At 39.7% G+C, this 503,870-nt stretch overlaps 1 protein-coding gene, 1 long non-coding RNA gene, 1 other non-coding gene and 1 pseudogene across 19 annotated transcripts, besides 30 other annotated features; 3 read left to right on the top strand and 1 right to left on the bottom strand.

Annotated features, from left to right (window-relative positions):
* Nucleotides 5,115-5,926: an enhancer, noted in NCBI's record as "OCT4-NANOG-H3K27ac hESC enhancer chr8:130845691-130846502 (GRCh37/hg19 assembly coordinates)". NCBI's record gives its function as "activates a minimal SCP1, AML or CMV promoter by ChIP-STARR-seq in naive H9 embryonic stem cells {active_cell/tissue: H9 hESC(naive)}" and the evidence as "EXISTENCE:reporter gene assay evidence [ECO:0000049][PMID:30033119]".
* Nucleotides 5,927-6,739: an enhancer, noted in NCBI's record as "OCT4-NANOG-H3K27ac hESC enhancer chr8:130844878-130845690 (GRCh37/hg19 assembly coordinates)". NCBI's record gives its function as "activates a minimal SCP1, AML or CMV promoter by ChIP-STARR-seq in naive and primed H9 embryonic stem cells {active_cell/tissue: H9 hESC(naive and primed)}" and the evidence as "EXISTENCE:reporter gene assay evidence [ECO:0000049][PMID:30033119]".
* Nucleotides 52,747-133,936, top strand: GSDMC (gasdermin C). 14 transcript variants are annotated; one of them, XR_928340.3, is made up of 17 exons: nucleotides 52,747-53,360; nucleotides 61,780-62,003; nucleotides 63,086-63,269; nucleotides 73,578-73,743; nucleotides 76,640-76,745; nucleotides 78,782-78,826; nucleotides 86,551-86,673; nucleotides 87,224-87,265; nucleotides 87,480-87,509; nucleotides 87,803-87,829; nucleotides 88,801-88,940; nucleotides 89,252-89,381; nucleotides 89,846-89,919; nucleotides 90,483-90,630; nucleotides 132,189-132,323; nucleotides 132,765-132,960; nucleotides 133,057-133,936. XR_928340.3 is itself a non-coding variant. In XM_011517161.3 (15 exons), the coding sequence occupies exons 2-14, from the start codon at nucleotides 61,784-61,786 to the stop codon at nucleotides 90,606-90,608; spliced, it is 1,413 nt and encodes a 470-aa protein (XP_011515463.1). In that variant the 5' UTR covers nucleotides 52,747-53,360; nucleotides 61,780-61,783; the 3' UTR covers nucleotides 90,609-90,630; nucleotides 92,291-92,319. The 14 variants fall into 14 exon arrangements, 11 of the variants coding, with proteins under 11 accessions (XP_011515463.1, NP_113603.1, XP_011515464.1 ...); XR_928339.3 differs by having other exon boundaries at nucleotides 132,765-133,936; XM_011517161.3 differs by lacking the exons at nucleotides 132,189-132,323; nucleotides 132,765-132,960; nucleotides 133,057-133,936 and adding an exon at nucleotides 92,291-92,319.
* Nucleotides 85,923-86,122: an enhancer, noted in NCBI's record as "active region_27970". NCBI's record gives its function as "activates an Ori minimal core promoter by ATAC-STARR-seq in GM12878 lymphoblastoid cells {active_cell/tissue: GM12878}" and the evidence as "EXISTENCE:reporter gene assay evidence [ECO:0000049][PMID:35858748]".
* On the bottom strand, nucleotides 110,285-110,604 carry MTRF1LP2 (mitochondrial translational release factor 1 like pseudogene 2; annotated as a pseudogene).
* Nucleotides 126,440-126,613: a silencer, noted in NCBI's record as "fragment chr8:130725004-130725177 (GRCh37/hg19 assembly coordinates)". NCBI's record gives its function as "represses an EF-1alpha promoter that drives an FKBP-Casp9 reporter gene in an ReSE screen in K562 erythroleukemia cells {active_cell/tissue: K562}" and the evidence as "EXISTENCE:reporter gene assay evidence [ECO:0000049][PMID:32094911]".
* Nucleotides 128,081-129,280: an enhancer, noted in NCBI's record as "CDK7 strongly-dependent group 2 enhancer chr8:130722337-130723536 (GRCh37/hg19 assembly coordinates)". NCBI's record gives its function as "activates an origin of replication core promoter dependent on BRD2, BRD4, P300/CBP, MED14 and CDK7 cofactors, with strong dependence on CDK7, by STARR-seq in HCT116 cells {active_cell/tissue: HCT116}" and the evidence as "EXISTENCE:reporter gene assay evidence [ECO:0000049][PMID:35650434]".
* Nucleotides 131,253-132,452: an enhancer, noted in NCBI's record as "P300/CBP strongly-dependent group 1 enhancer chr8:130719165-130720364 (GRCh37/hg19 assembly coordinates)". NCBI's record gives its function as "activates an origin of replication core promoter dependent on BRD2, BRD4, P300/CBP, MED14 and CDK7 cofactors, with strong dependence on P300/CBP, by STARR-seq in HCT116 cells {active_cell/tissue: HCT116}" and the evidence as "EXISTENCE:reporter gene assay evidence [ECO:0000049][PMID:35650434]".
* Nucleotides 145,731-147,946: an enhancer, noted in NCBI's record as "fragment used in the MYC e7 reporter construct". NCBI's record gives its function as "activates a MYC promoter by reporter assays in K562 erythroleukemia cells {active_cell/tissue: K562}" and the evidence as "EXISTENCE:reporter gene assay evidence [ECO:0000049][PMID:27708057]".
* Nucleotides 146,154-146,913: a transcriptional cis regulatory region, noted in NCBI's record as "e7 or intergenic|chr8:130704425-130705465 region (GRCh37/hg19 assembly coordinates) targeted for CRISPR interference". NCBI's record gives its function as "positively regulates CCDC26, MYC and PVT1 gene expression in K562 erythroleukemia cells {active_cell/tissue: K562}" and the evidence as "EXISTENCE:mutant phenotype evidence [ECO:0000015][PMID:31784727]".
* Nucleotides 146,220-146,462: a silencer, noted in NCBI's record as "fragment chr8:130705155-130705397 (GRCh37/hg19 assembly coordinates)". NCBI's record gives its function as "represses an EF-1alpha promoter that drives an FKBP-Casp9 reporter gene in an ReSE screen in phorbol 12-myristate 13-acetate-treated (for megakaryocytic differentiation) K562 erythroleukemia cells {active_cell/tissue: K562(+PMA)}" and the evidence as "EXISTENCE:reporter gene assay evidence [ECO:0000049][PMID:32094911]".
* Nucleotides 148,799-151,011: an enhancer, noted in NCBI's record as "fragment used in the MYC e6 reporter construct". NCBI's record gives its function as "activates a MYC promoter by reporter assays in K562 erythroleukemia cells {active_cell/tissue: K562}" and the evidence as "EXISTENCE:reporter gene assay evidence [ECO:0000049][PMID:27708057]".
* Nucleotides 149,677-150,011: a transcriptional cis regulatory region, noted in NCBI's record as "e6 or intergenic|chr8:130701605-130702105 region (GRCh37/hg19 assembly coordinates) targeted for CRISPR interference". NCBI's record gives its function as "positively regulates CCDC26, MYC and PVT1 gene expression in K562 erythroleukemia cells {active_cell/tissue: K562}" and the evidence as "EXISTENCE:mutant phenotype evidence [ECO:0000015][PMID:31784727]".
* On the top strand, nucleotides 159,132-487,677 carry CCDC26 (CCDC26 long non-coding RNA). Of its 4 annotated transcripts, none has more exons than NR_130917.1 (4): nucleotides 159,132-159,443; nucleotides 358,681-358,728; nucleotides 468,994-469,064; nucleotides 486,391-487,677. It is a non-coding gene; the product is annotated as a CCDC26 long non-coding RNA (long non-coding RNA). The 4 variants fall into 4 exon arrangements; NR_130919.1 differs by lacking the exons at nucleotides 159,132-159,443; nucleotides 358,681-358,728 and adding exons at nucleotides 264,353-264,489; nucleotides 439,687-439,840; NR_130920.1 differs by lacking the exons at nucleotides 159,132-159,443; nucleotides 358,681-358,728 and adding exons at nucleotides 264,353-264,489; nucleotides 439,687-439,857.
* Nucleotides 162,301-162,390: a silencer, noted in NCBI's record as "silent region_19540". NCBI's record gives its function as "represses an Ori minimal core promoter by ATAC-STARR-seq in GM12878 lymphoblastoid cells {active_cell/tissue: GM12878}" and the evidence as "EXISTENCE:reporter gene assay evidence [ECO:0000049][PMID:35858748]".
* Nucleotides 204,300-207,527: an enhancer, noted in NCBI's record as "VISTA enhancer hs1709". NCBI's record gives its function as "enhancer in: melanocytes[4/7]" and the evidence as "EXISTENCE:transgenic organism evidence [ECO:0001131][PMID:17130149]".
* Nucleotides 235,437-235,625: a silencer, noted in NCBI's record as "fragment chr8:130615992-130616180 (GRCh37/hg19 assembly coordinates)". NCBI's record gives its function as "represses an EF-1alpha promoter that drives an FKBP-Casp9 reporter gene in an ReSE screen in HepG2 liver carcinoma cells {active_cell/tissue: HepG2}" and the evidence as "EXISTENCE:reporter gene assay evidence [ECO:0000049][PMID:32094911]".
* Nucleotides 235,437-235,662: a biological region, named in NCBI's record as "MPRA-validated peak7175 silencer".
* Nucleotides 235,462-235,662: a silencer, noted in NCBI's record as "peak7175 fragment used in MPRA reporter construct". NCBI's record gives its function as "represses an SCP1 promoter by STARR-seq MPRAs in K562 erythroleukemia cells {active_cell/tissue: K562}" and the evidence as "EXISTENCE:reporter gene assay evidence [ECO:0000049][PMID:32103011]".
* Nucleotides 251,448-252,647: an enhancer, noted in NCBI's record as "BRD4-independent group 4 enhancer chr8:130598970-130600169 (GRCh37/hg19 assembly coordinates)". NCBI's record gives its function as "activates an origin of replication core promoter dependent on BRD2, P300/CBP, MED14 and CDK7 cofactors, and independent of BRD4, by STARR-seq in HCT116 cells {active_cell/tissue: HCT116}" and the evidence as "EXISTENCE:reporter gene assay evidence [ECO:0000049][PMID:35650434]".
* Nucleotides 255,574-257,517: an enhancer, noted in NCBI's record as "fragment used in the MYC e5 reporter construct". NCBI's record gives its function as "activates a MYC promoter by reporter assays in K562 erythroleukemia cells {active_cell/tissue: K562}" and the evidence as "EXISTENCE:reporter gene assay evidence [ECO:0000049][PMID:27708057]".
* Nucleotides 255,574-257,591: a biological region, named in NCBI's record as "CRISPRi-validated CCDC26 and MYC e5 enhancer". NCBI's record gives its function as "regulatory_interactions: CCDC26 | MYC".
* Nucleotides 256,014-256,308: a silencer, noted in NCBI's record as "tiled region #4665; HepG2 Repressive non-DNase unmatched - State 24:Quies, and K562 Repressive DNase matched - State 5:Enh". NCBI's record gives its function as "represses a minimal TATA promoter and a strong SV40 promoter by Sharpr-MPRA in HepG2 and K562 cells {active_cell/tissue: HepG2 | K562}" and the evidence as "EXISTENCE:reporter gene assay evidence [ECO:0000049][PMID:27701403]".
* Nucleotides 256,910-257,591: a transcriptional cis regulatory region, noted in NCBI's record as "e5 or genic|chr8:130594265-130594805-genic|chr8:130593705-130594205 region (GRCh37/hg19 assembly coordinates) targeted for CRISPR interference". NCBI's record gives its function as "positively regulates CCDC26 and MYC gene expression in K562 erythroleukemia cells {active_cell/tissue: K562}" and the evidence as "EXISTENCE:mutant phenotype evidence [ECO:0000015][PMID:31784727]".
* Nucleotides 284,685-284,854: an enhancer, noted in NCBI's record as "active region_27969". NCBI's record gives its function as "activates an Ori minimal core promoter by ATAC-STARR-seq in GM12878 lymphoblastoid cells {active_cell/tissue: GM12878}" and the evidence as "EXISTENCE:reporter gene assay evidence [ECO:0000049][PMID:35858748]".
* Nucleotides 287,044-287,103: an enhancer, noted in NCBI's record as "active region_27968". NCBI's record gives its function as "activates an Ori minimal core promoter by ATAC-STARR-seq in GM12878 lymphoblastoid cells {active_cell/tissue: GM12878}" and the evidence as "EXISTENCE:reporter gene assay evidence [ECO:0000049][PMID:35858748]".
* Nucleotides 290,549-290,668: an enhancer, noted in NCBI's record as "active region_27967". NCBI's record gives its function as "activates an Ori minimal core promoter by ATAC-STARR-seq in GM12878 lymphoblastoid cells {active_cell/tissue: GM12878}" and the evidence as "EXISTENCE:reporter gene assay evidence [ECO:0000049][PMID:35858748]".
* Nucleotides 291,079-291,128: a silencer, noted in NCBI's record as "silent region_19539". NCBI's record gives its function as "represses an Ori minimal core promoter by ATAC-STARR-seq in GM12878 lymphoblastoid cells {active_cell/tissue: GM12878}" and the evidence as "EXISTENCE:reporter gene assay evidence [ECO:0000049][PMID:35858748]".
* Nucleotides 322,949-323,882: an enhancer, noted in NCBI's record as "OCT4-NANOG-H3K27ac hESC enhancer chr8:130527735-130528668 (GRCh37/hg19 assembly coordinates)". NCBI's record gives its function as "activates a minimal SCP1, AML or CMV promoter by ChIP-STARR-seq in naive and primed H9 embryonic stem cells {active_cell/tissue: H9 hESC(naive and primed)}" and the evidence as "EXISTENCE:reporter gene assay evidence [ECO:0000049][PMID:30033119]".
* Nucleotides 323,883-324,815: an enhancer, noted in NCBI's record as "OCT4-NANOG-H3K27ac hESC enhancer chr8:130526802-130527734 (GRCh37/hg19 assembly coordinates)". NCBI's record gives its function as "activates a minimal SCP1, AML or CMV promoter by ChIP-STARR-seq in naive and primed H9 embryonic stem cells {active_cell/tissue: H9 hESC(naive and primed)}" and the evidence as "EXISTENCE:reporter gene assay evidence [ECO:0000049][PMID:30033119]".
* On the top strand, nucleotides 355,229-355,314 carry MIR3686 (microRNA 3686). The gene has a single exon (NR_037457.1). It is a non-coding gene; the product is annotated as a microRNA 3686 (primary transcript).
* Nucleotides 423,354-423,648: a silencer, noted in NCBI's record as "tiled region #4396; HepG2 Repressive non-DNase unmatched - State 24:Quies". NCBI's record gives its function as "represses a minimal TATA promoter and a strong SV40 promoter by Sharpr-MPRA in HepG2 cells {active_cell/tissue: HepG2}" and the evidence as "EXISTENCE:reporter gene assay evidence [ECO:0000049][PMID:27701403]".
* Nucleotides 458,912-458,991: an enhancer, noted in NCBI's record as "active region_27966". NCBI's record gives its function as "activates an Ori minimal core promoter by ATAC-STARR-seq in GM12878 lymphoblastoid cells {active_cell/tissue: GM12878}" and the evidence as "EXISTENCE:reporter gene assay evidence [ECO:0000049][PMID:35858748]".
* Nucleotides 468,691-468,860: an enhancer, noted in NCBI's record as "active region_27965". NCBI's record gives its function as "activates an Ori minimal core promoter by ATAC-STARR-seq in GM12878 lymphoblastoid cells {active_cell/tissue: GM12878}" and the evidence as "EXISTENCE:reporter gene assay evidence [ECO:0000049][PMID:35858748]".
* Nucleotides 487,678-503,870: the final 16,193 nt, after the last annotated feature.

The following is a 503,870-nucleotide window of genomic DNA, read 5'->3' as shown; positions in this document are numbered from 1 at the left end:
CTCTGCTGCCAAAAGATGATTCAACCTCAGAGCTAGTACTTGCCAGTCAGATAGCCAAAGAGAGCAAGCAGGCATCTTCTCTGCCAACTCTATCTGTAGTTCTCATGTCTGTCCTTGGAGTGAAGTATTATGGGGGGTAGGCATGGACTTAGCCAGTGTATTAGTCCATTTGCACACTACTAATAAATACCCCAATACTGGGCAATTTATGAAAGAGAGGTTTAATTGACTTACAGTTCCATGTGGCTGGGGAGGCCTCACAATCATGGGAGAAGGTGAAAGGCACATCTCACTTGGTGGCAGATGAGAGGAGAGCTTTTGCAGGAAAAGTCCCCCTTAAAATAACCATCAGATCTCATGACACTTACTGTCATGAGAACAGCACGGGAAAGACCTGCCCTCATTATTCAGTTACTTCCAACTGGGTCCCTCCCACAACACGTGGGAATTCAAGATGAGATTTGGGTGGGGACGCAACCAAACCATATCAGCTGGGATTAATTACTGCCCACTGGAGGGAGGTATGAGTCTGCTCTGGTGTAGGTAAATCCTTTGAACCCCAGTCTAGTCTCTAAAACGCACCTGGTTAGTGTGCCTATGCCCCAGCCTTTCTTCACAATTTAGAGAAATCCATTGCCTCATCTCTTCCACCAAACATGCCCATAATTAACTCACCACTGCCCCATTTCCACAGCCCTCAACATAGATAAGTGGAACTTTTCAACTGGCTGGCTTCTCACTTTAAAGATTTGGGCTAAGAAGCATTCTGGACCATTTTAAGATTGCTGCAAGTATTTTAGACTTGTCATAAGGATTAATGACATTTGTACTCAAATCTAGGTCTTTTGAGTTGAAATGTCCTTCTGGTTCCATTTGAGATTGCAGTTAACTGCAGTTTTGAAGTTCTTACTGTTCGAAGCATATTTTAAACTTCAGAGTAAGATTCAATCATAGAAGGTACAATGCGAAGATCTGTGGGTCAAGGGTCAGGAGACCCAAGCCATATCTCTTCTTTGAAACTCTATTTTCCTCATCAGTACAATGAGAAAATTGAAACAGATGATCTCTAACACTGATTCCATGTCTCATATACTGTCTGCAAAGGCAGTAGTAGTTTGAATACTTAAAAGACAGGCTTTAGGCAGTGGAGTGTAGTTTATTCTGGTCTCCCTCTTTAACTCCGTATGACTTTGAGCAAGTCTCATGTGTCCTCATAACAGGGAATACTCAAAATAGCTACCTCTCTAGGGTGGTCCTGAGAATTGTGCTAGTTTAATGCCTACAATGTCATATGCATATCAGAAGTTTTATTCTGGCCATCATGACATTTGACTACATTAAACGCAGTAGGTATTATATCCATTAACATGTACTGTTTCCCATTCTAGAGTAATCTACAGTACTAGTTTAGCTACTTTCCTCAGTCAGTGTGGGTGCTAGGCAAACCTGCACAATTTTTTTGTTTGTTTTGTTTTGAGACAGAATCTCGCTCTGTCGTCCTCCTGGCACATAACAGTGAAATGTTCTGGGTGGATGGATCTAGGATGAGTCTCTAATCTCCTCTCCTCTGAGCTGTGGTGGCATTTTGTTCACTCGTCTGTGATAGCACTGGACATTGAAGCAAGCGTCTTACTACAGTGGGCACCAGGGAGCCACAGAAGGTTTATGAGCAGGGCAGCCACCCAGTGCACTGGGCCCAAGGCCCACAATATATATTGAAGGGCCACGAAAGCATTTGACTATATTCTAAAATCAGAAGAAAAAAATACACTTGTAGGTTTAAGAGAATGTCTTAATGCCTAAGATAAAAATGTACTAATATATTCTTTATACCAACACAGTCTTAAGTGATAACTTTTCATATTTTTCTGGAGGAAAGGCCCCATAAAGGCCAAAGTGCCTGGGGTCCCCGAGAGTCACAAGCGTGGGGAGCAGGAGGCAATGACCCAAGAGGGGCCTGTTTCTGGGGGTGCCAGAGGTGCGCCCGCTGGGCAGTGGGGAGTAGTCAGGGAGGGGACAGCTGCGCAGGTGCCACCCAAAGACGGGTTCCGCCTCAGGTGGGCGGGACCAAGGGAGAGGGTCTCCAAAGGCCACTGGGCCAGAGAGGGGCGGGGTGAGGGCAGGGATGGGCAGGTGGCTACGCTCATGCCCCTTGGCCTGCTCTCCTCAGAGGGGCCACCTGAGGTACCACCTAGGTCCGGGTCTCTGGCAACCCTGTACCTGAGGCTCTGGATCGCTGCTCCAGGGCCCAGGCTGTGCCCCACATGGGACCTTGCTGGCACCCCTAGCCTGGCTCAAGCAATACTCCAGTAGCTGGGACCACAGGCAGGCACCACCACACCCAGCTAACTTTTTTTATTTTTTTGAGATGGAGTCTCACTCTGTCATCCAGGCTAGAGTGCAGTGGTGTGATCTCGGCTCACTGCAATCTCCGCTTCCCAGATTCAAGCAATTCTCCTGCCTCAGCCTCCTGAATAGCTGTGATTACAGGCACCCACCACCACGTCTGGCTAATTTTTGTATGGGTTTCGCCATGTTAGCCAGGCTGGTCTAGAACTCCTGACCTCAGGTGATCCACCCTCCTCGGCCTCCCAAAGTGTGGGATTACAGGTGTGAGCCACTGCACCCAGCCACAGCTTTTTATTTTTTGTAGTGATGGGGTCTCACTGTGTTGCCCAGGCTGGTCTTAAACTCCCGGGCTCAAGTAACCCTTCTGCTCAGCCTCCCATAGTGCTGGGATTATAAGCATGAGCCACCACACCTGGCCGCAGTCAATCTGAGAATATTTCATCACCCCCAAATAGACCCTCCTCCCTCCTTGCCATCCCCTTTCCCTCCCGGCCCTCCCTGTTCTTGCTAGCCCTGGCCTTGAGGCAGGAGATCAGCAGGACTTGTTTTCCCCACCTTGGTCACCACCCTGCTGATCAAAGCAGAATGAACTAATAGCAAAGAAACTAGCCCACACCAGCTAGGACCAACAGGCCATGTAAGTGACTTCTCATTGCTCTAATTGTTCATTATACACTAATTATAATACATTTGCATTATATGCATTATATGGCACTCCTACCAGTGCCATAGCAGTTTATGATGTCATGGCAATAACCTGGAAGTTACCTTATATGGTTCTGGGAACTCCCCGCCCCTTTCCCAGAAAGTTTGTGAATAACCTGCCCCTTATTTAGCATATAATTAAGAGTGGGTATAAATATAGCTAGTCCACCAGCAGTCCACCAGTGCTGCTCTGGGCCTCTGCCTATGGGGTAGTTCTGCTTTGTGGAGCAGCTATTTTGCTGTATGCTGTTGCTCTAATAAACTTTCTTTCATCCTTTTTTTTGAGACAGGGTCTCACTCTGTTGCCTAGGCTGGAGTGCAGTGGGATGGTCATGGCTCACTGCATCCTCCCACCTCAGCCTCCTGAGTAGCTGGGACTATAGACGTATGCCACCAGCTGGGCTAATTTTTGTATTTTTAGCAGAGACAGTGTTGCTCCATGTTGCCCAGACTGATCTTGAACTCCTGGGCTCAAGTGATCCACCCATCTTGGCCTCCCGAAGTACTGGGATTACAGGAGTGAGCCACCACACCCGGCCAAACTTTCTTTCTTTCACTGCAAGCTTGCTCTTGAATTCTTTCTTGGGTGAAGCCAAGAACTCTCCCCGGGTGAGCCCCAGTCTTGGGGTTCACCTGCATCAGTCTGTGGATTTGCCTATTCTGGATATTTCCTACCAGATATGGTCCTTTGTGTCCGTCATCTCTTAAATAACAAGCTTGTGTTGCTAATCAATTGCTGAGCCTTCGAAAGTATCCATGGATTGACCATGGAAGATGAGGATCTGGGGCCCCTTCTCTCTGTACCACGCACAAGTCCCATCCCTCATCTTTCCAGTGGAGTTACACTGGTTCCCGCTCACCCACATGGCCATGTTCCAAGGCCCCCAGTGGATGCTGGCAACCACAGATAGTAGCGACTCCTGTATCTGTTGTTTTTTCTGGTGTGATAACCCCTATAGCTACTGAGTGACTGATGGGCAAGTAGTGTAGACAGTGTGAAGATGCTGAACAGAGGGATGATTCATGTCTCCACAGGACAGAGGAGGACAGCACAAGCTTTCATCACACTACTCAAAACAGTGTGCAATTGAAAACTTATGAATTGCTTATTTTTTGAATTTTCCATTGAAGACTTTTGGGGTAACATACCACTAAAGCAAAACTTTATAGAGAGACTACTATACATCCTAATTTCCTGTGTTCATTATTATTTTAAAGACTAAAAATGCTATTCATTTATTAGTAAACTGTGATTATTTTTCCTTTCTTGGTGAATTTTTGTTTTACTTCTTTTGTCCTTTCTGCTTTTTTCCTTGCTTTCTATGCACTTATGTATATCTAATTAAATTCAAACGCTGCTAATTGCATAAATCTCCTAATATGCTCAAAGTATTAATTTCACTTCCTGGAGAAATCTCTCGGGAACTCAGTATCATCTTGGGAATTCCTCTGTCTCTGGTCTACATAAATCTCCTTTTCCTAGTGTCCAATGTCTTCCTCTTGGATTTCTTTTAACTTTGGTATGTCACACCCTCTTACAGCTTTCTGGTAATGAAAACAAGGGAAGCATTAAAAAAAAAACCACTTTATCTGAAAATGTCCTTATTCTACCTTCAAGCTTGGTATAGAATTCTAGGTTGGAAATAATTTTCCCTCAAAATTTAGGAAGGGATTACTTCTAGTTTCCTGTGTGGTTGTAGTTTAAAGTCATTCTCACATATGGTCTTTTTAAAGTAACTTTTGTTCTTCTCTCTGGATTTGTACATTGTTTGAATGTTCTGAAATGTCCTGAAAATATGTTTTATTGTGAACCCAACTTCCTCCCTTTGTGTTAGGAACTTGATGGGCTCTTAGATCTGGAAACTCATATCTTAAGTATGGAATATTTTCTTGAATTATTTTGTTGATGATTTCCTCTCCATTTTTAAAAATGTGTGTGTTCTTTTATTTTGGAACTTGTTTCATTCAGATGTTAGGCTTACTGAACAGCTGCTCTAAAAGTCTTGTTTCTCTCCTATTTTTCATCTTTTGGCTTTTTGCTTTACTTTTTAGGAAGCTGCCTCAATTTCATCTTCTAATCCCTCTATTGGATTTTTTATTTCTCCCATCAGAGTTTGAATTTCTAAGAGTTCTTTTTATGTTCTCTCAGTGTTCATTTAAAAATATCATCTTGTTATTATTGCAATAATTTTTCTTCTATTTCTCTGAGGATGTCAATGATGAAAAAAATACAATATATACTTTCTTCTTTCTGCATGCATTCCTCCCAATCTGCTTTTTTGGTTTGTTTTGGTCTCTGTCTGTTTCTGAAATGTCTGGTGATCCTTGTCTGCTCCCACTTTGGAGAGGGGTGTTAAAAAGCATATCAGGAGTACTGAGCAGATGAGCAATGCTTATTAACAGTGAGCTTCACCAACGGCCAGTGGTGCCCAACTTGGTTGAGATTAGAATCATCTAGTGCTTTTGAACTTCTCAATGACCTTACCACAGAACAATTAAACCAGAATTGTGGGGTGGACCCCAGGCATCAGTTTTTTTTTTTTTAAAGCTCCCCAGTGGATTCCTGTCTGCACCTAGGGCTGAAACCTCTGCTAAGGGTTTCAAACCATCTGCCCCGCTGTTTCCTTGGGGAAATCAGATGTCTCAGGGAAACCAGATGTCTGTATCAGTTGGTCTTTTTCTTAAACTGAGTCCCCAGGGAGGAATCTTCCAGTCTTCTGCCTGGAAGGCAAAATCCTGGCTGCCTGCCGTTTGGGAACCCAGTAAAAGCTGGGCTGGATGGAAGTAGCCTTTCAAGTGTAAATGATCACTTATTCCTTTCTTTTCATTTCTTTTCTTTTTTCAAGACAGGGTTTCACACCTGTTGCCCAGGCTGGAGTGCAATGGCATGATCTCAGCTGACTGCAACCTCTGCCTCCTGGGCTCAAGCAATTCTCCCACCTCAGCCTCCTGAGTAGCTGGGACTACAGGAGCACACCACTGCACCCGGCTAATTTTTATATTTTTAGTAGAGTTGGGAGTTTCACGATGTTGGCCACGCTGGTCTCGAACTCCTGAGCAATCCTCCTGCCTTGACCTCCCAAAGTGCTGGGATTACAGGCGTGAGCCACTGTGCCTGGCCTATTCCTTTATTTTCAGTTTGATACCATTGTTCACAGTTGTGCCGGGTGATCCCCAGCCTAGTGACTCTGTCTTCTGCTCAAGTAAGGGAGGGGCAGTCTCCAGCTATGGAGTAAGGGATATCTGAAGATCTGATCTGTTTCTTAACAATACATTTTCAAAGATTATTTTAGCCTCTGTGCCCCGGACTCCCTATTTCCTCCCATGACCCCCTCCCTGAGATACTGGATCCTCTGGAGGACTCTGCAGTCTGTGGCCTGCAAGAAATGGGCTGCACAGCAGGAGGTGAGTGGTGGGCGAGTGAGTGAAGCTTCATGTATATTTACAGCCACTCCCCATCACTCACATTAGCACCTGAACTCCACTTCCTGTCAGATCGGTGGAGGCATTAGATTCTCATAGGAGCATGAATCCTCTTGTGAACTGTGCATTTGAGGGCTCTAGGTTGTGTGCTCCTTATGAGAAGCTAATGCCTGACGATCTGTCACTGTCTCCCATCACCTCAAGATGGGACTGTCTAGTTGCAGGAAAATCAGCTCAGGGCTCCCACTGATTCTACCTTATGGTGAGTTGTATAATTATTTAATTATATATTACAATGTGTTAATAATAGAAATAAAGTGCACAATAAATGTAATGCACTGGAATCATCCCGAAACCATTCCCCCAACATCCGTGGAAAAATTGTCTTCCAGGAAACTGGTCCCTGGTGCCAAAAATGTTGGGGACCACTGCTCTATAGGCTCTAGGGGCGAATACTTCCTTGCCTCTTCCTGGCTTCTGGTGGATGCCGGCATCCTTGGTGTTCCTGGGCTTGTACGCATCACTCCAACCTCTGCCTCCATCTTTACATGGCCTTCTCTTCTCTGAGGGTCTCTGTATTTCCATCTGCTCTTCTGTAAGAACACCAGTCATTGGATTAGGGCCCACTTTCACTCAGGATGTCCTGTTAAAGAAAAATTTATTCAAGACCCTTATTAAAGAATGGTATGGAAGGCTTTATACAGGACCATTGCCATAGGCATAGGGACCCCTAAAGTGGGGTTTTGCAGTAGAGGAGAGAGATTAGGCTCAACTCCAAATACAACAAGAGTAGTGACAGTAACAGAGTAAGTAAGTCAAGTAACAGAGTAGTGGGGTTGGTGGATGGAAAATTGTTTAGAGGAAACATCAGGGGAATTCTTACTAAACAGACTGATAGGGTTTGGCTGTGTCCCCACTGAAATCTCATCTTGAATTGTACTCCCATAATTCCCATGTGTTGTGGGAGGGACCTGGTGGGAGATAATTTGAATCATGGATGGGGCAGTCTCCCCCATGGTGTTATCTTAGTGAATAAATCTCACCAGATCTGATGGTTTTATCAGGGATTTCTGCTTTTGCATCTTCTTCATGTTCTCTTGCCGCCACCTTGTAAGAAGTGCATTTCACCTCCCGCATGATTATGAGGTCTCCCCAGCCATGTGCAACAGTAAGTCCAATTAAACTTCTTTTTCTTCCCAGTCTTGGGTATGTCTTTATCAGCAGTGTGAAAATGGACTAATATAGTAAATTAGTACTAGTAGAGTGGGGCATTGCTGAAAAGATATCCAACAATGTGGAAGCGACTTTGGAACTGGGTAACAGGCAGAGGTTGGAACAGTTTGGAGGGCTCAGAAGAAGACACGAAAATGTGGGAAAGTTTGGAACTTCTTAGAGACTTGTTGAATGGCTTTAACCAAAAGCCTGATAGCGATATGGACAATAAGGTCCAGGCTGAGGCAGTCTCAGATGGAGATGAGGAACTTGTTAGGAACTGGAGCAAAGGTGGTTCTTGTTACGTTTTAGCAAAGAGACCGGCAGCATTTTGCCCCTGCCCTAGAGATTGGTGGAACTTTGAAATTGAGGGAGATGATTTAGGGTATCTGGTGGAAGAAATTTCTAAGCAGCAAAGCATTCAAGAGGTGACTTGGGTGCTGTTAAAGGCATTCGTTTTATAAGGGAAACGAAGCATAAAAGTTTTGAAAATTTGCAGCCTGACAATGTGATAGAAAAGAAAAACCCATCTTCTGAGGTGAAATTCAAGCCAGCTGCAGAAATTTGCATAAGTAACAAGGAGTCAAATGTTAATCCCCAAGACAATGGGGAAAATGTCTCCAGGGCATGTCGGATGTCTTCCCAGGGGCCTAGGAGAAAATGATTTCATGGGCTGCACCGTGCTTTGTGCAGCCTAGGGACTTGGTGCCCTGAATCCCAGCAGCTCCAGCTGTGGCTGAAAGGGGCCAACATAGAGCTCAGGTCATGGCTTCAGAGGGTGCAAGCCCCAACCCTTGGCAGATTCCACATGGTGTTGAGCCTGTAAGTGAACAGAAGTCAAGAACTGGGGTTTGGGAACCTCTGCCTAGATTTCAGAAGATGTATGCAAATGCCTGGATGCCCAGGGAGAAGTTTGCTGCAGGCGTGGGACACTCATGGAGTGCGGAAGGGAAATGTGGGGTTGGAGCCCCCACACAGAGTCTCTACTTGGGCATTGCCTCATGGAGCTGTGAGAAGAGGGCCATCGTCCTCCAGACCCCAGAATATTAGATCCACTGACAGCTTGCACTGTGCGCCTGGAAAAGCTGCAGACACTCAACTGACCAGCCCATGAAAGCGGCCAGGAGGGAGGCTATACCCTGCAAAGCCACAGAAGCGGAGCTGCTCAAGGCCATTGGAAACCACCTCTTGCATCAGCTGACCTGTTGTGAGACCTGGAGTCAAAGGAGATAATTTTGGAGCTTCAAAATTTGACTTCCCTGCTGGATTTCAGACTTGCATGGGCCCTGTAACCCCTTTGTTTTGGCCAATTTCTCCCATTTGGAATGGCTGTATTTACCCAATACTTGTACCCCCACTGTATCTAGGAAGTAACTAGCTTGCTTTTGATTTTGCAGGATCATAGGTGGAAGGGACTTGCCCTGTCTCAGATGAGACTTTGGACTGTGGGCTTTGGGGTTAATGCTGAAATGAGTTAAGACTTTGGGGGACTGTTGGGAAGGCATGATTGGTTTTGAAATGTGAGAACATGAGATTTGGAGGCGCCAGGGGCAGAATGATATGGTTTGGCTCTGTGTCCCCACCCAAATCTCATCTTGAATTGTACTCCTATAATTCCCACGTGTTGTGGGAGGGACCTGGTGGGAGATAATTTGAACCCTGGGGGTGGATTCCCTCACAGTGTTCTCATGGTATTGAGTAAGTCTCATGAGATCTGATGATTTTATCAGGGGTTTCCACTTTTGCATGTTCCTCATTTTGTCTTGCCACCACCATGTAAGAAGTGCCTTTTACCTCCCACCATGAGTCTGAGGCCTCCCCAGTAATGTGGAACTGTAAGTCCAATTAAACATCTTTTTCTTCCCAGTCTCGGGTATGTCTTTATCGGCAGCGTGAAAACAGACTAATACACGGACCCAACAGGATTCTTGCTGAGGGCAGGCCAAAGTGATCACACAGCACCTCGGGGGGTGGTGGGAATGAGGAATTTGGTCAGACATTGAGGGTGCGCAGATAATGAGGGTGGGGGTTCTGGCTAAACTGACTTAGCAGGATTCTTCATAAAATTTGGATAATGCAGGACAGATATGGAAGTCCAAAAGTCAAAGCCTAGTTGGAAAGACGATTAAGAGGAGCCTGACTAAAGTTTGGTTAAGGAGAAACTCTTTGTCAGACCTCATTTTAGTTTAATTATATCTGCAAAGACCCTATTTCCAAAAAAGGCCACATTCTGAGATCGCTGATAGACAGATTTTTGTGGGGGTGACACTATTCAACCCAGTGCAGTATCTTTATACACATTTTTCTGAAAAAAAAAAAAAAAAAAAAAAAAAAAAAAAAAAAAAAAAGAAAATACTGAGATAGTGTCTTTTAAAAAATCCTCTGTATTTCCTGATTTTCTCATTCCCTTCCCACCCAATTTAGGTAAAAAATGGACTCTGCTCATTGTCTCAGGGGAAGGAGGGAGCAGGGCAGAGAACATGGGGGCTGAGGAGGCTGCCAGATTTTGCACCTAAAGGGCCATGAGCCAGAGAAGGAGGGTATTTGGGGGTAGCTGCAGAATGCCTTCTCCTGAGTCTCACTGCCAAGGCCTGGAGTATCTTTATGTGCCTTGTCATTTCTTTTGAGATGAATGAGGCAGGGAGAGAATGTTCCAGAATAATGTCATCAACTGGTGGGTGGAAGGGAGGAATGGAAATAAACACATGGCCTGTTACTGACTGATATTAATTAAAATTTAAGTCATTCTTTACACTTCACAATTATTTTCACATCCACAATCACATTCAAATGTCATGAAAATTCTGTTACTGAAGTAGATGAGTAAAATATAATGAAAGTTATCTCAATTTTACAGAGGAACAGAGAGGTTGAGAGACTTGACTAAGGACACACAGCAGTACTAGGGTGTGAATTCTTTTTTTGTTTTCCTTTACTCTAAATCAGTTCTACCCAATAAAAATACAATACAAGCCACATATATAATTAAAATTTTCTAGTAGCTACATTTAAGAAGTAAAAACAAATAAATAAAATTAATGTAATATGTAACATTTTATTTAACCTAATATATTAAAAACATTTTACCACATCATCAATATAAAAATATTAATTATGTCTTTTACATTACTTTTTCTCTTACTAAACCTTCAAAATCTGGTATGTAGTTTAGTCTTACAGCACAACTGAATTTGGGATAGGTACATTGCAGGTGATTAATAGCCACATGGGCTAATTGCTATTGAATTGGACAACACAGATCTAAACCATGTGCTATTCTAATTGCATTATCCTGCTTACCCCTGAAGAACAAAGAGAAACAAAAGCTATTGAAATATCAAGTAGTATGAGAACAGAAAAGGCTTGTGTCTTCACTGGTTGCCCCAGGCTGAAGTGACTGTGACCATCTCATATGAAACACTTCTTGCCTTGTGTAATAATTGTTGTGCTTTTGTGTGTTCTAGCAATGGATGCCCCAGTTTTCTTCTAGACACTTCTGATTTGAAATTTTCCATCCTGAACTCACCAGGAATTTTTGGAAGATCTAGGTATTCCATTATTTTGGCACCTGGCCTTCCTCTCCCTACCTGCCTCTTGCCCTTTGTGTATCAAGTATCCTGATATCTCTCCCTTTCTCTTTATATACATTTAAAAGCAAGAGAGAGAGAGAGAGACAGACAGACAGACAGACAGACAGACAGGGTCTCACTCTGTACCCAGGCTGGAGTGCAGTGGTGCAATCACGGCTCACTGCAGCCTTGACCTGCTGAGCTAAAGTGATCCTCACATCTCAGCCTCTCAAGTAGCTGGGACCACAGGTGCACCCAGCTAATTTTTAAATTAAAAAAATTTAAAAGCCTCCTGAGTAGCGGGAACACCATGCCTGGCTAATTTTTAAATTTTTTGTAGAGATGGGTAATATGGTTAGGCTTTGTGTCCCCACCCAAATCTCAGCTTGAATTGTAATTCCCATAATCCCTATGTGACAAGGGAGAGACCAGGTGGAGGTAATTGAATCTTGGGGGCAGTTTCCCACATGCTGTTCTCATGATAGTGAGTTGTCACGAGAGCTGATGGTTTTATAGGGGACTCTTCTCCACCTTCTCTCTGCACTTCTGCTTCCTGCTGTCTGGTGAAGATGGTGCCTTGCTTCTCCTTCACCTTCTGCCATAATCGTAAGTTTCCTGAGGCCTCCCCAGCCATGCTGAACTGAGTCAAGTAAACCTCGTTCCCTTTTAAATTACCCAGTCTTGGGCAGTTCTTTATAACAGTATGAAAACAAACTAATACAACAGGGTTTTACCATGTTGCCCAGGCTGGTCTTGAACTCCTGAGCTCAAGCAATCTGCCCGCCTTGGCCTCCCAGGGTGTTGAGATTACAGGCGTGAAGCACTGTGCCCTGTGCATCCTAATATTTTTGTTACTAAAAATTAAGGGCTATATGAGGACACCTGACCATTTCCCATCCAAAATCAGGAGTCTCCATCTATTTACTGCAGTGGCTGTCAAACGTTAGCTGCATCAGAATCACCAGGAGGGCTCGCCCCCAGAGTTTCTGAGCAGGTCCAGGATGGAGCCCCAGAAGGTGCAGGTCTAACAAGCCCCCACCCCACCCCCTCGGGAGGCTGGTGCTGCTGCACTTTGAGAACCAGGACAGAGGTGGCTTGGGGTCAGCCTGAGAGTGGAGGGGACTCTGTTCTCTCTAAACCCTGCCCCCCAGCTCCGACTGCCTTAATTGACCCAGAGTCCCTCAGTGTGACCCCTCAGGCCCAGGCATCTTCTGCTTGAAGAAGTGTTTTTCCTGCTGTTAGTTCCATAGAGAGGCGCCGGCTGAGCCAAAGTAACTGCACCTGGGGGGCCGATCTGAGCCCTTCCCAGGGACTCTCGGACCAGGCCTGTTTGGATGCGGGAGGCTTGGGAAACCTGAATGTGAAGTTCTCTGGAGGCCATCCCGGAACAGTTTCGTATACGAACACAAGCTCCGGCTTTCTGAGTGCGAAGTCCCAGCCAGGTGCTTCACATGTCTTAGGTGATTTACAACAACGCGGTGAGGTTGACTATTATTATCCCTATTTTAACAATAGGAATTTGAAGCACAGGTTCAGTTACTTGCCCCTGACACACCACTGGTAAGTGACAGCCCTAGGGTTTGCACCCAGGGCAGTCTAGCTATGATGTTTGCAGTCTTAACCTCTGTGCTGTACTTAAATGAACAAAAAGCCACCACCAATAAAAACCAGCTTCAAAATCGCTGAGAAAATAGTGCATCTTTATTGCTGCTCTCTGCTGCCGCCCTGCGGTTATACATTGAGAAACAGTTTCCGCCTGAGCCTTCTCCTTGTGTAGTCCGAGTTAACAGAGCAGGAAGAAATAGCCTACAACCGGGAGGAGCCGATGGTGAGTTGGCAGAGCACGGGTGGGGGCCACAGGCATCTGGCAGGGACAGCTCCAGGGTGGCTGTTTGAGCTTGTGGCCACTGCTAATGCGGCTGACGCGGGTGACCTGCAGCGCCGGGTTTCAGTAGGATGGGTCCTGCATCGATGAGGACTGCCAGTTCTCATGCCATTCCTGCGCCTTGCATTTGTTCTCCAGTTCTCTCCAACTTTAACATCTGGGTTGCGGCCGGGTGCAGTGGCTCACGTCTGTAATCCCAACACTTTGGGAGGCCGAAGTGGGTGGACCACTTGAGGTCAGAAGTTCGAGACCAGCCTGGCCAACATGGTGAAACACCGCCTCTACTAAAAAGTACGAAAACCCTTAGCTGGGCGTGGTGGTGCGTGCCTGTAATCCCAGCTACTCAGGAGGCTGAGGCAGGAGAATCGCTTAAACCGAGGAGGTGGAGGTTGCAGTGAGCTGAGATCGTGCCATTGCCCTCCAGCCTGGGTGACAGAGCAAGACTCTGCCTCAAAAAAAAAAAAAAAAAAAAAAAAAAAAGAAGAAGAAAAAGATCTGGGTTTCCAGCTACCAGCCCTGCAACCAACAGCACAGGGCTGCATTTGGTTTCCCCTTTGTTGTGGTCTGAATGTGTATGTCTCCTCCAAATTCATACTGAATCCCTCACAGTAGAGTGACAGTATTTAGAAATTAGGCCTTTGGGAGGTAACTGGAGTTAGATGACGTCACGAGGGCGGGGCTCTCATGATGGGATCAGTGCCCTTATAGGAAGGGACTCCAGAGAGCTTGTTGTCTCCAGAGCTCTCACTGTCTCCACCAGAGGACACAGTGAGAAGGTGGCCTTCTACAAGCTACGACAAGAGCCCTCACCAGACCTGACCGTGCTGGCACATTGATCTTGGACTTCCAGGTTCCAGAACCGTGAGAGAGAATTTTCCATTGTGTAAGCCACTCAGTCTATGGTATTTTGCAATGGCAGCCTGAGCAGATGAATCTGTCCTCCCTGTAGCATGGATGTTCATAACTAGGTTGGGCTCCATGACATCCTTAGTGGGAGATCTACATAGAGAGATGGAGGAGCAGGCAGCTCTGCCTTTCTGTTTAGGAATAAAGGTGTGCATTTGGCTGGAGCTTCTCTTGTGCAGTGTCTCGGGGACCCGAGGAAGATTCATAAGAAGAGGATGTCCTGCTTTGACCTGGTGGCCGGTGTTCCTTGACCATGGACCGCTTCCTCCCCCGGCCACTGAGCCAGGGCTCCATCTAGGCCTGGCCTCTACCTCTCCTCCTCAAGTGTTGCTGGGGCTACACCTGGGGTTTCCAATCTGCTGCTCTTTAAGCACAGCAGAGCCAGAGTCAGAGAAACCTTAGTTTGAACCCCAGCTCTGTTTCTCACCAGCTTCTTGACCTTTGGAAAGTTATTCTATCCAATAGTGGGTGGGACAGTGGGAGGAAGGGCCTCAGTATGTACTCCAGGGATCACTGGTCTCTGACTCTGCTGTGGGAGTCTGGGACAGGCTTCCTTGCCCAGCTTCGTCACCAACCCGTCTCGTGACATGGAAGGCATTGCAGCTACCTCACTTCTCTGAGCTTCAGGGAAGCAAAGGAGTAGGCTAGGTGATCTCTAATTATGTTCTAAAAATAGATAACACAACTCCTGTGAACTCCTGACTTTTTCTTCTTGTGTTCTCCATGTAAGGTCGAGGAGTGCAACCTTGGCTCGCTGCAACCTCTGCCTCCAGGTTCAAGCAATTCTCCTGCCTCAGCCTCCTGAGTAGCTGGTCTTGAACCCCTGAGCTCAAGCAATCTGCCCGCCTCGGCCTCCCAAAGTGTTGAGATTACAGGCGTGAAGCACTGTGCCCTGTGCATCCTAATATTTTATTGCTAAAAATTAAGGGCTATATGAGGACACCTGACCATTTCCCATCCAAACCATATCATTTCACTCCTGGTCCCACAAATCTCAGGTCCTTCTCACATTTCAATATATATTCATACCTTCACAGTAGTCCCCCAAAGTCTCAACTCATTCCAGTATTAACTCAAAAGTCCCAAGTCTCAAAGCCCAAAGTCTCATCTGGAGATAAGCTCCTTCTGCCCATGAACCTGTGAGATCAAAAAGAAGTTACTTACTCCCAAGACACAATGGGGGTACAGGCGTTGAGTATACATTCCTGTTCCAAAAGAGAGAAATTGACCAAAATAAAGGGGTAATAGGCCCCATACAGGTCTGAAACCCAGCAGGGAAGGCATTATGTATTAAAGCTCCAACATAATTCTTGACTCCATGTGCTGCATTCTGGTGTGAGGGATGGGATCCCAAAGCCTTGGGCAGCCCTGCCGCTGTGGCTTTGGAGAGTGCAGCCCTCATGTCTGCTCTCATGGGTTGGAGTTGAGTGCTTGCAGCTTTTCCAGGCAGAGGGCATAAGCTGCATGAAGCTACCATTTTGGGGTCTGGAGGGCAGTAGCCCACTTCCCACAGCTCTACTAGGCAGTGCTCTGGTGGCAACTCTCTGTGTGGGCTCCAAACCCACATTTCCCCTTGGCACCACTCTAGTAGAGTTTCTCTGTGGGGGCTCTGCCCCTGTGGCACACTTCTTCCTGGATACTCAGGCTTTTCCATATGTCCTCTGAAATCTAGGTGGAAGCTGACAAGCCTTCTTCACACTTGCATTCTGAGCATCTGCAGACTTAACACCATGTGGAAGCCACCAAGGCTTAAGGCTTGTGCCCTCAGGAGTGGTGGCCCAAGCTGTACCTGGGCCCCTTTGTGCCAAGGAAGGAGCTGGAGTGGCAAGGATGAGGGAAGCCGTGTCCTGAGAATGTGCAGGGCAGTGGGGCCCTGGGCCTGGCCTATGAAACCATTATTTCCTCCTAGGCCTCTGGGTCTCTGATGGGAGGGGCTCTCAGATGACTTCTGAAATGGTATTGAGGCCTTTATTAGGCTGTTCTTGCATTGCTATAAATAAATGCTTGAGACTGGGTAATTTATTTTTTAAAAAGAGGTTTAATTGGCTCACGGTTCTGCAGGCTGTACCGGAAGTGTGGTGCCAGCATTTGCTTCTGGTGAAGGCCTCAGGAAGTTTCCAATCATAACGGAAGGTGAAGGGAAGCCAGTATGTCATATGGCAAGAGCAGGAGCAAGAGGGACAGATATTATTAGAAGGGAGAGGTCCCAGATTCTTTTAAACAACCCGATTTTTGTATGATCTAACTAAGCAAGAACTCACTTATCACCAAGGGCGTGGAACTAAACCATTTGTGAGAGATCCACCCCGCCACCCCCCACCCCCGCCCAATCCAATTACCTCCCACCAGGCCCCACGTCTAACATTAGGAATCACATTTCAACATGAGATTTGGAGGGGACAAATATCCAAACCATAGCAGCATCCAAAGGGGGTCAGGGCTCAGCAGGGCCCAGGATCCAGGCAGAGGACCTGCCTAGCTCTGAAACTCCGCTACTTGAAAGATTTTGTGCTTATTGTCATCTGAGATGAGAAGACTGGCTGGAAGAAGAAGCTGCCTGGTTAGGAAAGCCAAGGGATGCTGAGATCATTGCTGCTTAGTCTTTCATGGGCTCTGCACTCAGCCTCCCCAGCTCCCTCTGTCAGACCAGGTGTGGCAGCTTTCCTCAGTGTGGCCTGGCTCCCCACCCCTGGCATTAGAATCATCTGGAATGATTGTTAAATTGATCTCTGACCTCACTGTATCTTCTGAATCAGGCTCTCTGAAAGAAGGCCTTGCAACCTGCATTTATTATTTTATTTTATTTTGATGGATTCTTGCTCTGTCGCCCAGGCTGGAGTGTAGTGGCACGACTTTGGCTCACTGCAACCTCCGCCTCCCAGGTTCAAACAATTCCCCTGCCTCAGCCTCTCAAGTAGCTGGGATTACAGGCATGTGCCACCATACCAGGCTAATTTTTGTATTTTTTTAGTAGAGATGGGGTTTCACCATGTTGGCCAGGCTGGTCTTGAACTCAAGTGGTCTGCTGCCTTGGCCTCCCAAATTGCTGGGATTATAGGTGAGAGCCACCATGCCCAGCTGGAGCCTGCATTTAAAATAGGACCTTCTAGTGATGATTCTGCCCTCTAACACTGGAAAACTGCCTTTATAAGGTAAAGAAGTTCGGCTTCCTTCCTCCCTTTTCATGCAGGCTTGTCTTCCTGTTGCTCTTGGTCTTGCTGTCATGGGGCCTCCTTCCCTCCTCCACTCCCAAGCCCGCCATCTTCTTGGATGATTTCAAATTCATGGAGAGAAATGTATTGAGGTCTGAAGGTAGCATAAAACTGAAAGTTAAGTGTTCCGGAGGGGAAAAGAGCCTTTGAAAGGGACAAAATAGAATCCAATAAAAAGAGACCCCACAGACCGTGGTGTCTTGGTATCCAGGGAGAAGAGAGTTCCTATGATGGAGTGATCAAGCTGTGTTTGTTAGTGGCTAATGAGTAAATTCACTGGAGGGTGTCCTGCAGTGGTTGAGGTGTATGGAAATGCCAGGGGAGGAAGTGACAACCCAGCGTGTAAATGACTCTTGAAATATGTCGCTGTGAGGAGACAATGGGTGGGAGGAGGTGACAACTAACGGGGGGGAGGGCGGGGGGAGGCACTTGGAGAAGAGGGTTTATGGCAGAGACCTGAGCGTGTTGTCAGGTTAGGGGAAAGATCCTGTTGAACTGGATAAGGTGAAGATGAATTGGTATCAGTTGCATTGCTGGACATGTAACTCCATTCCTTGCGTCAGCCAGGGAGAGAAGGTCTCATTTCCATTATTTGCGAGAGAAGGCCGTTTAAGGACAAATAGAAATTAAAAATAAGGCTAATTCTCCCAGTTGAACATAAGGGAAGAGAGTTTCCTGGCCTCCTTTTTCTTAAATTTAGAAAACTTGTAAGTACTTTCTCTTCTCTTTGAAATGTATAAATAAGGGGCGGTGGCTCACTTCTGTAATCACGGCATTTTGGGAGACTGAGGAAGGGGAATCGCTTGAACTCAGGACTTCAAAACCAGCCTGGGCAACACAGTGAAAGACTGTCTCTACAAATAATACAAAAATTAACCAGGTGTGGTGTTGTGTACCTGCAGTTCTGGCTATTTGGGAGGCTGAGGTGGGAGGATCGCTTTTGCTTGAGAGTTAGTGACTGCAGCGAGCTGTGATTGCACCACTGCAATCCAGCCTGGGTGACAAAGTGAGATCCTGTCTCAGAAAAAAACAAAAAACAAAAAACAAAAAAACCCCCAAGAAACCGTATATAAATCCGTTTGAAAACTAGATAGGTTGTTTATCAGCTTGACGACTTGGGAATGTCTTTCTCAAGGACCTGAGAACCTACCTGTCTTTCAAATGGAAACAACCTTATCTTCTATTTTCTGTGGGAAGATAGGACCCTAACTAGGCGAGGTGGGGAGGGGGTGTATCTTGCTTCACATTGCAAAATTACCTCCTGCCATAAAGATATTAGAGGTTTGTTTTTTCTCTGGATAAAGCCAATTCGCTAACAGGTGGTCACACCAATTTCCAGGTGAATCTGGGATGCACCGTGTCTGACAGATGGTGCTGTCAGATCCTCATACTTGGGAACTAGTTATTGCTTATCTTGAAAACAAGTATGTAATTGGTGATATCTGCTTGTATATATAAAGGGTACAATTTTATCCTTGTCTTTGCAGTCTCTTAGTGGATTGCTTGTAGTTTAATGCTTATTCAATTAAAAAAAGTGTTTTCTTTTTCTACTACCTATGGATACAGGTTTTCTGGGTTGGAAGAAGATTTCGTTTTTAATTATATTTTCCCAACAGCTGATACTTAAAGATGGATTCGAATTTCCTCTGAAGTTACACAGCAGAGGCTATTGGAAATTATTGAACAGTTCCGCACAGTGTTTTCCTTCTTGACTTGCTATGAGGGTTAAGTCCTTGGTGTCAGGCCAGCGTTTCCTGCACTGGCACAAGCCAGGTTGGTTCCCTTGACCCCTAGGCCTGGATTGTGTTCAGAGACGCCTCGTTCGCCTCCTAGTGGTCAGGTCGTGACTTGCAGGCTCTGCTATGAGATTAACCTTCTGACTTCATTCACTTCCTGCTTGTCAACACATACGAAATAGGCTATTTTTGAAAATGGAGTTTCTTTTCTTTCCCTCTCTAAATTAAAATCACCGTATGGTTCGCCATGATCTTGGAGAGCACCACTATTTCCTGGTGCCCTCAGCAGGAGTCTCTGACCTTTCTCTGAAGTGTGAATCCGATTCTCATGCCGACTCCTCATTAGAGAGCTGCTTTGGATATGGCTGGTCTTTGTAGAAGCGGAGTCTGCTAAGTGCACAAGTTTGGAGGGTTTAGCCTTTTTCTGTTTATGGCCACCAAGAGGTGGTAACTGACACCAGGACGCTCCCTGGACCAGATATAGTGACGTTGTAGATATAGGTAGCAGAGTGTGAGAGTGAGTGATGGGGTGAGAGGATTCCCTTTTCTCAGACGAGCTGAGGCCCAGAGGAATCAGGATGATCTCCAGCTGGGACTCAGCATTTCGGAAGGGAGAGGACAAGGACTCCCTCCCCACTCTGCTCTTGGGAGGGTCTCCAGGATGCAGAATAAAATTTAAGTTATTGTGCCAACTTAATTTCCATAATGTTGGTAATTTAGGTACCCTCAGTTCTTTAGTATCATAATAATGCCATAATAAGTATCTATACCTAAATATTTGTTTAACTTTTGGATTATTTTCTTAAGACATATTTGTATGTGCAAAATTACTGATTCAAAGAACATGAACTTCAAAAAATGATTTTAATACCTACTACTACAAGCTTAGAAATATTTTACTAGCTTATGTTCCCACCAATATTTAGATGAGTTCTGGTTTTACTATATTATTGGCAGCACTGCAAAGTATTTGTATTTTTAAATAACTTTAATCTGGGTGTGGAGGGTCATGCCTGTAATCCCAGTACTTTGAAAGACTGAGGCAGGTAGATCACTTGAGCCTGGAAGTCTGAGATCAGCCTGGGCAACATGGTAAAACCCTGACTCTACAAAAAATAAAAAAAAAATTAGCTGGTCATGGTGGTGTGCACCTGTAGTCCCAGCTACTTGGGAGGCTGAGATGGGAGGATCAATTAAGCCTATGTCGTTGAGGCTGCAGTGAACTGTGATTAATCCACTGCATTCCAGACTGGGTGACAGAGCAACACACTGTCTAAAATAAAATAAAATAAAATAAAATAAAATAATAACTTTCCTAAATCCAAGTGAAAATGCAATCTCAATATTATTTACTTTTATTGCTAGTGATCTTCAACACTTTTAAATGTTCGTTTGTTTTGTATTTCTTTGATGAGTTATCTACTTTTGTCCTTTACTCATTTGTTAAGTTCTGTAGTTTAAAAAATTGTATATGGCAATGGTATTGATTCTGTCATTTTGTGGCAAATAGTTTCTTCAGTTTACTCTAAATTTTTCTTCATTGACCTTTTCAGGCACCCACAGTTATTTGATATAGTTAAGTCAACTGATACACTATTTTTTAATTGCTTTTCCCTTAACTGATAAAATTGCACAACTTTAATTTTCAGTCAAAAGCATGAAGAAGTGGAGTGGGAATTCCAGCCCTCATCTTCAACAGAACCTTTGATTTAATGATGACATATGGACAAAAATACCTTTATGAAAAGTCCAGAATCCAGTTAAGAAGTTGTGGTAACCCAGATGAGCACAAAACAAAGAACAGCTGCATTGAAACAGGTAAGAAGAGAAATTTCACTTTACCTGAGTCAGCCCTCCTCCAAGCCAGCAAAGCTCTGTGCTGAGAGATCACCTTGGCTCATGACTTCTTTAGTGGGTAAAAGAGAGTGAAACCTTTGTTCAACATCCCAGCCTTTTGTGATCCTGCACAAAGGACTTGTTTCTGTCTTTACTGAAATGCTGCAAGCATAGTTTGAATGTTTAGAGGCAGCCAAGGACAAAGAAAAGGGATAGATGGCTTACTGTAGGCAGCAGGGCTCTGCAAGATTGGAGGAAGGTGCATAACCCTGAGATCCCTCTCCAAGGAGAGAGGAAGAATAGTAGAATATGCATTAAATGTCTCAACCTTTCAGTGCACTGCCCTAGGGAAAAGGGGCAGATGGCTTAGTGCAGTCAACATGGCTCTGCAAGTTTGAGAGAAGGTGTATAACCTTCAGCTTTCTTTCCCAGGAGAGATGGAGAGATGTAGGATGTGAACATTCATAGAAAATATTTGAGAGGCTCTCAAAATCTCTAGCCAGGCTGATTAGTGAAAGTCTTTCCCTTTGAAGCCATTCCATAAAGACTAGGAGAGGTGTCTATTTCTTCAAATGTGTCAACACCAATACAAAGTGATAAGGAACATGAAGCATGAGGGAACTATGACATAACCAAGGGAACAAAATAAATATCCAGTTACAAACCCTAAAGAAATAGAAATCTGTAAATATCTGACAGAGAACTCAAAACAGTAGTCTTAAGGAAGCTAGAGAGTTACAAGACAACATATCCAGACAACTGAATGAAATCAGGAAAATCATAAATGAGCACAATGAGAATATCAACAAAGAGATAAAAACCAAAAAAAGAAAACAAACATTAATTCTGAAGCTGAAGAATATAATAATTAAACTAAAAATCCAATAGAAGGTTTTAACAGACTTGATGAAGCAGAAGGAAGAAACAGCAAACACAAAGAAAGGTAATTTAAAATTATATAGACAAATAAAGAGAAGAAAGAATTAAGACAGCCCAAGGGGGTTGGGTGAGGTGGCTCAAGCCTGTAATCCCAGCACTTTGGGAGACTGAGGTGGACAGATTGCTTGAGCTCAGGAATTTGAGACCAGCCTGGGCAACAGAATGAGACCCTGTCTCTACAAAAAACACAAAAATTAGCTGGGCATGGTGGTTTGTGCCTGTGGTCCCAGCTACTTGGGAGGCTGAAGTAGAAGCATGGCTTGAGCCTGGGAGGCAGAGATTGTAGTGAAATGAGATCATACCACTGCACTGGGTGACAGAGTTAGAACCTAGCTCAAAGAAAAAAAAAAAAAATGAGAGAGCCCAAGGGACTTCTGAGATACCATCAAGTAGAAGAATCTAAATAAATATACACTGAGAAACATTATCTCAAGTTGTCAGAGGCCTCTTCTGAATTTTCTTGTGAAAAAAATTTAAAAATTGTCAAAAGTCAAAGATAGAGACAGAATTTTTAAAGCAGCAAGACAAAAGCAAATCATCATGTACAAGGAAACCACGACAGGATAATCAGTGGATTCATTAACAGGAATATTGGAGGCCAGAAATGAGTGGGATGATATAGTCAAAGTCCTGGAAGAAAAAAACACTGCCAACAAATAATGCTATATCTGGCAAAAGTGTCTTTCAAAAATGAAGAAGAATATTTTGCTCCAGATAGCTGACTATAAGCAGTTAGTGTGTTCCTCTTTTATGGAGAGAAAACTAAGTGGCAACTAAATTTTAGCTCTTTAAGTGAACCATCTAAGAGATCATGCTGGGATTCACCAAGGAAGCAATGGGATCCATGAACAACAGAGAGGAATGAAGCTAGGTGGCTGCCCAACTGGAACGGGGGTAGAGCTGGGGGAAGCTCCCTAATGCGGGAATGATTCCCCAGTGTATTCGCCCTTCTGCCATAAAACTTTACAATTCTGGGCATAGGAAAGCCACCCTGACTCCCCTGGGTTTCCAGACCAACACAGAGTGCTGTCTGGAGTCTGTGTAGAGGCACTGCTCAAGACCATATGTAGCCCTATGGGCTTTTGATCCCTGAGCAGCCCAGCACCAGCTGACATAGCCCCACCAATAAGGAAGGACAAGCTCTGTTGCATGCTCCTAGGATAGATGCTACAGTCATGGTACTGAATAGTAGACAGACTGTGTGACCCTCCTCACCACTGCTGCTCCTCATTAGGCAAGACCTGCTAGCTTGGGCTCCCAGTGCAGCCACCCCATCCCCACCTGAACACTGCAGTTGGTTGTGGCTCTGTGTTCCTGTGGGACCAACTTTCCCAGAGGTAGCTGACAAGCCCTTCATAATCACCTTTGCCAATGCAGCTGCCCCTGCTACACTCAGGCCAGGGAGGAAACAAGAAGATGGGGCATTTTTGTTCACCATCAGCCCTGATGTCACAGCCAAGAAACAGAGGAACAATGGGGAGACTGCGCACCCCACAACTCCCTACCCATTTATTGGGTTGAATGATGAGGTCCTGTCCTGAAACCATTCTAATAGAGAGTCACAAAACAGGCATTTTTTCATGGCTCTTAACCACATTGTGGTCTAGAAGTAGACTACAGTGTGCTCTGACCTAGAAGTCATGAGCTCCAGAACAGGGGTGTGATAGGGAAACAGATCACATTCTTGCCTATCTAAAAGAAGGAGCCTGTGCAGCCTCTACTCCCCCTAGAGAGACATCAGTGCATTTCACCAGGAATGCCTCCCAGCCGCTCTCATCAGAGTTGATGTCTGCACTCACTATTGGTGTCTTTGTGGGCAAGCCAGGGGCTCCAGTTCTGTTAAGCTCTGTCCCCCTACATCCTGGGAAGAAGAAGCTCATGGCATCAGGCTATCCACTGTCCAGCCCATCACCTGAAACAACAGAGAGCATCTCATAGTAAACAAAGATCAAGTACTTACACATCTGCCTGGGAAGCAGCTGGCTTTTACTTGTAAGCACTATCTACTGACTTGTAGGCCAAACTGCAAAATCTAATATAAAACCTGCTGACAGAAGTACACAGGGGTATACAAGCAAAGCTGCAAGACCTTACTCAACATATTCTACAGACACACATCCTAGGAAGGGGCAGGAGAAGGAAAAGAAAAAATATATGAAGAAAGAAAAAAAAATCCACCTGTAAGAAAATAATTAGAAAAATTAGAAGTGCTAGCCTCTCCAGATGAGAAGAAACCAGCATAATTCTGGCACCATGAAAAATTTGAAGGCTGTGATACAACTTGTATTAGTCTGCTGCTAATAAACACATACCCGAGACTGGGTAATTTATGATGGAAAGAGGTTTAATTGACTCACAGTTCAGCATGGCTGGGGAGGCCTCAGGAAACTTAGCAATCATGGTGGAAGTGTAAGCAAGCAAGCCCTTCTTCACATGGCAGCAGGAAGAGAAGTGCCAAGCAAAGGGAGAAAAGCCCCTTTTGAACCATCAGATCTCATGAGAACTCACTATCATGAGAACAGCAGCATGGGGGTAATTGCCCCCATTCAATTACCTCCCACTAGGTCCCTCTCACAACACGTGGGGATTATGGGAACTACAATTCAAGATGAGATTTGGGTGGGGACCCAGCCAAACCGTATCACCACTAAAGGATCACACTAGCACTCTAGCAATGTTCCTAACCAAAGTGGAAACCCAGAAATGTTAGATAAAGAATTCAAAGCATGGATTATAAGGAAGCTCAATGAGATCAAAATTAATATGAAGAAACTACTAAGGCAATTCGGGAAATGAAAGACAAGAAAGATAAACATCATAAAAAGTCAGCCAGAAATTCTGGAGTTGAAAACTCTCACTTAAGGAATTATTTTGAAAGCTTTCTCAATAGACTAGACCAAGCAGAAGAAAGAATTTTAGCGCTTGAAGACCAATCTTTTGAACTAAACCAGTCAGATAAAAAATAAATAATTTTAAAATATTAACAAAGTCTTTGAGAAATATAGGATTATGTAAGGCAACCAAACCTATGAATTATTGGCATTCCTGAGAGAGGAGAAAAAGTAAACAACCTGGATAACAGATTTGAGGGAATAATTCAAGAAAAATTTCCTCATCTTGCTAGAGAGGGAGACATCATATATAAGAAATCCAGATTGGGAGGCTGAGGTGGGCAGATCACGAGGTCAGGAGTTCAAGACCAGCCTTGCCAACATGGTGAGACCCCATCTCCACTAAAAATACAAAAAATTAGCCAGGCACGGAGGCACATGCCTGTAATCCCAGCTACTCGGGAGGCTGAGGCAGGAGAATAGCTTGAACCCAGGAGGCGGAGATTACAGTGAGCTGAGATTGCGCCATTGCACTCCAGCCTGGGTGACACAGCAAGACTCTGTCTCAAGCAAAAAAAAAATCGAGAGGATACCTGCAAGATACTATACAAGATGAACATCACCAAGGCATATAGTCACCAGACTATCCAAGGTCAATGCTAAAGAAAAAATATTAAAGGCAGCTAGAGAAGAGAGTCAGATCACTTACGAGGGGAACCTCATCAGGCTACCAGTAGATTTCTCAGCAGAAACCTTACAAGCTGCAAGAGTTTGGGGGTGTATTTTCATCATCCTTAAAAGAAATTCCAAACAAGAATGTCATATCCCGTCAAATTAAGCTTTATAAGTGAAGGAGAAATAAAATCTTTTCCAGATGAGTAAATGCTAAGGGAATTCATTACCACTAGACCAGTCATACAAAAGATCATCAGGGAGTTCTAAACATGGAAATGAAAGAACAATACCTGCTACTGCAAAAACACACTTAAGTACATTTACAGATCCTATTAAGCAACTTCACAATCAAGACTACATAGCAACCAGTTAACAGCACAACTGGATCAAAACCTCACATATGAATATTAATCTTGAAGGTGAATAGTCTAAATATTCCTCTTAAAAGATACATAGTGGCAGCTATTGTCAAGAGACTCATCTCACAGTAACAACCTCCACTGGCTCAAAGTAAAGGCTTGGAGAAAGATTTATCATGCAAATGGAAAAACAAAAAAACAGCAGGGGCCACTGTTCTTATATCACGTAAAACTGACTTAAACCAACAACAACCAAGAAGTACAAAGAAGGGCATTACATAATGATAAAGGGTTCAATACAATAAAAAGACTTAACTTTCTTAAATATATATGTACTCACCATTGGTGCATCTAAATTAAAAAAACAAGTACTTCTAGACCTATAAAAAGATTTTGATAGCCACACAATAATAGTGGGGGACTTCAACACTCCCCTGACAGCATTAGATTATTGAGGCAGGAAACTAACAAATTCTGGACTTAAATTTGACACTTGACTAATTGGACCTAATAGAAATCTACAGAATATTCCACCCAGCTACCCAGATTATATATTCTTCTCATCTGCATATGGAACATACTCTAAGATTGCCCACATGCTTGGTGATAAAGCAACTCTCAATAAATTCAAAAAAATTGAAATCACACTGAACACACTCTTGGACCATAGTGGAATAAAAATAGAAATCAATACCAAGAAGATCTCTCATAACCACACAATTACGTGGAAATTAAACAACTTGCTCCTGAATGACTTTTGGGTAAACAACAAAATTAGGGCAGAAATCAAAAAAATTTTTGAAATAAATGAAAACAGAGACACTTATATCCACATCTCTGGGATGCAGTAAAGGCAGCGTTAAGAGGAAAGTTTATCATGCTAAAACACCTACATCAGGAAGTCAGATAGATCTCAAATTAACAATCTAAAATTGCAAGTAAAGGAATTAGAAAAGCAAGAACAAACTAACCCAAAGAAATAACCAAAGCAGAGCAGAAATGAGTGAAATTAAGACCTAAAAATTCATACAAAGGATTGATGAAATAAAAACTTTATTCTTTGAAAAGGATAAACAAGACTGATAGACTGCTAGGCAGAATAACAAAGAAAAAAAGAGAAAGATCTAAATATGAACAAATGAACGATCAGCAATGACAAAGATAACATTATAGCCAACCTCACAGATGCAAAATTTCTTCAGAGACTATTATGAATACCAATATGCATGCAAACTAGAAAATCTTGAGAAAATAAATAAATTCCTGGAAACACATAAACTCCCAATATTGAATCAGGAAGAAATGGAAGCCCTGAACATATCAATTATGAGTTCTGAAATGAATCAGTAATAAAAAATCTACCAACCAAAAAAAGCACTGGACCAGATGTATGCATAGCCAAATTGTATCTGACATATTATGAAGAGCTGGGACCAATTCTATTGGAACTATTCCAAAGTATCAAGGAGGAAGAACTCCTCCCTAAGTCATTCTATGAAGTGAGCATCATCCTGATACCAAAATCTGGCAAAGACACAACAAGAAAGAAAACTACAGGTCAATATCCTTGACAAACATAGATGCAGAAATCCTCAATAAAATACTAGCAATGAAAGCCAGCAGTACATCCAAAATTAATTCATCACAATTAAGTAGGCTTTATTCCTCAGATGCAAGGTTGGTTCAACCTATGCAAATCAATAAACGTGACTCATCACATAAACAGAATTAAACACAAAGACAGTATGATCATCTCAATAGATGCAGAAAAGGGTTTTGTTAAAATCCAACATCCCTTCATGATAAAAACTCTTAACAAACTAGGAATTGAAATAAAATACATAAAAATAATAAGAGCCTTCTGTGACCAACTCACAATCACATCAAGCAAATAGGTAGAGGCATTCCCTTTAAGAACTGGAATAAGACATGGATACACAGCCTCACCACTCCTATTCAACGTAGTACTGGAAGTCCTAGCCAAAGCAGTCAGGCAAGAGAAAGAAATAAAAGGTATTGAATAGGAAAAGAAGAAGTCAAATTATCTCTCTTTGCTGATGATGAGATTCTATACCTAGGAAACCCTCAAGGCTCTGCCAAAAGGCTCCTAGAACTGATAAACTACTTAGGTAACATTTCAGGTTACAAAATTGATATACAAAAGTCAGTACCATTTCTATACACCAATAATATTCAATCTGACAACCAAATCAAGAATGCAATATTATTTAAAACCGCCACCAAAAAATAAAATACCTAGGACTACATCTAATGAAGAAGGTAAAAGATCTCTGCAAGAAGAATGACAAAACACTACTGAAAAAAATCATAGGTGACACAAATAAATGGAAAAACATTCCATACTCATGGACTAGAAGAATCAATATTGTTAAAATGGCCATAAGCAATATACAGATTCAATGCTATTCCTATCAAACTACCAATATTATTTTTCACAGAATTAGAAAAAAAGATTCTAAAATTCATATAGAATCAAAAAAGAGCCTGAATAGGGAAAGCAATCCTAAGCAAAAAGAACAAAGCCAGAGGCATCACATTAGCTCACTTCAAACTACACTACAAGGCTACAGTAACCAAAACAGCATGGTATGGGTACAAAAAAAGACATATTGACCAATGTAACAGAATAGAGAACCCGGAAATAAAGCCACACACCTAAAACCATCTGATATTCTATGAAGTCAACAAAAATAAGCAATGTGGAAAGGACTCTCTATTCATAAATGGTGCTAGGATAACTGGCTAGCCATATGCAGAAGAATGAAACTGGACACCTACTTATCACCATATACAAAAATTAACTCAAGATGGATTGAAGACTTACATGTAAGACCTAAAACTATAAAAAACTTTGAAAAAAAAAACCCAGGAAATACCATTCTGGACATCAACTTTCACAAAGATTTTATAACTAAGTCCGCAAAAGCAACTGCAACAAATGCAAAAATTGACAAGTAGGACCTAATTAAACTAAAGAGCTTCTGCACAGCAAAATAAACTATCAATAGAGTTAACAGACGACCCATGAGAGGGGAGAAAATATTCACAAACTATGCATCTGACAAAGGTTTAATACCCAGAATCTACAAAGAACTTAAACAATTCAATAAGCAAAAACTGGCCGGGCGCGGTGGCTTACACGTGTAATCCCAGCAGTTTGGGATGCCGAGATAGGCATATCACCTGAGGTCAGGAGTTCGAGACCAGCCTGACAAATATGGTAAAACCCTGTCTCTACTAAAAGTACAAAGTTAGTCGAGCATGGTGGCACATGCCTGTAATCTCAGCTACTCATGAGGCTGAGACAGGAGAATCACTGGAACCCAGGAGACAGAGGTTGCAGTGAGCTGAGATTGTGCCGTTGTACTCCAGCTTGGGCAACAAGAGTGAAACTCCATCAAAAAACAAAACAAAACAAAACAAAACAGAAAAACACCAAATAATCCCATTACAAAGTGAGCAGAAGACATGAATAGACACTTCTCAAAAGAAGACACACAAGTGGCCAATAAGCATATGCCAAAAGCTCAATATCACTAATTATCAGAGGAAGGCAAATCAAAACCACAAGGAAATACCATCTCACATCAGTCAGAGTGGCTATTATTAAAAACTCAAAAAATAACAGGTGTTTGCAAGGCTGTGGAGAAAAGGAAACACTTATACACTGTTGGTGGGACTGTAAAGTAGTTCAACCACTGTAGGAAGAAGTTGGGAGATTTTTCAAAGACTAAAAACAGAACTACCACTCAACCCAGCAATCCCGTTACCCTTCCTTTTGGTATATACCCAAAGGAAAATAAACTATTCTACTAAAAAGACACATGCACTCTTATATTAATCACAGCACTATTCACAATAGCAAGGACATGGCATCAACATAGGTGTCCATTAGTTGTGGACTGGATAAAGGAAATGTGGTACATATACATCATGGGATACTACATAGTCATGTAAAAGAATGAAATCGTGTCATTTGCAGCAACATGGATGCAGCTGGAGGCCAATATTCTAAGTGAAGTGTTGAAAAACTACCTATTGGGTACTTTGTGCACTACCTGTGTGATGGGATCAATCACACCCCAAACCTCAGCATCACACAATACACATTGTAACAAACCTGCACACGTACCCCCTGAAGCTAAAATAAAAGTTGAAATAGACAAAAACAAATACGAAATAACTTTATAATGCAGACATAAGATGTTAGTATGTCTGCATTATAAAGTTAAAATGTGGTATAAATCAATTTAAGGTTGTTTTCTTCATTGTCTTGGAGTCAAGATTCATACCTATAAATAAAGCTAAATCACAACCTTCCCCTAAACACAACAAAATGAAGAAGAGATAAAGACTTTCCCAGACAAATACTGAGGCAGTTTATCACCATTAAACTTGCCTTACCAGAAATGCTAAAGGGAGTCCTTTGAGTTGATACAAAAGGATGTTAAATAACAACATGAAAGCATATGAAAGTATAAAACTCACTGGAGAAGGTAAATATACAAATACAGAAAACTGTAATATTGTAAATTGGTGTTGTATAAATCATTTTTAATTTTCATATAAAGTTAAAAAATAAGCAAAAGTATTAAGAATACCTATAACTATACAAATCATTGATGGATATACAATATAAAAATATATAAACCACTAGGCATGTTGGCTCATGTTTCTAATCCCAGCTACTTAGGAGGCTGAGGCAACAGGATTGCTGGAGATTAAGATTGTTCAAAAACAATCCGGTCAACATAGCAAGACCCTGTATTGCAAGTCCATAGCAAGTCCATTTTGCACTGCTGTAAAGGAAAACCTGAGACTGGGTGATTTATAAAGAAAATTGTTTTATTTGTCTTACGGTTCATGCATGGGACAAGCATCTGCTTGTCTTCTGGTGAGGTGTCAGGGAGCTTTTTCTCAAGGTGGAAGGTGGAAAGGGAGCAGGTGTGTCATATGGCAAGAGAGGGAGCAAGAAATATGCCAAGCTCCTTTAAACAACCAGCTCTTGAATGAACTAATAGAAGCAGAACTCACTCATCACCAAGGGGATGGCACTAAGCCATTGGTGAGGGATCCGTCCCCCTAATCCAACATTTTTCACCAGGCCAGGCCCCACCTTCAACATTGAGGATCACATTTCAACATAAGATTCGGAAGGGACACACATCCAAACCATATCTTTCCACCCCTCGTTCCCCAAATCACACATCCTTCTATGGCAAAATACAATAATCTCTTCCCAGTAGTCCTCAAAAGGGTCAACTTGTTTCAGCATCAACTCAAAAGTCCAGAATCTCATCTGAAACTCAAGGCATGTGCCTTCTACCTATAAGCCTCTAAGATCAAAACCAAGTTATTTTCTCCTAAGATACAATGGTGGTACAGGCATTGGGTAGACATTTCCATTCTAAAGGGAGAAATCAATCAAAAGAAAGGGGCAATAGGTCCCACACAAATTTGAAATCCAGCAGGGCAGGCTTTAAACCCTAAAGCTCCAAAATAATCCTTCACTCCATGGTGTGCATCATAGTGTGAGGGGTGAGCTCCCAAGGGTTTGGCCAGCTCTGCTCCTGTGGCTTTTCCAGACTGATGTCAGAAGCTGCCAGCAGCTCTACCATCCTAGAGTCTGGAGGGCAGTGGCTCTGTTCCTACAGCTGCTCTAAGCAGTGCTCCAGTATGGACTCTCTGTGGGGGTTCCAACCCCATATCTCCCCTTGGCACTGCCCTAGCTGAGTCATTCTGCAGGGGCTTTGGCCCTGTGCCAGGCTTCTGTCTGAGCACCTAGGCTTTCTCATACATCCTCTGAAATCTAGGTGGAAGCTGCCAAGCCTCCTTTACTCTTGTATTGTCTGATCCTGCAGACTTAACATGCCATGGAAGCTAACAAGGCTTACAGCATCTTGCATTCTCCAAAGTGGCGGTCTGAGCTGTATCAGGGGCCCTTTGAGCCAAGGCTGGAGCTGGAGGAGTGGGGATGGGGCAGACAAGCTTACCAAGGTGGCACAGCAGAGTGGTGCCCTGGACCTGGCCCCTGAAACCATTCAGTCCTTTTAGGCCTCTGGACTTGTGATTGAAGGGCAGTCTAGAAGATTCTGAAAATGTCTTACGGTCTTTTTCCCCATCATCTTGGCTAGTAGCACTTGGCTCCTTTTAGTCATGCATATCTCTCTAGCAAGTGGTTGTTCTGCAACCCTCTTGGATTTCTGTCTTGAAAATCCTCTTTCCTTCTCTAACGCAGGCTGGTTGCAAATTTTCCAAACTTTTATGCCCTGTTTCCCTTTTAAATGTAAGTTCCAACCTTAAGTCATTCATTTGCTCCCATACTTGATCATAGGCTGTTAGAAGCAGCTGGGCTACATCTTGAATACTCCCTGCTTAGAAATCCCTAGGACATGTACATAATGTAGCCAAGTTCTTTGCTAGGGCATAACAAGGTGACCTTTGCTTCGGTTCTCATTAAGTTTCTAATTTCCATGTGAGACCTCATCAGCCTAGCCTTCACTGTCCATCAGCATTTTGGTCACAACCAACTTAACAAGTCTTTAAGAAGTTCCAAATTTTCCCTTGTCTTTCTTTCTTCTTCTGAGCCCTCCAAACTTGTGTAACCTCTGCCCATTACCCAGTTTCAAGGCTGCTTCCACATTTTCAAGTATTTTTATAGCAATGTCCCATCCCTCAACACCAATTTCCTTCCTGTATTAGTCCATTTTACATTGTTATAAAGAAATAACTGTAATTTATAAATAAAAAGGGTTTACTTGGCGTATGATTCTGCAGGCTGTATAAACATGGCACCAGCTTCTGCTTGGCTTCTAGTGAGGCCTCAGGAAGCTTTTACTCATGGCAGGAGGTAAAGGGGGAGCAGGTGTGTCACATGGTGAGAGAGGAAGTGAGAGAGAGAGAGAGGAAGAGGTGCCAGGCCTTTTTAAACAACTAGCACTCATGTAAACAAATAGTGAGGACTCACTCATCATCAACCTGGTGACACTAAGCCATTCACAACGGATCCACCTTCATTATCCAATACCTCCTACCAAGTTCCACCTCCAAATTAGGGATCACAGTTCAACATTTGGAGGGGATGCATTCCAAACCATATCAGACCCCACTTCTAAAAAATTCTTTTAAAATTAACCGGTGTGGTGGTGTGTACCCATAATTCCTGCTACTGTGGATCCTGAGGCAGGAGGATCACTGGAGCCCAAGAGTTCAAGGCTGTGGTGAGCTGTGATCGTGCTGCTGCACTCCAGCCTGAGTGACAAAGATGTTATATCTTAAAAAGACATAAACTCTGACATGAAGAATGTAAAGTGTAGTGATGAGAGAAATAAGTGTCGAGTTTTATTATCCAATTAAAGTTACATTGTTACCAGCCTATAATCCACAGTTGTAGTTATAAAATATTTTATGTAATCCTTGTGGTAATAACCACAAAGAAAATACCTATAGAATACTATGCAGCCATAAAAAATGATGAGTTCATGTCCTTTGTAGGGACATGGATGAAGCTGGAAACCATCATTCTCAGCAAACTATCGCAAGGACAAAAAACCAAACACCGCATGTTCTCACTCATAGGTGGGAATTGAACAATGAGAACACGTGGACACAGGAAGGGGAACATCACACACTGGGGCCTGTTGTGGGGTGGGGGAAGGGAGGAGGGGAGGGATAGCATTAGGAGATATTTTGTTAAATGATGAGTTAATGGGTGCAGCACACCAACATGGCACATGTATACATATGTAACAAACCTGCACATTGTGCACATGTACCCTAAAACTTAAAGTATAATAAAAAAAAAAAGAAAATACCTATGGAAAATACACACAGAAGAGAAAAGAACCAAAGTGTACCACTTCAGCTGAGCAGCTGCCCTGTGTGAAAAATACAGGGCTTCTGCCTCCTTCTCACAAAGCCCAGTCCACCATTTCAAGGAGGTGGAAACCTAAAGCTAGGTATCAAAGCAATCTCAAACGAGAGTGATGTTTTATTTGGTTTAAGTGCCTTTGTTTATGGGGCTTGGAATCAAAAGACCTCAGTGGGGCCTGTGCCTCTTGCGGGACTAACTCACAAACCTTGGCGAGTCCTCTTCTAGGAGTAACTCACCAACTAAACTTGGGAAGGTCATTTCACTTCCCAGTTACTTTTCTTTAGTTTCTAAAGCTCTTAAGTGCAGACAAATGACACATAAAATACATTGCATATTATTTAATATTGTAACACACACACACACACACACACACTCACAAACTTTCTATGTCCCTAGCATACTCTTTAAGTGAATACACATTTGATAAATGCATTTGGTTAAGTTAATTTAAAATATTATAGTTGGTTATTGTGAGTGACTTAGGTAAATCACATGTGCTTGAAGATTTTTCAGTCTCATGCCATAAAACATTTCTGCTCAGGATGTTATAGCATTTAGGGTACTTTAACTGTGAAGGTTTGTTGCTGTTGGTTCCTTATTTTTTTTTCCAGCTATAAAACCAAACATGTAGGTAATATAGCAGCCACCCCTTTAGATCTTCTAGAATCCATCATTTACCCAAAGCAAAATGTAGTATCACATAATTAAATTGACTTTCAATTTTATCAATACTGAATAATCTCATATATTAAAGCACTATAAATGAGAATGTTAGAATATAGTCTCAGGACAGGAGTCAGGTTTTCATGGCACCCAAGAAGTGGGAAATAATTACCCCACCCCTTCTGACCTCCCAGAAACAGGTCCTGATTAGGATCCAGTCCCCTCTTGGAAGTGAGGCTGGGCTGGCTTGCTCTTGGTATCCCCATTCCACTTTAGGGTGGCTCTGTGTTTTTTTTTTTTTTTTTTTTTTTTTTTTTGTGAAACAGAATCTTGGTCTGTCTCTCAGGCTGGAGTACAGTGGCACTACCACAGCTTATTGCAGCCATGATCTTCTGGGCTCAAGTGATCCTCCCACCTCAGCCTCTTGAGTAGCTGGGACTACAGGGATGTACCAGCATGCCTGGCTAATTAAAAAAAAAATTGTAGAGACAGAGTCTTGCCACATTTGATCAGGCTGATCTTGAACTCCTGGGCCCCAGCAGTCCTCTCACCTTGACCTCCCAAATTACTGGGATTACAGGTGTGAGCCACAACACTCAGTCAGTGGCTCTGTATCTTGACATAAGTATTCCAAGGATGGACATTTGCTGAAATCAATCATACTGCTATTGTCCTTTAGCACAGGAGTGCTGATCAGTTCTGTGGCCTCTGTTACCACATACAGGTTCTCCCTTCTCTTATGCACTGCTCCAGAAATAATGGTTCTCGGTCCATCAATCCAACAGTTTCCTGGGATATAAGGCAGGAGGAAAAGAGTAAGAGTTGGGGAAGAACACCTTCTTATTTGTTCTGAATTACACATCTCCTCAGGTGCTGGACATTGTGCAGTGCCTCTGGAAGTTGACAGGTGAACCCTCAATAGGTAGGAAAATCAATTAACTTTGTAGCTGGCCAAGAAACATTACATATCCTGCATCCCATTTACTAAAAGAATCTCATGCCTTATTTTTTTTCATATTTAAAGCTTTGACTTCAGGGTTACTTATTTCTTTTAGTGCTAGCTAATAAAATTTATCATATAAGTTGAGCCTCTTTCAATATGAAGAAAAACCTAAAAGAAATCTTGTGGACGACCAGTGAGCACCAGGTGAATTTGTTGGAAGTGGCAAAGAGAAGGAGAATTTTCCTTCCAATAGGTAAACATACGCCTGTCTTATGCCACTGTAGTTAAGATCAAGCTGACTAAACTGTCTGATTTGTATTCATCAACTAGAAGACTGCTTTATATATGTGTGTAAATTGCCTGCTTGGTGCTGCAAAACCCAGCTTTTCAAGCATTTATGCAAAGTTGCTGTGACTGAAATAGGACAAGGCTATAACTTTCACGAAGATGGGCATGAAATGGTTAAATATAAAAACCCAGAAGCCTCACTGTTGTGCCAACTAGACCATAATCCTCGAGAAACATCAGCACAGGACTGAAGAGATGTAGACATGATCGTCAGTGGCTGGGATGGGCAGGAGCGCTAAGGCCCTGGGGAGCACCTCTGAACTCCTTCCATGTGGAGCTCTGTACACCAGGAATTAACTGCACAGATTATGTAATCCAATCTTGCAACAACCTTTATTTTAAAGATAAAGAGAAAGGAGATTTGTAAAAACGACAACTTACCCAAACCCATGTTTTCTCAATTGTTCCCCTTAGCCTTGTGGAGTAAGTGAAGTTCCCCTAGGAGGGGAAACTGTAGGACAGGAAGGCCACAACTGTAAGTTTTCTGGGAAATCCTCTAACTGACACTCAAATGGCAACATTCATTCACTGAAAGTGTTTCAAACCATTTTTATTTCACTTTCGTGCTCTGTCTTGTTCCTTCCTGTTAGTAGCTGGAATAAGTCCTAAGTCCTAAGCCACGTCCTAGCAGGATGATCTTTAGGGAACAGAAATGAGATAACTAGGCTGTGAGTCCTTGCCAGGATCAAGGCAGACCAGTGAGCACCTAGTGAATTTACTGGAAGTGGCAAAGAGAAGGAGAAAGGCCCAGACTTCCTGGCTCCTGCTTGTCTCCTCATCCTCTTTCTGTTCCCTAAGAACCAACCACGTTGCTCTTCCTCCTGCCCCTTTCCAGGCCAGGCTTGTGCCCATCTGAGGGCTTTTCCACTCGCTTTTCTTCACTGGGGAATGCTTTTTGCCAGTTTTTGTCATGCCTGTCTTCTTATCATTCATGTCCCACTGAAACTTAGAGGTGAGCACCCTGTGATAGTACCCTCACTGCCAACTCTCTCTTTGCCATTTAATTTCATTTATTTTGTCAACAACTTTTTTTTTCTTTTAAAGATGGGGTCTTTCTCTTCCTCTGTCACCCAGACTGGAGTCCAGCAGTGGCAAGATCATAGCTCACTGTAACCTCAACTCCTGGGCTCGGACAATCCTGCCAAGTAGCTAGGACTTACAGGAGGATGACCCTACACCCAGCTAATTTTTCTATGTTTATTTTTCTGGGAGATGGCATCTCACTATGTTGCTCGGGCTGGTCTTGAACTCCTGGCTTCAATCAAACCTTTTGCCTTGGCCTCCTAGAGCACCAGAATTATAGGTGTGAGCCATCGCACTCAGCCTATGACTCTTATTAGTCCTTGAAACTGTCATATTGATTCTTTTTTTAAAAAACATGTGCCTTGTCTGGCTCCCACACTAAAAGGCAAGCTCTTTGGGTCTGGGATTCTGTCTCATTAACCTCTATATCTAGACAAAGACTACCTCCTTGACCACACTTTAGGCAGGTTCCTCTGAGCCCTCTTCTCAACTAGACCTTGACTTTGGGCTTCTGTGTTGTCCTGTGTTGCCCAGTTTTAGAAAAAAAATCCTGTTGAGTGGGTTTAGCCAGAATTCCCACCCTAAATACCTGATCACCCTCAAATCTGATCAAATTCCTTATTCTCCCACCATTCCCCAGGTGATATTTGATCACCTTGGCCTGCCTGCAGCAAGAATCCTCCAAGGTCAGTTTAGCAAAAATTACCCTACCTTCATAGTAATTTTCCATTCACTGACCCACCATGCTGCTTTGGTAAACTCCCTACTTTTCCTTGTTGTGTTCAGTATTGAGCAGAGTTCTATCTATTTTACCTCTCACTGCAATAGTTCCTAAATAAATTACTTTTGCTGCCCCTTTAACTGCTGTCCAGTTCTGATTTTCTTTGACGATGCCAAATAGGCTTGCCAGGAGTGAAGCAGAGGCTGTTGTAGAGATAAATAACAAGAGGGTGCTATTTATAGACTTAGCATGGTTCCTTGCAGAAGAAACTTGGAGTTTTCTTTTCATGTTTTCCAAGATTGCTGTTTCCTTAACAAGACGCTGTTTCCCACCTAGGAGAATCAGACATACTTAGCTGCTGCTACACGTTTGGTTTCCCATATTTTATCCTTTATACCCATCCTCTGGGATGTTGTAGGGTGCTTTGGGGTGGAGAATAAGAAAATGTGTCAGTAACTTTCTTGGCTATTTATTATGATGGTCATAATACTAAATCTCTTTTATTCTAAGCCTAATCAAAAAGTACTGATGGTTTGTTGGACTGTGAAATTTTTCAGAATAAAAATGGAGTCACTTGCATAAAAAATTCTAACAAATGGAGCAAGAAAAGGCCATGACAGGAGGGACTCATGCAGGAATGCCTGATAACAAGAACTGTCACAAAAGACTCTGCAAAACCACAACCTGAGGAGGCAGAGAAAGATGGCAGAACAGAAGCCTCCACCAATTGTACTTCCTGCAGGAACACCAAATTTAACAGCTATGTACATAAACAAGCACGTTTATAAGAACCAAAATTCAGGTGAGCAATCACAGTAGCTGGTTTTAACATCATATTGCTGAAAGATGCACTGAAGAGAATAGGAAAGATAGTCTTGAATTGCTGACACCACCCCTTCTCCATCACCCCAGCAATGGCTGGCTGTGTGGTACAGAGAGAATCTGTGTGCTTGGAGGAGGGAGAGTGCAGCGATTGTGAGGCTTTGCATTGGAAAGCAGTGCTGTCAACCCTGGGCAGAATTCGGTCAGTGCTCTCAGAGGGAGCATTTAGACCTGCCTTAGCCAGAGGGGAATCACCCATCCCAGCAGTCAGAACTTGAGTTTCAGCAAGGCTCACCATGGGCTAAAATGCTCTGGGGTTCTACAAAAACTTTAAAGTCTGAATGGGTCACAAGGACTGCAATTCCTAGGCAAGTCCTGGTGCTGGGTGTGTTTCAGAGCCAGTGGACTTTGGGAGCATTTGACCTAGTGATATCACTAGGCCAGCCAGCCAGGGAACCTAATGGAATGCTTATGTCACTCCTCCCCCAACCCCAGGCAGTACAACTTGTAGCTCTAAAAGAGACCCCTTCCTTCCACTTGAGGGGAGGAAAGAGTAAAGAGGACTTTGTCTTGCAACTTGGATACCACCTCAGCCACAGAAGGATAGGGCACCGGGCAGAGTTGTGAAGCCCCCATTCAAGACCCTAGCTCACGGACAACATTTCTAAACACACCCTGGCACAGAAGGGAAACTGCTGCCTTGAAAGGAAGGACCCAGTCCTGGCAAGATTTATCACTAGATGACTAAAGATCCCTTGGGTCCTGAATAATATAATCAGCAGCAGTAACCAGTTAGTACACGCTGTGGGCCTTGGGTGAGACTCTGAGATGTGCTAGGTTCAGGTGTGACTCAGTACATTTACAGTTGTGGTAGCTATGAGGAGAAACCCCCTTCTGCTTGAGAAAAGCAAAAAGAAGAGTAAAGGTGACTTTGTCTTGAGCTTAGATACCAGCTTGGCTGCAGTGGAGAAGAGCACCAAGCAGGCTCTTTACGTCCCTAAGTACAGGTCTTGGCTGTTGGATGAGATCTCTGAACCTAACAGAGGGGAGCCCACTGCCCTGAAGAGTAAGGCCCAGGCCTGGCAGCATTCACCATGAGCTTACTGAAGAGCTCTTGGGCCTTAAGTGAACATTGACAGTACCCTGGCAGTATTCTCTGGGGCCTGTGGTGGCAGACATGGGGAGAAACTCCTCTGTCTATGGAAAGAGAAGGGAAGAGTGGGAAGGATAGGGTGGTTTCCGCTCCAGCTCAGCTGCAGTAGAATAGAGCACCAGGTAGATTTCTTCAGGCCCTGGCTTCTGGATAGCATCTCTGGGCCTGGATAGGGCTCTGGGCAAGACCCAGTGCAGTCCCAGTGGTGGTAGCCACAGAGGTGATTGTGTGGTATGGTTTGGATCTGTGTCCCCCTCCCAAATCTCGTGTTGAATTATAATCCCCAGTGTTGGAGGATGGGTCTGGTGGGAGGTGAGTGGATTATGAGGGCAGATTTCCCCATTGCTGTTCTCCTGATAGTGAGTTCTCACAATATCTGGTTGTTTAGAAGTGTGTAGCACCTCCTCCTTCTCTCTCTTCCTCCTGCTCTGGCCATGTAAGTTGTGCCTCCTTCCTCTTTGCCTTCTGCCATGATTGTAAGTTTCCTGAGGCATCCCTAGCCATGCCTCCTGTGAAGTCTGTGAAACTGTGAGTCAATTAAACCTCTTTTCTTTATAAATTACCCAGTCTCAGGTAATTATAGCAATGCGAGAATGGACTAATACAGAAAATTGTTACATAGGAGTGGGGCATTGCTATAAAGATACCTGAAAATGTGGAAGTGACATTAGAACAGGGTAACAGGCAGAGGTTGGAACAGTTTGGAGGGCTCAGAAGAAGAAAGAAAGACGAGGGAAAGTTTGGGACTTCCTAAAGACTTCTTAAATTATTGTGACCAAAATGCTGATAGTACTGATAGTGATATGGACAATGAAGTCCAGGCTGAGGTGGTCTTAGATGGAGAAGAGGAACTTATTGGGAACTAGAACAAAGGTCAGTTTTGTTATGCATTAGCAAAGAGGTTAGAGGTATTGTGCCTCTGCCCTAAAGATTTAAACTTGAGAGAGATGATTTAGGGTATCTGGTGGAAGAAATTTTGAAGCTGCAAAGTGTTCAAGATGTGGCCTGGCTGCAACTAATAGCATTTGCTTATATGTGTGAGCAAATAGATGATCTGAAACTGGAAGTTATATTTAAAAGGAAGCAGAGCATAAAAGTTTGGAAAATTTGCAGCCTAACCATGTGGCAGAAAAGAAAAACCCATTTTCAGGGGAGGTGTTCAAGCTGGCTGCAGAAGTTTGCACAAGTAAAGAGGAGCAGGAATGTTAGTAGCCAAGATAATGGAGAAAAGGCCTGGAAGGTATTTCAGAGACTTCCATGGCAGCCCCTCCCATTACAGGCCTGGAGGCCTAGAAAATAAGAATGGTTTCATGGGTCAGGACCAGGGTTCTGCTGCTCTGCACAAACTCAGGATTCTGCTCCCTGTGTCCCAACTGTTCCAGCTCCAGCCTTAGCTAAAATGATCCCAGATATGTCTCAGGCCACTGCTCCAAAGGGTTCAAGCTGTAAGCCTTAGCAGCTTCCATGTGGTGTTAAGTCTACAGGTGTGCAGAAGGCAATAGTTAAGGCTTGGGAGACTCCACCTAGATTTCAGAGGAGGTGTGGAAGTGCCTGAATGTCCAGGCAGAAGTCTGCTGCAGGGGTGGAGCCCTCATGGAGAACCTCTATTACAGGAGTGCAGAAGGGAAATGTGGGATTGAAGCCCTCACACAGAGTCCCCACTGGGGCACTGCCTAGTGGACCTGTGAGGAGAGGACGACCATCCTCCAGAACCCAGAATGGTAGATCCACTGACCGCTTGCACTGTGCACCTGGAAAAGCAGCAGGCACTGCACTCAATGCCATGAAAGCAGCCATGGGAGCTGTACCGTGCAGAGCCACAGGGGCAGAGCTGCCCAAGGCCTTGGGAGCCCACCCCTTGCATCAGTGTGGCTTGAATTACAGACATGGAGTCAAAGGAGATTCTTTTGGAGCTTTAAGATTTAATGACTGCCCTGCTGGGTTTTGGTCTTGCATGGGGGCCTTTAGCCTCTTTGTTCTGGTCAATTTCTACCTTTTGTAATGGGAGTATTTAGCCAATGCCTGCACCCCCATTTTATCTTGGAAGTAAATAACCTGCTTTTTATTTCATTGGCTCATAGGTGGAAGGGATTTGCCTTGTCTCGGATGAGACTTTGGACTATGGACTTCTGAGTTAATGGTGAAATGAGTTAAGACTTGGGGGATTGTTGAGAAGGGAGGATTGTATTTTGCAATGTGAGAAGGATATGAGATTTGGGAGGCATCAAGGACAGAATGATATGGTTTGGATTTGTGTCCCTGCCCAAATCTCATGTCTAATTGTTATTCCCAGCATTGGAGGAGGGGCCTTGTGGGAGGTAATTGGGTCATGGGGGTAGATTTTCCCCTTGCTGTTCTCATGTTAGTGAGTGAGTTATGAGATTTGGTTGTTTATAAGTGTGTGGCACCTCCCCCTTCTCTCTCTTCCCACTGCTCTGGCCATGTAAGACTTTATCTCACAAGGGTCCTTGGGGAGGGCTGCCAGTGGAATTGTGGAAGAACCACAGGGTAAAGGAAACTTCCAGCTGAACTTTGTAATAATTTTGGCTGAACATGAATTTTCCAGGGTAAAATCCGGGGGTGGGGAGCAAACAGGAAGTGCAGATTTGAGCACAGAAGCCATGGCATGTGGGTAGGGGTGAAGCCTGAAAGCCCTACTTGCTTTCTCAGCAGGAAGGCTTGTAGCCTGGGGCAAGAACTCAGCCCTGCACACTGACTGCCTGGATATAAACCTGGTGATTTGTTGGGGCATGGTAAGAGTGAGACTGGCCTTGCTGGCTGCATGAGAGCTGGCTGAGGCCCATCATGGCTGGGTTTCCCCCACTTCCCTGGTGGCTTGTATGATGCAGCAGAGGCAGCCATAATCCCCCTGGGAACATAACCTCATTGGCCTGAGAACCACCAACCCCACAGTGGCTGCAGCAAGTCCTGCCCAAGGAGAGTCTGAACTCAGACATGCTTAACCCCGCCCCCAACTGATGGTCTTTCTCTACCTGCCCTGGGAGCCAAAGACAAAAGATATAATCTCTTGGAAGCTCTATGGCTCTACTCATTCAATGAGAAACCCGAATACTTATCCAGACAGGCTTGTATCCCTGCTATACTACCACAGTTGATGCTCTTTTAAAAGCACCACCTCCCTGCTGGTGGTCAAGCAACTCAAGCCTTTAGAGCAACTCATAAAAGAAAACTGCTGCTCCAAGAAAGGAGAAAACAACACCTAATTCCACTGCCTGCAACATCCTGGATAACCACACGTCCTGAGTCTGTCCATGTGACAGCTTCACTTCTAGCACAACTGCCATTTGAGAAAACCAGCACACTAAAAAAACTATGACCAAGGACCCTCACAGAGTTCACTTCACACCCCTGTTACCTCCACCAGAGCAGGTGCTGGTACCCATGGCTGAGAGACCTAAAGACAAATCACATCCCAGTATTCTTTGTGCACACTCCCCAGTACCAGCCCAGAGCCTGGTAGCTCCATTAGGTGGCTAGACCCAGAAGAGCAATAACAATCACTGCAGTCTGGCTCTTAAGAAGCCCCATCCCTAGGGGAAGAAGGAGAGCACCAAATCAAAGTATCACTCTATGGGACAAAAGAATCTGAACAGCAGCCCTTGAGCCTCAGATCTTTCCTCTGATATAGTCCTAGAAAAACAGTTCTAGTAATATGACAAAACAAGGATCTTTACCACCACCAAAAGGTCACATGAGCTCATCAGCAATGAATCCAAACCAAGAAGATATCTCCGAATTGCCAGAAAAGAAATTCAGAAGGTTGATTGTTAAGCTGCTCAAGGAGGCACCAGAGAAAGGTGAAAGCCAACTTAAAGAAATTAAAAAGGCCAAGCATGGTGGCACACATGTGCATTCCCAACACTCTGGGAGGCCGAGGTGGGTGGAGCACCTGAGATCAGGAGTTTGCAACCAGCCTAACATGGTGAAACCCTGTCTCTACTTAATACAAAAAATTTAGCTGGGCGTGGTGGCTTGTGCATGTAATTTGAGCTACTTGGGAGGCTGAGACAGGAGAATTGCTTGTACCTGGGGGACAGAAATTGCAGTGAGTCGAGATTATGCCATTGCACTCCAGCCTGGGCAAAAAGAGTGAAACTCCAAAACTCCATCTCAAAAAAAAAAAAAAAAAAAAAAGAAATTAAAAAGTTTTACAGGGTATGGATTAAAAAACTCCAGAGAACTAGATAGCATAAAAAAGAAGCACGACTTCTGGAAATGAAAAACACACTTAGAAAAATGCAAAATACACTGGAAAGTTTCAACAATAGAATCAAACAAGTAGAAGGAAGAACTTCAGAGCTTGAAGACAAGGCTTTCAAATGAACCCAATTCAATAAAGACAAAGAAAAAAGAATAAAAAAAAAAGAACAAAGCCTCCAAGAAGTTTAGGATTACGTTAAGTGACCAAACCTAAGAATAATTGGTGTTCCTGAGGAAGAAGAAAAATCTAAAAGTTTGGGAAACTTATTTGAGGGAATAATTGAAAAAACTTCTCTGGCCTTTCTAGAGATCTAGACATCTAAATACAACAAGCTCAAAGAACACCCAGGAAATTCATTGCAAAAAGATCATCACCTAGGCACCTATTCTTCAGGTTATCTAAAATCAAGATGAAAGAAAGAAACTTAAAAGCTGTGAGGCAAAAGCATCAGGTTACCTATAAAGGAAAGCCTATCAGATTAACAGCAGATTTCTCAGCAGAAACCCTACAAGCTAGAATGGATTGGGGTCCTATCTTCAGCCTCCTTAAACAAAACAATTATCAGCCAAGAGTTTCTTTTTTTTCCCTTTTCTTTTCTTTTTTTTTTTTTTTTGAGACAGAGTCTCACTCTGTTGCCCAGATTGGAATGCAGTGGTGTGATCTTGGCTCACTGCAACTGCCACCTCCTGGGTTCAAGCGATTCTCCTGCCTCAGCCTCCCGAGTAGCTGGGATTACAGGCACGCACCATCATGCTTAGCTAATTTTTGTATTTTTAGTAGAGATGGGGTTTTGCCATGTTGGCCAGGCTGGTCTCAAGCTCTTGACCTCAGGTGATCCTCCTGCCTCAGCCTCCCAAAGTGCTGGGATTACAGGGGTGAGCCACGTACCTGGCCCAGCCAAGAGTTTTATATTCCATGAAACTAAGCTTCATAAATGAAGGAAAGATAGTCTTTTCCAGACAAACAAATGCTGAGAGAACTCACCACTACCAAGCCAGCACTATAAGAACAGCTAAAAGCAGCCCTAAATCTTGAAACAAATCCTCCAAATATACCGAAATAGAACCTCCTTAAAGCATAAATCTCATAGGACCTATAAAACAATAACACAATGAAGAAAAGAGGTATTCAGTCAAAAACTAGCATGAGGAATAGAACAGTACCTCACATCTCAATACTAACGTTGAATATAAATGGACTAAATGCTTCACTTAAAAACTACGGAATGGCAGATAGATAAGAATTCACCAACCAAATATCTGCTGTCTTCAACCTAACACATAAGGACTCACCTAACACATAAGGACTCACATAAACTCAAGGTAAAGGGGTGGAAAAAGATATTCCATGCAAATGAACAGCAAAAGCAAGCAGGAGTAGCTATTCTTATATCAGACAAAACAAACTTTAAAGCAATAGCAGTTAAAAAAGACAAAGAGGGACATTATATAATGATAAAAGAACTAGTCCAACAGGAAGTTATCACAGTCTTAAATATATATGCATCTAACACTGGAGCTTCCAAATATATAAAACAATTACCACTAGACCTAAGAAATGAGATAGACAGCAATACAATAATAGTGGGGGACTTCAATACTCCACTGACAGCACTAGACAGGTCATCAAGACAGAAAGTCAACAAAGAAACAATGGACTTAAACTATACCCTAGAACAAATGGACTTTACAGATATTTACAGAACATTTTAGCCAACACTGCAGAATATACATTCTATTCATCAACACATGGAACATTCTCCAAGATAGACCCTGTGATAGGCCACAAAACAAGTCTCAATACATTTAAGAAAAATCAAAATTATATCAAGTACTTGAGTACTTGCTCAGACCACAGGGGAATAAAATTGGAAATCCGCTCCAAAAGGAACCCTCAAAACCATGCAAATGCATGAAAATTAAATAATTCTAAACAAATTAATATAGAAGGGTGGGAGGGGGTGTGGAGCCAAAGAGTACACATTGGGTACAGTGTACACTGCTCAGGTGTCAAGAGACTCAACACATAAGGACTCACGTAAACTTAAGGTAAAGTGGTCAAAAAAGATATTCAATGTAAATGAACAGCAAAAGCAAGCAGAAGTAGCTATTCTTATATTAGACAAAACAAACTTTAAAGCAACAGCAGTTGCTTTTGGGTGCACCAAAATTTCAGAAATCACTACTAAATTTCAGAAACCACCACTAAAGAATTTATTCATGTAACCAAACACCACCTGTTCCCCAAAAACTATGGAAATAAAAAAAAAAACAAACTCAAAGGGATATCAGAGAACTTCCCAGATCTAGGAAGGGTAACAATATTCATGTACAAGAAAGTTATATAAAACTTAGCAGATTTAATCCAAAAAAGAGTACCTTAAGTCATCTCATAATCAAACTCCCAAAGGTCAAGTATAAAGAAAGCAAAGCTAAAGCAGCAAGAGAAAAGAAAAGAAAACAAAACAAAACAAAAAAACATACAATGGCGCTCCAATACATCTGGCAGCAGACTTTTCACTGGAAACCTTACGGGCCAGTAGAGAGTGACATGACATATTAAAAGTGCTGAAGGAAAAAACTTTCACCCTAGAATAGTATATCCAGCAAAAATATCCTTCAAGGATGAAGGAGAAATGAAAACTTTCCCAGACAAACAAAAGCTGAGGGATTTCATCAACACCAGACCTGTCCTACAAGAAAAATTAAAGAGAGTTCTTCAATCTAAAAGAAAAAGATGTTAATGAGCAAGAAGAAATTATCTGAAGGTACAAAACTCAATGGTAATATTAAGTACACATAAAAACACAGAATATTATAACTGTAATTGTGGTGTGTAAACTATTCATATCTTAAGTAGGAAAACAAAAGATGAACTGATTAAAAATTACTACAACTTTTCAAGATAGAGTACAATAGGACATAAACAGACACAAAAAAGTTAAAAAGTGGGGAGACAAAGTTAAAGTGTATAGTTTTTATTAGTTTTATTTTTGCTTGTTTATGCAATCAGTGTTGTCATCAGTTTAAAATAATGGGTTGTTAGATAGTATTTGGAAGCCTCAGGGTAACTTCAAATCTAAAAACATACAATGGATATTCAAAAAAAAAAAAAAAAAAGCAAGAAACTAAAACATACTACCAGAGAAAATCACCTTCACTAAAAATAAGAGAGGAAGGAAGGAAAGAAGGAACAGAATTTCACAAAACAAGCAGAAAACAAATAACAAAATGGCATGAGTAAGTCTTTATTTATCACTAATAACACTGAGTGTAAATGGTCTAAACTCCTCAGTGAGAAGATGTAGATTAGCTGAATGGATTAAAAAACCAAACAACAGCAACAAAAAGGCTGGGCATGGTGGCTTACACCTGTAATCCAAGCACTTTGGGAGGCTGAGGTGGGTGGATCACTTGAGGTCAGGAGTTTGAGGCTAGCCTGGCCAACATGGTGAAACCCTGTCTCTACTACAAATACAAAAATTAGCCGGGTGTGGTGGTGCAAGCCTGTAATCCCAGCTACTTGGGAGGCTGAGGTAGGAAAATCACTTGAACCCAGGAGGTGGAGGTTGCAGTGAGCTGAGATCACACCACTGCACTCCAGCCTGGGCAACAGAGTGAGACTCTGTCTCAAAACAACAACAACAACAACAACAACAACAACAACAACAACAACAACAAAAAACAAACAAAAAACCCCCAAAAAACAAAAAACCAAGCACCAATGATCTGTTGCCTTCAGGAAACACAATTCACCTATAAAGACACACCTAGAGGGAAAATAAAGGATGGAAAAAGATATACCATGTCAATGGAAACCAAAAAAGAGCAGGAATAGCTATCCTATATCAGACAAAATAGATTTCAAGACACATACTATATCAAGAGACAAATAAGGCCAGCATACAATGACAAAGGGGTCAGTTCACCAGGGAGATAAAACAATTCCAAATATATATGCACTCAACATGGGAGTACCCTGATATGTAAAGGAAATATTAGCAGCAAAGAGAGAGTTAGACCCTAGTACAATAACAGCTGGAGACTTCAACCCACGACTTTTAGTATTGGACAGATTTCCTAGACAGAAACCCAAGAAAGAAACATTGGACTTCATCTGCAATATAGAACAAATGAACCTAATAGGTATTTACAGAATACCTATCATTCAGTGGCTGCAGAATACACATTTTTCTCCTCATCAAATGGCTCATTCTCAAGAAAAGACCATATGTTAGGTCACAAAACAAGTTGTAAACCATTAAAAGAAGTTGAAATAATATGAAGTATCTTCTCTGACCACAATGGAATAGAACTAGAAATCCATAACAAGAAGAATTTTGGAAACTATACAAACCCATGGAAATTAAACAATGTGCTCCTGAATGACTAGTGAGTCAATAAAGAGATTAAGAAGGAAATTGAAAATTTTTTTGAAACGAATGATAATGGAAACACAATATACCCAAATCTATAGGATATGGTAAAAGAAGTAATAAGGGAAAAATGTATAGCTATAAGGGCCTACATCAAAAAAGAAGTGAAACTTTAGATAAACTACCTAATGATACATCTTAAAGAACTAGAAAAGCTAGAGTAAACCCAACCCAAAATTAGTAGAAGAAATGAAATATTAAAGATCAAATTGGAAAGAAATTATATTGAAAAGAAGAAAACAACACAAAAGATTAAAAAATGAAAAGTCTTTTTTTAAGAAGATAAAATTGACCCATTTCCTATTATTATAATTAATATTTTTTGAGATGGAGTCTTGCTCTGTTGCCCAGGCTGAAGTGCAGTGGTGTGATCTTGGCTCACTGCAACCTCTGCCTCCTAGGTTCAAGCAATTGTCCTACCTCAGCCTCCTGAGTAGCTGGGATTACAGGTACATGCTACCACACCTGGCTAATTTTTGTATTTTTAGTGGAGAGGGGGTTTCACCATGTTGGCCAGGCTGGTCTCAAACTCCTGACCTCAAGTGATCTGCCAGTCTTGGCCTCCCAAAGTGCTGGGACTACAGGTGTGAGCCACCACACCTGCCAAAATTGACCCATTTTTACCCAGACTAACTAAAAAAAGAGAGAGAAGACCCAAATAAATGAAATCGGAGATAAAAAATGAGACATTACAGCTGATACCACAGAAATTCAAAGGATCATTAGAGGCTACTATGAGCAACTATATGCCAATAAGTTGGAAAACCTAGAGGCAATTGATACATTCCTAGACACATACAACCTAGCAAGATTGAACCAGGAAGAAACCCAAAACTTGAGTAGGCCAATAATAAGTAATGTGATCAAAGCTATAATAAAAAGTCTCTCAGCAACAAAAGCCCAGGACCCATCAACTTCCCTCCTGATTTTTTTTTCAAATTAATATTAATTCTTTCAAACTATTTCAAAAAATAGAGGAGGTGGGAATATGTCGAAACCTATTCTATGAGGCCAGTAATACCCTGATACCAAAATCAGACAAAGATTCATCAAAAAAAAAAAAAAAAACTACAAGCCAACAGCTTTGATGAATATTGATGGAAACATCAACAAAACATGAGCAAACTGAATTCAATAACACCTTAAAAAGATCATTCATCAAGACCAAGTGGGATTTATCCTAGGGATGTAAGGATGGTTCAACGTACACAAATCAATCAATGTGATACATCATATCAATAGAATAAAGGACAAAAACCACATAATCATTTCAATTGGTATTGAAAAACCATTTGAATAAATAAGTTCAATATCCCTTCATGATAAAAATTCTAAAAAACTGGATGTAGAAGAAATGTACTTCAACACAATAAAAGCCATATACTACAGACTCATACCTAGTATTATACTGAATGGGGAAAAACTGAAAGCCTTTTCTCTAAGATCAAGAACACAAGAAGGATGTACACTTTTACCACTGTTATTCAACATACTACTGGAACTCCTAGCTAGAGCAATTAGACAAGAGAAAAAAGTAAAGGGCAACCAAATTGGAAAGGAAAAGTCAAATTATCCTTGTTTGTGGATGATGTGGTCTTATATATGGAAAAACCTAAAGATTCCAACATAAAACACTATTAGAAGTGATAAATAAATTAAAGTTGCCAGATAAAAAATCAACATCCAAAAATCAGTAGCACTTCTATATGCCAACAGAGAAGAATCTGAAAAAGAAATCAAGAAAGTAATCCCATTTACAAGAGCTACAAATGAAATTAAATTCTTAGGAATTAATTTAACTGAAGAAGTGAAAAATCTCTTCAATGAAAACTATAAAACATTGATGAAAGAAACTGAAGAGGACACAAAAAATGGAAAGATATTCCATGTTCATAGATTGGAAGAATCAATATTGTTAAAATGTCTATACTACCCAAAGCAATCTTCAGATTCTATACAATCTCTATCAAACTACCAATGACATCCTTCACAGAAAGAGAAAAATCAATCCTAAAATTTATATGGAAACACAAAAGGCCCAGAATAACCAAAACTATCCTGAACAAAAAGAACACAACTCAAGGAATCACATTACTTGACTTCAAATTATACTACAGAGCTATAGTAACCAAAAGAGCATGGTATAGTCATAAAAACAGACACATAGACCAATGAAAAAAGAATAGAGAACCCAGAAACAAATCCATACACCTACAGTGAACTCATTTTTTACAAAGGTGCCAAGACTATACATTGGGGAAAAGACAGTCTCTTCAATAAATGGTGTTGCAAAAACTAGATATCCACACGTAGAAGACTGAAACTAGACCCTTATCTCTCACTATATACAAGAACTAAATTAAAATAGATTAAATAATTGAATCTAAGGACTCAAATTATGAAACTACTACAATAAAACATTGGGGAAACTCTCCAGGACATTGGAATGGGCAAACATTTCTTGAGTAATACCCCACAAGCACAGGCAGCCAAAACAAAAATGGACAAATGCAACCATATCAAAGTAAAAAGCTTCCTTCCAGCAAAGAACAATCAACAACAGAAGAAGAAAACCCAAAGAATGGGAGAAAATATTTGCAAACTAAGCATCTGACAAAGGATTTGTAAGCAGAACACACAAGGAGCTCAAACAATTATACAGGAAAAAATCTAATAAACTAATTAAAATATGGGCAAAAGTTCTAAATAGACATTTCTTGAAAGACGACATACAAATGGCAAACACGCATATGAAAATGTGCTCGACATTATTGATCATCAGAGAAACACCATTCAAAACTACAATGAGATATCATCTCACATCTGTTAAAATGGATTTTACCCAAAAGACAGGCAATAACAGGCTGGAGAGGATGTGGAGAAAAGGGGACCCTTGGACACTGTTTGTGGGAATGTAAATTAGTACAACTACTATGGAGAACAGTTTGGGCCTTCCTCAGAAAAACTGAAAATAGAACTATCGTATGATCCAGCAAACCCACTGTTAAGTATATACCTCCAAAATAGGAAATCAATATATTGAAGAGATATCTGCACTCCCATGTTTATTGCAGTTCCACTCACAATAGCCAAGATTTAGAAGCAATCCAAGTGTCCATCAACAAATGAATGAATAAAAAAAATGGTACGTATACATAATGGAGTACTATTCAGCCATAAAAAGAATGAGATCCTGTCATTTGCAACAACATAGATGGAACTGGAGGTCATTATGTTAAGTGAAATAAGCCAAGCACAGAAAGACAAACTTTACATGTTCTCTCTTATTTGTGAAAGCTAAAAATTAAAACAACTGAACTTACGGAGATAGAGAATAGAATGATGGTTACCAGACGCTAGGAAGGGTAGTGGGGTGGGTGTGCAGGGGTAGGGGGAATGGTTAATGAGTACAAAAAGATTTAGAAGGAATAAGATCTAATGTCTGATAGCACAATATATTATTGACTATAGTCAATAATAATTTAATTGTACATTTAAAAATAACTAAAAGAGTATAATATTTTAACACAAAAAATAAATATCTGAGATGATAGATACCTCATTTACCCTGGTGTGATTATTATACATTGTATGCCTGTATTAAAATATCCCATATATCCCATAAATAAATATATACATCTATGTACCCATAAAAATTAAAGACAAAACAAAACTAAAAACTACAGCTTTGCACAAAGGCTATTGCAACCTTAAACAAAAAATACTTCTGCCAGGACATCTGTCCACCAACTGCCTGTCTAACCTTGGACTGGTGCCACCTTTGTTACTGATCCTTGTAAGCAAAGAATTGATTCAAAACAATTGTGTAATCCTTCTTATTTTTCTTTTTAAAACTTTTTTCTTCCCTTACCTGTCTGAATACACACATAGTTTGTGATGGCACGCATATTCCCATTGCAATGCTCATTCTTGAATAAATATCACTGTCTTTTAGAGAGCTTTTCTTTATCTGTTATTTAGGTTGGTGTGACTCACATAACTGTTCCCAAACAGCTAAGTTACTTTTCTCCGACTTCTGGAATACCCAATAGCAGGTTGGGGCCTATAGAATGTTGGTACACAGAAGGGTTATGTATGTAATTATAATTTTATATTTCAAGTCTATAGTTTTTACAATGGAAATTATAGAACGTGAAAGTTAATTTGGAACATCGTGTCTGGTGGTGATATGCAGAAAGCACAGTCTGAGCTTTGTCCCAAGTGAAGTGCATATCAGGTTCTTACAGTGGAAAGGGAAGGCATAAGACTTTTATGAATATTAAAAGAAAACAAAAGTAAAGTAAATGCATTGTGAAATACTGTCAGCTGAAAGGAATGTTGCTGTATTGAGTGTCAGTTCCAGGAAGTTACTCAAAACTTAAAGGTGTAGCAATCCTGTTTATACAGTTTCTGCTCCTATAGGCACTTTACTTCATCTTGAAACCCATAGGGAGTAATTGGAAAGGACATGGGTTTCAGGCAAGTTTTTAATTCCTTTCACAAATCCCCTTTTTATTTATATTTAAAATAAAGATTGTTGTAAGATTGGATTTAGATAATACATGCATGGTGCTTAACACAGAGGAGGCATTAAGCACAGTAATTCCTGTTGTACAGAGCCCCACATGTAGGCAGTTCAGAGGTGCTTCCCAGGGCCCTGGCGCTAGTGCCTGTCCCTCCTGCTGAAGTTGCCTTTCCTGGTGTCCAGTGATTGAATTCTAAATTCAGCACATATACCAGAGGAATACGAGCCAAAGAAGTTGTTCCAGCTAGAGTTGCTGGGAATCCATGAATCAAAGACTTGCTCAGCTAGTTCTGTATGTGAAAGGAAATGGGTGTGACTCTGAGGAAGCCTTTTTAATTCTGATTCAGGAGATACATAATTAGATGCCACTTGATTTTGTTCCACAGACTTTTTGCTGAGGACTTGAGAGCTAAGGTTCTGTGATCCAGAACTAGTTCCAGACTTACTCTTCTGGAAATGAACAGGGCCCTCCTGTGCTTATTTTTCCAGGATACTGCATTGGAAATTGAGTCAGGGACCCATTGGTGAGAAGAGAACAGTGAACAGAATCACATTGATCTGGTCCTGGAGTTTGTCTGACAATTTCTACTTGACCGCAGGAGGTCTGAAGATTGGAAGGGGCCCTACTCAATTGTGCTATTTTTCTCTCTTTTTTTTTTTTTTGAGACGGAGTTGCCCAGGCTGGAGTGCAGCGGCATGGTCTCAGCTCACTGCAACCTCTGCCTCCCGGGTTCAAGCAGTTCTCTGCCTCAGCCTCCCAAGTAGCTGGGATTACAGGTGCCTGCCACCATTCCTGGCTAATTTTTGTATTTTCAGTAGAGACAGGGTTTCACCATCTTGGCCTGGCTGATCTTGAACTCCTGACCTCGTGATCCACCGGCCTCAGCCTCCCAAAGTGCTGGGATTACAGACGTGAGCCACCGTGCCCGGCCAATCCTGCTATTTCTCTACAGGACAAAGGGATATATAATCTGGTAAGTCCTAATGGGATCAGGGGATGAAAAAGAAAAGATTACTATCATCAGCGACAAAAATGTTCTGGATGGGTTTGTGAAATGAGTCGAAGAGTTTTTTTTCCTACAGAATTTGACTGAAAAGGAAGTTAAGTTCGTCTTAATAATGGAGAATTCCTGATAGCATGTAAGGCTAAGGAATATATCTTCGATACATTATTGCACAGGTCCAGTCTTAAAGAAGCATCTTATATTCTCATTATTCTCTGCTTGTCCAGTGACCTCTTACATGGCCCATATCAGAGAATTGAAATGGTCACATCAGGAATTTTACATGAACTGTTGAAAATTCTGTCTCTCTTCATTATTGAACATATTTAGAAAGTTCAAAAACTGAATTCCATGTAGTTAGGAAGTCCTATTCCTATTTGTTATAATTGTAACAATACAATTATACTCTTAATTGTAACAATACAATTATACTGTTTTAGTTATTTCTAACTGTACAATTATTGACTATAGTCACCCTGTTGTGCTATCGAATACTAGATCTTATTCAGAAATACTAGATCTTATTCAGTCTAACTATTTTTTTTGTGCTCATTTACCATCCCCACCTCCCTCCCACCCCCTAATATCTTTCCCAGCCTCTGGTAACCATCATTTTACTCTATCTCCATAACTTCAATTGTCTTAATTTTTAGCTTTCATAAATAAGTGAGAACATTGTAAAGTTTGTCTTTCTGTGCCTGGCTTATTTCACTTAATGACCTCTAGTCCCCTCTATGTTGTTGCGAATGACAGGATCTCATTTTTTTTTGACACGGAGTTTTGCTCTTGTTGCCCAGGCTGGAGTGCAACAGTGCAATCTCGACTCACTGCAACCTCCGCCTCCTGGGTTCAAGTGATTCTCCTGCCTCAGCCTCCCAAGTAGCTGGGATTACAGTCATGCGCTACCATGCCTGGCTAATTTTGTATTTTTAGTAGAGCGGGGTTTCTCCATGTTGGTCAGGCTGGTCTTGAACTCCTGACCTCAGTTGATCCACCCGCCTCAGCCTCCCAAAGTGCTGGGATTACAGGCATGAGCCACCGCACCCAGCCAATCTCATTCTTTTTTATGGCTGAGTAGTACTCTGTTATGTATATGTACCACATTTTGTTTACCTGTTCATTTGTTGATGGACACTTGCATTGCTTCCCAATCTTGGCTATTGTGAACAGTGCTGCAACAAACATGGGAGTGAAGATATCTCTTCAATATACTGGTTTTCTTTCTTTTGGGTGTACACCCAGCAGAGAGGTTGCTGGGTTGTATGGCAGCTCTATTTTTAGCTTTTTGAGGAAGGTCCAAACTGTTCTCCATAGTGGCTGTACTAATTTACATTCCCACAAACAGGGTACAAGTTTCCCTTTTCTCTACCTTCTCTCCAGCATTTTTTATTACTTGTCTTTTAGATATAAGCCATTTTAACAGGGGTGAGATGATATCTCATTGTAGTTTTGATTTACATTTTTCTGATAACTAATAATGTTGAGGACCTTTTCATATGCCTTTTTTTCATTTGTATGTATTCCTCTGAGAAATGTTTATTCAACTCTTTTGCCCATATTTTAATCTGATTATTAGATTTTTTTCCTATAGAGTTGTGTGGGCTCCTTATATTTTCTGGTTATTATTCCCTTATCAGATGGGAAGTTTGCAAATATTTTCTCCCATTCTGTGGGTTCTCTTTTTCTGTTGTTGATCTTTTCCTTTGCTGGAGGGAAGCTTTGTAACTTGATGAGATCCAATTTGTCTATTTTTGCTTTGGTTGCCTGTGCTGGTGGTGTATTACTTAAGAAATTTTTGCCTAGACCAATGTCCTGGAGAGTTTCCCCAGTGTTTTCCTGTAGTAGTTTCACAGTTTGAGGCTTTACATTGAAGTCTATAATCTATTTTGATTTTATTTTTGTACATGATGAGAGAGAGTGGTCTAGTTTCAGTCTCCTGCATATGAATATCCAGGTTTCCCAGCACCATTTATTGAAGAGACTGTCCTTTCTCTAATGTATGTTCTTGGCACCTTGGTAAAAAATGAGCTCACTGTAGGTATATGGATTTGTTTCTGGGTTCTCGATTTTTTTCCTTTGGTCTGTGTGTCTGTTTTCATGCCAGTACCATGCTGTTTTGGTTACTGTAGCTCTGTAGTATAATTTGATGTCAGATAATATGATTCCTTGAGTTTTGCTCTTTTTGCTCAGGATAGATTTTGTTATTCTGGGTCTTTTGTGTTTCCATATAAATTTTAGGATTGTTTTTTCTCTTTCTGTGAAGAATGTCATTGATATTTTGATATAATTTGCATAGAATCTGAAGATTGCTTTGGATAGTATGGACATTTTAACAATATTGATTCTTCCAATCTATGAACATGGAATATCTTTCCATTTTTTGTGTCCTCTTCAGTTTCTTTCATCAATGTTTTATAGTTTTCATTGAAGAGATTTTTTACTTCTTCAGTTAAATTAATTCCTAAGAATTTAATTTTATTTGTAGCTCTTGTAAATGGAATTACTTTCTTGATTTCTTTTTCAGATTCTTCTCTGTTGGCATATAGAAGTGCTACTGATTTTTGGATGTTGATTTTGTATCCTGCAACTTTAATAAATTTATAACTTCTAATAGTTTTTTGTTGTTGGAATCTTCAGTTTGTTCCATATATAAGACCACATCATCCACAAACAAGGACAATTTGACTTCTTCCTTTCCAATTTGGATGCCCTTTATGTTTTTCTCTTTTCCCCCATTGAGTGAGTCTGTAATATATGGCTTTTTATTATGTTGAGTTATCTTCCTTCTATACCCAGTTTTTTGAGGGGTTTTATCATCAAGGGATATTGAGTTTTATCAAGTGCTTTTTCAGCATTAATGGAAATGATCACGTGGTTTTTGTCTTTCATTTTCTTGCTATAATGTATCACATTGATTGATTTGTGCGTGTTGTACCATCCTTGCATCCCTGGGATAAATCCCACTTGGTCATGATAAATGATATTTTTAATGTATTGTTGAATTTGGTTTCCTAGTATTTTGTCGAGGATGTTTCCATCAATATTCATCAGAAATATTGGCTTGTAGTTTTTTTTTTTTAAGTTTCTTTGTCTTGTTTTTTATTAGGGTAATATTGGCCTCATAGAATGAGTTTGGAAGTATCCCCTCTTTGTCTATTTTTAAACATAGTTTGAATAGGATTGGTATTAGTTCTTCTTTAAATGTTTGGTAGAATTCAGCATTGAATTCACTGGGTCCCAGGCTTTTATTTACTGGGAGACTTTTTATTACAGCCTTGATCTCATTACTTGTTATTGATCTGTACAGGTTTTGGATTTCTTCAAGGTTCAATCTTGGTAGGTTGTATGTTTCTGGGAATTTATCCATTTCCTCTAGATTTTCCAATTTATTGGTGTATAGTTGCTCATAGTAGCTGCCAATAATCCTTTGAATTCCTGCAATATCAGTTGTAATGTTTTCTTTTTCATCTGTGATTTTATTTATTTGGGCCTTCTCTCTTTTTTCTTAGTCTGGCTAAAGATTTGTCTATTTTGTTTATCTTTTCAACAAAGCAACTTTCATTTCATTCATCTTTTGTATTGTTTTCTTAATTTTAACTTCATTTATTTCTGCTCTGATCATTATTGTTTATTATTTTCTACTAATTTTGGGTTTGGGCTGCTCTTGGTTTTCTAGTTCTTTAAAATGCATCATTAGGTTATTTATTTGAAGTTTTTCTTCTGTTTTGATGTAGACACTTATAGCTATAAATTTCCCTCTTTGTACTGCTTTTGCTGTATCCCATGGGTTTTGGTATGTTTGCATTATCATTTGTGTCAAGAAATGTTTCAATTTCCTCATCAATTTCTTCATTGACCCATTGGTCATTCAGGAGCATATTGTTTAATTTCCATGTGTTTGTATAATTTCTAAAATTGCTCTCGTTATTGATTTATAGTTTTATTCCATTTTGTTCAGAGAAGATACGTTATATTATTTCAACTTTTTGAGTGTTTTAAGACTGGTTCTGTGACCTAAAATATGGTCTACGCTTGAGAATGATCCATGTGATGAGGAGAAAAATGTGTATTCTGCATCCATTGGATAAAATGTTCTGTAAATACCTATTAGGTTCATTTGTTCTATAGTACAGACTGAGTCCAAAGTTTCCTTGTTGATTTTCTGTCTGGGAGATCTGTCCAATGCTGAAAGTGAGATGTTGAAGTCTCTAGCTATTTTTTTTTTTTTTTTGAGATGGAGTCTCGCTCTGTCACCCAGGCTGGAGTGCAGTGGCGCGATCTCCGCTCGGCCCACTGCAAGCTCCACCTCCTGGGTTCACGCCATTCTCCTGCCTCAGCCTCCTGAGTAACTGGGACTACAGGTGCCCACCACCACGCCTGGCTAATTTTTTTGTGTTTTTAATAGAGACAGGGTTTCACCGTGTTAGCCAGGACGGTCTCGATCTCCTGACCTCGTGATCTGCCCGTCTCGGCCTCCAAAAATGCTGGGATTACAGGCGTGAGCCATCGCGTCTCGCCTGAAGTCTCTAGCTATTATTGCATTGGGGTCTATCTCTTTAGCTCTAATCTGAATCTAAATCTATTTTGTCTGATACAAGTATAGCTATTCCTGCTCTTTTTTGGTTTTCATTGACACGAATATATTTTCCATTCCTGTGTTTTTATTCCATGTTTATCTTTATAGGAGAAGTGTGTTTCTTGTAGGTAACAGATCATTGGGTCTTGTTTTTTTAATTAATTCAACCACTCTATGTCTTTAGATTGGACAGTTTAGTTCATTTACATTTAATGTTATTACTAATAAGTGAGTACTTTTGGTATTTTATTTTTTGTTTTCTGGTTGTTTTGTGATCTTCTGTTTCTTCTTTTTCTTCTTCCTTTTAGTGAAGGTAATCTTCACTGATGGTATATTTCAATTTCTTGCTTTTCATTTTTTGCTTATTCATTGTATGTTTTTAGATTTGAAATTACTATGAGGCTTGCAAATGCTATCTTAAAACTCATTATTTTAAATAGATGACAACAGTGATTGCATAAACAAACAAACACAAACAGAAAACTAATAAAAACTCTACATTCTAACTTTGTCTTCTGCTTTTTATCTGTTTGTTGTTTGTCTTTATGTCCTGTGGTACTATGTCTTGAAAGTTGTAGTTGCTTTTGATTGGTTTATCGTTTGGCCTTTCTACTTAAGGTAAGAGTAGTTTACACACCACAATTACAGTGTTATAATATTCTGTGTTTTTCTGTGTGCTTCCTACTACCATTGAGTTTTGTACCTTCAGATGATTTCTTCTTGCTCATTAACATCATTTTCTTTCAGATAGAACAACTCCCTTTAGTATTTCTCGTAAGACAGGTTTGGTGTTGATGAAATCTCTCAGTTTTTGTTTGGGAAGGTCTTTATTTCTCCTTCATCCTTGAAGCATATTTTTTTTGCCAGATATATTATTCTAGGGTAAAAGTTTTTTTCCCTTCAGCACATTAAATATGTCATGCCACTGTCTCTTGGCCTGTAAGGTTTCCAGTGAAAAGTCTGCTACTAGACGTATTGGAATTTTATTGTTTGTTATTTTTTCTTTTCTTTTGCCACTTTAGGATTCTTACTTTATACTTGATATTTGGGAGTTTGATTATCAAATGCCTGAGGTAGTCTTCTTTGGCTTAAATCTGCTGGGTGTTCTATTATCTTCTTGTACCTTGTACTTGAATATTGGTATCTTACTCTAGCTTTGGGAAGTTCTCCCTTTGCATAAACTTTCTACACCTATCTGTTTCTCAATCTTCTCTTTAAGGCCAGTAACTCCTAGATTTGCCCTTTTGAGGCTATTTTCTATTGCCCTTTTGAGGCTATTTTCTACATCTTGTAGCATGCTTCATTCTTTTTTCTTTTGTCTCCTTTGACTGTATATTTTCAAATAGCCTGCTTTCAAGATCACTGATTCTTCCTTCTGTTTGATCAATTCTGTTATTAAGAGATGCTGATGCATTCTTCTGTAGGTCAATGTATTTTTCAACTCCAGAATTTCTGCTTCTTTTTAATTATTTCAATTTCCTTAAAAAATTTATCTGATAGAATTCTGAGTTCCTTTTATGTGTTATCTTGAATTCCTTTGAGTGTCCTCAAAACAGCTATTTTGAATTCTTTGTTTGAATGATTACATATTTCTGTCTCTCTGGGATTGGTCCCTGGTGCCTTACTTAGTCCATTTGGTAAGGTGATGTTTTCCTGAATCGTCTGTTTTTAAATTCAAAATTACATTTTATTACAGAATTTAAAAATAATTTTCCTTATAGGCTTCCTGGACTGGTGACTTACATTTTCTTTCTTTTTTTTAATTATATATATATTTTCTTTTTTATACTTTTATTTTAAGTTCAGGGGTACATGTGTAGGTTTGTTATGTAGGTAAACTTGTGCCATGGGAGTTTGTTGCATAAATTATTTTATCACCCAGTTATTAAGCCTAGTAACCATTCGTTATTTTTCCTGATCATCTCCCTCCTCCCACCCTCCATGCTCTACCTTCCAGTAGGCCCCAGTGTGTGTTGGTCCCCTCCATGAGTCTATGTGTTCTCATCATTTAGCTCCCACTTATAAGTGAAAACATGTGGTATTTGGTTTTCTATTTCTGTGTTAGTTTACTAAGTGTAATGGCTGCCAGCTCCATTGGGAGCTGTTCTTGATCTTGTTCTTTTTTTGGCTACATAGTATTCCATGAGGTATATGTACCGCGTTTTCTTTATCTAGTCCATAGTTGATGGGCATTTAGGTTTATTCCATGTCTTTGCTATTGTGAATAGTGCTGCAATGAACATATGCATGCATGTGTCTTTATTATAAAATGATATCTGTTCCTTTGGGTATATACCCAGTAATGAGCTTGCTGGGTCAGATGGTATTTCTGTCTTTAGGACTTTGAGGAATCACCAAACTGTTTTTCACAGTGGTTGAACTAATTTACATTCCCATCAACAGTGTATAAGCATTCCTTTTTCTCCACAACCTTGCCAGCATCTGTTATTTTTTGACTTTTTAATAATAGCTATTCAGACTTGTGTGAGATGATATCTCATTGTGGTTTTGATTTGTGTTTCTCTAATGATCAGTGGTGTTGAGCTTTTTTTTTTATACGATTGTTGGCCACATGTATGTCTTCTTTTGAAAGCTGCCTCTTCATGTCGTTTGCCCACTTCTTAATGTTTTTTTTTTTTTCTTGTAAATTGGCTCAAGTTCCTTATAGATGCTGGATATTAGACCTTTGTCAGATTCGTAGTTTGCAAAAATTTTCTCCCATTCTGTAGGTTACCTGTTCACTCTGTTCATAGCTTCTTTTGCTGTGCAGAAGCTCTTAAGTTTAATTAGATCTCATTTATCAATTTTTGCTTTTATTGCAATTGCTTTTGGCATCATCATGAAATCTTTGCCAGTTCCTATGTCCAGAATGGTATTGCCTAGATTGTCTTCTAGTGTTTTATTTTTATAGTTTCGGGTTTTACATTTCAGTCTTTTATTCGTCTTGAGTTGATTTTTGAATATGGTGTAAGGAAATGGTCCATTTTCACTCTTCTGCTTATGGCTAGCCAGGTATCCCAGCACCATTTATTGAATGAAGAAGACATATATGCATCCAACACTGCAATCTTGGGCCTTCACCAACTTGCCCTCACTTTCTTCTGACCTCATCTTCTTTCCTTTCCACCTCACATATTCCAGGCATCCATTGCTTCCAAATCTTTGCACTTGCTGATTTCTGTACCTGGAATTCTTTTCTCCACATAATGTTCATTGTTTATGCCCTGCCTCCTCTACATTATTGTTCAAATGTCACTTCTCAGTGTGGCTTTCACTGTAAAACTGCAAACACCAACATGTTCTCTACCACTACTCATATCATCTTAACATAAGCCCCGCCTTCCCTCTGGCCCTTTAGTTGATGACAGTATTGAGCCCTTCCTTCTTCCTGTTATTTACAGTATCCCTGGGTTAGAGGTGAGGAGATACCCAGGCTTTCCTACTCCAACAATAAGGGGCAATGAATTTTACAGCAGTGCCTGTCAGAAGCCCAAATTGTCTTAAGAATTCCAAAGTTGGAAGCCAGGTGTGATGGTGTGTGCCTATAATCCCAGATGCTAGGTAGGCTGAGGCGGAGAATCACTTGAGCCCAAGAGTTCAAGACCAGTCTGGGCAACATGGCAAGACCCTGTCTCAAAAACAACAAAAAAATGAACTCAAAGTTGAGAAAGTTATAATCTAGTCACTATTTTAAGTAAAGACCTGCTAATCTCATATGTAGATCTTTTCCTTTAGGGGAAATATCAATAATTGGTGAGAGTTTAACCATTTTCTTCCTCTCCCAACTGATGCTCTCCTTTCATCTCCTCCTAGCAACATGCCCTCCATGTTGGAACGCATTAGCAAAAATTTGGTCAAAGAGATTGGAAGCAAAGACCTGACACCTGTCAAATACCTATTGAGTGCCACCAAATTACGTCAGTTTGTTATATTACGAAAGAAGAAGGATTCTCGTTCATCATTTTGGGAACAATCTGACTATGTTCCAGTTGAATTCTCCCTCAATGACATCCTGGAGCCAAGTTCTTCAGTCCTAGGTATTGTCAGCCAGAGGCCAAGGAGGTGAGGGGTGAAAAACATGTGTGGTCAGAAAAAGATGGCCCACCATCCAAAGATAACTGAGCACACAGAAAGGAGCTCTCAGGATTAGCCTTGCCTATAGGCAAGGGGCAAGAAACGAAGACAAATTGAGAATCCTACCAATTATCTGGATGTAGGCATTCATTAGGTCATTTAATATTTGTATCAGGCTCATGAGGTGAGGATATTATCCCCATTTTACATAAGAGTAAATAGAAGGTTATAAAATTATCTGTTCAAAGTTATGTACCTGGGGGCTGGGCACTGTGGCTCATGCCTATAATCCCAGTGCTTTGGGAGACCGAGGCGGGCAGATCACTTGAGGCCAGGAGTTCGAGACCAGTCTGGCCAACATGCTGAAACCCTGTCTCTATTAAAAATACAAAAAAAAAAAAATTATCCAGGCATGGGTGGTGCACTCTTGTAGTCCCAGCTACTCGGGAGGCTGAGGCTCAATAATTGCTTGAGCCCAGAAGGCGGAGGTTGCAGTGAGCTGGGATTGCACCAATGCACTCCAGCCTGGATGACAGAGTGAGACTGTCTCAAAACAACAACAACAACAAAAACAACAACAACAACAACAACAGCAAAAACCAAACAAAAAAACAGTTATGTCCCTGGGAACTAGTAGAACTGGGATCCAAACCCAGGTCTGTCTGGCTCCACATCCCAAACATTTTCTGCCCCTGTGTGCTGCCCTCTGCTGCTGGGTGCTGTGCCTGCTGCAGAGGAGACAGTGTGCCTGAAAGGATGATCCCAGGGGTCTTCTGGACACTGTACATTTGACACCACTATTTCTCAGGGTGCAGATTTTATCTCTGTCACACAATGCCCATTTAAATATTTGAATATTTTCCATCTGTAGTAATTTACATTCAAACATTAATGGATTAGTTTTCAACAGAGTTTAAGTGAGTGGGAGGATTGGGGCAAAATAGGTCTTTGTTATTTCATTTTGCACACCAGCTGTTCTTGGCTAAACCTTTGAATTCTTGAATGAATTCTTGGCTAAACCTATGGTCGTCTTTTCTTTCCCCAGAAACTGTTGTGACAGGACCGTTCCACTTCAGTGACATTATGATCCAGAAGCATAAGGCTGACATGGGTGTGAATGTTGGTATAGAAGTGAGTGTGTCAGGGGAGGCCTCTGTGGACCATGGATGCTCCCTCGAGTTTCAAATTGTTACCATCCCATCACCAAACCTGGAAGACTTTCAAAAAAGGTGAGGCCATGGGAGAGGAAGGGGATGGATCATCAGTATCCCAGGGGGTGTTTTCCTTGAACACAAAAATACATCTAGCAAGTCTTGTTGTAGGGATGAAAATCAAGATGATGACAGCCCAGATTTTGCTACTCTTCTTGAGTATTCATACCTCCCTTTACTCAAGTAATAGCTGTTAGTTACCTAACAAATACTTATTAGAGCAGTAACTACCCACTACTATGTTGTTATATGTTGGGGATACAATGAAAACAAGACAGATGTAAACACCTGTCATAAAGCAGCTTACATTTAGTGGAGACAAGGGATGGGCAGGGAGTAAGAAAATAAGCAATAAAAAATAAATTAACAAAGTGTTAATTTAAGTGAGACAAAGACTTTAAAACTGTTTATTTAAATAACATGTACATTGCTGTCTTGGGATTTATTTTTATTTTTTTCAGCTGTATTGAGATATAATTGACAAATAAAATTGTGTGAATTTAAGGTGTACAATGTGATGATTTGATGTATGTATATATTGTGAAAAGACCACAATAAAGTCAGTTAACATATCTATTACTTTACCTAGTTATCATTTTTTTTGTGGTGAGAACGTTTAATATCTACTCTCTTGGCAAATTTCAGATACACAATGTAGTATTGTTAATTATAGTCTGTGTTGCCTTTGACCAATGTGCCCCATTTCCCTGACTTCCTAACCCCTGCTAACCACCATTTTATTTTGTTTCTATAAGTTTGACTTTTTTAGGTTCCACATATATGTGAGATTATACAGTATTTGTATTTCTCTGTTTGACTTTTATTTAGCATAATGCCATCAAGGTTTATCCATGTTGTTGCAAATACAGGGTTTCTTCCTTTTTTATGGCTGAATAATATTCCGTCGTATACACATACCACAATTTCTTTTTCCATTCATCTGTTGACAGGCACTTAGGTTGTTTTGGTGTCTTGGTTTCTGTGAATAATGCTGCAATGAACATGGAAGTGCAGACATGTCTTTGAGCTACTGATTAATTTTCATTGGCTGTATACCTAGAAATGAGATTGCTGGATCATATGGTAGTTCTAGTTTTAGTTTTTTGAAGAACCAACATACTGTTTTCCATATGGCTATATCAATTACATTCCCACTAATAGCATACAAGGATTTCCTTTAATTCACATCTTTGCCAACACTGATCTTTTTGTTAAAAGCCATCCAAACAGATGCGAAATTATGTCTCATTGTGGTTTTGATTTGTACGTCCCTGATAAGTAATTTTGAGCACAATTTCATGTGCCTGTTAGCTTATTTCTATGTCTTTTTTTGGAGAAAATATCTATTTAGGTCCTTTGCCCATTTTCTAAATCAAGATTTTTGTTTTTGTTTTTGATTTTGCAATTTAGCCGTATGAGTTCCTTATATATTTTAGATATTAACCCTTTATCAGGCATATGGTTTTCAAATATTTTTGACCATTCTGTAGGTTGCATTTTCACTCTGTTGATTGTTTCCTTTGCTGTTCAGAAACTTTTTAGTTTGCTAGAGTAACACTTATTTTTTCTTTTCTTTTCTTTTTTTTTTTTTGCTGCTGTTGCTTTTGGTGTCATATCAAACAAATTGTTGCCATAACCAATCTTGAGGAACTTTCCCCCTGTATTTTCTTCTAAAAATGTTTTAAGGTTCCAGGTCTTATATTCAGGTTTCTAATCTACTTTGAGTTGATCTTTGTGTATAAAGTAAGGACCTAGTTTCAGTCTTTTGCATGTGAGTATCCAGTATTCTCAACACCATTTTTTGAAGACACTATCCTTTATCTCACTGTCTTTTCTTGTCACGCTTGTCAGATATTAGTTGATCATACACATATGAGTTTATTTCTTGGCCCTCTACTTGATTCCACTAGTTTATATGTCTGTTTTTATGCAAGTGCCATAAGTTTTAACTTCTATAGCTTTGTAATATACTTTGAAATCAGGAAGTATAGGGTGTCTAGCTTTGTTCTTTCTTGAGATTGCTTTAGCTATTCTGGGTCTTTCCATAAGAGTTTTAAGATTATTTTTTCTATTTCTGTGAAGATTGTCATTGGCATTTTGATAAGAATTGCATTGAATCTGTAAATTGCTTTGAGTAGTATGACATTTTAATAATATTAATTCTTCTTATCCATGAGCACAAATATTTTGCTGTTTATTTTTGTCTTCTTTAATTTCTTTCATGAATTTTGTAGTTTTTCAGTATATAGATCTTTCGCCTCCTTGGTGAAATGTATTCACAAGTATTTTATTATTTTTGATGCTATTATAAACGGACTTTTTTTTTTTTTTTTTGAGACAGAGTCTCACTCTGTCTCCCAGGCTGGAGTACAATGGCGTGATCTCGGCTCACTGCAACCTCTGCCTCCCAGGTTCAAGCAATTCTCCTGCCTCAGCCTCCCAAGTAGCTGGGATTACAGGCACCCACCACAATGCCCAGCTAATGTTTTCTATTTTTAGTAGAGATGGGGTTTTGCCATATTGGCCAGGCTGGTCTCGAACTCCTGACCTCAGGTGATCCACCCGCCTCAGCCTCCCAAAGAGCTGGAATTACAGGTGAGAGCCACCATGCCCGGCCTATACATTGAGTTTTAAAGATAGTTCATTGTTAATTTATAGAAATACAACTGATTTTTAATGTTGATTTTGTATCCAGCAACTTGACTGCATTTATTTATTAATTCTAACATTTTTTAAATGAAGTTTTTAGGATTTTCGATGTATAAGATAGTGTCATCTGTAAACAGGCAATTTTACTTCTTTCTTTCCTATTAGGCTCCTTTTATTAATTTATTTTTCCCTAATTTCACTGGCAAGCATTTCCAGTGCCATACTGAATAGAGTGGTGAGGGTGGACATTCTTGTTTTGTTCCTTATTTTAAAGGAAAAGCTTTCAGCTTTTCAACATTGAGCATAATGTTAGCTGTGGACTTTATTATGACCATGTATAGCCTTCATTATGTTAAGGTACATTTCTTCTATATCTAATTTGCTGAGAGTTTTATCATGAAAGGATGATGAATTTCATCAAATGCTTTTTCTGCATCTACTGAGATGAACATATGGTTTTTGTCCTCGATTATGTTAATATGGTGTATTATATTTATTGATTTGCAAATGTTGAACTATCCTTTCATTCCAGGTATAAATTCCACTTGTTTGTGGTGTATGTTCCTTTTAATGTGCTGTTAAATTTGGTTTGCTAAAATTTTGTTAAGGACTTGTGCATCTATGTTTATCAGATATATTGGCCTGTAATTTTCTTTTCTTGTAATGTCCTTATCTGGCTTTGGTATTAGAGTAATGCTGGCCTTGCACAATGAGTTTGAATTATTCTTTCCTCTTCAATTTTTTGGTTTGAGCAGGATTGATATTAACCTTCTTTAAATGTTTAGCAGAATTCACCAGTGAAAGCATTTGGTCATGGGCATGTTTTTTCGGAGCTTTTTTGATTACTGATTTAATCACCTTACTTGTGAATGATATGTTTATATTTTCTATTTCTTCATGACTCAATCTCAATAGATCATATGTTTCTGGGAATTTATCCATTTCTCTTATCTACCCCAGTTTGTCGGTATTTAATTACAGATAATAGGCTCTCATGATCTTTTTTATTTCTGTGGCATCATTTGTAATGTCTCCTTTTAACTATAATTTTATTTGTTGGAGTTCTTCTTTCTTGGTTTGTCTAGCTAAGGGTTTGTCAATTTTTAATTTTTTTCAAAAAACCCCTCAGTTTTATTACCTTTTCTTTTCTATTGTTTTTCTATTTTCCATTTAATTTATTCTGCTCTAATCTTTTTTTTTTTTTTTTTTTGAGACGGAGTCTCGCTCTGTCGCCCAGGCTGGAGTGCAGTGGCGCGATCTCCGCTCACTGCATGCTCCGCCTCCCGGGTTCATGCCATTCTCCTGCCTAAGCCTCCCGAGCAGCTGGGACTACAGGCGCCTGCCACCATGCCCGAATTTTTTGTATTTTTAGTAGAGACGGAGTTTCACCGTGTTAGCCAGGATGGTCTCGATCTCCTGACCTCATGATCTGCCCGCCTTGGCCTCCTAAAGTGCTGGGATTACAGGTGTGAGCCACTGCGCCTGGCCTGTTCTTCTTTTCTAGTTCTTTAAGGTATAAAGTTAGGTTGTTGATTTGAATTCTTTCTATTTTCTTAATGTAGGTGTTTATAAACTTTCCTCTTAGAACTGCTTTTGTTGTATCCCATAAGTTTTGGTATGTTGTGTTTTCACTTTTGTTTGTCTCAGATATTTTTTGAATTCCCTTTTGATTTCTTCTTTGACCCACTGGTTGTTCAGTTTAGTTTCCACATATTTGTGAATTTTCTGAAATTCCTTGTTATGATTTCTAGTTTTGTGCCATTGTTATTGGAAAAGATACTTGAAATAATTTCTGTCTTCTTAAATTAGAACTGCTTTTGTTGTATCCCATAAGTTTTGATATGTTGTGTTTTCATTTTTGTTTGTCTCAGATATTTTTTGAATTCCCTTTTGATTTCTTCTTTGACCCACTGGTTGTTCAATTTAATTTCCACATATTTGTGAATTTTCTGAAATTCCTTGTTATTGTTTCTAGTTTTGTGCCATTGTTATTGGAAAAGATACTTGAAATAATTTCTGTCTTCTTAAATTTGTTAAGACTTGTTTTGTGGCCTAACATATGATCTATTTTGGAGAATGTTCCATGTGCTCTGGAGAAGAATTTGTATTCCGCTGCTGTTAGATGGAATGTTCTGTATATGTCTGTTAGGTTCATTTGGTTTATAATGTTTTTCAAGTCTTATATTTCTGCATTGATTTTTTTTTTCTGGGGGACGTGGCCATTAGTAAGAGTGGGTATTAAAGTCTCTTACTAATATTGTATTGCTGTTTATTTCTCCTTTCAGTTACGTTAATATTTGATTTATATATTTATGTGCTCTGATGTTTGGTGCATATTTATAGTAGTATCATTATATAATGGCATTCTTCTATCTTGTTACAGTTTTGACTTAAGTCCATTTTATCTGACATATATGTATATATATAAATATATACATATACATATATATATAAAAAAATGTGTCTGCGTGTGTGTCTGTGTAAGTATGGCCACCCTTGTTCTTTTTTGGTCATCTTGTGCATTAGAATTTCTTTTTCCATCTCTTTCCTTTCAGCCTGTGTGTCCTTAAAGCTAACATGAATCTCTTTTAGGCAGCAGGTCATTGGATCTTGCTTTCTTATATATATTATCCACTCTGTCTTTAGTTTGGAAAATTTAATCTGTTTACATTTAATATAATTATTGATAGGTAAGTACTTGCTATTGTCATTTTAATTGTTTTATGACTTTTATAGTTTTTTTCTTTCCTTCTTTCTCACCTGCCATCTTCCTTTGTGATTTGATTACTTTTTGTGGTAGTATGATTGATTCCTTTCTCTTAATCTTTTGCATATCTAATACAGGTTTTTCCTTTGTAGTTACAATGAGGCTTACATAAAATATCTTATAGTTATAATATCCTATTTTATGCTGATAACAACTTAATTTTGGGGGGATTAATTTTTTTGAGGGTTTCAACCTATTTGGGACATTTTTGAGACAGTCTTACTCTGTTGCCTAGGCTGGAGTGCAGTGGTACAGTCTCAGCTAACTGCAACCTCTGCCTCCTAGGTTTAAGCAATTCTCATGCCTCAGCCTCCCAAGTACATGGGACTATAGGTGTGTGCCACCACAACTGGTAAATTTTTTGTATTTTTAGTAGAGACAGGGTTTTGCCATATTAGTCAGGCTGGTCTTGAACTCCTGGCCTCAAGTAGTCTGCCTGCCTTGGACTCCCAAAGTGCTGAGATTATAGGCATGAGTCTATAATATGAGGCATGAGCCTGGCCTTCAGCTTAATTTTGATTGCATAAAAAGCATTATAGCTTTACTTCTTCCCCTCATTGATATTTTAGGTTATTGATATTAAGATTCACATATTTTTATATTGTATATCTAATAAGAAATTATTATAGAGTTATTTTTAATATACGTAAAACATTTTTATACCAGAGTTGAAAATCATTTATATACCACATTTAGAATATTACAGAATTCTGACTCTGATTATATATTTTCCTTTACTGATGAATTTTACACATTCATGTGTTTTACGTTGTTAATTAACATATTTTCATTTCAACTTGAAGAACTCCCTTTTGCATTTCTTGTAAGGCAGATCTAGTGGTGAACTTCCTCAGCTTTTGTTTGGGAAAGTCTTTATCTCTCTTTTATCTCTGAAGGACAACTGAGTTTTTTATTCTTGTTTGGCAGTTTCTGTGGTTTGAATGTCCCCTCCAAAACTCCTAATGAAATTTAGTTGCCATTGTAACAGTATTAAGAGGTGGGGCTTTTAAGAGGTGATTGGGCCATAAGTGCTCTGCCCTCATGAATGGATTAATATCATTATCGTGGGAGTTGGGTAGTTTTTGTGGGAGTGGGCTCTTGACAAAAGGGTGAAGTTCAGCCCTTGTATTCTCTTTGTCTCATGTGTTTGCTTCTGCTTTTCACCATCTTCCATGAGATGACATTCACCAAATACTGGTGCCATGCTCTGAGGACTTCCCAGCCTCCAAAATCATGAGCCAAATAAACTTCAGTTATATATAATTTAGCCAGTCTGTCATATTCTCTTATAGCAACAGAAAACAGACTAAGACAGTTTTTTTCTTTCAGTATCTTGAATATATCATCCTTTCTTAGCCAGATTTCTCCTAAGCAATTTGCGATTGTCTCTTAGATACTCCCCTGTATGTAATGAGTAGCTTTTCTCTTGTTACTCTCAATATTTTCTCTTTATCTTTGACTTTTGATAATTTAATTATAACGTGTCTTGGTGTAGACCCTTTTGGGTTCGACCTATTTGGGAAATTTTTAGTGTCACAAATTTTGATGCCCACTTCTCTCTCAAAATTTGGGAGTTTCCATTTTTTCCTCTCCTCTCCTCTCCTCTCCTCTCCTCTCCTTTCCTTTGTGACAGGGTCTTGCCCTGTCACTCAGGCTGGAGTGCAGTGGCAAGATCCTGGCTCACTGCAGCCTCTACCTCCTGGGCTGAAGTGATCCTCCCACCTCAGCTTCCTGAGTAGCTAGGACTACAGGTGTGTGCCACCAACCTGCTTAAATTTTTATTTTTTGGAGAGATGTGGTCTCAATATTATTCTCAGACTGGTTTTGAACTCCTGGACACAAGTGATCCTCCAACCTTGGTCTCCCAAAGTGCTGGGATTATAGGTATGAGCCACTGGCCCTGGCTGTCATTATTTCTACAAATAAGCTTTTTATCTCTTTCTCACTCTCTTATGTTTCTGGAGAATATTTTTTTGTTTCACTTGATGGTGTCCCATAAGTGCCATATATCTCTTTTCACTCTGCATTCTGTTTTCTTTTTATCCCTTTGACTGGTTAATTTCAAATTGTCTTTGAGTCCACTAATTCTTCCTTTTGCTTGATTGAATCTGCTGTTGAAACTTTCCTAAACTTTTTTCAGTTTAGTTACTGTATTCTTTATCTGCAGGATTTTTAAAAAATGGTTTCTATTTCTTTGTGGAACTAATTTTGTGTATCGTTTTCTTAATTTTGTTTAGTTGTCTATCTGTATTTTCTTGTAGTTCATTGAACTTCTGAATTCTTTGTCAGTTTGTTTATAGATCTCCCATTTCTTTAGAGTCAGTCATTGGAGCTTTATTAGTTTCCTTTGTTGGTATAACATTTTCCTAATACCTCATAATCCTTGTATCTTGCATTTCTTTTTGTGCTTTTGAGGCAGCAGCCACCTCTTCTAGCCTTAACAGGTTCATATCAGTAGAGATAGACCTTCACCAGTCAGTCCAACCTTTGGTTCTAGATGGATTGGCTGTTAGTGTTCATGAATAAGTGTGGCTTGCTGCTCACACTCTCTAGTTGATGCGGCCACTGCCCGTACTCTGAGGTGGAACTGCTGGCTGTGCTCCATGGTCGGGCTGGATCACTGGCTGGGTTCTATGATCAGGATGAGCTGTTGGCTGGGCTCTGCATTCAGGCGGGGCTACTGGCTGGGCTCCTTCATAGGGTGGGGATTTTGACTGGCTTTGTGGTCAAGTAGGACCACTGGCTGGACCCCACAATCACCTCTTGTCAGATGTTGTTGCAGCCTGTGCTCCTTGTGGTACTGTTGTTCAGGGTATATAATTGGGCAGGGCTTTAGGCTGGGCTCTGAAATTTTCCCTGGTTGGGTAGGGGCCCATGAAGTGCTCCCTGACTGGGTGTGATGCTGGCTGAATGCCATATTCAGATGGAGCCACTGACTAGGTTTTGTAATTGGTGGTGGTCTCAGGCTGTGCTTTGTAGTTGGGCAGGCCACAGGCTGGGCTCCGTGTTTGGGTAGGGACACAGGCTGAACTGTGTGTTTGTGCTGGGTCACTGGCTGGGAACTTGATCCAGGTAGGGCTACTCAGTTTGCTCCATGGTCAGTCAGGGTCACCATGAACTCCCAGATTGGCTGGGTTTGTAGCCTGTGTCCCACAGAGCCCACATGTGTAGCTCTGTGTGGTTGCAGGCAGAGCTTCAAGGCTGTGTTGGGTTCTTGATCAGGCTCCTTCATGAGGCAGGGTAACAGGTTATGCTCCACAGTTAGGCAGAGTCACCAGCTTTACTTTCTGCTTGAGTGGGGCCTGGGACTGGGCTCTGAATTTGGAAAGGGTCACTGTTTGGACTTCCTGGTCAGGCCAGGCCAGAGGCTGTGCTCTGCAGTTAGGTGTGGTTGCTGGCTGGCCTCCCTATTTGGGCAAAGTCTTAGGCTTGGCCCTGAGGCTGGGCAGAGTTGTTGTGGAGGATCCTTGGTCAGTTGGGGCCAGAGGCTGTGCTCCACAGTTAGGCAGGGTTGCTGGCTGGCTTTCCTGTCTCACAAGGAACTTAGGTTGGGCTCTGAGGCTGACCTCCACAGGGAGGCTATACCACTGGTTAAGGATGCAAGCCAGACAGAAACTGCCTACCATACTTCCTGGCCAGACAAATTTGTTGGCTTGGGTCTGCAGGCAGGCAAGTTGCTGGCTGGTCTCTCTGATTGGGTGCCACTGCTAGTAGGAATGTAGTGTCACTGCCAAGATCCATGCAGTGATTGCTGAAGCCTTGACCACTTCTTTGCTTCTAGGTGACCGCAGGTGGTCTAGTCCTGCCGATGCCCTCAATGTTCTCTGTGACATGGGACAGAGCTGGACCTCCTAGGATGCGCTTTGGAACGCTGTTTGAAGCTGGATATCTACTTTGGCTCTCTTTTTCCCGTTGAAGAGCTCATTGGCCCAGGGGAACTCCATTCATGTTGCGGTGGCGCCTGGGGGAGGGGTGATGCTGCCAAAGTAAAACTCTTACTCTTACCCTTCTAATGAAGGGTGAAACACCGAGCTTGGTGTTTTCAGGATAAGGGGCAAGGTCAGTGAGTTGGAAGCTTAGACAACCAAGATAAAGGAGATAAAACATGATGCTTGGAAGATAAGTAGATGTCACATAACATAGCATCTAAGGACATGGTAAGAAGACAGCAATGACAAAACCTAATATTGTGTGCGCAGTAACCTTCTCTACTGAAAAGCCAATTAAGAATCCCTCAATATTCCACATGACTGTTATCTAGGACACTGACTCCATGGGTGCCTTGAGTAGAATCAAGGTTGAACTTCAGAAAGAACTGAAATAGAAATGAAATCTACCTTCAGTACTTCAAACCATTCATATATCCCTGGAAACTACATCATCAAGTCAGCCCTACCAATCCACCCACCAAGGACAGTAAATCCGTAACGGTCATGAAATCATGCAGAGTCTTCTCGCTTCATTCCACTTTATCTGTCTGCTCCCCAGCCCACCCTGATTGTGCTAATTGACACGTTCGGTGTGAATACCCAGCTTTGACAACAGGACCTCCTAAAGACTGTTCTCAATCATCTGGACCTGTCTGCTTCTAGCCCTTTTTTTTCTGAGAGACCCTAGTGCTAAAATTCTATAAGTTACCCCTTAACAGGACCAGTATAATTTAGTAAAATGCAGATGCCTTTAACAATATGGTACATATACTCTCACACCCGAACCACCATCATTGGGATCTCCTCTATCCTGTATGTCAGATAAAACATTCTGCTGCCCTACCACCCATTGGTGACTTACCTGTCAGGGTCCAAAGCCATTGCACCCCTCCCAGGTCTTGGGGAGAAGGGCACCCAGAGTAACCTGAAAAGCCATCACTTTCCCACTCTGACTCTTGTCCTCCTTCCTTAAATCCCCAGGAAACTGTTGGATCCAGAGCCATCATTTCTGAAGGAGTGCCGGAGGAGAGGGGACAACCTGTACGTGGTGACAGAGGCTGTTGAACTGATCAACAATACTGTGCTGTACGATAGCAGTAGTGTGAATATTTTAGGGAAAATTGCTCTTTGGATTACCTATGGCAAGGTATAAAGTTGTCCTGAAGTGGGATTGAAATTCAAAAAAATACAGCCAGTCCTGGCAGCCAAGCTTCATTTCCTAGGGGGCTCTGGACTCTATTTCCAGGGATTACAAGGGATGGAGTCATTATTTCCCCCTTCTTACATGTTGATGTATCCTGACTTCTGATCTGAGAGTATATTCTAATATCCTCCGTTACAGTGTTTTACTATACGGGGTCATACAGTATTGACAAAATCAGAAATATATTTAATTATTTAGTATTGTGTTTTGCTTTGGGTAAATGATAAATTCTGCAGAATTCAAATGAGTGGCCACTGTGTTATATACAGTCTAGTTTTATGGCTGGAAGAAATGAGGGACCACTAATACCAAACCCCGGTTGTTAAAGTACTTTAAACTCTAAGGTAACCTGATAAGAAATATTTCAAGGAGTGAGATCAGAGTATCTTCAAGCACATGTGACTGACATGAGTCATTCACAATAACCAAGTATAATATTTTTTAATATAAATAAATTCATTTATCAACTATTCAGATTAAGTATGGGTCAAGGGCTTATAAAGTTTATATGTGTTATAATGTGCTTTTACAATATGTCTGTGTAATTTGTCTTTACTTAAGAGCTTTAAAAACTAAAGAAGAAACCCGATATGTGTACTAAGTTTCCCAATGCCAATGAGTTACTGCTAAAAAGTGGACAAATGGTAACAGACCCTGGAAAGCAGGAATAGTGGACCCCCACCTGCAGCAGGGAAGAAAGTCTAGAAACAAGAACCCCCAAAAGGTTCAGGAATCGGAGGCACTAGCTACCTCTGAAGATAGGTGGGACTGCAAGTAAGAATATCGACTGGAAATCTTTTTAATTTTTTAAAAAATGTGTGTGGGAATATGGTAGATGTATACATTCATGGGGTACATGAGATATTTTGATACAGCCATACGATGTGTAATAATCACTTCAGAGAATTTTTATAAGGAACACTCAGAGCCCAAATCCCTTCCCACCTCTGCATAGCCAGGCACCTACCCTCACCCACTCTGGCAGAAGACCTTCTGGAAAACTTATTCCCTGTGGGTTCTAGATTTAGGAAGACTAGTTACAGTGAAGGGTGGGAGTGAGAAGCCATAATGGAAAAGGAAAATAAGTGCAAGTCCTCATTGAGAGTGGGGACATTGAGCCCCTTTCCCCATTCAGCTCCAGGCATCACATCTCTACCCTTTCTACCCCTACAACACACAGCCTAGGCGGGAGATTGAAGAATTATTTCCTAAGAAAATTAACCAGTACAAAAGAAATAACTAAAAAAACCCCAACCACTGGAGACCCCAAAGAGATAGTTTAATCCCTGCCTGGTTGCCCCAAAGTGAAACATCTACTCAACATGCCCTGCCTATGCACATTTAACAGCTTTCATGCTTCACTCGTTAACAAAACAGAAAAAAAAAATCACAGACACTTGAGGAAAGCCTAAAACCCAAAACAAAAACACTTTGAAGTTAGGAAATTAGAGGAAACAAAAACAACATAGGAAGGTAAGAAATACTTGATCCTCTTTAAGAGATAATATTTTATTTTCATGGAAGAATAATGCTTTGCAAAAAGGATATTTATAGCTCTTAGAAATTAAAAATAGAGTAGTAGAAATTTATTATTCTTTTTCTTAAATAGAAGGGTCAAAAAGCAAAATCGAAGAAATTTCCAGGAAAAAGTAAGCAAAAAGACAGGAGAATATTCATTAAAAAAATTTGGAGGCTAGGCACAGTGGCTCATGCCTGTAATCCTAGCACTTTGGGAGGCTCTTGCAGGTGGATTGCTTGAGCTCAGGAGTTCAACACCAGCCTGGGCAACATAGTGAGACCTTGTCTCTACAAAATATAAACAAAAAATTAGCCAGGTGCGGTGGTGCATACCTGTAGTTCCAGCTACTTGGGAGGCTGAGGTGGGAGAATTGCTTGAGCCTGGGAAGTTGTGGCTGTTGTGAGCCATGATTGTGCCACTGCATTCCAGCCTGGGTGACAGAATGAGACACTGTCTCAATTAAAACAACAAAACTTGAGGATCAGTCGAGGAGATTTAACTACTCCTGAATAATACGAGTTCCAGAAGGGGAGAACAAAGACATAATGCAATGTGGAAAATCTTTCAGGAGGAAATACAAGGAAGGTTCTGAGACCCAAAGAATGTGTTTCCAGAATGAAAGTGTCCACTGAAGGCATGGTTTCTTGAGTCAACATAGATCCACCCCATAAAACATAACTGTGAATTTTCAGAACACTTACCTCAAAAAGACAACCATAAATATTTCTAAAAGGGAAATAAAGTCATATTCCAGAGAATTCCAGCCAAGAATTCTATGGCCAGTCAAAATATCAATCAAGTGTGAGAGGTACAATAAAAATGTCTTTAGATGTACAAGGTCTCAAAAAAATGTGTCCCCCATCTCCTCTGGAGAGAATGAGTAAAGAGACAGACAAGGCAAAGGGACATCACATTAACTGATAAAGGAAAGATCGGGAGTGGGGAAAAGCAGTTTTCCCCAAGTATAAACAGTGAATATTAACTTGAACATGGGGATGTTAATATTTTAGGAAGATGGGAGAAGGGAAATAAGGAATGATGAAAGAGAAGGAAAACGAATTCAACATAATCAAAAAGAGAGAATAAATAGTTAAATCTGGAAAGAAATAAAAACATTGCAATATCAACATGAAATTGAAAAATGGGAAGATGAGCACAGGATGAAATAAGGAAGAAAGAGCAGTGATTGGAAATCAGAAGTCAGCAGTAGGGAGGATGAGAGCAGGGAATGCTGATGTTTTTCCTAATGAGCTTTCTAGAGCCATCTGACCTTTAAAATTACATACATTTAATACTGTATTGTCTGGTTTCTCTCCCCAGGGTCAAGGCCAAGGAGAGAGTCTCAGAGTGAAGAAGAAGGCGCTGACTCTTCAGAAAGGCATGGTGATGGCTTATAAGAGAAAGCAGCTGGTTATCAAGGAGAAAGGTGGGAGCAGCGGAGCTCAGCAAGGCAGATGGCAGTGGAGGGGGTGTCTGCTTCTCCTATGAGAGAAATGAGAGGAAAATAACCATAGTATGCAACCTTTGATGCTCTGCCTATCCAAGGAGAAGCATGCACATTTCTTACTGTCCAGGGCACACACCCATCTCACCACACAGAGGCACCTCCAAGCATGGCCTGGGTGAAATGCTGCTATTGACAGATACAGACAGTCTGGTACATGGAAAATAATCCAACTTGTTCATCTTGGAGTGTTGTTAGCTCTGGGCAAATTCCAACCCTAATCCTGACCATCCTTATTCATTTAAGTACCCTCAGCAACTCATCAGCCACAGAGGCTTACCCAAGGTTACCCATAACCCCACATTAAGGTCCTATGAGGTAACAACATCACAATCACAAACAAAACTGCAGACACGATGTCCTAAGAACATAAGTCAGAATTTTATCTACATCTTTCCCTCCTTCATCAGCCTCAAAATGCACAGTTCCTGACCACACACACTTTGGGTTTAGACTCCATGTGGGCAGAAGCATCTGTGTCAGTTGCATACCTAGGTGTGACAGTGAGTGCTGGGAACACAACTGGCTCTCAGAGTCCTTGTTTTCTCCCTTCCCAAATGCTGAGTCCCAGCTAGAGCTCATTTTAATACAGATCGAGTTCAGCTCCTCCTTCTCCCACACTCACTCTCACACTCTACTGCCTATAGTATCCTCACTGCAACATGGTCACGGGAGTGTCCTGATGTCAGTTACCTCCCATCAGTGGCCATAGACAGAATGAGGCTGAACTGTCTCCAGTCTTTCAGTTAGAGGACTCTGGCTTCTGGAAAGACTGACCATATCCAAAGCAGCTCTCTAATGAGGAGAAGGGGTGAGAATGGGATTCCCACTCTCAGGAGAGGTCAGAGAGTCCTGCTGAGGGCAACAGGAGATGGTGGCACTATCAAAGGTCATGGTGAATGATAAGATGATTTTAACATAGAAGGAAAAGAAAAGGAGCTCTAGTTTCAAAATATCATCATCATCAACAACAAACAGAAAATGATGTGGTCAGATAAAAGAAGACCCTACAGAACATGATGTGGTAGTATCCAGATAGAATCAGGTCAATATTCGTTGGTGACTGAAGCCAGGTGGATTCTTTGGAGAATAAACTACAGTGGTTGAAGTGTGAATGCAAAGAGGGGAAGTGAGGACCCAGTGTGTAGCTGATTCTTGAAGGAAGTTGGCTGTGAGGGGACAACAGGTGGGAGGAGGTGATAACTAAAGGAGGACACTTAGCTTTGGGAAGGGGGTTTATGAGATGGTGAAGACTTGAGCCCGTTGTCAAGCTAGGGGAAAGATCCTGATGAACTGGAGAGGGTGAAGATGAATTGGTGTCAGTTACATTGCTGGGCATGTATCTCCACTCCTTGCATCAGCTAGGGAGAGAAGATCTCATCTCCATTTTACAGTGAGGCGTCTGACATAGAGGAGCGCCACTCTCCCCGCTAGTAGTCAGAACATGACTTGCAGTCACTGCTGTGAGGCTAGCTTTTCCTCTAACTTCATTCAGTTCACACTTTTCAACCCTTATACAACTTTTTGTCTTCTTCATAGGCTCTTTCCCCTGTTGAACACTTGCACTCTAGTGTTAGGTGAATTTCAGACCTCAGCATATTTCTCTACACAGAATGTGAAATCATCCAAGAAGATGCCAAATTGAGAGTGGTAAGTAAGGCAGATCAGTAAGAAAAGGGCAGCAAGAGGCAATTCTACCTAGTGAAGGTCAAAGGGAGCTGAGTTCCTTTACTCTATCAAGGTAATTTCCAAAAGTTGGATGGCAAAGTGATTACCTAAATTGCTTATTTAAATGCAGGTTCCAGGGCACCTTTCAAAGTGATTCAGAAGGCACAGAGTGAGGCCAGTGGTCAGATTTAACAGGCATCCCAGTGGTTTTGATATAAGGAGTTCCCTGGTCTAGGTTCAGGCAGGAATAACCTCAACTCTCCTAATGGAAGTTCTTCTTTTCCATTCAGCCATTCTCATCTCAGATGATGATGAACAGAGAACCTTTCAAGATGGTGAGTTCCAAAGCCTGGTCTTTTTATTTTTTTATTTTTATGAGTACATGGGAGGTATGTATATTTATAAGGTACATGAGATGTTTTGATACAGGCATGCAATGTGTAATAATCACATAATGGAAAATGGAGTATTCATCTTCTCAAACATTTATCCTTCATGTTCTAAGCAATCCAGTTATACTCTTTTAGTTTTTAAAAAATGTACAATTAAATTATTTTGACTGTAGTCACCCTGTTGTGCTATCAAATGCTAGGTATTATTCATTCTTTCTAGCTTTTTAAAATGTGCCCATTAACCATCCCTACCTCTCCTCCAGACCCCCCACCACCCTTCCCAGTCTCAGGTAGCATACTTATATCTGTATGTGTTCAACTGTTTTGATTTTTACATCCCACAAGTAAGTGAAAACATAAAATGTTTGTGTTTCTATTCCTGACTTATTTCACTTAACATAATGAACTCCAGTTTCATTAATGTTTTTGCAAATAATAGGATCTCATTCATTTTTTTAACGGGTGAATAGTATACCATTTTGTATATGTTTGATATTTTCTTTATACATTCATCTGTTGATGGACATTTAGTTTGCTTCCAAATCTTGACTATTGTGAACAGTGTTGCAATGTTTGTTCTTAAATCTCTCTTTGGTATACTGATTGCCTGCCTTTTGGTGTATATACCCAGCAGTGAGATTGCTGGATCATATGGTAACTCTAGTTTTCGTTTTTTGAGGAAGGTCCAAACTGTTCTCCAGAGTGATTGTACTAATTTACATTCCCATCAACGGCATATGAGAGTCTCCTTTTCTCTGCATCCTCCCCAGCATGTGTTATTGCCTGTCTTGGATATAAGCCATTTTAACAGGGGTGAGATAATATCTCATTGTAGTTTTGATTTGCATTTCTCAGAAGATCAGTGATGTTGAGCACATTTTCATATGTCTGTTTGCTATTCGTATGTCTTCTTTTGAGAAATGTCTACTCACATCTTTTGCCCATTTTCAATCAGATTATTAGATTTATTTCTATATAGTCATTTGAGCTTCTTAAATATTCTGGTTATTAATCCCTTCTCAGATGGGTAGTTTGCAAATATTTTCTCAGATTCTGTGGGTTGTGTCTTCACTTTGTTGATTGTTTCCTTTCCTGTGAAGAAGCTTTTTAACTTGATGCGATCCCATTTGTCTATTTTTGCTTTAGTTGCCAGTGCTTGTGGAGTATTTACTGAAGAAATCTTTGCCCAGACCATTGTCCTGAAGAGTTTTCTTAATGTTTTATTTTAGTAGTTTCATAGTTTGAGGCCTTAGATTTAAGTCTTTAAATGATTTTGATTTGATTTTTGTATATGGTAAGAGATAGGGGTCTAGTTTTATTCTCCTGGATACGGATATCCAGTTTTCCCAGCACCATTTATTGAAGAGACTGTCCTTTCTCCATTGTATGTGCTTGGCAACTTTGTCAAAGATGGTTCACTGTAGGTACATAGATTTGTTTCTAGGTTCTCTATTTTGTTCCTTTGGTTATGGGTCTGTTTTTATGGCAGTATCATGTTGTTTTGGTTACTATAGCTCTGCAGTTTAATTTGGAGTCAGGTAATGTGATTCTTCTGGTTTTGTTCTTTTTGCTGAGGATAGCTTTGGTTATTCTGGGTCTTTTGTGCTTCCATATGAATTTTAGAATTTTTTTTTCTTACTGTGAAGAATGTCATTGGTGTTTTGATAGGGATTGCATTGAATCTGTAGATTGCTTTGGGGAGTATAGACATTTTAACAATTTTAATTATTCCCATCCATGAACATGGAATATCTTTTCACTTTTTTGGTGTCTTCTTCAATTTCTTTCATCAATGTTTTATAGTTTTTATTGTAGAGAACTTTCACTTCTTTGGTTAAGTTAATTCCTAGATGTTTTATTTTATCCCTATTGTCAATGCGATTAATTTTTAAATTTCTATTTTAGAGTGTTCACTGTTGGCATATAGAAATGCCACTGATTTTTGTATGTTGAATTTATATTCCTCAACTTTACTGAATTTGTTTATCAGTTCTAATAGTTTTTTTAGTGGAGCCTATAGGTTTTTCCAAATATAAGATCATATCATCTGCGAAAAAGGATGATTTGACTTCTTCCTTTCCAATCTGGATGCCCTTTAGTTCTTTCTCTTGTCTGATTGCTCTAGCTAAGACTTCCAGCACTATGCTAAACAGCAATAATGAATGTGGACCTCTTTGTCATGTTCCAGATCTAAGATGAAAGGCTTTCAATTTTTCCCCACTCAGTATGAAACTAGCTGTGGCTCTGTCATATATGGCTTTTATCATGTTGAGGTATCTTTCTTCTATACCTGGTTTTTAAAGGGTTTTTATCATGAAGGAATATTTAACTTTATGAAATACCTTTTTAGCATCAATTGAAATGATCATACGGTTTTTGTCCTTCATTCTGTTGATATAATGTATCACATTGATTGATTTGTGTATGTTGAACTATCTTTGCATCCCTGGGATAAATCTTACTTGCTCATAATGAATTCTTTTCTTTTCTTTTTTTGAGACAGGGTTTTACTTTGTTGCTCAGGCTGTAGTGGTAGTGGCATGAACATGGCTCACTGCAACCTCTGCCTCACATACTCAAATGATCCTCCCACCTCAGCCCCCAAGTAGCTAGGACTACAGGCATGTGTCACCATGCCTGGCTAATTTTTGTATCTTTTTGTAGAGACATGGTCTCACCATGTTGCCCAGGCTGGTCTCAAACTCCTGAGCTCAAGTAATCTAGCCACCTTGGCCTCCCAAAGTGCTGGGATTGCAGGTGTGATCATGACACCTGGCTGTAAATGACCTTGTTAATGTTTCATTGAATTCGGTTTGCTAGTATTTTGTTGAAAATTTTTGCATCAATATTCATCAGAGATATTGCCTATAGGGTTTCTTTTTTCTTTTTTTTTGATGTATCTTAATTTAGTTTTGGTATCTGGGTAATACTGGCCTCATAGAATGAGTTTTGAAGTATTATCTCTTCTATTTTTTGGAGTAGTTTGAGTAGGACTAGTATTCATATTTTACTTTAAATATTTGGTAGAATTCAGCAGTGAATCCATCAGGTCCTGGGCTTTTCTTTACTGGGAGACTTTTTATTACAGCTTCTATCTCATTACTCATTACTGATCTGTTCAGGTTTTAAATTTCTTCATGGTTTAATCTTGGTAGGTTCTCTGGGTCTAGGAATGTATCATTTTTCTCTAGATTTTCCAATTTATTGGCATATGGTTGTTCATAGTAGCCACTAATGATCCTTTAAATTTCTGCTGTATCAGTTGTAATGTCTCCTTTTTCATCTCTGATTTTATTTGCGTCCTCTCCATTTTTTTTTTTATTGTTCTGGCTAAAGTTTTGTCAATTTTGTATATCTTTTCAAAAAGCCAACTTTTTGTTTCATTGATCTTTTGTATTGTTTTCTTCACTTTAATTTCATTTATTTCTACTCTGATCTTTATTATTTCTTTTTTTCTAATTGTGGGTTTGGTTTGATCTTGCTTTTCTAGTTCTTTAAGATGCATCATAAGGTAGTTTTTTATGAAGTTTTTCTTCTTTTTTGATGTAGGCACTTATAGCTATAAATATGCCTCTTTGTACTGCTTTGCTTTGTCCCACAGCTTTTGGTATGTTGTGTTTCCATTCTCATTTGTTTCAAGAAATGTTTCAATTTCCTTATTAATGTTTTCCTTGACCCACTGGTCATTCAGGAGCATATTGTTTAATTTCCATGTATTTGTATGGTTTCCAAAATTCCTCTTATTGTTGATTTCTAGTTTTATTCCATTGTGGTCAGAGAAGATGGCTGATATTATTTCAATATTTTGGAATGTTTTAATGCTTGTTTTATAACCTAACATATGATGTATCATTGAGAATGATCCATGTGCTGAGGAGAAAAAAATGTGTATTCTGCAGCCTTTAGATGAAATGTTCTCTAAGTATCTATTAGCTCTATTTGCTCTATAGTGCAGAATAAGTCTCAGGCTTCTTTCTTGAGTTTCTTTCTGTGAGATCTGTTCAGTGCTGAAAGTAGGGTGTTGAGGTCTCCACCTATTACTGTCTCTTTAGCTCTAATAATCTCTCTTTAGCTCTCTCTCTCTTTAGCTCTAATAATATCTCTCTCTTTAGCTCTAATAATATTTGCTTTATATATCTGGGTACTGCAGTGTTGAGTGCATATATATTTACCATCATTATATCATGTTGTTAGATCGACCCCCTTATCTTTATATAATGACCTTTTTTTGTCTCTCCTTACAGTTTTTGTCTTGAAATCTATTTTGTCTGATGTAAGTATAGCTATTTCTGCTTTTTTTTTTGGTTTCCATTAGCATGGAATATCTTTTTCCATCCCTTTATTTTCAGTCTATGTGTATCTTTATAGATGAAGTGTGTTTTTTGTAGGTAACAGATCATGGAATCTTGTTTTTTTTTTTAATCCTTTCAGCCACTCTTCATCTTTTGATTGATGAGTTTAGCCCATTTACAATTAATGTTATTGTTGATAAATAGGGATTTAATCCTGCCATTTTGTTATTGTTTTCTGGCCTTCTTTTCTTCCTTTTTGCCTTCCTTTTAGTGAAGGTGATTTTCTCTGATGGTGTTTTTTTTTTTGCTTTTTGTTTTCTGTGTCCATTGTAAGTCTTTTGATTTGAGGTTACTGTAAGACTTACAAATACTGTCTCATAACCCATTATTTTAAACTGATGAGAACTTAACATTGATTGCATAAACAAATGAACTAATAGGCAAAAAGAAACCTAATAAAGTAAAAACTCTACACTTTACCTTCCCGCTTTCTAACTTCTTGTTGTTTGTCTTTATGTCTTATTGTACTATGTCTTGAAAAGTTGTAGTTATTTTTGATTGATTCATCATTTAGTCTTTCTGCTTAAGAATAGTTTACATGCCATAATTATAGTGTTATAATGTTTATGTTTTTCCATGTGCTTCCTATTAGCAGTGAGTTTTGTATCTTTAGATGATTTCTTCTTGCTCATTAATGTCCTTTTCTTTCAGACTGAAGAACTCCCTTTAACATTTCTTATAAGACAGGTCTGGTGTTGATGAAATTACTCAGCTTTTGTTTGTCTGGAGATGTCTTTATTTCTCCTTCATCCTTGGAGGATATTTTTGCCAGTTATACTCTTCTAGGATAAAAGGTTTTTTTTTCTTCAGCAATTTAAATATGTCATGCCATTCTCTCCTGGCCTGTAAGGTTTCCAGTGAAAAGTCTGCTGCCAGACATATTGCAACTCCATTGTATGCTATTTGTTTCTTTTTCCTTGCTGCTTTAAGATCCTTTCTTTATCCTTGATCTTTGAGAGTTTGATTATGAGACACCTTGAGGTAGTCTGCTTTGGGTTAAATCTGCGTGGTGTTCTATAACTTACTTGTACTTGAATGTTGGTATCTTTCTATAGGTTTGGGAAATTCTTTAATATTATTCCTTTGGATAAACTTTCTTACCCTATCTCTTTCTCTGTGTCCTCTTTAAGGTCAACTTTTAGATTTGTCTTTCTGAGGCTATTTTCTAGATCATATGTGTGTGCTTCATTGTTTTTTATTCTTTTTTCTTTTGGTTCCTCTGACGGTATATTTTCAAATAGGCTGTCTTCAAGCTCACTAATACTTCCTTATGCTTGATTGAGTCTATTATTAAGTGACTCTCAGGCATTCTTCAGTATGTCAACTGCATTTTTCAACTCCAGAATTTTGGCTTAATTCTTTTTAATTATTTCAATTTCTTTTTTAAATGTGCCTGATAGAATTCTGAATTTCTTCTCAAGTTATCTTGAATTCCTTTGAGTTTCTTCAAAATACTATTCTGAATTCTTCATCTGAAAGATCACATGTCTCTTTTTCTTCCAGGATTTGTCCCTGGTGCCTTGTTTCGTTCATTGGTGAGGTCATGTTTTCCTGGATGATCCTGATTCTTGTAGATGTTTTTTGGTATGTAGGCATTGATGAATTAGGTATTTATTTTAGTCTTCTCAGGCTTGTTTGTGCCTGTCCTTGAGAAGGCTTTCCAGGTATTCAAAGGGACTTGGTTTTCCTGTTTGATATCTCTGTGGTTGTTGCAGACTCATAGAGGTTCTGCTTTGGTGGTCTTGCATAAGATCCAGAAAAATTACCTGGATTTCCAGGCAGAGACTCTTGTTTTTTCCCCTTACTTTCTCCCAAACAAATGGGGTCTCTCTCTCTGTACTGAGCCACCTGAAATTGGGAGTGTGGTGATGCAAGCACCCCTGTGGCCACCACCACTGGCTCTGCACTGGGTTAGACCTGAAGCCAGCACAGCACTGGGTCTCACCCAAGGCCTGCTGTAACCACTACTTGGCTACTACCTGTGTTCACTGAAGGCCCTAGGGCTCTACAATCAGCAGGTGACAAAGCCAGTGAGATTTTTTCACTTCCCGTCAGAGCAGTGAGTTTTCCCAGGCCTTGGGTGGGTACAGAGATGCTGTTTGGGAGCTAGGGATTGAAGTAAAATATCTTATAAATTTACCTTATGTTCTGCTCTACTGCTGCTAAGCTGTCACTCAAATCACAAGACAAAGTTTTCCCCACTCTTCCCTCCCCTTTTCACAGGTAGAGGAGCTCTCTCTGTGGCCACCATTACCACCGGCCCATGAGGGGTTCTGCCAGGCCACTGCATATGTTTGCTGACAGCCCAAGGGCTCATGAGTCAGCTTGTGGTAAATGGTGTCTGGCCTGGGTCTCACCCTTTAGGGAAGTGGGCTCTCCTGTGGCCCAGGGCAGGTCCAGAAATGCTGTTGAAGACCCTAGGCCTGGTCTTGAGGGCCCCAAGAGCCTGCTTGGTGCACTACACCACTGTGGCTGAACTGGTACCTAAGATGCAAGGCAAAGCCTCCTCTTTACTTTTCCCTCTGCTTTTCTCAAACAGAAGGAGTCTTTCACCATAGCCACCGCAGCTGGGAATATGCTGAGTCACACCTTTAGTTAGCACATCTCAGAGCCCAAGGCCCACTACATACCACCTGGGTACTGCTGCTGGTTATTTAGGGCCCAATGGTTCTGTATTCAGCAGATGATGAATTCTGCCAGGACTGTGTTCTTCCCTTCAAGGCAGTAGGTTCCCTTTTCACCCAGGGGTGTCTAGAGATGTTGTCCAGGAGCTAGGGCTTGGAATGGGGGCCTCACAACTCTACCCAGTCTCCTGTCCTACTGTGGCTGAGGTGATATCCACGATGCGGGACAGAATCCTCTGTACTCTTCACTCTCTTCACTTAAACAAAGGGAATGAGACACTTTCATTTCTGTGAGCTGCACTGCCTGAGATTGGGGGTGGGGTAGCGCAAGCACCTTTTTTTAGTCACCCCAGCTGGTGTCTCTTTAGGTCACATGTCACTCTAGTCCTCTGGCTCTGAGCCTAGCTCAGCATTAGAAATTGCCTAAACATTGCAGTCCTTCTGTCCTAGACTGACCTTTAAGTTTACCTAGGACTCCAGAGCTCTTTGGCTGGCATTTGCAAGGCTTGCCAAGAAACTTGAGTTCTGAAAGAAGGAATGGGCAATTCCTCTTTGAGTGGGTCTTGTTCAAATGCTCCCTTCGTGCACTGGCACTGATTGAGCCCAGCCTGGCTCTGCTCTCTGCTATGACAAGGCAGTACTGAGTTCAATGTAAAGTTACCCAGTCATTCTGCTCTCCCTCTCTCCCAAGAGTACGAAATTTCCGAAATGGTAGGCTACTGTGCTGCGAGGAGTGAGGGGTTGCTACCATCATTTCATACCATCTCTCCAACCCTCTTCAATGCCTCATCCAATGATATGAAGTTAAAACCAGGTACTGTGATTGCTCACTTTATTTTTACTTCTATGTTGATGCTTTTCTTTGTGCAGATAGTTGTTAAAATTTGGTGTTTATGTGGGGTGTATGAACCATGTAGGCTTCTATTGCACCATCTTGCTCATCCTCCTCTGGCAGTGTTTTTTTGCTTAGAACTTAGGCACTGCTGATCCCTGACCCCCTTTGGATTCCCACAAGAGCCCTGCTTGGGCTCAGCCCACACAAACCCACAGAGAACATTCCCCCAGTCATGCTCCTCCATTTCCTGCAACTGTCCCCTTCCTCTGACCCAGCCACTGTCCCCTGGGGCCACAGGGAAACCAGGCTTTCTCCTTTGAACATTGGGATAGGTGTGAGTCTGTTGGGGAAAGAGGCTGCCTGGGGATCCATCTCTCTGGGGAAGTTTTTTAACTGAACTGATGGAACATGTGAGAAATAAGGGGAGGATAGAGGAGTTAGAGGTGAGACCAAGAGGGAAAGAAGTAGAGGAGGAAAAGTAGGGGTAGACTAATGTTTGGTGAGTAAACACTTTTCTTTCTCTTTCCAGAGCTATTTCTGACACAGCAATTTTTGAGCGGGCATTTGCCAAGTGAGTGGAATCTGGCCCTCCCCTTCCAGGACAATCTGCACAACAAAAAACCACCTGATTGCCTTTGGTGCTATTACCCAAAGTCTTGGGGTCTGGCCTCTGGGGAAAAGGGCAGGAACAGATAGAGAAGAGTGGTTCAGGGAAAGAAGGGCAGAAGGTTGGAGAAATCTAGTCTTTGAGCCTCTTTGGTGAGGAATTTCATTTCTTTTTTTAGAATACGAACAAGTTCACATCCTCCCAGTAGGTGAGTGTGAGTTTGCTGGAGGTGGGGGTGGGGATCCCATCCTGCACACATGGGGTAAGTAGGGCAGATTGCCCCTGCCTCGCCTTTGCCACCACCGCCCTAGGGCCTGGCGTTTGGTCATGTGGAATGGGAAGGGTCCAGAAAGCTGAGAACATGGAGGATGAATGGGAATGGGGGCAGGAAGAAGTTGAGTAAGAGGGAGGAGGTGGTAGGAGAGCAGAACCCTCCAAAACATCTGAAAAGCAAATTTGGGGGGATGAGGAAGTGAGATGATGACTTGATTCTCCTTCTAGGAAGAATAGAGGAACCCTTCTGGCAAAGTAAGTATTTATTAAGGGGGAACCTGGGGCTTCTGGGTGGGAGCTGCAAGTCTGAGCACCCAAGTTGGTGGTTTCTATGCAAGTCAGAAACTGAGGTCCACTTCCAAATTTGCACTTTGCTCATGAAACAAACAAACATTTATTGAGGACTTATTGGACAACAAGAATTATTTTGAACCTGAAAGTTATGGCTGTGAACCAAGCAGACAAATTCTTGCCTCTTTGGAGCTTCCAATCCAGTGATCTCTCATCCCAAGCAGTACACCCTGAGGGAGCCAGATGTCTCCTGGGAGAGACAGAGGGCCCCCAGCATCCACCCCTTGGTTAATTCTTCATAAACATTGAGGATACTGGCAAAATTGCATGATAATAAGGGTAGCTTATATGTGCCAAGTGCCTTACATACATAAACTCTCTCTCTCTCTCTTGTTTTTTTGAGATGGGGTCTCACTATGTTGACCAGGCTGGTCTTAAATTCCTGGCCTCAAGCAATCCCCCCATGTCAGCCTCCCGAAGTGCTGGGATTACAGGTGTGAGCAATCATGCTTGGCCTACATAAACTCTTTTAATCCTCATAACATCCCATTTAACCAATATGGAAACTGATTCCAGAGCATCTAAGTTTTTTGCCTCTAAGGCCCAATGCTAGATTTTACAGTATTCCTGACATGTCCCAGAAATGACCACTTTGCCATTCTCTTCCATTTGTGATGATGTCTTTTCAGAATCTCAATCTCTGCTCCCAGTACCCTATTTCCCCTTTTCAGAACACTGGATTGTCCATCTTTTTCCTTCTTATGCCAGCTCTATCCACAAAGCTCAAGCATGCCATTAGCAGAGACAATTTTGGTTAGCAGCTGAAAGGGATAGAGGAGTTTGGTTCATATTCGTGCAAACAGGCTGTCATTCCAAGGATGTTCTAATCAAAGACTTGTCCCCACTTTCTGGTCGGCGTTGATGCCTGAGAGCAGATTTCAAGCATCTACAAGAGGAGGTTTTCCAGAAAATAAAGACACTGGCTCAGCTCTCAAAGGATGTTCAGGATGTCATGTTCTACAGTATCCTGGCCATGCTCAGAGACAGAGGGGCTCTACAGGACCTGATGAACATGGTGAGGGGCTCCACAGTTGCATAGGTCTGGTAAAAGCTGTAAATGGGATTGGTTAGGAGATATGACTCCCAAGTTACATGGAGGAGGAAGAATAAGCAAGATGCCAGGGGAATGAGAAAGACTGGGGACTCTGGTGCCGGGCACAATGGGCCAGGGAAGTGTCGCCCCCACTACTGAGGCTGCTTGGAATCCCCTGGGGGAGGTAGAGAACCCTCATGCCTACCCCTTGGTTATCACCAGTAGACACAGGCAAATTATATAACATTACTGTTATTAGTATTATTATTAACAATAATACCTGTCTTCTATAGCTGGAATTGGACAGCTCAGGTCATTTGGATGGCCCTGGTGGTGCCATCCTAAAGAAACTTCAACAGGATTCAAACCATGCATGGTTTAACCCAAAGGACCCCATTCTTTATCTCCTTGAAGCCATAATGGGTAAGAGTAATTAAAGGGAAGAATGGGAGAATCACAAGATTGGTCCCCAGGACCCGCAAAAAGCTGTGTTAGATGCTGTGTCTCCAAAGCCCTTTGAATGCCATGATCTTTCGTCCTTACATCACAGCTCTCTCTAAGGTCAGAGGGCTCACTGTGATAACTTGCCGTATGACACAGAATTGAGTTTAAGGCCTAGGGAGTTACCAGTTTATGTTCATCCACAAATCATTGGAGGTGGGTGATTCCAGCTTTCAGCCCCTGAATCCCGTCCTCTGGTCCCTCTTATTTAGCATCCTGGAGACCATTCTGAAGGGCTTCCCAGGGCAGGGAGCTTGACCTTCAAGTCTAATGGGTTTTATTCCTCTGCCTTGGAGTTATTCTCTCAGGGGGTCTCCTGCTTTATGGTGGGAGGAAAAATCTGGATTCTTCACTACTGTCTTTCCCCACATGTCCCCCACCCTCAGTGCTGAGTGACTTCCAACACGATTTGCTGGCCTGTTCCATGGAGAAGAGGATCCTGCTTCAGCAACAGGAGCTGGTGAGAACTTCCCAGGGGCCAGAAGTTCAGGGAAGAGGGTGAGGGAACCAGAGGTAAGAAGAATGATTCTGAGGAAAGAGAGATGATACAGGTTTTTGCTGGGAGGGGAGTCCAGATCACAGGGTGGCCACTGGGGAATCCTTGGCTGCAGTGTCCTTCTGGAGACCTGGTCCAGTGGGTATAAGCCTCCCTCAGGAGGGTCTTAGTTTCCATGGCAATCCCTGCAGCATTCCCCAACAGGCCTAAAATAGCCATATAGGAGCACAGGACTTTGAGGTCTAAGGGGATATAATATTCCTGCTCTAGTCACACTGTTACCATTTGCTAATTACTTCTGCTCTAGTTACACTGTTATGATTTGCTAATTTCTCTGTTTTTCTCTCTCCAAGTATATGTGTATATAAATACATACCTTTATATGCATATACTATATACATACATATATGCATATACATTTAGAAATAAAAACACCACTATTCTACAAGGGGAGTTTTATTTTCACCATTTCATAGATGTGGAACCAATGCTCCCTGATTTCCAATAACTTGATCTTTGGATCGTAGGGTATGACCAGCATGTTACTCCTGGTCCGCTGGATCCCAAAGCTCTTGCTCCTTTTATTATCCTGCATGGCCCCTGGATACTGGGGCAGAAGCCTTCTCTTCCTCATCTTAAAGGCTGGTCTGTAGAACCTGATCATCTTTCTTCTAGGTAAGGAGCATCCTGGAGCCAAACTTCAGATACCCCTGGAGCATTCCCTTCACCCTCAAACCTGAGCTCCTCGCCCCACTCCAGAGTGAGGGTTTGGCCATCACCTATGGCCTGCTGGAGGAGTGTGGCCTTAGGATGGAGCTGGATAACCCCAGGTCAACCTGGGATGTAGAAGCAAAGATGCCCCTGTCTGCCCTCTATGGGACTCTCTCGTTGCTGCAGCAGCTGGCTGAGGCCTAAGCCCTCCCTGATGGGCAGTCAGTCCAGAGATGCTGGCCCTCGCCCAGTCTATGCTGTGAGTGTCCTTATGGGTGCAAGAGATAGGGCTGTGCCTCTCTGCGTTTCCAGGTGGAGTAGAGACAGTAATGGGTAGAGACTTTAGGAAATGTTTTGGGGTGGTGGAATACTCTATATATTGACAAGAGTTTATATATTGACAAGAGTTTATATATTTGTCAAAACTCCTCAAATAGTATGTTAAAGACGTAAGCGTTTCACTATGTATAAATTTTACTTCAAAATAATAAAAACAAATACTGACTCTAGTTAATGGTGTGCATTTTGAATTGTTTTGGGTGAAGTGTACCGATAACGGTAACTTACATTGAAATGCAACAAAAAGTAAGTTGACTTGATGATAGACAGATAAGTGACCAAGTAAATGTGATAAAGTATTAGTAATTGGGGAATATGGGTGAAGGATATAGAAGAGATTTTTTTTTTCCTGGAAACATTTTGTGAGTCCGAAATTGTTTCACATTAAATGTTAGCCCCCACGTGTGTGTGTGTGTGTATGTGCATATTCCTCAATTATTAATATTTTGTCACATTTTCTTGGTCATGTATCTGTCTCATTCTGTGCTCTCTGTGTCATTTGCTAATGCCACCTCGCCTCCTAAGCTGAAACCTGGGAGTCCACCTTGACTCCTCTCCTTAATCCCCAATCAACACAGTCCAGCCGACTCACCATAGCCCTCCTCTTCTCACCTGGACAGCTGGTCTCGTGCTCCCAGCTGGTTGTCCTGCCACCATCTTGTTCTCTTCAAATTTTCCTTGAATCCTGGAGGCTCATATCACAGCAGGCATGGGGAATAATTTAAAAATGCAACCTTTGTATGTCACTCCTCTGCCTAAAATCCTTTAGATGCTCCCTGTCATCTAGAATTATCAACCAAGATTTTAAATATGACGTCTCATCAGAATCACCTTGGCTGACATTTTCACATGACAATAATGAAGTGACTAATCACCACTTCACTCTAGTGTATTCCAGTAATCCCTATTGCTCACATCATGTCTTCACTTTTAAACAGTGTTTACTTTTTTTCTGCTAAAAAAGGCAAGAAAATGAGTTCTTCTCCCATCTTGCTCTTCTATCATCTCCTATCTCCAATTATTTTATTATTTGTAAATTGCCAAGGAGTGTAACCGTATCCCTCATGGCTGTTTAGTGTTAATTCTTTATCAAATTTTTTTTTTTTTTTGAGACAGAGTCTTGCTCTGTCACTCAGGCTGGAATGCAGTGGCACGATCTCGGCTCACTGCAACCTCCACCTCCCAGGTTCAAGTGATTCTTGTGCCTCATCTTCCTGAATAGCTGGGATTGCAGGCATGTACCACCACACTCGGCTAATTTTTGTATTTTTTTTTTTTTGTACAGACAGGGTTTCACCATGTTGGCCGGGATGGTCTTGAACTCCTGGCCTCAAGTGATCTGCCTGCTTCGGCCTCCCAAAGTGCTGGGATTACAAGTGTGAGCCACCGTTCCCAGTCTGTTTAAATTTATTCATTGGTAAGTATCAGTCATTTTGTTTTATTCCTTGAATGGCTGTGATCAAATAATTTTTTCAGTAGTGCTTCACTCCCCAAGTCCCTTCATATTTGAGAAACTTTGCCTCTTGCCTTTGTTCTTGAAGAATTCCTTGGAGAGAGATTATATTTTTAGGTAGCAGGTAACACCTTCTTGCCCTCAGTCTTTTGTAGCCATGCAAAGGTCTCCCGTTGACTTATTGATGCTTTGAAGAAGAACAAGGCTAGTCAAATTTTCCCAAACTCTTTGCATATACATCTAAATGTATGCCTGAAGAATTCTTTCTTCATCCTTGAAGTTAAGCACTTTAACCAGGCAATACCTGTGTCTCAGTCACTCTATGTCACTTTTCCTGGGAGCTACAGATTCATTTTTTCCTTTCAGGAAAATTTCCTCTTATAATAATTAAATATCTTTTATATTCTATTTGTTAGGTTCCCTACCTCACAGATACCAATTGTCCTTTAGGATTCTCCATACATTATCTTGTCTAATTCTTGCATCTTTGATTTTTTTTCGTCTGCATTCTCTGAGATCACGGCAGCTCTTTCCTCTATGTCTATAACTCAACTCTCAACTATAATTACTTTCCAATTCATCAGTTCAGATATTGTGTTGTGACCTTCAGTTCTTTTCCTTAGCTTTACAGTCTCTCTTTTCACATATTTCTGTTGTTGTATCTTTGCAGCTTTGAGGTTTTTACCTTATTAAAGTATTTCTCTTAGATTCTTCCATGGCATAAAACTGTTCTTTTTCTTGAGCTATGTTTTCTACCTGAATTGATTCCTCCACTCTCTTCTTTTCCTGTAGTGTGCTTGTATGGAATCTCTGTCACTTCCCACCTTCTCCCCTACCCCGCACCATGCTCATCCTCAGCATGGGCAGCTCTGTCCAAATTATATTTGCACAAAGACAATAGGGTAAATGAGTTTTTCTCAACTCTTTTATCAATTAAATGAGATGGTTTCTGTTCCTCTGCAAACTATGGATTGAAACCTGTGTTTTCCAGTGCTTAAGGTCATGGCATGTAGAACGGCAGGAGGGCTCACCTGGGGGTCTGGGCAGTCTTGGATGATTGCCCCGGCCTCTCTTTCACCTTCTACGATTTTAAACATTCTCTGTGGTGAATTATACACTATGAACTACTCACTCCTTCTTCAAATTTCCTCCTTTTGTGGCTGCAGAGAAGTAGTGCTCTTGTTTTCCCTATCACCTATTTCTTTTTATTCACTAAACATTATTTACTGAAGGCCTAGTATGTTCCAGTCATTATTCTATGCACCTGGAGTTCCACTTCCCATTGATTTTATATTTCAGTGGAAAAAAAGAGAAAATAAATAAATGTATTATATAGTATATTAGAAAGTAACAAGTGTCATTATTTATCCAAGTAGAGATATTAAGGTTGTAGCATATAATTCGGGAAGATGCCTGAGTTGAAGACAATCATTTGAGCACAGACACTATAGATGTATTAAAGTCATGAGGCTGGATAAGACCACTTAGGAAGCAGTGAAAAATCACTATGAGAGAGTAAGAAGTTCCAGAGACGAATCCCTAGGGAACCCTACTGTTTAGAGGTTGAGTGAAGAGGAGAGAACATCAAAGAAGATGAGGAAGACTGAATGTAAAGTAAGGAGAAAACTAGGAGAGAATGTGACACTTGGAAGCCATATGAAAAAGGTTTCAAAAACTTCATTAAGTGTGATATAAACAGTGCTAATAGATCAAATGGTGCTAATAGATTGAGAGGAGAACTGAGGACTGACTATTGAATTTTGCTACATTGAGGTCATTGATAACTTTGACAAAAGCAATTTTCATGGGCTTGTAGTAAGAAAACTTGATTGGAATTGATTTAAGAGGGAGTGGGAAGAAATCCGTGAGAGACAGTCAGGGTAGGCAACCCATTATCCCTTATAGGCTATGTTTATACTTATTCATCCTTAAACAGTGGACCTCTCTAGGTCTCATCTATTCTCTTTATACATTTGTGGCAGAGAAACGAGTGTCTACACAAAATATTGACTTCCAATATCCATTTTCCACTGCTACCAGTATGATAGCATTGTTAAATGAGCACATGGTCATTCAGAAGAAATAGTATGTTTTCTAGTTTCCTATACAGCTAGGTTGGCCATATGACAAGGGGGATGTAAGCAGCAGTTTTCTGAGTTAATATCCAGAAACCATTCTTAAAGACGGTTAGTGTGTGCCTTCCTTGTCTCTTACTAGTCCCTTTATTCATTTGTCTGCTGGAATACAGATGGGAGGGCAGAGCATTGAGTTGGAGGAAGACTAAGTTCCTGAGGACTTTGTGAAACACAGCTGCGCTGTCAGCCCTACACTGCCTACTTTTTACTTCTGCATGAATGAAAATCAATTTCTTGTTGAAATTACCATTATGTTGGATCTGCATTACTTCTCTCTCAACCCAATTCTAACTGTTATACATTTCCTGGGCAATATTGTTCACAGTTACTATTTCATTTGCTGTCTATTTTTCAAATAATTACCTAACCTCCATCTCTAGAGCAGACATCAACCTTCAGATATATTTCTTAAAATATTGAGTAGGCTTTCACTTTTAGCTTGATTAAATAGCTTTTAGTGAATCTGCTCTCTTTCTGCAAATAAATAAAAACCTCACCAAAATATACTAAACAACTGTTTTCAGATATTGTGTAATAGGAAGCACAGGCAAACAAACAGGAGTCCTAAGATTGCCCCAGGTTTCTGCCTGGAGCACATTCTGAACCACAGTTCAGAAAGAGAAACCTGTATAAGGTGGAGTGGTCTCTCTGAGTTAACAACACAGAGATAGGAGGTTGAGGAGGCCAAAGGAACTAACATTTTTAGGGCAGAGTTCTAGGAAAGAGGGAGTATTATCCAGTAACTTACATAGGGTACCTTGAGCCTTGGTCTAAATACTTAACTTGTGCATGTATAGCATAAGGCTTCAAAATAGTAGATTTAAAAGCTATCAGCTAGCTGTAGCCTGCAAAATTTCTAGAGCTTGACTGGTTCTGGCAGATATTTGGGTTTCAACCAGCTACCATGGACAGAACTCATTGAACACTCAGGACATTCATTAGAAGTCCCAGAAGGATCATGTCTTAGTAGAAGGGATAAGATGTAGAGTGGAGGCTGTATAAACCCCATTTTAACAGAGTATAAAAACAAGCCTCAAAAGAATCAAGTGGATCTGCATATAACTAGTTGCCAGCTAAAGCAAAATTTAACACTTCTTAAAGGAATACAACAAAATCCAGACACATTCAATAATGCAACATTCACAATTCCAGTATTACTACACATGGGAAGAGGCAGGTAAATGTGATCTATAACATATCAATTAGTTAATAAACAGAATACAGAAATGACAGATGGGATGACGATGGTGGGTTAGCTGATAAGGACTTTAAAACAGCTTATTATAAATATGCTCAAGTGTTTAAAAGAAAACAGAAGCCTATTGAGGAAAGAAAAGAATAAATTGAAAATAACGAAATGGAATGTCTAGAGCTAAAAAATATCATGTGTGAAATAAAAATACACTGTACAGGCTTGTTAGTAGAATAGGTAATGCAGATGGAATGATAAATGAAATTTAAGATATAGTAATAGAAGCTAAACTGAAGCACAAAAAACAAAAAGTGCAAAGACCTTCAAGGACCTGTGATACGATATAACACATGTAATTGGAGCCCCATAACTAAAGTGAGCAAAAACAATACTTAAAAGAAATACGTGCTGAAAATTTAATGAAAATGTAATAAAAACCAAACTCCACAGACCCAAATGGCTTGGTGAACTCTGAACAGGATAAGCACACAAGAACACTATCCCAAGATGTACAATAATCACATTCCTGAAAACCAATGATAAAGGGATAACTTTAAAAGCAGGCACAGAAAGACCCAATGCATTCAGAGAAAGAAAGGTTACAATTATTGATGATTATAATGCAAATCCATGATAAAAAGCAAAGCAAAATAAAGGAAAACTATCAATCTAGAATTGACAATAATTTTCAGCAAAATAACTTTCAAAAATGAAAGTAAACTTTTGATTCTGGCCAACATGGAGTAGCAGAGACTGGATTTTTCCTTCTGCTGGAAACAACTAAAAAACCCACAAAATATATGAAATAATGGTTTTCAAGTAATTGGACAGCAGTTAAAAAGGACAGTGAGCCTTGAGAAATGGAAGAAAACCAAGGTGAGCCCTCTGATTGCCCCAGATTACTGTCTTGAGAGAGTTTCCAGCATGGCACAGGAAGGAGGAACCCAAGAACAGCCTAAGAACCTCCTCGAGTTGAATGGATGAAGGTGAGAGTCTGGGGAAGCCAAGGCAGCTAGAGTTTTCAGGACAGAGTACAGAGAAGAAAGAGTTGTACAGAGAGAAAACCCTAGAGACCTGTAGAATGACCCTGGTTGGATGGCTTGCAATTGTGTGTTGACTAAGTGAGATATCATTAGATTATTGAACAGATTTTTTGTTTCTAAAATGAATATTACTTTAAGTTGATAAATCATAATTGTATATTTTTATGGGGCAAAATGTGATATTTTGATATATGTATACAATAGGGGATGATTCCATCAAGCACATTAATATATCTATCACTTCACTTTCTCATCATTTTTTGTGATGGGGCATTTGCAATTTACTCTCAGCGATTAACTATGGTCACCCTGTTGTACAATAGATCTCAAAAACTTATTCCTTCTGTTTAATTGAAACTTTGTACTCTTTGACCAACATCTCTTCAATAACCCCCATCTTAGTCCCGCCCTAGTATCTGGTAACCTCCGTCCTACTCTCTATTTCTATGAGTTTAACTTAAAAATTTTTCATATAAGTGAGATTATGCAGTATTTTTCCTTTTGTGCCTGGCTTATTTCACTTAGCATTATGTCCTCCACATTCATCTGTGTTGTCACAAATGAAAGCATATCCTTCTTTTTTAAGGCTGAATATTATTTCATGTATATATATATATATATATATATTACATTTTCTTTATTCACTCATCTGTTTATGAACACTTAGATTGGTTTCATCTATTGTAAATAATACATCAATGAATATGGGAGTGCAGATATTTCTCTAACTTATTGATTTCACTTCTTGTGGATATATAACTAGAAGTGGGATTGTTGAATCATATGGTAGTTCTGTTGCTTTTAGTTTTTTGAGGGACCTCCATACTGTCTTCTAACATGGCTGTATTAATTTACATTCCCAGCAACAGCCTACAAGACTTTCCTTTTTTTCACATCCTCACCAACACTTATCTTTCATTTATCTGCTAATAGCCATTCTAACAGGTGTGAGGGGATAGCTCATTGTAATTTTAATTTGCATTTTCCTGATGATTAGAATATTTCCCTGATGATTGAGCATTGATGACAACAATTAAAGAAGACACAAATAAATTAGAAAAATCCCATGTTCATGGACTGGAAGAACTGATGCTGTTAAAATATCCCTACTACCCAAAGTGATCTACAGATTCAATGCAATTCTTATCAAAATTCTAATATCATTTTCACAGAAATAGAAAAAAACCCCCAAATTCATATACAACCAGAAAAGACTGTGAATAGCCAAACAATTTTGAGTTAAAATAACAAAACTGGAGGCATCACAGTTTCTGATTTTAAAAATATATTATAAAGATATTATAATCAAAACAACATGGTACTGGCATTACAACAGACAAATTGGCCAATGGAACAGGATAAAAAGCCCAGAAATAAACCGAAGTATTTAGGGTCAATTGATTTTCAACAAAAGTGCCAAGAATGCGTAATGGGGAAAGAACAATCTCTTCAATAAATGGTATTGGGAAAACTGGATATCCACATTCAGAAGAATAAAATTGGACCTTTATACTCACACCATAAAAAAAAATCAATTCAAAACGGATAAAAGACTTAAACGTAAGACTTGAAACGGCAAGGCTACCAGAAGAAAACATAGGGAAAAGCTCCATGACACTGGTCTGGGCAATGATTTATTGGGTAGAACTCCGAAAGCACGGGCAACAATAGCAAAATTAGACAAATGGATTCCATTAAGTTAAAAAGCTTCTGTGCAGTAAAGGAAGAAATTAACAGAGTGAAGAGACAACCTATGGATTAGGAGAAAATATTTGCAATCCATACATCTGCTAGGGAGCTAATATCCAAAATATATAGTCGTGTATAAATCAGTTGCTTAATGATGGAGCTACATTCTAATAAATGCATCATTAGGTGGTTTCAGTTGTGGGAACACCATAAAGTGTACTTACACAAACGTAGACAATATAGTCTACTGCACACCTAAGCTATATGGTATGGCCTATTGCTCAAAGGCTATAAACCTGTACAGCATGTTAATGTACTGAATACTATAGACAGCTGTAACATAATTATAAGAATTTGTGTAACTAAACAAATCTGAAGTAGTAAAGGTACAGTAAAAATAAAGTATAAAAATTAAAAATGGTACACCTGTATAAAGCCCTTACCATGAACGGAACTTGCAGAAATAGCTTACTATGAACTGAAAGTTGCTCTGAGTGAGTCAGTGAGTGAGCGGTGAGTGAATGAGAGGGCCTAGGATTGCTATACACTACAGTAGACTTTATAAATACTATACACTTAGGCTACACTAAACTTACAAAAAATATTTTTCTTTCTTCAACAATGAACTTAGCTTACTGTGACTTTTTACTTTATAAACTTTTTATTTTTTTGCAAACCTTTTGACTCTTTTATAATATTTAGCTTAAAACCCAAACATTCTAAAGCTGTACATAACATTTTCTTATATCCTTATTCTATAAGCTTTTTTCTATGTAAAATTTCTTTTTCTTTATTTTTTAGTTTGTAAACTTTTTGTTAAAAATGAAGACACAAACACACACACATTAGCCCAGTCCTACGTAGGGTTAGGATAAGCAATATCACTTTCTTCCACCTCCACACCTGGTCCCACTGGAAGGTCTTCAGGGACAATAACATGCATGGAGGTGTCATCTCCTAGGATAACAAGGCTTTCTTCTGGAATGCATCCTGAAGGACATGCCTGAGTCTGTTTTATATTAAATTAAAAAAATATGACAAATGAATACATTCTAAAATAACAATCTATAGTAAACACATAAGCCAGTAATGCAGTCATTTATGATTATTAGCAAGTATTCTGTATTATAGATAACTGTGTGTGCTATACTTTTATATGGCTGGCTGTGAAGTAGGTTTGTTGACAGCAGCATCACCACATACATGTGAAGAATGAGTTCTGCCAGGATATTAGGACAGCTACAACGTCAGCAGGCGATAGGATTTTTCAGCTCCATTATAATCTTATGGGACCACCGTCATACGTGTGGCCTGTCATTGTCAGAAATGTCTTTATATGATGCATGACCATATAAGGAACTCAAACAACTCAATAGCAAGAAAACAAATAATCTGATTTAAAAATGGGCAAGGGATCCAAACAGACATTTCTCAAAAGGAGAGATACAAATGAACTTTTCTGCATTTTTTTCTACTCAAAATGCTCTAATAATTTCCCCTCTAGTTCAAAGTAAAAAGCAGAATCCTAATAGTGCACAGGATTTGCCCTTGCTTGCTTCTGTCCCCATCGCTTCATAATTTTTCCTTAGCTGCTCCCTCCAGCCACATGGCATACTTGCTGTCCCTTAAGCCCTCAGGCACAGTCCCATCTCAGGGCATTCTCACCTGTTGTTCCTTCTGCCTGGAATGACCTGCCTTGAACGTGCACATGGCTTGCCACCCACTTCCTTCAGGTCTTCAGCAAACCGACATCAAACATGTATACCTATGTAACAAACCCCAGAACTTAAAGTATAATAAAAAAAAATAAAAACTCTTTTTTCTTTACTTTTATCTGACTGGATTAGTTCAAAAACTGGTCTTCAAGCTCTAGCTCAGACTTTTTCTTCTTCTTGGTCCAGTCTATTGATAAAGGTTTCAGTTTTATTTTGAAATGCCTTAAGTGAGTTTTTCAAATCTAGAAACTCTGACTGATTTCTTTTTAAGATGTTTATCTCTTCCTTCATTTCCTAGATTGCTTTAGAAGTATTTTTTTTCTTTTTTTTAAAAACTATACTTTAAGTTCTAGGGTACAAGTGCACAACGTGCAGGTTTGTTACATAGGTATACATAAGCCATGTTGGTGTGCTGCACCCGTTAACTCGTCATTTACATTAGGTACTTCTCCTAATGCTATCCCTCCCCCTGCTCCCCACCCCACGAGAGGCCCCAGTGTGTGATGTTCCCCACCCTGTGTCCAAGTGTTCTCATTGTTCAATTCCCACCTATGAGTGAGAACATGCGGTGTTTGGTTTTCTGTCCTTGTGATAGTTTGCTGAGAATGATGGTTTCCAGCTTCATCCATGTCCTTGCAAAGGACATGAACTCAACCTTTTTTATGGCTGCATAGTATTCCATGTTGTATATGTACCACATTTTCTTAATCCAGTCTATCATTGATGAACATTTGGGTTGGCTCCAAGTCTTTGCTATTGTGAATAGTGCCACAATAAACATATGTGTGCATGTGTCTTTATAGCATGATTTATAATCCTTTGGGTATATACCCAGTAATGGGATCAATGGGTCAAATGGGTCTAGATCCTTGAGGAATCGCCACACTGTCTTCCACAATGGTTGAACTAGTTTACAGTCCCACCAACAATGTAAAAGTGTTCCTATTTCTCCACATCCTCTCCAGCATCTATTGTTTCCTGACTTTTTAATGATCACCATTCTAACTGGTGTGAGATGGTATCTCATTGTGGTTTTGATTTGCATTTCTCTTATGGCCAGTGATGATGAGCATTTTTTCACATGTCTGTCTGTTGGCTGCATAAATGTCTTCTTTTGAGAAGTTTCTGTTCATATCCTTTGCCCACTTTTTGATGGGGTTGTTTGTTTTTTTCTTGTAAATTTGTTTAAGTTGTTTGTAGATTCTGGATATTAGCCCTTTGTCAGACGAGTAGATTGCAAAAACTTTCTCCCATTCTGTAGGTTGCCTGTTCACTCTGATGGTAGCTTCTTTTGCTGTGCAGAAGCTCTTTGGTTTAATTAGATCCTATTTGTCTATTTTGGCTTTTGTTGCCATTGCTTTTGGTGTTTTAGTCATGAAGTTCTTGCCCATGCCTATGTCCTGAATGGTGTTGCCTAGGTTTTCTTCTAGAGTTTTTATGGTTTTAGGTCTTACATTTAAGTCTTTAATCCATCTTGAATTAATGTTTGTATAAGGTGGAAGGAAGGGATCCAGTTTCAGTTTTTACATATGACTAGCCAGTTTTCCACATATGACTAGCCAGTTTTCCCAGCACCATTTATTAAATAGAGAATTCTTTCCCCATTTCTTGTTTTTGTCAGGTTTGTCAAAGATCAGAAGGTTGTAGATGTGTGGTATTGTTTCTGAGGGCTCTTTTCTGTTCCATTGGTCTACATCTCTGTTTTGGTAACAGTACCATGCTGTTTTGGTTACTGTAGCCTTGTAGTATAGTTTGAAGTCAGGTAGCGTGATGCTTCCAGCTTTGTTCTTTTGGCTTAGGATTGTCTTGGCAATGCAGGCTCTTTTTTGGTTCCATATGAACTTTAAAGTAGTTTTTTCCAATTCTGTGAAGAAAGTCATTGGTAGCTTGATGGGGATGGCATTGAATCTATAAATTACCTTGGGCAGTATGGCCATTTTCACGCTATTGATTCTTCCTACCCATGAGCATGGAATGTTCTTCCATTTGTTTGTGTCCTCTTTTATTTCATTGAGCAGTGGTTTGTAGTTCTCCTTGAAGAGGTCCTTCACATCCCTTGTAAGTTGGATTCCTAGGTATTTTACTCTCTTTGTAGCAATTGTGAATGGGAGTTCATTCATGATTTGGCTCTTTGTTTGTCTGTTATTGGTGTATAAGAATGCTTGTGATTTTTGCACATTGATTTGATATCCTGAGACTTTGCTGAAGTTGCTTATCAGCTTAAGGAGATTTTGGGCTAAGATGATGGGGTTTTCTAAATATACAATCATGTGATCTGCAAACAGGGACAATTTGACTTCCTCTTTTCTTAATTGAATACCCTTCATTTCTTTCTCTTGCCTGATTGCCCTGGCCAGAACTTCCAACACTATGTTGAATAGGAGTGGTGAGAGAGGGCATCCCTGTCTTGTGCCAGTTTTCAAAAGGAATGCTTCCAGTTTTTGCCCATTCAGTATGATATTGGCTGTGGGTTTGTCATAAATAGCTCTTATTATTTTGAGATAACGTCCCATCAATACCTAATTTATTGAGAGTTTTTAGCATGATGGGCTGTTGAATTTTGTCGAAGGCCTTTTCTGCATCTATTGAGATAATCATGTGTTGTTTGTCGATGGTTCCGTTTATGTGATGGATTACGTTTATTGATTTGCATATGTTGAACCAGCCTTGCATCCCAAGGATGAAGCTGAGTTGATCGTGGTGGATAGCTTTTTGATGTGCTGCTGGATTTGGTTTGCCAGTATTTTATTGAGGATTTTCACGTCGATGTTCATCAGGGATATTGGTCTAAAATTCTCTTTTTTTGTTGCATCTGTGCCAGGCTTTGGTATCAGAACGATGCTGGCCTCATAAAATGAGTTAGGATTCCCTGTTTTTCTATTGATTGGAATAGTTTCAGAAGGAATGGTACCAGCTCCTCTCTGTACCTCTGGTAGAATTCGGCTGTGAATCCATCTGGTCCTGGACTTTTTTTGGTTGGTAGGCTATTAATTATTGCCTCAATTTCAGAGCCTGTTATTGATCTATTCAAAAATTCAATTTCTTCCGGAGCATGTGTGTGTCCAGGAATTTATCCATTTCTTCTAGATTTTCTAGTTTATTTGAGTAGAGGTGTTTATAGTATTCTCTGATGGTAGTTTGTATTCCTGTGGGATTGTTGGTGATATCCCCTTTATCATTTTTTATTGTGTCTATTTGATTCTTCTCTCTTTTCTACTTTATTAGTCTTGCTAGCGGTCTATCAGTTTTGTTGACCTTTTCAAAAAACAAGTTCCTGGATTCATTGATTTTTTGAGGGTTTTTTGTGTCTCTATCTCCTTTAGTTCTGCTCTGATCTTAGTTATTTCTTACCTTCTGCTAGCTTTTGAATTTGTTTGGCCTTGCTTCTCTAGTTCTTTTAATTGTGATGTTAGGGTGTCAATTTTAGATCTTGCCTGCTTTCTCTTGTGGGCATTTAGTGCTATAAATTTCCCTGTACACACTGCTTTAAATGTGTCCCAGAGATTCTGGTACATTGTGTTTTTTTTCTCATTGGTTTCAAAGAACATCTTTATTTCTGCCTTCATTTTGTTGTTTACCCAGTAGTCATTCAGGAGCAGGTTGTTCAGTTTCCATGTAGTTGTGTGGTTTTAAGTGAGTTTCTTAATCCTGAGTTCTAATTTGATTGCACTGTGGTCTGAAAGACAGTTTGTTGTGATTTCTGTTCTTTTACATTTGCTGAGGAGTGCTTTACTTCCAACTATGTGGTCAATTTTGGAATAAGTGCGATGTGGTGCTGAGAAGAATGTCTATTCTGTTGATTTGGGGTGGAGAGTTCTGTAGATGTCTATTAGGTCCACTTGGTGCAGAGCTGAGTTCAAGTCCTGGATATCCTTGTTAATCTTATGTCTCGTTGATCTGTCTAATATTAACAGTGGGGTGTTAAAGTCTCCCATTATTATTGTGTGGGAATCTAAGTCTCTTTGTAGGTCACTCAGGACTTGCTTTATGAATCTGGGTGCTCCTGTATTGGGTGCATATATATTTAGGATAGTTAGCTCTTCTTGTTGAATTGATCCCTTTACTGTTATGTAATGGCCTTCTTTGTCTCTTCTGATCTTTGTTGGTTTAAAGTCTGTTTTATCAGAGACTAGGATTGCAACCCCTGCTTTTTTTTGCTTTCCATTTGCTTGGTAGATCTTCCTCCATCCCTCTATTTGAGCCTGTCTCTGCATGTGAGATGGGTGTCCTGAATACAGCACACTGATGGGTCTTGACTCTTTATCCAATTTGCCAGTCTGTGTCTTTTAATTGGAACATTTAGCCCATTTACATTTAAGGTTAATATTTTTATGTGTGAATTTGATCCTGTCATTATGATGTTAGCTGGTTATTTTGCTTGTTAGTTGATGCAGTTTCTTCCTAGCATCAATGGTCTTTACAATTTGGCTGTTTTTGCAGTGTCTGGTACCAGTTGTTCCTTTCCATGTTTAGTGCTCTTTTAGGGCAGGCCTGGTGATGACAAAATCTCTCAGCATTTGCTTGTCTGTAAAGGGTTTTATTTCTTCTTCACTTATGAAGCTTAGTTTGGCTGGATATGAAATTCTGGGTTGAAAATTCTTTTCTTTAGGAATGTTGGATATTGGCCCCCACTCTCATCTGGCTTGTGGAGTTTCTGCTGAGAGATCTGCTGTTAGTCTGTTGGACTTCCTTTTGTGGGTAACCTGACCTTTCTCTCTGGCTGCCCTTAACATTTTTTTCCTTCATTTCAATCTTGGTGAATCTGACAATTATGTGTCTTGGGGTTGCTCTTCTCGAGGAGTATCTTTGTGGTGTTCTCTGTATTTCCCGAATTTCAGTGTTGGCCTGCCTTGCTAGATTGGGGAAGTTCTCCTGGATAATATCCTGAAGAGTGTTTTCCAACTTGGTTCCATTCTCCCCATCACTTTCAGGTACACCAATCAAATGTAGATTTGGTCTTTTCACATAGTCCCATATTTCTTGGAGGCTTTGTTCATTTCTTTTTACTTTTTTTCTCTAAACTTCTCTTCTCACTTTATCTCATTAATTTGATCTTCAATCACTGATACACTTTCTTCCTCTTGATTGAATCGGCTGTTGAAGATTGTGCATGCATCACGTAGTTCTCATGCCATGGTTTTCAGCTCCATCAGGTCATTTAAGGTGTTCTCTACACTGTTTATTCTAGTTAGCCATTCATCTAATCTTTTTTCAAGGTTTTTAGCTTCCTTGTGATGGGTTTGAACATCCTCCTTTAGCTCAGAGAAGTTTGTTATTACTGACCTTGTGAAGTCTACTTCTGTCAGGTCATCAAAGTCATTCTCCATCCAGCTTTGTTTCATTGCTGGTCCTCACCAGCTGTCGTCCTTTGGAGGAGAAGAGGCGCTCTGGTTTTTAGAATTTTCAACTTTTCTGCTCTGGTTTCTCTCCATCTTTGTGGTTTTATCTACCTTTGGTTTTTGATGTTGGCAGCCTACAGATGGGGTTTTGGTGTGGATGTGCTTTTTGTTGATGTTGATGCTATTCTTTTCTGTTTGTTAGTTTTCCTTCTAATAGTCAGGTCCCTCAGCTGCAGGTCTGTTGGAGTTTGCTGGAGGTCCACTCCAGACCCTATTTGCCTGGGTATCACCAGCAGAGGCTGCAGAACAGCAAATATTGCTGCCTGATCCTTCCTCTGGAAGTTTCATCCCAGAGGGGCATCCGCCTGTATGAGGTGTTAGTTGGCCCCTACTGGGAAGTGTCTCCCAGTTAGGCTACATGGGGGTCAGGGACCCACTCGAGGAGGCAGTCTTTCCATTCTCAGAGCTCATGCACCATGCCGGGAGAACCACTGCTCTGTTAAGAGCTGTCAGACAGGGATGTTTAAGTCTGCAGAAGTTTCTGCTGCCTTTTGTTCAGCTATGCCCTGCCCCCAGAGGTGGAATCTACAGAGGCAACAGACCTTGCTGAACTGTGGTGGGCTCTGCCCACTTTGAGCTTCCCCAGCTGCTTTGTTTACCTACTCAAGCCTCAGCAATGGCGGACACCTCCCTCTCCTGCCAGGTTGCTGCCTCGCAGGTTGACCTCAGATTGCTGCGCTAGCAGTGAGCAAGGCTCCGTGGGTGTGGGACCTGCTGAGCCACATGCGGGATATAATCTCCTGGTGTGCTGTTTGCTAAGACCATTGGAAAAGCACAGTATTTGGGAGAGAGTGTCCTGATTTTCCAGGTACAGTCTGTCACGGCTTCCCTTGGCTAGGAAAGGGAAATCCCGTGACCCCTTGCACTTCCTGGATGAGGCAATGACCCACCCTGCTTCAGCTTGCCCTCTGTGGGCTGCACCCACTGTCCAACCAGTCCTATTGAGATGAACCAGGTACCTCAGTTGGAAATGCAGAAATCACCCGTCTTCTGCATCAATCACACTGGGAACTGCAGACCGGTGCTGTTCCTATTCGGCCATCTTGGAAGAGAATCCTTTAGAAGTTTCTTTGTGTTGATTTTCAACCTTGTCCTGGAGCTCATTGAGCTTCCTTGCAATCCATACTCTGAATTCTTTATCTGTCATTTCCGAGTTTCCATTTTGATTACAGACCATTGCTGTAGATCCAGTGTGATCATTTGGTGGTGTCACTACATTCAGATTTTTTGTGCTGGTTCCTTCTCATCTGGAGACCTTGGCACTTCTAATATTTGTAATTATTTTAGTGTGGGTAGGAGTTTTTCTTTTTATTTCCCTATAATAGTATTATTTTTTCTTTCCCTTTTCCCCCCTCCCTAGGGGGTGTAACTGTAGAGAATGCTGGGTAGGGTCTTTTGGCTTTCCTTCTATAGCCCTCTGCACTTCTTTCAGCAAGTTTTTTTTTTTTTTAATTTATAAAGAACAGAAATATATTTCTCACAGTTCTGGAGGATGGGAAATCTAAGATCAATGATCTGGCACTTGTTCGACTAGGGCTTTCTTGCTGTGTTCTCACATACAGAAAGCAAGCTAGCAGGATGCTCCCTGAAGGCTCTTTTATAAGGGCCTTAATCCCAGTCCTGAGAGAGAACCCCTTGTGGCCCAGTGACCTCTTAAAGGCCCCACCTCTTGATGCTATTGTATTGGCAACACTTGAATTTGAGGGGACACATTCAAGTCATGGCAAACTGAACATTTCCCTTTTGCCAGACAGCACCACGTTCTTTGTCAGTAGGTGGTGGTAGAGGGACACTGCAGAATAAAGGGGCTTCTCTTGCTTCTCCTCTTGCTTCTAAGAGGATGCTGTGACAGTTAATTTTAGGTGTCAATGTGGCTGGGCCACAGGGTGCCCAACTATTTGGTCATATATTTTTTTAAAATTTTAGATATTTAACTTTTGCTCTGACTTTCCAGTTATAAGGTCAAACTTTATTCTGGGTGTTTCTGTGAGGGTGTTTTTACATGAGATTGACATTTAAATCAGTGAACTTTGAATAACGCAGACTGCCCTCCTCGATGTTAGTGGGCTTGATCCAGTCAGTTGAAGGGCTGAAGAGAAAAAAGACTGTCCTCTTCCAAGAAAAAGAGAATCCTCCAACAGATACCTTTGGACTGGACCCGCACCATCAGCTTTCCTGGGTTGCCAGCCTCTTGCCTCACACTCCAGGTTTTGGACTTGTTAGACTTAATAATAATCACAGAAGCCAATCCCTTTAAGGTAGTTTCTCTGGAGAACCTTGACAAACACAAACATCTACTGAGAGTTCCTGTCCAAGTTTTGCTCACACCCTAGCAGGAGGCTCCTGGCTTACCAGTCCTGAGGGTGTGAGGTTGTTTGCTTGCAAGACCTGATCCACTAGCTGCACAGCAGCTCTGGCCCAGGGCAAGGCAGGGAACTACCCTATCACTGAGTAGTGAGTAGTCACACTCTTTCCATTAGGTCTGACTTCACCATGGGGAAGAGGAGCCCCTTCCAAGGATATTCTTTCCTTGGGTACTCAGTCCTAGGACATTGTAGCTCTTTTTTATCCTTCTTAATAGCTAATACCATTATCAGTTAAAAGTTTTTTTATATTAAAATTATCCCTGTTCAAGTTAATGGTATGGTTTCTGTCTCCTGGCTGGGTATTAGGATATAATATTTACTGTCATATTTCTACCACTTTATGTTTAAAGTTTTTCATAATGAAGATTTAAACTGAATTTTTGATAATTCATTAAATATTTACATAGAACAGGACAAAGGATGATTTTCCTTTGTCTACTTACTGTAAAGAAGCGTCCAAGATTTACCACCACATCATGATTACAGATGGTCACCAGCTTATGATGGTTTTAGGATTTTTTGACTTTATGATGGGTTTATCGGCCTGTAGCCCCATTTCAAGCTGAGGAGCTCCTTAGGACTTATGAATCATACCTCTTTCACACCACGGTAAAGTTGGAAAATTGTTAAGTCAAGCTGTCATTAAGTAGGAGACTGCTGTGTTGCTAATGTTATATGTATTTTTGACTTATGATGGGTTTATTGGGAATTAACCACAATGTAAATTGAGGACCATCTGTATATTGTGTGATTTTTACTAATGCATTGAAAGAGATCTGTGTAAATTATCTATGACTTCAGAATACGCATATTTCTTCCAACTGTGTTAACTCATGTTTTTTAAGAGAATAATGGTATTTTTACACTATGTGGATGTGCTGTAGTAGAATTTTTCTAAGCTACAAAAGTGTATGAATAAAAAATCAACTTAAACTTTTTGGGAAATAATTTCTACTAAAGATTCATAATCAGCATATTTCTTCAATGACTGTACAAGTTCATCCAGTAGATAATCTCCTTGCATAACAGTTTCAAGATCATGCAGTGACTTGCTTATTCTGTGATCTGTGACCTGGTTCTGTGGAAAATTATATGTTCTTATTTTCTCTGATCTTCCTTTACTTCCAATCTGAATTTTTCTAGCATCGTGTCTTTTATTCATTTCTTCTTCTAGATACATGTTGTACAGTTTTACACATAACTTTTTCATAGCCAGCTCTTTATTTTTTCGGGTGAGATCTCTCTTGTTGGCATTCAGAAACACCTGAATAGTGTTACAAGAATTAAAAAGTTTTAATAGAAAAATCTTCTTTACTTATTTTCAAGGAATACTCCTTTTCCTTCTCATCCTTTTTCTTCTTCCGTTGGAAGATGAACTATCCGGACAGCACTGTCCATGGTATTTACATGCTGCCCCCGCAGCTCCACTGGCTCGCTTAGTGTTGATTCTCAAATCTTTTGGATTAGTCACCAGATTAATCTCAGTAGGTTGGGGCAATACTGCTTACAGTCATGGTGCTAGCATGGATGCAGCCTTGCTTTTCTGTCTTTGGCACTCTTTGTACTCTGTGCACACCTCCTTCAAATTTCATGTGCCTCACATATGTTTATTGCGACACTTTTTACAATAGCAAAGACTCGGAACCAACCCAAATGTCCATCAATGATAGACTGGATAAAGAAAATGTGGCACATATACACCATGGAATACTATGCAGCCATAAAAAAGGATGAGTTCATGTCCTTTGTAGGGACATGGATGAAGCTGGAAACCATCATTCTCAGCAAACTATCGCAAGAACAAAAAACCAAACACCACATGTTCTCACTTACAGGTGGGAATTGAACAATGAGAACACCTGGACACAGGAAGGGGAACATCACACACTGGGGCCTGTTGTGGGGTGGGAGAAGGGGGGAGGGAAAGCATTAGGAGATATACCTAATGTAAATGATGAGTTAATGGGTGCAGCACACCAACATGGCACATGTCTGCATATGTAATAAGCCTGCACCTTGTGCACATGTACCCTAGAACTTAAAGTATAATAATAATTAAAAAAAACAAATTTCATGTGCCTATAGGCTTCTGAACCCCCAATACTGGCAGATACATGTCTAAGTCCACCTATTTCACTTGGAAAATATTCCAGGGTCTCAAAATGCCATCTTTTAAATGCAGCTTATTGCTGACACATATCAAATATCTCTGAAGTAAACAACATTGCCTCCTGTCTTCCAACTCCTGCAGTTACTTGCAGGATCAGATCATTTTCATCTGTTTCTTCTGATGCTTCAACTGAGTTATTTCTTTTTGACACAAAGTTATTTCATTCTCTGCACATTTCCTTAAATTTTCATCCTCATCGTGCAGCAAGCTCTTGGTCTCCCGCAGCTCCTGCTCCTTCTCGTTCAGCAGCTTGACCACCGCCACCACCTCGGGCCTCCTGACCTTCAAATGGGCTTCAGACCCTGCCTGGTGCTTGAGGAAGGTCCACAAGAGCCCGCCCCAGGCGAACAGCCTCTCCAGCAGCGGGCTACCTCAGCTCAGGGTCCGTCCGCCTGGGCCAACGGCCCCTGTGGGACCAGAGCCACCAGGCAGAGCCCTCGGCAAGTTTTATATCGCACTGTGCAGTTTGATCTACAAGCCAGTAGATGGTGCTTATAGGTAAGAGCTGGTGCAGCCAGTGTGGCTGGGTATATACTTGATCCTTGTTTACTAGCAGAAGCTCTGTGTTGCCCTAGACAATGAACTGATTCGTGGAATGCATAGTGGTCTGAGCTCCCTGCTTAGCCCCTGGGGGGAGGTGGTGCTCATTGGGGGTACACCTGCAGGTCCCATGATGGCAGGCACAAGCACCTGTGCTGAGGGAGAATCCAGTGGGTGGCCACCAAGCACCCAGAGATGTGGCTAGGTGTGGAGCTGGAAAACTTCCTCAGTCCCCTATTCTCTGTATGGTGATGCGGGGACAACCTGAACTCTAATCCAGGAAAGTGGATGCTCCAGATGCCCGGAGATCCGCCTGGGTGTGTAGCAGAGGACTCCTCTGCACCAGGGTCACTGCACAGAAACAGTGGGGCAGGTCAGGCTTCTTATCAAGTTGAGTGGGTGTTCCAAATGCCTGGAGATCTACCTGAGTGTGGAGGAGAGAGGGCCCCCTGCACCAAGATCTCTGCACAAGAGGGGTGAGGAGACTCAGGCTGCTGATCTGGGCAAGCCGGTGCTCTGAATGCCTGGAGATCTGCCTGGGTGTAGAGCAGTGAAGACCTTGCTGCACCACAGTCTATGTCCAGGATGGATGGGGCAGCTTAGGCTGCTGGTCCCGGCCAAGTGTGCTCTGAATGCCTGGATTTCTGTCTGGGGTGGAGTGGAGAGGGCCCTGCTACACCATGATCTCAGAGGAGCAGTCTGGGCACCCAGCAATGGCATATGCAGGGGGGTTCCAGGTTGCCAAGATGGCCCTGGCTGAAGTCTTGCTGCCCACATAAAACTGCAGCTGTAGCAGCTTTTCTTCTGCCCCAGACCTGTGATGGGGGAGAATACAATTCTAGCACCTACTGCTGAGGCACTTTGCACAGTTCTGACTGTGGAGGCTCCTACCCTACTCCAGAGCAGGTGCTCCAATCTCTTACCCAAGACTAAAATGCCTGCGCAGTCATGCTACCGGGTCAGCAAAGAATGGGTGACTTTGTATGTGCCTAGATTAAAAATGGCATCCTGATCTCAGTCCTGAGTCTGGGAATATGTCTGTAGCTTTTCCCATTCCTATTCCTTCACAGTGGCTTCAAACCTCTCCCCAACTTAGTTCCACAGCTTGAGAGAAACAAAGTGCTCTCCCTCGGCCTGTCTTTCTCGGATCCCCACGGAAATGTGACTTACAGAGGGAGGTTCTCTTTCTCTCTCACGTACTGGGGCTTCACTTACTTTTATCAGCCATACACTGTCATGGGGGCTGTTTGCCGGCGTTCTCCTCCCTGGGATTTGGAATGTCCTTCACAATTCTGGTGGATTCCCATTTTCCTTCTTGAATTAAGCTCACAGAGTTGATCTTTATGCACTGTCTTGCTATTTCCAAGTGGCTGAGCACACACTAAAAGGCTTTAATCCACCATCTTGAAAAAAAATTGTCTTTTCTTATAAGGACATAAGTTATATGTCCTTATATGTCCATCGTAAGTCATGGATTTAGGGCTCACTCTAATCCAGCATGACTTCTTTTTAGCTAAATACATCTGCAAGGGCTCTATTTCCAAATAAGGGCACATTCTGAGGTTCTGGATGAATGTAAATTTCCAAGTAAACTTTGTTGACTTCAGGGGCCATGTGCGTAAATGAGTATGTGAATAGGTGTGTGTGTGTGTGTGTGTGTGTGTATGTGTATTGGGTGTGGTTGGGAAGTTGCTGGAAGACTGAGACATGGGGGTATCCCACTGTAGTCATTTAAAACACTATTCTGGTCATTTATATAAAAGCTGAGCTGCTGTAACTGGGCTTGCAGGCTACCAGTTTGGGATCCTTCCTGGGCCAGAGAAACACATTTGAATTTGTTCCAAGTGAAATTAAGTCATGGAGACTCTGACTGCTAGAGGCAGGGGGTGGGTGGGGGGAGGGACTGGATTGGAAGGGAGCCTGCATGGAGGTAAGTATGACATCCAGGAAGTTTCTCTAATCGTCCACGCACAGTATGGAATACTTTAAAAGACAGGAGCTTGAAAAGTAAGTGTATTGAATTCTAGTTTCAATAGATACCAGGAATACCTTGGAGGTAATTAAAACAAACTTTATTCGTATATCCGATCACATCTTTCTGGGTTATCTATAAAATGACAGTGACTAGTAATATTTTTCTAGTAAATTTCCAATATATGCCAGAAGGTGGCAGCATTGTCAAACAGCAGGATGCTTGGTGCTGCCTGCCACTCTCCTTTATATGCTTCCGGACCTACTGAATTCAAGGCCATCTCCTCTCTCTCACACCCTGCCCTCCTGCCTCCCCTCTTCCATGTCTTTCTCCTTGCTGGGTTAACATGGAGTGGGCTGGGAGAAGTGGGGCATCAACTGAGGGCCTAACACTGGTCTCCTTTTATATTAATATCAGAATAGAACCTCCTTCTTGAAACACTACATTGATTGTATTAAATGTCTCCCTTAAAAATCTCTGGGAGGTAAGACCAGAATGATGAGGAACTTAGAACAATTGTCAATATTTCAGAAAAGCCATGCCTTGGTAAAATGTCAACTGCTTATGCTAGGATCATTATGGATTCTGTGATAAATCTGATTGTCTCATGTTGAGCAAAGACCTGGGTTGGGAGTTTCAAATATTTTTCCATAAGCAGAGGAATATTCTCTTTAAATAAATTCAGCCAGGCAATTAAAGTCTTTCAAAACATTGGAATCTTGGTTAACACATAAGAAAGCAGGGGTGGTGAGAATCTTGGGATTCATTATCTTGGTGGATACAAAGTTCTTCTTCATTTAAAAGACTGTATTGATTAGGGCAGCAGGGCTAACCAGAAAAACCTGGGTTTGGAGTTGGGCCGATCCCTAACTTTGCAACCTCCGGTAAATAATTCAAAATCTTTGAGCTTCATTTTCCCCAGCGCATTGGATTGCTATTGACATAAATTAAATAGTGTATATAAAGAACCTAGTATAGTGCTAGCACATAGTTGATGCCCAACAAGCTTTTCTTGAATCAATGGAACTAACAGCAATAGTAATATTGAGTTTTAGAGGCCTGCTGTGTACCTGATATTGTGGTCGTGGCGAGACTCAAAAGCAACAAATGGAAAGAAGAGAAGAATATGATTTTCTGATCTGGGACATTTAAATTACTATTTTTAATTTTTAGATCTTGGGCAATCGAACACATTTGAAACTGCTCCCTGGCTCTGGAGGGGGGTGATAAGTAACTGAGATGCCAGGCCACATGCCACTTTTCTTACATACCTCACAGCATGTGGCAGAGTACACAATATCAACTCTGGAAATTGAGCTGTTAGAAAGAAAAGAACGCATGAGTGTGTCTTTGATTTGAATACAGGTAGTCAGTTCATTACCTGAGGTTCCAGGGAGGATAAATCTTGCCTTTAATCTATACCAGCTTTATTGTCAGGGAACAGGACAGGGACGTGCTGCCATTATTCACCATCACTTATTTGAGGACACTTATTTAGCCTGTACTCCAACAGATAGTCTAATAAGATACTTGATGGAGAGAGGGCATGTGTGAATGTGAATGTGGAAAATGGTGGCCCCATGGTCTTCCTCTTGAGCTTTCTCAGGCTAGCAGAGGACAGGAGCAATCACAACAGCTCAAGTTAGAAAGGGGCTGAAGGGTTAACTTGTTCAACTGGCCTTGTATTCTCAAATTCCTTTTATGATATTGCTTCAGGAGCACTTCAAGAAAACCTCCAAGTAGAGCTTGAGATCTTAGTCCCTCTGTGCCACCTTGCAATGCCTTTTTCTTCTCATGAGAAGCTGGGCTCCTCAAACTATGCCCTTTGTTAATTGTTATTTCTTTGAATACTTCAAGGCCCTGTATTCCTTCTATAGGTAGCTCCCTCCCACCCCAGTAAGGGAGGAGGATTATGTGAATTCTAATAACATTTTTTTCCATAATTTCCAATAGTTCCTTTTTGGATAATTATGCTATCTAACGCTTTTTCGCTAAAAAGTATCATTTTTTTGAAGAATTCTACTTCTGTTTCTGTGTGTGAACATATATAGTTTTCTATACAAAATTAGGAACCAGCTTGTCATTAAGTGAGTTGTTACTCATTGTTTATTGGATGCATACAAGATACCAGGAATACAGGAGGGAATAAGACAGAAAACCTGCCTTCCAGGAGTTTGTATTTTAATAAGCTGTCATCTCAGACAAGGTGAAAGAAGATTGTATTATCTATTGCAAACAAATTGTTATTGTATTATCTATTGTGTTATCAATATAATCTATTGATAAACAAATAGATTGTATTATCTATTGCATAACAAATCACCCCCAAAACGTAATGGCTTAAAATAATAAACATTTAACTTATATTTTCCTCTTTCTGCTGGTTAAGAATTTGGGAATGGCCTACCTGGCTGGTTCTGGCTTAGGGTCTTACATGTGACTGCAGTTGGATGTTGGCAAGGGCTATAGTCACCTGAAAGCTTAATTGAGGCTGGAGGATCTGTTTTGAAGATGGCTGTCTTGCATGGCTGTAGGCAGGAGGCCTTAGTTCCTAACCATGTGGTCTCTCCATAGATGGCTTGAGTGCCCTCTCAACATGGAGGCTGGATTTCTCCAGAGTGAGTGATTGCCTCAGGATACAGCAAGCCTGGCTTTCCCCAGAGGCCATGATTGCTTTAGGATGCAAAAGCAAGCTTTTGTGCCCACATATTAATTAATTAGTTAATTCAACAAGTATTTATTGAACACTTACTATTTGCTAGAAGTTCCAGCATTAAAACATACCTCATTCTTTCCTCACTGAGAGTCTGGAAAAAGTAAAAATACTTTCAGCTTAGTTAAAAATTGGAAGGGCTAGAGTAGTAGTATTTTCTAGAGTAATTCATAGAGAAATAAACCATTTAACCAAGGTAGGGGTGCAATCCAATCACTTGCAAATAAACAGTGCAACTGCCCTTGATTCAAGTGTGCTCTGGGTCTCTTTTTATTTTGGAAATCCTTGTGCTTTTGTAATGGCTGCCTAGGAACCAGGGCTTTGCTCAGTTCATGCCAGGAGTGTTTGAGCAGAGTTGATCAATGGCATTAAAATTCACTAGGTTTCCCAAGCAGTAAAAAACTGCTAGATGCGGCCAGGCGCGGTGGCTCATGCCTGTAATCCCAGCACTTTTGGAGGCCGAGGCGGGTGGATCATGAGGTCAGGAGTTCGAGACCAATCTGACCAGGATGTTGAAACCCTGTCTCTACTAAAAATACAAAAAAAAAAAAAAAAAAAAGGAGAAGAAAAAATAGCCAGGCGTGGTGGCACATGCCTGTAATCCCAGCTACTCAGGAGGCTGAGGCATGAGAATAGCTTGAACCCGGGAGGCAGAGGTTGCAGTGAGCCGAGATCATGCCACTGCACTCCAGCTTGGGCGACAGAGAGAGACTCCATCTCAAAAAACAAAAACAGAAACAAAAAAACTGCTAGATGCTGAGCCCGGATGGCCACCTAGCAGTGCAGAGGGTGAGTGTCAAGGTCAGAAGACCCTGGGACGGGTAGAATTTTTCTAGGTTGGGAGGAAGGATGTGCATGCACGATGGTAGTTTTACTCATGGTTGGCTAACAGTGGCATGATTCACATCTAAGAATAGATAACATTTGTTTGAAAATGTTTTTGGTGTTTGCTTTCAGTGGTGCTTACACTGAAATGGGAATGGCACAGAAAAATAGAATGTGGTGAGTACCTCCCTCTTGTTTGTGAACATTCTACAGTTTTATGATTAGAATCTATCAATTTTAGAACTCTGGTGCGTAGATAATTCAAATCAGCTTAATTCTCAAAATTTTCGCTGGCCCCAAACAAAAACATATGACTAGAATCCTTTTTAAATATGTGTTTTGAAAAAAGTTAAATCCATCTGTATGCAAGACTATGCTATATGTAAGACTCTGGGTTAACATATGTTGAAGTGAGAAAGACATTGTTTGGCATTTACCATTCATTCATTCATTTATTCAATAAATATTAAAGGTACAATTTTCCAGGTGCTCTGTTAGGCATTGGGATATAGACATCAATAAAATAGACACATTCCTTGTCCTCATAGTATTGCATTCTAGTGGGGCTCATGACATATGAGAAAGAGAGAAAAACTCATGTAGCTCTCCTGGGGCAGTAGAAGGGCCAAAGGACTCCAGTAGGTGAAATAAGGATTTTGACAGCTACACAGGAAACTCAGAGCTGCCAAATTCTGCCTTTCTGGATGCTTTTCTATGAATCCCATCCATGACAGGTGAATTCTTATGTAACAGACTTGTTTATAAGCTACACTAACCCAAGGTGTCCAGTTGGGCTACCAGAAATAAAACTGTAACTCCTTCACTCACCCACATTGATTATTCATTAAAGCTTCACCTCTTTCAAAATCTCTCCCTCTCATTCAAGGAGGGCTCTGAAATTTTTCACACTTGCTTGCAAATTGCTATTCCCCGAGCACCGTAGGGCTTCTAGTGAGGAGTCATTGAACACTCATCAACAGTGGGAAGAAATAATCAAATGTATCTTTAAGATTAATTTGCAAACAGGGAATAGAGTGACTTAAACTGGAATGAAATTGGAATTAAGAAATACCATAAAGGAACATACTGGAGGGATATTTTATATGTTTTTAATTTTTTTGGCCAACTAGCTGTCCTTTCTCAGTTTAGGGTAGTAGCTCTTCAATTCTGCTTTTGGGGACCGTCTTTTCCACTCTAAGTCATTGTGATTTGGGTGGGGCTAATCTAACCCCCACTCTGAGGGTGGGGTTAGTGAACTAGGTCTGGCCAAGGAGAAAACATACAGCGCATTGTTCTGAAACCACAACGATCATTCATAGAGTGTTTGCTGGAACCATGAGTGAGGTATCCTCTTACCAATGGGGTTGCCAGTTGGTAGGATGTAAACCCAAAGTTCTGTTTGCTATTACATAAGAAAAAGTGACTGAGAGTGCTGTCAAGTCAGAGAGAACTAGAGCAGTAATATGGAGAGTGATATTTGGTAGTAATGAGGACCTGGATCCAGCCCTGTCTGAAGTCTAATTTTCAGTTACATTTTCCCACAAATTATTATCTTTATGAGAGGTAATTTGAGTTGGAATTTCTACCATTTCCACAAGAAGATCATGGGCTAATACACTAGAATATTGAGCAGTATCAAGTCTTTAACACTAAAAGTTGTAAAATAATTAAAATTGAGGATGCTTTTGAGAAGAATTACAAGAAGATGTGGTAGATGAAGGAGAGAAGAGTAAGGCAGTAGGATTTGCCAGCTTCAGCCAGATGATTAAGAAGATGGTGCTGTCTGTTCTTAACAGAAACAAAGAAGTCAGGAAAATGATTTGGAGTAAGGCAAAGGGGTGGGAGTGAAACCTACTGTAGACATGTTGGGTTGCTATTGATAGCTGGGCATCTAACCTAGTAGTTGAAAATTTGGGACTGAGTCAATGCAGAGAGACCATTTCTAAAGTGGGAGGCAATAATTAAAAATGATGTAGCCAGTAAAATCATGAAGGGAGAACATGGTGAATAGGTAAGAAAAATGGGCCATTGGAAGACCCAGGTTTAGGATTCAGGAAGAAAAAGTGAAACCAACAAAAATGGTTTCTTGTCCCAGTGCCTTTGCATGTGGGGCCTTGATCCCCTGGGATCCATTACTCTTATGTCAGTCACTTCTGTAAGACAGTTCAGATAGAACTTCTTCCAGCCCATCTTCTCTGCCTGTCCATCTTGTGCACCTGAGGTTGGGCTTCCCAGTATCTATTTCAGTTTCCCACTGCACTTATCCCATTTTATTTTCACTACGTCTCTGAATCTGCTTCTGCAACAGACCTGGCTAGAATTTGAAACCAAATCTTCCTGATTCTAGAAGGCATGCTTTTCCCACTAAGATTTGTTGTGATGATTTTTAGCCTACCTACAGTGTAGGACAATTGGAAACATCAAATGAGATGATGTATATGAAATTGCTTTGGAAACTATAAATTAACATGTAAGTATAAGCTGACATTACTATTGCAAATCTGTTATTGACTATATATATTGACATTATTGCAAATGTAGATACTATTTGTACACAGGTGCATGAACATGTAATATGTAATAAAACGTGTATATATACAGATAGAATAACATTAATATTTTATGTATGTGGAATTATTCTTATATGTATATTCATACACAATATATTTATGTGGATGTGAACGTGTATATGTTTATTACAGTACTCAGGAGACAATCAAGTTATTGGCTTTTAAAACATACTCTATTAAATGAGAATTTAGACAAAAAAAGAAACTTTTTGATACATCCTGATATCAGGACATTGTACATACTCAAATTCATAACCTCAAATGTTGATAATAATAGTAATTATTTGCTACATGTGAATTTGTGGTCTTTAGCCTACAAAGGATGATCACAAGCACTATTCTATTTCTTCTCACCAAAACACTGTGAGGGTATCTGATTTGTATATTGGGAAGTATTGACTTTGATGTTTGGCAGACTAGGGCTTCTACTCTGGATCCTGTCTACTTTCTAGCTTGGCTACCTTGAGCACATTATAATAGTTACATGATTGAGTGTCTTTTCTGTTCATATTCTTTTACATATTGTTTCGAATTGTTCATAGGGACTCCTAAAGGGTAGATATTGTTCCCATTTATGGATGAGAACACTTGTTATTGGAGTAGTTATGTGACTTGGATATTTACTTATTTATTTATTTAGAGATGGAGTCTTGCTCTGTTGCCCAGGCTGGAGTGCAGTGAAGTGATACTGGCTCACTGCAACCTCTGCCTCCTGATTTCAAGAGATTCTTGTGCCTCAGCCTCCTGAGTAGATGGAATTACAGGTGCACACCACCACACCTGGCTAATCTTTGTATTTTTAGTAGAGACGGGGTTTCACCATGTTGGCCAGGCTTGTCTCAAATTCCCGGCCTCAAGTGATCTGCCTGCCTCAGCCTCCCAAAGTTTTGGAATTACAGGTGTGAGCCACTGTACCTGGCCACTTGAATCGTTTTTAAATGTATTGAGTTATTTTGTGACCCAAAATGTGATCTACCTCCGTAAGTATTCCATGTACTCTTGGAAAAAAATGTGTATTATGCTTATATAGAGTGGTGGATTCTATAAATGTTAATTTGGTCAAGTTAGTTGATAGTATTGATCAAGTCTTCAGTTTCCTTACCAATCTTCTGTCAATTTGTTTGATTAATTACTGAGTTAGTGATATTGAAATCTTACACCATAATTGTAAATTTTTCTACGTCTCTTTTTGGTTTTATCAGTTTTTACTTCAGGTATTTTGAAATTCTATTATTAGGTACATAAACATTCAGAATTGTTATGTTTGCTTGATGAATTGATCTCTTATTATTATGAAATGAACATTATAATCTGTGGTAATATTGTGTCTTCTGAAGTCCATTTCGTCTGAATTTAATATAGCCAAATGCATCTTTCTTTTTCAAGATTTTTTTTGTTATTATTTTACTTTAAGCTCTGGGATACATGTGCAGAACATGCAGGTTTGTTACATGGGTATACATATGCCATGGTGGTTTGCTGCACCCATCAACTCGTCATCTACATTAGGTATTTCTACTAATGCTGTCCCTCCCCTAGCCCCCCACCTCCTGACAGGCCCCGGTGTGTGATACTCCCCTCCCTGTGTCCGTGTGTTCTCATTGTTCAGCTCCCACTTATGAGTGAGAACATGTGGTGTTTTGTTTTCTGTTCCTGTGTTAGTTTGCTGAGAATGATGGTTTCCAGCTTCACCCATGTCCCTGCAAAGGACATGAACTCATCCTTTTTTATGGCTGCATAGTATTTCCATGGTGTATAAGTGCCACATTTTCTTTATCCAGTCTATCGTTGATGGGCATTTGGGTTGATTCCAAGTCTTTGCTATTGTGAATAGTGCTGCAGTAAACATATGTGTGCATGTGTCTTTATCACAGAATGATTTATAATCCTTTGGTTATATACCCAGTAATGGGACTGCTGGGTCAAATGGTATTTCTGGTTCTAGATCCTTGAGGAAACTCCACACTGCCTTCCACAATGGTTGAACTAATTTATACTCCCACCAACAGTGTAAAAGCGTTACAATTTCTCCACATCCTCTCCAGCATCTGTTGTTTCCTGACTTTTTAATAATCACCGTTCTACCTGGTGTGAGATGGTAGTATCTCATTGTGGTTTTGATTTGCATTTCTCTAATGACTAGTGATGAGATGATGAGCTTTTTTCCATATGTTTGTTGGCCGCATAAATGTCTTCTTTTGAGAAGTGTCTGTTCATATACTTTGCCCAATTTTGATGGGGTTGTTTGTTTTTTTCTTGTAAATTTGTTTAAATTCCTTGTAGATTCTGTATATTAGCCCTTTGTCAGATGGATAGATTGCAAAAATTTTCTCCCATTTGGTAGGTTGCCTGTTTACTTTGTTGATAGTTTCTTTTGCTGTGCAAAAGCTCTTTAGTTTAATTAGATCCTATTTGTCAATTTTGGCTTTTTTTTGCCATCGCTTTTTGTGTTTTAGTCATGAAGTCTTTGCCCATGCCTATGTCTTGAATAGTATTGACTATGTTTTCTTCTAGGATTTTTATGGTTTTAGGTCTTACATTTAAGTTTTGAATCTATCTTGAGTGAATTTTTGTATAAGGTGTAAGGGAGGAGTCCAGTTTCAGTTTTCTGCATATGGCTAGCCAGTTTCCCCAACACCATTTATTAAATAGAGGATTCTTTCCCTATTGCTTGTTTTTGTCAGGTTTGTCAATGATCAGATTGTTGCAGATGTGTGCCGTTATTTCTGAGGCCTCTGTTCTGTTCCACTGGTATATATATGTATATTTTGGTACCAGTACTATACTGTTTTGGTTACTGTAGCCTTGTAGTGTAGTTTGAAGTCAGGTAGCATGATGCCTCCAGCTTTGTTCTTTTTGCTTAGGATTGTTTTTTCTATATGGTCTCTTTTTTGGTTCCATATGAAATTTAAAGTAGTTTTTTTCTAATTCTGTGAGGAAAGTCAATGGTAGCTTGAGGGGCATAGCATCAAATCTATAAATCACTTTGGGCAGTGTGGCCATTTTCACGATATTAATTCTTCCTATCATGAGCATGGAATGTTTTTCCATTTGTTTGTGTTGTGTCTTATTTCCTTGAGTAGTGGTTCGTAGTTCTCCTTGAAGAGTTCCTTCACATCCCTTGTAAGCTGGTATTACCACTGATCCCACAGAAATACAAACCTCTACACAAATAAACTAGAAAATCTAGAAGAAATGAATAAATTTCTAGACACATACACCCTCCCAAGACTAAACCAGGAAGAAGTCCAATCCCTGAATAGACCAATAACAAGTTCTGAAATTGAGGCAGTAATTAATAGCCTACCAATAAAAAAAAAAAAAAAAAAAAAAGCCCAGGACCAGATGGAGTCACAGCCAAATTCTACCAGAGGTAAAAGAGAAGCTGGTACCATTCCTTCTGAAACTATTCCAAACAATAGAAAAAGAGGGGCTCCTCCTTAACTCATTTTATGAGGCCAGCATCATTCTGATGCCAAAACCTGGCAGAGACACAACAACAACAAAAAATTTCAGGCCAATATCCCTGAAGAACATCAATGCAAAAATCCTTAATAAAATACTGGCAAACCGAATCCAGCAGCACATCAAAAAGCTTATCCACCATGATCAAGTCAGCTTCATCCCTGGGATGCAAGCCTGCTTCAACATATGCAAATCAATAAATGTAATCCATCATATGAACAGAACCAATGGCAAAAACTACATGATTATGTCAATAGATGCAGAAAAGGCCTTCAATAAAATTCAACACACCTTTATGCTAAAAACTCTCAATAAACTTGGTGTTGATGGAATGTATCTCAGAATAATAAGAGCTATTTATGGCCAACCCACAGCCGATGTCATAATGAATAGGCAAAACCTGGAAGCACTCCCTTGAAAACTGGCACAAGACAAGGATGCCCTCTCTCACCACTCCTATTCAACATAGTATTGGAAGTTGTGACCAGGGCAATCAGGCAAGAGAAAGAAATAAAGGGTATTTAAATAGGAAGAGAGGAAGTCAAGTTGTCTCTGTTTGCAGATGACATGATTGTATATTTAGAAAACCCCATTGTCTCAGCCCCAAATCTCCTTAAGCTGATAAGCCACTTCAGCAAAGTATCAGGATACAAAATCAGTGTGCAAAAATCACAAGCATTCCTATACACCACTAATAGACAAACAGAGAGCCAAATCATGAGTGAACTCCCATTCACAATTGCTACAAAGAGAATAAAATACCAAATGCATCTTTCTTTTGATTGGTATTAATACATTATATCTTTTCTTACCTTTTTATTTTTAATCTCTTTGTGTCTTCATATTTAAAGTACATTTCTTGTAGAAAGCATATGATTGTGTCTTGCTTTTTCCCACATTCTGAAAATCTCTGCCTTTTAATTTGGATATTTAGACCACTTACATTTAATGGGATTCTTGATATGGCATGTTTAAGTCTATCATCTTGCCACTTTTTAAAAAAATTGCCCATATGTTGTTTCCTTTTTCTTGCCTTCTTTCGGAATGAGTAATTTTTTAAACAAATAATTCCTTTTTATCTTCTTTGTTGGCTTATTTGCTATAACTTTGTATTGTTATTTTAGAAGTTGCTTTAGGTTCAAGTAATATTATACTACTTCATGTACAGTATAAAAAACTTACAATGGCATTATCTATTTTTCTCCTTACAACCTTATGATATTTTTGACATATATTCTACTTGTACATGTATTATAAAACCTGTACTACATTGTTATTATTTTTGCTTAAACAGATTAGTTTGTTTAAAGATATTTAAATAATAAAAAATCTTATATGTTTACTCATGCAGTTACCACTTCCAGGGGTATTTTTTCAACTGCGTAGATCCACATTTCCGTCTGATATCATATTCCTTCTGCCTAAATGATGATGTCTTTTTGTATTTCTTGTAATGCAGCTTTGCTGGTGAATAAATTTGTTTAGTTTTCATATATCTGTAAAAGTTTTTCTTTTGACTTTATTTTAGTTTGATTTTGAAACTCATTTAAGGTAGGCATAGAATTCTAGGTTGATAGTTTTTCTTTCACTACTTGTACTCAGGGTTTTGAGATTCTTGTTCTGTGGGTTTACTGATTTCATCAAATTTGGACATTTTAGAGAAATATTTCTCCAAATATTTTTTTTTCTGTCTCCTATCACTCTCATTTAGGGACTCTAATTACCCTGTTTGATGCTGGATATTTTTGTGTTCCTATATTACAGAGTCTTGTTCTGGGACACTGTTAAGTTACTTGGAAACAGATTTTTTGGAGTGTTGCTTTTATGTCTTTTTTATAGGCTGGGCCAGAACAGTGTTTAGTCTAGGACTGATTATTTTCCACTACTGAGTTAAGAAGACCCTCTGAGTATTCTGTCTACTGCCCAGAAAATCATAAGGCTTTCACATCTAGGTTGGGGAAGAGACACTGTTTATGACCCTGTGTCTTAATATTTATATTATTTTAGTGGTTTTTCTGAGCTTTACAATATACACACCTAAATGTTCACATTCTATTTAGAGTTAATATGTTATCACTTCAGGTAAAGCATAGACGCCTTACCATCATTCAGGTCATTTTAACCTTACCCTTGGTATTATAATTGACATGTATATTATGTCTATTACATTGGAGACCTCCCAGACAATGTTAGAATTTTTGCTTTCAATCGTTGTACATATTTTTAAGAATTTAAGAGAAGAAAAATCATCTCTATATTTATCAAGTTATTTACATTTATGCCACTCTTCTTTTAATTCCAAAGTTTTATTCCTTTTGATATAATTCCTCTTCAGCCTGAAGAACTTCCTTTGGCAATTTTTTTCAAGCAGGTCTGCTGGTGACAAATCCTCTTAGCCATCTTTCATCTGAGAATGTCTTCATTTTAGAGGATTTTGGCCATGTAATTATAAAATCTGTGTGTTTATTTACTGAAGTTTTTAAATTTAAATCGACTTCTTATTTTGGAGGAAGAAATTTGGACAAAATGAAACTTGAAATCACTACCATAAATGGAAAATCAGTATCACTTGCTATAGATAGATGACAACAATAAGATACACAGTGAAAATAAAACATTATTAAAGTCTCTTTTGCCTCCCAGGCACTGGTCATGAAAGAAGCTCTCTCTTTGTAACAAGTTCCCTTTGAGAAACACTGGTTGGATGAATGGATGGACGGAGGAATGAATGAATGAGTGAATTAATAAAAACAGACTATTTCTGTCTTTTTACTCATTGAATAAAGATTTATTAAGCCCACATTCTGTGATGGGCACTGAACTATCTCTGGAGCGGCAATAATCATGGGACAGATGAGGTTTAGGCCCTCCCAGCACTGGCAGCTCAGTGTGAAGGAGTGGATCCAACCTTTACCTGAGAGTGGGCTTTGATGGGTGAAAGCTCGGGTAAGAGGCACACTTGAAAAGATGTAAAATGGAAGGGTTGTGAGAGATGAAGCTCTGTTGCCAATTGCTTTAGGCTGTCACTCCCTGTCTGCAGCATCCCGGGTTTTTCTCCCCTGCAGCTTGACCTCAGCTGAGATGAGTAGTGTTTGCTGCTTCATGTGATGTTTGGAATCATCTCTCAGTATTATAACTGTCTGCTCCAAACATCTTTACTTAGCATTTAGTGAGAGCCCGACCTTTTTCCACCCGAGGCCATTAGTTATATCAGTGGGCTCTGTGTGTGCTCTTAGTCAGAATAAATCCCCCCTGAGTCAGGGGCAATAGATCATGGGCTCCATCATTTATGGCCTATAAATTAAAGGGTGGTTGGGAACTCTGGCTTCTGTGCCTGGCCGCTCACTCCTTAGTTACACAGTGTCACTCTTTTATTGGGGGATGGTGGGGGCAGGCTGTTTGGTCTCCTTCTGAACCCCCTGAAAGACAGTATTTACTGGCTATGGAAATACCTTCACCGCATGTTTATTTCTTTGAGACACTCTGCCTCAAGCTCATTGGATCCTTGTTCTTGTCTCTGTCCGGAGCTGTCTGGGTATTTAATGGCCTTGGGTGGTATGCTCTCCACATTTCCAAGGCTCCTCAGTGACAGCAGAATAGGCTTTTAAAAGTCTCACCACACCCAGAGTGTTTGGGGTTTCATAATGGCAAAGCGTGGCTGTCTTCTGCACTCTGGAGGTTGCATTCCTGAGACAGGGCGTTCCTCCCTTTCACTGAGGCCACAAGGCTCCATTGATGGCTGGGACTGTCCCTTCCTTGCTCCTTGAGAGCCTCAGCACCATTCTTGGGGCTCCTGCCTCCCCACGGCCAGTCACATCACCTTTGAAAACAGACACACAGCTGTGAAGTTGTAGGTTTCAGGATGGCTTTGCTGTTGTAGGGAGATTGTTCTCAGAGACATCTCTGTCAGGTTCAGCTCTTGGAGCATTGTGCTGTCTCCACATTTGGAACAAAAGTGCTATCATGTAAAGCAGTTCTAGCAAGTCTCTGTTTAGTCCATAGTGAGCTCATGAGGATCCAGGGAGGAGTGAGGAGCAAAAGTGCGTGAGTCTGTTGCATTCGAGGGATTGCAGAGTTAAAGGCATAGCAAAGATCACTGATCCAACCGTTTACCAGAGGCCAGCCTCCTCACCCCGACATCCCTGACAGTTGCTCATCCAGCTTCAGTCTGAATGTGTTGGACCCTGCCTGGATCCCAGCCTTGGTGAGCTCTTCACTGCCAGCTGGAACCTCTCAGCCTCGTCTATGTCTCACCTCATGCCAAGCTCTGAGCCTCCCTGCTGCCCCAAGGCAGGAGAGTTTTAAGAAACTCTAGATGGGTAAAATGAAACTTAATTTCAGGTCTCACTTGGGTTGCCTGTCTAATATTTATCATCTGTCCAGTTATCTGGTAACTGGGATAAACTTTATCTTGATCCCAGCCACCTATCTCTCCCTTAGTCTCTATGCCCAAGCCCTTGTTTTCATAACATATCTACTTCCCAGACCTGCCTTGCCCTCATGGGATCTTCCTTTCCAGGATTTATAGCCTTGTCCTGGAGCTGCAGCCCAATGATTCGGGTCTTGGTGGCTGATGATGGACCTCCTAGATATAGACTTGTGTAGAGTACAACTTGCCCCTGTTTTCTTGCTGCTTTATATTCCTGTGACTGCTGGTAACCCTGAACTAGAACCCATCATAGGAAATAGGCCTAGCACCAGAACTGGCCTGCTGAGTTAGATGCTTTTCTGGGAATTGTAGCTTGGCCCATGCACGAAATGTTTAATTTCAAGTCTTAGACTATCCTGGACCATCCATCGGTCTGTATCATCTAACTGCTGCTAATCATGATATTCCTGTATACCTATTGAAAAATAAAACTTCTAAGGTAGAAATGTATTCAATGATAAAATATGCCACGTATTGAATAAGTACTACATGTTAGACACTTTGCTATGCATTTTGCATGCATTCTATCCCCCAAAGCCTATGAACTAGGTATTATTATTGTTATTATTATTCTTAATTAATTAAGATGTTTATTTTTTGAGATAGGATCTTGCTATGGTGCCCAGGCAGGCCTCAAACTCCTGGGCTCAGGTGATCCTTGTGCCTCAGGCTCCCAAGTAGCTGGTACTGTGGATGTGTGCCATCATGCCAGGCCCTTTTATTATTATTTCTAGTAGCATGCTGTGACTCTTCAGAGAACAGGCACTATAACTGGACTACCTGGATCGAAATCCCAATTGTGCCTCGTTTTAGTTGGGTATCTTGGATAAGCTGCTTGGTCTCTTTGTTCTTCAGTTATCTCATTCATAAAATGAGGTTAACTAATGATCACTTCAAATGGTAGTATGAGGACTAAATCAGTTGATGCGTTTAAAACATTTAGAACAGTGCCTAGTGGCCTAGAGATGTCAAGTAACTTGCCCAGCGCACACAGTAAGTGGCAGAACTGGGCTTGCAGGAAGGACCCTTTGGTCTCTCCTTTTGTATCTCATTGTGCCCCCTCATCAGCCTTGAAACCCCTGGGTTTGGGTTGGGTCACCTCTTAGATGGCAATTCTTTGCAACGGTCAGCCTTGCTTTCCTTAGTCTTGAACTCATCACACTTCATGTGTAAAGACCATGTTATTAATCTGCTTATCAAGAAAAAATGGTCTCTGTTTTGTCCTAGCTAAGATAATGGAACTGACTTTTGGAATACTGGGATCTGGTAGGAGGCTCTGCTCCTTCCCAAATGTGTGATTTTTGGTAAATCAACAAATCTCTTCCACCTTCAGTTTTCCCATCTGTAAAAGAAAGAGAATAAATTCTACCTTGCAAGGCTGCCATCAATTCAACTAGATGACATGGATAAGAGAGTGGATGTGAAGTAATTTTGTTAACTTCAGTTTTCTCATTTGTAAGGTGGCATGATTGTACACGCATGTAAAGATCAAGTGAAAAAATTCATGTAAAGAGCTTAGCATACCACCTGTCACAGAGTAACTACTCAATAAATGCTACTATAATCATCATCACCAACACCAGCAGCATGTCCTAATCAAATGTAAACAAATATTTGGTTGTTTTCCTTTGATAAGGGGTTTCAGCAAAGGCATCCGTCCTAGACCTTCCCCTCCTGGACAAGATGGTCCAGGAGGAATGCATGAATCTGCAAGACGGCTGCCCAGCATTAGGGCATGTGATATGGTTGTGAAGCAGATTTTCCCTCTGCCTGCAGATAACTAGTCTCTAGGGGGCCTCAAACTTGTGACCCTGTCTTCATTAGCCATGTGAATTTGCTGGCCTCGTCTGCCCTTGGTAATAATTCCTGCCAGGTCACAAAGAATATCTTTCCCCCATGAGCCTTGGGTTAATAGCAACCTTTGACCCTATTCACTTAAAAGGTAATAAGCAACAGAAGCATTCATTCATCCAGCAAACATTTATCAAGGGACATTCTTGAGTTTCTTAGTTCATCATGACTCAGTATGCCTGCTGCTGACTCTTTCAGGCTGTCACATTCTTCTCAAGATAAGAACAAAGTCAGGTATTTGAATTTTCCTTGTATTTGGGCCATTCGTCACCTTTTCTCTTCTCTCCACACCCAATCGAATCAGGAACTCACATTAAAAGGGCTTTGAGCTGATGACTCTGAAAAAGCCCAGGACCCTGATTCCCCTTCTTTTATGATCCCATTAGCAGGCTGATGGTGACGACCATGTGAACACACCAAACACAAGAAAGCATCACTGACAAATGCAGAACACATGTTGGCCGGTGCAAGGATGTGGCACTTCCTTTATGCCGGCAGGTCTACTTAATTCAGTTCAGTCCAGCAAGTTTTGGGTACGTGCCCATTTGCTCATTCATTCAATAATTCATTCATTCATCAAAATTTCTTTGAGTGTTGTATACAAGCACTGTACTGTGCTGCATGCTAGACTGGAAACAAAAGAAATCTATAATGCTCACCCTGCTGGCATTCTAGTGGAAGATACTGTTTGCATTTGCAAAGCACCCAGAAAAAAAATACGTGCATGAAGAGAAGAAAAAAATAGTATTTACTTCATTTATCATTTATGCTTGCATTCATTCATTCAACTTGTTAATTACCAACTGTGTGTCATGCACAATGCTAAATGCTGGTACCCAGAGATGAACAACAAAGACATAGTTTCTACCATCACAGAAACTTGAAAGACCACCTTAGATGAGATGATCAAAGAACACCACAATAAAGCTGAGACCTCTATGGTGAGAAAGAACTAGCGCTGCCGCCAGTGGGGAAAGGTCATTTCAGACAGAGGGAAGAGCATACGTGAAGCCTTATTGTAGGAAAGAGATTGACATTTTTGAGGAGACATTTTGAAAACAGGCTAATGGGGTTGGAAAGTAATGATGGAGGGGAAGGATGACAAGAGATGAGGACAGAGAATTGGGAAGGGGTCAGATAATGCAGAGAGCCTTGGCAGGCCATGATGGAAGTGTGGAGATACATAGCTATCTATCTCCATATCTATCTATCTATCTATCTATCTATCTATCTATCTATCTATCTATCATCTATCTATCTATCATCTATCATCTACCATCTATCTATCTATTATCTATCTATATCAACTATCTGCCTATCATCTATCATCTGTCTATCTATCATCTATCTATTATCTGTCTATCTATCTATCATCTATCATCTATTTATATCTAGCCATCTATCATCTACCTTTTGAGGCCAAAAGGAAACTTTTTAAAAGAGTTTGAAGCTGAACACTGTCGTAATTCAATCTACTGTGTGCCTCTGATGTGTCAGGATTTGTGCTGAAGACTCTGATGATAAAGTAAACAAACACTACTGAGACTTACTGAGTTTAGAAATTCCTCCAGTGCCATTCATCCCTTTTTCACAGTAGCATTCAGCCAGCTGAATGTAACCAATTGCTCCAATGTGTGGGATAGATAAACATTAAAAAAAAAAAAAGAAGGGGGAATTCAGTGACAGCTGGAAATAGAAGTGCCATGGATGGGGTAATATTTGTTCAGGACTTTCTTGGACACAGACAGCAGGAATACTTCTGAACAGGGAGATAGAATATACAAAATGAAGGGGGACGTGTAAGGAAAAACAAAGAGAATACTCCCTTCTTCATGTGTTACCTCGTTTAACCTCCACATCTCTTTGAGGAAGGCATTATTTCCCCTATATTCAGATGAGGAAACTGAGGCCCATAAAGGTACCTAGCCAAGGACACTCAGCCAGTAGGTGGCATGGGCCATTGTCCAGAGTTGGAAAGGTTTTCAACATCTGGCTGGTGAACCAGAGAGAAAACCAATGGTTCACCTACAGCTGAAGAAGACTTGGTGCTAGAAGAGGCATTTCAGCTGTTTTGTTTGCTGTTAGTTAAGGACGGCATTCCCAATTTCTATCTGGCAAGGCTTGAATAAAGTCCAGGAGTGGGCCCTGTCCTAGGAGAAAACCCACTTGGCTGCGTGGCCAGTGCCGAATCCATTGCCCCTGACTTCCGTTCCCATGACAACTATCACCAATGTGAAAGATGGCCCTTCTATGGCTAGCAGTGAAATTGCTCAGGCCTCAGAGTCCTGGTGAATATAAGAATGTTGTCTTGGCTATTTTTCCCTTTCTGGGTTCTAGGAGGTTCCTTAAGGCTGAGTGTAGGAGGACTGTAACTGCTTTCTTTTGCTTCTCATCCCAAACTACTCTCTGAGTCCTGCAGGGAGACAGAGCCGCATTTGCCATTTTCTCTGCAGAGCCTGGGATGCTTTTCTCCTTGCTAAGGCAGCTCCCATAAGCAACCAATCTGCCCTCTTTACCTGGCCTAACTAGCCTGGGTCTTTAGGGCTCTGGACTCAGCATCTCAGTCAGCCTTCAGGAACTGTTCCCTTGGCTGTGAACTCTGGGGCCCCTCTAAGCAGAGCCGGCTTTATGAGCTTGTCCATGACTCATTCTTGGCTTAATGCCCTGCTGCCACAGTCTTAAATTCTTAGTCTTTTTATCTTTGAACTTACGTTTTGTAAGTGGAGTCCAACGGGACAGTGAAGCACACACTTGAACAGAGGAGAGATGCACAGTATGGGTGTCCACAGTACCTCACCATGCCATTCACACTGGGACATTCATGATGCCCAGGAGCACAGAACTCTGGTGGACTCACGATGCCTGGGAGATCAGCATGACTTAAAGTGCATACAAGACAGGCCATTTGGACTAGAGCTTACTCTGAGTGCGAAAAGAAAGCAATGGCATTCAAAGAAGCATGAACCACCAAAGAATTCTATCCTCTTATCTCTGTTTTTATTTGTGCTATTTCCTTGTATTAGTCAACCACTTATGCCAAGAATGATGGTTGATGAAAAGCGAAGATAAGATGAGCCATAGCTTCCTTTCCTTGAAGTCTTTCCTTACTCATCAGTAAACCAAAGGTAGAAAGCATTGGTAGAATATATGTGTATCAAGAAATGTAATAAAAACATTTGTGCTGTTTCCATTGTTCTGGTAAGAATAGCTTTGAGCTGTTTCCATTGTTCTGGTAAGAAGGAAATACAGACTACCAATTTTGAATTATATAATTTTGGTGATTCTGCATTTGAGTTAAATGCTCTTATATTTGCATTTAAAACTGGCATGGCACAATATAAAGAAGAACAGTAAAATTAATGGTACTTACATTTTTTCCTTAGAATGATATTGAGTAACAAATACAAAACCCTCACCATGCCTAACTGAAAAAGAAACCATGAAAGGAAGAAAAAAATCTTCATATTTTAGTTCCTGTGAGGGCATGTTTTCCCTGCATTTTGAACAAGAGGCTCTATATTTTCATTTCCTATTGGGCCCTGCAGATTGTGCAGCCATCCTTGCATTCAGGGCTTATCCAATCAAATATTTTTTAGATGCCTGATCAGCACCAGCCACATTACTTATCTGGGCTTTTTTTTTTTTTTTCTATCCAGGCTGAGAATATGGCAGAGCTTGTTTTGGTTCTTTCCATCTGATCACTTCATCCTTCCAGGCACTGGGCATCCAGAGTTAAATAGATGCAACCCCTGCTGTGGAGAAGCTTACAGTGCCGTGAGAGGAAGTGACAGGTAATGATGGCTGGGGAGCACAGAATGGGGGTACCACCATGTCTGGAGGAGAGAGAACACTTTATTATTAAATATTCTCTATTTTCCAGAACCTAGCACAGTGCCTGGTACACAGTGAATGCTCCATAAACGTTTAATAAATGAACAAATGGTGTAATGCACACAAGTGCCCTATTGACAGCTGAATACTATGGAAATAGTAGGATGTTCATTAATGGTGGGGGAAATACAGGAGGTAGAGAGAATATGGCTTTCCAAAGGTCAGCTGGAGCAGAGCAATGTAGCCTCTCTTCTGTCCTCATGAGTTTTAACTGATATTTTTCCTCCATGAACTTTTTGGGGAGTTGCTTCTGTGCTTGTAGCATGGGGTTTCCATCTTGAGGATGAGGAATGTTGCCTAAAATCAAATGCCTGCAAGTGATTCCATCATTCCTTCCACAGATATACACTGAATGCCTGCTAAGTGCCTGGCTCCATTTTTGGACTGGAAATGGCAAGTATCTGGGCCAGGAAAGGACTTTAAAGTCATTGAATTCAGTAGTTCTCAAATACAGACCCTCAAACTGGTGCTGCTCGGCGATATTTTCACTGCTTTACAGAAAAGTGAGGAAAAGAGAGTGATGTTTGGAAAGCCAAGGTTATGACTTTAAAGCATTTCCTTTCTTCTGAGATCATGTTTTTCCTTTTCTTCCCTTCTGTTAAAATGTGCTTTTTTTGATTTTTGTTTTTGCAGAATGACTGCAATAGTGGATGATAATTGAATTAGTGGTAATATCCATTGTTGGCAAAAAGTTGGCAACCCTCTGTAATTCCTCTGACTTTTTTTGGTGGAGAAAATTTGTATTGGTCTGAGAAATAGAAAATCTGGAATGCATCCACATCAACCAGTTTCAATTCCTCTACACCTGAGCCCCTCCTCCAGCAGCATCACCTTCCTAAACAGACACTAAGAGTCATCATTCCAAGGGCAAGGGAATTCCCTTCCTATCTTTAAATTTATTTTTAAAATTTCTTCATGTTAATTACTATTATTTCCCTATAATTTCCAATATCAGGTCACTGTTCATCCATATGAATATATTGATTGATTGATTACCTGATTGACTTTTCAACCAAGTAGAACCAATAAAATTTATTAAGCATGACCTTAGTGCCAAGCATCCTACCAGGACCTGGGGACACAAAGATGAAGATGGCAAAATAGCCCTTCCTATATTTGAAGACAAATTCTATGCCCCCTCTCTTCTACTCCTCCCCTTCACTCCACATTTCTCTGCATCCAATTAACCATCTCTGATCTTCAGCCCTTGATATGGTTTGGTTGTGTCCCCACCCAAATCTCATCTTGAATTATAGTTCCCATAATCCCCATGTGTCATGGGAGGTACCCAGTCGGAGGGAATTTAATCCTGGGGGTGGTTACCTTCATGCTGTTCTCGTGATAGTGAGTGAATTCTCATGAGATCTGATGCTTGGCACTTCTCCTGCTGCTGCCATGTGAAGAAGGAAGAAGGACGTGTTTGCTTCCCCTTCTGGCATGATTGTAAGTTTCCTGAGGCCTCCCCAGCCATGCTGAATTGTGAGTCAATTAAACCTCTTTCCTTTATAAATTACCCAGTCTCAGGTATGTCTTTATTAGCAGCATGAGAATGAACTAATACAGCCCCCTTTCATATAAGAAGGTGTTACTCTTCTACACCATTTGGGTCCATCTCCTTTGAATACTCTTCAGTTTATGTAAATTTCTCTTAAAATAGTTCCTCTGAAATTGAGATATACTGTGTGTGGTCTCATTAGTGGCGATTATACAAGGACTATCACCTCCACTATTATACTTATTATATTTCCATTAATGCAGCCTAAAGAATGATTACTTTTGTTTTGGCAGCTGCAACACATCATTCATTATAATAGTAATTGATTATATGGTATTTTCTATATGATAGCCAATGTTCTAAATAAGTTACATTTACTAAGTTATTTAATCGTTTTAACAATCTTATGAGTAGGTAGTTATTTTTATAGAAGAGGAAACTGAAGCACAGAGAGGTAAATGGTTTAGGCCTGAGTCCTTAGAAGAAGCCATGTCTCACAAATGGACAAAATGTCTATGAGAAGCAATGAAAGTGCTTGACTTAGACCCTAAAGCCAGCATGAGATTCCCTCAGGTTGGGGGAATCAAGCGGAATCTGTAGGTTCCACAGCAGTGAAGATTCAGGGAACTGAATACTAGGGAGCTGGCAAGAGCCACAGGAAAGGGTGCTGGGTGGTCGTCAATTCAGATGGGATCTGAGGCAGCCTGACAAAGGATTCCTGTGACCAAAGCTTGGCCCCGAAGCAGCAGAAACCTCCAGGTTGGAGGGCCTGGGGACCAGGTCATGGGCATCTTTGCAGTCCCCTGTGTGGCAGGAGATAATGGCCAAGCTTGCCTCCAAGTGCTTCCACACTGCATAAGACTCCAACCTTGAAGTGAGCATATTAGGGGGCTGTTCCAAATGATCAAGGTTGTGGCATCGGGGTTTAACATAGAAATTGTTTGTTTATAGTGTCATATTTGTGTGACACAGGAAAAAAGGAGGGAAGAAGGGAGGGGCAGAAGGAAAAAGGGACAGAGGGAAGGGAGGAGAGAAGGAGGTAGGAAGGAGGGAAGGAAGGAAGGAACAGGAGGTGAGGGAGAGGGGAAAAGAATATAAATCTAGCTTCCTCCTTTTGATGCCCCCTTTCTCTTGGTTCCCTCAAGGCAAGCAGTGGCCTCAGCTGTCTTACTGCATGAGTGAGTGAGAACAGGCTGTCCACAGACAGTCACAAGGAGCAAGGAGATCATTAGCTGCAGTGATTTATTGCAGGTCAAAGTGCTGCACTTTTGTGCCAAACACAGAAGCCCTTGAAGCCTCGTGATGAATTAGAAGCCAGATACTGTTAAGGGAGATGCTCAGGGCTGGGGAGCATCAGGGCTCACTGGGCAGCTGTTCTCATCTTTGCTGTAGATGACCAGCCCGGCCAATGTTTTTGGGTAGGTTCCTTCTTTTTGGGCCTCAGTTTTCCAATCTGTAAAATGTGGGGCTGAGCAAGATGATTTTCTTTTTGGGGGGGTATCATTTTTTTCTGCACTAACATTATTCTGTGCTAATTATTGTTAGTGAATAACACAACACTCTGATCTTCTACTGCATCTGTGCTCCCTTAACAGGACCAGCGATGGCAGATTGTGCTGTCCATATCACCTGGCTTCCTGTCATGTCCTTTTCTTCGAAGCCCAAGTTCATCACTGAGCCCTTGAAACACTGGCTCATTTCATGCACTGGGCTCTCGCCCCTCCATTCTCTACAACCAAATTCACCTCGCCTTCTTCTTCCTAGGCATCTCTGAGAAATGGATTAGAGGTTTTTTATTCTGTCTCGGAGTATGAAAACCTAACCTCTAGAATTAAGCATATCATAGAGAAAGGCACAGGTTTTCTTCATTTTTCCACTTTAGCCATAACCTATTTAAGACATTCATTTCACATTCAAGCTAACACAGCTCTAGCATGGAGTAGGATGCATGATCCATAGAAAACTTTAAGCTAAGACTGGAAACTTAAAGGAGCATCCTTTTTCCAGAAGGCTAATTTTGGCTTCCATGTCAGATTTCCATCATCATTGAATTTTCTCCTGCCATTTGGCCTACTTCCTTTGTAAACTCTGAAAAGCACTTACTTGCTCAATTTCTCCTTCCTGCCAGACCGCATTTGTGTATGACACCTGAGAACTTCTGGAGACCTTAAGACTCTCTCCCTTGCCACGTAGTCTTAGGGGACAAGGAGTCAGCTCAGATGATGGAGTTCTTTGGGGCCAAGGGTGGAGTAGGAGGGCGTGGGGTGGGCTAGGGGAAAAGCACTGAGGGTTGAGAGGAGAGCTGGGATCCAGAAGGCCAAGAAGAGAAATTCACAGGGGCAAGACAAATTTATAAAGGGTCCTCCTGCAGGCATACCTGTCAGTGTGTATGGCTTGGCTGATGGAATATAGTCAGGTGACCTGGGAGGTACAAAACCCACATTTCTGTGCATGGAGGCTGTACCAAGGGGCTATTGAAATGAAGATGCTGGAAGCTGGCCTGGATATCAGGGCAGAAGCAGGGAGTTCTGAGGGCAGAGGGCAGTAGGGCCACATGCTAGTGTTGGTCCCAAAAAAGTGGCTTTAAGACAATGGCCTAGAAAAGAAGAAATGCTTTCAAAGTGTGCTCTGGGGACAACCCACTTAAACACATCACCTGGGGATACTTGTTAAACATGCAGATCATCAGCCCCCTGCCTAGACCTAGGAAGGTGGGATTCCTATGTGTACTAAAGATTCCTATGTGTACTAAAGATTCCTATGTGTACTAAAGATTTGTACTAAAGATTCCTATGTGTACTAAAGATCATCAGCCCCCTGCCTAGACCTAGGAAGGTGGGATTCCTATGTGTACTAAAGATTTGAAAGGCGGTATTCCTATGTGTACTAAAGATTCCTATGTGTACTAAAGATTCCTATGTGTACTAAAGATTTGTACTAAAGATTCCTATGTGTACTAAAGATCATCAGCCCCCTGCCTAGACCTAGGAAGGTGGGATTCCTATGTGTACTAAAGATTTGTACTAAAGATTCCTATGTGTACTAAAGATCATCAGCCCCCTGCCTAGACCTAGGAAAGCGGGATTCCTATGTGTACTAAAGATCATAAATATGAACCTAGGAGGTTCAGGACAAAATAGCCTCTTCTGGGTGGTGTGGTCCAGCTCAGTTTAAAGAAAAAGTACAGGACAGAACTGAACTTTGGCTCAAGAACAGGCTGTCGTGGAGGGTGCTTCAGTCTTGGTGGAGGCTGGGAAAGAAGGGGCTTTTGACCCTGAAGAGCTCTGGGACTATCTCAGACAGCATCTGTGAAAGCACATGGCTTAGCGCCTACAACACATTGTAGGTGCTCCAGGAACAGCCATTTCTTTCCTTGCCTTCTATCTCCATGTGTGTGCAGGGATGACCCTGGATGTTTGCAAATTGGCCTTGTTTCCAGCTGTCCACAGAGCTCCAGGGGCATTTCTGCAGTCCTTGCTGTTAAACATAGCTTCCCCTGAGCAGCTGCCCAGGATCCTTGAGTCCCCCCTTCCCCACACTTGTGCAGACCAGCGGCACCCTTTCTCAGCAGACACCCCTGGCCTACTTCCAAGACACTGTGATGGATACGCCTCTTCCTGAAGCATGGTGCAGCATGGAGAGGTGATTTTGATCTTACTCCTCAGCTGGGCCCAGCTGTTTCCAGTTTGTGAAGGACCTTTTACTTCCAGCTCTTCATTTGTTCCAGGATAAAACTCAATGTTCACTTCAAGGTTTCTAGACCACCCAGGGTTTCTCGGGCCTTGTTGGAAGAGGCCCTGGAAATGCTTTCAGCTCTGGAGGCCATGTTATTGGGTGGGGGCGGGGTGGTATGGGAAGGGCTGCAAGGTTCAGCAGCAGTGGTGGGGCCAGGCCTGGAAAGAGCATGAGCTTTGGAGCTGGGCTGAGCTGGTGTGGATCCTGGCTCTGACTAGCTGGTTATCTTGGACACAGTGGTCCTTGGATATCAATCCTCAACTACGTTATGAGAATGACATAACCCTCTCCACAGGTTCTTGTGAGGATTAAATGAAATGATGTGCATGCTGGCAGTGTCTTTGCTTTGCCGGTAACCTTTGCAAAGATGGAAAAGTGCACTTCATTACCAGGATGAAAACCATACTATTTCATGACCATGCACGGAGACAGAGTTTAGAGGAAGGGTGAGAGGGAGCTCTCCTTCTCACGCAGGTATGGACATCCCTGAGGCCCTCTGCCATGAGCTATCTCTTTTATTCTTTCTCCCCCAGCAGCCCCATGACGCACCTCTCTGCCTCTGCCCACTCCCCACTAAGAGTTCATCCTCTGGGTCCACTGGTTCCATCTCGTTCTTCCTTGACATTTAGGCTAGGATGAGAGCCTTAGCTCATGTAAGGCCATTTTGCAGCTAGAGTCGGGGGCAAAGAGGGAGAAGGGGTAGGGGCATTGTAGGAGAAGACTTTCCCTTGACTAAGAGTGGAACATCTACACAAGAAATTTTATGTTTTTTTTTTTCTAATATTGATTACCTCCTGTTACTCAATTCTAGCATGTTATTATATTAAGCCTGGAAACACCCTCCCAGGAAAAGAATGGGAGGGATAAAAAGACTCCATCCTCTTACACAGGCTCTAGTGCAGTGCCCAGTAGCCATCACACTGGTCATCATCATAATATCTCCAAGGGCAGGTTAAGATTCTGAAGTTGGCCGGGCATGGTGGCTCATGCCTATAATCTTAGCACTTTGAGAGGCTGAGGCAGGTGGATCGCTTGAGCCCAGGAGTTTGAGACCAGCCCTGGCAATGTAGTGAGATGCTGTCCCTACAAAAAATTAAAAAATTAGCTGGGCTTGGTGGCAGACACCTGTGGTCCCAGTTACTCAGGAGGCTGAGACGGGAGGATCACTTAAGCTGGGGAGTTTGAGGCTGCAGTGACCTGTGGCCATGCCACTGCACTCCAGCCTGGGAAACAGAGCAAGACCCTGTCGCCAACGAAAGAAAGATTCTGAACATATTTCTCTAATTTACCAGTGAGGAGATGGTGAACTGGTGTGCTGATGACAAGGTGGCTTAAAACAGAGAACAGGTGGTCATCCAGGGGGTCTTTGATTCTCATGAGTAGGGGGTGGGAAGCGAGGTTGGGTAGAGCTAAGGTATCAGCAGGACATAGTAACAAATTAAAATATTATCTCTGGCAAATGATAATATAGATCTAAACTTTCAGTCCCAAACTCAAATAACAATGAGAAGTCAAATCCTTATAAATGGACAGTGGCCTGTGACCACCATTAAACAAAGCTCAGAAAAGCTGGATTCTTAAATAGTCAGCTCTTTGGGGGAAGGAGTGGAGAGAGCCAAATATTTTTAATGGTAAGAGTGATACGACTATTGAGGGCCTACTTTTGCAGCCATCACTTGAAATGAGTATGTTTATCTTCCTTTTCAAGATGGAGCAATGAGGCTCAGAGAGGTTAAGTAACTTATCTAAAGACACAAAGTAATTTGTAGAAACAGATTTCAAACACCAGGCCCCGTGCTCTTTCAACTCTATCATGCTGCCTTTCGAAAGAGATATAGTAAAAGGAAATAAGATTACTTTCTTATTCACCTTTGCATTTGTATTTGCTGCCGCAAACTTTGTGGCTTATAACAACATGAATGTCTTCTCTTATAGTTCTGGAGATCAGAAGTTTGAAATGAATCTTGAGGGGCTAAAATCAAGGTATCTATAGGGCTGAATTCCATCTGTAGGCTTCCTTGCCTTTTCCAGCTTCTAGAGGCCACCCACATCCCTTGGCTCATAGCCCCACATCACATGACCTTTTCTCCCTCTGCTTCCACTGTCACATCCCTTCTTCTATTTCTGACTCTGATCTGTTTGCCTCTTATAACGGCCCTTGTGGTTATATTAGATCCACCTGGCTAACTCAGGACAGTCTCCTCATGATCCTTAACCATATCTGCAAAGTTTTTTTGTCTATATATAAAGTGACATTCACAGATTCCAAGGATTAAGACATGACCATCTTTTGGAGGGGCATTGTTCAGCCTACCCCAACATGCAAGGAGAATTTTGAGTCAGTGCACTCTCCAGGGTAATCTCCTCCCCTTTTAAACTGGATATTCTGCACTGTTCAGTACAGTTATTAATTTGGAACGACCCTCAGAGCTTGCTACCTGATGATAATCATTTACACTTATTAAATGCTCACCATGTATCTGGCACAGTTTTAGGCTCTTTACCACAACCACAGTTAATACATACCATACTGCATGAGCTCAGTACTGTTATTATGTGCATTTTCCACTTAAGAAAAATATGGCATAGAGAGATTAAGCATCATGCCCTAGATCACCCACTTAGGAAGTAGCAGATGGGAACCCTGGCTGTCTGGTCCCAGAGCCTGTGGCCTTCACCATGAAGCCACCTTCCATGGCTCTGAGCTCCAGAAGGACAGAGCTGGAATGTTTTACTGACCATTGTACTTGCTGTGTATGTCTATATAGTGTCCAAGCACTTCTAGGAACTAAATAAACACACTATATTAATGAAAGCATAGAACATCAAAAATCAACAACTTGTTAGTTTATCTGAGTGTAGTAATTTATTGAGAGAAAAGGAATTAGGTATGTTAGAAAGATGATCGATCCCAAGAATTAAACGAACTGGCATTTTGCTTACCTCTCTAGTAAGCAGGAAATTAAACTTTTTCTCTTTTACTAAAAATTTCTATGGAGTATTTTGGTGAATAGAGCGTCTAGTGTGAAGTTCTCCCTTCATGTAGGTATAAGATATAAGATAAAAATATTCATTTCAAGTGTTGGCAGCAAGAGTACACAGTAGGCACTCAACAGTTGTATACTCTATCCATTAAAAATACATGGCAACCTCCATTCCTTACCCCAAAGAGCTGATTATTTAAAGGATCCAGCTTTTCTGGGCTTTCATCAATGGTGGTTCAGGTGCTACTGTCCATTTCTAAGGATAGTGTGAGATTATGATCATGACTCATGATGGGTGCTTAGGGTTTGGGACCTGGCCCTTTAAATCAGTGGGTAGCAAGGGTCCCTTGTCTCTCTTCTGTCTCTCATCCTTGCCTTTGACAACTGCTTATCCCTTCTCCCCTTGCCTCCTCCATTCCTGGAGGCTGTTAAGCCCACATCTGTTTACTTTGCTGCAGTTTGGGCCCAAGAACCATGTTAGTGTCGTGCTTACATGGGACCAACCCCAGGAGTTTGGGGCTCTAAGCTCATTTTTCTCTTTGAGAATCTCACAGCCTCATCTGTTCCTGGGGCTGTCAGTGGGTGATTCATATGATGAGAGAGAATGTCAGTGGGTGATTCATGTGATGAGAGAGCCGCAGTCAAAGACCCAAAAGTGGAAATGCTATGGGGCTTCATCTCTGTGTAAGCAGGTTTGTGGTCACATATGTGGGGTCACAGGAGGGGGTAAGGGAAAATGGGGTCACTCCAAGCAGCTTCTTCCAGTGAGGTCTGAGAGGTCCCCTCCTCTTCCCTAATGAGCTTTGCCTGGCCATGCCTTCTTTATTGAGCAGACACTCTCTGGAAAGATGCAAACTTTGAAGATGCTAATTAATCACACCTCTTTTATTACTTTGTTATTGACAAACTGGGAGATGAGACAGGGAGTTGGATGTGAAAAACAAATCAACATAATTACTATGAAGGCTACGTGGGGGAGCACTGCCATGCTGTAAACCCCACATCGTCATCTAAATGCTGGCAAAGCCCACGATCTCATTAGGAGGATCTCTGGGCCTCACCATTCTAGCGGCAGGGCTGGGCCTGGAACTTGGGAGTCCTTCATTTTCTACCAACGCTTGTTATATACCAACTTGCCCTTTTGCCATAAGATGGCTTAAATCACATCCAGTCCCCCTTGCTTTCAATGGGGTTCAGAACACAATATTCCCTGGTAGTATGTTTAATATTTAAGTCTTTATAGCTACAGGGATAGTGGAGTATTTAACAGGGGAGGGGACAGGGTGAAGGTACTGCTGGGTTATGTTGCTACATGGTTCTGGACTGAGAGGCTCCTCAAACCTCCATGTTTATTGGGGTTGTACGTTTGCCAAGTTGAACAACCTCCTTAAGTTGTACGGTGATATCGTTCATGTCCTGCAGATGGAGATGTTACTACATGTAAGAGAGTTTTAGACAGTGACTTGAAGTGCCACACCTCCCTTTCCAAAAAAAAAAGTAAGTTTTTTCTTGTTCCTTCTTTGAAAAATGGGGCAAGAGCTTTCTAAATGGATGTATATGTCCAAGCTTTAGGTAAGATTTAAAATGAATTTGAAAGAAACCATATCCTCTTCTCATACCTTTCCCTTCTGCTGGGTTCAGCAATATCTATGATCCTTTTCTCCTTCCTTCCCTCCCTCCCTCCCTCCCTCCTTCCCTCCCTTCCTCCTTCCTTCCCTCCCTCCCTCTCTCCCACCTCCCTCCAATCCTTCTTTCCTTCCTTCCTTCCTTCGTTCCTTCCTTCCTTCCTTCCTTTCCCGTATTTGTACCACTTTATTTATTTAACACATGGAATTTTAGAACAATTTAATATAAATTGAGAAAGGTGACATTTGTACTTGTTAATAGCACATATAATTTCATTTCAAAAAGTGTATAATAGAAAAGACTAGAAGGAAATCTGCCAAAGTATTGACAGTGGTTTCCTCCACTGGTAAGTAGGTTCATAAAGAACTTCTTTTGGTATTTTATTAATTTTATTTTTTAAAACTATTGTACAAAAATTTGACTTATTTTGGTGTACAGTTCTATGAATTTCAACATATGAATTTGCATAACTGCCATATGGCTGCTTTCTCTCCTCCTTTTACCCTCACCCGGCCCTCTCAGTCTTTCCTACTTCTTCTCCCCTCTCTCTGTCCATTCCTTCCTGCTTTCCTTGGCTGGCTTGTCTTTCTCTAAATGCCAGTGTTTCAGCTTTTTTACTTTTATTTTTTAAAGTAGGGACTCTATCCTAATGGTGTTCTTATTCACTCATATATTATCTTATTACCTTCATGCCAAATGGCCCCCAAACTATATCTCCAATCCAGATGTCTCGGTTCCACTCCAGATCCACTTGCTGCACACCTTTTGGACATCACCGGGATGTCCCATAAATAACTCAAACACTACATGTCACCAACTAAATTCATTGTTTCTTCCTGTTGTGGGTGTGTCTCTGGCATTCCAAATCTCTCTTAACAGGGACACTGGAAACCTCACCTCCCGAGCTGGAAACCTCAGGAGCATTTTTATGCTCTTTCTATTGCCTCCTGCATAAATCAATTGCCAAGTCCCGTGTGTGGTGTTGGTGTTTTAGGTGTGACTCTTGATCCATTGCCATATGTCTATCCTCATTGTCTTTTGCCTTAGTCTGGGCTCTCTGCCTTGCCATGGTTGTGAGCGTTCACTTTAAAAACCTCCTAATTGGTGTCTTTGTCTCTAGCTTCTCTTGTCTCCTATCCATCCTTCCCATGGCCAGCATGGGATTCATCTTCATCAAACACAGATGTGATATTACACTCTTGTGCTTAAACTCCTTCCATAGCCATGGGAGGGCGTTCCAGGTGCTAGCTAGAGCTTCCATGATGGCCCTGTGAAACTTTGTGAGTCTCATCTTCCTCTGCCCAGCTCCATGGCCCAACTCCTCTCTCAAGATCCACTACGTAAATGGGGCACCCCAACACTATGCTCAGAGAGCCCTTGCATGTTCCTCAAACCAGAAACCTTCCACTCTATTGTCAAGAATGAGTTAAAAATTCCCTGTTCTCAACTCTTCCAGGAAATTCTAATTGTGCTTTATTTTGGACTCTCCTGCATGCTGACCACAGGGAGGTGGGAAGTTACTCTCCAGAGGAGATGATCTGAACCTAAAGGACCTTCACAATATGAGAAATGTCCAAAAAATAACAGAATGAGATAAGGACCAAGAGAAAGATGGAGTAAGAAATAGAGAAGGAAAATGAAGGTTAAAAAACCAGAGGATGATGGTGAGAGCTATCACATGATACAAGGTGGTATATGATTCATCAAATTCAATCTTCACAAGTATCATAAGAATTTATTTTTCAGATTAGGAAGGTAAGGTTCAAAGAATTTGAGTAACTTGCCCCAAATAACATGGTTTTGTGAGTTCAAAGGTTTGTGCTTTGCAGTATAGAAAACTTGTTCATAGGTGCTCATCAAGTTGGCTCTTGGGGGAGCAGTTTCTAAGTCAGAACATTTTTTTTTTTTTTCTGAGACAGGATCTTACTCTATCACCCAGGCTGGAGTGCAGTAGTGTGATCTCTGTTCACTGCAACCTCTGCCTCCCTGGCTCAAGTGATCCTCCCATCTCAGCCTCCCCAGTAGCTGGGACTACAGGCATGTACCACTGTGCCCAGCTAATTTTTGTGTGTGTGTGTTTTGTAGAGACAGGGTTTTGTCATGTTGCCCAGGCTGGTCTTGAACACCCACACCCACCTCAGCCTCCCAAAGTGCTGGAATTATAAGCGTGAGCCACTGCATCCATCCAGAACTTATCTTCTCTTTGGAGTGTTGACATAACCAAGTAGAGTAGACCTGGAGTCATTGGCTAATGGCCAACATTCTCCCCTCAGATGGTTGCTGACATTCAAAGGAAACCTCTTCAGCACAAGCCCTCTAAAATCCCTTGACCCAGGAAAGATGTGAAAACCAGCTCAGTGGGGGTGAGAATGGGCATTCACAGCTGTCGCCCAAGCTTCCCTCTCAGAATGAGTTAGTACCTAGCTTGGAACAGGGAGAAGGGTGTCAGACTCCTGAAGCAAGACCACCTCCTGGTCCTGCCAGAGTCACTCCTGGTGAATAGTGTGTTTTCCCAGAATTCTGGACCTGTCTGCTTTCAAATGCAAGAATTGAAAAGCAGGCCAAGTCCAGAAGGCAGGAGGACAGCTGGTGGAACACCTTTTGTCCCAGGATTCAGGAGACCTGGCTTCTAGGTCTGGCACTCACTAGCTCTGTGGTTTGAGCAAAAAACTTAATGTTTCTGAGCATCTTAATGTTTCCTTGTCAAATGCAAATCATAATGCTTACCCCACAGGTGAGGATGTATGAGAACACAGCATTTGGAATTGACAAATTACATGTCCGGCCCCCCTAGTAGCCTGTGAACTCCTTGGGGACCAAGTATCTTCTTCATCTTCATTTATATATATTTTTTACATAAAAATAAAGAAACAGTTAAGATACCATGTATTAAGGGCTTCATAACTCTTAATAAATGTAAAATATCTCTTCTAGGATTCTGAAGATAATACTCTTCTATATTAAATCATTCATTCATTCATTCATTCATTCATGTATCTATTCATTTTTTAAAAAAAACAACTATTTGTTGATCATTTGCAGTGTACTAGGCCGGTGTGCGGGTTCTTGGTGATGAAAAAACAAACATAGCTTCTACCATCAGGAGATTGAAGTACTAGTTGCAGACATAATCACTGCACAGACACACACATGCACAAGTACAAGCTGTAGTGAGTTCTAGGAAGGAAAAAAAACCAGGCAAAATGGATGAATGTGTTAAGAGGAGGGGCATAATTTGGTTTGTGAAAGGTGGGCAGGGGAGGCATTTCTGAGTGGGGACATCAAAACTGGGACCTGAATGATGAGCAGGAGCTTGCCAGACAAAGAGTGGGGTTGGGGGAATGGGGGTGGGTGGGGAGGTGTGGGGAGGCGGGAGCAGGCATTCCGCACAAAATCAATTCTAAGATAGATGTTGTTTTTGTTCCACTCAAGGGAGATCAGTTCTGGAACTACCTTTTAATAAGAGAGTTTCACAGCATGTGCTCCAAAAGGAATTGCAGAGCGAGGCTCCAGGCCGTAGGCAAGCCGCAAGCAGCAGTTTTACCACGATGACATGAGGAGAGCTGCATAAATACCACCGATGTCAAGGTCCCCAAGATCTGGGGGGAGAGGGAGGTCTCCGTCAAGGGTCTAGGGGGCCATGTGCAGGAGCTGCCAATAACAAAGAGGCTTCTGTTCTCACTGGCCTGTCCTCCACCCTGGCCCAGAGGCACAGTCATTCATTTGACCTTCCTTCTGCTGTGTCTGTGTGAAGACCCCCACTCCAAACTACTTCAATGGCAAGAGGCGACTGGGAACAGCTGGGAACTGTTGTTAGCTTCTGGCAACATCCTGGAATTTCTTCCTTGTGGATCCTGTGCCCCTGAGCTGCTGGGGGCCCCTGACTTGACCTGGAGTTGAACTTAGCTGAAGGGTCCAGGGCTAGGGGTTGCCTCCTTGTCAGCCCTGATAGTAGCATGAAATTACACAGTCTTTCCAAGAAAGCCGAGGCTGCCTTTCTAGCCATTCCTGGGGTGGAAAGACTATCAGAGGCTATGTTTTCGGCAAATCCATTCATGTTTTCCAAGGGCAGGATAGTGCAGGAGAGAGTGACCAGATAAGACACTCGCTTTTGTTCACAAACACCCTGAGGAGGTCCCTTAAGAGATAGCAAAGCTTCTGGTGGGGATGAGGCAGAGAAGGTTTGCTTCAGATAAGATGCTAGTCGAGGGACAATTGTTGTTTTCAAGGGAGGAGATACAAAACATCCGTTAATGGGGTTTGTCCAAGGATGAACTTTTCATTCACAGAATTAGAGAATGGGGAGTTGCAGCAATTCTACTCTAACTCTTTCTTTTAAAACACAAGCAAAAAGAGGCCAAGAGAGGGGAGGTGACTTTATCTAGATCCCACAGCAAGTCAGGAGTAAAGCTCTGTGTAGGGTTGGATGCTCTGACATAAAGTCCACTGCTTTTAACTACTAAGTCCCAATATTTCACCTCTCCATCTTGTCATTTCTCTATGTCTTTATTTATTAACGAGTCCATCCACCCATTCATGCATTCCTTTATGTGTTTGCTCATCAATGTTTATTCAGAGTACAGAGATGACTGACAGTTCCTCAAGGAATGGATGATGTCATGGAGGAGCCGCCCATGAATGTATAGCAGAGGGACTAGTCAAGCAGCGTGGGAGAGGCAGAGACAGGGCATTATCACGGTGAGATTGAAGAAGGCTTCATAGGGAGGATGGCTCTGGAGCTGAGTCTTAAGGTGGAAAAGGATTGCATTTGTTGAATAAGAGGAGAAACGCTTTAGCACCGTACTTTTAGAAGTGGCATGAAGAATGAATTGAAGAAGTGAGACGTTGGCACCAAAGAGATGAGTTATAGCAGTTGGTTCATTCCACAAATCAGCGATACATGCTTCATGTCTTCAGAGGCCATCCATGGTGTTGGCCACTGTGGGGATGTCAAGTTGTAAAGACCTGGACCCTTTCCTTAAGGAGCTGAACTTGCCAAAACACAAATGTGCTCAAATAACATAATGAAACGCAAAATGAACACAGGACTAGAAACTGTGAGCTCTGGATTTTAGTCTCGCTCTGGTATTGATCTCCATGGTGTTTTGGGGCCTTGAATATTTCCTTACCTGTGAGATGGTGAGGTTAGGTCTGCCTTCCTGTCCCAGGGAAAAGGCAAAGGCAGTGTCCATCTCTAGCCTATTCCTTCTTGGTTGTATGATCATGAGAAGTCATTTCATCACACTGGAGCTCAAGTCCTCATTTTTAATGTGGGGGGAGTAAAAGCTTGTCCCACGGAGTGTGAGGATGATCTAAAACAGCTGCAGGAGAGTACAGAGCATGCTACCTGGAAGAGAGTCAGCCTCTAACAAATGCTCATTCTTTGTCCCACACTCCCATGGCTCTGTTTTTTCTTGGAAGGGGTGAATGGAATCAAGGATGGTAATACATATGAAATCTCGTTAAAATAGGAAGTGCCCTCCATAAATGCCAGGGGAATCCCATGTAGATTTCTACATAGGAGAGTCTGGGGGGGCTCTTAAGGCTGATCTCTGGGAGGATCTGTGCCTCTCCTAGTGTCCTGTCTTTCTTCTGGTTCTAAGTCTCTGGACAGGCCTTCCCCAGGAGGGCTCCTTGGTCAAAGGAACTCCTTTCCCAGAAGCATGCAGAAGGTGACAGGCACAAACACAAAGACAGACTGTCCTTGGCTTTCTGGAGCAGAGATAGCTTCAGACATTCTGCCTCACTCTTATGGGGACCTGTCAGCCCAGTTCTTGGGTCAGAAAATGGGTTCATGGTAGGTTAACCTAAGCCACAACCAGTAACGACTACTTTTCTCTAATGGTTCATCAAAGCCTTTTGACCCTTCCTTCTCCATTGCTCTACCATCCACCTCCACTGTTCCAGCCTTCCTGCAGCTCCCACGTACTGCATGCCTTCGTCACTTCCTGCTTTGCCTCTGGCGCTAGCGTCCGACTGTTCTTCCCTTCTTCCAGTCCACCTTTCTCACCACAACTAAAAGAACGTTTCTGCTTTGATCACATGATTGCCGTGGAAGTGAAACATGCAGAGAACCCCAAGGGGTGAGGAGGCTGCAGCCCTTTATTTGGCTGGACTTTGTCTTGAGAGCTTCTCTGCCCTTGCTTTGCTTTGTTTATATAGAAACAGGTATTTCGTTATAATTCCTTTTTTTTTCTGCAGAAAGATTAAGTGCAAACACTTGGCATTCAAGGCAACCCCTCAGGGAATCCAGCTTTTCCAGCTTTCTATGACAAACTCCTTCAAGTACATTGTAGTGATTAAGGGCATGGACTTTCAATCCTGACTATGTTCAAGTCTTACCTCTGCTGCCTATCAGCTATGTGATCTTGGGCAAGTTACTTAACCTCTCTATGCTTTGACTTCCTTATCCATACTTTGGGAATAATAATACTCCATACCTCACAGGGTTATTGTGAGGGTTAAATGAGATTATCTATATAAAGTTCTTAGAACTTTGCTTAGCACAGTAAGTACTCAATAAGTTCTATCCATTCCAGAAACCTCCACCCTAGCTAAATTCATCTCTGTTAACAGCCGCACATGTGCTTTTGACTTTCCTGCCTCTGTGATTTCAGCTGCTCCTTTCACCTGCCTGCAATGATCCCTCTCTTTCCTTTTGGCTTTATCCAAGCTCTCCTTGTCCTCTATTGCTAAGGAAACTCAAGCAATTTCTCAGGACCTCTATGGCTAAGGAAACTCAGGTAATTGTTCAGGAGAACGAGACAGAACTCACCCTGGTTCCTACAGCTGAGTTACTGTGGGAGGTCACCTGGCTTCTCCACATTTCAGCCTTCCCCTTGGTGAAGTGCAGATACTTAACACAGACCTTGTGAAGTCATTGAAAGAAAAATTCTCAAATTCTGGCAGATAGTAGGTATTTAATGAATGATAGATATTATTAAGCCAAGCTAGTCCTTCCTACCTGAACTTTTCCCTCTGAACTCTTCTAGTAATTATTGATTCCATCATTTATCTGGTCATTCATTGACCATGTAGTACTTTGTATCACCTCATCTTTTCTTTCTTTTTGTCCTGCTTGGAATGATTACTGTAATCTTATGACTGCTTAGTTTTTTAAACATGCATAGTATCCTCCTCACTGCATTGGGGTTTCCTGGCGGGAAGACCCTGCACAGACATTTGTAACGTGACCAGAGTTTTAATGTGCAATCCCTCCATGCTAGCAGCTTGGTGAGGTGCTTACATTTTGTAGGACTTCATAGGCTTTTTGCTGTGGTATGTCGGCCTGGTACAGCCCAGGGCTTTGAGGCTGCAGCTCTCTCTTAAGTGTTTATTTTTTGCACCTTTGCCTTTGGGCGATGGACTCCCCCACCTAAAGCTTTGGACTTTTCCTGGCTGCCTCATTGACCAGTTGTGAGGCTGACACCAGCCTGTGAGTCCAGAGCTGGGTCAGAGCAGATAAGGGCTTGTTCTCAGAACCAGCATGGTGATCACTGTGTGTCTTCTCCTTATTTTCTTCTCTGTGAAAACATGTGCCTCGTAATTTGTGTTCTGAGAAATATCTCAACGGTCCTGTGCCCTAAACATTTCCTCATCTGAGATAAGGCCTGGATGTTGGCTCTAAGGAGGGAAAAAGGTACAGTGGAGAGGAAGTTCTGATCAGCAGGAAGATTTCCCAAGCAACGACACCGCCTCTGGCAGCAATGGCCTAGAAACTGGGCTGCCTTGGTGCAGACCGAGACCAAGGCCATTCCCAAAGGAGAGGCTGACAGCATTGCCCAGGCATCCTCTTCCCTGCCAGGCATGGACCTTCTGAGGGATGTGGGGGCTACTGCACCTAGAGAGAGGCACTGGAGCCTGAGAAATCAGTGCTTTGAGGCCTCAGTGGTGGGGCTGGTGGCTGAGGCTGCTACTGGTGGAGTTGACGGGCCCTGGATAAGACCCAGAGTTCAAGATTCTGGTCTTGGCCATCAGTTCCTCACTGTGTGATCCTGGGCATGTCACTTAATCTCTTTGGAACCCAGTTTCTTGCCTAGAAAATAAGTATGTCTTATCAGTGGTTTTAAATTTTTAATTATTTAAAAAATCATCAGAATGCTTTAGAACTTTTTTTTCCAAAAAGAATTGTATGCATATTCCCAGTTGATACAACAGATAAAAAGAACAGTCCTGTATGGAGGAGTTTGGGCCACCAGGGGCCTGTGCCCAGGTCCTTCCTGTCATTCCATGCTGCCATGCCTGTTCTGTTCCCCGGGACATGTTCATGCAAACCTGGCTTCCCCAACACATTTTAAGCCCTCTGGACTAGCTTTGTCCCCAGCTTTGTGTTCTGGGCCTACCAGTCAGCTTGGCTGATTTTCCCCAGGTCAGTGGTGATGGGAGAGCAGTGCTGGTGTGCGGAGAGAGGGCAAATATTTCACCAAAGGACCAAGTCCCAGACAAATCAGAGAGGATGCTGGTCAGTGTGCATTGGTTGAATATCAGTACCAGTTTTGTGTCAGAATGAGCTGTGAAATTTTTAACAAATACACCCTTCAGGGTCTATCCAGCTTCACTTGAATCAAAATTTGGGGCTATTATTTTGAAAAATAGGAAATAGGTATGTGCAGCCCCTCCTCCTAACAAATAGGCAACCCCAAATCAAAATACTAAAACCTTGATTCTGGAGCTTTGGATGGGTGGGTGGTCTCCAGGAGGTATCGTCAGAATAAAAGGGGTCTTAAGTTAACTTGGAGCATGGCAAGGGCAAGAATAACACCAATAATATGATGAAGTACTTACTCTGGAATAGGTTCCATGCTTAACATACCATGAAATAGGTGGATACTAGTTTCCTAGGGCTGTTTTAACAAATGACCACAAAGCTTCATGGCTTAAAAAATCCCCCAGAAATTTTTTTGCTTAGAGTCCTGGAGGCCAGAGTACAAACTCAAGGTGCTGGCAGGGCCACACTCACTCTGATGGCTCTAGAGGGGACTTTGTCTTAGCCTCTTTCAGCTTAGGGAGGTTCCAGGCATTCTGTGGCTTGTGGCTGGATAACTCCTACCTCTACCTTCATCTTTCTTTGCGTGGACTTTTCTTCTTCTCCTGGTGTCTGTCTTTCTGCGGTCATAAGGACATTTGTCACTGGATTTAGAGACAACCTAGATAATATAGGATGATCTCATCTCAAGAACCTTTACATAATTACATCTGCCAAGACCTTTTTATCAAATATGGTCACGTTCAGAGGTCCTAAGGATTAAGATGTGGACACAGGTATTGAGTGAGGGACAGCATTTAACCCCAACTTGTTATTAACACCAACTTAAAGATGAGAAAGCCCAGGTCTAGTCCATGGAGGTAACCTGCCCATGGCCACACCGCTGGTGAGTGGCAGAGCTGGGCTGGGACTCACCCTCAGGTCTGCTTTATGCTTGTCTTCTACAGAGCCTGTCACACAGACGTCCAGGGAGTATGTGGACCAGGCAGATGCAGGACAATCATTGGTGCCAGCTTGCAAGACTCTGCCTTGCCTACAGAGGGTGCTCAATGCCTGTCTGTTAGAGAGGTAGTTCTTGATTCTGAGACCTTGACCAGGACTTCTAGGGCATAGTGAATTAATCTACCTGCCTCTATATCTTTAGGATAGTGCAGGAAATGTCGGATAAATGAAACTGAATGCCTGGAAGAAGATAATGTTCTCATATGTCCGTGGACCTTTATAGGGTCGATAGCTTATAGTTAGTGCATAGATGCTATGGAAAAAGGCTGTATGGGAAGACAGGGATTCCTCTGAGAGACCCAGGTCCATGCTTCCCTTCTTGCTCTAGCCACAATCTGCTTGAGGGACTTCAGATCCATCACCCTGCCTCGATTTCCTAGTATATAAAGTGAGGCTACTAATGGATTTCACAGGGTGTTTTCATGTTTTGTTGACATACAGGGATCGGTCTGAAGGCAAGGGGAAGTAAAAGATAGAATTTCCAAGCTCCTCCTAGCCCTAGGGTTTTAGAAAAAAAAAGTTAATCATATTTTGCACCAGCAGATGTAAGCACATATTGTAACTGTGAGAATAACATGAAATAGAGGACAATCATGCTCTTTTACTTGGATTAGGTCAAGAAACATTTTGCTTAAACTTCAATTAGAGAGATGGAAGTTAGACAAGAATCCCTTTGTGATGTCAGCAGATGTATTTCATGGGAATGGGGGATGAGACAGACTTCTCAGAGGAGAGTTTGGGAAGGAAGAGGACTGTGGGGTGCAGAGGGCGGGAACGAAGCCTGTTGAAACATTTTGACATAAGGAAGACTTTTCAAACCATTAAAGCTGTGAAACCCAGCAATAGGTGACTTGGAAATATGACAGGGCCTTGCAATCAACAAAACAGAGGCCAGATTCTGAAACCATTGTGTATTATTTGAAAGTCATTCTGCCTCATATATACCTATTTTTTTACTGAGATGGAGTTTCGCTTTTGTCGCCCAGGCTGGAGTGCAATGGTGCGATCTTGGCTCACTGCAACCTCCGCCTCCCGGGTTCAAGCAATTCTCCTGTCTCAGTCTCCCAAGTAGCTGGGATTACAGGCATGCACCACCACGTTCAGCTAGTTTTTGTATTTTTAGTAGAGACGGGGTTTCACCATGTTGGCCAAGCTAGTCTTGAACTCCTGACCTCAGGTTAGCCACTCGCCTCGGCCTTCCAAGGTGCTGGGATTACAGGCGTGAGCTACTACATGTGGCCTCTGCCTCATATTTATCCAGCCAGTGTAGACCTGGGATTTGGAGTCAGACAGATCTGTGTTAAGTTCGTGCATTGTCATTTGCCAATTTTTGACCTTGTACAAGTTACTTAACCATCCTGAGCCCCAGGTTCCTTGGCTGTGGTAGTGATATAGAGCACCTCTCTCCTGAGGTTGTCTGTAAGGATTAGATGAGCCAAGGCATGGTATATAATGGTACTTGGCATATAAGAAGCATTTAGAAGTTCTGATATATGTGTAGGAAACCCCATCATCCTTGTTTATGCCATGTGAGCAGTTTGACAAAGCTCTGAGTTGAGGCAGGAGAGTCATCATGCTATTTAATGACAAATGCTTTCAGTGTTTCAAAATGGAGGTAAATGGAAACTTGATGTTTTTCTCAAACACCATTAAGTTGAGGCAAGGCTTGGAGGAGCCTCAGGAAGTTCTCCTTTCCTGTGACTGCGGGTCTCGGGAACGGTGTTGGAATGCCCCTGCCCGCTGGCTTCCTTCTGCTGCTTTGGGGCCTGTCTGCAGACAGGCCAGATCCCAGTCATCTGAAACACCACTCAGAAGGCAGGAATGTGCAATCCGTTCCAAGCTGGAAGTGACTTTCATGTGACAGGCCGCACCACTCTGTGACTCTGTAACTAATTTTCCCTGCCCTGGAAGCTCTCCAGATTCCTGGGATGTGATCAATTGAGGAAACCACTTCAGGTCACATTCAGGAGAGTGCTGTATCTGGAATTGGGTGTGAGAGCTCCCAGCATGTGGAAAATTCAGACTCCAAGTTTCTTTATGTTTTTTTCTACTCTTTTCAGGCTGGTCTTGTTAGGTAAGGAACATGCAAAGAAACCCTCAAAGTTGAAAGAAGTTAAGACAAAAACAAGAGCTGGAATTCCTTGACTGAAGAGGTCATTGTACATGGCAAACAAATGCTCAGCTTATCTTTACTTAACTGAAATAAACGGAACTAAACTGAATTGCTGTCAACGTGTTTATGTGAACGCGTCTGGGACATTTATCACCGTAAAGGTGGTCTTATAAAAGGAATATTCCTGTGTGAATCCAGACACTGGCTTCTAGTGTTAGCTGGGTTCCTAACTCACTCTGAATCTTTGGGCAAGCTGCCTACCTTCTCAGGAAGTCAGTCTCTCTGTCTCTAAAATTAGTTGGGCTCAGAGTTTCCTTCTCTGTTTACAATTCTTTGATGTGTTTTAGAGGGCTGGAAAATTCACCGCTGATGGATCTGTAGTAGGATTCATAAAGGTCTCTTATGTTTGTATATTGCTTCATTATTTCCTTTGCTATTTAGAATCTATTCAGCTTGACAGGGAAGGTTGTGTTATCCCAATATATAGATTAGAAAACTGAGGCCCAGATAAATTGAATGATGTGGCCATGACTTTTTGGCTGGTGACTGGAGGAGGTGAGAATACAACCCGGATCTCCTGACATCTAGTCTGGAATTCTTTCCTCTTGACATGTAAGGTTGTGAGAAACCATATCTGACCATGTCTGGGCTCCATCAGAGGCACAATCTTGTTAACTTGTTTCTTCTGAATCATGATCTGACCTCAGGTAGCTTTTTGTAGGTTCTCAATTGGAATTCAGTTTATAATAAAATGTATTACATGTTGATAATGCAGATTTCCAAGGTGAGTCTTATGACAAGGCATGCGGAGGAAACACGGGTAAGGGAGAAGGAGTTTAGGCCTGAAACCACGCAGACCTGGTGGGCATCTCTGTTCTACAGTTAACTGGCTGCTCACTTACCTTCATTTTCACATCTTTAAAATGGGCATTATAATATCTAACTTTTAGGGTCCTCAATACATTAATTCGTTCACTCTCTTCATCTTAGTCATTTGAAAACAATATTCTACATTCCTTATAAATGATTTCATTTAGGAACATTGAATGATAGAAAGATGATAGTAATATATTGCTATGTTAGACAAATGATACAAGTAGTATGTTTTGTATGAACTTAATTTGTATAAAAATGCACAAAGTACACAATAAAGAGACAAGAATGATTGCATATGGTTAACAGTGGTCTTCTATAGGTGGTGGGACTACAAGTGCTTTCAATTTTTTTCTTATTGCTTTTCTTCTTTTACTTAAATATCTAAATTGACCATATATTAATGTGGTAATCAGTTTTAAAAAGTTCTTTCTCTTAAAGGAGTAAAGGTGATGATTCTAAGTGGGAAAAAATGGAATAACCAGCTTTCTTTCAAATGGTTGTTCAAAAGATGTATTACCATATAATTTAAAAACAGGCACAAATGATGTTTTCAGGAGTAATTGTTAACTAACTTTTTTTTTTTGTCAATGAAGACAGCCCCAGTCAGCCACCAGTGGGTCCGTGGCATTGAAAAGGACACTGCCCAGAGCAGTTGGGGCCCGGACTCCACATCTACTGCGTGCCCTTGCCAAACAGCTGTGTTCTGAGCAAACAGCGTGATGACACTCACCTGTAGGAAGCGGAAATGGGGTCATGGAGTTGGGCTGCAGTCACAGGTGGGGTCACAAAGAGCTGGTGGTGCCACGGTTCCACCCCAACACGCGGGCCAGCCTATCAAGAGAGGGCCAGGACAATGCCGAAAGAACGTCTGTTGCTCTTGGTAATGAGTGACAGTTCTCCGCTGTCGGGTAAGTCCTGGGCAGGATGCTGTCACAATTACAATTTGGCCAGAACCCGCAGTCCTGGGCTTAGGTCTTACAACACAGGGAAAGCTGATGGGAGTTCCTCCCGAGCTTAGTAGCGAGGCTAGAGAGAGACAGAATGACAGAGAGAGAAAATGGTGCGTACACATGGAGAAGCGCGGAGTGAGCACAGATACTCTCTGTCCCAAAATGTGTTTTTGCCACATTTCTTTCAGTCTAATCAGGAGCAGAGAGGGTATCTTTCTTTGTAATGGCTCCCCCAAATTAGAAAGTGAGATAACTTTATTTCATACATGGATGTACATTTTCATTTTAACTTTTGGGTTTTAGTGTGTGTCTTTAAAGGCTGATTTTTGTTTTGTGACAAGAGATTGTTTTTCCATTCCCGAGAGTAACAGTGTTCTTTTAAAAATACATTGCTTTAAGTAAAAAAATGGGGTCACTTCACATATTAATATAGTTAGTGTGTGGAAGTGGCAAAAATCTTCAAAGGGTGATGCAAACAGCTAAAATATGGACATCACTTTTCTTCAGTGGCCTGGAAGTTGAAAGACTTGGGTCCCTGCCATTTTACCTACTAATTAGGAGAACGTAAGTCAGTGGTTCCCAAGCCTACCTAAATGTTGGAATCACCTGGGTGTGGGAGAGCTTCAAAAACTACTGATGCCTGTTTTCTAACCCAGAGATTCTGATTCAATAGGTCTGGGTGTGGCCTGAGCGTTGGAGGTTGTAAAAGATACCCAGGTGATCCTAATGTCAGGCACATTAGAAGCCAATTCTTTGATGTCCCTGAGCCTTAGTTTGCTTTCTGTAGTATGGGGGTGTGGAGTGTCTACTAAACAGGATTTGTGCTATTCTTCATGTTCTTTAAAAAAAAAAAAAAAGAAAGCAAATGCTTTCAAGTGAACGGCTCAATGTTTTCTCCCTGAAAGGGACTGCTGGACAGTATGAGACACTGGGTTCTAGATGGATAAGACAACAGGTCCAGTCTGGGGCTTCTTGTGCAAAGCAGAGAAGGTGGAACCAAAAAATGGCGAGGAAAAGGATAGCTGGCAGAAGCTCTTTCCTCTGGCTGGGTGTGGTGGCTTACGCCTGTCACCCCAACACTTTGGGAGGCTGATGCTGGAGGATCACTTGAGGCCAGGAGTTCAAGACCAGCCTCGTCAACATAGTGAGACCCTGTCTCAATAATAACAACCACACAAACCTCTTTGCTCTAAGCCAGCTTTATTGATAGTTTATATATTCAGACAGAAACAGTGTGTTGTGGGGCAGAGCTAATATGTGTATCCAAGAGATGATGGGCTGCCGTGGGCTAGCAGAGTGACTTCAGACAAGCCTCTTTACCTCTTTGGGTCTCATTTTCCCCAGCTGGAGAATGAAGGGTGGACTAATTGATCCAGACAATTCAGTCTATTGCTAAGGCTTCTCTCTACCCCACCTCCATTGCAGTCTTTTCTTGGCTTTTTGCCAATGAGTTCTTCAGAGAGGCAGTAGATGGCAGTAGAGGCTTTTGAATGAGGACTTTCAGGTTGCTTGGCTCACCTAATTTCATCCTCCCATCCTGACACTGCTGGGAATGCTGCTCTGGAAAGATTCTCTGCTGCCTGCAGAGCTGACAGCTGCTGCCTGAATCTACTCATCTGTGAGCCACAAAGGGGCAAAGTTTAAAGGAACAGCACTTCTTAGCTGTTCACAGTTCTACGAGGGCAGGGCAGAACAGGACCAGCTGGTGCCTACAGTCCAGTTACTTCTTTGCTCTGTCCCTGGGGTCGGATCTCACCTGTTTTTGATCTTTGGCACATTTTCCTGCAATGATGAACGAGTGAGGCGGGCTGGGAGTGAATAAGGAGACTTTTAGGGTAAGAGGGCAACCCGGGCCATCTTTAGGACAAGACCAATTTCTCGGAGGAATTTATATTTGCACATGATGGTTTTAAAAGAGCTTTCATACACATTGATTCATTTCATCTTTGAAACTACCCTTTCAGTTCGGTAGAAGCAAAATTGTCAGTTTCGGCAGATGAGGATGCAGAGTCTCAGGGTAAATGGGAAAGTGGTTTTTTCAAGTCAGCCTGCTCTAATGTGGTGATCAGAACTCAAACCCAAGTCATGTATGTATGTATGTATGTATGTATGTATGTATTGATGGAGCCTTGCTCTGCCACCCAGGTTGGAGTGCAGTGGTATGATCTTGTAACCTCCGTCTCCCGGGTTCAAGTAATTCTCCTGCCTCAGCCTCCTGAGTAGCTGGGATTACAGGCACCATGCCTGGCTAATTTCTGTATTTTTAGTAGAGACGGAGTTTTACTATGTTGGCCAGGCTGATCTCGAACTCCTGACCTCAAGTGATCTGCCTGCCTTGGCCTCCTAAAATGCTGGGATTACAGGTGTGAGCCACTGTACCCAGCCTCAAACCCAAGTCATTTGGCAACTTAGTTCAGTCCTCTTTCTATTGAGTAAGGCATAGCAACTAACGTGCCCCATATTTGAGTTCCTGTAGGTACTTATAAGCTGGGTTATACATTTTAAAAATCTTTATCATTTACTCAGTATGTGTCAGGCACTAAACCATGTTCTGAGAATAGAGGTGAAAAATAAATAACTATCCTTGCATACTGCTCTATATGTTCCAGAAACTGTTGTTAATGGCTTTAAAAATAATTGCCAATTTAATTCCTCTTAGTTAGTGTCCCTTTGAGGTAGGTATTGCTTTAACCCAGTTTACAGATGAAGAAACTGAGGCACAGAGAAATTATGTAACTTGCTACAGTAAGTAGTGAAGCCAGAATTTAAAGGGAGGCAGTAGCATCCTTTTTCTTTTTCAAAACAGCTTTACTGAGTGATAAGTCATGTACTCCATAATTTGCCTATTTATAGTGTATAATTCAATGGTTTTTAGTATATTTGACAGAGATGAGCAAACATCACAGTCAATTTTAGAACATGTCTCATAACATGCCTCATCCCCCCAAAATAAACCTGTACCCATTAACAGTTGGGACGTGGTATTCTTAATAGCTATACTATATTGTTTCCATGGATGACACATGGTTTTTGTCTTTCAAGAGTTCTGTTGAGTTCAGGACACATAGACAGATTATGACACTACAGTGTAATAAGTACAGTGACAGTTGATGCTCAAAGAGCATATAGCTTACAGTATAATGCAGAGTCTTAAAGTAAGGACTTTAACAGAAAGAGAGAGAGAGACAGAGAGCAAGAGAGAGCATGAGCCTGAATTTTCTGCTTATAATAGAGCTATGATTAATGCATCAAGTACTCCTGGAAATTAAAATGATGTTCATAGAGGGGATACTTAGATTTTGTATGCTGGGGTCAGTTGTGATGTTACCAGATTAGTCAATGACTCCTTTCAGCCCCCTTGGGGAATGTGATGGGGATGGCTGGGTGGGCAATGGGCGTGGGCATAGTCTGGGATAAACAGGGAAGGTTAAGAGCACCTAGTGCTTGGTGTCTGGGAGGTCATGAGGAAAGGCTTCACTGTTACTCTCAGGGTCAACCTGGTGTGATGCACACACCAATTCAGCAGCCAAGTTTATCTAGGATATGTCAATCTCACAAGTTATAGAAACTTCCAAGAAGTAGCAACAGGACCCAGGAGCTCACAGCTGGGTTTTCACTTAATCCTTGTACAGTGTTGCCTCAGCTTCTCAAAGTTTCTGGTGTTTATGAAGATCCATAACAGCTGGCTGCAAACCCAACTCCTGAGAATCATTTCTGGGAGAATGCCGAAGACTGCATTTCAACTTCAAGAATGGTGAGAAAAGTACAGTTGAAAATCTCATTTTAATAACCTCGTAGTAATAATAATGTCTGCCATGTATTGAATGCCTTCCAAGTGCCAGATGGTTATGTTAGAGTTTTTTTTCACTTAAATCTCATGATCAACCTGCCAGGGTCACATTGTTACCCCTACTTTAGTGGTGATTAGGATCAGAAGTGGGGAGGTAGTTTGCCCAAGGTTTACATAGCTAGGAAGTGACAGGGCTGGAATTCTAACTAGGGTGATCAACTCATCCTGGCTTGGCTGGGGCTTTGCTGGTTTTAAGATGGAAAGTTCCTTATCGCAGCAACCACTTCAGTCTTGGGTAAGCCGAGAAGTTTGGCCAGCCTAGTATCCAGGTCTGTTGGGTTCTTTCTGCTGTGCCCTGCAAACTGAGAAGCTCCCTTGACCCCTCTCTTGGCAGCAGTACATGGTTTGGGCTCCCTGCCGCACCCCCTTAGGGACTTGCTATGCTCCTCCCTATCTGTCCCCAAGTGCCTGCTCTCTGGAACTGCTCTGAGCCTTGTCTCCTTCCAGCTGTTTCCTGGCCCCCTCAATTGCCTGCTTTCTCTAATGATAGTTGCTCTTATTTTCGTGTCAGGCCTTTTACCGTTTATCCGTTTGGAGCTTCCCCCAAGCACCCAACCCACTGCTGGCTATAAAGATTTGGAGACCTGGGCTTGAGTTCCAGCTGAGCTGCCTTCTGGCTATTCCCTGGGGAAGCCACCTCACCTCCCTAGAGCCTCTGCTTCCTCATCCAAGACTGGGGGTATAGCTGTGCTCACCCACTAACACTGCTGTATTGTTTAACGTAAAGGCAAGATGAGAACATGGAGTTTCAACCTGAAAGGCATTGAGCACGTTGGTTGTCATTACTGTTGGGTGACTTCCTACTTTCCCTGCGTACCTCTGAAAGGAGAAGTGAGTTAGTGGCCATGTGGACCCTGATTTAGCATGGGAGGTTTTGGCGTCTGCTAGCCTGGCTACCTATCCATTGTGTGTCTGCTTTTTTCAGATTTAAAAATAGGGTTCGTGAGTGCCCGACAAATTAGTTGTGAAATACTTAGTCTTTTATCCTGGGTTGGCTTCAAGCTTGAAAAGCGGGTTGGAGCCATGTGTCTTCAAGCTGGCCCAGGACACCCTGCCAGGAACACTGGCTTACTGTGCTGTGAATAAGTATTGGTGGCACAAATGAATGAATGAATGAATGTGGCACAGAAAGTGCCGAATGGGCGATAGGGAGTACATTTGAATGGAAGGTAAAATTGCTTTGGAAAGTTGAAAATATCTGATGCAAACAAGCCAATTTCTCACAAACCACTTCAACTATTTCCTGGAACAAGGCAGCTTGTAAAGAAACACATTACATATATAAATAAATAGTACAATCATTTATATGATTCCCTTATCTTTAATTATTATTATTATTATTATTATTATTTTTGAGACAGGGTCTTACTCTGTCACCCAGGCTGGATAGAGTGCAGTGGCAATCATAGCTCGCTGCAGCCTCTAACTCCTGGGCTCAAGTGATACTCCAGCATCAGCTGCCCAAGTAGCTGGCACTACAGGCACACACCAGCAGATCTGGCTAATATTTTGTATTTTTTTATAGAGACAGGATCTTGCTATGTTGCCCAAGCTGGCCTCAAACTCCTGGCCTCAAGCAATCCTTCTACCTCAGCCTCTTAAAGCACTGGAATTACAGGCATGAGCCACTGCACCCTGCCCCCCTTATCTTTTTATCTTAAATTCTTTCCACTCTTTACCATCTCTTTGTTATGGTCATTTCCACATTAACCCCATTCTGGCTGCTCAGTCATTAACTGAGCATAGATAGGAGCCATTTTTATGATATTTATTTCAGAAGCTTGTAAGTAGGTTGTTTTTTACTTCTTTCCAAATCAGCCCAGAACTCTTGGCCATTTTCAATTATTTGTGTTATTTTATCTTATCTCACTGGTACCTTCTGCTCTGTCTCCTTTGCTGGTTTCTTTTTTCCTCTCAGACCTCTTACATGGGAAGACCCAGGGCTCTACACCGCATTCTCTTTTCTTTATCTAAATTCCTTCCCTTGGTGATCTCATTCAGTCTTTGAGTGTCAATTATTATTTACATCTTATGACTCTCAAATTTATATCTGTCCCAAACTTCTTGCCTGAATGCCCATATTCAAGTACCTATAGGGCTTCTTCACTCATATATATATATATATAATATTATATATAACACATATATAATATCATATATATTATATATTATAAAAATATATTATATCTATTATATATAATATATATTATATCTATTTTATTATATATATTATATATAATATATATTATATATTATATATCTATTTTATTATATATATTATATAATAATATATATAATATTTATATTTTATGTATATACTATATACTATATATAGTATATATTATATACATTATATATATATTTTATTATATATATATTATATATATATATATATTTTTTGAGATGGAGTCTCACTCTGTCGCCCAGGCTGGAGGGCAGTGGTACGATCTCGGCTCACTGCAAGCTCCGCCTCCTGGTTCACACCATTCTCCTGCCTCAGTCTCCTGAGTAGCTGGGACTACAGGCACTCGCCACCACACCCAGCTAATGTTTTGTGTTTTTAGTAGAGATGGGGTTTCACCGTGTTAGCCAGGATGGTCTCGATCTCCTGACCTCGTGATCCTCCTGCCTCGGCCTTCCAAAGCGTTGAGATTACAGGCGTGAGCCACCGTGCCCGGCCTGTTCGCTTATATTTTTAATAGACATGGAAACTTAACATGTCTTAAACTGTACTCTGGCCTAAGCCTCACCCACTCTTTCTGATTGGTTCCTCCCAGCACTTCCCCATCCCAGCTGAGGGCAGCTCCATCCTTGGTTGCTCAGATGTCAAACTCTGTAGGCGTCCTTGAGTCATCCTATCTCTCACCCTCACTTCTGTTCTGCCAGCAAACCCTTTAGTTCAACTTTGAAATACCATAGTTCCTCAATACCAAGATAGAGATTATGTCACCTTTTATAATAATATATCCAAATTAGGGATGTGGCCCACAGGCAGAGGCATGTTGGCTTCAGTGAACTATGACACATCCAGTATTTGGCCATTTCTCAGCCCTCCACATTAACACCTGTTCAAAGTCACCCTGATTGCTCACCTGGAAGACTGCCATGGTCTCCCTGCCTCTCCCTTACAATCTGTCATGTATTCTCAAATGACAGCCAGGGTGGATCTTTTATAGCACAAACTAGATCAAAACCTTCCAATGACTTCCTATGTTATACAGAAAAAAAGTTGGTGACATGATAATGATATACAAGGTCCTCTGTGATCCAGCCCCTCTTTTCCTCTATGACCTCACCCACCCTTTTACATTCCTCAGGCTTGCTTCTCCTGCCACACTTGCTTTGTTGCTATTCTTCAAGCAATTTGGACTTGTTTCCACCTTCAGGCTTTTGCAATGGTCATTTCCCATCTTTTGAGTTCTCTTCTTTCAGATAGCTGCTCGGCTAATCCTTTTACCTCTTTCAAGCTTTGCTCAAACGTCACCTGATCAATGAGGCTTCCTTTGACTGCTCTGATTAAAATTGCAACAAATCCCTTACCCTGGTACTTCCCCGATTCTCTGCTCTGTGTTCTCCATCACACTTGACACCCTGTCGCATACTTTACAATTTACTTAGAAACACCTGTCTTCTATTACAAGAATGTAAGGTTCACCAGGGCATGGATTTTTGTCTGTTTTACTTACTGCTGTATCCCCAAGCACTGAGAGTAGGAAATCCTAAATATTTGTTGAATGAGTGAATGAATTTCAAATTCAACAAAAGCCGCAGAAATGAGAGAATAGAAAGTCACCCATGCAGGCTTGTCAGACACACTGGCATGGTTTGGGTGATGACTTTTTCCCTCCCTTCCATCAAAATAAGACTCCTAAAGCTGATGTTATTATTGAAAGCAGCAGTGGGGAACGGGGTGGGAAAGGTGGCTCATGAAGAATAACGAAGTCAGCACTTCCAGTGAGCTTGGGTAAGTTAGAAGCTGGGCGGTCATGTGTGACTTCCATTAATCATCCTCTTCACACCATATCAATACAAGTGACAACTTTTGTCTGTACCTGCTGCCTTCAGTGCCATGATATATGACCTGTGGAGAGTCCAAGTACTAATAGTTGAAGAACCCAAAAAGATGAATGCTCACATCTTGACCCTTGAGAGAAGAGTTCGTCATAATGAAGGGTGAATGGACCATGCAAATATGTACTGGCTTTGGTCTCTCCATCCTGGCCTGGTGCCCATTATCCTGGAAGAAGAGATGGTCCTTGTGCATGGTAGCTTTGTGTCCATTTGGTTGCATGGCATGATTCTTTGAGAAGTTAACTGGAGAGTGGGGCAGATGGGGGCAAAGTTATGAGATAAGGCAAAACAGTGAGATTCAGAGCCTCTCTGCTGTGTACCATCTTTTCTCCTTTTCATTCCCTTCTACCCCCACAGGGGCTGTAGGTGAGACAGCAGTATGATAGAGATGAAGACTTGGTTCAAGAATCTCATTTTGCCATTTTCCATACCCTTGGGCAAATTATTGATTTGTTTAGCTTTACCCATGATTTATAGAGTGATAATCCTTTGTAGCTATATAAAATTTTAGTTATCACAAATGGCTTTAGCACTTGTTAGCTAATAAGATCCTCTCAATTCTGTAAGGTTAGGGAAGATATAATTATCTCTATTTTACAGTGAAACAAACCCCTAGGATTCTGAGAATTCAAGCTATTTGTCTGAGGTCACAAGGCTTGTAAACAGAGGAGATGAAATAAAAGTTAGGTTCTTCTGTTTTCTGTCCCCTATAAAATTTCAAGAGTCTTTCAGGCATTCAAACCTAATTCATTGACATTGAATTATAGTAGCTCATGATAATCATTCCAGGAAAGATTTTCTTAAAAATCAGAAGATAGAAGAAGGGCTTGAAGACAATAGTAACCAGAAGATCTGCGCTCCGAGTTACTAACTCATCCAGGCTGCTTAGACCAAGTAAACGAAACAAGGAGGCAGCTTAAGTTTTACGAAAGCATGCTTCTTTCCAGAATTTAAACATTAATTAAACATCTATGTATGTTGGCACTGTGCTGGTTCTGGGAATGCAATGATGACCAAGATCCAATTCTTATCCTTCAAAGGGGCTCAGAGACTAGTGGGAGAGTCAGAGTATTGAATACATAAATTTAAGAAGGCATCCTAGTGGTTTGGGTTTACAGATGACAGGGAGGGCAAATGAGAGGAAGAATTAATTGCAAATGGAAGAATTGCAGATTGCATTCAGGAAAGATTCAGAGTGAAGCTGAAACTGAGATTGGAGAGTCTAACACACAGTGAATGCTGAAAAAAATTGATTTCCGGCTGGGTGCGGTGGCTCACGCCTGTAATCCCAGCACTTTGGGAGGCTGAGGCGGGCGGATTACGAGGTCAGGAGATCGAGACCGTCCTGGCTAACACGGTGAAACCCTGTCTCTACTAAAAATACAAAAAATTAGCCAGGCGTGGTGGTGGGCGCCTGTAGTCCCAGCTACTCCGGAGGCTGAGGCAGGAGAATGGCATGAACCCGGGAGGCGGAGCTTGCAGTGAGCCGAGATTGCACCACTGCACTCCAGCCTGGGCGACAGAGTGAGACTCCGTCTCAAAAATAAATAAATAAATAAATAAATAAATTAAAAAACAATAAAAAATTGATCTCCTCCCTCCCTTCATCATTACTAGTCCCAAACACATTCCCCTTATAATTTTTCCTGAAGGGTCAATTATGCTTTTTCCAGGGAGGATACTTTTATATTCTTCAGCATATACACACCCTGGCCTGTGGGGGGATGCAGACCAATGGATGTCCTTTTTGAGTTGTCCATGAGAGAAAACCCTGGAAACTTACAGAAGCTGAGATGACCCTGATTAAGAATGGCTCCTTTTTGCAGGATGACAAGATTGTGCCTACCTCAACATATTTCTGTCCTGAAATAATTCAGTTTTGCTAAGAAGGCAGAAAAGGAGAGAGTAACCTTCTGCAAAGTGCCCCTGAGGTGTGAGACCAGATGTGAACATTAGTCTGAACAGTTTAATGAGCCAGCGCTGAAGATCACTCCCAGCAATGTACTGGGATGTTGATAAGACGTTCCTTATTCAAAGGCCACTTGTCAGCTTTGTGACAAACATGGAGAACCAGGAAATGGGCAAAAAAAAAGACTTAACGATGACGGTGTCAATGTCAAAAAGTCAGTGGAGGGCCAGGTGTGTGGTGGCTTGAGCCTGTAATCCCAGCTACTCAGGAGGGTGAGGTGGGAGGATCGCTTGGACCCGGGAGTTCAAGACCAGCCTGAACAACACAGGGAGACTCTTTCTCTAAGGAAAAAAAAATCCCATGGAATACAGCAACGTGTTTCTGGCTTTGGAATAGAACTTATTTATTCTTAGAAACAGTCCTCACTTGGCAATCTGGTTTCCTAAGACATAGCAGATTAGATACAGAAAATTTTAAAAGTGTGAAGAGGAAGGGGCTGCAAGGTTTTGCTCAGGCAAGCTGCATAAAATCCAGAGAGCCTGGCAGACAACAACTAGCAAGAAGTAGAGAAGACTCAGTAGGTGCCAAGCTTCTGGCATTCTGTGCAAGGACAATAGTGTATGATAGCTCAGTAGTTCCCATGGCTTTTGCAGTGTAATTAATAATGACCCTTGGTCACTGAACAAGACTAAAATTATGTCTTAATATCTCAGTTTACAAAGATAAGAGAGGTGAGACACTTTTCCTTCCAAAATAGCCAAGATATTTAATTATACTTAAAAGTTTTTATTTTAGTTTGAAAGAAATCATTCATCAGAAATATCTTTTTCTTGATAAAATTAGACTAATGAAGTATTACTTATACTTCTGTCTGAAAAGATAGCTGCTGTCAAGAGGCAAAGCAGAAGCGTTCTATGGGTCAGGAGTCTTTGGAGCCTGAGAAAGCAGAGAGAACAAGGGATTGAAGACAAGAAAGGGGCTGTGAGATATAAGCAATCTGGAGAGTGAGTTATGGCTTCAGCTAGGCTTCCAGGGAGCATGGTAGATAAATCTGGAGATGATAGCAGAGGTCACATCATGGAGGGCCTGAAATGGTAAGGGAACTTTGAAGGACGTTAGGGGAGTGAAGGAGTCAGATCTACAATTTAGAATAAGCATTTTGGCCATCACAGCGCAGAGGGTGGAATGAGTATATTTAGATATTTGACAGTTCTGTCCATTTTCCAGAATGTCTCCTTTGTTCCCAAGCAGACCAGCAAAGTGACTAGAGGGACACTCAGTTCTTCACTTGTGGTCTGCTCAGTCAGTAGATAAGATTGGATAGCCGTGCGGGCATCAGGACAGCTGTTGGCACTGTTACCTTGGGCAAAACATTTCTCCTCGTGAGAGTTCCTTTCTTGATCTGTAATAATCCCTGCTCTTCCTTTCTCATGAGGCTTTTGTGAGAATCCAATAAACGTGGGATCAAAAAGCATTTTTATATAACAAAGTATTATCCTTTTATTCCATTAAAAATATCTCCTGCAGAGCCAAGTACTAAGATGGGCATAAAACAAGAATATGATAAACATGTGCTTGATTCACTGAATTCTGAAGCACAACTTGGATCTTGTGTTGGATAATCATAGTTTGCCCTCCAGATCCATTTTCTACCCTTCTCCACCTCCTCTGCCCAATGAAACTGACCTCTAGCACCTGTATTGCATGGGCTTTTTTGTTCTCTGGTTTCTAGTTGGGTTTGGCCAATGGAAGGAACATGTGAATCAGAGGATGAGAGAAGGAGAGAGAAGTCAGGGTACCTGGTCCACTTGCCTATTCCTTGCTGGGCCAGGTTGGCCAGAGCTCTTTTCACCACCTAAGTCTATAGCTCCTGTTGGAGGTTCTCCCCCAGGATTTTACTTTCACTAGATTTGGTAACTGTCCCTGCTCAGGCCTCAATATGGCAATGGCTCCCCACTGCTGCTTGTCCTTGGGTTCTACACCATCCTTTTCTGGTTCTCCTAACTTTGGCTACAGCTTTACAAACACTTCCTCCATGAAACTCTCTTCCATTTGTCTTTTGAGTGTGCCATCCAATAGACTGGTTTACACAGACATCATATAACTTCTCAGTATTACATCTCAGTTTAAATTCATCGAACTGTTTAGAGAACCTCTTTTGTAGCTGAACTTTCAACCAGTTTTGGGCTTCTGTGCTGATCTTACAGTTCTCCCTAACTCTTAAGGGATTGGAAATTTGTAGACCCTGTGCTCAGTGCTTAACCAAACCTAGCTTTCTTTCCCTTCTTTTTATTTTAAATTGACTTTATTGAGGGAAAGTTTTAAAGCAAGAAAATGCTTCTATTTTAAAAGGTACAGTTCAATGAGTTTTGAAAAATATATATGCCCATAAAACCATTTTGACAACTGAGATATAGAACATTTCCATACTGTAAAATATTTCCTTATTCCCCTTCCTACTCAATTCCAGCCCTAGGCAATGGCTGATCTGTTTTCTGTCACCTTAGATTAGATCTATCTTTGTTGGCAATTCATATTAATAAAATCATACAGTACAAATTCTTTCATGTTTGGCTTCTCTTGCTTAGAATACTGTTTTGGAGATTATTCCATTTTGTTGCAATAGTTTATTCCTTGTTATTGCTATGTGTTGATTCATTCATGTATTGATGGACATTTGGGTTCTTTTCAGTTTTTGCCTATTATAAATAGAGGTGATATTAACTCCAAGGCAGAAGTCTTTGTGTGGACATGTTTTCATTTTTCTTAGGTAAATATCTAAGAATAAAACTGCTAGATTATATGATGAAACTGCCAGATTATATGATAAGTGTATGTTTAGCTTTACAAGAAAGTGCCAAGCAGTTCTCCAAACTGTTTGTATCATTTTACATTCTCACCAACAATGTGCAAGAATATCAGTTACTTCCTTGCCAGCACTCATATTGTCAGCCTTGTTAATTTTAGATAAATTTTTTTTTTAAAGAGATGGATTCTTGCTCTGTCACCCAGGCTGGAGTATAGTGAAGTAATCATATCTCACTGCAGCCTTGAACTCCTACTACAGCCTCCCAAGAAGCTGGGACTACAGGCATGCACCACCATGCCTAGCCCAATTTTAGACGTTCTAATGGATGTTGTATTAGTCCATTTTCATGCTGCTGATAAATACATACCCAAGACTGGGTAATTTATAAAGTAAAAGGGGTTTAATGGACTCATAGTTCCATGTGGCTGGGAAGGCCTCATAATCTTGGTGGAAGGCAAAAGGCACATCTTACGTGGCAGCAGGCAAGAAAGAATGAGAGCCAAGTGAAAAGGGAAATCCCTTATAAAACCGTCAGATCTCATGAGACTTATTCACTACCACGAGAACAGTAGGGAGGAACTGTCCCCATGATTCAATTATCTCCCAACTGGTCCCTCCCACAACATGTGGGAATTATGGGAGCTACAATTCAAGATGAGATTTGGGTGGGGACACAGAGCCAAACCATGTCATTCTGCCCCAGCCCCTCCTAAATCTCATGTCTTCACATTTCAAAACCAATCATGCCTTTCCATCAGTCCCCCAAAGTCCTAACTCATTTCAGCATTAACTCAGAAGTCCACGGTCCAAAGTCTCATCTGAGACAAGACAAGTCCCTTCCACCTATAAGCCTGTAAAATGAAGAGCAAGTTAGTTACTTCCCAAGTACAATGGAGGGTACAGGCATTGGATAAATACATCCATTCCAAATGGGAGAAATGGGCCAAAATGAAAGGGCTAAAGCCTTCGTGCAAGTCTGAAATCCAGTGGGGCAGTCAAATCTTAAAGTTCCAAAATGATCTCCTTTGACTCCATGTCTCATATCCAGGGCACACTGATGCAAGAGGTAGGTGTTTACATCCTTGGGCAGCTCCATGCTCCATGCCTGTGGCTTTGCAAGATACAGCCTGCCTCCCAGCTTCCTTCACGGGCTGGTGTTGAGTGTCTGCAGCACATGCTGCAGTGGATCTACCATTCTGGGGTCTGGAGGATTGTGGCCCTCTTCTCAGAGCTCCACTGGGCACTCTGTGTGGGGGCTTCAACCCCACATTTCCCTTCCACATTGCCCTAGCAGAGGTTCTCCATGAGGGCTCTGACCCTGGGGCAAACTTCTGCTTGGACATCCAGGCAATTCCATACATCCTCTGAAATCTAGGCGGAGGTTCCCAAACCCCAGTTCTTGACTTCTGTGCACCTGCAGGCTCAACACCACATGGAAACTGCCAAGGCTTGGGCCTTGCACCATCTGAAGCCATGGCCTGAGTTGTATCATGGCTCCTTTTAGCCATGGCTAGAGTGGCTGGGATGCAGGGCATCAAGTCCCTGGGCTGCACACAGCAGGGGGACCCTGGGCCTGACCCATGAAACCATTTTTTCCTCCTAGGCCTCCAGCCCTGTAATGGGAGGGATTTCCACATAGGTCTCTGACATGCTGTTGAGATATTTTCCCCATTGTCTTGGTGATTAACATTTGGCTCCTTGTTACGTATGCAAATTTCTGCAGCTGGCTTGAATTTCTCCTCAGAAAATAGCTTTTTCTTTTCTATCACATCATCGGGCTGCAAATTTTCCAAACCTTTCTGCTGTGTTTCCCTTCTAAAACTGGTTGCCTTTAACAGCACCCAAGTCACCTCTTGAATGCTTTGCTGCTTAGAAATTTCTTCTGCCAGATACTCTAAATCATCTCCCTCAAGTTCAAAGTTTCACAAATCTCTAGGGCAGGGATAAAAGTCCACTAGTCTCTCTGCTAAAACATAGCAAGAGTCACCTTTATTCCAGTTCCCAACAAGTTCCTCATCTCCATGTGAGACCACCTCAGCCTGGATTTAATTGTCCATATCATTATCAGCATTTTGGTCAAAACCATACAAGTCTCTAGGAAGTTCCAAACTTTCCCACATCTTCCTGTCTTCTGAGCCCTTGAGACTGTTCCAACCCCTCTGCCTGTTACCCAGTTCCAAAGTCGCTTCCACATTTTTAGGTATCTTTACAACAGTGCCCCACTACCTGGTACCAATTTACTGTATTAGTCTGTTCTCATGCTGCTGATAAAGACATACCCGAAACTGGGCAATTTATAAAGAAAAAGAGGTTTAATGGACTCACAGTTCCATGTGGCTGGGAAGGCCTCACAGTTATGGTGGAAAGCAAAAGGCACGTCTTACATGGCAGCAGACAAGAGAGAGAATGAGAGCCAAGTGAAAGGGGAAATCCCTTATAAAACCATCAGATCTCATGAGACTTACTCACTCTCATGAGAACAGTATGGGGGGGCCACCCCCATGATTGAATGATCTCCCATCAGGTCCTTCCTTCAACATGTGGGAATTATGGGAGCTACAATTCAAGATAAGATTTGGGTGGGGACACAGCCAAACCATATCAGATGTGTAGTAGTATCTTATTGTGATCATAATTTGCTTTTCCATGATAACTAATACTTTTGGGCATTAAAAAATACTTATTGGCCATTTGTAGACTTTGTGAAATGCTTATTCAAATGTTTTGTTCTTTTTTTGGTTTAGCTATTTTGCTTATTACTGAGTTGCAATTTCCTTCTATATTCTGAATACAAATTCATCATCAGATATATGTGTTGTGAAGTTTTCTTCGAGGATTTTCCAGGTATTTTCTCAATGATGTCTTTGAAATATGGAAGTTTTTAAATATTAATGGAATCTAACGTATTAGGTTTTTCTTTATGCTTCATTTTCTTGCGCATAAGCTATCTTTGCCTAACCCAATCAATGCCACAGATTCTCTCTCCTATGTTCTTTATAATTTTAGTGGTTATATTTAGGTATATAATTCATTTCAAGTTAATTTTTGTGAATAGTGTTAGGTAGATGTTAAGGGATTTTTATTTTTCCACATTAAACACTTAGTCTTATTATGTATGATGTTAGAGTAGGTTTTTCGTAGATGTTCTTTATCTGCTTGATGAATTTCCTTTTATTTCCAGTTTGTTGACTTCTTTTTTTATCATGAGGAGGTTTTGACATTTGTCAAATGCTTTTTCTGTATCAGTAGAGTTGGTTGTGTTTTTTCTCTTTATTCTGTTGATATGGTAAGTTGTATTAATTAATTTTGAACTTCAAAGGTGCTTTGAATTCCTGAGAGTCACAGTTTGTATATACTGTATTAAATTTCTCCTGAGCTGAGCTGGGGTCCTGACTTCCTTTTTTTTTTTTTTTTTTTTTTTTGAGACAGAGTCTTTGTCTGTCACCCAGGCTGGAGTATAGTGGCATGATCTTGGCTCACTGCAACCTCTCCCTTCTGGGTTCAAGCAATTCTTCTGCCTCAGCCTCCTCAGTAGCTGGGATAACAAGTGTGTGCCACCACACCCAGATAATTTTTGTATTTTTAGTAGAGACGAGGTTTTACCATATTAGCCAGGCTGGTCTCTAACTCCTGACCTCAACTGATCCACCTGCCTCAGCCTCCCAAAGTGCTGGGATTATAGATGTGAGTCACCATGCCTGGCCCTGAATTCTTTTTGATTCAGCTATAAGGTTGCTTATTTCTTGGACCCTACAACTGCACACCAGACATGAGATGCTGCCATGTGATATAAGAGTGACCTGGTTGAGTTGGGTACTGCTTATCATTTTTTCCATGGCACCCTCTTCTTACTTTTAGCAATGTACCCTTTACACCAAATGACAACTGTTGCTTTCCTTTTTTTATCTTAGCATCTGCCTGACTGATTTGAGCTTTCTAAGAGCCGAGACTTTGTCTTTGTCATTTTGGGAAGCCTGGTGCCAAATGCATGAAAATATTAAGAAGAACAATAATAGCTATAGAGAGGCACTTTGCTTCCATTATCTCGAATGCTCCCCCAAACCCCATTAGGTTGGCCTTCTTAGACTGTTAGAGACGCAGTTCAGAAAGGTTGAGTCTTTTTTCCCAGGTCACCTCATCGATAGGTCCAAATCCATTGTTTAATGCATATTATCTTTCCACCTTGTTGCAGAATCTTTTACATGGTAGGCTATTAAATAGTTGTCAACTGATTGGTTGCATGAATAAGTGAGTCAGTATATTAAAGTAGACTTTCTCTCTTTTTTCATGAATGGAAGAGGTCTACCTAATGAGAAAAAAAGTCAACTTGGGAACTGGCATCTTGGGAAGGCACGAGGGAAGGGGAACCAAGAGGGGTGGTGGTGGGGTACTTGCTAAAAAAAAGAAAAGGAAGTATAAACTATAAATTTCCTTGACAGGGTTGCATCTCTGTGGCTTAGACGTTGGCCACTTCATCTTGGCATGACTATTATATAACAGGAGGATGGAGAAATGGCCGGAAAGTATTGCTTCCTATTACATAACTCTTACTATGTGCCTGACAGCATTTCTGATAATGAGGAGAACAGAAAGTATGCCTGTCTTTGAGAGAAAGGCTTTAAGCTTCTTGCAGGAGAATGAGCCTGGCCTTCAGCCGTTTAGAGCGTTAGAGTACCTGACTGATTTCCTCAGAAAGCCTCAGACTGTCTCCCCGGTCATGGTTCTTTGCACCCCCTCCCCCAGGGAATGGTTGATATTCACATTCCTCAGAAACACTTTTAACATCTAAATATGTGGTCCTTCAGAGCCCAAAGAGGAATGTCTGGTGGAGAAGGCACTAGAATATTTGAGGTTTTGTCCTTTCATCAGATCGGTCCCTGCTGAGCTGGGCCATGTATTTTTGCTTCCCCAGTTTGGTGTTTTGGTGATAAGAAATTGGAATACTTTTAAAATAGTTCTTCCTTGTCTGGTTACCATGTTGCAGAAACCTATATGATACAATAGGCATTACTTGGTAGGCTCTGCAGTGATCTCTTATCAGATTGTGCTGAGTAAAGCCACCTTGTAGGTCAGTTAGGGTCAACCTTCAGAGCACCCAACCCAATAGTGTTTTTCACCTGCACCACTTCCCTTTGACCTAAGTCTCTCCAATGCCCAGCAATTGTTCTGTGTCAATATGTGAAACCAAATGAACCCACGCTGGAATCCTCCATTGTCTTTACTCTGCATGCAGTCCCCAGAAAGTTTTGGTGGTGCCAGCACCTCCAGAACCTCTCTGGAATCCAACCACTTCTTACTCTCTGCTCTGCTACCTTTCTATGCAAGTCCCCTTCTGGTTTTTCTTCTTTTACTCTTTTGTCTCTAGTGCCCATTCACCATACAGGAGCTGGAATTAACATTTTCAAACTTATAAATTAAAGCATGCCACAGTGCTGCTAAAAACCTTTAAATGCTTTCTCCCATCTCCTCCCTGTGCCTTTAAGGCCTGTTGTGATCTGGTCCTGTCAACTCTTTGACTTGATCTCCTATCACTCCTATTCCTGACATCCTGGACTTCCTTCTGTTCCTCACACACACTTCGCCTTAGGCTCTTTGTTCTAGGTCTTCTTGCTACTTGGAAAACTCTTTCTCAGGATCTTGGCCTGGCTGGTTCATCAGTTTTCTGATCTCATCTCAAATATCATCTCCTGCCTTGCTACCCTATCTAAAGTTGCCTCTCATTCTGTCTCTATCCTGTTACACTGCTTTATTTATTTTTTTCATAGAACTTACCTATATCTCTATGCTTTTGTCTATTTCCATTTATTTCCCTGTTTATTTTCTATTTCAGGGGTTTGCAGACTACTGTGGGTCAAATCAAGCCTGCCTGGTTCCATAAATAAAGTTATATTGGAAAATGGCCTGGCCTGTTTGTTTATGCATTGTCAATGGCTGCTTTGGCTCTATAAGGGCATTACTGAATAGTGGTGACAGAGACGATCTGGACTGCAAAGCCTAAAATATTTAGTATCTGGCCCTTTACAGAAAAATTTACTGACACCTGCTCTATCTCCCTCCACTACTTAACTGTCTTGTTCACTGCTAATTCCCCAGCACCTAGTACAGTTCTGGGCACATGGTGGTTCTCAATAAATACTTGTCAACTGAACTTAGTCAATGAAGGAACACAGGACATTGTGACTGGTTTTGACTCTAGTTGTGGATGTCTTTTGACCCTTATTTCTTGCAGACAAAAGGGAATTGGGTACTATATGTATGTTCACATGCATATGTCCATTTGTGTGTTCTGGAATGAGAAAATAGTGAGGCAAAATGGACAATATGAGGTTCTACATCCATACAGATTATTGTTCCAAACCCGTATCTGTAACTTAGTGTCTGTATGGGCTAGGGAAACACAGTCAACCTCTTTTGCCTCTGTCTTTTCATCTTGAAAAAGGAGAAACTGGGAACCACCTTTCATGGTTCCAGTGAACATCGCAGGGATAACATTGACTGACTTTGGATGACTAGTCAAGATATGGAATGTGAGGAAGACTACACTTAGTTTTCATGAAGGAGCTTGAAGGAACAGCGTGCAATGAAGTCCAAAGTATAGATACCACCATTTTGACAATTCAGTTCAATTCAATCAACTAGCCCAACAGACACTGATTTGGCACCTCTTGTGTTGCAGGCACTGTGCTATGTTACAGGAATGTAGAAACTATCCAAGAAGTGCTTAACAGCCCTCAAATTCTTGACTAGCTAGTATGCCCAAGGCCAAGTGCTTCATGCCTGAGAATGCAGAGACAAACAAGACACAGTCCCACCCATGCAGGCTTCTGATCTTACAGAAGTGTTCTGAGGAATTCACCTCCTACACCTAACAGTTGAAGGTTAGAAGAACGTAAAAGATATGCAAACATCAAAGAAGATCTAAAGAAGGGGATATGACCATGTTAGGTTTATTTTTAGGTTTGAATGGAGAGGCCTACAGTATTGTCATCCTTTTTTCTTTATATAAACTCCAGTCCTCTATGATTTTATTTTTAAATGCGCTTTGTTTATATATCACCTATTCTGATAACTCAAACCTTAATTAATTATTTTTTCCAAAGTAAGTGACCAATATATAGTAAATTTCAAAGACTAATAACACAAAGGTCTAATTTTATTGTAACTTGAGGGAAAGATAAGCAAATTTCTGATTATTAGGAACACACTAATTAAAAAAATTTATATGTGTATATATATGTGTATATATATGTGTGTGTGTGTGTGTGTGTGTGTGTGTGTGTGTGTATGTTTTAGCAACAGGGTCTTGCTCTGTCACCCAGGCTGGAGTGTAGTGGTGGGATCTCAGCCCATTGCAGCCTGGGCTCAAGCGATCCTCCCACCTTTGCCTCCCAAGTAGCTAGTACTACAGGCAAGTCCCACCATACTTAGTTAAAAAGTATATTTTTTTTATGTAGAGTTGGGATCTTGCTATGTTGACCAGGCTCATCTTGAACTCGTGGCCTTACGTGATCCTCCCTTCTCAGCCTCCCAAAGTGTTGGAATTACAGGTGTGAACCACCATGCCTGGCCTCGATTTTTTTTTTTCTTATATAGAAAGAAATTTGAGGGATGGCTTTGAGTGTTAGTGTGGTTAGTCACTCATGGCTCAATTAGACAGGCTCATTTCCATCTGTCTTTCACTCCAGATTTTATGTATTAACTGAAGTGCTCTTATGATCATGGACATGAAGGCTACTCAAAAAACTTCTTCATTCAGTCTCTTTTTTTTGAGAACACATCAAAAAACTTGAAGATACAGTGCCAGAACTTGAAGATACAGAGATGAACAATCTGTATTTTAAAATTCTGCATTCTAAGCTCATTCAATTCTGTATTGGTTTCTTATGAATAAAAAAATCAAGAAAAATCTGTAAATTAAGAAGCTCACATTCTTAATCATTCATTGAGCACAAACTCTGCATGAGACACTAGGTGCTGGATAATCAATTGAGCACAGTCTCTGCTCTTTAAGAGCTTATAGTTTTGTGAAGGACATTGATAGGTAAACAGTTACTGAAGGGGGTTTTAAGTTTTATGATTAAGAGGCAATATATTGTAGTTCCTGGGTTCAAATCTCGGGTGTACTCCTGGCAATCTGTTTGATCATAGACAAGTCATTTAGCTTCTTAGTACCTCAGTTTCTTCATCTGTAACACAAAGATAATAATAGTCTCTCACTTAACAATGTTATTGAAGGGTTTCCTTGAGAAAACAGTACTTGACACATAGTAGGTAATCAATAAATGCTACTGAAGGAATCATATGGACCTAACGGAATATAACGTAGAAGGCAGGGTGCTCAAACATAGGGTTTCCCACTTTTCAGAAAGAATCTTGCCTAAAATTTTCTATTGTGATGTAAGAATGATGTTTCCCTCTTGTGTATTAAATTGATCCTCTGTGACATCTAGTCACTCACACTCCTTTTTTTTTTCTTTCTCTCCCTCACTGGATTTCTCAGTGAGTCCAATGAGTCTAACATATTTCTGATTTTGCCTAATAGCGGGCATCCATAGCACTGAAAGAGAAGCTATTTAGAAAATTAAATAGCCATTGTGCTATTCAATTTCCATTAACAGAGTCATTTGAGGCCTTAATATTCCTTCAGTTAAGGAGGAAGTTGCAGGTAATGTACTACATTCACTTTGCATATGCAGCTGATAGGGAGTATCAGTAAAGTTATGCAGTCAGCAGTTAGGTATCATGTTAGCTTCAATCATAATTTACTAAGCCATGGGAGGACATGGTGATGTTCACATCCCATATAACTGGGTACAATATATTTCTAGCAACCTATGGATAGAGAAGAGAACATATATTCATTTATTTTCTCATCATTGGGTTGCAAGTATGTGCTAGGCCCTATAGTAGACACTAAGGATAATGTAGTAATTGGGACATTTCTCATCTCATCTCCTACCCTCATAGTAATACAAAGAGACGTCTAGTCTTTACTTTTGGGGTGACAAAATAAATTAAATGATATTAATTTAATACCTTCTATGTTTACCTTACTTGTAATTTTTCAATTCAATTAAATCTGATTCATTTTATTTCAGTTCAATTCTGCGTATCTTTTTTTTTTTTTTTTTTTTTTTACTATTAACTACAGAGTTTATTTGGATTTTACCATTTTTCCCAACAATGTCATTTTTCTGCTTTGGGATACAATCTAGGATGCCATGCTGGACTTACAGCTGTTGCTTTCTTTTTTTCCTAACTTTATATTTTGAAATAATTACAGATTCACAGGAAGTTGTAAAGACAGTGGCCCCCTGCACCCTTCATCCAGTTTCTCTCAGGGGTTACATCTTACATGATTATAATACAGTATTCCAACCAAGACTTTGACACTGGTGCAATGTGGGTGGATAGTCCAACATCATTTGTCACATGTATATTTGTGTAACTACCACTGCAATCAAGATAAAGAACTGTCCCATCCCCACAAGGATCTCCCTCCCCACTACCCCCAACCCCTGGCAACCACTAATCATTCATCTCTTACTTTGTCATTTCAAGAATTCAACTTATCATTTATCACTCACCTAATCTGATCCACTTGAAAATGACTAGCTAAAAACCAGGTAAATGTGCCACTGACTTCCAGCAGGCTTGAATCAGGTCAGGGAGTTTCTCTCTGTAAAAGCCAAGGCCAGACTCTTTGGGTTGCAAGTGACAGAAACCCAACTCCAGCAATTTTAGGCCAAGCTAAAGGTAAGAGAAACATCGCCAAGGTTTGCTTTTCCTACCATGTTCTCTCTCCTGTCTGTGTACCAGCCTTATCACCTCCTACCTTAGTCTGAATTTTCCACCTGGTAAAGGAACATAGTGCTAGAGTCCCACTTTCCATAGAGTCCTACTTTCCATCACTGGGGAGCAACTGAGACTTTGTCTGTTAGGTCCCTAGTTGTAAAAAACCAGGGAAGTGCTCTGACTGGCCCATCTTGGGTCATCTGCAGTTAATGTCCAATTGGTGAAATGACTGCACTGACTTGCTTTTATAATTATCTGATAAACTCCTCCTGGCATTCACATAGCTTTGAAATGTGGAAGAGAAGTTCCTAAGTAACTTCTGATTATGTAATAAATTTCTTATCTGATTAAAAATTAATGCATATCCACTCTAGGGAATTTAGAGAATAAAATGTATTCTCTAAAAAGTATAAAGAAGTACAGTCATGTGCTGCATAATGATGCTTTGGTCAATGACAGACCACATATACAACGGTGGTCCCATAAGATTATAGTGGAGCTGAAAAATTCTTATCACCTGGTAACATCATAGCCAGTGTAGTGTCATAGCACAATGCATTACTCGTGTTCATTGTGATGCTGCTTTAAACAAACCTGCTGTGCTGACACTCCTATAAAAGTATAATACATACAATTATGTACAGTATATAATACTTGATAATAAATGACTATGTTACAGGCTTATGTATTTACTAAAGTATATTTTTAATCATTATTTTAGAGTGCATTCCTTCTACTTATGCATAAAAAAGTTAATAGTAAAACATCCTTAAGTAGGTCCTTCAGGAGGTATCCAGAAAAAGACATTGTCATCCTAGGAGATGACAGCTCTATGTGTGTTATTGCCTCTGAGGACCTTCCAGTGGAATAGGATGTGGAGGTGGAATAGTGATATTGATGATCCTGATCCTGATCCTCTGTAGGTCTAGGTTAATGTGTGCATTTGTGTCTTAGTTTTTGACAAAAAAGTTTAAAGGATAAAAAACATTTTTTCAAATAGAAAAAATAGAATAAGGACATAAAGAATTTTTTTTACAGTTGTACAATGTATTTGTGTTTTAAGCTAAGTATTATTACAAAACAATAAAAAAGTCTACATAGTGTATAGTAGTCCTAGGCCTTCATGTTCACTCAGCACTCACTCACTGACTCACCCAGAGCAACTTCCAGTCCTGCAAGTTCCATTCCTGGTAAGTGCCCTATACTGGTGTGCTCTTTCAAAATATTTCATACTGTATTTTTTTCTATATTTTTTCTATTTTTAGGTGCATAAATACTTACAATTGTGTTACAATTGCTTGCACTATTTAGTCCAGTAACATGCTTGTAGCATAAGAGCAATAGGCTATACCATATAGCCTAGGTGTGTAATGGGCTATAGCATGTAGGTTTTTGTAAGTACACTCTATGATGTTTGCACAAAAATGAGAACACCTAACAACACATTTCTCAGAATATGACCCCATCATTAAGCAATACATGACTGTATTTGCAAAGGTAGTTTTTAGTATAAATTTTTCTCAACCAAAAAAATTACTATATTTGCTTTTCTGTAATCTGCTTTTTTTCTCTTCCTAATATAGCATGAATGGATTTCCACATCAAATATTTTCTGACAGTATGACTTTTTAATATGTTCAGTATTTGGTTGTCTGGATATATCAGAATTTAGCCCATTTGTTGCTTTGGATATTGAAGTTGTTTTCCAGTTATTTTTTCCTAGCTATTATGGAAATCACTTATTAGCATCCCTCTATTAATAATTACATCTTTGTTCAGGTAATTTATTAGAGTAAAATCCAATTAAAATAGATGTATCAAAGCATAACGCATATTAATATACATTTAAATGTATTTATGTATATATTGCCAAATTGCCTCCTAGGTAAGTTCTATCAGTATTACCTGATACCTTCTGCTGGTTTCTCATGAGCATTCCTGGCAGGAGCAAACATTAGCTGGGGGGTCACGATTAAGGGCAGCTTAAAAGGGAGAAGTTGCAGCTGAGGACTGAGCCCTTTTTCTTTTTCAACAAACTGGAGATCACTTATTAGTGCAAAGAACAACACCTCATTGTTGGTGAGAAGGACAGCCAAACAATTTATCCATTTAAAAAATGTCTTATTAAGAATATACTGCAAAATAAAACACACGTGAAAAAGTGCATGATATGGTTTGGCTCTGTGTTCCCACCCAAATCTCATGTGGAATTATAATCCCCAAGTTTTGAAGGTGGGGCCTGGGGTAGGAGGTGATTGGATGATGGGGTCAGATTTCCCCATGCTGTTCTCATGATAATGAGTTCTCACGAGATCTGATGGTTTAAAAGTGTGTGGCACTTCCTTCTTTGTGTGCACACTTGCTCTCTCTCTCCTCTCTCCTGCCATCATGTGAAGAAGGTCCCTTCTTTCCCTTTGCCTTCTGCCATGATTATAAGCTTCCTGAGGCCTCCTATCATGCTCCCTGTTAAGCCTATAAAACTGAGTCAATTAAACCTCTTTTCTTCATAAATTACCCAGTCTCACATAGTTGTTTATAGCAGTTTGAAAACGAACTAATACAGAAAATTCGTACCAGGAAAGAGGAGCATTGCTATAAAGATACCTGAAAATGTGGATGCAACTTTGGAACTGGGTAATGGGCAGAGGTTGGAACAGTTTGAAGGACTCAGAAGAAAACAGGAACATGAGGGAAAGTTTGGAACTTTGTAGACAGTTGTTGAATGATTGTGACCAGAATTCTGATAGTGATATGGACAGTGGTAGTCCAGGCTGAGGGGGTCTTAGATGGAGATGAGGAACTTATTGGGAATTGGAGCAAATGTCACTCTTGCTATGCTTTTGCAAAGAGATTAGGGGCATTCTGCCCCTGCTCTAGGGATCTGTGAAACTTTGAACTTGAGAGAGATGATTTAGGGTATCTGGCGGAAGAAATTTCTAAACAGCAAAGCATTCAAGATGTGCCTGACTTCTTCTAACAGCCTACAGTCATATGCGTTCACAAAGAGATGGTCTGAAATAGGAACTTACATTTAAAGGGGAAGCAGAGCACACAAGTTTGGAAAATTTGCAGCATGACCATGTGATAGAAGAGAAAAACCCATTTTCTGGGGAGAAGTTCAAGCTGGCTTCAGAAATTTGCATAAGTAAAGAGGAGTTGAATGTTAATAGCCAAGACAATGGAGAAAATGTCTTCACGGCATGTCAGAAACCTTTGAGGCAGCCCCTTCCATCACAGACCTGGAGGCCTAGGAGGAAAAGATGATTTCATGGGCCAGTCCCAGGGCTCTGCTACTCTGTGCAGCCTTGGGTCATGGCACCCTGTATCCCAGCTGCTCCTGTTCCAGCTGTGGCTAAAGTGGTCAAGGTACATCCAAGGCAGTGGCTTCAGAGGGTGCAAGTCCCAAGCCTTGATGGCTTACATGTGATGTTGGGCCTGTGGGTGTGCAGGAGACAAGAGTTGAGGTTTGGGAACCTCCACCTAGATTTCAGAGGATGTATGGAAACATCTGGATGTCCAGACAGAAGTCTGCTGCAGGGGAGGAACCCTCATGGAGAACCTCTACTAGGTCAGTGCAGAGGGGAAATGTGGGGCTGGAACCTTCACACAGAGTCCCCACTGGGGCACTGCCTAGTGGAGCTGTGAGAAGTGGGGCACCATCTTTCAGACTCCAGAATGCTAGATCCAACAACAGCTTGCACCATGCACCTGGAAAAGCCACAGGCACTCAACACCATCCTATGAAAGCAGCTGCAGGGGCTGTCCCTGCAGAGCAACAGGGGTGGAGCTGTCCAAGGCCTTGGGAGCCCACTCCTTACATCAACCTGCCCTGAATGTAAGACATGGAGTCAAAGGAGATTATTTTAGAGCTTTAGGATTAATGACTGCCCTGCTGGGTTTTGGACTTCTGTGGGGCCTCTACCTCCCTTGTTTTGGCCAATTTCTTCCTTTTGGAAAGGGAACATTTACCCAATGCCTGTACGCCCATTGTATCTTGAAAGTAACTAACTTGTTTTTGATTTTACAGGCTCATAGGTGGAAGGGACTTGCTTTATCTCAGATAGACTTTGAACTTGAACTTTTGAGTTAATGCTGGAATGAGTTAAGACTTTGGGAGACTGTTGAGAAGGTATGTTTATGTTTTGAAATGTGAGAAGAACATGAGATTTGGGAGGGCCCAGGGGCAGAATGATATGGTTTGGCTCTGTGTCCCCACCCAAATCTCATGTGGAATTGTAATCCCCACGTGTTAAAGGTGGGGCCTGGTGGGAGGTGATTTGATCCTGGGGGAGGATTTCCCACATGCTGTTCTCATGGTAGTGAGTAAGTTCTTATGAGCTCTCATGGTTTAAAAGTGTGTGGCACTTCCCGCTTCACTCTCTTTCTCTCCTGCTTTGCAATGGGAAGATGTGCCTTGCTTCCCCTTTGCCTTCCACCATGATTGTAAGTTTCCTGAGACCTCTCCTGCCATGCCAAACTGTGAGTCAATTAAACCTCTTTTCTTTACAAATTATCCAGTCTCAGTTATATCTTTATGGCAGTGTGAGAATGGACTAATACAGTGTATAAGACAACTTTTATAAATAATTTTAAAGTGTACATGCATGTAGCTCTATCCACACCTATGGCTGTCATGAATGAGAAAATAAATTTCTTTTGCTGAGTATCTGTGCCCAAGTATTTCATTCCCAGCATCCCAGAAGTCTATCCTGAGTCCCTTCCAGATCATCCACCTTTCTCTGGAAGTAACTGTTATCATGTTTTCAATGACAATCACTTCCTTGTTGTTCTTTATTTAAAAAATTATAAATAAGACACATGTTCATGGCAACATAGACAATACAGAAGTTTATAAAGTAAAAGTTAAAAAAATTCTCCCAGCACCCAACCTCTTCTCAGAGGTAGCCATTATCATCAGGGTGGTCTATTTCCTCTGGACCAGTGCTATTCAATAGAACTTTCTGCATTGATGAAGTGTTCTGTTTCAGCTCTGTTTAATACAGGAGGAGCTAGCCACATGTAGTTATTGAGCATTTGAAATGTGGGTAGTTTAACTGAGGAACTGACTTTTAAATTTTACTCAATTTAATTTTTTATTCATTTATTTTTTGAGACAAGGTCTCACTCTGTCACCTATGCTGGAATTCAGTGGCGTGATCTCAACTCACTGCAACCTATGCCTCCCAGGCTTAGGGGATCCTCCCACCTCAGCCTCCAAAGTAGCTGGGACTGTAAGCATGCCACCATGCCCAGCTAATTTTTGTATTAGCTGGCTTTTGCAAAAACAGGCTTTTGCCATGTTGCCCAGGCTGGTCGCGAACTCCTGGGCTCAAGCAACCCAGTGCCTTGGCCTCCCAAAGTGCTGGGATTACAGACATCAGCCACCATGCCTGGTCTTAATTTTAATTAATTTAAATTTTAATAGGCACACATGACTAGTGGTTAGATTGGACAGCACTTTTCCATAATTTTGAAACACTTTTTGTATTCTGGCACACTGGTTCCTTACAGTATCTTACACATTAGGAAATGTACATCTCAATGAGACGAGGGACAAGCCCAGGTCTCCAAGACAGCATTTGCAGAAGTCCTTTCTTGATGCCATGACCAGTGCTCTTTCCGCATTACCCTTCTAGACATAATCAACAACACTACAAAGGTCATCTGTGCATGTGACTTTTTAAAAACAAGTATTTGTCTCAGCCTACAGTCTCAGCTGGAATTTGAGTAGCCCACTCAGGGTTCTGTGTGGTTTGGTTTCAAAAAGGGTGGGGTAAGAGCTGATGCTTCCCTTCCCCAGTGACCGTTTTTTCTCTGGGTCTACATCTATTTTTGAAAGCTGAATTATTTTGTAGCTCTGTAGACTTGCGTTATCACCAAAGTGATCTCACCTTAAAAGTTATTATTTATTTCTTTTTTTGAGACAGAAAAATAAAAAAGGAGAATAGTTTCTGTTTGAGCATGAATTAAGTGGCATATTTAAAAATCATGGTTCATGACCTTCTAATTCTTTGCCATCAGGTTCATGTTTGAAAGAGCTTCAGGCAGGGGCCACCAGACCTGAGTCCTGGTCCCAAATCTGCCCTAGTAGCATGCGGGGTAATATAAACTGATAAATAGCTTGGTGAATTGTCGACCCAGGGACTGATAGAAGAGCTCCAGAAGCACCACCTAAACTCCAAGGGTCTAGGTATTTAGTATTTATGGATTAAATTCTGTGCATAATTTCCATTGCTTTTACCACACAATTGAAACTGTCTCCTCCTTAAACAAGAAGGTGGGGTGGTGTGATACTTATCTTGGTAATCTTAGCTCTTAGCAAAATAACTCACCCAGAGCAGATATTGAAAAGTGTAGTCCTTGAATGAGACAAGAAAGGAAGGTAGGTAGAAAGGAAGGGAGAAAATGTAGGAATGAAAAAACTTGGGAGGGAAGGAAAGAGAAAATGAGCACTCTTGTTACCAATTAATTACTTTCCATACCTTATCTCATTCTTTAACCACTCCGACAACTGGGTAAGTGATATATCTATGGAGAACCTGAGGGTCAGAGAGGTCAAGTAACTTGCTTAAGGCCACACAGCTGCCAAGTAGTGGTGTTTCTTCTCTAGTGGCAACTCACCAAGCTAGAATCCAGATTCTCAGATTATTGCTTCCATTTCTAACGCTGGTAAGAATGGGGAAATTAGTGTTTTTGCTGAGTACCTGTGCCCCAGGCAAAGCCCCACAGTTGACCTGAGAAAGACGAAGGTCTCAGATCAGTTCTTTTCTGCAGTTATTTCTCTTCTTGACATCAAGCAAATCTTAAACCAGGTTCCTGGGTTGACATTCTCAAGCATATGGATGTGAAGAGAGGGCAGCTTTCTCAGCTAGGGAAGTATGTTAATTTCACAGAGGCCTTCTCAGCAAGTTGGAGAGGCCATTCTCTGAACCATTTAATCTCATCTTTTGTCTGAATTTAGAATGGATATCTTTTCCCCCTTTAAATATCACCCTTCTTACAGTCCCTCTTCATCAAACTCTTTGTTGTAGATGATTAGGCCAGGAAGGGAGAAGGTGGCTGCCCAACAAGCTTGGGAAAGGCCAGAGAGGAGGGGTGACCAGTCTCAGGAACCCCTGAACTCCGAGGTTGCATCCCCTATAACGCCGTGTCCGAGGAAGCCTTTATGAAGTTGTTGAAAGGAAGCGGGCCTGGGGATGGGCGGTGCCCTTCTCACCCTCAGTGCTCAGAGGGTCTTGGGTTGCTTCTAATGACTAGGTGGGGAGAGGACACACTTAGCTGGAAGACAACTGCCTGGGACAAAAATGGGGTGATGAGAGAGGGTGCAGGATTCCAGCAGTCTTAGGTTTAGCCCCCAGTCCCTGCCTCTTTGGGACATCCCTACCGCTCTGCCCCATCCTTTGTAGGGAGCTATACGAACTGACACATAGATAACAAAACCAGTTACGTGGTCTTGAGGTCATAATCCAGATCTATAAAGGGTGAGAAATAAGTGACTTATTGAAAAAATTCAAAAAGTGGTAAAATAGGAAAGAGCAGATGTTTCAAGACAGTATAGTAAATTATTTAAGGGCTGTATTGTTACACAGACTGGGGTTTGAACCCAGACTTAACCTTGCTGAGACTCAGTTCTCTGCAGTGAGTATTAGAGATAAAAATCTCTCAGACAGCGCCAGTTCTTACTAAGTGGTAGATACTCGAATGAATCCATGAAATCAACGAGTCCAATTCCTCATTTGGATGAAGAAAGTGAGGCCCAGAGATGGGAAGTGACTTGGTGAAGGTAGCACCGTAAGCTAATAGCAAAGCTAATATGGAAACATTTTGCTCTTGCTACTAAAATCAAGTGCCATCAGAGTTTTGTAACCAAAGTCCCTCTTTATTTCAAAAGCTGGATCTGGGGTGCGTACAAATTGGGACATGGTATCATGTACATCTGAGAGATTTGAAAAATGACTATGCTTTCCTTTGGAATATTATGATTATATTTCTGGATGGTGTTTTCTCTGGAACAAAAATGAAAAACTATAACTTTTAACCAGAGAGCTGACATGCTGAATAGTTACTGCTGCTTGCACATAGAATGATGTAGAGACTAGTTCTGTTTTTTGGAAAGAAATACAAAAATGGAAAGAAACCTTAAAATTGAAAGATAGAAAGGAGCTGTTTATTCTTACAGTTGGGCCACCAAAGTCTAGGATCTCCATTTTGATTAGAAATATGTTGATATGATTCCTTTCATTGAATTCCTGGCTAGTTTGGTTGTGGGGTAAAAGATATCTTCTATTTTGTATCATGAGTCAGGCACATTGCACAAGCTGAGATTGTTAGAGGTTTATAAATGACTATTAATATAGTCACGTTTTTATCTGGTGCCCAGCCCTTGCATGATCTCCTGTAATTCTTGTGAGGCTTTGAAAAGAGTGGTCTTTTTCACATACACAAGTATGTTTATTGTGGCACTATTCACAATAGCGAAGACTTGGAACCAACCTAAATGTCCAACAATGATAGACTGGATTAAGAAAATGTGGCACATATACACCATGGAATACTATGCAACCATAAAAAATGATGAGTTCATGTCCTTTGTAGGGACATGGATGAAGCTGGAAACCATCATTCTCAGGAAACTATCGCAAGGACAAAAAACCAAACACCGTATGTTCTCACTCATAGGTGGGAATTGAACAATGAGAACACATGGACACAGGAAGGGGAACATCACACACCGGGGCCTGTTGTGGGGTGGGGGGACGGGGGAGGGGTAGCATTAGGAGATATACCTAATGTTAAATGACAAGTTAATGGGTGCAGCACACCAACATGGCACATGTATACATATGTAACAAACCTGCACGTTGTGTACATGTACCCTAAAACTTAAAATATAATAAAAAAAAGAAAAGAATGGTCTTTTTATCACTTATATTTTTCAGATGAAGAAATCAAGGCTCAGAAGTGTCATTAGTGCAGGAATTGGCTAAGATGGGCACTGAGATATGAGTCTTTTGACATTATGTGAAATTCTTTGTACTCACTTCAAGAATAGAGACAATCACCCTGGGCTGGCTGCTTTCGGGGTTAGGAGTATAGAGCAGGGTTTGCCCTGTGCTTCTGGGCAATAGCTCAGGGTAGCAGCTGACTGATTTTCCTATCCATGCACTTAGCTTAGTGCCCTTTCCGCCTCTTCTTCCTTCATTCAAGACAGGGCAGGTGTGTGTGCATACTGTGCTCATTCTACCCCCCTCGTAATTCCCTTTTAGTAATCATGTCCCTTTAATTTAGCCATGATAATGGGGATTCTTCTTTGCTCCTGATTCCTTGGGTCCTAGTTTCTGCCTTGTGGCCCTGGTCCTATCACTGGGCTTCAGCTTTGTGCCACTCTTTTGCAGACACTGTTGCCTGCCTTTTCTTGCTTGCTCACGGAAGTCTGATTTTGCTTAGGTGTCCATTCTCGGTGACTATCAAGAAAGGCTGGGCTCTGCAATTGCCACAGGCTCAGGGAGTGACTTCTGACGGGTCTAAGCCAATAATCATGGAACCAGTCACTTCACAGTGATTGGTTTAGGCATTGGCATGTGAACTTAGTTTGTCCAATGAGATATGAATGGAGATCTGCTCAGGGGTTTCCTGGAAAGGTTTTCCTCATTTTCGGGAAGGAGTGTTGGGTGCTCTGTTGCTGCTCCTGAATACTGACGTGCCTGCATATAATGACTGCAACTGCGATTCTTCTTTAGGTGACCATAAAGGGTGCAAACCTTAGGAGAACATACTGAGCATGGCAGCATGGAAGGCTAGAAGTAAACCTGGGTCCATCATGAAGTCATTGAGCCTCTGAAATAGCCATCCCTGTTAACACTCCTTCTTCAGTCCTTCTCTTAGTGTTTGAGCCGTTGGATTTTTTCCCCCTATTACTTGCAGCCAAAAGCATCTTCATGATAAAGCACAACATCTCAATAATCAGTCTGCTTCCCTACTCCTTTCTTAGGATTTGCTTTTGGATCCTTCACATTCTCCCTTTCTTGAGACCCCTGCTCGGGAGTGTGACCCATTCAATATCTCAGGAGAGGAGCTGGGAGCTGGGAGTGGGACTGGGGTGCCACTGGGAGGGGAGTGAGTTTACAAAATAGTTCTTCCCTTCTAGTACCTTCTCTTGTGTCTCATGGCCTGACTACCAACACTATGTGACTCAATGCTTTTCAACAAAAAAATTAGCTTCCGAAACAAAGTTGAAAAGTACTACTTTTGGAGAATGGACCTAGGGCAGAAATCATTACAGTTCCTGCTATTTCCTGCCTACTGCTTTTTCAAAGAAAACCCTCTGACATAATCTGTTTGGGCTGCTATGACAAAATGTCTTACACTGGGTAATTTATAAACAACAGAAGTTTTTTTTTTTATAGTTCTGGAGTCTGTGATCAAGACACCAACTGATTGGGTGGCTGGTGAGTGCTTGCTCTTTCCTTCAAAGATGGTGCCTTCTAGCTGTGTCCTAACATGGTTGAAGGGGCAGATAAGGCCCCTCAGGCCCCTTTTATAAGGATGCTAATCCAGTTCATGAGAGTGTAGGTGCTATGTGGGCCTCTGCTTTTGTGGAAAGTGAAATTCAAAACCTCTGGTGGTGCAGTGAGGGTCCTGAAAGCAGATGCCAGGTTAATGCACAGCATCATCCATGCCAACACCAGCTCTGCTTGTTCACAGATGGGAACATACTGTGGGGCAGCTCTGCTGTGGGTTTCTTAGCTTCAAAGTTCTTGAAAACTCAAAGCTTTTGGTATCTTTCATTTGGTGTAATTAGAATTAATTCCTATGAGTAAATACTAATGCAGAGTAAATTCTACCAAATCAGAAATTACCAAGAGAATCAATATTTGCCAAGTACATTCTTTCAAGTACATTCTTTGTGACAGGCACCGTGTTAAGTCCTTTACATACATTGCCTCACTGAATCTTCACCAATGACTCAATTATTATCCCTATTTTATAGTTGAGGAAATTGAGGCACACAAGGGTTAATTTGCCCAAGCCACACAGCTAGAAAGTGGTGAAGCCAGAATTTGAATGCGGGCAGTCTGACTTCAGATGGCAGGCACTTAACCACTGTGGTCTTCTCATTGTAACTAATAACTACCTTCAGTTTACAGATGTGGAAAATGAGACTCAGAGTGGTGAAATTATTTGACCAAGCCACACAGCTAGTAAATGATAGAGCCAAAGTCTGATCTGAGGCTCCATAGTGTTTGTACTTTTCATCGTGGAACAACTTCTCCCTGCTGCATGGTGGTATAGGCAGCACTACATATGTAACGTGAAGTATCTGGTTGCAGCCTTGAAACGATATCACACACTATGGCTTATTAGTCCTCCATTTACAGATGAGCCAAACAGAGTTAAAGTAACTTGCCAAGAGCACAGAGCTCTGTGTGTGGGAGCCTGGGTTCCCATCCTTCCCCCATGGGTTGGCCTCTAGCCTGAAAAGCTCTTCCCTCCACTCTTGCCCTTGCCAAATCCTATGCATCACTTATATCCTAACTAAAATGCCACTTCCATAGGGGGACCTTCTCTGTTCCTCTAAACTAGTTCAGTATCACTTTCATGGAGATTTGTAGTGCATCCTTTAGTTTTCTTTCTTACTTTTTAATTAACTGTTTGTGTGATTATTTTATAAATACTGTTTCCCCTAGACTGTCTGCTCCCTGAGGGCAGAGCCCACATTAATATTGTTTAGCAATATTGCCAATGCTTAACCCAGTGTTCAGCATATAGCTGACACTCTGAAAGTGAGTTATTATTATATATAACATACATATATAAATATATATGCATGTGTATGTTTATATATAAATGATAATTATATATGAGTGTCATGAATATGTGTGTATATATGTGTGTCTTTGTGTGTGTGTGTGCATGTATGATAGTCATTAGGTCCACCAAGTTCCTTTTCATTCATGCATCAATCACAGAGATGCCAATTAGCAGCATGATAGTTTCAGCTCCCTGATTACTTGCTCTTGACAGACATTGACAATCAATCTGTATACTCTCTTCTGCTGAGACCCAAGGGAGCCTCTAAATCCTTCTCAAGGCAGTGTTCCAGACAGCCACTATCAAGTAATTGGACTTGGCCCAACAAATGAAACGTGGACATCCTGAGTGAGGAAACTGTTCTCAGATATTATGTTCAACTGTAGTTTTCTGCAACTGAAGTCACCCGGGAAACTAAAAAATACTGATGCTAGGTGTCCTCGTCCAAAGATTCTGTTTAATTGATGATTGATTCTAATGGGCCAGGAAACACTGGCTAACCAAATGCTGTCTAATCTGGATGGTTCTTGTCTAAAGTATTTTTTTCTTTGTGCCATGCAAGTTCTCTTTATTTTCTTTTATAGGGAGTGTGTAGTTACTCTACTGTGTCAGACTTGGCATTGAAGGTACAGAATAATGAAAAGATTGGTCTCAATTCCTTAGTAACTCTTATACTAGTGAAGCAGACAGACAGGCATAAGGAACTCTTGGGGGAGGCAGATTGTTAGTAGTTAATTTATGGATGTATGAAAGTATGGGGCAAGTGTGTCAGGGAATAAATAAATTCTACCTGAGAGGATCTGTGAAAACTTTTTGGAAGAGGTTGGAGTTGAGCTAACTATAAAGGGACAAATGACTGGAAAACCATGATGAGTTCAAATCATAGAAGACTTTGAATACTAGACAAAGCTATGTGGAGTTGGTGGAGTAAAGGAAACAATATGGTTTTCAGAGCTGACCTTCAGGAAATAAACTTTGGTAGCAGGATAGAGGGTGCATTGGAAATGGACAGTTGAGGCAACAGTGTTGGTACAAAGTCTTGAGTCTGATTCATGGCTGTAGACATTGGGTCTAGAAGGGGAAATCATACATTTATGAATTGGAGGTGAAATGGGATTTTGGAAATATAGGAGAAATATTGAATATGACTTATAAGGTAAACTTATGAAAATTAATTGTGCTTTTGAGAAGTGCCTGTTCATATCCTTTGCCACTGTTTGATGGGGTTGTTTGTTTTTTTCTTGTAAATTTGTTTAAGTTCTTTGTAGATTCTGAATATTAGCCCTTTGTCAGATGGGTAGATTGCAAAAATTTTCTCCCATTCTGTAGGTTGCCTGTTCACTCTGCTGAGTTTCTTTTGCTGTGCAGAAGCTCTTTAGTTTAATTAGATCCCATTTGTCTATTTTGGCTTTTGTTGCCATTGCTTTTGTGTTACGGGAAGTCAGGGACCCTGAACAGAGGGACCAGCTGGAGCCATGGCAGAGGAACATAAATTGTGAAGATTTCATTTAATATGGACATTTGTCAGTTCCCAAATAATACTTTTATAATTTCCTATGCCCATCTTTACTTTAATCTCTTAATCCTGTTATCTTCGTAAGCTGAGGATGTATGTAAGCTCAGGACCACTGTCATAATTGTGTTAACTGTACAAATTGATTGTAAAACATGTGTGTTTGAACAACATGAAATCAGTGCACCTTGAAAAAGAACTGAATAACAGCAATTTTTATGGAACAAGGGAAGACAACCATAAGGTCTGACTGCCTACGGGGTTGGGCAAAAAGAGCCATATTTTTCTTCTTGCAGAGAGCCTATAAATGGATGTGCAAGTAGGAAAGATATTGCAAAATTCTTTTCCTAGCAAGGAATATTAATATTAATACCCTGGGAAAGGAATGCATTCCTGGAGGGAGGTCTATAAACAGCCACTCTGGGAATGTCTGTCTTGTGCAGTTGAGATAAGGACTGAGATAAGCCCTGATCTCCTGCAGGCTTACTAGGGTTGGGAAAGCTCCGCCATGGTAAATTTGTGGTCAGACTGGTTCTCTGCTCTTGAACTCTGTTTTCTGTTGTTTAAGACGTTTATCAAGACAATACATGCACTGCTGAACATAGACCCTTATCAGTGGTTCTGCTTTTGCCCTTTGCCCTGTGATCTTTGTTGGACCCTTATCAGTGGTTCTGCTTTTGCCCTTTGTCCTGTTCCCTCAGAAGCATGTGATCTTTGTTAGGCCCTTATTAGTGGTTCTGCTTTTTGCTCCTTGAAGCATGTGATCTTTGTACCTACTCTCTGTTCTTATACCCCCTCCCTTTTTGAAAACCTTAATAAAAAACTTGCTGGTCTGAGACTCAGGGACATCACGGTCCTACTGATATGTGATGTCACCCCTGGTGGCCCAGCTGTAAAATTCCTCTCTTTATACTGTCTCTCTTTATTTCTCAGCCAGCCAACACTTATGGAAAATAGAAAGAACCTACGTTGAAATACCGGGGGCGGGTTCCCCCAATACTTTTGGTGTTTAACTCATGAAGTCTTTGCCCTTGCCTATGTCCTGAATGGTATTGCCTAGGTTTTCTTCTAGGATTTTTATGGTGTTAGGTCTTAAATTTAAGGCTTTAATCCATCTTGAGTTAATTTTTGTATATGGTGTAAGGAAGGGATCCAGTTTCAGCTTTCTACGTATGGATAGCCAGTTTTCCCAGCACCATTTATTAAATAGGGAATCCTTTCCCCAGTGCTTGTTTTTGTCAGGTTTGTCAAAGATCAGGTGGTTGTAGATGTGTGGTGTTATTTCTGAGGCCTCTGTTCTGTTCTACTTGTCTATATATCTGTTGTGTACCAGTACCACACTGTTTTGGTTACTGTAGCCTTGTAGTATAGTTCAAAGTCAGGTAGCTTGATGCCTCCAGCTTTGTTCTTTTTGCTTAGGATTGTCTTGGCTATGTGGGCTCTTTTTTGGTTCCATATGAACTTTAAATTAGTTTTTTCCAATTCCGTGAAGAAGACATTTATGCAGCCAACAGACATATGAAAAAATGCTCATCATCACTGGTCATCAGAGAAATGCAAATCAAAACCACAATGAGATAGCATCTCATTCCAGTTAGAATGGCGATCATTAAAAAGTCAGGAAACAACAGATGCTTGAGAGGAAGTGAAGAAATAGGAACGCTTTTACACTGTTGGTGGGAGTGTAAATTAGTTCAACCATTGTGGAAGACAGTGTGGCAATTCCTCAAGGACCTAGAACTAGAAATACCATTTGACTCCGCTATCCCATTACTGGGTATATACCCAAAGGATTATAAATCATTCTACTATAAAGACACATGCACATGTATGTTTATTGTGGCACTATCCACAATAGCAAAGACCTGGAACCAACTCAAATGTCCATCAGTGATAGACTGGATAAACAAAATGTGGCACATATACACCATGGAATACTATGCAGCCATAAAAAAGGATGAGTTTATGTCCTTTGCAAGGACATGGATGAAGTTGGAAACCATCATTCTCAGCAAACTATCACAGGGATAGAAAATCAAACACTGCATGTTCTCACTCATAGGTGGGAGTTGAACAACAAGAACACATGGACACAGGGTGGGCAACATCATACACCAGGGCCTTTTGCGGGGGGCTGGGGGAGGGATAGCATTAGGAGAAATACCTAATGTAAATGACAAGTTGATGGGTGCAGCAAACTAACATGGCACATGTATACCTATGTAACAAACCTGCATGTTGTGCACATGTACCCTAGAACTTAAAGTATAATAAAATAATAAAGAAAATTAACTGTGTACTTTCTGTTATTGTTTTGCATTACACTGTGAGCTCATTGGAAATAGCAGCTACCATTTATTGCATTCTTAAACTGGCCCTGGTATGGTGTCAAAAGACAGAAAGATTGGTCTCTATTGCCTAGTAGCCCTCATGCTAATCTTCCCATTAATCCTCATAACAATTCTACTTGGCTTTCTGTCATGTTATTTCCATTTTATGTATGAGGATACTGAAATTAGAAATATATTAAATGACTTTCCCTGGGTTACAAAGCCAATATGTGGCAGAGTCAGGAAGCAAACACAGATCGTTTAATCCCAGAGTAAACACATTAAACTGTTATAATTGTCTTAACTACTTCTCTACTCCAGTGGTTCTCAGTGATGATTTTGTGTCCCCCACTTATGGGGGACATTTAGTAATTTCTGTAGATAGTTTTGTTTGTCTCAACTTGTGGGGGAGTGTTGCTATTTAGTGTGTTGAGGCCAGGGATTCTGCTAAAAATCCTATAATGCATAGGACAGTGATCACTCCCACCCTGCCCCCAAGAAAGAATTATCTGATTCAAAATGTCAATAGTGCTGAGGCTGAAAAACCTTGTTCTATTCCCAGGGCTTACCTCAATGCCTTCCACTTAGTAGGCTCAATCTACATGTTTGTTGAATTAAATAGAACTAGCGAACATGAATTCATATGCATATATTTATATAAATTTAAATATTATGGTAATGAAGATCCTTACAAGTATACATACTTTAATCCTGACGGATTCTCCTGATCATAGAAACTCCACTGTGTGTGTCATCTTCATTTCCTGTGAAATCTGTAGCTTTGTGATGATGCTTCTCATTTATTCTATTCCGAGTCTTATCTCCTGTAATTATGCTGTCTCCTGGTTTGGCCATGGTCCCATGGATAGGAATTTCATGTTAAATCCTCCAGTTGCTGTACTGACTTAGAAAAGATTTGGGGTTTGCGTGTTTTTCTTTCTTGTTCCTCCCCTATCCTGTTGGAATTCATTGCATCATCCCTGTACTTTCCTAGCATGATTACATGGTATGGGCTAGCTGGGAGTTGGGGGAGGCGGGGGTCAATGTCTACTTTGGAGGATGGCCTGCCTGCTCTGGCCCACCAAAGAAACCCCCTAAATAATCAGATCTATATCAAAGCTCACTGAATGAAGTGATTGTGGCTGGAAGCCTCGGTTCCCATCCAGAAGATGACATATTCCTGAACTTAGTGATGTGGGCTTGAAAAGTTCTATTTCCTGTTGCAAACTAAATGGACTTTGCAAATCCAACCTGATTACATTACCCTATATCAGATTTCCAGATGACAGCTGTTGCTCAATCTTCTCCTACCCCCACCCCTGTTATGCTCTGGGATTTTTTAAATTAAAAATTTTAAAAAATGACAGCCACTTAAGAGTTTTGCTCATTTCCACAATTCCTAAATTTCTCATTTTTAGTTCATTCTGTCAAAATTGCCTTTGTTGCAGCTGCAATTAGGGAGAAAGATACTTAACTTGAGCTGCAATTAGGGAGAAAGATACCTAACTTGCATGGCCTGCTTTAGCAATAGAGTGATTTTTGGGAAAGAGCTGGGGAGTAGGGGAGTCATCTGGATCTGCAACATGATGAGAGATTGATTAGCTTCTCCAGTGAACCCTAAAGTTTGGTTGTAGGGGTAAACTGTGTTTGATCTAGCCAGGTTCTCCAAGGATGCACAAGGACAAGCTAGTGAGCATGGAAATTCACTCAGACCTACATCTTCACTTTCATCTGACCTTCTTGATCTTCTAAGCTATTGGATACTATTGTACATCACACATCCACTGGCCTAGAAGGGCAAGTGTAAACACCAGCTGGAGGTGAGGAAATTACTCAGGACCACTCTCCCATCTGTTGCTCCATGTATGATTTTATTTGATTAGTGGTTTTAGTGTCAGTAAGGGTGCATTGTATTAAAAATAACAAGGAAAGCAAACAAACTGAACAGTTCAGAGATAAAACTTTAGTCTCAGATAGTGCTGTTGCCAAAGACATGATCTCTTTCCATTTTCTGCCTGGTTTCATACTAAGTCTCCTTCTGTCTTTGTACCCAAGACGCATATCAACTGCTCCTGGAGTAACATCTCCTTGGTCTCATCCAGCAGATGTGAAAAACTTCTTTCCTGAGATTTCTTGGCATAAGTATTGAGATTCATTCTGAATAGACTAAAGTCACAGAATTGTCCTAAAGCATGGCCTAAGTTATGAGCTCTGTTCCTGGGGAGCAGACAGAAGTCAGACCATTGGGAAGGAGGGGAGTAGGCAGCAAGGAGGCAGCCAACCAATGTCCACTGTGAAGTTTGTGCTTAGTCTTCTTGGCCTTCAATTCTCAGCAATCTATTAAAACACTAGCTTGACCTACTGCCTTCCTTTGTATTTGAGGAGCCTCACTACCATATTTCAGATTCTATGAAACCCATTTGCTACCACTGTCCACATTGTCGCTGGCCAAAAGTCTAGACCTACTGCTTTTTAACAGGGCAGAAAGGGTGATAAAATTTTGACAATCTTAACTGTGAAGCATTTATTTTTCAGAGAAATATTCCTAATGAAAATGTATTAATAAATTCACTCATATTCATTCATTCCTTTATTCTAATACTTCTTTATTCTTCATTCTTTTGTCCCATCAAAAAACATATATTATCTACCACATGCCAATCACTGTGCAAGATTTTTAGACACTAGGATGAACAACACACCAAGCCCAAGGAGTTCAAAATGAAATAAGAGGCATATAAATAATTAACAGTCTTGAAATATGTCTGGTAAAATAACAAAGAAGTCTTTAAGCACAGCCACTTCCCTAAACTCCAAAACATTGTGCTTTTTGTGTGTGTGTTGCTAGTCAGTTTCTATTTCCTATTTCCTTTGTCTAAATGTCCCCAGCTTGTCACTACTTTACCCTACTTATGATTACTGTTTTTCTTTGACTTAGCAAAATTGTCTTGCATTCTACCCTATGACTTCACAAAATTAGTAATGAGATCATTGAGTTGCATGTGCATCTGGAGGCACCTTAATAAATATATGGTTGATGACCAGAAGAACGTCAATCTTTTCAAAATGGTTTCTCAATTTCACTGTGGCAAAGACTTTTCCTTATGCAGGGAATCTTTTATTCTACCATTGTTAGAAAAGGGAAACCTATGTTTTTATTTAATTGAATTTAGATTTTTTTAAAGTAAGCTATTTTCTTTTTTTTTTTCAGGAAGATATGTTAAGAGTCACATAAAATACCAGTGCAATGGAAAGAGAATGAGACTTACAGTCAGATAGAACTAAATTTGAACCTCTGCTTTGCCATTTGGTAGCTCTGCTACCTTGATTTCTAACCTCCTTGAACTGTATTGTTTTTTCCATAACAATACCTCCTGCACAGGACAGTGGGGAGGATCACATTAGATACATGTGAGAGCACTTAGTGCAGCACTTGGGGTGCGGAGAGCTTGGTAGCGTTTAATCTCCTCTCTCTGTTTCTCCTTTTCTATTTATTCCTTACTTTTGTCTAAAATAGTTTACAGTCTCTATAAGAACAGGTAATCCCAGCACTTTGGGAGGCCGAGGAGGGTGGATCACCTGAGGTCAGGAGTTCGTGACCAGCCTGACCAACATGGTGAAACCACGTCTCTACTAAAAATACAAAAATTAACCAGGCGTAGCGGCACATGCCTATAGTCCCAGCTACTTGGGAGGCTGAGGCAGGAGAATCACTTGAACCCAGGAGGTGGAGATTGGCAGTGAGCCGAGATCATGCCATTGCACTCCAGCCTGGGCAACAGAGTGAGACTCCATGTCAAAAAAAAAAAAAAACAACAAAGAATAGATCATGGGGGTTATGATGAGGGAGCAATCTTTGAGTAGTGACTTTTAGCATGTTTTTGATGATGACTTTGATGACTTTTATCTTGCGGCATAAATGAGTATACAGTTTTTAAAAGTTTGAAAACAAGTATGCAACTCATGTAATTTTTGTCATGAATCAAGTATGTGGTCATGAAAATGAATGTAGCAAATGAGGAGCTATTATCTTTCTCAAGCAAAGTGACGTACATTGAACACTTTTAGCTAATGCAGCTCTCCATGTTCTATGTTGTACCTTAGTGGTTTGTGATGTTAGCAGATCCACAAAGAAGTAACTATTGCCCTCAAACGTAATGCAAGAGAACAATATTTTTTTCAGCAGCTTCTATGAACTAGGGACTGTGCTATGCGCTTTCTGCTTTCACATATATTTTTTTAATCCTCCCTAATAAAACATCCCAGATTCTTGGACCTCGATGTCAAGAGAAGAATATGATATTGCTGTTGCTTTTGCAAGCTTTTCTGTTTCATCACTGGCATCTCTAGCAGTTGTTGTGGGAAATCTCTCCAAAAAGCCAGGCAGAACAATTGGTAATGCTTCACGCATAATAGACCCATTTGCAGATGAGGTTACAATCTGCTTCTCGCATCCGTTCTAAGAAATGCAAATCTTTACATTGCCTGTTTATTTATCTGGACTTCCACTTTCAGGTCCATGATACAAAATCAGAATTTGTAACAATATTTAAAAATCGACTGTATTCACAAAATACTATACATTTATAAGCTACCATTTCAACATTATTTTCTACCATTTTCCTATAAGTAAACAAAATTCCATGAATTTAGCTGACACTAGAGTTCTGTAGTTCTTGCTGCCTAAAGAGAATCTCCTAAGATTGCAGTGAGCTGAGATCGTGCCACTGCACTCCAGCCTGGTAACAGAATGAGACTCTGTCTCAAAAAAAAAAAAAAAAAAAAAATCTCCTAAATTCATCTGCTTCTCTCCGTTTTATAGGCCACAGTTCTAATCCCTTCTATTTTTCACTGCATGGTTGCAATAATGGGAGATGTTCTGAGTGTTTACTATGTACCAGACACTGTTTTGAGTGCTTTACACATATGATCACACTTAATCCTAATACCATCTTTAGAGATAGGAAGTATTTGCACACCCATCTTTGGATATAGAAACTGAGGCACCAAGAAGTTAATTTTTTTGCCCACAACCTGTGACAGAAGTGGCAACCAAATTCAGGCAGACTGACTCCAGAGCCCATGCTTTGGGCTGTGAGCTTTTATCACAACATTTATGCAAGTTTCCTAACTGGTTTCCCTGCATTCACTCTTGACCTTCTAGGAAACGTCTCCACCCTGTAGCTTGTTTAAAGCTTGTTCTGTCTACAACACAATACTATTATTAGCTATAGTTCTCATGCTGTACATTACACCTCTGGATTTCTTCATCCTATGTAACTGAAAGTCTGTATGTACACTTTGGCCTACTTTTCCTTATTTCCTCCCGCTTCCTGCACTAAGACAGTAGATTTTAGGTGCTCTTACAGTAACAACAAAAGGTAACTATGTTAGGTGGTGGATAGAATGATTTGCTTAACTGCAGTAATCATTTCACTATGTATATGCATATCAAAACAACTTATATCCTTGAATATACATGATAAATTCATTCTGATCATATCACCCTCTTGCTTGAAACTTCCAATGGCTCTCCTCTGTTTTAAGTATAGATTCCAGACGCTTTTTCATGGGTCTCAGGGCTCTGCATCGTCTGGCCTTCCCCACCTGCCAGCCTCATCTTGCTATGGTCACTTTTTTTTTTTTTTTTTTGAGACGGAGTCTCGCTCTGTCGCCCAGGCCGGACTGCGGACTGCAGTGGCGCAATCTCGGCTCACTGCAAGCTCCGCTTCCCGGGTTCACGCCATTCTCCTGCCTCAGCCTCCCCAGTAGCTGGGACTACAGGCGCCCGCCACCGCGCCCGGCTAATTTTTTTTGCATTTTTAGTAGAGACGGGGTTTCACCTTGTTAGCCAGGATGGTCTTGATCTCCTGACCTCATGATCCACCCGCCTCGGCCTCCCAAAGTGCTGGGATTACAGGCGTGAGCCACCGCGCCCGGCCGCTATGGTCACTTTTACCCTGTGTGCTTTAGGTCCATGAGCCATCTGATTATGTAGAAGAATATATGGTGCTCTCTCCTTCTTCAAGGGCCCTTGCAAGAGCAGTTCTTCCACCTGGATTGTTGAGATTGCTTTCCTTGTATTCTGTTTCAGATCTTACTGCCAATAGCTCTCTCTTATTCTTAGACATCCATGACCCTTCTTTGCTTGTTTTTTTCCATACCTCCCTGATTCTCCCTCTTCATCCCCTTTGTGTGCTTCTTTCCCCTTTTACCTCGGGGATCCATGCGAGTTCCTGCCTACCCTCAAGTCTTCCACTCCTTCTCAGCTCATAAACTCTTCTGGGGTTAAGCAAACCTATGGCTTAAACTAATGCTACTGTGAATTCTTGCCAAATTTCATTTTAAGACTTCATGCTGGCCTTCAGCTTCTTATATACAGCTGACTTCTAGTTGTCTCTTCTGGAAATGTGCCCAAGGACTTCAGATTCAATATGTTCAAAACTGTGTCCATTATCTTGTAAACTGCCAATTACTCATGTTATTTCCGCGGTCAATGGCTTTTCCATTCAGTGAATCGTCTGTACCAGAAACCTCAAGATCATTCTTAACCTTCCTCTTTTATTTACTAGGTCTTTGAGTCCCATCAAACTAATCTGTATTTAACGTGCTTTGCCTTCTCCATTCCTGTTATCTTTAACCTGGTTCTGACATACATCATCGCTCTTCTGAAATAGTGCAAAACCCATCCAGGTGGTTCATACTCCATATTACCTCTAACAGGAGGAATCAAATCAAAGGGCTCAATTTAATCAATATATCTGACAAGCAGGAACACCCCATTAAAATAGAAATTTTATTGATATATGATCAGTGACTCGGTGATACAAATTCCCTTGACCTAGTCTTAGCTATTTCACAGAATTCTACCAGTTCTATGTTGAGAATGAAACAACAGTAGAAAAAGCCACAGTGGCGGTAGCTACCACCACAACCTTCCTATAACAACCTCCAGGATTTATGGCACTTGGATTGTAAATTGGGCCCAGTTCAAACGTTTCATATGTCTTATTTAATCTATGTATTCATTTGAAAGTGATCTTGATGCAGTAGTGGATTTTAAAAAATCTATACCTTTCTAACAGGACCAGATTCTCTTTGGGAACCCATTTCCGTTGTGTGTAGTATTGGTGAGATTATAACTCACGTGCCCTGCGTAAACTGGCAAGGGGGTGGTGGGCTCAAGCAAGGGCAAGTGAATGGTCCACAGGGACTTTAAATGTTAAAGAGAGACATAAGAATGGAACAAAATATTAGAGGCTCATTTACTTCCACAGCAGTGCTTGAATGAGATGGGTTAGTAGTCTTTTTAGTCAGACCATCAATACCATGCTGATTCCTGTCCTAATGCATGTTCTGTTTCCAAGCCTGGCTCTCCAGCCTCTAGCTATTTGTCTATTCTTGAGCCGCCTAAATAGTTTACCAATACATTCCTTTTCTTCTTCCTTTTCCTTTTTCTTTTTCTTCCTTTTTGTCTTCTTCCTCCTCCTCTTTTTCTGTGGTTTAGATTAATGAAAGTGGATTTCTGTTTACTGAAGCCATAGAACCCCAGCTGATATGGAGATTATCTTATGAGAACCGTTTGTGTTACAGATGGGAAAACTGTGGTCTCTCTGTAACTTGCCCCAGGTTATACAGTGAGTTAATGGCAGGATCTAGACTGAAAGCATCTTTCATCATTCCTAGTCCAGTATTCTTAATGGCATAGTGGTTCAAGAATGGTCCCTAGGCCCACAATCTCCTGGTCTGAACACTTGGTTTTACCACATACTTTTCTGTTTGATTTTGACTATGTCACTTAATCTCTTTCTGCCTCAGTTTTCTCTCTTGTAAAATGGGGATAACAATAGCAGCTATCCTATAGGGCTGTTGTTTAGATTATATTGCTTAATATTGCATATGTAAAGCATGCATTCACCATGCATTCGCCATACCTGGTACACAGTAAGAGAGAAATAAGTGTTAGTAATTAATATTGTTATTATTTTCACTGCACCAACTGGTCATTTAGGAATATTGTCATTTAAAATACTTGATAATTTCTAACACAAGTAAAGAATACTTTAATTGAATTATGCAAGTTTTTCTTAGTCAAGGAAGCCTAATTAAGGATATCCAAAGAGCTTCTTCAGCATGGTGTTTGTAGCTTGGTAGTTGATAGCTTCTTCTCTCTCTCTTTTTACTCTGAAAAAAATCACTAAAAAGACTTTTATTTTCTTCTTTTTTCTAACCGATGAAAAGCACATCAAAGTACAGAGTGTTTGACAAGAGGACCAGTTGGTTCCATTCAGGGGCACATTATGAATTGTTCACTTTTGACAGGGGGAACAATTCATTACGTTTTGTTTATGTAGCACCTCCCAAGGGCCCATTTCTAAGTGGTTCACAAAAGGCTTGGTCTCATTGGAACACACTTATCCTTTGGGGTTCCCAGGGACTGAAGATCATGTGTGCAAATAAAATAAACTCACCCTGAAGGCCAGTAATTTAGATTAATAAAGAGCTATGTTTATACAACTCCATTAACAAAATTCTACATGGCAAGTCGAACCCAATTTTCTCAGGCTGCACAACTGTTTCTAAACAAGACTTGATGAAGAATGGTTAGTTTGTGGGTATACACAATAAGGAGAAAGTCTTTTCATAGTCTTCAGATCCCTGAGTCTCTATTTCTATACCCCTCCCCTTTTTCAGGAGGCCACTCAGAGGTTGAAGCAGCTTGAATATGGAAGATTCTGTGTCTGCAGGAGTTAACTCAGGCCCACTATGCACCCACTTAACCCTCCATCCTTCCATCATTCATTGATTCATGTACTTATTTAAGAAAAATCTCTTTCAGGTACACGACAGCACTAGTGTCCCAGCTCTTTGCGCATATCTTGCTCCTCCAATTTGGTAGGAGAACCAGGCAAGGAAAAAGCGTATCAGGATTGAGCGATCCCTACGTTACATAATACCCAGTGACTTCTATCTTGATCTTCATGATGTCCATGTGAAAGACATAGGGCTCAGTTTTATCCTCTCTCTCTGCTAAGAGAATGAATGCCCAGAGACGTTCTAACTTTGGGCAGTTATGAGACTTGTCCAAAAGAAAAGAAACTCCTATTTATTTGGCACGTATTTTGTATCAGGCATGACATGAGAGGTTTTCATGTTCATAATCCTATTGCATTGTCCAGGAGACACTGTGAAATGTGTGTGTGTGTGTGATGTGTGTGTATGTGTATCCACTTGATAGATGAATGAGGAAGCACAGAACAGTTATGGAAATGCTGAGGTCACCAGGAAGTGGGAGGCTAAAAAGTTGATTGTTTTCTAATGGCTTCATTCTGCCTCCCCAGAGACCACATGGGATCAAAGCCCTCACCCACTGCCAACCCTAGTCCTTCTGTGACATCCTGGCTTTCTTCCCCTTTTCTCCCAAGGTTTCAATGAGAAGGGTCAGAAAGGAAAACCACAGTGCCAACACAAATAGCTGAGGAAGGACCAGGGTGGAGAAGGGCCCTTGGGAGTGTGTGGTTGTACAAAGATAACATTTTCCACGAGGGCTAAGGAGCCCAGGGACCATGTGCCTTTCCCATTGGCATTTCCTGACCAGTGGCTGATCAGCCTTTCCCTCCTTATTTATACCCTGACTCAACAATGATGGAGGTTTGTGCTCTGAGAAGTCTTTGTAAACTCTTCCTAGAAATTCTGTTCTTTTGGCTCCTGTACTGGCTCTCATTATTTTCTTTTCTTCCTAGATGCTTAGCTCACTTGAATTCAACGATTCTCTCTGTTAGGTGATCCCATATCTGTATTTCCAGCCTAGGCCTGTCTCTTGAGCACCATGCATCCCATTCATGAGGGTGCCCATGTATCTGTATCTGAATCTGTCTACCAAGGTACTCTATTCTTGCATTCTCTATTTTAAGTAACAGTAACACTCTGTACCTTGCATCTTCTAATCAAAATTAATTTATTGATTGAAGGTCATTACCAATGGACTTATCTCACAGTCTTTTTTTTTCCCCTTAATTTGAGTACTTATCAGACAATGTGCTAAATGCTAATGCACAAAACATAGAAAACGAAGTCCTAATCTTCATTAAGCTTCCAGCCCATGATTGCATGCATATTGTGTGTCTGTATGTGTGTGTATTTGGAAGGTGCAGAACAGTAAAGACAATGCTCTAATGCAGTGTGATTGGTGCTATAATAAAGGTAAAATTAGACTACACAAAAGAGTTGCTGAACTCTGAACTCAGATAGGAGGAGGGGTAGTTAGTGGTGCTGGAGAAGCTTCCTAGGGGAGACAAATGGATCATTTGTCCTTTCTCCCACAAAATTTTACCTCTTTGAACCCTTTCTTTTGCTAGGAGAGCTCTTCCCATCTTTCTCCCTCTACTTCAATACTCCTTATCTCTCAGTTCCACAAGTCTTAACTCCAATATTTCTTCCTTGAAGGTCTTCCCAATGTCTACAGGTAGCACCAGTCAGATTTCTCTCTGCATGATGTTTACTCTTCCATTATAACTCTGCATTCTTCTGCCTGTCATATGGTGATTTTTCCACATATGTTACCCTCCTAGGGTTAACCCTTTTCTATGCATTTCTGTGGCCCTCCCTGCTCTAGCACCAGCCTCCAGGCTCAGACTGTGGTAGACATGTTTATTGTTGTGTGAGTTTGTCAAGGGTGGTAGGGAGTGCACACAGATTCATCAACACTCTTACATACTCAGTCACTCTGAGACCAATGGGCAATTAGTAATAAAGTAGACAGACTGATGCTACCTGGACTAGAGAGAGGCTCTATCATGGGGCCCAAAGCAACTGAGCTATTGGCTACCATGTGGCCATTTAGTGGCTGGTATAGAGCAGTTGCTCAATAAAGATTGCTTGAATAAATGAATGTATTTAGAGGTGAAGGTATGGAAGAGTAGAAGTCCTTTCCTCCCAACTGCTACTATTGCTATAGTAGAGCAATCTATCCCTCACTAACTACTACTACTAAAGGTGTTGCTCTAATCTTAGGTGTAATTTAAACATGCTGTGTATTTGAAACAATTTCTTTGGAAGACAGGAAGAATTGGAAACATAGGTAACACATTTTAAGGATTTACCCTTATGCTAGGTACTCTCTAAACTTTTTTTCTTTTTTTGAGATGGAGTCTTGCTCTGTTGCCCAGGCTGGAGTGCAGTGGCGTGATCTTGGCTCACTGCAACCTCTGCCTCCTGGGTTCAAGCAATTTTCCTGCCTCAGCCTCCCAAGTGGCTGGGATTACAGGCATGTGCCACCACACTTGTCTAACTTTTGTATTTTTAGTGGAGATGAGGTTTCACCATGCTGGTCAAGCTGGTCTTAAACTCCTGACCTCAAGCAATCCACCTGCCTCAGCCTCCCCAAGTGTTGGGATTACAGGGGTGAGCCACCGCACCCGGCCACATTCTTATATAACCAAATTTTATCTTCCTATAGATTGTAGGAGGTAATATTACTATCCTTGCTTTAGAGATAAGGATATGAAAGCTTACAGAAGTTATAAAAGTCATATAGATAACATGTGGCAGGGCTGGAGTTCGAAGTATGGCTTGCCTTAATCCAATGCTCATTTGTTTTCAGGGCCCAACCTATAATATTTTCAGTTCATTAAAAGCTGAAATATGTGTCTGGCTAAAGATTCAGTCATCATTTCATTCCAGGTCCTCCAAAACCCTTTAATTGTCTGGGTGAAGGAAATGTAAACCCTGTTAGAGGTGAATTTCTTATTTCTATATTTTATTTGTCTTAAGAAGCACATTTTCAAGGGAATGAGGCAGACTTTTCAGCTCTCTCTGACTGGATTGTGTGCTGGTCAGGATGATGCTGATATGTTAGTATCCATGGGATGTCAGTTCTCCTCACAAGCTCTATCTGTCTGCGGCCACCATCAATAAAGCCCTTTAAACAGATCTGTACATTTGGGGGCCGGCTGGTGAGGCACGTGCCATGAAGCACCCCTCCCTAATAATCAAACTCTTGTAAGCTGTGTTGAATGAGATTCTTTCTCCCAGGGGCTGTATATGTTTGTTTGCTGGCATGGTCCTAATGATTTAAAGAAAAATGCCGGAAACCAGTCCCGCGCTCTTCCCTGAAAGGAACATTGGCCCTTTGTTCAAGAAATGCATTTGCAGAACGGCTTCTGAGCAAGTCCTTGGAATTCCTCATGGTTTATATGTCTTTGTAAGCTCCTGGCATTGAAGAAGCAAGGTTTTTATTTGGCTTTTTTCTCCCTAATGAATCCAACATTGTATTGAACACACTCTCACTCAATTTTGATAAAACCAGCAACCCACAAAGCCAACTTGAGTGGAAAGAGCAGGAACATGAGTAAAATTTGACATGCTTATAGGCTGCTTGGCATTAAAAGGTTAGGAATGTGGGTATCGAGGCTGGAGCCCCATTTTTCACTGCATTTTCTTGCATTCTCTTTGTTCAGGGATAGCATCACATTTGTTTTAGTGACTGCAATACTGCTCACATATACAGCATTTAAAAATATTTTCCATGCACCTTCTCACAGTCTACTTTTTGACTTTCTTAGTAGGCCCACTGGCTGACTTTGAGGGAAGAACAAGGGGTAGCTTGGGAGATTAGGGATTTGTGGTAAACGGATCCATGTTACAAACCTTGCTTCCTCGACTCCTATCTATGTGATATAGGGAAGGTTCAGCTCTGTGAACCTCACTGTCCTCTATATAAAAAATGGAGATAATAAGGCTATTTGCTTACATGATTGTGATGGGGATTAAATAAGATAAGGTGAGTTGCCTAATACAATCACACCTCAGGTGCTTGACAAACAGCTGCCTCCCTCCTCCTCTTCTGCTCTGTCTTCCTTGAAAGGCAAGCACACTGAGTGGCAAGTAAGTTAATAGACAAGTTGTATTAGTTTGCTTGGGCTGCCCAAGCAAAGGTACTGCAGAATGAGTGGCTTAAATAACAGCGTTTTTTGTTTTCTCATAGTTCTGTAGGCTTGAAAGCTAAGATTGAAGCGTTGGCAGGATTGGTTTCTTCTAAGTCTTCTCTCCTTGGCTTGTAGATGGCTGTCTTTTCCTGTGTCTTCACGTGGCCTTTCCCCTGTGTGTGTCTGTGTTCTAATCTCCTCTTCTTTTTTTTTGAGAAGAGATTTCATTCTGTCACCCAGACTGGAGTGCAGTGGCATGATCACAGCTCACTGCAGCCTCAACCTCCCAGGCCCAAGTGATCCTCCTGCCTCAGTCTCTCAAATAGCTGGGACCACAGGCATGTACCACCATGCCTGGCTAATTTTTAAATTGTTTGTTGAGATGAGGTCTTGGTATGTTGCCAGCCTGGGCAATATAGCAAGACCTCATCTTGCCAGGTTCTCAAACTCCTGGGCTCAAGTGATCCTACTGCGTCAGCTTCCCAAAATGCTGGGATTACAGGTATAAGCCACTGCACCCGGCCTTTTCTTCTTATAATGACACTAATAATACTGGATTAAGGGCCACCCTGATGACCTCATTTTAACATAATTACCTCTTTAGTGAATCTATCTCCAAATAAAGTCACATTCTGAGGTATTGAGGATAGGGAGGGCTTCAACATTTGAATTTTGGAGAGACACAATTCAGCCCATAACACAGGTGGAGCCTGGTTGGCACCAGTGAAAATTCTGAATATAGAAGAACATGTAATTCTGTGTCTTCCCTTCTCCAAATTCTCTGAGTGAGCCACAGGCAAGTGGTACTTGGCTGTCCCCTGCATCCCAGATTTTATCTGGCTTAAGTCCCATCTTAAGTCTCACTTCCCCAATTAGATTTAATGTCTTTTGAGGCCAGCATGTTTTGGCCACATTTGTAGCTCTGAGCTCATGTTTCACCATGATGGGAACAAGAAAACACTTCAGAGGCTGTTCAGTGTATCCTGGGATGTATCCTGGATTATACAGCATCACATGCCTAGAATATAGCTAGATTCTTAGGAAACGTTCATGCATTCTTTCAGCAAACATATATTGAGCATGAATAATAGTCTTTGCCCTTGAGAAGCTCACAACCTACTGGGGAAGACAGACTAATAGACATAACCTCTGATTAATAAACATAGTTTCATTGGAGCATGACAGGCGTAGTAAAGAGGGCTACAGGAGCACAGATAGGAGGGGTTAAAGTTTGGGAGAAGTGGCAGGTAGTCTGGGAAGGCTAGAATTCTTGGGTTTTGTTCCTGAGAGTATGGACCACAGACTAGCATTACTGGAATCACCGGGAACTTGTTATCAATGCAGAATCTCAGGCTCGACCTCAGAGCTATAGAATCAGAACCTGCTCTGTTGCTGGGCTTGCAGTACAGACACTGAAAATCAAGGTACATGCAAGGGATAGAATATAAATGAGTACAATAGGTGAGTGTACGAAAAATCATATAGCTCTTAGTCTGTAATTTATTTTCCCCAGCTTTTTATAGAGCTATAATTTTTGAGAGATAGATAGCAACAAAAAATAAGTGTTCTCCCTTTCATACACTACAGTTACTGTCAAAGGTGGATATCTGTTTGGAATTTATATTTCTCTGTCCACCTTGCATCTGGCATAGACATATGACTAGCTCCTACCAATGAAGTGTGAAAGGAAATGATGTATGTCCCTGATATGATTTGGCTCCATGTCTCCACCCAAATCTCATCTTGTAGCTCCCATAATTCCCACATGTTGTGGGAGGGACCCAGTGGGAGGTGATGGAATCATGGGGGTGGGTCTTTCCCATGCTGTTCTCATGACAGTGAATGGGTCTCACAAGATCTGATCTGATGGCTTTAAAAATGGGAGTTTCTCTGCACAAGCCCTCTCTTTGCCTGCTGCCATCCACGTAAGATGTAACTTATTCCTCCTGGCCTTCTACCATGATTGTGAGGCCTCCTCAGCCATATGGAACTGTAAATCCAATAAAACTCTGTCTTTTGTAAATTGCTCAGTCTCGGGTATGTCTTTATCAGCAGTGTGAAAATAGACTAATACAGTCCCCTCTGGCCCAGGGCTCTTAAGAAACAGATGGGGATTTTCTACTCTCCCTTTCCCGATTCTTTGGGTGAAGGCAAAATATTGAAGCCCAAGGAAATCACACAACTACAAGATGGAAGGAGCCTGGGTCCCTGAGTCTTCATGTGGAGGAAAACCACCACCATCAACTGCTGCAAGACTATAACATAAACCTGTATTGCATTAAGTTTTGGAGATATGTGAGGATCTGCTTTTACAGCAGCTAGTGTTCCCCTAACTAATACCCATGGACAAACTATTTACCATAAGGACAACAACAACATAATCACAGTAACGAATGGAACTGACACTGACCTGCAGTGTTGATGAAGCAATGGGGAGTGGTGGGGCCTGTGGTGAACTGGAGCACGCCTGCCGTGTAAAAGGACACCTCTATTCACCTCTAGCTGATCACTGCCTTGTAGAAATATAGGCTCAGTATTGTCAGACTTCCAATTTAAAAATCCTGGCTCCCTTAAAACAAAACAAAACAAAACTCTGTGCCAAATGAAACACATCTATTGGATCAGTCTATTGTTGGTAGCCAGATTGCATATTCTTCGCTAGCTGGTAGCCATCAATGAGGCCACCTTTTGCCACTCTGCTGTCACCACCAAAAATTGTGCATATGAGGGAGCTGTGAGGGCTTTTGGAATAAGGCATTGTTCCTAGTAAACACACCTGAAATGATTGTTGTATGATTAATAGAACAGAGGATGACTTCCAGCCCCCAGGGCTGTTGGTAAGATTGCTGCTACTACCGTGGCTCCTGCTTCTGCTACTAGCATTTATGCACTGTGGCTTTTGCTGCTATGCTGTAACCATTATGTGCTGTTTTGTCCCCTGACAGCTATTTTTTTCTTTCATTTAATCCTTCCAACAACACCCTGAGCAGTATTGTCAGCATTCTATTTTGCTAGAGAAAAGCTGAGGCACAGAGGAGTGGCTTACTGTGGCCACGTGGCTCACAGTACCAGAGCATTCTCACCTTGAACCTTGCTACTTGAGCCTGGGGAGTTTCCTAGGCCCCCTGACATGGTCCAGTGGAGGCCACCTTGAACACTTTGGAGATGCTTAGGTTCAGAATGGTGTAGTATAGAGGACCAGAGTTGGGTCACCTTGACCTGTCAGTCTTATGACAAACTCCACTTCTATTTGGAGGGGTTTTTCAATGTTGAGTGTGGGAAGGAAGGACTTGAAGGGAGAGAAAGCAGAGTTGGTTATTTCCCCCCTTTTCCCTAGATGAGGGGGTGTGGCACTCGGCATCTAGGTCTGTGGAAGTTATATTCCTTCTCTGTGCCTTAAAAGGGAATACCATGTCTTTCAGGGGATTCTGAACATCTCTGAAGCTATCGGTGCCCCTCAATGGATCTCTGTAACTTTTTAGCTGTGTGGCCATGTGCAAATCACTTGACCATTTTGAGACTCAGTTTCCTCCACTGTAAAATGAAGAGACTAGAACAGCACCCGTGGTGGAGAGTAATCTTAGGGCTCGAGGAGATAATAAACAGTAAAGGCTGTGCTGGGCACAGAGTAGGTCCGCTGTAAATGTTAATTGAATCATCAGCAGCCTGAAAGCATTTTGTGGATGGACCTGAATGAGCTGCACACACGAGTGATCATCATTCTTCACGGGCCGGGGCATCTGCCAGCTTGCCGATGAATCTGTCCCCAAACTACCAAGCCTGGGCTGTGGACGCATTTCTGGATGCCCAGAGGCCGGCTTTGCAAAGAGAAGCAAACAACAGCATCTATTCACAGGGTCTTAGGCTTGGCCTGCCAGAGCCCACGAGGGGTTTGGACTCAGAGAGCTATTGAAGGGAAGCCACAAAGACACGTTTTCTCCCCTGCGGCCTGGAGTGAAGACAGAGCGGCCCAGGCACAAGAAGGGGGTTGTTTTGCGTCAGCCGGCAGCCGGCAAATTCTGTCAAAGCAGCTGAAGGAGAGAAGTGGTCAAAACACCCAGGAAAAGCAAGAGCTGTGGCACGGGCAGGAGATAGGAGATAAGGAGGCTGCTGCGAGCACACTGGCCCCTTCATGGGCGCTGGCAGCCACGCTCCCGCCATTGTCTGGCACCGCAGGCTGTGATGATGGGGCCTTTCTTCTTTTTCTTCTTAAAGAAAGAATTTATGTCAGAGGAAAGAGAGTGTGCGTTGTATGAACAGTGACTGCCAAATGAAAATCTTTGGTGTTAAAATAGTGAGGCCCCAAATCAAAATGGCCCTTTGTCCTGTGGTGGAGAAGGTGGGAGGGGCGCCTTCCGTTGCAGGCTGGCTGCCTTCTCCTGGCTGCTGCACCAGCGAGGTTCTTGCCGTTACAAATGGATGTCAGGGTGGCTGTCCCTGCTTCATGTCCAGACCCTGCTCCCAGCCATTTCCCTGGGGTCCTCTCACCCTCATGGCTCTGGTTCATGCTGTCCCCTTTGCCCCCTGCCTGGAAGAATTATCCTTTTCCTACTCTTCTTCCTTGTCCTGTCCAACAGGCACCTCAAATTCAACATGTACAAAATGGATCCTGGTGTCTTTATTCCCTGCATCAGAAGTAGCTCCTGAGTTTTCATCATGGAAAGGATTCAAGGAAGGCATCAACCTTTGTGAAAAGAGGATGAAGGAACCAGGGGATTTATCACAAATCTGTTCACACCACCCTATGCTTGTCCATAGCAAAGAATTGGGGTGGGGGCTGATGAGGATTGCAGAGGGAGAAACTAATGGCTCCTTCCAAGGAGTTTCATGGAAATGATGATCCTGTTCCCGTCATTGCTCCTCCTGTGCTTCTGTGCTGGCTGATGATGTTGGTTTGGATAGAATCCATGCAGAGGTGGTAATTTTCAAACCAGCTCAGTCCCATTATCTTACAACAAGCATTTACTGAAGGCATGCTATGTGCCTATCACTGTCAACCAGACAAGGACCTGCATACCTGTAAGTAAGACCATAGCCCTAGAGACTGAGGTCAGCTGAACTCATGAGTCCTGCTTTCCATCCATGGAGAGCCAAGGCTCTCAGAGTGTCCTTTGGGAACAGAGATGACTGAGCAGGGGTTCACCTAGGCTGGTTTGGAATTCACAGTGTTTTTTTTTTTTAATTACAAACTAGAAATCCAATTTTTTATAAAAAAGGATAAACTCGAAGTTGTAATCTCTAGGGAGACATTTATAGCATCTTCTTTGACTTCAGCATGTGAAAGAGTAAGGAAGGATAGTCCAGGCCAAGGAATCAACTTTTGCAGGGAAGGGAATTTTGTAGGGTAGTCAGAGGCCAGTGTGTCATTCTCTGCGGTTACAGTGTACTGTAGGTGGTGCGAGGTGACATAAGCAAAAGTGCCTGGAGCTTAGTGGGTGATGACTAAATCAGTATTCTTTTCCTTTCTTTCCCTTTCCCTAAGCCTCGGCTGATGCTTCTCTGTCAAATCAGGTTCATTGTCAGCCTGCTGGGTTTTTTTTTTTTTTAGTATATCGACTATAGTTAAGACTTCAATTTTTCCAATTAGTATTTTAAATTATATAATAATTAAATTCATCCTGTTAAAAAATTAACCCTTGTAAAAATGATTATTCTTCTCTCCAGAATGAAGTGCTGTTACATTTTTCTTACATATCCTTCAGAAAGACTTCTGTATATATAAATGTCCATATGTTTTCTTCTTTTCAAAATAAATCATATTATAAATTATCCTCTGTCCCTTATGCTTCATTTAATAAAGTAACAAAGAGCTCTTTATTATCAGCCTGTAAAAATCTGACTCTCTCTTCTAAACAGCTGCATAGCTTTCTGTGATGTATTTCACCAAGCTTCTTTTGTTTTCAGTAATTGTCTATTAAAATTTGCATCAGTGAATATTATTATGTGTATTTATTTGCAAACATATCTGTATAGTATATTTCAGGAAGCAGTATTTCTTGGTTAAATGGTATGTACATTATTATTTTTGAGAGATATTGCCAAATTGTCTTCTGACAGTAAATAGCCTCTACAGCAAATAGCTGTTTCCTCACATGCTCATCAATACTGGGTGCTATCAGACTTTTTAATATTTGCTGATATTATAAGGGAAAACTGGCATCTTAATGTTTTAAAGTGCATTTCTTTAAGTGTGAGTGAGGTTAGGTATTGTTTCATGTGTATTAACCATTCCAGTTTATTCTTCTCTAAAGCACCTGCATCTTTCTTGTCTTATTTTTTGTTAAATTTTATATCTGGTTTTTGTTGATTTGTAATTATATATTTCTGGTAGACAGCCTTGAGGAAGTGCCCAGTAATCTTCACCTCTTAATATTCATCATCCTGTATAATCTCCTCCTCTTGAGTGTAGGATGGACTTATCGACTCACTTGCAATGAATTCAGCACTGCAAAAGTGATGGGATCTCACCTCCAATATTGGGTTATAAAAAGACTGTGGCCTCTGTCTTGGGTGCTCTTTCTCACATGTTGATAGGTTGTCTAGCTCTTACTCTATTGGAATACAGCTGCCATGTAAAGAAGTCCAGGTTGTTCTGAAGGAGAGGCCAAATGCAGCAGAAGGCCCAGGAGGATAAGAGCTGACATGGGGGAAAACTCAGCCAACCTGGCTGACAACAAGCACCAACTGCTTTCCATGTGAGTGAACCTTGGAAGAGGATCTTCCAGACCGAGTTGAGCCGTCAGATGACTGCAGCTCCTGCTTGCAGCTTGACTGCCAGGATTAGACAGATTAGAAAAAGACAGACTGGGCTGGGTGCAGTGGCTCACACCTGTAATCCCAGCACTTTGGGAGGCCGAGGTGGGTGGATCACCTCAGGTCAGGAGTTCAAGACCAGCCAGGCCAACACGGTGAAACCCCATCTCTATTAAAAATACAAAAATCAGCTGGGTATGGTGGTGTGTGCCTGTAATCGCAGCTACTAGGGAGGCTGAGGCAGGAGAATCGCTTGAACCTGGGAGGTGGAAGTTGCAGTGAGCTGAGATCGTGCCACAGCACTGCAGCCTGGACAACAGAGTGAGACTCTGTCTCAAAAAAAAAAAAAATAAAAGAAAAAGAAAGACTGTGTTCTTTTGCTTATATTTGCAAATACAATCTGTTTGATATATAATACAATACTGGGGAATCCAGAAAAGTATAGAAGTATAGGGAAGTGAAACAGATATGCATTCAATTTCTAATTCTGTCTCTTATTGGCTGTGGTCTTAGGCAGGTTAATTAACCACTCTAAACCTCAGATTCTTCATAATATTGTTGCTATATGTGGGTCACATATACCCATATAAAGAACAGATTAAATGCATTTTGCAAGGGCAAAGACTTGCCTACTTAAAATTACCAATACTCCTCAGTACTCCTTAAGTTATCAATATGGGTAAGATTTTGGATGCAGGATGAAATTAAAATCCTAATCAAGGAATGTGGAAGTCCCAGCCAGAGCAATCAGGCAAGAAAAAGAAATAAAAGGCATCCAAATAGGAAAAGAAGAAGTTGAGCTCTCTCTACTGATGATACAATGCAATACCAGAAAAAACCCTACAGACTCTGCCAAGAAGCTCCTGGAACTGATAAACAACTTCAGTAAAGTTTTGGGGTACAAAATTAACGTACAAAAGTCAGTAGCATTTCTATACATCAATTACTTTCAAGCTGAGTGCCAAATCAAGAATGCAATCCCATTTAAAATAGCTGCAAAAATATTAGAAATACATCCAGCCAAGAAAGTGAAAGTTCTCTACAAGAACTACATAACACTGATGAAAGAAATTGTAGATGACAGAAACAAATGGAAAAACATTGTTAGACTCCCTATCATTAAATGGCTATACTGCCCAAAGCAATCTACAGATTCAACACTGTTTCTATCAAACTACCAAATGTCATTTTTCACAGAATTAGAAGAAACTATTGTAACATTCATATGAACCAAAAAAGAGCAAAGCAATCCTAAGCAAAAAGAATAAAGTTGAGGGCATCACATTATCCCACTTCAAACTATGGTAAAGGCAACAGTAACCAAAGCAGCACAGTACTGGTATAAAAACAGATGGATAGACCAATGGAACAGAATAGACAAGCCAGAAATAAATCTGTACACCTACAGCCATCTGACCTTCAGCAAAATTGGCAAAAATAAGCAGTGGGGAAAGGACTCCCCCTTTCACCATATACAAAATTTAACAAAAGACGAATTAAAGATTTAAATGTAAGACCTCGAACTGCAAGAATCCTGAAGGAAAGCTTAGAAAACACCATGCTGGACATCAGCCTTGGGAAAGAATTTATGACTAAGTCCTCAAAAGCCATTGCAACAAAAACAAAAATTGACAAGTGAGGCCTAATTAAACTAAAGAGCTTCTTTATAGCAAAAAAACCCCCAAAGAACAAAAAACAAAAAACTATCAACAGAGTAAACAGGCAACCTACATAATAGGAGAAAATATTCACAAACTTGACATCTGACAAAGGTCTAATATTTGGAACTTAAACAATTGAACAAGTAAAAAGCAACCCCATTGAAAAATGGGCAAAGGACATGAACACATACTTCTCAAAAGAAGACATACAAATGGCCAAGAACACAAAAAAATGCTCAACATCACTAGTCATTGGAGAAATGCAAATTAAAACCATGAGAGACCATCTCACACAAGTCAGAATGGCTATAATTAGAAAGACCAAAAAACAAAAACCAAAAGAAAACAAACAAACCCAGATGCTTGGGAGACTGCAGAGAAAAGGGAACACTTGTACACCACTGGTGGGAATGTAAATTGATTTAGCCACTGTGAAAAGCAGTTTGGAGATGTCTCAAATAACTTAAAACAGAAGTACCATTTGACCCAGAAGTCCCATTACTGGATATATAGCCAAAAGAAAATAAGTTGTTATACCAAATAGACACATGCATTCATATATTCATTGCAGCACTATTCACAATAGCAAAGACATGGAATAAACCTAGGTGCTCATCAATGGTAGATTGGATAAAGAAGACGTGATACATATATATCATGGAATACTATGCAGCCATAGTCCTTTGCAGCAACATGGATGTAGTTGAAGGCCATAATCCTAAGCAAATTAATGCAGAAACAAAAAACCAACTACCGTATGTCCTCTCTTACAAGTAGGAACTAAGCATTGTGTACTCATGGTTATAAAGATGGCAACCACAGACACTGGGAACTACTAGAGAGGGGAGGGAAGAAGCGAGGAATGGGTTGAAAAACTATTGGGCACTATGCTCAATACCTAGGTGACGGGATCAATTATACTCCAAATCTCAGCATCATGTAATATACCCAGGTAACAAACCTGCACATGTACCCTCAAATCTAAAATAAAAATTAAAATTACGGAAAAAAAATCAAGGAATGCTGACTTTCCAAGAAACAGGACCTATTTTGAGACTGGCCTCATAATATATAATTTATATTCAATATTTTATATAATCCTGTCCTCACTGTAGCCTTTCCAAACAGGTATTATTATCTTAATTTAACAGATGAGAAAACTGAGTCTCAAAGAGACTAAATAACCTGCCTAGGAACACGAGAACACTAAATGGGTTAGTCAGGATTTGGACCCAGTTCTGTTCAATCCCCAGTCTCATGTTCTTTCTCCTTCTCTACATTGCTTCATCCAATTAAGAAAAATCCATTAATGCGACATACTTATTATTTGTAAAGCTATATTCTAAATTCATTGTTTATACCTCAGTCCTTTCATTTTCAGTCCTACACAGGTTTCCCCTTCAACAGGGAATCTTGCTTTGCTCATCAAGCTGAGGTCGAGGAAGTCAGGCAGAAGATTTAACGTTGACATTCACAAGGCTCTAGAACAGCTAGTGATAAATTTCTTCCCATCCCTTCCCCTGAACACTCTTTCAAAAATAAAGGATTGCGACCTGATCCTGCCTCTTGCTCTTTGATTGTTATTACATTCTTTTTGGATTAAGCGTGTTCAATTTCCTTGGGAGGAATAAAGTATGGCCATTTAAGCGAGGCGAGTGTAAGCCCCTTCAGTAAACTCTTTAACGGGGGTTTTTATGAGATGTATTTTCATCTCATTGAGCTTTTTATTTCACTAAGTTTCTTTCATCCATAGAAGCAGGTGAAGAAAGGGAAAATGATAGCAGAGAAGAGAAGAGCTTTAGGAACTTGAAAAGAAAGAGAAAACCGAAAGAAGCTGTCCCCACACTTGTTTACTTATAAGCTCCAACAAGCTCTGTGAATGCCAAATAGCAGAAGTCTTCATCCTTGGTTAGCACTGTGGGATATAAAATAGGTCACTTGTTAAGAGAACTGACCAATTTATTTAGACATTCATTTCATCATTCATTTATGCATAACCATTCATTCATTTATTCACTCACTTGATTGTTAGAGCATCCATCCGTATTAGAAGTCCTGTATTTATCAAGAACAGGATCTGTATTTGATAAGTTAATCAAAAAGAGTTTTTTTTGAAAAGGAAATAAGCATTTAATAAAAGTACACATGTACACCTACATTTTTTTAACTTAAAACTTATGTCTGCATATTTACTCACCCATATTCTGATACAAAGCCAAGTTTGTTTATTGGTTTTAGTCTTCTTTTCCAAAAACAAACAGGCAAACAACAAAAAACAAACAAACAAAAACACCCATAATACATCATCCATGTTTCTAGTTCTAGTTTCCTTTAAGTGGATCAGGAGCTTAAAGATACTTTTGAAGTTATTTGACTTTAGACTTCTATTCATAATTTTTTTCCTCTAATATTTTATGGTTGTTTTTACCAACAATTAATTTAGCAAAAATTTTAAAAAATCAACTTGCCCATTAGAGTACACACATAGAGACCATTCTTGGGTTTGAGGCTCTTTTGAATGTTAGTTTACAGAAAAACCTTTTATTATTGAGACTTCTGACTTATGTTCAGGAAATGACTTTTATGTACAATTTTTTTTTCTTTTTTATTATTATTATACTTTAAGTTTTAGGGTACATGTGCACAATGTGCAGGTTAGTTACATGTGTATACATGTGCCATGCTGGTGTGCTGCACCCATTAACTCGTCATTTAGCATTAGGTATATCTCCTAATGCTATCCCTCCCCCCTCCCCCCACCCCACAACAGTCCCCAGAGCGTGATGTTCCCCTTCCTGTGTCCATGCGTTCTCATTGTTCAATTCCCATCTATGAGTGAGAACATGCGGTGTTTGGTTTTTTTGTCCTTGCGATAGTTTACTGAGAATGATGATTTCCAATTTCATCCATGTCCCTACAAAGGACATGAACTCATCATTTTTTATGGCTGCATAGTATTCCATGGTGTATATGTGCCACATTTTCTTAATCCAGTCTATCATTGTTGGACATTTGGGTTGGTTCCAAGTCTTTGCTATTGTGAATAGTGCCGCAATAAACATACGTGTGCATGTGTCTTTATAGCAGCATGATTTATAGTCCTTTGGGTATATACCCAGTAATGGGATGGTTGTACTCTAATGAACAAAAACTGCTGTTTGAGTCTTTTCAACAAAATGTATGGACACTAATAAGCAATAACAACTATGTATTGAGCATGTTAAAAATCTAAGTAATCAATGGCAGACTGGATAAGGAAAATGGTATATTTCTTTGGGGTGGTACATATACACCATGGAATACTATCCAGCCATAAAAAAGAACAAGATCATGTCCTTTGCAGCAACATGGATGGAGCTGAAGGCCATTAACCTAAGTGAACTAACACAAGAACAGAAAGCCAAACACTGCATATTCTCACTTATAAGTGAGAACAAACATTGAGTATGCAATTTACCTATAAAACAAATCTCCACATGTACCCCTGAACCTAAAATAAAAGTTAAAAAAAAACCTAAGTGGCTAAAAAAAAAAATCAACTTGCCTTTACCAAAAATTTTCAATGAATTCAACTTAGTTTTCATAGAAACACTAATTTCCTTTTTAATACTCGGATTCCACAGGTTGTAGATTATTTTATTAAATACATACATGCAATATTAGCTAACTCTGAGGGCTTCTACTGTTCTCAGTGCTTGACCTAAATTCACTTATTAATTGTCACAACTAGCCTGTAAGGACAATGATATGATTACCCCCATTTCTCAGGGGAGAAAATGGTGGGAACTGGCTTGATAGACATGTACAGGTGACTTTTGATGAACATGTAACCGAATGGATGAGTCCAGAAGTATGTGATTTATAGCATGTAGCTTATTAGCTAGAGCTCTCAGGTTTGTGGGCCTCAGCCAACATGTGTGCACAAGTTAAGAGTGACCAAGTTAGTCTTAAATAAGAGAGTACAGTTAAGAGGACTCTTACTGTAATGAGAGGGAGGATGGAATAATGGAAAGAGGATGCATTTTGGGGTCAAACCAACTTGAGATTGAATAAGGGTGCTGACGATTACTAGCTGCTTAACTCCAAGAACCTCATTCCTTGTCCATAAAATGGGAATAATTGTAGTTTATTGGGTAGTCTGTTTTCTCATTTATTGATTTAATACAAACTTTTTTTTTCAAGCACCTTCTAGTGTTCCAGGCACCAAACAGTTATAAGATTACATAAATAAACAAAACATTAAGTTTCCCTACCCTCATGGAACATGAATTTTGGGTATAGAGAAAAAATAAATAACTAAATAAACATGGTCAGAAGTGCTAGGTAGGAAAATAGGGTAAAATGATACAGACACATAGAATGTAAAGATTCATTTGTTCATTCACTCATTATTGTATGCTCAGTCAACTAGTATTTATTGGATATTAATATTTATTGAATACTTACTATGATTCAGGCATAATGCAATGATGAGTAAGATAACATAGGCAACTATACTAGACGCTACAGCATTATGGATGTAAAGATTAATAGCGGAAAATCCCATATTTTCCAGAAGTTCAGTCTAGCTGGGAAAATCACTGATTAAAAAATAGTATAGTAAACACTCTACCAAAGGAAGCGCAAAAACAATGAGAGCTCAGTGGAGGGAGAGATGGAAATATTTGGAACAGAAATAAAATGGATAAGCATTTAATGTCAGAAAATAAAGTGGACTTTGATGGCCACATTAGGTATCAGAAGTCTGCAGGGCTATCATGCATATTGTGTACTGCACAATTCCAGAAGGTACTCTTCAAAGAAACTAAGATATAAATGGTGGGCCCTAGAATTGTGCAGTGTACAACTTCCAAATCCATACCCTGAGGCCCTACCAGACGCTTTGAAGGCACTGATTTTGACTAATGTTATTTTATATTGAATTGTAAGTGAGGGAGGTGATGGCTGAAAACATGATCTTCTCAGAGCTAAGGACTTCTAGAGGAATATGTTTGGCCCAATGAAATAGATGGCAAAGGAAATAATTTTAATTGTACTGGTAATTTTTATCATGAAGGTATAGATGGATTCAGTTTCATGGGACCTGAAGCTTATATACATAATGAGTATTTTAAAAGAAAAAAGACAATTAGAAATAGAAAATTCTTTATAAAACTGAATATTTATTTGGTATAAGAATAGATATTACAACAAATTAAAAATTACAAAAAGTCAACAGAAGCACTCAATGTGGGGACCTAACCACATTTTCTTGACACTCAGTTTTCTAGTAAATGCCTCAGGTTCCTACTACAAGCTCTTGCACCTCTCCTCCCAATGTTTGAAGGTAGTGGGATGGAAGTGTGGGGGAGTTAATGCCTCTGGGAGCCTGCCACCCCTAGGTGGTGAAGGATGAATATTTTGTTGGAGGATAAACACCTGTTGCATGGGACAACTGTCAAACATTTCCCACGCAAACTCCTAGAGCTCCCCACTGTGATTGGGCTCCAGATACCACAGCAACAACTTGCCCAATAACACATTCTAGAAGTTATCTTCCTTTCTGTCATTTTCTCACCCTCCTGCTAGTATTTTGTGGTCAGGACTAGCTACAGGATTTTCAGGATCCAGTGCAAATTAAAATTGTGAGGCCCTTGTTGAAAAATTATTAAGAATTTCGAAATGGTAATAGCAGAGCATTAAACTAAGTGCAAAACCCTTTTGAGCACAGGCCTCGGGCAACTGCATAGGTTGCTTGTTTGTGGAGCCGTTCTTGGTGCTGGTATCCTGTCTCAAACTGTTTGGATTCTCCCTGTCTCAGGATTTGCTTCTGGGGAAACTCAACCTAATATACAGGGATAGCCCTAAAATCTCCCAGATGAAGACAGAGATTGTGTATTAGTCCATTTTCACGCTGCTGATAAAGACATACCCAAGACTGGGAAGAAAAAGAGGTTTAATTTGACTTACAGTTCCACATGGCTGGGGAGGCCTCAGAATCACGGCAGGAGGTGAAAGGCACCTCTTACATGGCAGCAGCAAGAGAAGATGAGAAAGAAGAAAAAGTGGAAACCCCTGATAAACTCATCGGATCTCGTGAGACTTACTTACTATCACGAGAATAGCACGGGAAAGACCAGCCCCCATGATTCAATTTACCTTCCCCTGGGTCCCTCTGACAACATATGGGAATTCTGGGAGCTACCATTCAAGTTGAGATTTGGGTGTGGACACAGCCAGACCATATCATACTGTATTTTTATCAGTTAAATGCCTGACCCATATTTATAATATTTTTTCTTTACTTTTGACTGTATATTCTCTGATTGTTTCTACATGTAATAGTTTTGTAATATTTTATTTGGAGAAAAATGGAAAGATAATTCAGTCCTTCCTTTAAATCAATGCACAAGGTATTTTTATTTTACATAACTAATAGCTTAGAAAAGCTTCAGCCTCGGAGCCCATTAATAAGTCTTGTAAATTTTTAGAATTGTTATCCAATTTTGAAAAATTTCTGAAGTTTTCTTCTTACATGAGCAATCAGGTTTCAGGGCATTTCTATGTACTGACAAATTCTAAACTCTCTTTTTAATAGCTTTCTACTGTTGCTTTAGCAAATTACCATAAATGTAATGACTTAAAACCATGCACATTTATTACCTTTTAGTCCCGTGGGTCAGAAGTCTAACACAGATATTACTGGAGGGAAATCAGTGTTCTAGCAGGGCTGCATTCCTTTCTGGAAGCTCTAGAGGAGAAGCCATTTCTTTGCATTTCCCAGATTCTAGAGGCCACCCACATTCTTTGACTAGAGATCCTGTTCCTCTGTCTTTAAAGTCCACAGTGTTCTCTTTCATGTATCCTTTCATGACCTACTCTTCTGTCTCTGTTTTCCATTCTTAAGACTCATGTGATTAGATTAGGTCCATCCAGATAATCCAGGATAATCTCCCCATTTTAAGGCTATAACCTTAATAACATCTGCAAGGGTCTTTTGGTGATGTAAGAGAACATATTCACAGGTTCTGGGCATTACAAAATGAGCACCTTTTTGGGGTAGCCAATTTAGCCTACCACGCTCTTTTCACTGATGACATTTATTAACAAGTTTGTCCTTGTTGCCTTGTTTAGTGGTGTATTATGAATTTATTGCTTTGTCAGTGTCAGTTAAACCAGGAGGGAACATAAATATTTTTCCAATGTGTTTATAGGATTCACTCCTCTTTATTAATTGGACTACCAAACTATCTGAGAGCCTATTGATTACTCTATTAAAAATGTTTTCTTAGTGAATTTACTACCTTAGGTATGGTCTGATTGTTTTTTTTTTCTGGCAATTTACTTCTTGAGGTCAGAATAATTTGTACCAATTCTTGTCACTCTTATGAATTGCTGTTATTTCATATTCAATTTTTTATGTGAACTTTGTATCCATTATTTAATATCTAAATTAAAAATGACAAAGGTACCTTTATATATATATTATCATCAGGACTCTGTCATTTCTTACTTATTTAATTGACATGAAATGTCTCTCCATTTGCAGATAAAGAGACACATTACCAACTCACCTTCCACAAAGCTATCCTGCAAATGCTGCAGCCATAGCAATGCCATTGACATGAAGGGAAATATAATGAGAGGGAAGAGTTTCCTAAAGGATTCCAGTTAAAATATCTTATTTTTGCCAATTTTACAAAAAATATACAAGTATGCGAATGCACTGTTAGAGCTTCTGCCAGAAACGTGGAACGGGCCTAAGGCTTAAACTTCTTTAGCGTAATGTAAATATGTCTTCATTGCTGTGGACTGCAGTGGAAGGGAACTTAGCACAGCCTGGAAGTGTCCAGAGAGACTTGCCAGAGGAAGCATTTGCTTAAGCCAAGTCTTAAAGGACAAATGGAATTTAGCCAATCACAGACAGAAAGGAAGGGTCTTCTGGGCAGATGGCATGATTTGCTTAAGCACAGAAGTGTGAGTGGAGTTGTTCAATGTGGTGGAGGAGAAGGAGAGGAGGGAGACAAGGAGATTCAGCTGATGGGAGAGGCAAGAGGAAGAGCATGGGTTTTATCCCATAGAAGAGTTATAAACAGAGATCACAGAGAGCTGGATCTATGTTTTAGAGTCATTATGGTTCTGCCTAAAAGAGAATTGGATGGGGGAGCAGGAGTGACTTCTTTAATCTGTTTTTTTTCAAAGCAAATTTATAACCACTATCCCTGTGGACCAGCACTATCCGGCAGCACTTGCTGGGATGATGGAAATGTTCTACGGCTGCACTGTCCAATGTGGCACACCCCTACATGTGGCCATTGAGCATTCAAAATGTGACAGGTGTGGCCAAAGAACTAAATCTTCAGTTTTATTTAATTTCAAATTTTAAAAATTTAAACAGTCACACACATGGCTAGTGGCTAGCACATGGGACAGCACAGCTTTAGCTCTTCAAAGAGAAAGTCTATGGGATATTCAGGTTCATCAGTCTGAACTTGATAAATTTTAATTTTCGAGGAATCATTCTGGGTTCTAGGAAGAATTTAAGCAGTACAAGACATAGATGGACCATAAATTAATGGAATTTATGATCAGGACAATGCTTTGTGTCAAAAGAGCTGAGTGAATACTAACAAAAAGAATTCAGAATATGTAAACAAAAAATGGCTATGAGAATAAATATTCAGTGCAACATTAGTTGTACACAACCTAAACATGCAAATATTAAGATTGATTAAGAAAATGATAGCCTCCATCCATGCAATGGAATAGTATAAATAATGCAAAAGCATATTTATTTCAGTGGAAAGATGCTTATGATATAGTAGGTAGCAGAAAACCATATTATAAAATCGTTATGAAAACATTTTTAATGAAAATATGCTTAGAAATATGTTAGGTTGTATTAATACATAAAATACAAATAGAGTGGTTATCTCTGAGTTGAAGGCAATTGCTTCATTTTTCTATCTTCCTTTTTTTGCCATCTCTATAGTATCATATTTTTTTTTGCAATGAGAGCGTATTGCTTTTATAACAAGAAAAATAAGAAAACAATAAAAATAAGTTATTTTTTAATTCTTAAAGGAGTGAAGTAGACATCAAGATCTCAAGATCTATTGCAGTTGAGAGAAAAGATATCTCAGTAGGTGAGGGATGGGGTAGGCAGGGAAGTCCTGTCACCAAAGTTGAGCTTTGGAAGGGAAGGGGGAGGTCAGGGTGGAGAAGGGAAGAAACAGTTCTTGAGCCCCTACTGTTTGGTGAATGTTCACATGTGTTATCTTCTTTAATCCCCACCATGACCAGATAAGGTAGGTACCAACATCATGCTGTTTTACAAATGTGAAAAATCAAGACTCTAATAAATGAAATAACCATGTAAGTAACATTAGTAATCTTGAAGACAGAAGACTGGAGGTTTGCTTACTGGAGGTTGCCAGCTTTTTCTACTGGATGAGTTTCATAATATGCTGGCTCTCATTCGTATATTTATTTGTGTAACGACTGTGTGTAATGTTTGTGTAATGACTAGACTGGAAGCTCTGTGGGAGCAGGGACTGTGTGTGTTTAGTTCACTACTGTGTCTACAGCCCTTAGCAAAGAACTTGGCACACACCAGGCTCTCAATTAATATTGCTCACTGTATTCAAATATATCAGGGGTCATTAATTCCTGTACTTTTAACAGATTGTTTAGATTGACAGATTTAGATAGCTTGGAGGGACTCAAATGAGATAATCAGCATGAGAAGACTTTGTAAACTGTAGAATCATGTACCCATGCCAGGGGTTTTTATTTTTGAAAACTTTCCTTTACTGGCTTTATTCAAGCCAAAAAAAAATATTTTTTGGAACTACTGATGATACTCCTGCAAGAAGATTTAATCTTGAAATTCTTGGAAAGTAGCACAAAAGCATTTGGTCCTAAACTCATCTTATGAGGTTTTTTGATTATTAGTCAGAACATCAGGGCTTATTGATATTTTTAGAAATATTCCTGAACCATCTCTTATTTTAACCAAATTACGAGATAAATCGAGACATGTGAAGTAAGATCGATGTGTTATTAGTTGCATGATCATTTATCATCAGCTCCTAACACAAATATTAGGAAATATGGCCTTTTCTATTTCTGTGGTCACACTAAAGGAGGCCGATTGTCTTCTTGCGGAACTGAGTGAGGGTAGGAGAATAATGGGATACAGCCTGTGTACTCACAGGATGCTGCTTATCACATTGCTAATCACATTCTGAGAAACTTTATTTTTATACGTTTTCCTTGCTGTAGTTATGAGAACACCGTCTTTGTGCCAAGTGAAGTTGGCTTGAAAGTGACTTTGTCACTTTTCAACTGTTATGACTTCAGACGAGCTTCTTGCCTGCTGCCAGCCTCAGTTTCTCCAATTTGTAAAATGGAAACAGTTATGCCAACCTTGCAGAGCTATTAGGAGAGATTAAATGAAATGATGTGTACAGCTTGCCTGACAGAGTGCTTGGCTGAAAGTACTTAATACAAATTACCTTCTTTGTCTGTTTTCCACATTTGTGGTTGACAACCCTTTCCAAACAGACACTTACTCTTCCGAATATCAGTGTATAAAATGATTTTATGGAAGCACAGTGATTTTATGGGTTAAAAAGTGACATCTATTCCTGGGGCTGGAATCTTCAGACCACAGGTTAGATTCTGTAGTTTAGTGCAGCAGAAAGAACCCAATGAAGTTTCACAGAACCATAGACTACTAGAGCAATGGGGGACATTGCTCCGGAAAACTGAGGCATGATGAAGAGAAGTGACCTACCCACAGTCTTATAGCTAGTGGCATGTGTGGTGGGTGGGATTCACAGCACGTTTAAGGAAGAAGCTCTACAAATTGTGTGGGATGTTATCTGATCCTTAGGAAAGCTGCCTAGGATGGGATGAGAGCTCTCGGTTAAATGTGTTAGCCTCTGGGACAGTAAATCCCTTCTGAATCTTAGGTGCTTAGCTTAGTTGATCAGTATGTTTATGTACTATCTCCCCATATGTGTACAGGGAATTTAAAATCAAACTCTTGAGTGTTAGGAAGGGTAATCTTTCCAAAACCAAAGAGGTGACGCAGGCAGCCACACTGGCTGCATTTCTGAGAATTCTGGGTTGCTGTCCATCTCCATGAAACCATTCTGAAGCCAATGGACAGGTAGGCCACTTTTGTTCAAACTAAACAATTAACTCATGTGTTTATTTGATTCATTTATTAATTCCTTCACCAAAAGCTCATTGAGTCCAGGCAATTAATCAGACACTTTAAGTATGGAAGTTATAGAAATGCACAAAACACATCCTTTTTCTGTGGAGATCATGGTCTGCTCTTTTCTTAATCCTAATTCCTTCCTTGAAACTCTTCTAGGGTCCGGCCTGAACTTAGCCTGAGACTCCCCAGACTGAGGCAACACAGCTTACCACCTGTTGAGGGCTGATCTAGCCATAGTGCTGGAAGACAGGGTGACAGTTCTATAGCTCCTTCCTTCATTTTCATGTTACCTGGATGTGACAATTTCTCCATAGGTGCTGTTTCTATTCTCATCCCTACTTCTAATCCTGTGTCTGCATCACCTAAGCAGGGCTTAGCAACTCTCTTCACTCCACCTCTCTCCCTTCCCACATCAGCTCCATTCTTAGTGAGTTTTAAATTTTTTAGTTGAATATTTTATATTGGAGATGGAAGGGAAAGTTAGGTTATATCACACATCACCCAAAATACTTCATAAACACTTTTAGTTGACCATGCTCTTTTCCATAACATCTCTTCCCCTGGCTACATACTGCCTATGTCTCTCTTCCCCTTCGGTCTCAATTATCTTCCCCAGACACCATATCTCTCCAAGTTCATTAATGTTAGTTCTTTTTCTTCCATCTTAGCTACAATTTGCATCCTCACCACCTTTGACAATGTAACACCCTTCTTAGAAGGAAGAAGGGAGTTGGAAATAAAATATACTTTTTTCCTGGCTAAAAGTAAGTGTATCTTCCTGTTCTACAGATGGGTTATCTCAGACAGGGAAAGCAAAATCACTTTCAAAAGTTTGAGCCTCTACTTCACAGCCTTTCTTTTCTGCCCCCAGAAGGATTAGTTATACATCATGCTTGCTGAAAGCGTAATATATTGAAAATCAGAAGAGTGCCATTGGGTGTCTGTTTAGAATATAGATGTCCGAGTCAGGAACACTCTGAATTCAACTCTTGGGCCTGCCACTCACTAGCTGGGAGATCTTGGGCAAGAGATATCCCTTGGCTAAACTTCAGTTTGCTTATCTGTAAAATGAAAACAATAGTACCTTTGAGACATGGGAGCTATGAGGATTAAATGAGGTAATGAAAAGGCTCTTAGTTGGGTACAAGTCATTGATGATCCAGGTTAGCAGTCGTAATTAGGAATCATGTGGCCAAATAGTAACATCAGCAACATTGTAAAAATGTTTCTGGGCAAGGTGCATTGGCTCACACCTGCAATCCCAGCATTTTGGAAGGTCAAGCTTGAGCCTAGGAGTTCAAGACCAGCCTGGGCAACATGGTGAAACCCCATCTCTACAAAAAACACAAAAATTAGCCAGGTGTGTTGGCGCATACCTATATTTCCAGCTACTTTGGAGGCTGAGGTGGGAGAATCACCTGAGCCCGAGAGGTCGAGGCTGCAGTGAGCCCTGACCATGTCACTGCACTGCAGCCTGGGTGATGGAGTGAGACCCTATCTCCAAAGAAAAAAAAAAGAATATTTCTGTTTTTGTAGCAGCAAATTAAGTCCTGCTACATGCCAAATATTGTGAAAATACGAATTGTCTGTTTTGCAAATCTTTTAGTACTCTTTAATGAGGTTGCATTGTAAAGCATTTGTTGAAAAGTTTGTTGAAGGTTTATTATAACACACGGTTATACCACATAGATTCTTAATCTAGAACGAATGACTTACATGAATGCAGTGATCTGTGGTGAAATGTTACCTAGGAATGAATGATGTGATGGGATGTGAAGCACCTGTGCTTCAGTTGACCTCATACAATGTCTGGCACTTTTGGGTATGGCATATCATTTTTGAAGTTACATTACTACAAAAGAATAAATGGTGTATGTGATTGTGTGTGTGTGTGTGTGTGTGTGTGTGTAGTTTTTTTTTCTTTTACCAACATGCTCTCAACTCTGGTGGTTTGTGCTTTTGCATCTATACTCTTAGGAAAAATGCACGGTCTCCCTTGACCTTTGTCAACTTCTGAAACTTTGTCAGTTGTGAAACTGTGGTATTATGTATGTGATGGGATGGAAAAAATGTTGCACTGTAGTAATCCAGGAGACAAGCGGTGGGACCTGGGTAAATAGGTGCATTTCCCATGAGTCTGTGCATGGCAAAGAGAGTCATATATTGGGAACACAGGCTGTGGAAGAGGACAGCAGGAAGTACAGGTCTGAAAAGATGACAGAGTTCTGTGAGGTAAGAAATAATATTCCTCTGCTATGAACCCTCAAATCTTCAGTGTAGTTTCTAAAATCACCAGATGTTTGGCTTAAGTGGATTCTTTTGATCTTGGAAATTGGCAGAGAGCATAATTAATATGGTGGGCATGGAAATGAGAACGGAGATTTGGGGAAACCATAAGGAAGAGATTGGATTCAAATATATGTAAATATGGGAGGGGTGGAGGAGGTGAGTTAGGATAACTTACATCTCAGAGATTCTAAGGAACATCTCAATTACTCTTTTTATAGTATTTTCACTTTACATAGCGATTTCATGTTCTGCCTCGAAAATAAAGTGTGAGATCCACATAACAGGATTTTTTCTTTCATATTGTAAATAAGTAAACTGAGGTTCAGAAAATGTAAAAGATATATACAAGATCACATAAGTGGTAAGGAGCAGAGCCAGGTCTAACGATAAACCAAATCATGGTATTTTATGGATGTAATATCTTCTAGTCCAACTGACTCCTAGATGCTTAAATTTCCTCAATAATCATATCGACTCCTTGCCTCCTCTGGTTCGTTGACAAACTGCCTTTCTAGTAGCATCTTTCTGCTTCTGTGGACTGGTGCTTTTCTAGTGTGTGTGTGTGTGTGTGTGTGTGTGTGTGTGTGTGTGTGTGTGTGTGTTTAATGTTCTGACTTCATGCATAGGTCTCAATTTCTGGTAGGTCCTTACCATACATGTGTCCAAGGCCGTATCTTCTATCCCTACATTTGCATAAAATCTAAATGCCTGGCCATTAGGGTTAAGATTAAATTTTGGTGCTCCCTTGCACTTCCAAGCCTCACATGCTCCAATATTCAGGCACAGTTTCCTTTTCATGTTAACACCCCAAGATTTCCCTTTAGTGTTACAATTTTGGATAGGAGATCCAGGCATAAGGGAGGGGTAATAGTTGTCTAAAGACATGAGGGAGGTGAGGAGGAAGAGGTGAAGAGCATTATAGGCAGAAGAAACAGCAAGATCAGATTCTTGAGTGGCAAGTATGAATGCCGTATTGCAGAAATAGTAAGGAGGTCAGCAGAGCTGGGGCAGAGCGTGGAAGTAGGAGTAGTTAAGATCAGACAAGTATTTGGGGTTGATGCTAGACTGTGGAAAGACTTGTAGACTATTAAAATGACTTTTTAAAAAGTCTTAAGTGACATGGAAAACTGTTGGAGGGTTCTGAGAAAAGAAGTGAAATAAATGGACTTGTTTTTATAATAGAATTGCTCTGGTTGCATTGTGGTGAATGAATTGGAGGAGAACAAGAGTAGAAACAGCTTATACTATTAACTAGAAGGTTATTTAAATAATCTGATTGGAGCTAATAATGGTTGCAAATAAGGTGATAATAATGGAGGTGGTCAAAAGTGGGCAGATTCTGGATTTATTTTGAAGGTGGAGCTACATGATTTCCTAATAGAATAAATGTGAAATCTCAGAGACGGAGAAGAGCTAAAGTTGACTTCATGGCCTGAGAAATAGAAATAATTTAATGGAATAAAGAAGACTGTGGGAGCAACAGATTTAGGAGAGATAGGAGAAGCTCAAATTTGGATTTAAGTTTGAAATGCTTATTAACATCCTAGTCGAGGAGGCAGTTGGTATGAGAATCTATAAATCAGAGGTGACAACCAGGCTTGCAATTTAGATCTATGTATAGATGATATATCAAGCCACACAACTGGATGAGATAATCAAGGGAGTGTGTCTAGATACAGAAAATAAGAGATCTAGAGAATGAGCTCCAGGGCATTTTATCATTTGAAGTTTGTGCTGAGGTTTCTCCGTAATGATGTGAGCAGCTCCATAGACCTCATCCCCAGCAAAACTTGTTGAAAATTATATAAGATTCTCCCAAGCATTTAAAGTCTCTGGAAATGGTTCTAAGAGCATATAGTAAATGAAAAAAAAACATTTATTTAAGAAAATATAATAAACTCAATAAGAACGATGAGAGTCTTTGCTAGTTGAGCCAAGACCTGCATTCTCTCTCCCCCATTCCAGCTCAGCAAGATGTACCATATATTCCAGACTGGTATAGCCTAAAACCCAGGGCCCTCACTCCTGCTAATTCCAAGTTGGAGGACTATATTCCCTTGGGGGGATAGGACATAAGCATTTCTCCTTCTGCTCCCAGCTACCTGTTGCTGAGGCCAGGTTCTGGGCAAGTACAGCTGGGAGCCGGGGGGTTCCCTTGTTCCATCCAGCCTCAACTATGGAATGGAGGTTTTACCTTGGGAGTAGTGCTGTTGAGAAAACTTGGGCCCCTTGCTCAAGCTTGGGGACAAGGATTCCATGTGGAGAAGGGCAAGCCAAAGGGACCTGGGGCTGATGGCCCCTCCCCAACTCACTCAGCACTCAGCTCCTAAAGTGGAGTTGTCACTCAGAGAGAAGCACGCCATCATCCCCACCCCTAGTACCAGGGCTTGGCTCAGAAATTTATACCAGGGGGAAAACAGTCTATAGAAGCAGAGAGTTCCAAATCTCTGACCAAAGGAACTTGCTTCATTTGCAACAGATTGCAGAGAAGTTCAAGCCCAAGGACACTTTCAAAAATAGTGAAAGTTGTGGTGAAAGGTAATTGGGAGATTAATAGATTCGTGGGTGTTATAGGCTCGCTAGTTTACCAGAGAGGGAAACAGGGAAGAAATAGCTGGGAAGAACCCTCCTGTGGTCAGAACAAACCTTAAACACTGACATTCAGAACTATACCTTCAAAGGAGCCTGAATTTGATTTGATTGGCTTATGAATCAATTTATGCCTTTTTTCTTGTAACTAATTTTTTATAAAACCATATAAAACAGTATGAATATGTTTTTTGTCTCTATAATACATAGAAATTTAATATTCTTGCCAATAAATTTAAAAAGAAATGTCTTTAAAAGACATGAAATTATATGAAGTAATAATATAATTATTACGAAGTATTGCTGAATTGGTAATGTTTACATATGTAATATGCATAGCAATAAAACTACACAAAGGAGAAGAAGGTAATAAACGTATATAGGAGCAATAGTTCTATATCTCATTGGAATTAAATTAGTATAAATCTGAAGCTGTTTTTGGTAAGTTAAGGTATATCTTTGGTAAGTTAAGGTATATCTATGGTAAGCCCTAGAGCAACCACTAAAAATAGTAGAAAATATCATTAAAGAAATGAAAATGCTACATTAGAAAATATTAAGTTAATGCAAAAGAAAGTAGTAAAGGAGGAATAGAGGAACAAAAAAGACATGAGACATATAGAAAAAAGGAAGTAAAATGGCAGACATAAATCCAACTACATCAGTATCATAAAATGTGAATAAAATAAATGATCCAATTAAAAGCAAACACTGTGAGACTGGATAAAAAAAGTTCCCAGTATATGCTGTCTATAGGAGATACACTTTAGATTTAAAGACAAGAATAAATTGAAGGCTGGATGCAGTGGCTTGTGCCTATAATTCCAGCACTTTGGGAGCCTGGACAGGAGGATTGCTTGAACCTAGGAGTTTGAGACCAGCTGGGCAACATAGGGTGACCCTGTCTCTACCAAAAAAAAAAAAAAAAAAAAAAAAAAAAAAATTAGCCAGGCATGGTGGCACACTTGCTTGTAGTCCCAGCTACTCAGGGGCTGAGGTGGGAGGATTGCTTGAGCCCAGGTGGTTGAGACTGCAGTGGGCCAAGATCACACCATCGCACTTCTGCCTGGGCAACAGAATAGACTCTTTCTGAAAAATCAAAAGAATAAATAAAATAAATGGAAAGTAAATGGATGAAAAAAGATATGTCATGTACACAGTGATGACAAGAGAGCTGGTGTGTTCATCAGACAAAATAGACCTTAAAACAAAAAACTTTACTGGAGATATAGAGGGATATTTTATGATAATCAAAAGTTCAATTCATCAGAAAGATGTAACCATTATAAACATATATGTATCTAACAAGAAAGCAGCAAAATACATGAAGTATAATCTGACAGAAATGAAAGAAGAAATAGATAATTAAAAACAATAGTTGGGGACTTCCATATCACACTTTTGGTAATGGATGGAACAAGTAGCAGAAGATCAACAAAGAAAGTGAAGAATTTAACAACATGATAAACCCGCTAGACTGCACAGAATCCTGTAGAGCACTCCACCTAACAACAGCAGAATATATCTTCTTTTCAAGTGAAGGATGCATCCTATGGCAGGCTATAAAACAAACCTCAATAAATTTGAAAGTATAGAAATAATAAAACCTGTCTTCCTTAACTGTAATGAAATGAAATTAGAAATCAATAAAAGATTTTCTTATATTTGAGAAACTCACAAATTTATAGAAACCAAACAACAGAGTAGCTAGTTCTTTAAACACATTAACAGAATTAATAAATATTTAGCTAAATTGACCAAAAAATTAGTGAAAATTCAAATTACTAGAATTAGAAATAAAAGAGAAACCACCGTCAGAGTGAACAGGCAACCTACAGAATGGGAGAAAATTTTTGCAACCTACTCATCTGACAAAGGGCTAATATCCAGAATCTACAATGTACTCAAACAAATTTACAAGAAAAAAACAAACAACCCCATCAAAAAGTGGGCAAAGGATATGAACAGACACTTCTCAAAAGAAGACATTTATGCAGCCAAAAAACACATGAAAAAATGCTCACCATCACTGGCCATCAGAGAAATGCAAATCAAAACCACAATGAGATACCATCTCACACCAGTTAGAATGGCAATCATTAAAAAGTCAGGAAACAACAGGTGCTGGAGAGGATGTGGAGAAATAGGAACACTTTTACACTGTTGGTGGGACTGTAAACTAGTTCAACCATTGTGGAAGTTGGTGTGGCGATTCCTCAGGGATCTAGAACTAGAAATACCATTTGACCCAGCCATTCCATTGCTGGGTATATACCCAAAGGACTATAAATCATGCTGCTATAAAGACACATGCACATCTATGTTTATTGCGGCACTACTCACAATAGCAAAGACTTGGAACCAAGCCAAATGTCCAACAATGATAGGCTGGATTAAGAAAATGTGGCACATATACACCATGGAATACTATGCAGCCATAAAAAATGATGAGTTCATGTCCTTTGTAGGGACATGGATGAAGCTGGAAACCATCATTCTCAGCAAACTATCGCAAGGACAAAAAACCAAACACCGCATGTTCTCACTTATAGGTGGGAATTGAACAATGAGAACACATGAACACAGGGAGGGGAACATCACACACTGCAGACTGTTGTGGGGTTGGGGGAGAGGGGAGGGATAGCATTAGAAGATATACCTAATGCTAAATGATGAGTTAATGGGTGCAGCACACCAATATGGCACATGTATACATAGGTAACAAACCTGCACGTTGTGCACATGTAACCTAAAACTTAAAGTATATAAAAAAAAGAAATAAAAGAGAAGATATTACTTTTGACCTTCTAGAAATAAAAAAGTATTGTATTCCAATAAATTATACAATTTGCATGAAATTGACAAATTCCTAGAAAGTCACAACCTACTGAAACTGACCCAAGAAGATATAGATAAAACAAAGAAAACCCCAAACAACTCAATTAAAAAATAAGCAAAGGACTTGAATAGACATTTCTTTAAAAAAAGATCTACAAATAGCCAATAAGCACATGATAAGATGTTTAATATTGTTATTTGATATGGTTTAGCTGTGTCCCCACCCAAATCTCATCTTGAATTGTAGTTTCCATAATCCCCACATATCGTGGGAGGGACCTGATGGAGGTAATTGAATCATGGGGCAGTTACCTCCATGCTGATGTTCTCATGATAGTGAGTGAGTTATCATGAGATTTGGTGGTTTTATAAGGGGCTTTTCCCCCTTGCTTGGCTCTTGTGTCTCCTGCTGCCTTGTGTAGAGGGATGTGTTTGCTTCCCCCTCTGCTATGATTGTAAGTTTCCTGAGGCCTCCCCAACCATGCAGAACTGTGAGTCAAGTAAACTTCTTTCCTTTTTAAATTACCCAGTCTTGGACAGTTATTTATAGCAGTGTGAGAATGGGCTAATACAGTAAGTTGGTACCAGGAGTAGAGGGGCACTCCTGTAAAGATACCTGAAAATGTGGAAGCGACTTTGGAACTGGGTAACAGGCAGAGGTTGGAACAGTTTGGAGGGCTCAGAAGAAGACAGGAAAATGTGGAAAAGTTTGGAACTTCCTAGAGACTTGTTGAATGGCTTTGACCAAAATGCTGATAGTGATATGGACAATGAAGTCCAGGCTGAGATGGTCTCAGTTCCCAACAAGTTCCTCATCTCATCTCACCTCATCTTAGCCCAGGCTCAGATGGAGATGAGAAACTTGTTGGGGACTGGAATAAAGGTGACACTTGTGATGCTTTAGAAAAGAGACTGGTGGCATTTTGACCTTGCCCTAGAGATCTGTGGAACTTTGAACTTGAGATAGATGATTTAGGATATCTGGAGGAAGAAATTTCTAAGTGGGAAAGCATTCAAGAGGAAGCAGAGCTTAAAAGTTTGGAAAATTTGCCACCTGATAATGTGATAGAAAAGAAAACCAGATTTTCTGGGGAGAAATTCAAGCCAGCTGAGGAAATTTGCATAGGTAATGGGGAGCCAAATGTTCATCACCAAGACAATGGGGAAAATGTCTCCAGGGCATGTCAGAGACCTTCACAGCAGCCCCTCCCATTACAGGCCACAGAGGGAAAAGTGGTTTACTGGGCCATGCCCAGGGCCACCCTGCTCTGTGCAGCCTTGGGGCATGGTGTCCTGCATCCCAGCTGTTTCACCTCCAGCTGTGGCTAAAAGGAGCCGAGGTACATACAGTTTGGGCCATTACTTCAGAGAGTGCAAGCCCCAAGCCTTGGTGGCTTCCATGTGGTGTTGAGCCTGTGGGTGCACAGAAGTAAAGAATTGAGGTTTGGGAACTTCCTCCTAGATTTCAGAAGATGTATGGAAATGCCTGGATGTCCAGGCAGAAGTCTGCTGCAGTGGTGGAGCCCTCACAGAGAACCTCTGCTAGGGCAGTGTGGAAGGGAAATGTGAGGTTGGAGCTCCCACACAGAGTCCCCAGTGGGGCACTGCCTAGTGGAGCTGTGAGAAGAGGGCCACCATCCTCTAGACCCCAGAATGGTAGATCCATTGACAGCTTGGACTGTGTGCCTGGAAAAGCCACAGACACTCAATGTCAGCCATGAAAGCAGCTGGGAGTGGGGCTGTACCCTGCAAACCCACAGGAGCAGAGCTGTCCAAGGCCATGGGAGCCCACCTTTTGCATAAATGCAACCTGGATGTGAAACATGGAGTCAAAGGAGATCATTTTGGAACTTTAAGGTTAAATGATTGCCCTCCTGGGTTTTGGACTTGCATGGGGCCTTTAGCTTCTTTGTTTTGGCCAATTTCTCCCATTTAGAATGGGTGTATTTACCTGATGTCTGTGCCCCCATTGTACCTAGGAAGTAACTAACTTGCTTTTGATTTTACAGGCTCATAGGCAGAAGGAACTTGCCTTGTTTCAGATGAGATCCTGGACTTGGACTTTTGAGTTGATGTTGGAATGAGTTATGACTTTAGGGACTATTGGAAAGTCATGATTGTGTTTTGAAATGTGAGAACATGAGATTTTGGAGGGGCTGGGGTGGAATGATATGGTTTGGCAGTGTCCCCACCCAAATCAGAGGGAAAAGGAGGGAAAAATAGTTTACTGGGCCATGCCCAGGGCAACCCTGCTCGTGCAGCCTTGGAGCATGGTGTCCTGCATCCCAGCTGCTTCACCTCCAGCTGTGGCTAGTGAGTGAGTTAGCATGAGACCTGGTGATTTTATAACAGGTTTTTCCCTCTTGCTTGGCACTGCTGTTTCCTGCATCTTGTGAGGAAGTACATGTTTGCTTTCCCTTCTGCCATGATTGTAAGTTTCCTGAGGCCTCCCCAGCCATGTGGAACTGTGAGTCAATTAAACCTCTTTCCTTTATAAATTACCCAGTCTTGGACAGTTCTTTATAACAGCATGAAAATGGACTAATACATTATTCATTATAAAAATGCAAATAAAAACAATCAGGTAGTACTTCAACCCCACTAGGATAACTGTGATAAAAACAAACACCCCACCCCCTGCAAATAATAAGTTTTGGTGAGACAGTGAAGAAATTGGATCCCTCATATACTGCTAGTGGAAAAATAAAATGTTTTAGCCACCGTGCAAACAATTTGGTGGTTCCTCAAAAAGTTAAACATGGAATTACTACATGACCCTGGAATTCTACTCCTATGTGTATACTCAACAGAATTGAAAACACATGCTCAAACAAATACGTGTACATGCATGTTTATAGGAGCACTATTCACAATAGCCAAAGGTGAAAATAGCCCAAATAATCCTCAACAGAAGAATGGATAAACAAATTGTGGTATATATGTACAATGGAATATTATTTAGCTATAAGAAGAAATGGAGTTCTGATTTTTACTACAACATGGATGAATCTTGAAAGCTTTATGCTAAGTGAAGAAGCTGGATGCAAAAATCTACATATTGTTTAGTTCCACTTATATGAAATATCTATAATAGATAAGTCGTTAGAGATGGAATGAAGATTGATGGTTTCCCTGGGCTGGGGAGAAACTGCTTTATGTTTAAGTAGTTCTATTTTGGAATGATGGAAATATTTTGAAATTAGATAGAGATGGTGGTTGCACAACATTGTTAATATTCTAAATGTCATTGATTTTATTCATCTTAACAAAATTAAGATAATTTTACATTATGTAAATTTTATATCAATAAACCATTTAAGAAACCACACCCAAGGAAAAGCCCAGGTTTGGTTGGCTTCACTGGTAAATTCTACTAAGTATTTAAAGAATAATTAATGCCAATTCTTTACAAACTCTCCTAAAAATTAGAAGAGTAGGAAACATTCCCAAATTGATTCTATGAGGCCAGTATTACCCTGATACTAAAACCAGGCAAAGATATCACAAAAAAGAAAAATATAGACCAATATCTCTTTTGAATATGGATGCAAAAATTCTCAACAACCTATTCACAAACAATTTCACAAAACATTTCAAGAGAATTATGCACCATGACAAAGTGGGATTTATCCTGGGAATGCAAAGTTGGTTTAACGTATGAAAATTAGTTAATGTAATATACCATATCAATAAAATACAAAACAAAAAGAATATGATATCACAGCAGATACAGAAAAACATGTGACAAATTCAAACACCCTTTCATGATAAAAATGTTTGACAAACTAGGACTAGAAGTGCAGTTTCTCAACTTGATAAAGGCCATTTATAAAAAACCCATAGCTAATGTTATACTTAATAGTGAAAGAATGAAATCTTTCTCTCTAAGGTTGGGAACAAGGAAACAATATCTGCTTTTGAAAAATCTATTCAACATTGTAGTAGAGGTTCTAACCATAACTACTGTTCAAGAAAAAAAAATAAAAGACATCCAGATAGAAAAGGAGAAAGTAGAATTGTCTCTATTTTCAAATGGCATGACCTTGTATATATATAATCTTAAGGACAGTACTATAAGGACCAATAAATGAGTTTATTAAGGTTGCGAGATACAAGATAAATATACACAAACAAATTATATTTCAAAACACTTGCAATAAAGAATTTGAAATTGAAATGAAGAAAACAATTTCACTTATAATAGTATCAAAAAAAATAGGCCAGTGTAGTGGCTCACACCTGTAATCCCAGCAATTTGGGAGGCTGAGGTGGGTGGATTGCTTGAGGCCAGGAGTTTGAGACCAGCCTGGGCAACATGGAGAGACCCAATTTCTACTAAAAATACAAGGCCAGACTCAGTGGCTCATGCCTGTAATCCTAGTACATTGGGAGGCCAAGGTAGGTAGATCACTTGAGTTCAGGAGTTTGAGACCAGCCTGGGCACATGGAAAAACCCTGACTCTACAAAAAATACGAAAGATTAGCCAGGCATGGTGGTGCAGGCCTACAGTTCCAGCTACTTGGGAGGCTGACGCAGGAGGATTGTTTCAGCTCAGGATGTGCAGTGAGCTGACATCGCACCACTGCACTCCAGGCTGGGTGGCAAAGTAAGACACTATCTCAAAAAAAAAAGTATCAAAAATAATATTATGAAAATGGCCATACTGCCTAAAGTAATTTATAGAGTCAATGCTATTTCCATTAAACTACCATTGATATTCTTCACAGAACTAGAATAAAACTATTTTAAAATCCATAAACAGAGCCCATATAGCCAAGACAATCCTAATCAAAAAGAACTGAGCTGGAGGCATCACACTACCCAACTTCAAACTATACTACAAGGCTACAGTCAAAACAGCATGATACTGTGCAAAAACAGACACATAGACTAATGGAACAGAATAGAAAACTCAGAAATAAGACTGCACACCTACATCCATCTGATCTTTGACAAACCTGACAAAAACAAGTAATTGGGAAAGGATTCCCTATCTAATAAATGGTGCTGGGAGAACTGGCTAGCCATACGCAGAAAATTGAAACTGGACCCCTTCCTTGTACCTTATCAAAAATTAACTCAAGATGGAATAAAGACTTAAATGTAAAACCCAAAACTACAAAAACCCTACAAAAAAATATAGGCGATACCATTCAGGACATGGGCACAGGAAAAGATTTCATGATGAAAATGCCAAAAGCAACTGCAACAAAGGCAAAATTGACAAATGAGATCTAATTAAACTAAAGAGTTTCTGCACAGCAAAAGAAACGATCATCAAAGTGAAGAGACAACCTACAGAATGGGAGAAAATTTTTGCAATCTATTCATCTGACAAAGGTGTAATATCCAGACGCTACAAGGAACTTAAACAAATGTATAAGAAAAAAACAAGCAACCCCATTAAAAAGTGGGAAAGGCATAAAAAAGGATGAGTTCATGTCCTTTGCAGGGACATGGATGAAGCTGGAAACCATCATTCTAAGAAAACTATTACAAGGACAGAAAACCAAACACCACACATTCTCACTCATAGGTGGGAGTTGAACAATGAGAACACATGGACACAGGGCAGGGCACATCACACACTGGGGCCTGTTGGGGGTGGGGGGCTGGGCGGAGGGATAGCATTAGGAGAAATACCTAATGTAAATGACGAGTTGATGGGTGCAGCAAACCAACATGGCACAGGTATACCTATGTAACAAACCTGCAAGTTGTGCACATGTACCCTAGAACTTAAAGTATAATTAAAAAAAAGAACTTACTCATGTAACAAAATACAACCTGTTCCCCCAAAACCCATGGAAATAAAAAAAAAAAAGAGAGTGGGCAAAGGGCATCAACAGATACTTCTAAAAGAAGACATTCATGTAGCCAAGAAACATATGAAAAAAAGCTCAACATCACTGATTATTAGAAAAATGCAAATCAAAACCACAATGAGATACTATCTCACACCAGTCAGAATGGCTATTATAAAAAGTCAAGAAATGATAGATGCTGGCAAGTTGTGGAGAAAAAGGAATACTTCTACACTGTTGGTGGGAATGTAAATTAGTTCAACAATTGTGGAAGACAGTGTGGCAATTCCTCAAAGATCTAGAAGCAGAAATAACATTTGACCCAGCAATCCCATTACTGGGTATATACCCAAAGCAATATAAATCACTTTATTATAAATATACATGCATGTGTATGTTCATTGCAGTACTATTCCCAATAGCAAAGAAATGTAATCAACTCGAGTGCCCATCAACAGTAGACTGGATAAAGAAAATGTGGTACATATACACCATGGAATACTATGCAGCCATGAAAAGGAATGAGATCGTGTCCTTTGCATGGATGAAGCTGGAAGCTGTTATACTCAGCACACTAGTGCAGGAACAGAAAACCAGACACCACATATTCTCACTTATAAGTGGGAGCTCAACAACGAGAACACATGGATGCATGCAGGGGAACAACACACACTGGGGCCTACCGGGGTTGGGGAAGAAGAGTATCAGGAAGAACAGCTAATGGGTGCTGGGTTTAATACCTGGGTGATGGGCTGATCTGTGCAGCAAACCACCATGGCACACATTTACCTATGTAACAAATCTACACATCCTGCACATTTACCCGGGAAATTAAAAGTTGATAATAAAATAAAATAAAACGTTTAGTAATATATTTAACAAAAGAAGCATAAAACTTATGCTCTGAAAACTCAAAAATTTTAAATGTTTTAGAGTTTAAAGATTAAAATAAATAAAAAGTATTTTATATTTGTGGCGTGTAAGAGTATTGTTAAGATGGCAATACTCCCCAAATTGATTTAGAGATTCAATGGAATCCTTATCAGAATCCCAGCTGGCTTCTTTGTAGAAATTGACAAGCTTATCCAGAAATTCATATGGAATTTCAAGGGATCTTGAATTATGAAAACAATCTTGAAAAATAAAAACAAAGTTGAAAGATTCACACTTACTGGTTTCAAAACTTACAACAAAGCATCAGTAGTCAAGAGAGTGTGGTACCAGAATAAGTACAAACATGTAGATCAATGGAATAAAATTGAGAGTCCAGAAATAAATCCATGTATCTGTAATCAACTGGTTTTCAACAAAGATGCCCAGATCATTCAATAGGAGAAAGAGTAGTCTTTCATAGGAATACTGGATATCCCCACTCGAAAGGGTAAAATTGGGTCCTTATCTCACACCATATAAAAAGTTAACTCAAAGTGGATCGAGGATCTAAGCATAAGAGCTAAAACTATACAACTCTTAGAAGATATGTACAAATATATCATCATGACCTCTAATTTGGCAATGAATTCTTAGATACGACACCAAAAGCATGAGCAACAAAAGAAAAATAAGATAAATGAATCTTCAACAAAATAAAAAACTTCTATGCTCTAAAGGACACAATCAAGAAAGTACAAAGACAAGAATGGAAGAAAATATTTGCAAGTCATAAATTTGACAAAAAACTTGTATCTAGACTATATAAAGAACTCTTAAACTCAATAATAAAAAGACAAATAATCTAATTAAAAATGGGCAAACGATCTGAAAAGACATTTCTCCAAATAAGGTATACAAATGGTTCGTAAGCACATGAAAAGGTGTTTGACATTAGTCATCAGGGAAATGTAAATTAAAACCACAATGAGATATGCATTCATATCCACTAGGAAGACTAAAATTTAAACAGTCAAACAATTTCAAGTGTTGGTGAGAATATGGAGGAACCAGAAGCTTTGTATACTGCTGTCAGGAATGTCAAGTGGTGCAGTCACTTTGACAAATTGTCTGGCAGTTCCTCAAATGGTTAAACACAGAGTTACTATGTGACCCAGCAATTCCACTCCTAGCTATATACCCAAGATAAATGAAAATATATGCCTGCATGAAGACTTGTACACAAATGTTGATAGCAGTATTATTTATAATAGCCCAAACAAGGAAGTCCTAATCAACTGAAAAATGGATAAACAAAATATGGTATGCTCATAAAATGGGATATTATTTAGTCATGAAAAGGAATCCTGTATTGATACATGCCACAACATGATGAACCTTGAAAACATTATGCTAAATGAAATGACTATGCTAAATTAAATGTAGTCAAAAAGACTACATCTTAAATGATTCAATTTGTATGAAATGGACAGAATAGGCAAATCTATAGAGACAGAAAGCTGACCAGTGGTTGCTTAGGGCTAGAGGGAGTAGGGAGATAAGAGGGTAATAACTAAAAGGCATGGGATGTCCTTTTGAGTTGGTGAAAGTATTCTAAAATTGGCTGTGCTCATGGTTGCACATACCTGTGAGTATACTAAACATCACTGAATTGTATATGTCAAATAGGTGAATTGTACAGTGTGTGAATTATGTCTCAATAAAAGTGTTATAGAGAATTATGTCTCAATAAAACTGTTATAGAGAAATAAAACTGTTATAGAGAAATGAAGTTTGTGGTGATGAGATAGATCAGCAAAGGGGCAGAATAAAAATGGCCAGTGAGGTAGGAGAGATTCCAGGAGGTAGCTCTGACCCGAGAGCTTTCTATTACAGTCTGGGAAGTATTTCCTGGCTTTATTCTGGAAGTGATGGAGAGCACCACTTGATTGAAGAGTTTTAAGCAATGCGGTCAAATAGACTCCTCTTCTGTGGTTTGCTGTAAGGGAAAGAGAAAAAAGGGACAGAAACTGGAAGAAGAGAATATGTAGACTTTCTCATCTAAATGCTTCTATTTCCTCAGTTCAATAATGTGCTAGGTGCTAGTAGAGAAACATAGAGGGCAGTCAGTGAGTTCAGAGGAAGGCCTGGGGATTTACAGATGGTTTCTCATAAGAGGTGCTATCTGAGCCCATGCTTAAAGATCGGGTTTGCCATCAAAGAAGTGTAAAAAAATAGCATGAACAATGGTGAAAGGTAAGAAACGTCATGACATTTGTGGGAATTAAAAGAAGCTTGGTGTTAACTAACTAAAGAACAACTATAAGAGGCAGGAGAGAGAGATGGGGGCAAGATTGGAGAGGGCTGGGATTCCAGTATAAAGAGTATTTACTCTGGTTTTATTCTGAAAGTGATGTGGGGCAATTGAAATGTTTCAAGCAGAGAGATCAAATAGAAAAACAGATCTGAAGACTGCATGTAGGATGGATCCACTGTGGGCAGGGGTGAGCAGGGCGGTGTAAGAACAGCTATGGGGCTTTTGCACAATATCCTAAACTAAGTCAGTGGGTCAGTAGATAAAAGGGAAAACAAACATTTAGAAAGGTGAAATCATTAAGATTTGGTGATTTGGAGAAAAGTGATGACTGGGTAGCTAATGATGACTTTGATGGAGATTTGAAACATAGGAGAATGTACAAGTTTCATCACCCTGAGGAGGCTGTGGAGTATCAAGCTGGAGGTGTCAAGTGGGCAACTGAATAAAGGACTTAGGGGAGACAGTGGAGCTGGAAATGCAGTCTTAGAAGGCACCTGCAGGCCAGATGTGGTGGCTCACACCTGTAATCCCAGCTCTTTGGGGGGCTGAAGCAGGTGGATCACCTGAGATTGTGAGTTCAAGACCAGCCTGACCAACATGGAGAAACCCTGTCTCTACTAAAAATACAAAATTAGCTGGGCATGGTGGCATGCACCTGTAATCCCAGCTACTCTGGAGGCTGAGGCAGGAGAATCACTTGAACCCGGAGGAGGAGATTGTGGTGAGCTGGGATAGCGCCGTTGCACTCCAGCCTGGGCAACAAGAGTGAGACTCTGTCTCAAAAATAAATAAATAAATAAAAGACACCAGCACATAGGTGGTTGTTAAAACAAGGAGAGTAGATTAGATAATCCAAGCAGGGTGTCTATGGGGAGAACCCAATTCTAGTATTCAAAAAGTGGAAAGAGGAGAGGGAACTCATGAATAATAATGAAAAGAAATAATTAGCAGAAGATGAGGAACATAAGCAAGCAAAAGAAAGTTTCAGAAATAAAAATCTGTGAGTAGTCCACAGTCCAATAAGTGGAGACTTCAGTTAGAATAGGACTGAAACATGTTCGTTGTTTTGTCAATATCATGGTCACTGGAGACATGTCAGAGCAGTTCTGGTGGAGCAGTGGGAGAAAAGGGAGATTGTAGTGATCTGGCTAGGGAGGGGGAGGTGAGAAGTGGAGACAGCAAGTGAAGAGGATGCTTTCCAGAATGTTCTAGAAGAAAAGGTAGAGTAGAAATAGAGGTTGGAGGAAAACGTTAGATCCAGAGAGTGTTTATATTTTAATATGGAAGACACTTGATTATGTTTATAGGCTCATGGGAGTGAACTCATAGGGACTGGAAGACGACATTAGAGGCTAGAAAGGGGGAGGAGCAGAGATCTTGAGGGGAATAGATGGAGGCGTGGCCATGAAGATGCAGTCACACTGCATCATTTGTGAGAGGCTGAATAATGGCCCCTCAAAGATGCACATATCCCCATCCCCTGAACCTGTGAATGCTACCTTATATGCAACAGGGACTTTGCAGATGTGATTAAATTAAGGATCTTAAGAGAGTGAGATTATTCTGGATTATTTGGGTGGGCCTTTAACATAATCACAAGTGTCCTTCTAAGAGGGAGGCAAAGGAAGATTTGACTATAGAAGAAAAGCAGGCAATGTGACCACGGGAGCAGAGTCTGGGGTGATGCAGCCATAAGCCAGGGAATGCTGGCAGCCATTTGAAGCCAGAAGAGGCAGGAAACTGATTTTCTCCTGAAGAAACCAGGTCTGCCTGATTGTTGTTGGCAGACCACTTTGAGTTTTAGCCTTGTGAGACTCATTTTGGACTTCTGACATCCAGAAATGTAAGAGAATATTTGTGTCATTTTAAGTCACTACGTTTGGGGTAATTTGTCATAACAGCAATAGGAAATCAATACATCTTCTGATACTAGAAGGGAAGAAGACACAGGAATAGTTAATTTTGAGAGAGTTGGACAGGAATTTAACTTGTGCATACCCAATGGTCTCAACTTTATTTTGGATCAGAAAGCCAGGTTATGTTTTAGGATAATGGGGATAAGCTAGGGAAGTTGAAAGGAAAAGTTTTTGGAAGTTAATGGCAAGGCTGCTAAACTAGCAGAAGAAAAAGAATGGACCAGTAACCTTGATACCGAGAGACTGAATGTGTTGAACAGACGTTTGCTGTGGAGTGATGGAGATGTCGTGTTGCTTCTCTGCTCTGCAATTTTCTCCAGCTGTGCCCAGTCACCCCAATAGAAGATCAAAGAAGGCGACAGTGAGTTTAATTCAGGTTTGGGATTTTGCCAGGTTGCAGGAATGCAGGAATGGGTGGTGGAAACACTGATTCTGATGGGTTTCCTGCCTCCACCTCCTACCTTTAGGCGTGTGGGCCTGGAGAATGGGCCCAGTTCCAAGGGTCCCAGGGGAGGAGGGGAGGAGCTCCCTCTAGTGCTGCCCGGTCAAATCTAAGTTACGAAGGTGGAAAAGAAAGAATTATAATTTGATGGAAAGGTTGAGGTTAAAGGGAAATAAGTTTCTCGGGACACAGTGGAAATGTGCGAAAGTGAGAACATTGAGTGCGCAGAGGAGACAAATCATCTTATAGTGCAAACTGGTAGGGAGTGAAAGAACAGAAGCCCCGTGGCTGAGAGGGTGGGTGACTTAGGAGGCAAACACGTATGACAGACATGAAAGGCGGCTGGGATTCGCAGTTTGTCCTGAGGCTCCAACTGGCTTTCTGGGGTCGAGCTTTGGGCTGGGCATGGTAGAGATCTCTAGCAGGCAAGTCTACCCAGTGGGCTGGGCCCTGAGAGGGGAAGTGATGATGTTTAAGTCCTGTGTGGCTGGAGGGTCTTGACTGTGGGAGTCTAAGCCCCGGTGTGCCCTCTTTCCTAGAGTTCCAGATTGGGTAATAAGCTACTCAGAGCTTATAGCAGATCCTTGTTCCCTGGGACTTCATGGCCCAGTGCTTTAGGGGGCTGGGGCTTCGATTCCACTGTGACCCACATCCTTTCCTCTGAACAATTACAGACCCACATTGTCCAGGCTGTTTTATGGCTCCATGCACATGCTATTTGCTCACGCCAGAATGGGGCTTGGCTACCTGTCTGCCTGGAATTCATCTTTCAAACACAGCTCACTGCCATCCTCTCCAGGAGGCTCCTCTGATGGTCTCTGCCTGCAGCTCCCATCGCCCTCAGGGTGTCGCTCCCTTCTCTGCACAGCTACGCTTTGCAATACTCATGCTGTTGTATGGAACCACAGGGTCCTCTTCGTCTATGTCTTTTCCGCCTCTCTCACTAGATCCCAAGCTCACTGTGTCTCAGTCTCTATATCCCCAATACTCCAGACAGGAGATCTGCAAACAAACTGGAGTAAATCTTAAGGATTGTGTAAGCGAAGGAGCAATTCTGATCAGGGTGCTGGTTGGGGATATGGGTTGGCGGCATATGTAAGCTTCAAGCCCATCTTAGCCTTTCTTGGTAGAACCACCTTCTTTTTCCAAAACCAGTTGCTTAAAAACTCTGTCCAAAGTAAAAAAAAAAAAAAAAAAAATTACAGACTTGTTCCTCCCAAGGCCAGCTCTGCTCTGTCTGATTGCTAGGAAATTTCAATGTTTGAGTGGCACCCATGTCCCTACCCTCTACCCTGGCTAAACCAATTGCTTATTTATTTCTTTACATGTCCCTCCATCAGGGGACAGCAGTATCCCCTTCTTCACATCACTTTGCCTTCCTGGATCCTGTTTTTCTAGGCGTGAAAGCGCTGAAGTTTGGAGCAAGGCCTAAACTCTCTGTGAACCTCATGGCAAATCACATAGTTTCAGAAAACCCAGATGCAGTTTGAAATTACAGTTAAGATTCCGTGGAAAATAAATGACATGAGCAGCTGAAAACCCCACCCCCACCATCCTCCCCTCCCCTCCCCCTGTTTTTGATGTCCCCTCCCCGCCTCAGCCTCCCCACCCCACTGCCTCTTCAGAACAGAATTTGTTCACTGGGGACATGAAACCCGAGCCTTGCACAAGAGTCGGGTGTTGATTTGGTCCATCCAAGGACAGGCAGCTGCTCAAGGGGGCGGGGTGGGGGTGGGGGCACTGGCAGAGGTCTCTGGAAGTCCTCAGGAGAATTGCTGTTGGAGGGTCCTTGGGGGCTGCCCCCTCCCATTTTGCGCAATCTATCTTTAGAGAACTGCAAGTTAATTTCTCAGAAGGGCCTCAGAGCTGTGAAGACTTCTAAACGGACAAACCACTTCCTGCAATCTTTAACTGAATTGGGGCTGGGGGGGGTGTGACCATTGGAGGGGGGGTCCATTCAGACTTATCCACCCTTGTGTCTTTCCACAGCCCACCCCTGGCTCTGGGCCAAGAGAGATGGAGCAAAGAGTGGGCCCCTTAACACTAGCAGAGGTCACCAGACAGAAGTGTAGCCCTGCTCTCAGGGGCTGGTCAGTAAGGGGGCCTGGAAGGGGGTCAGGACCCTGTCCTGATGCCTCCATTTCAGCTTGGAGCCTCTTGCACTTAATCTCTTAAGAGGCAACCTGGGACAGTCACTTCCTGTCCCCATGTGCCTTCTCTAAAATGGGTAACAGTACGCTATTTCAGAAAGGAGCAGCTTGAAGTCATTCGGAAATGGCTTCAAGTCTTCTAGTGGTGTCAGCAGCAAATGGGTTACCAAAACATGAGGACCCCGAAAGGATTCTTCCAAGCAGCTTAGTGCAGTGCAGAAAGGTAGACTTTAACCACAAGCAGGCCTGGATTCAAATGTGGTCTCCACCACTTACTATCAAGTGCCAAGAGGACTTGTGGAGGTGTCAACTTCTCTGTACCTTAGTAAACTGCAATCAATAACAGGAACTACCCTGGAAAATTGTTATGATGTTTGCCTGAGATGATATCTATACAATACTCACTTTGGGGCTGGGGATATCAATATGTCCAATACATGCTACTTCTCAGTCCCTCAAAAAATAATAATAAAGGCTGTTTTGGAGAGTTTGCTAAGTGCCAGGTCTTAGCACTGGATGTGCCTTATCTCATTTGATCATTGTGATGGATGCTGTGAGGGTGGTAATTATTACTGGAGCTTTATGGAGTCTTGAGGTGGCAGTGGCAGCCTCTCAATGGGATTCTGGCTCTGGTAACAAAGTACTGTTCTTTCTCTCCCTCCCTCCTGTGCTTCTCCTCATCACACCTTTCTGGACACCTTTTCCTCAGGTACCTGGAGCAAATCTCTTGTAGCTCCAGAAATCCAACACCCCCCAACCTGGCCCACATTCTATACCTGCCAAGCTCTGAGTTCAGCCAGGTGACTGTGGCTGAGGGGCTAAGGCTGGGAGTAGAACTGCCATATTCTGAAAAAAATAAAAGTAGGACACCCGGTTAAATTCGAATTTCAGATAAATGACAAATATATTTTTAGTGTATGTCTATCCTAAGTATTGCATGGGACATATCTCTGCTATAAAATTATTTGTTTATTTGAAATTCAAATTCAACTGGGAAACCTTTACATAGTCAAAATTTATATTTTTATCTTTCACATATGCTAGCATTTTCCTACTTTGGCTTAATGAAACCTTGCAGTTGATAAGCATTCCACACTTCAATATGTGCCACTCATTTGAACCTCTAAGTATCGTTACTCCCATTTCACAGAGGAGAAACTTGAGGCTCAGAGGGCTCAAGGAACTTCCCCAAATAACTTAGTTGTTAAGAGGTGGAATAAGAATGAGAGTTGTGACTCCTAGTTATCTATGAGCCTATGAAGTCACAAAGATTCCAGACCAGTCTGAAATCTATAGCCAAGAGGAAAAGGAGAATCGAGGTTTTGAAAACATTACTGCAAATGGAAAAGGCAGCTGGGTGTTGTCTTGGAGGCCTGAACTGCATTTTTGAGCCAGACTTGGAAGTTCAGCATTCCATAGACCACCTTTGTCCCACATGGCAAGGTGGAAGCAGGCGCCGGTGGCCTTTATTGTGTAATGAAAGGCTGTCTCATCACATTGGTTATTTGATCACAAAGCTCCCTGATGTTTCACTTTGAGCCAGAACCTTGGGAATGCAGAAAATAGATCCAATTGCAAGTCTGACCTTTTCTATGTACCAAATGCTGATGGAGAAAGGAGCTAGAATTGCTCCTCAAAGACAATTCTCTATGCAATTCAAAGTAAAGGCTGTCAGCTGAGGTGTGGAAGGAGATACTGCCCAGAGAGCTTCCAGAGTTTCCAAAGACAGGTGCTGGCATCTATCTAATACCAAGGAGGCTGTTCACAGAATACAGTTGCTTTTGTTTTTATCTTATTCTCATGTTCCTTCACTTTTGGACACACACACACTCATACATTACAGATGCAAACATATATACAAACATTAACATTTGAAACACACATATCAAATTTGGAGAAATATATTTATGACATTATGAACATGAAACAATCATCACCCATGTGTTATGCACATAACTATTTAATAGTATTTGTAAATGAATCAAAAAATTGTTAGCTTACTCACTGATTGATTTATGGGTTGGTTTATTCAACAAATACATAATGAATACCTAATATTTACTAATTTCTTTGCCAGGTGCTGCAGGATGGGACCTAGGTATGAATGGAGTTCAAATAACCAATATTAAACCCAACATATTTGCAGAGAATGGTGGCATGGAAGAATTGAGACATTGCAGCCACATGTACCTGGGTTTTAAACTGGGCTCTGCCACTCACTAGCTATGTGTCCTTGGGAAATTCATTTAACCCTTTGAGTCTCAGTTTCCTCATCAGTCAACTGAAACTAATGATAACTATTTTATTAGTACTGTATGACAACCTTGTGACCAGTTGCATGTTAGCATTATACCCATTTTACAGATGACAATGTGGCTCTGAGAGGTTCGCTGTATTGCTCAAGGTCATACAACTAGTGAGTATGGCAGCCGAGTGTTGAACCTTGGTCTTCTAGTTCCAAGTGTAGTATTTTTTCCATTTCTTTCCAGCTCATTTTTAGCCCAAATAATTAATTAATTTATCCCTCCAAGCTATTCCGCAAAACATTTCTGCATTCCAGCATCATTATCTGTTATGAAAAGACCTCCTGGAGTCTCTTTATTCTAAACTTTCAAGACAACAACTGCCACAATAAAATTAACTTTAAGTGAGCACAGCCATTGAAGAACATTAAGTTTGTGCAAGCTTCCTTCCATGACTGCTAAGTACAATTTGATACAAAATGGTCTCTAGACTTCAGGGGGTGGAAGTGAAGGCACCCGCTCTCCTTCTACCGTGGAGTCCAGCTCCTGGAGGATTCCAGTTTGATCTTTCAGGTTTTTCTGTTTCTCTCAGCAATTCACCCCCAACAAAACCATAATCTCTTGACATTCTGGAAAAGGAACATCGATTTTAGCCATCATCAGCTAGGCACAGGTAATTCAGACAGCTGGATTGCTGTACTGAATGTATCTTACATGTACCCAGAAGATAGATAAAGCAGCTAAAACTCACCAAGTTTGCTTGCCTGGTTAGCCATAAAAACAATTCTCTTTCCCACTAATGGAGAAGTCTGTCTTTGGGAAGAACCACACATTTATGAATGTGCTTCTATATTAGTTTCCATCAGCCCTTGAATCAATGCATGGTGCATTGATACACATATAGGACTATTAAATCTTTGGATTAGAAGGGACTTCATTGTCATTTTCTGGTGCAATGCTCTGACTATTTAGGTCTATCTTCCTAAAATTCTATCAACTGTTTGAATTGCAAAGGGCTCTATTTTGGTACCTTTTAACAGTGGCTGGTCCGGGAAAAACAGAAACTGTCTCCATGCCCCAGCTGAAATTTGAAGTGTCCAGTAGAAAGGGCCTGAATTTTAAGAAAAAAATTAATGTTTAGTTGCATTTCTAATATGTAAATACCTTCTTATAAGGTGATATCGTAAAATATCACAGGTAAGGCCAAAGTCTCCTTTAGGAGGTTTTCTCCAAACCCCTGAAGTTTTCTCAGAGGAAACCCATGTTAACATTTTGGTGCACAGCTTTCTAAAGCTTTATCTACATCTTTATATACATGTTTGGGTACCTTGGTATGTATATGTTTTAACATAAATCAAATAATTTCATCTCTCATTATTATATCACTTGGACTTTTTCTTGAAATTATGTACAAATATACCTCTTTCTTTTAACTGATTATTAGTATTGATTAATGGAGATATATCATGGTTTATTTCACCATTCCTCTACTGATAAATTGTTGTCATCTCTTTTTTTCTCCTACTGTAAAAAGAATCTTGTATGTGGCTCCTTGTGCAAACAAATGTGTGTGTTTCTCAGGTGTGCAGACTGAGAGGTGGGATTACTATGCTTGCTTCTGCTTGTAAACTCCAGGGATAGGAAATTCACTTGTACCTGAAGAAGCACCTGTCCTCCCCTCCTCTTCCCTACCCCCATGGTCTGAGTGAGCTGAGAGCCTTGAACCCCGTAGTCCTGGATCGATGCTCTCTGTGGCACAAGTCTCGTCTGTTTTCTCTTCAGATTTGATAGTCATTTCCATTCTGGCAGCTCCTACTGAGGGCAGGTAGTGAAGAACAGTAGATTCATGAGAAACCAAGAAGATAGCGCTAGGTAGGTCAGATCTCAACAGGAAAGCTAATAAAGCCTGTATTGACTTATAATGACTGTAGATAGTCCCTCTGCCAGTTTTCCATTCCTCCCCAGCCCCTTCATCACTGAGGATGACCCAGAATTGCAGAATCTTGCCTATACTTTTCGGGGTGCAGGAGAATTTAAAGCCATTCTTTGCAGCCACTGAATTTTAAATACGGAGATGAGGCTTTCTGTGGGGAGTCTTCCTGACGTTGGGTAAGTAATTTACTATTGAGGCACCTGTTTCAAATCACCTGTTAGAGGGTGTGATGATATCTGCTCTACTTAGCTATTGAGGTTGTTGAAGAGATGAAATGAGATCATAAAGGTGAAATCTTAAGTGCAGGCTTAAGGGGCGACTATGGGATAGCATTTAAGATGTGTGCTCCAGAAGCAGAAGGGTTCATCTCAAACTCTCTTGAGGTGAAACTGTGTGAAGTTAGGGCAATTTGAGCTCTGGGCAGAAGGGAGCACTCTTGCACTGTCTCTAGATTGTCTTCACCAGTTGGGAGGAGGGGATGCATTTTTGTCTCTATTGTCCAGTATAGTCCTTGGGTCACTGTGGGGATGGTGAGTTACCTTTTATCCATTAGCTGGGACTGGCCATTTCATGATTCCTCAAAATGCAAAGCATCCTGGCCCAGCTGACTTTGCCAGTGTTTTTTTCCAGGGCGGATAGGAGCTGAACACCGTGGCTCAAGTGGCAAATGAAGAGTCCAGCACAACAAACAGCCATCATATGGTGCAAATAGCAGGAGAGACCCCATTGCCACCTGATTTCTGCATGATCTATTTGTGGTGGCATGAGGCACTACAGGAGAGGTACCCTGCTGCCTTCCAGCAGTAATGGAAGAGATTATGTGGACTATGTGTTCTAGGAAATAAACTTTTAAGACTCCAGCTGGCTCGGCAATAATATAGGTGGTTCTAACGACACTGCTTAGTTATGGGAAACCATCACTGAAGAAATGGGCCCATTTAGTATCATCTCCCATCTTGTCATGAATATCAGAAGCCTGGAAGACAGGGATAAAAAAATGGGTGAAACATGTTTGGCATCTGGAGTTTCTGGAAAGTGCAGCCAAACCTCTTCGCTATGCTTTGTGTTGGTTCTGGGCTGATTAAAGTTATCCACATTGTACCTCTTTCTTGCTACTGCTTTTAACTTTTTATTTTGACAAAATTTCAGACTTTTTAAAACATTGGCAGAATAGTACAAGGAGTTTCCCTCGTGTTAATAATTTACCAACTTTACTTAATTTAATATATATGTACCATCTATTATATATGCCATATATTTTTATATGATACCATATATTTTCATATAATGCCATATTTTTTCCTGAATTATTTGAAATGTATAGACATAATGTTCTTTATCCCTAAAGACTTCGATGTGTACTTTCTGAAAATGCATTTTGTTACATAAGCACTATTGTTAATCATCAAAACTGGGAAATTAACATTAATACAAAACTATTACCTAATCTACAGACCTCAGTTGAATTTCACCAATTGTTCCAGTTTTATGCTATATGGTAAAAGAAAACACTGGATCACACATTGACTTTATTAGTGTCTCATCTTTTTAAATCTGGAACAGTTTTCTGTCTTTTATGACAATGACATTTTAGAAAAGTACTGGTGAGATTTTTGCAGAATGTTTCTTAATCTGAGATTCTCCAGTATCTCCTCATGGTTAGATTCAGGTCATACATTTTCAGCTGGAATATCATAGAAGTGATGTTATGTCCTTTTTCATTCATTATTATCAGGCTGCACATGATGTCAATTTCCCTCATTATTAGTGATGTTGACTTTATTTGGTGAAGATGGTGTCTGCCAGTTACAGTAAATGCTGCCGTAAAGGCGTTTTCCAACCTTTCCCTTTGTAATTAATAAGTATCTTAAGAGGTACTTTATTATGTGAAATTTCTGTTACTCCTCATACTTTAAGCTACTAGTTTTATCATCATTGATGATTCTTATCCTGAATTGATTACTATTTTGAAGTTTGCCAAATTGTTGTTTTCTATTTCCATCATCCTTTCCACGTTCGTTTGTTAGCTTTTTGCTGTAAGGAGATTTCCCTACTTCCACATTTATTTACTTAAAGGACCTCTCCACAATGGTTCAAATCCTTGAGCACACCTAATATGAGATCGCGATCAGGTGCTAACATTGTGCTTTGTCATTTATAAAGAATGTTAACATCCATTTTTCTCATTTGTTCTTCACAGCCAGACTATGTGGAAGTAAGTGGGGTTCTTCTGTTACAAATGAGGAATCTGAGGCCCAAGAAAGTCCCCTCAATCATCACTTATGTTACACTGTATAATCAGGATTTGACTTTGTGAGCTCCCTGAGAGCAGGGCAGGTATGTTAGTTACATTTAGATCTTCTAAACGCCCAACCCAGCAGGCGCTCAATACTGAAACAATGAATGGATGAATAAAAGAGTAGGAAAGCATTCTGATCTTCTAAATCATTTCCTTACCTTCTTGTTCATTCATGGAACTCTTCCCCTGTTATAGCAAAGCCTAATGATGGAAATTCCCCTGGGAAAGGCAGAAAACGATGCAATAAGAGCAAGAGCTTTGCTGCGGAGGGTGAGGAAGGGCAAATAACAGAATAGCCTGGATCTTTGCATGTCTGAGAGGGAGATGGTGGCATTTACCAAGTGGAAAGGGCACAGAGAGTGGCAGGTATGTCCAGGTCCTAAAGAGTGGTTGTTCTGGCTGGGCGTGGTGGTGGGCACCTGTAATCCCAGCTACTTGGGAGGCTGAAGCAGGAGAATCGCTTGAACCTGGGAGGCGGAGGTTGCAGTGAGCCGAGATCGTGCTGCTGCACTCCAGACAGTGAAATTCTGTCTCAAAGAAAAAAAAGAAAAAAAAAAAACGGGAGGCAGGGAGGGAGAGAGAGAGAGAGAGATTATTCTAACAATTCCAGTAAGGGAGAGTGGCAGTCAAACAATCCAGTGCTTAAGTGCCATTAACCAGGCTGGGCGGGAGGTTTTTGCCAGCTTCCAGTGGAACTCATCTGGAACCTGGTGTGGTGGTTTTATGATTTCCATCTGAACTCTTGAGAAGAAACTTAGGGCCCCTAACTCTGTTTGCTTTTTCAAGCCTTTAGCCCCCAGTGCACCTTACTGTGGGACACTGAGTGAACAAGAACAAAAGTTAAATTAAAAATAATTCTAAAACATAACCAAGAGCCTGGCCCCAGAGTATTATGGAGGCTTGGCCACCAGGTTATGTTAGGAGGAGGGACTGGCCTATGCAAATTTAATTCCTGTGAGGTTTTTATTTTTAGGTTCACACATTTCTGGGGGTGACTGATCTTTGACTCAAGATTCCATTATTTCACTTCATTTAGGCCTCAGTTTTCTACTTTTTGTATAAGAGGATATTAGGTCAAGTGAGGGCTTGACAACGTTAGAGCTATAATAAGTGAAATGGGCCAGAAATAAGTAATAGTGAGTGGCAGGAGTTGGGGTGATATGGTGACCACCTGCCCAGTCCATAGGGACAACTACTATTTAGCTCCAGCCATACTGGAATGCAGATGTGGTGTTGATAGATATTCATATTTTAAAAGAGAAGCAAGAAATACAATTCTGTGCATGCGAGATATCCTGATTTATTATAAATATTGGCAGCTACATAAATTTTTTTAATGCTGTGCAGTTTAAACAAAACACATCTGCCAATTGGATTTGAATCTGTGTTGAAAGGTTGAACAGGTTGACATGAAGACTGGCCAATCTCTAAATGACTGTTTTGCTCTAAAATTCAAAGGTCAATGATTCTGATCAGGCTGATTTCCATGCATTTCTGCTATGTAACCTCATCTTCTTGCTATGATTTGTTGGAATTTGGCAGTGGGAGGGACACCCGCCATGACGGTGTTTATCGTCTGGTTCAGCATGTCCTTTACCCCTTGGTTTTATGACTTCAGATCAACAAACTTCTCTCTACCAGAGGCTGGTGGCCCTGCTCAAAATGAGCTGATAGCTTTCAAAGAATTTGCCTAACTTACTGTATCACTGAAGTCATAACACACTTACTGTGTCATTATCTTTAAAAAGAGATTGCATTTCATAAAGCAGTATGGGTGGCCAGTGCAGGGAGCTAGAGCATGAGCTAATGGCACCAGGGTCCGGTGTAGGCAGTTAGCTCTGCTATATTTGGAGGGTGTAGATTGTACTCAGCTGGCAGTGTTTGGAATCTGTCTTTTTGGTCACAAAGAAGATTGAGGAAGGTAGTGACTTAAGGTAAAGCCATTCCTTCTGCAGGAAAAGAAATTCAAAATTGCTTTCACAGCTCTCAGTGGGTCACTTGAATGATTTAAATCATGTTGTTAAACACATAGGCTGTCACTCTTCTGGCCCACCCCCACCCCGGCCATGAGGATAGGTGGGTCTGTAGGTTATTTGACTTGACCCAGAAGCCTAAAGAGGCCTCCAGTACAGACAGCTGTTAATGATATCGGATGACCCTTTCTGTGTTTGCTCTCACCCCAGAAGGAGCACCAGGGTGAACGTGCTGGTTCTGTTACTCTTCTCAGAACGATAATAGCTGCCATTTTATTTACTCTAAAAGCACAGAGTCCTTAACAATCACTTGCAAAGTGCCACCTGATCTGACACCTGCCCCCCAGCCAATCACATACATCATCTTTTACTTTTTTCTTCCTTGCTCACTGTGCTCCTCCCACCCTGACAACAACTCTGGAAACACTCCTGCCTTAGGCCTTTGCTATTTCTTCATATAGTCATGTAGCTCACACCTTCATCTCTTTCAAGTCTTTGCTCAAATGTCATCTTTTCAAGGAGTCTTACCTTGTGCTCCGTTAAAAATTGCAATCCATGCCTTTGCCCTCCCAACCACCTATCCCTCTGTCCCTGCTCTACTTTTCTTGATTTCATTCATCAACTTCTAACCCACAATGTAAATTACTTATGTATTATGGTTTACTCTGTGTCCCTCCACTAGGATATGAGTGTACCAGGGTAGAGTTCATTTCCTTTACTGATGTATTTCAAATACATAGAAGAATGGACACTCAATAAAGGTTCATGGAATAAATTAATGCATCCTATTTTCCTCCCCTTACTTGTGCACTGGGGCATTGTGATGAAGGAGGCAGCAATACTAAAATACAACCAAGACATCCCTTCCCCGCTTCTTAGGGGTGGGCAGTTCTCAGGGCTGAGTCCATTCACCTTTTGATGGAAAACCACCGTAAAGGAAGGAGGTTATGTAACCCTGAAGCTTTTCCTAATCAGTTGTGCCCTGGAAGGGTGAGGCAACCTGACTTGTCAGAAGAGTGTCTCCTACCTACATTTCTCCAGCTTCCTGTTCTAGGAATGATTAGCCGCAGCAGTCAGAGAGAAACCAACGGAAAAACAAGTTTCCTCCAATCTCCCTCTGCACCTTGAGCATTGAGGTTTATGAAGATTACGGTAAAGCTTATCCAAGAGAACTGTGACCACTGCCATGCCACGGCTCCTTCCCCTGGCTGGTGGTGATGCAAGGGCCAAGGCTGAAAGGAGGGCACTGGGGTATCCGGAGTGGGGGACCTCAAAAAAAATGCATCTCGAAAAAATATGAGCTGTTCTGAAAGATCCAGCCTCGCAGCTTCCTGAAAATGAACCACATTTTGTTGGTTTCCCATCCACTAGCTCTCCTTCTCCTTTCCAACTCTCTTCCTCTACTCTCTGCAACCCCCACTAGAAAGAAATAATTGTCTCATTTCCAGAGAGGGTTCTGTTGTAAGGATGTAGGCTTGTGGGCCAGGATTTGAAGGCAGCCCATGTATTTGGAATCATGTCCCCACTGAGTTTCCATGTTCCACATCTGCCTGGGACATCAGACAGCTGTATTTAGGGCTGCCCATTGGGGTAGAGGCTGTGGCAGGATTTCAGATGGAAGGAAAACGGTGCTCATGTGTTGACTTAGGTGCTGACAATAGCTGATGCTTTCGTATGCTTGCTAGTTGGCTTAGGTGCAGAAGCAGAACCTGTTCAGGACTGAGCAATTTGTAAGCGAGGATTCACCAGTTAAAAAGCAGAAGAGATGATTTCCTGACTTTACTGTCTTCTTTTTATATTTAAATTTTCAGCTAGTTCTTGAGTTTAATCAGGAGAGGTGAATCTGCAGATCCCCAGCATGGAAAAGCAGTTCTGTAATCTCAAAATTTTCCATGTATTGATCTTAATTTCCTAAGATTTTTATTATTAGTTGCTGTCCTTTTATTTAATCTTAGCTTTTTAATAAAGAATGTTACTCCCCACATTGTAATCTTTTAAACATACGTGATATTTGAGATATTGAATTTGATTTATATTTCAGTAAGTTTAATATTAGTATTACTATTATAGTTACTATAAATATATAATATTAAATACAAGATATTTAATACTGGGTGGATACAGCACCATTCTTTTAAAAAAGTTAAAAAAATCTCCTTTCTCCTCTTTAATAGTCCAATAAAACCATATCAGGGGTTTACTTAGGGGAAGTGTCTTGAATAAGAATACTAAAAAGTGGGTTAAATATTAAATAGTCCCAGAGACTAAAGAGTAGATTTGGCAAGATGTTGGAATGCTACACAAATTTGTTTATAAGTAAACTTGTTATTGAATAAATTGTTTATGAAACAAAGTCACAAAAGTACACAAATCATGAAAGTACTGCCTGACGAATTTTCAAAAAGAAACACCCCAGTATCTACCACCTTGATCCTGAAACAGCAGTTACCAAAGCCCCAGATGATCCCCCATGCTTCTCTCCCGTCACTACATCTCCCAAAGGATGGAAACACCACCTTGACTTCTAGGTTTTGCTTGTTCTTGAACTTTATATAAGTGGAATCATAGAACATGTACTATTTTGTGTCTGGCTTCTTTTGCTCAACATTATGTTAGTAATATTAGCCTTGTGGTTGTGTGTAGCAATGATTTGTCCACCCTCCATACTGTAAATTATTTCATTACCTGAATATGCAACATCTTGTTTACTTAGTCTACTATTGAAGATATTTGTTTCCAATTTTTCACAATGATAATTAAGGACATTCTTCTTTATGCCCTTAGGACAATTATATACTCATTCCTATTTGGTATATTGTTTGGTATACAGTTTGGTATATATCTAAGAGTGGAAATCCTGTATCAGAGGGTACAGGTGTGTTCCATTTAGGGAGACACTGCCAATAGGTTTTCTAAAGTTGTATCAATATACAGTCCTGCTAGCAGGGCAGGAATGTTCTGATGGTTCCACATCCTCGTTAATGCTAGGTAGCCCTGGTGGTGTTTCAAATTTAGATGGTCTAGTGGGCATGTAGAGGTATCACACTGTAGTTTTAATTTACATTATCTTGCTCACTAATGAGTTTGAAGACTTTTTTTCTGTTGCCCACCCATTGGATATCTATTCTTGTGGAGTACTTGTGTAATATTGTACTCATTTTTTTCTATTGCTTATCTTCTTTTTTTAAATTATACTTTAAGTTCTGGAGTACAAGTGCAGAATGTGCAGGTTTGTTACATAGGTATACACGTGCCATGGTGGTTTGCTGCACCCATCAGCCTGTCATCTACAGTAGGTATTTCTCCTAATGCTATCCCTCCCCTAGTCCCCCACCCCACAACAGGCCCCCCAGTGTATGATGTTCCCCTCCCTGTGTCCATGTGTTCTCATTGTTTAACTCCCACTTATAAGTGAGAACATGTGGTGTTTGGTTTTCTGTTCCTATGTTAGTTTGCTGAGAATGATGGTTTCCAGCTTCATCCATGTCCCTGCAAAGGACATGAATTCATCCTTTTTTATGGCTGCATAGTATTCCATGGTATATATGTGCCACATTTTCTTTATCCAGTCTGTCATTGATGGGCATTTGGGTTGGTTCCAAGTCTTTGATATTGTGAATAGTGCTGTAGTCAACATACATGTACATGTGTCTTTATGGTAGAATGATTTATAATCCTTTAGGTATATATCCAGTAATGGGATTGCTGGGTCAAATAGTATTTATGGTTCTAGATCCTTGAGGAACCTCCACACTGTCTTCTACAATGATTGAACTAATTTACACTCCCACCAACAGTGTAAAACTTTCCTATTTCTCCACATCCTCTCCAGCATCTGTCGTTTCCTGACTTTTTAATGATCACCATTCTAACTGGTGTGAGATGGTATCTCATTGTGGTTTTGATTTGCATTTCTGTAATGACCAGTGATGATGAGTTTGTTTTCATATGTTTGTTGGCCACATAAATGTCTTCTTTTGAGAAGTGTCTGTTCACATCCTTCACCCACTTTTTGATGGGGTTGTTTTTTTTTTTTTTCTCGTAAATTTGTTTAAGTTCCTTATAGATTCTGGATATTAGCCTTCTGTCAGATTGATAGATTGCAAAAATTTTCTCCCATTCTGTAGGTTGCCTGTTCACTCTGATGATAGTTTCTTTTGCTGTGCAGAAGGTCTTTAGTTTAATTAGATCCCATTTGTCAATTTTGGCTTTTGTTGCCGTTGCTTTTGGTGTTTTAGTTATGAAGTCTTTGCCCATGCCTATGTCCTGACTGGTATCACCTAGGTTTTCTTCTAGGGTTTTTATGGTTTTAGATCTTGTGTTTAAGTCTTTAATCCATCTAGAGTTAATTTTTGTATAAGGTGTAAGGAAGGGGTCCAGTTTTAGTTTTTTGCATATGGCTAGCCAGTTTTTCTAACACCATTTATTAATAGGGAACCCTTTCCCCGTTGCTTGTTTTTGTCAGGTTGGTCAAAGATCAGATGGTTGTAGATGTCTGGCATAATTTCTGAGGCTTCTGTTCTGTTCCATTGGTCGATATATCTGTTTTGGTAGCAGTACCATGCTGTTTTGGTTACTGTAGCCTCGTAGTATAGTTTGAAGTCAGGTAGCATGATGCCTCCAGCTTTGTTCTTTTTGCTTAGGATTGTCTTGGCTATATGGGCTGTTTTTTTGGTTCCGTATGAAATTTAAAGTAGTTTTTTCTAATTCTGTGAAGAAAGTCAATGGTAGCTTGATGGGGATAGCATTGAATCTATAAATTACTTTGGGAAGTATGGCCATTTTCACAATATTGATTCTTCCTATCCATGAGCATGGAATGTTTTTCCATTTGTTTATGTCCTCTCTTATCTCCTTGAGCAGCGGTTTCTAGTTCTCCTTGAAGAGGTCCTTCACATCCCTTATAAATTGTAGTCCTAGATATTTTATTCTCTTTGTAGCAATTGTGAATTGGAGTTCAGTCATGATTTGGCTCTCTGTCTATTATTGCTTGTCTTCTTTTCTTTTTGCTGAGGTAGTTATTTATGTAATCTGAAGTTTGAACAGTCATCAGATACATGAATTGCAAACATCTTGCACACAGTGGCTCACCTTCATGCTCTTCATCGTTTCTTTTGATGCAAGTATTTTAAATTTTAATTTGTCATTCTTTTTCTATATGGTTAGTTTTTTGCAGGTATGTTCTGTTTCAGAAATTTTTGTCTACTCAAAATATGAAGATATTTTTCTAGGCTTTCTTGTAGAAGCTCTACTGTGTTTTGCTATTTTCATATAGATTTATGGTACATTGGGAATTTTGTGTGTATTATAAAATAAGGAGTCAAGATTTTCATGGCACCATTTACTAAAAAGACCATTCATTCTCTATTGAACTAGTCTTGCCTTTGTTATGCATTGAGTAACCACATATATGTCTGTTTCTGTATACTACTTTTAATTTTATTGGTTTGTTTATTTGTACACTGACTCAATTAACTGTAACTCTATACTCAATCTTGATCTCTGACAATGTAAGTCTTCTAAGTATTCTTTTTAATTGCTTTGGTTCTTCTCAGCCCTTTTTATGTTCTATAAATTTTAGAATCAGCTAATTAATGTTCACTAACAAATTAATTATAATTAAATCAGTGTATTCTCCTGGTCTTTAATATAACTTTACTTATTTTTCCATCAGTTTCAGACAGAGGTGTATTGAAATTTTCAAGTACGGTTGCAATTTTGTCCATTTCTTTTAATAGTTATATCAATTTTCAATTTATATATTCTGAAACTATGATACATAGTTTCTTTGGTATGATATATATAATATATATATTTTATATCATATATAGTTTATATATATTAGAAAATGCAGGCACATTTACGATGATCATATTTTCTTGGTAGATTAATTTTTTTATCATTATACAGTATCCTTGTTATCTCTAAAAGGGATTATTGCCTAAAAGAATACTTAGTTTAATAGTAGTATATCTACAACATCTATCCTCTAGTTATTCTCCATGGTGGATTTTTTTTCTCAATTCATTTCTGGATTTCAATACTTCTCCTCCTCTATGCTTCAATGTGGATATTTTCTACTGATATATCATTGGGTCACTAATCCTTTTATGAGCTGTATTGAATCTATTGTATTATTTGTTACAATGTTAGTTATAATTTGTTTTTAGTTCTGGGATCTTCATTTGATTCTTTCTCATAGGTTTCAGTTCTCTGATAATGTTCTGCATCCTGCAAGAATGTTCTGTAATGTCACCTGTGCTCTTGAACACCTTAACACAATTTTTAAAAGGTCCATGTCTATTAAATTCAATAAATGGATCATCTTTGTATTTATTCCTATTGCCAATTTCTTTTTTCCCCCCTCAGTACTGTTTCTTATTCTTCCTAGTAATTATTGAATGAATGCTGGCCATTTTGTACAATAAAATGCATAGGTTCCTATTGTGTATTGAGATTGGCTTCTCCTTTTGCCTGAACAGCTTGGCAAAGTTAATAATGGATTTGGGGATGTGGCATCATTGCAGGAAGATGACACCTCAATCAATACCGGAGATTACAGGGGTATATTTATGTTACTCCCACACATTTCACCTTTTGTCCATCTTCACTGCTTGCTTATCTGGATTGGACCTTAATTATATCTCAACTGGATTCCTGGCTGATATTTCTTACTTCCAACCTCTCCATTTATTGCAATTTTGCCATAGCCATTAGATTAAGATTGGCAAAATTCCCTTCTGGTTGCATCACTACTTCTGTTCAAAGCCTCCAATGACTTAATGCAGAGAACTAAGATCCCACAAAAAAAGAAACACCATATTTTCCTTCCGAATGAATCTTCATGTGTAACAGAGGAGAAATAAAGAAAAAAAATTAGAAGCTGGGCAAAGTCCTAACATCCAGCTTTATTTTTTCCATGCAATCATGAATGGAACTCCACCCTTGTATAATACTTTCTGATTAAATAATATGTTTTTATAATCAATATAAAAATTCATATCAGGAATTTTGAGGTAAAATTTCTTTTAAAATTTTATTATGATAAGCATTAATTTTTAATAATAAACATTTTCTATTAAAATATAGAAATACTTTATAATCTCCTCTGATTGTGCAGATCTTCTAGAATTTAGAATTGTTTCTTGTTAACATGTAATATTTCAATTTAAAAACCTCCCCTCCCCCAAATAAATGGCAGAGTCACACCACAGGAAGAAAATGTAATTCAAGGTAACTTTTTTCTTTTAATAAAAACATGCTCCTCTCTTCACCTTTGTGAGTATAAATTTGATATTATATGTAAATGTGCCTTGTAAACTCTACAGTGCTATAAAAATGAAAGCTATTTTACTTAATAATTAACATTAATGCTAATAAAATATTGCCCCCTATTAAAATGCAATTGCTCTTGGAAGACTGAGACATTAAACCAAGTATGCATGACTTGGTGAGAAATATTTCATCAGCAACTTTTCCATGCAATAAATAAAGTGGTGTGATGGAGTAAAGGAGAAAATGTGTGTGTGTGTGTGTGTGTATGTGTGTGACTGGGAGAAAAACAAAGACACAAAAGTCAGGCCCAAATGCTTCTTTGAGGCAGAATTGGATTAAAACCTGGGTGACAGAGTGATAGGTTATCATGACCTAATAAGCTTGTTTTGGTGACATTGCTAAGAAGTTATAACTCATTTCCTGCCTCTGTCACTTCAGTAATGTTCTTTGAGGGCTCCATTTCCTAGGCAATACCCTGAGAAGGTTGGAATAAGGGTCTCCAACTCTGATAGTCTACGATGCACTGGTTCAACAGTCCATGAGAAGGTAGAGGGTGGCAGTGTCTCATGTCTCCCTCAAGCTTTATTTGTCATAAATCCAACCGATGCCCCATATGAGAATTGGACCTTACAAGAGATAGAGATGACCTTAGGAATGAACTAGTCTTACATTCTCATTTTACAGAGGCGGGAATTAAGAGGCAAGGGGAGCAAGTGTCTGGCAATGAAGGCCACACAGTGAGCTGGTGGCAGAACCAGAATTGCAACTCCCTTCTCCTTGTTCTTCCTGCTGGTTTGTGGGTTACTTACTTATTGCCACAATCAGTGGGATTTTAGGTATAAAAATATTAATAAAGGTAGCAGAAATGGAAGCTTCTGGTGCAAAGAAGCCTCATCTTTATAATTAGTTTCCTCCCTTCTTTCCTTTCTTCTTGTCCTTATTCCCTTCTTTCCAACTGCCCTGTCTTCTGTGGTTTTCCTTCTTTTCTTGTGCACTTGAGATATTGCAAGTGATGAGCAAAACAGGTGTGGCCTCTTCCTTCACTGGGCTTAGAGTCACATAAGAGACAGAGCAAGTAAAATATTACGCTACAGTGCTACTGGCCCATAATCAGGCAACTGCAGAGTCTTAGGGGGTTATCTAATGTAGTCTTGGGGTGGCTGGATAGACTTCCCAAAGAAGGTGATGCCGAAGCTGAGGTCGGAAATTACGAAGATCAGCTATGTAAGTTAAAGGGTGAGGGGAAAGGGAGCCCAATGAGAGGGAGAGAGGGAAAAAACAGGGAGCGTGCACGTGCACGTGAGAGAGACAGAGACAGAGAGAGAGAATATATGAGAAAGTGAAGAAGAGAAAATGGGAGAGGGAGAGAAAACATACAATTATGTATGTCTGGAGCACACCATATTAAAGGAGGGAGTGGCAGAAAACGTGAGGTGGGAATCAAATCATGCTGGGCTTTTTGGCCAGGTAAGGAGTTTGGTTTATAGTCTAAAAGAAATGGTGAACCATGTACAACATATTGTTTTAGAGTATATGTGCATTGTGGAATGAGTTAATCTAGCTAATTAACACATGCATTGCCTCACATAGTTATCATTTTTGTGGTAAGAATACTTTATATCCACTCTGTTAGCATTCATTGTTCAAGAATACAATATATTGTTAACTACGGTCATCATGTTGTACAGTAGATCCCTTGAATTTATTCCTCCTATGTAACTGAACTTTTGTATTCTTTGACCAATATCTCCCTACCACCCCCATCAACCAACCCAGCCCACGGTAACCACCATTCTACTGTCGTCTACTTCCCTGTGATCATTTTTTTTCTTTTTAAGATGAGTGAGATCATGTAGTCTTTGTCTTCCTGTGTCTAGCTAATTTCACTTAATGTCCTCCAGGCTCATCCATGTTGTACATGGTAAAGACCTACAATTTCATGTCAAAAAAGGGATACTTTGCTACCAGCTTTAGAAAAGGTAGAGATAGTGAACCAGTGGTGAGTTTTAAGAAGAGACATTGCAGAGATACTTAAGGGAAATCAGAGTGATCCCAATGCAGAACTTTTGAGTTTTAATATTGGGATAAAATTTTCATTTTGGGGGGGGTCAAAGTTTAGTATTCCCTCCTTACTTCAAAAAATAAGAATGAAGAAGTCCTAGATAGGTTCTAAATTTCAAATGCAATAATGTACATAAAGCTCCTCGCTTAGTGCCTGTTATGTAAAAGACTGTCAATAAAAGTCATCTATGAGAATGAGTATGGTGAAACAACTTGGGCTGTTTTCACCTCCAAGCTCATTCTCTTGCCAACATGTGATATCTCACTTCTTACCCCTCAGGAATGCGGGGCCATTTAGTTTTTAGAGAATTCTTTCTTTTCTTTTTTGCTTGCCAATGTTTTAATTTTCACAGTTTTCTTCCTACTCCTTCCCTTTCCTTCATATGAATTCCAGGTAAACCCTGAGAGTTTCATACTCCAAATCTTCTGTGGAAGCTGACCTTCCTCTGGTAGATTACTTAGCTGTCCAGGAATACCTTGATTTAGGGATTAGACAAGGTAGTCACCAGACAGGCCTTTAGCATTATTTCCCCTGAAAGCCTGCACAGGGGTGAGCAGCCTGACTTGGAACATCTAGACGTGTTTTTGGTTCATCTAGCTTCTATAACTGCATTGGAAATTTCCACTAGAATTTTAGGAAAAAAAAAAACTGTGGAAAGAGAGGTTGATAGATGTTTGAGAGATGTTGAAGAGAAGTGATATTTCTGATGCAAATTTATATGGGTTTTAGTTATTTTCAGCTGTATTTGCTGCTCCCTATAGTATTTATTTACTTTGTGGTTTTTAATTGACTGATCATTGTGACCCTTTTTTTGGACTTGTGGCTACAGATTATTTTGAGTGTTGGTGGCTCTTTTGGAGAGGATTGCATTTGAAAGACAGACACAACACTCAAACCCTTAGGTCCTGAGTACAGCGGAGTGAAAGGTAGGAAGCAAGGAGAAGGGAAAGGAATGAATAGTTCTGTGTACTTATGATGGTGCAGATGTTGAAAAGTTTTACATATATTAGCTCATTTTATCATCACAATGATCTGAGAACATAGATGTCTTTCTCCATTCATTACAGATGAGAACACTGAGGCTCAGGTTAAGAGACAGTCTAAATTTACATAGATAGGAAGAAATAGAAATGCAATTTGACCTGATACCTGTTTAGAGTAGAAATCCATGTCGTTTCCAATTGTTAGTTTGGGAAAAGCCATTTGGACACTAGAGAAGATTTCTGTACCAAGTAGTGGGATTCAACTAATAATTATTTATATTTTTTTCATGGGGGAGGGAGTTAATATTCTATTGTCATTTTTTAATTCTCCCCATTGAATTTGACTAAAAAGTCTTTGGGACTTTCTGGGCCTCAGTTTTCTGGTTTTTTTTTTTCCTTTTTTTTTTTTTTGAGATGGAGTCTTGCTCTGTTGCCCAGGCTGGAGTGCAGTGACACAATCTCGGCTCACTGCAGCCTCTGCCTCCCAGGTTCAAGCAATTCTCCTGCCCCAGCCTCCCCAGTAGCTGGAATTACAGGCGCCTGCCAACACACCTGGCTAATTTTTGTATTTTTAGTAGAGACGGGGTCTCATCATGTTGACCAGGCTGGTCTCGAGCTCCTGACTTCAGGTGATCTGCCTGCCTCAGTCTCCCAAAGTGCTGAGATTACAGGCGTGAGCAACCGTGCCAGGCCTGGGCCTCAGTTTTCTGACCCATGAGAAGAAGTGACTAGATAAAGTCAGTGATTTCTAAACTGTGATATGTGGAATGGCAGGTCACCTTCCGAGACAGAGGGTACTGGAGAAATAGATGTGAACATGGAGACGTTAGGAGTGGGTGGGCTTACAGGTCACCACAGCAGCAAGAGTTTCTCTACTTTCATCTCCTTTATATTTTATTCTGAATAATTTTGAAGAAAAAATTTCATGGCTATTAAAAAAGTGTTCACCCTTTACCTTTGTTATGACCCACACTCAGGTCAACATATCTGAATTGACAAGCTTTAGATCTCAAAGCCCAGAACACTCTGAGAGGCTCAAACAATGCAAACACGTGACTGCCAATAGGCCCCTTTATGTGAACAGAGTGAAGCTGTGAGGAGGCAGAGAGGACAGGAGAGAATTAGGGAGTTGTTTACTGGCTGTTGGTCAATTTGCTGATAATCCATTGTCAAAAGGCAATTCACAAAAACACCAATTCCCTGAAAACCTTTTCAGTGAAAATAATTTTGCCAAAGAAATCAATTGTCTGAATTCCCTGAAAACTATAAAACAATTTTTAAGCCAGATCTAGGACAGTTTGCTACTACTATTTCCTAGCATTGGCAGATGAGTTTTGCTTAAGGCCTATGGCAAAGGCAGAGCATAAGTCTGCAAAAATAACAAAGTCAATAAAAGGAAAGTCTAATCTTTAGGATATAAAATGTTGAATATTTCAAGTGTTCAGAGTCAAATGTAAAACACAAGAGAAATCGACTTCAAATTAGCTGGATTAACAAATCCATATAGAAAGTGTGCAGAGACATTGCTTTTTTTACTTCTTGGTTATTATGAATAATACTGCTATGAACATTTATGTATATGAGTTTTTTGTTTTTGTAGACATATGCTTTCATTTCTTTTGGACAGAAATTTAAAAGTGGAATTGCTAGGTTACATGGTAAGTCAATCTCTACCTTTTAAGAAACTATCAAACTATTTTCCAACATGGTTGTACCATTTTACATTTTCACCAGCAATGAATGAGGGTTCCAAGTTTTTGACATCCTTGTCAACTCTTATTATCTGACTTTTAGATGTAACCATCCTCGTGAGTGTGAAGTGATGCCTTGCTGCTTTGATTCGCATTTCCTAATGACTTAATGTTGAGCATCTTTTCGTGTGCTTATTGATCATTTGGAAAAATGCCTATCCAAATTCTTTACTCATTTTAAAACTGGGTTCTAAGATATTTACTACTGAGTTGTAACACTTTTAAAAATATATTCTAGATACAAATCCCTTATCAGATAAACGATTTGGAAATACGTTCTTCCAAGCTGTGAGTTCTCTCTTGATGGTGTCTTTTGAAGCAACAAAAATATTAATTTTGATTGAGTCCAATTCATCAGTTTTTTTCTTTTATTGCTTGTTTTGTGTTGTATCTAAGAAATATGCCTAACCCCAAATCATGAAGACTTTTCTCTTGTGTTTTCTTCTAAGAGTTTTATAGTTTTGAGTACCTACATGTAGGCCTGTAGTCAATTTTGAGTATGTTTTTGTGTGTGGTATGAAGTAGGTGTCCTAATTAATCTTTTTGCATGTGAATATTCAACTGTTCCAGAATTATTTGGTGAAAAATAAACTTCTTTCCCATTTAGTTTTCTTGACACCCTTGTTGAAAATCTATTGTCTGTAAGGGTTTATCCATTGATCTATATGTCTATGCTTATACCAGTACCACATTGTCTTGATTAGTTTAGCTTTATAGGAAATATGCAAATTGAGAAGTGTAAGTCCTCTAATTTTGTTTTCATTTTTGAAAATTGGCTATTCTGGTTCCCTTGCATTTCCATGTGAATTTTAAGATTAGTTTGTCAATTTCTGCCAAAAGCCCAGCTGGGAATTGATAGGGATTTCATTGAATCTGTACATCTATTTGGGTAGAATCATCATCTCAACACTATTGAGTCTTCAATACATGGACATGGGGCATATTTTCATATATTTAGATATTCTTTCTTTTTGTTTTTGTTTTTTGTTTTGTTTTGTTTTGTTTTGAGACGGAGTCTCGCTCTGTCACCCAGGCTGGAGTGCAGTGGCGCGATCTCAGCTCACTGCAAGCTCCACCTCCCGGGTTCATGCCATTCTCCTGCCTCAGCCTCCTGAGTAGCTGGGACTACAGGCGCCCGCCACCACGCCCGGCTAATTTTTTGTATTTTTGGTAGAGATGGGGTTTCACCGTGTTAGCCAGGATGGTCTTGATCTCCTGACTTCGTGATCCTCCCGCCTCGGCCTCCCAAAGTGCTGCGATTACAGGCGTGAGCCACCGTGCCCAGCCGATATTCTTTCTTTCAAGAATGTTTTGTGATTTTAAGTGTGCAAGTCTTGTTCATCATCTGTTAAAATACTTTCCATTTTATTCTTTTGATGTCATTGTGAACTGAATTTTTTCTTAATTTCATTTTCAGATTGTTCATTGCTTGTACAAATACAGTCAATTTTTGTGAATTTATCTTCTATCATGTGACCTTGCTAAACTTGTTATTTCCAGTATTTTTAATGGATCCTTTGGATTTTCTACATACAAAATCCTGTCATCTTCTTCCTTGCTACTTGGGTGCCCATTATTTTATATGCTTGCCTGATTTCACTGGCTAGATCCTGTAGTACAATGTTGAATAGAAGTGCCAAAGCAGACGTCCTTGCTTTATTCTGAATCTTATGGGGGAAAGCATATAGTCTTTTTAGCATTAAGTGTGGTGTTAGCTGTAAATTTTTTGTAGATGCTCTTTATCATGATGAGAAATTTTCCTTCTATTCCAAGTTTTGAAATCATGAATGCACACTGGATTTTGTTGAATGTGTTTTCTGTGTCTATTGAGATGATTATGTATTTTTTTTTGATTTTTGTTGTCAAAACAATGTTGCATTCCTGTGATAAATCTCACTTGGCCAAGGTGTTTAATCCTTTTTACGTGGCTTGCTAAATATTTTGTTGAGAATTTCTTCATTGCTTCTTGGCTAATCTTTTTCCATTTAGTTATTTCCTCTCTGCTTTTAATAATATTCTCATGAGAAAGTAGCTAAAGATCAAAATAGTGAAGATTCACTGGAGTTGACCATGTTGGAAGGGAATTTTGTATATCAGGTAGAGGTGAAAGTGAGACTGGATCATCATTGTTCATAACCCACTTCTCTCAACCACCTTGGAATCCTGGATTTCTAGGCAGTATCCAAACAGCATATAAAGGCAGAATGGTTAAGAAATTATTTAGGTGACCTTTGCCAAAGATGAATAAAAAAGATTAAGCAAGAGGATTTTTCTTTTTCACAAACCTTTGTTTCTTTTTCTTCTTTAACATGACTTACTGCAGGCTAGATACTGTGCTAAGTGCTTTATATGTGTTATCCAGTGGTATACTTACCTTCATGTTGAAACATGTGGAGTTCAAATAACTTGTCCAAGATTACCCAATCTACAATAGCAAGGCAAAGATTCAATATTGCCTGATGCTAAATCATAAGCTCTTATCCATTTTTTCAAGGAGCTTCTTCTTCCCCTTCCCTTCTTTACTTCTTTCCTGTATCTTCTCTCTCTCCCTTATTCGATTCACATTTATTGAGCCTTTGCTATACTGGTAAAAATTAGTATTATTATTTAACATTTTTTAAGCACTTTTGATGGACTGGAAAATATGCTTTTTCATTAATGATTATTAGATTGTTTAATTCTTATAAGTATCTTTGAGGTATGTGCTTTCATTGGTCTCATTTCATAATTGGGAAAACTGATGTCAAGAGTTTACATAAACTTTCCCAAGGTCACAGAGCTAATAAATGATGGAATCTTAAGATCAGAACTGAATCCAAGTAATCCTTTAATGGTATATGCTATGGTTATGAAGAAAATATGACAAACGCACTAGACTTAAACTGGGGGCATGTTTTAAAATGCTATTAAAGAGAATGAAGAAAATAAACATAGTGTATAAAACCTGCTTGGAACAATTAACTTCTCTCGGAGAAGCAGTAGAAGGCTCACTGAGAATGATAGATATTCATGATGTTAAAATAAGAGCAGGAGTTAGCTGATATGTGGCAGTGGCAAGGAAAAGTCAAGCATTTCAGGTGAGAGGAACCTCACGGACAAAGACAAAGCAATGTGAAAATGGCCATCAACTTCAAAGACAGGTGAGAAGTTCAGAGAAAAGCAGTGCACAGTGGTATGGGGAAACAGTGAGCAAGGATGCCCTAGATGCTGGGGGCTGGAGCCAGGTTGGGAAGGGCCCAAGCCAAGGTTTCAGCACCAGGGCACCCTTTTGAGCACCGGAATGACACGATCAACCTTGATTTGCGGGATCATCCCAAGATGGTGGCCAGGAGATCAGGGTAGCGGGGTCTGACAACAGCAAGAAAGATAAGCAGGTGCAGGGTGAATCTAGTTTATTACTTTGACTACACCATGTGAATCTGGGGCAATGGATTCTTTCTATATCAGTGGGTATGATGAGATAAATTGTGTATAGGATTTAGAGGTAGGCCCAATTGTGTTCCATTCCTAACTCAGCTGGCTTCTTTGCGTGTCCCTGGGTTACTATGATTTCTCTCTGAAGGTGGCTTTCAGGAACAGGGATAAAAGTAGCTGGCTCTTAAGGAGATGATCAGTATAAGGCAGCTACATGGCATTATTGTCAAGCACTTTCCTATGAACCTGGATTAAAAATACATGAAATATGTTTGTGCCTGTGTGTGTGTGTTTTGTTTTGATTGCTTTATTGAGCTATAATTTCCTAACAAAATTTACTCATTGTAATTGTTCAATTTAATTATTTTAGTAAATTTGTAGAGTTCGTACTCTACATACTCATCATACTGTAGTCCAGGTTTAGAACATTCCCATCACCCCCAAAAGTTCCTTGTGCTCATTCGCCGTTAATTCCTGCTCCTACTCCCAGTCATAAGCAAATTTGGTTTCCTTTCTGTCTCTACAAATTTGCCTTTTATAGATGTTTCTTACAAATGAAATATATAGTCTTTCTAGAGATTTCATGTAAATAATATATGTAGTCTTCTGCATGTGGCTTAGCTTAATATTTTTGAGGCTCATCCATGTTGTAGTATGAATTGGTAGTTTGTTGCTTTTAATTGCTGAGTAGTGTTCCTATATATGGATATGCCACACTTTGCATATGTACTCATCAGTTGATGACCTTTAGATGAAAAGTTTTGCATGACATTGTTGTGCATCTCTAGGTCACGACTCACTAGAATTTTTATATCAACTGAGATTTCTTATTCTTCCATTAAATATTTTGAAAAAAGCAAACAAACATGTGGCAAAGACCATATGAGGACTATAGAATATTCTATACTATATCTAGCAGTCTCTATCATCTATCTATCTATCTACCTATCTATCTATCTATCTATCTATCTATCTATCTATCTATCTACCCACCCATCTATCTATTATTACTGTTTATGTTAGCATTCTGGAGCAAACGATTAAATTTCAAATCTAGTTCTCAAATTCCTGAAATAAAATTCTTTTTGTTATTTGATAACTATCACAGAATAATTTAATTTCATTCATTCTACTATAGCTGGTAACCAGGATAGCAGTCTTGTTCACCTTAAGAATATTTTTAGCAATGAGGCTGGAAACCAGCAACATATTACTTGATAGATGTTAAGTTGGAAATGAAATACACTAGAATTCTTCCATTTTTCATACTCAGGCTAATACTATTTTGATTATAAGAAGAAGCTTGTCACCATTCAATTACCCTCAGGTGTGATGTCCCAGGGTCACTGAAGTCAGTAGCCTTTACTTGGCTTGGAGAAAGATCTCTCTCCTGGCTCACCCTCATCACCCTGTCCTGAATCTCCTGTTCAAGAACAGGAACTCTGCCTGTCTTATTTATCAGGTCTTTATCTCCCAGAGGGCTAATTTCTAACTTTTGTTTGTTTTTTTTTTTTTTTTTTTTTGAGACAGAGTCTCGCTCTGTCGCCCAGGCTGGAGTGCAGTGGCGCGATCTCGGCTCACTGCAAGCTCCGCCTCCTGGGTTCACGCCGTTCCCCTGCCTCAGCCTCCCGAGTAGCTGGGACTACAGGTGCCCGCCACCACACCCAGCTAATTTTTTTTTGTATTTTTAGTAGAGATGGGGTTTCACCGTGTTAACCAGGGTGGTCTCGATCTCCTGACCTCGTGATCCTCCTGCCTCGGCCTCCCAAAGTGCTGGGATTACAGGCGTAAGCCACCGTGCCTGGCCTAATTTCTAACTTTTATTAACTAAACTATAGTGCAGTCCCTACCATAGTAGATGCTCAATAAGGTTTGTTGTATACATGGATATGTGCTAGGCAGACTGTTTAGAATTTGGAGGTGTCTTTGGGCAAGTGGCAGCTATTTTGAATGTATGGTAGGTGGGTTGACATGAAATGACCACTTCCTGGCCCCATTTATAATTTCCACGTCTGTGGTAAGTTGTTGGGAAGAAACGCCATGTGGGTCCCTTCATTTGCCCTGGGGAGTTCAGTGGGAAGCAGCCACTTCTCACCCGCCAACTTTCTGTGGTTGGAGAATCTAGATCCCTAAATAGCCTCTCCTTTGTGTGCAGAGTTCTAAACATGGCATCCTTTCCCCCTTCAGATCAAAAATTTTGCCTTCATGTCCAATTCATGTGATGCTTGGCCTCTCAAGGAGGACCTGAAAAAGAAGCCAGATGTAAAGACAATAATGCCTGTAGTCTCCTTGCTTGTCTGCATTCTCCCCCTTCCTGGAATCCCCACAGCCGCCAGGCCATTCTTCACAATAAATCCAGGGTAATCTTTCCAAAACACAGGTCCTATCATGCCATACCTTGCTTGAAACTCCATCCATTGGCTTCCCTTTATTTCAAAGCCTACACTAGCTAATTTAGCAAAATAGTCCCGTCCTAATGTGACTCCTTCCCACTTCTCTCTTTACTTCCCAGAGGGCCCTCAGACCTGGTCCCTCCAGTCCCTTTCCATGCACCTTTGCATCATGTATACTCAGCAATAGTGGCTGACTACCTGGATGTTTTCAACTTAAACTAAGAGGGGATGGGGATACGGAGAGCAAGAGAACAATGAACACTCTGAGCAATGTCAACGTGGGCAGCTGGTCCACTCATCGTGCCATATGCCCCTAGGAAGCCAGAGAGGACAGCTATGACTCTTGTTCTTCGCTTCATTGGTGTCAGTCCCCACATGCCCCCCAGAGTGGGAGCATCTCAGAGCATGCTGTCTTTGAACAACATCACCTCCAATTGTTAACTGCTTCATATTTCTCAAATAGTGATCTGATCACAACTCTGTGGAGAAACTGGCTGTGATGGGCTTACTGAGAGACAGTGTATTGGGCTACAAGAAAGCTCCTTCCAAAATGGGACTTTGTAAGGATACATTTGACTCTTTGCAATTTTCAGTTTTTGTGCTGACTCTGGGTATCTTAAGTGGATAACAATCCCTTCCAATGTAAGTGCAGTTCCTCAAGCTTTTTCAGGCCCCCCATAATGTCCCTCCATCTGACAAGTCCTCCTGTATTCATGTTGTGGCTGATTCTGTTCATCATTCAAGCCTCAGCCCAAACTGCCTCTCCTTGGAAGCTTCCTCGGATCCTCCCCAGACTGCACTTAATTATTTACTCTTTTGTGGGAACAGCACAGCCTTCTATGCTTGAAACAAGATTCTCATTGGGAGTGGTAAATTGTCGACTTCATAATTCTAATATTCCTTTTATCTTTACTGCTTGACATAAAACAGAACTTTCTGTGATAAATGGGTCTATTTGCCCTGAAATAGAGTTTTTACTGAAAAGGCAAAATAAACACTTAACTACTTCTTTTTAATTCCCAATTCGGAAAGGGAGAAATTGTTTTTAAGAATCATTCCAAATGGTGACAAATGAGGTTTTGTTTCTGGCTTTCTCTTTTTTGAGTCATTATGGACTCGTGGCTCTAGTGTATTCAGTATATTTTAATTTGCTATAATCACTACTCTTTTTAGTGTTTCAATCATCACAATTTGGGTCAGCAAGAGCTCCTTCCACCTGGTTCTTGTGTTCTTTTGATATGCCCAATTACTCTTTGAAAGCTTCTTTGCCTTTGAACATAACAATATGTTCTAGGCGTATTTTGTACCTTCCCTAATTCAGTCCTGAAAGCAGCCAGTTCTACAAGAACTCTTGATTTTACAAAGCAAAATCTGGTGCCAGGTGTGGTTATTGATACTGGATGACATGGTGGCTAGGCCATTTCAATGAATTAAGACAGAAAATATGTAATTAATAAAACAGAAAGTTCATTTAACTGTCATCACTTCAATTTTAACATTAGTTTTATGCTTAATTTTTGATTTCATGATTGGCTTTTGTTCTCTTAGAACACCATTAATAGAATTCCTCATTTGCTTTCTTGAATGATACAAAGAGAATAGTTTCAAAATAACAATATGAATGTGAACATAAAATAGTCAGATTTAGTTTAAAATTTGATGTAGTTCTTTTGTCCATGAAGTGTATCCCACTAAGAATGTACAAAGTGCTGTGTTCTCAAACATCTTGGGGAAAAAATAATTGTTTCTCTGTGTGATAATATTTCTAAATTGATATATGGTTATATTTATTTGTCTTGGTTTATTTTTAATTTTAGAAATATTTTTAAAAATTAGCTTTACTTTTAATGAATAATGAACCCACATTATTCAAAGGGCATGATGGTATAGAAAGGTATACACAAAGAAGTTTTGTTTCTCTTTCCCTTACATATATTCCCAATGCATTTCCTATAAGGTAACTACTTTTATTAGTTTTTTGTTTACATTCTCTGTGTTTTTCGTCCTCCTGTTTTTGCAGATATATGAAACATATAGAGGTTCATATTTTCTTCCCTTACACAAAAGGTAGCATATTATAACTCTTCTACGCTTTCCTGTTTTCACTTTGCAATACACTCAGATGAATTTTCCATATTACTACATAGATACTGTCCCCATTCTTTTGAATAGCTGCATGTTACTCCATTGTGTGTCAGTTTATTTAACTGTTCCCCATTGCTGAACACTTGAGTTGTTTTTAATGTTTTGATTTATGAATAATGCTATAATGAATGACCTTACACATTTGTCATCTCATGCTTTTGCAAATGTTTCTGTAGGGTAGATTTCTAGAAATAGAATTAATGGGTCAAAGAGAAAGTCAATTGTAACTTTGCTAAACCCATAAACATTTTATTTCTATGCAATATTGGCTACCTTAAAATGATTCAAAGTGAAAGAATAAATTCATCTTAAAAAGTTATTTTAAAAATATAATACAAAGCAGATATGTAGGATGAACAAGTCTAGAGATCTAATTGTATAACATGAGGACTATAGTAACAAAGTTGTATTGCTGGTGATATATATATTTTTTATTATACTTTAAGTTTTAGGGTACATGTGCACAACGTGCAGGTTAGTTACATATGTATACATGTGCTATGCTGGTGTGCTGCACCCACTAACTCGTCATCTAGCATTAGGTATATCTCCCAATGCTATCCCTCCCCTCTCCCCCCACCCCACAACAGTCCCCAGAGTGTGATGTTCCCCTTCCTGTGTCCATGTGTTCTCATTGTTCAATTCCCACCTATGAGTGAGAATATGCGGTGTTTGGTTTTTTGTTCTTGCGATAGATATTTGTTAAATAATTAGATTTTAGCTGCTCTTGTCACAAGAAAGTAATGATCTGAGTTGATAGATATGTTAATTTTCTTCACTGTAGTAACCATTTTCCTACCTATATGTATCCCATAACATCATGTTGTAAACTTCAAATACATTTATTTTAAAAAAAAGTAAACAGGCATTTTGATTTTTTAAATGCCAGGTTGCTTTAAGAAATTTAATCTACCACTATTCCTCTTCTAAGAAATAAAACAAAAACAAAAGTGAACTCAGCAACACCCCAATACCTCACACCCCTCTGTAATTTCTGAATTAAGTAAACACATTATTAATGAGTGGCAACCACATTCCAGTGCTGTGTTAGGTACTAGGGATACAGAGGTGAGTTTGTCCTCATGGAGCTTACAGTTAGGTGAGTGCTGAGAGAGGCATTATACACCCAATGGCCCAAATAATAGTTTTGTTGTAGTTGTGATGGGGCCTGCAAGAAAAAATGAAGGGTGAGATAAACTCATATAACAGGAGACTGTGTCCTTGCTTGGGGAGTGGGGTAAGACATTTCTGTGTGACATTTGTGCCAAGACCTGAAAGATGAGTGGCAATAGTGAGATAAGTAGTAAAGGGTGGAGGAGAGGGTCAAGAGAGCCAATCAGAAAGCGGAAATAAAATTTGCAGACTCTGGAGTCAGGCAAGAGGTTGTTGCAAGTGACAAAGCAGGTCAATGTGGCAGAGCACAGCCAGCCAGAATGAGAGGTATATGTGCTGCTGCCAAAGATGCAGGCTGGAGTTAGCGCTCTAAACAGCTCCCAGGAGGTAGATTGTCCTAGTATATTTTTTGCTGCTCTGACAGAATATCATAGACTGGATAATTTACAAACAATGAGAGTCCATTCACTCATGGTTCAGGCTTGGAAGTCCAAGAACATAACGCTGGCATCTGGTGAGGGCCTTCGTACTGTGTCATCCCATGGAGAAAGGTGAAAGGGCAAGAGAGCATGTGCATGTGAAAGGAAAAGAGAAAATCATCATTTTATTAGAACCCATTCTATTGATAACCCTCTCCCATGATAACACCATTAATCCATTTGTAAGGGCAGAGCCCTCATGAGCTAATCATCTCTTAAGGGTTCTACCTGTCAACACCGCTGCATTGGGGATTAAGTTTCCAACACATGAACTTTGGAAGGCACATTCAAGCCTTACCATAAATTTTCTGAACATTTGCGTTCCCAGCAGCACCTAGAACATAGCTGGCTACAGAGCTGAAAAGCACTAAAGTATGTCCGAGTTAACTGTGGGTGAGTTATTTGAACATCATTTGGACCCCGATGTCTTAAATTAAATGGGATCATTAGGGGGCACTGCTGTCCAAGAATTGCTGCTTTTAAACCACCACTTAAAATCAATGTACGAATGAACATGCAGACCAACACCCTTTCACATGAAGAGTGTTAGAGTGGGAAAACCTTCATGTCACCTGAGGCAATATCCTACAACACTTGGTTAGTATGTATAGTACCAGGAACTAATGGTGCATCCCAGCCACCACCATGATCTTTTCATGCATCATTCCATTTCATTCTCAGCAGCTCCGAGCAGCTTAAGTTTGCCTTTCTATATCCTTAGCAAGGTAGACCCTCTCCATTATTGGGAGTAATTAGTAGAATTATGACTTTATTCTACTTTCTGGGAATAAACAAGTAAATTTCTTAGGAAAGAAACCAAACCAACCAACCAACTAAATAAAAAATCCATTCAGGTTAACGTGTGAAGGTCTGATAAGAATCTAGGGAGGATTTTAAAAAATTATTTTATTTTAATAATTTCTGGGATATTTAATAAGTTCTGGGATACATGTGCAGGACACGCAGGTTTGTTATATAGGTAAATGTGTGCCATGGTGGTTTGCTGCACTTATCAACCCATCACCTAGGTATTAAGCCCTGCATGCATTAGCTATTTAGGGAGGATCATTTTTACCAAGGTATTTGTACTTTGATAATTTACTATCTCCACTACCATCACTACCACTACTAAAGGAAGGCAAATGACATTTACTGAGTGCTTTCAACATACATCCTGGCACCACACTGAATACTTTATATGGATTAAATAATTTAACACTCACAACAATTATAGGAGGTGGGGATAGTTGTTGTTCTCATATAGAGATAACAAAACTTGGCTATAGAAAGGTTAAATAATGACAGACCCAGTCCTAACACTTACAACAACACCATGATGTAGGAACTATTGCTGTCCCTGTCTTACAGATGAGGGACCTGGGTCTTACAGTTAATAAGCTGCAGGCTGGGGTTTGGACCCAAATTATCTTAACTAAGAAAATTATTCGCAAGCTCTAGTGCCACAGACATCGTGAGGTGAGGGAAGGTTATGCTTGCCTTTGTTTCAATGGGTGAGTGCCTCACTACTCTGAGCTCATCCTCCCAACTCAGGGCATTCTACCTAGGCTCCCTACTTACCTGGTTAGTTATGAGGATCAATGAAGATAAAGTGGAAGTATGTGGGCATTTGGTTGAGTGTTTAACAGATCCTGCGATGTGTTCAGTCCTAGCCTGGCACTTACTATCTGTGTGACCTCATCTAAACACGCGGAACTCTTTGGACTGTCCTCGCTTATTTCTTTTGACCCTGCAGAAGTATGTGCAACATTCTGTGAGTGAACAGCTAACAACTCCCCTTTGTTCTTTCTGCAGTCTCACTTAGTTTTCACACTCATTTTATGAAATTGGTACAAATATGGTATCCATTTGACAGATAAAACTAAGGATAGGGAAATTTAAGACATTTGCCAAAGCTACGTCCTAATATATGTAGGAGCCGGGATTTGAACCCCGGCAGGCCTACCTCTTCTTGTCCCACCAACACCAATGTCTTTGAAACCAGACAAGTCCAGGTTTGAATCCAGGCTTTGCTACATACCAGATGTGTGTTAGAGCAAGTTATTTAGCATCTCTGAGCCTCACTTTGCACATCTGTACAATTCTGGGGGTAATATGGTCACTGCTGAGAGAGTGGGAGATGGCTGATGCAAATGCTTGTGCTTAGAGCCTGCCACATAATTAGCTGCTAACAAATGTTAGTTTCCTTTTAGTTGGAATGTTGGTGAGATAAATTGCTCTCTAAAGGCTGACACAATAACTGCCTACCTGAATCCACCAAGTGAGGCTTCAAGGAATTAAGTTGGGCAGCGTTAATTGATCATCTTGTAATTTCCACAACTAAGTTCAGATTAGCCACACTGTATCATAGACCAGTTACATTTGTCACTTACATTTGTCACTTCATGGGGCCTGATGAATACATTGTATCTTTGTGACTAAAATGGGATTTATCTCATTAAAACTAAGGAGTTCTGCAAACAGCCTATGGTGTTTTAATTCTGGCAGGCTGTATTTAATCAGAACAATTGAGTATGCACCTACTGATAGTGTTTCTTTTGGATCATATTCTCCACTTAATGTGCCGTGGGATTGCACTGTTGACTGAAGTTGATGGGAGACTCATCAGGGAGCAAACCGTTTTCTGGAAGCTGAGTGGTTACTGTTTTCATGGCTAGTTATCTGAGCTTTTATTCTTTCTGTTTAAATAAATCCTTGATAGAAGACAATGGTTCTATTTTTCCCTCATTGACTTGTACTTACATGCATTTTCTTCATTCATGTGACACTGATTTATTGGGGTTCCTAGTAGGTAGACACTGTACCAGGTACTGGGTGATACAGAAATAATGCTTAAGAGTTTGTCCCTGATGTCTAGGGGAAAAAGATCTCGGGATGTGGAGGTCAGGGATAGTGCAATGAATCACAATGTTATCAAAATTGAAATTAAACATTTTTATGGTTTATGGCCCAGTGGAAAAGGTCCTAGGAAGAGTTAGCCTGACCTTGGTTAAAGTTCTTACTCCTCCATTTTCTAGTCATGTGTCCCTGGGAAAATTATAACTTTACTGAGCTTTAGTAAAGTCGGTAAACTTTACTTGAGTGGTAAAATTGGGATGATAATATTTACTATATAGTGTTGATGTAAAGACCTAAGGAGATCAAGTATGTAAAATGCAAATTAACTGGGTGATGCTGGACAACTTAGTCTTGTGGAAACACAATTATCTCATCAAAGGGGTACCATTCTTTTCTACTTGATCTCACATATGATACTTTACATGTATTTTCACCTCTTAATCCTAGAAGCAGCTCTATGATGCAGATTTTTTTTCCTTATTCTATCGTTATGATCATGTACTTAGCCCTTCTCCCCCTTGATGGTGAATTCCTCTGAGAGCAAGGGATCCCGTATTAAATGTTTCTGCAACCTCCCAGTCTAAAACACACAATGAATGCTCCATAAATAATTATAGAATGAATATGTTGAGTACTTTGGAGGAAAAATGCCATTAATTTAACTCTTACCATGTACTAAGTCCTAAACATGGCACTAATTTAGTTCTCATATAGCAATAATAATATGAAATATTAATAGCTTTATGTCTATTTTTCAGATGGAGAAACTGAGGCAGTGATAGGCTAAGTGCCTTCCCTATTGTGTTACTCTTAGTAAGTGGCCAAGCCAGGATTTGAACCGTAACAGCTGGCTCCAGAGGGCTTGCTTCTAATTACTATAAGGCACTTCCTGCTGTTAATGAGATGAAGTTTGTAAGATCCTTTTACGCTGGTCTGGTGCTTCAGATAAAGAACTTATCTCATTTGACCCTTTAGGAAAGGCATGGCAAGTATTATGATCTCTACTTGACAGCTGTGGAAACTGATGTTCAAAAGTTAACTGACATGTACAAAGTCACACAGGTAATATACAGTGGAGCACAGTATGCATTTGATTTTATTTTTATTTTTGCAAATTAAATTATTTCATATATGATTTGATATGTTGTACTTTCACTCACCTTTAATAGTGGTAATTTTGCCATATCATAAAATAATTTTAAAAAAACATGATTCATATAAACTACATAATGTTATATCTTATGGATATGCATTAAGTTTTAGACCATTTCCCTGGAAAGAAAGTGTTCCTTTTGCTTTCATTAACATCCTTTTTCATAAACTGAGATCTTGTCTGGATAAATCATTACTTCCTTAGAACAGACTTAACTTAGAAGTGGGTTACTGGGTCAAAGATTGTGAACTCTTGCCTGACTATTATCAAATTGCTCTCCAAGACATGTTACTGCTTAATAGTTATTGAAAGTTGAATGAAACGGAAAAGGCTTTTATCCCAGCAGTGTATGAAATCTCTTCTGTGTTAGTCTGGGTTTGGCGAAGAAAATAGAACCACTACAAGTTTTTTAGGGAAAATAGTTTAATACAGAAATTAGGGCTTACATAAATGTGGGAAGAGCAGGAAAGTGAAGGTCCAGAAGGCTTTATCCAGAAGCACTTCAGCCTAGAGCACTGGAGCTGGTAGAGTTGGAGCTGGCAGAGACATCTGAGAAGCTGTCACAAGGGGTCAACATGATTGTAAAGTTGGAACGCATGGAAAGGTCTAAAATGCCACTGTCTCTGGCCACTAGGATCTCTGACTTCATATCGCTTCTGCCTTCCGAATCTCCTGTGAGTTCTTCCCACTGGCAAATTCTAACTCTGAATCACACCAGGAAGGGATTCTAGTAAATGCAGTTCCTGCCTTAGAAGTGTGGGGTGATAGTGCTGAGCTGATAACTGACAACCCTGGAGATGTCCTTTGTACACTCCGCAGAACTTGATGGGACCTTTTATGACCCTTTGGCAATATGAAAAGAAAGATGTGGCTGTCTTATTTTTTTGCATTTTTTCTTCATGCTGTTATTGGTCACCAACTTATTCAGCAAATATTCCCAAGCATCTAGTAGAAATTGGTCATAGTTTTGCGCTTTGGAGAAACTGGTGAATAAGGCAAAGTCTCTGCTTTCATGAAGCTTACATTCCAGAACAGGGTTATTAGGAAAGGAATAAGTAAAGGAACAAGATACTTTCAGACAGTAATATATATTATAGGAAACAATTGTGGATGATTTTGAAATGAGCAAAAGAGATTACTGAATATTCTGTCAGTAAATCTGGAGCAGCTGGAGATTATCTGGTACTACTGGGATGTGAGTCTTTGCCTTCCACTTGGCTGTTTTATAGCTGTTGAGATAGAAGTTAACTTGTAGAAAACTGGTAGTAAGGCAATGAATTCCTGTCCATAGAAATGCAAACTGCATCTGGTGGAATGCAATTGATTATCACCCTGTGGATATTGAACATTTTTGCCAGTTTGCATGGATTTGTATATTTATTTTAACATTGTTTGTCTGAATATCCATGTGTGGCACTGGTTGTAACATCTCACTGGCTACCTCATTAATGATTGAGCTAATAAAACCTTTTATGAAGTTATTTATTTATGAAATTAATTTTAAATTGATGGATAAAATTGTATGTATTTATCATGTACAACTTGATGTGCTGAAATACATGTACACACACACATATATAGTGGAATAGTTAAATCTAGCTAATTAACAAATGCATTAGCTCACATAGTTCTCCTTTTTGTGGTGAGTTATTTAAAAAATCTTTGATATACGTTCATCCTATATGTGTACAAGGGTCATAACTATACCTCTTATTTATTTGTTTGTTTGTTTATTTATTTATTTATTTGAGACAGGGTCTCACTCTGTCACCCAGGCTGGAGTGCAGAGGCACAATCATGGCTCACTGCAGCCTCAACCTACTGGGCTCAAGCGATCCTCCCACCTCAACCTCCCAAGTAGCTGGGATTATGGACATGCACCACTATACCTGGCTAATTTTTGATTTTTTTTGTAAAGACGGGGTTTTGCTATGTTGCCCAAGCTGGTCTTGAAATCCTGGGCTCAAGCGATCCACCTGCTTGAGCCCAGGAGCTGCCCAAGTCTGCCTTGGCCCTCCCAAAATGCTGGGATTACAGGCACGAGCCACTGTACTGGCCAGTATCTTTTAAGAGAATGTACCCCTTAACAGTTTGGAACAAATAAAAGAGCAAAGTAATTTCAGGTGGTAATATATATCACCAAGAGGACAAGACAGATGTTGTGCTAGAGATCAACTGTGGGAGGGTGGGAAAAGTGCTAATTTGGATCAGGTGGTCAGGGAAGGCCTCACTGAGGAAATTGCATTTGAGCTGAGATTTGAGTGGATAAAGGAAATGGCCCTGTGCAGACAGGAGGGCAGAGTGTAACAGGCAGAGGGAACAGCTGTGCAAAGTCCCTGAGACGTATTCTAGAAACCAACCGCGGTGGGTCAGGAGGTTCATGGCAGAAAGTGCAATCAAAAAGGTTGGTGGGGGCTAGATTATGTTGGGCCTTTTAGGCTAATGCTGAGGCATTAGAATTTTATTCTAAGTGGCATGAGAATTCATTGTAGTTTGATACACTGGAGTGTTGTAACCTGATTTGTATTAGAGAATGGGTTTGTGTATCTTCTTCTATGAGCATTGAATTCTCATTTTGCTCCTCAAATTATTATTATTGAACAAGACATTTTAATTAGCTTATCATGTCTTATCATGCATAAAAATATAATTTTATTTTGATTAATAATTGTAAACAAATGTAATCATGAAAGTTACACATAATAATTGAGGAAACATTTGCAAAATAAACAAATGCACTAAGAGGAAATAAAATCTTTAGCTTTTGGAAATACGGAACACAGCTCATGAATTACTTACTGTCTTTCATTTCTAGGGCGTCTCAGGGTCTTGACCACCTCAAGCCAGGTGAGACACCTTACAGGATGTCTCCTAAGCTGATCAGTCTATGAACATTTAGTGACCTACAGAATCTCCCTGTGACATCTGTTCACTGGGCAACAGCAGCTCACAGGTACTGTTTGCAGGCAGCAGGTGCCAGCGACACCAGAGGCTTTCACCCCAAAACCAGTTCATTTCAGGTCACACATCTGTTCTTTCCTCTGAGAGACACCCACTGAGAAGGCTCTTCCGGCTTGGCAGTCCCAGGGGTAGGTGGTAATCTCCTCCCCGAATTTCCCAACAAGAAGAAATTAACCAGTAGAAAAAAAGCTTGTACAAAGAAAGTAAGAGGAAATTCAATGGAGATACCCAGAGGCTTGTGTGATAGAGGAGAAGGAAATGGGCATTTTTTTTCTAGGCTTGGTATAAAATAAAGATCAATTCTTTACTTAAGGATTGCTATTAAATATTTAAGTCAACAGAGTTAGGTGCCTCTCAGATTGAGACATGAGGTCAGGGAAAGCCCTCCCTCTTAGATGGACGCTACTCTCATCTTATTAAAGACAAGAACAGCCAATGGGAAGGGGACTGAGACCCACAATGGGGTCTCTGGGGTCCACATTTCTATTGATAAAAAGAGCTGGATTATAGAATCAAGTCATAGTTGTCCTGGGCTTGAATCCTCCTGGCAAATTATAACATCTCTCTGAATGATCTTTCCTTGTCTGTAAAAGGAAGTCACATAAAGAGAAGACTCTAGCATGGAGAGAACTTGACAGTCTTGATGTATCTACATCATCCCAGAGTAATTCACAGCACCCGCTTTTATTCTGAAAGATTTGTTCTGTCCTGTTTTCAGTGACAAATTATGTGGTCACCCTACCCTTGTCACATGGGATCTGGCCCCAGCTTGGGGGATACTTGTTCACTGTGTTTCTGGTTGTCAGCATGGGTGGAGAGATGACATCTGGTCAGAAGTCATTCTCTGGCAGTTCTATAAAGAATGATAAGTATTATTATTGTAGCAGTAGTATTATTGTGTTATGGCTATCATCATCTTGTATGGGGGATAAAGAATTTTGCTGATAAAAGGGCCTGTGGTGTAGAATCACCACTGCTATTATTTTGTTAAATATTTAATTTTTCCATAAGTTTTTGGGGGACAGGTGGCATTTGGTTACATGAGTAAATTCTTTAGTGGTGATTTGTGAGATTCTGGTGCACCCATCACCTGAGCAGTATACACTGCACCCACCCTATTTGTAGTCTTTTATCCCTCGCCCCCTCCCATCCTTCCCCCCAAGTCCCCAAAGTCCATTGTATTATTCTTATGGCTTTGTGTCCTCATAGCTTAGCTCCCACATATCAGTGAGAACATACAATGTTTGGTTTTCCATTCCTGAGTTACTTCACTTAGAATAATAGACTCCGATCTCATCCAGGTTGCTGCAAATGCTGTTAATTCATTCATTTTTATAGCTGAGTAGTATTCCATCATCCATATATATATATATATATATATACCACATTTTCTTTATTCACTCATTGATTGATGGGCATTTGGGTTGGTTCCATGATTTTGCAACTGTGGATTGTGCTGCTATAAACATGCATGTGCAAGTATCTTTTTTGTATAATGACTTCTTTTCCTCTGTGTAGATACCCAGTAGTGGGATTGCTGGATCAAATGGTACTTCTTATTTTAGTTCTTTAAGGAATCTCCACATGTTTTCCATAGTGGCTGTATTAGTTTACTAGAATCACCACAGTTAGAACAGGTAGAATCATGTTAGTCAGGGTGTTTTACTTTGCTACAGGAGGAAAGGAAACAATTTTTGCATGCCTACTCTAAGCCCAGCTTTGTGCTTGACATTCCCTATGCCTTTCAGTTCAACAGTGTTTTAAAATCTGAATTTCCAGACTAGGTTTTTCTCCTCTTGGTTGTAGATATGGCTTCAGCATTTCTTAACTGGGTGATACCAGGAAGATCACTGAACCCTGTGAACCTCAATCTTCTAATTTGGAGGAGGGAGCCCAAATGCAATTGAGGTGATCAGGGGGTAAGCTGAGAATGTGATTGTAATTAAGGAAAGCTATAACTGTACTACTTCTCTTGTTATTTAAAGAAAGACTGTTTACAGATAGGCTTTGAGATAATGCCACTGAGACATCACTGCTACTACCAACATGGCTGTTTCATGACCTCGTGTAAGAAGACTTCTCACGCCGTCCCTGTTCATGAATCATAACCAGAGGTAGGGTCTTGACCACAGAGGCTGATAACACCATTGGACTCTGGTTTTGCATTCTGGATTCGGAAGCTGGTGAGAGTGAGAAGTGGTTTTTCTGCTGGCTGATCTGTTTTTGCCTTGTCTTCTCTCTCTAGCACATGACAGGATCTGGCAGAGGTAGTGGTCAGGGGAGTATGATGGAGGAAGTAACCTTTTCTCTCATTGGGGAGATTTCCTGCATTGAAACATGAAGTGCAACTTCACATAGCTGGGCCGTAGCTGGCCGGCAAAGGGCAGTGTGTCGGCAAACAAAAGTGTTCTTATTTTTTTGTCAATGAAAATTCAGTAAACCTCAGGAAGAGATGACAGTACTTCTCCCACTTCGTTCACATGAATAATAATAAACTCCATTGTAGAGCAAGCCTTAGGGCATTATCTGATGCTGCTATTTCTGCTGGCCAGAATTTGCACATCTCTCACATGACTCAGGGTTGTACGGCCTCTTTCCCAGTGGGTGACTGACTGTTTAGCATTCTGCAGATTCTCAGCTTTGCTCTGGATATTCAGCCACTCAGAATGAGCATAGCCACATGGGACTCAACCCTTCTGACGTGGGAAATAGTTCCAGGGGGCATTTAGGTTACAATGGGCTTTTCTTATGGTTTTTAAATATCCAATGGCTTTTTGGTAAATGAAATTCACACACACACACACACACACACACACACTCCTCAGTGATTAGAATTTCCAATAAATCAGAATTTATAAACACAGTTTTGTAGGGTGAAGGGAAAGTAGCAATGTTTGAGGTCTATAGCATGCAATAGACCTTATGCTAGATACTTCCCATAGACTACATTGTTAACTCTTCCCTGCATGTTTCAAAGTAGGTGTTATCATCCTTTTTTGCATTGATGTAAAATTGAGGTTCAGAATGGGTAAATTATTGGCCTAAGATTACCACAGATAAAAAGGATGGGTAGGAAGGAAACACAAATTGAATATCAACTGCATGGCAGGCACAATGCTAGGCTTCTTATATGTATTTCCTCTCTGAATCCACACAAGTTTATGAGGTAAGCATTATTATCTTACGGATAAAAATATCAGAGTTCAGAGAGTAACTAGAGTTGTCTCCTGTCACAGTGGAATACAGTGGATTAGAGCAATGGTTGTGTGCACATCACCATGGTTATGATTCCACTTTTAGGAGCCAGAGGCCATTCATAAACAAACAGGCTTATCTCAAGATATGATCAAAGAAAGAAGCCAGCCAGAGCTGACTTTGCACAAGCTCCCGTGCCCATGTAAAACAAACAAACAAACAGAAAACAAAAAACTTGTGTTCAATCATTTCTTTACTTCCTTGGAAAACTGTGAAGGCATACTGTGTACATAGCATTGTAGAGGGTACTAGCGTTCCAAACAAAGATTTTAGTGCATGTGTAACAAAACAAGATGTATATGTGTTCATTATACTGAGAGAAGTCAGCGAAGTAATGCCATTTTAGAAGCACTTCAGAAACAGATTGACTGCATAGGAGTTGTTGGTTAACAAAACTATACTTGACAATATCCTCCACACTCTGTAAGCATTTCAGTAATAGACATTTAAATATATGTACTTGGAAAACTTTCTTTTCTTAACAACAACAGGTGAATTTCCAAATATAAAATGTAGACCTTTTTATTTCTTAAAAATGTTACCATCCATCAAACATTAACTGAGTCAAGACCATGCTGTACATATTATCTCTAATTTTTATCGTAACTCTACAGCATTATTTTCTACACATTCCAAGAGTGGAACCTGAGACTGAGGAGATTAAGCAACTTCAAATTTCAAGTCTTACTTGATGAATAACTGATGGAGCCAAGAGGGTGAATTCAGGTCTGTTTCAGAATTTGTGTGCTCTGTGCTTCTGTGGTCTGCTTATATATGCACGAGTAAAGCTTACTCCTCAGCTCGGATTTTGGAACCTTCTAATTGGGCTTTGCTTTAAAACTCATGAAGCACTTTGCAATAGTCTCAAATATTAGCCCTAGAATTTGGGGGCCTTGTTATTACTCTTCTAGGGCCTAGTGACCTATATTTTATTTATAATTTTAGGTTGTGTTCTCACTAAAAAATGTAACTGTGTACCTTCTCCACCTACACTTTCCCTTCTTCTGCAAGAACATGGAGTGCCTAACATATAGTAGGTGCTCAGGAAGTGTTTGTTGAGTGTAATGAGTTCTTTGCTTCACTGCTTTGTGTTTTTGTCTAAGAGAAGACTAGAAACAGCCACCAAGAAGGGAAGAACACTCATGATAGCAAGATGTGGCAATTAACTGGAAGGAAACAGAAACATAAAAACTATAAAAAGTAGACATAAGATTTCAAAAGCATGAAAGTTGGGTTATTCAAGGTTGGGGCCAATAACCCTGGACATGCCAATAATCTTAGTAAAGTTCTTCCTAACCTTTGTCACAGTATGGCAGTCATGGAAGAGCTGCTATTTGTTCAGTACACTAGGACAAATAGAAGAGGTTGCTCTCTGCAGAGTTCACTATCCTTGGGCTCTGGCCAGCTCAGCCCTATCCAGCCTCCCTGAGTACTAAGTGGATCAACATCTTGGCACAGCTGTCCCATGTGTCCCAACACATTGGTTAGGAAGCACCGTATTAGATAGTGCCACAAAACTACACAATAAGGGGCAATGTCTTTCACTTCTGCACCTCTAGTGCTTGTCATCACTCAGTGGCCCTCAAATATTCTAAATTGAATATACTTGAATACACTAATTGTTGAATTAAATGAAATGATGACCGCATTTTTCAGAAAAGACAATATTTCGCATGGCTTTTTTCAAGAAGATAAAGTAATGTATAGTAATGCATGTTAGAAATATTTTCAGATGAAAGCTAAAGAGAGAGTTTCTCAGTGTGGGGGATTAACACAATGTTTCTCAGGTAGTCAGTGGTAGAACAAGAAGAAGGCACATTTCTTTTTTTCCAGGTAAATGGCACACTGCAGTAATTTTGCTTGGGAGGTTCATATCGAGTGACCAAAGCTGCCAGCTGCTTACAGTAGGTAGACCACCATAAGTAGTGTGCCATGCAGACATCCAGAGTTTATTTCTGTGTGCTAAGAAATGGAAAGGCGTAGTCAATGAGCATTGTACACTGCATGATCTGGATTCTATTTTAGATTTGTGATGATCAGATGCTATTTTGTGATTATGTTCATTTTTAACCTAAAAACTTTGAAATGGATATTTCCAATGTCAAAATTAGAGGAGACTTATGTAGTTGTGTGTATGTGTGGTTTCTGTGTTGGAGAGTGACTTGGAAACCATAGCGAACTGATGATAGCAGCCGTTATGATTTGACTAGTCTGGCATGAATTTTTCCCAAAGATATGCAACGCCGATCATCCGAAGACTACTTACTTACCAGAAAAAAATAAAAGATAAAAAAAAAAAAAAAAAGAAGAAAAATAATGCTCTTGAAGGGGAGAGCTAAAGCAAACCTGTAAGGGCTTTTTATGGCCCAAATTTTCTTCTGCAAGAGGCACCTTCTTAAAAGTGATACAGGAGGGCTGAGGTTCTGTTTTTTTCTATTTTCTTTATAACTGTACTCATGGGAAGTTGCAAAAGCTGAACAGAAAGTATGAAATCTGGAAGTTTAAAAAAAGGCACAAAACCTCCCCAAAGTGGCCCCAAAATGACTGATACTGAGAAACAAGGACATTTTGCACATTTTTAACTGTGTCATATCCAACTCATTTGGTTGATTTTCTGTGTTTTTGTTTGTTTGTTTGTTTTTGTACTCATGTAGGATATTAAGAAAGCCTATAGATTATTGCTTAGGCCACTTCCTCACAGACTCTTTCAGTATCATGAGAATTCTTCTTGTTGTTTATCATTAATAAAAAAGTTCCAGAAATACCACCTTAAACAGAGCAAGTCACGTGGACGTTGGATCTGATATGCAGGACATACTGGCAGATGTAATTGAGCAAGGTTCAAGACAATGCCACTCCGGTACAAGTCATAACCATATCCAGATCTGGTTTGTATAGGTGACTGAGATAACCTCAGCCTCATCTCAGGAAGTGGCCACTTTTGGAGAGTCCGACTATCACGGTAGGCACAGAACTCTGCCATGTCACTAGCTGAATGACCTCGGATGTCACTTCAACTCTGAGCCTTAGAACTTGTCAACTGCAAAGTGGGGCACTTCACCGAGCTACATCATTGAGCTACTTCACTGAGCTACTTCATTGAATTGGGAAAATTAAAGGAGCAAATATGGGAGAAGGATTTGGCCCATAGTAAACACTATGACTGTCCGTCTTCTGCCATCTTTCAGTAGACCCAGTGGAATTATATGAAGGTTGATAGGCACTTAAACCAAGAATATATGAACATCTATTCTGTGCAAGATGTGTGCATTGAACTCAGTCCAGGACTGAAGGGGACAGGAGGAAGGTAAGGGGGCTCACATTTGTTCATTACATGTGTTAGGCTCTGTGCATGATCATCTTATATATGTCATATTTAATTCTCGCAATAATCCTATGGAGTGGGAATTATCACACAAGTACTCATCCCCCTTTATGGATTAAGAAACAGAGATTCAGGGAGTTTCTTACCTTTCTAAGGTCATTCAACTAAGTAAGTGCCAGCCTTGGGAAAGAAGTTTAGCTTTCCCTGTTGTTTCTCATGCAACTGAACAAGCTCATAATCTCAGACATGTATTTTAGGAAGTTCCCTGTAGAAGGACTGTACCTAATTGCTTTCATTTTTAACAATGGTTGGGTCATAGGTTTCCTGATGTGCTGATTAGCAGTATCTCTTTACTATCTGAAGACAGTGTTTGCCCCCCAGCCTTTCTGTTGTCAAGAGTAGGGAACTGCCTTTTGAAACCATTGTCCTGAGTGCAAGAGGGAGTGACAAAGAGATCATCAACTAAGGATCTCAGCTTTAAGTGTTCAGATTTGGCCAAATTATTTTTCTAGTTCTCCAAGTCCTACCTCATTTTCACACCTTTATGTCTTTGTATGAGCTGTTTACCTGATTTTACAAAGCCTAACTCACCCTTCTAGATCCTGCTGGACTTTCATGTCAAGGCTGTCTTTACTCCAAGGTAGAATGAAGTGCTCCCTTATTTTTCATATGTCTCAGCAGCTATTGCAATGTAGTATGCTTAACTGGCTTCCCATTCAGCTCCACTAAACTGGGAGCTTCCTGAAGGTATACACTGTGTCTTACTCATCTTTGCATCTACTATTCACTGTATGGCACACATATAATTTTGTGTATTAATGCTAGTAAATCAATGAATCAAAGACAACTAGCCTTGGCCTCTGCATTTATGTGGCATATCTGAGAGCCACATTTGCTAACAATTTGTGCCCACTTTTCAGACATTTGCCTGTTCTCAGCACCCTCAATTTTACTCTTCTATAGTCAGAGCAATCTTAGAATAGCTCTAATTGATGACCATTTTGGTCCAAACTCTACCTTGACTGTTGATTTCTATTCTCTGCCTGGGACTCTTGAAGATTTCTATTTAATTGGTTTGGGCACTTGCCTCGCACAGTGAATTGTTTAAATATAACCAGCACAATACAAGACGCTTAGGCTGCAGCTCTGAAATCAGTATATGAGGAAGAGACACACATGCGTGCAAAAGAGAGAAACCATTCATGAGTGCTGGGGGTGGGGGAAGGGAGAGCAGTTGAAAAGCATGTGAAAGCCACTTCCTTTTCTCATGTGAGTAGAAACTCCAGCAGAACTTATCAGAACCATTCATCTATATGATCATTCATTCATCTGTTTATTCATTCATTCATCTTGGATAGCCCAGATTATTGCAAGAGCCCCTCAGTGATCCCTCTCCCTCTCTTCTGGCCCCTGCTCAGACCATATTCGCAGCACTGAACATGACCTTTCTCTGGTTCTCTGTTATTCACAAGATAAAGGGCAAGCTCCTTAGCATGGCATCCAAGAACACTGATCTAGTCTCTGGCTGGCTACTAGTCCCCCTTGTCTCTTACAGCCTGACTTGTGCACCTCTCTAAGCTCCAGCAACAATGGACTCTTAGGAATACCACTGAAATGCAGTTTGTGTTGCCTCTGTCCTTTTCTGTATGCTGTTCCCTATATTTTCTCTAGATATTTTCCTATTCTTCTCCTATTTAGTTTTGAAAACTCAGCTCAACCATATCTCTACTGTAAGGCTTTCCATGAGACTACCAATCTAAAAGAGGTATGAGATTTTTCTTCATCACAGTGTTGTAGGCATATACCTATCATAGCTCTGACTGTAATATACTGAACCTGTTTGTCCTTCATCTTTCTCTCCACTGGTCTGTGAATTTCTCATAGTCAAGGCCCATTTATTATTCTTCACAAAACAGGTCCTGACATACAGTAGATGCTAAATAAATAGACATGGAATGAGCACATTACTCGGAGGCTGCATGCTAAGAGTTTAAATGTTACCCTGAATCCAAACACAGTCATTCACAGGTTTTAAGCAGGGGTGGTGGCAGGATTGGGTTTGTGCTCAGAGATAGAATGGAAAATGATTGGAGATGGAATGGATAATGAATGGGGTTGGGCAACACTGGAGGCAAAGAGACCAACCTACCTTGTCACCCTCACCTCACCCCCCCAACCATTCATTGCTACTTCACCCACCCCAGAAAGTCTCTACCTCATGAACTTTTACATTCCCTCAAGACATAGCTAAAACATCTTGTTTCAGGAACTGTCTCTGATCTGCTTCCTTCATACTTTGTAATATTCTCAATGGTAATATACTATGTTCAATATTTATTGAGCATTTTATTATATGCTGAGCATTTTACACTCAAAAAATTAATCATCACAGTAACCCAATGAGGCAATGTTATTAACCTTCTTTTACAGTTAGGGCAATTGAGGCTCAGAAAGCTTAAGCCACTTGCCCAAATTATTCACCTAGAAATGGTAGATGAGACATGAAGTCAAGTCTGACTTAGAGCCACTGCTTTTACCTATGATGGTATCTGTATCATGGTTTCTTTCTGTGCTCCTACCTCATGTTACAACATGATACCTGATAGAAACTCTTGGATTTAATTTAGTTCTACATTTCTAACCAGTATGTTTGTTGGATGGAAGCATCTAGAGGCCTTAGAATTGTTTGTTGTGTTTTCTTTCGTCTTCTTGGCAATGCTGCTGACTTTGTTTCTTTTCCTGTGTGTCTCCAGAGTCTTTCATGATTTTAATTCTTTCTAGTTTTCAGTTGTACAGGATCACTTTTGCCCCTTCTTTTAAAATGTTATTATTATTATTATTATTATTATTATTATTATTGAGATGGAGTCTTGCTCTGTCACTGAGGCTGGAGTGCAGTGGTGCGATCTTGCCTCAATGCAGCCTCTGCCTCCCAGGTTCAGGCAATTCTTCTGCCTCAGCCTCCCAAGTAGCTGGGATTACAGGCACCTGCCACCATGCTGGCTAATTTTTGTATTTTTAGTAGAGATGGGGTTCCGCCATGTTGGCCAGGCTGGTTTCAAACTCCTGACCTCAAGTGATCCACCCACCTCGGCCTCCCAAACTGCTGGGATTACAAGCATGAGCCACTGTGCCCGGCCTTCTTTTTCTAAAATTTTGATTTGAAGTCTAGTTCATCAGTTTGCCTGCCCAGCTGTTGTCCTTGTCATTGATGAGATGGTGACTTTCCCTTCCAGGAACCCATTTTTTCTGACATGATTAGCAGTGATCTTCACTGCAAAGCCCAGTTACCAGTATCATTTTGATAGCAGGTCCACACTTTGCAAATGTTCCTTTCCCTAAAAGGTCATGATCTTCAACAAGAAGAGAGCAAAGTATCATCTGGGCCAGCAAGTCCTTTAATTTTTACCTGGGGTTGGATGGAACTTGTATTATGATATAATCTCGATAAGCCTGGGCTCAAACTGTGTCTCTACTGCTTCTGTAAAACAGGAGCACCAATGCCTGCTTTCCTGGGTTGTGGGGAGGGTTCACTATGGTAATAAGTATGAAAGCTACTTGCTCAGTCCCTGTCTCATAGCCTCTAATAAGGACTAAGGATGCTTTCTCACCATAAAGTCAACTTCAGAGGTCCATGTAGCTGTTTACCTTGTGTGAACTAGCTCAGTTGAGTAGAAACTGGTAGGCTTGATGGTGATTCAGGTAAAACTGATTTTCTCAGTTTCTCCTGGGATTTTTTTCTATTCCTATTCCATATAAGAACAATTTATTCTAAGACAGAGATTTGAGATTCTGTTTTTGGAATGAAAAAGGCTGGATTTGAGTTTTGGCTTGCTTACTCACTAGCTGTGCAACCCTATGCAAGGTACGTAAACTCTCTAAACTCTAATTTTCTTATTTGTAAAATAGGAACAATAGTAGTAGCTGCCTCATAGGGTGTTTATAATTCATGAGAGAATGTGCATACACTTAGCACATTGTGTGGCCCATAAGAAGCACTCATGGCTGGGTGCAATGGCTGCTGTAATCCCAGCACTTTGGGAGGCCATGGCAGGAGGATTGCTTGAGCCCAGGAATTCAAGACCAGCCTGAGCAACATGGAGAAACCCCATCTCTACCAAAAATACAAAAATTAGCCTGGTGTGGTGGCATGCATCTGTAGTCCCAGCTACTTGAGAGGCTGAGGTGGGAGGATCATCTGAGCCCAGGAAGTTGAGGCTGTGGTGAGTGGTGATCATGCCACTGCACTCCAGCCTGGATGACAGAGTAAGACTCTGTCTAATAAAAAAGAAGCATTGCTAATTCATTCATCCATTCATTGAGAACGTATTGAATATCTGCAATATGCCAGGCACTGCATGTCAGTCTTTACCATAATATCCAAGGTTACGTATTACGTAAATAGGAGAGCCAAGACTGTCAGATACTGGACTTCCCAAGCCCCATACTCTTTACCCAATGATGACTTTGAAAATAGATATTTTTGGGAAATTTATGACTTTTCACTAGTATTAGAGTTTTTGGTGCACTCTCTTCACTCAAACCTTTCTTTACATCTAAGTCTTTTATAGCCTCCATAATACTTCCAAATACACTCAAAGTTCAGGCTGGGTAAATACTCACAGAATGAATGAATTTGGTAAGCAAACCAATATTGAGTCTACATAGAAATTGTATATTCTTTACCGATTCCTACCCTCTATCTGACCATTGATATTTTTCTAATTATTCATTTTTACATTGAGGTTGATTTTTTTTCAAGCATTTCTCATAATTACCCAAATCCTACCAAGAATTCTTATTGCTTTCCAGGCTATGATGTTCAAACCACACTTTGCATGCCACGCATTTGAATGTTCAGTGGCTTAGGTTGGTGACAAGCCTAATTTTCACAATGTTCATTTCTGTCTCATTCATTGCTTTTGACAGGAGCCAGGCTTGCCACATCACACTTGGCCTGTCAGAAAGGTTGAAGAAACTTCCCCAGACCCAAATATTTGGTGGCTGAGTTGGTGTCCCTTTGCCTTACAAAACCTTTAATTGAAGGCAACACATGGATTCTAACTTGTTTAAAATGTCTCCAAGTCCTGGCATGCACTGAATCAAACCCGAGGCCCCAAGAGCTATCATCCACACAGAAACACAGCATTAGAGGGACCGGAGCTCAGGGTGGGGAGCCCTATAAGAATGTAGAGGTCTGTAAAATGGTTCCAATTCATTCTATGAGGTTTGGCAAAAGCCGGAACTCTTGTAGCCAGACACGTTCTGCATGAAGTTTAAATTGTCTTGACATTGGGGTAGGAGAAGTCCTCGCTCTCAGGGTCTACTAATTCATGATTCACTCATTAGGATTGTGTTTTGTGTAAAGTGTCCAAGATATCTAATGATTCCTGCTGAAATATTGTGAATGCTTTGCTTTCCCAATCTCGTCCCTTTACATACTTGGGCAAGATTAAATGGCTTTAGAATCTAGTACATCTTGATTTGTATTTAGGCCATGAAAGCCAAATCATATGACAAGATATAAACTTGGTGAGATCTATTCCCCTCACTCTTTAAAATGACTGACATTACAACCTATTCTATCTATTCAATTGAGTCTTTTAGTTAGGCTCAGATATCTTGTGCAGTGAAAATCTCAAAAACATTTTCCTTTTAGAAACTGTTCACATAGTGTCAACAAAACACTGTTCTCAACTTCAGGCCTTCATGTTTTCAGGGACATACGTTATGCAGCGGGACATATCTTATCTTGCTGAGCAACCCATTATGTCTCCAATGACCCCCTTTGGAAAGTTGGGAGTTATTCTTAACTCCTCCTTCTCAACATCCAATCAATCTCTCAGACATGAAGATTTCACTTTGTTCATATTGCTTGATTGCCCCCTACTTCTCCTAAGCTTATAGCTTATGCCCTTGCTATTCCTCGTGTAGAATATTGTCGTGGCTAGCTGACCAGTCTCTCTGCTTACAGTCTTGCCCTCTTTCATTCCATCCACCAGTCAGCAGTCATAATGATCTATCTAAAGAATGCATTTAATCATGTCATCCAGTTGCTTAAATATTCTCAATGGTCCCCTCTGTCCTTAGGATAATATCACAAATAACAAGCACAATGTATAAGGTCCAGTGCATCCTGGTCTTTGCTTTCCTTTTACTCTAGACTGGCTTTTTACAATCTCTTCTTCACTCTGTGACCTGCCATATTGAACTCTGGGCTGTACTGAAGACAAACCATTATGCCTTTAAGGTGATTCTTTTTTCTGTCATGAATGTTTCATTGACTTTGTCCTCTACCAGCCTTACTCATCCCTTAGGACTTTGCTTAGTGCCACTTCTTCCAGGAACTCCCCACTAAATCTGGATTGTAAGCTCCTACTCTGTGCTTCTGTAGCAACTTGGACTTAACATCTATCACAGCACTTATATGGTATTGTAAATACCTATTTCTTTTTTGATATAAGCCCTTAGTCTATAAATTTTCTGAAGACTGGGACCATGTTATGGTCACTTTTGTATTTCCAGGGTCCTAGAATGGGCTTCAGGGGAAGAATAATTTATTCTCTCTCTTTACTCCCCTTGCTGTGTCTGTTCAAATTATACCAGATGAATTCCCTTTTATGAACACACTAAGTTGGATTTATTTCATGACTCTGTCATTGTTTTTGATGTTTTTTTAGCTAGAAGTGTCTTTTCCCCTCCTCTTCTTTCTCCATTTGAGTTTATCTAGGGCTAATCACATAATTTGTTAAATGTTTTATTTTACATAATTTATTATAATCAGACCAGTTAAGACAACTCTAAACATCAGATGTAAGATGGAAATAGCATTGTTTATACAGAAGGAAACATATCAGAAAGAACACTGAAATGGGAGTCAGGAGTCCAGAGCCCTGGTCACAGCTGTATTGATGACTTGCTATGTGACCTTAAGCAAAGCAACTATAATCTCTAGACTTTACTTCCTTGTCTTGGCATAAGGAGGGATTGGATTAGATGATCTTTACGGATCCTGCCATGATAATTCCCTATAAATTGTGTTTTCGAGATAGGAAAACAATAGGACCTTTGTGGAAAGACCTGTGTATGCTGAAACAGTCCAAAGCAATGAGTTGAATATCCAAATAAAAATTTGCCGCTAAATCCCTTTATTTGTCATTGCTTTGGCACTCTATGCACCATGACAAACTTCATCTCAGCAGTGACTTCTATAGTCCCTGAGTTCACCTGGATTAAGCAGACTTTGGTTTTAGGCAAAAGTAAACATGATTTCTAGTCCCACCTTCATCACTTATTTACTAAGTGACCTTAATCAAGGTCTTTTTCTCTAAGCTTTGGCTTCTTACTCTATAAACTAAGTGTTAAGGACGTGTACGTCTTAAGGCTGATGAAAGGATTGGATTTAAGATGATGTCTGTAAAACACTTTAGCAGAGTTTACATAGTAATTGGTAGTTATGATGGTGATGGTGGTAGTGATGCTGATGATAATAATGCTATAACTTGGTGCAAATAATTTGCCATAAGATAAAAGAAAGAGGATTAAAAGATAAGATATTTAAAATAGTTGCGTTTGCATGGTGAGTATTAAAAAATATTGTTGGGCCCGGCGTGGTGGCTCACACCTGTAATCCCAGCACTTTGGGAGGCCGAGGCGGGTGGATCACCTGAGGTCAGGAGCTCAAGACCAGCCTGGTCAACATGGTGAAACCCCATCTCCCTAAAATTACAAAAATTAGCTGGGCATGGCGGTACAGGCCTGTAGGCCCAGTTACTCAGGAGGCTAAGGCAGGAGAATCACTTGAACCCAGGAGGCAGAGGTTGCAGTGAGCCAGGAATGCGCCATTGCACTCCAGCCTGGGCGACAAGAGTGAGACTCCATATCAAAAAAAAGTTTGATTGAAATGGTGCATTGCACCTAGCAGGAACTCAAGGAGAATTTGCTCAATAAGCAGGAGGGAGGATTTCCCTTCTATGTGGATAATGAAAACACAGTCCTGAGATTTAAGTCTGGCTGTTTGAAAGATTTGGAAGCAATGCCTCTCTGGTGGAGATGTGTTTTGTTCTTAGTAAAATAAGGGTCCAAGGAGTTACTTTAATTTGTCCTTTGGGAAATATTTTAAACCCTAGATTTTACCACACAAATTAGCTCTTTCTCAGGCTTTGTGTTTCAAACACAAACAAAACAAAGTCTCTTTAATTTTCAACATTTGTATCCTTTTCAACTAAAGTACAATAATAGAATTATTATAAAAGTCTATTTGTTACCTAAAGTTATGTCAGTAAAGTGACATGCATTTCTAAGCCTTGAAGAATCTTCTTGTTGAGTTAATCTTTCTTTGGGGAACGAACAACAGCTAAAGGAACTGGTCAAGTGTGGTAAAAGTGCTATGTTTTCTTAAAACAGGGGGCTTTAAAAAGAAGGAAAAGAGAGAAATGTATGACCTCTTGTATTTGTAATAACCTTGTGTAGCTTTATATATCTCCTCATTCATTCCTCCCTTCAACTATGGAAAAGCCATATACACCTCTGTGGAGCACCTGCCATGTGCCAAACACTAGTGGGAAGCTTCCATTCAGTATCTCTAATCCTTAACAATACTGTAAAACCTATATAATAATTTTTATTTTAATATGAGGAAGTGGGTGCTCACAGAGGGTAAGTGATTTATCTGAGGTGATGGATATGAAATTTAATGTTGGATCTGTTTGTTCCTAAAGTCCATTCTTTTTTCCCGTCTACCTCACAGATCCTTAGCTGGGAGCTAGGCCTTATCTGCTTTGCTTAAGTTCACAAGCAGGTAACTCTGAGGAGTTCAAGAGTACCAGGCATGCAATGAGGAAGTGGCTCTGCTGAGACCACCTCTAGATACAGGGTTGCCCACAGCATGGCTGCCTCCTGCTTGTGGATGGGTGAAATGGCCTCAAATCCTTCTGCAGACAGAGTAGGAGGAAAGTCAGCACCCTGATGGAAATGAGGAATTGGGAATTATTTAATGTTGGCTTGCTCACAATATAGTCTCACTCTGTAACAGACTGATTGCCTATACAGAGGCCTCATCACATACTCTTGAACATGTTGGAGAGATAGGATCTGAAATATGGCCCCAGTGATTCATTTAAGAATGCTGGACTTGGTAGAATCCAGGATAACATCATTTCTTATTTAACAAACATTGTTGATCTCCTACTATGTGCCAGGCAGTGTGCTGTGCACTGGGCATACCCAAAGGGGTTCATAGTTTGTAGCAGTAGTTCTTAACCCTGACTGCTACTAGAATTATTTGGGGAGTTTTGAAAAAATAGCAGTGTTTAGGTCTCACTCCCAGAATTTCTTAATTAATTGGGCAAGAAGGGGGCTTGGACATCAGTATTCTTGCATAATTCTATGTGCACCCAGAGGTGAGAGGCACTGGTGTAGAGGTAACGAGATCAAGAAATAACGTGAGAAATGAAGGAAGTTGAGAAGCACTTACCGGGCAAAGCAGTGTTTCCCAGACATCAGTCAGTGATGTGTCACATGCATGGCTTTTGGTATAGCCACACATCAATTGTGCTATTACTTACATAACAGATTTCTTTTAAACTCTCATCCAAAAAATAACTTAATCTCTTTAAATAGGAAACTTTACATACTCACCATAATTTGAAAAGCAGTACCACTTGCCATCAATGAAAGATAAAGCATAAAAATTAGCAAAGTAGAGAAAACAGTATCTATACTTCGTATTTAATATTTTGAGAAACATTAGGAAAGAGGGCAGAAAGTGGGATTTGGAGGAGATGGGCCTGGATGAATATTCTAGTTCTACTATTAATTAGCTGATTTCTCATAAGTGACCTAGCCTCTCTCAACATCATTTTAAAAAAAATGTATACACTGAAGTTAATAACACCTGCCACGTAGTGTTTTTATGCTAAGTAAAAGAGATCATTCTGAGAAAGTGCCTAGCTCAGTGCTGGGCACATAGTAGATGCTCTTGAAATCATAGCTTGTTTTTTTTTTTGTACTAACTAGTCTTTGCTGTTGAAAACTTATGACTAGAAGTATGTACACTATCCTTTGGGGGCTAACTTTTCAAGGGTTGTGGAGAGCTGTGAAAGTCAAAGTTTGACTTGACCAAAGACTTAAATAGTGAGTAAAAGTGCTCCAGGTGGATGGGGTATGAAGGATATGATGCAGTGAGAAGAGATATTATGGCTCTTTCTCTAAAACTGGCTTCATTTAAAACCAAGCTGGAGAGTACCATCAGTGATTACTCAATGTTTCCTATTTATGTGTGTAGATACTGAGTGTACTCTGGCAAGTTTCTGTTCACTTGTGACACAGTCTTTGGACATATTCACAATCTGCACCTCACTCCTGGGACACAGCGCTCCATGGAGGCAGCTATTTCCAATGATTATGGTTAGATTTTAGGTTTGTTTGGATTTTAGCAGTGATTAGTGGTTATTTGTATTTCCATAACATTGATCATTCCTGCTAGTGTTAGGTGTGCTCCCCTCTGAAATACCTTGAACATTTTATGTTTATGTATGTAAGTGCTCATCTCCTGCTCCAGACAGCATCCGGCATCATATCTGACAGATTGGGTGTGTAATAAATGGTGGAGGACTTGCAATGATACACTTGGATAGAAATGTAACTTTAACAATTTCACCTATTGTCATTGACTATGCCTCAGTCTCAGCATCACATATTAAAGACTATAAATGTGGTTTTATCAGTCGTATTTGAAATTGATTGACAGACTGATGAAATCAATTTAATCCTTTCACTTATTTATTAAAATAATACTATCAGCACCTACTATTTAGTAGGCATGGAAGATCTTGGAATAAATGAGAATTTTTCCCCGACCTCAAGAAGCTGAGAATCTTGTGGGTAATAAATACAATATCAACTGTAACAAAAATCGAAACAAACAAACAAACAAAAACCCCCAAAAATGTTGAGGAGAAAGTTAAGCAAATATGTACAGGATAATCTGGACAAATAGGGAGTGAGTAGAAAAGCTTATTACAAATCCAGTTTTATTCTGCAGCTAAGTAGTCTTTGGCATTTACTCAGAGGAGCCTTCTTTTTTCTTTTTGTTATGGACTCATCATAACTTGACATAATTTTCTGGATAATGACTTGTAAGCTCCATGAAGGCAGTGGCAATGACTGTCTTGTTCATCACTGTATCCTCAGCGCTTTGCTCATAAAGCAATGGCACATAAGTACAGCGCCTGGCACATAAGAAGCACAGAATGTATGCTTGTTTAATGACTATGTGGATAAGCCAAAACTGGCCACAAATGCAATAATGAGGTCTGAAAAGCACATAATGTTGGTGCAATGTTTAGTATCCTGAAGTACGTTCCTGCTTCTGGAAAAGAGATTTCCCTTCCAGTTTAAATGTCCTGAATTACGTGTAGCCACATTGCCACCTTTCAAAAGCTAAGAGATTCTTAGACTATAAGCACAGTTCCAAATACACAGACATTCCTGGCAACTGAAGGAACATCCATGAAAGTCAGAGGGACTTTCTTTAAATGAATCAGATTTATAGGGTGAGAAGAGCTATGTGAATCTAGCCAGAGGCCAAAGTTCCTCATTTATTCCATCGTTGGCAAGTGAGGGCCTCAACAAGATATAAAAACTCCTGGCTTCTGCAAACCTGCCCTTGACGAACACCCAGTTCAGAAAGCTCTGTGCACCCCCGTCTCTGTCCGCTCTGCTCTGGTGTCTGGCTGCTTCAGGCATAATTCAGCCACTTGGAAGAAACACGGACATTGCAAGAGTGGCTGTGCTACTTTCTAGCTGCGAGGCCCTGGTTGGCTCACTTTACCTCTCTTTGGCTGCAAAATGAGAAGGTGGGCTCCTCTGATATCCAACTCAGCTTGAGTGTCTAGAAAATTGGAATCCAATCCCCGAGGCCAAGACACAGCTCAGCTATTCTACTTACTGGCTGTCTGATTTATCAGTGAGCAAATTCGTTTTGTACTGTTAGAGGAGGAACTCTTCCTCCTTTCAGAAACCAAGTCTCATTTTGGACAATGAAATCAATTTAGTGTGAACTCTCCACTGGATTGTGAGCTCATTGAGGACAGAGGCTGCATCATGCCCTGTTCCTACAGTGGCTGGTTTATAGCAGATTCTCAACAAACATTTGTCAGTGAAGGAATGAAGCTTCATCTCTGTTCCGGGTGCCCAGTGAGTCACTGCTGAAGTCCATATCGGGCCCTGCCTGTCCGCTGATGTCCTCTAGATGGCAAACTCAGCTTAATTTTGGGCAATAGTCAGCGCTTGTGGCTGGGCGATGCCCAGGCATGGAGTATTTTATTGGAAATCCAGTTTTATCCAGTGCACACGGAATCCTCGGAATGGCTGCAAGGCTCTGGAAATGCCAGCCAGCCAGCATGAATCTCTTTTCTTATCCAGGGAGATGATGGATGTGAATTTGTCATCATCTCCTGTCTCCCACCAAAGTTTATTCTGAATAAGGGAAGTGATCTGCTGGCCTCTTAAGTGGTGGGAAGGTGGAGAAGGGAAGAAGCTAATCTTTTAAAACAGGCATTATTGGGTGGCCTCATATGGATTTTCCCATTTAATTCTCATAACAACCTACAAAATAAGTAGTGTTATTATTTCCGTTATAAAAATGACTTTGAGGCATCCAATCCAAGTCAAGCAGCTATTTTGGCAGAGCTGGGTGGCCAAGACATGCTCATGTAATTCTGAGATCTCAGTTACTTTTCCCTTTTCTCACTGTTTTGCTCAGGCAGAGGAAAATCAAGGGTTAGATAAATAGCAGTATGATAGCTGTAATGAATTATTTGAATTTGAGATAAGACAGAGTGGTGGGCTCTGGCCAGTGAGGTCTGCTGTCGCTTGAGTGGATGACCAGGGCCTCAAGCAGTTGGCAAGACAGGTTTTTATGTGTCCGTGAAATTCTGTCACAGCTTCCAGGGAGCCCGTTTAGCATGACATGGTCGACTACAAAAGTTAGAAAAGTTTTCTGGCTTGGGAAACTCTGCTCTGATCTGGGGCTCATTTTCTCCAAAGCCAGATTTCTAATTCTAATTTCTAATTCTCTCTCTCACACACACAGTTTAGAGTTGGCTGGCACTTTTGGGAGAAAGGTTCTGGGAAGAGTCAGCATTCATTTATTTAACAGATATTTAGTGAGCTCTCATTATGGTTTGGATTCGGTTCTGTCAGGTATAATCCAAGCAAAATGGAAGCCCATGGAAGCCCTGCCTTAATAAAAGAAGAAATTAATACATGTGCAAAAATAATTAGAATGTAAGGTAGAAAATGCCAAGAAATGTGAAAAAATTTCTGAATTTTGAGGTGGGAGAAATTCCATACTCCCAAAAAGGGGAATGTGGGAAAGCTTCATGGAAAAGGTAATTTTTAAATTTATTTTTATTTTTTTGAGATGGAGTCTCACTCTGTCACCCAGGCTGGAGTGCAGTGGTGCGATCTCTGCTCACTGCAACCTCTGCCTCCTGGTTCAAGTGATTCTCCTGCCTCAGCCTCCCAAGCAGCTGGGATTATAAATGTACACCACCACACCCTGCTAATTTTTGTATTTTTGGTAGAGATGGCTTTTCACCATGTTGACTAGGCTGGTCTCCAACTCCTGACCTCAAGTGATCTACCCGCCTTGGCCTCCCAAAGTTCCAGGATTATAGGCATGAGCCATGTGCCTGACCAAGAAGGTGATTCTTGAGCTGGGCCTTGGAGATTATGTAGGATAAGGGTATTCAGTGATCAGTTGAAGGAGATGGAAGGAATGGGGTAGTGGCATAATAAAAGCAAAGGAAAGCCAAAAACCTAAATGTGTAGGTGGGGAAAAAATGAATTCTAGAATTCTACCAGGAAATAGAGAAGTAGGGGAGTTACAGACTGGCCTCAGATCAGAGGGTTTTTCTATGCCATGTTCATTTCCTATTATAATTATATTTCTCTTTGTCCTGTTCCTGGAAAGTTTTGCTGTATACATTTGATGTTATTAGGTGCATGCAAATTTAGAATTATTACATCTGATGAATTGACCCTTTATCATGAAATATGCCTCTTATCTCTAGTAATACTGCTTATGTTAAAGTCCATATTGGATGATACTGGTGTAGTTATACTACATCTCTTTTGTTGAGTTTTTGCATAGTTTATCTTTTTAAATCCTTTTAGTTTTAACCTTTCTGTGTCCTTGTATTTAAGGTATATAACATGTAAGCAGCATATAGGTTTTTTCTAATCTGACAATGTGTGTCTTTTAATTGGAGTATTTAGTGCCTTAGCATTAAATATAATTCCTGATATATTTGTGCTTTTAAAACATATGTATTTTCTGTTTGACTCACTTTTTAATATTTATCTTTTTTTGCTTTATTTAAAAATATGCAAATATTTCTAAATTCCATTTCTCCTCTTAATTAGAATTTTAGTTTTACATTCTTATATTATACTTCAAGTGGTTATCCTGAACATTACAAGACTAATTCCAAATTTATTAAATTTAACACAAATTAATATTTCTACCATCTCTCCAACAACGCTAGATCTTTAAACACTTAAAATTCATTTATCCTCTATTGCTTTTTAAAATATTCATTATAAGGTCAGGCACGGTGGCTCATGCCTGTAATCCCAGCACTTTGGGAGGCTGAGGCAGGTAGATCACCTGAGGTCAGGAGTTTGAGACCAGCCTGGCCAACATGGCGAAACCCCGTCTCCACTAAAAATACAAAAAAATTAGCCGGGCGTGGTGGCAGGCACCTGTCATCCCAGCTACTCAGGAGGCTGAGGCAGGAGAATCACTTGAACCCTGGAAGGCGGAGGTTGCAGTGAGCTGAGGTCACGCCACTGCACTCCAGCCTGGGCAACAAGAGCAAAACTCCATCTCAAAAAATAATAATAATAAGTAAAATAAAATAAAATATTCATTATAATTTTTCATATACTTTAAATCTATAAAACTTTACTTTTTTTGTGTTTACTCTATATTCATTTACCAACATATTTACCATTTCTATTATTCCTAATTTCTGCCTCTATTTCTGGGTTTCCATCTGGGATAATTTTCCTTCTGTCTGAAAATTTCTCTGGTTATTTTTGTGGATATATAGATCTGTTGGATATGAATTGCCTCAATTTTTTCTTGTCTGGAGATGTGTTTACCTTATCTTCACTTCGAAGGTTATATTCACTGCGTATAGAGGTCTACATTTGTGTTTATTGTTATTTTTCTCAGCCCTTTAAAGACATTCTTTCATTATTCTCTGGCTCCTATTATTTCTGTTAAGAAATCAGCCTTAAGTCTTTTTTTTTTAATTATTATTATACTTTAAGTTTTAGGGTACATGTGCACAATGTGCAGGTTAGTTACATATGTATACATGTGCCATGCTGGTGTGCTGCACCCATTAACTCGTCATTTAGCATTAGGTATATCTCCTAATACTATCCCTCCCCGCTCCCCCCACCCCACAACAGTCCCCAGAGTAAGTCTTATTTCTCTTTTGAAGTTAATGTATTTTTTTCTGTCTGTTTTAATTTTATTCTTTTTGGTTTTCAGACATTTGACTATGATATGTTTATCCGTAGTTTCCTTTGAATTTGTCTCACTTGGGTTGCTTGATATATTTTTTCTCCTCAATTATTCTTTATGCCTTATTCTCTTTTTAGTCCTCTTCTGGGACTTCAATTACATGTATATTAGTAAAATATACATATATCTTACCCTCTTTCTATATTTTCCATATTTTTTACTCTTCTTGTTTCAGTTAGTATATTTTCTACTGATCTATACTCCATTTGACTAATTCTTTCTTTTCCTCCATCTAATTTGCTGTTAAATCCACCTATTAAGTTTTAAATTTAACTTACTGCATTTTTTAGTTCTAATATTTCTATTTAGATTTTTAATTTATTCAATTTCTTTGGTGAAATTACCCATTTTGCTATATATTTTATTTTACATATTAGTTTCAGATAAAACCAATATTTGAGTCATGTAGTAGGAAGAATTGTAAAATGGCCCCCAAGATGTTTCTCACACTTCCCACCTAGTGTACACATTCCATGTATGATCCCTTCCCTCTTGAGTGTGAGTGCTACCAGTAAATTTCATAGGATATCACTGATTAGACTATATTATGTAACAGAGAGGATGAGCTAGTCACTCTTCTGATAAGACTCCTTCAAAGCAGACTGAAGAAAAGTTCTTCTGGCTTTGAAGAAGTAAGCTTCCAACTTGTGAGAGGACCACATGATTAGTAGAGTCAGGAAGAAAGTGGGGCCATTACATCAACAACCACGAGGAACTGAATTCTTCCAACAACCTGAATGAGCCTGGAAGAGGACCCCAAGCTAGGAATGCAGCCTCACTGATTTCAGCCTTGTGAAATCCTGAACAAAGGACCCAGTATACTGTGCATGGACTTCAAAACTTCAGAAACTGAGATAATGAATGAATATTCTTTTAAGTCTCCAAGTTTGTGATAGTCTACTGTAGGTATTTACTATATTGAAGACCAGTCATTTGTAGATCTATTTCAATATCTTTTTCTGTTCATCTTGGTTTTTGTTATGCTTACTTTTATATTGAAGACCTGACATTGTGTGTTAAAAATTGTAGAGGCTCTAGGGGATGCTCTTTTCCTCCATGGAGGGTTTATCCTTTTCTCTAATAGGCATCTAAGGCAGGAACAAGTCATCATAATCAAGAATGGAGTTTCTTCAAGGCTGGGTTTGCTATGTTTGCATGGATATATCTGAATTTGTATTTGCCCCCACTCCTAGGTGTAGCCCTCTGGGGGTACTAACTCAGGCCTGGGTGTTCAATTGGGCTTTCCTTAAAGCAGGTTTTGACCTTCAACTTTTGGATTCCTCAATACCTTAGCATTGACAAAAACTCTGCTCTACTTTGCAGTGGCTTATTCACTTGTATTTTTAGTTTCCTGACCTCTTGAGACATTGCCTTTCTACAGTGGTCTTCATTTCCCTCTGAGCCATCACTAGAAGAGTCTTTAATGTGCATATTTCTACTAATAGTCCCTTCAAGGCAATCTAAGCTTTTTCTGTCATGCTCCTCAAAATTTTTCCAGCTTCTGCCCATTGTCCAATTCCAAAGCCATTTCTAAGTATTTGTTTTCCCAGCATCCAAATTCTAGGTAACAAAATTTGTATCAGTCAACTAATCAGGTCAACCAGTGAAGCAGAACCAGTAGGACATAAATATTAAAAGATTTTTTGCAATGAATTAGATTATGTGATTGTAGGGACTGGCTAGGCAAGTCCGAAATCCATAGGGCAAGTCATCAGAAAAGAAAGACTGGAACTTTTGGACATGGACTGAAGCTTCTCTCCACAGATGGAATTTTTCTTTCTCTTAAGGAAGCCAGAACACTGATTTTCATTCAACCAATTGAATTTTGCCCACCTAGATTATCTAAAATAATCTCCCTTACTTAAAGGCAACTGCTTACGGTCTTTAATCACATCTACAAAATGCTTTCACAGCAACACATAGATTAGTGTTTTACTTAATAATGGAGGAATGTAGGCTAGCCAAATTGATATATCCAAAAGATCATCACAATTGGACATGAACTTATCTTGCCTTTGCAAAAAATAGATATTTGTCCTGATTTCTACACTTGGTGAAATGTTCAACTCTTGGTTTAAGTGTTGCCTCTTCACTGTCCACTGCCCCTACCCTCCTTTCCCAATATAAAATGAATTGTTTTCTCTTGGGTGTTCCATATATTACTCTCTTCTAGCATTTACTATGTTTTCTTGTACTGAGATCTAGTTGTTCACCCACTTACTACTCTGTGAGCTCTGAAAGCCAAGACCAGGTCATTGTATTCAATGTCTGATACCAAGTAAATGTTCCATAAATATCATTTAAATGTTTATTGATCTGTACCAAAGTAAAGCGTTGGTTTTTGTTTGTTTTAAAATCTTAATCAAAAGTCGCTGACTTTCTTGTGAAGGCTTATTTAAGTGGGCCACTTAATTATGCAAATATATAGCAAGAGTAAAATAGCCATTGTGTTGAGATAGCGTATAGCAAACTTGTATAACTTCATTAAGAGTGTCAGTCTCTAGATGAATGGTATGCAATGTTGATCTCTGCAGAAGAGGTGAATAAATTTGCATGAGGATCTTGCAGCTTTTTAAAAGAGAAGGGACAACAAACTGTCTTTTCTCCCTGAGATAGTGATTAAGAGAGAATTATCAGAGTGAAGCTGGGTGGAATGACTGACTACCCAGGTGCAGACAAACGCAATGAGACTCTTTAAATAAAATTATTCTTCAGTATGAGACAGTCTATGCTGATAGGCTGGATCTAGATTTCCTTGGAGGTGGGCTGGTTGCCTCCTACTGTGAGTGCTGTCAGAATTGCTTCCAGATCCAGCCACCTCAACACAGTGCTATACTCTGGGGAACAGTAGCTTAATGTGATGGTGAAACTGAACACCAGTCTCAGCCTGGAATCCCTTTGGCTTATGTTGTTAGATTATTCCTTTTTGAAGAATAGTAGTGCTCTGAGCAAGCAGTTTGACTAATGAGACAATATTGCCATGATGACCTGTATTCCATTACAACAACCTAGAATGATAAGTCATGCCAGTAGCTGCAGGTTGGAATTTGGTACTCTGCCTGCTGTAATGTAATTTTGAAAGAATGACCCTTTTTGACAATGTACAGTTTGTGTTTTAGTGCAATTTAGTGGAAAATTAGAATCTCAAAACAAATGACTTCTTTCTAATCTGGCAAGTGGGAGGATCACACATTCGTAATTGTACCTGAGGTTGGTAGAACTTTTTGTGTCAGTATCAGATGGATTAAGTGAATGAAGGAGTGAATAACATGTATGTTATTCCCATGCTGCAAGTTTTAACAGGAGAATGTTGACGTTGAAATCAGAAAGACCAGAATTAGGAAGATAATTCCAACACTTACTACCGTCTTAAGTGTGGGAAGTGATTTTACATCGCTGAACATCAGTTTCCACTTTTGTCACATGTGAATAAATTCATGTCTATTTCAGAAGACAATTTTGTGAGACAATTCAGACCTCCTGATTCCCACCTAGAAATGCCTTCCACTTTGCATTATACATCATTGTCATATGGAAAGTACTCACAGGCCACTAGTTTTTCAAATCCTGCTCTAGATTAGGGGTGAATAATAGATAAAATAAAAGACTTTTATCAACATGCATAGGAATCTCTTCTCCATTTAGAAGTGAGTTGAAGAACAGAACCATTGCACATCTTCTATAAAGTCCTATTTCTTCTCTATGCTAAGGTTATCCTTCTCTGTCAAATGGAGACAGTAGTTGCTATCAAAATAGGATCAAAATTCAGAAGGAAACAAAACAAGTAGAAGAGAAAGTGCTTTCTAAAGGAAGCGAAAATACAGGAGGCTCGAAATTGCTCAAGATTGTGGTTTTAGGTACTAGAAAATCTATTATTATGCTTTGCCTTTTTATTTATTTTAACAGGGAAAAAGCTTAGTTGGATCACCTCTCCACTGTTAGAGTTGGGCTCCTCCCATGAGTAATTGCTGCCCTGAAGTTGCCTCCTGATTTGGGGAATACTTAATTTGAGCACTGAAACTTAATTGGATCACCTCTCTGCCACCAGGGTTGGGCAGGGCCTGATGTTTTCTCCACAGGTAATTGCTGACTTGCAGTTGTCTTTCAACCTGGGGAAGACTTAAAGAGAGCACCTAGGCTGTGTGAGAAAGCTGGCTAAGGATTTGTGCCTGGGAGACCCATGGACCATGTTTCTTGCAGGGTGATGCTGTTGGCTAGTTTTTCTGATGTGGCACTTTCATTGGCTGGAATGCAGAGCAACCACCAACACTTGTACACTGGGTACTGTGAATGCCACCCATGATTTTTGTTTCTAACTGATCTCAGGTGATCTAGCCCTGCCAGTACTCCCAATGTTTCCCATGAAACATTTCAGGAGTGAGCCTCCTGAAAAAGGTCCGAAAAAGGTCCCCAAAAGGTCCCAAAATGGTGAGGAAGCTGAATGCCCACTTCCAACTCACTTTTCCTCCTATAGAAACCATAGTTTGGAAGGAATTCTCTGTGTGGTGCTGTGACACCTTAGGGGAGGGGCAGCATGGTCAAGGAGGACTGTTTCTCTTACTGTTTAATCATAGATTTTCTTGGTTCTGTGGTCCAGGAGGATGTCTCAACCTTACTCCCAATTTCTGAGATATTCATGATGGTATTTTTTTGCCTGTGGATAGTTGTTAGTTGAACTTCTATATGAGGAAATGAAGCCAGAGAACTCCCATTCTTTTTTTTTTTTGAGATGGAGTCTTGCTTTGTCACCCAGGGTGGAGTGTACTTGCACAATCTTGGCTCACTGCAACCTCCACCTCCTGAGTTTAAGCAATTCTCTTGCCTCAGCCTCCCAAGTAGCTGGGATTACAGGCACCTGCCACCATGCTCAGCTAGTTTTTGTATTTTTAGTAGAGATGAAGTTTCACCATGTTGGCCAGGATGGTCTCAAACCCCGACCTCAAGTGATTCGCCCACCTAGGCATCCCAAAGTGCTGGGATTACAGGCATGAACCACAGTGCCCAGCCAGAGAACTCCTATTTTTCCATCTTGGTGACATTACTCTTCATCTATTTTAAGCTGCTTGTCCTTCTGAGACTTTTAGCTCGATAAGTGTAATTCCTTGTCATTTTCCTGGTCTTAGAACTCTTCAAATCTCTTTTCTCCCTCAGCTACTCCATTCATTTGGGTACCAAATTCTATTGTGTTTCTATAATCTTCCTTCTCAAGTCTGACACTTACCCATATTTTCTATAACGTTTCTTCTCAACTGTGACACTTACCATATTGATTATTTTGTCCCCATTGCTACTGATTTCCCTAGTGCAAATCATCTGAGCTCATAGTTGGACTACTGAAATACCTTCCTGTGTGTGACATTATTATTTCCTCCATAGTAACCCATTCTATGTTTCCTCCATTAGCAGTAACCATGTGTTACAATGAGACTGGCCACACTCACATTTCCAACAATGATACCTCATGGGATATAATACCATATCCTTAACATCTTCACATTGTGATTGATTGCAGGAAATACATTTAATCCAGGTAATGATGTACTTTCTCATGGTCAAACTGATAGGTCCATGTGTAACCTTCCATGTATAGCTTTACAACCTAAGTTGGCCCACTCACTGTGAAACACTGGATTCCCTGGGCAAAGAGAAGCTCTGTTGGATTTGTGTTATGAGTGCATGAAGACTAAGATTACTGTGGTTTGCTTGACTGTGTGTTGGAAGCCAGTCTAAGGACCAAGCTGAAAGACAAGAGAGGGAGGAGTCAGGAAAATTGCAGAGAAAATGATTTAGAGGCCTTAATAATCGTCCTTAAGTTCCCTCTCTGGATCTCAGTTTTGTTAACTTGACAATTTACTTTATGGCTTAAAGCATTTTTAGTTAGGTATTCTTTTACATGTGCAACTCTTCAGTTCCCAAGTAAGCTCCCATCTTAGTTGTGACCTTATCTACCAATGCCAATATCTGTTATAATATTTATTATAAAGGCAATAGCTAACATTTAGTGAAGACTTATGTGTTCTCTGGACTACTCTAATAGTTTAAATGTATTATCTCATTTATAATTCATGGTAATCTTATAAGTTAGATATTTTTAAGGACTTATTTTACAGATGACAAAACTGAAGCCCAGAAAGTTAAATAATTTGGCCAAGGCCACCTGGCTAATATGGAATAGCAGATATATTACTTCGACATGACTACATGACAAATTACCCCAAATCTAGCAGCTTAAAACAGCAAACACTAATAATCACACTACATGTGTGGGTAAAGAATCTGGGCACAGCTTGTCTGGTGCTTTTGGTTCAAGGTCTCTCATCAGTGGCAGTCAAGCTATTGTGCTGGGCTGCAGTTTCATCTGGAAGCTAGACTGTGGGAGTTGGGGAATTCAATTCTAATCTCTCTCATGTGGTTTTTAGCAGGCCTTGGTTCCTGAACACGTGGCTATCTCTACAGTGTAGTCTCATGAGATTGCACTTAATTTTCCCCAGGACTAGTGATCTGAGAGAGAGTGAGCAAAAGATAGTAGGAGTAATAGAAACTATGATGTGCAGATGCACACATGAGGAGTAGAGGTGAGAGAGAGAAAAAGAAAGAGAGATAACACCTAAGATAGAAGCCATAATCTTTTGTAACCTAATGTCACTAGTGACATCCTATCATCTTCGCTGCATTCTATTTGATGGAAGGAGAGGACAAAGGCATAAATTCCAAAAGGTGGGGCTCACTGGGGCTATCATAGAGGTTGTCTACCCCAGTCACTATTCAAATTCTTGTAGTCAGAGTCCACACTATACTGGCTAACTATCGTTATACTTTACAGAGTTTCTAATGCCTGACTTTGTAGGGTCACTCCTCTCTCAAAATTCCTCCAGGCATTCATGATAAATTCTAATGCTATTACACATCTCAGTCTGTCTCTCATAAATCCACACCAAATGCATATTCAAAAAAATTTATTTTAATATTTTTTAAACCTTTTAATTTTATTTTTTGTGAGCATATAGTAGGTATATATATTTATGGGGTACATTAGATGTTTTGATACATTGGATAAAATAGGGTATCTATTGCCTCAAGCATTTATCCTTTGTGTTAAAACAATCCAATTATACTCTTAGTTATTTTTAAATGTACAATTAAATTATTATTGACTATAGTAACCCTGGTGTGCTATCAAATACCAGGTCTTCTTCATTCTTTCTTTTTTTTTGTACATACTAACCATCCCCACTTCCCCCTGTCCCCTAACTACTCTTCTCAGCCTCTGGTAACCATTCTTCTACACTCTATCTCCAGGACTTCAGTTTTAAATTTTAAATTTTAACTCCTATAGATAAGTGAGAACATGTGATATTTGTCTTTCTGTGCCTGGTTTATTTCACTTAACATAATGAACACTGGTTCTATCCATGTTTGTACAAATGATAGGATCTCATTTTTTTATGGCTGAATAGTACTCCATTGTGTATAAGTAGAACATTTTTCTTTGTCCACTTATCTGTTGATGGGCACTTAGGTTGCTTCCAAATTTTGGATATTGTGGACAGTACTGCAACAACTATGAGAATGCAGATATCTCTTTGATATGTTGATGTTCTTTCTTTTGGATATAAGCCCAGGAGTGAGATTGCTGGATCATACGGTAGCTCTATTTTAAGTTTTTTAAGGAACCTCTAAATGGTTTTCCATGGTGGTTGTACTAGTCTACATTCCCACCAACAGTATATGAGGGTTCCCTTTGGTCGTATCCTTACTAGCATTTTTTATTGCCTATCTATTGGATATAAGACATTTTAACTGGTATAAGATGATATCTCATTGTAGTTTTGATTTGTATTTCTCTGACAATGAATAATGTTGAGTAACTTTTTATATGGCTGTTTGCCATTTGTATGTCTTCTTTTGAGAAATATCTATTCAAATCTTTTGCCCATTTTAAAAATGGAATATTAAGTTTTTTTCCTATAAAATTGTTTGAGCTCCTTTTATATTCTGGTTATTAATCTGTTGTCAGATGGATAGTTTGCAAATATTTTCTCCCATTCTGTGGATTGTCTTTTCAGTTTTTTGATTGTTTCCTTTGCTGTGCAGAAGCTTTTTAACTTGATATGATTCCATTTGTCCATATTTTCTTTGGTTGCCTGTGCTTATGGGGTGCTACTCAAGAAGTCTTTGCCAACTCCAAAGTCCTGGAGTGTTTCCTCAAAGTTTTCCTGTAGTAGTTTAAACTTTTATGGTCTTAGATTTAAATCTTTAGTTCATTTTTATTTGGTTTTTGCATATGGCAATAGGTAAGGGTTTACTTTCATTCTTCTGCATATGGATATCCACTTTACCCAGTACCATTTACTGAAGAGACTGTCTTTTCCCCAGTGTATGTTCTTGGCCTCTTTGTCAAAAATGAGTTCACTGTAGGTATGTGGATTTGGTTTTTGATTCTCTATTCTGTTCCATTGGTCCATGTGTCTTTTTTTTTTTTTTTGAGACGGAGTCTCACTCTGTCACCCAGGCTGGAGTGCAGTGGTGCAATCTCGGCTTACTGTAAGCTCTGCCTCCTGGGTTCATGCCATTCTCTTGCCTCAGCCTTCAGAGTAGCTGGGACTACAGGTGCCTGCCACCACGCCTGGCTAATTTTTCGTATTTTTAATAGAGACAGGGTTTCACTGTGTTAGCCAGGATGGTCTCAATCTCCTGACCTTGGGATCCGCCCGTCTCAGCCTCCCAAAGTGCTGGGATTACAGGCGTGATATGTGTCTGTTTTTATGCCAGTACTATGCTGTTTTGATTACTGTAACTCTGTAGTATAATTTGAAGTCAAATAATGTGATTCCTCTGGTTTTGTTTTTTTTTTTGTTCTTTTTGTTTAAGATAGCTTTGGCTATTCAGGGACTTTCCTGGTTCCATATAAATTTTAGGGTTGCTTTTTTATTGATGTGAGGAATGTCTTTGGTATTTTGATAGGGATTGCGTTGAATCTGTAGATGACTTTGAGTAGTATGGACATTGTTGACAATATTGATTCTTCCAATACATGAACGTGGAATATCTTTTCATTTTTTGGAGTCTTCTTTGATTTCTTTCATTAACATTTTATAATTTTCATTATACAGATCTTTTACAACATTAGTTAATTTTTAGGTATTTAATTTTATTTGTGATTATTGTAAATGGGATTACTTTTTTAATTTCCAGAATATTCACTGTTGGCATATGAAAATGTTATTGATTTTTGTGTATTGATTTTGTATTTTGCAACTTTTCTGAATTTATCAGTTCTAATAGGTTTTTGCTACAGTTTCTATGATTTTCCAAATATAAGGTTATATCATCTGCAAACAAGGATAATTTGACTTCTTCCTTTCCAATTTGGATGTCCTCTATTTCTTTCTCTTGTCTGATTGCTCCAGCTAGGACTTCCCATACTATGTTGATTAACAGTGGTGAATGTGGGCATCCTTGTCATGTTCCCGATATTAGAAGAAAGGCTTTTAGATTTTCTCCATTTAGCATGATACTAGCTGTGGGTTTGTCATATATAGCTTTTATTATGTTGGGGTATATCTGAGTGTTCTTACTATGAAAGGATGTTAAATATTATCAAATGCCTTTTCTGCATCAATTGAAATGTTCATATGGTTTTTGTCCTTCATTCTCTTGTTATAGTATATCACATTGTTTGATTCATGCATATTGAACTACCCTTGCATCCTAGGGATAAATCCCACTTGGTCATTTGTGATGAATGATCTTTCTCATGTGTTGTTCAATTCAGTTTGCAAGTATTTTGTTGAGGATTATTGCATAAGTATTCATCAGAAATATTTGCCTGTAATTTTATTTTTTTTTTGGTGTTCTTTGTCTCCTTTTGGTATTAGGGTAATACTAGCCTTTTTGAATGAGTTTGGATGTATTTCCTCCTCCTCTATCTTTTGGGAGAGTTTGAGTTGAATTGCTGTTACTTTTTCTTTAAATGGTGTATTTTCTCCTCCTCTATCTTTTGGAAGAGTTTGAGTAGAATTGCTATTACTTCTTCTTTAAATGGTGAAATTCAGCAGTGAATTTGGGTTCTGGGTTTTTTTACTGGCAGACTTTTTATTATGGCTTCAGTCTTGTTGCTAGTTATTAGTCTGTTCAGGTTTTGGATTTCTTCCTGGTTCAATCTTGGAAGGTTAAATTTCATTTCTTCTACATCTTCACATTTACTGGCATATAGTTTCTCATAGTAATCAGTAATGATCCTGTGAATTTTTGTGGTATTAGTTGTAATGTCTCCTTTTTCATTCCTGATTTTACTTATTTAGATCTTTTCTCTTATTTTCTTAGTTAGCCTAGCTAAAGGCTTGTCAATTTTGTTTATGTTTTCAAAAGGTTTTTGTTTCATTGATCCTTTGTATTGTTTTCTTTATTTCAATTTCATTTATTTCTTCTCTGATTTTTATTATTTATTTTCTTCTACTACTTTTGGGTTTGCTGTGCTCTTGCCTTTCTAAGTCTTCAAGATGCATAATTAAGTTATTTAAAGTCTTTTTAAATATAGGTACTTACACCTATAAACTTCCCTCTTAATACTGCTTTTGCTATATCCCATAGGTTTTGTTATGTTGTGTTTCCATTATAATTTGTTTCAAGAATTTTTTCAATTTCCTTCTTAATTTCTTCATTGACCCACTGGTCATTTAGAAGCATATTGTTTAACTTCCGTGTATTTGTATAGTTTCCAAGATTCCTCTTGTTCTTGATTTGTAGTTTTATTCCACTGTGGTCAGAGAAGATGGTTGATATTGTTTAAATGTTTTGAATGTTTAAAGACATTTTGTAATATAACATGTGGTCTATCCTTGAGAATGATCTAATGTTCTGTAAATATCTATGAGTTCTATTTGGTCTTTAGTGCAGATGAAGTCCAGTGTTTCTTTGTTGATTTTCTGTCTGGAAGATCTGTCCAAAGCTGAAAGTAGGGTGTTGAAGTCTCCAGATGTTGTTGTACTTGGGCCTATCCTCTCTAATAATATTTGCTTTATATATCTGATTGCTTCATTATTGGGTGTCCATATGTTTACAATTTTTATATCCTCTTGCTGAATTGGCCCATTTGTCATTATATAGTAACTTTTTTGTTTTTTCTTATAATTTTTGTCTTGAAGTCTATTTTGTCTAATATAATTATAGCAACTCCTGCTCTTTTTTGGCTTCCATTGGCATGGCATATCTTTTTATATTCCTTTACTTTCAGTCTACATGTATCTTTATAAGTGAAGTGTGTTTCTTGTAGGCAACAGATAATTGGGTCTTGTTTTTTCAATCCATTCAGCCACTCTATATCTTTTGATGAAAGAATTTAGTTCATTTACATTTAATGTTGTTATTGATAAGAACTTACTCCTGCCATTTTGTTATTTGTTTTCTGGTTGCTTTGTGGCATTCTTTTCCTCCTTTTCTTTCTTCCTGTCTTCCTTTTAGTGACGGTGATTTTCTCTGGTGACATGATTTAGTTTCTTGCTTTTAATTTTTGGCATGTCCATTGTATGTTTTTAAATTTGAGGTTACCATGAGGTTTGCAAATACTATCTTATAACCCATTATTTTAAACTGATGACAACTTAACACTGTTTGGATAAACAAGCAAAAATAAAACTAATAAAGACTTTATGCTTTAACTTTGTTCCCATGCTTTTTAACTTTTTGTTGTTCTATTTATATCTTATTTTACTCTGTTTTGATAAGTTGTTGTAGTTACTGTTTTTGATTGGTTCATCATTTAGTGTTTCTACTTAAGACCACAGTTATAGTGTTATAATAATCTAGGTTTTTCTGTGTGCTTACTATTACTAATGACTTTTGTACCTTCATATGATCTGTCATTGCTCATTAAAGTTCTTTTCTTTATGGTTGAAGGTTTCCATTTAGCATTTCTTGTAAGATAAGTCTGTTGTTTGTCATCTGGGAAGTCCCTCAGCTTTTGTTTGTCTGGGAGAATCTATTCCTCCTTTATGTTTGAAGAATATTTTCCTGGGATATAGTATTCTAGGGTAAAAATTTTTTTTTCCCCTCAGCACTTTAAATATGTCATACCGCTTTTTCCTGGCCTGCCAGATTTCCACTGAAAAATTTGCTACCAGACATATTAGAGGAGCTCCATCGTATGTCATTTGTTTCTTTTCTCTTCCTGCTTTTAGAATCCTTTTTTATCTTGAAGTTTGGCTGTTTGATTATTAAATGTCTTAAGGTAGTCTTCTTTGTTAAATCTGCTTGGTGTTCTATAACCTTCTTGTACTTGGATATTGATATCTTTCTGTAGGTTTGAGAAGTTCTCTGTCATTTCTTTGAATAAACTTTCTATGCCTGTCTCTTTCTCTACCTCTTCTTTAAGGCCCATAGCTCTTAGATTTGCCCTTTTGTGGCTATTTTCTAAATCTTGCAGACATGCCTAACTCTTTTTTATTTTATTTTTAGTCTCCTCTGTGTATTTTCAAATAGGCTGTCTTTAAATTCACTAATTCTTTCTTCTGCCTGATCAATTCTACTATTAAGAGACACTGTGGCATTCTTCATTATGCCAACTGCATTTACAAACATGTTTGAAATATATTATTTAAATTTATTCATTATTTTTTCATACATATTCTGCTTATGTACCAATTGCTTTTTTCAGCTCCAGAATTTCTCTTTGATTTTTAAAAATTATTTAAATCTCTTCATTAAATTTATCCAATAGAATTCTGAATCCCTTCTCTGTGTAATCTTGAATTTCTTTGAGTTCAAAGAAACAAATAACTATGTTGAGTTCTCTGTCTGAAAGGTCACATATCTCTGTTTCTCCAGGACTGGTCCCTGGTGCCTAATTTAAAGTTCACTTGATGAGGTTGTGTTTTCCTGGATGATCTTGATGCCTGTAGAGGTTCTTTGTGTCTGGGTATTGAAGAGTTAGGTATTTACTGTAGTCTTCTCAATCTGGACTTGTTTGTACCTGTCATTTTTAGGAAGGCTTTCCAGATTTTCCAATGGACTTGGGTGTTGTGATCTAAGCTGTATCTCTTTTAGTAGGCACCCTAACCCTTGTTTGTACCTGTCCTTCCTGGGAAGGCTTTCCAGATTTTCCAGTGGACTTGGGAATTGTGATCTAAGCTGTATCTCTTTTAGTAGGCACCCCAAACTCAGATACACTGTGGTTCTTGCAGATTCATGGATGTACCACCTTGATGGTCTTAGACACAATCTGGAAGCATTCTCTGTATTACCAGGCAGAGACTCTTGTTATCCTTCCTTACTTTCTCCCAAAGAAGTGGAGTCTCTCTCTCTCTCTGTCTCTCTCTCTTTTCTGAGCCACTAGGTCCTGGGTGTGTAGTGACACAAGCACCCCTGTGGCTACCACCACTAGGAGGGTGCTGGATGCCAGTACAGTATTAGATCTCACCCCAGGCCTGTTGTACCCACTCCCTTGCTACTGTCTATGTTTGTTCAAGGCCCTGGGGCTCTACAATCAGCAGGTGGCAAAGCTGATTTTGGGTTTGCTTTGCTCTTGCTTTTCTAATTCTTTAAGATGCATAACTAAATGATTAATGAAAGGCCTGTGTCCTTTCATTTAGTGTGGTGAATTCTCCCAGAAGCCAGGCAGTTCCAGAGGTACCATCTAGGACCCAGGGATGAAAGTCAAACCTTAGACGCCTACCTGTTATTCTACTGTACTGAGGCTAAGCTGGCACTCAAAGCACAAGTCACTTTTCTTCCTACTCTTCTCTCTTTCCAAAGGCAGAGGACTTTCACCTGTGGTCACCACCACCACAGACCCATGAAGAGTATTGCCAGACTATTGCTTATGTTCCCTTAAGGCCCAGTGCTCTCCAGTCAGCTTGTGGTGAATGCTGCCTGGCTTGGGACTCACCCATAAAGGCAGTGGACTCTGGTCCATGGTAGGTCCAGAAATACCACCCGAGAGCCAAGTCCTGGTATTGAGGACCCAAGAGCCTACTTGGTGCTCTTCTTCCCTGTAACCGGCTGACACCTGAAGCCAGCAAATCTCAGTATCTCAATCAAGGCCCTTGACAGGGTACCTGGGTATCACTGCTTCTGGTTATTCAGGGACTAAGGGGTCTTCAGTTAGCAGGTGATGAATCTTTCCAGGACTGGGTCCTTCCCTTCAAGGCAGTGGGTTCCTTTATGGCTAAGGCTGTGTCTAGAACTGTCATCTGGGAGCCAAGGCTTGGAAAGGAGGCCTCATGACTCTGACTGGTACGTCCTGTGGCTGAGCTCATATCCAAGATGCAAGACAAAGTCCTCCCCACTCTTCTCGCTCCTCTCCTCAAGTAGAGGGAAGGGTTCTCTTTGGGAGCCATGAGCTGTGCTGCCTGGGTTTAGGGGAGGGGTGATGCCAACACTTCCTTTGCTGTCTCAGCTGATGTTTCAGTAGGGTATGTGCCCTCCTAGTCCACTGGCTCTCAGCCCAGTTCAGCACCAGGAGTCACCTAGGAGTTACAGTCCTTGTGGCCTAGACTGCCTTTCAATTTTATGTAGAGTCCCAGAGTACTTTATCCCAAGATGGTGAGGCTTGCAGGAACTCAAGTATGGACCACTGAGATAGATGATTTCCCTCTGGCTGGGGCTGGCTTAAATGCTCCCTCTGTAAGCAGATGTCAGCTGATTTTGGTTTTGTTTTGTTTTCTACTATAATAGGTCAGCACTGAGTTTAACGCCTCATGATTTCTGTGCTCTTTCTCTCTCCCCAACACACTGAAATGCTTTTTGCACCATGCTGCTGCTGCCAGGGGATGAGAGAGGGGTGGCACTGGTGATTTGTTTCTCCTACCTCTTCCATGCCTTTTATTATGTTTGATAATTGTTAAATTGGTGTCCTTGTTGGGGGAACAATCAGTGGAGCTCTCTATTCTGCCATCTTGCTCTGCCCCTCCCCAAGTGTATCTAAACTCTCTCAGAACCAAACTAGTCTCTCTACTTCCAATAAAGCGTCTCTAATGTGATTTGATGTGTGATGAAATCTTTATGATAATAATTAAAAATACCTAGATATTCTTCGATTCTGATATATTGCCTGTGTTTTCTCACTGTTGTGTTTTTTGCTATGTCAATTCTTCCTCCCTGAATTCCTTTGGCACCTTTTCTTCACCATTTGTGAAAATCCTATTTATGCTTAAAGCTTCTGTGCACATCTTGTCCTTTTTAGATGATATACCAGATTTCCCACCGCCATTCCTGCTGAGATTAATCTCCTTTTTCTCTACTATACTGTGGTCCTTTTTGTCCCTTTCTTAGTTCTTTCACACTCTTTCTACTGTTTGAATTACCTGACCATATGTTTGCTCTTGATAAATTCCTAGGATGCTGAAACTCTGTCTATCAGGATCAAGGTTGGAAGAGTTGTGTTGAAGCGGCTAAGTTGTCTAGGGTATAAATCTGGGGTTCGTCGTCATGTGCCAGGAAAATTTAGGACATGGAAACACACAAGGGGTTTAGAAGCAGAGGTTTAATAGGTAGAACAGAAGAGAAAGAGAAACAGCTTCCTCTAAAGGGGAAGGAGTCTCCGAACAGAAAAGACTGGCTAGTGGTGAATGCACCAAGTTTTACAGTTCAGTTTGAGTGTTTGATTTACATAGGGCTCATAGATTTGTTCTATCAGGTATGACGTTTACATAGCACTTGAAAAAGGCTGGTCTCCCCACCCTAATCTTATTATGCAAATGAGCTTTCCAGTTGATTGGTGCCAACTTGTCTGCTCCTTATAGTACACAGTGGCTGGCAGAGAAGGGAAGATGGAGCCGCCATTTTGAAAATGTCTAGCCCTTAGTTCTTGCTGGCATTCACCCATGCAAGCTCCCAGCTTGCAGACTGCTCTTTGTTAGAAAATGATGTGGGGCTGCTTCTCATTAAAAAGAAAAGCCTTACAGAGGACTCCCATGCCCTTGCTATCTGCCTAAGTAATTCCTTCTTAACTCCTATATCAGTATCTATAAAAAGTGCTTGCTTCATGGGGTTATTGTGAGGATTAAATGAGCTCAGCTCACTGTATAAACTCAATACAAGGGTCTTCTTTTCATTAAAAACAAAACAAAACAGAAACTAAATCTCATACTGAACTGGCTCTTAGTACTAATTCCGCTCAGGTCTTTAACTTGAAATTTCCCCAGGGATTCTTCTGCTTACATTTCCCCTGTTCAAATTTTAGTGCCTTTTAATTAAATTAACCTGAATGTCTCCAATCTTCTTTGGACAGGTTTTACTATCACTTCATTTCCTCCTCAAGCCAAGACTCCTACACTAGAAGTATATCAGTCAGGATAGGCCAAATTATGCCATAGTAACAAACAACTCCAAATTGCAATGGCTTAAGACAGTAGAGATATATTATTTACTCATACTGTATGTCTACTAGAAATTAGCTCTGTGCTGTTTTCACTACACAACCCATGCTGAAAAAATAGTCACCACTGGGAATGTTGGAAGGAAACATGCATAGAGAAGACCGCATCAGGTCTTCCACCACTATTTGAGTGCTATAGCCTGGAAAAGACGCATGTTACTTCTGCTCACATTTATTGGCCAGAACCATATATGTGGTTTGTTATGAGTTGAATTGTGTTTACCTAAATGGTATGTGGCTGTCCTAAACCCAGTACCTATAAATTTGATCTTATATGGAAGTAGGGTCTTTGCAGGTGTAATCAAGTTAAGACGAGGTCATTCTCATGTAGAGTGGGCCCTAATCCAATATGAATGGGGTTCTTATAAGAAGAGGAGAAAACCCAAGCACAGACACATGAGGAAAGAAGGCCATATGATGATAGAGGAACAGATTGCAGAGCTGCAGCTGCAAGCCAAGGATTCCTTGCATTCCAGTACCAGTCACAGGCATTCCAATGCCATTCAAATACCAGAAGCTAAGAAGAGGCAAGAAAGCATTCTCCCCTAAATGTTCCAGAGGGAGCACAGCCTTCAGGCACCTTAATTACATATAGCCCCCAGAACTGGGAGACCAAACATGTCTGTTGTTTTAAGACACCCAGTTTGTGGTACTATGTTACAGCAGCCCTAGAAAACTAATAACATGGTCTTAGCCAACCACCAAGAGGTCAACAAATTTAGTCCTCAATATGCCTGTTTGGGGACCAAGGCCCTCTAAAAACTCACTGAACAATCACTGACATGAGGCAGATCGATTAATAGGAGAAAAGGCATACAAATTTATTTAACATGAATACATGAGAGCCTTTAGAATGAAGACCCAAACTCCCAAGAAGGGACAGAAATTTATATGCGATCTTGAAGTTATAGAAAGAATGTGGTCTCAGAGCATGGACAATAACAGGTTTTATTGGCAGGAAGGGTTTTGGAAGAGAGAAAGAGGCTTGGCTAGCAAAGGGGGTCTTGTTATGTAGATGAACCCTATAGGTAGCAGCTGTCAGAGACAATAGATGGTAAATGTTCCTTTTCAGAACTTTAATGGTGCCAGACTCTCAGTTAATATTTCCCAGTTCAGGAAAAAGCCTAGAAAAGAAAGACCTGGCTGTATTAGTGATGATTCTCTACAGATGTAAATTGCCCCCACAAAAGACAGCTTTGTGGGGCCACTGCAGTCTGCTGGCTCTGTGGCAACTATTTCAAAATATGCCAAATAAATATATTCTGAGATAAAATATTTTGATTTTCTTCACCTGAAAAAAGAGGAGGACTGGATATATATCAGTTATTAGCACTAATGTTTACAAAAGGAAGCATCATTAAGTAAGATAAGATTTACTGAAGATTTTGTGGATTTCATCACAACATGTGGCAAAATCTTGTCAAAATATCTACCTGAGAATTCTTTTTTTCCCAATTTTTTCTTAGTGACTGTGCTTTTCCTTTCCTTTATAACCAGTAAATAAAACCACCACTTTTATTTTTATTTTCTTGCAATTCATCTCTCACCTTATTCAGCTAAGTAAAAAACCCAGTGATGAGCCAAATATCAATAATGTGTTCTTCCAATTGAAGGAATTCTCCTATTGCAGGATCTCCTGCCAATCTGGGGCATGAGTCAGGGGTTGCTTCTGTGGTTCCTAAGTCAACACTGGACTAGGTTTTAATCCCCAATTATGTTCTTAGCACATTTCCACCTTCTGTTGAATTTTAGATCTTCAGATTGCATCATTTACACTCATGAATTAAGGCTGCATTGCAGAAGCAGCTTCTCAGCCTGTATTTTCATTGCCTTGCACATTACAGGCACATGATACCAGTTTGACTTCATTATTGAATCACTTATATCTCACATTTTTGGTATAGTGCCTTGCCCAAAAGTGTAATCATTGTCTACTAAGTTTTTGCTCTAGGCAAACCCATTCAAGTAATAAATATGCATGAAATCATGCTGTATAGTAAAGCCTACTTCATTATCAGTAGGTACAAGAGTCCTCTTTGTTTTCTCCTTGGTATGTTACGATCATAAGAAAGCCCTAGCTATTCTGATTTCCTGCAACAAGACAACCTAGTGTCTGCAGCAAATATGAAGGAGTGGTTGCTGATGTGATTTGAAGTTAGGGCTCATATTGGCTAGGTTGGGGGGGCATCTGTGGCCAAGTGGCAGGGAGTACAAGATAGATTATTTGACATATCTCTTCTCTAGTCTCTTCAACATATACAATGTTATTAGCACATCTTTCGTTGAAGGGACAGGCCAGAAGCACAGAATGCTTTAATTTCTCCAGGTAGCATGATACATAAATATTTCATATGTACTAAGCAATCACAAGCCATTTCTTCTTTTCAGCAAGTCAAGTCGCATAAATTATTTAATGTTTGGCTTGGATTCATATTTATCAGATTACCATTTACATTAAATTATGTTAAAATATTAATTTAAGCATATGATGAGCAAATCCAGTTCCCAACAGTGGAATATTTGCAAGGTGTTTGTTGAGTAATCAGACATTTATAAATTATTACAAGCCATTTCTTTATATTTAGCCAGATAAGACAAAGATACCCTTTGAGGAAAACAACTTCTACCTTCTGAAGTTGATTTCGGTTTCTTGGTGCATATCAGAAGTACTAGAAGATGTAATTACCAATATGTGCATTGCTTTTTAAAAAATAAGCATTAATAATTGATAATGTTTTCGCTCTGTGTCCTCACCCAAATCTCATCTTGAATTGTACTCCCATAATTCCCATGTGCTGTGGGAGGGGCCCAGTGGGAGGTAATTGAATCACGGGGGCAGTTTCCTCCATGTTCTTGTGGTAGTGAATAAGTCTCACAAGATGTATAAGGGGTTTCCGCTTTCACTTCTGTCTCATTCTCTCTCTTGCTGCTGCCAGGTAAGAAGTGCCTTTCACCTTCTGTCATGATTTTGAGGCCTCCCTTGCCAGGTGGAACTGTAAATCCATTAAATCTCTTTTTCTTCCCAGTCTTGGGTATGTCTTTATCAGCAGTGTGAAAATGGACTAACACAATAATCCAACCCAAATACAGGTTAATATATCTGAATGTTCATATACATATGTGATGAACTGTATGTATATAGCATATATACACACACATGATATATCCCTATGTATGTATATACATGGTACACATATAGGATTTATGTATATAGAATATATATATAGTATAGACATGAGTTTATATATATATGAGTTCTGTGTCTGCCATTTATGCATTGAGTATTCATATGTGCTAGGCTTTTCTCTAAGTGGCTCACATTATTTTCATATTGAATGCTTATAACATCCCCTCAAAGTGTGTATTGATAGTCTTGCTTTGTAGATGAGGTTACTGAAGTTTAGAAAAGTTAAGTAATTTGGTGAAATATAATTAGTGGTAAATGATTAGCAATGAAGCTTGACTTTGAACCACAGTCTTTCTAACTTTACAGCCCTTACGTCTAAGCACTATATTATAAAGCCTCCAGTGTAAAGCAAACTCTGCCTTTATTCTCTGGAATTTGTAAAACTTTCCCAGGAATGACCCTTAGCAATTTTGTCTAATATTGCCATGTTACAAAGGAAAAATCCAAAGCCTAGAGAATTAGGAATATTCCACTTGGAATAACTGAAAAGCCCATATTATAAATGCAATTCCAAACCTAACCAGGATAGGATCTATGTCTTTTTCATCTTTTATTACCCCAAAACTAGCACAAAACTTAGTATAACAAATAGCAATGTTTGTTATACGAATGAATTCTTGACTGACTGGATAAATGTAGCTACTTCCTACTTATAAATCTCCGGTGATTTCCCCATCATTTTTGGGACAAACTCCTGACCTCTTATACAAGTCTCATATGTAGACTTCCATGACTGATCGGTCCTGCTGAACTCTCCAACTGATTGTCCATATATGTGAAATAGGTACTTTATACTCCAGCAGAGGTGAGTTGACAGACAAGTTTCAGAACATGTAGTGTTTGCCCCGTTCTTTCTGCCTTTGTACATGCTATTACTGACTGTCTTGAGCTTTCCTTCCTCTGCATGTTGAGCTGATAAAGTCTTTGACTCCTAGAAATGTTCCCAGGCCTAGAGGGATTCCTCCTTCCTCAGTGTTTCTGTGGTACCCTTTACTATTGGAAACTCAGGTTCTGCTGTTCACTGCTTGAAAGCTAGATTCAAGAGACAAGAGTTGGTGGAAGGAAAAACAGGTTTATTTGAATACATCCAGCTGACAACCTGAGGAGATGGTGAACTAATGTCTCAAAGAACACTGCAAATTCTCAGGGTAGCCAAAGTGATTTTAAGGGAGAAGGTGGCATAGAAACTATGTGCCAGAGCGGTGCGGGGTGCAGGTCTGCTTGTCTGATTCTGATGGCTCTCTTGAGTAATGGACCATTTGGAGGTCTGGCTGGCATCATCTTGACTGTTCTCAGGTTATAAGTTAACTACTGCCCAACAATTTTTCTGGGAAGGAAAGATTCTGTGATCTCAACTTCATGCCTAGGTCATTTCAAGATTAGCCCCTGGAATTCTTAAATAAGCATATGATTAGAGATTGAAGAAAGCAAAGGGAGAGGCTATTTATCTTTGAAGCAGGTTGTCTATTCTGGTTACACTATCTCATTTGACAGCTCCTAGAGAGTAGTGTCCACGACTTAGCAACAAAAACAACAAATATAAATCCTATTTACTGAGTGCCTACTAGTGTCAAACGCTCTACATACATGATCTCATTTTATTCTCTCAAAATAATGAAATGAATGTGACTGCCTTTTAACATTTTGTGCACCTAAACACCATAGCGCTTTATATATCCAACACACAGATTCAAAGCTAAATGTGCTTTTAATTAATTCATATTTAACATTATACCATTACATTCTCACTCATTCCATTGAAAATATATTTTTGAAAAATGTAAGTATCAGGGTACTTAAAAAAAAATGAAACCTTTCACTGTAAAATGTTTACTGAGCACCTAGTAAGTACACAGCACTATGTTCGGTTATACCCTCATATTCTTGCAAAGCCTAGATTGAAGAAAGCAGTGACAAAAAATGTGTTTTGGGAGAAAAGCTTATTTTAGGGTACCAAGAGAAAAAAATGATTCAGGTAAGGCAAAAAAGCAAAGCTGAAAGGAAAAGGAAGGAAAGGGTGTAAGGGTGTAGTTTTTTTTGAGCACCTATTAGGCACATGCCATTTTTCACACTTTAGAACATTTAATTGCTATAAAGATGGTATGAAGTTGGCTATTATGGGCTGAATCTTTTCATCTCAAACATTATGTTGAAGCCCTAACCTCCCAGTGCTGTTGAATGTGACTTTATTTGGAAATAGGGTCTCTGTAGAAACAATCAAGTTAAAATGATGTCATTAGGGTGATCTTTAATCCAATGTGATTGTGTCCTTATAAAAAGGGGAAGTCTGGAGACAGACATGCACAGAGGGAGGACAGTATGAAGACACAAGACTAATACCACCTATAAGCCAAAGGATGCCTGAGGCTACCAGAAGCTAGGAGAAGGCCTGGAAGAGGTTATTCCTCACTGTCCTTAGAAGGAACCAATCCTTGGCTGGGCATGGTGGCTCATGCCTGTAATCCCAGTGCACTGGCAGGCTGAGGTGGAAGGATCACTTGAGGCTAGGAGTTAATGTCCAGCCTGGGCAACATAGTGAGGCCACACCTCCAGAAACAATACAAACAATTAGCTGGGTATGATGGCATGTGTCTCTAATCTCAGCTACTCAAGAGGCTGAGGAAGAAGTATTGCTTGAGCCCAGAAGTTGGAGGCTGCAGTGAGCTATGATTACGCCACTGTACTCCAGCTCAAGTGACAGAATAAGACACCTTCTGATACCTTGATCTTGAACTTCTAGCCTCTAGAACTGTGAGATAATAAATTTTTGTTATTTGAGCCACTCAGTTTATGGTTCTCAGTTATAGCGACCCTAGGAAGCTAATAAATTGGCATTTTAATCTCTGTTTTTTAGATGCAGAAACTGATGCTCAATCAAAGTAATATAACACATATATGACAAAGCCTGGGTTGGAGCAGAGACTTTGAGAGCCCCTGGATGCAGGCTCCTCGATGAAAAAGACACTGAGAAAGTAGGACAAGCAAAAACATTGAAGAGTTGGGTAGAAGAAGAGGGAAGGGATGTCTCCTGAAAGATCTAGTGCCCTAAGGAGTGGATAGCTTTAATAATTTTTGTTTCTCTCAACATGGCTGATTAAACCCAACCTGATCTTGAGTATTGTCTTTCTCTTTGAGAATTTTCCCCTTCCTGGGTCACAAATTGACCCTTTTCCATGTTTCTGGGGATTCTCTGTGTTAAAGGGAATATGAGCCATTTATTCAAATATGACTGATTTGCATGGGAAGCCAGCCTGAAGGAGAACAGTGTAAGCCTGAGAGCACCACCTCCAGTTAATCACAGCAATCTGTGACTATAGCTTAATCTTTCCAGGGTCCCCAGAGTAGGTCAGCATCATGACTACTAATTTCTGGTCGATGGAAGTTGCAACTTAAAATGCTCCAGGTAAGACAAAGGAGTAGGACCTGTGTTCTCACTGCCACCAAATTATTCAGGCCCTTTAAAGATATCAGATAACTAAACCATTTATTCTAGACATTTTGTTGAAGATTCAGACACTCTAATTTTCCAGTCAAAGGAAGTCTAAGTTCAATTTGTTTCAACATTATCTTTGGGCTAGATTCAGCCAGGATTTTGTTTACGTACCTAGAGGATTGTGGTGGCCATCACCCAATTGCCCCTTCTGTGTTGACATCTCTGTATCTAGCAGGTGGCATATAACCATGTACATAGCAGACTCTCAATAAATATTTGTTGAATAAATGAAATATCCCAGGGCTCAGAATCATATAGGCTGAGTTCAAATTTGAACTCCATGTCTTCTGTTCTAAATGCTAAATAATGGGCAAAGCAAGATAGGTAAGATTTGATTTCTGCCTTCAAAGAGCTCACAATGAGGGGTAGGAAATTAAACAGGGAGGCAAAGAGACAGGTATGTAAACAAATCTCTAGATCCATATGTAAACCCAGGAAACTTGTGGGCATTTTAGCAAGTCCTGTTGGTTCGTTCAAAGGAACTTGAGTCAGAGATATCAATAAGAACCTCAGCTGTACCTGACTAAGCTGTACTCAGAAAAGGAATTCCTATAACAGACCAGTTACTTGGAAATAGGCACCAACACATTGCCAAGGCCAGGTGAACAGGTGTTTTTATGGGTCAGCTCATCCACTGCTAAGAAGACTGCCATCAGTAATCTGGCATCCTTGGGCTCCCTAGTAATCACTGGTGTGTTTTGCTCTAAGTCCTTAGCATGAACACTATTTTTTTTTTTTTGTAATTCTGTTTCTGTAGGGTACTGTATAGGTGCCTAAGTGATCAGCGATTTTTGTCCTCACAAGCTTTTGTTGCTTGCTTACTATAAGCACAGGCTCTGTGCTGAGTACTGGAGGATCAGAGGTGGAAAACACAATCCCTGTCCTCCAGATTTATAGTGCAGAGTGAACAGACAAGTAGCAGACATGTACCTAGACACGTAACTAACTTGGTAATAGACTCTGAAAGGGGCATACAGAGGAATAGTTTATGAGCAAAGATGTAATCACAGCTTATTCATAATAGTTGGAATGTGGAAATGATACCCAGTGAATGGCTATAAACCACAGAATACTCAGTTGATATAAAGCTATAATGTCCTTAAAAATAAGAAGTAATTTGTAACTAATTTGGAAAATGCTCAGTTGTAATAATAGGCAAGAAAGAGGCAGATATAGAATATTAGAATATAGACACAGATATAGAATATAGAATATTATCACCATGCAAAAAAGCTAAGAATCAAAACAAAATAAATAAATATTTCTATATATATGTGTGTGCAAGATTAGAATGATTTACACAGAAAACATAACCGAATATTTTCTAGTATAAGACTTCGTGGTTGCTTTTACTTTTTTCTTCTTTTGAGTGTTTTCAAAGTTATATAAAATCAGCATTCACGCATTTTAAGATGAGACTAAAACATCAATCAGTGTTTGTTTTCAAATGTCCTGGTTACTATAAATTAATGAAGCATTCTAAGTGTGAGGTGTTAGTGAGGTTGTTTTTAAAATGGATTGAATAAATGATGTGAGTGTATTGATCCATGATGATCCGAATTAGATGAAGACTCATTAGATACAGATGAAGCCAAATCCAAAATACAGGATTTGCTGAGAAATGCCATTGTGTCTCCCAAGAGCAATTGCTAAGCTTGCAACGTTAGGAAAAACAAATCTGCTAAGGAGGGAAATAGTGATAAAATCTGCTGTATCTATTAAATAATGATCTGTCTTGTTCTTTCTCTCTTTCTTTCTGCTCCCCCTCTCTCTCCCTCTTTTCTCAGGATAAAGAGAAGGAATAAAATATTCAAGATTTTGATATGCATATGGGTAGTAACGTTTATCTGTATTTAACTTGAAACTGGACATTGTCTACATAACCTTCTCTATTGATCTGCACATTTATGTACTATCATAAAGGGCAGGCAAAGGGTCTCAGAATCCATGAGAAATGTGGTTTAAATGATATATTTTGTGCCTTGCTCATCCATGAGTCTTGTTCTTTGGCATTCACATTATGGCTCTAAGAGTAATCTGAAAATATACTTTTCGGATAAATTCAGTGTTCTTTACCTGTCTGAGTTCTTCTGAATTTCAGGCTATGTTGGTGGGATGGTGACAAGGTCAGTGAGTCAAGATACTTTTGGGGAAGAAGAGTCCTACTGGGTTAAGAAGAAAGCTACAGAGAGTCAAGGTCAGGGCTTGGAGCTCAGTTCTTCCGACTTTTGGCCAAATGGGTCCATGTTAAATTTTGTTTAATAGACTGTTAGTTTCTTGAAGTCAAGTATAACATCATTTATATTTACCTCCTTAGAATTTAGCATGATGCTTGACATGTAAAATATACTGAATGAGGTCAGGCGCAGTAATTCCAGCACTTTGGGAGGCCGAGGTGGGCGATCACCTGAGGTCGGGAGTTCGAGACCAGGATGACCAACATGGAGAAACCCTGTCTCTACTAAAAATACAAAATTAGCCAGGAATGGTGGCACATGCCTGTAATCTCAGCTACTCAGGAGGCTGAGGCAGGAGAATTGCTTGAACCCGGGAGGTAAAGGTTGCGGTGAGCTGAGATCACGCCATTGCATTCTAGCCTGGGCAACAAGAGTGAAATTCCGTCTCAAAAAAAAAAATACTGAATGAATAAATGAATGATAAATGAATATACCTTTAGCATTTTACAAATGCCCAGTACCAAGTGAATGCTGATACTTTCTCAAGTCTTTATTGGGTAGAATTCTATATTGCCTAAAATACATGAGAATTGAACAAGTGACTTGCCTAATATCTCTATAAGATCAATATTAAACTTGTTATTCATGTATATATTTGTGTATTATGACAGGGACTGAATGTTAGCTCTGTATCAGGCTTTATGTTGTAGATCAGTGAGCTAACTCTTTCTAATAATATCCTATTAATATTCCTAACAATTTCTGAACACATGGAAGAAGTTTCAGTTTTTAAATTACAAATTTAATTTCTTTAATAGTTATAGGGCCATTCAACTAATCTATTTAATATTGAGTGATTTGTGGTAGTTTGTGTTTTTTAACTAACTGGTCCACTTCATCCAAGCTTTTAAACTTAAATGTGAAGAAATGTTCTTAGTACTCTCTTATCCTTTTGAAGCCTGCAAAGCTCATCATAATATTCCTGTTTTATTCTGGATATTAGTAATTTGTATCTTCTTTTTTTTGTCAATTTTGCCAACATTTTGTCACTTTATAGATCTTTTTTTAAAAAATAGCTCTTTGTTTCATTAATTTTCCCTATTGGTTTTATGCCTTCAATATAATCGGTTTCTGTTTTTACTTTGTTATTTCTTTCCTTCTTGCTTTGCATTTATATTGTTCTTCTTTCCTGAGTTATTGAGATGGGAGCTTAGCCATTAATTTAAGACTTTTATTCTTTTTATTTCTTAAATTTTTAATTTTAAATCTTGTGGCTACATAGTGGATGTATATATTTATGTGTTACATGAGATATTTTAATACAGGCACACAATGCATGATAATCACATTAGGGTAAATGGGGTATCCATCCCCTCAAGCATTTATCCTTTGTGTTTTTAACAATCCAATTATGCTGTTTCTGTTATTAAAATTTTTTTCAATAGTTTTCGGTCTTTTAGTTATTTTAAATGTAGGATTTTTTTTTCTATGGTATAATTTGAAGTCAGGCAATGTGACTCCTCTAGTTTTGTTCTTTTTGCTTAGAAAAGCTTTGGTTATTCTGCATCTTTTGTGGTTCCATATACATCTTAGAATTGTGTCTATTTCTGTGAAGAATATCCTTGGTGTTTCAATAGAGATTGCATTGTTTGTAGATTACTTTGGGTAGTATAGACATCTTAACAATATTGATTCTTCTAATCCTTGAACATAGAATATCTTTCAAATTTTTGTGCCCTCTTCAATTTCTTACATATATGTTTTATAATTTCTGTTGGAGAGATCTTTCATTTCCTTGGTTAAGTTAATCCCTAGGTATCTAATTTTATTTGTAGCTCTTTTAAATGGGATTACCTTCTTGATTTTTGTTTTCAGATTGCTGTTGGCATATAAAAATGCTACTAATTTTTGTACGTTGATTTTGTGCCCTGAAGCTTTATTGGATTTGTTTATCAGTTCTAATAGTATTTTGGTGGAGTCTTTAGATTTGTTTCAAACATAAGATCATATCATCTGCAAAGAAGGATAATTTGATTTACTTGTTTTCAATTTGTATGTCCTTTATTTCTTTATCTTGTCTTATTGTTCTAGCTAGGACTTTTAGTATTATTTTGAATTACAATGGTGATAGTAGATATCCTTGTCATAGTCCAGATTTCAGAGGAAAGTCTTTCAGTTTTTCCCCATTCAGTATGATATTAGCTGTGGGTCTGTTATATATGGCTTTTCTTTTTAAATGTATGCACTTAATGCTATATATTTTTTCTCAGCATTGCTTTAGCTGTCTACAACAAGTTTTGATATTCAGTATTTTAATTTTTATTCAGGTTAATGAATTTTTAAATTTTCCCTTAGATTTCCTTTTTGACTCATGGCTTATTTAGAAGTATATTGTTTATCTGTATGTCTATCTATCTGTCCATCCATTATTTATCATCTATCTATCTTTTTCTATAATTTACCACAGTCTGCTGATACCATCACTTCACCAGTTTAAGCAATGTGTAGAAACATTACCTTCCTTTTTGTTCCTTGGGTATTTTCCGGTTACCTTCTGTTACTGATTTCTGTTGTATTCCATCATGGCTGGAGAATACATTCTGTATGATCTCAATTCTTCTACATTTGTTTTATGGCCCAGGATGTGATCTATTTTGGTATGTGTTCTATGGAAACTGAAAAATAATGTGTATTATGCTTCAGTTGGGTGGAGTGTTCTATAAAGGTCAATTAGATTATGACATTTGATTGTGTTTTGAATCTACTATACTTTGATAATTTTCTATCTAGTTCCATCAATTTTTGAGAGAGAGGTGTTAAATTATTCAACTATATTTTTAAATTTTTTTTTAATTCTATTAGCTTTTGCTACACATAATTTGCAGTACTGTTGTCTATATACTTTAGGATTGCTATGTCTTCTTGCTGAATTGACCTTTTCATCATATAATGTCCCTCTGTGTCTATGATAATTTGCTTTGCTCTGAAGTTTACTTTATCTACTTTATCTGATATTGATATAGTTACTTAAGTCTTTCTTTGCTTAGTTTGTAGATCTTTTTTATTCTTTTAATATTTATATATGAAGTGAGTTTCTTGTAAACAGCATATAAATGAGTTATGTTTTTAACCCACTCTGCCAATCTCTTTGAATTGATTTATTTAATATAATTTACATTTATTTATTTATTTTTTTTGAGACAGAGTTTCACTTTTGTTGCCCAGGCTGGAGTGCAACAGCCCGAACTTGAGTCACTGCAACCTCTGCCTCCCAGGTTCAAGTGATTCTCTTGCCTCAGCCTCCCAAGTGGCTGGGATTACAGGTGCCTGCCACCACACCTGACTAATTTTGTATTTTTAGTGGAGATGAGGTTTCACTATGTTGGCCAGGCTGGTCTTGACCTCCTGACCTCAGACTATATACCCACCTCAGCCTCCCAAAGTGGTGGGATTACAGGCGTGAGCCACCACAGCTGGCCTAAAATTTACATTTTGTAATCACTTATATTGTAGTGCTTATTACTAGAATTTTTTTTGTTTTCTGTTTTTTACATCAGTTTTTCAAGTTTATACTTGCTTCTTGCTTTTCTATAGTTACTTAAATACTTTTTAGAATTCCATTTTGATGTATAGTATTTTTGAGTGTTTATATAGCTTTATTTTGTTGTTGTTGTTTTTTATTTTTGAGACAGGGTCTTGCCTTGTCACCCAGGCTGGAGTGCAATGGCCAGATCTTGGCTCACTGCAACCTCTGCCTCTTGAGTTCAAACGATTCTCCTGCCTCAGCCTTCTGAGTGGCTGGGATTACAGGCGCCCGCCACCACACCCAGCTAATTTTTCTAGTTTTAGTAGAGATGGGATTTCACCATGTTGGCCAGGCTGGTCTGGAATTCCTGACCTTGTGATCTGCCTGCCTCATCCTCCCAAAATGCTGGGATTACAGGCGTGAGCCACCGCACCTGGCCTATATAGCTTTTTAAGTGGTTACTCTAGGTATATTATATTATAAACATTTCTTCCACATATATTGAGACCTATATCAGAGAGCTTTATAATTTTCACTTCTACTATTAAGCATAACTTTAGAGAACTCCAGAGTGAAGTGACAGTCCATTGTATTTACCTATATTTTTGCCTACTGTTTTCTTTTTTCTTTCTTAATGTTCTTTTTTTTTAAAAAAAATTTTTTTTGAGAGAGTCTCACTCTGTTGCCCAGGCTGGAGGGCAGTGGTGTGATTTTGGCTCACTATAACTTCTGCCTCCCAGGTTCAAGTGATTCTTCTCCCTCAGCCTCCATAGTAGCTGGGACTACAGGTGTGCACCCCCATACCTGGCTAATTTTTGTATTTTTAGTAGAGACGGGGTCTCACCATGTTGGCTAGGCTGGTCTCAAACTCCTGACCTCATGATCCATCTGCCTCAGCCTCCTAAAGTGCTGGGATTACAGGCGTGAGCCACTGTGCCTGGCCTCTTTCTTGATGTTCTAAGATTGATTGTTTAATCATTTTCTTTCTGTTGAGAGAACTTTCTTTAGCTATTCTTTTATGACATGTCTGTTGCTGACAAATTCTCAGTTTTTCTACATCAGAATGTCTTGAGTTCCCCTTCACTTTTGAAGTGTATTTTCCTTAAATATAGGATCTGGTTTAACAATTCTTTTATTTCACTTAACAAATATTGTTACATTTCCTTCTGATTTCCATAGTTTCTGATAAGAAATATACTTTCATTCAAATTCTTCCCCATGGGTAAGATGTCATCCTTATCACCCTGATTTCATTATTTTTCTCTGTTTTAAACTTTCAGAAGCTTTACTGTGATGGCTCTTGGCATGTATTTTTGTGTGTTTATTTTGTTTGCAATTCACTTAGCTTCTTGAATCTGTAGATTTATGCATTTTAACAAATTTGGCATGAGGTCATTATTTCTTTGAACTTTTTTCAGACACACCCCCTTTTTCCTTTTCTTTCAGAACTCTAATGACATGAATGTTAAATCTTTTGTTATAGCCATACAGGTCCTTCAGGTTCTGATCTTTTTAAAAAAATACACATTATATATTTTGTCTGTTATTCAGATTAGGTAATTTCTGTTCTTTTGTGTTTAAGTTTACTGGTTCTTTCTTCTGTACCCACTATTATTTCATTGATTCCATTTATTGTATATTTTATTTTAGTTATTATATTTTTTGGTTCTACAATTTCTACTTGGTTCTTCTTTATATCTTCTATTTGTTTGCTTAATATTTATATTTTTTCACTAAGCATGTTTGTAATTTCTACTTGAAACATTTTTTAATGATGATCTGCTATAAAATCTTTGTCAGATAATTGTACCTCTCTGTAATCTTGGTGTTTGCATCTATTGACTATGTTTTCTTTTATTCAGCTTGAGATCTTCCTGGTTTTTGGTGTGATAAGTGATTTTTATTTAAAACCTGGACATATTTGGCAGTTATATTATGAGTCTTTAGTATTATTTAAAGCTTCCGTTTTAGCTGGTATTTTAGCTTGGGCTGCTACAACAAAGATACTGTAAAAATTCATTTCTCATAGTTCTGAAGGCTGGGAAGTCCTAGATAAAAGCTCTGGCACATTTGGTGTCTGGTGAAGGCCCATCTCCTGGTTCATACATGACCATCCTCTTGCTGGGTCCTTACTTGGCAGTTGAAGAAGAAAGCCCTTTCAGGACTTTTATAAGGACACTAATTCCATTCATGAGGAATCTACCCTCATGGTTTCATCTAGCCCTAATTACCTCTCAAAGACCCATCTCATAATATCATTACATTAGAGGTTAAGGTTTCAACATATGAATTTTTGGGGAGACATGGGCATTTATAACATCTGGATGCCTTTTATACTGCTCTAGCCACCTCATAACTTCCACGTAGAGACAGAAGTCCAGATTCCCATGTGGCTGCTATTGACAGTCAAAGAGGGGAAGTTTCTCATTACTGCTGGACAGTGGTGAAAGTTCTGACTCTCTACCATGCCTCCACCATACCTCTCTAAAATATTTTTATTATTTAAGAGTGATGATAAAATTTGGGGGGATATCTCCTAGATTCCATTATAGTTGTGGGCCCAGAGATGATTTGATGAGGCAGGGGAAAGAGATGGCAAACAATGCATCCCATTTCTTCAATGCTTTGGTTAAAGTACTTTTACCTTAATCATGCTTGGCTAGGTGGCCTGAGAGCAAGCTGACAGAAAATAGTGGATGAAGAGGGAGAAAGTGATAAGAGAGGACAAAGACATGATGATGATTAATTAATGGACTAAGTTCCTGCGGTATATTTCCATAGGGTGGAGGCATGATTTATATATTGTGTGGCAGCATGTATAAGGGAAGGAAAAGGAATTACTAAGATGAGGTTCAACTTCTAGACTCAAGGATTTAGGCTTCTTTGGAGGGGAACTACTATTTTATAGCTTTATTCTCCTTTTATTTTCAGTAATATCAGTAAGTCAGGTTTTATAGGCTCACCTTACAGACAAACATCCCTTGGCTCAATGAGTTTAAATGACTTGTCTAAAATCACCCAATTCGTTAATAGCACCAAGAAAGCAGGTAATACATTTTTTTAGTGGATGAATGAGTCACCCCAAATTTCTGGTATCTTGACTTCCAGAGGTCTGACAGATGTCATAGTTCCATCCAGAGAGTGTGGAGGACTTCTTTTCTGCCAAAGTTGCAGAGCTTCTTCCACATTTCATAAACAACACTTAGAAGACCTTGACAAATACAGTGGTCTAATGCAAAATTATTTTGTAGTGCTCTTTCCTCTTCTGTAGACATTTACACTGTTTTATAAGGTCTTCAACATTTAGAAACATGACAAACATTCTCTAAGTTAGTATTAATGTGAAACCAGTGAATTTCAGCAGTAACCAAATATCCAAATACAGACAATTGCAGAGGGTCAAACCACGGTAAAATGCATCACCATCCCTGGACCCATTCCCAGGGGAAGCAGTTTTTCTGTAGTAAATTTTACAAGTTGAAAGGGTTGACATATTATGGTCTTGAAAAATCATATATTATACAATCTATTAGATGAATACTCTTCATTTCACAATTACCTGTACTTTTGTGGAACATTTAAAGTAAGCAATTTCCATGAAGTCTTCCTGTTAGTGGCACACTCTGCTTCTGAAGAAAGACCCAGTGGTTATAAGCATGGAGTCCAGGATAAAGGAAGCATGAGGTAGTGTTTTGACTTACTAATCTTCAGGGATCCTTACCTCAATTTCCACTTTGTCCATGTTCTCTCTTGGTCATTGTCATGGCCAAAGTCTCCTTAAATCTGGAACTCCAAATCCCACTTTCCATCTTTTACTTTTAGTTTCTCTCCTCTCTCTCTTGCCCTCTACCTATCCTTTAAACCTCCAAACTCTGGGATCTTTTGTTGTTTTTCAGTTATCACCCTGCTTTGTGCTTCACATTCCTTGCTATCCAGCTTAGCTCAATAGAGTTATCGTGACCCACCATTTCACTAATGTTTTCATAAATAGCTTTTCATTGCTCACTTGTCTTTATTGTAAAGCTCAACCCTGTACCAATTTAACCTCTCAGTGTCTCATTTCAATATCTAGACAGCTGAATTCTGATACAGAAATCATGTGATATGGTTTGGCTCTGTGTCGCCATCCAAATCTAATCTTGTATTGTAATCCCCATGTGTCGAGGGACCTGTAATCCCTATGTGTGGAGTGACGGAGGCGATTGGATCATGCGGGCCGTTTCCCCCATGCTGTTCTTGTGATAGTGAGTGAGTTCTCATGAGATCTGATGGCTTTATATATGTTTGGAAGTTCCTCCTTCATTCTTCTCTCTCCTGCTGCATTGTGAAGAAGATGCCTGCTTCCCCTTCTGCCATGGTTGTAAGTTTCTGAGGCATCCCCGGCCATGTGGAACTGAGTCAGTTAAATCTTTTTCTTTTACCCAGTCTCAGGTATTCTTTATAGCAGTGTGAAAATGGACTGATATACTGAGCTACCATGGATATTTGGTATCATTTCACATTCGGGGTCTCAACTGGCCTTTGGGGCCTGGGGCCAATTCTTCTGCATTTCTCCATGGTTAACATCATCTTTCATTCCTTTAGCAGCTATTAAAATTTTCGCTTCTTTGTTCAAACCTCAGACTTACCACCACTGTTATTATTCTCAGCAGCTGATTGCACACTCAACTGAAAAAAAATAAAGGCCAAAGGTGAGATTTTCAACAATTTAATTTTCTGACAGTCATATATTCATCTCTTTGTGTATATCCATATTCTCTTCTCATCTTTCCTATCTCAGTGCATGTGATGTAACTCCTTCGGATTCAAGTATTCTCATGAAAATATATACCAGATCTTACGCCCTCCTACTTCCTTAGGAATCTCATATTTTGTGTCAAATACCACTTTTTTTGGTTTGTATTTTATGACTCTCTTTTCCTTTCAAATAGCAAGGTGCACATATTAAAAAATTAGCAAGCCAACAGACAACCCTAAAATTTACCTTCTCAAGACTATTTATGTTCTTATTTTCCTTTCTTAGCCAATTTCTTGACAAATCAGCCCACACTTAAGGTCATTTTCTTTTTCTAACTTTCTGTCTGTGGATTTACCAACTATAATTTGGCTTCTATTTCTACCATATCACTGAACCACTCTTTATAAGAACATGTGATGTTAGTATTGATCCCCAAACATTTGATTCTTTTTTGTCTTTAACTTTCTGTATCATGTGGAAATATATCTGCTTAATTAATTAATTAAATTAATTAATTTATGAATAGGTAATAAATTCACATAGTTAAATGTTCAAAAGTGCTACAAGGGAAGACAATGAAAAATTCTTTTTACCATCCTTGTCCTCATTTGTTTTTCATTCTTGGCGATATCCCAGTTCTATCAGTTTCATCAGTAGTTTTTATATGTGTGAGCAAAGACACATACTTATAAATTTATGCACCTATGTGCATATACAATTTCACATATATCTTTCCTGACTTCTTAAAAACAGAAGTAAACATTCATTAACTTACCACTATACACTTGATGAAAGATTGTATACATCAGTAATTTTAATAGATATTAAGAAACATTTCAAGGACATTGTCCGGTTTATAATGCAACCAACCAGCAATTTAGGAGTACCTATTGCTTCTCACTGCTGCTAATACAGTGTTAGCAAAATTTTTAATTTTGCTCATTTGACAGGCAAACATTGCATCTCAGGGTACTTTTAATTTTCCTTTATTTTATGAGACAGATGAAACTTTTTTTCGTATTTTTAACTGCCATTTGTATTTTTTCTGTTAAATATATGTATCTTTTTGTATGTGTCTATTAAGTTGTTAATATTTTCCCCATTAGTTTGCAGAAGATCTTCAGGGAAATTAGATCTTTCTCTGTTATATGAATTCCCAAGCAGTACTTTTTCCTCACAACAACAAATCCTTCCTTGGATCCTTCCTCTTCCTCATCATCTGAAGCCCATTCTCTTTTAAATTTCCTATTCCAATATCGGTCTCTTTTTCCAAGAACCCCTTGTGGGCTCCTTCACTTTTGCATATTGGCATCTCACAGGTCTTCATTTACAACTCTCTCTTCTTATTCCATATATATATATATGGAATATATATATATGGAATATATATATATATATGGAATATATATATACGGAATATATATGGAATATATATACGGAATATATACGGAATATATATATACGGAATATATATACGGTATATATATATACGGAATATATATATACGGAATATATATACGGAATATATATATACGGAATATATATACGGAATATATATATACGGAATATATATACGGAATATATATATACGGAATATATATACGGAATATATATATACGGAATATATATACGGAATATATATATACGGAATATATATACGGAATATATATATACGGAATATATATACGGAATATATATATACGGAATATATATACGGAATATATATATACGGAATATATATATACGGAATATGTATACGGAATATATATATACGGAATATGTATACGGAATATATATATACGGAATATGTATACGGAATATATATTACGGAATATGTATACGGAATATATATATACGGAATATGTATACGGAATATATATATACGGAATATGTATACGGAATATATATATACGGAATATGTATACGGAATATATATATACGGAATATGTATACGGAATATATATATACGGAATATGTATACGGAATATATATATACGGAATATGTATACGGAATATATATATACGGAATATGTATACGGAATATATATATACGGAATATGTATACGGAATATATATATACGGAATATGTATACGGAATATATATATATGGAATATATATATACGGAATATATATACGGAATATATATATACGGAATATATATACGGAATATATATATATACGGAATATATATACGGAATATATATATATGGAATATATATACGGAATATATATATATATGGAATATATATACGGAATATATATATATGGAATATATATACGGAATATATATATATGGAATATATATACGGAATATATATATATGGAATATATATACGGAATATATATATATGGAATATATATACGGAATATATATATATGGAATATATATACGGAATATATATATATGGAATATATATACGGAATATATATATATGGAATATATATACGGAATATATATATATGGAATATATATACGGAATATATATATATGGAATATATATACGGAATATATATATATGGAATATATATACGGAATATATATATATATGGAATATATATACGGAATATATATATATATGGAATATATATACGGAATATATATATATGGAATATATATACGGAATATATATATGGAATATATATACGGAATATATATATATATATGGAATATATATACGGAATATATATATATATGGAATATATACGGAATATATATATATGGAATATATACGGAATATATATATATATGGAATATATATACGGAATATATATATATGGAATATATATACGGAATATATATATATATGGAATATATATACGGAATATATATATATATGGAATATATATACGGAATATATATATATATGGAATATATATACGGAATATATATATATATGGAATATATATACGGAATATATATATATGGAATATATATACGGAATATATATATATGGAATATATATACGGAATATATATATATGGAATATATATACAGAATATATATATATGTGGAATATATATACGGAATATATATATGTGGAATATATATACGGAATATATATATATGTGGAATATATATACGGAATATATATATATGTGGAATATATATAAGGAATATATATATATGTGGAATATATATAAGGAATATATATATATGTGGAATATATATACGGAATATATATATATGGAATGTATATACGGAATATATATATATATGGAATGTATATACGGAATATATATATATATGGAATGTATATACGGAATATATATATATATGGAATGTATATACGGAATATATATATATGGAATGTATATACGGAATATATATATATGGAATGTATATACGGAATATATATATATGGAATGTATATACGGAATATATATATATGGAATGTATATACGGAATATACATATGGAATATATATATATACGGAATATACATATGGAATATATATATATACGGAATATATATATGGAATATATATATATGGAATATACATATGGAATATATATATATGGAATATATATATATAGGAATGGTCATATTAATCATATCCTTTTATGTGGCTTCAATACTAGTTTATATGCTGACATATTTGAATCAAGTTCTCTAGACAGACCTCCTTGCTAAACTTCAGAATTACATCACCAACTTCCTACTAGATAGCTGGTTATCTTCATGAAATATTTTGTAGACATCTAAAACCCAACTGGTTCATGAGAGAACTCTTCATCCTCAGCTCCCTTGTCTCCTCCAATAGTCCGGTAACTAAGCCACAAACCTGCTAACCTCTTGTATATCAAATCAATGTGAATATGATTAATATTAACCAGTTACTTGAACCAGAAATCTGAGTCCTCTCAGATCTCTCCTTCCCTTCATTCCCTAGATTCTAAGTCTTCAGGTCTTCCTGATTTAGATGTGAAATCTATCTTATTAATTCCTCCTCTCTACTTCCAAACCCTTTCCTTACTTAAAGTCCTCATTACTTTTTACTCAGATAAGTAACAACTTGGCTGCTCACCTCCCTTCCCAGCCCCTTGATTCATCTTCTACAAGGGGGTTGCTGGGATGAGCTTCCCCAAATCTGCTTCATCACTTTCTTGCTAAAGACTTTATCATGGCTTTCCGTGTATTTTGAAGTGAAAATTCTTATTGTAGCTCATAGAGTTCTCATGGTAAGTGGAAAAAAAACCTCCAAAGATATCTACACTGAGCCCTTGGAATCTTTGAATGTTATATGGCAGAAAAAGCTTTGAGAGTGTGATTAAGTTAGGATCTTGAGATGGAGAGAGGATCATAGATTATACAGGTGGGCCCTAAATGTAATAACAAGTGTCCATATAATAGGGAGTCAGAGGGATATTTGACTGTAGAAAAGGAGAAGGCAATGTGATGACAGAAAGCGGGGATCGGAGTGATGGTGCCAAGGAACACCAGCATCCTTAGAAGCTGGCAGAAACAAGAAGTGGACTCTACCCTGGATCCTCCAGGAGAAACCAGCTCTACTCACACCTTGATTTTAGCCCTGCAAGACTCATTTTGGACTTCTGGTTTCCAGAACTGTTAGAGAGTAAGTTTTTACATTTTTAAGCCTCTAAGTTTGAGGTAATTTGTTATAGCAGCAATAGGAAACTAATACAGTCCTTTTTGCTCTTAGCTTTTGGTCCTTTCTTCCATAAATCAGTCCAGCCACAGTGAATTTCTTTTGTATCCATGAACACATAATACTCTTTTAAGTCTTCATTTTTTTTTTTTTTTTTTTTTAAGAGATGGGGTCTCATTTGGTTGCCCAGGCTGGTCTTGAATTCCTGGCTTCAAGTGACCCTCCTTCTCCGCCTCCCAAAGTGCTGGGATTACAGGTGTGAGCCAACATGCCCAGCCTTCAGTCTTCATTCTTTTATGCATAAAATCACTTATATTGAAGGCTTTCTCTATTTTTATCCAAGTAAATATCACTTCATTTTAAACTCTAAACCCAATCTGACTTCATTTCCCCAAATCCATGTTCGGCGAGGCGGTATACTGTAATTGCTGACTTACCTCTCCATTGTATTGTAATTACTATCTCCATCATACAGTAATTACTGACTTACCTCTCTGTCTCCTTTATTGGCCTCAGAGCTCCTTAAGAGTGGGTGGCATGTCCTTTCTGGCCTTGCAACCTCTTTACCCAGTGCAGTGCTTGGCACATATCTGACTCTTAGTTAATGTTTATTAATTAAGAAAATAAAATAAAATTGACCTGGGCATATCCTACTGCTTTTTAAAATATCTATTGTAATCCTCCCATTTGCCCATGTAGACAAACTGGGCATAAAAAAAAAGTCACCTTCAGCATGAGTACACTCATCTATCTATTTGCTTTCCATCTTTGCAAGTGGTTGTTCTATCATTAGATTTGGTTAAAACAGGGGCAGTCCATAGTCTGAAGTGTTGGTGATCTACTAAGGAGTTGAATGTGCATTATTGGGTTATGAGTGGAGTTAGGAAAGTATCGAGCCAGGAGACCCAAGTTCTAGTTGTGAGTTTGTCATAGACCTACTGAGCTACTTACTTGTATGAAAATAGTGTCTTTGTTTCTGTGTAGCCTATTATTTAAATCCTGAGGTAGAATAGAATTTCATCAAGATTTAAGATTTAATTTATATTTATTCCATTTATTTAGCCATCCTAGATATTTGGATGAAATAAAATACTTACATATTTTCCCCAATGACTTTAATATGGATAGCATAGTTTATCAGATATTATACTAGTTTCTTTCATTTCCCATAAAGCTTCGTGTTCTACCTCCCTTGACTTTCATAATTTTCAGAAGTTCTTTTCCTTTATACTCCTGGGAAATTTGGAGGAAAAACTTTTTTCCTGGTTTCCTTTTTCTGCATTGCTCTCTCCCTTTTTCCTTTCTGGTTCCCCTTTGTCCTCCCCTCCCACACACATCTAAGGGAGAATTCATGTCTCAGAAGCCTTGAATTGCCTTTAATGTTCTTATATTCTGTATGCTGAGAGTATTGTGGTGTATTATTAGTGTTTTATTTATTTTAAATTTCTGTAGTTGTATTATGGTAGGTAGCCTCTAAGATTGTCCCCCAATTATTCTTGCCATTTGTTTTTCGTGCCCTTGTATAGTCCTTTCCCCTCCTCTTGAGTGTGAATGAAAGAAATGAGATGTAACTTCTTCTTCTTTTTTTTTTTTATTATTTTACTTTAAGTTCTGGGACTCATGTGCAGAATGAGCAGGTTTGTTACATAGGTATACATGTGCCATTGTGGTTTGCTGTACCTATCACCCCATCATCTAGGTTTTAATTCTTACATGTATTAGGTATTTGTCCTAATGCTCTCCTTCCCCTTTCCCCCCACCCCCTGACAGGCCCTGGTGTATGATGTTTCCCTCCCCGTGTCCATGTATTTTTGTTGTTTAACTCTCACTTATGAGTGAGAACATGTGGTGTTTGGTTTTCTGTTCCTGTGTTAGTTTGCTGAGAATGATGGCTTCCAACTTCAACCAAGTCCCTGAAAAAGACATGAACTCATTCTTTTTTATGGCTGCATAGTATTCCATGGTGTATGTGTACCACAATTTATTTATCCAGTCTATCATTGATGGACATTTGGGTTGGTTCCAAGTCTTTGCTATTGTAAATAGTGCTGCAATAAACATACATGTGCATGTGTCTTTATAGTGGAATGATTTATAATCTTTTGGGTATATACCCAGTAATGGGATTGCTGGGTCAAATGGTATTTCTGGTTCTAGATCCTTGAGGAATCACCACACAGTCTTCCACATTGGTTGAACTAATTCACCCTCCCACCAACAGTGTAAAACCATTCCTATTTCTCCACATCTCCAGCTTCTGTTGTTTCCTGACTTTTTAATAATCTCCATTCTAACTGGTGGGAGATGGTATCCCATTGTGTGTCACTTCTAAGATTAGGTTACAGGAAGACTGTGGCTTCCATCTTGCTTGATCCCCTCTTAATCTTGCTCACAGGCTCCTCATGCAAGAAGCCAGGTGTCATGGTGTGAGCTGCCCTAAGGAGAGGCCCATATGACTAGGAACTGATGTTGTTGGCCAACAGCCAGTGAGGACCTGAAGCCTGCTAACAGCCATGAGAATGAGCTTGGAAGTGGAGCCTCCTCCAGTCAATCCTCGAGATGACTGAAGCCTGGGCATGACTTTTGATCCACAGAAACTGAGACAATAACTCTTTGTTGTTTTAAGCCACTAAGACTTCAAATAATTTGTTATGCAGCAATGGATAACTAAGACATATATTTTAATGCTTATAATAGGGGTTTCTTGTTAAAACCTGTTACCTAATCCAGTCTACTATGTACTTTCATTCTTTCTGAGTCAGTGTTCTACATGAGGCAGAAACAGCCCTCAGTGGGAGACAGAAGACTCAAGATCTAGATGTTGTCCTGACAAACAAGGTAGTCTTTGTTTCCTCAGCTGGAAATTAGATTGTCAAAATTGGCTGTACACTGGAGTCATCTGGGAGACTTTTAAGATTATTGAATACTAGGTTCCACCCATAGAAATTCTGATTTAATTGACTCGGGCATTGGCATTTAAAAAAATCTGTCTGGGTGATTCTAATATGCAGCAAAGATTGAGAACCACCGCTCTAATACAGTTGTTCTCAAAGGATGTTCCCCCAGCCAGTAGCACCAGGATCACCTTATGAACTCATTATAAATGCAAAATCTCATACCCCTTTTCAGATCCATTGGTTCAGAAACTCTGAGGTGGGGCTCAGCAACTTGTGTTTAACAAGGCTCCCAAGTGATTCCAATGTATTCTGAAGTTTGAGGCTCACCTCTTAGCCGAGATGATTATGCAGGATTCTTCCAGTTCAAAAGTATTTGTCTGTTTTCCTGCTCTGGGAACGCCACATCAGTCTCTCGCACTCAGATCCCATTCACTTACAGTGTATGGCCTATCAAATTTCTAGCTGTGTATTGCTGTTGCCCTAAACTTGAAAATCCAGGTGCCCTGAAAGCTTAGAATTTTCCTGATGTAATAGTTGTTATCAGTCTGTTAACTGGTGATTCAACATGGTTAATGTTGCAGGGCTGAAGTTTCCAAGAAACCTAGATTGGTATGAACCAGGTAAGAAGTATTTTATTTCTATTGAGGGTACTTTCCCACAGATATACCATTCTGACATCACAGAAGACTCATGTGTGCTTTGAGGAGCCCGGAATCTTCTGATAGAAAAATAAATAATATAAAATAAAATAAAATAAATAAAGTTTGAAAGACAGAGGAAATGAAAATAGAGGTAGATACTGGGACCAAAGAATTTGTCAGTTTGATATAAACTTATCAGATTCTTCCCAGTTTCCCTGTTTGTTCAAAGTTGATACTTGGTTTATTAGTATAGGAAAGATAAGACAAAAATAGTCCAGGAAGAGACATCTATACCAGCTGTGATAGGAGAAGGGATGGTTGTGGTGATGATAGGGCCGGATTTTGATGAATCACCAGGTTGGTTAACTGTTTAGTCACTTTTCATCAGTTTAGTCAATCCCTTCACTTTGACCAACTATATGAATTCACCTATTACATATTAGATCTCAAGAAGAAATCTGCACTTTGATGGTTACTGGTTTTTTTTGTTGTTGTTGTTTGTTTTTTGAGATGGAGTCTCATTCTGTCACCCAGGCTGGAGTACAGTGGCGTGACCTTGGCTCACTGCAACTTCCGCTTCCCCGGTTCAAATATTTTTTCTGCCTCAGCTTCCCAAGTAGCTGGGGTTACAGGCATGTGCCACCACACCTGGCTAATTTTTGTAATTTTAGTAGAGGTGGAGTTTTGCCTTATTGGCCAGGCTGGTCTGGAACTCCTGACCTCAGGTGATCCACCCACCTTGGCCTCCCAAATTGCTGGGATTATAGTCATGAGCCACTGAACCTGGCTGATGTTACTGTTTTGCAAGCAGTTTTTCATAGTAGTAAAAGCAAATAATATTTAAGTTCCTTGAACTCAAGTGTGGGTTAAATTGACATTTACAGAGAAGGGCTCTGCTACACACACACACACACACACACACACACACACACACACACACGTCATCTATAAACATTATATCAAAATTGAATGCAGCACTTTTCAGGAGTCTAAGTATTCTGGTGCCATCTTTTTGTATGTACATTTTATCTTGTATGTATATTTTTCTAACATATACATATATGTATTTTTATCTGTTTTATAATGTTTATATTCATTATTTGGCCCTCGACAGATATGTAGCCAAGGTTGGCACAATAGAAATCATAGCTTTTGTTATCTAGCATAAACAACTTGATTGGCACTTGGCAGTAACTCAAAATCTTCACTTATATTGCTTCTAATTCTTATAGATCTTTCCAAAGTAATTCTTATTCCCATTTTATAGATATATGAACTGAGGATCGGAAAGGCAAAGGGACTATCTTAAGGTATTGCTGCAGATACTGGGGCAGATATTGGATTGGAAACTAGATTTCTTAGATTCCGAAGCTGGGATCCAGTTCTACATGCTCATCATACAACATCATGCTGACAAAAAAAAAAAAACACAGAGAAGTTAAGTGATCTCGAATCTTGCAACACTTCCGACCCTTTCCCTGTTCCCCTTTCTACTGCCCTAGTTTCACATTCACTCCCTATCATCAGGGATAGTGTTATTTACCCATTTCCCCATCTCCAGGCACTTGGTCTCCTAGTCTCCTTTCTTCTGAGATGTTGCTGCAGCAACAGTCAATGCCAGAAGACAGTGGAGTAAAGTCCATAAAGTTCTAAGGAGAAGAACTTGAGCCAAGAAGTTTAGAATCTGCCAATTTGCCTTCTAAGTAATAAGGCAAAAGGGAGACATCTCCGGCATTTGGGAACTTTTGGAATACAGCATCAATGAGTACTTAAAAAAATTCATTCAAGTGTTTGTTTCTTGATAAAAATCCAACCAAACTAAAGGCCCTAGGAGGAAAGAAGCCACTGTAAAAAGCCTGGCTCTTGTATTTTTCCTATTTCCTAGAAAGTTTTAAGATCACTGGACCACCCTGTATAAATATTCCACACTCAAATACTCTTCTCTCTTCCTTCTTCACCTGCTTTATTTTTATTGATAGCATCTATCATTGCCTGACATACTTTATATGTGCATGTATGTGTGTAGACAGAATATTATTTTTTATTGCTTGTCTCTCACCATAAGTTCCATGAGAGCAGGGACTCTATTTTATTTGCTCTGTTTTATTCACCACTGTATACTCATGATGTTAAATAGCACCTGGCACATAATGGGTGCTCAATTATATTGTATACATTTAAAATATAATTTAAATGGTATATAGTTATAGTTATCATTTTAGAGTAAAATGCAAATTCTCTAAACACTGACAAATTGAAAATAGTAATATAGCTAATAAATGTGGGAGGAAGGGAAATGAGAGGTGAGAAACTAAGTAATTATGCCAGTCCTCTGTGAAACCAAGGGTACAACAAAACGTTGAATGTTTAAATAGCTTCTTATAATATATTTTGTAATCTTTTATTTCTTGAACTTTAGAGGTATCGGTCACAAATTAACAAACGTTTCAGGTAAGAAACATTCAATTTAGCAGTTTATTTCAATTTTTCTTTAGTTTCTTTTTTACCATATTACATTTAAATGAACTTAAATATAATATTTTTATTGGAAATAACACTTATAACCCCATTGTTGTCTTTAATACCTTCTATCAATGTATTTGTATGTCTGTGAACTCTCCTTTCTTTTTCTTTTTGAGATGGAGTCTCGCTCTGTCGCCCAGGTTGGAGTGCAGTGGCATGATCTAGACTCACTGCAAGCTCTACCTCCCGGGTTCATGCCATTCTCCTGCCTCAGCCTGCTGAGTAGCTGGGACTACAGGTGCCTACCACTACGCCTGGCTAATTTTTTTGTATTTTTAGTAGAGGTGGGGTTTCACCTTGTTAGCCAGGATGGTCTCGATCTCCTGACCTCATGATCTGCCTGCCTCGGGCTCCCAAAGTCCTGGGATTACAGGCGTGAGCCACTGCGCCCGGCTATCCTTTCTGTTTCTATGTATAATAGAGTGGTAACTGAATTGATCTTCACCAAAGCCTGGCAATGCTTATTTTTAGGTGATGTGATGCTGGGTGGTTTTTTTAAAAAAAACTAACTTCTTTATATGTAGGTCAGTATGACTTGTATTTTTAATACTTAGTACATAATTTCTTTTAAAAGGAAAGACTAAAGTCACTATTTTAAGACAGCATGATTATTTCATCTATTTCACAAATATTTCCCAGGCAGTGAGCACAGGAAAAGTACCATGTCAGTTGCTATGGACGCCTGGTGTCCCAAGAGGATGGCAGTCTCATGATGTGAACACATGGTGCTTTTTTACATTTTCTTCCATGAGGTAAAAACGTAATCATGCTGCGGTATACCAATCCATGTTCATAACAATGGTCTTAAATGGCCAAGAAAAACAAACAACGGTTTTTTTTTTTTTGGCAAATGAGTGTGCAAAGCATTTATCACCTATATCTCCTCTGTCAGCTCCATGACGTGCAAGCATCATTTCAAATGGCTGCAAACTGCTGCTCAGAGACACCCATACCTCGGGGTCCCCCAGCTATGAAGTGGCAAAGCCAGACCAAAGCCCGTATTTTCTTACTCCAAATATTATGTTCTTTTCTTATACCCTGTTTTAGTATGTGGGAAAGTTTATGGTATGTTTTACAATGTTTTCATAAAAACAAAAAAATATTGCTAAGAGAAAAGATGACATTTCAGTTGTCTGAAGAACATATTTATGCTGAAGACCTCATCCCTGGTGTAAATGGAGCATTATTATTATTGCCAATATAGTGCTTCCTAGGCATCTCTTCATTAATTTCACACAGTCCTATGAGGAAGGTGTCTGACTGGTCCCATATTACAGACAAATAAGCTAAGGGTTGGAGAACTCAAGGTCAGGGAGAGGACAGGCCAGAGCTTGGATTCAAACCCAGGCAATCTGACTCTGGTACACACATCTCAATCACTGTATTTTCTTACCCCCAGCCAAGAAAGGAGGAATGCATTATTCAAGTCACACCTGTGACTGGAGGTTGCAGACTAAAACCTCAATGAATTATCTCATTCCTCTTACTCTATGGCTTTTTTCAACCGATTCCGTTGCCTGGGTTTGGAAACACATTCCCAAAGCTGGCCCTTAGTCTGCTTTTGGTTACAGTTCAGAATCTTTTGATTTTCTGTCCTAGGACCAGTGTTTCCTACCCCCAATAATTTGTCATAGTCCTCCTCATCACTTGAATGGCAATGACTGAAAGTGGACCAAACCCGAGGCCTCTGCATGGTTTTGCACTCTGGAGAAATGCGTGCTGCATCAACAGATGTCCTTACTGCAGCGGGTTCCCAATGCCTCCCAGAATGAGAGAGCCTTATTTGGAATGTACTGATTTGCAGTGCTTCCTGGCCTCTAGGCACAGATTAAATGCAATTACACAATTTATTACTGTATAAACTATTATTTACCTGGAGCGTTCCAAACAATAAACTCTAAATTTAATTCCCCAAAGGTCAAAAACAATTTTTCTTATCCTTGCAAAATGTTTAATCACCGTAGAGAACGGAACTCGTACAGATGGGGAGTAAAGTGAACAGGGAAAGTAACTGGTCAATCTGAAATGTGAATTGATTAAATTTCTGGTTTTTAAAAAGCCCATAAGAAGTCTGCAATAGGGAAACATCATATTGGACAAAAATAATTGTGTTTGTTTTATTTATTATAATATAATTACTTATTTTACTATTAAGTTTAGATCATGTATTTTAACATGGGTCTATGTAACAGATGAGGAAACTGAGGCCCAATTAGGTGAAATGGCACGAAGGGAGCCTCAATCACACTGAGAAGCTCCACATCCAGTTGCCTTATTGTTAGTTAGAGGAAGCTCTGTGCCTCCTGGAATGAGTGAGGGATTAAGGAGAAGAGTATCCACTTTGGGAGCCCGAGGCAGGCGGATCACAAGGGCAGGAGATCAAGACCATCCTGGCTAACATGGTGAAACCCCGTCTCTACTAAAAATACAAAAAAAAAGGAGAAGAGTATCAAAGAGAGGTCTTTTTCTGAAAGGAAATAATGAATTCATGTCTCCAACTGGAGAAACCTTTGAGCAGGAACGGCAACAATGGAACATCTGTGCTGTTCATTCTCTTATCTCCTGCCTATGACAGCCACTGCTAAAACACTATTCTTTCAATCTCTGTGCAAACTCAGAATCATTCTTAACCAGTTCTCCAGTTATGTTATATGTATAGTACTATACATTATATATATAATACATGGTATATATTATATTTATACACCATATATTGATATATAGTATCAATATATAATATATAACATATAATATTTACATGATATATATAACATAATCTATGATATATTACATTTAGCATTACATATATTATAGATAATATATAATAATACACATATAATGTATACTATATTATGTATATAATATGTATAGTATTATATATAATACATATGTATATGTACATATACATGTATATACATATGTGTGTATATATACATATACATATGTATCATATATGATAAATGTATACATACTATATATGTATATACTACATATATGATATATACATTTATATTATGTTATACATAAATATATAATATATAATAATATATACATATGTAATATATTACATATATATATAAAATACAGTCAGAGACAGCAGGTGAAATTTTCTTGCAACTGGGTCAGAGATTGAGTAACTATTATTTACCTGGAGTGTTCCAAACAAACTCTAAATTTCATTTTCCAAAGGTCAAAAACAAATTTCCTTATTCTTGCTTCTTGGTCAACCCCTACACACAGTGGTAAACATTTGTTCCAAATTCTTCCCTCCTGGTCCTTGGAAGGCTGCTTCAGCCTTTGGCATTTGTTTCTGGATAGCCACGACTGGCTTTGTACTCCTCCTGTGCCCTCCTGGCTTTCTGCACATGTTATATCTCTGACTTTCAGCTTTGAGGAAGTAGAATGCTCCTTCCCTTTGGAGAGTCACTGCTCTCCTTACAGACCCGCACACTCAGAGGACAAACCTGCTAAGCCATGGAAATACTCTCTCATTCTCTGCAGTACTAGAGAACAATAAAAGGGGGTGAACAATGGGCATGGGCAACAGCATAGATAAATCTGAAAACCCCCAGGCTGAGTGAAAGAAGCAGATAACAAAAGAGCACATACTGTTTAATTCCCTTTCAACAAAGTTCTGAAAAATGCAAACTACTTTACATAATGAGGATAAACCAGATCATTGTTTTCCTGGGGAAAAGGGAAGGGCAGGGGGAGAGTCCAAAAATGGGAAGGAGAGGAGGAAGGTGGGAGGAACCTTTTGGATTGATGATTTTCCCCGTAATCTTGATTGTGGTGATGGTTTCACAGTGGTATACAATTGTTATTGTCTGATACTTTCGAATTTTGCTTTTAAGCTTTTAAAGGCAAGATAGAGTGACAATTTATCTATTTTTCATTACGTAGCAAAACTATTCTGAACATTTTACCCAATACTCCGTGAAGTATGAGGTTTTCCACTTAGGTTACTGGAAAAAAGAATTATTCCTGGTGCCAGTGTCGTGGCAGGGAATGTTTTCTCTAATCCTTGTTGGTGCTTCCCCCCACCCTCATCTCATAAAGTCTCTGCACGCATGTGCTGATTAGTGCACAGCTAAAGACTCAAGGAGGACTCTGTAGAATCTCTGGTGCCTCTGTTAGGTAGCTCTCTTTGTGGTAGTGCTCTGTTCTTCAAACTTCAGCCATTTTGGTTTCCTGCATTCTCAGATCCATCATCTCAACTCAGTGGGACCACCCAGCTCCATGGGGATTCCTCTCCCTGTGCTGTGGCCTGGAAACTGTCTGTGCGGTCAGCTGGGGCAGTCAGAGGGCTCACCTCATTCATTTACCTTCTCTTACAGATCACTTTTCTGCACTGGACAGTGATCTGTAAGAGAAAGTAAATGAAAGAGGTGAGACTTAGGTTCAATGTCTCAAAAATGTTTCATGTGTTTTAAATGCTGGCTTTTTAGTTGTTTCAAGGGGAAGGTAAATCTAGTCTCTATTACTGTATCTTGACCAGAAACACACATATGCTCTCCTTTTGGATTTATGAAATGGCTTGGGCCATTTGATGAAACATCTTCTGTGGATTCTTCTCTCAGAGTTCAACTGGAACTCTGAGATATTTTCTCATTGGGCTGATAGCACATCTTCTCCTTTCTTGTTTGCATATGTGGTCAGAGAAGGCAGTTTGGACATTGCACCAAACATCTCCCTTGTCTTATGGCTGATAGTATAAGGCAGTATTCTCAAACTGAAGGTCTGTAGACTAAATCTAACCCAAAAATGATGTGTGTGTGTGTGTGTGTGTGTATGTATTTTTGCCTGCACAGTGATTAAAAAAGACCAAATTAGTTTTAAACATTAAAACACTGGACTTTTCCCATGGATATCTGAATTCCTGTCTTCTCTTGAAAAGTCAGAAGACCTGATAAATTTGGCTCATGTTCCCACAGAGTACCATTTATCAAAATACACTAGTGGCTTCCCCCTTTTGAAAGGCTGTGCACGCTCCACTTTCACATAGGCTTCCTCAGGCACCCACCTCTCATTTCTATTACTCGACTGGCCCCAGAGGCATGAGGATCTGTGGCCCTTATTGTAGAGATCAAGAGCACAGACTTTGGAGTTCAATTCTCTTCTCTGGCATTTTGATGATCTGACCAGAGTTCTTTCTCTTTCTGCAACTATTGCCCATGCTTCTATAAATGCTCCCCTTCTCCCTTCCTCCTTCCCTCTTCCTCCTTCCCCCTTCCCCCTTCTCCCTTCCTCCTTCCCCCCTTCCCCTTTCCCCCTTCTCCCTTCCTCCTTCCCCCTTCCCCCTTCCCTCCTCTCCTCCTTCTTCTTCTTCTTCCTCTTCCTCTTCCTCTTCTTCCTCTTCCTCTTCTTCTTTGCCCCTTATGTCTATTCTCTACCCTCTTGTGGCCAACTGTCTTGTGGCCAACTGGTCTTTTATGTATTTCTTTTTTTTTTAATATAAAAAGATTCATTGAATCAAGCTATGACAGTTTTTTAAAGCTATTTTAAACTGTTTTAACAACTATATTGAGCTATAACTTACATGCAAGAAACTACACATAGTTAAAGTGTATAATTTTAAATGTTTGGACATAATATACATCTGCAATCACGATAGTGGATATAGGTCAGGCACAGTGGCTTACATCTGTAATCCTGGCACTTTGGGAGGCCAAGGCAGGCAGATAGCTTGAGCTCTGGATTTTTAAATTTTTTTTTCACATCCAATCTCCCTTTAAAAAGAATTTCTTGAGAATATGGTACATATACACCATGGAATACTATGCAGCTATAAAAAAGAGCAAAATCATATCCTTTACAGCCACATGGGTGCAGCTGGAGGCCATTCTCCTAAGCAAGTTAATGGAGAAACAGAAAACAAAATACCATATATTCTCACTTATAAGTGGGAGTAAAACATTGCGTGCTCATGGACATAGAGATGGCAACAGTAGGCACTGGGGACTACTAGAGGTGAGAGGGTGGGGAACAAGGATTGAAAAACTAACTATTGAGTATGATGCCCAGTACCTGGGTGATGGGATTATTCATACCCCAAACCTCAGCATGCAATATACCCAGATAACAAACCTGTAAACATGCCCCCTGAGTCTAAAATAAAAGTTGGAAAAAAAAAGAAACAAATAAAAAGATATTTATATAGACTCAGTAAACCACTATTATTTCTTGTGTGCAAGTGCTTTGTACCAAGAGAACTCAGAAGCCAGAAGCCACCTTAGGTGACAGTTTATGGGTCAAGTTCCTATTCTTGGGGCACTGGGTTTTGTTCAGTGTTGTGGATAATATGATCAGCTTTCTTCAGAAGAGACTGGGCTTGCCAGGTAGTGACAATGTAATAGACTACTGCATCACATTCACTTAGTTTCCTACTTAGCCCAGATTGTGCTCAAGCAATAAGTTTTCAATAACGATGATAACAAAAGTCATAATAATTGCCCCAGTAATAGCTACTCTTTGTCAAGCACTTATGCTTTTCCAGGCATCACATTAAACACTTTACACAAATTAGCTTATTTTATCCCCGTAATAATGCTAATGATTATTGACTTTATCTCTCCCCCCCAATTTCAAGTATGGGAAAACACTCTCAGAGAGGTGAACTGACTTTTCCTAGCTCATGTCACAGTCAGGAATAAAATTCAACCCCAGAAAAGTCTGATTCTGAATTTATTTTGCAATGGAAGAGAGTAATCCAATGACCATCAGTAGGGGCATGTTACGTGGAACAAATCTGTGAGGTGGGACTTATTTTCATGTTGTAGAACCTCTGATGGAAACTAGGGAGGGCTTTGGAACCAAAAGTGGAAAGGGCAGGAAGGGCGTTCAGTGGAATCAAAGTGGCTCCCAGGAAAGGCAGCTGTTTTACATCATGGAAACAGTAGAGCTTCCGGTAGCACCAGCAGACGCGGCTCCCAGCCTACCACTCACATTCTCCACAACCTTCTGAGAGTTCCTTAACCTCCATGAACCTCAGCTTCCTTTCCTTAAAATAGAGAGAGCAATATCCTGCTGCAGTGTTAATGATGCTCATGAAAGGTAGTCTGTGTGAAAAAAAGTTTAGCAGATAGGGTGTTTTGTAACAGTCAAAATATAGTTTATTTTGAAGGGCTTTTTGGAGGATGAAAGGGGCTAAGACATGTCAATTGCCTGGAACATAGTAGACACTCAATAAGTGAAAACCATTCAGGGTCCAAATCCCATCTCTGCAGTTCCAAAATCCAAAATCCAAAATAGAAAGTTGGATGTCAAAATGAATTTTGGGGGCAAAATCTCACCTGGGGTGATGTGAGGCTACCTGTCTTACATAAGTTAAATTTGATGATGAGATTCTGTGAAACATACAGTGTATATATATCATGACATACAATGTATATATACCGTGTCATGTCTCCAAGGTCTGAGAATGTCTGAATTCTAAAACTTCTCTGGCCTCAAAGATTTTGGATAAGGGATTGTGGACTGGTATTACTATTATTATTATTATTATTATCATCCCATTTCCAGTTCCCTGTTGTTTTATGAGTCCTGGTAGAAATAGCACCTGCCTTGTTTAAGCTTATTTTCCCCAACCCCTAACATAAGTGCCAAGGACAAGGATGGTAATTTATAAATAAATGTGTATTGATGAAATAAATACAAGATTGATGAGAATCTTGGTGATGAAGAAAATAAAAAAATAAAAATGGATTCCCAGGGAAAGAGAGAGGAAGAGTATGCTTTATTTTTCCCTTTCTTTTCCTAGGCCTTTTAAAGGACCATGGGCTGTTTGAGGGGCCAACATCATTAACTGGTGAGTGGGGAGGAGGGGCTGGAAGCAGCCCCACAATCCTGAAAAGGCTGCTCAAGGAGCAGAGCTGGCAGCAGCTCTTGTGTGCAGCGATTCCATCAGGGAACACAATTGCCTTTTTTGGAGGGCTGGCTCAGACACAGCTGGTGTTACAAGCTTTGCAATCCTAATGCAAGGAAAAGCTGGGAAAATCCCACAAAGTGAAATTGTATCTGCTTGTGGTCAAGTTGGGACTCCAAATTTGGACAGTGGAATTTGGTGGGAAAATGTGAAATGCATCAGGGGTTATATAGTGAACCTAAGATTTATCGCTTCGGCAAGTGGCTATTTCCAGAAGAACTAGCAAGTCATGGTAATAATTCTGTGACAGAGGAGAAGGGGGAGGGACCCACAGCTTACTGCTGATGTGATCAACCTGTGAAAATCCTTGAGCAAATGGAAAAGTCAAAGTTGTTCCATGATGCCCGTCAGATCACTGCACACCAGTATGTATATGAGGATTTAAAAAACATGAAGTCAGTTGATTAGAACATAAAATACTAGAGGTAGTCAGAGCAGTTGGACTAGTTGCCAAAATTATATGTTTCCAAGCCTCTGTTTTAAAGCTATTTAAATGTATCCCAGAGAGAGAGTTGGAGGCCAGAGGTAGCCAGCTTAAACCAGGGCTGGCTCTTAACTGACTGCCCAGGAGTGTTTAGGGCAAAGCACTGCAGTGCGAGGCCATCTGAGAATGAAATATAGCACAGCTCAGCTCCAGTCTAGCTGTGTGATGTTGGGCTTGTCAGGCAACCTCTCTGAGTCTCAGTTTCTAACGTGTAGAACGGTGTCCCTAATGTCTGCCCCAGCTCTTTAGGGGCAAATATAATCACGCATGTGAAAAACCTTGTCAAATGCTGTTCTGAGGTACCCAAGAAGGTCCTGGGGAGGCCACCATCAAAATAATCTTCCCTTGGTGTTAGAAATTTCCTTATGATGTTAGCATTATTAAGCCAGAGGTTATTAGCTCAGCTACTGGCTAAATTTGACTCATAGCATTTAAAAATTGGAATATATCATATAACATTTTGGAATTCTGTTTTTTATTGAAAGATTGTAAGCTCTGGAAACACTGGTCATTATTGCAGTACAGCAATACACAGACTCAGTGTCTGGAAAAAAATGGGGGAATGTAGCAAGGATTGGGTGACCCCAGAATGTATTGCAATATACCAGAAGGATCCCAAGTCAACTGGTTTAATCTTCACTCATTAACATAATCTGCTTAGTCCATGAGGAAGTTTGAGTTTTTGACCCCTGTTTTAAGGTACTTAAAGACCTCAGTTAAGATGCCAATGATTTTGGAGGATGTTAAAACACTAGACAATTATAAAGCATGGGGGTGGGGTCACAGATACAGGAGGGAACAGTAGGAGGGAAGCCTACTTTTCACCTGGAGGCTAAAATGGGCTGAAGGATGAGTTTTGTAAATGGTTTATTTAAAATTCTAAACAGCAGCTGCAGATTGCTGACTAGGTGCTGGGTAGCCCACTCCATCTAGGCTTGGACCCAAGGGAAGCGAAGGGAAGGGAAGGGGAGGGAAGGGAAGGGGAGGGGAGGGGAGGAGAAGGGAGGGGAGGGGAGGGGAGGGCAGGGGAAGATAGGGAAGGGATATATTTTGTATTATCTTAATATCAGGATCTTATCCAAGAATTTGAAGACCGTTAATACTAACCCATAGAAACCTGCCATTCGTTGCTGCTACCTACATATAAACAAACACCTTGCCCAACTTCATCCAACTTCTCTGTGCTTTTCCCCAATGCCTTTCTTGTAAAAATTGTCTGCTTCAGAGGTTCTGAACCACTTTTGTTCTCTGGACCTTTCTGGTAGTCAAATGAAGCCTATGGATCCTTTTTTAAGAATAATATTCTTATCAAATAATATCTATTACCTAATAATCAAATAATATCTAATATCAAATAATACCTATTATAATAAATGTGAAATGATATTTAATATAATATGTATCATAATACATATGCATTATGAAATTCAACACGAACCAATTATATTTTAGTATAGGTATGAAAGATATATACTTTTTTTTTTTTTTTGAGGTACAGGAGAGAAGTCTCACTCTGTCACCCAGGCTGAAGTGCAGTGGGGTGGTCTTGGCTCACTGCAACCTCTGACTCCTGGGTTCAAGCTATTCTTCTGCCTCAACCTTCCAAGTATCTGAGATTACAGGCACTTGCCACCACGCCCAGCAAATTTTTATATTTTCTGTAGAGACGGGGTTTTGCCATGTTGGCCAGGCTGGTCTCAAAATCTCAGCCTCGAGTGATCCACCCACCTCGGCCCCCAAAGTGCTGGGATTACAGGCATGAGCTACCGTGCCTGGTCCAAAATATTTTTAAAAGAATTTATGTTATAGTAATATGTGGACATCTTTATTAATGTATCAAACAAGACTGGCAACAAGTTTAGTAATTATTATAATTTTGAAGTGGCAATAAGTTTAAATGACATTATTTTGTGGTGTTTGTAATAATTGTAATGTGATATAAAAATACCTGTGATTTCCATCAATGATACAGTTACTGTTAATAGTACTTTGGTTTTTTGCTTACATTCAAACTTCAAAGAAATGCTAAATTTCAGTTAGAGGTGAATGAAATGAAGATGTAGTTATTTTCCCACCTAAGTACAAAAATTCTCTAAATTCTCTCCTTAGACTCCTCTCTTCTTTCTGAGAGTTAAGACTATGGGCTTTAGGGCCTGTGTTTGTAACTAGTGCTATTATTTCTAGTCATCACCATTTTCTCATCTTTAACAAGTAACAGCAACCCACGTACTAGGTTTACATGAATCCAATGTGAAGAATGGGTGTTAACAATCTGCAGAATTCACAGTTGAACAAAGGTCTGAATATGTGAGTCATCTGACCTGGTTTATAGTGGGATCCAGCTTTACTTTAATGTATAATGACCTCAGAGAACCACAGATAAGCAGCCTGGATCTGGCTTGATGGTTTTAGTCACAGGGAGTCAGAAGAAGGCTCATTTTGCAACAGGCATTCTTGAGCCTGAGAATCAGAAATTCTGGGCATGCCTAGTGTGCAAATGGATAAGAAACAATTAGCACAATGTTTGCTTTGTTTTGTTTATTTTAGAATCTTGTTTTTCTTTGTTCTTTTTGTAGACTAGAAAAAGGAAGATAATGTGTGTGTGTGTGTGTGTCACACACACTCTGGATAATTGTGGGAGACCTAGGGTGAGAAGATGGCTTGGTGTCCATTGCAGGAATCAGTGCCTGCCCCAATATTGAGACTCATGAAGAAGCACTGTGTTAAGTCTGCCTGGGCTGCTGTAACAGAATACCACAGGCTGATGGCTTTCTCACAGAAACCCATTTATTTCTCACAGTTCTGGAGGCTGGGAAGTCCAAGATTAGTGTGCCAGCATAGTCAGGGCCCTCTTCTTGGTCTATACGTGGCCACGTTCTTGCCATAGACTCACATGGTTGAGAAATAGATCATCTTTCATATGTGTCATCTTACTAGCGTACTAATCCCATTCTTGAGGGTTCCAACTTCATGACCTAATCACCTCCTAAAGGTCCCACCTCCAAATACCACCACATGGAGGGTTAGAGCTTCAACAAATGAATTTGGGGGAGGGAGACAATATTCATTTCATAGCAAGCAACCAGGAAGAAGCTGAAGGGATTGCTCTGAGATGAAGGTATACAAATATCTTAGCTTTATGTCCTGAGTTTTCATTCTTGGAAAAGAAGGTAATGGTGGCAAGGACTGTCGATAGAGATTGAGCACCATGTATGTTCCAGATGGGTACCACTCTGTGCGTTTGTATACATTTCCCCATTTTATTCCTTATTCCAGCTGAGTGAAGTAGATTTTTTTCTCACCCCTATTTTAATTAGGAAAAATAGGAGACATGGAATAATCTGCCTGAAGCTCTCAGCTGATAAATGGTAGGAAATGTGAGCAGTGCAGGGTAAAGGCATTTTTTTCGCCTGGAGATCCACTAGTGCATACAATGCAGCTTTCCTCTGGTGCCTTGAATGCCAGCAGCTTCAGGAGCATTCAGAAGCAGCCCCCTTCCTTAGGACACCACCACTCTTGCCTGGGGTGCAGGCAGCAGGTGCAGGGGTGAGGCATCCCTGGTGATTCCACATCCAGCAGACTGGGTGAAGGCACCTGCAAGGGGTAGAAGGAAGCAGAGATGCCATGCACAGTGGAGACAGAGACATTCAAGAGCAGTCCCTCTGTCATAATTAGTAAGCTTCTGAATGGGGCTGAAATGTGGTGTGAGCAAGGAAGGAAGCTGAACGAGGTATGAGTTATTAATGCTCCTGTCATCCCATCTGTACCTGGGGAAAAGAGAGGCCTGGAGAGATTAAGTCTGCATACATTTAGAGCCCATGCTATGTGCCATACCCTAGCTTGAGCACTGCTTCAGACGTATTTGATTTCATCTTTAGAACAACACTACACAGTAGATATCATAGCCCCCAATTCACAGATAAGGAAACTGAGGCTCAGAGAAATAAAGTATGTAGTCCGTGGTCCAGTGTGTAGTAGGCAGAGAGAGGACAAGATGTTTACAGTGATAGGGACAGAGCGTGCAGGTGGTTTTCTGCTCAGCAGTACCTACACAAAGCCCTGGTTTAATGATGGTTTCCCAGAGTAGTTATGCAGTAGAAATTCAGACTCTGTGAGTGGCTGGCTGGTTGTGTGTGCGAGTGAGTGTGTGTGTATGTTTGTGGGGTGAGTAGTGACAGCTTTTTTATTCTGCTTTATGTTTGCTGTTGGTTGTATTTGTCAACATACGTGGCTCCCTCAGCATATGACTGCTCCCCCATGGAGCTAGCATCCTTCTGCTGCCAGGGGATCTGCTCAGGGTCACCCCTGATGAGTGGCAGGATTTTAAACAGAGTACATTTGGGCTTTGCTGTGCATTCTCCGTCCTCGGTGCTTCCTCCCTCAGAAGCAGCCAACTCTTCTTCCCCTTCATCCATTTATATTTTTATCTCCTTGGTGTTGCAGCCACACCTTCAGTGCTTCTTTGTTTTACTTTAAGCATTAGAGGACCCATTTTTGCCCACTGGCCTCCTCCCTAATGCCTGAATCTGTGTGGCCATCACCACGGCTTTAGGGAGCACTGGAATGGAGACAGTAGGATTTAAATTTATGTCTCACAAGCTGTGAGGTCTGAGTTGGCTCCATTGTGACAGAGCAGTTTAAGTACTGACTTACTTGATTCAGTCAAGCAACCAGCTGACTTTCTGAGGCTAAACAATTTACCACTATGTAGCCAACACATTTACTGAGTACTGGTTTTATGCAGATACTGTTTTAGGCAATGGGAAAGTAATAGCAAATAAAACAGATAAACTCCTGTTCTTATGGCACGTACTTCGTGATGGAGAGGCTGGAAAATAAATACGTAAAATACCCTGTGATAATTAAACTTGGCTAAGCCATGTTATTCAGTTTTCAGTCAAATACCAGTCCAGATGTTGTTGTGAAGGGATTTCTTTTAGATGTGAGTACCATTTATACCAGTAGACTTTCAGTAAATCAGGTTATTCTTGATGATGTGGGCAGGCCTCATCCAATCAGTTGAAGGTCTTAAGAGAAAAGACTTGGGTCGCCAAAAGGAGAAGGAATTCTGTCAGCAGATTGCCTTCAGATTTGTGCTGCAATATCAGTGCTTTGCTGGGTCTCTGACCTGCCAGCCTGCCCTGAGATTTTTGGACTCACCAACTCCCACAGCAAGCAAGCCAATTCCTTAAAATGAATCAATTATCTGTCTCTCTCTCTCTTTCTCTCTGTATATGTATATATACACATAGGTATATGTATATGTTGTATATGTTTGTTTTTCTGGAGAATCTTGATTGATACATGTGCGTGTATGTGTGTGTGGTACCAAAATGATATGAAGATCAATAAGGCAGAACAATATGATTGGGGGAAGAGTGATACTTTAGATAGGGTGATCGTGAAACGTCTTTCAGATGGAGTAGCCTTTGAGCAGAGATCCAGGTGAAATAAGAATGAGCCTTGTGAAGCTCTAGGAGAAAACTGCTCTCTATAGTCAGAATAGCAAGCACCAATACCTGAGTGTGTGCATGCTTAACATGTTCAGGGAGCAGCAAGGAGGCGGCCATCGTGGTTGGGATAGCTTGAACAAGGGGATCAGTGATCACTGATGGACGCTCTGGTCACAGAACCTGCCATGTTAAGGGACTTAGCAACTTATTCTAAGTGTGATGGTATCAGATCCCAGGGTCCAGGTCCAGCCCATGCTGAAGTCCAGAGGGGAGTGGGTTGATGAGCAGAAAGAACACTCCGGGGGCCGTGAGCAGGTGAAAGATGATTTTATTTAGCAGCAGCTCTCATCAACAGCTTTCTCACACTGTCCACCTTTATCTCAGCTGTCTGCTCTGGCTCTGTGGCTCCTGCTGCCCCCCACACCTGCAGCTGCATGGCTGGCTCTCCCCTGCCTTCAGGGTCAGCAGCTTAACTCTTTCTCTGGGCACAAGCAAGCAGAGCTATGCCCTGGCTCCCTCCTGTCTGTCCGCAGGATGGACAGCTTTGGCTCTCTCTCTCTTTCTCTGGACGCCAGCGTGCCCACCATGTTAAGCTGAGCTGAGCCCCGAGATCCCCTGTATAGCGTTAGCCGGACGGTTACACCTTTTACGGACAACAGTGGCTTAAAGCCAGGTATGAACTTACACAAACAGGTTATATAACAAGTGGAGGTGTGTGCTTGTGCACCAAACTCGCTGAGTTATGCAGGCCTGGATGTCTGCCTCAGCCTATTCCTTGACCAAAGCACATCCATGTACCTTACAATGATCAAATGTCACCTGGGTGCAAAGTCACCCCCAGCTGAGAACCACTGGCCTAGGGTGTTGGTTTTGGAGCGGTCAGAGGAGTTGGATCTGAGTAAGATTTTCCCCAAACTAAACAACTCTTGTATGGTACTTATTGCTATTTTTACATTGAATCAAAAGAATTTCATCCTCAGTTTAGAAAATCTTGAAATTAAAAAGAAACAAGAAAATCACTTATAAACCATTTCCTTGAGGAAACATTGATAAAATATTGATATTCAGTATTTTCTATACACATGATAATTATAATATTAACAGTATTTCTTGAGCATGTAGGTCTTTGGCTGGGGTTAATTTATTTCCCTGACTAGTAAAACATTATTCTATATTAGTTTCCTATGGCTGCTCTAACAAATCACCACAAACTTAGTGGTTTAAAACAACACAAATGGATTCTCTTACAGTTCTGGAGGTTACAGATCCAGCCTTGGTCTCACTGGGTTGAAGCCATGCTGTTAGCAGAATTAGCATTCTTTCTGGAGGCTCTGGGGGAGACTGTTTTTTGACTTTTCCACTTTCTGGACGTCTCTACTTTCTTTGCCTTATGTTCATCTTCAAAGCCATTAACAGTGGGCCTTTCTCGTATTGCACCACTCTTCCTCCCTCTCCTGCACCCTCTTCCGTGTTTGAAGACCTTTGAGATAACTTTGGGTCCACCTGGATAATCCAGTTTAATCCTCCAGTTTAAGGTCAGCTTATTAGCAACTTAATTCAGCTGCAACCTTAATTCCCCTCTTGTCATTTAACTTAACATATCCACAGGTCAATGGGGATGTTTTTGGGAGGGCATTATTCTGCCTGCTGCGATGACTGTCACCATTTATGTATGAGAAAACTGAGACTCAGTTAAATAACTTTCTGAGGACACAAACTTCAGCAATCTGTCCAGTAACCTTAACCACTGCACTATATTATACACACAGTTTTCCCTTGTAATACTATATTGCAAGCATTTTCTCAAGTTGATGACTTCATAGTACTTCACTGCATATGTAAGCCACAAAATCTTTAATCCTTTTTCTATTTTAAAGTATTTAGATTGTATCCTACATGCAAATAATGATGAAATATACATCTTCATACTTATTTTTCCTCCGAAGTTTGAATTTTTTTTCTCACAAGTCAAATTATTGGGTTAAAAGTCATAAAAGCTTCAAGGGCTGTGGATACACATGGTCAAATTGTTTTCTAGAAGGACTGTTGCAACATACAGTCTTAGCTGTGCCTGTTTTTCCTCTACCCTCAACAATTTTTTAATTAATTTTCTAGCAAAAAATGGTCCAATTCTTTATCCTAATATGTTTCTGAAATAAAAATATTCCTATCACTATGCATCAACTTTTTTTTTTAAAACAAACTTTGTGTTTGTTTACAAAACAGTGTGTCATGGGAAAACTAGCTAGGCCCCAATTCAGCATCTAGTCACTATTAATATAGGTGCACAAAATCTGCTATGTCATATTTCAATCTTAAAAGTACCTCTGAAAACAAAGAGGTTATTTTTTTTCAATGTGGCAGTAAAACTCACCCAATTCATTGGCAGCAAAACCTGAGCTGAACTGACATGAGGATAATTGTGGTTTGAATATTTCTGTTACATTAATTATTCATGTTTCACTATGAAAATATTGATGCGGTTTCCCAGAGAACTGTCCACTGGGGATTTGACGTAATATATGGCATTTGTATAATTTTACCTTTCTAACATCTGAAAAAATGCTGAGTCCTGAAACATACCTGGCCCTGAGACTAAGACCTGTAGGGTTGTGTGGCCTGAGCCTGGCATGTGCTTGTCTGGGGTGCTGAGCATGGGGATAAGGATTTCCACGGTGTGATAGTTAATTTCATGTGTCAACTTGACTGGGCCCCCAAATGCCCAGACATTTGGCCAAATATTATTCTGGCATGCCTGTAAGGGTATTTCGGGATAATTAACTTTTGAATTTGTAGAATTTGTAGACTGAGTAAAGCAGATTTCCCTTCTTTTTTTTGAGACAGAGTCTCACTCTGTTGCCCACGCTGGAGTGCAGTGGTGCCATCTTGGCTCACTGCAACCTCTGCCTCCTGGGTTAAAGCGATTCTCCTGCCTCAGCCTCCTGAGTAGCTGGGATTACACGTGTGCACCACCACGCCCAGCTAATTTTTTGTATTTTTAGTAGAAGACAGGGTTTCACCATGTTGACCAGGCTGGTCTCAAAATCCTTACCTCAGGTGATCCACCCGCCTTGGCCTCCCAAAGTGCTGGGATTACAGGCATGAGCCACTGTGCCTTGCTCTGAGAGTGCCCTTTTTATTGTAGGTGTTCTTAATTTAATCCATTGAAGACCTGACTAGAACAGAAAGGTTGAGTAAGACGAAACCCCTCCTGCCTGACTGTTGAGCTGGGACACTGGTCTTTTCCATCCTTTGAACTTGGACTCAAACATTGAGTCTGCTTGGATCTGGAACCTGCTGGCTTTTGGAATGGAACTGCACAGTTAACTCTCCTGGTTCCCAGACCTTCAGACTTAGACTTGAACTACACATCTCTCATGGTTCTCTCGTTTGTCAGCTGCAGACCTTGGGACTTCTCAGTCTCCATAATCTCATGAGCTGATTCATTAAAATCAATCAATCCATCCCTCTCTCTCTCTCTGCTCAATTGAAGCAGGGCTGTGAAGGCCAGGAAAATGGTCGCCAGATCATTTCTACCCTGATCATGTCTGCAGCTGACTAGAGAGAGAGCTGAGTCAAAGCTGAACAACCATACTTGTGAGAGCCTAGTGACACATACATACTCCTGGCCCACAGTTGGCAGGAGAGGCATCTCTGCACTCCTGGTGACACACTCTTCATGCCCCATAGGAGCAAAGGAAACTTTGCATTTGAAGCAATGGTGTTTAAAGACTTGGTTCCACAGCCAGAGCACCTGATTTGAAGCTGAACTCTGCCTTTTACTAGCCACGTGATTTTGGGAGAGTTAGTTAACCTTAAGTGCCTCAGTTTTTTCACCTGTGAGATAGGGACCATGATATGACTTGCCAGGCAGAGTATCTGCAATGTTTCAATGACACATGTAAAACACTTTGAACAGTACCTGAAACATATTAGGCATTCAGAAAATCATAAAGATTATTATTGTATATCATCAATTCTAAGATACATTTTTTTCCTCATTTTATCATTTCTATAATGGTTTATCTTTGCCCATTTTTTCGTATTAACATTTCTGAAATTGGAAAGCACTTAAAAATTGATAGAATCTCAGGCACAATGAGATATAGTATTATTATTTGGGTTGTTCCAGGATAAATCATGCAGGGAGGCAGTGGTTAGGTACTGTATTTAAGCTCTTATGAACTACAGAAAAGAAGGATTCTCTCTCTCTCTCTGAAATTCCATGTTTAATCCTAAACTTCTATTGTTATGTATAATTATGTCCATATATCTGTATGTATGGATACACAGATACAAAAGAAATAGATATAGCTGACTATATAGCCATGTCTATATTTGGAGAAACTAGACAAATATTTTAAAAACAGTTTTTTTTTGTACCATGAATTTCTGGGTAAAAGTTAACTTCTAATTTATACTATGAACTTAGTGCCTGGTACATAGGAGGCATTCTATAAAAGTTTACTTAGTAAATTAGATGAATTATTTTTAAAAATATTCTTTCCTAATGAATTTGTAATAATTTTTACTTGAAATTGTCATTTAAATAAGTCTATTTTCAGACTTTAATGACAACCTTATTAAAAATACTCAACCTCTCTTTTCCAGTTATCTTGGCCATTCCTTTTTTTTTGAGAGAGAGAGTCTCGCTCTGTCACCCAGGCTGGAGTGCAGTAGTGCAATCTCAGCTCACTGCAATCTCTGCCTCCCTCGTTCAAGTGATGCTTCTGCTTCAGCCTCCCGAGTATCTGGGACTACAGGTGAACGCCACGATGCCCAGCTAATTTTTGTATTTTTAGTAGAGATGGGGTTTCACCATATTGGCCAGGCTGGTCTTGAACTCCTGATCTTGTGATCTGCCTGCCTTGACCTCCCAAAGTGCTGGGATTACAGGTGTGTGCCACCGCGCCCAGCCTATCTTTCCCATTTCTTATTCATTTTCTTCCTCTGGCCTTTCCTTTTCCTCATCTGTTTCCCTTTAGCTGCTCAAATTCCTCTTTCCATCCTTTGTCCTCAGAAACTTCCATCTGAGGTCCTCAACAATCTCATACAACTTCAGTTTAGTTTTGAGTCAGGGCAATGAAGATAAAATATGAATGGGCTTAGGAAATGGTCTTCCGCATTCATAAAAGAAAAAAATGTAACATTGCTGCCAGGTCACCCAGAACAAGTTCCAATTCCCAATAGTCAGGGAAGAATTTTTAAAGTAAAAAAATCAATGGCTATGAAATTACACATTAGTCCAGGGCAGAGTACTCTGTTTTCCCAGTGAACATTCATCTTACTATAGTAATAGTGGCACAGACAATTTGCTGGAGTGAAGTTGATCTATAAGTGTTTTAATTAAAGTTCTGACAGCCAATTGAAGCCTTTTTTATCTTTTGGATGTATCTTATCAATCTTTCTCTGTCAGTGAATAGCTGTGCCCAGAGAGTTGAATGTATGAGGGAGGTGTAAGTTAACATTCTGGATGTAGTAACTGATCAGGAAGAAAGGGATATTATGGGTTTCTTTTCTTATAAGCTCCCCAAGCTCAAAATTCTATAAGGCATATCTTGATAAGTGTTTGCTGAACACAAGAATTGTTGAAGATTGCTCTGGGACTATGCTTTACCATAGGATGGGAATTTGGCCATGCTAGGTCTATTTGCTGGCTTTCTGTCTTAGAAGCTGTGTATTCTTGAACAAGATACTAAAACCTTCAAGTTTCACTTTTCTCACTTTTAAATAGGGACAATTAACACTTACCTTATCACAGCAGGCAGAGTTGAAATCAGACAAATAAAGAAGACAGTTAAGGCAATGACTGAGTGCTTATTACATGATAGATTTTATGTTAGGCATAGATGACATGGAGAAAACTAATCTTGCTAATTGTCCTTGAGGAGCTCCAAGTTTAGAAGGGAAGATGGACATTGCACGCCTAATGAAAATACAACATGAGGCCGGTCACGGTGACTCATGCCTATAATCCCAGCACTTTGAGAGGCCAAAGGGTGGATTATTTGAGATCAGGAGTTGAAGACCAGCCTGGTCAACATGGTGAAATGCAGTCTCTACTAAAAACACAAAAATTAGCCAGGTAGTGGTGTGCGCCTATAATCCCAGTTACTTGGGAGGCTGAGGCAGGAGAATTGCTTGAGCCTGGGAGGCAGAGGTTGCAGTGAGCCAAGATTGTCCCACTGAACTCTAGTCTGGGCAACAGAGTGAGACCCTGTCTCAGAAAAAGAAAAAAAGGCAAAACAAACAAACATAAAACACGTAAAGGGCTGTCTAAAGTGAGTCACGTAGTGCCACAGGGTACCTTGGATGGAGGCATGGGCTTTCAATGGAGAGGCAGGGCATCCAAGGCTTCCCAGGGATGAGAGGAGAACATGAGATCCATGGAGGTGGGAGTTGCTCTCTTCTGTTCACTGCAATGTTCCCAGCAACTCGAACAGTGCTTGACATATATTAGATCCTACCCCCAAAATTCGATGAATAAATAAATGACTGATTTTGAACTGTGAATTGGAAAAAGATGACAGAGATAACTATGACTTGAGGTGAGGAGTATATGAAGACAAGGCATTCCTGCCTACTCTGTAGGGCCTCAGATTTTTCTGGCACTAGAAAATGGGATCTCAATTTTCTAGTGCTAAATGGGGGCTCCTCTTTCCCCTGCAACTGCCCCCTTAGGCAGATCTATCCTCACTGCAAGAAATGGGGTTTGATACAATGACTGAGACAATTCTGCTTTTATTAATCAGTTCCCAATACTTGTTATCATTACGGACTTCTGGGGGATATTGGGAATTGAATTCTGACAAAAATTAAAGGAAGCTGGAAGAAGTTATTCAACTTTCCAGTATCACCATTACCTTGGTGCCAACAAATCCCCCATATTTCTTGTGCTTACTATAATTCAAAATGTTGCAAACAAATAATTATACAACTTAAGAGAGCCAAGCAGATGGTCAGTGCCTCAAACACAGATTGACCACTGGCTCTATTTTTGACTGCTGATATTAAAAGCAAAATTCAAGTAGGCACTTAATAAGATATTTATTAAATAAGTGAATATGGCTTATGTGTTGTCCCACAGTTCCTGATATTTTTCAATAAAAAGGGATTGGTGAATGATGGTACAGAGTCCAATTATTGGACTCTGATGTGTGTGCCAAGAAGTGGTGGAGTGTGTTCTAAACAACACAGGACGTTAGTCTGGTGAGTTTACTTAAGTCTCAAATCTCCCATGGTGTGGCTTTTGCCTGAACACTACTGCTTGAGAAACCTAGATCATCTCACTCTACAAATAAGAGTTCCTTTAGGCTCGGACAATCCCACTAGTGCGTATCTACCCAAAGGAAAAGAAATCATTTTATCAAAAGATAGACTGGTGGCTCATGCCTGTAATCCCAGAGCTTTAGGAGATAGAAGTGGGGGAATTGCTTAAGGCCAGGAGTTCAAGACCAGCCTGGGTAACATAGAGACCCAGCTGGTCTCAAACTCCTGGCCTTAAGCAATTTTATTTTTTATTTTAGGCTCTACAGAAATAAAAAAATAAAAACATTAACTGTGTTTGGTGGTGCACACCTCTAGTCCTAGCTACTCAGGAGGCTAAGAGGAAGGATTGACTGAGCTCAGGAGTTTAAGGCTAGAGTGAGCAATGTTCACACCCCTGCACTCCACCCTGGGTGAAGAGTGAGACCTTGTCTCTAAAATAAACAAATAAGTAAAAATAAAAAGATACCTGCACCTGTATGTTTATGGCAGCACTATTCATAATAGCAAAGATACAGAATCAACCTAAGTGTCCATCAATAGAGGACTGGTTAAAGAAAATGGTATATATATATACACAGTGGAATACTATTCAGCCATAAAAGAATGAAGTCATGTCATTTGCAGCAAGGTGGATGGAACTGGAGGCCATTATCTTAAGTGAAACTACTCGGAAACAGACAGACAAATACTGCATGTTCTCACTTATAAGTAGGAGCTAAATAATGTGTACATATGGATGTAGAGTGTAGAATAATGGACATTGGAGACTCAAGAGGGTGAGCTGGTGGGAGGAGGGTGGATGATGAGAAATTACTTAACGAATACAAGGTATGTTATATGGGTGATGGATAACCTTAAAGTCCTAACTTCACCACTATGCAGTCTATGTATATAACAAAATGTAAGCATGCTTTCTTAAAAAAACAAGGGGTGTCCTTTAGGCGCTGAGATTCTGTGACTTCATCATCATCAGTTCCATGTACATAATTCTTGTCAAAGGCAGTGAGTTTTTTTGTTCTTAAGGAACAGAGACATTCACATTTGCATTGCACCCCCACAATGAGGGAATCAAATAAACACAAATAATTAGAACTGGTCTAAGGACTTCATTTTTATGGGAAAGTTCAGAGATGGGAAGTGGCTTGCTAAGAGTCATGGAGCAAATTCGGATATAAGCCTAGAATCCAGGGTTTCTGAACTTCAGCCCAAGATTCTCTAGGTTTTCACCATAACAATAATCAATAATAGTGGCATTGTGTTGGACAGGGTCAGACTGAGGTGCACAAAGGCCAGATGGCTTGTCTAAATGATGTATTGGTCTTTGTGACCCTGAATAAATTGGTTGTGGGTTGTGGGGATCTATTGGCCTGGTTTCCTCCATCATTTTACTGCTCAGGAGATCAGCTCACCTTGCATATTAGGTATGTGCCTATGGCATCAGAAGATCAGGAATAACCAAGCCACAGGCTTCTCAGGCTGTGCTGGGTCTCTCAGTGTGTAGGTGTGTGTTGTAGGCAATACCCTCATCACTGCCAGATCTGACCCTGGCCACTCACACCTCCAAATGCTGATCTTAGGGAAAGCTGTAATTTAGGACATGGAAAAGAAAGAAATAGCAGAGTAAATCAAACCACTTTTTCCTCCTGGAGTTTTGGTAGAGTTGACCTAAGATCCTTTGCTTCTCATATGGTAGAGATTGCTGGGTGTCCCACCCAGTCTTTCTGAGAACAACCCAGTTAGACGTAATGATTTAGAAAAACCCAGGGTTTTTTGATGTCTAATTGATTGATGATTGATGTCTCATGTGGGACATGGGTGGTTCTTTAACATTTTCAAGCACAATTATGTATGTGCATTGGCTGTAACCCATATAAAGTTCAGATCACCTGAACAGAAATGGAGACAAATAAGAGAGTTTAATAAAATAAAGACTTCAAAAATATTACTCATGGAGTCTATGCATACACATATGCAGACTCTCAATTAGGAGAGAACCAGAAGGAACTGGATTTTCAATCAAAGGCTGTGCATACTTTATTTAACTGAATTCAGTGTGACAGAAATAATAACCTACAATGTGAATATGAAGGAATTTAGAGGAGAGAAAAGTTAAATTCAGTGGGCAATGGCATTTTCCAAAGGCTTCTGAGAAGAGGTGAATTAGACAAGCTTCTTGCAATGGATAAGAATATAGACCAGAGTTTTAAGGGTTTGAATTCTATTTGACCTTAAAAAGATTACTGACTTCAGTTTTCTTGTTTATAAAATGAGAATAATAATGGTATATACACTTAGCATTGAGGGAATTAATAAACTATTCTGTGTCATGTGCATAGCAGTGCTTTATACGGATCAAGTGCTAATAAATGTTAGCCATCACTAGTAGTATTATTTTATCCAATACAATGGCTTTCCAAACAATTATTCAATCTTTCTTGAAGACTACCTTGGATAGGGAGAAATATGCTGATTTTTAAGCTATTGTTTCTCAGCTCCAAATCAACAGTTCAACATTCTGCTTTGCAATGTGAGGGCTTAGAATCTACACATTCTATTTCTTCTTTGCTAGCTGGCTCCTGCTAGTTTCTCCCCGCTGAAGCACTGGAGAGAAACCAGAAAGCAAGAGGAGGGAGAGAGGACATTTTTCCTTCTGTGTATTGTTCCTGTCAGTGCCACTTCCCACCCAACAGCTTTTCATTCCAGTAGCAGCACTTTATTCCAATCTCCAGCTTCTTTCCATACTTTTTGTTGTTTTATTGTACTCCTCAGAGGGAGCCTGGCAACATCCTTCCTCAGGGGACTGAACTCCACCTCTATAGAGCTCTTCCTTCCAAGCTGCTGAGGGAACAGAAGCAGCCTGGTAGCATCCGCGCTTCAGAAGGTTTGGGTCCTAGCTTCCTGGAGCCACTTCTCTGAGCTTTTTGGTTCCGATAACCTCAACCTCTTCCCTTTAATGAGCCATAGGGTAGCTGCTTGCTGCCATATTTTCATTCTATTATCTCATCATTCCTATGTATTTGTCAGTTTTCTCATGATTTTTTTAAAACCACTTCCCCATATTAAATTGTCTCTGTTAATATAACTAGTGTGGTTGTTTTCCTGAGTGACCTGACTGATCAGAGTAACACTGCAAAGCTAGAAAGCACCTTTGAATTTTCTCATTAAACAGGTTATGGCATTTTTTTGTTTGTTTTTTGGTCCTAATCTATGAGGTCTGTCTCCACTGGCCTCCCTTCCTTTCTACCCATAAGACAGTTTATGCCATTTTTACCGCTAAAGTTTTTTTTAAAGTTGATGATTTAAAGCTATTTTTAAAAACAATTTCAGATGATTGTAAGAGTTATTTCTTGTGCTAGATCAACCTGGTAGGTTGTCTAGAAGATAAATAAGAATAAAACCACTATTCCTTGGACTGTCTCCTGAGCAGTGTTCCTCACCAGGTGGTTTTGAGCTTGGCTTCCAGGTTGCAGCAGATGGTCTTAGCTGTTATTAATTTCCATCTGTGAATTACGTAGTTGTATAATATAGGCTTCTTTCTGTCTTACGTCACAAAAACTCAACTCAGTCTCTCTTAAGAAAAAGAGAGACTTTCTTAACCGAAAAATTCAGGGCATGTTTCAGGCATAGCTGGATCCAGATGCGGCAAATGATACCTCCAGGAATCTATCTCCTGTGTACACACCCTAAACTAAGTAGGAAAAGGAACACTCTGATTGACGGGCAATAATAATGAAAATGTAAGAAGGACAGTGCATCTAATCAAAATCAGAGTTTTGTCTTCAGAACGAGGAGAAATGGATTCCAGGCAGGCAAATACAGCAAATGTTGCCTACGATGCTATTGATACAGTTGTCCAAAGAATGTGGGTATCAGCACTGCAGCTTGGAGATTTTGCCTGTTAAGATGGGGTGCTTCACTCCCTCCAGGATGCTCACTGCTCCATGTGTGTCATTGTGTCTAGAGCAATCAGCCTTGATGTTGGATACAAGGAGCAAATCCCTGAGATGACTCACTTGCCTGTTTTCCTCTGTGAGGGTCTTTCTTTCCCTTTTCCTTCCTCCTGGCAATCAGTGTAGTGAATTGGTTGATAAGCTGGGCTCTGAAACTAAATTGCTTGGGTTTGAATCTTGGTACCAATCTGTCAACCCTGTGACTTTGGGCAAGTTACTCTATTGTGCATCTGGATAATAGGACCTTTCTTCATCTGTATGTCTTTCTTTATCTACCTTTCTTCATCAAATACTACAATAGTATCTTTCCCATGAGGATCGAATGAAATTGTAAGTGCTCAAACAGTGCCATAAATGGTAAGTAATCAGTAGGTATTATCATTCTCCCCCTACTGCAAAAACCATTTCCAGAGGGCTGAACCACTGGTAAGCCAGACTGGTCTCATAAATGTTTTACCAGATCTGTCCTCCTTTCTTCCCTGGCATCCTCCAGACTTTGTCCCATTGGTCGTCTTCCCTCTTGGAAATGAGAGCATTCTCTGTAAGGGTATGAGTCTGGCAGTCAGGCACCTCCTGGAATATATCCTGGCCTTCCCGGAAGTAATAGTCCAAATATTTCACAGCTATTATGGATGTTGGTCCTAGCCCTGAGGCAGCACGCTGTAGACTCTTTGATGTATCAGATGTTAACCCTTGAGTTACCATGTCACAGAGATGGCCAGGTATCCTGGTTTATAAAAACTAGTTTTGCTATCTGAATCTATTGGTTTCTGAGTCAGGGAGCATGAGTTCTGGTAGAAAGGGGTACCTGTACTTCTCTACAGCTTCTAATAGCTGCACAATATTGCCCGTATGAATGCATTATGGTTTAGTTAATAGACCTTTGAATATTGAGGCTGTAACTTTTCTCTATTTATAAATAAAGCTTCGTATTTGCTAATTTTTTTTTTAAATAAAAAACTAATTATATGTTGTTCTCATGGATTTTCATGAGGACAACACTCAGGAGCCTGGGGAAGCTGCTTTTTGCAGACTGGTATGAAAGTCCTCCTATATTCTCTCTCTGCATGCCTCATGGTCATTAGTCCTGACTGTTCCGCTTACTCATTCCATGATCCTGGAGGGTCACGTAGCCTTTTTCAGCCTCAGTTTTCACAGTGTTCAACATTAAATGGGCTATCATATGGTAAATGCCTAATAAATATTAATTTTAGAGTAGACCCTGGAACAACACAGGTTTGAACTCAGCAGCTTTACTTATATGTGGATTTTTAAAGAAAATGTTAGAATTTTTTTTGAGATGTGCAACAACTTGAAAAAAGTCGCAGATGAACCACACAGACTGGAAATATCGAGAAAACTAAAAAAAGTTTGGTATGTCATAAACACATAAAGCGTATGTAGAATCTAGTCTACTTTGTCATTTAATACTATAATATATACACGAATCTATTATAAAAAGTTAAAACTTATCAAAACTTGCAGAAACACAGTATATGGTGCCATTCATAGTTTAGAGAACTGTAAACAAATGCAAAGATGCAATATTAAATCATAACTGCATGAAGTTAATGGTAGTACCTACTTGTGTTGCTGTAATAATTTTGTACAGACCTCCTGTTACTATTGGAGGTGAGCTCAAAGGTTGTGAGTGTCCCCTTAAAACACTGTGTTATGCTAATCATCTCTGTGAGCAGTTTGCCTCTCAAGTAAATTGCACAGTGCAGTGAAGAGTGATCTCTCACAGTTCTTGCATATTTTTCATCATATTTAGTGCAATACCATAAACTTTGAATAACACCATAAGGCCCATACGAAGTACCACTAGTGATGCCAGAAGTGCTCCCAAGAAGCAGAGAAAAGTCCTGACATGACAAGAAAAATTTGAATTGCTTGATATGTACCTTAGATTGAGGTTTGCAGCTGTGGCTGTCTACCATTTCAAGACAGATGAATCTATCATAAGGGCCATTGTAAAAAAAGAAAAGAAAATTCATAAAACCACTGTGAATAATCTACCGTTTATGTTATCAGTAAGGGTTCCATCAACAATAGGCTGCTGGTAGTTAAGTTTTTGGGAATCAAAAGTTATACAGATTTTTTTTTTTTTGCTGCAGGAGAACTGGTGTCCTTAACCTCCACATTTTTCAAGTTTCAACTGTAATAATATATTCCCCCATTCTCTACTCCTACTTTGTTTCCATTTGGACTTAAATCCTATGTTTCCTTTGACATTTTAGTATACCAAAATTCTACCTTAAAGAGATTAAAAAAATTCCTGAATGATGGCAATTGATTCTTCAGAAGTAGGGGTGTAGGCTCAACTTACCAAATTTGGGTTCAACCCCTCCTCCAAGATAATTAACATGCACTGATATTCCAGATCCTTTTCCCCCTCCCTGGTGTCCTGGCAGAAACTTTGCAAGGTTCAGGCTAGGTCTGCACAACACTCTCAGATAAATCTCTCCCTTTGTCACACTGTTGAACTGCTAATAAAGAGAGCAGGCTGGCATTGTAGCAGGGCTTTCTTTGGTCAGAGAGCCCTAATGGTGTGTTAGGATTGTATAATTCACCCTCCAAAAGAATCCAAAAGAGAGATAAATTGTTTGGTTGGGAGAAATTAACTGCAGATTGATCCTATCTGTTTTAATTTAGCACAAGATGGCTTAGACTACTCCAAAGAGCCAGATGGGCTATTGATCTGACAATAGGATAATCAGAGCATCAAAGCTGGGTAGGGGGTGGGGGTTGGAGAATTTGGAGCACCTGGGACTTTGCCAGGGTGGCTTTCTTGGTACAAAAGCCACCCCTTAATTGAACAAGTGCCTTTGCCTGCTAACAGGTCTTATTAGGAGCCAGAGCTCCTGAGGCCCAGGCCTGGCAGCAGCATGGAGCTGTCATGTAGAGATGATGTCTTATGCTGGGTGTGTTGGGAGAGAGATGCCACTTGGCAGTGGAAAGGGGATAAGCTGTGGGGCAGGGGAGATGAGAGGGGGGTACTGTGCTCTAGGAGGGCACTGACAAGATAGGAGACCTGGGATTAGAATCAGGCAGTAGAACTTGGAAGCTACAGGGCCTCTCTTTTCCTCTCTTCCTTTTTACTTTATTTTCTTCAAAAAATATTCGATCTCTTTCTCCAGTTTGTTTCACTTCTGTCTTGTCTCTGAGTTACTGCCCCCACCAACACTTGCAGCTGCATTAACCCTGTTACTGGCCTATAAAGAGTGCTTTCTCCAGAGGAGCCAGGGCAGAGGTGTGTATTGAAGCTGAGTGTCTCCAGCTGGGTGAGGGGCCCCAGTGTGAGTGGGGTCACACCGTCCCATTGTCCTGAAGCTTTGTTTGTGGTCAGATTTCTCCTGTGGCCCATAGAGAGTTAGATGTCTGCTGTTTCAGGACACTCCCAGATGGGTCAGGCAGAGTTCCTGGGATGCCACAGTGATATGTCAGGACGCCCTGACACATGAGCTAGCTGAAGGCCCAGCCAAGGCCCACATATCAAAGGGCAAATGGAGTCATGGGGGGCCCAGAGAAAGGGTGGATGATTCCAGAAAATGACACTTGGAACAGAGTTTTGCAAGCTCCCTGTGTCTGAATCTGACAAGACCCTGAGATCCCTTACTCCAAGGACCTGTTTCTGGGGATGGGGCTGGTAGCAGGCCCTGGAAAGTTATGTTAACTCTGGGTGGTCATCTGTCAGCAGGCTCTGACCAAGGATTCTGCAGTGTAGCAGGGATGTGCAGGTGGATATAAATGTTAGAAGGCAAAGCTGAACTCATCCTGCTAAGGAAAGTCACAACAATGGTATAAACTTAGGCTTTTTAGCTGGGGGCAAGGATATTGGTCCTCTTTTTCCTTATTCTCCTCTGCCTTCCCCTCCATCCTAACCCTTACCCCACTCCTTCCCAGGAACCCAATGATCTCCCTCATTCACTGAAAATTTTGTCAGAAAGACAATATATCTCATCAAGATATCATCAAGTCCCCTGAGTGTTTGGTCTATAATGAGGAGTAGAAAAAAGTGATACTTAACATAAGCCGGGCCAGATTTATCTGGAGGTAGACTTCTGAGATAACAACATACCATTCCTCTGTTGTTGAAAGTATCTTGGATAAATGAGGAGAGGCAGAGGGCAGAAAAGCCTTCTAAGAGAAGGAGATCATTCCTTTCTTCCTTCCTTCATTCATTTAATTTGATGGTCTACTATGCTAGACTTCTACACTCTGGGGAACCAATAATCATTTCAGTGATGTCATGGAACTTGCATCCTTGCAGGGGGAGAATGGTAATAAAAAAATCACTTCTCAGGTGTTGAGTGCTAGGAATATATATATTTTTAAGATACTAATTATATAAGATTTCGCTCTTTGTTTTAATGTCAAAATGAAAGTTTTAAATTAAACAGACATCCCTAACCCTAAGTACTTTTTTATCAGTGTTATTCAGGGGCAGTTGAATGGGTAGTTTTATAAATTTGTCTTTTCTGATTTTTAATTCAATTTATAGATGGGAACAACAGATCCATGAGTTAACCTACATACTCAGTTTGAATTTTTCACAAAGCAAAGCCTGCTTTGCTCCCATTTTCTGTTCATTTGAGGGAAAATAGAATTTTTGATGCCTGAAATAATAATGATTTCTTTTTCCCATCTAAAAGAAATATCAACTAGAGGAATAGCTAGGTTCTTGACATAGTGGAAAAATAATAAAGTATATTAATAGCTGAACAAATGGATCTTGCTGGGAAATACGTTGGATTTTCAATGGTCTCACGGAGATAGAATATTTCTTGAACCTAAAACCCTTTTTTTTCTTTTGGTATTTTTACAAAAAAGACTAAATGCCTTTTGATTAAAATTGTTGAATCATTTGAAGGTAAGCTTTTGGAATGCCAGGGGAACCGAGGCCCTGAATGCATGGAGCACTGAAGCCCACACATTGGCGTCTTCTTGCTAGGAGGCTGGCCTGACCTCCCCTCACTTTCCCTGCATTTTCAGCGTTGCTGCGCTAACTAGGGCTCAGGACTCTTAACCTGTGGCTGCCAAAATGATAATTCCTACAAAAGCCTGGCAGATGAAAGGCTAAAGACAGATTTTGTATTTCATCTATGTAAGATGACCTAATAGTGAAGGGAATCTTTAGACTAAGAGAAAACGCCAGTCAAGCCCATTAACAGTCACAGACCTTTGTGTTAGGGTTTTACATGCAATTGAATGATCTAGAGACAGCTTGCTTCAGGGGAAACAGATTTTGAACTCAACGAGTCTTGTTTGAGTTCTGGCTAGCTACGAGACTTTGGACCATCTGAATCTGAACAGGTTGCCTCACCTTTCTTGTCTTCCACATCTTTAATGAGGAAAGTAATAGTATCTACCTCTTGGGATTGTTAAGAAGATTAATGAGTTCTTATATTTAAAACATGTCACAGTGTCTAGTGCATAGTAAACATGATATAAGTGTTAGTTATTACTAACTCTGGATCTCAGTTTTCTGACTCATGAGATGATATGCAGCTCAGGCTGTTTAAAAGCCATGAAATAGTGCTGTCTTTTGTGAATTGTAACATACCAAGCAAATGGAAAGTAATTTAGGCCATGTGATTTTTTAAAGTTTGAACCATCCTCTTTAGACTGTCTGATTATTTTCTCTCATTTAATCATTATCCAATTTATTAAAAGAAAAATAACCCCTAAATAGGCCCCATGTATTTTTGTATTTATTACTGGTGGTTTGTATTGAGAGACTTCAGAGAAGATTTTTATTAAAAATGTTATGCAAAATCAATATAATTCATTAAAACAATTACGAAAATATGACAAATGAGCAAAACAGATTATTATTTATGAGTAGGCCTGAGAGATATGAGAGGCCCTTTTGAAGCACTTAGACTCCAGGAATAATTCAATGCTATCTAATTCAATTCACTTGAAATATTTACTAAGTATCTACTAGGTATCAGGCAGTGTGCTAGCACAGGAGAGGTTAACATTTAAATTTCTCTGCCCTCAAATCATTCTCAATTTAAGAAAAGGATCAGATAATAACATGTGAGTATAATACAAGGCAAGATATGAGGGGACCTAAATTCTCTGTGATTTCAGAGAAGAAAGATATCCCACTAAGTGAATCAGAATATAATCACAGGTTTTTAAAGTCAGAAGAGAATTTAGTGATGATCTTACCTAACCTTTCATGCAATTAGAATGTTTTCCACAACAGCATTCATTCATGTGTCAATTTATTTGCTTGCTCATTCTGTAATTCCTGAGTGAGTGCCTGCTGTATACATAGATGTAGGACCAACAAAGGTTAATAGGACATGATATTAGTGTTTCTTTTTGCCTTGGGAGATCAGTTTTTTTCTCTTAAGGCCTTCAGATGATTGTATGAGGCCCACCTGCATGATGAAGGGTCATCTGTTTTAGTCCAAGTCTACTGATTTATTTTTATTTTTTTTAAATTTATTTTGAGACAGGGTCTTGCTCTGTCCACCAGGCTGGAGTGCGGTGATACAATCATGGCTTACTGCAATCTCTGTCTCCTGGGTTCAAGCAATTCTCGTGCCTCAGCCTCCCAAGTAGCTAGAGTTACAGGTATGTGCCAACAGACCCGGCTAATTTTTGTATTTTTAGTACAGATGGGCTTCCATCATGTTGGCCAGGCTGGTCTTGAACACTTGGCCTCAAGAGATCCACCCGCCTTGGCCTCCCAAAGTGCTGGGATTACAGGTGTGAGCCACCATGCCTGGCCCAAACCTACTGATTTATATGTTAATGTCACCTAAAAAATATCTTCACAGAAACATCTAGAATAATGTTTGACTGACTATTTGGATACTGTGGTCTAGTCAATTTGGCCATCATAGATAAAATTAACCATCATAGGTATCATCCTTGCTCCCAAGGGCCTTGCAACATTGAGAGATACATGTATGTGAAAAGATTTACTGTTCTGTGTAATTGTCGTTAATGATAGAGGGAAATTCCAGGAACTGTGGGGCACAAGGAAGGGGGCAGCTAATCTAACCTGAGAGTGTCAGAGAAGACTTCTCAGAAATGGACATCCAGGCTGGGTCCTGATGACTTTCATCATAACCATGTGAGGCGGACAGCATTTATCTTCTCAATCTTGGCGAGGTTCAGAAGAGCACAATATATTGAGAAAGCACAAAGAGATGGGAAGAAGGAATAAACACACACACACACACACACACACACACACACACACAGAGAGAGAGAGAGAGAGAGAGAGAAAGAGACAGAGGCTACTGTAATCACAGACGGAAAGTTGAGTATTGCCAAAGATAGCCTGGCTATTTTGATACACTATTATTTATTTGTTTTAATCACTGAAATTTTAGTGGCAGCTAAGTGGTCTCCCATACAGCTCAGGCCATATGTATTAAAACACTGTATTTGTAAATGTCTTTTCCCCACTGCCTAAATTTCTACAGCCCTTCCTTTTGCCACAGTTTTCTTCTTATATGGATCCTATTTCAAGTAATATGACATCTTTTAATGATTGTATGTATGTGTCTGAAACTGTATAAACACCATATCTAACTCTCACAAAAATCTACATGTTAGATAATTTTATGTACATATCAAAAGTGAGAAGACTGAGTATCTTAGTTCAGTTATTATTTGTCCTCATTTCCGTAAGTATTGAAGGGCAAAGGCAGAATTTGAACCTAGGATTTTCTTACTCCAACAATTTCAGCCACAACAGGAGGTTCACAAGAAAAATGGCTGCTGGTGCTAGATTGAGTAATTGAAATGAGTGAAACAGGTGCATGCACATGCACATGTACCTGCATGAGGGATGGGACTGTAGCAAATTGCAGAACTCATGACTCTTCCAAAAAGGGCAGGTGCTGCTTGGCTCCATCCAAATGTTGCTGCATGGAAAAACAAACCTTGCCTTGCCAGATCTCCAGTTTTCAAGAATAACTGGAATTTTGTTTTTATTTTTTCTTTCTTTCTTTTAAAGTATGAAATCTCTTTATTTTCAAGGCTGGCCCCAATACATAAAAATACCATGTAGGCCAAATAAAACACATCTACTGGCTGGGTGGTTCCCATGAGTCACCAGTTTCTGACTTTTGATCTATACTATTATTCCTCCCAATATATAAATATTTCTAACACATTAACATTGTAACACCTCAGAGTGTTTAAATATGTAGTAATAATATTTGTGGAACTAAATGTGGTCTCACATGACTTTCATCATAACCATGTGAGGCAGACAGGGGAATGATCATTACATTCCTATTATCCTTGGACAAACTGAGGCTTAAGGGAATTATCAAACCTGTCCTAGGCCACACGTGACTGAAAAAGGACTTGTATCTTTCACTAGAATGCAATCTTTATTATACTACGTACCTTCCTTCAACACTAGGTGAGAAAACAAGAATTAAACTAACCAGGATATAGAGTGAAAGGGAAAAAGGTCCATGGCTCTTTATAGATTGGTGTTTAAGGAAATTAGAGAAGTTGAAATGCAGAGAGAAATGGTCAAGAATCAGAACTAAACTGGGAAGTTAGGTCTTGGCTGATCTTAGACTCCAAAGAAAGGTGTGGGCCATGACATACCCAGACCCTAACCCAGAGCTTCTTGTCCAAAGTGGGTATCAGTCCGGGGTTCTGATGGGATCCCCCTGATCACAATGACCCTAGAGTTGAAAGAAACTTTTCAATTATCTAATAATTCATATGTTGAATACTCAATTACTAAGAACCTACCATGTTAAAAGTGGCATGTGGTTCCCTTATCTCTCTGTTCCTCCCCTTCTCACGAAATCAGATCTGGAAACCACGGTCCTAGAACTTGGAAAGTTGAAGAATGATTTATCTGTTTAAAAATATAAACCAATTATTTGTTCCATTGACTGTCATCATGGAAGTGGTTGTCTTCGGGAGGAAGTGGAGAGATAGGAATTGGATTCTGAAAACAATCTATTCTTCTGCTTTTTGAGACTATGGTACTTCTAGCAGCTTTATACTGACGCCTTTAGGCCTAAATGAAATATATTGTGGTCTAAAAATTTGAATAATGTGTAAAGGACAAATAACTCAATTTGCATTAATTAACATACACTCTTTACCTTCTGTAAAATACAATTCAATATTATATGACAGCATGCTATACAATATGATATGATACAACAGGGACACTGTGGTTCGAAGAGATTCTGGGGCTCATACAAGTGAGGGGTTTAGGCAACAAAGTCATCTTAGGTATCTCCTATTTGCCCGCTACTGTACAGAAGGCCTTGGGGAATACAGAAGGGTACAAGACTTTTGTACCCTCTGCTCTCGAGTAGACAGTGAAGCCCTGGAGGGGTGACAGACTTGTAAAGTGAGCTTTTCAACTCCATAGACCTGGGGTCCATGAGAGTACAAGGGAGACTGATGGAGCCTGGACAGTCAGGGAAGACTCCCAGAGGAGGTAACTCCAGATCTTGTAAATGGCAGCTGTCATCATCTGAAGCCTTTGTGGGAAAATGCTATCTATGTATTGCTTTAATATTGGACTTGTGGACAGTGATGCACTGAGGATAGGGCAGGATGCTGGGCTAGGGCAAAGTAAGGCTGTGGGAGAAAATATGAAGCATACACAGGCAGAAGAAAGAAACTGGAAAACTGATGAACAGGCAGCTGGGTGGAAGTGTGGAGTCCAGGTGTGCTCAGGCACTACAACCAAGGAAAAGAGAGGAAGAAGGGACACAAGGGCAAGGTAAAGGACTGGCAAGAAACTAGTCAGGGACCAGAGATCACAAAAGTAAGAGAACATGCGATAAAAGGAGTCCAGAGCAGTCACCTAAAAATTAGACAGGAGACTCCAGTGTCAGTATCTCTAGGACCTGATTCCAAGGGAACATTTCCTTCTCATGTCCTTCCCAGGAGGATAGGAAAGGAGCTCATCTCTTGGCTAAAAGGCTGGTGGGAGGCCAGGCGCGGTGGCTCATGCCTGTAATCCCAGCACTTTGGGAGGCCGAGGTGGGTGGATCATGAGGTCAGGAGTTCAAGACCAGCCTGGCCAAGATGGTGAAACCACATCTCTACTAAAAACACAAAAAATTAGCTGGGCATGGTGGCACATGCCTGTAATCCCAGCTACTCCAGAGGCTGAGGCAGAGAATTGCTTAAACCTGGAGGTGCGGAGGTTGCAGTGAGCAGAGATTGTGCCGCTGCACTCCAGCCTGGGTGACGGAGCAAGACTCCATCTCAAAAACAAAAACAAAACAAAACCAAAGGCTGGTGGGAACACTTGGCTGGAATAGGCCAAGAGTGGGCAGGAATTGGAGGAAATTTCCTAACGTTAAGTTATCTAACATTTTGATGAATGATTCTTGTTCCTGTGAAACATCTCAAATGATATCAAATGGTTTAATCAATGAAATTTTTTTCTTTAATTTTTTGTCTCATGGCATGAACTATTCATGGACTGTAATATCCGATTTCAGCTTTACTCAAACATTTTAATCCATAAATGTTCACAAACGATTCATATAATTATGGAAGTTGGCCTTCTGGGTTGATGGTGGCTTTTTCTCCAGTTATGACCCGGGCTTATAGATGCGGATAAAAAGCAATCTGATGTTTCCTCTCCGTGTGTCACTGTGGAGGAAAGTTACAGGAAATACACAGAGAAATATTTAAAAGATTAATATTAAACATATTAAAGAAATATTAAAGGATTAAATAGATTAATATTAAATATATGCAAGAGATTAAAGAGTGGCCTGAGGCGGCAGAGTACATAACAAATTCTGCTCTCTGTTCTCACATGAACTGCAATTTTTTAGATCTACATAGGCATCTTACTTAGGTTGGAAGCATTAATTGAGAAGTTATTAAAACAGCTCCAGATAGTTGCATAGTCCCTCCTAGAAAAACGACATAATAAAAACAACTAACATAAATAACCATCTAAAGACTGGCATTATCCTATCTGTGCTACAGGTGCAGAAACTGGAACTCAGAGAGATTAGAAGAAATAGTGCATCATGGTCAAGCTCTGGGGCTTTGAAGTTCCAATAGCTGGTTGGGATCTTAGTTCTGCCTCTCACCAACTGCACATCCCTGGGTGATTTGCCCTTCACTTAGCTTCGGTTTTCTTTCCTCATGCCAACAGTCCTCTATTCTCTCCTTACAAGCACCCTGTTACTTCTCTTGTATAGCCTATGCCAAGAAATGGAACCGCCAGTCTGGTCCTTGGATCTCATGTGGGCCTTTTACCTGGAGCCTCTTCCTTCCTCCATCCCATCACAAGTCCTGCTGCTTTTACACCAAACACTTTCCAAATCTGTTCACTTTGCTCTGTCCCCACCACTCCAATCCATGATCTCTCTTCTCACTTCTGATCCCCTGACACCATCTTCTGCTCACCCTGCTTCAACACCATTCTCTACATGCAGCCAGAGGGAACTTTTTAACCTTCAAATTTAATCCTAAAACTCCTCCATTTATGCCCTTCTTATGGCATCCTACTGCTGTGAGGATAAAATCCAAAATTTCCCACATGGTTAAGAAGCCATGTACCTGTGTCTCTCGCCCCACATCCTGCCATATTTCCTCTTTTCCACATTTCAGCCATTCTGGGCTATTCTCAGTTTCTCAAATGTACTGTACACTCCTTCCCTATCACATAACCTCCACACTTTCATTCTGTCCCTTCATCAGCCTATTTTCTTTGCCTGGATAACTTCTACTCAATTATCAGGAAAGACTTCCTCATTGCCGAACTGGATTAGGTGTCTCTATTGTATGATCCTACAGAACTCTGACCTCCTTTCTCCTAATACCACACTTGTAATTTCTTGTTTAGCATGTGTATTCTCAAATGGATTGTAAGTTCCAGCCTCAGTGCCATAGGTCCTGTGCTTATCACATAGCAGTTGCTCAGTAAATATTTACTGAATGAATGCATAAATAGAAGCATTGTGAAATTAGTTAGGTAAAAGAATAGTATAGATCCTAGGACAGAGTAAGCTTTAAATAAAATGTAGCTCTTCTACAACATACTTTCATCTGAAAGTTTGTAAGTGCAGAGCTGAGATTGGAAACTTGGTCTCCTTGATTTAAAAAACCATGCCCTTTCCTCTATAATACCTTATTCACAGTTTCTGACTTAAATGTTGATAACTGTGGTTTTAGTTTACCAAGCTTAGTAGAGTATAATCGTCTTCTTGTTGAAGGCGTTCCACAAATTAGACTTGCTTATTGAAGAAAACAAATGATCTACCTTTAAATAAATACCTTTCAATAACTTGCTTGGCCCAGGTCAAGTTGACCAGACTGCTTAAAAGGCACGATGAATTACAATATTGTCCAAAACTGTGGAAGATACAAGTGAGGGATATTGGCTCAAGGAGGAGTCGAGTCCAAGGGTTTAGGGTCAAAACGAACAGACAAAGAGTGGTGATACAATCTCTGCAGCAAGCACACATATAATTTCCATGTAGCTGGATGTGTCTGGCTCCCATCGCTTCTAGCAAAACATCTTCTCTGACTTGGCTTGTGATTGTGTAATTGCTCCGTGAAGCCTGGCTTCTCTCAGACTTGACAAATGTGAAGTCCACAGACTAACAATGGATCAGTTAACCCAAACTCCACCAGCATTGTAAAGACTTGTGATGTGTCTTAGGAACATGACACATCTGAAACAATAGCAGTAGGACAATAATGTCTTCCATTTGCCCAGCACTTTTCAGTTATAAATACCTTATGTATTTATAAATGTATACATGTGTCTTAATCCTTCCCAAAATCCAGCAAATTAGGAAGGTATAGTGTAAGGGGGCTTAGCAGGCATTCCTGTCTTATGATGGGGGTGGAGTTTGTTCAATCCAGGAGAAGACAATGAATTTGTCATTTGAGAAAAAGTATTTAAAAAGGAGTCTGAAGACCTGGCTTCTAGTCCTGCTTTATTTAATTTAATTTAATTAATTAATTTATTTTTTTAGCTGAGTATCTCTCAAAAGTTCATTTCACCTCTCTGGACCTCAATTTCTTCATCAACAATGAGGATCTGAATAACTTCCCTGACTGCCCAATAGGGCTTTTTTAAAATTTATATAACTTAATAAATGAGAACCATTTTATAGCTGTAAAGTAGTATTCTAAAATCAAGTGTTGTTTTTGTTATTAATATCACAGAGGATATATAATATGGCAATTCTTAATTGCTTTTTAAATAACAATGACCAAGAATAATAATGCAATCATTCGTGTTAACTAATATTAGTTATTAGTTGTGATACAGGAGAGAGGGGAAAGTAGAGGCAGGCTTCCTCACCCACTCACTGTTCCTGGGCAGCCTCTGTAGGCAGGTGTCCCTGGCCCCAGGGGGAGCACAGCAGAATGCACTTTAGCTGCAGATAATTTACTCCAAAACAGAAAGCTGGGAGGGCTGGAGAATGTGGCCTGCCTGTGGGGGCCTAGTGGGCCTCTTTACACTGAGGCTGACTGACTCACACAGTCCCTGAAGCCTGGGACCAGAAGAAGTCTTTCTCCAAAGCCCTTGAAGCAGAGAAGAGCAATGCTTCCACAAAGAAAAAGTGGAAGAGGCTGGATTGTGTCAGTTCTGTTTCTCCTTCCAAATGCATCATTCTTCTTGGGTGGGAGAGGCAGGGAGTGGGAAGAGGAGGGAGTGAATAAGAGGGTAGAGAGAGGCCAGGGGTATTACATCAATACATGTCCTTCTGAGAAACTAAGATTTGCAATTTCCCCAACAGGATTATTTTAGTATCATTGCTCTTCACTTTACATCACAATTACCATGTTTGGAATTTATTTCATAGGCAGTTAGAACTCACTGCAGAATCAACCTTTGTGATCCTGCCCTAGACAACATTTTGCTTTCCTTTTGCTTCCTCCCTCCCCCTCTCCTCTCCTCTCCTCTCCTCCCCTCTCCTCCCCTCTCCTCCCCTCCCCTCTCCCCCCCACTCCCTTCCTTCCTTCCTTCCTTCCTTCCTTCCTTCCTTCCTCACTTCTTTTATTTTGAAAGCACAGTCACTTTAATTTGATCCTGCAGCAGCCCCAGGAGAGAGAAATATTCTCATTTTATAGGAGAGGAAAATGAAGCACAGAATTGAATGATTTGTCTCAGATCGCAGAAAATGGTCATGGCAGAGTTGGAAAAAGCAGGTAAATCTCTGACTGCTGGGCCAAGGCCCTTGGGGGCTATCATGCTACTGCTTAGACAATGGAGTGACAGCTTATGGACAGTACAGTTTTAAAGGTAGCCCTCGTTGGGAAATCGTGTATACTCAAAGTGATACTGATCCCTGTGGGTTTCCATTTAAAGGCACAGTGTATCTCTGTACCCCAGGTTCACATTCCCAGAAGTTTGACATCCTCACACAAGGAGACAAGCTGAAGTTGAGGCTGACTTAAAGAACCACAGATTCCTGGCCGGGCGCGGTGGCTCACGCCTGTAATCCCAGCACTTTGGGAGGCTGACGCGGGCGGATCACGAGGTCAGGAGATCGAGACCATCCTGGCTAAAACGATGAAACACCCCCTCTCTACTAAAAAAAAAAAAAAAAAAAATTAGCCTGTCGTGATGACTGGCGCCTGTAGTCCCAGCTACTCCGGAGGCTGAGGCAGGAGAATGGCTCGAACCCGGGAGGCGGAGCTTGCAGTGAGCCGAGATTGCGCCACTGCACTCCAGCCTGGGCGACAGAGCGAGACTCCGTCTCAAAAAAAAAAAAAAAAAAAAAAAAAAGCCACAGATTCCCATAGCCCTCTTCATCCTCACTCAAGGGAAAATGGCGTGTTCTTAGGGTAGAATGCAGGGCAGAACCATCTACCGTTGTGAGAGGAAACATTAGAAGTGCTTACTATGTTCAAGTTCCTGCCCCAAACACTTTACATGTATGATCTCATGTGACCTTCACAGCAATTCTAAAATATTTGTACTTAATTGTCCCCATTTTTTACACATGTGGGGATTAAGGCAGAAGACGTTAGGTGATTTGTCACATGTCATACAATTAGCACTTGATGAGGCTTCAATCTGAATCCATAAAATTTAGATTCAGGGGTAACAAACATCACCTCTGAAGCTGACTGCCTCATCTGAATGTACACCTGTGTGCATGCATTTGTGTTTGAATTGTTCCTGGTATGTTTGAATTAGAAAAATTTAAGATACTCACAATGTAACTTCACTCTCAATCCTATTATCCTCTATTTTAAAGCTATAGGTTTTAGAAATTTTAATCTCTCTGAAGGTAATTTCTCAATCATGATTTCCACTGCAGGGCACAGGCGACGTCTTATTTATCTTCACAACCCTTTTAGTTTCTTTAGCATTGTGCCCGCCTCATAGTATCTGTGCATAAGATATTTGCTAAATGAATTCCTGATACTTTTTTCTTTTTTTTTTAACTTTCATTTTAAGTTCAGGGGTACAAGTGCAGGTTTATTACATAGATAGACTTGTGTCATGGAGGTTTGTTGTACAGATTATGTCATTACCCAGGTTTTAAGCCTGTTACTCATTAGTTATTTTTCCTGATCCTCTCCCTCCTCCCACCCTCCACCCTCAGAAAGGCCCCAGTGTGTGTTGTTCCCCTCTATGTGTCCATGTGTTCTCACTCTTTAGCTCCCACTTATAAGTGAGAACATGTGGTATTTGGTTTTCTATTCCTAACAGTTTGTTCTATTATTGTTTTTGAAGTTTTTTGAAAAAGTGCATGGATATATTTCTTAGAAGCCTTGTTTGCTTGTGAAAATCTTGATTAGAAAAAAAACTTGTCTCCCTTGGAAGTGTTACTTTATTGATCTCTGAAATTATGGTTTTATTAGTATCACTGCATGCACCTGGGTATTTGAGAATAAGCAGAGGAATTATTAATGCCTTCAGAAGAGTCAATAAATGTTTGATTATTTAAAATTTCAGGGTCTCAATTTATTTTCTCATCTGTAAAATAAGAAATTCCGATTAGATGATACTTAGCGTACCAGCATTAAGATTTTATGATCTTACTCAGGCCATTTAGGTATTTTCAAATACCCTGATATTTGGCATTACAAAACTCAGTTATCTAGATATCAAATTGACTTTTCCAATTTTTATTTTCATTATTAACGAAGTTGCTGTCTAAGCGGGCATACAAGGTGACTTCTGCTTGGATATTCTTCCTTAGCAAACTCACAGTCGTTCTTTAAGACCCAGGTCTGACATTACCTACTCTGGAAAGCTTCTCCTGATCCTTTTACCTCAACCCTCAGTATCCCTCTCTGAATTCTCCAGGTTGAGTAGGTTTCTAATCATCTCAGGTCTCATTTGACCCTGAACATGTTTCTGTTATTAGATTTAACCCATCTTCTCTATTAGTCTGTGAGCACCTGAGAAGGAGTATATTCTTCCTGTTGAGGTTGCTAAGCTCACTACTTTCACTTCCTTTACCATGAATTCCGTACTGCATAAAGCAGAGCCAAGGAGGGAAGGAAGCACGTACACAAAGCATCAGTTGAGCCCCTGGATCCAGCTATGTCTAGAATTTTTTTGTTTCAGTTAATTGAGCCAAAACATCCTCCCTTTCCCTTTCCCTCAGTCTAGATTCAGTTGTATTCTTATCAGTTGCAAATGAAAGATTTATAGTTTCTGACCTCAAGAGGCACTGTCTAGTGGGAGAGATAGATATATAATTGAACCATTGCAAAAGAATTCTAGGGAAGAGTTCAATGCATAGCATGCTACAAGAGCTCAGCAGAAGTGTTCCTTACCTATTAAATTCTAGTACCCAAAGTGTAGACTGTAGATCAGCAGCATCAACAGCACCTGGGAGTTTGCTGGAAATGCAAACCCCCATCTCAGCCCTATTGAAAGAGAATCTGCATATTAACAAGATACCCAGGTAATTTATTTGTACATTACAGTTTGAGGAAGAGCTGCTATCAATGACAATGGGAAGGATATACTTAGTGACATTTTCCCATAAAGGATGGCACCTAAGATGAATTTTCAAGGATGATTAGGACCCCACTCCAGGAAGAATGATGGGGAACAGGAGGAGAGGGCATAAGTTTCTAGGCAGAGAGAGCAGTGGTAAGAGAAACAGGAGTGGTGGCAATTTTGAACACAAGAGAGCAGGTGATGGTGAGAACAAGGCTGAACATGTTGATCAGATGTGATTTGTTGTAAGGCACAGGTGGCCCTTCACAATAGCAACACATTATTTTGAGGGGTCTTCAGGCCAACCTGATGACTTCAGTGATTGGAAATCCATGGTAAAGGGAGAAATTTACTATATGACTCTCTTAACAGCCATCACTCGGAGGAATGATTCACTTCCTGGATTTACCGTCGCCGCAGTTGAAAGCCTTACAAATGATCATTGGTCTCCCAAACACATACTGCCCGTATTACAGTCAAATTTCTTCTTTCCAAGGATTGCCAGGGTTTGCCTTTTAATGGCTAGTCTTGAATTGATTCAAGACCAGCGATCAATGGCAAATCTTGAGGCTTCCCCTAAAGACCGCTTCTGATTGTGTTCTGATATTAGCATCAGTCAGTTACTGCATTTTCCTGAGTCATCCTCCCCACCTTCTAAAGAGGTGGGTAAGCAGAAAATGGCTCTTAAGTTCCTTTGTACACCTCTTTTGAAGTTTGTAGGGAGATGGGAGAAGATGAAATTTGGAAGGAAACTGTGAATAAAAAAAGTGAAACAAGATGAGATTACATTAAATTTATGACATGACAGGGCAGGCTCATTTTGCTTCATGAATAATGGTTAATCACTGTTTGAATCAGAGACTATTTACTAGCTGGTCCTCATAAATCAGGGCTGGGGAGGAGAAATATTTATCATCGGCTAATGTCATGTGACTTTAATATAGCCAAATATTTTAATAAGATTGAAGAGTCTTCAACACAAATGTTTTAAATGATGGCAGATCTCAAGGCACTGAGAGAAGAACCTTAGGATTTTTGAAGTCAGGTGCTGTCCTTTAAAAATTGAGCTTTAGGCTGGGCGTGGTGGCTCATGTCTATAATCCCAGCACTTTGGGAGGCCAGGGTGGGTGGGTCATGAGGTCAGGAGATTGAGGCCATCCTGGCCAACATGGTGAAACCCCATCTCTACTGAAAATAAAAAAAAAATAGCCGGGTGTGGTGGCACGTGCCTGTAATCCCAGCTACTTGGGAGGCTGAGGCAGGAGAATCACTTGAACCCAGGAGGCAGAGGTTTCAGTGAGCCGAGATCACACCATTGCAGTCTAGCCTGGTGACAGGGTGAGACTTCATCTCAAAACAACAACAACAAACAAAAAAATATGAATTGAGCTTTAATGATGTCTATGTTCTCTCCCCCACACCTGGCCCCTCCTGTCTCCTCCACCCCTGGCACATGAGATGTGGCCAGATTTATGGCACCTGGATCATTTTCTTGACTTCTTTTTCCATTTTATATAAGCTATTAAATGTAATTTATGACAGTCAGGAATACATTCTACATGTGAACACATTTACAACTATTGGAGGGAGTCAAATGAAGGAGGTTATTTGATGCAGGAAAAGAAGCACAGGCTGGTGAGCCTAGTATCATGAGATTTAATTTCAATCCTGAAACTTGCTGTGGGACCTTGAGCTCATCTTTAGTCTTCATTCTCATCTTTAGTCTTCATTCTTCAAATGAATTGAATTCTATAGCCCCATTGGGTTCTCTACCTTCTCTACTGGATCCCCTATTCAATTTTTATACCAATGAGGTATTTGGCTTTAAGTTTTTTTTTTTCCTCTAACATCTTTTAGAGAAAAGGAAAATATAAACCAAAAGGGCATACTTGGATGATGCTTACATAAGTTAATGAAGGACACAAAAATATGTTGCTTAGGATTTCTAGGGAAAGAAAAGAATTGGATCTTGAATTAGTGCTGTCTCCATGAATTGATTAATTGATGTTTTCACTATTTAACATGCATCTCCGTACCCTAGCCGTGTGCAGGGTGCTAGATGAATGAGGCAGTATGATTTTTATGTTTACAATCTGGGGGAAGATTACTGGGCCACATGATATATGCTAGCATAATTACTAGCGTATGATCTAGTAATTATGATTTAATAGATCTAATAGATCTAATAGAATCTAATAAAATTGATCTAATAGAATCAACTTTCCAATTGATCTCATAGAATCAACGTTAATAGGAGGCTTTGGGAACTACCAGTGAGTCCTGGGGAAGCTGGGGAGTTCTTCAAAGTTAGGTGGGAATTGAGTTGGTTCTTGAAAAATGAGTAAGAGTTTGTGAACCTAGGTTTGGCAAGGGAAAGGAGCAGGGAATAATGAGAAGAAAGTAAAGTGCAGACTGTAGCTGGGGCTCCCATCCCTGCCCACCCTCACTATTTGTGGTGGAAGGGCACTTGTAGAAATAGACCACCAATATGGCCTCAATGAAATGTAAGGTGCCAATGGAATCTATATCCACAGCCACCACCAAACTGCTACCCTTCCAATACAGAAAATCTGCAGCAGTCCCTGTGGGAAGGAGAAGAGTGACTTGGGCTAGGTGATTGAAAATATGGGTTACTGAGTAACTTTCAAAGCTAATAGTTATGGTGGAAAGCAGTGGACACCTCATTTCTTTGTTATTACCTCAAGAAGAATACAGGAAAAGGGATCTTCAGATAGTCAATGAACTACAAATTCTCCACTCCGTGATTCGCCCCCTCCATTCTGAGATGCTGAATCCATGTGGTTGATCCATCTGCTTCACTTTCTGCTGCTGCCCAGACTAGTCCATTTCAAGAAGGTAACTTAGTGTTCATAACCCGTGTCCATACAAAGCCTACACAAATTTTTTGAAAAGCTCAGCTATGAGAGGGAGAACTGGTAACTGGTTCTTACCAGAAGAGTATGTGTGGTTGTGATACATTTTTTAAAAGATGGGTTATATCAGAGTATATTCAAATGTTGATGGGAAAGAATCTGGTGGAATGAGATTTTATGTAGGGAGAAAATTGATTGTTGATGGTGTAATGTCTTCTGAGAAGAAGAGAAGGAATGAGACCCAAAGTGTAAGAGGAGAAAGGGGTCTTGAACAAGAGAAACTACTCTTCTATTAATACAAGAGTAGCGTTAAAAAAAAAAACAAAACAGCTTAGGTAGCTTTTGTAGGTTTGTAGCAGGGAAATTGAGAGTGTCTGGATGGTTTTTGTTTTCTCTGAGAAACCCCATGCCAGGTCATCTGCTAATAGTGAAATGGGGGAAAAGAGTGGGAAGTGGAGTTCTAAAGAGAAATGGAGGAGTATTGAAACAATTGTGAAAAGTTGGAGAAAGTATCAGCCAGAGAAACATTTAAGTATTCCCAAGGTCCAGTGGAGGTTGTGGGATGGCTCCAATGTGCTCACCGTGCTTGACAATTTGTTTGCCCCTCCTAACCCTCCAGAGGCTGACTGTACTGCTACGTCGACCATCTCTTTTGCTTTTTGGGAGTCTTTGTCAATGGGAAGAACTAGCAGGAGATCAGAGGAAGGGAGGAAAATAAGGTCATGGTGTTGATTGCCTTGGCTTCCTCATTGTGGGGGCTGCCAGAGTCTAGTTGTGTCTTTCAAGTGAAGGTCCTGGATCTGCTCAGGTTGCCAAGTCTCTGGGTGTGGGTAACTGTTTTTCCCCTATCCCCTCTCAAACCTTGGTGTAATAAATTCACCCTGGCTGTTGCTAGTCCTGGTACTGCAAGATCCTTTGTGGGGTTCCCAAAGTAGTGTTCACAGCTTTGTGAATAGTGGCCTTATTAAATTTTTCCTGAATTAGCCAACTTTGAATTTGCTATATGTTTCTTGCTAAGACCTTGATTGATACATCTTGTTATATCTTTTTCTCCAGCAATGCTTAACTGCCCATACATAGACAGAAAAAAGAGCTGAAGGACTTTTTAGACAGGGTCTTGTTCGGTCACCCAGGTTGGAGGGTAGTAGTACAATCATGGCTCACTGCATCCTCAAACTCCTGGGCTCAGCAATCCCCGAGTACCTGGGACTACAGGCATATGCCACCACACATAGCTAACTATTATTATTATTTTTATAGAGATATACTGTCACTATGTTGCCCAGACTTAGCTCCTGGCCTCAAGGAACCCTCCTGTCTTGGCCTCCCAAAGTTCTGGGATTGTAAGCATGTGCCACCATGCCCAGTTAGTTAATTTGTTTTGTAAAATTGGGTTCTTGCTATGTTGCCCAGGCTGGTCTTGAACTCCTGGCCTCAAATGATCTTCATGTCTTGGCCTCCCAAAGTGTTGGGATTATGACTGTGAGCCATCACACCTGGCCAAGGATAGAATTTTTGTAGTTAAATATGATAAAGAGACAGATGAAGAAGGTGGGGCAGAAGATTTGGAATATTTTTGTCCAAAAGTTATTGAAAAGATAGGCCATACAAACTGCTTATGATAGGAAGTAAGTGGAGAAAATGGCTCCTGGCTTAGGGAGTGGGGTCAGTTTACACTAGATTTCACCACTGAGAAATGAGTGATGTGAAGAGGTGACTAGTAAGATGGAGGGAATTTGTGATCAGAGAGCAGGGTGGTGAGCCTGTGACTTCAGAAGTGGAGCAGTGTCAGGCGATGATGGCCCTGTAGTTAGTAGCAGAGGTGGGTAGAACAGAGCACACTTTGAGATGGAAGTTCAAGGAGCTAAGCAGCCAGGTGGATAACTCATTTATGGTCTCACTGAGGTCAACAATGATGGAGAATGCAATTTTAGGGAAACACTCTGGGTGAGGTGTCATATCTTTAGTGAATGAAATGGAGTAACTAGGAGTTTAATAGAAGACAGAAACTAGTAGACAGGAATGGTCAAAGAAAATGTCTTGATTCTTAAAGGAACAGGAATATTAGAAAAGCATCGGGAAGCACCAAGGGGATTACAGAATAGTGTATTTACTTGCTTCACAACTGTGAAAAGAGGTGGCTGTTGAGAGAATTGTAGGAGAAGCAATGTCCTCAGAGGAGAGCCAGGTTTCTGTCCAGGCAAGAAGGTAAAGTGAATGATAGAATATGTACGCATTATGGAGGAGTTTTCTGATGATGAAGCTGCATTCCAGAGGGCAGAGCAGAAAGATGTGAAGGGGGCTCAGAAATGGACGGAGGTGAGCCATGGAGCAGTGTCCAGGGTTGAAATCTGAAGGTGCTGCTTCTGCTTGGAACTTTTACCTAAGGAAACTGATATGAGAGGTAAGACTGAGCCATTTGTGGGGGATTATTTGTAGAGGATGGGCATTGGGCATAGCAGATGGAGGGCCTGGGTTACTCAGCTGGAGAACTCTTCTCAGGCTCAAGGGACAGACAGATAATCTATCTGATTTGGGGTCTGACTTCATCACCTCCACCTGGAAATTTGTGTAACTACTAAAGGCCTCATTCTACTCAGTTTTAAAAGGGTGATTAATACCCATGTCAGAGTTTTCACTAGGATTATATGAGAGAGTGGTATGTAAACAATGCTTTATAAACTGCCCTGAAGCCCAGTAGACTGAGGAGGACCACTGGCTCACCAGTCTCATCAAAAGCTTCAGATTCTTCTTCCACCATCACTAACTCTATGCCTCAGCTTCCTGATTGGTTAAATGAAGACAATACTCACCTTGTATGATGGTTAATTGAACAAATGAGAAAATGATATAAAGAGATGATAACAATATATGGGATGAAATGAATATACAATATATGTTACCATTGTTTTGATCATAATCATCATGATCATCTATGGTCATTGTCATTATTGAATTGAAATATGTATTAATGAGCATGTATAGTTATAGAATGTTTAAGCTGCATAGGGCTTTATAAATAATGTAATCAAACCTTTCATTTTACAGAAAAAGCAAGAAATGAAAAATTAACTTGCCTTAGGTCATATAGTTGGTCGGTGGCTAAACCCAGTCTAGACAGTGAGGCTGTGAATTTTTGTGTGTGCACACACAGACACACACACACACAGGAGAAAAGAAAATTCAACTGGAAAGGTGGATTTTGAAATACACTCAGCAAATGAGATTTCTGGTCATGACTGGTTGGCAGTGGAAATGACAAGTACTGTAATTGGTACATGCCCCTGTTGAAACTAGAACATAGACCACTAGGCTTAGAAAAGGCCATGTGTCAACAACTTCCTCTTTTTCTCCATTCCAAGATAGTCTTTTAAGTTATATATCACCCTGGAAAGGCCATCTGTCTAAAATTGCTTAGGCTTGGGAAAGAGGTTTTTAGGTCAAATGTAGTACTTTTATTCCACTTGAACTTTATTTTTTTCCTTCCTCTTGAGATCTGAAATTCAGTGATCTTTGTCACAATTCATGATCCCAAGGAAGCTTAAAAAATACTTACCATGTAATAACCAAGAAGCAGAACGTCCAAGTGAAAGATTTCTATATTTGTAGTTCTGGAAAATCAACAAAAGGAGAAAGCTGGTTAATTTTCAGTAGAGATGGGGACAGAGAAGACTTCTGTTTGTGCCCTTCCAGGGGTGACTTCCTTTGGAGCTGCAGCTGCCCTGTTCTGAGAACTGTCCATTCCCCAGCCTTCATCAAAGAATGGGCCATGATAGTCCCTTATGAACTGCAAACCCCCTCCCGCTGTTCTGGCTAATTAGATAAATGATAAATGCTTGACCTGAGGTGGCCTGTCTTAGTCTCTCCTTTGGGAATTTGACTCCCTTGGGAGTTAAAATAGCAGTTAGTCCCTGCTAGCTGCTTGAAATAAGAAGCTGAATGGCAGCCGTCTTCTGTGAGCACTGAGAAGCAGAAAAAGATGATCAGCAGAAAGAGAAGAAGCATATGATGTATTAAATCACTGTAATTCTGAGATTGTTTATTACTACAGCTAGTATATTCTCACTAATACAGATAGAGGGAAAATGTGCTATCAAATAAATAAAGAGTATTTGTACCTTAAAACCCAACAATTCCATTTCTAGGTACATAACCAAGGGGAAACTTCATATATTTGCAAAAGGATATATAAATGAGATAAAAAAGCAGACAATGTTAATCAATTAAAGAATGAATACATAAATTGTGGTACAGATGGATCACTACACAGCACTTAGAATAAATGAAATAGAGGTATATCTATCAACCTGGTTAAGTATCCAAAGTATAAAATTGAGTAAAAAGAGATATAGAAAGATATATGAGTGTTAATTGTGCCTAATTTTAAAATAGGATAAATATAGCATAATGTTACAATTAGTAAAAGTCAGGTGATGAATACATGGTACTATTTGAAATATTTCACACCTTAAAAAGTGAACTAAATAAAGCCATCCTTAAAAACACTTATCTACACCCATCCTCATCTACACTCACTGCTAAGGACAACCATTGTTAAGTTTTGGTCAGTTCTTAGCCACTTACTTTTTTTAGACCTTTTTAAAAATAATTTTCAATAGTAGGGACAGTTTGACTGTAGAGTCGGACAGTTTGACTGTAGAGTCAGACAGATTTAGGTTGAGACTCACACTAATAGTTTTGCATTGACAACTTTCTTAACCCCTCAGAGTCTTAATTCCTTTATCAACTCGCAGAATGAACTGTAAATTTGATGTTGATAGACACAAGTACATATTAACATACATGCATTTTACATAAAATGGCACAGTAGTTGATATGCATGTTCAACACAATGTAGATATAATTTGTATCAGTATTTTCCCTAAATTCATAACAGAAATGTTTTCTTATGTTATTAAAAACTCTTCATTAATAATAATTTGAAAGCTGAATAAACTTTTATTGAATAAATATTACACAATTTACTTAACTATTTTTAATACTTTATTTCCAAACATTTATTTCTCTAAATTTCTCCTTAATGAACATTTTTGTGCAAGTACAGTTGACCCTTGAACAATGCAGAGGTTAAGGGGTTACCAATCTCTTGTGCAGTTGAAACTCTGTGTATAACTTTTGACTCCCCCAAAACTTAACTACTAATAGCCTACTGTTGACTGGAATCCTTACTGATAAACAGTCAATGAACACATATTTCATATGCTATTCACATTATATACTGTGTTCTTATAATAAAGTAAGCTAGAGAAAAGAAAATGTTATTAAGAAAATTATAAGAGAGATAAATATATTTACTATTCATTAAGTGGAAGTGGATCATCATAAATGTCTTCATCCTTGTTATCTTCGTGTTGAGTAGGTTTAGGGTGAAGAGGAATAGAGGGGTTGGTCTTGCTGTTTCAGGGTGGCAGAGGTGGGAAGAAAATTCCTGTATAAGTGGATTCAGACAGTTCATACCTGTGCTATTTAAGGGTAAACTAGTCTTTTCCACCGTTTATATTGTGTTTAACAAATATATCTAATTATTCAACAAAATAATCACTGAAATTAGAATTAATGGGTTAAATGTCACTTATATTTTAAAACTTCTGGTACATATTTTCTTATTGCTCCGTAATAGTGTTGGACATCTTACAGCTCTGTGACCCTAAGTGATTTATTATATCCTCAGCCCTCAGTCAGTTTTTTCTTCATCTTAAACTGAGATTTAAAATAGTAGCTATATCACAAGATATGAGACTAAAATAAAACAACACACACAAAGAACTTATGACAGCTCCTAAGGCATAATACTCAATAAATATTAGCTGTTTTATGAATACTTTGCCTTGAATAATAGTGTGTCTGTACAGCACCTTCTAGCTAATTTAATAGAAAAAAATTAACTCACTCTAGTTTTAACTTGTATTTCTCTGATTACAAAACATGTGGATATATTTTTCATTATTAGTCGACTGGAATTACTATATACAAAATTTTCTAAGCCTTTAATTTATGCTTATTTACTGAGACTTTAGAGTTTATCTTGATTGATTCTACCTGCTTTTTATGTAGAGAGCCTATCCACCGTTTGTTAGTTATATTAATGTAAATACTTTTCTCCAGATATAATGGAGACTTTTTTTCTAAAATAACTTTAAAATTATGATAGGAAATACAATTATAAGAAATAAATTTTGTTTTTCAAGTGCAATTACATTCCGATTTGCAAAGGCTGGGCCAATGTTCCCGGGCCTTTCTTCCTGGACTCCTTTCTTCCCATCCCCTTTGTCTCGTAGTGCTTCCTTCTGTAATCTTGCCTCTGTCATTCACTAGGATTTCATTAATGGATCTTGTTATCATATCTCTGAAGGAGAATAAAAACCTTTTCTTATTGCATCATGGTTTGAATGTAAGAGACTCCTCTAGATTCTTTCCTCTCAGTTATGGTTTCACCCTCTCCCCTCCCAAGGAGGTGACTCATTCACAATTAGCCTACAGCACAAAGGCAGTTGATACCCAGGACACTTGTTATAGGCTCAGTATGGCTGTTCCATGGGTCTGTAGCCTACAGTATCTCTGAATCATGTCAAAGCCTCCGATTCAGTTCAGTGGTTCAGTGTGAGGTGAGATCCCTATTATGATCCCAGTATGAACATGCCTAAAGATGGAAGTAATGGGGCCAGGTGCAGTGGCTCATGGCTGTAATCCCAGCACTTTGGGAGGCCGAGGTGGGTGGATCATGAGGTCAGGAGATCGAGACCATCCTGGCTAACACCCTGAAACCCCGTCTATACTAAAAGTACAAAAAATTAGCCAGGCATGGTGGCAGGCACCTGTAGTCCCAGCTACTCAGGAGGCTGAGGCAGGAGAATGACATGAACCCAGGAGGCGGAGCTTGCAGTGAGCTGAGATCACGCCACTGCACTCCAGCCTGGGCGACAGAGCAAGACTCTGTCAAAAAAAAGTAAAAAGATGGAAGTAACGGGGTGTAAAGGTGGAGCTCCAGAACTGCATTAATTTCCTATTGCTACTATAACAAATTACCACAAACTTAGCTGCTTAAAACAATACAAAAGTTTTATCTTATATTTCTGGATGTCAGAAGTCTGAAGTAGGTTTCACTGAGCTAAAAACAAGGTTTTGGGAGGATTGCTTTTCTTCTGGAGACTTTAGGGCAGAATCCATTTTCTTGCCTTTTCCAGATTCTAGAGGCTGCCTCCATTCCTTGGCTTGTGACTCCTTCTTCCATCTTTAAAGCCAGCAGTGAAACGTCTTCAAGCAATCTCTGCTTCTTTCATTTCATCATTTCTCCAATTTTGACTCTTCTGCCTTCTCTTTAACCTTAAAGGCCACTCTGATTATACTGGACCTTCCTGGAAAATTTATAGTCATGTCCTCATCTCAAGAACCTTAATCTAATTGCATATGCAAAATTCTTTTTTCCACAGGGGTCACATTTTCACAGGTTCTGGAAATTAAGCTGTGGACATGGATGGAGGGCCATGTTACACCTATCATAGTCTTCTGTATGACTCTCAAAGATGCACACCATTCCACATATGGAATACATTTACTCTATCTCAATATCCCCCAATGTCAATCCATTACAGCATCAACTCAAAGTTTACCTTTTCAGCTAAATCTCATTAACTCCAAAGTCCCAAGTTTTATCATCTATATAATCAAAATGTGTATGGGTGACACTTAGATTCAATCAATTCTGGAATAAAGTATCTTATCTTTTGTGGGCCTATGAAATTAGAAAATATGTGCTCTGCTCAAAAGACAATGATGGGGTAGGCATAAGGTAATAATTGTAGACATTGCCATACAAAAATGGAGAAAATAAAAAGGAAACAGGAGTCACCAGTTCTAGCAATTTTAAAATCTAACCTGGCAAACTTAGTTAGATTTTAAGGCCTAGGCATAATTCTCTGAGGCTCATGACCCTGCCCACTGGGCTCATAGCTCCACTATTACAGTTATCCCTTTTTCATAAAAAGTAGTATGTGTTTGCAACTAAGGAATTATATCAGCATGTTTCCTTCTGGTAGAATTTTGGGATTCTGATAGCATTTTTTTCATTTCATCCCTGATTTGTTTCTTTCAATCCAAACTGGCAGTGTTTTTGCTGGTATACAGTTCTTAAAAACCTTGTGGGTCTCCTATGTATGTCTTGGAATTCATTTTATTAGGTAAGAAACTCCTCCACAAATCTTTCCTAGATAATCCAATCTCTATTTTTGGCTTCTGCTGAGATGGCTAAAGGAACCCCTGAGCAATTCACGTACCCAATTTCTTCAAAAAGCCTTTTGTGTGATTGAACACAATAGAACACTATAACCTTTTGATCCTTCTAAGGCACTGGCAAAAGATTGTCTAGCCACACCCACACCCTTGACTTTTTCTTCAGAGTACACGTTTCTGACAGTGAAGCTCCAATTTTTTTTTTTTTTTTAATCTGGATAGGCTACATCAAGTCCTGGTTTCTTTTTGTTAAACAGTTTTTCTGTCAACTTATATTTTCCCACTCACATTCTACTATAAGCAATGAGAAGAAACCAGGCCACAACTTAAGCACTTTGCCTGGAAATCTTTCGAGCTAAATATCCAAGTTCATCACTCTCTTCAGCTCTAATTTGTTTCTAGTTTCTCTGTTTTGTTCCATCAGCCCAAGTGTCTTTTCCTATGCCAGTACCACGCTGTTTTGCTTATTCTAACATAGTAATGTAATTTGAAGTCAGGTAATGTGATTTCTTCAGTTTTGTTCTTTTTCCTGGGAATAGCTTTGGCTATTCTGGGTCTTTTGTGATTCCATATAAATTTGAGGATTATGTTTTCTATTTCTGTGAAGAATGTCCTTGGTATTTTGATAGGGATTGCATTGAATCTGTAGATTGCTTTGGATCATATGAACATTTTAACAATATTGATTCTTCCAATCCATAAACATAGAATATCTTTTCATATTTAGGGGGTGTCCTCTTCAATTTAGTTCATCAGTGTTTTATACTTTTCATTGTAGGGATCTTTCACTTCTTTGGTTAAATTAATTCATAGGTATTTAGTTTTACTTGTGGCTATTGTAAATGAGATTACTTATTTGATTCCTTTTTTAGAGTGTTCACTGTTGGCATATAGAAATGCTACTGATTTTTGTATGTTGATGTTTGTATCGTATACATTTACTGAATTTGTTTATCACTTCTAATAGATTTTTGGTGGAGTCTTTAGGTTTTTTTCAAATATAAGATCATATTGTCTGCAAACAAGAATATTTTGACTTCTTCCTTTCCAATTTGAATGCCCTCCATTTCTTTCTCTTGTCTGGTTGTTCTAGCTGGGACTTCCAGTACTCTGTTTGTAACAGTGGTGGAAGTGGGCATTCCTGTCATATCCTGATGTTAGAGGAAAGGCTTTCAGTTTTGACCCATTTAGTATAATACTAGCTTTGCTCTGTCATATATGGCTTTTACTATGTTGAGATATACTCCTTCTATACACAGTTATTTGGTTTTTTTTTTGTGTGTGTGTGTGTGTGTGTATCTTTTCCGGTAACTAACTTTCTGTTTTGTTGATCTTTTGTGTTATTTTCTTTGGTTCAATTTCATTTATCTCCTCTCTGATCTTTATTCTTTTTGTCTACTAATTTTAAGTTTGGTTTGCTCATGCTTTTGTATTCGTTTAAGATGCATCATTAGGCTATTTATCTGATATTTTTATTTTTTGATGTAGGCACTTATAGCTATAAATTTCCCTTTTAGTGCCACTTTTACTATATCCCATAGGTTTGGATATGTTGTGTTTGCATTACTTTGTTTTCAAGAAATTTTTACATTTTCTTCTTAATTTCTTCATTGGCTCATTAGTCATTCAGGGGCATATTGTTTATTTTCCATGTGTATAGTTTCCAAGTTTCCTATTGTTATTGATCACAAGTTTTATTCCATTGTGGTCAGAGAAGATCCTTGATATTATTTCAATTTTTTGGAATGTTTTAAGACTTGCTTTGTGACTTAACATATGGTTTATCCTTGGGAATAATCATGTGCTGAGGCGAATGTGTATTCTTCAGCTGTTGGATGAAATGTTCTGCCTATATCTATTAGGTCCATTTAGTCTATAGTGTAGATTAAGTTCAGAGTTTTCTGCTCGTTTTCTGTTTGGAAGATCTGTACAGTCCTGTAAATGGGGTGTTGACATCTCCAGCTTCTATTTTATTGGGGTCTCTCTCTCTCTCTTTAGCTCTAATAATATTTGCTTTACATATCTGGGTGCCCCAGCATTGGGTGCATATATATTTACAATTGTTATATCCTCTTGTGGAATTAACTCCTTTATCATTATATAATGACCTTCTTTAACTCTTTTTAGAGTTTTTGTGGTGAAACTGATTTTGTCTGATACACATATAGCTACTCCTGGTCTTCTTTGTTTCCATTGGCATGGAATATCATTTTCCATTGTTGTATTTTCAGTCTATTTGTATCTTTTTAGGTGAAGTGCATTGTAGGCAATGGATCATTGGGTCTTGTTTTTTAATCCATTCAGCCACTCTATTTCTTTTAATTACAAAATTTAGTCCATTTACATTCAATCTTATTATTGCTAAATAAGGACTTACTCTTGCTATTTTGTTACTTTTTTTTCTGGTTGTTTTGTGGTCTTTATTGTTTTCTTCCTTCTTGTCTTCCTTTAGTGATGGGGATTTTCTCTGGTGGCATGATTTAATTTCTTACTTTTTAATGTTTTGTGCATCCATTGTGGTGCACATCCATTGTGGTGCACATTTTTTATTTGAGATTACTATGAGGCTTGCAAATATTATCTTACAACCCATTATTTTAAACAGATGACAATAACACTGATTGCAAAATAAAACAAACAAAAAAAGGAAAACTAAATAAAACTCTATACTTTGGTAGTTGAGAAAAAATGGTGGATAGGAGGCAGGACTAATTTGTAGTTCCCACTCAGATTGACAGAGCAGCATGTGGGCACTCACATTGTGAACTTTTGCTCTAAGAACTACCACAGCAACATACCAGGAAAGCCAAGAGAATTCACAGACCCTTTGAAGGAAGTGGCTTGCCACTGCAGGCTCTGTGATACAGCTCAAAAACTGGGACTGCCAAGTGTGAGAGAAAGAATGTCCACCCCTGAACACACATCCTTACTGGGGAACATGAAGGTCCAGATCACAGGAGAAAATTTGACCTTACCCAGAGCTGAAAAAAAGTTAGAGAGCTTAGTGAAATATAGGGGTAGAGGAAGCAGTGAGAAGAGCCCTATGAGCATCTCGGTCTCCAGGGAAGCCATTTCTGATTTTGTCTCACAGGGGTCCTTGGGGAGGGCTTCCAGTGAAATTGGAGAAAGACCACGGGGAGAAGGAAACTTCCAGCTGAACTTTGTAACAATTTTGACCAAATGCAAAGTTTCCTGGACATAGTCAAGGGAGGGAGCAAACAAACAGGGAATACAGGTTCAAGCACAGAAGCTACAGTAGGCAGGGAAGTAGGAAACCTGAAAGCCCTGTTTGCTTTCTCAGTGGGAAGCTCGTAGCCTGGGGCAAGTTCTTAGCCCTGCTCACCGGCTGCCTGGAAATAAACTTGGTGCTGTTGGGGGGCATGGTGGGAGTGAGACTGGCCTTTTGGGCTGCATGGGAGTTGGATGAGGCCTGTCACTGCCAGATTTCCCCCACTTCCCTGGAAGCCTGTATGATGCAGCAGAAGCAGCCATAATCCTGGTGGGAACATAACTTCACTGGCCTGAGAACCACACCCCCATTCCCTATAGCAGCTGCAGTAAGCCCTACCAAAGGAGAGTCTGAGCTCAGACATGCCTAACCTTGCCCCCACTGATGGTCTTTCTCTACCTGCCCTGGTAGCCGAAGACAAAGGACATAATTTCTTGGGAGCTCTATGGCCCCATTCACCACCTGAGAAACTCAAATACTTATCCAGGTGACACTAGGACAAACTTGTATCCTCCCTGTACAATCACAGCTGATGGTCTATTGAAAGTACCACCTCCAGGCTGGAGGCAAACCAGCACAAAACGAGCACACTAAACAAAAATACAACTAAGGACCCCCACATTGTCCACTTCATTTTCCTGCTGCCTCCACTGGAGCAGGTGCTGGTATCCACAGCTGAGAGACCTGAAGACAGGTCACATCACAGGACTCTTTGCAGACACTCCCCAGTACCAGCCCAGAGCCCAGTAGCTCCACTGGGTGGCTAGACCCAGAAAAGAAATAACAATCACTGCAGTTCAGTTCTCAGGAAGCCCCATCCCTAGGGGAAGGGGAAGAGCACCACATCAAGGGAGCAGCCTATGAGACAAAAGAATCTGAACAGCAGCCCTTGAGTCCTAGATCTTACCTCTGACAAAGTCTACCCAGTTGAGAAGGAACTAGAAAAGCAATTCTGGTAACATGACAAAACATTGTTCTTTAACAACCCCAAAAGCTCACACTAGCTCACCAACAATGGATCCAAACCAAGAAGAAATCTCTGAGTTGCTAGAAAAGGAATTCAGAAGGTCAATTATTAAGCTACTCAAGGAGGCACCAGAGAAAAGTGAATATCAACTTAAAGAAATTTTAAAAAAAGTTACAGGATATGGATGAAAATGTCTCCAGAGAAATAGACAGCATAAATTAAAAAAAAATCACAACCTCTAGAAATAAAGGACACACTTAGAGAAATGCAGAATACACTGGAAAGTCTCAAAAATAGAATCAAACAAGTAGAGAAAGAGCTTTAGAGCTCAAAGACAAGGCTTTCAAGTTAACCTAATCTGACAAAGACAAAGAAAAAAGAATAGGCCAGGCACGGTGGCTTATGCCTGTAATTCCAGCACTTTGGGAGGCTGAGGTGGGCGGATCACGAGGTCAGGCGATTGAGACCATCCTAGCTAACATGGTGAAACCCTGTCTCTACTAAAAAAATACAAAAAATTAGCCGGGCCTGGTAGCAGGTGCCTGTAGTCCCAGCTACTCCAGAGGCTGAGGCAGGAGAATGGCATGAACCCAGGAGGTGGAGCTTGCAGTGAGCCGAGATCACGCCACTGCACTCCAACCTGGGTGACAGAGTGAGACTCTGTCCAAAATAAATAAATAAATAAATAAAAATAAATAAATGAACAAAGTGTCCAATAAATTTGGGATTATGTTACACATCCAAACCTAAGAATAATTGGTGTTCCTGAAGAAGAAGATAACTATAAGTTTGGAAAACATATTTGAGAGAATAAGTGAGAAAACTTCCCTGGCCTTGTTAGATATCTATACATCGAAATACAAGAAGCTCAAAGAACACCTGGGATATTGATCACAAAAAGGTCATTGCCTGGGCATGTAGTCATCAGGTTATCTGAAGTCAAGATGAAGGAAAGAATCTTAAGAGCTGTGAGGCAAAAGCATCAGGTGACCTATAAAGGAAAATCTATCAGATTAGCAGCAGATCTCTCAACAGAAACCCTACAATCTAGAAGGGATTGGGGTCCTATCTTTAGCCTCCTTAAGCAAAACAATTATCTGCCAAGAATTTTGTATCCAGCTGATAAAGACTTCAGCTGAATTAAATTTAAATGAATTTAATTGAGCAATGAACAATTTGTGAATTGGGCAGCCCCCCAGAATCACAGCTGATTCACAGAGACTCCAGGGGTGCCTCATTGTCAGAAAAAAATTATAGCCAAAAAAGTTAGAGTGACGTACAGGAATCAGAAGTGAGGCACAGAAACAGTGAGATTGGTTACAGCTTGGTGTTTGGCTTATTTGAATGCAGTTTGAACATTCAGCAGTCTATGAGTGGTTGAAGTATGGCCTCTGGGATTGGCCAGCACTCAGCTATTGTTACAGGTGCATACTATTAAGTTAGGTTTTCAATTTTGTCTATTAAGCTAGGTTACAGTCCATCCACAAGGACTCAAATATATAAGTATGGAGTCTTTCTCAGGCCATATTTAATTTGCTTTAACACAGCAAAACTAAGCTTCTTAAATGAAGGAAACATATAGTATTTTACAGACAAACAAATGCTGAGAGAATTTGCTACTACCAAGCCAGTACTACAAAAACTCTAAAAAGATCTTTGAATCTTGGAGCAAATCCTCAAAATCCACCAAAATAGAACATCTTTAAAGTATAAATCACACAGGACCTATAACACAATAACACAATAAAAAAAACCAAGGTATTCAGGCAACAAATAGCATGATGCAGAGAATAGCACCTCACATCACAATACTAATGTTGAATGTAAATGGCTTAAAAGCTTAATTTAAAAGATACAGAATGGCAGAATGAATAAGAATTCACTATCCAAGTATCTGCTGTCTTCAAGAGACTCATCTGACACATAAGGACTCACATAAACTTAAGGTAAATGAGTGGAAAAATATATTCTATGCAAATGGACACCAAAAGCAAGCAGGAGTAGTTATTCTTATATGAGACAAAACAGACTTTAAAGCAGCAACAGTTAAAAAACACAAAGAGGGACATTATATAATGATTAAAAGATTAGTCCAAAGGGAAATATCACAATGTATATGCAGCTAACACTGGAGGTCCCAAATTTATAAAACAATTACTACTAGACCGAAGAAATGAGATAGACAGCAATATAATAATAGTGAGTGACTTCAATACTCCACTGACAGCACTAGGCAGGTTATCAAGACAGAAATTCAACAAAGAAGCCATGGACTTAAACTATACCCTACTTAACAGATATTTACAGAACATTCTACCCAACAACTGCAGAATATACATTCTATTCATAAGCACATGAACATCCTCCAAGATAGACCACATGATAGGCCACAAAAACGAGTCTCAATAAATTTAAGAAAATCAAAATTATATCATGTGCTGTCTCATACCACAGTGGAATAAAATTGGAAACCAAATCCAAAAGGAATCCTCAAAACCGTGCAAACACATGGAAATTAAATAAGCTGTTCTGAGTGATCATTGGGTCAACAATGAAATCAAGATGTAAATTAAAAAATTCTTTGAACTGAATGACAATAGTGACAAAACCTATCAAAACCTCTGGGATACAGCAAAAGCAGTGCTAAAGGGAATGTTCATAGCATTAAATGCCTATATGAAAAAGTCTGAAAGAGTACAAATAGACAATCTAAGATCACACCTCAAGGAACTACAGAAACAAGAACAAGTCAAACCCAAACCCAGCAGAAGAAAGAAATAACCAAGATCAGAACAAAATTAAATGAAATTGAAACAAATAAATAGAAAAGATAAATAAAACAAAAAACTGTTTCTTTGAAAAGATAAGTAAAATTGATAGACTATTAGTGAGATTAACCAAGAAGAGAGAAGATCCTAATAAGCGCAAATAAAAATGAAATGAGAGATATTACAACTGGTACCACAAAAATACAAAAGATCATTCAAGGCTACTGTGAACATCTTTATGCACAAAAACTAGAAAACCTAGAGGAGTTGGATAAATTCCTGGAAATATACAACCCTCCTAGATTAAACCAGGAGAAAATGGAAACACTGAACAGAACAGTAACAACAGTGAGATTAAAATAGTAATAAAAAATCTGCCAACAAAAAAAGTCCGGGACCAGATGGATGCACAGCTGAATTATATCAGATATTCAAATAAGAATTGGTACCAATCTGATTGACACTATTCCAAAAGATAGAGAAAGAGAAAATCTTCCCTAAATTATTCTATGAAGCCAGTGTCACCCTAATACCAAAACTAGGAAAGGACATAACAAAAAAAGAAGACTACAATATCTCTGATGAACATAGATGCAAAAATCCTGAGCAAAATACTAGCTAACCAAACCAAGAGCATATCCGAAAGATAATCCACCAAGTGGGTTTCATACCAGGGATGCAGGGATGGTTTAACATACACGAGTCAATAAAGGTGATACACCACATAAACAGAGTTAAAAACAAAAATCACGTGATAATCTTAATAGATGCAGAAAAAGCATTTGATGAAATCCGGCATCGCTTCATGATTAAAACCCTCAGCAAAAATTTGCATTGGAGGGACATACTTTAAGGTGATAACAGCCATCTATGACAAACCCACAGCCAACATAATACTGAGTGGGGAAAAGTTGAAAGCACTGTCCCTGAGAAATGGAACAAAATAAGAATGCCCATTTTCACCATTTCTACTCAACATAGTGATGGAAGTCCTAGCCAGAGCAATCAGCCAGACAAAAGAAAGAAATAAAGGGCATCCAAATCACTAAAAAGGAAGTCAAACTGCTGTTTGCTGATGATATGATCATATACCTAGAAAACCCTAAGGATTCATCCAAAAAGCTCCTAGAACTGGTAAATGAATTCAGTGAAATTTTAGGTTGAAAAATAAGGTACACAAATCAGTAGCCCTGCTATACACCAACAGCGACCAAGCTGAGAATCAAATCAAGAACTCAACCCCTTTTACAACAGCTGCCCCCTGCAAAAAAACACAAAAAACCCCCACAACTTAGAATATACTTAACCAAGGAGGTGAAAGACCTCTACAAGGAAAATTAGAAAATACTGATGAAAGAAATCATAAATGATACAAACAAACGGAAACACATCCCATGCTCATGGATGGGTAGAATCAATATTTTGAAAATGACCATACTGCCAAAAGCAATCTACAAATTCAATGCAATTTCCATCAAAATACCACCATTATTCTTCACAGAACAAGAAAAAAAAACTATCCTAAAATTAATATGGAAATAAAAAAGAGCCCACATAGCCAAAGCAAGCCTAAGCAAAAAGAACATATCTGGAGGCATTACTTTACCTGACTTCAAACTATACTATAAGGCTATAGTCACCAAAACATGGGACTGGTATAAAAATAGGTACATAGACCAATGAAACAGAATAGAGAACCCATAAATAAAGCCAAATACTTACAGCCAACTGATCTTTGACAAAATATACAAAAACATAAAGTGGGGAAAGGACACCCTATTCAACAAATGGTGCTGAAATAATTGACAATCCATGTGTAGAATAATGAAACTGGATCCTCCTGTCTCTTCTAATACAGAGATCAACTCAAGAAGGATCAAAGAATTAAATCTAAGACTTGAAACCATAAAAATTCTGGAAGATAACATTGGAAAAACCCTTCTAGACATTGGCTTAGGCATAGATTTCATACCAAGTATCCCAAAGCAAATGCAACACAAACAAAGATAAATAGGTTGGACTTAATTAAACTAACTTCTGCACAGTAACAGAAATAATCAGCAGAGTAAACAGACAACTCACAGAGTGGGAGAAAATCTTTGCAATCTATACATCTGACAAAGGACTAATATCCAGAATCTACAAAGAACTCAAACACATCAGCAAGAAAAATCAAATAATCCCACCAAAAAGTAGGCTAAGACATGAATAGACAATTATCAAGAAAAAGCTATACAAATGGACAACAAACATATGAAAAATACTCAACATCCCTAATAATCAGGGAAATGCAAATCAAAACCACAATGCAATACCACCTTACCCTGGCAAGAATGGCCATAATCAAAAAATAAAAAAATAATAGATGTTGGCAAGAATGTGGTGGAAACAGAACAGTTTTACACTGCTGGTGAGAATGTAAACTAGTACAACCACTATGGAAAACAGTGTGGAGATTCTTTAAAGGACTAAAAGTAGATCTACCATTTGATCCAGCAATCCCACTTGTGACTATCTACTCAGAGGAAAAGAAGTCTTATACAAAAAAGATACCTACACACACGTTTATAGCAGCACAATTCATAATTGCAAAAATATGAAACCAGTCCAAATGCCCATCAATCCATGAGTGGGTAAAGAAAATGTGGAATATCTATGTCATGAAATGCCAAGGAACAAAATAACAGCGTTCACAGCAACCTGGATGGAATTGGAGACCATTATTCTAAGTGAAGTAACTAAGGAATGGAAAACTGAACATTGTGTATTCTCACTTATAAGTGGGGCTAAACTATGAGGACTCAAAGGCATAAGAGTGATACAATGGACTTTGGGGACTTGGAGGAAAGGGTAGGAGGGGGTTGAGGGATAAAACACCACAGTGTACACTTCTCGGGTGATGAATGCACCAAAGTCTCAGAAATCACAACTAAAGAACTTATCCATGTAACCAAACACCATGAATTCCCTCAAAACCTGCTGAAATTAAAATACAGAGGAAAAAACCCTCTATACTTTAACTTCATCCATCCAGTTTTTAACTTTTTTGTTGTTTTTTGAATCTTATTGTATTGCCTATGTCTTGTAAAGTTGTTGTTGTTTTTATTATGTATTTGTTCATCAGTTAGTCTTTCTATTTGAGAGTAGTTTACATGGCACAATTACAATGTTATAGCAGTCTGTGTTTTTCTGTGTGCTATTACCAGTGTGTTTTGTATCTTCAGATGATTTCTTATTGCTCATTAATGACCTTTTCTTTCAAATTAAAGAACACCCTTTAGAATTTTTTGTAGGACAGGTATGGTGTTGATGAAATCCTTTGGCTTTTGTTTCTCTGAAAGTCTTTATTTCTCCTTCGTGCCTGAGGGATATTTTCACCAGATACACTATTCTAGGGTAAAAGCTTTTTTTCTTTAGCACTTTAAATATGTAATGCCACTCTCTCCTTGTCTGTAAGGTTTTCACCAGTAAGTTTTCTGCCAAATGTACTGGAGCTTCATTGTATGTTATTTGTTTCTTTTTATTGCTGTTTTTAAGAATTATTTCTTTACCCTTTATCTTTGGGGGTTTCACTTTTAAATGCCTTGAAATAGTCTTCTTTGGGTTAAATTTGTCTGGTGGTTTATAACCTTCCTGTACTTGAATGCTCATCTCTTTCTCTAGGTTTGGGTAGTTATCTGATATTATTCCTTTGGATAAACTTTCTTCTCCTATCTCTTTCATTACCACTTTATGGCCAATAAATCTTAGATTTGCCTTTTTGAGGCTATTTTCTAAATCTTGTACGTGTGCTTCATTTTTTAAAATTTTTTCTTTTGTCTCCACAGACTGTATATTCAAATGGCCCGTCTTTAAACTCACTAATTTTGATGCATTCTTAAGTATATGCTTTTTGTTTTTCAGCTGTAGAATTTCTGCTTTATTTTCTTTATTTTTAAAATTAAAAAAATATTTATTCATTTTTGAGAGACAAAGTCTCACTCCATCACCCAGGCTGTAGTGCAGTGGCATGATCATGGCTCATGGCAGGCTTGACCTCCCAGGCTCAGGTGATCCTCCCACCTCAGCCTCCTGAGTAGCTGGGACTACTATTCTGTGTTCTCTGTGCTGTCTTGAATTTCTTTGAGTTTTCTCAAAACAGCTATTTTGAATTCTCTATCTGCTTTCTCCAGGATTGCTTCCTTATGCCTTAGTTAGTTCATTTAGTGAGGTCGTGTTTTCCTGAATGGCCCTGATGCTTGTAAATGTTCATTACTGTCTACAAATTGAAGAGTTTGACATTTATCATAATCTTCACAGTCTGGGCTTGTTTGTGCCTGTCCTTCTTTGGAAGGCTCTCCAGGTCTTCAAAGGGATTTGGGCCCCCAGCCCAACAATGCTGTGGTTCTTGGAGACTCATAGAGGTACAGCCTTGATTGTCTTGGATAAGATCCAGAAGAAGTCTCTGGATTACTAGGCAGAGACTCTTCTTTTTCCTTACTTTTTCCCAAACAAACAGAGTCTCTCTCTCTCTCTCTGTGCTGAGCCATCTGGAATGGGGGTTAGGGTGACACAAGCACCCCTATGGCCATCACCACTGGGAATGAGCTGTTTCTGACCTGAAGCCTGCACAGCATTGGGTCTCACCCAAAGCTCGCTGTAACCACTCTCTGGCTACCACCTATATTCACTCAAGTGCCTAGTGCTCTACAATCAGCAGGTGGTGAAGCCAGCCAGGTTTGTGTCTCTTCACAGTGTTGAGTTCCCTTAGGCCCTGGGCATGTCCAGAGATGCTGTCTAGAAGCCAGGGATTAGAGTGAAAAATCTTAGAAACTTATCTCATGTTCTATTATTCTGTGGCTAAGCTGGAACTCAAGCCACCAGACAGTCCTTCCCAATCTTCCCTCCCCTTTCACAGGGAGAGGAGCCTCTTCCTGTGACCACCACCACCACCACCATCATTGGCCCACAGCGAGTTCTGTCAGGCCACTGCCAATGTTCTCTTAAAACTCCAGGGCTCTATGGTCAGCTTGTGGTAAATTCTGCAAGGTCTGGGGCTTACCTTTCAGGGCAGTGGGCTCCCCTGTGGCCCAGGGAAGGTCTGGAAATACTGTCCAAGAGCCTAGGCCTGGAATCAGGGACTCCAGGAGCCTACGGGGTGCTCTATCACACTGTGGCTAAGCTGGTACCTAAGGTGCAAGACAAAGTCTCCTTTACTTTTTCTTCTGCCTGTCTCAAACAGAAGTCTTTCACCGTATGCATCACAGCTGTGAATGTGCTGGGTCACACCTGATGCCAGCACATCTCAGAGCCTGAGTTACATGGTGTACTCCCTGGGATATTGCTGTTGGTTATTCAGGGTCCAAAGGCTCTTTAGTTATCAGCTGATGAATCTTGCCAGGACTGGGTCCTTCCCTTCAAGGCAGAGGATTCCCTTTTGGCCCATGATATGTCTAGAAATCTCATCCAGGAGCTAGGGCCTGGAATAGGGTCCTCTGACTGGTGCCCTATCCTGTGGCTGAGCTGGCATCCAAGATGCAAGATGATGTCCTCTTTACTCTTTGCTCTCCTGTCCTCAAGCAGAAGAAAGGAGTCACTTTGGTTGCTGCCAGCTGTGCTGGCTGGGGTTGGGGCAGGGGTGGTGCAATCACTCCCTTAGCAGCCCTGTTGGATGTCTCTGTAAGTCACATGCTACCCTAGTCTCCTCGCTCTAAATGCCTGCACTAGGAGTTGCCTAAGAATTGCAGTCCTGTGTCCTAGACTGCCTTTCGAGTTTACTTAGGACCCCATAGCACTTTGGCCCATGGTGGTGAGGCCTGCCATGAAACTCAAGTTCCTGCTGCTGGGATGGATGATTCCCCTCTGGCCAGGTCTTATCCAAATGCTCCTTCCATGCATGGGCACTGGCTGCATTCAGCATGGCTTTGTCCTCCATTGTGATAGGGCAGCTCTGAGTTCAGTGTAATGTCTCCCAGTCATTTCGCTCTCCCTCCTGCAAATGCAGAGACTCTCTGTGCCTCATGGCCACTGCCTGGGGATGAGGGAGCGGTGGTGTCCTTAATTCAAGACAGTCTTCTACCCACTTCAGTGCCTCTTTCAGTGAAATGAAGTTACAAACTGGGTACTCTGTGATTGCTCACCTGATTTTTGGTTCTTTTGATGGTGCTTTTTTGTCTGTAGTTAGTTGTTAAAATTTGGTCTTCCTGTTGGGGGAATGAATGACATAGGCTTCTATTTGGCCTTCTTGCTCTGCCCTCTTCAACATAAGACAATTTACTTATCCAGGCCTTGACTTTTGAACATTTAGCTAGCTTCTATTTTTACTCTACTACAAATAAATGAACAAACTCACCTCTCCTCTGATCACCGCTTCCCTGCCACACTATTTTCTGACTGTCCCTCAAACACCTCAAACTTGGCTCCTACCTCTCGGGCTTTGCACTTACAGTCTCTTCAGCTGAAACCATCTGCCTCTACATAATACATAGTTTGCTTCCTCGTGTCATTCATTTCTTTGTCAAATGTCACCTCCTTCAGGGGGCCTACCCAGGGCTCCCGTTTCATTCTCTTTTTACTCTGACTTATTTTCTTTCTAGCATCTATCAGTAGTTGACATTATTATGCATTTAACTCTGCATTTCTTATCTATCACTCTCCGTAGAAATTAATTTTCATGAGGACAGGGTCCTTGTCTCTCTTGCTCAGCTTTACTTCCCTGGTACTGTAGAATACATCTGCCTCAATAAAAGATGCTCAGCCAACAATGGACAAGTGAATAGACAATAAAAATGTTCCCCATATTTTCGAGTTTTTGCTATAGTGATTAGAATCACTATGTTAATAGGTATGAACAATATAAGGCTCTCAACACATTCTGTACAATTACATTCCAAAAGGGCTTATACTGGTTTACATTTCCATCAACAATATAGGAAACTGCATCTTTCACTATCCCCTAGACTGACTGGATTTGACTCAATGACAGTCAAGATTCTAATATCTTGAGTAAGCAAAATTAGACATGCATTCCCTTCCCTCAGAAGTGTGTCTCAACCAGGATATTGTTTTTCTTTTCTTTGTCACATATGACAAATTGTACTCACTGCCTCTTGTACTGTTTCTTCTCACTCCTGCCCTCTCCACAAAGGAAATGTTGGGCATTATAATCAGTCTCAAGGAAGAGTTTGCATGGAAATTAAAATGATAGAATAAACTCTGGTACTAATCTAAAGCATGAACTTTGCAGTCAGGTGGGCTGGGGTTCAACTCCTGCCCGGCCCTTCCCTGGAACTCTCTAGACTTTGATTTCTGGATCTGGAAATAGGGCATAATAACCTTACTGCCCACTTTTCAGGATTGTTATAAGTAATAAATGCGGTAATGTATGATGTCTTGTAGTACAATGGCAGGTTCAAGCCAACAATTTACCTACAAATAAAGAAATAAACACACACTCCAGAGAAATTTATTTGGGCCCAGGCAATTCTCTGATAGTGTTCCAGAGGGGCAGACAATGTGATTTTTCTCTGCTGTAGAGCTGGCAGCAAGGGCAGGAGGCAATGGGGGAAGAAAATTGGAACAGTGACAAATTGATAGGAAACAGGAAGTCAGTGAGGCCTGACTGTCTCAAAAAAAAGTCTGAAGAATGGACATAGAAAGGAAATGTAATGTCAGCTGTGGTGCTGAGTAGGTCAGTCTTTTAATAGAGCCATATTCCAGGAAAGAACTTTTCAAGTAAGGAAGTTCCCTGAACCCATGCCCTGAAACATTTCAGTAGCTGTTTTGAAAGCAACTTTCTCTTGTCAGTTGTAATAGCTCATGGGGTAGTAACTCCTTTACCAGTTTTGCAACACTAGTTGCAAACAACAATCATGGTTTCCCTGAAAAATAACAATCATGGGTAACATTGATTAAGAACTTGCTTTATGCCTAATGATTATTAAGCATTTTAAAGAAATTTATTCAATTAAGATGTTCTTACTGTACATCTACTATGTCTCAGGTATTGTTCTGAGTGCTGGGAATTTAACAGTGAAAAAAAAAGACAATGTCCCTGTCATCGCAGAGTCTACTTCCCAGACAATGCAACATACAAGTACAAATTTGAAAATAAAATTTAAAAAATGATACTTACATAATCATAGAACTATTTTCATGTTAAAACATACAGGTCAAAATTGTGTTGTATAAAGCCACATAGGATTCCACTGTATCTATGTATTGTATTTTATTTAACTGTTGTCTTATTGATGAAAAAAATTGGGTTGTTTGAGTTTTTTAGTTATCACTAACAATGTTGCAGTCAACATTCTTTGAAAATATTCCTTTGCTTACTCTTTTGGATATTTATTGTTGAATAATAAATAATCCTTTCTATTCCACAAGAAATGACCTGGGTTTGTTGCAAAGCAGATTTGTTGTGTTTCTATAGGAGGTTCCAAAGATCTCTTTTCATTTTGAAATATCTTGGTCCTTTCTGGGCCCAGGTGAAATAATTCCTTTAAAAATGTTATTTATTTATTTATTTATTTAAAGACAAAGACCACATCCACCTATCTCTTTGAGACTGGTCCTTTCTACCTTGGGTTCTATGGGACAATGTTCTTATAATTCATAGAAGCCCATTTTTATTATTAAGAATGTCTTTAAGGCACTGCCTTAAATATTTGATAACATCAAAACTTTTATGATATAAATTTTGATACTTTTTGTTAATTTATTACTATATTTTAAATGGGATTATCTTATATTTTTACATAATATTTTCTGATTATCGTTTGTACATCAGAAACTCTTCAGCATCCTTACTGTTCTACTAACTTTAATGGTACTTTAGTTGATTCTTTTGGGTTTTCCAGATACAAAGTCATACATATAAACAATGCTAATCTTGTCACTTCTTTTAATTTGAGCTTTTAAATTCCTCTTTTCCTGTCCGTCTTGTCTTTTAATATTGGGGCAGAATAGAGCTAGCAGTCGTGGGCTGGAGTAGTATCAAATTGACTCAAGTGTAGGAAGGTTGTGATGCAGAAGGTAGAATTCACATAGAACTGGAGGACATGGCATTTCTTCCAATATCCCAAGACCTGGGAATAAATTGTTACATAGTGTGGGGAAGCTTGGATACCTTGAAAATGTTCTGTACACAGAATGCCTTTGGCAAGAGCTGTGGGCTTTTTCATTTGTGCTCCCTGCTCTACCTTTTGCATAATTTTTTCATCAGATTTTCCGTACTATATTTCAATATTTCAATCATTTGTTCAGTTGTCAATCTTTTTTTTTTTTTTTTTTGGTAATTTGCTTAACCAAACAATGAGCTCCCAAAGGGTAGAAATTGAGTTTTCTTCTCTCCATATCCCTAGTTGTTAGCAGAATGCTTGAAGTGTAGGTATTTGGCAAATGCTTCCTAAATGAATTACCAATTGCTAAATGTGTGAATGAATACATGCGTAGATAAAGCCATGCATTTTTGTTGGATGTTGAATGAATGAACATGTAGAGTTATGACTCAATTGGGTTGCTCACACCGCAAAATGGAAGGACTAAATGAGGCAGAGACCTTACTTCTTCCCTAGGTTCAGAGTTTAGGCATCCAGTGGGTAGAATGAACTGGCCCAGTTCCTCTGTTGGACTTCCTTTTTTCTCTGTGGGATTAATCATATGGTAGAGACATGACTTAGCAAAAATTTCTCCTTCACATTTTTCTCAGGAACTACTTTTTCTTATGGAGGTTGAATCAAGCATGGATCTGTTTTTTAAAAGAATTCTAAATAGGCCCTTGCAGATCTCATTTGCTAACAATATTATCCATAGATGTTGGTCCTCTTTAGGAAATAATGTAGGCTTTAGTCAGGAGTGGAGCATCAGTTATAGGTGTGGTGAGTCTTAAAAGATACCCCCTCCTGTTGTTTGCAAGGACCATCAAGTAATGATTTTGCAATTACTTGTCTATTTCTGGATAGTATATATAGATAGGCACACACACACACACACAAACACACACACACACAAAGGTTAATGCTTAAATTGGGTTCTCATAAATTTTATCAAACAAAAGCTTTACCTGACTTCATTTAATTTATCATTATTTTTCTACCAGAGAGACAAAATCATTGAGCCCCTTTAGTGCTTTGTAGATTCAGCCTCCAACTCAGAAATGGTGCATATAGATTCTATGTTGTATGCTAAATGTGACTGACTGTTAATGGTTGTGGATTGCTGTCTTTCGAAAGATTCTGAGGTGATATATCTGGGCTTAAGGCAAAAAGAGTTCTGCTATGGTTGTTGGAAGAGGGAAGGGTGGCTGATATGTCTTACATTTATTTTCCTTTTAAGTTCTACCACTAGAAGAAAGAAAATGTTTCACAAATAAATATTATCTATTTCCCACCTTGTCCCACAATGATGTCACTCTTCTCTGAACTCCTGCAGTATGTACTATTTGACCCATTCAATCATAGCTTCCTAATGTTTTTTAGTGATCTGGTCAGGTATGCATATCTTTTCTATGCAAGTGAATGGCTTTGGACATGAATGTCTAGTGGAAGTCTTGAGTGGACTTCAAATGGCTTAGATAGAATCCTCACTTTACCATCTAATGCTGTTTCTATTGGAGCAAGTCATTTAATGGATCTAAGAACGATTTACTCTTCTGCACAAATAATATTGCACATGATTGTGGTTAAATGAGATAATGCAGATGTTTAGCCCATAGTAGGTTCTCAAACAGTGTTGCCACAGTCATCATGAAGGAATATAATGACCTCCAGTTTTGCAAAATGTGATTGCAATTTGTTTGAATGAACATTGGAAACGAGGAAGAAGTACTGTCCAGGAGATAGTGCCTTAGTTAATAGTCTTAGATTACTCTAACTCCTCATATGGGGCCATTGGTAGGGTGGTAAAGTATGTTGTATATTCCAATATCATGGGTACAACTGTCCCAATGGAAAGGAAAAGCCATCAGACTATCTTAATTGACATTTATTAAGCATTCAACTCTTTAACTCTTTTACATCTGATTCTATGCTTACTAAACTGTCTGCTTGTTACGATTTCTGCTCTCACACAGGGAGAAAACAGTCTTATGATGAAGATATGAATGTTCTGGTCACCATGACAATTATTTGTAACTGTAATTTACTAAATTGGTAAAGGTAGAATGGCCTGGTCATGAAAAGTTAATACTATAGTTTTTGTAATGGTAATTTCTCATTACAAATTAATCAGTTATCATTCTACAAGTCTCACAGGCTAGGATAATTACAGCCCTGAGTGATTGGATTTCTATAAACATTTTAAAAAATTAATCTACAAAGATGTGGACCAGATTGTGAGCCCTGATGAATTCACTAAGGTACTAAATGCGACACTGTGAGATGTTATATAGGACAGACGGTTGTCTTTTTCCTTAGTGTTTCCAGTATAGCCACTGGCAGAGTTTACTGAGATTCTTCTTGGAATATCTACAGGTCAAAATTCCATGAGATCATGAGTTATGAATTTTCTGTCTTTGTTCATTCATTTTCTCTGTCTGGAATGTTTCCCTTCTGCCATCTCCCCAGTGCATAGGAGGCTACGAGAATCAAGATTGATAATGGGTTCAGTATTACAGAGATACTTTGGAAATATAGTCATGACTAGGATAAACCAGTCTTTGCTTTTAAGTTGCTTACATGCTAAGAGGATGGATCTGGAAATACTTTATGTTTTCTAGAGTGTTCTACAATAAAGCTGTTATTAGAACTCATCCTTTATGACTCAGTTCAAATGTTGCCTCTTTGATACCATCTTTGATTCTTCCAGGAAAACTGAATTGTTTTCTGTGTTTCTGCAAATCTTCATACTCCCTTATAATAGAACAACCAAATTCCAAATTTTGATTATCTATTTTCATGTCTTTCTTACTTTCTAATTTCATTAAGAAGAAGAACTCTGGTTTTTATTAAATCATTGGCATCCAGCATCATTCCTGGAAACATAGTAGATGCTATTACATATTTGTAATACAGTTTGAGAGTGAGCTTTCAGTCCTATTATGGTCAGTGACCCAGCTATTTCCAAATCATGTGAACCAATGATCATTTCACCCATAAGATTCTGCATGAGGACCAAATAGTAATTGAAATATTACTGAACATAGCTGAATAAGTGCTATATTACCTTCAGTGGAGGGTCCTCTGGTCAAAGCTGGAATGGAGTAGATGACTTAGAATCAGGGCTGACATGGTATCATATACTCCTGCTAGTCCATCCACTCACTGTGCTCACACACGCAATCCAACTATAAGGGACATTCATAAGGTGTCTACAGAGAAAGGGAAAAAGTCAGGCCCCATGAAAATCCCTGAATCCAAATACCCACCTGGCCAGCTGGAATGATGAAAGAGAGGGCAGAGAATAACAAACCAGCCATGAGTAGTCGGCACTGCCTTAGGTTTGAGACAGGAAGCCTAAAAGACAAGCAGCTCCTGAGCACTGTCATTTTAACAGTCACTACACATGACTACAACTGCACACCAACCTGTGGCTAAACTGACCTAAACTGCTTAGATTAGCCAAACTTTCTCACCAGTGCTGAATCCCTCTAAACAAACCACTTAAGATCCTCTCACCTTCGCTTGTCTTGAGACATTCGTTACTAATTTCAACCACACCACAGCTGTGGTAACCAGTTCTGTGTGGATTCCTACCAACTTCACACAGCACAATTCAACAGCACCTCAGCTCATGCTTCACCTCCGTTCCTCTTGCCTCCTGCATGAGTTCCCTTTTGACTCTGAGGCTCTGTGGAACACAGAGCTGAAGGATCAGTTCTTCCTTCCTACCGTGCACTGTACTGAGATGCAATTGTTCATACTGCCTCTCTTAGCACAGTCTCGAAAGATCAATCAATCATTTGTACTCCACACCAAATGGAGGCCGGCTCCGTAATGGTTTATTGGCTCTCTCTGTTTCCCTACATTAAGCTTTGGGGAGCTATGAAAGAAGTCTGGCATGGGTACAGAAGGCTCGATTACCCTCTCCCTAGAGAGGGTTAATTAATTAATGATGAGACCCAGATTTAATGGGGTCCTTGAACTTGTCTGTACATTAGAATCACCTGAGGATCTTTAAAAAATTCTAAAGCTGAGGCCATGCCTGGACCATCTCAGTTACAATCTTATAGGAGTAGGACACAGGAAGTGAGATTTTTTTTAAAGCTCCCCAGTGATTCCAATGTGTAGGCCAGCTAAGGAACCTTTGAGATAAACAACAGCAGAAATAAACAAAAATAAATAATTCTTTGCAAGTTTTAATCACGATATTATTGTTCAAAAATTTAAAAGAGAATATATGTTTACCATCTTTGTATATAATATCAGGAGAAATACACTGACTACTGACTTAAGAAAACTCTTTGGAAAGGAAATAAGGAAAATGCAAAAAGTCTTGAGCCACTGAAAGATAATTTCTGTCATTGGGCCTTTTCTCAGGGTAACCTTTGACATGGACAAAGAAGGAGCAGACTGAAAAATCTAAGTGCCTTAGGATGTCTGTGGCTTTCTTTAACATTTGTAAATGCCCATTTTTGACTCACCTCCTATATTTGACATTCAGGAAAGAAACCTTCATTAAAATCACTCGACAAGATCTTTTGCCTAGGTCATCTGCTTTCACGTTTCCATGGCAGCTGGCTGTGCTAAATAAGACATTTCAAAGCTGTGTGTCTAAGGAAAAAAAAGAGAACTAAAATAGAGAGTTTGAAGACGATATTTTATATTTGTGGATAGGTAGGCCTGGGAGGAAGAAAGTTCATTTTTTCCACTTTACTGTCTTTATGGAACTTTGAACCTAACTATAATTTGCCAAATGATTAATGCTTCGATCAGAGAATCCACTCTATTCAGAGATACTTGACTCTCCCACTTATACTGAGCTTGGAAATCAGCATAGAAGTGAAAAGAATTTGAGCTTTAAAGTCAGGAAAAGCAGGGCTCAAATGTAAATTATTTTCCTACTTACTAGTCTTGTAACTTTGTGCAAAAATTTTAAGTATTTTGAGCGTGTGGCCTCACTAGAAAAAATGGCAAGCACTAACATCCAATGGGATTGTTTGGAAGGCTACCTGAAATAGTGGTGACAAATTAGCTCCAAATGTAAGAAAACTAAACAATAGTTAGCTTTCTGCTCTCTTGTTTTCCTCTTTTTCCCATTTCCATGCCTCTTGAGTGACTTAATGAATTTGTAAAATTGTGATTGGGCAGTATGATCTTTGCATAATTAACTATGAAATCATGTCTGCTTTTTAATATTGCTTAAATTTTTTTTTAGCATTTCTAATTAATACATGCAGTAGGATATAGTGAAAAGAGCATAGTACCAGGCACAAATATTTTTGAATAAATGTATGAATGCATGCAAGAGTCGTATGGGGAACTTAAGAAACATGGGATCAAGTTCAATAACTACTAACCTGTGAGACATTGAACACGTTGTAGCCTTTCTCTGAGCCTCATTTTCCTCATCTTAAAGAAAATAAAGTTGAGAAAACTGCCTCTGCTGTTTTGCTCTGCTCTAAAATTCTGAGATTTAGTTAATATGTGAGCTCTATATTTCTTCCTACTGCAACTTGTTCATCCCACAGATAGGACACTCATCATGTACTGCAACTAAGTGTTTGCTCCCTGATTGGGCATGTCCTATCCTTGATATGGGAGGCACTAAGAGAAGAGGTTCTCAGGATAGACTTTGTTGAGCCACGCTGCCTTGGCATAATGCTAGATCCTCCACTTCCTAGCTGTGTGACCTTAAGCAAGTTACTTGACCTTTTTGTGTCTCAGTTTTCTAATCTCTCAAATGGGGTTGATGATGACGTGCATCTTTACCTTAAATGGTTTTTAGGATAATTAACTAGGTTAATACCTAGGAAGCACATGGCATGCTTAATAAATGTTAACTCTCAGTCTTAAGTTTTATCTTTCAGTCTGCAGCACTTAGCCCAATGTCTGGTGAGTACTAGACAGTAAATATTTGTTGAGAGTCTGAATGAGTTATTTAAAAATATGCCTGCAGAGTGTATGTGCCTTATACGAAGTATGTGATTTCTGGTATGAAAGAGTTGGTCAGATAATCAGGATTCCAAAGTTTCTGGCAATCTGGAAAACTCATGAGTTCAGAAGCTATGTTGGAGACCAAGAGTTTCTCACATCACAGCATATTACAAGATGGCATGGAATGAGTCTGTATGGAAAAGAAAGGCTTGCTATTCTGACTTATTCACTGTTTCACCCATTTTTGTTATATTTATCAGGCTTGTTTTGAGAAGAGTCTAAATTCAAGGAGGGAAAAAGAGTGTCTTAATTAAAAAGGAATAGTGGGGACATGTCTTTCTTGAATATGATATAATGTTTCTTCTCATTCCTAATCCTTTTCTCCCAGTTCATTTTGTTATCAGCTGCTAACAATTTATTCAAATCATCGGTGTCAATTTCCAGTATAAATATGAGTGTTAAGGAACACGCAGTTTGAAGGGGGTTAAAAAGTTTCCTTAAAAAATAACTTTATAGGCCAGCTTGGACAATATGGCAAGACCCCACCACTACAAAAAACAACAAACAATTAGCCTTGGTGTGGTGGCACACAGCTGTAGTCCCAGCTACTCAGGAGGCTGAGGCAGGAGGATCACTTTAGCCCAGGAGTTCGAATCTGCAGTAAGCTATGATTGCACCACTGCACTCCAGCCTGCGTGGCAGAGCAAGATCCTGTCTCAAAACAAAACCAAAAACAAAAAGAAAACAAAAAACAAACAAACAAACAAGCCTTTATAGAGATATATAATTCATAAAACATACAATTCACTAGCGCACAACTCAACGGGTTTCGGCATATTCGCAGAGTTGTGCAGTCATTACTATAATCAATTTTAGAACATTTTTAAGTCCTCAAAGGAATCCCACACTCATCTGCTGTCACTCTCTGTCTTATGCAATAACTCTGTAAAAATACTTCTTGCATCCCTTTATAAAGTACTCCGGGAATGTAATCTCTTAGCACGTCATTCGATATTTATTGAAACTATTATGAGCCAAATACTCTTCTAGGCTGTAGTGATAGGGAGACAACTAAACAATCCCAGCTCTCAGGGAGATTATGTTCCATAGCGGGGTCTACAGATGGGCCCCAAATTAAAAGCAAAGCAGAACAAAATCCATGTTAGTGACAGAAGGGAGCAGGCAAGTTATATTCCTACTATGTGCCAGGCTTTCTGCCAGATCACACTAGTAAGCAGTGGACTGGCATCTGCCTGATTTCAGAGTATACATACACACACACACACACACACACACACACACACACAGAAAGTATGATGGATAAAAACTCAGTTGAATTAGACTACTAGATATTTCACTTCAGCCAGCTGTGCAAAGCCTTGGATTTGCTGCCTCCCAAGCCAGCTCCTAAAACAATACTTCCTGTTGTTTCGAAGAAAAATGGAAAATAAACAACTCGAAGACTTTGGTCATCATCCACCAATGAACAGGATTTTCTGTCCTGGATACAGTTAGCTTAACCAATGGCATTTTTGTTAGCGGAATTATGAGGGTGGGAGTGGGGAGAGAAGAGTCAAAGGGTAATTAAAGTGACTTACATTTCTCTTTTTTCCTGTCATAATCCTGAGGATTTGAATTCTCTAACAAATCAAATTCAGTTTGAGTTTTAACCTTCTTACATGAAAAGCCAGGTTTAAAAATAGCTGTTCATGGTCTGATGATTGTAAACAAACATTGGAGTATGGAGTCGAATGAAGGGCAACAGACATTACATATCCCTGCAGGAATGTGGAATTTAATATAAACGGAGGAACTTTTATACATATGTGCTATGTCTTCGCTCTGTGTTGCCAGCAGAGTTCTTTGGGGGAAAGAATCATCATAAAATGTTAGAGCTGAAGAGGGTTTTAGAAATCACGTAGGCTCCTGCCTCATTTGAGAAATGGGGGAACTGAGACTAAGAGCAAGGAAGTGGTTGTGTATCTAGTTAGTGGCAGAGATAGGGGAAGAATTGGTTGTCCAGGATCTCTAGTGCTATTTAAAAAATATGGAACATTCATTCATATACCTGTGAGCATGTTTTCTGATTAACTGAGGTGCATAGGATAGGTCAGTGCAATGGGTTTGGGATCAGGGAAACCTGAATTTAAATCTCAGTTCTATAATTTACCACATGGTGAATTTGAAAAAAAATTGATTACGTTTGCTAAGCCTCAATTTACTTTTCTGGGAAAAATGTAGCATCTTCTATATCGAGATATTGGAATGATTAAATTAGATATATAAGCAAATCATTTAGCTCATAGTTGGTGTTTAATCAACACCCTCTTCATTCTTTACACTCTCTTCCTTTTCTCTTTATTCAAGATGTTTTACATACCTTTTCGAATTTCTTTCAGTCCTTCAGTAGACCCATTGTTACAAGTACTCCTGCCTTTGACAATGAGGACCAGAGCTTATCTTAAATCCAACTTAGTTGCTCTCATTTTTGGGGTACCTGCTACATTCCAGATACTTCATGGTCATTATTTCTTACTTTTATAACATCATTGGCACTTAGTTATTATTTTGTTCACCTTAGGGATGAAGAAAATTATGTTCAGGGAGGATAATTATGTTCAGGGAAGATACCACAGCTTGAAGTCAAGTCCTCAAAGTCTGAACTCATCTTTGTGCTTATACTCTCTTACCAGGGGTATGACTACAAACGTATTTATTTTTTTAAATTCACCATAAAATTCTGGGAAAAGTTTAGAGGTAGAAAAAATATTTATAATGGAGTTGGGGTGCAGAATTCAAATCACAGCTCTGCCCTATATCCGCTGTATGGCACAAGGAAGGCTACTTAAATTATCTCTGCTCCCAATTCCTCACTTGCAGGGGGTTAATAATAATAATTATAACAACAAAGAACATAGAAACAATGTGGCATTGAATGAATGAAAGATGATATGTGAAGCTTTTTTAGCAAAGTGCCAGCAATAAGTATCTCTCATGTATGTGACCACCTTGCCTTCTGTAAGCTTGGCCTGTGGACACTAGTTCACACTTCTTACAATGACTGCATGGAAGGGAAGCACTTCAGATTCTCCCCTGAGACGTCAGTCTTGATTTGACTGCCATCTGCTCTAGTTAAAAATTCAGGTAAAATGTTGACATTGGATAATGAAACTGAGGGATTCATTCATGCTTGTTTCCTTGATGTTTTCTAGACATGTTATTTTTAATTTAAGTCACCCGCTCCATGTTCCTTGGGGTTCCAGTGAAATTGCCTTGACAGACCAATAAGGGAGATATAATAAGGACAATTGGGAATGCCCTTTTATGAGGTAGAGTGAGGGTTACTATGGAGGACACAATTTACTATGTCACTCAGACCCTTTCTATGACAACCATCCAGTTTGATAAATTAATCTCAGAATTTAAAGCCATAAAACAACAACAAAAAAGAAATTGTTTCTCCCACTGAATCCATATGAGTATGATTTCTAGACAACAAGTCATATGATCCATCTTTTTTTCCTCTGTTTTCCCTGGTTTTCAGGAATATCAGACCTAAATATTGTGCATAACTATTGTATCTTTGCCAACTAACTCTCTGAATACAGTGTTTTTCTCTCTGCTCTTATCCTTTATAAAATATATTATTTTTCTTCATTTGAAAGTTTTCAATTTGACTGATTTTATTATAAGCTGCCTCAAGAAGCTTGTCAGATATAAAACAGTTAAGATGCAATTAATATCTATATCTATCTATATCTATATACCTATCTATAGATATCTAGGTAGATACACAGATCTACCTCTATAGTTAGGAAATACCCATTTCATCATTCTGGAACCTGAGATACCAAGTATGAGGAAAGAAAAGGTAAAATTGTAAAGATAGCAAAAATAACTACAATGAAAGAAGCACTTCTAAAATGTAAGTCAAGAGTAAAAAAGGTCACAGATTTTTCTGTAAGTACTCATTAAGAGAAAGATATAATTATTAGGACTACTACTAACAATATTAACACATGATCATATACTCTGCTCTGTCAGCTTACTTGTTATGAACTCTGTCCATAAAAATTAGCCCCTTCCTTTTCTCTTTCCTAGCCATCTTACCGATGGCTATTTCCGAGAGGCAGGAAAAGGAAAGAAAGCTGGAATCAATGTAAATGCTCTGAAATCAGAGATGCGGCCTGTCCTGGGCACCCTTATGACTCTTCACCCTGGGTAGTACCTGATGTGTGGTAGATGCTCAAAAAATATTTATTGAAGGAATGAATAGCAATGATGGCTCACATTATATTGTCATTATATAGCAGACATTGTACACATGGATTTACAGAGATAATCATATTTAACCCTCACAATAATCTTATGAGTAGAGAATTCACAGGACTGTGACTACTTTTTAGAGTTGAAGAAATTGAAGCACAGAGAGGTTGAATAACTTGATGTTAGTGGAGGGCAGGGAGTTCACATGCTCAGCCAGGGATGAAGGAGTAAAGGAATAAATGAACAAACAACCTCTGTGGAAAGCAGTATAGAGACTTCTCAAAGAACTGAAAAGAGATCTACCATTAGATTCAGTAATCCTACTACTGAGAATCTACAAGGAAAGAAATCATATCATTGAAAAGATACCTGCACGTGTATGTTTATGGCAGCACTATTCACAATAGCAAAGATATGGAATCAACCTAACTGTCCATCAAGGGATGATTAAAGAGAATGTGGTATATATACACAATGGAATCCCATTCAGCCATAAAAACGATGAAATCATGTCTTTTGTAGCAACATGAATGGAGCTGGAGGTCATTATCTTAAGTGAAGCAACTCAGAAATGGAATGTCAAATACTGGCTGTTCTCACTTACAAGTGGAAGATAAATAATGTGTGCACATGGACGTAGAGTGTGGAAAGGTAGACACTGGAGATTCAGAAGGGTTGGGGAGGACAGGCAGGGGAAGGGTGATGAGAAATTGGTTAATGGGTACAATGTACATTGTGCAGGTAATTGGTACACTAAAAGCCAAGACTTCACCACTACACAATATATGCATGCAACAAAATTACACTTGTACTCCTTAAATTTGTACAAAAAAGAATGTATTTCCTTTGTGACACCAGGTACAGACTGATTGAGGAGATGAAGTGGCTTGGGCTGACTGAAACAATACCAGTTATAAAGAGTTATGTAATATATATGGTCCCCAAGTTAATAACAGGAGGACTCAGTGATGGAAATTTCCATAAGAAGAGATGTTCCTGGAGGTGTCAGAAATAAAAATGAAGTTGTTGATAAAAACTGATGTGTTAAATTTTATTCAACATCTTCCTTATCAGCCTGGATTTTTACAGATCTGCTATACATGCATTACCTTTGGGTTTCTTCCATGCAATAGCTACAGATATGTTTTTTAAGTTCATTCTTTTCTGCTCTTGTCCATTGCACCATCTCTGTGAAATTAGAGAATTTTGGAGAAAGCCAAAATTCATTTCAGTGGTTGTGAACCTTGTATAATTCATTTATTTAGGGGCCAGTACGAGACATTAAAATTTAAGGTACGGATATAAAAATGAGTATAATTGTGTCTGGTTTGTGATTCCTTTCCATTCCGCTGCTCTGCTTTAGTTTTACTACCACTTAACTTTGTAGTGCTTTATTGGAGCTCTGAATACTGATCACTGCAGCATGTAGGCTTACAATGGAACAGCTGTTTACAAATACTACACAGCCTCAACATCATCCTTCTGTGCTATGCGGAGAACAGAGTGTCATTTAGAAAAGGAGGGTTAATTCAGAGTCTCATCGTCCTCACTGTTTGAGGGACATTGTTTGCAGGGAACAAATGGAACTCACTGCAACCCTGCAAGTACTCCCATCTCAGTCACTTTGCTCTAGAGCCTCTGTCATCAGTAACCCAACAGAACATATTGTGTAAAAACATCTCCTATTCTTTCAGATCCCCAAGCCATCTGGCAAGGCTTTTGTCTACTGCTTTCATAAATGGAAGGCTGGCTCGTGAGCAAATTGTCTTGGAGGAAAGCAGCTGACAACACGAAAGGCTCCTAGATCACTTGCTCTATTAAATGAGATAACATATGTGAAGGTACCTAGCACAGAGCCTGGCAGAGCAGAGAGTGGAATTAGTAGTGGGATGGATGGGGAGGCATCTTTGAAACTTCATAACATTAAGCACAAAGATGAACAGCTTCTCACTGAACCGTACAGACCTTCCCTGTAATGATACGTGCTCAAAGTTCCGTGACAATTTCGATTTGCAGCAAGGTGACAGGGTTAAAACCTCAGGTCTATTGACCTTTAATTTATAAGGAGGGCTAGTGCCATTTCTCCACAGCCATCTTTTTCTGATACTAGAAAAAGAGTCACATATGAAATGAGAAGTTTTCTCTAACATCAAGACACGAAACTGATTTATCTTTTCCACAATGTAGTTTCCTAAAGTGATCCTGGATTCCTTTAGGTACCTCAACTGTGTGCAGGGAGGTGATATATATATGCATTTTTTTGCCATTTTCCAGAAGAATGTTCTCTATGGTGCTAATGAGGTGCTCAAATAAGGTGTGCCTGAGGGAGCACTTTCCACCCACCTGGCTCAGGCAATCTGTTCACTCTGTCCTCTCTTGGTAACAAATGAAGGCAACCACAGCCACCACTGGGCAGATAGGAAGCTTCCCTGGCTTAATCTGTTATTAACTGGTGAAGGTGCCAAGCAGGAACTTTCATAGAGAAGCTGCCATGACAAATTATATAGAACACAAGTTGTGGAGTCAGAAAAAGCTAGGTTTGAATTTTGGGTTTCTCTGATAATTAGCTGTGGTCTTTGAGTAAGTCTATCAGCATGTCTGAATCTTCCTTTGCTTACATATAAATAGAGATGATATTACCTATGCTCTAAGGGTGTAGTCAGATTAACCAATTTAACTCCTATGTAATAGATGCTGCTTGGTGCCCTGCCCAACTCCCCTTTAGGGGAGGGGCAGGTGCCCATCTGCAATTCTTATAACTTCTGGTTGCTAGCAGCTCACAGGAACACACCTCTGCACTCTGTTAAGGTGAACCACCTTGTCTGGAAATTTCCGAAATGTAATTCACTCTTCCTGGGTTTGGAGGTTTACAGGAGCTTGTAACTAATAACTAACTGATTTGGGGGTTCAAAATGCCTGATATGGTTTGGCTGTGTCCCCACCCAAATCTCATCCTGAATTGTAGCTCCCATAATTCCCAGGTGTTGTGGGAGATAATTGACTCACGGGGGCAGTTTCCCCCATACTGTTCTCGTGGTAGTGAATAAGGCTCATGAAATCCGATGATTTTATAAAGAGTTTCCCTTTTTGCTTTGCTCTCATTCTCTCTTGCCTGCTGCCATGTAAGATGTGCCTTTTGCCTTCCACCATGATTGTGAGGCCTCGCCAGCCACGTGGTACTGTGAGTCCATTAAACCTCTTTTTCTTTTCTTTATAAATTACCCAGTCTTGGGTATGTCTTTATCAGCAGCACAAAAATGGACTACTACAATGCCAAGTCTCTTGCTTTTAGGTGGGACGACTCTGTGATGTCATTCCTACTTCAAAGCTTCCCATCAGGTCAGGCTGAGGTGATACCTCCCCTGAACACACCTCTTTGCCTGACTTTTCCCCTTGACATTTTCTGATAGCACTTTCCACATCAGTTGGAATTCCCATCTCAGGTTCTGCTTCTAGGGAACTTGACAGAGACAGCTTGTAAAGTGTCTGCCATAAGGCAGCTACTCAAAGATTGCTAGTTCCCCTCTCCTTCCACCCTCTTCTCTAGCAACTGTTTCATTTTGTACTAGATTCATTTTGCCTGTGTAAAAGTTACTGTAAAATAAAGTTAAAACATTCTACGTAAATAAAGGGTACTTTAAAAAAGTAAAAAGGCAGGCCACAAATTCTGTAAAATTATTTACCATGCAAATAATAAAAGATTTATGTCCAATATAGAGAACTACAAGAAAGGAAAAGCCAGTAAAAAAAGGAGGATGTGGTCCATTGGTTCACAGAGGAGGAAACTGGAATGGCCAACACATACATAAGCAATCTTTAATCTTGGTAGGAAAAAATGATATTTGAATCCATTCCACAGGCAAAATGAAAGCATCCAATAATATTAGCATTGGCAAAAACATGAAGCAACATAAACACTTCATACTCACTGGTGGGGATGCTATTTGGTTCCACCATTTTGGAGAGTCATTTCTCAATATCTGCTAAGTTTCAGAATATGCATATTTTACAATTCATCAATTATATTTCCAAGAATTTGCCACACGTATTTGTCACACATATACGAGAATTTTTCTCGTACTTCACATTACTTTTTAAAGTGAAGCAAACAGGCTAACTAACAAAACTTAGAAACAGCCTTAATGCTCATTATTAGGAGAATGAATAAAGCAATTTTAGTGTATTTGTGGCATAAATACCACAAAGCTCTAAAAATGGTTGAATTGGAAAGATATATATCAATATGGAAAATCTGGGAAACATAACGTTGAGGAAACAATACAAATTGTAGAAGGACAAATCATTATTATCCCATTAATTATTTTTTCAACTCAACAGTTCTATTTATTTTTAAATGAATACTCACAAATATTGTAAAAGTATACAAACACAGACTTCAAGGTGGACACTAACTTCACAAGACACTAACTGGGAAAAGTAGAAAGGATTATTGGCTGGTGTTGGGAGAGACATGGTTTCAAATGTATTGATAATGTTTTAGTTCTTAAACATACTACCATTCTGAAGCAAGTATAGGAAAATGTTAAAGTGTTCTCTATCTGTAAGAATATAAGAGTTTATTATTTTTCTTTAAGCTTTTTCTCTGTGTTTGAAAGATTTTATTAAAAAATAGAATGAGGCCAGGCATGGTGGCTCAGGCCTGTAATCCCAGCACTTTGGGAGGCCAAGGTGGGCAGATCACAAGGTCAAGAGATTGAGACCATCCTGGCCAACGCAGTAAAACCCCACCTCTACTAAAAATACAAAAATTGCCCTGTCGCGGTGACTCACACCTGTAATCCCAGGACTTTGGGAGGCAGAGGCGGGTGGATCACCTGCGGTTGGGAGTTCAAGACCAGCCTGCCACCACCATGGAGAAACCCCCATCTCTACTAAAAATACAAAAATTAGTCAGGTGTGGTGGCGGGTGCTTGTAATCCCGGCTACTTGGGAGGCTGAGGCAAAAGAGAATTGTTTGAACCCAGGAGGTGGAGGTTGCAGTGAGCCGAGATCACGCCACTGCACTCCAGCCTGGCAACAGAGTGAGACTCTGTCTCAAAAAAAAAAAAAAAAAAAAAAAAAAATTTCAGACCTTGCTTGGCTAAGTCCCCCTCCTGTCTACGGCCTCTCCAAATCTCGTAAGTCCTAGGTCAAGTTCCACCTCTTCCATGGAACTTTCTGGATGACCACAGACAGCTCTGATTAAATCCCTTTATGAGAGCCACAGTGGTATTTACCCCCTTTGAACAAAGACTTGATGGCGATAAATTTTGTATTTGCCTATGCATTGTCATCTTTAGTGCTTGAAGTGTTTAAATAATTGTCTAACATGTTTCTTAGCCTGGAGGAAGTCTGCAACTTCCATGTTTCTCATAAAATTCTCTCACAAATAACCTTCCTATATTTATCATAAACTATGCTTAGCATAAATTTTACTCAATAAATTAATTTTTAGTAATTTTAATGTTAATCCAGCATATTTTATTTTAGTAATATTTATGTGCTATTCTTTGAAAATACAAAAAGAGGACATGGGTTACTCTCAGCGATACCACAGCCTGGCTGAGATAAATGGTAGCATGTGTGTGTGTTTCTTTCTATATTCTTTCAGCTTGCCAGCCAACACATATTAAACACTAACTCTGGGCCAGTTACTCCAGTTGAGACCAGGGTAGAATAAAAATTGAGGGCAGGCATATTTTACTTGTATCTATGATCATTCCTGATTTGAACTAAAAGTTGAGACTCAGGGTGTGACCAAAGACTTCTAGGGCATGTCTGATAAAAAGGCCATTGGAGATTTAGCTTGTAAATTGAATTATTGTAATTTTAAGAACATATGAGTGACACATAGGATTGCCATAAGTCATGAGCCTGCCCCCAAAAATCTGGGTATAGTAATCATGTTGTACATTAGCTGGAACTAATTTTCTCTCTGTTTATTTACCATTGAATCTTTTATTTACTCATTGAAACGAAGTTTCGCTCTTGTTGCCCAGGCTGGAGTGCAATGGCAAGATCTCGGCTCACTGCAACCTCTGCCTCCCAGGTTCAAGTGATTCTCCTGCCTCAGCCTCCTGAGTAGCTGGGATTACAGGCATGTGCCACCACACCTGGCTAATTTTTGTATTTTTAGTAGAGATGGGGTTTCTCCATATTGGTCAGGCTGGTCTCGAACTCCCGACCTCAGGTGATCCACCCACTTCAAGCCTCCCAAAGTGCTGGGATTACAGACGTGAGCCACAGCGCCCAGCCAGAAATCTATTCTTTAGTAACAACACTGAATAATAATTGTTGATAACCATTTCATCAAAGGCATATTTTTCTTTGGAAGTGTGACTTCTAAAACTATAGCATTAATGAACTCTTGACCTTTTAAATAGCCTTCAGCTGACCCTTCCAGGAATCATTAGGAAAACTGGATAACTTTTACTATCCCTATATTATTAAGGAGGAAACTGAGTTTCGGATAGCATTGATGACCTGGACAAAGCCACACAGAAGAGCTGAAATGAGAACCAAGAACTTCTGACTGTTAGATTAGAACTTGTTATACTCTATTCTCTTTGTGTCAGAAATCTCAGAGAATAGGGGATTTAGGGCAGGGTCTCTCAGCCTTGGCATTTTTGATATTTTGTGCCAAGTGATTTTTTGTTGTAGAAGAGGGTACCTGTTAGATGTCAGTAGTATCTTCCAAGTTGTGACAATCAAAATTGTGACTAGATATGGCCAAATGTCCCTGGAGGGCAAAATCAACTCATGGTTCATAAACCCTGCCTTAGAGCATTGCTTGACATAATTTTAGTTTATTTATTTTTAATTTTTTCAACTTTTAATTTCAGGGGCACATGTGCAGGATGTGCAGGTTTGTTACACAGGTAAATGTGTGCCATGGTGGTTTACTGCACAGATCATCCCATTACCCAGGTATTAAGCCCAACATCCATTAGCTATTTTTGCTGATGCTCTTCCTCCCCACCAGCCCCTCACAGGTTCCCAGTGTGTGTTGTTCCCCACCATGTGTCCATGTGTTCTCATTGATCAAACATGTGGGTGTTTGGTTTTCTGTCCCTGCGTTAGTTTGCTGAATATAATGGTTTCCAATTCCATCCCTGTCCCTGCAAAGGACATGATCTTGTTCCATTTTACTGCTGCATAGTTTTCCATGGTGTATATGTACCACATTTCCTTTATCCAATCTATCATTGATGGGCATTTAGGTTGATTCCATGACTTTGCTTGTAAATAGTGCTGCAATGAACATACACGTGCATGTATCTTTATAATAGAATGATTTATATTCCTTTGGGTATATACCCAGTAATGGGATTGCCTGGTCAAATGGTATTTCTGCCTCTAGGTCTTTGAGGAATCACCACACTGTCTTCCACAATGGTTGAACTAATTTACATTCCCATCAACATTGTAAAAGCCTTCCTTTTTCTCCACAACCTTGCCAGCATCTGTTTTTTTTTTTTTTAACTTTTTAATAATAGCCATTCTGATTGGCATGAGATGGTATCTTTTTGTGGTTTTGATTTGCATTTATCTAATGATGAGTAATGTTGAGCTTTCTTTCATATGTTTGTTGGCTGCAAGTATGTCTGCTTTTGAGAAGTGTCTGTTCATGTCCTTTGCCCACTTTTTAATAGGGTTGTATTTTTTCTTGTAAATTTGTTTAAGTTCCTTGTAGATTCTGGATATTAGACCTTTGTCAGATAAATAGATTGCAAAATTTTTCTTGTATTCTGTAGGTTGTTGTCTGTTCACTCTGATAATCATTTCTTTTGCTGTGCAGAAGTTCTTTAGTTTAATTAGATCCCATTTGTTAATTTTTGCTTTTGTTGCAATTGCTTTTGGTGTTTTTGTAATGAGATCTTTGCCCATGCCTATGTCCTGAATAGCATTGCCTAGATTTTATTTTAGGGTTTTTATAGTTTTGGGTTTTACATTTAAGTCTTTAATCCTTCTTGAATTAATTTTTGTATATGGTGTAAGGAAATGTTCCAGTTTTAATTTTCTGCATATGGCTAGCCAGTTCTCCCAGCACCATTCATTAAATAGGAAATCCTTTCCCCATTGCTTGTTTTTGTCAGGTTTATTGAAGATCAGATGGCTGTAGGTGTGTGGCCTTATTTCTGAATTCTCTATTCTGTTGCATTGGTCTATGTGTCTGTTTTTGTGCAAGTACCATGCTGGTTTGATTACCATAGACTTGTAGTATTATTTGAATTGGGGTAGCCTGATGCCTCCAGCTTTGTTCTTCTTGCTTAAGATTGACTTGGCTATTTAGGCTCTTTTTTGGTTCCATATGAATTTTAAAATAGTTTTTTTCTAATTCTGTGAAGAATTTCAATGGTAGTTTAATGAGAATAGCATTGAATCTATACATTAATTTGGGCAGTATGGCCATTTTCACAATATTGATTCTTCCTATCCATGACCATGGAATGTTTCTCCAGTTGTTTGTATGCTCTCTGATTTCTCTGAGCAGTGGTTCGTAGTTCTCCTTGAAGAGGTTCTCAACTTCCCTTGTTAGCTGTATTCCTAGGGGTATTTTATTCTTTTTGTAGCAGTTTTGAATGGGAGTTCATTCATGATTTGGCTCTCTGGTTGCCTATTGTTGGTGTATAGGAACGCTAGTGATTTTTGCACATGGATTTTATATCCTGAGACTTTGCTGAAGTTGCTTATTAGCTTAATACACTTTTGGATTGAGATGATGAGAGTTTCTAGATATTGAATCATGTCATCTGCAAACAAAGATAATTTGACTTCCTCTTTTCCTATTTGAATATCTTTATTTTTTCCTCTTGCTTGATTGCCCTGGCCAGGACTTCCAAGACTATGTTGAATAGGAGTGATGAGAGAGGGCATCCTTATCTTGTGCCAGTTTTTAAGAGGCATGCTTCCACATTTTGCCTATTCAGTTTGATATTGGCTATGTGTTTGTTGTATATGGCTCTTATTATTTTGAGGTATGTTCCTTTAATACCTAGTTTATTAAGAGTTTTAAACATGAAGGAATATTGAATTTTATTGAGGGCCTTTTCTGCATTTATTGAAATAATCATGTGGTTTTTGTCTTTAGTTCTGTTTATGTGATGAATCACATTTATTGATTTGTGTTTGTTGAATCAACCTTCCATTCCTGAGGATGAAGCCAACTTGATCATGGTGGATAAGCTTTTTGATTAGTTTTTTTTTTTTTAATGCCTATGTAAAAAGACAGTAGGAAATGCTCACCAAACCTGAGCACAAAGCAAGATGGCAGACCCCAGCCTCATTGAAGTAGATTAGGATCATATAATGTGTTCTGACCTATGGAATTTGAGACGTAAAGTCAACCACTTCCACTCTGGTCATTATTTCCCTGAGTGATCCTTTTTTCTCCCTTTCTATTTTGCAGCAAACTTGGAAATCATGTCTTAGAGATCAAGGAGCCAAGAGATGAGACAAGCCTGGGTTCCTAGGTGATAGGGTGTGGCTGTGTCCCCACCCAAATCTCGTCTTGAATTGTAGCTCCCATAATCCCCACATGTTGTGGAGGGACCCTGTGGAAGGTAATTGAATTATGGAGGTGGGTTTTTCCCATGCTGTTTTCATGATGGTAAATAAGTCTCATGAGATCTGATGGCTTTATAAGGGGCAATTTCCCTGCACACATTCTCTTGCTTGCCACAATGTAAGACATGCCTTTGCTCCTTCTTCACCTTCTGCCATGATTGTAAGGCCTCCCTGGCCATGTGGAACTGTGAGTCCATTAAACCTCTTTTTCTTTATAAATTATCTAGTCTTGGGTATGTCTTTATTAGCAGCGTGAGAACAGACTAATACATTGAGTAACTGGAGATTGCAGAGCACTAGCCAAACTACATGGGACTGTGACTTGAATGAGAAATAAACTTTCACTGTGTTGAAACAACAAAAATTGAGAGATTGTTTGTTATAGAAGTTAGCATGCTGCAAGTATTAGAATGACTTTTGTGTTATTTTTCATATCTTAATGTCTCAATTTTAATTTTAATCAAAATAATGCATAGATGTAATAGAGGTCAAATATAATTAAACATTTTAAATAATTATCTCTTGTGCCACAGATTACTTTCTGATAGTTGAGGACTCAGATCTTTCATCCCCTTCCACAATCTATCTTTCCCATATCATACTAACATGTGTTTTCTCCTATTGTAAGTATGCGAATGGTTTTGCTGCTAAAGCAGAAGTGCGCAATAAACTTATCTCCGTACGCATAACCTTTTATTCTTATGTATAACCTTTTATTCTTCCCTGGTCACTGACTCTCTCTAATCCTGTATCATCTTCCCACATTGCCTTGGTTTTCCTTTGGTCCCAGTATGATACACATATGATATATAATGTATCATATATGTATATATGTGTGTATATACATATATATACTATATATATGCATTTGTATATATGTGTGTGTATTTATATGTGTGTGTGTGTGTGTGTATATACACACTTCTTTTCTGAAGGCCAGAACATCTGTACTACAGGCCTACTTATAAGCTCAAAACATCAATTAAAAAAAATTTTCAAGACCGCTCTCCCTAAGCCCCTTGTTTCGCAGTAGAATTTGGATTATTTCTTCTTAGGCTAGCTACAGAGATATCTTCCTAAGATTTCTCTACACTTTCAACTTATGTGGGATCTCCTGTTTTGTGGATCCCACATCTTTCTTTTCTTGCTTGTGTTTACCTGTGTACTCCTGCATCTCATTGAGTTTCTTTAACATAATTATTTTGAATTATTTTTTAGGCATTTCATTTTTTTTTCCTTTGGGATCTGTTACTGGAGAATTATTTTATCCCTTTGGAGTCATCATCTCTTCTTTTTTTTAGTGATTCTTGTGTCCTACATTCATATCTGTGCATTTAGTGTAAAAGTTACTTCTTCCAGTTTTATGGATTGGTTTTTGTAGGGACTTTTTCCTGTAGATGTATCTATATTATTGGTGGGGTAGGATGCTTTGGCTTTGATTCTGGGTGGGCACAGTAGTATCATCTCTGTATGATTTATTCACTGTAATCAGTTTCAGTGGTGTCTGTAAGTTTCTCAGTGGCTTAGGCTGCAGTTGTAAATGGAGGCTATGGTGAGTCTTTTCTGGGGAAGAGGACACCAGATGGATGGTCCTCGGGCACCAATGGTGTTGGTAGAGGGCCAGCCTTCTGGTCCTTGAGTCCTTGGGCATCATACTTGGGAGCCAGTGGTGGGTCTGGATGGGCCAGCCCTTGGGCCTCCTGGCAGCATGGTGGGGTGCCAGCAGCAGGCTGGGCATGCAGGTACTTGGGCCCCCAGGCAGCCTGTGTAGTGTTGGCAGTGGAAATAATGGCTGCAGGACAACCTTTGGGTCTGAGTCACAGGTGGTGGTGGTGGGCTGGAAAGATCAGTTTCAGGGCCTCCCAGAAGATGCATGTGGGTGCCAGTGTTGGGCAGAGTAGGTATGTTCTTGTGCCCCTGGATGGCATGTGCATGTGCCAGTGGCAGCAGGCATGGTGGACCTATCTCTAGGCTGTAGGACAGCACATGCAGGTGGTAGCCATGGGCAGAACAGGCCTGTCCTGCAGTTCCTGGAAGGCATGTGTGGGTGCTAGCAGTGGTAGGGTGAGTCCCCAGGACCCCAGGTGACATGTGTGAATGCTAATGGAGGCGGTGGTGGCAGTGGTTGGGGTGGATCTATCCTCAGGTCCCCAGAGGGCATGTGCAAGCACTGTCAGTGGTGAATGGGGCAGGTCGATTCCCAGGTCCCCAAGACCTGAATTATTTATTATGACTAGATATTAATTTTGAAGAGCTCTGTATTTTTCTCTGAGTGTTTTCTTTTTAGTGGCAAGCTGTTCCTGTTTCAAGGAACCAATATATTCTATGATCTTTTTCCAGATAGTCTATTAGAGTACCAGAGGTCAGTATTTAGACTTTCAGTTAATTCTCTATTTAAATAATCTTACCCAGCCCTAGTTTTGCCTGATGGTCTGGAGTCCAGAGTGATCCTCTTTGGTTCGGTTATCAGCCTCTGGTCTTCCTTAGCATAAGGTGGGGGATCCTGAAGGTTCTACCACACTATATTCACTCTTTCCTCCAGTTTTCCTGTATTTAGAATAGAACTAAAAAACCCAGGGCTTTTATCATTCCTGATGCTTGCAAATGTTGAGCCAGGAATTTTACAGGCCAAACTGGCCCACTTATTGGTAGTATTTCTGTCTATATGCAGTTAAGTTGTAACTTTCTCTAATCTGCGGAGTCAGATAGTATCTGACTCCTCTACTCACCTTCACTTTTTCCAGATCTTAGCTGAAATTGCTGATATATTGTTGATTCCTTTCTTGATCAATTTGTCTTGTGTTCCTTTGCTTTCATTTTGTCTGGGTTTTGTGAGAAATGAGGGATGTTTGTAGTCTATTGATCATTTTTAACCTGAAGTCCCCCTCAGGAATATAACTTTTTTGATTTACCTTTTAATGCAAAAGAGATCATCCAAAGGGGTTTTTGAAGGCCAGGAATGCTTTAGATTCTTTGTCCTCCTGAATTGCTGAATTGTCCCTCTAAATCAGCCTTTAGGAGCCAATTGATTTGTCCAAGCCATCTTGAATAAACAAGACTCTGAGGCAAGGCCAATGTTTGGGAATGGGACCTGTGTGGTATTGCAGGGCACTGCTCTCAGAAGTGTTCTGAGCTGGTTTAACCTTCTGTTGTCTCTGTCTTAAAACTTCTTTTTTAAACGTAGTGTCTCATTTTGTTTGCTCAAGGCCCCCAAAATATGAAATTGCCCTAATCTGAAGCGTAAAATTATGATGTTTAAATATAATTTGTAGGATCACGAAGTCCCAGGGCTCTCCAGCTTAAGTTTTCTTCTGTAAATTCCTTGCCTGTAGCCATGTAACTGCTGGCTCATTTTTTCCCTCCCTCCCTCCCTCTCGCTCTCTTTCTTAAAAAAAAATATATATTTTATTACACTTATTATATATTATATTATATATATAATATATATATATTTACTTTCCAACTTTTAAGTTCAAGGGGTACATGTGCAGGTTTGTTACATGAGTAAATTGCATATCATAGCGTTTTGGTGTACAGATAATTTTGTCATCCAGATAACCAGCATAATACCCAAGAGTATTTTTTCAAGAGCAGTTTTTCAATGCTCATTTTTAAGGATGGGTAGCTCACTGTCTTCTTAGCGATTTCTTTCCTTTCTGGACCTACCTCACTGATAGAAAGTTCTGTCTTACCTCAATATGAAATATTTATCTTTCATTTAATCTATGTTCATTCTGTGTTTTATATAACAAATTCAGCAAATTATGTGTGACAAACAAATATATATTTCTGTTTTTATTCTAAAAGACATACACATCATGGCAATGTTGGAAAATATTGAAAACCATAAAATATAATTACTGCTAATTTCTCGATTGAGAAATAAGCATTTTTAACCTGTTGACATATTTCTTTTTTATCTTTTTGTATGCATAGCTAGTAACAATAACACTGATAAGGGTAGTAGCTGATTTACTTAGTGTTTTTAATGTGCTAGGGATTGCGTTAACTGCTTTAAAAGAATTACTGCACTCATTAGACAGACAAATATAATTAGAGAGAAATGGGTTTATTTTGCATAAATGTAAAGATTTTAATGTATATGTAGTTCTTTGCTTTTGTTCCACTGAATATCATATTGTCAGCACTTTTCAAAATTAAGAAATTATTTTAAATTTGTTTTTATTTTATTTTTTATAATTTCAACTTTTATTTTAGATTCAAGGGGTACATGTGCAGGTTGTTACGAGGGTGTATTGTGTGATGCATCTCCTGATCTCGTGATCTGCCCGCCTCGGCCTCCCAAAGTACTGGGATTACAGGCCTGAGCCACTGCACCCGGCCCATATTTTCTTTATTCAATCCACCATGGATGGGCACATAGGTTGATTCCATAGCTTTCCTATTGTGAATCATGTTGCAATAAACATGTGAGTGCCTGTGTCTTTTCGGTAAAATGATTTCTTTTCTTTTGGCTATATGCCCAGTAATGGGATTTCTGGATCAATTGATAGTTCTGTCTGAAGTTCTTTGAGACATCTTCAAACTGTTTCCACAGTGGCTGAGCTAATTTACATTCCCACCAAAAGCGTGTGTTTCCTTTTCTCCGTAGCCTTGCCAGCATGGATTGTTTTTTTTTTTTTGACTTTTTAATAATAATTATTCTGACTGGTGTGAGATGGTTTTGATTTGCATTTCTCTGATGGTTCGTGATGTTGAGCATTTTTTCATATGTTTGTTGGCCACACGTGTGTCTTCTTTTGAAAAGGGTCTGTTCTGTCTTTTGCCCACTTTTTAATGGAGTTATTTGTTTTTTTCTCATTGAATTGTTTACATTCCTTATAGATTGTAGATATTAGACCTTTGTTAGATGCATAGTTTGCAAATATTTTTTCTCGTTCTGTAGGTTGCCTGTTTATTCTGTTGATAGTTTCATTTGCTGTGCATAAACTCTTTAGTTTGATTAGGTCCCATCTATCAATTTTCGTTTTTGTTGCAGTTGCATCAGAAATAAGAAAATTAAAAAAAAACCCATAATTACTCTATGGACAGAAAATGATGACGGGTCATTTCATTCCTTTTGCAGAGTGCCAAGATGTGTGACCTTGGGAAAGTCACTTTCTTCTTAAAATTATAGTTTCTTCTTTTGTAAAATATGTATCTAGTACTTCCCCTTCATTTGCAGTTTCACTTCCTGTAGTCTGAAAATATTAGATGGAAATTTTCAGAAGTAAACAACTCTTAGGTTTTAAATTGCACATCATTCTGAGTATTGTTATAAATGCTCTATTTTATTATTAGAGTTATTGCTGTTAATCTCTTACTGTGAATAATTTATAAAGTAGACTTTATTATAGATGTGTATATAGAGAAAAAACAGTATATATAAAGTTTGGTACTGTCATGGCTTTAGGCATCCACTGGGGGTCTTGGGAGGTATCCCCCACAGATAAGTGGGGCCAACTGTAATCTAATATCTGCCTTGTCTACCTTTCAGGATTATGAGGGTGAACAACAAAAATAAAAACAACAACCATCGATTGCTACCATTGAAACCTTTTTCTGTGTTAGACTTTCACACACATTGTTATCACTTACTATGATTATTTTACCAATCCAATAAAGCAGGTGAAATACTGCTTTCTGTAAGAGAAAATTGAGGCTTGAAGGTGTATGTGGCTTGCTGAAGGACATCGAGGAGGAGCTGGTCAGTTGGGTGATAAGCTCAGAGCCCATGCCTGATGGAATTCTGGATATAGGAGAGCTGCCTCCCTTCAAAGGGCATGTATTTGCAGCAAACGTTTGCTCCATTCATTTCCTAGGATGAACTTTCAAAAGTTTTACTCCTTTGGACGACCTCTTCTTTTTCATGTTGTTTGGTTCTGGAATATATGTTACCTGTTGCCAGAACTCTGGGGCTGCATTTAAGCAGCATCCATAGAGAGATGTACACCTTAAATGGACTGGTAATCATTCAGGATTTGTAACTTTTAAAAGGCTGAAAAAGGGAGTAAATACATTTATCCTTCTGCCTCTTATTTATCTCTCACCACAACCTCAATATTCTTGATATCTTCCTCAAAATCCATCATGAAACACAACTTGAGTGTCTATTCATAGCCTCTTTGAGGCTGTGATGGATACAGAGTTTACTCCTAAACCTTCCCCTCTGATTTTACTTTTAAAAGTGCAGTGATCACTTTTCTCTTGAAAAACGAAACCTTCATTCAATACCTTTTACTTAGTCAAGTCAGTGCCATGGCCTTGGTGTCCGAAGTTCTCTTGGAGAATATTGTACTTTCTCATTTTCTCGGCTGGGTCTAGCCTTACTTTGGGCAAGAAAATAAAATAAAATAAAATAAAAATAAAATGTAAGAAGTCATATAGACCAGTTCTGAGCAGAAGCTTTAAGAACCATTGCATGATCCTTTTGTGCCTTTATTCATTCTACCCATAGAACATCAATTCCCAGGTAAGGGATGCTCCTTCAGCCTTTGTTCTGGAAGGAAGAAAATGAGGATCAGAGGACAGTCCACTGTGATGGGCATATAACATGGGTCAGAAATAAACCTTTATTGCTCTAACCCACTGAGATGTTTGGGGGCTTATTTGTTATAGTCGCATGGTTTCTACAATGCTGACTGATACAGTGGGTTATGCCTATGGCTTTCCTTTTATTCAATCAGAAATGAACAATCATTTGTTATTACTTCAACTCTTCAAATATGTGTGACTGTGCACTGCAGAATGCTCTATGCTATAGCAATGGTTCTTAACCTTGGCTATCCATTAGAAAAATCTAAGAAAGTTCTGTCTGTTTTGTTTAATGTGAATCCTCTGGCTCCATTCAGGACCAAATGAGTTGGAATTTCAGGGTGTAAGTCCCCAAGCATTGGCATCTTAAAAAGCTCTGTAGGAGTTTGTATAATGAAGACAGGAGTGAGAACTATTTCTCTAGAGGGAAAGAAGTCTGGATTCTTCAGAGATAAAGGCAGTCAGTGAAATAAACCATACACTTGGCAGAAAAGCAGTAGATCAGAAAAATTCCAGGAAAAAGGAAAAATAATGATGTGACTGACACAAATGAAGAAAGAAAAAGTGAGTGCCTGTCCCTAGGCCAGTTTTGCAGCAAGAAGAAGACAGTCTGAGAGCCACTGAGGCATCTGGCGTGGAGTAAGGAAGGTAATGGATTTTATGCCAGTGGGGAATAGAATCTCTCAGAAATTAATTGTAACCTATGTTTCAAGGAGTTCCATAACATCAAGAAAGACCAAAATAATTTCTCCTTTTTACGTGTTCAACCATCATCACACAGCCAGAATCTACTCATAGGAAATTAGAAGTGCAAGGAAAAAAATAGGGTTTCCAACTTCATATATTAGCTGTTATTTTAGTATTGTATTATATCAAAGATTAACCATATAATTTTGGATAAAAGTGAAGTTGCAAATTTCCAGAAGTGTTAGGAAAAGGGAGAACAAAATATTATAAGTAACAATATTCTATGGATATTGCTATGTTTGGAAGTAGGTGTACAAATCCACTAACACTGGCATTACCAGTTCATTGAGAACAAAACACAAGGTTACACATTGTGACATATACAGTGGCTATAAAATTCAACGTGTCTCTACAAGATCAGTCAAGTCGGGGAGATAAGATAGCCTCAGAAGATCAAAGTGTATAGCCTTTTACTCTTGAGTAAATTATACCTATCCACTCATCCATCCATCCATCCATCTTTCCTACATTTATTGAGCATTCAGTATTCATTCATTTAATTCTTTCAGTCAACACTTATTGAGAGCATACATATGTCAGGCACCAATGCCAGGTTAAAAAAATTCCCAATATATGCTTATCTCATAAGATATAGTGAAAACCAAATAAGATAATGTAGATAGAAAGGCTACATGTATACATTTTTTTCCTTGAGATGGAGTCTCACTCTGTCACCCAGGCTGGAGTGCAATGGCATGCAATCTTGGCTCACTGCAGCCTCTGTCTCCTGGGTTCAAGCAATTCTCCTGCCTCAGCCCCCCAAGTAGTTGGGATTACAGGTGCACTAACCACACCCAGCTAATTTTTTGTATTTTTAGTAGAGACAGGGCTTCACCATGTTGGCCAGGCTGTCCTTGAACTCGTGACCTCAGGTGATCTGCCAGCGTTGGACTCCCAAAGTGCTGGGGTTACAGGCATGAGCCACCATGCCCAGCCTTATATGTATACTTTGACAAGCTATTTAGACATAAAGGATTATTATCATCCAATCTCTAGTATCACTGCTCTGTCATCCAGTGTTCTGATATTTTTCAATCTGTTGACAGGCACAAATATTTCCCAGGACTCCATAGGCCAGCAATTTAAAAACTGGAAACATTCATAAATATACAAGTTGACTAATTAGTCCTTAATTAGTTAGCAGATTGCATATTTTAATCACCCTAAGATATATTGGTTAATGTCATGAAATGAAAATAAAAGTTTGGCTGCATTATATTAGGTCAAAATTTACATAAAGACTTGATTAAAATATTTAATGGCACCTGCCAATCTGAGGCATGGTTAGCCAGACAGTCAGTGGCATTTTTGAGATCTTGCTGCTCTTTGGCAGTTTGGGCATCAAATTAACAGGTTATCTCTTAATTCAATCAAGGAAAACTGGAATATTTTAAACATCTATAATATTGCAAGATCTTTACTGAGCACTCTGTAAAGAAATGTAAGCATTATCAGCCTGTGTTGCATTTGAAGAAACTGAATTTTCTATGCATTCGAATAGCATAGAAAGGTGAAGAAACTAGCCTGAGATCATTCAGATGAAACATAGGTCGACAGTGGTTATGCATGGCCAGAAGACAAATCTTATCCTAGTTGATTTGTTATGAATTATCCATAGAACTTCTGCCTGAGGGTCCTGACTTACAAGGTGACTGAACCCCCATGTTGATCATTTCCTTGTTTCAGAAGCTGGTCCTTGAGTTTTCCCATTTGGAAATTCGGCTTATTTGTAACATGCATCCCATGCTAATGAAATCAATTGAGAACAATGCAAACACCAAGATGTCCATTTATTAATTTAAAATGAGAAAGAAAAAAATGTCTTGACAGCATAAGATTTTTGAGTCCTCTGGTGAACATGTTTCTTGCTGAAACCACAGGCAAATAAATCTGAGGATTCCTTAATGTATGTACCTTAACGAACATACATTGAATAAACTCTCTTTAAAATGGAGTGATACCTGTTAAGGGGGGTTAAATTATACTTAACCTTCTAATCAAAAGGCACTTTGTTTCAGACAGAGCTGAAGACTCTCAATTACTGCTATTGGTGCTTTGTGACCTTGTATTTACACTGAGCTGATTCAGTTGGCAAGGAAAGTCAAGATAGGACAATCCTAAATTACTTCTGGCATCTCACACCTTACAAAGTCTGCCTGCCTCTAGGCTGTTGCTTTTCAACCTCCAATTTAGTTATATTTTGTTTGCTATTAGTCACTGAACTGATCTTGGATCTCTCAGCTCTTCCCTTGGTTCTCTCTAGGACTATGTATCTGATGTACAATTTTAGTTAATAATTTTTCTGACCTTGATTTCAGCCCCAAGAACCCAACTTTCCTAAAATGGTCCAACTAAGTGGGAGTACCCCTGATTCCACCTTGTTGGAAGAGGTAAATGTTCATTGTCTTCTCTCTCCCAAGCTTCCTCTCACACAAAATCCATTTTTATTTCAGTATTTTTTTCTCAGATACATTCACATCTCTGATTTTCTTGCACTTAAGACTTTTTTCTTTTAGTTTTTCTTGCAGTTAAGAGGACGTGTGAGTAGATTGCCAGGGTCTTGTTCCTTCTGCATTTTCCCGAAGAAATGGTTCAGTTGAACATAGGCTTCTGAAGATATCTGATCTCATTCACTACATGTTGATTTTACTTGGTTATATCTCAGAGTTTAGAGATGCTCTATTTTTTCCTTTATGCCACTTAATAAAAGAATAGTACCTTTGGGGGATATTCCTTTATAATTTATAAATTATTTTCATGCTCATTCTCTCATCTCTGAATAGCCCCTGAAAAGGAGACTACTGTGGAGTAAATACCTCATTTCAGTGATTTTTTTGGATTTTCCTCTTACATCTGTGCTTTTGTGACTTGGCTGGAAATATCAGAGCAACTGACAGAGGCCACATAGTGCCTCTAGACAAGGAGACTGAGAAAAGACAAAAGAAACATTAAAAAACAAAATTAACAATAAAAACAAAAGCAGACTTTACAGAAGGAAGAAAGCTGGGCAAATGGCCAGGCTCTGCACATGTTGCATCAGCTTCAGAAAGAAATCCTCTTGGCCAAAGCACGTGGAGTCAGAATCTTTGCCAATGGGCTGCACAAATGAGGATTTAGATGTACAAATGGCATTGCCCAGTGAGCTACTGGCACGTTCCTGTGCTTTCCATGCTCCTGTAAATTCTTCTCGAAAGGTGAATTGTTTTTAACAATCAAAGCCTGGCTTTGATGGTAGCTGCCATGAGGCAGGCCTTAGCCCCGGGGTCTGCACATGGACCCTCCTGCTTGCTCTGATCACTCACACCCCGCACCTCAGTCCCCATCCAGCAACTGCTGTGTCCTCCCCTTCCCGTGGCTTCTTTTTCTTTAAGTGGGATTTCTCCCAGTTTGGGCCCCTGCTCAGCTGCCTCAGTTGGCAATAGCTATTGGGAATGGGTGTTCAGAGCCTCCAGCTGCCTCCCCAAGGCAGCCAGTACTCCACCCTTCTCAAAAGCTCTGCATGTCTGGCTTGTCTTTCTGCTTTGTGTCTCTCTTTTCTCTTATTCACAAATATACTACTTAAAAATAAAATTTAACGAACAAAGAACCTCCCTGCTCATACCATGTTCTTGCTCATACCTATGCAGAGTCTTTCCATTATCTTTGATGCCAGGCCTAGCATCCCAGGTGCGGAAGTTTGGGCCTCTCATGATGCAGCAATGAGTGCCCACAGGACGTGGCCTGAGCATTTCTCTTGGCAAATGTCATTGCTTGCTGTGTGTGGTGCTACGGGGGTGTGAGTCTTCTGACTTTCAGCCTCTTGAGGGCTGGGTCCACATCTGCATGTCTGACTGAATCTGATACTTCTCACAGCACAAGGCAGAGCTCCTGATTCAGGGTATATGTTCTGTGAATATTTGCTGCATGCAAAAAAGAATGAATGAGTTATCTGAGTAACATTGTGCATCCGAGCAAAGCAGGAGCTGTGATATTGAACAAAAGACTTGAATGACTGCTTTTTTCTTATGCATTCTTTTATTTGGAAAATATTTTTAAGCAGAAAATCATGAAGAATAATAAAAACAAAGTATCTTGCACCCATTATCTAAAACTGAATTGGTAATGGTTTTTCTTCATATCTGCTTTAGATCTTTAATAAATGAAATAAATGTGACTGTATGTCCTACATCCCATTCCTGTTGTCTTCCATGTCTCCTCAGAGGTAAGTACTATTAACTCTATATAGAGGTATACAGTATATATAGTCTTCTCTGTATATATTTTATCTTTTCTTATACTTTTATGTACAAATACGTGTATCAACCAGTACGTAGCAGGAATCAGCAGATTATGGCCTGTGAGACAAATCCAATTCATGACTTGCTTTTGTAAGGATTCCAAGCTAAGAATGGTTGTCACACTTTAAAGAGCTGTAAAACAAACAAACACAAATAATATACTACAGAGTCTGTATGTGGCCTACTAAACCTATAATATTTACTCTTTGTCCTTTATAGAAAAGTTTGCCAAATCTGATATATAATATTAGCTTTGTTTTAAGCTATAAAAATGTATCATATCCTGTAATCATTCCAAAATTTGTTTCAATTTTCAGCCCTACATTTCTTGAATTCTGTCCTTATGGATATATACATTCTGCTTTAGTTCTTTTAATGGCTGCATAATATTCCACCATATTGATATAACATATTTTAAATTCATTCCCCCATGTAATTGACAGTTATATTGTTTCTGTCTTTTTCACTATGAAAAAAATTGCAAGAAATAATCTGGTACCTTGTGGACTTGAGAATTTTTTAAAGAATACATTCTTGGAAATGGAGTTACCAGTTTATAGAGGTTGTACATTCTCAATGTTGCTGGACAGAACCAAACTATTCTTGGCAGGAGTTGTAAATGTTTCAACAATGTCTTAGTCTGTTTTGTGCTATTGTAACAGAAACCGAAGACTGGGTAGTTTACAATGAACAGCAATTTATTTCTCACAGTTCTGGAGGCTGGGTAGTCCAAGATTAAGAGGCCAGCATATGATAAGGGCCTTCTTGCTTTATCATCTCATAATGGAAGAGCAAAGAGAGAGTGGGAGATAGACAAAGTGGATCAAATTCATCTTTTTATAAGAAAACCATTCCCCCAATAATGAATCCACTCCCACAATAATGGCGTTAATTCATTCTTGAGAGCAGAGCCTTCATGACATAATCACCACTTAAAGTCCCCACTTCTCAACACCTTTGCACTGAGGGTCAAGTTTTAACACACGAGCCTGGAGGAACACATTCAAACAATAACCTTCCCTTTGAGATACATTCTTAATCTCGCCAGGCTTTAGCTCTCCCATTGACCCAGCTAATGGGAAGCCTAAGTCCTGTCCTAATGACCTTCAGTGCTCTATTTCCTCCATGTAACAGACAAAACATCACAAGTAAAATCTCTTTGAAGAGCTGCAAGTTGCAGGTAAAATAAGAGTGTTGTCGGTCTAAAGAGGTTACATGCAAGAATATCAAGAAAGGTTCTCTCTAGCCTGAGTAGAAATAACAGAGGCAGAAGACTCTCTGAGAGACTTTGTCAAGAGGATGCCGAACAGCATTCCACTTCAGAGCAACGTCTAGTGACAGGTGTTCTGCTCTGTGGCAATTTGGCCCACTGCACACTTTCCCCAGGTGCTGTCGGTGATTGCTGTGGTTGGGGACCACTTCCCTCTAGGTTCACAACTCTAGGGACAAAGACTGACAGAGCAGATCCCCAGTGAAGCCAGTTGTGATTGCACCAAAGAATCTGTTGAGCATTTATGGTGTAACTCATGCTGACCCATAGTCTGGAGCCAAGGCAGGAGAAAGGAAGTCATGATATAAAATCCTTGCTTCAAGTTGTTAGTGGTCTAACTATTGCCTGGCATGAGAACCAATAGGTCCTTAGCTCTGTGGGGATCTCCTTGATCCTTGTAACATAAGAGATCGTCACACGTGTTCTAAACACAAAGTGAAATAAACTCACAGGACTGGGTCCAAGCTGTAGGTCCTTTGGGTATATTTGTTGGTTGCTCTGGCCATTTTTTGTTACCTGGAAAATGAAAAGATTGGAGCAATTCATTTTCCTTATTAAAAAATATATTCCTCATTAACACATATATTCCTCATTATGTACTGACTTCTTCATTCCCTGCCACTACTGCATATTGAAGGTCTATCATCTCTCATATGGACTATTGCAATAGGCAGCTAATTGGTCTATCTGGCTCCAGTCTCTCCCTGGTCTACAGTGCCGCCAAAGGGATGTCTCTTGCATATGAAACTGAAACTTTCAGAATCCCATTGTCTCCACCTGAAGTCCAAACACTTAATGCAGAGAACATAGGTTTGATATCTATCTCTTGACTCTCTAGAATCAACTCAATCTCTTCTCCTCAGATTCCTGGGCTCTTTGTGGTTTCTGAAAGGTACCATGCTATTACTTCTTTCCTGCTTCTTCTGATACTCCCACTGTTAAGGAGCTTGAAATTAGATTAGGGACTGTCTCATACTCATTCTTATAAGCCGAGAACCTGGGAGACTAGTTGGTACCTACTGGATGCACAAAATATGTTTTTAAAATTAATGAATACATGAATGACTGAGTGTAGAGACTCATTTTCCTGGATAGGTTGGCTCTCCTTGGAGCTTAGATCAAGTGCATATTTGCTAAATGAAGCTTTTATTTGGATGGCAGCATCTTGGTGAGAAGCTAATCCAAGTCTGGTCAGTCTTCCCAAAGGAATCTTCAATTAGAAGGGGCTGGAAGGAGAAGTAGAGCTATGTGTGGAGCTGGAGGGGCAGCTACAATGCAGAAGAAGGGGTCAAATGGGAACTCCAGGGTCAAAATCTGCACTAATGTGTGGGGATCTGCAGTGATTTTTGTAACGTGACATTGCTTCCGGGGTAGGAAGGAGGAAGAACAAAGACAGGCTTCTTGGATATTATTCCTGAACCTCTGCCAAAAGTTGTTAAGGAAAATGAAATTCTGATCAGGAATTTCTTCCCGCATAGCAGGATTTCTTACCTTATATGATAAAAGTGGGTATCATGGGAGAAGAACTGGCCTAGAAATCAAGAGATGTGAGTGCTAAGCTCACATATCCTAGTGGCTGTCCATGTGATCATGCACCAGTCACCTCTTTCTCTGGACTTCCACTCAGTCATGCCTTAGTTAAAAGGGTGGAACTAGATTAGGATCTACAAGTCTGCGACATCCATGTCCTCATTCCCCTCTCCCTTGTCCTTGGGGTAGACATTATTAACTGGTGTGGGTCCTGTTCCACTGAGAATTCTTCCAGGAAGCCACTACCAATTGATCAGAGATGGCTTCTGAGATGATCCTATCCAAGATTCCTGATTGCTGTGGCACCCTGAAAATCTCATGAAAAATAAGAGTTGCCTTTGTGAGGAATAATTGCTCTGATTCTCTTTACCTCTGCTTTGCTAGGATGATGAACCCTCTCCAAAATGCCACTCAAGTCCCAGATTAGAGTGACAGAGCGGAGGTAGCTGGCAGCACCACTAGGGACCAGTGGAAGGTGTTTGCCACCAGCTGAAATGCCTGATCTGGGTCCAGCTGACATACAGCACCAATAGCTAATTTAGAAATTACTTCTACAGCTAGCAGCTGTTAATAAAAACAAATAACACAATATAACACAGAACCAAATCCAACCAACCAAACAAGTAAAGCCAAAACATCCAAAAAAGTAGAATGTAGTCTCTCCAAAAGAGATGCTTAGCTAAAAATTTGACATTTTAAGCCAATGTATGAGGGGAAAGGGCATCTTGTATATAACAGCTATTGTAAGTAGTAATAGGAAGTAACCTGGGTGCTCATTATAATTTTATTTCTCTTTGCTGTTCCTGCTGTTCAGTATGTGCCCCATCATTTACTCTGAGAATTGTTTATGCATCCTGAGGCTGCAGAGAGTAGAGGCAACGGAGAACAGGCCAATGTTTTAATTAAGACTCATCATTCCCAGGGCAGTAATACTTGTCAATAGAGCACTAGATGTTTTTCTGGCACTTTCACAAATAATTGACCCCCGCAACCACCTGGCAAAAAGTCAGAGTGAAGAGTATTTGTCTGTGTTAGAAAAAAATAGTTTTTCATTTATTTAGGAAAGTTGTTGGGGGCTTACTATATGCTGGGCTCTGGGAACGCCTATATGAGTGAGTCGAAAGCCCAATGATCACAGCCTAGTTGGGAGGCGAAGAATTGAAATTCAGTTGGTTCCCAGTGGTATGTATGACTGTGTTGGCCAACATCAGTTAAGGCTAGTTAGAATCCCTGCTACACCATTTATTAAGTCTTTCCAATATCCCATGTGCAGATAAGCCGCCAATAGTCACCTAACCACATAGTAATAACTGCCAAAAAGGTAAGGACAGTGCGAACTGAGAGCAGGATGCTCAACTCAGGGAAAGTTTCCAGAGGAAATGAGGCAGAGTAGGATTTTAGAGGATGGGAAGGGATTCATCAGTTTGTCAAGAAGGAAAGGACATTCTGAGAAAAGATAGTTTATGCAAAGACTGTATACAGGGTCTTACAGCACTCTTGAGGAACTGCATGCAGTTTATTGTGGCTATATAAAAAGGCACATTTAAAAATATATAAGTAATGGTCCTGAGGGCAGGGATCATGCCTCTTTTGTTGCATAGCCACCTCATACCATGCCTTGAGTATGGTCGCTATTGACTAAATCTTGAATGAATGGATGATTGAATGAAGTAAGTGATGGTAGGAGAAGCAGCCAGGAAAGATCAGGCATCAGGTTTTGAAGAGTTCCACTAGCCATTTTAAAGAATTTGCTTAATACTTCATCCTGCAGGTAACAGGAAGCATTTGAAAGTTATTAGTGGGCTGGTGAAACTGGAGGCAGTGAACAGTTAGGAAATGGTGCAAAAGATAATAAGTGGGCAGTGATAGTGGCATGATCTTCAGTACTAACCTCAACCTTAAGACCTTTGTTCCTGCCTTAGCTTAGTTTGAATTCACAGGCAGATCTGGCTGGTTTATGTCTCCATCCTCTACCCACTTAGTTTCCTCTAACTGAAATGCTTTCTCTGTTTTACCACTGTCATTAACGTGGTGAACTTCTTCCTCATCTCTCGTAACTGAACTCAAATTTCTTGTCCCCTTATAAGACATTTATGAACTGTCGCTTCATTTCCCAGCTCCAACTCTCCTGGTAGAACTGAGGATTTCCTTGAGTCTTAATGGTACCCAATACAGCTTTGTGCCCTGGCATCAATTCAAAGCTAGAGTTTATTTTTTTCTAGATTCTTCACTTCATGACAAGCCTTGGAAGTTAGGGGCAATGTCATATCCACGTTTGTTATCCATTTCATTACAAAGAACAGCGCTTGGCCATGGCAACTGCTTAGTAATGAGTCTGGCTATCTAATACTCTTTCTCTCTCTCTCTATCTACATCAACATCATCATCATTATCTATATTTGAACTAAAAGAAGAAAATTCATAAGTTGGTAACTGGGATATTTTCACTGGAGATTGCCTGTGAAAATCTCTCCAGCTGCTAATGGTGAGGCTAGAAAGTAGGGGATTGGTGCAATCTTAGTTAAATTTTATAATAAACTGAATAGACTTAGAAAAGTATACCTCTTCCTTATACTTTAATCTACATTATTAGCCTGTTTTATATGTGCCATCAAAAGAGGCTTCTTTTGGATCAACAGCACATCATGAAAAGAAGCTGCAAGCCTGCAGATAGTATAGAATGTCAGGAGAAACCCAGCATGGATTTTTATTACTTAGTTCAGAAGAAACTTGACTGGGTGATCCTGTGTCAGTTCAAAATTATTTCTTCATGCCACCTAGAAAGCAGTGAATCAAGAGGATTAAGAAAGGAGACTTCAACTTGAGCCTCTTTTATTTCATAGCCCTTCTCACACATCCATTCCTCTCCACATTTTGCCTTCCACTCCAAAGATTTGGTAGGGCATTTTTTTTTTTTTTTTTTTTTTTTTTGAGACGGAGTCTCGCTCTGTCGCCCAGGCCGGACTGCGGACTGCAGTGGCGCAATCTCGGCTCACTGCAAGCTCCGCTTCCCGGGTTCACGCCATTCTCCTGCCTCAGCCTCCCGAGTAGCTGGGACTACAGGCGCCCGCCACCGCGCCCGGCTAATTTTTTGTATTTTTAGTAGAGACGGGGTTTCACCTTGTTAGCCAGGATGGTCTCGATCTCCTGACCTCATGATCCACCCGCCTCGGCCTCCCAAAGTGCTGGGATTACAGGCGTGAGCCACCGCGCCCGGCCTGGTAGGGCATTTTTAAAGATTCTTCTCTTTTGAAAAAAGATGGAAATTCAAGGCATATGACGTGCCATTTCCCTTGGCATCATGTAAACAGCAGTAATTGATTATAGAAATCTTTCCTTTTTTTTTTTTTTCTGAGATGTAGTCTCACTCTGTCACCCAGGCTGGAGTGCAGTGGCATGATCTGGGCTCACTGCAAGCTCCACCTCCTGGGTTCACGCCATTCTCCTGCCTCAGCCTCCTGAGTAGCTGGGACTACAGGCGCCCGCCACCACACCCGGCTAAGTTTTTGTATTTTTAGTAGAGATGGGGTTTCACCATGTTAGCCAGGATGGTCTCAATCTCCTGACCTGATGATGCGCCCGACTAGGCCTCCCAAAGTGCTGGGATTACAGGCGTGAGCCACCACACCTGGCCTAATCTGATTAGAACCTAAAATCTTTTATAGCAACCATAATCAATCATAAGTTGCAAATCCAGGCATGGTAACACTCTGGGGAAGACAACACTCACACCACCCCACATACCACTCACATCACACACACCACACATACCACCTCACATACTACACACACTACTCACACCATATACACACACACACAAACACATGTACACAACACACACCAATACATTGCCAATGAGCAGTACACACATACCACACAGTAAACACACACTGGGTCCACCACCAATGAGCAGTAATATTTTAAAAGGAATCTTCTTTGTAAGTGGTAGATCTCAACAGTGGGCTTAAAGTATTCAGTAAACCATACTGTAAATACATGTGTTGCCATCCAAGCTTTGTTGATCCGTTTATAGAGCAAAGGCAGACTAAATTAAGATAATTCTTAATGGCTCTAGAATTTATGAAATGGTAAACAAGCATTGGCTTCAATTTAAAATCACCAGCTGCATTAGCCCCAAACAAGAGTCAGTCTGTTCTTTGAAGTTTTGAATCCAGGCATTCTCCTCTTCTCCTCTTTGGCTATGTGTATCCTAGGTGGCATCTTCTTCCAATAGAATACTGTGTTGTTTGTGTTGCAAATGTGTTGTTTAGTGTAGCCACCTTAATCAATGATCCTAGCTAGACCTTCTGGATAACTTGCTGCAGCTTCTACATCAGCACTTGTTGTTCCACTTTGCACTTTTGTGTTACAGAGATGTCTTCTTTCCTTAAAACCTAATGAACCAACCTCTGCCAGCTTCATACTTTTCTTCTGAAGCTTCCTCACCTCTCTCAGCCTTTATAGAATTGAAGAGCTAGGGCCTTGCTCTAGACTAGGCTTAAGGGAATGCTGTGGCTAGTTTGATCTTCTATCCAGACCAGTATAACTTTCTTCATATCAGTAGTAAGGCTCTTTCACTTTCTTATTATCTGTATGTTCACTGGAGTAGCAATTTAAATTTTCTTAAAATATTTGTCATTTGCATTCACAACTTGTTAACTGCTTGGTGGAAGAGGCCTGGTTTTCAGCTTATCTTGGCTTTCGACATGCCTTCCTTTCTAAGCTTAATCATTTCTAGCTTTTGATTTAAAGTGAAAGACTTGTGACTTCCTTTCACTTGAACACTTAGCAGCCATTGTAGGGTTATTAATTGGCCTAATTTAGGCTCATTCATTGAGCATAAGAAACATTTTCAGGACTCTGAGCTTTTGCTCTACGTATTCCTAGATTTGGAATACCCTCTCCCTTAGCTTGAAATTATTTTCATCCTTCAAGACCCAAATATGAATTTTCATGTGAAAATGTTACCATTTCCTCTGCTTTGCATATTCTACTTATTATGATATCACTTTATAGTTAGTTGCAGGTGTCTCTGTCGGCCTTCCTGGACTTGAAACTCCTTGTTGGCAGAGACCATGTTTCATTTAGCTCAATAAGTTCAGAGACCAGGTCAGGATTGGAATGTGTAAGTGCCTATTAAATGCTTGTGGAGGATAATGGCTTAGTGGCAACTGTCACAAAGTGTGAGCCTCCCTTCCGTTTTCCCCCAGAAAGGCACCAGCGGATTGTTCTTATTCTCTTGCCAGAATGGCAAACGCAAACACACGTTGAGAGGATATTCTAGAGAACAGCATGGAAACTGCTTTAGGGCTGTCACGCTGTCTTTTCTGAATGAGGTGGTTTCATGTGTAATTAAAGTGTCTTCTGTTGTTTCTTTGCAAACGTGATAAATATAGGTAATTTCACAAAACCAAGGCAGTAGAGACCATTTGACTTAAGAGCTGGGGAATCATCTACACATCTGCTACTGCTATTTTCCATTTGCTATCAGCCAGAGAAAAAGCCTTTGTCCTTTGAGATGGGCTAACCTTAACTGATGATATAAATTAAATTTATATCTCAATAAACTTTTTTACTTTAGAAAATTCTGAGAGACTTCACTTAAAAATTACAATATTCAGTCCCTGTCTAGGTGTTTTAGAGGATCCAGTAAAGGTGAAGCTATAAACCTTGCCTCACTGATCAGATAAGAAAATAATAATAATAAAAAAATTAATAAGAAAGAAAATATAATAAGTTATGAAGAGTGGTTCCTACAAAGCCTCTTCCCCTGATCCTACCTCAGAGAAGATGAAAAGCAGGAAATTGAACTATTTCCTCCAGAAAACAGAGCCAAGAGTTTGAAATCACGTCTTAAATTCAAGTTTTGGACAAACTACTTAATATCTGTATAATCCATAGCAACATGTTTAATTTTTCCCGTGTTATTTTGCTCACTGGAAACCTGTAACAGTAAGCATCCTTCAGAGAGTGGATACAAGGGTTAATGAGAAAATGTATGAAAGATGCCCAGAATGATGGAATGATGACTGACTTCTAGTAAGTGTGCAACAAAATTCAGTCCTTTTTTCTTACAGATTTTTGTGAAGTTTACAACATTTTGTAAAATATAAAGTGCTCTACAATATTAGTTATTTTTCATACATATTTGATGTACAGGATCAAGATCAACTACTTATATTTACTTAAAAAAACACCAAACAAATGAATGTGTCATTATGGAGTTTCTATTCAATGTAATATGAAGGAATACAGAATAGATCCCTGGAAATCTTTCCCTCATTTTTGCCCAGTTATAAAGCTGTTTGTTTTAGAACAATCAAGAATTACTGTCAACATTGAAACAGAAAGAGGAAGAAACTTCAAAATATTACCTTAATGTGCTAGGCATTTAATTAGTGTTGATTTGGTGCCTTAAACATGGCACTCATTAGGGGGATTGTACACACTAGTGAAGAGACAAATTGAAGCAAGTAACTATTTTGATGAGAAATTGCACATTACATTTTGAAGTACAAAATTTAATCCTAAGGTACCATAGGTGTAGAAACACGTTGGCAAATGAAAGAAGCAGGCGCCCACTTTAGATTCCATCATGTGCTATGACAGTGAGCTTTCACCTTACTTCATTTAATCTTCACAGCAATATTATGGGGCAGGTGTTAGTGTCTCTTTTGTAGAGCATTAGGGTAATGTGTTGGTTTTCTTTCATTCATGTGGTTAGTAAGAGACAAGATAAGATACAACCCCACAAGCTCTGACTTTTGGGGGCACTTAGATTGAGATCTCATTCAATCATGTTCCCATGCAATGAGGGGCTGTCTTCCTGCAGATAATCTGATCGTATGCCTGTCCAGGTAAAACTCAGAATGCAGAGCATGCCAGAGTCAAATGTTAGTAAAAAAGTGCTTCTACATCCAAACACTTCCTGATCATTACTTAATGATGAATACTCAGCTTTGGAATGTGAATCTCTGTTTAAGTCTATTCTCACTTGATTCTCATCTAAAACTCGGAAGCAGCAGAGTGTGTGTTGTGAGGGAAAGAGAGGAAAGTGGTGTACACAAGTGTGTGTTCATGCACCTGTGTGTGTGTTGGGGTGATGCTGGAGTTGTGTGTGTGTGTGTTTTGCAGGGCATGAGGTTGGGATTGGGAACTAGGAGTTGGCACGGGGATGTTTGGATTCCCACTTGTGGCAGAATTCTTGCTACCAGTGGAGGAACTCTAAGACATTGTCTGTGCCTTGCCCACCCTCACTCCACTACCTGTTCATAAAATCTTAATGACCACTTATTTCAGGAGCTGTAACTGAGATCCTTTAAGTCAGAAGAACTTTAGTGAACTTGTATGGCTTTGAGAGGTAAAATGAGTAAACATGATGTTACTTTTTGATCCTCAAAACTGAGATGTAAGACTCAGGGAAAATCTGAAAGGAGGGGGACATTCCACAGGTCGAATCTCATTTGATATACATCCAACAGGATGCAGGGCTGGCATCTCCCAAACCAATAAGCCTCTCTTTACTATAAATTGTGAACCCTAGAGTCTACCAATTAACTAGCATCAGTTGTATTCGTTTACCATGTTGTGTAACAAACTACCACCCATCGATAGGCTTAAAACAACACCCATTTATTATCTGCAGTTTCTTTGGGTCAGGGGTCCAGGCATGGCTTAATTGGCAGTGTAACCTTATGAGTTTGAGCAGTTATGCCTGAGGCTGTAATCAAGGTGTTGGCTAGGCTTTGTTCTCATTTGGATCTTGGGATCCTCCTCTAAGCATATGCAGGTTGTTGACAGAATTGAGCTCCTTGTGGTTGTGAGTGAGATCCTCAGCTCCTAAACTCCTCTCAATAGGTGGTTCTCAATACACCTTTTTCAAAGCCAGCAGGAGAGCCTCTTTCCTGCTTTGAGTCTGTTCTTTCAGAGAAGGCTTGAATCCCCCTTCAAAGAACTCACTGGCTGTCCTAGAAAACCCACCCAAGATAGCCTTTTTGATGAACTCAAGGATGATTGGTTAGGGATGTTAATTACATTTGCAAAATTCTACCCCCTTTGCTATATTCTAACTAGTGAGGAGCAAATCATAGGTTCTGCCCTCCTTCACAAAGGAAGGAAATTATACAAAGTGTAGATGCTAGGGGACAGAAATCTCAGAATTCTGCCTACCATACCAGTGGATTTCAAAACAAGCTGTATGTGTTTAAGTTACCTGTGACCCATCAGGAGTTGGGGACAAATGTTAGAAGCTCAATTTATAATGACTATTTATCTTATTCATTTTAATTTGTGTGTGATATATGATAAATATAATCTGTTAAAAGAGTAGAAGATGCATGAAATTTATAAATAAATACATCTCTTGAGAAGTGTGCTTTTTAATTTGTTTCTTGCTGACAGGGAGAACAATAGAAAATTGTGAAGACCACTAGCTGACTTAAACAGATGGTCTGACAAGCGCTGTGTTACATTGTTTTTGAATTTTGAAAGTTAACAGGTCAAATTAGATACATAAAAGGCAACACGGTTGCCATTAGCTATTTCTTTTCTTGCTTTTAGTATGCCTTGTATTTTTTTGTTGGAAGCTGGACATGACATATTGGGCAAAGTAGGCCTTTAGCATTAGTTTTTATGTTAATTTGGGTAGGTTAGCATTGAAGCTGAAAGTGTTGGAGACTTAAAAGTCCTTTAGTGTCCTTGTTTTGTATACCTGTTATCATTGTGCTCCCTCAAGAACTCCTCATCAGATAGAATCTGTGTCTTGGAGCTCCTTCAGCTGTAATTTGCTACTACTATACTGGATCCCTGTTGGTCTGGTGGTAAGGTGTGGGGAAGTAGACATTCTATAAGCTTATGATGAATTATGTCTTTTAGTGGTCCTGTATCCCTGGGCTGTGACCTTTCAAGTGTTTCTTAGCTTCCTTTTTCCCACCTTAGGTGACACAGGAAGGCTAGAGGGGGCTGGAGTAAGAGAAACACCATTGTTCTGGTGGATTCAAATTCTGCTAAAGTTTTTTACTGCAGAAAGCAGGCTTTGGTCATGGAGATGGAAACATAGAGGATATTCTAGAAAATTATGACTGCAATCTAATAAATAAATTAGAGTGTCTTGAACTTGAGTATGGTTATGGAGGTAGTGGAAAGTGGTTAGAAATTTAGGGTGTGTTTTGAAGTCATAGACATCTTATACCTAAGTATTGGGTAGAATAGAAAGAGAGAAATCGAGGATAACTTTGGGGTTTTGGCCTAATAACCTCATGAATGGTGATGCTAGTTACTTAAAGGAAACCAGATTGGGGTGAGAAGCGGGAATAAAAGGACATGTTTTGCAGTATCTATTAGACATTAAATTGAGATGTATAGGCAGTTGGTTAAAAAAATCTTCAGCTTAAGGGAGAGGATGGAACTATATATGTACACACACACACACACACACACACACATACAATGCAAACGTAACATGTTTTTATTTATTTTTGGTAAGTTAAAGCTATGGGATCGCTTACTTCACCTAAGCACGTAGTGTAGAAAGGGATGAGAGAGAGCAGAGGACTGAGTCTGGAGGCATTTCCACATTAACCATCAGGAACAATGATCACATGGCAGTGAGTTATGAGATAACCAAAGGATGCTGCAGAGTCTGGAAGCCAACTGGAGAATGTGTTTTAAGAAGGAACAGTAATAAGTCACACCAAATCTACTGATAAGTAAAATGAAGACTGAGAATTGTCCATCTGATTTGGTATGAAGGGATTGTTGGTGACTTTGTTGGGAATAACTTTATTAGATTGGTGAGAATAGAATTTTTTTGGAGTAGTTTAAAAAGTTAATTGCAAGTAAGAGAGTATAGCCAACAAGTATAGACAAAATTTGGAGTCATTTTTCTATAAAGTGGATCAGAGATATATGCAATAGCAGGTAGAGGGGTACAGGTTGAAGGTAATGTTTTTGTGACAGAACGATTAATTACAGAATGATTGTGTGCTGATGAGAATGATTCAGTAGAGGAGGAAAGAGAGAGAAGACAATTGCAGGAGAAAGATTCTAAGAAGGTGAGAGGTACGGGGCCTGCTACGCAAGAAAATTGTTACTCTGCAAGAGGGGGAAGAGGATAGGAACAGGGCTCATTCCTCCCTTGCAACAGTAGGAAGTCAGAGCATCAGGGTACCTGTGCCAATATTTTAGTTGATTCAGTGGCAGGGTGCTAGGAATATTCTCCTTTTGTCACTAAGAAAAGTGATAAAAAGACTGTCTGAGAAAATTGTTCACATAAATAAGTGGCAGTTATGAGCCAAGATCAAAGAGTAACAGGAACTTGGATGTTTGATAAGAGAGGAGAACTTGTTAAATAGTCTGAGGGTAAGTTAGAGAGTGAATTAACAGAGAGCTATATTAGATTTGCCAGGCAGTATTTAGGGGTTAGGGGTCCAGTGAGCCTTGCCCTGAATTTAAGGTTAGCCAAGTCAGTGGGGTTATGTTTCCTTCCAGTCAGCTGCCCAATTGCAGGGATGAAGTCAGGTGGGATAACAGGGTAACAGGTTGGGGGTTTTGCCAGACAAGCACAGTGGAGAGTTGGTGGGAATTTTGTGGTAAATAATAGAATTGTGGTAGAGGCTCATATCTTCTTTCTGTGCACAAGCTAAACACCACCTCCTAAGGTGTTTGGCTCTAGTTTGGGCCCTTGGGATGTGAGAAAAAGTGACATGTTTCTGGGCCAAGGCAGTTAATAGTTGTGTAACTTTTTGACACCATTTCTATTTGCAGGTTAGAGCGTTTAGGGTGTGTATGTTACAATAGCTAGTGTTACTTTAATACAGGTGTTGAAGTAGTATCCAGTGGGATTATAACATGCATCACTAACATGGTGACCAACTTGTCCCAGGTTGCCCAAGGCTTTAAATTTTTGACACTGAAAGTCTTGCATCCTGGGAAACTCCTCAGCCCCAGGAAAACTGGGATGGTTGATCACCCTAGCCACTGACACTAAATTTAGGAGAAGGGAAGAAAGGACAGGAAAGAGTTGATTGATCATTTAAAATTTGTACAAATAATTGCAGATTTCAGGAAGAAGCAAGAATGGTTCAAATGGGAATGAGGACTAGAGAAAGCAATCAGAAAAGAAGGAATGATCAGAGATTAGAATGCTTGAGGGCACTATTTTTGAGTTAATGCAGTTATTAGCAATGACAAGACCCAGAGCATGGAAGCAGAGAGCTGAGATGCCACAAAAGAAAATATCCTTGGAAGAGAAGATAGAAAAGAAATACAAAACTGAGAAGCCATGGTGTTAAGTGGATGGTGGGGGTGGTATTAATAAATAATTATAACAGAAGAATTAGTGGTGGAGAGAAAGAAGTCCAGGAGCTAAAACCTTCCACAGATGAGAGAAAGAGACTAGAGGGGTAGTATGCAATTATAACAAGGAGGAGTGATGGGAAGTTTAACCTGAGACATACGTCTCAGTGGAACTGAGATTTTATAGAAAGGAAGGAGGATCATTGATCTGAAAATGTCAATAATGGGCAAGGCAGACTCCTACACCACCTCCGGCTCAGTGCTATGAGGGGCATGAGTAGGCAATTAGCCACCTTCTCAGAGGCTAACAGGGAAGCACTGTCTTCAGTTAGGGCAAAAAGAGGTTGAAATTAAAGAGGATTTTGCTGATGTCAAACTATGAGTCCTAGAGCATAGTGGTAGAGTGTAGAAAATGTGGCTAGGTGAGAGACAAAATCAGATTAGGGAACCTGCAACTGTTTTGGGATAAGAGTCAGGTGATGAGAGAAGACTGAAATTGTGGACTTTTTGTGGGAGCTCAGGATAACAGAATGTAAAGAGGGAAGAGTTAATCTTGAGGACCTCTTAGGGGTGGTGGATAAAAGAAGAAAGAATGCTATGGTTGCTCTTACATTCACCTGCAAGCAATAAAGGCTGCAGTGAGGGAGGAGGGAACTTGCCAGTGAATTGAGGAGCTTCATGATCTTCCCTTAAATGATGGGGAAGAGCTAGTTGAGGCTGATGATATGGGGCTTCCTTAAATTTTGCAGTGGGCAGGTCCTAAAATGATCCTTACTACCACAAAGACATTCTGTCCACCCTGGGTGCTCCTCTGTACTTTTCTTCTTCTTCCCTCTCACGTTCTTCCCTATCCCTTCCATTTGGGAGAAAAAAGCCAAACAAACTCCCTTTTTCCTCTGACCATGCTCAGCTTTGGTGTCCCTTTTTTCCAAAGACTTAACCTATGTTTTGAATTCACAGTAGGTAAAGGACTAGCTTAAATGTTTTTTTTGTTGTTGTTGTTGTTTGTTTTGTGTTTTTTGGTAATAGCTTTATTGAGATATAACTTACATCCATATCATTCACTCACTTAAAGTGTACAATTCAATGCTTATATTAGTATATTTACAGCATTTGCAACCATCGCTACAGTCTCTTTTGAGAACACTTAGAACAGGTTACATTTTTTTCCATTTTCTGTCGAGTTGATTAAGTGGATGAAGTCTTTTAGGCATAATTATATATGGTAATTATTACACAATTTATTTTTGTTTGATGTCATTTTAAATCAACATTACATAAAAATATTGTTCAGCTATTATGATTTACAGATGTCATAAACATTATATAGTTTTTGGATATTCCCTTCTCATATCACCCTGGTAAAATATTTTTCAATGGTGACTGGTGTTCATGCTTTCCCTTGCTTGAATAAATTTCACAAGCAAAATGAAGATGTTTGTGTGTTGTGCATAGTATCCTGCTGCTATATTAAGACCTATAGTGCTTTAGTGCAGAAATTACTGCTTAGGTTTTGCTTGGAATAGGATGCTTTGCCTTTATTTTGAGCAAAGTTACAAGTACTTAGAAGGCCAGATTTTCTGTCACTTTTTAGAAAAAGATGAGAATAAAAAAAAAATTCATGTCCTGAGGACAAGAATTTCAGAGTCACTGCCAAGTTTAGTTCTTCAAGTCATAGAAGACTTGGGCCTGGGCATCCTGCAATGGCCGACAGTGAGCAGCCCACCTGAGCCACTGAACCTGCTTCCTTTCACCCTCTTTCCCTTTCCTTGTGATGGAAAGAGCCAATCCTGGTAGCCAGATTCTGGCTCCATCACCCACAAGCTTTGTGATCTTGTATAACCTCACTCTTTGAGACTGCTCACTCAAAAGAAAATGAGAGGCCAGGTGTGGTGGCTCACTCCTGTAATCCCAGCACTTTGGGAGGCTGAGGAGGGTGGATCACTTGAGGCCAGGAGTTCGAGACCAGCTGGCCAACATGGTGAAACCCTGTTTCTAACAAAAATGCAAAACAATAGCCAGGTGTGGTGGTGTATGCCTGTAGTCCCAGCTACTCAGGAGGCTGAGGTAGGAGCATTGCTTGAACCCAGGAGGCAAAGGTGGAGGTTGCAGTGAGATGAGTTCGTACCACTACACTCGTGGGTGGCACAGCAAGATTGCATCTCAAAATGAATAAATAAATAAATAAAAATAAATAAAATAAATAAATAAGAAAATGGGAATAGTAACTAGATGTCTTACGCCAAGATTATAGATACTGTACCTAGAGTACCTGCTTCTCAGACACAACAAGCAATAGATTAGGTCTTCCTTCATTCCATCAGCAAGTCAACATTTAATAAGCAGTTTATACATAAGACAAAACTAGTTAATATTTAAACAAGGTAGATTGTGGTTAATGTGAAGCAACAAGGAACATATTGTATGGTTTTTTTTTTTTAACTTAAGTTTATTTAGGATAAGACAGTTTGTAACTGAAAGTCACAGTTCTTAAAGGAAGTGTAAAACTTGGCTGTATGAATTGGTTCATTTTTCCCAAGGGTCATAATAGTAAGAATTTTTTTGGTAGGATGGAATTGGGAGCATAGGTTTAAAAATAATGAAAGGAAACAGCATCTTTAACAACATAACTATCCGTTTGAAGTGCAATGCATTCTATCATTTAAGTAAAATGCTCTTATTATTTCACATTGAAAGTCACATTTTGTTATGTGGCTTAAGGTTTTGAATGTGTTCATTTGTAACCTGTCGCCAATTTCTATTTCATTCTTTTCCTAATTATTCTGTGAAATTCTTTAGTGAGAACCCGCATCTTACATCTAGAGTTTATGATTCTTTTGGAAAAATTAAGTCTACTAAGTAAGAAATATATCTAATGCAGAAAGACACCAAAGAAATTGACTTGATGTTTTCCAGTTTAATAATCCAAGTCTTAATGCACCTTCCGATGGTAACAGGATGGTTCTTTTAGCAAATTTCTTGCCAATGTCCTTTGATGGCAAATTCAGTGAAGTCTCAAACATGTGTGAAATGGAAAAAACACTTGAAACTAAAGAGCTGAGCCTGATGGGTTTGTTGGCCTCCCTCATGTGAATTCTCAGAGTATATTTGAAGGGGGCCTCTGATCATTAACGGAAATTACAATGGTAGAGGAACCCAAGCCAGGTGAGATATACAGAACTTAGGCAAGCCGTGCTCGTGTGTGTATGCATGTGTGTCTTCTTGCACCTGTCTACCACAGCCAGATGGAGCCTTCTGTGAACAGACTTCTTCAGCCACAGAAAAGTACTGGGGATCTCTCTGGAGTTTGCCCTAGCACTGGTTCCCATTTTTGAACACTTTTGAAATATTAGGGTATTTTTGTCCTGAAAAACACCTGCTACAATTGCATACATGAGTAGTTTTGGGCCCTTTATTGAAGGGTGGATGCAGAAAGTGAATTTGCTTAATTCTGGAGCATAGCATTCAATGCCATTTTTGTTTTCTTTGGCTTTAGGAAGGCCTGAGGAGAGAAGACACATAGTCATGCTGACTAAACCAGATCACCTAGAATTACCAAATGGAAAGATAAGAAAAATCACCCACAAATTTGTAATAATATTTACTCACTTTTCAAAGGTTTCTCCAACTTTTTGAGTCAGGACTAATCATCTTTAAATTAATTTCTTTAAAAAAAGAAGTAGAAAGAGATGATGAAAGAAAAGAGACTAGTTTTTTATTTGAAGGCACAGTGATTATTGCCAGTTGTCAAGGAAACTTTCCTCCTCCTGACCAGTCAATCAGTATCACTTAAGCTTTTGTTCTAACAAAAACGGGTTTCCCTCTATCAAGTACACACCTGATATATGCTTTTTCTTAATGTAAATATTAATAGATGGCCAATTGTTTCCATCATTCAGAGGCCTCCTCTGTTTAAACATTCTCTGCTGAATTTGTTTATTCCACTGTAAAAACCATGGCAACCACAAGGAAAAATGTTTTCCTGTTTTTCAGAGTGTTGGACTATTAGAACACTAGGGATCACTAGAAATAAAAAATACAACTTAGAACAAAGTCTTAACTCCATGTCAGGAAGATGGAGTATGACCAAGCAGCTGTGTAGCAAGTTCCAGGGACCACAGCAGAATAGGCTCTGTTGGCCGGGTGCGGTGGCTCACGCCTGTAATCCCAGCACTTTGGGAGGCCAAGGCGGGCGAATTATGAAGTCAGGAGATCGAGACCATCCTGGCTAACAGGGTGAAACCCCACCTCTACTAAAAATACAAAAAAATTAGCCGGGCGTGGTGGCGGGCGCCTGTAACAATCCCAGCTACTTGGGAGGCTGAGGCAGGAGAATGGCTTGAAGCCGGGAGGCGGAGCTTTCAGTGAGCCGAGCTCGCACCACTGCACTCCAGCCTGGGCAACAGAGCGAGAGCGAGACTCCATCTCAAAAAAAAAAAAAAAAAAAAAAAAAAAAAAAGAATAGACTCTGTTGTCTCTACCCAGCTCTGTCCCTGGATGTGCCCAGTCACATCCCTTTTCTGGGGTTCATTTTGCTGTTCAGTAAAATAGGAAGGCTGGACTAGAGTTTAAAGGGCTTTCTGGTGTTTCAGAAAAAGGTTCTCATGAAGATCTCTATGTAGATTATTGAAAGTAATCTTAGAAAAAACAATGTTAGGCAGCAGATACTTGGTTCTTTGGTCCATCTGGGCTGCTATAGCAAAAGTAACATACCCTGGGTGGCTTATAATCAACAGAAATTTATTTCTTAAGTTGTGGAGGCTGGGAAGTCCAAGATCAAAGTGCCAGCAGATTTGGTGTCTGGTGTTTTCTGGTTCCTAAATGGCAGTCTTTTTGCTGCATACTCACAAGTCAGAAGGGGAAACAGAGCTCTCCAGGGTATCTTTTATAAGGGCACTAATCCCATTCATGAGGGCTCTACCCTCATGACCTAATCACATCCCAAAGGTCTCACCTCCTAATACCGTCACATTGGGGGTCGGGACTTCAACATATGAATTTTGAGGGGACAATATAGTCAGTCCGTGGCACTTGGGCACCATATTGAGAGAGTTCACAGAACAGTGCATGGGTTTTATCTTAAGTACTATCTAGTTGCAAAATGCAGTACTTAGGACATTATAAAACAGAATTGTCGATTTTCCAGATCCATTATGTTTTAGAGAGTTGTCTCCTAACTATTTCCCTTTCTCCTGGAGAGTAGCACAGTTCTTTGGGCTACAAGATGTCTAGGAGAGATACTAATGCTCCCCCATGCTGCCTTTCTCCTCTTTCCTCTTTCCTGCTCCTCAGCACTATGAGCATAGGAGGGCCGTATGTAACACCCCTGGCTTCCTTGGAGAAGCTAGCTAAACAGAAGGAGACATTTTACTCTTGCAGAATTTGGCTTCAGTCCTCTTGTGGGGATTGAAGTAGAATCCAGGCCTATTCATTCAAATAGCATTTTCTGCCTTCATCCTAGCTTCAGCCACCTTTGTCTCTATTTCTATTCTTGCCTGGGGCTCCCTTGAAAGCAAACAAAGGCTGCAAAAATATGTCTAGAAATATTTTCTTAATTATTTTTTTCTAAGGAATATATTTAGGTCATTTTACTATTCTTCTTGGCCTTCAGGGCCATACACACAGACATACACGCACGCGCGCGCACACACACACACACACACACCCACACATATATAGCTTTACCAAGCCACCTATCCCATTTATGTGAAGTGAGATCGGGACTTTGCAAGAACTGAAAGATATGCAAGCTAGTTTACGGCAAAGCCAGACACTACACTGATGGAATCAAAGAGACCCAAGAACTGAAATGTCAAAGCCCTGGGAACACTTTTCATCACACCTCACTTACAGTGTCCATTTCTTCAACTCTAACATAAGCAGATTGTGTTATATGCTCTGTCAGGTTCCACTCAGTTTCCACCTTTTGTTGATTTATCTTAATCAACATTTCTTAAATAATGATAAATCAACTTATCTTAAATAATGATACATCAAGAAAAGCAATATGATTTAAGATATATTTAGTGTGTCTGCTTTTTAAAGGACTGGTATAAATACCTCCGGGATATTTAAAATCCCTGAAGACATTGGCTCAAAGTATTATTATTTTCTCTAATTCACTAAGATTAGGGAACAAAGTGTACTTGTGGTATTTTCGAAACTGACTGGTTGTGAAATCACAGAATGATGGTCAAAACTGTTTTTTGCCCTTACCTGTGCCTCTATTTCTGGCTTCTCAATGATAGAGCATAGTCCCAAGAAACCAAAAGGGAATAAAACAATCCACTTGATGAAAATGACACCATCACTCTGAATGTTCAAGGGTCTTCAATAAAGCTTGTGGCTGAAAACCAAGCCCAAAACTAGGTTTCCTAGTTTTTCCTCTAAATATAAACTTCAGGATCTGACTTGAGACTATTTGGATGTGCAACCTAGAGTCTGTGTGTTACCCACAGGCATGGAGGGGCTCCGGCATGGCTCATGCCCATAGTCTTTGGTAGAATAAAGTAGAAAAGAGTAATGAGTATGAGGCAGAGGGAGAGACTGGGGTGAAGAAGAAAAGAAGTGCCCTTCTTTATGGCATTGGGAGAATGAGGTATGAGAGTCCCCCTATTCTTCAGCTTGGAATTTGCTAGACCTGGACTTGAGTGCCTGTTCCACCATTTAAGAATTAAATAAAGTAATGTGTATTACTGCTTAGCTAAGGAACAGGCATATGGTAAGTTCTCAACACATGATACCTGCTTTTATGATTATTTAGGCAAGGTGTGTCACAGGCCAGGGTTTCTGTAATCTCACTTCCAAATGAGGTGATTCAATATTCACTCATGTCCTTCCTAAATCTAAAACAACTAGATCTCCTGCTGTGTGATAGAATGCCCAAACTTATTTGACCACAGAATATTTTAAAAACTATGAAGTATTAATAGAATCAACAGTCATTCTTGAGGATATATATTTTCGATGAGTAATAAACACTAAAATATGTTGAGACGTGTTGAAAGGATGCATTATGGGACCTGTGATGATCATGTACACAGTGCTTTCAGCAGTTCCTTCTGTCACACAGCAGGGGATCTCAGGCAACTTATTCTTTGGAAAGCACATTATTTCTTATAGTACAATGTCACATAATTATATATGTGTATTTAGGTTCTTGTGCTCTTAAAATATAATTATATATTAGAAGAAAAACTTGCTAGTGTTAATTTTATTTTGTGAAACATCTATTAACAGCATATTCCACAGAAACTAGTTGGCCAAACCTCACATCCTGCTTCAGCTTAAGTGGTGTCTTTTTTTTGTGGTGTGAGTTTTTGACAGAAACTCACAGCAAGAAATTTATTTTACCTTGCAATCTAGTGTACACATACATACAAATATATATAATCGAAATAAAGTACTTCATGGTATAGTATCCTCTTCTAAAGCCAGGCAGTTGATTTTTTATTCTATTCTATTCTATTCTATGCTATGCTATGCTATGCTATGCTATGCTATGCTATGCTATGCTATGCTATGCTATGCTATGCTATGCTATCCTATCCTATCCTATCCTATTCTAATTTTCTATTCTAATCTTATCTAAAGTAATGGTGATCAAAGCCCACTGCAGTGATTTCCAAGCCCAGTGATGGGAAGTGCTCCCAGTTTGAAAAAGACCTAGGGATTAAGCTAGGAAATGCACCAGGTTTGTAGCGCTCCTTTTCCCAGGTGGAGGTACTTCTTACATTACACTTCAAGTGTATTTGAAATGGAACCTTCTCTAACCTCCAAAAAGCCTATGAAGGAGCACATTACCTAGGAAGGGTCATATTGCCTGGGTTGAAGAGAGGCAGCTGCTGACTTCCAAGCTTAGGAGAAGGAAGAATATAAGGGATCTCACAGCTCCCTTGAAGAAAGGTCTAAGGATAGTGGCCAGCAGTTTTGGAGGCCATGCCTATGCTTCTGGGGCCAAGGAGAACTGCTGGGGGCATCCCCTTCAACAAGACTGTATTAGTCTGTTTTCACACTGCTGATAAAGACATACCCGAGACTGGGTAATTTGTAAAGAAAAAGAGGTTTAATGGACTCACAGTTTCACGTGGCTGGAGAGGCCTCACAATCATGGTGGAAGGTAAAACGCATGTCTTACATGGCAGCAGGCAAGAGAGAGAATGAGAATCAAGTGAATGGTGTTTCCCCTTATAAAACCATCAGATCTCTTAGGACATATTTACTACCATGAGAACAGTATGGGGAAAACTGCCCCCATGATTCAATTATCTCCCAATACATCTCTCCCGTAACACATGGGAATTACGGGAGCTACAATTAAAGATGAGATTTGGGTGGGGACACAGCCAAATCATATGAAAGACTCACAGGTCTTTTCACAGGCTGGTTTTTCCCCCACCCAACCTCATCTTATCAACTCCTCCTCTGGCAACCAGACTGCAGCTCTCCTTTGCCCAAACCTTTCCATGTGCTCATGTCTCAGCTTGAAAACCTTCCTCTCTTGGTTCATTTCCCTTTTAATGTCAAAGACCCAATTCCTATTGATGTGTCCTATTTTCCCCAAAACTTTTCTCACCAACCTTAACCCCTATTCCCAAAACGGAAATAAATGTTTCATCTCAACCCATGGCATCCTTTCTTCCTTTCCCCATTGTAACACATCTTCTATTACATTTGAACTGTTTAGTTATTTTTATTTTCCACTAAACTGTACTTTTCTGTAGGGCAGGGACCTGCCTCTTTGTTATTGTTTTATCCACCATTCCTAGCACAGCCCTTGGCCTATTATCCTATCCCAAATATTTGTTGAATAAGTGAAGTCATGAGTAAAACATACTTATTTTATAAATTGCTAACTGTGGGCTTATAGTATGAGCCACGTGCTTTCATGTGTATTATCTCATTCAACCATTATAAACAAAATGGGTGGGAGGGAGGGAAGATATGATTATTTACTGCTTATAGATGAGGAAACTGAGGTTCAGAGGTGTGAGGAGGCTCTATTGAGGTTGCACAGCTGTCTGGTGAAGGGCAAGCAGCGAGGCTTAGGATTCTAAGTACACCACGGTTCACATGCACAGGGGATGCCCATCCAGTCCCATCCCCACTCATGGCTCTTAAAGTCGCAAATGCAAGTCTTGCTGGTTTGTCCTCATTTTTGGAAGTTTCTGTTAAATATGTGAGCAAAAGGCTGAACACAGACATAAAAGCTTGGGTTCAAAACTGGGCCCATTTTATTGATAATGGAAACTGTACTCCCTGAGAAATCGAGAAGACATTGAACAAAGTAGAAGGATTTCAGAAATAGAATTTCTCCTTCGAGTTTGGTTAACCCTGACATCTGATTGCATAGAATTCAAAACAAGAGTTACCTGCAAACATTTAGGAGATGAAGTGTGTTCGTGTTGACACACATCCTGCATCAGAAAAGTTCAGATACATAAAGAGATGCTTTTGTATAATTCATGTTATTTACTGGAGCGATTTTACTGGCCCTTTGAACATCACTGCGCTCACCATTATAAATATGCATTCAGCTCCTTTCCAAACCACTAGTCATTTGCCCAGCGGGCCATAAAAGCAATGTATCATATAACCATGTACTGGGATGAAATTTCAAAAGCTCTCCATTTAGGCAGCAGGACTTAGTGGGTTTGGGGAGCTGTAACATTATCCATTTAATTATACATTTGGACACACTGAAAAAAAACCTGTATTATTTACACAATTGCCTGTAATATTCACTCCAAGCTGTTAGACCTGAGTCAGAAACCATTAGAATGCTAATCGAGAAAAGAGTATGAAATATATTTCCTTGGTGCAACTGCAGCAAGTTTTGTAGACACTTTTATTTCAGCCACGTTTTGCTTCCCCCCAGCTTTTCCATCTGAAGGGGGCCTTCCACAGCTCTTGTGGGGGTGCTAGATTGCTAATTTGGGAACACAGTACAATCTGTCAATATTGGCTCTATTTCTCCAAGACAATACCTCGTATAAGGCGTAGTACCTTATATTTGAGGAGAGACAAATTGTTGGAATGAAAAAGTTATTATGCTCAGGGGAAAAAGTTGCTCAAAGATATCATCCTCCCAGGGATAGACATTGCATTAAATATTATCATTAAGATTAACTACCCGAGAGATGCAGAGAGTGTCTCTTTCTGGATCTCAAGTATTTTCGAGTATGGTACATGCGGAAGAAATCCCAAGTGCCAATATACTTTATGTTTTCAACTTTTATTTGTTGAAAACAAAAAGTCCAGATTTGTTACATGGAACTACTGTGTGATGCTGAGGTTTGGAGTATGGCTCCCATCACCTGAGTAGTGAGTATAGCACATGACAGGTAGGTTATTAACCCGCTCCCACCCTCTAGTAGTCCACAGTGTCTATCATTTCCCTCTTTATGTCCATGTGTGCTCAATGTTTAGCTTCCACTTTTGCCAGCACTTTTGAGCAGCTATACAGTTCCTGGGCTCTATGGGTGCTGACTACACAGGGTTGAATAAGAAATAATTCCCATCTTATAGAAATGCAGCCTTTAGAGGGGAAACACATAGCTAATTAGAAAATAATGCAGATTGATAAATACTCTGATAGAGGAACTGAGACACCAGTGGCACTGCCCATACTCTAGGTCTTTAGATGAAGCTCTGCTGCCCCAGAATCTGTGCAGGACCACACAGATCAGCTTCTGTTCTCCCTTGCTTGCACTCCAGCAAATTGGCACCTTGGGTTTATACTCCAGATGTGGCATATTGTTACTTCCCTGTATCAGACTTCAGTCTTCCCCTAACTCTTCTTTCCCTCGGAGTATTCAGCTTTGTCTTGTCTGTACTTCCCCTGAGGAGGATTCCATACCTTAAGCTTGTGAGGGCTTGTGGCTACAGAAACATATCCACAAACACATATAATCTAGTATCATGTGAGTCCAGAGAACTCAGACTACTTGCACTTTGATTTTACTTGATCTCGTCTAAGCAATAATGGTTTCGAATGGCTTTGAGTGGCCAGGCGTTTGCATAATAGGCAGTTCCTTTGTTTTGGATTTTGTCACTACTCATTGCTTTAAACTGTTACATAATGAAATCGGTATTTTCCATATTTTCTTGATGAGAAACAGTTCCACTGACATGTGACATTTAGGTAGCCTGATTCATCAAACACAATATTCTTTTGTGATTATCCTTGGAATGAATGTAAAAGGAGAACTAGACCATGGACAAAATAACATCAGAAACCCTTCTTCCCACCTTTACTGCTACTTGGATTGTCACGGTGCTGAGAGACACAGCAATACAATTCTCAGCAAAATGCACGGAATTTGGAAGAATGGCAGATGTTGACTTGTGATGTGTTACAAAAAGATAATAAGATTTTGGTAGAACCTACTACACATTTTATTCAGTTTAACATTAATGAAGGGAAATTTGCTATTTCATATTAAATGTAGCCCTTGAGGAAATCTGGGTCAATCATGGATCTGTCCTTCATGGAAACTTCTTTAACTTAAGTGGTTTCTTGCCAACACTAAAATTTGCTTTTATGGAGATTTTAATCAATCAATCGAATCAAGTCAATCAATGGACCATTAAATGGATTCTACCTTCTTACTATTAAATTGATCCTACCATTCCAAAACTGTGTGATACTATGGGAATAATTAAAGAACTTTGCTAAGTGGCTCATGCCTGCAATCCCAGCACTTTGGGGGGCCAAGGAGGGAGGATCACCTGAGGTCAGGAGTTCGAGTCTAGCCTGGCCAACATGGTGAAGCCCTGTCTCTACTTAAAATACAAAAATTAGCCAGGTATGGTGGCACAGGCCTGTAATCCCAGCTACTCAGAAGGCTGAGGTAGGAGAATTGCTTAAACCCAGGAGGTGAAGGTTGCAGTGAGCTGAGATTGTGCCTATGCACTCCAGCCTGGGCAACAGAGTGAAACACATCTCAAAAAAAAAAAAAAAAAAGAACTTTGCTGACTGTTTTCTCCTCTATAACATAGGAATAGTAACGACCACCTTGCAAAGTAGAATCGAGGGGGTGAGTTCAGTAAAGTTACAAATCTAGTTCTCGTATATAGCGGATATGAAAATATGACACTTATAATTATGCTTCACTCATCAGTCCTAGGTTCACAAAATTCCATTGTTAACTATAGGAGATAGTTTTGCTATCCAACATTTTTCTCTTAACTCTGTGCCAAAGGAAGGAAGGAAGGAAATAAAAAAGCAGGGAGAGAGAAAGAGAAAGGAGGAAGGTGTTAGACAACAATAAGAAGAGACTGTATTTCAGCGTGTGAAAAGTCACATCTCTTTGCATAGAAATCTGTTCTGCCTTTCTTTGGGGCTCAGCTCACAGGCCAGGCTGGCTATGCTGTGGGGATCGGAACCCCAGTATTTACTGGAGCAACCCTCACTCCAGCAGGCAGCTGCTCCAGTTCAGGAATTTTATGACAGGAAATATAAAGTGCTGGATCTGGGTGCTTTAGAGTCCTGGGTAGAATTATTTATTCTTAAAAAAAAAAAAAAGACTGACAATCAGCTAAGGACTATTAAGCTTCATGGCCTTGATCTTATCATATTGTGTCTACTCTTACCAGTTCTTAATCACTACAATGTAATAACACTTTTAAAATTTATTGGGACAATTAGAAGCAAACAGTTCTTTTGACCCTCAGTTCTTTCAAAGGCACATGAGGCTACAAAAGTAAGTAGTGTCTTGAGACTGAAGTGCTTTTCAAGGTGTTTGCAGTTTAATGTTCATTATAGATCCCAATGTGCCATAAGGAAAAGAGAGCTGGATTGTAGGAGCAAGAAACTAGAATTCTGGTCTCAGCTTTCCCATTCATTTCTGAGGTGATCCTGAGGCTGCAGTGTGGCTCCCTCAGCTTTAATATGGTCATGTGTAAAATGGGAATGAATCTGAAGTCCCTTCTATCTCTAAAGTCCTTTGTTTAGAAAGAAAGGAAATAACTCTATTGGGTTATTGAAAAAAATGCTTTTCCCGAGGTCATTGCCTGCTCTGTTAATCTTATCCTTCACAGGACACTGTTGTGTCTACAGCACCAGCTGGATGAGCAGTTGAACATGTGAATTCTCTCGTTCGCACCAAGCCACAGCTGACTGGACACCAAGGCTAAGCATCTGATTGAAAAGCGGTCCATAGATTAGGAGGCTGTGACTGGCATGACCTGAGACTAACCGAGGGACCAAGGCAATGAGAATCCTCAATAGGGAGTCCATGATTAGTAAAATAATAGTCAGGGTTGACCCACTTGGAAGCTGAACCCAGAGGCCCCTAGGTCGAGTCAGGACTGGGACAGAGAGTGTGGTCCCCAGATAAGCTGAAGTTATGACAGGGCTGGCTGGTTGCGAGGGTCTAACAGACAGGCAGAAGTCAATAGAGATGTTATAATTGGGATTTTCTGAGATATTTGAGACTCACATATACATACATACACACACATACACACACACACACACAGAGAGAGAGAGAGAGAGAGAGAGAGAGACAGAGAGAGACAGAGAGGCTTCAGGGCCTAATTCTAGCCCATTTAATATAGCTTCTCTTTAGAAAAGGCTTTGCTTGTTGTATATGGAGGATATAGAGGAGCTATATGGAGAACAAAGAGGAGCACAAGTTTAGGAGTACAGGTTCTAAAATTATTCCGCCTGAAATTAGATTCCACCTGTGTGACCTTGGGTAAGTTATTTAGCCTTTCTGGGCCTCAGTTTTCCTACAAGTATAATGAAGCTATAGTAGACAATATCATGTCCTGAGGGATTGTAGACAGAGTTTTAGCATAATCCCTGGCACATAATAATTGCTTGATAATTTTATAGCCATTATTATGACAGTGTTGTTTTATTCATTATATTTATATGCATCCCTACAATGAACCTCCTTTTCCTGAGGTGACATGAATAGGTTTCCCTTCTTTGCAATTAGCAAAGTCTTCACTAAAATGATTCCCCATTCTTCCAGTGCATGGTCTTCCTCTCCCTCTCCTTCATTCTCTCCCCACTTCACCCCCTCTCTCTTACCTAGAACATCTTTTCCTCTTTAGTCAAAAGAAATGATCCTTACACTTCAGAGCTCATCTCTATCCCTCCTTCTCCACAAGGCCTTCACTGGTTACTATATTCTGATTTTTGTCTCTTCTGAATTCCATCTGCATCTATATAAGACTTTGTATAGCCATATCCAAGACAGTGATTCCAACTACCATAGCACCTAATTGTGTCCTATTTTGAATTGTGCTATTCTTGATATTTCAGATTTGAATCCTTTTTTTCCCAACAAAACATAAGGTTTTTGATGGTAAGAGCTATGATTTGCATTTATTTATTTCCCAAAGCATTTAACATAACACTAGGAACTACCAAAGAAATTTAACAAATTTATATCATTGGCTAAATCTGTGTAAACCATGCAGCCTTCCTCCACAAAGTAGTTCTGCCATTCCATTTATCACCTTTGGCTGGCCTGTCCAGCAATTGTACAATATTTATTTAATAGTGGAAGACATAAAAGTAAACAAGTTTAAAGAGGCTCAGTGCATTTGGGTCTTCTGATATATCTGTAGCTAATAAACTGTTTGACCTTGGGTAAATCATGTCTACTTTCTGAACTTCAATTTTAACATGTGCTAATTGAAGCTGATAAATGTTTTGACCTCTACTGTTTCTGCCAAATTGATCTAATAGCCACTAAAGATTATGGATGATTTCCTAGAACTCACTCTTTTGCAAAACTCTTTAATAGAGTTTATTGGTGCTTGGAGCTGTAGTGTTTTCCCAGAGGCAATGGTGGTCAAGAGAGAGGTCTTTAGAGTCACACAGACTTGGGTTTGAATTTTAGCTATGCCTTCCTACCAGCTGATCTTTAGCAAGTCATTAACCTCTCTGATCCTAAGGAATAAAACCTATCTGAGACTATTAGTATGAGGATCAGAGGTGGTATATGTTAAGTATAAGCACTCATAGTATGGTGGTCAAGGTCATAGCTGGTACTATAACCCAGATTTATTTCTCAAACCCATGACTAAATACCAGCTGTCCCTCAGGGAACATTGCGTGGATTGTGTTGAGGAAGTTTTCTCTTTTTAGCTGGTTGCATTGGTGAAGGGCAGATATAGCTTCTCTTTAGAAAAGGCTTTGCTTGTTGTACATGGAGAGTAGGGAATACTGGGTACATGGCAGCATGGGGAGGGGGAAACTCAGGCAGAGTCTAGACACAGGCAGATGGAAAGACATCATCAGGAGCCTAAGTCTTTGCATATAGCCTTTATTGAATGAAAGCCCTCCATTGTGGTCACCATCAAAAGCCTCAGAGAGGACTCTCATAGGGTCCTTCGTCTTCTGGAGGTCAGTTTATACAAATAAATGAGCTAAGAACAACCTTTGATCTTGAGTAGATTTTCCAACTCTATAAGCCTCTATTTCCCCATAAACAGAATGAGAATGGTAATGATACCTGCCTTGTTAGAGCTTAAGTAATATAATGCATGTGGCTTATAGGAAAACGTTAAGAAATGTGATCCTTTATTATTATCATTATTCATGTAACATGAAAGCTATAGATGAAGAGGGATGTCTAACCACCCAGTGGAGTCACAGGTGCAAAGCTGGCTAGATGAGCTTGGGGCCAAATGCTTTTGAAAAGGCATCCCAGGCAGGGTAAAGCCATGCAAAGGTTTGGAGGGATGGAGTAGCATAGTGTGTTGAGGGATCTCTAAGTATTTCAAATGCTGGGGCTCAGGATATGTGTGCAAGTCATGGAGGAAGAAAAGACAGAAAAAAGTGTGGCAGAATCAGATCCATGGCTTTGGTTGTCAAATCTTTCAAGTCGCGCCTACAACTTGGAAATGCCTCCTGGCATTTCAACTTCTCGAGCTGCCCCTGATGTTCCATGTTCTATGGGCCACTAAAGCACTCTGAGACTCAGTCTGCCCAACAGTAACATGCTCTGCTGCTTCATGGGTTTGTTGCCCCAGAACTCAATGATAAGAGGATCTGCTGATTGTAGGTGCTATGGAAGTACATATATCCTTAATTAAATGTTGCTCATGACACCAAATATAATATTAACAACAAACCTGCATCTCACCATGTAGATATTTCAAATGATATAATAGGTATAGATATTTGAAATGGTAGTAATCATGATATTTATAATAGCAATAATCTTTTAAGCATTTACAATATGCCACAGAAATTAATACTTTACATATTTGGTCCCACTTAATCAACTTTATGAGATAAATATTAATATTATTTTAATATTATTTTTATTTTATAGATGAGATCATTGAGCCTTAGAATGGTTAAGAAAACTGCCTACAGTTACAAAATTCATAAATAATGCATTTGGGGTTTGAATCTGGGTCAACGTGAGTGTTTTAGTTTGGAAATGTTAAGGAAGCAATAAAATTGGGGAACCTGGATGTTAGGAAAGAATGTACAGAAACTATGAAAAAATACATACAGAAATAATGTCAGGGTAGCACATTCAGACAAACAGGTATTTGTAAAATCACTGATTTTTAGTAACTGCTAGCTTGAATAACTTCCCTCATGTATATTTTTCTCTGAACCATCACCCCTTCATATCCTTCATATTGGCTTTAGAATATACCCGTAGAAATAAGGAAAGAAAGAGAGTTCTACTATACTCACAACAACCATTTAAGATAGATACATAATTCCTATGTTGCCTAGGAGAAAACTGAGACCTAGAATAGGAACTTCTCAGGGTCGACACTTGGCCAGCGGCTGAACTAGCATCTGTATCGTGACTCCAGCACTCTCCACTGCAGTGTACTGCTTCCTTATTCCAGCACTTTGGGAAGCCGAGGAGGGCGGGTCATGAGGTCGAGATCGTGACCATCCTGGCCAACATGGTGAAACCCTGTCTCTACTGAAAATACAAACATTAGCTGGGCGTGGTGGCATGCATCTGTAGTCCCAGCTACTCGGGAGGCTGAGGCAGGAGAATATCTTGAGCCTGGGAGGCGGAGGTTGCAGTGAGCCGAGATCGCGCCACTGCACTCCAGCCTGGCGACAGAGTGAGACTCCGTCTCAATAAAAACAAAACAAAACAAAAAGCCGTCATTCTCACAAATGGCCCCATTCTCATGGCCAAGCACCTCTGTTGCTCCAGTTCCCAAATTTTCCTTTGAAAGTAATACTGTCTCTGTTATACTGAAAGCTGATACCACCTTTGTCAAATGGGGGAATTCAATTCATTACTAATGCTTAAATCTCGATTCAGGTATGCTCAGTTACCAACCCGGGCGCTGAAGTGAGACACCTATAATCATCTCTTTATTGTTTGTTCATTTTATGGGGCCCTATCCTCCCTCCTTCCCCTCCCTGTTGCCATCAGGAATTCACATTGTGGGGGCTCCTTTGCGGCAGCGCGGGCAAGCATCTCAATTTGCAAACATCTGGCTGGTTTCAATCAATGAGGCTCTAAACACACTGCTCCTGGGGCTACAGTGGTAGTTGTAGGGATCGCTGAATTCAGGATGCAGAGCCGGTAATAAGCAATCAGGCAGCCTCTGAATTCCTTTGTTCATGAAAACCTAGATCTATGCAACCAAGGCTGGGGTGGACAGAGGGAAAAATGAAAACACAGCCTAACCCAGCTAACAGCATCAACAGAGAGCTTAGTAAAGGAGGAAAAGTCTGTTACTTTTCTCATAACCAAAATTCTGGTTAGTGACTGTAGAGAACAGAATCCAGAGATTTGCAGAGGAATCAAAGTAAGTATTAAATGTCCAAAGCAGGGGAAACATGTCTGTTCTTAAAGAAAGGGTAATAATAAGTTCTTTTATTTGAGAAGTGCCTTATAGTTAATAAAATGTTACCACACATGTGGGAAGACAAAAAGAGCAGAGATCTTCTAGCCAAACTATTGGGTTCAAATCCAGCTTTTCTCAATTATAAGCTGAGTAAACTTGGGCAAATCACTTAACCTGTTGGCATCTCATTTTCCTGGGGATGATAAATCCTTACTATTAAGATTTTTGTGCAGATTACATAAAATATGTAAAGTGCTTGGAGCATACCTGTTACATAGTAAATGCTACGTTAATGTGTGCTACTATCATTTCATTTGTTCTATACAAAAGTTCTGCCAAGAAGATAGAGTAGATATTATCTGCATTGGTAAGGTGGAAAATGTAAGCCCAAAGTGGTTAAGAAGTTTATCTAAGATCATGCTATACTAGCAATAAGTTGTAGAGCTATGGTTCAAACTCAGCTTTGGCACTTCTCTTTATTCATTCATTCATTCATTCATTCATTCATTCATCAATTTTTTCCCCTTCATTCAATGTGATTTCTTTCTACGTGCCAGCCCCACTGTTAGGCACAGAGAGATTAGCCTTGACATAGATGTTTCATAAAAGATGTCAGAGGGTAATGATTATTCCAAAATATCCAACTAAAATATTGGCTTAGGGAAAGCTGGAAGTGAGTTTGGTGATGGAGATAGGGGGAAATTGTCAATTAACATTAGGCTTTCCAGGAAGTTACTAAGCTAGGTGTTCTCAAACGTTCTCACACTGGAAGTCATGAAGTCTTACTGTTCTCTGGGAAACATCATAAAATACTGACCTGTTCAATTAATGAATGGGACACTATCAAATTCATATTGTACATGAGGAATCTAGAGGTTAAAATTTCAGGCTCAGGAGTTGAACTCTTTGAATTTAAAATCCATCCCATCTCTTACTGGCTGTGTGACTTTGAGTATTAATTAACCTCTCTTAATCTCTGTTTATAGCTCTGTTAAACGAGAATAACAGATTCCCACCGAGGGTTAAATGAGATAATGCGGAACTTCCCAATCCATTTTTATGAGAATACCTATTAACACTCTGTAGATAGCTTGAAAGACACCAGTATGGGAAATGACCCCATTGCCCAGTCATAGGTAAAAACAATGTGGTGTTCATAAATCTTTGAAACCTGTTACTGTATATACTAAAACCTTTTATCTAATGAATCTTTTCCACTAGCGATTATTGATTGCTTATTATTTGCTGTTCTAGGCACTGCAGCAAGTGATTAAGATGGAGAAGGCCCACCCTCTACTAGAACTTATATCTTAGTGGAGGGACAGATAGTAAACATACACAATAATTTAAAACAATAATACATTCAATGAAGGCTTGAAAATAATGCTGACATGACTACTACTACTGCTACTACTACAGCTACAATACTAATAACAGTGGTAATTATTGCCAACAAGAGTGACCTAACTATATAAGAGGCAGCAGTGTGGTCCATATCCATTCACTTAACTCAAGTCGGACTTTTTTTTCATGGAGCACCTATGAACATTTCTCAGACTAGTTTTCCGTGAATTATGGTTTGGAAAGCATTGCTATTCATTTCAAGCCAACAGTTTTCAAGTGCAGCTTTTGGCATGCCTGCCCCTGATATTTACAGGGCCAAGGACAAGAGTACAAATAGGGGCCCCCATATTGTATGTCCAAATATTTAAGCATTACAAATTAGGCAAATAAACCTAAATTAAATCTATCTTCTTACTTTGACAAATATAATGTTGTAACAATCTGAAAGGTCAAGTTTGGATTTAGAATTCTCAGACTCTTGGCTTTGTGTCCTGGAAGGTGGTGGCATGGGGGGTAATTGGCCCTTGAGAGCCACTCTTCTGTTTCCATCCAGCTGTCCCATGCCATGAGGATTTGCATGAAAGAGAGGACCCCAGTTCACCCCCACAACAGCTGTCCTTTGGACACCCTGTGGTTTGGGTCTCGGGAAGTATGGACCAGGAATTCCAGCATTCTAGGTACCCAGCAAACAAAGAAACAAAGTTCAGATATAAAGACCTAGTTACCTGTAAAGTCACTTCAAATCCTGACATGACAGAATTCAGTTTCTAATGCTGGGATTTGAACGATCTGAAACCTGGAAAATATTGATATTTTGCTCTGCACGTAAAAGATGTTTTGTCTAGAAAGAAGTGCGTCTCGTGGGAAATTCTAAACAATGGCATAGGAAAACAGAAATGGCAAGAATTATAGACGTGTCTTGATGATAATATTATTAATTAATCACATAAGGCTTTAGAATCCAAACAAATGTCGAATCCAGAGCAGGTAAGAGTAACGAAGTTCAGAATTATGAGCAAAACATCTCTCTTCTTTGGGTTTTGGTTTCCCATCTGAAAATTGCAAATTAGTCTTCCAGAGATTTTTCTCTCCAATAAAAAGCAGGGATATTTACTAAGGGGAAAGGTATGAACAATGTGTTGTTTAGCAGGAGCAATAATTACCTCTTATGTTCCAGTCCTTTACAGTTGAGGCAAAGGTTTTTGAATGTATTATCTAGTTGAATTTCCATCACCAGCGGGCGATGCTGGTGTTCTTTTCTCCATTTGCCATTGGAGAAACTGCAGCGAAGAGAAGATAAGTGAATACCCACATTCTTTCAACCTCTGAGTGACAGAGCCAGGTCTCAATACCCATATCACAGCCTTGAATTTTAATGTGGGTGTGCAGGTTTGAAAACACATTGCATTTGGGAAAGATGGTCTTGCAGGTGTGAAATCCATTTTTTTTTTTTTTTCTGAAGGAAGAGGCAGATAAAAAACAGCAAGAAGAAGCACGTCTCTTATGACTCATTAGTCAACTTAAGGAGGACTTTTATTGCAGATGGGGAAGCATTATTGCAGCTGCTACCAGCCTGACACACATGGATGCACATGCCCTCGTGGCAGCATTGTCTCCCTTTGCCCCAGACACCCAGACTCTGGAATGATGCAGCCAGCGGGACATTTTCCCTGCACAGATGTTGTAAAATGCATAAAAGTACAGAGTGTGTCTCTGAACCCTGCTTCTGTTTCCACCCCCTGAACAGATTGTGCCTGCAGCCTGGCCTGTTGCCCACAGCGGTCTACCTGCCACACTGGGAAAGATCGAGCAGAGACAGAGAAGAAAAGGAGGCTCCATTTTTCAGGCTGCTCTCCCGCAGGCTCATGTTTTGTGTTCATGCCAGGCAGAGAACACAAAATGTTCCAATAAATAAGTATCAAAGGTTAGTGGTGAAAATGAAGGAGGAGGAGGCATTGCGTGAAAAACTAAACATGCAAAATATTACACACAAAGAGAACCAAAATGCAGGTTCACTGGAAATGATAGACAATATGTTAAAACAAGAGGAGAGAAGAGAGCTGAAATAATCAAATGGAAACACACAATTTAGGGCTAAGATCTTGTTGTGTTCAGCCACAAATGATGGCCAGCAGTGAGGAATCTGTGTGTTCTCCACACTCTTCGCTCCTGGGAAGTCAACTCACATGGACCATGATATCAATATCTGCTCCTTCCCCTAATATCTGTTTGACCTTGGGTCAGTTACTTAAACTTCCTAAGCCTTAGTTTCTTTGTCTGGAAAATAGGGATAGTTATACCTACCACACAACCACTTTGTAATGAATATGTTGGAAATTATATGCAAATTGGCTTCCGTTGGTGTTTGGAACATAGTAGGTTTTTAACTGGAATATAATAGCTACCATTATCAGTATCATCATATTAATTTATATTTCCATCTTCAGCCCTTAACCCAGGATCTTCAGTAAATGTTGAATTCTCAAATTTGTTAAATTCACTTGTCTATACTAATATTTTACTCTAGGTTTCTTAGAATATTCTAGATAATATTATTATGTAGAATATGTTATGTAAGCTTCATCTTATCTGTAAATATAGTTTTACTTTTTCCTTTCTAATTTTTATGTCGATTACTTCTTTTTCTTGGCTTATTGAATTGGCTAGGATTCCCGTACAGTGTTGAATACGTGCAGCAAGACTGCACATCTTGCCTTGTTCCTGGTCCCACAGAGAGAATATCCAGTACTTCACAATAAGTATGTGTTAATTGTAGATTTTATTAGATTGAGGAAGTTCCCTTTCCTTTCAAGTCAGTCTTTTTATTTTAAACATGTATTGAAGTTTTGTCAAATGTCTTCATCTATTGGAATAATTATACATATCTCTTTTTTATTCTGTTAATATTACATTTCAATCTTCTGTCTACCTAAAATCCCTAGAATAATCTCCATTTGGCTATGATGTGTTGTGCTTTTATATATTACTGAATTCTATATGCCAATATTATTAAAATTTTCTGTCTTTATGAGAAATATTTGAATGTATATTTTTTCATGTATTTGTTTTGATTTTATTTTCAATGCCATTTTGTAAAAGAGCATTAAAGTGTTAGTATGAAAGTACTTACTCACCCTCTATTTCATGAATATGTTTTTATAAGACTATCATTATTCCTTCCTTAAATGGTTTATAGAATGTGCTTCTTTGGAGTTTTATTTGCATGAATTTTTTTTTTTTTTTTTTTTTTTTTTTTTTGAGATGGAGTCTCGCTCTGTTACCTGGACTGGAGTGCAGTGGTGCTGTCTTGGCTCACTGCAACCTCCACCTCCTGGGTTCAAGCGATTCTCCCATCTCAGACTTTCAGCCTCCCAAGTAGCTGGGATTACAGGTGTGTGCCACCACACCTGGCTAATTTTTGTATTTTTTTGTAGAGACAGGGTTTCACCATGTTGGCCAGGCTGGTCTTGAACTCCTGACCTCAAGTGATCCACCTGCCTTGGCCTCCCAAAGTACTGGGATTACAAGTGTGAGCCACTGCGCCCACCCTGCTTGAATATTTTTAATTAAAAGTTAAATTTCCTTAATTAATATGAATATTCAGCCTTTATACTTTCTTTTTGTGTTTATTAGGTAGTTTATATATGGAAGTATTTTTTTATTTTGTTTAAATTGTCAAATTCATTGGTATAGAATTGTTCATAATAATCCATCATTATTCTTTTTACGTCTCCACAATCTTTGTTGATAGTCCCTCTTTTTTTCTGATGCAGGCAATTTGTTTACCCTTTCTTTTTACTTGAGGAATCTAGCTAGAGATTAGCCATTTTTCTCAATCCTTCAAAGAAGCCAATTTTTGTTTTCATGCATTTTCATTAGTTTGTTTTTTGTTTCATTGATTTCTACTCTAATGTTTGCTATCACCTTCTTCATTTACTTTGAATTTAATATGCTCTTCTTTATCCAGCTGTGTAGTGTGTGAACTTAGAGAATTAACTTTAGTCCTTTCTTCTTTTAATACTACCAGTTAAAGCTAATGTTTTCCCTTGAAGCATTGCTTTAGCTGCATCTCAAAACATTTGACATATTTTTTTCTTCAGTTCGAAATATCTTCCTATTTCCCTTATGCCTTCTATGGTAGATGGCTTATTCAGCAGTGCGTTGTTTGTTTTCTACACATGGGAATTTTCAACATATCTTTCTGACAATAATTTCTATTCTAATTTCATTGTGGCCAGAGAGCATACTCTGACTGCAGTTGTGGAAAACTTACTGAGCCTTCTTTATGGCTGAGAATATCATGGTAAAAAATATATATATTTTGCTGTTTGGTGGTATGTTCTGTAAATGTCAATCCTATTAAATTATATGACAGTGTTGTTCAAATATTTCATATTCTAATTGTTCTATCAATTACTGAGAGATGAATGTTGAAATCTCCAACTAAAATTGTGGATTTGTCTCTTCTCCATTCAGATTGGTCAGCTTTCGCTGAATTTAAAGATTTGTAACTAGGTGCATGTACGTTTTTATGTCTTCTTAATGAATTAAACCTGATATAGTTTGGGTATGGTTTGTTCCCACCAAAACTCGTGTTGAAATTTTAATTACCAATGTGGCTGTTTTGGAAGATGAGGCCTCAAGGGAGATGTTGGGTCATGGGAGCAGTTCCCTCATGAGTGTCCTGGTGCCATTCTCATGGTCCTCATGGCGGTGAGTTTTTTTTGTTTTTTTTGTTTTTTGAGATGGAGTCTTGCTCTGTCGCCCAGGCTGGAGTGCAGTGGAGCGATCTCGGCTTACTGCAACCTTCGTCTCCAGGGTTCAAGCGATTCTCCTGCCTCAGCCTTCAGAGTAGCTGGGACTACAGGCACGCGCCACCACGCCCGGCTAATTTTTGTAATTTTAGTAGAGACGGGGTTTCACCATATTGGTCAGGCTGGTCTGGAACTCTATTTCATTTCATTTCATTTCATTTTATTATTTTATTTTATTTTATTTTATTTTATTTTATTTTATTTTATTTTATTTTATTTTATTTTATTTTATTTTATTTTTTTGAGACGGAGTCTCACTCTTTCGCCCAGGCTGGAGTGCACTGGCGTGATCTTGGCTCACTGTGAGCTCTGCCTCCCGTGTTCACGTCATTCTCCTGCCTCAGCCTCCCACGTAGCTGGGACTACAGGCGCCCGCCACCATGCCCGGCTAATTTTTTTTTGTATTTTTAGTAGAGACGGGGTTTCACCGCGTTAGCCAGGATGGTCTCGATCTCCTGACCTCATGATCCGCCTGCCTCGGCCTCCCAAACTGCTGGGATTACAGGTGTGAGCTACTGTTCCTGGCCGTGAGTTCTTATTCTTACCTGGATTAGTTCTCTTGGGAATGGATTAGTTCCTGTGAGAGACGGTTTTTATAAAATGAAGTTTCCCATCCTGTTTGATCTCTCCTCATGCGTTTGTGCTTCCCCTTTGGCCTTCTCCGCCATGTAATACTGCAGCATGAAAAGCCCCACCAGAAAGTGAGTAGATGCCACGGCCGTGTTTCTTATACCTCCTAGATTGCAGAACTGTGAGCTCAATACACCTTTTTTTTTAAATAAATTACCCAGCCTCAGATATTCTGTTATAGTAACAGTAAACAAACTAAGACAGTCTCCTTTATGCCTATAAAATGCTTCTCTTTATCTCTAGTAATCCTCATTCTGAATTCTACTTTGTCTTATTTTATATAACCATTCTGCTTTCTTATAATTGGGGTTTGAATAATTTCCCCTTTTCAATATTTTAAAAATAGCTGGGTCTTTGTATTTAAAATGGTGTCATGTAGACTGCATATTTGTTCAGTCTGATAATTTTTGTCTTTTATCAGTTTTCATCATTTACATTTAGTGTGATTATCAATATGTTTGGGTTTTCATCTACCCATTGCTATTTTAAAAATTTGTCTCATGTTTTCTTTGCCCTTTTCCTTTTGTGACTTCTTTTAATTAATTATGTTTAATATTTTGTATTATTTCACATATTGGCATATTAACTTTGTTTTAATAGCTGATGTATGGCTTACAGTGTGTATCTTTACATTTATCACAGTATTTCTTTAAGTAGTACTTACACTACTATGTTTAATATAAGAATCTTCTAATCGAATACTTCCTTTCCCCCTTTAGTCATTCGTTTTCTTTTTTAAATCATGTTTTAATTCTATATATAGTATAAACCCCAAAGTATAGTGTCCTAATATTTTTCTTTAACTAATTAATTATATTTCCAGTAAATTAAAAATGTCATTTATATTTATCCATATATGTGCCATTTCTAGCACTCTTCATTCTTTTCTGCTGGTCTAACTTTCTACATTTCATGCACATTTTTTCTAAAGAAATTTCCTCAGTGTTTTTTATATGCCACATCTGCTGGCAATAAATTCTCTCAACCTGTGTTTGTCTGAAAATATCTTTTTTTGTCCAAAGTTTTCAAAAGTACTTTTTTTCTGATATAGAATTATTGGTTTCCTGTGTTTTCCTTTTGGCACTATAAGGCTTTAAGCCATTTTCTCTAGCTTGCAGACATTCGGACGAGAAGTCTTCACTCATTTTTATCTTTCTTTCTCTGTACATAACATGTGTTTTCTTCTACAGAAGATTTTTGAGATTTTAGCATAACATTTAGCCATTTGATTTTAGTTTGTCATAGTGTGGGTTTTCATTTTCTTTATCTTTTGAAATTCTTAATCTGTGGTTTTATACTTTTTTAGAAATTTGAATATTTTTCAGCCATTATTTTTCTCAAAGACTTTATCTGCCCCTTCTCTCACTTTTGAGGATACACAACATGTATATTATGTCTTGTTGCCTTATTTTGCCCCACAGATTACTAAAGCCCTGTCCATTTTCTTCAATCAATCTTCTATCTGTACTTCATTGTGAATAGTATTTGTAGCTATACCTTCACATTAACTGACAATTTCTTCTTCAGCACCTAATCTGCTGTTAATCTCAGTGAGTAAAATGTTCATTTCAAAGGTTGTAGTTTTCATTTTTCAAAGAAGTTCCACTTGATATTTTTTAATATCTTCCATTTATTTTTGTATTGTATTCTTAGTTTCTTTTAAATCCTTGAGCATATTGAATGTATTTTTAAAAGCAACTTTAGTCTCTGTGTCCTGTTTCTGTCATCTCTGTATTTTCTGGGTCTGCTTCTACTGATTATTTTTTCTCTTGATTATGATCCACTTTCATGCTTATTTGTATGCCTGGCAATTTTTAAGAGGATATTAAACATTGTATACTTTGCGGTATTGAGTGCTGAATTTTTTGCTCTCTTCTTTCAAAGGGTGTTTGACTTTGTTCTGCTGATGGTTAAGTTACTGAAAGATCAACTCTATCCTTTTGTGATTTAATTTAAAACTATCATGGGATAGCATTTATTTTGGTTATTTTAGTGCTATTACTAAGTTGTATCCTTCTGCGATAATTTCCAAATGCCCCTGGTTTTTCTTGAGGACTCTCCACTGTTTAGAAGTTGGACATATCCTAGCCCTGTGTAATATTATTCAGCTTATAGTTTCCTTATCATTCTTTGCCTGGTTTCTTGTAGTCTTAATGAACATACATATGCCATTGTATCTAGTAATTGACTCAAGGGAACATTTATGGACATGTGTGGTACTTTGTAAATTTTTCCTACCTCTCTAGTTGTCTACATTCCTAGTTACAGTCACCTAAACCTCTTTGAACTCTGATATTAGTCTCTTTAGCTTAGTAAGAATGCCATTGTCTTTTTGGGTACCTTTACTTTATGGTCTGGAACATACATCCAGGTAGAAATTTGGGACAATTGTAGCACTCATATCTTTGTTTCCTTCCTCATAAGGATCACAGTCCTGTGCTTCTTATTGCAAAATGCAGAAAATTTTTTTTTCATGTTTTTCCTTGTTTTCTACTCACTTGAGTCAGGAGGGTAGGTCTGGTTTCAGTCATCCATCATGGCTGCAAAGGAAAGTTGATGTACTCCCTTTTAAAAGAGTTAATGACATAATCAAATCAAATGATTCAATTAGATGCTGAAATGAGAGCACAAGCTAATGGTCAAGAGCTTTCTATTCTACCTCTGTCACAAGTTGCAGTTTCATACCTCACCGTTTCAGAATGATGCCCTTCTTTAGTTATTGTATTCAGGTCAAGTCCATGGGCAGTTGCCAATTTAATTGCTATCAGTTCTCTTCCACAATTGTTCAGATTCAAGTTATTTTGTCCTTTGCATTCAGACTTAACACACTTCATCTACAGGAGCTAAGTTTAAGTACAGGGATGTCTCTGTTCCAAACAGCCTGTTAAATTAGCTCAGTGTTAGAATTTTCTGCCTATTTTGCTGTTTCCTCCACTAAACTATGATCTCATTGAAAAAGTTACAACTATAATATTATTTGTATTCATAGCATTTAGTATAGTACTTGACTCATGGTATGCCTTCCAATACCTATTAGTAGAACAAACACAAATACCCTTAAGAACATTTTTTTGTAATGTGTTAGGAGGATATAGATACCAAGGTAATTCAAGTTATCTCGAGTCATCTCCCTTCATCTTTACTTTTTTTCTTAATTACACAAAGTACAGATATTTATAGCTTTCTACCTATAAATCTGCATATATTTTCCTAACTCTGTTTACCTTCAAATTCAACAATTACAATTTGAGTTTTAGGTATTTGATCAAAATTTATTCCATGTACTATCTTTGGGAAATCTTATCTGAGCCCCTGCTATATACACTGATGAATTCTAAATACCCTATCTCCATCTCTTATGTCTGGACTCTTGAGTTCCAGACTGGAAATTTCCACTTGACTATGCCCAGGTACCTCAATTTTAATTATGTCCAAAATGAAACTTCATTTCCCCCTTAATTCTGTTTTCTTTTCCTGTGTTTTCTATGATGCTTTTCAGATAAAGTCCAAAGCCCTTACCGTGGCATACAAAATCCTTCAACATCTATCCCCTGATGGCTTTAGCTTTTGCTGAAACACTGATCCTCTCAACTCTCTATCACATTTCACAACTTCGGTTATTATATTTATTCATTTATTCCTTTATTATTCTTTCAACCTACTGTGGTAGACACTTTCTGGCTTCTTCAGATCCATTCTTCACCCTTCTCACCAGCTGTGTGCCCAGGATGCTGCCGTGTATGGGTTATACTAACAGTATTCTTCGCTCTGGTATCTGATTGAGTTTGGTCTGTAAAGAGTCTGGAGAAGAGGTCAAGAGTGGGAGGTCCTACACATCCCCTCCAAATTCATGTGTTGAACCCCTAGCCCCCAGTGTGATTGCATTTGGAGATGGGGCTTTTTTAACCTCTCTGAATGGTCAGAATAGACTATGTTATGTTGCATTACAGTAGTGGAAACGGATACATTTTCAGGACTGAAGAACTTACTTTTTTCAGCTTCTAGGAGTGTCTCAGCTGTCAGTACTTTCCAGGAATTCCCCTTGGCTGAAGACAGCCACTTCACTTAAGATCACAACTCCTTCCTGGGAGCAGCCTTCATCCAATGACTCATTGATTTGCGGGTATAAAGGCCCAGTTCTTGTTCCCAATTTGAAACAACTCTAAGGGGCCATGGCAGCTTCACAGCTTCCCACAGAGTCAGCTGAGTCCTTGTGGTGGGCACGTTACAGCCCATCTACTCTCACTGCTCGGTTCCACCTCTTTCCCTTTCCCTACATGTGTTTATATTGAGAGCATTCCTCCATGAATGTTCTCTATGCCCATCAGGACAGTCTCAGACATTGTTTCTAGGGAAGCATATCTGCAACAGCTGAAGTAACGAATAACTCCCAAATTGCAGTTGCTTAACAAAACAAGTCTATCTACATGGTTCAGCTGAGGGATTTCTCTACATGGCCAGTTGGTAATTTAGGCTAATCAAGGCTCTATCTCCTCTGGTGGTATACAGAACAAGCAGACTCCAGTCGTATGTCCCTGATATAGCTGGAGGATCAGGTACCAGCTTTTCTATACCTTGGCCTGAAGATGAATGATAAATCTTGCACTCACAGCCCATTGGCCATCACCAGTTGGTAACTGTGAAGGAACAGGAGGGTGAGTACCATAGTTCTGCCATACTCTGCAAGCCTCAATTTCCTCTGTAAAATAGGAATAATCTTACTTAAAAGTGTAGCTGTGGCTGGGCGCGGTGGCTTACGCCTATAATCCCAGCACTTTGGGAGGCCAAGGTGGGCAGATCACCTGAGGTCAGGAGTTTGAGACCAGCCTGACCAACATCGTGAAACCTCATCTATACTAAAAATACAAAAATTAGCTGGGTGTGGTGGTGGGTGCCTGTAATCCTAGCTACTAGGGAGGCTGAGGCACAAGAATTGCTTGAACCCTGGAGGCAGGGGTTGCAGTGAGCCGAGATTGTGCCACTGCACTCCAGCCTGGGCGACAAAGTGAGATTTTGTCTCAAAAAAAAAAGTGTTGCTGTGAGGGTTAAATGAGTACCATATAAAAGAAGCATTTAAGTCTCTGGGAAGCAACCTGTTTAGGTGAAGGTAGGTATCTTACCACCTTCTCCCATCCCGAGGGTCATTCTCAACTCTCTTGATATTAGATGGCAACCACCTTCCTACTTTCTCTCCATATCATCACTTGGAATTATATAGGAAAAGTTGGTACTGTGAAAAGCCACAGAAAATAGATTTAGCTGGTCTCTGCCTTAGATAGAAAGAAAAAAGGCCTAGAACCAAAAGAGATTCCAAGAATGACTGCAGTTACCAAGACAAGTTGGGAAAATGGTTACAAGAACTTAAGCGTCACAGGTTCCCTTGTGACAGGTGTGACAAATTGGCAGAGGCAAAGGGTCGGGGCAGTATTTTATTTTTATTTATTTTGCCACATTTCGGCTATTTTTAAAGTAATATTTAATACTTTCAAGTGTTTTGCCATGTTAGCCTTTCTACCTTAATGATTACTAATTATTTATAAAAACCTTATATTTTTCTAAAGCACTATGAAAGGGAGACCAGAATTATTCACCGCATGACATAATAAATAAATGAATTCAAAATATGGAAAAAGTCATTATATTCTAAATAGAAAATGATTCCTACTGGAAGGCTTTGAGCTGTGAGCACATTTTGTGTTTGTTAAAAAATGCAGGTAATAGGCTGGGCATGGTGTCTTATGCCTGCAATCCCAGCAGTTTGGGAGGTGGGTGGATCATCTGAGGTCAGGAGATTGAGACCAGCCTGGCCAACATGGTGAAACCCCATCTCTACTAAAAATACAAAAATTAGCTGGGTTTGGTGGCAGGTGTCTGTAATCCCAGCTACTCGGGAGGCTGAGGCAGGAGAATTGGTTGAACCTGGGAGGCGGAGGTTGCAGTGAGCTGAGATCATATCACTGCACTCTAGCCTGGGTGACAGGGTGAGACTCTGTCTCAAAAAAAAAAAAAAAAAAAAAAAAGTGGATAATAGAAGGGTAAGAGCTTTAGCACCTCGCTGATTATTCCTTCTCGAGAGTAAGGAACATTGAACGAGGAGTAATATTCTCACTGGGTTATTGAAGATAACTTCCTCTGGTCCTGATGTTTTTGTGCCTCCAAAAATCAACATCCCAAATTTTGAGAAACTCACAATCACGTGATCTGAACCCGCTTCCATCAATGGCATTTGGAGCCTCAAGAGAAAAGTGGTGCTTTATTGATAGAAACCTCCTTCCTACTGTGTCTCCATATCACTTGGAATTACATAGGAAAGCTTGGTACTGTGAAAAGCCACAGAAAATAGGTTTAGTAGTTTACTTGGGTTGAGCAGACAGAAGCAATGGCTCCTAAAGAACTTGGATCTGAGGCCACAGAACCCTGAGAACATGGTCACCCCTACTTTGCTGAGAGCACACTTTGGAACTGGACAGGTTTTACCCTGTTCTCACAGAACTTCAAGAGAGAAGAGGAGGGGGAATCCAATTTGATGTGTAAGTGCTCCCATTAGTTAAGTTGCCTTAGGGAGTTTCAATAGAAATATTAAAACATTACAGGCCTAAATGACTTGGTATTCTTATTTTCTCTCTAAAAGGTAAATGGCTTTACTTTTTATTTTGACTATAGACAAGTTAAAGAAAAAAAGAAAAACGATTGTTAAAATGTTACAGGTTATGTTGATTTAAAAAGTGAGAAAAGGTACGCTGGGTGTAGTGTCTCACACCTATAATTCCACACTTTGGGTGGCTGAGGCGGGAGGATCGCTTGAGCCTAGGAGTTCAAGACCAGCCTGAGCAACATGGCGAGATTTGTCTCTGTAAAAAAGACAAAAATTAGCTGGGTGTGGTGGCGCACACCTGTAGTCCTAGCTACTCGGGAGGCTGAGGCAGGTGAATTGATTGAGCTCGGGAGTTAGAGACCAGCCTGGGCAACATAGGGAGACCCTGTTTCTACAAAAAATGAATTAAAAAAATTAACCAAGCATGGTGGCCTGTGGTCCCAGCTACTTAGGAGGCTGAGGCAGGTGGATCAATTGAGCCTGGGAGTTCAAGGCTGCAGTAAGCCCTGATCACAATAGTGCACTCCAGCCTAGGTGACAGAGTGAGACTCTGTCTCAAAAAAAAAAAAAAAAAAAAAAAAAAAAGAGAAACTATTAAACCCTCATAGCTCTGCTGCCCTGAGGTATTAGTTGCCCAGTCTTCTTTGTCTCTTCAGATGATTTCACCAAGCCATAGGCACCATGAGATTAGGGACCAGATTGGCATTGTTCATTGCTTTCTCTTCAATGGTTAGAATAGTGCTTTGCACAAAGTAGATTATAAATACAGTTTTTTGTTAAATAAATGACTGTATGTATGCTTAAATTGTTTTACAAAAATGAGATATTATATCTAGAAAGTTGTAACCTAATATTTTTCACTTAATATATTGTGTAGTTTTAACCATATCAATAAATAAATATTTGCATAATTTTTTAGGTACTATAGAGTAGCTGACTTTTTGCCTTAATGGACGTATCATACTTTATTAAAACAATCCTTAGTTTTTACATAATTAAGTTCTTTCCATTTTTTAATTTTTAAAAATATTATTGCAATGAATATTTCTGAAAATACTTTTGCTGCTTTCTGATTATTTTCTTGGTATAAATTCCTAGAAGTGTAATTACAGAATATAAATTACATATTTTTATAGATTTTAACTCATATTGCCAAATAGGCCCCCCAAATAGATTGGACCAATTTACTTTTCCACCAGCCACATATGAAAACATGTTTCCTCAACAACTTTGATAAAAAGCAGGCGTTGCCAACATTTTAAACTATGTATTTCCATGACTGCTGATAAAAAAGAACTTTCTTTTTTATCTGGTATTCTTTTTTCTATTTCTCTTTGTTATTTGCATTTCTTCCTTTTGTAATTACTTTGGCATCCGTTAACCTTTTTTGAATCCATCTCTATATCTTTTCTTACTGATTTTTAAAAGCTCTCTATACATTCAGAACATTAATATTTATGTTATACAATGCAAATATTTCCCTTCTTTCCATCACTTGCCTTTTGATGTTGTTCACAACAATGGTAATGGTAGTTATGCTACTAAGTTTAATTGGTTTTGCTATTGTTGTTGATGGTGTTGATGTTACTGCTTGTGGCATTGTTGGTTTTGGTGGCAGTCGTACCAGGGCTGTTGTTTTTAGTAGTGATGGCGATGCTGTGTCATTTAACCTTGCAGAAGTTTAAATTCTACCAGTATTTCCTGTTACAGTTTCTGCCTTTGGTGTCATGTGAAAAAAAAAGACCATTACTATAGCAAAGCTATGTCTTTAATAAATGTATTTTGTTCTAATTATCTTATGATTATACATACAGATACACACAGATTTTAATCTTAATTTATCTGAAATTAATCTGATACAAAATGTGTACTAGTGTCAAAGGATCATAAGAACATCATGAACTATCTTAGATTGAAAGACAAAGCTGAATTTATTGCTTACAGTCAGGGAGAGCTATGCTGCTAAGTCAGTGTCCCCAGCAGGAGGGCAGCAGATCTTACAGAGGGTGGTGGGGAAGTGTGTAGGTCAGTGGCTGGAGGATTTCTAGGCATGTAAGTATTCTGGATCTGGAGAAAAGAGGTTATGTGGAACTGCTGTTGAAGGACTGACATTCAGAGGTGTGTTTCTTAGAGTGGGTCAATTCCTGATAAAGTGTTTTTCCACAATAAGAGATGGTCACTGACTTGTTGGCTTGTAAAAACAGGTTCACTAAGAGGAATTGTTGATCAACTGAAGAGGTTTAAAAGCACTTCTGGTAGTTACCTGTTACTATGGCTGCAGAAAAATCAGTCTTTTCCTAGGATTGTGGGCACTTTTACCATTCTCAGTGGGGATCAATTTTTTTCCCCAAGTGATATGAATGGAAGAGAACATTTTGATTATGTTTTAATATGTTTATTTTCCTGTAATGTGATTTTCTTGAGAGCAGGAGCCTTATGTCCTCTTTTCCTTACTCCCAGTGTCAAATAGAGGACTGGAATATAAAAATATTTAATAAGGTGAATTATGGGAGCCAGGCTCTCAAGCACTAGCCCAGGCTATAGCCATAAATGACCATTTAAGTGACAACGTGTTCATGTGCTCTTTGAATTTTGGCACTGCGAATATCTTAAAGATTATCAACAACCACTTCTTCACATCCCCAATGACACTCATGTTCATATTTTAGAAGGCAGGCAAAATTGATAAAAATCAGAAACATTAATAATAATGTTTTAGATTATCATGACAGTTAATATTATTTAGTATTTGCTATGCCAGTCCATATTATGTCCTTTACATGGGCTACTTTGTGGAAACTTAACCATAATTCCTTGAAGTATCTGTTATTATTAACTTCATTTTATAGGTAAGGAAATCGAGGGTCAGAAAAGTAATCAATGAGTTACAGGAGGGTTGGGGTGAGGAATGGATGAAACCAGTATTCATTTAACATACATAATATAACAAAAAATTTCAAAATATCCAGGCCTATTTTTCAGATTTGATTATCTCATATTGACCTTCTATAATTGGGAAGAGAATGATTTTAGAGAAGACCAGGGATCTATGTTAGTTGACACTGTTTGTCAGCCATACATCCATTACATAATTTAGTCTTCATGGAAGCTCTGTTAGGTGGCTGTTATTATGTTCTATCTTTTATAAATGTGGGATCCAAATCCAGAGAAATCAAATTGCCAAAAGTCACACAGTTAGTAAATGGCTGAGATAGACTTTTAAACACTGGTGTGATGCTGTTTAATTTCAGTGACTAGATGATGTTGTCCACACTTGTTCCTATGTCTAAAAACAGTGACCTAGGTATACTCTAATTTTTGATGAGCCGACTTTATAAGCTATATTAGTTATGAGAATTATAGGAAAGTATCCAAAAATCTTATTCTCTTCCTTTTTGGAAATTTAACCTGTAATCTGAGTTTGGCCAATTCACGCAAGATTTGTGACTAATCAAAAATTCATTTCTGTGCAAACTGATCCCTCATATTGCTACTTTGATCACTGTAAAGAGGATAATGGTTTTTTCAATTCATTGTTACATTATTTTCTAATTCACTTATGGTCTTAGGGGTAATTAATCACTGAATGTGAGAGTAGAAATGTGTGATAAGCTTTCATAAGTAGCCTGAGCTCAGGAGAATGGGAGCAATGCCATCATCTCACAGAGCTAGAATGAGAGAAGAAACAGAGATTCTCATGGCTTGGGAGGGGTCTCTACATTTTCCCTTCAGTCCTTTAAATAATTTCCAATTGACTCTTTCTTGATGACTGTAGAGTTTATTCCAATAAATGTAGTATTTTTCCAGATGGCATTGTGCAGTCACGAAAATGACACTAAGAGGTAGTTTCAATTACCTTCAATGTAATGGTTTTTACTAATTTCAGATAAAAAGTTTTTAATAATTTCAGATAAAAAGTCTTTACTATGGAACACCAATGCTTGGTGAGATTTAAATTACTCTGGCAAGACTAAATAAGGCTTATTCTTATGAGGTCTTTTAGAACAACAGTGATAGTTAAGTTTAGGAAGACAAATAAATGAAAATATCATTAGAGGTAAATATAGGCTATCTATTTAAAAATTATTACAGATGACTTTTTTTTTCCATTGAGAGTCTATCACCCAGAATGAACAAACTCAATATATGTTTGTTGAATGAATGAAGCAATGATAGTAAGGTACTCTTAATTCTTTTCCTGGTTCAGTGAGGTCTCTCCCCTTGTGTAGATACTTGGTGCTTTCATCTGGAAAAAGAAATGGTTGATTAACATTTATTTAATATCTATTAATATTGCTACCATTTTCAGACATTTCTGGGTAAAGGAAAACAAAGATGAACAGAACAGATTCCTGCTCATAGGTCTTAGAGTTTACTGATAGAGACAGCCATGTAAACAAGTAAAGAAACTGACATAGTAATTTCTATGGTAGTCATATAAACACATTGCAAAGTGAAGGAGATGCCTTGTTGCCTGAGAATCAGGTCAGACAATCTTTCTAGAGGAAGTGATATTTGAGTTAACTATTACAAGGAGAGATAAAATTCAAAGGTTCTTCAAGCCCTTGATGGACACTGGAAATAGGGAGAACTAGGAGAATGTGTAAAGAAGCAAAAAGGAAAAAGAGAAGGATTTGGGGTAAAAGGAGAAAAGCTTTCTAGAATGTCAGTAAAAGATACCATCTATCTCTAATAGGTGAGTTATTCATATTTATTGAAGGCCAATATTTGTAAGCTATTCTGCTAAGCACTGAGGATCCTAAAAATTAAAGAGATATGCCGGTCTCTGTTCTCACAAAGCTTCTCATATTTCCGGGTGGAGAACAACAAATTAAGCAAGTAATTCCATTAGACCAGGCTGAAAACCATGGTGGGAAGTACAAGGTGCGTTGGGAACACGTAGCCCAGATAATCTACCTAATTGGATGGAGAGGAGGGGATACTTAAAAGGTAAAAGGGGCTGGGCACAGTGGCTCATGCCCATAATACCAGCACTTTGGGAGGCTGAGGCAGGTGGATCACCTGAGTTCAAGAGTTTGAGACCAGCCTGGCCAACATGGTGAAACCCCGTCTCTACTAAAAATACAAAAAAAAAAAAAAAAAAAAAAAAAAATTTGCCAGGCGTGGTGGCAGGCACTTGTAATTCTAGCTATTTGGGAGGCTGAGGCAGGAGAATCACTTGAACTCTGGAGGTTGAGGTTGCAGTGAGCTGAGATTGCGCCACTGCACTCCAGCCTGGGTGACAAGAGCAAGACTCAGTCTCAAAAAAATAAAATAACATAACAAATAAAAGGTAAAAGGCTGAGACCTGAAGATGAGTAGGAGCTAGCCAGGCAGAAGTGGCAGCATAAAGTGAGAGGAAATGTGTATGTTCAAGAAACTGGAAGATCAGTCTACAAAATCTTAGACTTTTTTTTTTTCCTTCAGGAACATTTTTTTTTTAACTTTTATTTTAAGTTCAAGGGTACATGTGCAGGTTTGTTGCAGCACTATTCACAATAGCAAAGACATGAAATCTTAAAAGCAAAGCATGAGAAAAATGAGGCTAAGGCGATAAAATGGTCAGATCATAAAAGGTATTATTAGCCACACATTTAGTCATAGTGAACATTACTGCAAAGAGCTGTAGATGTCAAGGAAGCCATTTAATGGCATTGAGTAGGGGAAGAAAGTAATTTTGCACTTTCATCTTCTAGAGTGGCTGTGTTTTTGTGTGTAGTTTCAGGAACTAAATTGTGGTGGAGGTTACAGGACACAGATTCTGGCCTTGGAAGGTCAGGAACCTTACTGTCACTACCATATTGCAGTTGAAATGAACTTTCAAAATGCCTTTACGTTCATGATCTCTTGCAGTTCTGTGAGAAAGTCAAGCGAGAGCATTAGTATCCCATTGGACTGATGAAGAAGTTGCATTTCTGGCTGATTCAGACATATGGCTACAATTAAGTGCTGTGTTGGTTTTGTAGTTGAGGTATCCCCAGACCTCTGGCCTTATGCTGTGGTGCATTGCCTTTTCCACTGCATTTACTGTGTGGGTTTTCAAAGGCTCATGCAAAGCCAAGCATTTCCATGAAAAATGGATTCCTTTCTTTATATCAGCCCTCAAAATGACATGATCTCTCATCTCTGACTGCCCAGGCTTTTCTTAATACTTCTACCACATTACCAATTGTAGCAATTTGGGGAGTGGGCAGCCTCTCTATGTAGTGTGATGTAAGGGGCTCTGATAAGGCGGCGCTGACCTCAGAAGTCTTTCCAAATTTGCCTGCCAGAATTATGAAACATTTTGCCTTTACATCTTTATTTGTTTGAACACTAGTAGCAATGTCTACAAAAAGAGTCATATCATCAGCTTGTTCCCCCTATTATCCAAGCTGGGGATGCTTGCTCCACCCATGTCAGGAGCTGGAAGATCAAAGACTTGCAGACAATTACAGTTTTAAAAATGACAGAGCTGGAAAGAATTGTTGTTATTTCTTACTGTTTGATTTCCCTATTTTATAGCTAAAGAAATTGAAGGTCTGAAAAAAAAGAAGTGACATATATTACTGGACCTGGGTAATGACTATATCCCTGGTACCCCGAGCCTCAGACCTGATTGTCCCAAATACCATGCTAGGCTTATTGTATCAGCTAGCACTCAGTATGTGCCAGGCACTGTCCTAAGTGCCTAAGATATATGAAATCATTAAATTCTCATAACAACATAATGAGGGAGATAGTATTATTACTTTATACATAACGTAAAAAATCTTAAACAAGCAAAAGACATTGAGTTTCTGAAACCTACAGGGCAGGCAAATGTCAGAGCTGGAATATGACCCTGAGCAGGCTGCCTTTACAAGCCAGGCTCTGAACTACTACAGCAGAGTAGAACTACTTTTGAGTAGAAGTCAGGCATGTATGTTGGGGGCAGAGGAGACTACAGAAAGTATGAGAACATGAGAAATAAAAGAAATGTCCAAAATACAATCTGGGATGACTTTATAATTTCATAAAGAGGTCCTGTTTTGTCAATACATTTGAGTGACCAAGAGCACTTTGCTACTCACTACATTCCTGCTTGTGCCTTGGAGGAAGAGCAAAGCTCATATGTTGATCACAGGACTAAACATAAACCAAGTGTGTGCCACAGTTGCTGGAAAAATCAAAACATTCTTAGGCAAAATTATTGTAATAGAGTTGAAA

This window comes from Homo sapiens, chromosome 8 (assembly GCF_000001405.40).
Source record: "Homo sapiens chromosome 8, GRCh38.p14 Primary Assembly".
NCBI lineage: Eukaryota > Metazoa > Chordata > Mammalia > Primates > Hominidae > Homo > Homo sapiens.
Note: the sequence above shows the minus strand (reverse complement) of the source record. Positions and strands in the feature narration are given on the sequence as shown.

Coding starts and splice junctions, on each gene's coding strand:
- GSDMC (NM_031415.3), top strand. CDS start 61,784: ATGCCCTCCATGTTGGAACGCATTAGCAAAAATTTGGTCAAAGAGATT. Junction 62,004..63,085: donor GCCAAGTTCTTCAGTCCTAG/GTATTGTCAGCC, acceptor TTCTTTCCCCAG/AAACTGTTGTGACAGGACCG. Junction 88,941..89,251: donor TACAGGACCTGATGAACATG/GTGAGGGGCTCC, acceptor TGTCTTCTATAG/CTGGAATTGGACAGCTCAGG.